At 37.1% G+C, this 519,625-nt stretch overlaps 124 protein-coding genes, 3 long non-coding RNA genes, 9 other non-coding genes and 8 pseudogenes across 175 annotated transcripts; 62 read left to right on the top strand and 82 right to left on the bottom strand.

Annotated features, from left to right (window-relative positions):
• Positions 1–36: 36 nt before the first annotated feature.
• Positions 37–5,825, bottom strand: LOC111200410 (TNF receptor-associated factor homolog 1b). Of its 2 annotated transcripts, none has more exons than XM_022691516.2 (13): positions 5,659–5,825; positions 4,904–5,112; positions 4,506–4,617; positions 4,309–4,397; positions 4,150–4,218; positions 3,948–4,080; positions 3,639–3,797; positions 2,877–3,225; positions 2,577–2,689; positions 2,332–2,482; positions 1,758–2,224; positions 1,515–1,680; positions 37–1,429 (listed from the first exon to the last, which is right to left on the bottom strand). In XM_022691516.2, the coding sequence occupies exons 2-13, from the start codon at positions 5,085–5,087 to the stop codon at positions 239–241; spliced, it is 3,183 nt and encodes a 1,060-aa protein (XP_022547237.2). In that variant the 5' UTR covers positions 5,088–5,112; positions 5,659–5,825; the 3' UTR covers positions 37–238. The 2 variants fall into 2 exon arrangements, with proteins under 2 accessions (XP_022547237.2, XP_048594315.1); XM_048738358.1 differs by having other exon boundaries at positions 4,904–5,124; positions 5,659–5,819.
• Positions 5,826–6,339: 514 nt separating this feature from the next.
• On the bottom strand, positions 6,340–9,171 carry LOC111200411 (ethylene response sensor 2). The gene is made up of 3 exons (XM_022691518.2): positions 8,917–9,171; positions 6,862–8,572; positions 6,340–6,785 (listed from the first exon to the last, which is right to left on the bottom strand). The coding sequence occupies exons 2-3, from the start codon at positions 8,557–8,559 to the stop codon at positions 6,609–6,611; spliced, it is 1,875 nt and encodes a 624-aa protein (XP_022547239.2). The 5' UTR covers positions 8,560–8,572; positions 8,917–9,171; the 3' UTR covers positions 6,340–6,608.
• Positions 9,172–10,901: 1,730 nt separating this feature from the next.
• Positions 10,902–12,294, bottom strand: LOC111200412. The gene is made up of 5 exons (XM_022691520.2): positions 12,127–12,294; positions 11,664–11,778; positions 11,488–11,577; positions 11,299–11,397; positions 10,902–11,194 (listed from the first exon to the last, which is right to left on the bottom strand). Exons 1-5 carry the CDS (start codon positions 12,192–12,194, stop codon positions 11,075–11,077), a joined length of 492 nt encoding a protein of 163 aa, XP_022547241.2. The 5' UTR covers positions 12,195–12,294; the 3' UTR covers positions 10,902–11,074.
• Positions 12,295–14,148: 1,854 nt separating this feature from the next.
• LOC111200413 (1-aminocyclopropane-1-carboxylate oxidase homolog 6-like) lies at positions 14,149–16,008 on the top strand. The gene is made up of 3 exons (XM_022691521.2): positions 14,149–14,802; positions 15,164–15,485; positions 15,591–16,008. The coding sequence occupies exons 1-3, from the start codon at positions 14,297–14,299 to the stop codon at positions 15,840–15,842; spliced, it is 1,080 nt and encodes a 359-aa protein (XP_022547242.2). The 5' UTR covers positions 14,149–14,296; the 3' UTR covers positions 15,843–16,008.
• Positions 16,009–16,138: 130 nt separating this feature from the next.
• On the bottom strand, positions 16,139–17,592 carry LOC111200649 (annotated as a pseudogene).
• A 198-nt stretch (positions 17,593–17,790) lies between these two features.
• On the bottom strand, positions 17,791–21,120 carry LOC111197715 (cryptochrome-2). 3 transcript variants are annotated; one of them, XM_022691523.2, is made up of 5 exons: positions 20,809–21,120; positions 20,279–20,641; positions 19,982–20,206; positions 19,194–19,906; positions 17,791–18,609 (listed from the first exon to the last, which is right to left on the bottom strand). In XM_022691523.2, the coding sequence occupies exons 2-5, from the start codon at positions 20,589–20,591 to the stop codon at positions 17,992–17,994; spliced, it is 1,869 nt and encodes a 622-aa protein (XP_022547244.2). In that variant the 5' UTR covers positions 20,592–20,641; positions 20,809–21,120; the 3' UTR covers positions 17,791–17,991. The 3 variants fall into 3 exon arrangements, with proteins under 3 accessions (XP_022547244.2, XP_022547245.2, XP_022547243.2); XM_022691524.2 differs by having other exon boundaries at positions 19,194–19,903; positions 20,809–21,094; XM_022691522.2 differs by having other exon boundaries at positions 19,194–20,206; positions 20,809–21,099.
• Positions 21,121–21,573: 453 nt separating this feature from the next.
• LOC111200414 (malate dehydrogenase 2, cytoplasmic) lies at positions 21,574–23,904 on the bottom strand. Its single transcript, XM_022691525.2, has 6 exons — positions 23,678–23,904; positions 22,985–23,143; positions 22,700–22,875; positions 22,108–22,521; positions 21,915–22,026; positions 21,574–21,845 (listed from the first exon to the last, which is right to left on the bottom strand). Exons 1-6 carry the CDS (start codon positions 23,718–23,720, stop codon positions 21,751–21,753), a joined length of 999 nt encoding a protein of 332 aa, XP_022547246.2. The 5' UTR covers positions 23,721–23,904; the 3' UTR covers positions 21,574–21,750.
• A 2,315-nt stretch (positions 23,905–26,219) lies between these two features.
• On the top strand, positions 26,220–29,854 carry LOC111200415 (probable methyltransferase PMT8). Its single transcript, XM_022691526.2, has 8 exons — positions 26,220–26,422; positions 26,879–27,194; positions 27,270–27,434; positions 27,506–27,688; positions 27,985–28,579; positions 28,828–28,940; positions 29,049–29,269; positions 29,341–29,854. Exons 2-8 carry the CDS (start codon positions 26,946–26,948, stop codon positions 29,678–29,680), a joined length of 1,866 nt encoding a protein of 621 aa, XP_022547247.2. The 5' UTR covers positions 26,220–26,422; positions 26,879–26,945; the 3' UTR covers positions 29,681–29,854.
• A 185-nt stretch (positions 29,855–30,039) lies between these two features.
• On the top strand, positions 30,040–33,452 carry LOC111200650 (CRIB domain-containing protein RIC3-like). Its single transcript, XM_022691882.2, has 4 exons — positions 30,040–31,794; positions 31,934–32,053; positions 32,146–32,246; positions 32,471–33,452. Exons 2-4 carry the CDS (start codon positions 31,996–31,998, stop codon positions 32,969–32,971), a joined length of 660 nt encoding a protein of 219 aa, XP_022547603.2. The 5' UTR covers positions 30,040–31,794; positions 31,934–31,995; the 3' UTR covers positions 32,972–33,452.
• Positions 33,347–33,464, bottom strand: LOC125577515. Its single transcript, XR_007315924.1, has one exon. It is a non-coding gene; the product is annotated as a U5 spliceosomal RNA (small nuclear RNA).
• A 173-nt stretch (positions 33,465–33,637) lies between these two features.
• Positions 33,638–34,945, top strand: LOC111200416 (60S ribosomal protein L23). Its single transcript, XM_022691528.2, has 3 exons — positions 33,638–33,759; positions 33,848–34,132; positions 34,609–34,945. Exons 1-3 carry the CDS (start codon positions 33,747–33,749, stop codon positions 34,731–34,733), a joined length of 423 nt encoding a protein of 140 aa, XP_022547249.1. The 5' UTR covers positions 33,638–33,746; the 3' UTR covers positions 34,734–34,945.
• A 340-nt stretch (positions 34,946–35,285) lies between these two features.
• On the bottom strand, positions 35,286–38,508 carry LOC106424288 (two-component response regulator-like APRR5). 2 transcript variants are annotated; one of them, XM_013865036.3, is made up of 6 exons: positions 38,424–38,508; positions 38,146–38,314; positions 36,270–36,956; positions 35,986–36,177; positions 35,768–35,893; positions 35,286–35,678 (listed from the first exon to the last, which is right to left on the bottom strand). In XM_013865036.3, exons 2-6 carry the CDS (start codon positions 38,185–38,187, stop codon positions 35,571–35,573), a joined length of 1,155 nt encoding a protein of 384 aa, XP_013720490.2. In that variant the 5' UTR covers positions 38,188–38,314; positions 38,424–38,508; the 3' UTR covers positions 35,286–35,570. The 2 variants fall into 2 exon arrangements, with proteins under 2 accessions (XP_013720490.2, XP_022547248.1); XM_022691527.2 differs by lacking the exons at positions 38,146–38,314; positions 38,424–38,508 and adding an exon at positions 37,032–37,123.
• A 1,934-nt stretch (positions 38,509–40,442) lies between these two features.
• On the top strand, positions 40,443–45,012 carry LOC111200417 (pre-mRNA-processing factor 19 homolog 1). Its single transcript, XM_022691529.2, has 18 exons — positions 40,443–40,634; positions 40,719–40,804; positions 40,971–41,042; positions 41,131–41,193; positions 41,511–41,597; positions 41,743–41,884; positions 41,973–42,094; positions 42,279–42,395; positions 42,490–42,585; positions 42,666–42,725; positions 43,161–43,235; positions 43,334–43,438; positions 43,583–43,699; positions 43,786–43,863; positions 43,957–44,041; positions 44,131–44,182; positions 44,336–44,406; positions 44,496–45,012. The coding sequence occupies exons 1-18, from the start codon at positions 40,622–40,624 to the stop codon at positions 44,621–44,623; spliced, it is 1,569 nt and encodes a 522-aa protein (XP_022547250.2). The 5' UTR covers positions 40,443–40,621; the 3' UTR covers positions 44,624–45,012.
• Positions 45,013–45,229: 217 nt separating this feature from the next.
• Positions 45,230–46,633, top strand: BNAC08G00750D. The gene is made up of 4 exons (XM_013865045.3): positions 45,230–45,657; positions 45,994–46,064; positions 46,145–46,271; positions 46,398–46,633. The coding sequence occupies exons 1-4, from the start codon at positions 45,501–45,503 to the stop codon at positions 46,487–46,489; spliced, it is 447 nt and encodes a 148-aa protein (XP_013720499.3). The 5' UTR covers positions 45,230–45,500; the 3' UTR covers positions 46,490–46,633.
• A 1,034-nt stretch (positions 46,634–47,667) lies between these two features.
• LOC125577214 lies at positions 47,668–49,689 on the bottom strand. Its single transcript, XR_007315568.1, has 2 exons — positions 49,370–49,689; positions 47,668–47,729 (listed from the first exon to the last, which is right to left on the bottom strand). It is a non-coding gene; the product is annotated as an uncharacterized LOC125577214 (long non-coding RNA).
• A 1,014-nt stretch (positions 49,690–50,703) lies between these two features.
• Positions 50,704–60,553, top strand: LOC106424318 (myosin-7). Its single transcript, XM_048738357.1, has 42 exons — positions 50,704–50,837; positions 51,092–51,217; positions 51,292–51,435; positions 51,506–51,651; positions 51,750–51,906; positions 51,997–52,055; positions 52,142–52,301; positions 52,427–52,576; positions 52,651–52,787; positions 52,870–53,016; positions 53,102–53,203; positions 53,487–53,544; positions 53,619–53,720; positions 53,809–53,846; positions 53,930–54,056; positions 54,149–54,319; positions 54,397–54,528; positions 54,634–54,743; positions 54,838–54,898; positions 55,105–55,282; positions 55,368–55,573; positions 55,690–55,809; positions 55,996–56,094; positions 56,256–56,468; positions 56,564–56,698; positions 56,788–56,937; positions 57,021–57,179; positions 57,253–57,392; positions 57,463–57,577; positions 57,664–57,678; positions 57,781–57,849; positions 57,939–58,109; positions 58,198–58,347; positions 58,463–58,639; positions 58,725–59,231; positions 59,303–59,373; positions 59,471–59,570; positions 59,647–59,703; positions 59,791–59,847; positions 59,929–60,009; positions 60,110–60,186; positions 60,274–60,553. Exons 1-42 carry the CDS (start codon positions 50,835–50,837, stop codon positions 60,386–60,388), a joined length of 5,292 nt encoding a protein of 1,763 aa, XP_048594314.1. The 5' UTR covers positions 50,704–50,834; the 3' UTR covers positions 60,389–60,553.
• Positions 60,554–61,069: 516 nt separating this feature from the next.
• On the bottom strand, positions 61,070–62,562 carry LOC111200418 (NADH dehydrogenase [ubiquinone] 1 alpha subcomplex subunit 13-B). Its single transcript, XM_022691531.2, has 3 exons — positions 62,134–62,562; positions 61,522–61,593; positions 61,070–61,444 (listed from the first exon to the last, which is right to left on the bottom strand). The coding sequence occupies exons 1-3, from the start codon at positions 62,346–62,348 to the stop codon at positions 61,300–61,302; spliced, it is 432 nt and encodes a 143-aa protein (XP_022547252.1). The 5' UTR covers positions 62,349–62,562; the 3' UTR covers positions 61,070–61,299.
• Positions 62,563–65,110: 2,548 nt separating this feature from the next.
• On the top strand, positions 65,111–68,028 carry LOC125576979. Its single transcript, XM_048737546.1, has 2 exons — positions 65,111–66,338; positions 66,419–68,028. The coding sequence occupies exons 1-2, from the start codon at positions 65,111–65,113 to the stop codon at positions 68,026–68,028; spliced, it is 2,838 nt and encodes a 945-aa protein (XP_048593503.1).
• Positions 68,029–76,819: 8,791 nt separating this feature from the next.
• Positions 76,820–93,535, bottom strand: LOC106424301. Of its 4 annotated transcripts, XM_048738355.1 has the most exons (8): positions 93,431–93,518; positions 93,010–93,102; positions 92,602–92,736; positions 92,426–92,515; positions 92,193–92,342; positions 90,454–92,054; positions 89,742–90,357; positions 76,820–77,242 (listed from the first exon to the last, which is right to left on the bottom strand). In XM_048738355.1, exons 1-8 carry the CDS (start codon positions 93,479–93,481, stop codon positions 76,982–76,984), a joined length of 2,997 nt encoding a protein of 998 aa, XP_048594312.1. In that variant the 5' UTR covers positions 93,482–93,518; the 3' UTR covers positions 76,820–76,981. The 4 variants fall into 4 exon arrangements, with proteins under 4 accessions (XP_048594312.1, XP_022547255.2, XP_022547256.2 ...); XM_022691534.2 differs by lacking the exon at positions 76,820–77,242 and having other exon boundaries at positions 89,195–90,357; positions 93,431–93,535; XM_022691535.2 differs by lacking the exons at positions 76,820–77,242; positions 93,431–93,518 and adding an exon at positions 93,304–93,406 and having other exon boundaries at positions 89,195–90,357.
• On the top strand, positions 77,357–78,286 carry LOC125575415 (annotated as a pseudogene).
• Positions 79,415–80,181, bottom strand: LOC106346997. Its single transcript, XR_007315567.1, has 2 exons — positions 80,101–80,181; positions 79,415–79,786 (listed from the first exon to the last, which is right to left on the bottom strand). It is a non-coding gene; the product is annotated as an uncharacterized LOC106346997 (long non-coding RNA).
• A 1,820-nt stretch (positions 93,536–95,355) lies between the features above and the next one.
• On the bottom strand, positions 95,356–96,228 carry LOC111200421 (glycine-rich protein 23-like). Its single transcript, XM_022691540.2, has one exon. The coding sequence runs from the start codon at positions 96,165–96,167 to the stop codon at positions 95,586–95,588; it is 582 nt and encodes a 193-aa protein (XP_022547261.1). The 5' UTR covers positions 96,168–96,228; the 3' UTR covers positions 95,356–95,585.
• A 1,259-nt stretch (positions 96,229–97,487) lies between these two features.
• On the bottom strand, positions 97,488–100,347 carry LOC111200419 (probable pectate lyase 1). Its single transcript, XM_022691537.2, has 5 exons — positions 100,093–100,347; positions 99,443–99,523; positions 98,454–99,200; positions 98,178–98,316; positions 97,488–98,095 (listed from the first exon to the last, which is right to left on the bottom strand). The coding sequence occupies exons 1-5, from the start codon at positions 100,191–100,193 to the stop codon at positions 97,868–97,870; spliced, it is 1,296 nt and encodes a 431-aa protein (XP_022547258.2). The 5' UTR covers positions 100,194–100,347; the 3' UTR covers positions 97,488–97,867.
• A 3,026-nt stretch (positions 100,348–103,373) lies between these two features.
• On the top strand, positions 103,374–105,916 carry LOC111200420 (probable voltage-gated potassium channel subunit beta). Its single transcript, XM_048738353.1, has 5 exons — positions 103,374–104,124; positions 104,770–104,965; positions 105,053–105,196; positions 105,275–105,439; positions 105,526–105,916. Exons 1-5 carry the CDS (start codon positions 103,757–103,759, stop codon positions 105,637–105,639), a joined length of 987 nt encoding a protein of 328 aa, XP_048594310.1. The 5' UTR covers positions 103,374–103,756; the 3' UTR covers positions 105,640–105,916.
• Positions 105,917–111,754: 5,838 nt separating this feature from the next.
• On the bottom strand, positions 111,755–114,656 carry LOC106424308 (nucleolar GTP-binding protein 1-like). The gene is made up of 3 exons (XM_013865059.3): positions 114,514–114,656; positions 112,038–114,073; positions 111,755–111,954 (listed from the first exon to the last, which is right to left on the bottom strand). Exon 2 carries the CDS (start codon positions 114,056–114,058, stop codon positions 112,052–112,054), a length of 2,007 nt encoding a protein of 668 aa, XP_013720513.3. The 5' UTR covers positions 114,059–114,073; positions 114,514–114,656; the 3' UTR covers positions 111,755–111,954; positions 112,038–112,051.
• An 89-nt stretch (positions 114,657–114,745) lies between these two features.
• LOC111199887 (3-ketoacyl-CoA thiolase 1, peroxisomal) lies at positions 114,746–117,506 on the top strand. The gene is made up of 14 exons (XM_048738352.1): positions 114,746–114,889; positions 115,071–115,147; positions 115,236–115,320; positions 115,398–115,524; positions 115,610–115,708; positions 115,773–115,840; positions 115,941–116,048; positions 116,136–116,213; positions 116,301–116,433; positions 116,513–116,609; positions 116,687–116,810; positions 116,891–116,999; positions 117,074–117,157; positions 117,231–117,506. The coding sequence occupies exons 1-14, from the start codon at positions 114,803–114,805 to the stop codon at positions 117,308–117,310; spliced, it is 1,356 nt and encodes a 451-aa protein (XP_048594309.1). The 5' UTR covers positions 114,746–114,802; the 3' UTR covers positions 117,311–117,506.
• A 30-nt stretch (positions 117,507–117,536) lies between these two features.
• On the bottom strand, positions 117,537–119,577 carry LOC125576978 (annotated as a pseudogene).
• A 342-nt stretch (positions 119,578–119,919) lies between these two features.
• LOC111199886 (vesicle-associated membrane protein 721-like) lies at positions 119,920–121,533 on the bottom strand. Its single transcript, XM_022690500.2, has 5 exons — positions 121,204–121,533; positions 120,897–121,038; positions 120,447–120,567; positions 120,314–120,376; positions 119,920–120,233 (listed from the first exon to the last, which is right to left on the bottom strand). The coding sequence occupies exons 1-5, from the start codon at positions 121,391–121,393 to the stop codon at positions 120,090–120,092; spliced, it is 660 nt and encodes a 219-aa protein (XP_022546221.2). The 5' UTR covers positions 121,394–121,533; the 3' UTR covers positions 119,920–120,089.
• Positions 121,534–122,400: 867 nt separating this feature from the next.
• Positions 122,401–124,030, bottom strand: LOC111199885 (protein SULFUR DEFICIENCY-INDUCED 2-like). The gene is made up of 4 exons (XM_022690499.2): positions 123,717–124,030; positions 123,420–123,632; positions 123,182–123,337; positions 122,401–123,101 (listed from the first exon to the last, which is right to left on the bottom strand). The coding sequence occupies exons 1-4, from the start codon at positions 123,801–123,803 to the stop codon at positions 122,673–122,675; spliced, it is 885 nt and encodes a 294-aa protein (XP_022546220.1). The 5' UTR covers positions 123,804–124,030; the 3' UTR covers positions 122,401–122,672.
• Positions 124,031–124,638: 608 nt separating this feature from the next.
• On the bottom strand, positions 124,639–127,686 carry LOC111199883 (ankyrin repeat domain-containing protein 13C-like). The gene is made up of 2 exons (XM_022690497.2): positions 125,616–127,686; positions 124,639–125,236 (listed from the first exon to the last, which is right to left on the bottom strand). The coding sequence occupies exons 1-2, from the start codon at positions 127,149–127,151 to the stop codon at positions 124,880–124,882; spliced, it is 1,893 nt and encodes a 630-aa protein (XP_022546218.2). The 5' UTR covers positions 127,152–127,686; the 3' UTR covers positions 124,639–124,879.
• A 1,109-nt stretch (positions 127,687–128,795) lies between these two features.
• LOC111199884 (TBC domain-containing protein C1952.17c-like) lies at positions 128,796–131,507 on the bottom strand. The gene is made up of 9 exons (XM_022690498.2): positions 131,011–131,507; positions 130,853–130,945; positions 130,675–130,779; positions 130,371–130,523; positions 130,161–130,259; positions 129,947–130,075; positions 129,570–129,749; positions 129,249–129,365; positions 128,796–129,135 (listed from the first exon to the last, which is right to left on the bottom strand). The coding sequence occupies exons 1-9, from the start codon at positions 131,317–131,319 to the stop codon at positions 128,971–128,973; spliced, it is 1,350 nt and encodes a 449-aa protein (XP_022546219.2). The 5' UTR covers positions 131,320–131,507; the 3' UTR covers positions 128,796–128,970.
• A 499-nt stretch (positions 131,508–132,006) lies between these two features.
• Positions 132,007–135,338, bottom strand: LOC106430234 (translation initiation factor IF-2). Of its 2 annotated transcripts, none has more exons than XM_048738349.1 (12): positions 135,126–135,338; positions 134,624–134,777; positions 134,436–134,534; positions 134,137–134,213; positions 133,784–133,863; positions 133,550–133,610; positions 133,214–133,281; positions 133,044–133,125; positions 132,878–132,961; positions 132,726–132,803; positions 132,426–132,545; positions 132,007–132,349 (listed from the first exon to the last, which is right to left on the bottom strand). In XM_048738349.1, exons 1-12 carry the CDS (start codon positions 135,291–135,293, stop codon positions 132,173–132,175), a joined length of 1,248 nt encoding a protein of 415 aa, XP_048594306.1. In that variant the 5' UTR covers positions 135,294–135,338; the 3' UTR covers positions 132,007–132,172. The 2 variants fall into 2 exon arrangements, with proteins under 2 accessions (XP_048594306.1, XP_048594307.1); XM_048738350.1 differs by having other exon boundaries at positions 134,436–134,531.
• Positions 135,339–135,551: 213 nt separating this feature from the next.
• On the bottom strand, positions 135,552–139,267 carry LOC111199882 (annotated as a pseudogene).
• Positions 139,268–140,155: 888 nt separating this feature from the next.
• On the bottom strand, positions 140,156–143,491 carry LOC111200133 (high mobility group B protein 15-like). Its single transcript, XM_022690818.2, has 6 exons — positions 142,166–143,491; positions 141,625–141,778; positions 141,434–141,512; positions 141,153–141,309; positions 140,981–141,073; positions 140,156–140,904 (listed from the first exon to the last, which is right to left on the bottom strand). Exons 1-6 carry the CDS (start codon positions 142,176–142,178, stop codon positions 140,156–140,158), a joined length of 1,245 nt encoding a protein of 414 aa, XP_022546539.2. The 5' UTR covers positions 142,179–143,491.
• A 173-nt stretch (positions 143,492–143,664) lies between these two features.
• LOC106430192 (wall-associated receptor kinase-like 9) lies at positions 143,665–147,184 on the bottom strand. Its single transcript, XM_013870961.3, has 3 exons — positions 145,477–147,184; positions 145,167–145,295; positions 143,665–145,061 (listed from the first exon to the last, which is right to left on the bottom strand). The coding sequence occupies exons 1-3, from the start codon at positions 146,399–146,401 to the stop codon at positions 143,878–143,880; spliced, it is 2,238 nt and encodes a 745-aa protein (XP_013726415.3). The 5' UTR covers positions 146,402–147,184; the 3' UTR covers positions 143,665–143,877.
• Positions 147,185–147,434: 250 nt separating this feature from the next.
• On the bottom strand, positions 147,435–150,248 carry LOC106430202 (wall-associated receptor kinase-like 9). Its single transcript, XM_022690495.2, has 3 exons — positions 149,290–150,248; positions 148,982–149,110; positions 147,435–148,863 (listed from the first exon to the last, which is right to left on the bottom strand). Exons 1-3 carry the CDS (start codon positions 150,209–150,211, stop codon positions 147,632–147,634), a joined length of 2,283 nt encoding a protein of 760 aa, XP_022546216.2. The 5' UTR covers positions 150,212–150,248; the 3' UTR covers positions 147,435–147,631.
• A 699-nt stretch (positions 150,249–150,947) lies between these two features.
• LOC111197806 (box C/D snoRNA protein 1-like) lies at positions 150,948–152,850 on the top strand. The gene is made up of 5 exons (XM_022690493.2): positions 150,948–151,200; positions 151,394–151,601; positions 151,674–151,742; positions 151,815–151,947; positions 152,015–152,850. Exons 1-5 carry the CDS (start codon positions 150,978–150,980, stop codon positions 152,570–152,572), a joined length of 1,191 nt encoding a protein of 396 aa, XP_022546214.2. The 5' UTR covers positions 150,948–150,977; the 3' UTR covers positions 152,573–152,850.
• Positions 152,851–152,928: 78 nt separating this feature from the next.
• LOC111199881 (transcription initiation factor TFIID subunit 6-like) lies at positions 152,929–157,118 on the bottom strand. Its single transcript, XM_022690492.2, has 12 exons — positions 156,872–157,118; positions 156,696–156,782; positions 156,357–156,458; positions 156,140–156,248; positions 155,774–155,874; positions 155,559–155,696; positions 155,388–155,483; positions 154,905–155,029; positions 154,421–154,553; positions 154,067–154,192; positions 153,863–153,974; positions 152,929–153,694 (listed from the first exon to the last, which is right to left on the bottom strand). Exons 1-12 carry the CDS (start codon positions 156,995–156,997, stop codon positions 153,315–153,317), a joined length of 1,635 nt encoding a protein of 544 aa, XP_022546213.2. The 5' UTR covers positions 156,998–157,118; the 3' UTR covers positions 152,929–153,314.
• A 275-nt stretch (positions 157,119–157,393) lies between these two features.
• LOC111199880 lies at positions 157,394–159,212 on the bottom strand. Its single transcript, XM_022690490.2, has 5 exons — positions 158,909–159,212; positions 158,673–158,745; positions 158,313–158,377; positions 157,934–158,043; positions 157,394–157,849 (listed from the first exon to the last, which is right to left on the bottom strand). Exons 1-5 carry the CDS (start codon positions 159,023–159,025, stop codon positions 157,609–157,611), a joined length of 606 nt encoding a protein of 201 aa, XP_022546211.2. The 5' UTR covers positions 159,026–159,212; the 3' UTR covers positions 157,394–157,608.
• A 1,449-nt stretch (positions 159,213–160,661) lies between these two features.
• On the bottom strand, positions 160,662–162,494 carry LOC106430216 (clathrin coat assembly protein AP180-like). The gene has a single exon (XM_048738348.1). It carries the CDS (start codon positions 162,492–162,494, stop codon positions 160,662–160,664), a length of 1,833 nt encoding a protein of 610 aa, XP_048594305.1.
• A 681-nt stretch (positions 162,495–163,175) lies between these two features.
• On the bottom strand, positions 163,176–170,442 carry LOC125577213 (receptor-like protein 54). Its single transcript, XM_048738347.1, has 2 exons — positions 169,640–170,442; positions 163,176–164,760 (listed from the first exon to the last, which is right to left on the bottom strand). Exons 1-2 carry the CDS (start codon positions 170,440–170,442, stop codon positions 163,197–163,199), a joined length of 2,367 nt encoding a protein of 788 aa, XP_048594304.1. The 3' UTR covers positions 163,176–163,196.
• A 428-nt stretch (positions 170,443–170,870) lies between these two features.
• On the bottom strand, positions 170,871–173,387 carry LOC125577212 (general transcription factor IIH subunit 2). Its single transcript, XM_048738346.1, has 3 exons — positions 173,084–173,387; positions 171,349–172,189; positions 170,871–171,140 (listed from the first exon to the last, which is right to left on the bottom strand). Exons 1-3 carry the CDS (start codon positions 173,360–173,362, stop codon positions 170,992–170,994), a joined length of 1,269 nt encoding a protein of 422 aa, XP_048594303.1. The 5' UTR covers positions 173,363–173,387; the 3' UTR covers positions 170,871–170,991.
• A 705-nt stretch (positions 173,388–174,092) lies between these two features.
• LOC125577211 (WASH complex subunit 2-like) lies at positions 174,093–176,513 on the top strand. Its single transcript, XM_048738345.1, has 3 exons — positions 174,093–174,477; positions 174,581–176,130; positions 176,236–176,513. Exons 1-3 carry the CDS (start codon positions 174,163–174,165, stop codon positions 176,384–176,386), a joined length of 2,016 nt encoding a protein of 671 aa, XP_048594302.1. The 5' UTR covers positions 174,093–174,162; the 3' UTR covers positions 176,387–176,513.
• A 75-nt stretch (positions 176,514–176,588) lies between these two features.
• On the bottom strand, positions 176,589–180,778 carry LOC125577210 (DNA repair protein RAD16-like). Its single transcript, XM_048738344.1, has 16 exons — positions 180,624–180,778; positions 180,362–180,442; positions 179,251–180,209; positions 179,047–179,169; positions 178,897–178,970; positions 178,745–178,808; positions 178,504–178,656; positions 178,334–178,419; positions 178,185–178,254; positions 177,951–178,073; positions 177,622–177,852; positions 177,433–177,537; positions 177,206–177,358; positions 177,047–177,135; positions 176,879–176,959; positions 176,589–176,781 (listed from the first exon to the last, which is right to left on the bottom strand). The coding sequence occupies exons 1-16, from the start codon at positions 180,667–180,669 to the stop codon at positions 176,709–176,711; spliced, it is 2,511 nt and encodes an 836-aa protein (XP_048594301.1). The 5' UTR covers positions 180,670–180,778; the 3' UTR covers positions 176,589–176,708.
• A 2,242-nt stretch (positions 180,779–183,020) lies between these two features.
• Positions 183,021–183,966, top strand: LOC111206885 (annotated as a pseudogene).
• Positions 183,967–185,297: 1,331 nt separating this feature from the next.
• Positions 185,298–186,649, bottom strand: LOC111213865 (glycine-rich cell wall structural protein 1-like). The gene has a single exon (XM_022715701.2). It carries the CDS (start codon positions 186,493–186,495, stop codon positions 185,485–185,487), a length of 1,011 nt encoding a protein of 336 aa, XP_022571422.2. The 5' UTR covers positions 186,496–186,649; the 3' UTR covers positions 185,298–185,484.
• On the top strand, positions 186,506–186,975 carry LOC125576977. The gene is made up of 2 exons (XM_048737545.1): positions 186,506–186,525; positions 186,610–186,975. The coding sequence occupies exons 1-2, from the start codon at positions 186,506–186,508 to the stop codon at positions 186,776–186,778; spliced, it is 189 nt and encodes a 62-aa protein (XP_048593502.1). The 3' UTR covers positions 186,779–186,975.
• Positions 186,976–191,302: 4,327 nt separating this feature from the next.
• Positions 191,303–194,265, bottom strand: LOC125577209 (NEDD8-activating enzyme E1 regulatory subunit AXR1-like). Of its 2 annotated transcripts, XM_048738343.1 has the most exons (14): positions 194,014–194,257; positions 193,887–193,928; positions 193,765–193,788; positions 193,460–193,570; positions 193,267–193,346; positions 193,038–193,188; positions 192,877–192,970; positions 192,717–192,805; positions 192,572–192,645; positions 192,329–192,491; positions 192,112–192,197; positions 191,932–192,015; positions 191,676–191,856; positions 191,303–191,566 (listed from the first exon to the last, which is right to left on the bottom strand). In XM_048738343.1, exons 1-14 carry the CDS (start codon positions 194,056–194,058, stop codon positions 191,483–191,485), a joined length of 1,308 nt encoding a protein of 435 aa, XP_048594300.1. In that variant the 5' UTR covers positions 194,059–194,257; the 3' UTR covers positions 191,303–191,482. The 2 variants fall into 2 exon arrangements, with proteins under 2 accessions (XP_048594300.1, XP_048594299.1); XM_048738342.1 differs by having other exon boundaries at positions 193,765–193,928; positions 194,014–194,265.
• Positions 194,266–197,351: 3,086 nt separating this feature from the next.
• On the top strand, positions 197,352–198,638 carry LOC125577208 (sigma intracellular receptor 2-like). The gene is made up of 2 exons (XM_048738341.1): positions 197,352–197,727; positions 198,282–198,638. Exons 1-2 carry the CDS (start codon positions 197,404–197,406, stop codon positions 198,462–198,464), a joined length of 507 nt encoding a protein of 168 aa, XP_048594298.1. The 5' UTR covers positions 197,352–197,403; the 3' UTR covers positions 198,465–198,638.
• Positions 198,639–199,081: 443 nt separating this feature from the next.
• On the bottom strand, positions 199,082–201,268 carry LOC111214600 (peroxidase 1-like). The gene is made up of 4 exons (XM_048738340.1): positions 200,951–201,268; positions 200,649–200,840; positions 200,385–200,544; positions 199,082–199,665 (listed from the first exon to the last, which is right to left on the bottom strand). Exons 1-4 carry the CDS (start codon positions 201,212–201,214, stop codon positions 199,259–199,261), a joined length of 1,023 nt encoding a protein of 340 aa, XP_048594297.1. The 5' UTR covers positions 201,215–201,268; the 3' UTR covers positions 199,082–199,258.
• A 1,051-nt stretch (positions 201,269–202,319) lies between these two features.
• LOC111214601 (peroxidase 1-like) lies at positions 202,320–203,799 on the bottom strand. Its single transcript, XM_022717579.2, has 4 exons — positions 203,545–203,799; positions 203,239–203,424; positions 202,968–203,127; positions 202,320–202,870 (listed from the first exon to the last, which is right to left on the bottom strand). Exons 1-4 carry the CDS (start codon positions 203,788–203,790, stop codon positions 202,464–202,466), a joined length of 999 nt encoding a protein of 332 aa, XP_022573300.2. The 5' UTR covers positions 203,791–203,799; the 3' UTR covers positions 202,320–202,463.
• A 1,036-nt stretch (positions 203,800–204,835) lies between these two features.
• Positions 204,836–207,174, bottom strand: LOC106349379 (traB domain-containing protein). The gene is made up of 9 exons (XM_013789332.2): positions 206,759–207,174; positions 206,597–206,644; positions 206,443–206,502; positions 206,037–206,120; positions 205,853–205,957; positions 205,616–205,729; positions 205,416–205,516; positions 205,216–205,327; positions 204,836–205,131 (listed from the first exon to the last, which is right to left on the bottom strand). The coding sequence occupies exons 1-9, from the start codon at positions 207,098–207,100 to the stop codon at positions 205,003–205,005; spliced, it is 1,095 nt and encodes a 364-aa protein (XP_013644786.2). The 5' UTR covers positions 207,101–207,174; the 3' UTR covers positions 204,836–205,002.
• A 692-nt stretch (positions 207,175–207,866) lies between these two features.
• On the bottom strand, positions 207,867–211,577 carry LOC125577206. The gene is made up of 5 exons (XM_048738338.1): positions 210,845–211,577; positions 209,628–210,039; positions 209,292–209,528; positions 208,888–209,190; positions 207,867–208,177 (listed from the first exon to the last, which is right to left on the bottom strand). The coding sequence occupies exons 1-5, from the start codon at positions 211,246–211,248 to the stop codon at positions 208,058–208,060; spliced, it is 1,476 nt and encodes a 491-aa protein (XP_048594295.1). The 5' UTR covers positions 211,249–211,577; the 3' UTR covers positions 207,867–208,057.
• Positions 211,578–213,087: 1,510 nt separating this feature from the next.
• On the bottom strand, positions 213,088–218,233 carry LOC125577207. The gene is made up of 5 exons (XM_048738339.1): positions 216,625–218,233; positions 215,878–216,289; positions 215,321–215,557; positions 214,918–215,220; positions 213,088–213,463 (listed from the first exon to the last, which is right to left on the bottom strand). The coding sequence occupies exons 1-5, from the start codon at positions 217,026–217,028 to the stop codon at positions 213,344–213,346; spliced, it is 1,476 nt and encodes a 491-aa protein (XP_048594296.1). The 5' UTR covers positions 217,029–218,233; the 3' UTR covers positions 213,088–213,343.
• Positions 218,234–219,675: 1,442 nt separating this feature from the next.
• On the bottom strand, positions 219,676–224,120 carry LOC111198499 (type IV inositol polyphosphate 5-phosphatase 6). 3 transcript variants are annotated; one of them, XM_048738336.1, is made up of 14 exons: positions 223,510–224,114; positions 223,284–223,374; positions 223,031–223,102; positions 222,867–222,954; positions 222,637–222,741; positions 221,796–222,564; positions 221,520–221,713; positions 221,325–221,433; positions 221,101–221,249; positions 220,793–221,028; positions 220,565–220,668; positions 220,259–220,331; positions 220,028–220,176; positions 219,676–219,906 (listed from the first exon to the last, which is right to left on the bottom strand). In XM_048738336.1, the coding sequence occupies exons 1-10, from the start codon at positions 223,537–223,539 to the stop codon at positions 220,806–220,808; spliced, it is 1,830 nt and encodes a 609-aa protein (XP_048594293.1). In that variant the 5' UTR covers positions 223,540–224,114; the 3' UTR covers positions 219,676–219,906; positions 220,028–220,176; positions 220,259–220,331; positions 220,565–220,668; positions 220,793–220,805. The 3 variants fall into 3 exon arrangements, with proteins under 3 accessions (XP_048594293.1, XP_048594292.1, XP_048594294.1); XM_048738335.1 differs by lacking the exon at positions 220,565–220,668 and having other exon boundaries at positions 223,510–224,120; XM_048738337.1 differs by lacking the exon at positions 220,565–220,668 and having other exon boundaries at positions 223,031–223,099.
• Positions 224,121–230,593: 6,473 nt separating this feature from the next.
• LOC125577205 (synaptotagmin-5-like) lies at positions 230,594–234,660 on the top strand. Its single transcript, XM_048738334.1, has 13 exons — positions 230,594–230,787; positions 230,879–230,983; positions 231,146–231,196; positions 231,306–231,426; positions 231,834–231,955; positions 232,252–232,353; positions 232,556–232,630; positions 232,891–232,970; positions 233,138–233,288; positions 233,367–233,597; positions 233,684–233,965; positions 234,051–234,164; positions 234,256–234,660. Exons 1-13 carry the CDS (start codon positions 230,683–230,685, stop codon positions 234,400–234,402), a joined length of 1,686 nt encoding a protein of 561 aa, XP_048594291.1. The 5' UTR covers positions 230,594–230,682; the 3' UTR covers positions 234,403–234,660.
• Positions 234,661–234,842: 182 nt separating this feature from the next.
• Positions 234,843–239,148, bottom strand: LOC106400925 (protein transport protein SEC23). The gene is made up of 12 exons (XM_013841329.2): positions 238,346–239,148; positions 238,110–238,283; positions 237,649–237,810; positions 237,286–237,428; positions 237,114–237,189; positions 236,850–237,022; positions 236,689–236,770; positions 236,148–236,225; positions 235,889–236,050; positions 235,526–235,789; positions 235,338–235,442; positions 234,843–235,228 (listed from the first exon to the last, which is right to left on the bottom strand). Exons 1-12 carry the CDS (start codon positions 239,081–239,083, stop codon positions 235,082–235,084), a joined length of 2,304 nt encoding a protein of 767 aa, XP_013696783.2. The 5' UTR covers positions 239,084–239,148; the 3' UTR covers positions 234,843–235,081.
• A 519-nt stretch (positions 239,149–239,667) lies between these two features.
• On the top strand, positions 239,668–241,386 carry LOC111214603. The gene is made up of 3 exons (XM_048738333.1): positions 239,668–239,921; positions 240,132–240,814; positions 240,905–241,386. Exons 1-3 carry the CDS (start codon positions 239,865–239,867, stop codon positions 241,224–241,226), a joined length of 1,062 nt encoding a protein of 353 aa, XP_048594290.1. The 5' UTR covers positions 239,668–239,864; the 3' UTR covers positions 241,227–241,386.
• A 274-nt stretch (positions 241,387–241,660) lies between these two features.
• On the bottom strand, positions 241,661–243,167 carry LOC106397863. Its single transcript, XM_048738332.1, has 3 exons — positions 243,111–243,167; positions 242,200–242,924; positions 241,661–242,062 (listed from the first exon to the last, which is right to left on the bottom strand). Exons 1-3 carry the CDS (start codon positions 243,165–243,167, stop codon positions 241,753–241,755), a joined length of 1,092 nt encoding a protein of 363 aa, XP_048594289.1. The 3' UTR covers positions 241,661–241,752.
• Positions 243,168–249,993: 6,826 nt separating this feature from the next.
• Positions 249,994–252,485, top strand: LOC125577204 (probable uridine nucleosidase 2). The gene is made up of 9 exons (XM_048738331.1): positions 249,994–250,266; positions 250,519–250,634; positions 250,717–250,776; positions 250,946–251,131; positions 251,209–251,313; positions 251,430–251,526; positions 251,710–251,817; positions 251,915–252,050; positions 252,165–252,485. The coding sequence occupies exons 1-9, from the start codon at positions 250,215–250,217 to the stop codon at positions 252,271–252,273; spliced, it is 969 nt and encodes a 322-aa protein (XP_048594288.1). The 5' UTR covers positions 249,994–250,214; the 3' UTR covers positions 252,274–252,485.
• Positions 252,486–252,863: 378 nt separating this feature from the next.
• Positions 252,864–260,435, top strand: LOC125577201 (type I inositol polyphosphate 5-phosphatase 13). Of its 3 annotated transcripts, XM_048738328.1 has the most exons (11): positions 252,868–253,475; positions 253,832–254,212; positions 254,731–254,983; positions 255,288–256,095; positions 256,174–256,298; positions 256,421–256,505; positions 258,048–258,213; positions 258,316–258,356; positions 258,428–258,695; positions 258,783–259,267; positions 259,570–260,140. In XM_048738328.1, exons 1-11 carry the CDS (start codon positions 253,025–253,027, stop codon positions 259,930–259,932), a joined length of 3,426 nt encoding a protein of 1,141 aa, XP_048594285.1. In that variant the 5' UTR covers positions 252,868–253,024; the 3' UTR covers positions 259,933–260,140. The 3 variants fall into 3 exon arrangements, 2 of the variants coding, with proteins under 2 accessions (XP_048594284.1, XP_048594285.1); XM_048738327.1 differs by having other exon boundaries at positions 252,864–253,475; positions 258,048–258,356; XR_007315563.1 differs by lacking the exon at positions 252,868–253,475 and adding an exon at positions 260,224–260,435 and having other exon boundaries at positions 253,837–254,212; positions 258,048–258,356; positions 259,570–260,011.
• Positions 260,008–262,843, bottom strand: LOC125577202 (ankyrin repeat-containing protein At5g02620-like). The gene is made up of 3 exons (XM_048738329.1): positions 261,836–262,843; positions 261,327–261,736; positions 260,008–260,979 (listed from the first exon to the last, which is right to left on the bottom strand). The coding sequence occupies exons 1-3, from the start codon at positions 262,392–262,394 to the stop codon at positions 260,110–260,112; spliced, it is 1,839 nt and encodes a 612-aa protein (XP_048594286.1). The 5' UTR covers positions 262,395–262,843; the 3' UTR covers positions 260,008–260,109.
• A 385-nt stretch (positions 262,844–263,228) lies between these two features.
• LOC125577203 (polygalacturonase-like) lies at positions 263,229–265,849 on the bottom strand. The gene is made up of 4 exons (XM_048738330.1): positions 265,151–265,849; positions 264,346–264,635; positions 263,895–264,123; positions 263,229–263,793 (listed from the first exon to the last, which is right to left on the bottom strand). The coding sequence occupies exons 1-4, from the start codon at positions 265,598–265,600 to the stop codon at positions 263,566–263,568; spliced, it is 1,197 nt and encodes a 398-aa protein (XP_048594287.1). The 5' UTR covers positions 265,601–265,849; the 3' UTR covers positions 263,229–263,565.
• Positions 265,850–269,305: 3,456 nt separating this feature from the next.
• Positions 269,306–272,750, bottom strand: LOC125577200 (UDP-glycosyltransferase 74E2). Its single transcript, XM_048738326.1, has 2 exons — positions 270,565–272,750; positions 269,306–270,232 (listed from the first exon to the last, which is right to left on the bottom strand). Exons 1-2 carry the CDS (start codon positions 271,207–271,209, stop codon positions 269,516–269,518), a joined length of 1,362 nt encoding a protein of 453 aa, XP_048594283.1. The 5' UTR covers positions 271,210–272,750; the 3' UTR covers positions 269,306–269,515.
• Positions 272,751–273,810: 1,060 nt separating this feature from the next.
• On the top strand, positions 273,811–276,548 carry LOC106365682 (BTB/POZ and TAZ domain-containing protein 3). Its single transcript, XM_013805142.3, has 4 exons — positions 273,811–274,722; positions 275,034–275,312; positions 275,389–276,137; positions 276,208–276,548. The coding sequence occupies exons 2-4, from the start codon at positions 275,085–275,087 to the stop codon at positions 276,338–276,340; spliced, it is 1,110 nt and encodes a 369-aa protein (XP_013660596.2). The 5' UTR covers positions 273,811–274,722; positions 275,034–275,084; the 3' UTR covers positions 276,341–276,548.
• Positions 276,549–276,752: 204 nt separating this feature from the next.
• On the top strand, positions 276,753–279,586 carry LOC125577199 (annotated as a pseudogene).
• A 3,591-nt stretch (positions 279,587–283,177) lies between these two features.
• On the top strand, positions 283,178–285,695 carry LOC125577197 (transcription factor bHLH153-like). Of its 5 annotated transcripts, none has more exons than XM_048738324.1 (6): positions 283,290–283,901; positions 284,593–284,715; positions 284,820–284,885; positions 284,964–285,029; positions 285,132–285,176; positions 285,274–285,695. In XM_048738324.1, exons 2-6 carry the CDS (start codon positions 284,605–284,607, stop codon positions 285,433–285,435), a joined length of 450 nt encoding a protein of 149 aa, XP_048594281.1. In that variant the 5' UTR covers positions 283,290–283,901; positions 284,593–284,604; the 3' UTR covers positions 285,436–285,695. The 5 variants fall into 5 exon arrangements, with proteins under 5 accessions (XP_048594278.1, XP_048594281.1, XP_048594282.1 ...); XM_048738325.1 differs by having other exon boundaries at positions 283,299–283,901; positions 284,823–284,885; XM_048738321.1 differs by having other exon boundaries at positions 283,178–283,901; positions 284,823–284,885; positions 284,964–285,176.
• A 120-nt stretch (positions 285,696–285,815) lies between these two features.
• LOC106365685 (selenoprotein F) lies at positions 285,816–287,404 on the bottom strand. Its single transcript, XM_013805150.3, has 4 exons — positions 287,152–287,404; positions 286,787–286,845; positions 286,475–286,656; positions 285,816–286,054 (listed from the first exon to the last, which is right to left on the bottom strand). Exons 1-4 carry the CDS (start codon positions 287,339–287,341, stop codon positions 285,982–285,984), a joined length of 504 nt encoding a protein of 167 aa, XP_013660604.3. The 5' UTR covers positions 287,342–287,404; the 3' UTR covers positions 285,816–285,981.
• A 91-nt stretch (positions 287,405–287,495) lies between these two features.
• Positions 287,496–289,277, top strand: LOC125577196 (pentatricopeptide repeat-containing protein At1g05750, chloroplastic-like). The gene has a single exon (XM_048738320.1). The coding sequence runs from the start codon at positions 287,544–287,546 to the stop codon at positions 289,032–289,034; it is 1,491 nt and encodes a 496-aa protein (XP_048594277.1). The 5' UTR covers positions 287,496–287,543; the 3' UTR covers positions 289,035–289,277.
• A 363-nt stretch (positions 289,278–289,640) lies between these two features.
• Positions 289,641–293,722, top strand: LOC111213660 (diacylglycerol lipase-beta-like). 3 transcript variants are annotated; one of them, XM_022715464.2, is made up of 14 exons: positions 289,641–290,103; positions 290,252–290,390; positions 290,718–290,937; positions 291,208–291,308; positions 291,389–291,510; positions 291,597–291,688; positions 291,799–291,904; positions 292,031–292,185; positions 292,258–292,364; positions 292,434–292,555; positions 292,627–292,724; positions 292,800–293,008; positions 293,102–293,441; positions 293,529–293,722. In XM_022715464.2, the coding sequence occupies exons 1-14, from the start codon at positions 289,843–289,845 to the stop codon at positions 293,608–293,610; spliced, it is 2,154 nt and encodes a 717-aa protein (XP_022571185.2). In that variant the 5' UTR covers positions 289,641–289,842; the 3' UTR covers positions 293,611–293,722. The 3 variants fall into 3 exon arrangements, with proteins under 3 accessions (XP_022571185.2, XP_022571186.2, XP_022571187.2); XM_022715465.2 differs by having other exon boundaries at positions 289,653–290,103; positions 293,108–293,441; XM_022715466.2 differs by having other exon boundaries at positions 289,907–290,103; positions 290,252–290,293.
• Positions 293,723–295,163: 1,441 nt separating this feature from the next.
• LOC106365688 (signal peptide peptidase-like 5) lies at positions 295,164–300,788 on the top strand. 2 transcript variants are annotated; one of them, XM_048738319.1, is made up of 16 exons: positions 295,164–295,480; positions 295,571–295,729; positions 295,819–295,930; positions 296,024–296,143; positions 296,237–296,394; positions 296,587–296,769; positions 296,848–296,882; positions 296,977–297,133; positions 297,211–297,264; positions 297,349–297,441; positions 297,519–297,661; positions 297,786–297,940; positions 298,013–299,198; positions 299,606–299,699; positions 300,188–300,325; positions 300,437–300,788. In XM_048738319.1, exons 1-13 carry the CDS (start codon positions 295,334–295,336, stop codon positions 298,117–298,119), a joined length of 1,623 nt encoding a protein of 540 aa, XP_048594276.1. In that variant the 5' UTR covers positions 295,164–295,333; the 3' UTR covers positions 298,120–299,198; positions 299,606–299,699; positions 300,188–300,325; positions 300,437–300,788. The 2 variants fall into 2 exon arrangements, with proteins under 2 accessions (XP_048594276.1, XP_048594275.1); XM_048738318.1 differs by having other exon boundaries at positions 298,013–299,699.
• A 400-nt stretch (positions 300,789–301,188) lies between these two features.
• On the top strand, positions 301,189–301,779 carry LOC106365692 (uncharacterized protein At1g05835). The gene is made up of 2 exons (XM_013805163.3): positions 301,189–301,334; positions 301,409–301,779. Exons 1-2 carry the CDS (start codon positions 301,274–301,276, stop codon positions 301,729–301,731), a joined length of 384 nt encoding a protein of 127 aa, XP_013660617.2. The 5' UTR covers positions 301,189–301,273; the 3' UTR covers positions 301,732–301,779.
• A 144-nt stretch (positions 301,780–301,923) lies between these two features.
• Positions 301,924–305,331, bottom strand: LOC106365690 (chitinase-like protein 1). Its single transcript, XM_013805161.3, has 4 exons — positions 305,130–305,331; positions 304,062–304,479; positions 302,700–302,859; positions 301,924–302,621 (listed from the first exon to the last, which is right to left on the bottom strand). The coding sequence occupies exons 2-4, from the start codon at positions 304,447–304,449 to the stop codon at positions 302,204–302,206; spliced, it is 966 nt and encodes a 321-aa protein (XP_013660615.2). The 5' UTR covers positions 304,450–304,479; positions 305,130–305,331; the 3' UTR covers positions 301,924–302,203.
• A 213-nt stretch (positions 305,332–305,544) lies between these two features.
• On the top strand, positions 305,545–307,140 carry LOC106365694 (INO80 complex subunit D). The gene is made up of 2 exons (XM_013805166.3): positions 305,545–306,167; positions 306,603–307,140. Exons 1-2 carry the CDS (start codon positions 305,605–305,607, stop codon positions 306,865–306,867), a joined length of 828 nt encoding a protein of 275 aa, XP_013660620.2. The 5' UTR covers positions 305,545–305,604; the 3' UTR covers positions 306,868–307,140.
• A 152-nt stretch (positions 307,141–307,292) lies between these two features.
• LOC125577195 (probable E3 ubiquitin-protein ligase ARI5) lies at positions 307,293–311,589 on the top strand. Its single transcript, XM_048738317.1, has 15 exons — positions 307,293–307,735; positions 308,076–308,200; positions 308,418–308,532; positions 308,613–308,703; positions 308,894–309,066; positions 309,148–309,252; positions 309,349–309,437; positions 309,522–309,629; positions 309,730–309,820; positions 309,914–310,003; positions 310,347–310,394; positions 310,649–310,720; positions 310,798–310,891; positions 310,991–311,117; positions 311,196–311,589. Exons 1-15 carry the CDS (start codon positions 307,568–307,570, stop codon positions 311,356–311,358), a joined length of 1,659 nt encoding a protein of 552 aa, XP_048594274.1. The 5' UTR covers positions 307,293–307,567; the 3' UTR covers positions 311,359–311,589.
• A 1,696-nt stretch (positions 311,590–313,285) lies between these two features.
• LOC106363932 lies at positions 313,286–315,055 on the top strand. Its single transcript, XM_013803589.3, has one exon. It carries the CDS (start codon positions 313,642–313,644, stop codon positions 314,956–314,958), a length of 1,317 nt encoding a protein of 438 aa, XP_013659043.2. The 5' UTR covers positions 313,286–313,641; the 3' UTR covers positions 314,959–315,055.
• A 150-nt stretch (positions 315,056–315,205) lies between these two features.
• On the bottom strand, positions 315,206–320,418 carry LOC125577192 (protein SEMI-ROLLED LEAF 2-like). Of its 2 annotated transcripts, none has more exons than XM_048738311.1 (20): positions 320,182–320,418; positions 319,937–320,100; positions 319,562–319,636; positions 319,369–319,484; positions 319,170–319,284; positions 318,968–319,096; positions 318,849–318,896; positions 318,675–318,775; positions 318,401–318,597; positions 318,041–318,333; positions 317,817–317,966; positions 317,478–317,717; positions 317,246–317,395; positions 317,091–317,166; positions 316,881–317,008; positions 316,632–316,802; positions 316,223–316,363; positions 316,011–316,145; positions 315,727–315,930; positions 315,206–315,638 (listed from the first exon to the last, which is right to left on the bottom strand). In XM_048738311.1, exons 2-20 carry the CDS (start codon positions 320,072–320,074, stop codon positions 315,480–315,482), a joined length of 2,766 nt encoding a protein of 921 aa, XP_048594268.1. In that variant the 5' UTR covers positions 320,075–320,100; positions 320,182–320,418; the 3' UTR covers positions 315,206–315,479. The 2 variants fall into 2 exon arrangements, with proteins under 2 accessions (XP_048594268.1, XP_048594269.1); XM_048738312.1 differs by having other exon boundaries at positions 318,041–318,330.
• A 205-nt stretch (positions 320,419–320,623) lies between these two features.
• On the top strand, positions 320,624–320,695 carry TRNAT-UGU. The gene has a single exon. It is a non-coding gene; the product is annotated as a tRNA-Thr (tRNA).
• A 1,676-nt stretch (positions 320,696–322,371) lies between these two features.
• Positions 322,372–323,060, top strand: LOC125577194 (calmodulin-like protein 7). Its single transcript, XM_048738315.1, has one exon. The coding sequence runs from the start codon at positions 322,536–322,538 to the stop codon at positions 322,989–322,991; it is 456 nt and encodes a 151-aa protein (XP_048594272.1). The 5' UTR covers positions 322,372–322,535; the 3' UTR covers positions 322,992–323,060.
• A 683-nt stretch (positions 323,061–323,743) lies between these two features.
• LOC106363936 lies at positions 323,744–325,046 on the top strand. Of its 2 annotated transcripts, none has more exons than XM_013803592.3 (3): positions 323,744–323,888; positions 324,418–324,490; positions 324,598–325,046. In XM_013803592.3, the coding sequence occupies exons 2-3, from the start codon at positions 324,427–324,429 to the stop codon at positions 324,753–324,755; spliced, it is 222 nt and encodes a 73-aa protein (XP_013659046.2). In that variant the 5' UTR covers positions 323,744–323,888; positions 324,418–324,426; the 3' UTR covers positions 324,756–325,046. The 2 variants fall into 2 exon arrangements, with proteins under 2 accessions (XP_013659046.2, XP_048594273.1); XM_048738316.1 differs by lacking the exon at positions 323,744–323,888 and adding an exon at positions 323,914–324,008.
• A 595-nt stretch (positions 325,047–325,641) lies between these two features.
• On the top strand, positions 325,642–327,395 carry LOC106365697 (probable fructokinase-2). Its single transcript, XM_013805173.3, has 4 exons — positions 325,642–326,040; positions 326,476–326,808; positions 326,966–327,082; positions 327,201–327,395. Exons 1-4 carry the CDS (start codon positions 325,642–325,644, stop codon positions 327,393–327,395), a joined length of 1,044 nt encoding a protein of 347 aa, XP_013660627.2.
• A 268-nt stretch (positions 327,396–327,663) lies between these two features.
• LOC125577193 (B-box zinc finger protein 24-like) lies at positions 327,664–329,003 on the bottom strand. Of its 2 annotated transcripts, none has more exons than XM_048738313.1 (3): positions 328,583–329,003; positions 328,189–328,491; positions 327,664–328,087 (listed from the first exon to the last, which is right to left on the bottom strand). In XM_048738313.1, exons 1-3 carry the CDS (start codon positions 328,763–328,765, stop codon positions 327,851–327,853), a joined length of 723 nt encoding a protein of 240 aa, XP_048594270.1. In that variant the 5' UTR covers positions 328,766–329,003; the 3' UTR covers positions 327,664–327,850. The 2 variants fall into 2 exon arrangements, with proteins under 2 accessions (XP_048594270.1, XP_048594271.1); XM_048738314.1 differs by having other exon boundaries at positions 327,664–328,084.
• Positions 329,004–331,616: 2,613 nt separating this feature from the next.
• LOC106440508 (glucose-induced degradation protein 8 homolog) lies at positions 331,617–333,447 on the top strand. Its single transcript, XM_013882198.3, has 7 exons — positions 331,617–331,819; positions 332,078–332,219; positions 332,288–332,435; positions 332,502–332,577; positions 332,661–332,772; positions 332,855–332,946; positions 333,051–333,447. The coding sequence occupies exons 1-7, from the start codon at positions 331,793–331,795 to the stop codon at positions 333,093–333,095; spliced, it is 642 nt and encodes a 213-aa protein (XP_013737652.1). The 5' UTR covers positions 331,617–331,792; the 3' UTR covers positions 333,096–333,447.
• Positions 333,448–333,465: 18 nt separating this feature from the next.
• Positions 333,466–335,621, bottom strand: LOC106440506 (probable transcription factor PosF21). The gene is made up of 5 exons (XM_013882196.3): positions 335,373–335,621; positions 334,637–335,218; positions 334,427–334,559; positions 334,269–334,353; positions 333,466–334,122 (listed from the first exon to the last, which is right to left on the bottom strand). The coding sequence occupies exons 2-5, from the start codon at positions 335,203–335,205 to the stop codon at positions 333,761–333,763; spliced, it is 1,149 nt and encodes a 382-aa protein (XP_013737650.1). The 5' UTR covers positions 335,206–335,218; positions 335,373–335,621; the 3' UTR covers positions 333,466–333,760.
• Positions 335,622–335,794: 173 nt separating this feature from the next.
• LOC106440507 (delta-9 desaturase-like 1 protein) lies at positions 335,795–337,926 on the top strand. The gene is made up of 5 exons (XM_013882197.3): positions 335,795–336,308; positions 336,391–336,531; positions 336,621–336,761; positions 337,014–337,120; positions 337,341–337,926. Exons 1-5 carry the CDS (start codon positions 335,994–335,996, stop codon positions 337,537–337,539), a joined length of 903 nt encoding a protein of 300 aa, XP_013737651.1. The 5' UTR covers positions 335,795–335,993; the 3' UTR covers positions 337,540–337,926.
• LOC106440505 (F-box protein SKIP16) lies at positions 337,694–339,642 on the bottom strand. The gene is made up of 5 exons (XM_013882195.3): positions 339,339–339,642; positions 338,510–339,172; positions 338,217–338,435; positions 338,030–338,136; positions 337,694–337,946 (listed from the first exon to the last, which is right to left on the bottom strand). Exons 1-5 carry the CDS (start codon positions 339,540–339,542, stop codon positions 337,868–337,870), a joined length of 1,272 nt encoding a protein of 423 aa, XP_013737649.1. The 5' UTR covers positions 339,543–339,642; the 3' UTR covers positions 337,694–337,867.
• A 541-nt stretch (positions 339,643–340,183) lies between these two features.
• LOC106442642 (TOM1-like protein 2) lies at positions 340,184–341,121 on the top strand. Its single transcript, XM_013884305.2, has 2 exons — positions 340,184–340,469; positions 340,554–341,121. The coding sequence occupies exons 1-2, from the start codon at positions 340,227–340,229 to the stop codon at positions 340,899–340,901; spliced, it is 591 nt and encodes a 196-aa protein (XP_013739759.2). The 5' UTR covers positions 340,184–340,226; the 3' UTR covers positions 340,902–341,121.
• Positions 341,122–341,715: 594 nt separating this feature from the next.
• LOC111199878 (110 kDa U5 small nuclear ribonucleoprotein component CLO) lies at positions 341,716–346,410 on the top strand. The gene is made up of 11 exons (XM_048738309.1): positions 341,716–341,892; positions 342,329–343,083; positions 343,166–343,234; positions 343,343–344,536; positions 344,624–344,722; positions 344,838–344,996; positions 345,141–345,226; positions 345,311–345,509; positions 345,598–345,708; positions 345,799–346,005; positions 346,096–346,410. The coding sequence occupies exons 2-11, from the start codon at positions 342,343–342,345 to the stop codon at positions 346,192–346,194; spliced, it is 2,964 nt and encodes a 987-aa protein (XP_048594266.1). The 5' UTR covers positions 341,716–341,892; positions 342,329–342,342; the 3' UTR covers positions 346,195–346,410.
• A 601-nt stretch (positions 346,411–347,011) lies between these two features.
• LOC106365706 (transcription factor GTE4) lies at positions 347,012–350,831 on the top strand. Of its 2 annotated transcripts, none has more exons than XM_013805181.3 (6): positions 347,012–347,166; positions 347,259–349,592; positions 349,675–349,723; positions 349,815–349,925; positions 350,018–350,095; positions 350,375–350,831. In XM_013805181.3, exons 2-5 carry the CDS (start codon positions 347,538–347,540, stop codon positions 350,053–350,055), a joined length of 2,253 nt encoding a protein of 750 aa, XP_013660635.2. In that variant the 5' UTR covers positions 347,012–347,166; positions 347,259–347,537; the 3' UTR covers positions 350,056–350,095; positions 350,375–350,831. The 2 variants fall into 2 exon arrangements, with proteins under 2 accessions (XP_013660635.2, XP_022546204.1); XM_022690483.2 differs by having other exon boundaries at positions 350,018–350,100.
• A 219-nt stretch (positions 350,832–351,050) lies between these two features.
• On the top strand, positions 351,051–353,356 carry LOC106365714 (uncharacterized protein HI_0077). Its single transcript, XM_022690485.2, has 7 exons — positions 351,051–351,465; positions 351,611–351,852; positions 351,923–352,019; positions 352,332–352,515; positions 352,602–352,683; positions 352,836–352,908; positions 353,035–353,356. The coding sequence occupies exons 1-7, from the start codon at positions 351,061–351,063 to the stop codon at positions 353,113–353,115; spliced, it is 1,164 nt and encodes a 387-aa protein (XP_022546206.1). The 5' UTR covers positions 351,051–351,060; the 3' UTR covers positions 353,116–353,356.
• Positions 353,357–353,429: 73 nt separating this feature from the next.
• On the bottom strand, positions 353,430–355,416 carry LOC111199876 (phospholipase A1-IIalpha-like). The gene is made up of 3 exons (XM_022690484.2): positions 354,991–355,416; positions 354,563–354,920; positions 353,430–354,165 (listed from the first exon to the last, which is right to left on the bottom strand). The coding sequence occupies exons 1-3, from the start codon at positions 355,224–355,226 to the stop codon at positions 353,530–353,532; spliced, it is 1,230 nt and encodes a 409-aa protein (XP_022546205.1). The 5' UTR covers positions 355,227–355,416; the 3' UTR covers positions 353,430–353,529.
• Positions 355,417–355,426: 10 nt separating this feature from the next.
• On the top strand, positions 355,427–356,922 carry LOC111199877 (ervatamin-B). Its single transcript, XM_022690486.2, has 2 exons — positions 355,427–355,903; positions 356,142–356,922. Exons 1-2 carry the CDS (start codon positions 355,459–355,461, stop codon positions 356,726–356,728), a joined length of 1,032 nt encoding a protein of 343 aa, XP_022546207.1. The 5' UTR covers positions 355,427–355,458; the 3' UTR covers positions 356,729–356,922.
• Positions 356,923–357,382: 460 nt separating this feature from the next.
• Positions 357,383–358,949, bottom strand: LOC111200132 (LOB domain-containing protein 2). Its single transcript, XM_022690816.1, has 2 exons — positions 358,829–358,949; positions 357,383–358,167 (listed from the first exon to the last, which is right to left on the bottom strand). Exon 2 carries the CDS (start codon positions 358,156–358,158, stop codon positions 357,565–357,567), a length of 594 nt encoding a protein of 197 aa, XP_022546537.1. The 5' UTR covers positions 358,159–358,167; positions 358,829–358,949; the 3' UTR covers positions 357,383–357,564.
• Positions 358,950–359,267: 318 nt separating this feature from the next.
• Positions 359,268–360,264, top strand: LOC106360259. Its single transcript, XM_048738310.1, has 3 exons — positions 359,268–359,550; positions 359,615–359,659; positions 359,787–360,264. The coding sequence occupies exons 1-3, from the start codon at positions 359,407–359,409 to the stop codon at positions 360,063–360,065; spliced, it is 468 nt and encodes a 155-aa protein (XP_048594267.1). The 5' UTR covers positions 359,268–359,406; the 3' UTR covers positions 360,066–360,264.
• A 197-nt stretch (positions 360,265–360,461) lies between these two features.
• LOC106359386 (delta-9 desaturase-like 4 protein) lies at positions 360,462–361,992 on the bottom strand. Its single transcript, XM_013799099.3, has 5 exons — positions 361,617–361,992; positions 361,398–361,538; positions 361,185–361,325; positions 360,983–361,089; positions 360,462–360,882 (listed from the first exon to the last, which is right to left on the bottom strand). Exons 1-5 carry the CDS (start codon positions 361,926–361,928, stop codon positions 360,678–360,680), a joined length of 906 nt encoding a protein of 301 aa, XP_013654553.1. The 5' UTR covers positions 361,929–361,992; the 3' UTR covers positions 360,462–360,677.
• A 5,246-nt stretch (positions 361,993–367,238) lies between these two features.
• On the bottom strand, positions 367,239–368,946 carry LOC106362210 (delta-9 desaturase-like 5 protein). Its single transcript, XM_013802054.2, has 5 exons — positions 368,572–368,946; positions 368,301–368,441; positions 368,054–368,194; positions 367,870–367,976; positions 367,239–367,591 (listed from the first exon to the last, which is right to left on the bottom strand). Exons 1-5 carry the CDS (start codon positions 368,881–368,883, stop codon positions 367,393–367,395), a joined length of 900 nt encoding a protein of 299 aa, XP_013657508.1. The 5' UTR covers positions 368,884–368,946; the 3' UTR covers positions 367,239–367,392.
• Positions 368,947–370,470: 1,524 nt separating this feature from the next.
• LOC106362211 (probable alpha,alpha-trehalose-phosphate synthase [UDP-forming] 7) lies at positions 370,471–373,938 on the top strand. Its single transcript, XM_013802055.3, has 5 exons — positions 370,471–370,653; positions 370,911–372,927; positions 373,016–373,289; positions 373,365–373,688; positions 373,780–373,938. Exons 2-4 carry the CDS (start codon positions 370,955–370,957, stop codon positions 373,674–373,676), a joined length of 2,559 nt encoding a protein of 852 aa, XP_013657509.1. The 5' UTR covers positions 370,471–370,653; positions 370,911–370,954; the 3' UTR covers positions 373,677–373,688; positions 373,780–373,938.
• An 89-nt stretch (positions 373,939–374,027) lies between these two features.
• Positions 374,028–377,092, bottom strand: LOC106362212 (ATP-dependent zinc metalloprotease FTSH 8, chloroplastic-like). Its single transcript, XM_013802057.3, has 5 exons — positions 376,922–377,092; positions 375,401–376,587; positions 374,905–375,218; positions 374,584–374,824; positions 374,028–374,514 (listed from the first exon to the last, which is right to left on the bottom strand). The coding sequence occupies exons 2-5, from the start codon at positions 376,580–376,582 to the stop codon at positions 374,164–374,166; spliced, it is 2,088 nt and encodes a 695-aa protein (XP_013657511.1). The 5' UTR covers positions 376,583–376,587; positions 376,922–377,092; the 3' UTR covers positions 374,028–374,163.
• Positions 377,093–377,554: 462 nt separating this feature from the next.
• Positions 377,555–378,821, bottom strand: LOC106359387 (small heat shock protein C4). The gene is made up of 5 exons (XM_013799100.3): positions 378,612–378,821; positions 378,323–378,436; positions 378,081–378,229; positions 377,833–377,997; positions 377,555–377,744 (listed from the first exon to the last, which is right to left on the bottom strand). The coding sequence occupies exons 1-5, from the start codon at positions 378,705–378,707 to the stop codon at positions 377,708–377,710; spliced, it is 561 nt and encodes a 186-aa protein (XP_013654554.1). The 5' UTR covers positions 378,708–378,821; the 3' UTR covers positions 377,555–377,707.
• A 410-nt stretch (positions 378,822–379,231) lies between these two features.
• Positions 379,232–383,343, top strand: LOC106362213 (probable sugar phosphate/phosphate translocator At1g06470). 2 transcript variants are annotated; one of them, XM_013802058.3, is made up of 12 exons: positions 379,232–379,441; positions 379,953–380,485; positions 380,576–380,745; positions 380,914–380,999; positions 381,106–381,155; positions 381,407–381,474; positions 381,620–381,720; positions 381,826–381,838; positions 381,932–382,116; positions 382,197–382,283; positions 382,713–382,807; positions 382,966–383,343. In XM_013802058.3, the coding sequence occupies exons 2-12, from the start codon at positions 380,211–380,213 to the stop codon at positions 383,081–383,083; spliced, it is 1,248 nt and encodes a 415-aa protein (XP_013657512.1). In that variant the 5' UTR covers positions 379,232–379,441; positions 379,953–380,210; the 3' UTR covers positions 383,084–383,343. The 2 variants fall into 2 exon arrangements, with proteins under 2 accessions (XP_013657512.1, XP_013657513.1); XM_013802059.3 differs by having other exon boundaries at positions 379,238–379,445.
• A 344-nt stretch (positions 383,344–383,687) lies between these two features.
• On the bottom strand, positions 383,688–385,597 carry LOC106359388 (3-hydroxyisobutyryl-CoA hydrolase-like protein 5). 2 transcript variants are annotated; one of them, XM_013799101.3, is made up of 9 exons: positions 385,508–385,597; positions 385,226–385,391; positions 384,883–385,004; positions 384,717–384,777; positions 384,539–384,637; positions 384,325–384,426; positions 384,200–384,241; positions 383,988–384,094; positions 383,688–383,886 (listed from the first exon to the last, which is right to left on the bottom strand). In XM_013799101.3, the coding sequence occupies exons 2-9, from the start codon at positions 385,250–385,252 to the stop codon at positions 383,838–383,840; spliced, it is 609 nt and encodes a 202-aa protein (XP_013654555.2). In that variant the 5' UTR covers positions 385,253–385,391; positions 385,508–385,597; the 3' UTR covers positions 383,688–383,837. The 2 variants fall into 2 exon arrangements, with proteins under 2 accessions (XP_013654555.2, XP_048594265.1); XM_048738308.1 differs by having other exon boundaries at positions 385,226–385,371; positions 385,508–385,579.
• A 599-nt stretch (positions 385,598–386,196) lies between these two features.
• Positions 386,197–390,804, bottom strand: LOC106362216 (3-hydroxyisobutyryl-CoA hydrolase-like protein 5). 4 transcript variants are annotated; one of them, XM_022690478.2, is made up of 18 exons: positions 390,497–390,731; positions 389,414–389,524; positions 389,275–389,325; positions 388,882–388,953; positions 388,715–388,798; positions 388,577–388,645; positions 388,433–388,469; positions 388,279–388,352; positions 388,107–388,190; positions 387,926–388,010; positions 387,747–387,832; positions 387,447–387,568; positions 387,302–387,362; positions 387,123–387,221; positions 386,899–387,000; positions 386,775–386,816; positions 386,537–386,646; positions 386,197–386,430 (listed from the first exon to the last, which is right to left on the bottom strand). In XM_022690478.2, the coding sequence occupies exons 4-18, from the start codon at positions 388,912–388,914 to the stop codon at positions 386,406–386,408; spliced, it is 1,113 nt and encodes a 370-aa protein (XP_022546199.1). In that variant the 5' UTR covers positions 388,915–388,953; positions 389,275–389,325; positions 389,414–389,524; positions 390,497–390,731; the 3' UTR covers positions 386,197–386,405. The 4 variants fall into 4 exon arrangements, with proteins under 4 accessions (XP_022546199.1, XP_048594264.1, XP_022546201.1 ...); XM_048738307.1 differs by having other exon boundaries at positions 389,275–389,524; XM_022690480.2 differs by lacking the exon at positions 389,275–389,325.
• A 176-nt stretch (positions 390,805–390,980) lies between these two features.
• On the top strand, positions 390,981–393,600 carry LOC125577191. The gene is made up of 8 exons (XR_007315561.1): positions 390,981–391,742; positions 391,823–392,087; positions 392,174–392,256; positions 392,552–392,657; positions 392,873–392,975; positions 393,088–393,169; positions 393,252–393,369; positions 393,475–393,600. It is a non-coding gene; the product is annotated as an uncharacterized LOC125577191 (long non-coding RNA).
• A 970-nt stretch (positions 393,601–394,570) lies between these two features.
• On the bottom strand, positions 394,571–398,085 carry LOC106362215 (3-hydroxyisobutyryl-CoA hydrolase-like protein 5). Of its 3 annotated transcripts, none has more exons than XM_048738306.1 (16): positions 398,004–398,085; positions 397,278–397,351; positions 397,115–397,198; positions 396,972–397,040; positions 396,769–396,832; positions 396,609–396,682; positions 396,446–396,529; positions 396,276–396,360; positions 396,107–396,192; positions 395,808–395,929; positions 395,661–395,721; positions 395,482–395,580; positions 395,269–395,370; positions 395,135–395,176; positions 394,953–395,059; positions 394,571–394,868 (listed from the first exon to the last, which is right to left on the bottom strand). In XM_048738306.1, the coding sequence occupies exons 2-16, from the start codon at positions 397,311–397,313 to the stop codon at positions 394,844–394,846; spliced, it is 1,140 nt and encodes a 379-aa protein (XP_048594263.1). In that variant the 5' UTR covers positions 397,314–397,351; positions 398,004–398,085; the 3' UTR covers positions 394,571–394,843. The 3 variants fall into 3 exon arrangements, with proteins under 3 accessions (XP_048594263.1, XP_013657515.2, XP_013657516.2); XM_013802061.3 differs by lacking the exon at positions 398,004–398,085 and adding an exon at positions 397,675–397,895; XM_013802062.3 differs by lacking the exon at positions 398,004–398,085 and adding an exon at positions 397,476–397,641.
• Positions 398,086–398,217: 132 nt separating this feature from the next.
• On the top strand, positions 398,218–402,059 carry LOC106362214 (rRNA (cytosine-C(5))-methyltransferase NOP2C). Its single transcript, XM_013802060.3, has 12 exons — positions 398,218–398,474; positions 398,551–398,842; positions 399,236–399,386; positions 399,479–399,616; positions 399,708–399,770; positions 399,932–400,053; positions 400,139–400,349; positions 400,650–400,861; positions 401,149–401,249; positions 401,398–401,479; positions 401,592–401,653; positions 401,755–402,059. Exons 1-12 carry the CDS (start codon positions 398,254–398,256, stop codon positions 401,864–401,866), a joined length of 1,767 nt encoding a protein of 588 aa, XP_013657514.1. The 5' UTR covers positions 398,218–398,253; the 3' UTR covers positions 401,867–402,059.
• A 146-nt stretch (positions 402,060–402,205) lies between these two features.
• Positions 402,206–402,278, top strand: TRNAA-AGC. The gene has a single exon. It is a non-coding gene; the product is annotated as a tRNA-Ala (tRNA).
• A 232-nt stretch (positions 402,279–402,510) lies between these two features.
• LOC106359389 (protein JASON) lies at positions 402,511–405,260 on the bottom strand. Its single transcript, XM_022690477.2, has 7 exons — positions 404,990–405,260; positions 404,674–404,725; positions 404,494–404,576; positions 403,941–404,164; positions 403,079–403,793; positions 402,911–403,002; positions 402,511–402,827 (listed from the first exon to the last, which is right to left on the bottom strand). The coding sequence occupies exons 1-7, from the start codon at positions 405,131–405,133 to the stop codon at positions 402,737–402,739; spliced, it is 1,401 nt and encodes a 466-aa protein (XP_022546198.1). The 5' UTR covers positions 405,134–405,260; the 3' UTR covers positions 402,511–402,736.
• A 376-nt stretch (positions 405,261–405,636) lies between these two features.
• LOC106362222 (oxygen-evolving enhancer protein 2, chloroplastic) lies at positions 405,637–407,088 on the top strand. Its single transcript, XM_013802068.2, has 4 exons — positions 405,637–405,988; positions 406,072–406,304; positions 406,393–406,443; positions 406,726–407,088. The coding sequence occupies exons 1-4, from the start codon at positions 405,748–405,750 to the stop codon at positions 406,984–406,986; spliced, it is 786 nt and encodes a 261-aa protein (XP_013657522.2). The 5' UTR covers positions 405,637–405,747; the 3' UTR covers positions 406,987–407,088.
• A 256-nt stretch (positions 407,089–407,344) lies between these two features.
• Positions 407,345–410,071, bottom strand: LOC106362218 (uncharacterized oxidoreductase At1g06690, chloroplastic). Its single transcript, XM_013802065.3, has 10 exons — positions 409,718–410,071; positions 409,307–409,398; positions 409,180–409,220; positions 408,930–409,094; positions 408,827–408,849; positions 408,657–408,728; positions 408,342–408,509; positions 408,138–408,220; positions 407,890–407,952; positions 407,345–407,659 (listed from the first exon to the last, which is right to left on the bottom strand). Exons 1-10 carry the CDS (start codon positions 409,956–409,958, stop codon positions 407,474–407,476), a joined length of 1,134 nt encoding a protein of 377 aa, XP_013657519.2. The 5' UTR covers positions 409,959–410,071; the 3' UTR covers positions 407,345–407,473.
• Positions 410,072–410,184: 113 nt separating this feature from the next.
• On the top strand, positions 410,185–411,624 carry LOC106362223 (annotated as a pseudogene).
• Positions 411,625–411,790: 166 nt separating this feature from the next.
• On the bottom strand, positions 411,791–411,863 carry TRNAR-CCU. Its single transcript has one exon. It is a non-coding gene; the product is annotated as a tRNA-Arg (tRNA).
• A 737-nt stretch (positions 411,864–412,600) lies between these two features.
• Positions 412,601–414,427, top strand: LOC106362221 (transcription factor RF2b). The gene is made up of 4 exons (XM_013802067.3): positions 412,601–413,193; positions 413,324–413,456; positions 413,599–413,683; positions 413,839–414,427. Exons 1-4 carry the CDS (start codon positions 412,784–412,786, stop codon positions 414,174–414,176), a joined length of 966 nt encoding a protein of 321 aa, XP_013657521.1. The 5' UTR covers positions 412,601–412,783; the 3' UTR covers positions 414,177–414,427.
• A 1,066-nt stretch (positions 414,428–415,493) lies between these two features.
• Positions 415,494–415,578, bottom strand: LOC125577507. The gene has a single exon (XR_007315916.1). It is a non-coding gene; the product is annotated as a small nucleolar RNA snoR114 (small nucleolar RNA).
• Positions 415,579–415,581: 3 nt separating this feature from the next.
• TRNAG-GCC lies at positions 415,582–415,652 on the bottom strand. Its single transcript has one exon. It is a non-coding gene; the product is annotated as a tRNA-Gly (tRNA).
• A 90-nt stretch (positions 415,653–415,742) lies between these two features.
• Positions 415,743–418,755, bottom strand: BNAA08G28750D (UDP-xylose transporter 3). The gene is made up of 9 exons (XM_013802066.3): positions 418,596–418,755; positions 418,371–418,418; positions 418,099–418,284; positions 417,536–417,720; positions 417,380–417,447; positions 417,134–417,266; positions 416,866–417,027; positions 416,506–416,778; positions 415,743–416,203 (listed from the first exon to the last, which is right to left on the bottom strand). Exons 3-9 carry the CDS (start codon positions 418,217–418,219, stop codon positions 416,075–416,077), a joined length of 1,071 nt encoding a protein of 356 aa, XP_013657520.1. The 5' UTR covers positions 418,220–418,284; positions 418,371–418,418; positions 418,596–418,755; the 3' UTR covers positions 415,743–416,074.
• Positions 418,756–419,252: 497 nt separating this feature from the next.
• Positions 419,253–424,848, bottom strand: LOC106362217 (nardilysin-like). The gene is made up of 19 exons (XM_013802064.3): positions 424,376–424,848; positions 424,209–424,284; positions 424,078–424,124; positions 423,878–423,990; positions 423,514–423,587; positions 423,287–423,382; positions 423,078–423,197; positions 422,716–422,949; positions 422,460–422,608; positions 422,162–422,318; positions 421,846–421,995; positions 421,384–421,763; positions 421,153–421,302; positions 420,842–421,024; positions 420,519–420,722; positions 420,304–420,407; positions 420,065–420,218; positions 419,846–419,967; positions 419,253–419,729 (listed from the first exon to the last, which is right to left on the bottom strand). Exons 1-19 carry the CDS (start codon positions 424,673–424,675, stop codon positions 419,486–419,488), a joined length of 3,057 nt encoding a protein of 1,018 aa, XP_013657518.2. The 5' UTR covers positions 424,676–424,848; the 3' UTR covers positions 419,253–419,485.
• A 189-nt stretch (positions 424,849–425,037) lies between these two features.
• Positions 425,038–430,295, bottom strand: LOC106362224 (protein TIC110, chloroplastic). Its single transcript, XM_013802071.3, has 15 exons — positions 429,688–430,295; positions 429,558–429,617; positions 429,351–429,474; positions 429,177–429,245; positions 428,984–429,082; positions 428,838–428,904; positions 428,498–428,562; positions 428,329–428,423; positions 427,888–428,015; positions 427,717–427,817; positions 427,364–427,580; positions 426,913–427,067; positions 426,582–426,707; positions 425,518–426,486; positions 425,038–425,432 (listed from the first exon to the last, which is right to left on the bottom strand). The coding sequence occupies exons 1-15, from the start codon at positions 430,203–430,205 to the stop codon at positions 425,184–425,186; spliced, it is 3,042 nt and encodes a 1,013-aa protein (XP_013657525.1). The 5' UTR covers positions 430,206–430,295; the 3' UTR covers positions 425,038–425,183.
• A 1,645-nt stretch (positions 430,296–431,940) lies between these two features.
• Positions 431,941–436,426, top strand: LOC125577190 (cation/H(+) antiporter 14-like). The gene is made up of 3 exons (XM_048738304.1): positions 431,941–432,744; positions 432,886–433,881; positions 434,440–436,426. Exons 1-3 carry the CDS (start codon positions 432,493–432,495, stop codon positions 435,682–435,684), a joined length of 2,493 nt encoding a protein of 830 aa, XP_048594261.1. The 5' UTR covers positions 431,941–432,492; the 3' UTR covers positions 435,685–436,426.
• A 1,673-nt stretch (positions 436,427–438,099) lies between these two features.
• BNAA08G28790D lies at positions 438,100–438,879 on the bottom strand. Its single transcript, XM_013799849.3, has one exon. The coding sequence runs from the start codon at positions 438,794–438,796 to the stop codon at positions 438,302–438,304; it is 495 nt and encodes a 164-aa protein (XP_013655303.1). The 5' UTR covers positions 438,797–438,879; the 3' UTR covers positions 438,100–438,301.
• Positions 438,880–452,340: 13,461 nt separating this feature from the next.
• LOC106362233 lies at positions 452,341–453,258 on the bottom strand. 2 transcript variants are annotated; one of them, XM_013802085.3, is made up of 2 exons: positions 453,123–453,258; positions 452,341–453,034 (listed from the first exon to the last, which is right to left on the bottom strand). In XM_013802085.3, the coding sequence occupies exons 1-2, from the start codon at positions 453,127–453,129 to the stop codon at positions 452,559–452,561; spliced, it is 483 nt and encodes a 160-aa protein (XP_013657539.2). In that variant the 5' UTR covers positions 453,130–453,258; the 3' UTR covers positions 452,341–452,558. The 2 variants fall into 2 exon arrangements, with proteins under 2 accessions (XP_013657539.2, XP_013657538.2); XM_013802084.3 differs by having other exon boundaries at positions 452,341–453,037; positions 453,123–453,219.
• A 176-nt stretch (positions 453,259–453,434) lies between these two features.
• Positions 453,435–453,519, bottom strand: LOC125577506. The gene has a single exon (XR_007315915.1). It is a non-coding gene; the product is annotated as a small nucleolar RNA snoR114 (small nucleolar RNA).
• A 4-nt stretch (positions 453,520–453,523) lies between these two features.
• On the bottom strand, positions 453,524–453,594 carry TRNAG-GCC. The gene has a single exon. It is a non-coding gene; the product is annotated as a tRNA-Gly (tRNA).
• A 957-nt stretch (positions 453,595–454,551) lies between these two features.
• LOC106362230 (zinc finger protein CONSTANS-LIKE 7) lies at positions 454,552–455,965 on the bottom strand. Its single transcript, XM_013802080.3, has 3 exons — positions 455,425–455,965; positions 455,185–455,337; positions 454,552–455,051 (listed from the first exon to the last, which is right to left on the bottom strand). The coding sequence occupies exons 1-3, from the start codon at positions 455,833–455,835 to the stop codon at positions 455,025–455,027; spliced, it is 591 nt and encodes a 196-aa protein (XP_013657534.1). The 5' UTR covers positions 455,836–455,965; the 3' UTR covers positions 454,552–455,024.
• Positions 455,966–456,632: 667 nt separating this feature from the next.
• On the top strand, positions 456,633–458,988 carry LOC106362227 (gamma-interferon-responsive lysosomal thiol protein). Of its 2 annotated transcripts, XM_013802077.3 has the most exons (6): positions 456,659–456,728; positions 456,836–457,462; positions 457,533–457,598; positions 457,693–457,833; positions 458,143–458,235; positions 458,671–458,988. In XM_013802077.3, exons 2-6 carry the CDS (start codon positions 457,163–457,165, stop codon positions 458,884–458,886), a joined length of 816 nt encoding a protein of 271 aa, XP_013657531.1. In that variant the 5' UTR covers positions 456,659–456,728; positions 456,836–457,162; the 3' UTR covers positions 458,887–458,988. The 2 variants fall into 2 exon arrangements, with proteins under 2 accessions (XP_048594256.1, XP_013657531.1); XM_048738299.1 differs by having other exon boundaries at positions 456,633–457,462.
• Positions 458,989–459,439: 451 nt separating this feature from the next.
• TRNAI-UAU lies at positions 459,440–459,513 on the top strand. Its single transcript has one exon. It is a non-coding gene; the product is annotated as a tRNA-Ile (tRNA).
• An 825-nt stretch (positions 459,514–460,338) lies between these two features.
• Positions 460,339–465,948, bottom strand: LOC106362225 (6-phosphofructo-2-kinase/fructose-2,6-bisphosphatase). Of its 2 annotated transcripts, none has more exons than XM_013802073.3 (23): positions 465,631–465,948; positions 465,474–465,537; positions 465,069–465,364; positions 464,768–464,986; positions 464,479–464,688; positions 464,282–464,377; positions 464,014–464,112; positions 463,899–463,928; positions 463,758–463,811; positions 463,503–463,560; positions 463,357–463,430; positions 463,097–463,188; positions 462,957–463,014; positions 462,758–462,832; positions 462,591–462,638; positions 462,278–462,375; positions 461,926–462,001; positions 461,538–461,600; positions 461,344–461,435; positions 460,975–461,043; positions 460,837–460,900; positions 460,677–460,742; positions 460,339–460,584 (listed from the first exon to the last, which is right to left on the bottom strand). In XM_013802073.3, the coding sequence occupies exons 1-23, from the start codon at positions 465,799–465,801 to the stop codon at positions 460,507–460,509; spliced, it is 2,250 nt and encodes a 749-aa protein (XP_013657527.1). In that variant the 5' UTR covers positions 465,802–465,948; the 3' UTR covers positions 460,339–460,506. The 2 variants fall into 2 exon arrangements, with proteins under 2 accessions (XP_013657527.1, XP_013657526.1); XM_013802072.3 differs by having other exon boundaries at positions 463,357–463,434; positions 463,507–463,560.
• A 660-nt stretch (positions 465,949–466,608) lies between these two features.
• On the bottom strand, positions 466,609–468,515 carry LOC106362226 (protein CHUP1, chloroplastic). Its single transcript, XM_013802075.3, has 5 exons — positions 467,882–468,515; positions 467,481–467,797; positions 467,287–467,398; positions 466,976–467,107; positions 466,609–466,890 (listed from the first exon to the last, which is right to left on the bottom strand). The coding sequence occupies exons 1-5, from the start codon at positions 468,419–468,421 to the stop codon at positions 466,801–466,803; spliced, it is 1,191 nt and encodes a 396-aa protein (XP_013657529.2). The 5' UTR covers positions 468,422–468,515; the 3' UTR covers positions 466,609–466,800.
• LOC106362235 (CST complex subunit STN1) lies at positions 467,941–470,850 on the top strand. Of its 4 annotated transcripts, XM_048738301.1 has the most exons (5): positions 467,941–468,127; positions 468,299–468,414; positions 468,898–468,937; positions 469,226–469,376; positions 470,295–470,850. In XM_048738301.1, the coding sequence occupies exon 5, from the start codon at positions 470,297–470,299 to the stop codon at positions 470,771–470,773; it is 477 nt and encodes a 158-aa protein (XP_048594258.1). In that variant the 5' UTR covers positions 467,941–468,127; positions 468,299–468,414; positions 468,898–468,937; positions 469,226–469,376; positions 470,295–470,296; the 3' UTR covers positions 470,774–470,850. The 4 variants fall into 4 exon arrangements, with proteins under 4 accessions (XP_048594258.1, XP_022546192.1, XP_048594259.1 ...); XM_022690471.2 differs by lacking the exon at positions 469,226–469,376; XM_048738300.1 differs by lacking the exon at positions 467,941–468,127 and having other exon boundaries at positions 468,276–468,414.
• Positions 470,851–471,975: 1,125 nt separating this feature from the next.
• Positions 471,976–472,629, bottom strand: LOC106362236. Its single transcript, XM_013802090.3, has one exon. It carries the CDS (start codon positions 472,610–472,612, stop codon positions 472,178–472,180), a length of 435 nt encoding a protein of 144 aa, XP_013657544.1. The 5' UTR covers positions 472,613–472,629; the 3' UTR covers positions 471,976–472,177.
• A 708-nt stretch (positions 472,630–473,337) lies between these two features.
• LOC106362231 (loricrin-like) lies at positions 473,338–474,197 on the bottom strand. The gene has a single exon (XM_013802082.3). The coding sequence runs from the start codon at positions 474,009–474,011 to the stop codon at positions 473,523–473,525; it is 489 nt and encodes a 162-aa protein (XP_013657536.1). The 5' UTR covers positions 474,012–474,197; the 3' UTR covers positions 473,338–473,522.
• A 256-nt stretch (positions 474,198–474,453) lies between these two features.
• LOC106362229 (ran-binding protein 1 homolog a-like) lies at positions 474,454–477,067 on the bottom strand. Its single transcript, XM_013802079.3, has 4 exons — positions 476,811–477,067; positions 476,562–476,713; positions 476,355–476,480; positions 474,454–475,017 (listed from the first exon to the last, which is right to left on the bottom strand). The coding sequence occupies exons 1-4, from the start codon at positions 476,963–476,965 to the stop codon at positions 474,776–474,778; spliced, it is 675 nt and encodes a 224-aa protein (XP_013657533.1). The 5' UTR covers positions 476,966–477,067; the 3' UTR covers positions 474,454–474,775.
• Positions 477,068–478,099: 1,032 nt separating this feature from the next.
• On the top strand, positions 478,100–479,070 carry LOC111200131 (protein PSY3-like). Its single transcript, XM_022690815.2, has 2 exons — positions 478,100–478,452; positions 478,764–479,070. The coding sequence occupies exons 1-2, from the start codon at positions 478,362–478,364 to the stop codon at positions 478,889–478,891; spliced, it is 219 nt and encodes a 72-aa protein (XP_022546536.1). The 5' UTR covers positions 478,100–478,361; the 3' UTR covers positions 478,892–479,070.
• A 572-nt stretch (positions 479,071–479,642) lies between these two features.
• On the top strand, positions 479,643–482,541 carry LOC106362237 (internal alternative NAD(P)H-ubiquinone oxidoreductase A1, mitochondrial). Its single transcript, XM_013802091.3, has 8 exons — positions 479,643–480,502; positions 480,909–481,122; positions 481,195–481,355; positions 481,434–481,499; positions 481,575–481,738; positions 481,816–481,930; positions 481,996–482,175; positions 482,265–482,541. Exons 1-8 carry the CDS (start codon positions 480,038–480,040, stop codon positions 482,415–482,417), a joined length of 1,518 nt encoding a protein of 505 aa, XP_013657545.1. The 5' UTR covers positions 479,643–480,037; the 3' UTR covers positions 482,418–482,541.
• Positions 482,542–482,791: 250 nt separating this feature from the next.
• LOC111199871 lies at positions 482,792–486,587 on the top strand. The gene is made up of 3 exons (XM_022690467.2): positions 482,792–484,344; positions 484,445–485,115; positions 485,216–486,587. The coding sequence occupies exons 1-3, from the start codon at positions 483,144–483,146 to the stop codon at positions 485,558–485,560; spliced, it is 2,217 nt and encodes a 738-aa protein (XP_022546188.2). The 5' UTR covers positions 482,792–483,143; the 3' UTR covers positions 485,561–486,587.
• On the top strand, positions 486,396–488,978 carry LOC106362239 (sugar transport protein 2). The gene is made up of 4 exons (XM_013802093.3): positions 486,396–486,757; positions 486,843–487,162; positions 487,783–488,409; positions 488,479–488,978. Exons 1-4 carry the CDS (start codon positions 486,628–486,630, stop codon positions 488,896–488,898), a joined length of 1,497 nt encoding a protein of 498 aa, XP_013657547.1. The 5' UTR covers positions 486,396–486,627; the 3' UTR covers positions 488,899–488,978.
• A 297-nt stretch (positions 488,979–489,275) lies between these two features.
• LOC106362238 (zinc finger CCCH domain-containing protein 4) lies at positions 489,276–491,940 on the bottom strand. Its single transcript, XM_013802092.2, has 4 exons — positions 491,712–491,940; positions 491,074–491,343; positions 490,754–490,977; positions 489,276–490,274 (listed from the first exon to the last, which is right to left on the bottom strand). Exons 1-4 carry the CDS (start codon positions 491,814–491,816, stop codon positions 489,434–489,436), a joined length of 1,440 nt encoding a protein of 479 aa, XP_013657546.2. The 5' UTR covers positions 491,817–491,940; the 3' UTR covers positions 489,276–489,433.
• Positions 491,941–492,256: 316 nt separating this feature from the next.
• On the bottom strand, positions 492,257–495,885 carry LOC106362240 (neutral ceramidase 1). Of its 2 annotated transcripts, none has more exons than XM_013802094.3 (10): positions 495,712–495,885; positions 495,158–495,514; positions 494,776–494,984; positions 494,022–494,622; positions 493,667–493,937; positions 493,478–493,603; positions 493,342–493,405; positions 493,097–493,266; positions 492,737–493,031; positions 492,257–492,658 (listed from the first exon to the last, which is right to left on the bottom strand). In XM_013802094.3, exons 2-10 carry the CDS (start codon positions 495,472–495,474, stop codon positions 492,399–492,401), a joined length of 2,313 nt encoding a protein of 770 aa, XP_013657548.1. In that variant the 5' UTR covers positions 495,475–495,514; positions 495,712–495,885; the 3' UTR covers positions 492,257–492,398. The 2 variants fall into 2 exon arrangements, with proteins under 2 accessions (XP_013657548.1, XP_022546187.1); XM_022690466.2 differs by having other exon boundaries at positions 495,158–495,509; positions 495,712–495,875.
• A 395-nt stretch (positions 495,886–496,280) lies between these two features.
• LOC106362241 (ras-related protein RABA2b) lies at positions 496,281–499,768 on the top strand. The gene is made up of 3 exons (XM_013802096.3): positions 496,281–497,978; positions 498,055–498,267; positions 499,067–499,768. The coding sequence occupies exons 2-3, from the start codon at positions 498,100–498,102 to the stop codon at positions 499,550–499,552; spliced, it is 654 nt and encodes a 217-aa protein (XP_013657550.1). The 5' UTR covers positions 496,281–497,978; positions 498,055–498,099; the 3' UTR covers positions 499,553–499,768.
• A 423-nt stretch (positions 499,769–500,191) lies between these two features.
• On the top strand, positions 500,192–502,791 carry LOC106362242 (methylsterol monooxygenase 2-2). 2 transcript variants are annotated; one of them, XM_013802097.3, is made up of 7 exons: positions 500,192–500,443; positions 500,844–500,981; positions 501,421–501,566; positions 501,743–501,862; positions 501,940–502,152; positions 502,244–502,324; positions 502,405–502,791. In XM_013802097.3, the coding sequence occupies exons 1-7, from the start codon at positions 500,414–500,416 to the stop codon at positions 502,475–502,477; spliced, it is 801 nt and encodes a 266-aa protein (XP_013657551.1). In that variant the 5' UTR covers positions 500,192–500,413; the 3' UTR covers positions 502,478–502,791. The 2 variants fall into 2 exon arrangements, with proteins under 2 accessions (XP_013657551.1, XP_022546186.1); XM_022690465.2 differs by lacking the exon at positions 500,192–500,443 and adding an exon at positions 500,527–500,549.
• Positions 502,792–503,486: 695 nt separating this feature from the next.
• Positions 503,487–505,635, top strand: LOC106362244 (probable inactive L-type lectin-domain containing receptor kinase III.1). The gene has a single exon (XM_013802100.3). It carries the CDS (start codon positions 504,456–504,458, stop codon positions 505,428–505,430), a length of 975 nt encoding a protein of 324 aa, XP_013657554.3. The 5' UTR covers positions 503,487–504,455; the 3' UTR covers positions 505,431–505,635.
• LOC106362245 (tropinone reductase homolog At1g07450) lies at positions 505,503–507,127 on the bottom strand. Its single transcript, XM_013802101.3, has 5 exons — positions 506,923–507,127; positions 506,611–506,818; positions 506,197–506,413; positions 506,023–506,129; positions 505,503–505,949 (listed from the first exon to the last, which is right to left on the bottom strand). Exons 1-5 carry the CDS (start codon positions 506,985–506,987, stop codon positions 505,758–505,760), a joined length of 789 nt encoding a protein of 262 aa, XP_013657555.1. The 5' UTR covers positions 506,988–507,127; the 3' UTR covers positions 505,503–505,757.
• Positions 507,128–510,781: 3,654 nt separating this feature from the next.
• On the top strand, positions 510,782–513,447 carry LOC106362246 (transcription initiation factor IIA large subunit-like). Its single transcript, XM_013802102.3, has 12 exons — positions 510,782–510,928; positions 511,000–511,158; positions 511,297–511,464; positions 511,545–511,697; positions 511,865–511,910; positions 512,004–512,062; positions 512,195–512,305; positions 512,509–512,652; positions 512,732–512,792; positions 512,864–513,018; positions 513,094–513,177; positions 513,254–513,447. Exons 2-12 carry the CDS (start codon positions 511,033–511,035, stop codon positions 513,275–513,277), a joined length of 1,131 nt encoding a protein of 376 aa, XP_013657556.1. The 5' UTR covers positions 510,782–510,928; positions 511,000–511,032; the 3' UTR covers positions 513,278–513,447.
• A 58-nt stretch (positions 513,448–513,505) lies between these two features.
• Positions 513,506–513,914, bottom strand: LOC125576976 (annotated as a pseudogene).
• Positions 513,915–515,917: 2,003 nt separating this feature from the next.
• LOC125577189 (small polypeptide DEVIL 9-like) lies at positions 515,918–516,711 on the bottom strand. The gene has a single exon (XM_048738298.1). The coding sequence runs from the start codon at positions 516,472–516,474 to the stop codon at positions 516,148–516,150; it is 327 nt and encodes a 108-aa protein (XP_048594255.1). The 5' UTR covers positions 516,475–516,711; the 3' UTR covers positions 515,918–516,147.
• Positions 516,712–519,625: the final 2,914 nt, after the last annotated feature.

The following is a 519,625-nucleotide window of genomic DNA, read 5'->3' as shown; positions in this document are numbered from 1 at the left end:
TATATAAACTTACAAGAACATATTTGTTTATAGAAATGCGGAATCTATCTTTTATATAAAAGGAAAGGATTATTCATTTGAAACGTAGAGGAAGACAAAGACAACTCTTTTTACACAAATTGTATATTTCATGATTTCTTTTTTCTTTTAAATAAAATCATTACAAATCCCAAATACCTGAAAAAAAAACTATAATCCATCTTCATTTCCTCACAAGAGGCAGAGATTGATGCTGCACTCAGTGACCATTGGACGGCCTGAACTCAGTGTAGCCATTGATCCCTGAAGAAAAACTCTGATTCGTAGAGTCCAATCCAAAGTTGTATGTGTGATGGTATGATGCTGTGTCTTCCACGTTACTATTCCTCATAGCAAGTAAAGACAGGTCCATGTTTGCCATCTGCCACTGCGTCGGTATCAAACCTTCTGCATATGGTCCACGTGCCATGTAGTGGAATCCTTCATCTCCAAAACTCCTGGACCTGCCACTAGACAATAACTCACCTGAGATGCCTAAATCAGCACTGCCACCACCATGGTAAGAGTATTGACTGTTGAACAGCTGGGATTGTGAATTGAATATGCTTCCATTAAACACCGTGTTGCTGCAGTTTTCGTCTTCCAGCAGGTCGTTGATGATGTCGAGGTGAGGGAACTCGTCGGTCATCAAGCTTTGTGCTTGTTGTCGCGCTGTCTCGATATCAATGTGGTTCAGAGAAGTGTTGCTAGCCACGGCCGGTGTGTAACGGTTGTTCATTCCCATGTTTACAGAATTAAAACTCCTTGATCGAAAGGACCCATCCTGACCGAAAGGGAAGCTTGACGACTGATAAGCCGGTGTTTGTGTGTAAGATGCTGACGGCAATGTGGTTGGGACAACTCCATGAGAGCTTGGGTGGTGGTTGAAACTAGATGACGAACCAGGAGAGTTACCAACTATGGCGTGTTTATAGGATTGAGGAGTGTAAGATTGTTGGTTGCGTAGTGAAGAGTCAGGACCTAGACGACCAGCTGAGCTAACAGACCGAGGAAGGGATGTTGTTGGTTGAACCGAGGAGGAGACGATAACAGGGGCGGGTCGCATCGCAGGGATTATTGGAGCACTAAAAGGCCTTGTTACAATTGTTGTTGTTGCAGGTTGTTTTGGAGCAGAGATCTTTTGCATATCAGCTTTGAGACCACCAGCTTGCGACTGACTATCTGAAGATGCCGGCGACACCTGACTTGATGAAGGTGGTCCAGTAGCTGACATTACTTTCTTGTTTGGAACAGCGTCTGCGTTTGAAACGCTCCTTTTCTCCAGTTTTGTCTGAGTTAATGATGAAGGATTCTTAGCAGCAGTTCTTGGAGAAGAAAGCACAGCAGCGCTTTTCTTTTCAGGTCGATCCATGTGAACCGAGTTCACAACGACTTGAGCCACGTTGCGTTGCTGAAAAAGGAATTTGCATTAGTTCAATCAGTGAGAATCTCACTTCTATAAGTTCTGAACACTAAAAGTATGAGTGACCACCAACCTTCTCCACGGGTCTACGATTCCGAGAGCTCTCTAATTCCTGGATATGGGAGACAACAACCCAGTCAGATTCGGAAGAAGAATTCTGACTCTTTGGTTGATCATCATCTGGTTCAGTCACTAAACTGCGGGTATCAGATGTTATTTTTACTTGCTGGTTCTTACCTCTGCAAATCACAAAGGTGTCTTATCATTAGAAACCAAAACAGACAGAAGAAGCCAGGGAAGGTCAAAACAAACTTACTGGTTTGGCGACTTCTGGTTTCGGAAATTCAACATATTCCCTTTGTAAGAGCCGTTGGTAACACCTGACCGGATAGAATCGTTAGAACAAGTCGAGGAACTATCATCCATAGTAGACTGAGTCTTTCTTTCCGCAATTCCATTGGGTGTAGATATGGAAATGCTGCTCCCTTCTGATGGAGGAGGATGAATTTCCAAAGCATCGGCATCCCAATGAACAGAACTACTGTCCCCATCTTCTAAATCAGGGTGAAGAATGTCAGCCGAACCATCCACGGAGTCAGATATGTCGGACACTTCTTCAAGAGTATCAGTCTTTTCAGCTGAGGGTTGTGCTTTCTCTGTAACAGAATCATTTTCCTCCTCATCATGGTGGTTTTCCTCGAGATCCTTTCCATGTGTTGCTAATGTCACCTTTTCTTCCTTCTTTTTGTCCTTCCCTTTATTTTTGTTCCGTTTCTGCTTTGCCTATAAATGTCCAACAACCAAAGAAAGCTTTCATCAACATCCACCAAGCTGTATAGAACATTGCTGAAGGAGCAAAATAGTTTTTGGAACAGCAGATAATATCACACCTGTTTCTTCTTAGATTTCTTCTCTCTCTCTGCTGCTCCTCTTTTGGCTCTCTGTTCGGTTTCTGCTAACCACTCTTCCTCTTCCTCACGAATTAAGTCTTCCTGCCTTTTTAGCGCAATGGCTTCTTTATATGCAACCTCGATTTTGCTGCTGCAGTTGTCAGAGATATTGAAGTACGATACATAAGAACATAAAGCAAGAACACAATAGAACACCGTATAGAAACATAGTTATGGATTGTTACTTGAATATATGGGTAAGAACAAATATCTCCACAGCTCGTCTGCCCAACTCAGTTAGATGTCTCTCATCACGCTCAACGGCTTCATTGCTGACCTCTTCTCCATCATTGCCATCCTAGATTTGCATTGAAGAACAAAAACATTTATCTCAATACATGTAACTTTCTAGTGCACAATGCAAGAAGAGAAAAATGGACAGACGACAAAAACAAATATGAAAATAAATATGAAAGGAATGCAGATACAATCACGCATAACGAAATTTCTACCAAAAATATATATATACAACCCATGAAACCGACCTTTGTACGGTTTTGGGGGGCTTTATTTTCTTTTGGAGGCAACGGTTCTAGAGCAGCTCTCTCTAAGAGTAATAGCACATCATCAACTAATACGAACATATCTTTGTCCACACTAACAATCGGAGCTGGGCATTCCTTGGCATCTAACGATCTTGGCCTAGCTTTCTTGCTCTTAGATTGGCCTTCAAGAGCCTTCAACCCACTATACAAGGAATCCATCACCAAAGTGGATGTAACTTCCTTCTCTATGAAAAAGTGTTTTACAATTCCTTTTAGGATTACATCCATTTTCTCTCTAGACATCCGATGCCTAGAGTTTTGGTCCATCCCTAACCAGAAAACACCGAAGCTGCAACCAAGAATGATAATCGATTCCTTTTTAGGCAAAATTGCTCAACTTGAAAGAAAAAGATAACATAAGAAATATAACGTAAGGCAACAATACTCTACTAGATTGGTGTAAATCCTGGCCTTCAACAAGTGTGTGAACTAAGAAAATTTTCTAACATCCTCTTTAAGGGATTATCCGTCCCACCATCTCAAGTTCCTTGGCTACAATCACTTGTAAATCAGAGACAGTGGAGAGCCACAACCACGAAAATAAAAAAAATTATTTCTAAAACTAAGGCAAATTTATGTTGGACTCCAAACGCATGGTGGAAAACAAGAAAATTCTAAACATAGCAAGGAAAATTGCAACTGCACTATGATTACATTTTCGGAATCTAGAGAGCTACGGGAATAAGTTGCAATGTGAAATACCTCGTCCATTTTGCCTTGTCCTCTATCAACCTCCCAAGCTTGCTTCTTTTCTCTTCCACAAAACGTCGGCAACTTTGCTCTACGTTTGACAAATACACCCTAACAAGCTCTCTCCTATAACCGCAGTGAAGGCAGCGAAAAGGTCGGTCCACCCTTTCCCTGCAAGGACCAGTTACAGGAATATTATCCACAATACATAAATAAGTGAAAATATGAACTTGTGGAGCTGTAAGTGAATGGTAGCATGGAAAATTGGTCGTGGTAATCTTTTACTCAGGCTCTAACAACACACAGACAACTTTGTTTTACCTGATCACCTGAACTTGAGCTTCAATTGTAAGAGAGTCGGAATCATCTATGAACCCATCCTGTAACTTAGTTGACTCCATAAACTTTTTCCATCCCCAATCATGCTCCTTCTTCCAAAACCGGTGAAGCGTATCTGCAAGATGTGAGTTCAGTTGTCTGCATATTTAAACGGGGGCAGGCAAATCAAGACTCAAAAAGTCACCTGAAAATTTGGATTTCTTTGGATCTTTATTCACCACAGCTATGGTAAACTGAGCGAAATGACTCCAGCCTGTTCCAAAAAGACAGCATAAGAACCTACATGACAAGGTATCCAAAGAGAGAAAGGGGACCGTGCAGACCAGTGGACATAACTACTAACCTGGAAGAAGTTTATCATGGTTTGCAACACAGAGAAACAAGGAGAGATGATTGCAAACATCACATCCTTGTGGATAAATTAAAATGTACCTGAAAAGTTGAAGATAAAGGTAACAAAACAGAGCCTTAAAACCAGATCCCAACTTATTATTGTGAGACAAAATTTAAGAATGAGAAAGATTAAAATATGCTACGTACCATTTGTAGCCGCCAGCTTCAAAATAATTGCTACGGAGCTCCCTTTTCTTGATTTCTGAGAATTTCTCTATCTTCCATTTGTGTTTCCCAAATAACTGAGAGGGTTTAAGGCCTGCCAAAAAAAAGCAAAAAAAAAGTATAATAAAGCACAGAAATATCATAAATATACGAGAGGAAATAGCCGGTTTTTAGATGCCATAAAAACTTTTCGAAAAGAACAATTTAGAAATGAGAGCCAACTGCAAGGACTGCATCATTGAGTCACATCTGTCAAACCACTTTCAGTTTGTACAAAGTATGAAGAAATTCATCTTGAAGATACCCAAAACCAAGTCTTACAGAGTGTAAAACCAGATGATAATTCATGAAAAAAAAGATATTGCTGCAAAAAGACCTACCGTGGTCTTCATCATCATCGGTGTCCCAGTAAGAGAGGGATGTGGAAGGCGTCCCATTCTCAACCTGAGCAGAAGACCGCCACTTAGAGAGTGAGAGTGATTCTCCTGAGAGACTGTGGTGTCCATTAGAACTCGCCTCTACTGATCGCCCCACTCCAGAATCTTCATTAACAGTCTCTGTCATTCCCCAGTACAGATTTTTCTTCAAAGCTTCCTTCAAACTATAAAAAAAATTAAAAATGGAGCATATAAATTAATAAGACATAATTTTAGAAGTTATCAGTCTAATGAATAAGACTAGCTGACAAAAGCAAATGATTCATCTGCCTCTTGACTCTTTCCTAAGCTTACAACTGAATCATACTCTAACGATCTGACTCTCTCGAACTGTGCCAATTTAATCAACACAGCGAAGAAAGGTGAAAGTCTAAATCCGTAATTTCATTTCTCAGTGAGCCAACATCAGATAATAAACCCTAAATAAATTTCAATCTCGCAAAAATAAGATGGTTGCATCATCAGCTGGAAGAATTAGAGGAAGACCAATTGATTTCTCAATCAGCTACAATCTCCAATAGAAACCCGCGCCCAATTTCAATTAAACCTAATAAAAACCTAAGATGGAATCAACGATCGGGGAAAGCAAAAACGGCTCTCGGATTAGAGAGGAAACATAGACTACTATCTATCATCGCGAAATCAGAACAAAATATTGAAGGGGCTTAAACGGGTTAATCGTGTAGATCGAAGCGAACCTGTTGATGGTGGAGGAAAGAGCAGAGAGAGAGAGGTTTATTCGTTGAATGGCAGCAGCTCCCAATAGATTCTAGCGAGCGAGAGAACGAAAAAATGACGACGGAAGAAGAAAATGAATTAGAGAGATAAATAGCGAGATGTCGCACGAAACAGCTCCAGCAAATAAAAACCTTAAAAAATATTAAAATAAAATAAACCAGATTAGTAACTCTTAACTGTTTTGATTATAATGTTTTCCTGTTGCCGCACTCGTCCAATCGCATAATATTCCGAAAAATAAAATTACGTTAGTCTAATTGGATTTTGTTTTAAGAGGACAGTAAATAATATTTTTTTACAGTGAAATAATTCATCACTAGTTGATTTTTATTACATTTCTGCTCAGATTATAAAGATATGACAAAAGAAATATTTATGGTATGAGTTTCAGACAGCTTTTTAATAGGAAAAAGCTTAATCTTGGTTAGAGTCAAGATTATGAAGTTTTGAAAAATCCGGTGAGCTTACGTGGTCCGATCCAATTCCATGTTTAAAGATAGCTAATCTAAAATATCATTTATATATTAAATTGTGCACCAAAAAAATCATTAATATTACAAAGGAGTTAATAAGCTTTGTGATAAGTTGTTAATCTTAATCCGTTTTTGTTTTGTCTAATTAGTTTTCTTCCTTCAAATATCTAACGACACTGATGTGACAATTAACAGGAAGAGAAAAGAGGCAAAAACATCCTCCGACACATTCAACTTTTTAATTCTGTTATCTACCATACCAGGTAACAAGTCTGAACCATGCCTTTTGCCTACATAATAATAGGTTAAAACCTAGTTAATTTTTTTCAGGTTTATACAACCAAAACACGACACTGTTTTTACTTTTAACTTCTCTCTCTCTCTGATTTATTAACCTTTCACCTAAATCACCTCTCTTCTACTCTAACATGTCCCCCTTACTGACGCCAATGACCGTTACTAGTAGACGGAGGAGTCGATGTTTTAAAAGTTTCTCCCGAATATCCACCGCCTCGTGACACTATAGATCGCCGGAGCTGGAACCGGAACACAACAGAGAGGCTTTTCACCAAACCTAGACCATCCTCCACAACCAAAACGTTCCCTTGCATGAACTGTCACAAAACAAGGAATAGCCTATTAACATATTTTATAACATCAAAAAAAAACAAACAAACAAAAATGTCTAACCTTAGTGCTGCTGCTACTACTACTCTCTTCGCCTTCTGCAGCTACATCAAATCCAAACTTAACTTCAACGTATTCTTTGGAATAGCATTGTCGCCAAGCCGCTTCCTGGCTCTCTTTCACAACCTCTGAGCTTCCTCGTTCCGGCACAACCTTGAAACTCACATTCCCTTTGATCTTCCGGTTCATTACACCTCCTAGCATATGCAACACCACTTGTAACACCTTCCTAGCATCGCCCACGACGCAATCAGGCAACGCTCTATCAACATCCGTCGTGAAACCAAACCCGTTCCCCAAACACAAACACCTCGCCAAGCATGCCGTTTCCTTCACAACCGAACGCAAACTAAAACAATGGGTCCCACTAGCTACATCCCCAGCATTGTTCACAAGGTGTAACAGCAGCTCGCTGGTTCTCCCCATAGCATCAACGATAACCTTCTGCGTCTCGGGTAACGACACCCCGTCCTGCGTTATCAAAGGAAGCAGCTCGAGGATAGACCTCACGGGACGCCTCATCGCATCTCCCATCATCTCCTCGAACGCAGCTTTGGCTTGGTTAGCTCTCATCGCGTTCTCCCTCGCCACCTGAAGCGCCCTGTTCTGCTCCGCGAGCTTCTCTCTCATGAGCTGAGACTCCTCGAGGATCACCGCGTGAGAGATCGCGACCGCCACTTGATCAGCCACAACCTTGACGATCTCCAGCTCCTGGTAACTCCAGCTCCGCCTCAGAGGAAGCACACAGACCAAGATCGCGTAGCACATGTGGATAGCCTCAGGGGTCCCGCCTTTGAAGTTGCAAACACGAAGCATCGGGACTCTGATCCCGACCGTCTGGCCTGTCTTGCCTCGGGTAGTAACCGAGGCAAGCGCAGAGCCAGCACTCAGCATATTCACCTCCACACTTCTCTTAATCCTCACAACATCAGACTCAGTGATCGGTATCGAAAACCCACCAGGCCCACCACTAGGCCCACCACCAGGCCCACGACCCACATTCTCACCGTTCAACTCGTGCGTTAGATTCATCTCCGTCTTGATCTCATTAGGGATCCAAACCGCGCAGTTCTTGAGCCCCAGAGTCTTCGACAGCTCCACAAGCGTCGTGTAGAGTATCGTGTGCCTATCCAAAGACGTCCTTATCTTCGTCGTGAGCATACGCACGTGCAGACTAGTCTCGGTCTGCTTCATTATAAGCCCAACCTCACGGTTAAGTTCTCTCGTCTTCTTACTCAACATAAACTCACGAACCTTAGCTTTAAGAAGTAACGGTAAGAGAGTGACAAGCGAGATGGCAGTGAGGAAAGAGACGATCGCAGTCAGCATCTTGAAGACGGTGGCGGCAGTCATGACCCAAGGGTAGTGGGGCCCGTAGGTGAAGCCGGAGAGCAAATGGGACATGCCGCAGAGGACGATGAAGGCTATGAACTCGCAGACGACCCAGATGTAAGGGGAAGAGACGTTGGTGCGGCTCACGAAGTAGAGAAGCTCGATGGGGATGGAGAAGTAGGCGACGGCGATTAGAAAGTCGCCGACTTTTTGAGATTCGAGGATTCCTTCGTAGCTGAAGTAGCTGTCTTCGTCGTCGCAGTTGCATATCGACAATCCACCGTCGTTTTCATCGCCGGCGACGACGGAGCTGATCAAGAAGAAGAAGAAGAAGAGCAAAAGGCCGTGAACTAACAATGTCTTTAGCATCGTTACTCTCTTCCTGAGATAAATATACATAAAAAAGGTGAGATTTTTAATTTAATTTGCGTCAAAGGTTGAAACTTTCAAAGACGTTTAACTATGAACATGGTGAAAAAATCAAAATCAGACAAAAGTAGAACACTTGTTCGAGGTAAGTAAAAGTTAATTGAAAAATTATATATAACCATTACAAAGTACCAACCAGTTTTCTTTTACTTTCTCACCAACCAGTTTTTTTTTTTTTACTTTCACCCAAAAAAAAATGAAATTATGAACAAGAACAATAATTAACAACAGAGCCAGAATCAGATGAGACACAGCGACAATTCTCTAAATTTGATCTTGCATTTCAGAAACTGTTACCTGCAACTACCAGTAGTCAGCCAAATTAATCTCTTTTACCCGGAGAATGTAAATCGTCACGAAGAAAAAGCTTATCTCTTGTGGGTTTCTTTGATTCTATCCTTCCCTCTATCTCACAAAACTCATGAGAAGGTAGAGAGCGAGAGAGAGAGAGATGTGTGTGAGAGTAAATTATGGGAGAGGAAGAGGACTCTGCAGCGAGAAAATTGTGAGAGAGGAATTGAGGGGGAGACTGAAGAAAGAAATGGGTGGGGCCCATAAAAGGGTGCATGAAGAGAACATAGACGTTTTTCGTTTGGAACACAACACGAGCACGACATCTTGACCTACGTGGACTCTTACCCAAAACCATTTAATTATTGGATTCTTTTCTTTTTTAATATGAAAGTTAATGACTGTAAAATAAAGTGTACTGTACACATTTCAGAACATCAACTGATTTTGAATGACAAATGACAAATGTCTGGACACAATAATTATATTGTTTTATATGAAGTTATATTAATACAGCTGAACTTGCTTGAAAGATATTAAAATATCAAATTTAATATTTTTTTTGATTAAAATTGGATGTATTTTGCAATATGAAGGTTTTACAAAGTTGTTTTTTTTTTATGTTATAAGAATATTACTTTATTATTAAATTTTATATTTTTGGAGTTTCACTTTTGGGCATGAATCTGGAGTATTTTCTGTTTCCATTTGTCATAATATTTTGTAGATAAATATTAATTACATGACTTGGAAAAAGTTTAACTTGAAACAAAAAAATTGCATTCAACAATCATAACTACTACTCTACTAGACTGTGAAATACAGTCCTAGGCAAACAAAAATTGAACTATATGCTTCTAGTCTTCTAGTGTTTCAAAAAAAAAATGCTTCTAGTCTTCTAATTACTCATTAACTGAATCTAAAATTATAAATGGCACTACTTGTGGTTGGCATAAGTTAGATTATTCGACTGATTTAATATACGTCGTAGTAGATGATTAAAAACTGAATAAAAACTACTTGTTTATTTTTATATAGTTTCGTTTCTAACACGACATGTTTGCCTGCTATATTGACCTACTTACATGAATTTGTTTTTTTTTTCCTTTTTGTAGACATGATTTAGTTAAACACTCAATCTATGTGTTTCTATTCATAACATACCGAATCAATTCTTATCTGGGCCTACCTCTACTTAACTCTTACCACAAAAAGAGTGTTGAGTGCAAGAGCATCTTATTGGATCCAAAATCACCTAGAAAGTACCATAGTATTAAATTCTCATGGCAAATTTTCCATTTTGTAGGATTTATTTGTGAGATCAACTACTATATGATTAACCACACTAATAAATGAAGGAAAAGTTTTTTATCCATGTATGCACATGCAAGTATATATGTATTTCTATTGGCCTGGTAAATATTAGTACAAGCAACGTATAACCATCCAACAGTAACGGACTGATAGTTGAAGTGTTTGGACGGAATCTTAGCATCATCCTCTGAACAATGAAAGGATTGTCGACAAATGGAATCAAGAAAACAAAAGCACCAGTGGTCTAGTGGTAGAATAGTACCCTGCCACGGTTCAGACCCGGGTTTGATTCCCGGCTGGTGCATGTTTTTTGTTGCCTTTTTTTAAAAAACTTTTATCTTAAGGTACTAATAATGAATGGAACGTGTCGGGTAAAGAACACGTGCTGATTCTCTTCCTTTCTGTCCATTTCCTCCTTGTTCAGGCAAAACAAATATCTTGCTTTTCAAAAATGACAGGTAAGAATGCATGCATCATTATTTAGAAAGGAGAGAAAAGAATGTAGGCATCCATGAATCTTTGATACTTAAGGTAAATGTACATAATTTTTTAAAAAAAATTGAATGAGAGGCAAAATCATTTTTGGAACAAAAACAAATCTGCAAGACCACACATAATAAGCTTTGGCAGGTATTTTTAGAATAGAAGCCAAGTGTAGGTAGTATACTGATAAAAAATTGAGGAAAACTCTTTAGATCCCAAAGTAAAATATAGGAAACACAAAATGTGGCTAACTCTAGAATCCCACAGTAAAAAAAGAAGCAAAAATTGTAGGGAAGAGACATGAATGTAGTAGAGCTTGAAGACATCAGAAGCCTGATACACATGCGTAGAAGAAAATAGAAGAACTCTAAGCAGCTTTAGGCTTGGGTGTCCTCTTCTTCAGGTTCCTCTTGGCGGAGGAGGAGGAGGTCGTCGTCGAATTCTTCATTCCGATAAAAAATAGTAGTGCCCCAAGAAGCGCAACGCTCTGCCATATAAAACAATTAACAATCCAAAAGAATGAGAAGATGCCATTAAGGAACATTTTTTATTCAGAGTAAGCAAGAACCCATCTCATGGCAAAGTACAAACTTGCAAGAACTCGGTGAACAGAAGAGAGAACTCGCGGTCCTGAGGTCCATAGTTGTAGAAATCGTATAAGATGGGGCTAACAACCACCAAGTAGACAGCCTAAAGAATCAAATAATTGGAAATTCAAAGGTCAAGACAACAACTAAGCTTCGAGTATTTATTTATAAACAAAACTGAGAAAGTACTAACCAGAAGATAGGCACCAAAGATGTTGCCAACAACAAAGAGTAAGCCTCCAAGTCCTTTCAGACCAACAATTGCCCATACCACATGTTTCACCTTTTTTAAAAATAATTCATTCATTCTCCAATTTACAGACCAAACATTAATATAGACAGCATAACGACATAATATCAAAGCAATACCTCAATGTCGGGCAATGCAACTCCTAATCTGGAAGAGAGATGCGCTTTGGCCAGATGAAGCTTTGGAGCTAACTCTTTAGCTGCTGGACCACCGTCTGATCCAAAGTCATTGAACCTAATAAGACGTACCAAAACAATTCGACAAGACTTAATTGTGAGTCCCTCTCTAAAGATCAAAGTACCAAACTTTTACATTGATTAGATAAGATATCAAAGCAACATCGGTTAAGAGATTCAAAGGATCAATCGTTATGAGGAAAGAGATCTGGATCCAACAAATAATGGGAAAAAGGAAAAAAAAGTACTCAAATTCAAACTAGATTCATCAGCTAGGAAGTGCCCTAGATCTACCCTAGATGCGGTTATACCAAATCAAACAGATTTTGAGAAAGGTTCTCAATCAAATCGGATCTCGCAATATAGAAGTACGTCGGAGAGAATTCAAAATTAAAGAAGAACTCACATTTGCCAAGCGGAGAGGATGAATAGAGAAGCGAAGAGAACTCTTCCGAGAAACGAGAAGAAACCCATTTTTTCTCTCTATCTCAAGGGTGTCGCAGCAGAGGTCTCGTTTGTCGTCGGAGACAGGAACAATCTTTCTCGGTGGAAGCTATAATGTTCGGTTCCTCTGCTTCCATTTGTACATATAACGAGTTCGGTTTGGTTCTAGTTCCGGTTTGACATAAACCAAACCGAACTAGTTAAACTAGTAATAAACCAGAACGTATGTGATTGTGATCAACTGATTGATTTATAATTTAAAACCTTAAATAATCTAAACCAAAAAATATTTTCTTGACAACGAACAAAATTTTTTTTTTATGTAACCATTTTTTGGGGTTCAAATTAGATACAATTACATCTAATGTATTAATTTAGAATCATAATTTTATCTACCATAAAAAAATCTATGTTAGATCACTAACTAGAAATTTAACTAAATATCCTAAATTTATTCATATATGATATTTTTCTAACAAAAATAAATAAATCTTAACAATAAGATTTCATGTGTTGAATGCAATTATTGTTTTTTAATCATATTCAATCTAGGCCATATTTTATAGTAGAAACAAAACACAAAACAAAAATATCTATACTATTAAAAGGGAATCACTCCTAAAAAATCTACTTAAACAAGGTTGTTGGACCATTTCATTAGACTTAACTATTTATTTGGTTTTAACTTATATTTCTCTAACTATATAAATACTTTACATAATTTAAATGAATTCATTTATTATTTTCTCATAATCTATTATATAATTGCTCTAACAATATATGATAGATTATTCAAATGTGATCATTACCACATATAATTCTATTAATAGTATAAACTTTTAATGGTTTAGTTATGTTTAATAGGTATATAATTTGTATTTTAAAATTGTAAGTACTCATTTGGTCCTTACTTTGGTTTATATTTTTTCTATGCTCGATTATTTATGAAATTCAGCTTAATTTTGAGTTTTTTTCTCAGTTTGGTACGGTTCAGTGTACTCGGGTAAATGTACTCAAACCTATACATTATCTCTTATATAAGAAAAATTTATTTAATTTTGAAAATAAACCCGCGCTTTCTAAGCGCGGGTCAAAATCTAGTAATACATTAAATGAAATATATTTTCAAAATATTTTATTAGCTAATTTAATTTAGTCACATAAAATATTTCAAGAATACAAACCTTTTAAATATAAAATTAAAAAAATTATAATAATTCATATAAAACTAATGTTTAAAAGTAAATTATTAATATGATGTTACACTTTTAAATAAATAAATAAAATAACTGGTGAATATGATTAGTAATATTTCATAAAAATAAATTTCAATATATATAAAATTTACAAAAAAAATTCAAAATTGTCTAACTATTAGCTTGTGATACAATCAGGTTATTTCTTAGAGCATGATTATTGGTGGTCCTTGCTCTTGGGTCCTTAATACACATATATTTGTATGTATCTATTATATATGCGTATATAATTGCGGGCTAAGGACTTTACGGAAACCCAAACCGAAACTTACCAATACCCTTCAACTACTACGAGGATACGATTCTTCTCTAGATATACTTGGCTTTTTAACGTGTGGTACAATGCAACCCATTTATTACTTAGTTTACGTTACGTTCTAGTTCATTAAGTTCTTTACTACTTCGATTTTCTTGTGTTCTAGTTAACCTTTTGTCAAAACGTTTCTGTAAGCTCAAATTTTAGTGGGTTTTGGTGTTACAAAATCAACCTGTCTGCGTCATCATACTAAACGAACCCTGACGTATAAGAACATTACTGCATTATGAGGATTCCTTTAATACTCTTCTGGAACCTGGTTGTCAATGTTTGTATTATTACATCAGCTTGACTAAGAGGAAGAAACATGCTGACATCAGTTACAACTCCATCAACAAAAACGGACAACGTCATCAAGGATCATTGTCGGTCCCACACACCAAAAGACCAAGAGAGTATTATATTAACGATAACTTACTGACCACAAGAAGGAAAACACACAGAAACCACTTGAATACTCGGTAGTCATCTCAAGATCCAGATTAGGATAACGTTCTTGCCCTCCTGTGTACGAAGCAGCCTTCGCGAGAGAATCTTGAAATAGGTTAAAGAACAAACATATGGAGACCAAAGACTTCGACACGTACAGCGAGCGCAAAGCTTTCGACGAAACAAAAGAAGGCGTGAAAGGCCTCGTCGATGCTCACATCACCGAGATTCCTCGTATATTCCGCGTCCCCGAAGGCACCTTATCCGACAAGAAACCTTCTGTTTCCGCCTCGGATCCCACCATCCCTATCATCGACTTTGCGGACGTCCACGTCTCGCGTGAGCATATCGTTGAGAAGATCAAAGACGCTGCGGGGAACTGGGGTTTTTTCCAGGTGATCAACCACGGTGTTCCTTTAACCGTTCTTGCAGAGATTCAAGAAGGAGTTCGAAGGTTCTTTGAGCAAGATCTAGAGGTTAAGAAATCTTACTTCACTCGTGACGCCGCCAAGAGATTTGTCTATAATAGTAACTTTGATCTGTATAGCTCTTCTTTATGTGTTGGCTGGAGAGATAGCTTCGCTTGTTACATGGCTCCTGATCCTCCTAACCCTGAAGAGCTCCCTGTGGTTTGCAGGTACAAATGCAACTTTCTTTTCTCTTTTTAGAATATTTCGGGCCGAATCCTGTAATCCTCCAGTCTTAAAACTACAACATGTAATATTAGTATGTACCAGCAGTCATTCTAACTGGGGACCTCTAACACCAGTGTCAGGTTTTTTCAAGTTGCCTTCTGTTTTTTCTTAAAAGGTGGTAAAACTGATTTTTTTACCGGAAACTCAAATATTGTAAATAATATCTCGCAACAGAAATCAAATACAAATGTCTACTACACACTTTTTTACCACTAGGCCAACAGCTCCTTGGTTCAACTTTACTTTTTCACACAAAGCGTTGAGTGATTGTAATATATAACATCATTCTATATATTGATTCAGGGATGCTATGATCGAACACACGAAGCATATGACAAGCTTAGGTGTTCTGCTCTTTGAACTCTTGTCGGAAGCTCTTGGTCTTAGCTCTGATAAGCTTAAGAGCATGGATTGTATGAAGGGTTTCCTTATGATATGCCATTACTACCCTCCCTGTCCTCAACCTGACTTAACCATCGGCACAAATAACCATTCAGACAACTCTTTCCTTACGATTCTTCTTCAAGACCAAGTCGGTGGCCTTCAGATTCATCATCAAGACCATTGGGTCGATGTCACGCCTATTCCCGGGGCTCTTGTTATCAACATAGGAGATTTCTTGCAGGTAAAGGCTCATTGATCCATTCTTTTTTTCTTATTATTTTGTTATTTATAACAAACAGTGTCTGCTTTTGTTGAGAATCTGAGAGACGATGTCTTTGATATGCAGCTTATAACCAACGACAACTTCATAAGCGCAGAGCATAGGGTGCTTTCCAACAGAAATGAAACGAGGATTTCAGTAGCGAGCTTTTTCAGCACGAGTATGCTTCCAAATGCAACTGTTTATGGACCAATCAAAGAGCTTCTCTCTGAAGAAAACCCTCCAAAATACAGAGAGTTTACTTTAGAAGAGTATACAAAAGGATACTTTAAGAAGGGCCTTGATGGAACATCTTATCTGTCCAATTTCAAGTTATGACAAAGAATAATACAAAACCTCTGGTTCGTTGTAACGTGTAAGATATATTTGTGTATTTCATGCATATGTTGTGTCAGTCCTTGTCACATTGTCACTTCTCTAAACTATTTGAACCAAAAAGAACAAAGATGAGCGTTGGATAGGATCTAAAGCTTCATTGTTTGACCCTTCAAAGTTAGACGATATTGTCTTAGTCTTGTCAAAGTGTTACTTAGCCAAACCAAACAGATAGAAAAAATGTTATGTTGTTACAGTCATTTAATTATCTTGATTAATTTAGTGATTGGTTTTAGTGTAGAGGTATGTTATGAGAAACACTGAGTTTCTAGCTCCTTCTGCTTGAGGTTTTCTTTTTTTACAGTACTTTCTACAATATGTGTCAAGCCTTTGACCTTGACCTTGTAGAAGACGTGAAGCTTATGCAAAGTGTTTTAGGACTTCGTTACTTGACATTTTGTAACATAGCTAGTTTGGATTTTATGTTCTCATGGGATCTTAATAAGAGCCTTATCTTGGGGAGGCTAGACTTTACTAGTGGACAACTGCTTACTCAAAGATATATATGAAACACAAACTAGACTGTTACACTCGCAAGTGTTTATTATTTTCATTTTTTATAACTTAAAATTCGACAGATGTAATCCCTTTGTGTACTTTTTCATCATGATATCTCTTTGTAAGGGGTTTCTTCAGAGAGAAGCTCCTTAAGCTGTGGAATTTCGATTCGTCGGATAGCAGAAAAAGCACGCTACTGATATCCTCGGTCCAACTCTGTTCGCAAGCACCCTATGGTTCACACTTGTGAACTTGTTGTTAGTCATCATCTTCACAAACCAAACAAAACGTGAGACATAAACTCAATGCATCTCTTACCAAAACCTTTGATCTATGTTATCAGGTCTCTTAGAGTATCTATTATCGAGTAAAATATAGAAAAAAAATAGTGTTGCATTGGAGATGGTTTTATATGTTTAGACTATTAGTTTAAAGTTAAATGAACTAGCCTGCAAGAAATCTCCGACGCTGACGACAAGAGCCCCAGGAATAGGCGTTACATCGACCCAACAGTCTTGATGAAGAACTTGAAGACCACCGACTTGATCTTGAAGAAGAATAGTGATGAAAGTGTTGTCGGTATGTTTCCTTGTGCCCAAAGTTAGGTCAGGTTGTGGGCAAGGAGGGTAATAATGGCAGATCATTTGCAAACCCTTTGTGCAGTCCATCCTCTTAAGTGTCTCAGAACTCACACCAAGAGCTTCTGAGACAAGTTCAACGATCAAACCACCTAACTTCTTCACATGGTCCGAGTAATATAATCATAGCATCCCTGCAAGCCACTGGGAGATCCTCAGGGTTTGGAAGATCAGGAGCCATGTAACAAGCAAAGCTGTCTCTCCAGTTACCAACAGATAAATCTTCGCGTTCGAAACTGTTGAAGTAATTAAATGTTTTGGTGTAATCTCGCGAGAAGTAAGATTTTTTTTACCTCAGTATCTTCCTCGTGAAACCTAATAACTCTATCTTTGATCTCTTCAAGAACAGTTAAAGGAACACCATGATTGATCACCTGGAACATTCCCCACTTCTCTGCAGCGTCTTTGATCTTCTCTACGATACCTTCACGTGATAGTGCATCAGCGTGGACGCCTGCGAAGTCGATGATAGGGACTGAGAAGTCTGAGGCAGAGACAAACGGTTTCTTGTTATCCAAGCCATCTTTTGTTTCATCATCATTTGAGTTTTTGGCCATTTTTTGTATTTGTTTTATATGTTTTCGTCTCACAAAGGCTGCATATATATAGAAGAGACAATAAGAAGATAGGAAGAGGAAGAGACCAAGCAAAAGAAGAGACAAGATTTAGAGTTCACTTTTCACCTTCTTTTACGTTATAACGGTTCAAGTTCAGTTCATGTTTCTTATTGTATACACACAACAATTACAAAAACATTTATAGAAATATCTTTATTCATTAGTAGTATCCATACATCTATCAGCAAATATAAAACAAGCTTATTCCATCTTGTTCATAGGAGCATCATCACAAGGAGCAAAGAGTCAAGAGACACACATTCTTACTTCTACATGTTAGGTTTTATAGTAATTATTATAACAGAGAGAATAACATTAAAGCTTTATTTTGATCATTTTCTAACCATTTTTCCCCAAACTTGTAGCAATCTGATCAGAAGAATCTTGAATACCTTCCAAGTTCTTCCCTTCTGACACCAGGGAGCAAGAATGAGAAACCATGAACACACTCCTAACACTCGAAGAAGAAGAAGACTCAGCAGTAGAAAACAAACCCCTTTCTTCTTCTTCTCTAATAACTTCATTGAATCCTCTAAGTTTCTTCATTTCTCTCTCTTCCTCTTCTTCTTCTTCAGCGGGCTTCACTCTCTTTGACCCACTGTAACGAACATCCGATGGTACTTGCTGGTCATTAGAAGACGGGCAAAGACCATGTTCTTTAACGGTATTAGCAGCCTCTAAGGCCTCGAAGCTATCAGCTACAATCTCATCAGGCGCTGCTCCGATCATGATCTGTGCTTCACGAGTTCTTGATATGGCTTTGGTTAGCAGCTCACGAGCTGTGTCGATGTCTACAATGGGTTTGGCGTAGTTAGTTCCGAGTTCCACACCAGAGGCTTTGAGTATTGTTAATGGAGCGTCCCATGGATGATGGATCCATTCAGTTGGTAACCTCGCGAGCTCGGGTAGCCATTGCCTTATGTACTCTCCTTCCGGGTCATACTTTGCGCCTTGTATCTAAAAACCAAACCAGACATACATATTTTCTGAGACTTCTCAATGAGACAAACATACAATTGGTCCTGAGCATACTAAACCAGAACCGAACCGAAAACTGAGACTGAAACCGGACAGAAAATTACAAAAAACCGAACGGTTCTTATTTTTCTAAACCAGAAAAACATAAATCGAACCGGAACTGAAAAGTTAATTTTTTAATTTTAATATATAATATATAAAATAGCTGTCAAAAATATATATAATATATAAAATATAATTTATACACCCGAAGTTTTTTGGTTTTTTCCGGATTTAACTCGGGTTTTTGGGGTTTTCGGTTTTTATGGAGCTTTAAACTCGAACCAAACCCAAACTATTTTTAATTCGGTTCTATTTCAGGTTTTATAAAAATATAGAAACCGGCCTGAACCTGACATTACCCAAACCGATCCGAAAAATGTTCAGTTCCTGAACATCCAACCCGAATAACCAGAAAACCGATACCCAAACCAAAAACCCAAATGCCCAGCACTACGTACAATAACAACAAGTAGTCATGCATCTTAAACTCTTTAAGTAAAAGATAAGTTTTGTAAGTTTACCGCGGGATTGTCCAAGCGATCAAGCTCGTGGCCATCAGGCAAGCTCCCGGAGATATACTGCCATCCTATGATGTCACACTCCAAATCAGCATCCAAAAGAGTATCCCAAAAATACTTCATCCCCCACTTCCACGGAAGAAGAAGAAACTTCACAGCGAAGCTCGAAACAATCACTCTTATCCTGTTATGCATCCATCCAGTAGCCCAAAGCTCTCTCATCCCAGCATCCACCAACGGATACCCAGTCCTCCCTTGTCTCCACGCCTTGAACTTCTCAACATCAGCATCCCAAGGGAAGAAACGGAGATGACTCAGCAAAGACTGCTCGTGAGTGAAAGGGAAGTTGAAACATATGTAACGAGAGTAGTCTCTTAGACCGATCCCTCTGAGGAAAAGAACAGCACTTTCTTCTCCTTGGCCGTTCTTGTCTCTCGCCCATATGATTTGTTTCATCCTGGCGCATTGGAACACGCGCCTGACGCTTATTTCCCCGAAGTGGAGATAGGGAGAGAGCAGCGAGGTTGAGTTGCCAACGACTTTCTTGCTGTTCTTTGCGTAGTCTATGAGCTGCTTCTCGATGAACTCGGTTAGTATCTTATCAGCATTGCTCCACCCTGGAGACCAAGCTCTAGTTAGCAACGCGTTGCTCGGCTTCTCTGCCTCGTTTTCTAGTCCTAGCTCTTCGAGTGAACACGCCCAAACCGTTTCAGCTGCTAACACAAAGAAGAAAACACCTTTTTTTACAACTGTTGTGTCCTTAAAATTGAAAATGTTTAGATGCTCTTTACCTGCAGTGAGAGGAATCAAGCGCCAAGGAGGAGGAAGCACAACGGATTCAACAGACATGTCTAAACATTTCTTCCAGTAAGAGTTAAAATTAGTAAAAGGTTTTCCCTTTTCACAGTAAATCTCCCACGGCTCATACAACAGATCACCATTGTAGCTTTGCACAGCGATCCCACGTTCCACAAGCTTCTCCTTCACGGTATGGTCCCGAACCAGCGAAACAGGATCTACAACCAAGGAAAAGGTCACTTCATATCAACCTCAGCTGTGTACACTAACAAGAGATAGAGAGTAGTTACCATAGAGGTGATTAAAGACGACTTTAGTAGCACCGGTTGCTCGAACACAGTCCAAGATAGCTGAAACGGTGTTATGAGTTTTGATTAAAGTGAGCTCAGATCCAAGAGCTTTCAAGGATTGAGTCAAGTGAGCAAGTGATTGTTTCATCCACCATCTAGAAGCCCTTCCTGGATAAAACTGTCCTTCTTCTTCAGGACACCAGATGAAAACAGGGAAAACGGATCCTTCGTGAGCAGCTGCTGCTAATGCAGGGTTATCCTCAATCCTTAGGTCCCTTCTGAACCAAACTATAGTCTTTTTGTTTGTCGACATGCTTATGACCAGAGAGATCAAGACCACAAAATCAGCTAAAACTCCACTCTCTGTCCAAAAAAAAGTAAAATATCTGTGATCTTTAAAACGCTTTACTCCCAGAAAAGCAACGTACTTTCAATTCAAAGATCAATATTTACTAAATTAAAAATCAAGTCTTTTCTCTAACAGGTGAAAGCATATTCAAGAAGTAGATGTTTGAATAAAACTTTTTTACCAGAACTTAAAGTAGATCTTTGAGCAAGCTTGGGAACTTGAGGAGAAAGATCTTCGAGGAGCTTCAGAGTTGTGAAGTGTGGTTTTGATGACCGACCTCTTCTTCCTATTTTGGGTATGAAAGTTAAAGACTTTGAGATCTAAATGGAAGACGAGAACATTACCATGATGACAGTGTATGTATGCAATAATGCGCATAAAATATTCATTACAAGACAAAAAGTAGCCAACTTTATCCACAACTAGTGGCGTTCGAATTTAATTGGGTTTTTTTTTACCCATCTCATTTTTCATTTGCTCTTCCAAGATTTTCATGGGGATCATCATCAACGAACGAACTTTTTGGTATAAGTAGATATTTTACAAGGAATCGAATTTTTTCCGTAAAAAAAAAATAGAATGGGCCTTAAAGTTCAGTGAATGATCTATCTTCTCTTACGTTGTCTAACGTTGGGTGGTTCATGAACATGATTCTGGTCATGCCCACTTTTGGTAGAAATCCACTGAATATTACTATAAAGGCCTTAAAGATAAGAACTTGATTCTCATTTCCAACCGGAGTCTAATCAAGATCCACTGCTTTTTTTAAAAACTTTACAAAAAGGTAAAGATAAACATTAAATTCTCTTATTTGGTGCACACAGAAAAACTTTGAATTCTCTTAAAACTTTGAATATTTGTATTCCATTACTTTATACGACTCGAATCCTAGTTTAGTGGACCAGTGCCTAATGCCTATTGTTTGTGATTCGATTTCTAATTTTAGTTTAGTGAATGTAGTTTTTTTTATTACTATGGTAAACAAAATCAGACAAAGAAAAACAGAGTACAAGATATCAGCTCAGGGACAGTGTTTGGAGATCTTTAAAACCCATTCTTTATTTCGACAAAGCTTTTAAAAGCTTTATTGATCTCACACCTGATTGAGAAGGTGAGTATTGGTTTAAGAGAGGCAAGAGTAGGCCAAGTCCTTCTCTTCCTTCAGCTCCTCTGCAGTCAAATCCATCTTCTTCCTTGATACTTCATCGATCGGAAGCCCTGATCAAACCAAATTCAGATTAGTAGAAGAATTTGAGTATTTGAGTTTGTAAAAGCTAGTCTTATTACCTTGGACGATGTCCCACTCTCCATTGCGACAAGTGACAGGGAAGGAGTAGATAAGTCCTGATGGAACGTTGTAAGAGCCATCTGAGTATACTCCCATTGAAACAAATGTACCCTGAGGAATGGATCATGTTAGAACGGCTCCAAAAATTAATAAACGCACTCTGAATAATGGGAAAAGAGTTTTATTATGAACCTCTGGAGTTCCAAGGACCCAGTCACGGATGTGGTCACATGCAGAGCTAGCAGCAGATAGTGCACTTGACAACTTCCTCGCCTTGATGATTGCAGCTCCACGTTGTTGAACCGTAGTGATGAATTCTCCATTCAACCACTCATCGTTCTTGACGAGCTCGCGGACAGGCTTCTCTCCAAACGAAGTCTGCACCTTGGCGTGGTTGACATCTGGGTACTGCGTGGATGAGTGGTTTCCCCAGATGATCACGTTCTTAACATCAGAGACGGGCACGCTCAACCTCTCAGAGATCTGACCCAAGGCCCTGTTGTGGTCAAGCCTTGTCAAACAAGTGATGTTCTTCTCGGGGATGGATGGTGCAAATTCCTTCAGGATCAGTGCGTTGGTGTTTGCAGGGTTTGCAACAACAAGAACCTGAAAAAGTCAAAACGAGAGAAAATGTCTTGAGCAAGAGAGTCACAGACTGGAACAGAACTCAATTGAGACTACGAAGCATGTGTTACACTCCAATGAACAACAAAAACTAGATGAAGTGACATCAATCAAAGAAACTGATTTTTTTTTATAAAAAGGGGCAAATAGATCCCATCACCTTGCAGTTAGGAGCGGCGTGCTTCTCCAACGCGGCAGCCTGGGACTTGTAAATGGAGACATTCTTGGACATAACATCCTTCCTCTCCATTCCTTCTTTCCTCGGGAAACCACCAACCATAACAGCAACGTTGACTCCAGTACATCCCTCAACGGCATCAGTTGTAGCAACAACACCTGATAAAACACGCTCAAATGCTCGTTATCTCTCTCACTTTGCAAATATTCAAAAAAAAAAAAAAAGTGTTTAGGCAAACATGAACACAGGTTCGGATACTGAAGCTACCTTTGAGAAGAGGGAAAGCAGCATCGATCAACTCCATCTTGACACCGTTGAGAGCTTCAGCAGCAAAGGGAATATCCAACATGTGGAGGATCACGGGCTGGTCAGCACCTAGCATGATACCCCTTGCAATCATAGGGACAAGAGCGTATCCAATTTGTCCTGCAACCAAATTACAACAATACTTTCATTAATCAACCATAAACCATATCTCTAATTACAACCAAAACCGTTTTCAATTCATAAAAAAAAAAAAATTATCCCTCAAATTATTCAACATTGAACCAAACCAGCATGAACGCTATCAAATCAAAGCAATATAACAAGAAGACGATATTGGTTTATAGAAGCCGGTTTAGTGGTTTGGTTAGATTAGTTGGTTTATTCTCAATTGTATAGCTGACTATATATATACATGTAAATGTCCATTTTAATCAATAAGAGAACAAACTTCTTCTTCTCTCTCACGTAGCTTGTTCGTAATCCACAAAAAATCAAAATCACGGTTTATTCGAACCTAGCAAAGTAAGGATCCTCAATCCATTTCATACACTCAGATCTGATTCAATCACTACGTCTGTTTAATCAATCGATAAAGCATACGGACGATATAGCCAAGACTAAGCAGAGATCTGACTACGCTAAGCAATAGGTTTGCGATTCGCTAGACTAGCCTAAGAGAAAACGTGAAGTTACCTGCAGCACCGGTAACGAGAACGCGAACTGGTTCCTTCGCCATCGGATCGAGATCGTCGATTTATCGCCGGAGAAATGGATCGGTGTTTTGAGATTTTGGGAGAGGCTTTTGGTTGAATCTGTGTGAGAGCTCACTATGGCTTTTATTTATTGGTGGGAGATATCGAAGGTGTTGTGTCATGCCACGTCACCTAATTTAATCGTATTACTAGATTCTGACCCGCCTTCAAAGGACGGGTATATATATATATATTTTTTAAAAAATTTAATTTCATATTTATGTTTTTTAAATCATATTTTTGTTTTTCTTTATAATCATATTTGTGTATAAATCTTAATCAAAGACTATTTTATAAAATAATAGCAATTTAAAAAATTGACCCGACATATACTCGGTTCTTTGTAATCATATGCATGTATGTTCGTTTCTTTGTAATCATATGCTCGTATGCCCGTGCACTTTCAAAGGGCGGATTTATTTCCAAAACAAATCAAATTTATTTGATATAAATTTATATATTTATTATCATTTACATTTAAATGTTACAAAGAAAGTATTATAATTGTGCAGATTATAATATTTTTGACATTTTAACAGAAATAATTTTGATGACGAAATATGTAATTAGGTTTTAATAAAATCATGATATTTTGAAATTTTTAGCATTTTGAATTATTAATATAATATTAATATTCATACTCGGAAAACCAATGTTGAATTTACCTGTAAGTATGAGTCTTGAATCCGATTCAATCCGACCTATATACTCAAAAATATTAATTTATTGTATTTATCTAAATTTTGCTAAATTTTGCTAAATTTAATTTATAATATAATTTTAGATCTTTTCGCGATATTTTCATATTTGATCTGAATCGACGATAAAAATGGTAAATCGAGTATCTACATATAATCCAGCTCAGATTTTGGATTAAATTATAAAATTTCTATTTAAAACTACATAAAATCCGGTTAAAAGCCCAACCCGAAAAAAACGTAGATAAATCTAATGATCTTTTATTTTTTTAATTTAAACTTAATTTAATTTCATGATAATTATAATTTGTTTATTTAAAGGCGAAATCCTAATTTTATAGATAAATTAGTCAAATAATTTGCATTTCATGAAAATGAAATAAAATTCTAATTATATTTGGTAAATAAAAAATACTTTTTATATTAACTATTTCAATGGTAGATAATATTATACTAATATATTATCTATTTTATTAAAAGGGCAGATTTAGTAAATATAAAGCATAAACTTAGATTTAAAATATTAGTAGTCATAATAGTAAGAATAAAGGTAGATATTAATTCACTGGATAAACTAATGTATAATGTATAAGTAAAGTATTATTTGTGGTTATAACATATATTGTCTGTAACAAAATGTGTAGATGTTTTAAAAAAAGTGATGTAGTTATTATGCAGATTTGAATCAAACGTATATCAATTATTTATTGTACACTCTTGTAAACATGGTAGTTATGGATCCTAGAATATAGGAATAAAGGTAAGCAGTTATAAAATATATAGTTTAATTTTTATATATGCTGCATAGGAAAATAATAAATTGGACATAACCTTTTATCAATTGGTCATGTTGCTGTTTTAATAGTATTGATCACGAAGTAATAAATTATCTTAGATTTGCAGGATTTAAATTTGGAAAGAGGATATTCTATGGATAATATAATTCCAATGGGTTTCTTGAAGAGGAAGTCAGGCCCATATTTGAGCCCATATTAAGTGACCTTACGAGCATGTCCTTATTTTCTAATGTTATTGGGTTATAATCTTTGTTACAGGCCCAAAAGAAAGATATTTTTCCCTGGATTCATGGAACGTTGGCTAGGTTTGTTCTTGAATCTTGATCCATCCATGCTTAAAAAAAACATCGTTAGAGCTAGCTCTCGGTTATGTACGTGACCTGCCTTTTTGTGACGAGCATGATCATAGCACGGAAGAGCCGTTCTCCGAAGTTTTTTTCTCTTTATGAGTTTTTGTGCTACCACACGTGAATGTCTTTTCCCTCTCCATGATGTAATAGGAGTACTATTTATTTTTTTATGGACTAAAAGGTTGGATCTGGATCTCGTCAGCTCAAAGCCAGATCTGTATATCAAGCTTAAGATTTCCCAATGGTAACTAACCATGATAATTTATTGATTAAAAAGCTGATCAAATAATCACCGATCATGAGTCAGTAACCAGTAATCACCCACCGACACAATGAATGTATAAACGCGTTTCGAGGATGGTAAAATGGACATGCCCAATAGTCAACTGGTTTTCTTTTCTTATTCATCTAGTTATTTTCTCAAAAGCTGCAAGAATTAATTCGATCTAAAAATAAATTAAAACCACGATTATGGGTAGTTGTTAACTTATTAATGATGAAATTAAAAAACCGCATTATGTCGAATCTACTTGCAGAGATCTCAATTGATTGATTAAGTAACATTTAAGTTGTCAAAATAAATACTATTATTAATACCGAAAAATAAATAAATGAGAGATTTAACAGCAAGTCGACAGTGTGGACAGAGATAGCGACCTTTAAAGCTGTACAAGGGAAGCCGCACTGTACTTTATCTCACCAAAAATAGGAAAAAAAAAACATATAGCCAGTGAAAAAGGCTAATATCGCCTGTGAGATCTGAATCTATAAAGTTATTCGTCACTTCACTCACTCCCATTCTCGGATCTCTCGTTTACCACTCGACTCTTCTTGTTCTTCTGTGAGTTTTCGATTTTTTTCCTTCTTTGTTTATACAATCAATGAATGTTTCAGTTTACCCGGAAATCGATGCTTTCATTACCGAGAAAATGGAAACACTAATTACTACTCTGTACTCCCAGATCTACTAGTTCAGTTTAGTTCTAAAAGATTTAATCCTTTTTGTTTTGTCTGAGGAAGAACAAAACTTGTCGGTGGTTCCTCCAAAACTAAAGATTTATAAATACTACTACAGTTACTTGGTTTCCACTTAACTTTAGGTTCTGTTTCAAGATGCTTAGGTTTTGTTTCTGACCAAACAAACACGGATCTGAATCTTCTTCCAGTCCAAGTCTGTGTTTTTTTTGTTCCATTTTATTTATTGATCACTTTGAAAATTTGTTGCCACTGACTATCTATATTACACTATCTCACACTTTTGACTGTTTTTAATTCTTCTCTTTCTTTATTTATGCAGAGAAACTCACATAGTTAGCTAGAGGAAAGTTTTTGTTTAGGAAGCTCTTTTGCTTCTTTGGGTTTCGATGATGAGAGGGAGATCTGATGGAGGCCAAAAGAAGCGCCTCATTGCTTCCGTCTGCGTAGTGGCTCTATTCCTCTGTTTCTTGTATATGTACTATGATTCCTCTAGCCAAGGTGCATCAGCATTGGAGTATGGAAGATCATTGAGAAAACTCGGATCTTCTTATTTGGGTGGTGATGATGAAGATACCAAACAAGATGGATCTGTGAGCAATGAAGAAGACAGTCTTGTTGTGGCAAAGAGCTTCCCTGTAAGTGGCTTTATCCAAATCTCAAAGGAAAAAATTATGCTTCATTCAAAGCTAACTTTTGGTATATATGTTAAGGTTTGTGATGACCGGCACTCAGAGATCATCCCTTGCTTAGATAGAAACTTCATCTACCAAATGAGGTTGAAGCTTGATCTATCTCTTATGGAACATTATGAACGCCATTGTCCTCCTCCTGAAAGAAAGTTTAATTGTTTGATTCCTCCTCCATCTGGCTACAAGGTTGCTACACTTTTTGCTTTTGATTTCATCAGTTTCAGCTGCCTTTTGTCCTGATTTTTTGTTGTTGTTAGGTTCCTATTAAGTGGCCTAAAAGCAGAGATGAAGTGTGGCAAGCTAACATACCTCACACTCACCTTGCTAAAGAGAAGTCTGATCAGAACTGGATGGTTGTGAAAGGCGATAAGATCAATTTCCCAGGTGGTGGCACTCACTTCCATTATGGAGCCGATAAATACATTGCATCCATCGCAAATGTAAGCCTCTTACTTAAACTTTTCATTAATGATAATATGCAATATTCTAGCCAAAACGATTTTCTTAAAATCCGATATAGTGATTCAAGTTGGTTTAAGCCGTTCGGTTGGAATTAGTCTAAATCAATCTAAATCTGTTTAATATAACAATAATGTTAGTGCAAATCCCTAAATTTGTTTAAATTCTTTTTTTTATCTAATTTTAAAAATTCATCAAAATAATTTTATAATTAAACATTTAAAAAACTAAACTATCTAATATAAATATGAGTTACTGTTGGTTTCGTGACTTGCAGATGCTTAACTTCTCTAACGATGTATTAAACGACGAAGGAAGATTAAGAACGGTTCTTGATGTTGGTTGTGGAGTAGCGAGTTTCGGAGCTTACCTTCTCTCATCTGATATTATCGCAATGTCATTAGCTCCTAACGACGTTCACCAGAACCAAATCCAGTTTGCACTAGAGAGAGGCATCCCTGCTTACCTCGGCGTTTTAGGTACCAAGAGACTTCCTTATCCGAGCAGATCATTCGAGCTAGCTCACTGCTCTCGGTGTAGGATCGACTGGCTTCAAAGAGACGGCATCCTTCTACTCGAGCTGGACCGAGTGCTAAGACCTGGAGGCTATTTCGCTTATTCGTCCCCTGAAGCTTACGCGCAAGACGAAGATAGTTTGAGGATATGGAAGGAGATGAGTACCCTTGTTGAAAGAATGTGTTGGAGAATCGCTGCTAAAAGAAACCAAACTGTTGTTTGGCAGAAACCGTTGAGTAATGACTGTTACTTGGAGAGAGAGGCTGGGACACAGCCTCCTCTTTGTCGCTCAGATGCTGATCCTGATGCTGTTTATGGTGTGTCAATGGAAGCTTGCATCACTCCCTACTCCAAGCGTAAGTACTTTCTTTTTTGAGACATACTTAGTTCATTTTTGTAATATGTTTCTTTGTTAGTACAGATGACCAGTGTTTTAAATGTCGGTCTAGGCGGCAAGTCAGACCTCAACAAAACAATTTTTCTAGTCCGATTTTTTTTTCAAAAATGGGTTTTCACACTAAAAAAATTGGTCTAAGCATCCGCATAATCAATAATTTCATATGTAGCGCCTAACGACTGCATAGCGATTTCTTAAACATTGCAGATGACCATAAAACCAAGGGAAGTGGGTTAGCTCCTTGGCCAGCTAGGATGACTTCTCCTCCTCCTCGTCTTGCAGATTTTGGTTACGCAACACATATGTTTGAGAAAGACACGGTACTAAGACATGCGATGATCTTTTTTCACTCTTGATAGATTTATAGAACACACAAAGAAAGAGTTTAAGCATGTTGTTTTGTTTATTTTCTTTTTGTTTGTTTGCAGGAGCTTTGGAAACAGCAAGTGGACAGTTACTGGAACCTAATGTCTTCAAAAATCAAAGCAAACACCGTGAGGAACATAATGGACATGAAAGCTCACATGGGTTCTTTCGCAGCTGCTCTTAAAGACAAAGATGTATGGGTTATGAACGTTGTCTCTCCCTACGGTCCCAACACTCTTAAACTGATCTACGACCGTGGTTTAATCGGGACAAATCATAACTGGTACAAACCTCATAATCGTTAACTTTTTAACAATAATAGTTCACATTATCACCATTCATCTTTATTGTTAGGTGTGAGGCTTTCTCTACATACCCGCGAACATACGATCTATTGCACGCATGGACTGTCTTTTCAGACATCAAAAGCAAAGGATGCAGTGTGGAGGATCTATTACTTGAGATGGATAGGATTCTTAGACCTACAGGATTCATCATCATCAGAGATAAGGAGAGCATTGTTGAATCAATCAAGAAGTATATGAAGGCTCTGCATTGGGAGGTTGTGGCATCGGAGAAGGTAACTACAGGTTCAGAGCTTGACCAAGACAATGAAGATGGTGAGAACAATGTGGTTTTTATTGTCCGGAAGAAACTTTGGCTCACCAGTGAAAGCCTTAGGGACAATGAGTGATCAAATGAAAAGCAGAAGAAGAAAAAGAAAAGAAATTGTTTTATTCCCACAAGTTTTCATATAGTTTTATTTTGATTTTTGTAGTTGATTTGTACCTCATAAGCAATATTATATAAATACTAAAATTAATCATTGTTTTTATTAAAATAAAAAAAAAATCCTCTTTGGATGCTGCTTTTGATTTTATTTAAGTCTTTCAGAGTTTCAGTCTTTAGATTATGTTAAATAAAAACATAGTATTCCTCTTCATTCACTTGGTCACCAGTCATACTCTAGATGTATAAGTCGTTATACTTGGTCAATAATATATCCACATAGAAGACCAGGAACATATAATTCATTTTTGTTAATATTTTCCAAATGACTAATTGCAATTTTACTAAAAGAAATATTATACAGAGGAGCAATTAAGAAATGTATTTCTTGAAAATGTACAACAAAAATAAATCTAAAATTCCCAAAGGTGGTGGATTCATTGCCAACAAATAATTTACCTCCCATTAATATCCTTCCCAAAATGAAAACATTTACTACTCCAAAATTTTAACTAGCATTGAACACACCATACCTATCCAGTTTTACTTAAAATGGTGACTTCTTTATATGATTAGACACATCTATATATATATATACATATATTTTTTTCTTCTATAGAAAATATTTTTTTCTAAAAAATGTGAATAAAAGTCAATACATGCTGGCATGTAATTCAAATTCTTCATCATCATCAATATCATATCAAATTAAGACAATATTAACAAACATGTAAATATATTTTCCTCAAAATAGGGTTGGCATCATGCATGCATCTCCTCACTTTTACACATAAATTTGTATATAAATAGTTCAATAGATGTGTTTCAATCTCTTGCATCTTCATTTATAAATACATATAAAGATATATATACAGAAAATGATAGGTGGGTTTAGCATGAGAAAGGATTTCATGCATGTTTCAAAACCCCAAAAATGTTCCCTTTGTAACCGGATCTTCTTAACACCTCAGGATCTAATCTCACACTGCAACACTTTTCACTCCAATCATCATTTCCCCACCTTCTCTTCCTCTGCGGCCGCCGCACCCACCATCTTCCGCCACCACTACCCGAACCCTAATCATGCTATGTCGGGGAGGAATGGTTTCTACTTGAATTATTACCGTAGTGGTCATATAGATGAACAAGGGATGTTTCTTAAAGGATGTCCGGCTAACACTCCGGCCAACAATTCTAACTTTTTGTTTGGCCAGCAGGAGAAGCCGAAGCTGATTAATTTTTTTCCGGCGATGGCATCGGAAAGTTCTCGTACGCTTCCGCTTCTTTGCCAGCTGGAGCAACGGAGACCGTCGCAAGATACTGCAACCGAGAGTGGTTCCATCGACTTGACATTGAGGCTGTGACTCTTCGACATAAAACAAGCAAAGTATGATTCTCAGTGGAGAAGTTAGGGCTCTTGGAGAGCGCATTTTTATTTTGTTGTTTCTTTGTCTTATTTTGTTTTATTGTCGTTGTCGGAATGATAAGTATACTATATGTATTTCTTTGGAATAATAATAATAATAAGTTTTATTGTTGTTGTTGGAATGATTAATATACTATACATTGAAAAAGGTTTTATGAATAATAATGTGATCATGTATCAACATAACGTACCAATCACTCAGTCATCGACTTAATATCACAACTTTATTCTAGTCTCCATAGATTCAAGTATAACTATTTATCAAGTCTCCATATACATTCACAAGTCATTTCCTCGATTCACAACCTCCATATACATTCACAAATCGATATGGTATTGAACCATTTTTCCAATTTTTAAACCAAACATCAATAAAGTCATCAAATTCTTAATTGACCAAAACAAAATCCTAACTCTACGTTGCCTCCATTAAAATAGAAAGAAATCTATTTATAAATATATATATAAACATGCAGTAAAAATAAAATCCTTGAAAAAGATAAATTTGCATCTTTTGGGTAAATACAATCCAGTGCGCTCCCTCATCCTCTCAACCAAGAACTTGTCTGAAACCTAATTTCGAGTCTCTCTAGATCTCGCCCTCTTTCCCATTCCCTGTTAAGAGAAAAAAAATAAAACTCAATGCGATGAAGGTTTACATTCTCTGATCTCATCACATTCTTTGTTAAGTCCGAACGTTTTAAATGTTACTTTTGCAGTCTCTCTTAATCTCCTAAGACTCCTTGAATGACAGAACATTGATTTGTTATGTTTGTTTGCTCTGCACGTTAGGGCTTGGCGCATTCACAGAGTTGCAGCATCTGAATTTCTAACATAAAACCATCCCTCCCGAGATGAGCACGTCCGTGAAAGGCTTTCTTAAAGGCCTTCGCCACATTACTCAGATTTTCGGTGAGTCTCCTCATCTCATCAACTTACAGAAACATCTTGCGTTTCTTGTGACACAAGCCAGATCTTTGTATGATGAAAATATATAATTGCAGATGAAGGTAAAGACCATGATATCCAGATCGGGTTTCCCACCGATGTAAAGCATGTCGCCCACATAGGATCCGATGGTCCCGCATCAAATGCACCAAGCTGGGTACGGTTTCTACATTTCTACGTCATATATGTATAAGTTAACTCACTAATGTTTAAAAAAAATGGATAGACGGGCGCATAGACCGTCTAGACCAACATTTTAAAATAAATCGTCATAGAAAAATCGTTTTGTTTATAACCGATTTGTTGCTGATTTTTAGAACACTTTCTACGTATTTATCTCCACATACATATAAGTATACTAATCATAGGTTAAAAATGTAGATGAATGACTTCAACCCTCAAGGAAATGAGAATGGTCAAGTAGTTTCTCGAAGAGATGCCAACAACAATCCAGTAGGAGAAGGAGTTGGACTACAAGAGTTGTTGCCTCCACCTGATAAACCAAAGCACAAGAAGACAAGGCGTAAATCCGAGTCACAAAACGGTTCTCCTCCGAGGCGAAACAGCAACGTCTTACCATCGGAAATGGTACCAAGACCCTCGAGACGTCACCACAGGAGTAGGCACGCGTCGTTGGATTCATCGAATGATCCATCGCTCAGGAGGAGGCGTGTTGTTGTCTCGGTTAACGAGGACGAAGGTTCTAATCAACTTTCAGACAGTTCTTCTGCTTCTCATAGGAAGTCTTCGTCGCGTCATAGGAAGGTGAAAGGATCAGGAGGAGGAGAGGTGTCCATGAAGAAGACCAAAGCTAAACCGGAGAAATCAACTGTTCAATCAGACGGTACATGTAATGATAATAATACTGGCGACAAAGACTAAAACTGGTTTTGGTCGGTCACATGCGGCTGTAATTATTTTCGTATTTCTTGACTGTTCCTTAGAGAAAAACATAATGATTCTACTGAAGAAAGATCAAAGCTAGGAAAATAAACGCAGTTTTAATTTTTCTTAGTAGTTTGGCGCTGTTAGAGATACACTAATTAACATTATGGATACAATTGTAGCATATCCAACTATTGAGGAGGACATATTATGATAAGAAAATACATAAGAGACTAGTAGTGAATCGAGTAAGACAAAACAAAATGGTAATGTTCCAACAACCTCGCCTCTATTACACTCCTTCAAAAATTTAAATTACCGTTTCAGACACAACAGGAACTTTAAACAATCTTTGACTAAAAAGTTGTTGGGATCCACTATTAAGTGGAAAGCCTCCAAAAATAGGCGTATGCCACTTAAGCGTGGAGAGCACACGGTATTCTTTAGTAAAAGGCGAAAGAATAGTTCGCTTTGTGCTCACCACATGGCTGCGTGATTCGATAACTCCGAACGAGACCTTTACTTATCTACAACTATTGCTGCTTGTTACTTCCACCTGCTCGATGTGGGACGTATAAAGACATTCATTTCGCAAAGTAAATATTCCTGGGCTTAAATGGGCCTAGAAAATTTTAATAGTTGGGCTTTAAAACACAAGCTGTCATCTTCTTCCACTTAACCCGAGTGTGAGAAAAACCCTTCACACTAACGCTATATAGAGACACAAACCCTAATTTTCTTACACCAGGTGTCTGCTCAAGCCGTCAAAAAAATGTCGAAGCGAGGTTCGTTCTCTTTTTTTCTCCTCGTCGTTGATTTTTTTCAATTGCGCTTATACATTTCTTTAATGGTGTTTTTTGATCACCTGATTAGGACGTGGAGGTACGTCGGGTAACAAGTTCAGGATGTCGCTTGGTCTCCCCGTGGCGGCGACGGTGAACTGCGCTGACAACACGGGTGCTAAGAACCTTTACATCATTTCCGTGAAAGGGATCAAGGGTCGTCTCAACAGGTTGCCTTCAGCTTGCGTCGGGGACATGGTGATGGCTACAGTGAAGAAGGGTAAGCCTGATCTGAGGAAGAAGGTTATGCCAGCTGTCATCGTTAGGCAGAGGAAGCCTTGGCGCCGAAAGGATGGTGTCTTCATGTACTTCGAAGGTAAATTTTTTACTTTCTTTAAACGGTTAATTGAATGTTTGAATTTAGGTTTCGTGATGTGAGTTGTGTGTTCATCGTTACAGATAGTTTAATGCTTTAACGCCTTGTTCTGTCTTTTTTATCGATAGCTTGTTTGGTTTGAATATGAATAGTTAGTGTTAGTTTGGTTATGTCTGAATTTAATGGTTATTTAGATTTTTTTGATTGGTTATAAAGATTTATCCATTGTCCAGGCTTAAGTCAAGTATCCACCGACACGTTTTAGAGGGTGTTTGATACGGTTACAAGTCTGGTAAACTTAATTGTGTCCTTCGTTACAGATGCTTTATTTGCTTTAACGCTTGCTTCTGCTCCATATGGACTCTATATATCACTTTATCATTGTTTCTTCTCAATTGTTTGTTTAGTTATCCCATTGGTGATTGTATATGTTAAAAAAAATACTAATCTGGTGATCTTGTTTTTCTATTGCGCAGATAATGCTGGAGTCATCGTCAACCCCAAGGGAGAAATGAAAGGTTCTGCGATCACTGGTCCCATTGGTAAAGAGTGCGCTGATCTCTGGCCAAGGATTGCTAGTGCTGCCAATGCCATTGTCTAGGATCGATCAGTCACTAATTGGTCTTTTATGGCGTGCATTTGATTATCTTTCTGAATATTGTTGGGAGTTCTAAATATATCAAAAACAAATTTGAGGATTTTGGTAGTTGGTATTTTGATTTTCCGACATTATGTACGACATTCGTTTATTTTGGTTACTTGAGACATTTCTCTGAGTAACGAAGAAATGTCAATGCCGAAACTTGAATGTTATTACCTCTACGAATGGAAAAGAATTATGGAACAATCAAAGTCCTATCTTCCACAAGTCACAGTTTCCTTGAGATTTTTACATTTCAATCAAGTTCGAATGTCCATAGTTCAGGCCCTAAATAGTCCCGGGAGGAATCACAGCATCCATACCTGTTAAAGATCTTCAATAAGTTCAGTCCCCCACCTGCACTTTTGAAGAAACTCTTGTTGATAGCTAATGTGTTCAAGAATTGGTGGAAGGTTGCTTTCCACTAGAATTCACCTGTTCAGGATCAAAGTTTGGTTGTTGCAACTGCTCATCGCAAGAACATCTCAGTCTTGTAAGTTCTAGACTTGCAAGTGGTATTCAAATGACTAATATTATTATACAATAGACATTATAAATAATAGATAGGGTATCTACAAAACTTTGTAATGTTCTATGTAACATAATAACAAACCCTTTCTCTCTTCACTACAGTTTTATTCATCATGACCTGCCTAAACCCATTATTCATCTCTCTCTCTTCTTATGTTCTAAATATTTCCGAGAAAATATGAGTCATGGCTAAAAATTGCACTAGTAAATATACAAATAAACCTCTATAAAATACTATTTTGTGATTATATGACCATATAATCAAACTCAAATCCAAGACTGGATTGGATAATTGCACTTGAAAGAGTTGACACCACTTATGTGTGAAAATATGTCTGAAGAATCAACCAATTGTTCTTCCTCCTTGACCCCCACCTGCAAACCAAACCGGTTTAAAACGTTTATCATATCAAAAACGTAAAGTTCATACGGTTTTAACTGTTATAAAACCATATTAATCTTACATCATCATCGTCTTCTTCGTGATGGCTTGAAGAACCATGTCTATGTGGTTCACACAGTTCATCGTTCTTTGCAAATCTTCCTCTAACTCTTGGACGACTATCAGCCAAAGTCTTCCTACATGCATACTGTTTAAACAAAACTTTACTTTAACCAAACCGGTATATTGATAACAAATGGTTTAGTCTGGTGTCTGGTTATAATGGTTAAGCGAAGATACCTTAATTTTCTTGCTGAAGTTCCTCTCGTTTCTCTTCTTCATGTACCTATGAATCTTCTCTTTCCTCTGCTCGGCAGTGAGTTTAGCTACTTTGTTGACACTCCCATCGTCTAAACCGGTTATATCTGTTCCACACTGTGGAAGAACCGGTGTTGCCACAAGGTGGTTCTGGTTTTCTCCACCGTCAAGTGTCTATTTCAAACAAAATCCGGTAAATACCGGGTACATATATTTAACCGGATTATTATACCGGTTTCATTATATATTTATATTGGAATTTGTACCTGGAGATGGTGATTTTCTGGATTGAAGATGGGTTTAATCGAATCTGGGAAGAACATTCCACTAGTATCAGCCTGGATCTCCATCAATTGATCATGTGATGGTTTAAAATCTGAACCAAGATGGATACTCCCAGAGTAAAAACCGGATCTCTCCATGGCTAAACCGGTATTCATCATATTCCCGGTTACAGACATGTAAGTTGGTAAACCGGGATTACCCAAGAAAGAGCAAGAAGGGGAAGTAGGGTTTAGGGAGCCAATATTGTAACTTGGGACAGAAGAAAGACAATCATCTTCGAAAACCGATAAAGGCGGAGGCAGGGGATCACAAGATGAGGAAGAGTAGAGGACGTTGGAAGGCTGATGAAGCTGAACTCCGGTGAAATCAAACTGGTCTTGGAGTTGATCAGACGCTGGAAACTGAATAGAGGAAGAGAAATCGATGGAAGCTGTGATATCGTTATCGAAATCGTCTTGTGAATCAAATATGATGGATAAGTCCCCGTTCTCGTTATTGTTGTTGTTGTCTTCATGGTCTTGCTTCGAACCGTTGTTGTTGTTGTTTTCAACATAGCCACAACAATTTGAAGCAGAGGTCACTTCAGAAGTTTGATTAAAGGTCTCTTGAAAGAACTGTGGATCACAGAAATCGACGATTTGTGCGGTGAGAGGGCTTGTGATCTCATCCTGCAAGATAAAACAACAAGGTGAGATGGTAATTAGCTGAAAAACATAGTAAACCTATTTATTTTTGTGACATACTTTGAAGACTTGCATAAAAAGCTACTTGGACGGATTACTTGCAAAGCAAGAAACAATAATTAAGATACCCTATTAGCTTAAAACAGTTGTTTAGAGAGAACATGTTATTTATATGATCAGATTATTCGTGTGTTTTATCAAGAGGGAATCTAGATAAATAAAAATTAACGATACCAGAGGGAGAGTTTCCATAAAAGGAAAGTTTTTGGATTCTGTGTTTCTTTTGCGTCGAGAAATAAAGAACATTGCCTAGTAAGAACCAACATCTAAAACGTTTCACACTTAAAAAATAAAGGCTTCATTAAGAACAAGAATCTTTTTTGTATATCAATTAGACATTTTAATGAAAATTCATGTGATCAGTTTTCCATTCAAGTTGATATATTTATCATGTCTATATCAGGATTAAAAAAAACTAAGGGCGTGGGTCGTGAGTAAATATTTTGTTACGTTAAGTTAAATTATATATGTTCAGTAGGGAAAATAACCAATGTTGTATTCCTGACAAGCATTAATCTAAATAACCTAATACTACAACGTAATATCAAAAACATAATAACCAATTAATGTTATATATGCTATATAGTCTTGTGGCGATCTGTGGTTGGCTAACAAGAGTTAGCCATGTAAACTATATCATCATAATTGTCGTTTCAATGTTTTGGGAGATGAACTAAATTGTAGGGAATAATCACAAAAAAAAAAAAGAGAGAGAGAGAGACAGAGAGAGAGTAAAAGCAATGAAGCAAATTGAAAAAGAAGATAAAATGGAATAACTGGAAAACGACGTTACCTAAAAGAAACTTAGATTTCAGAATAGAATAACTATTCCATTCAAATATACAGCCTTACTGCCTAACTATTAACTGTCTCTAGATGATAGATATTTTTTTCGGAGCGGTTTGATACATGCATGCATGCCTAATCAACACACTAAAACATTTTGTATATTATGTTTCCGATACAATCAAGAAGATAAACCATGCATTCAAGGGATCAAAGCAGATTCAAATACACACAATTAATTAGCATTGCACGAAATTTGGTTTGCATATATAGCGAAAGTAATCACTGACGAATGATATAAATTAAGAAGAAAAACTAAGAAGTATACCATTGAGAGCTGTTCATGCGACGAAATTACGTCCTGCGACATGTTTATATATGTGTTTCTGTATGGACTCCAACGTGATGCCAAGATTTTCTGGGAAAGATCAAGAGAGAAAATTTCCCAAGAAAGGCTTCTTGAATGCTTTATAGAATGTGTGGGAGGAGTGATGTATCTGAACAAGAAGATCCATAGAATTAATACTGGAGAAAGGGTAGTAATTAATCAAACAGAACAAAAAAACAATTCTGTTTAAGACAGAGAAGAAAAGAAAATGTTCTTACCGCTTTCTGGAGAAACTAATTGGAGGTTATGCAAGTTAACGCAACAAAGTTATATATAGTTTCCGTTAAATGTGTATGTATATGTGTATGTATCTGCATATAGGAAAGTACTAGTGTGTGTTAATGTAATAAGTCCTTGAGAAATGCCACGTGGACTTTCACGGTAAACACGCTGGTCCTAGAGTTTCTCATTAGCGTGACATGTCGCGTTATGATTGGGTGGAATTTATGTATTTTAGTTGACGTGGAGAATTTGGTCCCACCTAAGTGGTGACTTGGTTGACCTGTAATGGAGTTTGACCCAATTCTTTTGTTTCCGATTATTTTGACCTATTGACTGAAACTTGCACTAAATTAAGCTTTTTATTTATAGAATTAGCTTTCTATTTTATTTTTAGTAATATTTGTTTTCTATCTTTTATTTTTCGTTTTCTAATTTATTTACTTGCTATTTTTTTCATATTGATAAGACGTGGAAAAGAGGACCAAGTCAGTGAAGCTAAATATATTGACAAATTTACATAAATCAGAACGTCTAGAGTCAAATATTTTATATATCATGAAAAACAGTTACGTGATGCTTAGTTAAATTCGAAAACTAAAAATTTCATATGAAAATGGTTTCCTCTGGATAAAAGTTCTGTGATAGTGATATTTTTAGCATATCATGCTTCGAGTTGTCGTTTTCTATGCTGCTGTTAATTTATCTCACAGCCATAACCAAATATTGAAATGGTCATAGATAACAGATGAAAAGATAAGTTTATAAATCAGAATATTGATCGAGGTAACGTAAGGAACGTGCATGCCAATTTTTTGGGTGCCAATGTTAAGAACAACAACATTAAGATATATATTTATACAAAATACAAACAGCTAAACTATTTCAGCAAAAAAAAAAACTGAACTATTATATCTTTTGTTTATTTTATTTATAAACGTTGAACAATGAATCAAAGTATTTTTGGGTATTGTGAATATCTTAAGGTCTCCGGTTCTGTGAAGTTGTCAAGCATTGAAAATCATTGGCATGAGTATCTAATTATCCCCCCGTCCCAAGGTGTACCTGAGATTCGTTTCCAGAATAGTTGTTTTAATACAATGCATATCACCGCTCTTATTTTTTATTTTTTATTTACGAGTTTCAGAGAAATCTGGGGAAATGGAGTGGCAATAAACTATTTAAGAAGGGAAATGTAAACAGCTATATACTTTTGTTGGCAGAAAGAAAAAGAAACAGCTTGAGATCAAAGCTGATTCCATGAATCAATACTTTGGAGATATGTATGAGCATCTACTACAAAAGGTTTGAGTGCAATACTGCACACGCAAATATATTATCAACAACCACTTTCAGACAAGAATGCAGATTCAAAAAGGAAAAACTATAAAAACAAAAATGAATTTTAAAGATCAACATGTTATGTATATATTTTTGGAAAAATGTTACATGATCATAGAAGGAAGATGTTGTACAATATAGGACACAATAATTGATTTAATATTTGGTAAAGTATAACAAATTAATGTTCTTAAAGCCTGTTTCAAAAAAAAAAAAAAAACAAATTAATGTTCCTAATAACTACCATACTGTATAATACGGGACTAATCATGATAAGACTCTGTAAGTTTCGTAATTAGAATCTAAAACCTATATCTAGGAAGACAATAAGCATCGCATCCCGTTTGTTCTTCTCTGAAAGCTTCATTTTGTAGTATTAAAAAAAATCCGTATTAATTCGTGTTTATTTGTTTTATTATGACAGAAAATTCAGGATTACTTGTTTAACAAAAATCAGATACTCTATGTGAATGGGAATCCTTATATACTTTTTCCAGTATTATTGAAGAGGGAATGCTTTTCATTATGATTAATATCATTTTTGGCATATTATTATCAAAAAAAATTTCAAACAGAATGGAAAACGCGCGTTTACTAATGGGCTTAATAAAAAGCCCAAAATCTCCGAAATCTTGGGATCATAAAAGGCCCAACTTTTATTACAAAAGATCTGGAACTTGCACTGTAAGTCTGTAATCTCTCTTAAATCTCTCCGTCTTGCTTCCTCCTCCGGGCCTCCGCGATTTCGTTTAGCTAGCTCCGGACCGGAGTAGATAGATAAACCCTTAGCTCAGCCACTAAGGAGCTGAGTCATTCTACTGTCTTCTCCTTATCCATCGTCTTCGTTCATACTAAGATGAACTGTGCTAGTAAGACTCTTTTCTCTTCCTCCTATATTTGCCAATTTACGGTTTCAATTCGTTTGGTGACACTCTGGTTTGCTTCTCGTGCAGTTTCCGGCGAAGTTCCGGTGGAGCCTATGGTTTCGAAGAAGACGGGTTTGCTCTACGAGAAGCGGCTTATCGAGAGGCATATATCAGTAAGCTCTTCGCTTTTCTCCTATCTAGTAAGATCCTTATCAGCTTGATATAATGCATTATAGTCAAACACTGAAAGTTTGAAACTTTACATCCGGTTTCCAAATTGTGTATGTTCAAGGGACTTGTCTGGTAATGATTTTGTTAAGTGCTTTCGGTGCCTTGTAGGATTATGGGAAATGTCCAGTTACTGGTGAACCACACACCATTGATGACATTGTTGCCATCAAAACTGGAAAGGTAATGCAATTACTGGGTCTAATTGTCATAGAGCAGTGTTTGGAGAAACTTATCACAGCCTGATTCGCTCTTGGGGACTGTTTTGCAGATTGTAAAACCGAAACCATTACACACAGCTAGTATTCCTGGATTACTCGGAGCGTTCCAAACTGTAAGCTTTTATATTGTTTGCTATTTTTTTTCATGCTTTCTTTCCGAGGCTTTGTATTTGCTGAATCTGGAAAAAACTCCTTTCTTCCCACTAAGGATTATGTAGAGTAGAGCTGTGTGGATCTAAGAACTTGATAGATTATACATGGCTAGGTCCATGTCTCTGTTTAAGCTATTTAGCATAGCATATTTGCACTCTACTCTTTAGTAAAGCTTGTGCTTGATTCATCCGTTCATTTGTTACTGCTATTAAGACAGGATTGTTCACTATTATGTTGAGTTCTGTAAAATAAATGTATAACTTCATTGATATTTCAGGAATGGGATAGTTTGATGCTAACAAATTTTTCACTTGAACAACAACTGCATACTGCGAGGCAAGAGCTAAGTCATGCTTTGTATCAGGTATTTTTTATCAACTGCCTGTGCCACCACCTGATATATGCTTTGCTTATGTATTACAGTTTTATTTTCTGGACGTTTCCATTAAGTATTAGTAATAAAGGTGATTGATGGAGTTTTTGGGATACGCTTTTCCTTCTCTTTGCAGCATGATGCTGCTTGTCGTGTGATTGCTAGGCTTAAAAAAGAAAGAGACGAGGCACGACAATTGCTTTCAGAGGCTGAAAGGCAGTTACCTGCAGCCCCCGAAGCTGCCACTGCGAATGCTACTCTTAGTAATGGTAAACGAGGTATGCATGTACATTCTCTTACCAAAATGAGTTGGATATGTAGTCAATTATCTTGTAACAAATTGCTATGTTTTACTGTTGCAAAAAGCTGCCGATGGTGGTGAACAAGGTCCCGATGCAAAGAAAATGCGTCTTGGAATTTCGACTGAAGTTATTACAGAACTAACAGATTGTAATGCTGCTCTTTCCCAGCAACGTAAAAAGAGACAGGTAATACATCTAGCTTCAGATATCTTGGTATCTTGGTTGGAAAGTAGAATTCATTAGAGAATTACATGCTAACTCTGTATTTTATTGTTCATACCATACGTTCAACAAATTTGTAGTTTGTATTTTGTTAGATCTTGCACGTGGCCCTTTTGTCTTGATAATTTTTTCCTCATTGGTTTGCTAGATCCCTCCAACATTGGCTTCAATTGATGCTCTGGAGAAGTTCACCCAACTCTCAAGCCATCCACTTCACAAGACCAACAAACCTGGTATTTTTTCAATGGACATCCTACATTCTAAGGTTTGACACCTAGAACCTCTTCAGTTTCTACTCATCACTTGATGTTGTTTTCTGTTCTGGGAAGTCATTGCATTGAGTTGATATTGATAATCAGGATGTCATTGCCACCGGAGGAATCGATACAACTGCCGTTCTCTTTGATCGTGCATCTGGACAAATCTTGTCAACTTTGACTGGTCATTCAAAGAAGGTATGTATTTTCCGTAGTTTTCTATGTTTTTCATCTAGTCTTTTCTCTTTTGTTTTGTGTTTGACATGTTCCTTTTGCAGGTTACGAGTATTAAGTTTGTAGGTGACACCGATCTTGTTTTGACTGCTTCATCAGACAAGGTAAGCCAAAATTATTATATACAAACCTGAGATCCGATGATTTTTTTGTGTAGTGCTTGTACAACATCCGTATAGGAATTTATAGTCCTTCTTTGAGTATTGCATGATCTTAACAAGTAGTATAGAGAACTTGCTCATTTAGATTGTAGAAATGTTTTAGTTAATGCTCACATATCTAGTTCTTGTAAAAGTCATCATGCATCTTTGAATAACTTATGAGACTATCTAAAGAGATCCTAGTGTTACACGTCCCCATTAAAAGTTTACTTCACCTTATAACTCGTGATGCTATCTTTGTTTAAATATTTACCTTGATGCATTTCATTCGTAACTTTTGTTTATCACACCATTTATCATTTGCGGTCTCTCTGCTATGTTTGATCATGATAATATGCATCACTGTTCGTCTGATTTTGGTGTTTTGACACTCTGCAGACAGTCCGTATCTGGGGGAGTTCCGAGGATGGGAACTATGCCTGTAGACATACATTGAAAGATCACTCTGCAGAGGTAAGGATAAAACTGAAAAGCTTAGGCTATACTCGCATACAATATCTATCACCTGTAGTACTGTACTTGTTCTGTTATAACGTGTGATGTCTTTTCAGGTGCGAGCTGTCACTGTCCATGCAACGAATAAATACTTTGTGTCGGCATCGCTTGACAGTACGTGGTGCTTTTATGATATGTCGTCCGGTTTATGCCTTGCACAGGTTCGCAAACTTCTTATCCACAAGCAACTGATACCTGTTTTTTCAAGTTTCAGCTTTTCTCCTCGTACAATGATTATAGAAAGCATGAGAAACATTAGTTTTACTCTCCGAAGTGTCTTTCTCATGCTTGTTGCTATTATTCAGGTAACAGATGATTCCGAAAAGGTGGATTACACGGCTGCTGCTTTCCATCCTGATGGTCTCATTCTTGGAACTGGTACTGCTCAATCTATTGTCAAAATTTGGGATGTAAAGAGTCAGGTAAAATCCCCTTGAGATCATCAAGCTTTTTTTAGTATACTCCATCTGTTCCCACGTTAATTTCATCTTTCTCGATGGGCTAATAGGCAAACGTGGCTAAGTTCGGTGGACACACTGGAGAAATCACATCTGTATCATTCTCTGAAAATGGTTATTTCCTCGCGGTGGGTACTTTGACCCCAACTAAACAGAAAGACCAATATCACCGGCTTCAACTTTTACTGATCTATATTTTCTTTTGTCTTGAAATTGTTTAGACTGCTGCGCTGGATGGTGTTAGATTGTGGGACCTGCGCAAGCTAAAGAACTTCCGAACATTTGAATTTCCAGATGCAAACTCAGGTATTCAACCATCTGAGCACTTCTCACTAGTCCATTTTGTTGATTGTGGTATTCATAATTCTAAGACATGGATGGAACTTATTGTGCAGTGGAGTTTGACCATAGCGGATCTTATCTTGGCATTGCTGCTTCAGATATAAGGTGAGGTTTACATTGATACACACAATGCATTCGATAACTAAGTATTCAAAAGAGAGTTGTGCAAGTTCAAGAACCTGTGATAAATGGAAATGCCGTGTATGTTGCATTAGTGGATCGGACTAATGATAACACTTACGCGTTTCAACGTTTCAGAGTATTCCAAACGGCGAGTGTAAAAGCAGAGTGGAACCCAGTCAAGACACTTCCTGATCTATCCGGTACAGGTATGTCATATTAAGCTTTTGAACTCACTGTTCTTCTCTTCCTTTTTTAAGTCTATTATGCAGACATTGTAAATCCATTAAACTTGCAGGTAAAGCAACATGTGTTAAGTTTGGTCCAGACGCCAAATACGTAGCAGTCGGTTCAATGGACCGTAACCTCAGGATATTCGGTTTAGCTAGCGATGGCAGCACTGAAGATTCTGCACAAGATTCATGAATAGAAGATGCCTCTGAAGTCTCACCGCCAAGAGTAGCTCGTGCCTTACCTTATTTATTTATATTTTGTCTGAAGGATACTTGTATTGATTTCAATTGAGATACAACATAGAAGAAACTGACAATTACAAACTCGGAGAAACGAAAGGTGAAAACGGGATTTGGTGGAACACATTAGTGACCATAGCAGGCCTTGAGTCGATCTTAAGCAGCATCCAAAAGGCATTCCCGCACCCACTGAAGACCCGCTTGCTCTCATGATCCATAGAACTAGAGCATGAGATTAATGTACTGTTTGATAATGATATTGATCGAAATGTGTAATTTTCACTAACCAATTGCGCCTGCCAAAGTTTTACAAAGGATCGTCAAACATATATTCATTCTTAACATTCTTATCAAAGATCATGATGAATATCTCATCACCACTGTAGCTGTTTTTACACTACGGTATATGTTTTAAATAGTTTAATTTGTTAGCATTTTCGTTAACTGTGTTCATTGTAATTAAAACATAACAAATGGACTGTAAAAAAATGTTTAATATTAATTATGAACCTGGTAGATTTTATCTAATATGATCCATCTTTTGATCAAAAAAAGAAGATAACCTAGTTCAACTTAATCAAGGGGGAAACAAGGTAAGAAATGTTTGGATTCATGACTATCCATAAATTACCTTAAAAGGAAAGATATCTAACAATTTAAAGAGTCCAACCAAAAGATTTAAGACAAAGATAAAAAAACAAACAAAAGTCAAACACATGTTTAGTCTGTAGAAGAAGAAATCATTGATCTTCATAAATTCCAAAATTTGCGAAATCAATCATATAGAAGAGACAACAATTAGTTTGGAATTAAGCAAAAAAAAAAAAAAAATGGATCATATTTATCGTCAATGGCTAAAGAGGTTTTCATTTAAGAACGCAACAATAGCTCTGACTATCGTCAACGTGCTCATCTTCCTCTACCTCCTTCGCGACCTTTTCACTTCATCATCATCATCTTCTTCTTCCTCTCACCGAATCATTTCAGGTTTGTTGCCAAGTTTCACAGGATTTCAAATCAAAGTTGCTCATCTTGTGTTGGCTCTTTTTCGTATGTGCTCATAATTACAACAACAAACCTCAGGCTTTGTTGACAAGTTTTTCATATTTTGGAACCCGTTCCCTAGATTAAGTGTATCCCTTCAACAGTTGAATTCAATATCACGTTGGATTTTAAGGCTTTCTACAAAGCTGAGAAACGATTTGAAGAATACTTTAGATTCTGCCTGTTGAACTGAATATAGAACACTTGGAGTTTGTTGTGCTCATTGTCCATGGTCCTTGTTTCATTCCTTCACCATACTATACCCTTTGATAAATGCAGCTCAGCTTCGGTATATCAAGGAAGCCCGAGAGATTAGGCTTGCCATGCAACCTTTGGAGCTCATCAAAAGAGTACGCTTACACTGTTTTACATTCCCGTAGCATTTTTTTCAAACCCAAATATACCATCACTGTGTGTCTTTGAATGATAGGTCAAAGAAATACAACAGGAGGCATCTACAGGACATGAAACAGATGTAAAGCAGAACACAGAAGCCGTCGATCTGTCTAAACGGCGTAAAGCTTTCCTCCCCACAAACGAGGAATCAAGCTTGAAAGGTAAAAACGTGGCAACAATAATCTTTTGTTGTTTATTATGCTATGTGATTTAGATCAGAAACAAAAAAACTACATTACGAAGAGGTTTTGATCTGTAACTCACATATGTTCTCTAAAACCGCATAGCATTGGAAGAATGGCGAAAGCGGAAAATGGAACGAGCAAGACAACGGGACCTTGAGAAAACCGGTGGTGTTTCATCATCCAAAACATCATAAAGCCACTACTAACTCTCAACTATCAGATTTGTAACATTATTACCAAAAAAAAGAAAAGAAGATATCAGATTATCATGGCGTCTGCTATATAAAACTATGTAAACATTACAAAGTCTCAGAAAATATTCATATTACTATTATAAACATACATGTTTGAAAGGTCAAGAAATACAAAGAAATCCAATGATCCGATATATAATCCGATTTGAGTTTTAGGAAAAACTATAATTTTAAAATCTGATAAAATCCAAAAAAAATCTTTAAAATCCGGAACCCTGGTACCGGTTGAACTAGTGGTTGATCCAATAGATAATTAAAAATAATAAATTATTAAAATACATTTGGTATTCTAAAGAAGAAGTTAGATTTTTAGTTTTTTACTATCTTCTTCCTTTGTTGCCGTTTATGTACGTCGTTTGCCTCAGTTTTCTACTTTGTATGTCCTTCAACTTTTTTTTTATCGTGAATATCTTTTACATTATATTTGTAGTTTTAATTTTTATTTGTGAATTTTAGTTTTTGATGAAAATTTTACTATGCCACATGTACACTGAAACAAACGATGATAGAGAAAACCATAATTAGTTGATGTGTGATTTGGTATCAACAATATATTACAATTTGATATTTTAATTTTTGTTTATTTTAGATTTAAATTTTAATTTCATTATTCACAGTAGACATTTAAATAGTTATGAATTTTAAATCTTAATAGTTTTTATTAAATGTTAAACTGTTTAAATTATTATTGATATTTTGTATGTGAAATAAAAATAAAAATAAAGAAAAATTAATTTAAGAATTTTTATATAATTTTTAAAACATAAAATATCTCTTATGTTTTTCAATATATAATATATTATTAATTTATTAATTTGTAGTCGCGTACGTTCGATCAAACAATTTTGTAATCAGGGATGTTGTTCGGAATGGGTTTTAAAACATTGAATATTATCCCAAATTTATTCTTTTCTTTGACGAAGACATAATATTAATATAAATATTATTTGAGTTTTTGTATAGATAAAGTTTTTGTATAGAATCAGCGAGGACAAAGATACATACATATGCAGCGCATTTTTTTGTCCGTTGGATTAGTTGTGCATGTACCTTCCCCTTCTTTATGCCTTTTGACACATGCGGCTTGACACTGGTTGGCATTGCATGTTCCACTTTTGTTTCGTAATGGAAGATTACATTGGTTGTCAGTTTTTTTTCTTCTGAGCAATCGCCATTTCACCTGTTATCAATACTATTAAATTAGAAATATGTCCAATTGATAATAGTTGAGTCCAACATATTTAATAACTGCATTTAAATTTTCAGAATTGAAAAAATACTTTTACATCCGGAATTACCTTTTATTAATCAACACACCATTTGTAACTTCTAACCCAAAATTCTAGGTACCACCTTTTCTTTCTAATACAAATATTACCGACAGTTATATATATATATAAATATATAATAACTAATATTCCTTCTTTTTTGGGTTTTATCAAATCCTAATTGTTAACGTATATTATTATTTTATACTAAAATTGTGATTAAAATCTGTTACACTATAATTATATACATGAATGATCACTTTTCACTATATTATTATCATGTTATGCAGTTAGGTTTGCTTCTTTTGTCAGTATTCCATCCAAATTGTTTTTTATATGTTATTCGATAATCTCAACCCAACATTTCATTTGATTTTTTTGTCATCACATTTTATTTGATTAATATAACACCTTTGTTTATATAAATGATTTATGTACACAGTTAAATTATTGACATATCTTTCTATAGTTATATGTTAATTACTCTTTATTTGTTATATAAATAATTTATGTACACGGCTAAAAAGTATAAAATGATTTATGTACATAGTTATATAAATTATTGACATATCTTTCTATAGTTATATGTTAATTACTCTTTATTTGTTATATAAATGATTTATGTACATAGTTATATAAATGATTTATGTACACGGCTAAAAAGTATAAAATTTGACTATTAATTTATAATCACTTTATATTTGTTGAGAAACAGTACAAAATAATTTACTTATAGTAGTTTCATTTTTTATTTGTATCTCTGATAAAAAATAAAATACACACTATTTTCACCAACTATTACTTATAATCTCCGATTGTAATTATCTCTGATATATTTTATAAAAAATCATTATAACACTATAACAACATAACTTAAAAATTATTATGTGTAATAATAACATTATTATCATTATATATGAAATCAAATCATGAAAATTTAGTGAGAACATATAATTTTATCTATTTAATTAAGATTTAATTATTAAACAAAATTGTAACGACACTTTGTTATTTAAAAAAAAATAACTGTTTAGGAATAAAATGCAAAATTAATATGTGAAATGGATATGACTTAAGTATATAGTTATGCAACATCAAAAATTCAATACAATTATTGAAACCTCTTAATAATAATTAAAAACAAATTACACAAATATGATTATAAAGAAAAACACAAATATGGTTACAAATAAAAACACAAATATAAAAATTAAATTTCTTAAAAAATGTCAAACAAAAAATATACCCGCCCTTTAAAAGAGCGGGTCAGAATCTAGTTATAATAATTAAAACATAATTTTAGTTTTAATATTAAAAATAAAAAATCATTATTTGTAAAACATATGTTTAAAGAATTTTCTTCATAAATAGAACTGAAAGTCTAAAACATCTCCTTTCTTAATCATTGATTACTTTCAAAAAATCATTAAACGCAATATTATAGAATTAGACATACAATTTATATAGGTATATAAAATAAACGCCATCAAATAAAATTTATTTTAGAAGGATTATATAGTATATTAATAAAATTGTAAATGAAAATACAAACCAAACAGAAAAATTGTGAGCATAAAAAAACCAATAAGCCAAGAATTGAAAGCAACTTTCATCCTCGATAGTGAAATAATGGTGTTTTAAAAATTAGAGAAATAGAGACGTACATTTATAGATGAATCACAAATTAAAATATGTCTAATTTAAGTTATGCACATATTCAAATTACGATATAAATGGATCTATTTTGACCATGAAAATCCCATAAATAAATAATAAAAAATTAATTCATTTATTTTATATCTAAAATTGTGGATTTTGGATGTAAAATTTATATCTAAAAATCCATATACTTAAATATCTTTCAATGCAAAACATAATTGGTTTTATATTAGTTATCATTATTATATAATATTTTAACAGTAAAATCATGTTTTCTTGTCAAAATTGCATTCATGTTTTTTCTCACAAAAACGGTTGAATCTTATATTTTCACGTACACTGCTAAATCATGCTTTCACACAAAATCGTGATGGAGTAGGAATTTTTATTGTCAGGAACCCACACCTTCAACTATAGGCAGTGTTTCTACGCCTTACTCGGACCCGCGGTTGGACCATAAATCCACCGAACCACTAAACAATACAGTTTCAAATTCTGGTAAAAGCCGCTAAAAACTCCTAAATACGACAATCTAGCTATCAGTTGAACCGCCAGGTGAACCAATAAGTAATTTTTATTTAGTTTTATTAGGTTTTTACTTATTTTATTAAGTATATTTTGTATTCTTAATAAGAAGTTAAGCTCTTTAATTTTTAAATTTGTAGTATTCTCGTGAGATTATCAGTTTCTTTACTGCCACATATATCTATTTCAACTTTTTTTTTTAAATTTTGTTCTTGTGAATAGAATTTGTTTTAGCCTTCTAGGTTTTAGCCTCTACCATATAAATTGTGTTTTTTAATTCTTATTGTAAATCATATATTAAATTATTTAAGTTATTTTTAAATATTTCATATGTGAAATGAAAATGGAAAATATCTCTTATATTTTTAATAAATATGAAATATCTCTTATATTTTTAATAGCTAATATGTAATCATAAATTAAAATTAATTAATTTATAAATCCGCATTTATCCGACTCAGTAATTCGGTGATCCGTAAAGTAGTTCGGTTTACTGTTCGGACGGGGTTAAAAAAACATTGCTTCTTTCTCTCCTCTTTGATCCGTGAAAAACGAGATTACATTAACCGGACCGGTTTAATTGAATGGAGAAGGGGTAATTTAGGAATCAGAAAGTTTCATGATACTCCGTTCGCTTTTCCAACGTCCGTGGGGGGAAAGAGGAGAAGAGAGAAACTAATCACCATTTTGATTCTAATCTACAATGTTCGTTACAAATTCTCCCGTGGAATCACGTTTCCCGAGAAAATCAATGTGATTTTATTTTTTTCCAATTTTTGGTTTTGTTGATGTTTCTCTCCGTCGAGAAAATCTGAGCAGATTCCATCATAACAATGGTATGAGCTTTCTCTTTTTCTAATTGCATTTTGTAGTTTCTTCAAATCATATTTTTTCCTTTTGGTTTCTCTCTGTATAAAATTGTTTTTTGAGTTTCTAAATGTGTAACAATGGTTTTGTTGATTTGAAAACTTTCCTTGTTTGATTGAATCGTGAATGAGCATTTCCCAAAACGATGAAGAAGAAGGATTCTAGAAAATTATCTTATATTGTTCTCCTCTTGGCTGTTTTGATGATGTGATTATATGTGCAGGCCGCTTCAGCCAAAGTAAGCGTAGGGTCGCATGTATGGGTGGAGGATCCGGATGAAGCCTGGATAGATGGTGAAGTAGAAGAAGCTAACAGTGATGAAATCACTGTCAACTGTTCTGGAAAGACGGTAATAGCTTGTGAAAATAACTTGTTAGATTAAAAAAAAAGCACAGTTATGTATATGATGTATCTGTTTGTTAGGTTGTGGCAAAGGTAAATGCTGTTTACCCCAAGGACCCCGAGTTCCCTGAGCTTGGGGTCGACGACATGACAAAGCTTGCCTATTTGCATGAGCCAGGGCTTCTCCTCAACCTTAAGTGCCGATATGATTCAAATGAAATTTATGTAAGCTTCAGCTACACTTCATTTACTAGTTTTCAACACTTCAGCTAAATTTATTTTATGATGAATGCAGACATACACAGGAAATATACTGATAGCTGTGAATCCCTTTAAAAGGTTACCCCACCTTTATGGAGTTGATACGATGAAACAGTACAAAGGTACCCCTTTTGGTGAGTTGAGTCCACATCCTTTTGCGGTTGCAGATTCTGCCTACAGGTATCGCTGCATTCTGTTGGTGTTAATTAGCTTTGTTTTATTGAGGCACTATCAGTTGGTTTTCAGCCTTACAGTCATCACCAAAATATAAATTATAGGAAAATGATCAATGAGGGAGTGAGCCAGGCGATCTTGGTGAGTGGTGAAAGCGGTGCTGGGAAGACGGAGAGCACAAAGATGCTCATGCGGTTTCTTGCCTACATGGGGGGAAGAGCTGAGAGTGAAGGACGATCCGTGGAGCAGCAAGTTTTGGAGGTAAGCAATTTTCTAAAACATAAGGCTACATGCTTGCAAAAATTTACACTTAGTGAGTTACCTCCTCTGATTTACTTTCATGCTTTGCAGTCTAATCCGGTTTTAGAAGCTTTTGGCAATGCAAAAACCGTTAGAAACAATAACTCAAGGTGGAGAGGATGGGTCTCACGTTTGTTAATTTATCCATTTTGTATTTCCTTGAACCCAAATTTAAAATAAGATTCCTATGTTGCAGTCGTTTTGGTAAATTTGTGGAGATTCAGTTCGATCAAAGAGGAAGAATCTCGGGAGCTGCTATCAGGACATATCTGTTAGAGAGGTCGCGGGTTTGTCAAGTTTCTGACCCTGAAAGAAACTATCATTGCTTTTACATGCTTTGTGCTGCACCTGAACAGGTAAGCCTGATCTCTTCTATGGCGGTGTTAGTTTGAAATCTTAGAGATCCTATAAATATATATCCAATGCTTGACTTTACATGAGATCGTCGCTGACTAAAACAGTATTTGTCATGAGGTTTCAGGAAACTGAGAGGTACAAGTTAGGAAAACCAAGCACATTTCGCTATCTAAATCAGTCGAATTGCTATGCGTTGGATGGGCTTGATGATTCCAAGGAATACCTAGCTACAAGGAAAGCTATGGACGTTGTTGGAATCGGTTCTGAAGATCAGGTACTTTCCTTTTGGTTGCTTATTTACACATGATTAGACATAGGAATAACTCTACTTAAATTCTATTTCTTCAGGATGCAATCTTTCGAGTAGTAGCTGCAATCCTTCATCTTGGGAACATCGAGTTTGCAAAGGGTGAAGAATCAGAAGCAGCAGAACCTAAGGACGAAAAATCACTGTTTCATCTAAAAACAGCAGCCGAACTTTTCATGTAACTGCTTCACTACTCTGTGTTTTCTCTGACGGTTTTCTGGTTAGCCATAATTAGACCCTTAACTTGCTTTTTGTTTCAGGTGTGATGAGAAGGCTTTAGAAGATTCCTTGTGCAAAAGGGTCATGGTGACTCGTGATGAAAGCATTACAAAGTCGCTTGATCCTGATAGTGCAGCTCTAGGGAGAGATGCACTAGCCAAAATTGTCTATTCTAAATTGTTTGATTGGTAGGTTAACGATAACTCTATCATTTTTAAGGGAATTGTATTATTCTTAGGGTATTCTATGCAAAATGTTTTTTCTTGTTTACAGGCTTGTGACCAAGATCAATAATTCCATTGGCCAAGACCCTGATTCAAAACACATTATTGGAGTTCTGGATATTTATGGATTCGAGAGTTTCAAGACAAACAGGTGCTTAACCGGTATGCCTTTGTTTTCAGCTGATATTTAAGTCTCTGAAACTGATAACTGAATTCTTACACTGCTTAGTACTTCTACACTCTCTGATTAAGCTTCTTTAAACATTGAACTGATGGTCTGTTATCGAGTTTCTTATATATCAGTTGCTTCGCTAAAAGATTTCTTGTGATTTAGAACAATGTGATTATTTTGGTTTTGGCCGTTCCTTGCAGTTCTGTGGTTGGCTATTTATTATTATTAATAATCTCTTCTCATTTTCACCGGCAATTTGCAGTTTTGAACAATTCTGTATAAATTTGACAAACGAGAAGCTACAGCAACATTTCAACCAGGTTGGACAATGTCAGTAGATTGTTCTGTTTCTTTGGCTGACCCATATTCATGCATTACTTCATCTTCTCTACAGCACGTGTTCAAGATGGAGCAAGAAGAATATACTAAAGAAGAGATTGACTGGAGTTACATAGAGTTCATTGACAATCAGGATATCCTCGATCTTATTGAAAAGGTTAGCAGTCACATAGTGTGCGATGTTGAAACTTAGTGTTAGCATACCACTAGGTTTGAGTATCTGATATACTCTTTTTTCATCACAGAAACCTGGTGGTATCATTGCCCTTCTAGACGAGGCTTGGTAATGTTTAAAAGCCATGTTTGTTTGTTGCTTCTTTCATCTTATTACATAGAAAATTATTGGTATTTTGTTTGCTTCTGCAGCATGTTTCCAAGATCTACACATGATACATTCGCACAAAAGCTATACCAAACTTTTAAAGATCACAAGCGTTTTTCCAAGCCAAAACTGGCTCAAACAGACTTTACAATTTGCCACTATGCTGGTGATGTTAGTTTTCTTCATAACATGGACCTCTTGCCTAATTGCTTGTCTTGATCTAAGGGAAACATTACAATGACCATACTCGTGTCTAATTCCAGGTCACTTATCAGACAGAACTGTTTTTGGACAAAAACAAGGATTATGTTGTTGGAGAACATCAAGCTCTCCTGAGCTCTTCAGATTGTTCCTTTGTCTCCTCGTTATTTCCACCTTTGCCAGAGGAATCTTCCAAAACATCAAAGTTCTCATCAATAGGCTCTCAGTTTAAGGTCTGATGTAATGATTAGTCCCTATTGATTCTGCTCATAATATCTACTGTGTTTCTCACCATGTATTAAAAATACAGCATCAACTGCAATCTTTGCTCGAGAGTTTGAGCACAACAGAACCACACTACATACGATGTGTTAAACCAAATAACCTTCTTAAGCCAGAAATCTTTGAGAACATTAATATTCTGCAGCAACTTAGGTGTGGGGTAAGCTTTTGGTGTTTCAGAGAACCATAGCTTTCAGTTTTGCAACTGTATTAATTACTCTGCTTTCCAATGGTGTTGTGAAACTTCATGTATATCTGATCTCAGGGAGTCATGGAAGCCATTAGGATTAGTTGCGCTGGATATCCTACTAGGAAGCCTTTCAATGAATTTTTGACCCGGTTCAAAATTTTGGCTCCCGAAACTACAAATAGAAGGTAGCTTTACCAACACTTCGAGGTTTCTCATATTCTCTTAGTTAGGGTATTAGAATCACTCACTTTTTGGGTTCTGATTTTTTTTTGTTATTAGCAATGATGAAGTTGACGCTTGCAAAAAGCTATTAGCAAAAGTGGACCTCAAAGGTTTTCAGGTGCAGTTTCATAATCTTATCTCATTTCTAGTTTGTTTCTTGTATTTTGAAATTAGTAGAAAACATATCAAGGGTTCTGGAAGTCCCACATTCGAACATGTTTGTTACTTGGCCAACACTTCAAAAGATTTATTTTAGCTTTCTATTTCTGGACATATATTACTGGAGATATGATTATCCGTATTAACATTTTTCTTGCATCTTAGATCGGGAAAACAAAGGTGTTTCTTAGGGCAGGTCAAATGGCAGAACTGGATGCTCACCGAGCTGAAGTTCTTGGTCGTTCAGCACGGATAATACAGAGGAAAGTCCTTTCTTATCAGTCCCGCAAAAAGTTTCTGTTGTTGCAGGCTGCTTCAACAGATATCCAGGCCTTGTGTAGAGGTAATACATGTTGTATGCAAATATATTTTATTGACTTCAAGAAATGTCATCAGACTGTCTAATTCCCTCGTCAAACTGTATACAGGGCAAGTTGCACGTGTTTCGTTTGAGAAGATGCGAATAGAAGTGGCTTGTCTGAGAATTCAGAATCACGCACGGACTTATATTTGCCAGAAATCCTATAAGAGCCTGTGCTCTTCTGCTTGTTCAGTTCAGACGGGGATGCGAGCAAAATCTGCCCGAGTCGAACTTCAATTTAGGAAGAAGAGAAGAGCGGCAATCATTATTCAAGCAAGTTTAAGCTCACATGATGATTAATTTTTTTTATCTTCTTATGACTCTCTTTTACCTAACATATACATCTACTTGTTTGGGTATTGATGACATGCAACTTACTGTTTACACAGAGTCAAACCAGAAGATTTTTGTGTCGTCGGCATTATGTGAGAATGAAGAAAGCAGCGATCGCCACTCAATGTGGCTGGAGAGTGAGAGTTGCTCGACGAGAATTGCGTAATCTTAAAATGGTACCACTCCTTTACTAACATATGAAGTTCTTAGTTTCTCTAAATCTGCTCTTTACAAAAACTGACGTTCCATAATAAATACTCAATCTTCGTTTCTTATAATATATCGTGTCAAGTGATGTAGTCGCTTTTGTTACCAATTCACTAGACTAGCAGATCATTTCTTATGTTTCTCTATTTATTCAGGCTGCTAAAGAAGCCGGAGCACTTCAAGATGCTAAGAGCAAGCTGGAAAATCAATTGGAAGAACTCACTTCAAACTTAGAGCTTGAGAAACAGATGAGGGTACACATCACTTCGTTAATGATATCATGCTGGACACCACAGCACCTGTTACGCAACATTGTTTATTTTCTGAGGAAAAAAATATATTTTTCTTAAACTCGTTGTAAACTCGACCACTTTTTTTGGTTCTCTATGAGGCGCCTGATCATTGTACTGTGCAGATGGAGATCGAGGAAGCAAAATCTCAAGAAATCGAAGCATTACAGTCAGCTTTAACTGACATAAAGCTTAAGCTCAAGGAAACTCAAGAAACCAAAAGCGCGGAGATCTCAAGACTGCAGTCTGCTTTACAAGACATGCAACTTGAGATTGAAGAACTCTCAAAGGGACTTGAGATGAGTAACGATCTTTCTGCTGAAAATGAACAGCTTAAAGTTAGTCCATTAAAAAGTCTATGTGTTGAAGATAATGTTTAAAAATTTTACATGTATTATCCTTGTATTTTTGTCTAATGCTCTTTCTTTATAAGGAGTTGGTGAGTTCTTTGCAAAACAAGAATGATGGAGACGTAAGCAAGCTCAGTGAAGAGCAGATAAAACAAGAAGTTCCTGTAATTGATCAGACCGCGATCATTAAACTTGAAGCTGAAAATCAGCAGCTGAAGGTAAGATTACTCAATCTAGATTCCTAACAGATTTCATTTTTTTTTCCTCTTGATTATATATATTCTCATCAAGCATAACATTTTTTTAGGAGTTGGTAAGTTCTTTGGAGGAGAAAATCGATGCGTTAGACAGAAAACATGACGAAACAAGCTCAAATATCACAGAGCAGTTGAAGGAGAATGTTTCATCTGATTATGAAGTCGTTAGCAATCTTGCAGCAGAGAACGAGCGGCTCAAGGTAACCTTTCTACAGATGTAATCTCAACTAAGTATGTTCATTTTATTAGTCCCCTTAATCTGATGAATGAAACTATTTTTTAGGCACTAGTAGGCTCATTAGAGAAGAAGATAGATGGGAACAACTCTTCAGAGGGACAGACGGAGGGGAAAAGCATGTTGAAAGAAGAGAGCTTAACAGAAGGTGGTTCAACTGATAATGAGAGGGTCAACAAACTTGCTGCTCAAAACAAAGACCTGAATGTAAGTGTTCCATATATATAACAGCGTTGAGTTTTGTCTGCGTCTCTAATTTGATTGATAAAAAAATCTACAGGACCTGGTAAGTTCACTGGAGAAGAAAATAGATGAAACAGAGAAGAAGTATGAGGAAGCAAGTAGACTATGTGAAGAGAGGCTGAAGCAAGCTGTAGACGCGGAGACAAAGCTAATTGAAGCGAAGACATCGATGCTAAGGTTTTACTCTTGGCGTTCTTTTTTCTACAATATGTCTAGTTATGCATTACTCTATTATTCTTCTATTTAGGCTTCAGGAAAGGGTCTCCGACATGGAAACAGAAGAACATATTCGCCGGAAGCAGGCGCTGGTTAATTCGACTTCCCGGAGAATGTCACCGCAGGTGTCATTTACAGGAGCCTCGGTAAACAGTTTTTTTACTATTTCTCATACTTCTTTGTAGACTTTTTTGAAGAAGTATTTGACTTTTTTTTCCTTTACCTCTTGCAGGAGAATGGACATCATGTAAGTGATAAAAACTATTGTGGAACTGTCTCAGGCATCTTCTTGCACATCATTAGTAATTATAGATGAACATTTTTTTTGACATATTTTGCGTTCTTACAGGAGTCACTTGCTCCTATACCGGCTAAAAAAACTGGGACAGAATCTTCTCGTATTGAACAACAACCCCATGTATGTGCTTAGCGAAAAAATTAGTCCCAATACTACTTTAATACTTGTTTTAACTGGGTTTAAATGTTTGTCATGTTTCAATGATTCAGGAATTTGTTGACGTTCTTCTCAAATGTGTATCCCAAAATGTCGGTTTCAGCCATGGGAAGCCTGTTGCAGCTATTACAATATATAAATGTCTTATACACTGGAAAATTTTCGAAGCAGACAAAACCAGTATCTTTGACAAAATTGTTCCTGTTTTTGGTTCTGCAATAGAGGTAACCAGAGAAGTTTGGATTTTACTCGTATGGTCAGAGACCAATGCTAGAAGTTAAAGCAATCATCCTCTGCTTATTAAATTTTCAGAATCAGGAAGACGACAATCATTTGGCATATTGGCTAACAAACACATCAACTCTGTTATTCCTGCTTCAAAGAAGCCTAAGACATAGCCCAACTGGCTCAAGCCCCACAAAACCTCCTCAGCCAACTTCTTTTTTGGGAAGGATGACACAGGTAAGGATAAAAAAAACTGTTGTCTTGATGGCCATGCAGCTTGATATTTCAAGTTCTAAACGGCTATTATATTTTTGAATGTTTCATAGCACTTATACCGTATGATTTGTCTCAGGGTTTTCGTTCAACATCTTCCCCGAACCTTTCAACTGATGTGGTACATCAAGTAGATGCTAAATATCCTGCTTTGCTCTTCAAACAGCAGCTTACGGCCTATGTTGAAACAATGTATGGAATCATCAGAGAGAATTTCAAGAGAGAAGTATCGTCCCTGCTTTCTTCCTGCATTCAGGTGTATATACCTTTGGTGACCGACCAACAAACTTAACCTTTGAGACCCTATTCGCTTTGTGATTAATTCTCTTCTAATGATTCAGGATCTCAAGAAATCATCACATGAATCCTCTGTTGTAAAATCACCATCAAAGTCATCTGAAGAGAATCTCGCTGCAAAGTCATCTGAAGATAATAATTCACCCGCCAAGTCATCTGAAGATAATAATTCACCCGCCAAGTCATCTGAAGAGAATCTCACCGTAAAGTCATCTGAAGAGAACTCCCTGAAGAAGTCATCTGAAGAGAACTCCCTGAAGAAGTCATCTGAAGATAATGATTCACCTGCTAAGTCATCTGAAGAGAATCTCACCGCAAAGTCTAAAGATGATAATTCACCTGCTAAGTCATCTGAAGAGAACTCCCTGAATAAGTCATCTGAAGAGAATCTCCCAGCTAAGTCAAGTTCACCAAAACAGTTATCTGAGGAGGATTCACCAGCTAAAGAGGGCCAAGCAGCAATGTTGTCCGCAGAGAACTCGCCAGCCAACTCTTGGCAAAACATTATTGGGCTTTTGAATTACAACCTCATCACATGGAAGAAAAATTATGTAAGAATATTTCTGTATTTAAGCTTCACATACTTCTTCTTAACTTCCTTACTAAAAACGTTTTCTTTCAGGTTCCTCCATTTCTTGTTCAGAAGATCTTCAGCCAAACTTTCCAATACATCAACGTTCAACTCTTCAACTGGTAACTGTTTATATCCCCTTCATCGCCTTTAACTGTGAAATGAATCACATGTGATGCCGTCAACCATTAAACTAGAGCTGTTGTCTGAACGATGCAGTCTTCTCCTCGAACAAGAATACTGCACATTCAACATGGGCAAGGAAGTGAAAGCAGGGTTAGATGAACTAGACTCATGGTGTAGCCAAGCGACTGAAGAGGTATAATTTGTTTTCAAACAACTTTAGTAGCGAAACGTTTTCAGGGGGTGGTTTCACTTGTTACTCTTGAATGCAGTTTGTGGGATCTTCTTGGGATGAACTCAAGCCTACGAGACAAGCCGTAGTGCTCCTGGTTTGGATTTTTCTCTTGACAGTGTTACAGTGTACCACTCTCCCTCTTCTATCTCGTTCCTGAATGTTGATGGGTTTCTTCTTTCAGGTTACAGAACAGAAGTCCACAATTACATACGATGATCTTACAACTAACCTCTGCCCGGTAACTCTCTGCTTCTCTGATGAATTCACATTAAAGGATCAAAATAACTTTAACTTTTTCTGATCTTTCTCTGTGTATCAGGTTCTTAGTACTCAGCAATTGTATAGGATATGTACCCTTTCCAATAACGAAGACCACAACAATCATAACGTATCGCCAGAGGTACGTTGCAATGAATATCTTCCCAGAGATCTGATAAACCAAACATGACAAGAGATTCTTCTATTGACTTTTATTGGTCTTCATGCTGCATTCGATGCAGGTGATTTCTAACTTAAAACTTCTAATGACAAATGAAGATGAAGACAGCCGTTCCTTTTTATTAGACGATGATTCCAGGTACACTAGCTAAATTCACTCACAAACCTCTCTAAACATTGTCAGGCATCATGAATATTTTTTTTTCCTTTTGTGTGAACACAACAGCATCCCTTTCGAAACCGATGAGATCGCTAACTGCATGCAAGAAAAGGACTTTGCGAATGTAAAATCAGTTTCCGAGCTCGCTGATAATCCTAACTTCCTCTTTCTCAAGGACTGAGAAAATGTTTCAGTTTTCTTCCTAATGCCTCTAACTAATTGGGCTAAGCTACCATTGATTCACGTTGGTATAAGCTGTATATGTAATAGGTTTCTGTTTCTAATTTCCCCAAAGGGCGTTTTAATTTGAGCGTCTGTAGCTGATCAGCTTCCTCTTTTTAGCTTGATTGCTTGTACGTCAAGAAACTAAGGCGGGAATTTTGAACTAAAACAAATTTTGTTTTTTTTTTTTTTTTTTGAAACACAAAGAAATTTTGTTTAATATATAAATTTATCGACACTGAAGACAGCCAAATGGGCCTTGGAAAATTTTGGGCTTAAACTACTTGGCCCAGATTTTAAGAGTAATCAATCTTTACCCAGTGAGAGTAGATATTTTTGCTTTTAAACCTGAGATTCCTCGTGTTACAAAAAAAAAAAACGTGAGATTCCTCTTGCAGAAGGTTAAAGTCAGAATCAAAGACCAATAACAAATTTAAGAGTAACCAAGCTAGAAACCCAAATTCTTATTAGAAAAAGTTTAGTTCCAATTTTCCTTGGTGATTAGTAATTTATTACTGATTTGGTTGTACTTCACTATAGGCTATAACCTTTTAAAGTATTCAAAATGAACAGATAAATATAACCAAACTGAAAACCCAATTTAATAAACCGAAGAAACTAAACCAATCTTGCATGCTTGTTAATAAAAAACTGCTTCCTCTCATTTTTACCATAGAAACAATTACACACAGACACAGATTAACGTTCCAGCAAAATCAGTACAAGAGCACCTGTCTATTGAATAATTCATTCATTCATCTTATTACCCAATGAAAAAGATAAAACAAGAACATATTATTAGATCTCACAGAAACATCATTCATTCATCACGATCATCATCAAATGCATTTGTGAGAAACTGAGAAGAGATCACCAGACATCAGGACGGAGTTCCCCAGTCGCCGGCGGCATCCAACGACCAGAATTGTAAACGTTCTCGCCAACTTTCCATCCCGGAACATCCTTCATTACATCTGCCTCGTAGTCCAGATACTTTTTCCACTCGGACACAAACCTATTCAACACAAATATCGTTACTCAACTGTCTGAAGGTTTCAGAAAGAAAGATTTATAATTAAAGAAAATGGTTACCTTTCATCTTCTTCAGCTTGAAGAATGGGAAGTATAGCTCTACGAGCAGCATATTTCTCTTCCTTCAACGCCCTACACATCAAAATCAAACTTGCTAAGAACCTCAAACCTTATAACTTACTGATAAAGAATTAAACATATACTTAATACTAGTTAGCATCACGAGGAAATTGAAAGTTTCTGATGGGAAGTTAAGGAAGTCCATGGGAAACAACAATATGAAATCTAGTTCTGTTGGAACTTAAAACTCACAAAGAACTTTAATAACTTTCAACTAATTGAGAACGAAATAAACGTGTTTTTTCTTTGTTATGATAAAAGCCAAATGACAGAAGCATATATAGCAAAAGGGACTAACAAACTCTACATACGTTATATGCTTATATGAAGAAGACAATCAAAATGCCAAGGAACACTCTAACCGAGACAAGATATGAAACAGAACATTCAATAACTACTTAGCAAAGCTTACCAATAACTTGAAATACTAAAATCAAATTTGAACTCTTTTCGTTCCATTCAAATTCCATCACCAACACATTTCGCAATTAATTTTTTTTTGACAAAGGCGAGATCAAACAAAACGAAATGTTCACGAATCTCATTCGTTACCTGCGGATCTTGTTTCCCTGGCCGACCTGGTACATCCCCCAAGCAAATGCACCAGAAACTGTCAGGAAAATAGCCATGGCGCTAGGACCCGTATTGGATATCCGCCGAGCGTATCGGACCGGCGCGAATCCACCCGGTGGCGGACCATCTTGAAGCAGCGGCATATCCTTCACACTCGCCATCCCAGGCTTCTTCCTTATCATCGCCTCCGTCATCTTTGCTCGATCGAATTGACTCTCTGATTCGATTCGATTCGATTTTGCAAACCGAGTGTTCTAGGGGATTCAGAAGTAGAGATGTTAAAATGGGCTTGAAGCCCGCGTACTTAAACGGGCTGACCCATGACTGAGATCCGATTCGATTCGGGGATTCAGAAGAAAGGGCATTTTAGTTGTTTGTTTTCACTAAATGAACTGCGCTTGTTCCAATACTCACACAAATATTCCAGTTCATGTTTTAAAATATGTTTGTTGTTTCAAAATAGATGAAGTTTTGATATATTTTTATTATTTTTAACTTTATTAAAAACTGTATAACCAATTAGATTTTACAGTTATTTTTTAATTGGTTGAATGATTTTTAAATTATATTTGTAATATTAATTTTTAGAAAAAAAAAACTAGATTTCTTAATCTTTGTGCATTTTGAAATAGAGGGAGTATTAAAAAACCTTAACAAACAAAACATTTTATTATATTCAACCAACATAACATTATTTCAGCTAATAGAAAGGAAACAAACCAAAGCAAACTAGCACGATTAACTAAGTGGAAACTAATACAAGAAAAAAAAAACAAAATAAGCATGAAAATAAGCTAACTAAACATAAAGAGATGAACTAATTAGGTAGCCTTCAAGGACCCTGACCCTGAGGAACCTCAGGCTTGATCGCCTTAATGGCTACACCTATCAAAACCTTGGTCGCTGCTTCTCCCGGATTGTTATGTGCTGCGTAGAGTGCCACAGTGGCGAGTGAGATGACTACTGCTTCAGAGGGGGTTGCTATAGTTTCCTTGTCTTTTATCATCTCCAGAGCTGATTTATCTGACTCCTTCTGCTTGTAATAAGCAAGGACAAAAAAGACAACCACTGTAATGAAGAAACACGCCACAGCGAAGGCGATGGCAGCCTGAGAAAAGATGATGCCCATGAAGCACCATAGAGATGTTAAAATGGGGTTGAAGTCCGCTGGCTTAAACATGCTTATAAACGGACTGATCCGTGACCATTTACTATCATGTAGAAATAAATAGGTTTATACGGACTGGCCCGTTTAAGTCCATTTTGTTAATGGGCATATCCGTTTCAACAATATGCTCGAACAACATTTATCGACTTTAAAAAACAGTCGAAAGAAATGGTTCGATCCTTTTATTTTCCTTTCTCAAAGAGATCCCTAAATCATGATCCAATGTGTAACATCCCGGGCCCGGCCCAAAAAGGAACTCAAATGCAGGAGGCCCAAGAAGAAGAAACCCTAGACATAACCCCTCCCACTGCTTATAAAAGGAGAAGTTCCCCTAGGGTTCAGCCACAAGAGAGACAGCAAGCGAAGCCCTGCCCGAGCAGAACCCCGCCGCCGCCTCCGCCTCAAGCCGCCGCCGCCCCACCACCGGCGAAGCCAGCCGCCAGCCGCCCGCGAAGCCCTAGCCGCCGCGACCGAGCCCCTAGCCGTCGCCTCCTTGATTCAGTTTCGTGCAAGCAACTGAGATCTGAACCCTAAAGGTAAACCTAAGATCTCTAGTTCTAAGTCATTGGAAATGACAGATCCTAAACCCATCTCTCTCTTGTGTGAATCCAATTCTCTAACCAGATCTCGAGAAGTGACTGTTTCCCAAACCTAGATCTAGACCTACTTCTGCAAAAAGCTAAGGTGAGGACTTGCTGTGAACTTGTCTCATGTTGAGTAATCAATGGGACTTAGTCCTTTGTTAATCAGATCTAGATCTTGTGTGTATGTGTGATATGTTATGTGATTGATCTTGTTTAGACGGTAGTACATGTTGAAGTGATAAGAACATAGGCATGTTAGGGTGGTCAAGAAATGATGATAAGATGATGAGACGTGTTGTGAATGATAAGTGAAAGATGTAAGAATAAGTACGAATAAGGGATCATATAGAGAGTCTAAGGTTTGTAGGTGGGGTAAGTAGTCCACGCTAGGTATCCATAGGAGATGTGGCGAATCCACATGAATATGGAAGCACCCATAGGAGATGTGGCGAATCCACATGAATATGGGGTAGAAGCCTAGTGGGGGGCTACCCACTGAGGAAAAGAGGAAAAGAGGAAAAGAGGAAAAGAGGAAAAGAGGAAAAGATGAAAAGGATATGCATTGTAGGGTCTTTAGTTCATGTCGGGTAGTATGTGATTCTGTGTGATAGATCTTATTAGCTCATGACTTGTGATTGTTTGCTCTTCCTGAGCTGAGTTCGTGGGTTCCTAGAACCTGCCCTCACTGAGTATTGTGTACTCACCCCTCTTTTTACAGGTATGGCCGAGAGGGAGCGGGAGTAGATGTCCGTATGGTGCAAGTGTTTTCTCGAGTCTTTCATTTGGATTCTTTTCTTTCCGCCATTTCTTCCTAAGTTTTATTCGACATTCAGTTTTTAGTTGAGTTCGGTTTTATGTAAGACAGTTTGGGTTTTAATAAGAGCTTTTTGAACGAAAAGGTTTGAGTTAAAGTATTTGATAGGGTTCATCGGGCCAAGGCCTTTACAATTGGTATCAGAGCGGGTTAAACCCACCCGGTGCTGTCCCGGGTGGGTAGGGAAGGGTCGGGTAGAAGTAGGAAAACCCGGGTTTCAAAGGAACTTCTTCCGAACGTCTTTCTAAGTATTTCAAAAAGGGTTTCAAAAAAAAAAAAAAAAAAAAAAAAAAAAAAAAAATGCACCACTCGGACGGAACTCCTAGCTCACTCGGTGGACAATAGAATTTGAGTAGAACCGTGGCTAATACTCCTTCACTTGTCAACAGGATGCCTCCCAAGAATGCCAGAGTTGCAAGGCCAGCTGCGGCCAACCTGAGAGCGACGCGACGGGTCACCAGGTCCGCGTCTCAAGCCTCCAGCGAGGCAGAAAGCCGAAGAGGGGGCGCACCTGAGAATGAGAACCCAGTGGAAATGCCGAACGTGGCGAATGCAGCGCTCCTGGCAGAACTGCAAAGATACCGCGACGCCTATGGGGGTCATCTGCCCAATGGTGAAGCCGCCGCAGATGCGGGGGACAACCCCATACCACCCGGGGCGGCCCAGAATCCGCCACCGCCGCCTCCACCCCCGGCAGCGCCTGCGGTGGTGCACGCCCCCGGACCCAACTACTGGGACATGCTGAGACACATGAAGAGTATGCAGACGGAGTTTTTCAATGGAAAGGCCGACGCGATTGTCGCGGATAATTGGAGACGTCAACTCGAGAGGAACTTCGCTTCTGCAAGGTGCCCACCGGAGTTCCGTAGGGACCTGGCTGCTCACTACCTTAAAGACGACGCACTAGTGTGGTGGGACGAAGTGGTCGAAAGGTCACACGGGATACGACTGACCTGGGATGATTTCCTGGAGGCATTCAATGGGAAGTACTTTCCCTTAGAAGCCATGGACGCGATGGAAAGCAAGTTTCAGGACATCCGTCAAGGGTCGAGGAATGTACGAGACTACGGGGACGAGTTCAACCGACTTCGGAGATTTGCGGGTCACTACCTGAGTGATCACGACTTAATCCGCCGTTTCCTCAAAGGTATGAGAGTGGAACTGAGGAATAGCTGCAACGTGAGGGACTATCGTGATGTCCATGAGCTGATTGAGAAAGCCGCAGAACAAGAATCAGGGCTCGAGGAAGAGCGAAAACAGAACCAGAACTCCCAGAACCGGGGTACCAAACGGCCCCGGGATGCACAACCCGCGGCTGAGCCTGCTCCGTTAAGGCCCGCATGTGAGAGGTGTGGACGATTCCATGCAGGGGAGTGCAGGATGGGAGCATGCTTCACCTGCGGCGAGCGCGGACATATAGCGAGGGATTGCCCGAAGGAGAGACAAGGCCAACGCAGGCGCTGTTACCGCTGCGGCCAGGAGGGACATCTGGCGTGGGAGTGCCCAACACTCCAAAGAGGAAACGCGGAAGGGGCACAACCCCAACAGCAGAGGGGGCAAGCCGCAGGGGCAAGAGCGTACGCCGTCGAGGGTCGCGAAGGAGCCGAACCGATCGCGGGTACGTTTGATTTAACAATACGATTATGTTATATGAAAAGAACTGTAGTAGTCGTGTAGCTTAGCGTTAGTGTTGTGTAGGGTCTGTCGCGGTCGGAGGAGTGACAGCGTTCACTCTCTTCGACACCGGGGCAACTCACAGTTTTGTAAGCCCTAGACTTACGCGTGAGTGGGACTTTAAGGGGAACTTCAACACCATGGTGACGGGAGTCGAGACGGCAGGAACAGAGAAAATGGCCACGAGGGGTAGATATGAAGAAGTACCGGTGATCCTCGCAGGTGTGAACTTACCCGGAGACCTGCTGGAGTTAGAACTGGGGCGTTACGAGGTGATCTTGGGAATGGATTGGCTAGCACAACACAGAGCCGTGGTTGAGTGTGCCAAGGCATGCGTTAGGATCCCGCTTGATGGGAGGCAAATCGTGTACAGAGGAATGAGAACTAGGACCGGAATAACTGTGGTGTCGATGGCCCATGCTGAAGAAGCAATCCGGAAAGGAGGAGAAGCCTTTTTAGCCACTATTGAAATGGTGGGTGAGACCGAAGCGCCAGATCTGGAGAGTATCCCTGTAGCAGCAGAGTATGCCGATGTGTTCAAACCACTACGCGGACCCCCACCTCAACGAAATAACGCTTTTACGATTGAGCTAGAACCCGGAACCGCACCGGTTTCCAGGGCCCCCTACCGTTTGGCGCCTGCAGAGATGGCTGAACTGAAGAAACAACTGGAAGAACTAGTGGAAAAGGGATTCATACGTCCGAGTAGCTCGCCTTGGGGGGCGCCGGTACTCTTTGTAAAGAAGAAGGATGGGAGCCTCCGACTGTGCATCGACTACCGGGGATTGAACAAAGTTACCGTTAAAAATAAGTATCCCCTACCCCGTATAGACGAACTTATGGACCAGCTGGAGGGAGCCACTTGGTTCTCGAAGATAGACCTCGCTTCAGGTTATCACCAAATCCCTATTCACGAAGAAGATATTAGGAAGACAGCTTTTCGTACCCGGTACGGACACTACGAATTCGTAGTAATGCCCTTTGGACTGACGAACGCGCCGGCAGCTTTCATGGGGCTAATGAATGATATTTTCAGAGATTATCTGGACCAGTGTGTGATTGTCTTCATCGACGATATCTTAATTTACTCCAAGAGCCGGGAGGACCACAGACGCCATTTGGGTATCGTACTGGACAAGTTAAGGGAGCATGGGTTATATGCTAAGCTTAGCAAGTGTAGTTTCTGGCAACGTAAGATTGGGTTTCTGGGTCATGTGATCTCCGAAGCAGGGATAGCGGTGGACCCCGAGAAGATCACCGCGATCACGAAATGGCCAACACCAAGTAACGCAACAGAAGTACGAAGTTTCCTCGGGTTGGCGGGATACTACCGCAAGTATGTTTTAGGGTTCGCCACAATAGCCAGGCCACTCACCCGCCTTACAGGCAAGGAGGTTAGGTTCGAATGGACAGAGGCGTGCGAAGAGGGCGCCGGGTTAGAGGTTGTGGAACAAGCCGACCTGCTGAGTCGAATCAGTAAGGCCCAGGAAACGGACTCCACACTCCAAAAGATGGTCGACAAGGAGGTGAGCGGGTACCGTACGGCTGGGAATGGTACCATCCTGTTTAAAGGCCGAGTGTGCGTACCACAGGGAGGGAACTTGAGGGACGAACTACTGGCACAAGCTCATTAATCACGATTCGCAATTCACCCGGGACGGACAAAAATGTACCAAGATCTGAAGCGGTACTACCACTGGGAAGGAATGAAGAGAGATGTCGCTTTGTGGAGAGCCCGGTGTCAGACCTGTCAGCTGGTTAAGGCGGAGCGCGGAGTTCCAGGCGGACTGTTGCAGGAGTTACCCTTACCACAATGGAAATGGGATATGGTGACAATGGATTTCGTCACAGGGCTACCACGGACCACGAAAAACAAGGACGCTATATGGGTGATAGTAGACCGCCTGACAAAGACGGCTCATTTTCTACCTATACGAACCACCGATAAGACGGAGGACTTAGCACGCGAGTATCTGAACGTCATAGTGAAGTTACATGGGGTACCGGTGAGCATAGTATCTGACCGGGATCCGAAGTTTACTTCAACTTTCTGGCAGGCATTTCAAAGAGCATTGGGAACCAAGGTTCGCCTTAGCACCGCGTATCATCCACAGACGGATGGACAGTTCGAGAGGACCATCCAGACACTCGAGGATATGTTGAGGGCGAGTGTTTTGGAATGGGGGGGTAAATGGAGCGAATATCTACCGTTGGTGGAGTTCTCTTATAACAACAGCTACCATGCGAGCATCGAAATGTCCCCGTACGAAGCATTGTATGGGCGACCCTGTAGGACCCCCTTATGTTGGACCGAAGTGGGGGAGAAACGAGATATGACCCCCGAACTAGTTGGAGAAACGATCAAGCAAGTAGAACTCCTCAGAGACAGATTGAAAACGGCTCACGACCGCCAGAAGAGTTACGCCGACAAACACCGGAAGAGACTAGAGTTTGCGGTAGGGGATGAGGTGTACTTGAAAATGAGAACTTTTCGAGGGAATGACCCAAACCGAAAGTTGAAAAAGCTGAGACCCAGGTACATGGGTCCATACGTGATAAAGGAGAGGATCGGTGCAGTCGCGTATCGTCTGGTACTACCGCCGGAACTATCAGATTTCCATGACGTGTTTCACATCTCCGTGCTACGGAAGGTCATAAGAGAGCCTGAGCTGATCTTGCCGCACCCGCCTAAGGATGCGCAACGTAACTTGACCTTGGTTAGCAAACCCATAAAGATTATGGAGGAAAAGGAAGTAAATAACCAGGGACGAAAGGAAAAGATGGTTCTCGTACGATGGGAGAGGGATGGAATCCACGAGGATGTGTGGGAACATGAGTCGCACTTGAGGGCTAACTACCCCGAGATCCTTGGAAACGCGGAGCGGGACCAGGAGGAGGTCCAGAATTCGGGGACGAATCCTTTTCTAGTGGGGGAGAATTGTAACATCCCGGGCCCGGCCCAAAAGGGGACTCAAATGCAGGAGGTCCAAGAAGAAGAAACCCTAGACATAACCCCTCCCACTGCTTATAAAAGGAGAAGTTCCCCTAGGGTTCAGCCACAAGAGAGACAGCAAGCGAAGCCCTGCCCGAGCAGAACCCCGCCGCCGCCTCCGCCTCAAGCCGCCGCCGCCCCACCACCGGCGAAGCCAGCCGCCAGCCGCCCGCGAAGCCCTAGCCGCCGCGACCGAGCCCCTAGCCGTCGCCTCCTTGATTCAGTTTCGTGCAAGCAACTGAGATCTGAACCCTAAAGGTAAACCTAAGATCTCTAGTTCTAAGTCATTGGAAATGACAGATCCTAAACCCATCTCTCTCTTGTGTGAATCCAATTCTCTAACCAGATCTCGAGAAGTGACTGTTTCCCAAACCTAGATCTAGACCTACTTCTGCAAAAAGCTAAGGTGAGGACTTGCTGTGAACTTGTCTCATGTTGAGTAATCAATGGGACTTAGTCCTTTGTTAATCAGATCTAGATCTTGTGTGTATGTGTGATATGTTATGTGATTGATCTTGTTTAGACGGTAGTACATGTTGAAGTGATAAGAACATAGGCATGTTAGGGTGGTCAAGAAATGATGATAAGATGATGAGACGTGTTGTGAATGATAAGTGAAAGATGTAAGAATAAGTACGAATAAGGGATCATATAGAGAGTCTAAGGTTTGTAGGTGGGGTAAGTAGTCCACGCTAGGTATCCATAGGAGATGTGGCGAATCCACATGAATATGGAAGCACCCATAGGAGATGTGGCGAATCCACATGAATATGGGGTAGAAGCCTAGTGGGGGGCTACCCACTGAGGAAAAGAGGAAAAGAGGAAAAGAGGAAAAGAGGAAAAGAGGAAAAGATGAAAAGGATATGCATTGTAGGGTCTTTAGTTCATGTCGGGTAGTATGGGATTCTGTGTGATAGATCTTATTAGCTCATGACTTGTGATTGTTTGCTCTTCCTGAGCTGAGTTCGTGGGTTCCTAGAACCTGCCCTCACTGAGTATTGTGTACTCACCCCTCTTTTTACAGGTATGGCCGAGAGGGAGCGGGAGTAGATGTCCGTATGGTGCAAGTGTTTTCTCGAGTCTTTCATTTGGATTCTTTTCTTTCCGCCATTTCTTCCTAAGTTTTATTCGACATTCAGTTTTTAGTTGAGTTCGGTTTTATGTAAGACAGTTTGGGTTTTAATAAGAGCTTTTTGAACGAAAAGGTTTGAGTTAAAGTATTTGATAGGGTTCATCGGGCCAAGGCCTTTACACAATGCATATAGATATAAATGGTCCAATAGGACCAATAATCCTCTTTTTTTTTATCTTCAACTGAATCACTGTTCACAATCTCATGGTTAGTGCATTGTGTTTCTTCCTCCAACCTTCATCTTTTGTTCATCTTCTCTTTTTTTTGAGTGCACGCTAGTGCAGGTTTTTTAGTGAATTGTGCTTTGTGGACAATTTTTCCATGCATCTCAATACCTAGTGACCAGTGGTTCATTTGTAATTACTTACAAAACAAAAGTTAGTCTATTGTCTATATTCTCCAATTAATATAGAAGGTATTAAAAGTTGACTAAATGTTTTCACACTAAAAGATAAAGTATGAATTTGAATCATAAGAAATGCAATTAATTACCAGTTATGTAGTTTTCATAAAATTTTGCATACAAACATAATTGTCACCTTGTTATTACGTATGAGACCGAAAAACTTTACAGATCCTTCCTATTGTGTCGACACTTGTCACCTTGCTACTACGTATGGAAAATTTGGTTGTTTGAAATACACAATGGCTTAGCTCAAATGTGATTGGTTAGTCAATATTTGAGTAAAATAGTAAAAACGTTTTTAGCTGGTTACATCGTCAGCACGAGTAAAGTATCTATTCGTTTTTTTTCTTACAGTTTCACTCTTCAGGTTTATCTCGGTTTAATGCGGTTTTGATTGAATGCATCTTACTTGCTCTATGCAATTCGCTAATATTCGATTAGTTTTTACAAATGATTTTATTAACACAAACTTGTATAAATCTAAAAAGATGAGTCATCATAATATATAAGAAATTGGCTATTACTCCAGCTTTGCTGATTGCAAAGAGTGTGATCACAAAGAAGCTAACGCAATCGTATGTAGCGAGCTTTCCTCAATGGCTCTCTTCCTTTTTTTGTTTAAGAGGGGCCAGGCGTTTGAGTTTGATTCTTTATTTTGATGTATTGGTTCTAAGTTGTCATGAATGAAAAGCAAGTAATTTCAGTGAAAAAAAAAACAAATATTGAAATACCTTAAATTAAATAAAATAGTAAATTCAAATATCTAAGATTATTAACTTCATAACGGAACATTTTAAACTAACTAGATCCGTGTCCGCGCTACGCGCGGATTATCCTACATTTTTCTCTAATTAATGTATAAAAATATGGTATTGTTTAATTAATTTTAGCTAATTACAAAATATAAACTTCTAATTAAGGGTGTCTAATCCGGTAAAAACAGAACTATTTAAAACATAATTAAATCGGAATAGAGAAAATGGTTTGTATTTGGTAATACTGAATATACCGAATATATGTTATTTTTAAGAAATCGCGGTATTGAATATGATTTGGTATATAAACCGATCAAAACGAATAAACCGATCAATTAAAATATAGTAGTATTATTATATGTAAATTATAAAAATATATTTTATAATATATACATAATTTATTTTATTCATATGATCTTCATTTTATTTTAGTAATTTAATATTCTATGTAAAATTTTATTTTTTCATTTTTATGAAACTAAACAAAAGATAAATTCTACTTTTTATTGACAAATATGTGTGTTAATATTTAGTTATTTAATAATTTTACTTTTTACTAACTTTTTTATTTCAATAGAAAATATTATTATTATAAACTTAATATGTTTATTAATTTTTTTAAATAGTAAATTTTTTTAAAAAATAGTCAATTTGAAAACGAAAATATCTTCATGTTATATTAAAACCAATATATAATCATATATATTAAAATTTATAAAATATTATAGAAGATTAATATATTTATGGGGTTTTGGTATAAAACCGAATAAACTAAAAACCAATGGTATATAAACCGAACCAAATCAAATTAAATATATTTTTTAATATGGTGGCTTTTTTATAAACCGAAATACCAAAAAAACCAAAAAAATGAAGTGAAACCAAACCGATATCCGGATTGAACACCCTTACTTCTAATGGTCGTTCGGTCGACTTTGTTTATCTGTTTTTTATTTTATTTTAATTTTTATTCTTATTTTGCCATCATGTTTATGATTAATAATATAATTTTTTTCTATAGTGAACAAAAAAATATATAATTATTTCTATATTGTGATATTTTTACTCTTGTGTTTTTTTTCAATTTTTTTTTGTTTTGTATCTGTTATTATTTAGGGTGTTTTGGTGTATTATTATTTCTACAATGGAATTTGTGAATGTAAGTTCTATTTGAATATAAATATTTATGCACTCTGAAACTACAAATTTAACGTTTTTGTTAAATACTTTTCCTATATCTAATTTTGTTGAAGAATAAGAAAAAAAAGATAGCATAAAATCCATCGATAGTAATAACACCCTTTACAACACAAAACTTGTTTGATTCATTTGACAAATCAAATGCTACCACTAAAACTTTTCCTCTCCGAAAGTAATGAATCGGTGGATCCAGGAACAGTCTTGAGAATGGGACTAATCTTTTTTTTTAACTAAGTAATTGTCACATGCCTAAATCTGCTCTCTGCAGACTGCAAATGTTGACTTTGACTAACTATCCCATTGGTCAGCCCATGGAAAACTTAACAATGCGTAGGAGAAGCTATTAAGTCTCGAAGTAAAAACTTAGAATAACAACAAATTTTACGCCCTATGTAGGAAAAATATACATCATTTGTTTTAAGAACATCGAGGCAAAGAAGGTGATCGTTAACAAAAAATTGTACGGCCCTAGCTGTCACGTTTAGCCTTTAAGACTTGTTCTTCTTCTCGTGATGTTTCCCCTTTCTTAACACGCATATTGTCACAATTTCCTCCCAGAACCAATACTGATTTGAAGCGAATGATAATATTGGCCTGTATTTAAGAGAAGCACCGATCGATATTTCTTCGTATGATAAAGATAAGAACAAGCGTTGGATTTGTGACAATTCTATAGAACAACAATCATAAGAGAATCTTAACCAAACGGTAGCAGGCCACTCCGAAACCATTATCGTTTTGTCAATGTCAATAATCATAAATGATTACTCACATACGCATAGTTTAGTAAACTATCAATGTAATATGAAAAGAGAGGAAGAAACAGGGTTCTCAAAGCTATAAGACTATTGATATTACCTAGAATTTTCTGGAGTAACTTCATAACAGAGAAGAGAACGTGAGAGAAGGACATGAATGACAACGGGATTATTGGAGTTGATCGTTTACGCCTTCAGCATCATTATCTTCTTTCCATTATGGAACCCAAAAAACATTCATATTTGCACAGCTCAATATGAACAACTATAGGGATCATAACAGTATAAGCAAATCAAAAGAAAGTAATTTAATTAGAATATTAGACATTAGCAGCTGCTATTAGATTATAGAGACACCTTAGACTCTAGCAACTTCAAATTTCTGGTGGGGACTGATCTTTTTACTTCGAGAAAGTTAATCTTTATTGGTCAAGCCATTTGTAATAGACTTCTCAAGATCAGTGTCTCCAAGACATCCATCAACATCATGTTCACTCCACATAAAAACAAACATGATGCATCCATGAAAAAGAAAATCAAACCTCAATGAAAGCCAAACTTGAGATCTATTAACCTTATCTATTGTTTTCACAAAACTCTGGTCGAGCTATACCTTTGTATGCAGTACATTATTCACCATTTGACTATCTTGCTTGGAAGATGCTCGATCTGTAAAATCAATTTAATGCAAGTTGCTAGATGTAGTCACATATGAAAGCAACTTAGTAAAGTAATCAAAGCAGAAAACATATAAATACAAAATTCTCCCTCAAACCAAAATAGTGTGCAAAAATAAGAGAACTGAAAAGAGAAAAATGTTCCTTACATGTTATCTACGCTCGTCCTTCTTCGCTTGCGCGTCCTGAGAATTGGATTCCTTTCATCTTCATCATGGCCAGTTTGCAACATAGATCATCATCTCATCTACGCATCCTGTATAGACAGTTTTGGGGAAGGAAGTAAATTGTACGTACATCATGATAATAAAACGTTTGACTTAAAGAAGATACATGTTACCTTAGATAATTACAAAACTTATTGTCATATCTGAATTAAGTTTGAATGAAGCGAAACTAATTACCTTACAAAACTCCTTGTCAAATCCCATTACTCCATCACTTCAATTCTAATAACGTTTTGACTTATCTATTGTGTTCACAAAACTCCTTGTAAGTTGCCAATGTTTGCACATGGGACTGATGAAGTTATTATTGGGATTAAAGCAGCATATGAACATAAGTACCTTGGGTTTAAGAGAAGGTTGATGTTTGGACCTCGATGGTGAGAAAAAGAGTCACAGTTACAGGCCTGTAGGCGTTAAAAGAGAAGACTGGAGAAAGGAGAAAGTGGAGACACTTTGAAACTCCTGAGTAATCCATTCAATCTCAACTAATTTTACCATCACCAGAAACCAAAACTCCCCAGACTCCACACTCACGGGTAAAAGCTCACAAATAATTTCAGTCCCAACGTCTCCACCGTTCCACCGTCTAAAGCCATCGATGAAACTATGTTCCAATCATCTTTGTGGTATACATAGCCATCATAATCCCCAGAAGCTTGTGATACTCAACAGCCTTTGCCGCTACCAGAAGCTAAAATTCCACTGCGTCCACCGTCAATGACAGAATCCTGTGAATCTGAACATACTTTATGACTACCAGAACTCCACCCAACCGAGGAGAGGCGCCGCTGAAAAAATAGAGGTCTGTAGAATACATTGGAAAACAAATAAGTCTGAATACGATATATATAGGGTGCTGAGGTGAGGAAATCACAACAGTTTCATAGGCTTTTGATTGAGGCAGTAACAATGGTGGTTTAAGTGAATTTAAAGTGGTAGGTGAACGATACACAGGATGAGCTGAGGAGATCAAAACATCAAGGGATTCTCTCATAGAGGTGAAGAAGATGAACAGTATATGAGTTGGTTTTCGTGCTGATAAGCTGGGCCATAAAGTAAGCTTAGAGGAGATTAGCTTTTAATTAGCAAAGGCCCAAGTATTTTATGAAACTCAAACACGTCTATAAAATCCCGGAGAAGTTATTCATGACATGGCAAGGAGTGTGAGCTGTCAACATCTGAGTGGATGATTTTTTATGAGGACGTGGCATGCTTCTCCTTTAAGCATATCTCGCTTTTATTATAGGATAGATACAAGGAAAAAGAAACACAATATGAAACGAAGGAAACTATATTTTTTATTTTGATCATCTTTATATATTTCTTATTTTGTTGGTAAAAACATCTTTATATATTTATCATCACAATCATATATTATCAAATCATTTCCATGGGAAACATTTAGCATTTTTACCAAGCTTGCATGGGCCATCGGGTTTGATAGTCCAGTTAAATTTATAACCGTCATCTTGATCTCTCGTAGCATCAAATATATCAAACCGCTTGACCTGATTGTTCCATTGGAAGCTGCAGAAGAACAGTGTTGTTCTCCATATATTTGGCTGAAATGAAAAGTGGTAATCTGTTTTGGCAGCCACCATATGAACCCCCAAGTCATTATCTTTGGATTTGCAATGAACCGTAAGAACTGGACCTCCAAGGTTATTTGTCATTGTGAGGTCGGTTCGGGGCCAAAACGGTGGTAACCCATGACTCAGACCAAACAAAAGAACCATGATAAGAAAAGCAAGACAAAGTTTTGGTGACTTTCTCATTGATGCAGGATTTCTCAATAAGATTGCTATACTGGAGTTGAACTTGAAGTAATTTGGGATGGCTCAACATATTCAGTCCATATATATAGCGCTTTGGTAGTAACTAAGCAAACATTTTCTTAAGAGTAATAAATTAATTATTAATGAATTTTGACCCAAAGAAAACATGAATTGAACAAGTGAATCAGTCAAAGAGTAATAAATTAATTATTATTAGGTCCGTATTGTAACATGTGTTTGTGAAACTTGTCATGCACAAAAACAAAGTGTTGACTACATAATAACAAATTCTATACTATTAGAAGGAAATCATCCCAAAAATTGACTATACAAAAGTGTTGGATCTATACACCAAAACTCCAAAATAGTCATTTAGTGTTGAATTATGATTTGAGTTTTATTATAATTTAATAGAAAAAAATTGCCATAATGAAAATAAGACTATTAGTCATAGAGTTTTATAAAACAGTTTAGCGTGATGTACTTAGAATCTAACAGCTGAATTAATGGTTGAAAACATAATAATTTGTCATACTGACAGCCCATTTGCTAATATTTGATTTGTTTTTTCTTAACACAGCTTTAGTTTGATCATCTTTTCCTTATGCACAATTGAAAGTATCGACTAACAAAAACAGTATTCAGGAGTAACAAAAGTATATATCTTACTCAGAAGCAGCGAGGCTTACCAAATGAGACACCAAATCTTCAAGACATGAAAACTGATTCAGTAAACTCTTTTGAAAGTCTTGACTCTCATCTGAACTCATCTCACTTAAACCTTCGTTGATCCTCTTCATTCCCTTCTGCAATAACTCCACTCCTCTGCATATTCCTTCTGGAAGCTTCCTTCTCTTGTTCGATTGTTTCTCTACTTCCATTGATCTCTGCTGCTTTCTTCCTTCTAGAAGCTTCTGCACTGTTGCCTTTCTGTTCATGCGCTTAGATCCCATCAATTATATTAGTAAGTGACAAAAAGAAAGAAGAACAATATTTTATATTTAGAGCTGAAGTGAGTGATCATGGATGATGTGCAGGAAATGAGATCCCCAAGAACCCTGGATGGAGGTTAGGAAGCTAGGCACTGTCAAGTGTCAACTACCTGGAATCACTTAAACTTCAAGACAAGTTCGTTTCCGAGAGAAAAGCTAATCGAATCCCGGATACACTCCTCTCTCTTCAGCATCACCATCTTACACCCTCGGAAAACGTAGAACCGATCACAACCTACTGATCCCTGAAGCTGAACTCAAAGGCATTGGAGCTGAGCTTCACTATACTCATACTCAAAGAGGAGGACATATCACTTTCCATGGCCCTCATCAAGGTGGTTTGGGTCGGGGATAGAAAGATTGGTGCGATTGGGGTTCGTATCTCCTCTGGAATCACTAGTCATGGTTTGGCCTGCAACATAGATACTGACTTGAAGTACTTTGAGCACATTGTGCCCTGTGGGATTGCTGGTAAAGAAGTCACATCTCTGAGAAGAGAGACAGATACGCTGCTTCCTTCTGAAGAAGTGATTCATGAGCAGTTGGTTTCTTGTCTGGCCAAAGCGTTCTCATATGATGATGTTGTGTGGAAGGAAGATCCTTCATTCATTTTGGACAACCAGGAGGAGAAGTCCTTCTTCAGGTTTATCTCGGTTTAATCCAGTTTTGATTGAATGCATCTTACTTACTCTAAAAAGATGAGAGTCATCATACTACATAAGAAATTGGCTATTACTCCAGCTTTGCTGATTGCAAAGAGTGTGATCACAAAGAAACTAACTCAATCGTATGTAGCGAGTGGCTTTCCTCAATGGCTCTCTTCCTTTTTTGTTCAAGAGGGGCCAGGCGTTTGAGTTTATTCTTTATTTGATGTATTGGTTCTAAGTTGTTATGAATGAAAAGGACTTAATTTCAGTGAAAAAGAAAACAAATATTGAAATACCTTAAAGTAAATAAAATAGTAAATTCAAATATCATAGAATACTAGGGGACACCCGCCCTACGGGCGGGATTTATGATAGTTCGTTCATATTATTTTTGAGGTCGTGTGTTAGTTTTCTGTGCAGACTCCATGTTTGGTTGTGACATGATCTTTGTATCTATATGCTACTGCAGTTGTAAGATTTACAATGCAGAGCTCTCGTATTTGTGGGAACTAAATGAAGAATTTTTAATGTATTGTGTTGTTTTACAATTTTTTTTCATTGCCATAAATTGATTATGATTTACATTTTGTTAGTTAGTTTGAATATTGCCTTCGTAATTGCCGTAGAAGATGGATCGGTTGTATTAATTATGCTACTTGGAATAGAAAATAGAGACCACTACAATACACTTTGGAGAGTAAAAGGTTAAATGATTTGAAGGCAACAGATGAAGATTATCTTGATAGAGAGAAAAAACAGAACTTGGGGGAAGAAGGAAAAGTTGTATGTTTTATTTCCTTTTATAGATTTCCATAAATGGCAAAACTGTTTTACAAAAGACAAACCAACTAAACCAAGACTCAAAATAACCAAACCACATTGGATAAACTCATCATGTTGAATGTTGATTCAGGTTGATGAATACATATTCCCAGCTGGACAACTTGGGTGATAAAAAGAAAATTCAAAAACAGAGACAAAGAATATTAGATTTGATACATAGCTCTATCTTACTTGAACATCTTGCTGTATAAAAGACATGATTTAGATCAGAGAGAACTAACTCCCTTCCAACTATCACAACAGACTACAACTTTCTCCTCCCTTCTCCTGGTCCAAGAAGATGCGGAAAAATGAAGATCATATAATAGTATAACAGATTGAACACTAATGAGCGTGCCTACCAATTAATCACAACAAATGGACTTATTTCGCAATAAAGAGATGTCATTTAGTGGGCGTTTTATCTAGAATGAGAGGGTTCTCATGGACAACACGTATAGTTATGCACCTTTGTTGATTGAGAGATATGAGTTCTGTTAATATTCTGGAATTTGTTTTTATTAACTGTAGGCTTCTTCCCTTTTTTAAGACCGTTTAAACTTTTTTATGCACCTTAATGTGTAGCTTTTTGTCAGGAAAAATCAAAACGTTTTATGACACACAATAGCAACCAAGCTCACTCAAATCTAAACCATTCATCACAACCACTACACATGCAACAGCCAATCAAACAGAACCGAAGCCTGTTCTGTCTTAGAGTAAAAAGTAAATAAATTATATGGAACTGAGATAAATTGATGAGAAATCTTAGCTTGAGGAGCACAATCGATGACATTCAAAAAGTTAAGCTCTCAGCTTTATGCTATACATGGATATGTATTTTTAAGAGTTCTACGCAACCCAGGCCAGATTGTGTTAATATAGTTCTTATTCGAAATACCAACATGTCGGTACTTTTAATTCTCTGATCCGATACGGCAATCCGTCTTCATGACCATACATGCTGAAAGAGAATTGACCAATTCTGATGCTCCAATGCGAAGAACTCCTACGAAGTTGAAAAGTTATGAGGTCACATGCGAAGAAGACAAAGTAGAGCAGTGATTTTCTGTGACTCTAAGAAACAGACCGTAATGGTCTCAAATAGAACAAATGATTTTCCCCCAAACAATAACCCAGAAGAACAAACGATTAATTGCAAAATCACTGTAACTCGAGAAAAAGAGAAGAGGACAAATCTCGGAAGAGTTGCTTATAGGAGGAAGAAAGACAATGTTAGAAACAAATGATTTAACAATTAACACCAAAGCCTATCCAAAACTAAAGATATGATCCACTACAGATCATCAAAAGATGGCTTACCAAAATCAAAACCCGTAAGTAACATACATATAGTTTCATGCATTTCTGGAGTGCCTATGTTTCTTCTTGATCCAATTGCCGTGCTTATCTAGATATACAGCAGTTAGAACTCTTCTCATGAACATATAAGCAAAAATACAAAATATAGAGAAACTGAAAAGAAGATGATGAGAAAATACCCAGATTTGGTTAATTGTGTCGCTTTGTTTTTCTTGGTCCTTCCTAAAAGAAATTGACAAAAGTCATGTATGTAGATTAGTTAATTAGAAAGAAGAGATGGAGGATACTAAAATTAGAGCTAGCCACTTTCCAGAAAATAAAGGGATATATATGTTTGAATAGGTTGATAGGATGATTTCGAGAGTAGGGATGCTAACCTTTTTATACTGAGATTTCAACTGCCTTGCAAGAGAGATGCAGACAATAAATGTAGATCGTATATGATTGAATCAAGGAGGACTTTAAGAAGATGAAGATGAAACTGGTAAGAATCAGGGTCTGAAGAAGAAGACGAATCGAAACCCTAGAGTTGGAGCCTACATGCGATGGCGGAGAAGAATAATGGTTCGGACGATTGAAATTGTAAACGACACGTTGAGAGTCAGAATTATACGATTTTGAAGATGGGCTTTTAGAGCTTCATATGAAACCCTTGTGCAATCTAAAGCCCAAACGATATATAAATTAGAATAAATCAAACGGTGAGTTTTGATTGCAGTGGACAGGTGTCTCGCTCTGGTGCCTTTATTTGATAACGTGTCCTCCTGAGAAGAGAGTTAAGCTCTTCTTTATGTTATAAGATCTCAGATTATTAGCTTCATAACCGAACATTTTAAACTAATACAAGGAAAAAGAAACACAATGAAACAGGAAACTATATTTTTATTTTGATCGTCTTTATATATATTTTTATTGTGTGTAAAAACATCTTTATATATTTATCATCATCACAATCATTTATTATCAAATTATTTCCATGGGAAACATTTAACCTTTTTACCAAGCTTGCATGGACCATCGGGTTTGATACTCCAGTTAAATTTTTCACCTACACCTTCATCTCTCGTAGCATCAAATATATTAAACCGCTTGAACTGATTGTTCCATTGGAAGCCGCAGAAAAACAGTGTTGTTTTCCATACATTTGGCTGAAATGAAAAGTGGTAATCTTTGTTGGCAGCCACCATGTGAACCCCCAAATCATCATTTTTGGATTTGCAATGAACCGTAAGAAGTGGACCTCCAAGATTATTTATCACTATGACGGTGGTGTCGGGCCAAAACGGTGCTAACTCATGACTCGGACCAAACAAAAGAACCATGATCAGAAAAACAACACAAAGTTTTGGTGAATTTCTCATTGATGCAGGATTTCTCAATAAGATTGTTATACTAGAGTTGAACTTGAAGTAGTTTGGAATGCTTCAACATATTCAGTCCATATATATAGCGCTTTAGTAGTAATTATACAAACGTTTTCTTAAGAGTAATAAATTAATTATTAATGAATTTTGACAAAAAAAACGCGAATTGAACAAGGGAATCAGTCAAAGAGTAATAAATTAATTATTAGTTTATTACTAGGTCTGTCTTGTAACTTATGTTTGTGAAACTTGTCAGTTGTCGCCCAAAGAGACATACACAAAATAAAGTGTTGACTACAAAATAACAAAATCTATACTACTAAAAGAGAATTATCCCAAAAATTTACTATACAAAAGTCATTGAACCTATTTATTAGAAACTTAACAAAAAAAAAAAATATATATATATATATATATATATATATAAATGTGACTGTTACCATGAGGTTATTAATATTAAACTCATTGTTTTTTTATCCTATTTTTGTGGATAATTCTACCTAACTTATACTTCTATTTAATTAAAATATGAATTATATTATTTTACTATTTACTAAGCCTATCTATCTAACCACATATATGTAATTTATGACATTATGGAATTCTCTTTTACTTTTTACTAAATTTATTTTCTAATAAAAATATTTTACCAAACAATCACAAAAGCTTGATAGCACATGTTATGATATTTTGTGGCAATTAAGATAGTTAATCAAATTGATGAAACATTATTGTATAAAAATATAAACCATTTTGTCTATGTCATGAAGATTAGCCAACATTGGTCAAAGCAATATCAATCTTTATAGCAGAATTTTCACAAAAGTTATACTATATTATTTGTTTTATATCTATAAAATCATACACCATAACATTACATGATTCCTACGCTAAAGACTTTTCTCTTTGTATGTATATAGAAATATTTGTTTTTAAAAATTATCTATTATTAATTAAGGATATCAATATAATATGATAATATCCATCAGTTCTTGAAAACAATATTCCTAAATTTATGAAAAAGTTTAAATCTCACTAATGACAATTTTGTCCATTGATCTTGGGCTTATAAGATAGATTTAAATGGATCAGATTTGAAAACAATAATGTAAGCTAAATGGTGAGAGGTTAGATTTGATTTTTACATCCGTGGATCGAGAGATAACTTTTTTATAAAATATTTTGGACTCCAATGTGTAATTTAAAGGATCAATTTTCTGAACATTGTTGTATTCACATATAGTAGAACTCAACTTCTTTACATTATCAAAAAGCCTACGTTAATTTAACTTCTTTATAAACCCCACTTTCAATAGTATTGTGTATAAAATATAATGTAGTTCTATAAAACTAAACGAACTTCAAACATATATTTACAAATTTCTGAACGGGTATTAGGTAGGACTTGTACCTGAACTGAAGTCCAAAAAAATCAATAATTACTTTAGCCTTGACTCGGACATGAACCAAACATTTTTGAATCGGTTCTGGTTTGAATTTTCGAGTTTGGATAGACTGTCCAAACCTATAAAAACTAACATATATTATATCTTTTAAAATTATGTTTTAAAGAATAAACATGTGTTTTTGAAGCGCGGATCAAAATATAGTATTCATTAATGGTTAATTAAGAATTTATAAATGTTTTTATAAGAAGGTCAACTCCTACAAAACACCAAAAAAAATAAAATTAGTGTAATTTTATTTTTTATGAAACAATAGAAATGAATCTTAGTTGCTAAAAAAAATGAAACAAGAGAAATGACTGCTGAAGAAAAACAATAGAAACAGCATCATTTCACTAAATTTGATATTTTGTGAATTATGTTAATCTAAATTTGGTGTAATACTATTAATCATACTAAATACTAAAATAATATATATTACTTTTCATTTAATTATACGTAAACTAATATTATTAATTATTCCTAACTTATAGTTATAAATAATTATATCCTAGTAATTTTCATTTTTATTTTGAGATTAGTAAACATTAAAATATTATTTTATATTTTCAGTTAGTAATACAATTAAATGAGTGTTATTTTGAAATTGTAACAGAATAAAAGAACTTTTCATAAATTTTAGATTCAACTAAATTTTACATGAATAAAAAATAAAATATAAAATAAGTAAAAGAAATAAATAATATTTTAAATAAACTGTCAACTGTGGAAACATAAACTTACCAAATTTAAAAAAAAAATAAAATAAATATAAGATAAATTCCCTTAGATATTTCTTTTTAGTTTATTTTCACAAAAATAGACCTAATAAAGAAAATGACCAAAATAAGTTTTATTAACCAATCTAGACTTAGGGTTTAGAGTTAAGGGGTAGGGGTTGGGACATTTGCTAAAACCAACTCAAATATTCAAGTCAAATGTAAAAGTGTACCCCACTTTCAGTCAAATGCAAAACCAACCTAAAGGAGTAGTGAAAGTACTATTTCACCCTTATGACCAAACAAAAAACATAAATATATTTTACGTTTCTATCCTTTGGAAGTCTACACGTAATAAAAGAAGTCTACATATATATAGACTTCCTACGAAGTCTACTTTATAGACTTGTTTTGTAGTCTACACTCTAATTTGGTCTACTAATTTAATTTTGAAAATGTATAAAAATAATTATTGTGATATTTTTAATTAATCATCAATATAATGGATAATATGAAGTAAATAAATTAAAATTTCATATAATCGAACAATTTTGAAGAATATATACTAATTTGGTTATCATGTGCTAGACTATGTTCATAGTTTAGAAACAAAAGGTTCTAACATGTTATGTCTTTTAGTAGTTGATTTCATAGGGTTAGATTTTAGATTTTGTTTTTTTTTTTGTTTTATTAACTTAAATCTGCATATTAATGTTTAGTAGTTTATATTTTGTATAAATGAGACTTTTTGATTATCAAGCAAAACATTTAGGGTTTGATATTTGTGGTTTAGGGTTTCGTAGACCTACAATAAAGTCTATTTATCTGAAGACGTCTTTTTCAGTCTATATTTTTCAATTTGTTTTACAAAAAATCATTATATTTAAACTAAGTTAAGTTCCTTAAGAATAAAAAAGTGAAATCATATACTATAACTATTAAAAAATAAAGAAATAAATTTAATAAATCATATATTAAAATTATTAAAATAATAAAGAATAAACAACAATAATTAAATTATTATAGTAGACTTCCAAAAAGGTCTACTATGTTATAGTAAGATCTACTCCAAAATTTTAATTTTAGTAGACTTCAAACGAAGTCTACAGTATCGTAAATTTTAACCTAGTTACATTTTTGTCTCCCTATATAAACAAAATTTATTCAATCTCTCTCTAAAGTGGCTGCACAAGTTCTTAAAACTCTCTCCCTTCTCTCTAAAACTTTCTTTCTTCTCTCTAAAATTCTCTCAATTGTTTCTAAATCTCTCTCATTATCTTCTTTCTCTCTAAAATTTTCTCAAGTCTTTCTCACAATATTATCTTGTCATTTTAGATATTATGATTCATGGTTTTCATCTTCTCCTTTAAAAAATGTAAGTTTTAGATCTATAGATTTTAAATGTGTATTTTATGTTTATTTCTCACAATATTATCTTTTTTTGGTAGGTATTATCACTCATGGATTTCATCATCTCCTCTAAAAATGTAAGTTTTAGATTAATAGATTTTAAATATGTATTTACATGTTTATATTCAAATAAATTTATAGATCAAGCTCTCTACATTAATTTGCTACTAGTTTACCTTATAAATTATATTATGTAAAGTATTTTCAGATTTAAAATTATTTTCACATTTCAAAATATATAGATTTTTTCAGATCTGAAAATTATCAGACAGTGTAGACTTCTAAAGAAGTTTACTAAAGCTTGCAGACTTCATATGAAGTTTACTAAACCATAAAGTTTAAGCAGACTTCATTGGAAGTCTACAAAAATATGACTTTAATTTTTTTTCTATGTTTTTTAATAATTTTATCTTATTTTGCAGGTATTTTCTTCCATAGTTGTTCTCTTCTCCTCCTAGAAATGTAAGGTTTACATCTATAGATTTAAAATATGTGTTCTAGTATTTATATTCAAATAAAGTTACATATTAAAATTCATATTAATATGTCTTTAATTTATAACTATTTTGTCTATTAAATCATATTTTTAAAAGTTTTTTAGATTTAAACTTATTTCATATTTTTAATGTATTATTTTTCAGATCTATTTTTTTTGATAGAGTAGACTTCATTTGAAATCTACTTAAAACTTACGGCTGGTAGACTTCAAATGAAGTCTACTAGCCTTGAATTTTAAGCAAATTTCATTAGAAGTTTACTCAAATATGATTTTAATTTTTATCTTATTTTTTAAAATTTTATTTTATTTTGCAGGTATTCTCTTCCAATATTTTCAAATCATCTTCCCAAAAATGTAAGCTTTCCATATATTCATTATAAGATATTTTGTGTTTATAATGAACTAAATTTATAGATTCATACATTATCTTTTTGCTTTGTTACAAGGATGACAAAAAACCATTTTTGAAATATTTTCCAGAACAAAATATTTTCAAATTTTCTAAATGCACACTTTTAAATATGAAAATTTTCCATTAGTGTAGACTTCAACTAAAGTCTACTAAACAATAACTTTACGTAGACTTAATAAAAAGTCTACTAAAATATGATTTTATTTTTTATCTTATGTTTTTCTCATAACTCTATCTTATTTGGCAGGTACTTTTTCCAAGACTTTATTTGAAGCATCAAGATTATGAAAAATCAAACATACTCAAGAATACTTTTTAATATATTGCTCTGTAATAACTTTCATAATAAAATATTAATTTTTAAATAATTTTTTAATGCATAATCTATAAACATTGTATTCATTTTTAGTTGTTTTCACTTGTATGATATTATTAATTTTTTGTTAGATATCAATTTTTTCACAAGATCTAACCAACCAAACAAGTAAAACCACCATAAGCTAAAATAATAACTAACACACATGTGAGAAGAAGAAAATCTATACAAAATTTTCCCAAAAATTTTCAAGAATAATACTAATCAAAACAATTTGCAATAAGTATCAAGTGTATAATTATAACACATTAAATTGTGAAATTCATCCAAGACCATTAAAATTTTACTAACATACACTGTAAAATAATTAAATCATGAAAAAATATGATGAATAATACACAAATACACTTTTAATAGAATTTACGACGTAGACTTCAACTGCAGTCTACATTTGTAGATTTACAAAAACGTCTACACTTATTATTTAACATATAGTCAATCCAAATTTTTTTAGTGTATTGGCGCAGGCTTGATACACAAAGGCGTACAAAGTGTGTCTTAGATAACTCGATCAAGTTCCGTACTTGTCGATTATTCGTGACAGGCATAAGAGGAGTATATTCCTATTCGGAGTCATTTGTTTTAAATGATGTTTGGTAAGGAATAGGTTAGCACCATCTTCTCAATTTTGTTGTCCAGATCATAATCTTCTTGTGTCATTTCAAGAAGTTTACCATGTGTACAGCCATCATGCACAAGGAACATTCTTCAACCTTTCCGATTCTTCATCTTTTTCGAATATTTTGTCACCCAAAATGTCTTTGGCCCATACTTCACACTCGCTCTAAGTTTCCAACCACATCCTTGAACACGACACTTAGCCACATACAGAGTTTTTGTTGTCTTATATGCTGAAAATGTAAAATTATATTCCACAGTCACCGACTTCAGCTTTGAAACAAGCTCAGCCTTACTAGCAAAACTATAAACGAAGACTTAGAAATACGTCTACAATTATTAGCTAACAACATTGTCAAATCAAATGAATTATACCTTCATAATTATAAAAAAAAAATTATTTTCAAAATCACTCAAACCCATTAGGATTAACTAACACACACTGTCAAACAAAAAAACTAGAAAAAAATTTAATGAATAATACACAAATTCACATTTTTATAGATTTTTCTATGAAGACTTAATATTTAGTCTCTGAAGATGTTGACGTTCTTTTCAGTTTACAGACGTAGACTGTCAAATAGGTCTACTCTTTGGGTTGGTTTTTGCAATTGACCATTTTACGGGTTGCTTTCTATAGTTGAATAAAAGTTGTAATTTTGTACATGTAGACTTTCATTTCAGTCTACAATTTAAAAAGGTTACTTTTTGCAATTGACCAGAATTCATCCAAGATTTGACTTTCAGAACTAGACTTCATATGTAGTCTACATGTTTGAATTTTTTTGAAAGAGGTTAGTTTTGCAATTGACCAAGTTTGACTTCAAATCAGTAGATTAAAATGAACGTCTACGGGTGTGTAGACTTCTTGTGAAGTCTACTCTCAAATCCGACGGGTTGGTTTTGCATTTGACCAAAATAAAAAAGTAGACTTTATACGCAGTCTACATTTTTTTTTTAAGATAAGAAGACTGCATATGAAGTCTACAATTTAATAAATTTTTGATTGCTTTTTAAACTTTTTGGTCAAACACAAAACTAACATATTCCACGAAGTCAAAGTTTTGGTCAAATGCAAAACTGACCTTTTATAGACTTTGTTGGCAGTCTACATTTTGTAGACTTCCGTTGAAGTCTATTTTGAAAAGTCAAAAGTTCGGTCAAATGAAAAACTAACCTCTTTTAGGTAGACGTCTTAGTAAGTCTACCGAAAGTTTTATTTTTGTTGTCAAAGGTAAAGACGGAGACTACTGGGGAAGTCTGCGTTAGAAAAAAAATTTGTCTGCTCAATTGCAAAACTAACCCGTGCGTTGACAAATAGACTGCATCGTAAGTCTCCACGGAGGCGTAGACATACAAAACAGTCTACCGTCGCGACACAGATCTGAAAAAGAACGAAAATCATGTAAATAGTTACATTTTTCATGTGTAAAGCTTGTTTCCAACCTTTTCAACCGTCCAAACTCCAAATATGAGCAAAAAGAAGCATCTTTAACGATTCACTAATGAAGAAACTCGAAAATATGAAGTTTGTGATTATGAAAATGATAGTTATGAGAGTTTTTTAGATGGAAATGTAGAGGAGATGAGAGAAAATGAAGTTTTTTGGGTTATAATGAGAAAAAAAAGTGGTTGAAAATTGAATTCTAGAGCTTTAGAGCTCAAAAATGGTGGTTCATGGTGGTTGGAAAAATTGATGATGATGGCATTTTTGTAAATAAGAAGAAATGGTTAGGGTGTATTTGATTTTTTGTTAATTTCGAAATTAATAAAAAAATAAATAAAAATGGCAATTTTGTGAATAATTCAAAAACATAAGGATAGTATGGAAATTTTATTGATGAATAGTATGGACAAAAAAAAAAGGGTTGGTTTTGGATTTGACTTGAAAATATGGGTTGGTTTTGAAAAACACCCGTAGGGGTTTTGGGGATAGAGTTTCAAATTTTAAAAAATAAAAAATTAAAATTTTCAAAACAAAAATGTGCTTTCTTAGTCATTTTATTTTTTGAGTGCTATTTTTATGACAAAAACTTAAAAATGTATATTTGAGAGAATTGTCCTAAACATAATTATTCAACTATAAATAATTAAACTATTGACTTTTTAAACTAAAATTTAATATATAACATAGTTTTGGTATATAGTTTGGTGTAATGGTTGGATATGAAAAATAAAATTCAGCACCAAAACACCAAAATTTAGTGTTGAATTATGTTTAGAGTTGCCTTAAGAAATTTGAGTTCAAATCTTAGTGAACGTGATTTATTATAATTTAATAGAAAAAATTCCATAATGCAAATAAGAGTAAGACTCTTAGTCATAAACTTTTATACAACAGTTTAGCGTGATGTACTTAGAATCTAACAGCTGAATTAATGGTTGAAAACATAATAATTTGTCATACTGACAGCCCATTTGCTAATATTTGATTTGTTTTTTCTTAACACAGCTTTAGTTTGATCATCTTTTCCTTATGCACAATTGAAAGTATTGACTAACAAAAACAGTATTCAGGAGTAACAAAAGTATATATCTTACTCAGAAGCAGCGAGGCTTACCAAATGAGACACCAAATCTTCAAGACATGAAAACTGATTCAGTAAACTCTTTTGAAAGTCTTGACTCTCATCTGAACTCATCTCACTTAAACCTTCGTTGATCCTCTTCATTCCCTTCTGCAATAACTCCACTCCTCTGCATATTCCTTCTGGAAGTTTCCTTCTCTTGTTCGATTGTTTCTCTACTTCCACTGATCTCTGCTGCTTTCTTCCTTCTAGAAGCTTCTGCACTGTTGCTTTGACCTGCGTGCTTTCTTTCGAAAGCATCTCGAGTTCCTCTTGTGAAGCTGTGGTCGAGAGAAGCGCTTGTTCTTTCTCCAAGAACATCTTTAACTCTGACATGAACCGCTCTGTTTTTGCTTCTTTTCCAGAAGCTATATCGAAAGCTAGAGCAGCGTCTTCAGGTACGAATCTCCATAGCTGGGCACAGCCAGTACGTGCGCAGAAATAACCAAACGCAGTAACCGCGTGGTGTACCAAAGCCCAGTGGCGTTTCCTGAGAAGCAAATGGTAGAGTTCCCAGACCGCCCTGCTCTTTGGACAGGTTTCGGTTTCAGACATTTCGTAATTGCTAAGTCCTGACAAGAAGAGAGCAAGGCTTGGCTTCAGTTTATGGAGATGATGCTGACTGTTATCAGTTTCTGTAATGAAAAGCCTTTGAAGCTCTGTTATGACATTATCCATCTCTTGGCAAGTGTAGAGCTGCTCGCTTCTTGAGATGATTGATAGTGTTTCGCTGAGAATCTCAGTGTAACGAACCCTTGTCATTTCGTCTTTGGAGTTTCTTAGCTTTTGAATGAGAGCGACGCCAAACTTCAGAGTTCTGGAGTCAATCTCTGGTATGCTCATCTTCCTACAGAGAAAAAATGAAAACACTCAATATCCACAATGACCACAACACAAAAGTTTCAAAGGAAAATTGTTAAGAGTATATATCATAATTACTTACAGTATCCCAAGGCAAGCAGATAGTGCTACAACCGGACCTCCCTGGACAAAGTATCTGGAGGAATTTGAGGTTTTCTCAGTGAAATTCTCAATGAAGTGAAAGAACTCTGCGACAATCTGTTTCTTCGCGTCGCTTATCATTCTGTCGGGAAGAAAATTCAGCGGGAAGCCCTCTAACAGCAAGGCTAGATATGCATCTGGTGCCGATTCAGATCTGCTCTCAGTGGAAATGTTTTTGTAAACTTGAGCTGTTAAGGATTTGGGGCTGTGAGTGAGAAGAAAGCAGATGGACTTTGCAGTTCTTCTGAGAACGGAATCAGGACAAAGAGGCGCTTCTGATGTTGACATTGACAACATGAAGATACAAAGTTTATCGATCACATTGGCCACCGTAACGTCAGTGGCATGACGAGCCCAGAAGCACCAGAGTTCCATGACTATCTGCCAACACAGGAAGTGGGGATGCAAGAGATTCTTGAGTAATAGTGTTTCAAGCTCTTCCCATGCAGGAGATGAAGACAGAGTAATCATAAGGGTTTTGAGAGATAGAAGCAGAGCTGAAAACATTGATTCCCAGACAATTGTCTTCCCCGAACCATCTGCCATTGGTAGCTGAGAAGAAAGGACTGAAGTGTAAACCTTTTCGTCTGTTAATACATCGAGAAGCCATTGCAGCTTTCTGGTGATTGCAAGCTTTGCATCTTCTTCAAGCTCAGAAGAATACCTCATGACAGCCTGAAACAGTACAACCCGAGCCAGGAGCAAACCTCTGGCACTTGCTGCGGATTCAACAGATAAAGACAAGATATCCACCAATGATGGTTCTGTCTGCGAACCATGGCCCTGTTTGTTACAAACTTGGGTCGGGAAACATTGTTCATCTATGAACAACGAATCAAGAAGTGAGAGCCTGAGTTCTTGTGTTATTTCGCCTGCGTTCAACAGTGCATTTAGAAGATCTACAGTTGTTTTCTCAAGAAGATCCGTCATTACTTCACTTGCGTATTTGCCATGGGTTTGTTGGCTCAGCGAAACTTTGAACGCAGAGATCATCAAGATGCAGAGTGATATTTCCTTGAACACCATAGACACCTGGTTTGGAAACAGCGCCGCAACTTTAACAGCATTGATGAGATAAAATTTCACAGGAAGAAAGACCCTTCTGGCTTCTGTTGCAGATATGTTTTCCTTCACCGAACAAGACCAAGCCACAGCGGAAAACCTCAGAGACTCCTTGATCAGTGATATCAGCTTCAGAATGATCTCTCCTACATCTACCTTAGATGCCAATGTCTGCTTGTCTATCTGAAGCAATGAAATCACACCCTTCCATGATGTATTAAGAATTGTCACAAGATTACCACCATCTCTTGCAGCAAGCATACCCAATTCGCTCATAGATTTAACTCCCATCGTGATTATGCTAACCAAATTACATACGTTGTTGCCTTCCTCCATCGTTGATATTCCTACATTTCCATTAGTCTTCATTTCATTCACACACTGATTCACTGTTGGAGAGAACTCTTTGCACAGACGAACGATAGAGTCAATCACCCCTTGCACAGCCTTAAAAATCTCCAAGGAAAAGGATTCAACTTTCTGTTTCAAAAAGAGGTGAAAGCTATTAACAGATGACAACAATGCTAAACACTAATCTCAACCTTCAGTAGAAAAATGTAATTTCAGTCAAAACATATGTTAATCAATTCATTGTTCAGATGATTATCCGGAAGATACCTTGGCATTCAATATCACCTCCTTTGTCAAATTCAGCTGCTCTGAAACAAACTTATGAACTGTAACAGCTGAGGCCTCATCACTCATGAAACATATTTTTCCAATAGCAGTAAAACTTGAGGCAGAAAAGCGAAGATAATCCAAAAGAAGCTGCATTAAGAATGATAGCATAACTCAGTCGACCAGTAATCTCTGAGAGACTTGTACTTACAGAAGCGTCTAACATCACCAACCTGAAAGAAAATGTTAGAATGCTCTTCCTCTTGAGACTCCTCCATCGACATAACAGACATGTACAAATGTTTTGCACACCATTGGCTTACCTACAAGAAGTGGAGTAAGAAAAGGTGATTCAAGCTCAGGTTCAGCACTTCAGCATTTAAGCAGCCAAACAAGGAAACTATTGTACCTTAATACCAAAAGCTAGAAAATATTGAGAGCAATCAGACCGGTCCAAAGCCAGGTACTTTGAAGCAACATGCAGAATTGCCTTGTTCAACAAACACTGGGACACGTCAAGACATGTGGTGTCTTCCCAGAGTGTCTATACTATTGTCAAGGACGACTTGAAACATGCCAGAACAGACCATTTAAACCATATCTAATAGTCTTAATCCAAGTGAAGCATAGTAGTAAACCAGAAAGGCATGTAACATTTAAACATATCAAACATGAAGCAGAGATAACTTGAGCGCTTAAGTGTTGAACATCATAATCCTGAAATCTCTATTCTCACAATATTTTCCCTGAAAGCAACAATCAGACACACAGAGAGAGCGTACAACTAATTATATATACATCAACTAAGTGTGGATACTGTTAGGCTCTGGAGGAAAGACGCCACATCAGAATTCTCCTGTGTATCTAACTGAGCAAGCTGTGTGAGTAGCTGAACCCGATTCTCGATAAGCTGTTGTTGTTGTACATACATAGAGGAAAGTGAAAGCTCATTAGACCTACTTATGAGCTAAAAATTTGCAACTGCTTTCAGTAAATCCATTCTTAATAGCTACCAACTCCTAAGAGGATACAATCATATATGTACATGAATCAAAAACAAAATTGATTCTGATGATTACTGATTTTAAGCTGCGGAAAACTCAATCCAGACCATAAATCAAGCAATCGGAAGGATACGGATTGTAAAATTTACATAGCGCAGGACGAAGATGGTACGGAACAGTCGCGAGATTTTTTGAAAGTTAATCGAAGCTGGAAGAGAAAAAGAAGAAGCTTACATCGGAAGATTTGATCTCTTCTAGTATCCTCATCGCATTCTTCTTCTCCATCTCTCGTCCTCTCCCTTACTCTCTTTCTATCTCTAGAATAGCTCTTCCTCTCTTAGCTTCCCGCTCTTTGCATTTTAGCTATTGAAAATATCTGCGCCCTGCTTGTTTTCGCTTTCAAAGGCCCGTTAGATCTAATTGGGCTTTAAATGTAGCCCATATTATGGTCTAATTTAAAGAAAAAAAGGATTCAAATTTCAATAAATGTGATGTATGAAATTTTTAAACCACGTTTCAGAAAAGCTTTGATGTTTCAAAATATAAGATATTTTGATAATTTTAAATTACTTTAATTTTATTAAAAGTTGGTTAACCAATAACATTTTAGTACATTATTTATGATTAGTTAACTTATTTTGAATTTATATTATTAATAATATTATTTTTTTTAAAGTAAAATTTTTAATTGTTGTGCATTTAAGCAAAACATCTTATGGAATGAGGGGAGTATAAATTTTGATTGAGGGGAGTATAAATTTTGATTTTCACTACATATATAATCATACATACATACAAATAGGTAAAAAATTGATTTCCACTACATATATAATACATACAAATACAAAAGATTCATCTTATACGTCGTAATTGATTGCATGCAATGCAAAATTAAGTTGTGCCAGTGGAAAAGTCGATAGAGAGCAGGACAATGCATGAAACAAGTGTTTGTCATGCAACTCGTATCTTCTTTAATATTCGCCACGATCTCATCCCAAGGCCATTATTACGTCATTTATTATAGCTTATGGAGATATTCTGTTGATTCTTGCTGTCTTCGCCCACATTTATGATATAATTTTTTTGGTAAAAATGTTAAAAACATTTATTATGTACTTTTTCTTTAAAATATCGAACTGCCAAAATAATTTCCTAATATGTTAATTATATATTACAATTTCAAGTTTTCAAATACCTTCATGAATCTTAATTAACATACCAACTTAAAACATATGTTTATTATGAATTAAACACATTTCAGAAGAATCATATTCATTTGCAAGTTGAGCTAATCATGCATTCTTGTAAGTTGTAATCATCAGAGATTAAGCGTGTGTAAATATCTGTATATCATCTTTATCTAAGTTCTTGTGTTGGTTAGTTAATCTATGACCGGATCAGCTATAGGCTTAGACCATCTCCAATGGTTTACTCTATTTTTTTCTCTAAAATGGAATAATTATATAATAAAGTTGGATGTTGCTCTAATGATACTCTATTTTAGAGTGAAAAATAAAGTGATAAATGAAAAATAAAAAAAACTACTCTATATATAAAGTAAAAAATAGGTTTATACTATTATAAAGTAGAAAATAGAGTACCATTGAAACATTTTTACTCTAAACTCTATTTTAGAGTATAAAATAGAATGGGGTTTGAGATGTCCTTATAGCGTATATCATGGAAAAATATACCTATTAGCTTTTATTCAATTTTACTAGTATATGTTAACTTTCGACGTTAACACACAGGTTGGATTCCAAATTTTAGCAGAAAGAAAACACAGGTTGGATTGTATTTTGAAAGGCATCCATATATATGAATTCAGACATTTGACGTCTCTTCAGTCCGATGATAGAGTGCAACTGACATAATATCTAGATACGTTTTTTTAGCAAAAAAAAAAATAATGTAGATACGTTTTCATGCAAAGTCCATATGTTTCTTTTATAATGTTTTTTGAACATTTCTTTTATGACGTTTTATTAGACATTTTGTTCTTTTCTATAAAAGTATATATTACTGTTTTTATCTAAATATTCTCTTTTTCACTAATTCATTGTATATAGATTATAAACATCAACGTAAGTATATACTAGTTGCTCTAACATTATTTTCAAAATAATAAACATGGAAATATATATAGGAAAGGGAACCCATCAACCAAAACAAACCATAACTAATAATCAACGATCAAGCATAGAGAGTCGCATTACATAACACCACAGCTGAAATCAAATCAAACGTTTACAAACCCAAACTAGAAAATGGATCGAAAGTCACCCTAGTGATCACCCTCAAAAGACCAACAACAATAACATTCGACAACCAATTACTTATTCCTTGACTAAACCCTAATCGACAAGAACTCTCTACTAAAGCAGTCATTTCAAGGATGTGGAACGATCCCGCCGCCAACGGCCCCAACCACGCCGTGTCCACCGCCGATACCACCGACACCACCAATGCCACCTGCCTTACCTATTCCACCACCGAGTCCGCCTACGCCGCCTAAACCACCTCCGGTTCCTCCTATACCGCCAATACCACCTCCGGCTCCACCAAGGCCGCCAACACCACCTAGACCATGAAAGCCACCGATACCAGCTGCACCGCCTATGCCCCCGTATTTACCAATGCCTCCTATACCATGAAATCCACCGATTCCAGCTGCGCCACCTATGCCACCGTACTTGCCAATGCCGCCTATACCATGAAAGCCACCGATTCCAGCTGCACCGCCTATGCCACCGTATTTACCAATGCCGCCTAGACCACCGATGAGTCCAATGCATTTTTTGTCACCGAGACTGGTTGGTGGTGACTTATCTGGTGCATGCATGGAAGTTGTTTTTGTGTCCTCATGTGGCGTCGTCTTGCCCTCATCAAACTCACCCGGCACTTGACGAGCACGTGCATGGACGAATGACATAACGAGCAAGACACAAACGACTGACAAAACCCTTGACATCTCTCTTCTCACGCTCTCTCTCTTTTAATAATATTATTATTGATCGTTGAGGTTTAGAATAGGTTTTCTAGGGTTTATATAGCAAAATGTTAGGTTGGTAACAGTTGAGAGGAGTAAATTTGGCGACGAACAAAATTTATAACATTTTCTCCTTAGTAAAGGCTGTCTGGTGATACAACTATACGATTGACAATTGATTGGTCCATTTTAAAATGTAGGTTAATTTGTATTTATGCGTAAATTGTAATTGGCACTACCGCAAGCGGGATAAGAGCATCAACATCCAAATGTTTTTTAAAATGAGTCTCTCAACATACCTTTGTTAATATTTTAAGCTAATATTATTAAGTACTTAAATCTTGATGTTAAAAACAGTTAAAAAACAGTAAGAGAATGACACATCTTGAAAGAAAACCGATCTTCCTATTTTCTACACTCTTATCATATTTTCATTATTTTATGTTACTTGTTGAGAAATTCCGACTTTTTTTAACTGGTGAAGGTGCACTAGGACGTTGAATTAAAATTTAATTCGTATATCATGTTGTGTTTTTATTCTAGTATAAATGAAACGAAAATAAACTAAATCAACCATAAAAGAAAAGAGTTCTTATAAACGTAAAGTTCTTTTAGATATTTGTATTGAATACTATATAGGTAGATTTAGACAAAAATCTAACATTTCATAAAGCCTACATCACTTTAAGTCGTAGACAATATATGCTCTAATTTGTTTATTAATTAGTTGTGGATAATCGTAATTAGTCCCAATAAAGCGTTAATGATGGTGAAATGAAAGGTTACCATTATCTGTCGGAACTCGGAACATTTTGCTTGTGATTTTTGAACTTCTTTTTGTCATGTGTCTGCACATGGAGCCGATTTAGCGTGTTAAGGCTTCTCTTTCTTTTCATGTAACAATCAACTTTCCAATGCAAAAAGCCAAATAAAAACAGATCTGCTAATTTTCTTATCAAGATTATGTTCTTTAAAATACATCGCCAGTTCTGTGTAATTCTATACTATAGATTCAATGTTATCTAATGTAAACAACGAAAGTAGTTAAAATATACAACTTTGCCGGTGATGTGTAGCTGGCTATTCAAATCTGTCGTGATTGAACTTTTTCTGATGTTAAAAATCAAAATAGCATTACGGCAAAGTTTTTATAAACCCCTATAATTACTAGTATTAGTTTTTTTTTTGCTTTTTTGTTTAACATCCCAATTACTATTATATAATCAAGAGTGATTGCAAACACATTGGAAAATAAAGGTAACAAATCCCAGCACACAAAAATAATACAAAGAAGAGTAGAAAGATTCACATATCATTTAGACCCTATATTAAATTATAAACCCGAAGAATACACAAAATAAATTAAAAACAAGACATAAAATTCTTGTTTTTCCTACGTAGATGACATAGACAAAAAGAAGAACAATCTGAGTTGATCAGACAGAACCAACATACTTCGGGAGTTTCTATTTTACATGAAAGGTTGGTTTTCTTCCCCTTTCCTTTTGCTAGCTTGCGGTTGAAGCAAGCAAACACGAGGTTGAGAAAATTCGACACAAACACACACACACAAAAAAGGCTTTCAAATGACAAACGTGTGAGAATGTACACTTTTGTCTGAAAATAATAAGAGATGGTTTTAAATTTTGGGGGTAATGGTGTTGGGAGGAGGTTAAAAACAACTAAGAGGAACATTGACGTCCTCTACGACAAGGAAGAGCTCCGGCCTCAGAAGTAATGGTTGCAACTAATGAAGAAGATTTAGCGGCGAGGCTAGAGGCACGTGCGTAGCTACCAGATGCAGCGGCTCCTGAAGAAGTGAAGTAAGCTCCGTTCTGAAGCAAATCTCCTTCCGATCTCCAGTTCCATCCTTTCCAATGACTAGCTGGTGTGTCCACTCTCTTCGTCACCTATCAAAATCATTCAACATCATAATGTTACAAACATCATTATGTCACAAACTCAACATCATTTCACCATAATGTCACAAACCTCTTTAGCAAAAGGATTTTTAGGAGCGGCGTAGCGGTTTCCTTGACTGTTGATTGTCGGGTTTGCGCTTCCACCAATCGCGTACATCTCCCAGTGAGTGTAGTCATTGTTCACGACATGGAAATAACCATGTCGACACCTTCAAGAAAGTTAACCACATTGGTCAGAAAACATATTTTTAGAACCAGAGCATACTCTGTCTTTGTTTTGTATTTATATTTTTTTAAAATATAAAATAAGCAAAATATTATTTTTTGTTTTGTCGTTATATATTACCTTGGCATTCTTTGAATAAGTCCGACACCAAAATGGTTATAAGCAATGGTAACTTGCATAGCTCTATCCTTCGTATAAGAATCACTATGTCCGAGCAGCATAACCTCATTGTGATGAGTCATGTGGTTGTTAGAGATGGTAATGGCCGTCGAGCCCATGACTGCATCCACTAGCCCATCAGCACAATGAGACAGCGAGTTGTGATCAATCCAAACATGACTCGCCTCAAAGATCGAAATCGCGTCACCATCCGCCATCGTCCTCCACCCAAAATGCGTCTCCGAGCTTCGCACCATAGCGTTACCGGTCGGTCTACAGTCATGAATATGCAATCCATGGACTATAACGTTCGTCACAAACTGAATCGTTATGCAACCGCCGTTAGCGATGTGAACGTTTGCTCCGCGTCCGTCGATGGTTTTGAAGCTGTTGACAATGAGCTCTTGTTTTAGCTGAATGACCATGTCACGTTTGAAAACGATCCATAGCGGTCGGTCTTGGATCACGGCGTGACGTAATGTCCCCGGTCTAGGGTTGACAGCGTCGTGGTCACTTGGGTCAGTGACTACGTAGAAACGCCCGTCGCGACCACCGATAGCGTTTCTTCCAAAACCGATGCCGCAGTCCGCTAGGCGTTTGCGGTTCTTGTGCCAGTTGCGATCGCACCGCCAGCAATCGTCGATGGGGTTGCCTGTTCCGCAAGTAAAGTAACCTAGCTTCCTCCTCTCGGTATGGTTTCTTGCACTCCTGTATAAATTATACCCGGTTTACATTATGTATTTAAAATAAATATTTAAAAAAAAATCACATTAGGACATGTGCACACATGACATAGTGGACGATAGATATTTATGTACTTTTAAGACTTTTTTCATAATAGACGTGTGTCGATTCTCTGGCTAATGTTCTAGAGGAAACGACGTTACAGAGAACCGTTAAATAAGGACAAACGTAAATGTGTAATAAAATGAAATAACAATAGTACTTACATTTCAACCAAGGCGAGAACTTCGTCCGCTACTTCATCTGGATTCGTCACTGCGTGTCTGTTCCATTCGATTTCGTCCGATCTAAAGAAGAATATAGAAATCTAAAATTGAGAATCTAGATAAAAGTATAAAAGTAATGGTTGACCTTAATTCATAGACTTTATAGTAATGTTCACACACAGGAGAGTGCACACACTACAGTTAGAGGGACGTGTCTATTATATGACGTAAATAACCCTAGCAGACAGTTCCGACAGCGGCATTGTGTAAGGCTAAAACCGGTAAATTACTCTAAACAGAGTCAAGTGTACCTACACAATAGCGTTGACTCATAAGTGTATGCAAGCTAAAAAGCGGAATGTACGGTCTAGATCGCGTTAGATCTGAATCGCAGAACAAAATTCAATGGCTCAAGTTATTAATTATCCTGGTTCTGCTGCTAATTTTGTCGGCTGAAAAAAGAATTTAAACAGTAAAAACAAATGATTTTTTATAATTCTTTTTGGGAAATTTATGTAGTTCGAGAATGAAAAAATGTAAACAAATTACTAATGTAAAACATATGATGAAAATAAATCTTCTTCTTCTCTGTGTCTATATAAATCTCGTGAGAAAGAAAAAAACAGAGAGGTGTATGGATAAAGAAAGACCTAGAGAGAGATGAGATCTTGTCGTGTGTTTTGTTCTCCATTGCTCCGACGAAGAAGAATAGACACATCATAGCTAAAATCCATGTCGGAAGAACCGTCATTAGAGCAGAGTGTTTGTCGTTGTCCGAAAGAATTAGAGCGGAGTGAGAGTTATAAAAGACAGTGAGTGTACGAGCTTGGAGATTTATAGAATATGGAGAGGCCAAAAAAAAAGAAGACGACACGCAAAAGAGACGTTAAGACGGCCGTCATGTATCTATACGATACGACGTCGTGTATACAGTTTGATTCTTCGTTTTGCCTTTTTAACGTGATTAGTTGTTAACTCCATCTCTTTATTTACAGCTCTAGCCTCCACTAACTGCTCAAGAGTGTGATTAACAGACATCGCATGCTTTAATGCATTTTGATCAAAAGTCTATATATGATAAAAACATTTCATAACTCAATTATATAAAACTTGCAACACTAGGATAATGTATATTGAAGGGATTTGAACCTATCAATTATAATGCCAAATCTTATTACTGAGTTAACCAGAGAGTAAGTAAGAAGTCAGATTCCACAAATTTTAGATGACTGATTAACAATAAAATTAATCTTACTCATTAGAATTTAGTTAGATGTTATTCTAACTAAAAAGAAAATTACATCAAAAACACAATATTCATTAATCAAATCATTTGCTAAAATTGTATATATCAGTAAAAATTTACTGTCGATATATACTTGACTAATTAGCTTATGCGTAGTTATAAGTTCATATAAATGACTATGAATTTTTAAAGAATAGAAAATGAAAATGAGTTGGTAATCGACTAACTATTGATCTATCATTTATGAATAACTGAGTAACTTCAAATATGAGTGAAGCAAAAGAACAAGTTAATTGGCTTCTAACTGATGCTTTCACTTTCGCATCAACAACATGTGATGATGTGAATATTACTTAGGCAGAATATTACGGAAACCAGTTGTCATAGTTTCTTGCTGAATTGGCGGGTACTATCCTTTGATTTCCGAAGGCGTAAATCACGGCTTGTAAAGAAAGAAAAATCCACGTAGAACTTAAAGAATACGCGTTGAGTCATTGACTAACCCATCCAAAGAAGTTTCAATCTGTTCTCACTATATTAGTTGGGAACTGGGGTGCTCAATAAATTTGGTCAAAACGATTAAAGCAGACTAGAAACTGTATTGTGAAAACGAATTCAAAGCAAATTGAAACAAAAATAAATTATATTCCAGACCGAACTGGAAAAAAGAAAAAAACGATGATATAACAACAATGATATAATTTTTGTACAAATTAATATAAATTTTATTTTAAAGCATGTTTCTATATAAAAAATTATAATTATATGATGTATACCATGTGTGTTCATCATGGGAGAGGTTGGAAGGGTGGTAACTGTTAATTATTGAAACTTTTTTTGTTACACTTTTACTGCTCAAATTACTTTCGTAAAAGTGCAAAAAGGTATAATTAAAGAGAAAGATCTTGTTGGTGCGAAATGTTTGGTTAGGCCAAAACTCGCGGGTCAAATTGGATCCCAGTCACTTTTATTTTACTTAACGTTTTTATCTCTTTTTATTTTCTGTTTCCCTTTCCTCATATAAGTGAAAAACAGCAAGTAGCGATTATCCGACTTTAGTGTTCATGTTCGTGTACAAAATATATTGTTTGACTGGATTTTATTATCACATTCCATTTACGACATCTTTATTGCATGTAAGTGTTTGATTTGATCAACTTGAATCAGATCACCGAGATGTCATCTTCATGATTCGAATTATTTTTATTTATCGTTTGTTACTAACCTACTATATTAGCCGGAGCACCGACACTCCCAAAACGTTACTTAATTATCGAATGGTTGGAGCTCGGATCCACTCGTCACTCGATGTCATCGTTTTGTGCTATAATGAGACGTCGTTTTCCTTTTGTTTGTTATTCTATCTGTTGCTTTTGTTATAAACTAGATGACAAGATTTTTATACAAGAAAGAATACAGAGATTTTTGGTTTCTCAAAATTTTAGTTGGTTTTAATTTGCAAAAGACGTTATAGTCAGTATATAGATGGACTTTGCAGTGATAACAAATATGACTAACTCAGCCAAAAATGATACCAAAACTTTGGCACGTTGCGGAACAGAATGGGAAACAATACTTCCAGTACATGAAATTCTGTAGATTAATAAATTCAATTATCTCAGACAATAGTAATTGATAACGTACGAGGAAATGAATATAAAAACTCAAGAAACAAATGTCAACACTTTGGTAGGAGATTTGGACAAACTTTTTGATCTTTGCCTCCTTTTCTTTCTTTCTTGGTGGCCGATAAAACAAGAATTTTCAGTAAGATGGATAACGAAGCAAAACCCCACACTCACATGCATGGCATCAAATGCGATATGTTTCCCCAACCCATTCATTACCAAATAACTTTATACTAATTCATTACAAAATTTACCTAATATCTACTCATAGTTATAAACATGAATCTCAAAAACATTAGTATTAAATATTTATCTTTCTAAAATTCCCTATTTTAATTATACAAATGAATCTCTATTATAATAACCAAAAATTAAACATAATAGTTAGTTATATAGCTTGTATGGTAACCTAGTAAAATAGCGAAATAATATATACGCTAGCTTACAAACCAATTTTGTATAATATAGTACGTTCAATTGCTGGATAATATAACATTTAAAAAGTCTAGAGAATTAAAAATGTCGTTCCATAAGGTTATATAATTGATAATAAATATATAACCAAAGCATCATTTTAGGATTTGATTAGCCCTTTTGTCCAAAAAGAGAGAAATTTGATTGTTATCAGCCCAAGTTGTTTGCAAAATCCACCATCTCATGTGAAAGAGTTAACTAGAAAATCTGTAAAGTAAGATAATTATAGGCCTTGAAGTGGCCTACATAGAAACAAAGCCCAAAACACATGAAAAGAAACAGAGTTCAATATGCATGTCTCCTTGGGTGTGATGTGAACATGAGTGAAGCTGGGAGCTGAGCAATTTTCACGTGACAGTGACTTGATTTTATTCGTATACGCCAACACTCTCCCGTTACAAGACAACTCTCCAATTAGTGAACGATGGAGATTACTGATTAGACTAAAGGCACAACCACATGGCCACCACATGTTGATCCTGTGGTCATTAAGAACCAACAAATCTTCTCCTTTCAGACTTTTTACCTTTTTAATAACTTAAAGTACTACGAACGCTATCACGCGTAAGTACGAGATCACACATCTTTATTTTGTTTGGTCGGAAGTACGACACCGATAAATTCACTAAACCGGAGTACCCTCAAACCGGAAAATAACGTATCAATAATAAACAATTTCTACGAAGTTTTATACATATTTCCCAACCGGAAATCATATAAATCTATTCAAATATTAAATTCGATCGTGAATGAGCGATAAAACTTTATTCGAATTTGGTTGATTTGTACCGGAAAGTTAAACCAAGCCGGATCTTTTTTTTTGGACAAACCAAACCGGATCTTATCGCACTTTTTATTAAGTGTCACTTGTTATTTATTGCTAATAAAGTACTTACTTAATTGTCTGATCATCTTCGCTCATTTCAACTCTTCAGATCAAACAGATTTGTCTGAATCTCTACAAAGATGCAGTACAAGAACTTGGGGAGATCTGGTCTGAAGGTGAGCACGCTCTCTTTCGGAGCTTGGGTTACTTTCGGCAACCAGCTCGATGTGAAAGAAGCCAAGTCGATTCTCCAGTGTTGCCGTGACCACGGAGTCAACTTCTTCGACAACGCCGAGGTTTACGCCAATGGTCGAGCCGAGGAGATTATGGGCCAGGCGATCCGTGAGCTGGGTTGGCGCAGATCCGACGTCGTCGTCTCGACCAAGATCTTCTGGGGTGGTCCTGGTCCTAACGACAAAGGTTTGTCGAGGAAACATATCGTTGAAGGAACTAAAGCTTCTCTCAAAAGACTCGATATGGACTATGTCGATGTGCTCTATTGCCACAGGTGATAATAAAGATTCAGTCTTTTTTTAATGTGATAATGATTTGACTGTTAGGCTGTCTGAGAATGGATCTTTGTCTTAATGTACTATGTTGTCTCTTGCATTTAATTCTCAAGTGATGGGGTTTGGTCTCTGTATCTTGAAAAATATACGTTTCATTTTTGGAAACATTATCTTTGAATCAACTTCATCATGCTATCTTTGTGATGTGATGATTAAGATAGATCTAAAAGTGGGCATCTTTGCATTGATCTTAGTAGCAATAGCTTCATTTTTAGAAACATTATTCATCTTAGTTGTAGATTTTTAGTTTTCATATGATATCTTGACTCGTTCATACTGATTATTATCTCGATGTTCCAGGGCCAATCCTGAGCAAAGCCGAATGCTTATGGTCTCCAAATTGTTTTTGATGAAAATTACACAGACAGACCTTAGCTTCCAAATTTGTAAAAAAATATAATAATTATTGAAATCTTTACTAAATCGCCTATAGCTCCCAAAATCTAAGGGTCGGCCATGTCTGGATCTGCATCTTGATATCTTTGTGATGTGTTATGATCAAGAAATGAACCAAAAGTGGGCATCTTTGCATTGATCTTAGTAGCAGTAGCTTCATCTTATGTATATGAATAATCTTGTCACAGGCCAGATGCTTCAACACCTATAGAAGAGACAGTGAGGGCAATGAACTACGTGATTGATAAAGGTTGGGCATTCTACTGGGGAACAAGTGAATGGTCAGCTCAGCAAATCACGGAGGCATGGGGAGCTGCTGAGAGGTTGGATCTGGTCGGTCCAATCGTCGAACAGCCTGAATACAACATGTTCGCTAGGCACAAGGTTTGTTATCTTACATTTCCTTTCTTTGTGTATTAAGTCTAATGTTGTTATGTAGCTGAAGTTTGTTGTGGTCTTATGTTTATGCAGGTTGAGTCAGAGTTTCTTCCTCTGTACACAAACCATGGCATAGGTCTCACTACTTGGAGCCCACTTGCATCTGGTGTGCTCACTGGTAAATACAACAAAGGAGCTATTCCTTCGGACAGCCGATTTGCATTGGAGAACTACAAAGTATTACTCTTGGTCTTAACTGTTTTGAACTCTCTCTCACTCTCTCTGCCTATCTTACTGTTTTAATTTCTTTTACAGAACCTTGCCAATAGATCACTTGTGGATGATGTTCTGAGGAAAGTCAGCGGTCTCAAGCCTATTGCAGATGAGCTAGGTGTAACCTTGGCTCAGCTTGCAATCGCATGGTGTGCTTCAAATCCTAATGTGTCATCTGTTATCACCGGTGCCACGAGGGAGTCACAGGTCAGTTAACCCCACATTCTCAGGAGCATAGGGAATGTTTAAGTCTAGACTTTACTAAGTTTTTTTTCCTTTGGATACCTACACAGATTCAAGAGAACATGAAGGCTGTTGATGTGATCCCATTGTTGACACCACATGTTCTGGACAAGATCGAGCAAGTGATACAGAGCAAACCTAAACGTCCAGAATCATACCGTTAAAAACCAAATCCAGAGATTTCTCTCTTTCCCTATTGGATCGGTTTCAAAAAGAGTGTTGCAGGCAAAGAGAGATCATTTGGAGTTCTGGGATGTTTGTTCTTTGTGTTGTTCTCATGCATTTTAAAAACTCGAGACATAGAGCGTTATATGTGTGTTTTGTTAGTTTCTATCTTTTTTAAACGGTCTTATATTGTTTGTGAAACTTAAGATTTGGTTCTTTGTAGTTGCATTGTCATGAGGTCAGTGTTATTTATAATTAAATATTTGTTGAGCAGTATGCAACGCTGAACGTGCACTATCACAATGTCCGTCGCACCATTTTAGTCTAATGTTTATTTTACTTTTTATTGGCAATTTGTCAAACGTTGACACTCTCTTATCCTTAACGTACATAGTGAGGCTGATGATGATCACAAAATTTACAAATCCGATGAGAATCATTCATCGTAAAGCTTTCCCTTCAACATGTATCCGCAACATCTTCTTGTTTTTTTATGATGCCAATAAAATTGATACTTGGAGTTTCCCTTTCTCAGTTTTTTTTCAATCTTCTGATGATTCTGTTTCTCAGTTTCAGCCTGAAATATTATTAACTCTGATTTCGGGAAATATAAACTTAGCTATTACAAATTGTTATGAAAATTTTATCTAGCCTCCATAAGTATGTTAATAGTCATTGTAATAAATGCATTCTTGAACTCTCTCTGTTTAAGGAAATCTCTGTGAATGTGAACTCTCCAGCTCCACTTTGACTTACTTTTTGAGTTTCTTGCTACTCTTCTGTTTCAGTACCTAACTTGGTTCTCGTCCCCACTCTGGTACGGCCATAAAATCCTCCAAAAGAAGACAAAACAGTAAGTGCTATGCAGCAAGTGATTAAAACCAAAACACTCTATAAATAGATTAAACTTACTTTTGAGTTTCTTGATACTTCTTTCTGTTTCAGTGTATCTCCTCAATCTCTGATTCCTTCTTATCAATAACTTTTGATCACCTCCGCAATGGCTTGCCTCCCCTCGCCAAATTTACAACAGGGGAAAAGCTTATTAAACATATTGTTGAAAACTTTAAAATAAATCAAAACACTTTGCATACTCAAGAAAAACTTTGAAAAATAATTTTAAGTGTTAAATTTATAATACTAAAAATATATATTACACTTTTAACAGACCATAAAAAATTCTATGGACAAGATGCAACAGTTTGTTTTGCTTCTACGTATTGCAATTCATTACCTTAAACTTTTTCCCAAAATGAAAATTAATGTAAGTGTTAAATTTACAATAAAAAAAACATGTTAAACATGTACACCAAAACTTACGGACTATAGAAATTCTATAGACTGGATGCAATAGTTTGATTTGTTTTTAACATATTGAAATTTATCACCTACACCTTTCTCCAAAATGAAAACTAGTATAAGTCTTAAATTTACAATACGAATAACATATTAAACATACACACCGGCTAACGGACCATAGTTTGGTTTGCTTCTACATATTGCAATTCATTACCTTAAACTTTTTCCCAAAATGAAAATTAGTGTGAGTGTTAAATTTACAATAAGAAAAACATGTTAAACATATACACCAACACTACAAGAAAACGTAAGTTTAACGAGGATAATTAACGAGGAAAAATAATCCTCGTAAAAGTACGTTGATTTTGCGAGGAAAGTACATGGAAAAAAAGAAGCATCGTTATTTCGTCGTAAGGTAACGACAAAACAATTTCGTCGTAAAGACGATGTAAATTGACGTGGCTTTTACGAGGAAACACTATTTCCTCGTAAATACCACGTAAACTTCGCGAGTTCTTTACGACGAAATACTTTACGTGTACTTAACGAGGAAATTTTGAATCCACCAACTTGGTAGGTAGCTCACGTTTTTTTTGGCCATCCAATTAATTTTCGTCGTAATTTCACACGAGGCTATACTTTTCACACATATGAGTATGGTAGACAGCGGACGACCAGTAACTATGGAATATGTGTGAAAGGGAAAATAGATTTCTACGGGATCTTGACGGAGATTATTGAAATCGAATTTCCAGGGATATTGAAGCTGAAATGCGTCCTCTTCAAATGTGAATGGTTCGATTCCGTCGTCAACAGAGGTGTTCGGTCTAACAAATTCGGTGTAGTTGATGTCAACGGTGGACGAAGGTACAACAAATTCGAGCCTTTCATCTTAGCTTCACAAGCAGACCAAGTTAGCTTCCTTCCATACCCTCGAATGAGAGATTCGGGTATAAATTGGTTAGCTGTGATCAAAGTTACACCTCGAGGACGAATTATCAGTGGAGAAGAACCACCATTGCAAGAAGAACAGATAAATGAAGTCGAGGAACCTGAACAAGAAATTGATGACATCCTTCTCATTGATCCGCATAATCATGAGTACGAAGATCTTACCGACGATGCCACAGACGAAGCTGTTGAAGACGAGTTTAATGAAAATAATGATGTTTCTAGTGATGACGAGAATGTTGATGTATCCGATTGATGTATTTGATTTTATGTAGTTTGTTTTATGAATAAGATAATGTGGGAGTTTGATTTATGAATAAGATAATGTGAAAGTTTATTTTAATTATGAATAAGGACTTGTGGTTTGGGGTTTGGAATATATTATAAATAGGGTTTGAGGTGAAAGAATAGTTTGAGGTTCAAGGGTAGATGGGTTTGGGGTTTGGAATATATGAAGTAGAAGATAAGGAAGATGGGGTTTGGGGTTTCGGATTTTAGGGATTCATACGTAATACTCGTTAATTCCTCGTAAGCCAAAATCGTCGTAAGGTTGTCGTAAGGCCACGAGGAGTTTACGACGAAATTAAAAAAAATAAAGAAAGCGGGGCACGCTAATTCCACGCAAGCCAAAATCGTCGTAAGGTTGTCGTAAGGCCACGAGGAGTTTACGACGAAATTAAAAAAATAAAGAGGGGCACGCTAATTCCACGTAAGACTCTGAGTGAATGAAAATAAGGAATTGTGGTTTGGAATGAAAATAAAGATAGGGTTTGGAATATATGAAGTAGAAGATAAGGAATATGGGGTTTGGGGTTTGGGGTTTGGGGTTTGGGGTTTCGGGTTTTAGGGATTTAAATGGAATACTCGTTAATTCCTCGTATGTTAACGTCGAACTTACGACGAATTCCTCGTAAATACCACGTAGGACAGATTCGTCGCAAATACCACGTAGGACAGATTCGTCGTAAATACCACGTAGGACAGATTCGTCGTAAATACCACGTAGGACAGATTCGTCGTAAATACCACGTAGGACAGATTCGTCGTAAATACCACGTAGGACAGATTCGTCGTAAATACCACGTAAAGTAAATGATGAACGCGGCCCACTTTAATTCCACGTAGGACGGAATCGTCGTAAACACCTCGTAACCAAAATCGTCGTAAACACCTCGTACCGTAAAAACTAGAAAAAAAAAAGAAAAAGAAGAAATATACTGGATTTACATGTGGCAAGACTTCCAGCAATTATATTACTTAAGTCTCACCAACATAAATTCAAATATCTTCTTCTCTTCCTTTTTTTTCAAATTTTTATAATTTGAATAGGATTGGATTTGAGAGTATGAAGTGAGATAGGGTGTGATTTGGGAGTTTGGGTGTGGGTTGAGAAGGAGAGTTACGGGTATATTTATAGGGAAGCTTTCCTCGGTAATTCCACGTAAGCAAAATCGTCGTAACGTCCTCGTACCTAAAAAACACGGGCCTTTGTAATTCCTCGTAACTTCCTCGTATAATAAAACGTGGGCCTTTGTAATCTCTCGCTGTTTCGTCGTAAAAAAAAACACGGGCCTCTGTAATTCGTCGTAAAATTACGAGGAATTTGCGACGGAATGTAATCTTATATATACACGCCGAGCGCTCACTCTTTCTTTCCTCTCTACTTCCTCTCCACTTCCTCCCTGTTTCGTTGCAATGGTAAGCCTCTCTAATTCCTCTCTAATTTGGTTAGTTTAGGTAGATTAGGTGGTTAGTATAGGGAATTTAGATAAGTTTACGGATCTTATGTTATTTAGTGTTGATTAGGTGGATAATGTTGGAAAATATACTGTTGACGGAAATTTAAAAAATTAAATTTTTTTCTCAGGTTCGAAAAGGTAGATTTACTGCCCATTACAGAGAGATGTTCGGTGAGCCAGGTAGTCACCAACCGACGACTCACATGCCGAGGCGGATGTAACGGCGAGGAGTGATGAATTCTACCGGGCGATTAACGACCCTTAGTTCTTTTTAATTTCGGTTCTTGTATTATGAATTCAAAACTTATTTATATATAAAATATTTTGGTTTTGATTTTTTTAGAATTTTAATTTTATTAATAATTTAAATAATTTTTTTAATTATAATTCTTTTTTATTTCTGTAAAATAACGAAACGAAGTAATTTCGTAGCTATTTTGTGACTTCTTTACGTGGAAGCTTAACGAGGTTTTTACGAGGAAATGTTTACAAGGAAATGACGTGGAAAATTCACGTGGTCTTTACGAAGAAAGCCATCAAGGTATTTACGTTTACTTTACGAGTATTTACTTTCGAGTTATTTACGTGGCTTTAACGAGGAATGGCTTTCGAGGTATTTACGAGGAAATTTAGCGACATCCTTACGTGGAAGCTTTACGTGGTCTTTACGACGAAATATTCTTCTTCGCTTTTACGACGAAATTATTTCCTCGCTACGTTACGACGAATTAGCGAGGATATATGCGTTACGACAAACGTATAACGACGAAACGGGTTTCCTCGCTAATTCCTCGTAACACTGCTTTTACGACGAAATCACGAGGAAAACTGTCCTCGTAAAACTTGTGTTTTCTTGTACGGACTATAGAAATTCTATAGACTGGATGCAATAATTTGGTCTGTTTTTAACATATTGAAATTTATCACCCACACCTTTCTCCAAAATGAAAACTAGTATAAGTCTTAAATTTACAATACGAATAACATATTAAACATATACCCCGCTAACGGACCATAGAAAATTTTATAGACAGAATTGTGCAATATATATTATATAATATCAAAATTTAAAACCAAAAATAAAAAGTAAAAAAAAAAGAAATAGTTTTCTTAGTTTAAAAAGAAAAACTGACCGGATCCGATGTCAATCTTTTGACACGAAACGAGATGCTTTCCTCATGTTAATATCATGGATGAGGCTCAGAGAGAAAGAGTTCGTCTCAGTAAAACATTCCGGCTCGAGAAGGTGCTCGTAACCTCTCCATGATCGAAATGGCTTCGTCATCTGGTTTGCCCTTCCCTCGTTTCCACTCTGGTAAAAATAACCTCTGTCACAGCCAGTAAAATCTTCCAGAAGAACACAGTAAATGCCATGAAGCAAAGTGATGCAACATAAAGTTTCCCCGTAACAAAATATTCTTTTTCAGAAAAAATAGCTTTGCTCGAGAAGAAACAACAATTATCATAAAGAAAATGAAGAGTGGGCAATTTGGATGCTTCAAGTGAAGTAAAAGAGTGAGTATTTATAGAAGAAGTAATTAAGAGATATGTCCGTTGTATAATTTTCTTTTCCAATTAATGCTGCAAAAGGCAAAATGGAAATTGATCACAAAAGTAATAAATTTTCTTACCGTGTAACGGTCGTATTTTTTCGGGACTCGGTAATAATCTATCACGCATGCTTGTCACTTGTGAGTGACAACTGTATTTCCTTTTGTCAAATAAGAAAAGAAGAAAGAACGGTAAAAAATAACCTTACCATTTCACGGAGATTGTTGAACAACTGCTGCCTTGCAACCCAAGCGACGATTCTAAAAGAGCTCTAACGAACGTTTAGAGAAAATAACTCAAAACGTAAGGTGTGTTGAGTTTGTAAATTAGTATCAAAGCATTTACAGGGTTCAGGTGAAAGTTGTATACAAAGATCTCGATCAAAAACACAAATTTTCTTTTAAGAAATGTGTTTTCTTCACCAAAAGAAACATAATTTAAAGATTTGAGGCTCTGGCACATAGCTCATTGATGTGATTTAGACTCAAAAAAGAACTAGATCACTTGCACTGTTGAGAATCTGGTTCTCAAGTTATCCACATAAACAAACACCAACATAACTAACCACTGCAAATGATAAAGATTAATTAAAATAAATCCATTAAAACAATTCTTAGTCCTCGAAACACAATGCTCGCACAAGAAGCTACAATGTTTCATATAATGTCTGTAGATAAACCACAAAAGTTGCGTAACATAATAATAGTAAAAAAAAAACAAAGCATAATCCAAAACTTGAGACATGTTCTTCAATCCATCCATCATCTGTTTTCCCTGTAAGAACACAAACCACACAACACATTAATATCGAAATTGCAACCAAAACAAGTAAAGGTTTGTTGTTAAGAGTACCGTACCTTGTCTGGTTTCATCAACGCCTGTCTGTTTTTCCTTTCCCTCTCTTACCTGAAAACAAATGTTTCGGCCTCAGAGTCGGTATAACTCTATCAGCCTCACCACGTCTTGCATTCTTGTCTCTCTTTTTGTGAGAGCTGTTGCTAATCTTAAGCGCCGCCTTCTTCTGAGTAGAGTCTTTGAACCCATCACCAGGCACAACCTCATGAGCAGGCGGCCTAGACTGCGACCTCGATATCGACATAGACCTCGACTTCGACCTCACGCGCATCTTCTTGTTCCCCTCTTGCGCATCATCATCCACATCCATCGCATCCTCCGACCGGTCCCTCTTCCTCCCTCTCGACTTGCTCCTCGCACGGTCCACCGCAGCAGACGGATCAAGCCCCAGAGAAGACAGCTCCCTCCCCATTCTCTTGGTCGTGTACTTATTGTCTTTATCAAACTTCCTAGGAACGGTTGATCTGTTCTGAGCAACCGTCTTCTTGAGCCTGTGCTCTCTAATGAGCACAGCTTTCTTGTTTCTAATCTTAGCAAGCTGCTCCTTCTGCTCATCGGTAAGCTCCTCGCCATCCATCTCGAAATCTTCCTCCTCGCCATCAGCTTGTCTGATCGCTTCCTCGCGCTCCAGCTCCTCGAGCCTCAGCAAAATGTCCGGATCAAGGAAGTCAGCAACGTTGTGACCGTCGAGAATCTCAGGGATGATGTCCTCCTTCCACTCATCATGCTCCAAGATGTAATGCTTCCTCAAGCTAGCGGAGTAAACACCAGCTCCACCGTTCTCCTCCTCCAGATCCTTCTCCGTCTTCCGCTTCTCCTTCTCAGCAGCTTCTTTAGCTTTAGCTTCAAGAACCACCTGAGGTATGCTATGGGGTCTCTCTATGTTATCCCTCGGCTTGGGGATCGCCACGTGGAACCTGTTCAAGTGGTCGTTGATCTTCTTGGACTTCATCTTGGCCTCCACCCTCTGATCCAAAAGCCTCTCACAAGCAGCGTTCTTCACAGACATAACCCCCTCTTCCGTAAGAGTACTCATCTTCAACAGAACAGCTTCCTCGCTTGCTCCCATCGCAGTCTTCATCGCTTCAGCTTTCATCTCGTCAATAAGCTTCTTATCATCTTCAGAAATATTCTCCATAGGCATCAGATCAGTCTTGTTGCAGACAATCACCAAAGGCTTGTTCATGAACAAAGACTTTATACTATGGAAAAGCGCAGCCTGCTGAGCGATAGTGTAGCCGCACGACCCTGAGATGTCAAGAAAGAACAACACAGCAGCTCTAAGATGCGCCAAGGCGGTGATACTACACATCTCAATAATGTTCCGATCCTCAAACGGCCTATCCAAGATCCCAGGAGTGTCAATGACCTGATACCTCAAGTACTTGTAATCAGTATGACCAACGAACAACGACTTAGTGGTGAAAGCATAAGGCTGGACATCAACATCAGCTCTGGTCACTTTGTTCATGAACGAACTCTTCCCCACATTAGGATACCCACAGATCAACACCGTCCTAGTGTTGGGATCAATAGAAGGAAGCCTCGCCATATGCTGCCTGATCTGCTCCAAGTACGCCAAACTAGGAGTGATCCTCTTCAACACAGTGCACATACGACCAAGAGCAGCCACTTTCAGACACTTGCAACGGTACAGAGAGTCACCGTACTTGAGGAGCTTCACGTAGTCTTTAGCAATCTTGCTGATCAAGTTTCTAGCGGTGTTGACTTGGCCAAGAGCGAGCTTGTAGTGATCCTTGTTGTAGAGGACGTGGAGGAGGTCTCCGTAGAAAGGGTGGATCTGGTCGAGGCGAGGGAACTCTTCGATGATGGTGGAGAGCTTCTCGTGGAAGTTGGTCTGAGTGTACTTGACTTTGCGCATGTAGAATTGGCGGAGGCGGTTGATTTTGTAGCCCTTGTGGACAACGGTTGGGGTTTGACGCTGGGTGCGTGAGAGGATGATGTCGATGAAGTCTTTTCCATTGGGAACGACAGTGATCTTCTTGAAATTGTATTGCACCATTTTTTGCTAATTTATCTGCATAAATCAATTAAAAACAACAATTTAAAAAAAAACAAGAACAGTAAACAAATCATTATAGTCTTTGTAATAAAACTGAACCAAAACAACAAACAAGTCAATATGGTTTTCTAATGAAACTGAACAGAGAACAGCAAACAAATCATTACAGTTTTGTAATAAAAGACATCAAACAAATCATTACAGTCTTGTAATAAAACTGAGCAAAGAACAGCAATAGAGTTTTGTAATAAACTGTACAGACATAACAAGTAACGAGCTTCATCATAAAGCAAAAAAGTTAAAAGCTTTGATTAAGTAAAGAACTGACTAGCTAGGGAGATACTAATTGAAACCAAACAACAAAACAGGGTAAGTAAGAACCGAATGGGGAATACATAGAGCAGAGAGAGTCAATTCCACAAGCGAAAAGGAGAGTAAAGAATTGAGACACTTACGTCGAGAAACGAAGCGGCGAGTTGAATGGTAGAGAGAAGAGAATCAACCCGTCGAAAAAATGACGGACGACAGTTTTTTTTTTGTCTCTACGAGGAGAAGCTAAATATGTAAGAAGAAGGAACCTAAAACCCTAGAGCAATACGACGCCGTTCAAAGCGTAAGAACCAAGGTTAACATCGAACCGGCATTAACCAAATGTTAACCGGACATATTAACAGGTGTTTTATTAATAACGGTTTTGCCAGATTATAGTTTTTGTTATCTTCTTTGTAACAGAACAAAGCGAAAATGGAGAAGGCGATGGAGAGACAAAGAGTACTGCTTCATCATCTTCAACCTCTTCCTTCTTCTTCTTCACAGGCTTCTTCTCTCTCTGTAAGCTCCTCCGATCGCTAATTGCTCGAATCATCATAACTCTGAATAGATACACACTGCTTGTTATGCTGATTGTTAGTAGTATAGTTTTTAGTTCGATAGGGATCGATGAAAGGCTGTTTTTTTAAAATAAATAAATAAAAAAAATTTAGGAACTTATCTCTTGATGTGTTCTCGAAAGGTGTCAGCTTGCTTAGCGGGAGACAGTGCTGCGTATCAGAGGACCTCTCTATATGGAGATGATGTTGTCATCGTCGCGTTAAGTTTCTCTCTTTTTATTCTTCTTATGAAAAAAAAATCAACTTTTTTCTAAAAGATTATTTGTGATTGTTGAAACACTCAACAGGGCACAAAGGACAGCACTTTGCAAGGCGAAACGTGGAAGCTTCAAGGATACGTATCCAGACGAGCTTCTTGCATCTGTGCTGAGAGTATGTCTAAGTCTTTTCTTCAATTCTGTTTTGCTTCCTTCCCTCTTTTACAATGTCGTGGCTTTTTTTGTTGGCAGGCGGTGATAGAGAAGACAAAGTTAGACCCAAGTGAAGTTGGTGACATTGTAGTTGGTACTGTTTTGGGATCAGGATCTCAGAAAGCCACTGAGTTCAGGATGGCTGCTTTCTATGCTGGTTTCCCCGGTGAGATTTCTCTTGTTTCGTTAGTTGATATGTAATACATAATCTTTGCTTTATGCTTATGCTCTTTTGTGTTTTTGTTGGAAAGAAACTGTTCCTATTAGAACTGTGAACAGGCAGTGTTCATCCGGCCTTCAGGCTGTTGCTGACGTTGCTGCTGCCATCAAAGCAGGGTTTTATGACATAGGTAAGAGAGTAAATGTCCTTTGGTTGGCGTGAAGAGTTGAACTGACAATAGGTTTGGATTACAGGCATTGGAGCTGGGCTTGAGTCCATGACAACCAGTCCAAGGGGATGGAAAGGATCAGTCAACCCAAAGGTACCTCTTGTCTCTCTCTCTCTACCTTTTTTCTGGAGTATTTTGGAATGTCTCTGTTGAGTTTTAAGCCCTTCTCTTGGGACCTATTCTGTTGTTGAAGGTGAAGAAGTTTGAACAAGCACAAAGTTGCCTTCTACCAATGGGTATTACTTCAGAGAATGTAGCTCACCGGTTTGGTGTCTCAAGGGAGGAGCAGGATCAAGCTGCTGTAACTCTATTAAACTTTTCTAACTACTTCCAATGCATTTACTTGAATGTTACCTGCCGAACTTAGTTTATGGAGCTACATGTGTAGGTTGATTCTCACAGAAAGGCTGCTTCTGCTACTGCTTCCGGTAAATTCAAGGATGAAATAACCCCCGTTAACACCAGGGTAGATTCTGTTTTGCAACCTGATGACAACATAATGAGTCAAGTGCTCTTTCCCCATGTTAATGACTTTTGGTTTTTAACGTTTCAGATTGTTGACCCAAAGACAGGTGATGAGAAACCCATAACAGTTTCTGTGGACGATGGGATTCGACCTAGCACAACCCTTTCCGGCCTTGCAAAGCTTAAGCCTGTGTTTAAGCAAGACGGATCCACAACTGCTGGTACTATATTCACACCGCTGAGATTTTTTTTTGTTTTGTTTGTAATTGTGAACTCAGTGCTTCACTTGTGTTTGAACAGGAAACTCTAGCCAAGTGAGTGATGGTGCAGGAGCAGTTCTCCTCATGAAGAGGAGTGTCGCAATCAAGAAAGGGCTTCCCATTCTTGGTGTATTCAGGCAAGTCTGATACTGTATATTAGCCTTTCTTTGATTTCATTTGAGTAAAAACTAAAGCACTTCTGGACACATGGCAGGACATTTGCTGCAGTTGGTGTGGACCCAGCGGTTATGGGCGTTGGGCCAGCTGCTGCTATTCCTGCTGCAGTCAAGGCAGCTGGTTTAGAAGTCGATGACATCGACTTGTTTGAGATTAACGAGGTTAAAAATCATACAACAACTCTTCTTTCTATATCCACCCCTTATGTCCTGTGTCTAAAAATGCTGTTTTGGTTGGTTAGGCATTTGCGTCTCAGTTTGTTTATTGTCGGAACAAGCTGGGGCTAGACCCACAGAAGATCAATGTCAATGGAGGAGCTATAGCCATTGGACATCCTTTGGGCGCTACAGGTATGCTTCCTCCACTGTCCCCATATGGTTAGTGAGTTCATTTGATCAAACAGGGCTCTGTTCCACTTTCTCAGGCGCCAGATGCGTTGCAACACTGCTGCACGAGATGAAACGTCGTGGTAAAGACTGCCGTTTTGGAGTAGTGTCAATGTGCATAGGTATGTTCACACTCACTCCCAATATCTATAACGATCTCTCTCTCACTGAGGGATGTTTTGGGAAACTATGCAGGGTCGGGAATGGGAGCAGCCGGGGTGTTTGAGAGAGGAGACGGTGTGGATGAGCTCAGCAACGTCAGGAAAGTGGAATAACAGTAGGTCTTTTTGACCAAGGAACAACGCTGGAGACTTTTACAAACTACACAAGTCACTAGCTGCTAGTAATATAGCTACTACAAATAAACAGTATTATAAATAATCGTCTTTTTAACATGTAAAATAAATTGAATTTTATGAAGAATATAATACTTGGAGAAGATTTTGTTCGATAAAAAAAGGTTATTATTTATGCGTATAATCCAAAATGTAATTGGCTGGCTCAGAACAAGCTATACTAAGAAACATTGTTGTTACATTACTCAGCAAGAAGAAATGGCTTGTGAACATCAAGATATCAACATGGGGTGGTGGCGCAGTTGGCTAGCGCGTAGGTCTCATAGCTACTGAGTGATCCTGAGGTCGAGAGTTCGAGCCTCTCTCAACCCATTATTTTTTTTTGGATAAATTTTTTTTTTGCCTAAGATGACTACCGGGTTTGATGTGCTCAGTGTGGAATTTTACAAGAACTGAAGCATCTGACGCAGCGCTCTCCCTGAGGTTATTCAGAGCAGGATCAAGTTTCACGTTCTTATAGGTCAGAGAGTAAGAATGCATTAAGCATGACCAAACTCGCCAGCTGATCCTTTTGCCTCTCTGATAGCAAATGCGATGCCACCTGAGGAGCGTAGAAAGATGGTATCCTTAGAAGAGCATTAGGCTATATGAAAAGAGATCTTGGAGTAAGCAAATGAAGACATACTGGTCTAAGAGTTGGGGGAGAAAGAATATGCAATAGCGGGGAAACAGAGTCTTCTACGAAGGACTTGATCGACAAATGGCTCCCAATATAGGGAGGTATCTTGTGGTGCCAAGACCGCAGGGACTCCTGTTTTTCCACCAAAAGCGTTCGACATCTGGTAGATTTCATATTGACAAGTACTTGTAAGCAGAGACGCTTGAAATGCTTTGCTTAATCAGTATAAAGATGACACCAAAATCACCTGTGGTATGACTTAGGCCACTGAATAGCTGGTCTTTGGATCTGGGCCACTCGACGGTGTATAGGTATCACCAGGCTAGGAACATAAACTGCATCACAAGGTGAAAAACGAGCAGTGTTATTCACAGTACGTAATAATCATCTGAGCTTTAAAGGCTTTTACCGTAGAGAGACATTTGCTGGGTGCGCATAATATATCGATGCAGCAAATCAGAAGTTCCAAGACAGTCCAAGCAGCTAACCTTTAATCAAAAGGATTATACATAACAATACTTCAGAAACAAGTCCAAGCAGCTAATGAATAACATATTCTAAAGCTAAACTGCTTATACAACCTATGTCCTTGCGCTAATGAATAACATATTCTAAAGCTAAACTGCTTATACAACCTATGTCCTTGCGCTTTCTTCAAATTCCAACTAATGTATACCACGAACGAAATCTATAGTACACAAATCTAATTCATTTAAGCTACACTAAGAAAAAAAAAATATTAATTTAAAACTTGGTACCGTTAGATTTGGCTTTGAGATCGAATCTCTTCACCTCTTCATCTCCCAAAGCTCGGGAGAATTTGGCATAAACCCTATCTCCTCCGTCCGGTGCAGTGATCGGAAAGCATTCCCCATCAATCTCAGAAGCGTATCTGAAAATTTTAATAAACAAATTACTAAAAAAAAAGAAAAAAAAAATTCTCAACTCGGTACGTCTCGTGAACAATAGTAAGTAACCTGGACAAAATAGTCTCCTGGGGAATGACTTCTTCTTCTTCCTCCTCCATGATTTGTACCACTTCCTTAACCGGAGAGCGTCGTAACCATTCCTCGTCTTCCATTTCTACCCGATTCTCATTAATTTTGATTCTCTTCTCAGAAGCTTCGTCGAGATTGACAATCGGATCGGACACTAGACTCCTTGGTCGTTTACAACCGTTGATATCAGGAGATTCCGATTCTCGGTGATTAGACTCCTTCTGCGCGATGCTCTCTTCTTCTTCTTCTTTTTCCTCATCGCCGTCGATTGGGTAAGGATACGGCGCCTCCTCGAAGTTTAAGTAATCATCATCATCTTCTTCTTCGGGATAGTAAGAGTTGGCTTCGAGAAGCTCTAGCTCCTCCGGCAATGGGATATCGAATTCCATTTCCTAAATCTAGGGATTGGTGTGCGGCGGAGAACAGAAGTGGCAAATCGGAATCCGGTGGTGAGCTTAAAGCGGAAATGAGAAGAGTTTTTGGCGGGAAAGGTGTGGAAGTATGTTTTTAAGCCCATAAAGTTGTAGGCCCATTTATATAAAAAGGCCCAAAGAGAGTGACGAGCTGTGCCGGATACAAAATGGCTACTTCGAATTTGTAACATCGTAGTTATCAAGTTGATATTGTTGGCTTTGTATCTCGTGTCGACTATAGTTTGTAACCTTTGTTTAAGACAAGAGCTTATGTATAGGAGAGGGCTTTCGTGGCTTGTCTATGGGTTTCACTAAAGCCTAAACGATTGCTCCTCGGAGGTGGTTGGAACCGGACGAGAAAATGTATTCGATTTGAATCTATTAATTATCATCATCAATATCAAATTAATATATATCATCATCATAAGCAGTCATTAGTCCACAAAATCAGCTGCCTAACGATATTAGATCTCTTGGCAAATACTAGTTCACTAGGGATTAACGTTACCAAGTGCAAGCAATATAAGCAAATGTGAAGGATACATATATGTCTATCTATACAAAAACCAATTCAACCGGAAAACATTTAAAATGATAATGATGATAGAACAATAAAAGAAAAGGCAGTAATACCATGTACCCCGAGCGAGAAGGATCTCTCGAGAGTTTTAACACTTGAAGCCATGGCAAACTGAGAGCACGATAATGAGAATCAACGCGACAATGATGGCGAGAACTATGAGTTTTATCTTCATGTTCTGAAGCCACATCTTTCTTCTCATCTGCGTTCCCGTTGTTCTGAAATCTTGTGCCTGCACCAGATCCGAGTTTAAATCAAACAAGAGATAAGTCAACATGGTGAACCAGCTTCGTGTCTGAATGAGAGTCTAACCTGTGAGCGTAGATTCTCGGTTTTGTCCACCAGAAGCTCAATCTTCTCACCACGGTCAAGAACCTGAAAACGAATTTAACTTCAATAAATACTCGTTTAACAGCAAACACAGAGAAAGAGTTCAGATTATAACCTTCTCGATGTTCTCCATCATAACACCCTTAACTTCAGACACCTGCGCCTTCACCTTAGCAAGCTTGCTAATCTCATCAGGATGATCCATACAATACTGCATGTGCTCCTTCAACTTAGACCTTTCAAAACCAACCAAAACAGAGTCAATCCAAAGACTAAAGGGCTGTTCGTTTGGTTGCCGCAGGTACCGACGGCTCAACATTCTGCGTCAACTCTTGTTCGTTTCGTTGACGCAGGAAGCTGCGTCTGACGCCGCGTCCTGCGGCTAACGCCGATAAAACCTGCGGTCGCGATATAATATGCGACAGCGTCAACGGCAGCGTCTGCGAAACGAACAACAACTGTTCTCATTGACGCTGCCGCTGCCGCTGACGCCGAAACCTGCGGCAACCAAACGAACAGGGCTTAACGAAACAAAGAATCAAACAACATCAGTCAAAAAAAGTACCCAAACTCTTTATTCAAGCTGCTTGCTTGAGCAGTAGCAGCCTTCCCACCACCATATCTCTTGTTAAAATCCTCCTTCACTCTCTCCAAGAACGCCATCGGAATCTGCCTCCCAGCAGATTCAACCGCAACAACACAATAAGCTAACAACACAAAACAACAAACCAAATCAACCTCACACACGTGGCACTGATTTAAAAATGAAACTGATTACAGTTACAATCAGATCTAATCCCTAAAAAGTTTGTTACACAAATCAACAACACTAGACGATTACAATCTGAGGCAAGCAACCGATAATGACTCACTGAATCCATCTTCTACGAGGTAGTTGAAGGTGTGGCCGTCGCAGTTGTAGGTGAACTTGTTGTTGGAAGAGGGAAGCTTCTGGAGGCACTGAGCAGCGACGGAGGTGAAGTTGCCTTTGAAATCGGTGAACTCCACGAGGATCACCGTACCTCGAGCGACGAAGCTGTAGATCAGCGATTGCTGCGCCATTTTTTTCTTTCGAACTCTAAATCCTCGATTCGGCTCGATCCGATCAGAGGATTTTAATGGTGCTGTCGCGAGAAAATAGAGATCTAATAAGACTAAACAACAATAGAGCGAGGACTAAAGTGAGAAAAGAAGAAGAAGAAAAAGTAGAAAAGAAGTAAAGGGTAAAGCAGTCATTCACTTTAAGAGATGAGGGGTCATTTATAGACGTAATAAAACATAGAATTGAAGGACTGTACGACAATTTCGAAACCTAAAGACTAAATCTCGAGATATTTGCAACCCATTTGGATTTTACCCGGATCTGGCCAAGAAACTCGTGCGCCTTGCGGATGTAATAAATTACTTCTACGACAAGTTTCAGGTCTCAGTGTCGAAGAGTAACACAGAGTCTGTCTGTCTGTCTGTCTTTTTTTTTCGAATCCACCACTGATCCGTGTCTTATGTTCAGTCACAAACGTTAGCTACAAAAAGATCAAACTGTTGTTGATGATGATACCACTTGACAAGAATCTCTATCTGGCTATATATTTCATGCTACATATGTCAAGAGTTTGGGTGCCATATGATCGTATAAAGTTTTGATTTAGTCCATTCGTATCCAATGTACTACAAAGATTATAGTTTGTCTACATTGTTTATTAATGCAAGAACTTTTTTTTGTCTACTCAATGTTTTATCATCAATCAAATTCTCAAATCAATGAACTAACACTTTAATTTGTAGTTTGATCCAAAGTTAGGTTGCGGTTGGTACTTGGAATGCAATTAAAGGCCAGGTTGTTGTACCATTGTCATTGAACACTCTTTAAGTAACATACAGTTATTTGCTTAAGTTCTAATCTTCATATCAATTTTTCTCAAGGTAAAGCACTTAAACATACATGGACTAATCAATAACGATGTAGTCCACATCTAAACTACATGATGCAAAGCCATTACCAGCAACTAGCACACTGGTTAGCAATTGATACTCCCAAAACTCATCAAAGCAATTGTGTGAGAATCAAATATCTCAAAATTGAGTATCTCCTTAACTAAGTATAGATAGCCTAGATATACATAAACTATACTAATGAATGGTACTACTATACCATTCTTCTCAGTCTTAACTAATAATGTTTCTATTTGGAGTATGTAACTTGACATCACACAGTGATAACAAGTGAAGGACACCAAAACAGTTTACAAGAAGTAAACTATATTCACTACATTCTTCTACACAAAAAACAAACAAACAAAAGTTCCTATTCAGTATCCAAAAGCACAGAGAATCATATGCATCAACAAGCAAGTTGATCTCTCAGTGGTAAGATCTCTTCAAAAATTGGAAGTCTTCTTCTTGTCCGATAAGGCCTCCTCCATTCCTTCACAAACTCATCAAACCCTTCCACAACAACAATCTCATCCACACCAACTTCACATTCCACAGATGCTAAAACAGCTGTTTCTTCTTCTTCCCGTCTCTCTAGCTCACTCAACAGCTCTTGAACTCGAACCTTCAACCTCAAATCATCATCAAACCCTTCTTTCTTCTCTAATACATCATGAAAGAGAATCGATCTCGCCTCATCGAGCTTCCCTTGCTTGATGAAACATGAGCATAGATTACAAGCCTTGTTTGCATCTGGCTCTATCACTTGAGCCTTACGGTACACGGTTTCAGCCGATGTATAGTCCTTAAGCTGCATATAAGCCCATCCCAAGTTTCCCTGCAACACACGTTACATTAGTTTCAATAAACTCGAGAACACTCTTAACCAAAACTAAAGGGTCAGTGAGATAATCATACCAAGATCCTAGATGTTTCCTTCTGGACCGTGACCTGAAACTTCTTCCCATGAGATCTAGCTGTCTTTGTCGGCTTGCCGTTGAATGCTTCTCCTTGATATATCATCCAAAGCTTTTGCTTCAGTAGCTCAACTTGCTCTTCTATCCTCCCACACTTCTGCTCAACATTAAGAACACTTTTATTATCTTAACATTAATAACTAGACAAGAGAATGGTTCTCGGTCTGAACGTTTTATACCTTGTACAGATCGATGAGGACATTGTCGAGTGATTCTTGAGCTTGCCTCGAACAAAGATATCTAAAGGAATGAATAGCATCAATGGCTTCATCAGCTCTGTTCTGTTGTTTCATAAGCAAGGCCATGTCTTTAAGAGCACTGTCCACTCTGTCTCTCGCTTTGATCGCTTTCCAGAACAGCTCAATAGCTGCTTCCGCATCCTTCTCCACAAGCTGACCAAACATGTCAAAGTTTCAGTTTCAGACTTTACAACCAATCAAATCAATTTTCGATTATTGAATAGTATATGACTTTACCTGAACATGCTTGGCTCGGACGTAAGGACTGTCACCGTGAGGCAGCTTATGAACAACGTTGTAGTCTTGTCTTCTCAGACTCATCATCACAAAACACTCTTACACTTTATCTTCTGTCTCTTTCTCTTCTAAAAGCGGTAACACGTTCTTTGGGCGAGGAAATGATTATATTGTGTAAGAAGAAGAAGGAACAGAGACGGGAACTCGTCTTGGTTCATTATCGTCAACTGGATCTGTAATACCGCGGCTTGGTCGTTTTTTAAAACCTATGGAACCTCGCCACGTCACATATCGTCCCCATTATTCTCTCTCAGACGACATCGACTTGTCCTGTTTTGATTTTTTTGTTGGGTCGTATTGTTTTGAATATTTCCATTTTTTAAATCTATATTTGTAGTTATCCTCATGAATAAGTTACACCTAACCATATCTCTTTAATAATATCTCTAGATTTTTTAATTATTTTTCCCACTGTTTTCTAGAAAGCAGCGACGCTAGTAGAAGTTGACGGATCTCTAAAAGTCAAAAAGGAAAAATGAAAAAAGTGTTCAACGATTTTGCACACCGTCTGGATTTTTTGACTTGGTGAAATGTTCGGTGGAAAGCACAAGCGGTTTGTTCTTAAATCTTAAGATTATTCCACTTTACTTCTTGCACACAAAAAAAAAAGATTCCACTATACACATAACAGAGGAAAGTAAGCTGGCCTGATGCTCACGGCAAAGACTTTGCTCATGTTCAAGAGTTTGACCTTAGGTAAATCTATACACATACATTAGACTCGGCTGGTTAACTTTGGTTATCCACGAGAACGGTTAATTCCCGGTTTACATTAATCCGGTACAAGGACATTAATCTTGGGTTGTGGCATCTGTATAATCCAATGCAGTAAATGCTAAAACAAAACATTGTGGCATCTGTATAATCCAATGACAAATATCATCATCTCATACCAACAACTACAGCTTATTTCAAGATGATGATACAGAGCTAATAATCATCTCCAAATTTAAAACCAAAATACAAAAGAGAAAGAATCATAAGCATTTATATAAAGTCACAACAACATTAAATCCACATCATTCCTCTATTTTCCCCCTCCACTATATTATAATCTGCTAGATTTTCCTATTTCAATATTTTTTTTCTTACTTGTGGTTTCTTCAGCTGTTCTGAGATGACTTGCCCTTCTTAGCTTTATTCTTCTCTTGGACCTTCTTTTTCTTCTCTTCAGCTGTGATCCAGTTGTATCCCCTTGGAATTGCAAACGGGTCTTGATCGTTTTCGGCTTTACCATTATTAAACCCTCCAGAGCTTGTTGATGGACGCTGGCTCGGTGTTTTCATCCATTGATACCATGATGAGCTTGATGAGGCCTGTGGTTCCTCTCTAGGACTGTTCTTCACCGGAGAAGTAGGGGTTGATGGTGGCGTTACAAACTCATCCTCAATAGGTTCTAGCTCTTCAAACTTTGTGAATGTGACGAGAACTCTAATCGTAGGTATCACCGGAATAGCAACCTGTGTAATACAAAATCTAACTGAAATGAGTACAACTAGGGCTGGGATTTTTAACCGAACCAAAAAGTACTAACCGAATCGAAATAACCGAGCTAACCAAAATCCGAATCAAAATAACCGAACTGAACTAACCAAAATCCAAACCGGCATAACCGAAATCGACCGAAATTTATTCAATTTAAACCGAAATTTTAACTGAACTAACCGCAAAACCAAAAATTTCGGTAAATTTTTTTGATAACGAACTTTTTAACGGTTTAATTCAGCAAAATCTTAGTCGAACCGAACTACCTAAAAACCAAACTACCCGAAGAAGCCGCAGGTCTAAGTACAATACTGACTAATATGATGATGGTGAGCATTAAAGATTTATAAAGACCTTGACTGGGAATGTTCCGGACGGTAGTTTAGTGGTCATAAGCTCCCTTAAACGCCGAACCGCTTTAACTTTGTTTGCAAGTATATCAAGCAACGGAAGAAGCTCCTTTGTCTGCAATGGAAACCTCTCAGAGAGCCAAAGAATTGGTCTAAGCCCTTTCTTGTACTCGTTCTCTTTGCTTCCTTCCTTTCTCTTGCCTTCTGATGTTGAAGCTTTTAATGAATCATCTCTCACAACACTCTCAACCGTCGAGTGTCTCCCCGGTTTAATCTCTCTTCCTTCCTCCCCAAGAAGATCACTCACTTTCTCATCAACACAAAGAGAACTCCTCGGAGGAACACTACTTCTTTTGCCTCCTCCTTCCTCTCGTTTCTTCCACCCACTAAACCAACCTTTCTTCTCCTGTTTACAACACCCGTTCCCATCAGTTACCGTCACCTCCCTCTCCTCAGAAGATTCTTCCGGCGAATCCAACTTGAGAGCAGACTCCAGCTGCTTCCTCTCATCCTCAGTCAACACATCTCCAAGATCCTCCCCCTCAGTCTCGTCCCCTTGATTGTTATTACCATTAGAGAAAAGCTCCTCATCGGTCATCGCGCCGGGGACTCTCCTAGACTTTATACTCACAACCACATTGTGCATGTCATACACTTTAGCCTTCCACTTCCCAACCATCTCACTCCTCTCCTGCCGCCTCCACGTCAACTGCGGGAACAAAACCGCTTGAGTCACATCTATCCCCGGTCTGAAAATGGACGTTTTCGACATAGCAGCCACTTCTTGCCGCACTTCCTCCTCCGTCGCAGGCGCACCAGCACCGTCCAACGCGTTCATAACCTCTTTATCTTTATGCGATATCACCAGGAGAGAGCCTGAAGGAACCTTACCGTCTTCAGACCCGTCACCAAGAAAGAGTATAGTCTGGTCCGATCGTTGTATCCTGAAACCGTCGAATCCAGCTAACGTCATGTCAGCTCTAAGATTAGCACCTCTCTTCCAAATCTTGTAAGTATCAGAAGGAGCCACTCTGGAGATAAAAGGAATCACCGAGCTCTCGAAGTGGAAAGTGATCTCCATGTAGAAGTCTCTCATCCTATGCATCGTAGCCACAAGCCTAGGCAACCTCCTGCACCATTTAGCCCAAGCCAGAGGCTGGTAATGCTTTACAATAATCATAGCGATCCTCTCTTCTCTACAGCAGATAGCTTCTTGCAACGCGCTCCACCCTTGCTCGTTCTGGAGGCTCCAGTCAGCTCCTGAAGACATTAGCATCTCTGCTGAGGTCTCGTCGCCTAGCTTTACGGCTAGGTGGAGGGCGGTGTCTCGGTTGACGACGTCGCGTCTGTCTATGAGGGACGCGATGGAGTCGGCTTTTGTCTCTTCGGATGCGGAAGCTGCTTCGGTTTTGACCTCGGATGGGTCCCGCATCTTGGGGAGGGAGGAGAGTAGTTTCTTGAGACGGGTGTAGTCTCTTGTGACGACGGCGTGGTGTACGGGACTGTGACCATACTTGGTAACATCAATGTTGCTTGCCATATTGAATATAACAAAACAAAAAGACTCAATCTTTCACAAAGACAAATCCTAAACTCATGTCCCCATCACAAATGCCTATAAAGCCGACAACTTTGAACAGATGCAAGACAATTAAAGCATTCAAGTAAAGCCTATGAAGTTGTTCCACAAGCCCAGAAACAATTTGCCGAAAAAGGAAAGTTTTTTTTTTTTACTATACCCAGATCAAAGATGATTGAAGCTAATCAGCTACAGAGAAGTAGAAGGACTCTTTAAACTATTCTAGACTTTCCTTGAAAGGCAAAACAAAAGGAGGACTCGAGATTCGTTGCTTCAGGGGAATCAGATCCGAACCCGGATCGGGAAAAACCCAACCCGAGAAGAAAGTTAGAGATCTAAAGGCAAAGAGAGAAGATGAGATGTGAAGTTTGGGAAGAAAGGAATATAAGAGGAACGGAAGGTGGACACGGTTCCTTTGGCTGTCTCCAGTGCGAAAGATTCAAAGTCCGGTCGGGAAAAGTTTTACATGGAATATCTGGAAAGAGTTATATTAGATTTGATAAAACCGTTAAAAGCTCCTCAAAAGATATTAGGACAAAAATAGTAATAAATTAATAACTCTAGTAGATGTAGTAAATATGAATTAATGAAGACAAAATAAGCATAAATCTAATCTATTAAAACAGGAGTACAAAATTAGATTGTCCCTTAGTTTTCCACTATATTTACAATATCATGCCACTGAAGTTATTAATTAACCTATCTTTTAGGATTTTTGTCTTTTCTCTTCAATTAATGTATTTCCAAAATCAAATTCTAACTAAAAAATCATGGCAACAATAATTAATAAACCTAAATTTTAATATTCTTTGTCTTTTCTTTTTTTATTATACATATGTGTGTTTGAAAATAATTAATTCCATATATACATTTCATAATTACATACATTATACATAATAAATAGTATACAAAATTTTTATTATACATAATCATAAAATTGTGATCCATAAAAACAGTTTATACAACAATTTTATTATATATAATCATAAAATTTTGATCCATAAAAAATAAAAATACATTTGTGTGACTTTACATGTCATATTCTAAATAAATAGATGATATAACTAAGGGTTTACATGATAAAATAAAACTACTCAATATAAACTATAGAATTATTGTGTTTAGAAATGTCATATTAAAAAAAATTAAACGGGTAAATTTTAAAATATATATTATCACTTATACAAATAAATATTTATTTATAAAAAAAACTAACACCTGCGCGGGTGCGCGAGTCAAGCTCTAGTTATACTATTAAACTAAAATTATTAAAAACAAATTACTAGAATCGAAATGAAACATTTGTAATTTAACAAGATTGATGATTTTTTTTGTGTACTATACACTGAACAATAGTAATATTTTAAATTGGATGCAGTAAAAGCCAAAATTAACAGAAAGAAAAGAGAGGAGATATCCTCGAATAGTTCATTAATAAACCGCCAAAGAAATTGGTTTTGGAGCAATTGGTAGCTTGATTATCCCAATAAATGATTTATTGTACTTATGTTTTTTTTTTCTCTTACTTTCCCATTAAACAAATCTCCAAAGTACATTGTCATATAGTACTTGTCAAAGTACTGTGATGAATATGTAGACTGCGTGTTACTGAATAGTGACATTAAACTTTTATGATTTTATCTTTCGCAAAGAAAACAACATTATAACAAAAAGAAAATATTTAAAAGACCGAAACAGATGGGCCACGTAAAAACAAACAGAGCTTTGTATATGTAACTATGCAGTTGGTTTGCTCAAAAGTTGGGGAAAAAGAAAGACTTTAAACTAACATTTTGGAACGAAGCTTATTAGCTACATACAAGAGATGGCTGATGTTGGTAGTTGGATAATGTTGAAGTAACTTCATATTCGATGTGAAATCTCCAGCGATCAACCTCCTCCTCACCAGTACCAGCATCGCACAACATATCCCCAGTAAGCTTTCCTGCAACGATAAAAGCTAACTGAGTTCTATCATTCAAGCCAACATTAGTGAATAAAAATATGACGAAACAGGGAATAACTAGTCTTGTGCATCTATTGATTTGGCAATCTTACCAGAGGACCTTCGGGGTCGCTTAAGAGCGCATCCCATATGTGAAGACAGTCGAAGAAACTAAACTCTTGTGTAAGGAGGAGAGTGATCCACCTAAATGCGTAGAACTGTGGGTTAACCTGTAATCCATGGAAACTATACAACGTCAGCCATCTCAAAAGGTATAATCCATTTCTATTATATTGTCGATCAGAGAACAAGAATACTAGTAAGCTTGTTCGCATGGTTAAACTTCCGCATAAAGCAAATTATTAGAATTTTCTTAGCAGAATGACAAATATAGTTGTTACAACAGACAATAGAGAGAGAAAACAATGTCTTACTTTCGTGGTGATCTCTAGATGACGCCAAAGTTCCTCATCATGCTTCCTAACAAGTTGCGAGAGCCTTGTTATTGCGGACCGGATTCCAACCACACTGTTGTCAAGTTGTTGACAGTAGAAGTCACGAAACCCACTCAACAGTTCAACAAAGCAGAAGAATGCATCAGCTTCAGCATGAGACTGCATGATTTGAATAGAGTTAATACGAAACAGTTCATAAGATAAGAGTAAACACATGGTTAAATAACAAAAGATCACACACAGAAAAATCTTCCAAGACTGGCACTGATATCTTGAAATTGAATACCCTATCCTGTCAAAGTAGTTTAAAAGGTAGCAAAAAAGAAGAAGAAAAAGAAGAAGAAGAGAGTACTTACTGAACTATCATCATCAGGGTCGTTACGGAACACATAGAAGATAGGTGCCAAAATTTCGTTCATCCCTTGAACATATCTGATCCCTTGATTTAACTTGGCAAACACAAGCAATATATTCTTCATAGATTCCTAGACACGAAACAGAAACGCCACTGAGCTTGATGAACCAAACAACATATGTGAGAATTTGCTAACGCTAACACAAAAAGGTCACCTGATTAGAACGCGCAAAAGATGACTCAGCAGAGAAAAAGGGAATATCTGGATGTGTACGCTTGACATCTTTGTCTATTTGTTCTATGGTCTCAATATCCTATATCAATAAAAGAGTTTATGTAAGAACTGGTGGACAAATTGAACACCATAGCCTTTAAATCTTGTTCTTGAGGCCTTAAACAAAGAAGGGATGCAAAAGATATGGTACCTGGAAGTAAGTATTCCAGACGCTAGCCTTCCCTAGGCTTAAAGGATGGTCCTCGTCAGTGATTCTAGATCGGGAAAGCATGCACCGGCTTCCACTCTTCAACTCGTAATTATCAAACCCCTTTGACCTCACCAATCTCCATGTGATTTCTGACTAACTACCACATAATCAATTTAGAGGTACAACAAACACATTTCAAGAAAAAAAAATAGCTGTGTAAAGAAAGAACCTTTCTAAATCCAAAAACTTGCAAACTTGACAATAACAACTCCTAGGCAAGAAAGTAAAGAGCATGACCACTTACAGGACTAGTAAGAAGCTCATCCTTATAATGCTTGTACTGTGATCTCTTCTGTTTCAACTCAGATGACCAGAGTGAACGTTCAGGTGGCAAGTAGCCAAGCAAAAGCTGCAACAAAGATAATCAAATTTTCCCTAAGTAAAGGGAATAAAATTATATACTAATAAAGAGCTCTCAAGACCTTCCAGACGGTAGAACGGATCCCAGGAGAATCAGGCAAACTCTGTGAAGCAAGACTCCTCAGCTCCTTCATATTAATAACCTTCCTCGATAACTGTAATCAAAAACCAAAATCAATTAACAATTCAGAATCTGTGATCAAAGACTTTTGCAATTGACCTCAGCTGAGAGATGAGCCTGGCGGGAAAAGTCCTCCGCGGAGGAAGGAGCAACACTAGAGTTTCCATATTCGCCAGAGATACTGCTACCGTTGTTCCTCGGCCTCGGAGACGGAACCGAAGAAGCGGTGGAAGGCGGGGGAGTAACGGAAATCGATTCCGCCTCTTGCTTCTTCATTGAGGACATTTTAGTGGCGGGGGAGTGGCGGAGGAGAGTAGCATCGTCGTCGTTGAAAGACGGAGAAGGAGAAGGAGGAGGAGTGGACCACATGGTGCTGTTGAGCCATTCCGGTACCTTCTTCCTCACCATTTCTTCCTAGGGATTTGATTGATTGATAGAGCGATCAATCGATTGAAGATGGCGAGAGATTTCAAGTTTCGGAGAGTATCGAGAAGATTATCAATTCGAGCGAGTCGGTGATTGTGGAAATCGAAGTTCGTCAAAATGTTTCTTTTCTCTTCTCAGAGAAATGAGAACAAAGGAAGAAAGAGAGAGAGAGGGACCTTATGGTAAATGAACAAGTCACGGACAAATTTGTATTTAATTATGGAGTCGGCCTCGATATTACTGATTCTGTACACATTTGACCTTTTTCTTTTTATTTATCAATTTTCCCCGTTTGATTGGGAAATGTTGATAATTAAGCATTAATATTCGTTTTTATTGCTAGAAGAAAACAGATCTCCACAAAACTGGTATTTGTGGACACTACTTAAAATGTGGATTATAGTATTTATGGTAACTAATGGAAACAACACGAGGCAACAATGACTATCCTACAAACACAGAAGCTTTAACCGTCACAAAGAGATGGACCCTATTAACCTTGGCGAGTGGCATTTGTTCTCATGTGATAGTTATGCTTCACATACAACTTCACATGTCTCCCATTGTCTTCTTCAATAATACATTTCACAACTACACGTATACAACAAACATCTCAAAATCGCCTCTTACAAAATATCATCTTATAAAATTTATTATATTACACATATATATATAAGAACATTGGGATTTAAGATTGAATTGTTGAAGAAACAAGAATGACACTTGCCAGTAATATTCATAGTGAGTGCCTTATTATATTTAAGATTGCTGAAAATTTGATTAGTTTCATAATCTAACACAACACCAAAGAGAGATAGGAAGAAAATGCAGCGGTTTAAAGAACACCAAAGAAAGGGTTGTTGATGGCGGAATTGAGCTCTGTTCCAGCTGAGTTGATAACGGCTGGATCTATCTTGTCCCTTGGCAAGAACAAGAACTCTCCTCCTTCCATTTTCTCAAACCCACATAGCTCCATGAACTCTATGCCTCCTCTCAGTGAACCAACCCTCTCCTGTTTTCATCCCAAGAACCATGATTTGTGTAAGAAACTGGACCAATGACTGATCGGGTAGAAACTATTGTTTTACCTGAAATGTTTGGTTGGTGAGTCTAATTTTCCGGAATTTCTCTTCATCTGGATTCTTAGCAACATTTCCCATGTATGTCAGCAGTGTCTGGAACGCTCTCTTCACCTTAGCATCATCCTCCTGAACCAACAACAAGTCATCACTGTTTTAGTGAAAGTTTTACTTGACCCTCCCACCTAAATTTCAATTGAAACACTTCCACAAGACAAATTAATGGTTGATTATGTCCCTGAACCTTTTTCCCCTCTTACCAAAAGACTACTTGCTGTGTGGATTGATATAAATACTGAATGCATTTACCTTGTGGGCTTGCTTAAGCGACCTCAAGCACTCTCTCATTTTCTCAGTCTTAGTGGCGGGTCTAATAGGCAATGAACTCTGCCAAAAAAAAAAGTCTCCTTAAGCACATAGTAGGAGAGGATATTTATAACTTGCTTTTTGAAAACGTTTACCTTCTTCTCCTCCACAACTGGCACTGAGGGTTTTGCAGCCGCAGGATCTTCCGCAGGCAATCCTAGTTTCCGCCTTCTTTCAGCCTTGTTAAAATGTATTATATATGAGTCTTCAAGGTTTGTGTTGAGAGAGATATATGTAATGCAAAAGGCATGTAAATCTTACCTTGTCTTCTTCAACTTTTTGACGGATCTTTTCCCTAGCCCGTCTTTCTTCTTCTTTCTCGGCTTTACGCAAAAGGATTATACTGAAATACACAACCAATAAGTATTTACTTGAATAAACAAATAATAGTGGAGCTGACAAGCCTGGCACTATAAGTAGAAGAAACTAACCGTTTTCTTTCGTTATCTTCTTCTATCCGCTTCGCTTCTAGAAGTTCCTTGCCAATCCTAATTCGCTCCTGAACCAAAATACTAGCATGTTAAAAGATGATAGCAAAATGGGTGCGTGCTGACAGTTTTACCCATGGCACAATTAGTATCTAACACATTCTATATGCAGACCCTTATTATACTACCATGCGTATTGCACTTTAGGTACTTGCACAGCAATTGCAGCAAGTAGAGACTTAAAAGTTAGTTTTAACAGAACAGAACAAGCATAGTTGAACCATCATAATATTAAGTAAATGTAGAGAAACGCATTTTATACAAGGATCAAGAGGAAACCTTCTCTCTTTCACGTTCCATCCGTTTTTCTTCCTCTTCTTTCTTCTTACGTGCACGTTCCCTATTATGTGGAACAGCACAAAAGGAGGATTCAGTTAACCAATATTAATCGAAGTGTAGAAATTTGTCTTGATACTAGCTGAATAAAGAAGGAAAAGCATGATTAATCTCAGTCTCTGGCGCACGCTACAAAATAAAATGAACATGCACTGAAAAAGAGAATTCTCGTAGAACCTTAGTTCTTGTGCTTTTATCTTGACTTCTTCTGGCGTAAGGGCAGGTTTAGGAGGTCCAGAATTAGAGTTGGCAGGTACCTAGGCAAACAGTCAACAACATAGACATTACACTTGCAGTAAGAGAATCAATGAAGTAATCTTAAGAACACGTATATGCTTAACAAAAGGTGATATACGATTGGTTAAAACGAAATAAATAGAAAAAATTGACACAATTGTCACATACGCAAACACTTGTCACGTTGAGACAAGAACTAAACACCATGATTTTGAGGGCATTTATCAATAAGAAAAAAAAACAGTTCAGAAAAGACATTCTGCTGAAAACCAAACTAGTGACAAGACACCTACCTTTGGCATTTCATCTACGTCAGGATCATTCTCATGCTCCACCACCCAATTAACTGCAGCCTCGAGGCTGGCATTACCTGAAGTAATTAAGTTCCAAGTTATATTGCAAAGAGAGAAACGAAGAAGAATATAACAGTGTACAAAAAAAAAAACTTCAAGATCCAGATTAAAAAGATTAAATCTTCAAATTTTACGTATTATTTAACATGCTTCAAGAGTTCAGCCACACACGATCAAGCTGAAACTTTCATTTATTAAGCACAACACTCGATCAATAGTGAATAACGCTAGATTTTTACCAGAGTAGTGAAGTGCTCGGGTAGCACGAGCTTTAGGGAAGCCCATCGCTTCAAGTTCCTCGAGTATGTTTTTGTCAACGCCTGGAACAACCATCTCTACTGAAAAGAGATAACGACCATAAGAAATAACGTTGGAAGTCACATTCAGAAACTCGTGCAACACATATGAATCAGCATTTAAAATGTACCTTCAGCAGCATCTCCACTACCACTGGAACCATCGGTGTTGTCAATCTCCATAGCAGCAGCCTTAGGAGCTTCCAAGCTGATGGGCTTTACAGTCTCCATTGTCTTATCCACAAACTCAGTATGCCCTGTTCTTTTCGTATGCAAATCGCTTTCCTTCACATCGTACAACAACAAGAAAAGAAATCAGAAATAATCAAACTAAGGAGCTATAGTAAAAGCGTCAAAACACATTAGTTCAACCAGATAATAGAAAAAAAAAACGAATACAGCAGCAGTGATCACCAAGAATGGGCTATGAGATACAAAGTTCTAAACTTTGTGTTCTAATTAAGATCAAATCAGTGGTCAACTCTGGATAAAGACTCAATTTCACAAAGTCAAGTCAAAAGCCGCATCAAATCAAGATCTACGAGTTAGCTTCTAACCACCACTAACAAAAGCAGACTCAATTTCATAAAAGAACCAAAGGACGGAGCGAATGAAAAATCGAAAGATACGTACGGTTTTAGAGCGGCAAGGCTTGCTGCAAGTAGTGCAGACGATATTGAGCACCGCTTCAGTGGACTCTGCGAAATTGGAGTGAGAGGTGAGCTCCGCATGCTCCTGAGCCTCCTCCACTGACTTCAGCAACGCGCCACAATCACCACACTTTAGCGATACTCCTGCCATGGCTCCCTAAATCTCTCAGAAACTCCGACGGTCTTTCTTTTTAATGGGGAAGCTTGGGGAGAGAGGAAGACATAGAGCCGGTTCAATCATCTCCACTGCCGGTTCAGTTTTTCGGTTCTCACATCGAATTAAATTGATCCGGTTTAGCTTTCGGTACGCAAGTATTGGTTTGGTTAGTGGTCGATCGTCGGACGGTTCATATTGCTTAACACACTCCTTAATCTTTGCTTGCACTGTGTATATAATTTTTTGAATCAATATTTGGAAAAAAAAATATTTTTCAGACATGTTTCTGATAATACATATGTAACTCCGATAACATTGTATAAAAAACAAAACTAATGGTATCTGATCTAATGTGATCGTCAAAAACTTTCCTTTTTCAGTATAATGGAAATTAAGAAAAAAAATATAATCTTAGTCTTGTGTGAAGATCCGTTCGTAGAACAAGATGTAAGCTTCTGAATGCATAACCTTGTCCAACGAAACCTGACGGACATGTGCATCGCTTATGTTATACCACACACTCTCTTTACCCTTATGACCTCCTCTAACATACGCCACATAGTGACCTCCTCTCATCGTCCCTGAATGCTCCACCAACCCAGCCAATCTATAAACTGGCGGGTCTTCTCCACTACACCTGAAGTAAAAGAACAAAAGAAACAGTTTCATATTGTGGAGAGATTTAAGTTTAAAAGAACAGATCATGTAGAAGAGAGGAGATGATACCTTGAGTCCATATACTGTCGAAGATCGATCACTTCTTTGAAAGCAACATGACCATTTAACTTACTTAGCCTACCACGCAGGTCTTGGCTGAATCGCTTTAGATGTATGGTTAAGACAGGTGGGGCTTTGTTCACAAGTACTCTTTTAGTTGCATCTCTTTTCACTGTTATCACTTTCCCGGAATCTTCTTCGCTTTCATCTTCACTTTCACTGTCATTAGCTGAGTTAGAACTCATAGCTTCTTTCCCATTATCCTTGACACTACTAGAACCATCACTTGGATCTTGCTTCATTGCTGAAAGATCTTCATTTTCACTCACCCATCCGTTGCTGGTGTTGCTTGATCTCGATTCATCTTTCTTGGATTTTCTCTTCTCCCTCAACCGTTGGAGCTTCAGGTTCTTTGAACAGTTCTCGCAGTTCCAAGCGTTGTCGTCCGACAAAATCTCAGGCTTAGTGAAATGAGCCAAGCACCTCTCTACAGACACCGGTGAATCCGAATCATCTATTTCTTCAGGATCAGACTCGCTGCTGAACGCCATAAAACCAGCTCCTCCCGAAGAAGCTTCAGGATTGCAAGGAGGTCCAAAAACAACAGGCCCTTCGGTAACCTCAGGCTCATCAAATAAACCGCCTAAACCAACAAAATCATTGTCTTGTGGTGGCTCATGATCACCAGTAACAAATGAAGATGATGATGCCTCACCCTCGCCTTCTTCCACAGCTGGTTTATCATCGTCATAGGATATGCTTTCTTTGTATGGCATGTACAGAACTTGCGAATCTGCAACCATCAAAGGAAGCTCTTCCTCATCCCAAGGATTCACCGAGGAAGAACTTTCCCCTAAACCAGTATCACCACCACCAATGCAACTAGCTTGGTTGATTTCAGCAGAAATATTGCTTGTAGCTGTGCATTCATCAGGCTGCGTAGCTTGAATATCTTTATCATCCATGATGGTTTCTGCCTTTATAGTCTCGTCATTATCTTGCATCAGCCTCTCTGTGTTACCTTCCAAAGTTGAGGTGTTGGAAGAATTATCTGGACCTGGAAGAATTTGATTAGCCTCAGTAGTTGGGATTTTGTCACTGACACTATCTTCCATATCCACATTCGTCTCATCTTCAAAGGGTTCTGGTCCAATAACATCCAACCAGAAGCTATCGAAAACAGTATCACATTGGCTTACACTTTCCGAGCCCTGCTTATCAACCGATTGAGTCTCTGAAACCGTACCATTATCAACTGGCGCAAAACTGGAAGAGGAAGCATCTGAATCCGCTGTGACAACCGCAGCTTTTCCCGGAGATTTCAGATCCGACAGAGCCTTAGTTGGGAGGACTTTTGAAACTTAACTTACTTTGGACACATGCTTAGCGACTCTCTTTGGTGGAAGCTTAGCTTTCTTCGCTAGAGAAACGGTTGGCTGCTTCTTAGGAGGGGTTTTCTTGAACGGTACTGGTAAAGAGAGATCCAAAAAGGGCTCATAGACTTTTGAGGAATGCCCGCACTCCATACAAGAAACAATGCTCGACGTCTCGCCTCCAAACACAGATTCTATAAGAGTAGAAGATTTCTCATCGTTATCAGAAACGCCACGCTTCTTTCTCAAGGCTGATTCTTCGGTGCTCAATGAATCTAGCAAACAGCGTAGCAGCTCGTGGCTGTCATGCTGGTCGTATCCTCTAAACTGTGGCGCCTTGACACAGAAAGACCCAAAAAAGACTCTGGGGTTTATCACACTCTTTAAGCCTGCTTCTGGTTTCGTTTCCGCAAATAATTTCTTCAGGGAACAAGCAAGAGTCCCACCGATACCAGACGCATCCTCCTTCAAGAAGTGATCGCGTAACCGATCCAAGGAAAGAAGATTCTGCATTATCGAATTGAAGAAACATGTGTTCCCGAGGTTAACTAGCCCTCTCACAACGTAACCATCCCTAGCTTCTACACCACTGGTGACAGCGCCTTGTAATTTGATGTCACTAGTGATACTACCACTTCCAGAGCTCTCCTCTTCGGCCTCAGATGGAGGTAAGCTGTTCAAAGACCGCTCTTTCATCAGTTTCACAACCTCCAACAAGACATCTTTCTTCTCACCGTTCTCTTCTTTCTCAACAGGGAGTAGCGACTGGCACGGAAAACACCACCTTAGCTGAGGGTTCTCCCATTGAATCATCAAACGGTGGCGAGTCACTCTGATATGCCTCACAACATGACTCTGCGCTCCAGTGGGCAAACCAACACCTCCACAAACAAAAGCCCCACATTCCAAACAAACCCAAATAGCCTTTTTGTCAGCTTTTGGCTCAGCAGCAGAAGAAGAAAAAGCATGTTTCCCCTTACTACCCTTTTCCTTAGCTCCTCTCTTACCGTGCACCCCTTCCTTGCATTCCTGACACTTAATCTGCCGGGAAGACTTAATCTTCTCCAGCAGTTTATCCAAATTAAGACCCTTATCGAAATGAACACAAGCCTGTTTCTCCTTAACTGCTTGAACAGCATCTCCCTCAGCTATTTCACTAGGCTGCTCAGAGACCTTCTTAGAGAGATTCTCCTTTGTTGGGGTTCGAGCCTTCTTCTTCGCTTTCTTCCCCATGAGTTACTCTCCACAACACACTGAACATTCAAAGCCAATAATAGAATAGTAAGTAACTCAAGTTGCCACATCATCTACATAACCAAATCAAACTGCAAACAAATAAAAAAAAGCAATGACGCAATGGTGTGCATACTTATATACAAACCTATTGTCAGATTCAAACTCAGTACTCAGCTTCAAGAAAATTTTAAGAATTTATACGAAATGATTAAAATTTAAGGACTACCCACAAAGAAAGTTGACGACTTTGTAAAGACTATCAAACAAAGATCTATAATCTCTAAGGAACTAGAGCCTAAGCTACAAGGCATCATCGAATTCAACTAAGATTCAAATCTTATCACTAAGCAATAATCGCAATCATAACAAAGTAAAAAGAAGAATCCAGAGATTTTACCCACTAAGACCCTTCCCCAAAATAGAAGAAGGAGGAGAAGCTGCTTTGGGGAGACTTTCACATGAAAGGGATTGAAGAAGAAGAAGAAGAATCAGACACTCCACAAAACTGGGATCTAGCCTCTAATCATATGGATTATACACAGCCAGAGAGAGAGAGAGAGAGAGGGTTATCACTTCTGCTTCGTTGTTGCTTCCGCCGTTAAAAAGGAGACAGAGAGTCGACGAAATGATTCCCTTCTGAAGAGGCGAAGACCCAATTGGTTTAGCATAGGTTTGGTTGGTTCTTCCTTAACCGGCCTTAATTTACAATCGTTTCATAACAATTTATTGTACCGGTATACATTAAGAATTTAGGTTCTTTTTCAAATGTTACAAAAGGTATAAAATCCTTAATTTTGTATATATTGACTCCAATTGGTGACCATGTTTTATGAACAAAGTTATGGTGAATTCTTTTTTTTTTTCAAATTTTATACCAATTAAGTTGAATTTTAATCAAATTATTAACATGTAAGTTCCATTCTATTCCTTTTAAATTCCTTCCAGAGAAATGAATTTATAGAAACAAATTATTCTTCAATTTTGAAGAGAAATACAATGAACAGAATTCATATTTTTTATTTATTCAATTCCTTTAATGAATTTTTGTTTATTATTTTGTACATTTTTCTATTTATCTAACGGTCACAAATTAGAAAGATCAATTAAAAGTCCTACAGCAGTCTGCTACAGGAAAAAAATGTATGTGTAACTTAAATCTTTGACCTAAAATCTAAACAACATACTCTGTTTACTTAAACCTATTATTCTTTAATGTATATATTTTTATAGATCTTTTCTCTAAGTTATACCCTTTGTAATGTGTATATTTTTATAGATCTGTTCTTTCATATGTAACAAAACAAGATTTTAGCATAAAAGACCAACAAAAATGTTAAAAAAAATCACTCCTAAACATGTCTTGTTGCAGAAGAAATCAAAACATATTAATCAGTACCAAGAGTAAAAGAGTTGTCTTATACCACAAGTAACCATATGAAACCCTAACCTCCTTGTACCTGTGGCTGTGTAATACCAAAAAAAAGAGAGTAGCAACTAGAAAACGAAACAAGAGAAAATCTTCACTTCTGCTCAGCAGCAGCCACCACCACACTCTGGCTCTTCAGGTTTCTTACTCGGACATGTTTCCATCACAACATCGCCCACCACTATAGCAGTCCTATTAGAGTTAAGGTTTAGACCTAAACGATTCAGAGCTGGCTCCTCCAGTTCACGATCATCATCACGTGGCTCGCTTTCTCCTGAGCAATCGCTTGAATCACCTTCTTCATCTTCTTCTATTACAAGATCAGCTTCAGCAGCCATATCTAAGTTCACCTCTGGAGGAAGCATCTGCTGCAATGGAACAGCGTTACTTATCATCAGCTGTCCTGTCCTAAGCTTCTCTCTATACTCTTCCATCTCAATCAGATACCTCTCTTTGTCCTCCATCGCCTTCCCTTGGTAAACCAATCTCTCTTGCTCGTTGAGCTTGTTCCAGAGCTCACCAATCATCCTGCTGATCTCCCTGTCCTTACCAGGGTTAAGAGGCTTCAGCCTAGCGTGCTGATCGGAGAAGAAGAAGTTATAACCGCTTCTGTTGGGTTTGGGATGAGCAGGGTCACGTCTTTTGATCTCTGACTTCTTTCTTCTCCTTCGACGCTTTGTAGTAACCACTTGAGGATTGGCATTAGTGTTGGGGAAGCTACAATGACTCTGTTGAGGAAGAAGTTCATAGAGAACTCCTCTAAGCTGCTTTGTTCCCATTGTCACAGTTACAAGGTAACCGTCTTCGAATTTTCCATCGATCACTCCAATCACATTTGGACCAGTTAAATGTCCTGAAACAGTAACAACAGCTTTTGTAAGTCACAGTTAGACCATCTATAGAAGTTAATAGAGAACAAAAATGGAGACCTCCAAAATCAATCCTTGGTTGTGGAGCTTGAAGTTCTTGTGGAGGTCTTATGGTTCCAAGTCCCATCACAGTGGATTGGTTCCGGAGAGAGTCTACAGAAGAAATGATGTTACAAAACTGAGAAGTAAACTCAAGACTCAAGAGCATGTGTTTGTTGTAATGAGTTAAAACCTGGAGGAATGTGGCTATTAGATGTGAAGAAATAGATTTGTTCATAGTTTTTAAGCAGTGAGAAGTAGTATTTGCGCATGACATATGATGCGTTTGTTGCTGTTGCAGGGAAGGCAAACTTAGATGTTACTTCTTTCCATCTCCTTTCATGAATTATCTGCAAATCCATACAAGGTAAATGATCCAACCACAAAGATCAATCAATGTAGATAACAAAGGGCAAAATAAATGAGACTTAGATTATAACATGTGAAAACTATACTGCAGTTTGAAATACATACCTTAATAATTCCACCACGAGAGGTTACCTCAATGAAAAGCTTGTGCAAGTCCAAATCTTTCCCTCCTATAATCGGAACCCTATAATCAATCACAAATGCATATGTGAAGAAGTTAATAATGTTGCAGCCATATCTAAGAGCCACTGAACTTTTACTCTCACAAGAAAGGATAAGGGAGAAAAGAAGCTTACATGAATTTAGTACCCAATTGAGAGTGAATCCTCTCCAAGGAACCCATGAAGAGTTTAGGATCTGCAACCACAGCTTCATAGGTTGCTTCAGGTGTAATGTGAACATTGTCCATTGGTACTGGACCTTGCTTAAGACTAGAGCTTGATCCCATTTCTTACACACCAAAAAAAACAAAAAGGTAAGAACTTCAAGATCATTCCTGCTTATAAATGAAACAAAAAGTTAGAGACTTTCTACATATCTAAACCCAAAAGATACACAGCAGAGGATATAGCCACATAGATGCAAATGAATAAAACTTGAAAGAACATATATGTATAATGTAATGATGACAACAGATGTATTACATCTAAGAAAACGTATTGCACAACAACAACTTTCTCCAAAGAAGCCCATTAGCTCTCTCTGTTTATATGACCAGACAACGAATAGATATTTCGATGGGAAGCAACAGGGAAAACGATGATAGTATATTAAAAATAGCTCAGACGACAGAATGATGATAAAATAATAGTAATGAAATGATTAAAAAGATCTCACCTTTGCTGACCATTTACCCTTGAATATACATAAAAATCAAAGCTTTGGTTTGCTTTTAATCGTGAAGCAATGCATTAGAGAGAATATAATGAAGGGACGCGTAAATGAGGAACCCAGAGATGCAGCAAAAATATAACAGATGGGGAGGCTATAAAATAGGTCAAATTTTATATATATTTTTACCAAAGGGTGCGAGAGAACTGAGAATGAGAAATAATGCACGATATAAGGAAATAAATAAAAAGAGGAAGATTTTTTTTTTGGGACAAGAAAGAGGAAGATTACGTCGATTTAAAGGTATTTAACAATTTTCTATTTTAATTAAAATTTTACATTTTGAAGATTGACCACAAAAATAAGTTTTGAAATATTAATTTTGTATTTTATTAATAAGTTGTGGTAAATATAGTTTGATGATTTTTATTCAAACCTAATTTGTCTATTTTTATATAAAATGATAATTATTTTCTAATACTTGTTCCCAACAGCTATTTTTGAGTGGTGTAGAATTATTAAACTATAAATTATTTAGACTGTTTTTTCACATAAATTAAGATATAAATAAGAAACATATAATTTATATTAAATAATAAATTGGTAGAAAACAAAAATATTGTGACTTCTGTTTTAAGTAAAAAAAAAATTAATGACTATTAATAGATTAGATATGCAAATCTACAAGTTATCACTTTTTAAATAAGAGTGGTAAAAAGTATAAGAAAAATATTTCATGAGGAAAATCGATCTATATACTTTCGTACAAGACCGTCTAATAGCACGCGCAAGTGGTGCAGTCGAACAGGGTCCAAGTATAAAAATAAAAAAAATTAAGAATCTTTCAACAATATATACATAAATTATAGTTTAAAACTTCAAAATGTGATATAGTATTGACTAGTTTAGAGTTTATAATTTATAAAAAAATTGTTAAACATATATAAATAGAACTATTAATTTCTAAAACTATTTATTATATTTTAAATATATTATTAATACTTTTCGAACAGGGTCCAAAAAGAAATTGAGACGGCCCTGCTTTTTCGTATATGCATCTTTTTAGCAGGAACAATGTCATGCATATATATTTGATGATTCAAATCCGGAAGATTCAGTATCTCAACAATTTACAAAATATCATACCCGATTTTTAGTAGTTAGAAGAATAAAAATTCATATGTTGTGTGTTTTTTTAAATAACAATTACTAAGAGAAAAATAATAATTTGAAATTGATATCTAAAGAGGTGACTTGCGGCCAAAGCTTCATCCAAATGGTGAGTGTCCATGACGATGACGAGACAAGTACGAGCGTTAGGGTTCACAAGCATATATTATGAAACATGACATGTAGAAGGTCATTTCGGTTGGTGTTAACCCGAGTATATTAATTACGTTAGTAGAAGGCCATTTCGGTTGGTGTTAAACCTAAAATAATATACAACTGAGAGTGAGTACGTAAGATGATGAGAACTACCACTTGTATACCGTATGTACGTGCTTAAAGAAACATATCATTCAAATCAGTGCATATTCAACAACTACCATAATAGTACTTAGTTTAATACAAATGGAAACCATAACGCAGATATACACCGCTTATCACATGTTTTTCATACATTAGAACTTTATAGTCATATTCGTCTAGTTGATATATACTATACAATACTTATACTAATATCACGAAATCATCCAATCATATCGAAAATGTGATGGTCACCATGTTTGACCAGGAAATAACGGCTCGGCATCTAACGTTGAAGTTGTATCAACGCTACACGATTCCACACCAATATCTGCTTCCTCCGCATTGTTTTTGACAATATGAACATTTGGCTGTAAATCTTTACTTGGTGAGCGAATTCTCTCTAACTCCATCGACACTTCTCTCATGCTCGGTCGATCCTTTCCAGTAAGCTTTAGACACCTCCTTGCAAGTTGTGCTGCCTCCATGACTTGCTCTAGCTTGCACTCAGCTCTGATTTGAGGGTCAATAATGTCGATGAGTCGATTCTCTTCCATTGCAAGAATGAAATAAGCTGCCAGTGTTCTGTTTCTTAGAAACCGGACAAGGGATATGGGCTTTTCTCCGGTGATGAGTTCCACTAGCACCACCCCAAAGCTATACACATCACTTTTGTCGGTGAATTGGCTAGTCTGGAAGTACTCCGGATCCACATATCCAACTGTACCTGAAACCACAGTAGTTAGGTGGGTATGATCATCAGTTACCCATCTTGAAGTGCCGAAGTCAGACACTTTAACTCGATATTTTTCGTCCAACATTATATTTGTAGATTTGACATCTCTATGAAAAATCGGAGTCGAGGCTGATGAGTGGAGGTACGAAAGAGCTCCAGCAATATCTATGACAATGCGCAAACGCATCTCCCAAGTAGTCATTGCGGACTCATCAAACTCACCATGAAGATGCTCAAAAATGTTACCATTAGAAACAAACTCATAAACTAGAAGAGGCACTTCTGTCTCAAGGCAACAGCCTATGAGTTTCACTATGTTTCTGTGGTTGATCTGCGATAGAATGACAACCTCATTAATGAACTCTCCCACCTTGTCTTGATCTACAACGGTAGATTTTTTCACAGCTACGATTCTACCATCTACAAGCATTCCTTTATACACAGTGCCCTGGCCACCTTTTCCAAGCACTCTTGTTGAACTGAAGTTTTCAGTTGCTTTCTTTAGCTCTTTCGAGGTGAATACTTTTGTCTTCTCGATGCTGCCTTCTGTAGAAGTCAACTGTTGTTTCAACAATAAACCTCCATTACGTCTGAACAACTTTCTTTTGCCAATGATCTTCCTTTGCTTTTTGATAAATTTGCATAACAGAAAAGCTACAGCGAAAACCATCATCAGTACACCAAAACCTACACATAGTCCTGGAAACCCACAAGAAATGTGAAAGGCATATTTAAGTTTTGTACCACTCAGATAACATCAAATAATATGCAATGGATGGTGTATCAATAATAATGTGATTTTACCCATAGTAACTGGCATAGTCTTGTACTTCTTGAATACACACTGGTAGCTTCCCGGAGTATTCACACAAGTGCCTCCTTGTGGCCTACAATTTTCGTAGTTACCCTTGTCGAGTTGGCACTCATCAATGTCTAGATGAACAGTGTCATGAAATTAAGTGTAATTAGATGATGAAAATCTTATATATATATATATAGGCATTACTTTTTTTGTAATTAGCCACTATGATTTGCTACCACCCATAATAGGACTTGTTATAAGCTTACATGATATATACATGACATAAAGGGAAAAGAGGAAACATTTACTAACCTTTACATCCACCCAGAACATATGGGTTGCCTGTGTAACCCTTGTGGCATGCACAACCTACACTGCTTATCTTATCGTTTGTATTATTCACGCATATGCAAGGACTAACGCTAGGGCTGGAGTAGCTCATCGTGCATCCCAAGGAGTTGATAAACGAGAGATTAGTCATCGGAATTGCCCACCGCAGTTGGAGTGTAACATATTGCCTATCGTAAAACCAATTTGGATCAGTTACTTTAGCCTCACGGTACCCTAGAGGGTCTTGATTTTCGTCTGTTAAGAAGGCTACTCGACATCCTCTTTCTCTTGTTATGCTACTAGAGATTTCCTCCATACTGATACCGACTACCTCTCCAATCTCACTAGGTGGGTCTACTTGGCAGCATTTGTTACCACGGCAGCTTGTTGTATGATCTCCTATCTTTCTTGGCTCACAAGTCGAGATGCATCCCACCACTGCGGGGTCAAGATGTGTCAAGGTTGCCTTGTAGTTGCAGCCGATAGCTTGGAAGATGTTGGAACGGCTAATAGTAAAAGGGGAGCCACTAAAATTCAAAGGCTCACCAAATTTTGTTTCATCGCTGCTGTTGGAACATCCCATGGAAGTTACGTTGGTTTTGATGCCTAGTGACCCGTATGATTCGGTGGTTTTGAAAAAACCATTTGCATCCGGTAGAGAGATTTTGACAACTTCTTTGTTAATCTTTGGTAGATAGGGGACAAGAGCTCCAGAAATGGAATTGTTGCATTGAATTGCAAACCATTCGTTGAGATAGCAACCCTTTCCGATCCCGAAAGGATACGGGATCGAGATGTTTCCACAGTGGCTCGGACAAGAAGATCTCGAAGCGGTGAGATTTGCTGAAGCAAGAATCAAGACAAGCACTAGTGAGAGATGAGTCATGAGTAGTAGTGCACACCTCATGTTTTTTTTTTCTTCTGCATAGATAAATACAACATATACTCTATATATAATAGTGAGAGCTTGTCACAATTGAATATTCTCCAATACTGTGTGCGTAAAAGAAAGTTTGAGAAGTCCAAGTCTCGTGTCCAACGACTATCTATCACAACCATTTCCTAGCAAGTGCAAGCAGTAATAATAATTTATTACTATCTTGTGGTGGGCAAATGTCTTTACTTAAAATAGAGGCAGATCCCATTATTCATATCATAGTTGAACTGTTTAGATTTATCAAAAACGATTTACAATTCGATGGACTGACTCTCAATTCCACTCATAATCTGATCTTTTACAATTTTCGTGAATATTTTGTTCCATAGTTTGGTTTATATTTCCACTAGTTTTAAATCATCTAAATAAATTCAGCTTGGTTGGTTCTTTAGAGCATAAGATCTAGTTGAATTAATGTATTGAGTTTGTAGAAAAAAAAGATGTGGATTAATTAACATTAAGATGTAGGTCCAGGTGAGGTAGTCATGATATACAATCAAGCTACCTCATTGATCAACCTCTTCTTCTTAGTCCCATTTTTTTGAATTTGTACAATTCTTTAACCAATCAACATTCCCTTGTCACCCAAAGTTTACCGTAGTTAGTAAATTTCTACAGTTCTTTAACCAATCAACATTCGAACATTTCTACAAGTTTGAGAAATATGAATAAAAGTCAGTTATATATATAAAAAAGGTTTACCGTAATTTTTAGTAAACTATTCGGTTTAGTGAGCCGGTAAACAAAATCAAATAGGCAGATAAGTTTTGAATCTGGTTCTCGGAATTTTAAGGAGTTTGTGAACCGAACCTAAACTCTAAATATTTTTTGTTTCTTTTTTTGTAACAATTCATATTTAAGTTCCATCAAGGTTTCATCTCTACAAAAAATAAAAATATGACAAACCTATTTTGTGAATAAGATGATGAGAAATACGGTTTGTATATGTTATACGTCACTTTGCTTGCTATTTGAGTTGTATGCGCTTTGAAAACATAGCATATCATTCAACTTGGTGCAGATTCTAAAAACAAAAACATAATAGTACAACCATGCATACAAATGCAAACCACAACGTAGTAGGATACGTCGCTTATTTCATGTTTTGATACACTAGCGAGGAATTGATATAGTTATCATCGTCTAGTTGACATAGAATACTTACTAACAAAATCATCCGGTGCTATCGAAACGTGGTGGTCACCATGTTTGACGAGGAAATAACGGCTCGGCATCTGACAATGATGTTGTATCAACGTTGTATTGAAATCCAGAAGGAGCACTAACACCCACGTTGTTGCATGATTCCACACCAATATTAATCTCCGCAGCTACTTCCTCTGCATTGCTTCCTTCAATATGAACATGTGACTGTGGATCTTCAGTTGGTGAACGAATTCTCTCTAACTCCATTGATACTTCTCTCATGCTTGGACGATTCCTTCCGTTAAGATTCAGACACCTTCTTGCAAGTTGTGCTGCGGCCATGACTTGCTCCAGATTGCAATCATCTCTGATCTGAGGGTCAATAATGTCGACAACTCGATTCTCTTCCATTGCAACAATGAAATAAGTTGCCAATGTTCTGCTTTGTTGAAGCCGCACAAAAGATATAGGCTTCTCTCCGGTAATGAGTTCCACGAGCACCACCCCAAAGCTATAGACATCACTTTTGTCGGTGAATTGGCTAGACTGGAAGTATTCCGGATCCACATATCCAACTGTACCTGAAACTACAGTAGTTAGGTGGGTATGATCAACCGTTACCGATCTTGAAGTGCCGAAATCAGCCACTTTAGCTCGATATTTTTCGTCTAACATTATATTTGTAGATTTGACATCTCTATGAAAAATTGGAGATGCGGCTGCTGAGTGGAGATATGAAAGAGCTCCAGCGATATCTATGACGATGCACAAACGCATTTCCCAAGTAGTCATCGCAGACTCATCAAACTCACCATGAAGATGCTCGAAAAGGTTACCATTAGAAATAAACTCATAAACTAGAAGAGGCACTTCTGTCTCAAGGCAACAGCCTATGAGTTTCACGATGTTTCTGTGGTTGATTTGCGATAGAATGACAACTTCGTTAATGAACTCTTCAAGCTTGTCTTCATCCACAACTGTAGATTTTTTCACAGCTACGATTCTACCATCTACAAGCATTCCCTTATACACGGTACCTTGTCCACCTTGTCCAAGCACTCTAGTCGAACTGAAGTTTTCAGTAGCTTTCTCTAACTCTTTGGAGGTGAATACTTTTGTCTTCTCGATGCTGCCTTCAGTTGAAGTCAACTGTTGTTTCAATAATAAACCTCCATTACGTTTGAACAACTTTTTTTTGCGGTTGATCTTCCTTTGCTTTTTAATAATTTTGTATAACCACAAAGTTCCACCGGAAACGATCAGCACACCAAAACCTACACATAGTCCTGGAAACCCACAAGAAATTTTGAAAAGCGTACTTAATTTGTGTACCACTCAGATAACAACAAATAATATACAATAGATGATGTATCAATTTGGATATAAACTGGGTGATGACTTTACCTATAGTAATTGGCACAGTCTTGTTCTTCTTGACTACGCACTGGAAGTCTCCTGGAGTATTCACACAAGTGCCTCCTTGTCGCCTACAATTCTTGATATAATCTGAGTCGAGTTGGCACTCATCAATATCTAGAAGAACAACGTCATGAAAGTGTAATTAGATCGATGATGAAGTCTCTTTTATATATATATATAGGTATTACTTTGATTGTATTCATCCATTATGATTTGCTACCACCTATATAGGACTTGTTAGGCTTACATGATATTTACATTACATAAAGGGAAAAGAAGAAATAATTACTAACCTTTACATCCACCCATAATAAATGGGTTACCTGTGTAACCATCATTACATGCGCATCCTACATTGCTGCTCCCATCATCTGTATTCGAGCATCCGCAAGGATTAATGCCATCGATATACTGACGCATTTCATAATGTGGGCATCCCAAGGAATTGACAAAGGAGAGATTCGTCATGGGAATGGCCCACCGTAGTTGGAGTATAACATATTGCCTATCATAAAACCATTGCGGATCAGTAAATTTAGCCACCGGGTATGCTGATGGGTCTTCATTTTCGTCTGTTAAGAAAGCCACTCGACACCCTCTCTCTCTTGTTATGTTACTCGAAAATTCCTCCATACTGATACCGACTATCTGTCCAATCCCACTAGGTGGGTCTGCTTGGCAGCATTTGTCACCACGGCAGCTTGTATAATCCCGTATCTTTTTTGGTTCACAAGTCGAGATGCATCCCACCAATCTGGGCTCAAGATGTGTCAACGTGGCCTTGTAGTTGCAGCCAATAGCTAGGAAGGTGTTGGAACGGCCAATGGTAAACGGTGTGCCAGTAAAATTCAAAGGCTCACCAAACTTTATTTCATCGCTGGTATTGGAACATCCCATGGAAGTTATGTTGGTTTTGATGCGAAGTGACCCATAGTTATAGCCCTCATACCCAGTTGGTTCCGGTAGAAAGATTTTAACAACTTCTTTGTCAATCTTTGGTAGATATGGGACAAGCTTTCCGGAGGTGAAATTGTTGCACTGAATTGCAAACCATTCGTTGAGGTAGCAACCCTTTCCTATCCCAAAAGGATACGGTATCGAGATGTTTCCACAGTGGCTCTGACAAGAAGATCTCGAAGCCGTGAGATCTGCTGAAGCAAGAATCAAGACAAGTAGTAGTGAGAGATGAGACCAGAGTAATAGTGCACACTTCATATTATTTTTGTTTTTGTTTTCCTCTGTCTTCAAAGTTTGCTCTTGTTACCCAACGTTCACGGTACCTTTTAGGGTATATCGTCAATTGACTTGGGCTTAATTGTGAAAAGTCTTTTTGAAGATATAAAGTAATCAATAATTGAATATTCTACCTAACACCATTAATGTGCGAGCTCTTACAGTACTGGTAATTGTTTCATATATATTTTTTCTGATAAGAGAAGTAATTGCATTTACAACTACTTCCTACCAAGCGCGAGATGAAACTTTACTATTGTGGGCAATAAAAGCAAACAACAACATTCTTGGGAATTTTTTATTTTCTGTGTGTGTCGATTAACAATGAGATGTATGTTGTGGGTCCACGTAGTCATGACATACAATCAAAATCAGTCTACCTCATTGACTAAAAGCTTTTCTTCTTGTTTAAAAAAAAAGACCTTTTTGAATTTCTACAATTCTATTTCTACCTAAAGTTTAGGGTAGTTTTCATTTTCTCTAAATTTTTCAAAACTTAATTGTGACGTAGGTTGATTGGTTAGACCTCCAGCTTCGCTTAACCTGGATAGGTTATGAAACCAAAAACCTAAAGTATATAAATTAAAGTTTTCTGGACCAAGTATTAATTTACAAAGGTAAGGGATGTATTTCGAAGAAAGTATTAAATACAGGGACTAGAATGTAAATTTGAAAACATACACTCCTCTCTCAGATTAATAAGCCCTAGTTTCAATAAAACCTCTCCCCAAAAACCAAACCTTTAACGATGAACAACATCGAATCCGAACAAAAATCAATGGACGATGATGATAAACTCTGCGGCGAGTGCAAGCTGAATCCATGGAAATACAAATGCCCAGGATGCTCAATTCGATCGTGCGCCCTCCCTTGCGTCAAAGCTCACAAGAAGCGAACAGGCTGTACCGGCAAAAGAAAACTCACCGACTTCGTCCCCCTCTCCAAGTTCGACGATAATCTCCTCCTCTCCGGTAATAATCACATTCAAAGTTTCTATCTTTGATTGTAAGTATTAAAAGGGTTGATGAAAGTTTTGATTTTTAGCTTTGTAAATTATTATTAGCTTCCTCGTCTAATTGTTATTTGATTTTGTATTCTTTTTGTTATTATTAGCTTTCTCGTCTAAGGGTTGATGAAAGTTTTGATTTTTTTTTAAATGCATAGATTACAATTTGCTTGAGGAGACGAAGAGAGTGGCGGAGTCTGCTCTGAGAAGGAGACATCAGCTATGTAAAAACCCTCACTTTAGGTTTAGGTTACCTAATGATCTTCGGGGCCTTCAGGTTGCTGCTGGTAGCCGCGGAACTAAGCTCTGGTTTCTCCCTGGTGGGATGTTGAAGAGGGATAAGAACCAGAGTCGTTACGATAACCGGTAATGATTTTAGATTCTCTGAGATTGTAGCTTTAGATTATTTGTTTTTGACCGGTCTGGTTCTTGGTTTAGGAGGAAGTGCATTCATTGGACAGTTGAGTGGCGGTTTCACTCTACAGATGTTGTTCTTGTCGACCATGGGTTAGTAGTATACTCTCTTTAACTTACAGTTTCATCTTTGTCCACTATTAATGCTTTAACAATCCATCACAGTGTTGGTGAAGATACAAGCCTTTGCTCTGTGATTGAGAATCATCTTAAGCCAGGTCCTTGGATTCACAAGCTCAAGCCTTTTTGTGATGTGGATCTTGATTCTCTCAAGCTTTTTATACGCACATACCCCAAGGTTTGGATTATTACCACATGTTGACTTGTTGTGTTAGTGTTTTACTTTTTCTCTCCCTTGGTTGCAGGGTGTAAAGGTTCCTTTCAAGGAGCTGGACATTAAGGGTCCCGTGAGGCAGCAGCTTGCTCAAGTAACTATCTTAGAGTACCCGGTGATCCATGTTTATCTTCCTTCGCACAGCTACGACTTTGAAGTTATCAGAGACTTTGACCGTGAGAAAACGACAACACCTGAGCCTAAATACTATAGCCAGGCAGAAGGTGCAATTACACGAGAAGAGGAAATAGAAGAAGAAGAAGGCAACATTGACTCATTTGAGCCAGAGGTTCTTGATCTTATGAAACAAATTAACTCTAACCCGCGTCAGCAACTCTCAGAGGTCAGCAAGGCTGAGGGTGGGGATGCCAAGAATGCACATCCTGACGATAACATGGAGCTAGAGTTTGAGCAAGGGTTAATAGACACATACGCTGATCTTTTCCCGGAGTTGAACCCAGGAGACTATTTCAACTTCGAATGTGAGTTTGCAAAGGGGTTTGATTCAGATGATGATTGCAATCTTCAAAGTCTAGCTGCTACTGATTTGGACATTGATGGACTAGAGGAAGGGGAAATCGTTGAATAGATGGCCATCGTTCAATAAAGTTCTCCCAGTGAAACATTTTTGGTCACCAAGGAACCTTAACTGAGCTCCCTGGTTGAAGCACATTGGCTACTGTTTGTATCATTAAAAGCTTTTACCGAACTAGATAGCCAATCCTTTTGATTGCAGAACTAGTAGTGGTCATAACCGTTTTTGGTTGGAGAACTAGTAGTCCAGTGTGTTTAATTAGTTATTACATTCGATATTATTTAGTTGATGTAAGAGAACGCCTTCTTAGCTTTTTGTTTATTCTCTTTTCATCCACAAACAAGTCTTCTAGTCTTAAAGACCGTTTACTTTATTAATACAGACCAGAAACCAGAAGAAGTATACTGTCACTTTAACCTTGTATTCGATGCAGAGAATAACCAGAATGTAACGAGCAATAAGCAAGACATGAAGGAAAATTACTGCAATTTACATGACTACAAATAAAATTGAAAAAATACATGTCACGAGTTTCTTCAGACGGAACAAATAAATTCACCAAGCACTAAAATCCACTAAAGTCTAAATATATAGACGGAACATATAAATTCACCAAGTAAGCCCTCAACCTTTACTCGGTTCAATACAACTCAAACCACTACATGTTGACTTCTCCTAAAGACCCGAGATGCTCGATGTCCCTCAAGGCCAGGAAGATTCACAAATCAGATGGTAGTTTAATCTCTCTCCAAGCGTAGAACCATGAGTTCTCACCGCAAATGTATCACATAACGGTTTAGAGGAATACTGACATCTCTGTAGAAGGGATAAAAGGAAGAATCCTATCACCATAGAGCTGTTGCAGTTTCACCAAGAGCCGTCCAGAATCAAGATCGTCTTTCCAAATCTGACCAAGGATTGCTTTCATGGTAATAGCCCGGCTCTTGCCTCTTTCTTTCTCCTTTCCGTTTCTGCTTTCACCATCAGAAGCTTGTTCTGATGAGGATGGTTGAGCAGAGTTTTGTGGCAGATTGTAATTTCCTATCGGTTTATCTACATGCATTGGAGCTGGACCGGTGTGATCATGTGGTCGTAACACATCTGGACCATCTGTAGTTATCAATCTTTTATGGGGTGGCTGGTTTTCTGAAGAATCAGCACTCAGCTTCCGCTTACCTGACATATTCATAAAGGGGAGAACAATACGTTGGTAGTTGAAACAGTTGTTATCACCGAGCCATATATTAACGTATATTGAGCCAACAATTAGTATTCTATAAGCATGTGTCTGACGCACCAACAACCATATTAAGCAGAGAAAGTAAATTGGTTGATGCAACTTACGTGGCTCAGCATTGATTATTTTTCCCTTTCCCTTATGGAGGAAACTTGGTGAAGGGGATGGTAAATTTGGGAAGACTTTTAGCCTATCATGTATGCACAGGCCTGCAGCACGCTGAGAAAAAAATCACAAGTCTCTTTAAAGATTGTCGATATATGAAACTACTGAGATTTTTTATGAACTTTTAGACGATGACTTGGACTAACCAGCAAGGCCCCATACACACGCCAGGCTTCATAGCTCTTCATTTGGTTCTTTTGCTTCTCAGCATCCAGTTCTGGTTCGAGAAGACTTAGATACGGTTCGAGATTTGACAGAATAAGAAGGCGTACCTACACAATAAAATGACATTCAGCTAACATCAGAGGAGTACTGAGATTCTGTTTTTTTGGCACCGGTGACAATATTGTTCATGGAGGAGTAACATTGTTTTAGGAGAAACTTATAGAAATAATCAAAACCTTGAAAATAGCAAAGTGTTGGCAGTAAAATGAGACATCACGGCGTTAAAAAATCATAATATCTGAAAGTAGCATCAGAAGAGCAAAGGAAGTACTTACAACAGTGTGCCCCAAAGCTGATAATCCTTGAATTGCCCCATAGTGCTGCGTCAAAGCTTTCTTTGGGTCCAAAAATGCATTGACTAAAGTTTTCGTAAGACGAGACTGAAGGGTAATGTAAGTGTTTCCAAACCTGGAACATTTTATTCAAACCACAAGATTTAAGATTTTAGAAGAATTTTAAGGTAAGAAGAGTAACACAGACATCGCAGACAATGACCAAAATCCTTTTTAATAGTGAAAAAACTTTGGAAGTTATTACTTATTGCTCTTAATTCAGATATTCCCATTTGATTTTTCAGCTCAAGCGGGAGAAATACCAGATGCCAAAGCAAAGAGATCAGCCAAGATAAACTTAGTGGACCATATATATGGATACTATTATCTCACCATATTGCATACAATTGCACCATATAAAATTTCATTATTCAGTAAAAAATCACGTTCAGTAAGAGATCCCCATAATCATAGGGAAAGAACGAACCTTTTACATATCAGTGAAACTAGATTCGCTGTAAAATCTCGAAGCTCCCAGTGGTTATCGGCAAATCTATTGCCAAGCTTTCTCGATACAAGGCATGTTACAATAGATGGCATCAACTGGTGCAGCTGTCACCAAAAGATAATTTTCACTTAATTCCATGGTTATGCAACAACACCGTAAAAACAACTTATACTGCACATAATCCCAAGGCTGGTTTACATGAAAATTATCCCATGTGAATATAAAATTATCTCATACAGATCCAAGGAGAGATTTATTGTCATCTACAGAAGTTAGTTGAACTTGCACGGCGTTCTCGAAGTCAGACCAACACTACCACTAACCATATTATATGCATAGTACATAGCATGTCTAAAATACAATTTGAAGAAATCCACTACTAAAACCTAAAGACGATATAGCTACATGATTCCATAGTAATTCTTAAGGAAGTGGTAAAAGATAATCCAGAAAGCAACTTACATAAGGTTCTATGTGTATATGAGGATTCTGTAGAAGACTTCTAACAACGTGCATTAGATTAAACAGGAGTAGGAAGTCATTTAAACCCCGTGATACCTGCATCAGTGGAGAAAATAATTATTATATTGTGCATCAAGTAATCGCGTGATCCTCGGTGGTGCAGTATGTTACCTCATCAGCAATGAAATTTGTAAAATATGGAACTAGAGGATGAAGTCCTGAGTCTGAAGCCAAGCTCACTAATGCTTTTTTAAACAGAGCAGGACTTGACTTGCTCACTGTAAGTTCAGCAATCTTTTGGAAGTATAACTGTAAAGAGAGAAAACAACAGATAAGTCTTATGCATGTAAGATACGAGCCTGTGGTATATAGCCTGAACCATATACCTGAAGTTCTCTAGATAGTACATGCTTCACTGGTAGCCTAACGTCTATAAGAGGTCCATCCTTGTGTTCATATATTTTGTTATCTGCAGGTGCTCTGATGACTACAAACACCATAAAAAAGTGGAAATATATTCAAGATGGGGATAAACAAGGGCAGAAAGAACTTAATTCACCACTTAAACGTCACTGTAAACATTACTAATATTTGTTTCATGTCAATCAATTTAGTTAATGGATTTCATAAACTTTAGGACCAGAAGCACACATGTTGTAAAAAGTTTTTTTTAATATGAATAAATTTTTCATTCTTTAAAAAAAAAAGTGATTTTACAATTCCAAGCCAGGACAAAAAATTGAGAGGCAAACCTTCTAAAGTAGCATTTTCTGGGATAGCTGGCTGCACTCCTTCAATAGCCAGCCAGTGACAGACAACTCCAGCATCAAGGGGAGCTTTCGGTAGTGGGGACTCAATCACCTATAATCATGACATTTCTTGAAAATATTAGAAAATTAAACTGAACGGTTCAATTGAAACAAAAACAAAAAGTACTATATAAATATGTAGGCATTCCCAGCATCTTACATCTTTGAAATCCACCTCTCTGTCATCAGTGTAGAACAAATCCTGATGCCCAATAGCTTTTCTAAAACGAAATGGTCCTCCTGAGGCAAAGCCATATGACGGCTGAAATAAATATAATCACTCTCAGATACATATGCCTTAGAATCAGTTAACTTCTATATATGTATATTTGGAAGCAACGTTTAATTAATCGCTATAGATCTTTCTCACTACTAGACAACTCCACCAAAAAAATATTCATCTCATCAAAGGAAGCTATCAAACATTCTACTGATAATGCACTACACAAAACTCTAGATGATGGGAAGGAGTAACTGCCAACTGGTCTCTAGTTAGTACCTCAAGGCTCCTTAAGTTAAGAGCACCATCTACATCCGAAGCTGTTAAAGTCGTTCTCTTTGAGTGACGCATGCACTTGATAGCTTCCTGCAAACACATCCAAACAAGATGAGGACATGATTCCTTCACACACCTCAGGAACAACAAAGACATGACTAGAAAAAAACGTAACCTACCTGCATGATCTCACGAACACGATACTCAACATCAGGAGCAAGCATGAGTGCAGCCTCAGGTGACAAATTGGTGATCCCAATACTCTGTGCTGTAACCTCAATCGTTTCCTTAGGTACAATGCCCATCTTCTCTTCTCCGATTACACTATATCAGAAGATAGCTCTCCAAGGATAATGGCGAGCAAGCACCGATTCAGTTCGCGTCGAGGATCCAGAAAACAAGCAGTGAATTAATCAGTATCGGGTCGGGTATTTAATTGAGGTTGGATTCACCCGATTGGATTATCACCCGATTGGGCCTTTGCAGCCCAATAAGGACTCGAGTTTGCCTGTTTTCATAGCTCTAGCAGCCCAAATCAAACGTTGTTAGAAGCAAGCAACACTGATAGGGCCTAATCGTTACGTCTGACATATTCCGTATGTAACAACTGATACTTGTTTTGTAGTAGGAAAGGTCTTATTAATAACACAATTCAACATATCATTAGGACAATCAAACTCATCATTTTAAACATGTGGAAGAAGAAGAAATGCGTACGGTATTTGAACTTTGATCAATTACAAAGGAACAAAGAGGAACAAACAGCCTTTGGCTTCATGACAAAACCGATGTGTAGACTTTTAGATTAGTGTCAAGAATCTACAGAGAGTAAAAAAAAAAGAAGTAATCGTTCTTTTGTTTCGATTAGCTCTATTGCTTTTTGAATTGTTTCTCCCCAAACCAGTTTTCTGATTCTTCAAGCGGCACCCTCAGGTGGTGGTGTCTTCAAAGCATTTTCTGTTGTTGTTGTTGTTGTTGTTTTGTTCTGCCTTGGGAATGGTCGTCTGAGGAACCTTGAGGTAGGCCAAGCTCGGGGTTTTATCCTCCCTAACAATAACTTCCATTCTCTCGGTTTTAGCTGCCCAGCCAATCTCATTTGTTCTCTTTTGAACTTCCTGTTTGCATACCATATCCCTCCTCGCCAACCCAACCCATACCTGGAAGAAGAAAAAAAAACAGACGGTAAGACTAATTAATAAGCACAGAACTTGATGTGAGCCTAAGAAGTGTAAACAACAAACCCGATGATCAAAGTGGTTCCAGCGGTGGCAATTGTTGACGTGAACCTGGAACCGACTGGATCAACAAGCTCCTTGAGTTCTCCTCGTTCCAACTCATGGGTGTGTTTCATCTGCCGTGAGAAGAAACCAAAAAGTTTCAAGTGGCAAACAGAGGCAATTATAGAGCAACTAGTTAACCGCATAGGCAATAAGTCATTTTAAAGAGTTTCCACAGAAGGGAAGCTATAGGAATCCAAATATGTAGCAGCTAAATCAAATGCATCAATGTAATACATAGACATAGTTTCCAATAACAACTAACAAGCCAGATAAGAGGCAAGCATAGAGTGATAATATAAATAAAATGTTGATAGTATTCTTGTTGATCATAGAGACTAACCGCATTCTCAATAGATTCCAGCCTCTGATCGATCCTAGTTTCATTGTAGTGGCGTAATGAATAACCTGCACAATCATATTCATCATCCAATGGGTCAGTTACAAAGGTCACCTCCGTGTGAACAGAAACATATACATCAATTAAGATACTCTTGCAACACTCAGTACAACACAAAAACAAAGCTCAAAGTAGTGAACTTTGTTAATGGGAAGATCATTTATCATTATCATAGAAGTAAGAACATCATCTCCCAAACCTCTGGCATTAATCTATAGTACCAAACACAATATTAAAGCTATATAATCCAGCAACTTCAGCATCTAACAAGGGAGAGATGCAAAGCATAAACTAGAAACTTACCAATCCAAGCGGTAGCAACAGATGCAACAGAAGTTGCAACTGTAAACACCACCCTCTGCCTCTCCAGCAAATCCTATGAAAATGATAACGAAAGCCCATTAACAAGATGATGATACAATCGAAAACCCTAAACACAATTCTTCAAAAACCGATATGAATTGAACCGAAAATCAATAATCAATACAAAAAAAAAATGAACTTTTTACAGAAGAGGGAAAGGGGGAGGGATGGATCACCTTGGTGGAGAGATAAGAGTCTTGGAGGGCGACCAATGAGTTCTGGGCTCTCTTCTTCAGATGAGGCATAGCTGCGGAACCTAGAATCCATGCCCCTCGGCCTCTCAGCCGATTCATGGCTCCTCCTGATGCGGGTAGAGCGAGTTGACTCGGCGGTGTTGATTGAGATATCTCTGGATTTGCCAACGCAAAATCGTCTGGGAGAGAAGAGAAGCCACCCAGGCGATTCCCCCCACACGCAAAAAGGACGAAGCTTTACGCAGATTTTTTTTTCCGACCAAAAGTCTTAAAAAAACAACCCTTTTCATTTCTATACTTGGAATGTTCGGTTCAAAATTAATAACCATAAGGTTTGACCAAAAAAAAGAAGAAGTTAATAACCATAAGACTAAAATCCAATGGTATATTCTATTTGCTTAACCGTCCCTATTCAAAATTAGATTAATTTAAATTAGATTAAAAAAATAGATGTGCTATATTAAATTTTGTGTATTTATGGCTTTTTGTAAGGGTGTCAAAATGAACTAGTTAGCTTAAGTGAGCTCAGCTTATTATGAACTTGAATCTTTCGTGAACTAACTCAGCTCTGCTCAATTTTTATATGAGCTTCAATATGTAAACTCGAACTTAGATCATTTAGATCATTAGTTAAATAAGTTAACTCGATATCTGATATAAAAGTAATAAGTGTAAGGTAATTATAAAATAAAATAAAATATTAAAATAATTTATATAATATTATTCAAAAAATAAATATTAAAAAACAAAATATTAATATTAAAGAAATATTTTTATATGATATGATGAGTGATATAATTTATTTACATTTACTATATATATTTAAAAATTGGTTTTGCATTTTAATTTTAGAAGATAAATATGATTAATCCATAAATTATTTTTTTAACATAAGAAAAATAGAAATTATCCAATATATATATGTATATTATATATATATAATTTTATATATAAATATATGTGACCAAACTCATGAGTTGGTTCATATTCATTGAAGATCGTTCATATAATTCGTAATATCATTTAAGTTTATCATTAAACTCATTTTTTAAATACGCCTAAAAATAGAGTTCGTGATCATGAAAAGTTTAGCTAAGCCGAGCCATTTGAACTATAGCTTATGAGTTATAGTTCATTTTGACACCTTAGGTTTTTGTCAATTAATAATAGCTGTGGTGATTATCACATGTAAAGTTTATTAAGAGATTCAGAAAAACCAAAAGAGAAGATTGAGAGGCACCACTGGTTTAGTCCTATATTGTTTTCAATTCATCCACAGCCAAAAGAAAATCCAAAACAAAAGTGAGAAACACTTCCACCTCCACTCCTCATCCACAAACGTTAACAAAAATTGCAGAGAAAGGGATCATTGAGATCTTTGGAAGCCTGAGAGGGGAGATTCAGCCATATTGGTGATGATTCTGGAGGCTGTGATCATGAATTATGATCATGGTGATGACGAATTCTCAGAAATCTCCTTCCTTTGGGAGCTATTCAATTGTTTAGAATCATTCTCTGGTTTCTCAGTCTTTGTCATTTCCTTCCTCACATCAGGTTTGTCGTTAGACAAAGCCTTTGAACCAGAGCGGCTTGGCGATGGTGTGATACAATTGTTGTATAATTCACTTTTCTCCTAGTTGTGACAAAATCAATTAGAGTTCAGTTTACAATGTACCCAAAGAAAAAATAAATCAAAGAAACATCTCAATCTCTGTCTAGGCAAATTAAGATCATATCAATTCAAATGCTTAGATATGATCTTGTTTTGATTCTGCAACCATAACTGCTGTTCTTGCAACACAGATTGCTCATGTACCCCTCCATTTTCTGAAACACTCTCTCCCAACCCAAAACTCTCAAATGTTGCAAATGGCTCACACTTGTCGGGTAAACTCCCCGTGGCCTTGAAAGTTGGCGCAGACGAGGGCACAAAATCGTCAGGAACGTTTCCCTGAAACTCCGTATCAGCCAAGGCACTGAACGCGGTACTCATCAGTTCTCCACTCTTAGCTACGGGCTGAGCTGGTTCTACCAGGAATGGATTGTGTTGCTCCATGGTGGCTTGCAACGCAGGCATGTGATCATCTAACCCGAACGGTACTATCGCCATGGAGTTAGTATCATCTACTTCCGTAGTAACCGTTTCTTCCAGCGCAAGCAACCAGTTCCCAGAGTCTCTCTGCCTCTCAGAGGTTGTTGAAGGCTCTTCAGGAATCGTTTCAATGTTCTTCCTCGGTTCATCTCTCAACATCAAAGCCTCCCAAGGATCAGAAGCTTCCTCTTGCTTCTTCTTCTTCCTCTCCTTGTCATCCAACATCTTTAATGTGACACTGGAGGGAGTATTAGGAAGAGACTTAGTCGAAACCGTATCAAAGCTATTCCCATTAAGATCCTCTCTTCCTCCTCCTCCTCCGTAAGGCTCTGAACGACAAGACATCGAAGGACTACTAGTCCCCGCATCCTCCCGAAACGACCCGTAATCCGAACAACACCTCTCCGACAACGAGCTCGAAACCGTCGAAGGAGGAGGAGGAAGAAGAAGACTATTCGGCGAAGGATACATCCCAGCATTGTTCCCCGGAAACGAAGACTGATCTTTCAAAAACTCCTGAAGCGTCTCCAAAAGCTCCATCGAGATCTTCTGAACGCTCGGATACTCAGACGTGCGCCCCACGCCGTTGGCTTTACAAAGATCATAGAATCCAATAACCTCCTCGAACTGCTTTGAAGCTCTGACGGAGGCTTGAAACGCGTGGATGCAAGATTTGTACGGAAGGTGGAAGAAGCTGTCGAGGAGGAGAGCCAAACCGTCGGAGATGTCTCTGTAGAGATCGAAGCTCTCTTGCGCCACGGCGTAGAGAGACGTCTTCACGAGCCTGTTCGCCTTCGCGTCCCCCGTGGGACGCGTGGCGATGGCTCTGTCGAGCAGTCTCTGCCAGTACGTGATTTTGTCGAGGAGCGTCGCCGGTTTCATATCTCTAACGGCCGGTTCGTCGGTTTTATTTCTAACTCTCGGATTAAACCGGGATCTGATTCCGGTTTGGTTCTTGTTATTAGTAGTGTACCGTCTCTGTAACTTCCCGGTTAAGAAGCAGTCGAGCCTCTCGTCGAGGTATAGCGCGTACGTGCGGACGAAGGCTGTGTAATCCCAAGGTCGCGAGTTCGAGTCGTCGCGGAAGGTGGAGAGGTTGAGGATCTTCGCGCCGCGTTTCATGGCGTGGAGGACTTCGCGGGGGAAGTAAGGGTCTCCGTCTTGGAAGATCCTGAGGACGAGGACTAGGGATTTTAGCGCGACGATCCAGCTCCGCGTCCGCCCGATGCGGCGGCCGATCGCGGCGGCGCAGGCGGGGGCGTGGGATTTTTTGGAGGATATGATTGAGAGGATGTCGGAGACGAGACGGTCGTCGATCGGGACGTCCTCGTCGTGGCTTGTGGCTTTGAGGATGGCGACTTCGAGGGTGGTGAGGTCGCCGCCGCGGCTTCTGTTGGCTCCGTTGGTGACTTTGGCGAGGCTGATGCTCGTTTGGTCTTTAACCGCTCCAATCGCTTTTTTCAGCTTGCTCGGCATTGTTTGTCGTCGTCGCGTTTTTGAATTTCTTTCAACCAATCGTCTTCTTCTTCTTCTTCTTCCTCCTATGGATTTTTTCTCTCTCTTAGGAATTTTTTTTTTTTGTTGTGTCTTCTAAATATAAAAGAGTGGAGGAGAGGATAAAATGGCGGGAGACTCTCTTGACCTTTTTAAGACATGACAAAGATTTACGTTGACTATTAGACACCAGCGACTTCTGTTATTCATCCACGCGCAGTTGAGGCGCGTCGCTTATAACGACATTAACGAACAATGTGTTTCTTAAATTTTTTTTTTTTTTTCACACTTAAATTTTTTATAAAATTAAATTCAACCTGAAAATAGAATATGATTTCGATTACAAGTAGATTCGAACAAAATTACATAATTTAAATGAATCTTAAAATTACGAATTACATAATTACAAAATTACAAAATTACTCCAGAAGGTGAGACCGAACAATGTGTGTTTAAGTTATGAATCTTATGATAACAATGATTTTTCTAAATGTAGACGTGTTAACAATATATTTTGTGAAGTAATTTGAGTAAAGGTCTCGTGTTGTTAGAGAGAGAACAAAACTATAGCTTGAGAGAAGCAAACTCATGTTATTCTTTTATTAAATCCAAAAGCCACGAGAGAAATTTAATATTATACAAATGATTCGACCAAAGAAAAATAAGAAAAAGAAATGATTCAACTCAAAGGCGAAACAACTTATAGAACAAGGCCGGTTTATATGTAGCAAAGGCTTGTCCGATCGCCACACCAAACAAGACTCCAGGTCCATATCCTAATGCAGCTGCTTTCCAGTCCAACACCTCTTCTTGCTTTGCCAGTTCTGGCTCTTGTGTCCGTTGTGTTGATGGTGCTCCAGTAGTTTCCCTGAAACAAGTCTCCTCAAGAGGAAGACCACAAAGATCGATATTCCCTTCAAAGGAGGATTTAGGTTGCCCTCCAATCTGTGTACCCTGTGGTATTTGTCCCGTGAGTCTGTTATATGACATGTTAATGTACGCCAAGAACGTGAGAACTCTTATCTCTTGAGGAATATTCCCAGAAAGTTGGTTTCGAGATAGGTCCAGTGACTCGAGCTGTGTGAGTTTGGCCAGAGACGATGGAACACGACCTGTGAAATCGTTGTTAGATAAGTCCAGCACGATCAAAGCTTTCAAGAAACCTATGGATTCCGGAATCTTCCCTCCAAAACCATTTCCTGAAAAATCAATTATTGTGCATGTGTCTGGGATCTTTGCCAACTCCATGTTTCTTCCTTTGTTTCTCACGTCAATGGAAGGGTAATACCACGGCTCGGTCGGATATTTATAGTGCCAGTCTCCTCTGTACTCAGGCCAACGATTCCCTTGAGGAGGATTAACCAAAGGTCCACTCAAATTCGTAAAGTAATCTGATGGCAGAGTCCCGTCGAAGCTGTTAAGTGATATGTCCATTATCCTCAGCGCTGTAAACGAAAGAGTTCTCTCAGGAGAAGAAGATATGGGACCATGGAATCTGTTTGATCTCAGAACAATGACTTCAAGTTTCGGCAAGGTCTTCAGCCAGAAAGGGAAAGTATCACTGATGCTATTCCCTTCCACATTTAGAAACTTTAGGCTTGTGCAGTTCACAAGAGACCTTGGAAGCTTCCCACTTAAATGATTGTGGGCAACATCAAGTAGTACTAATAAACCACTATCTATGTCAGGAAGTCTCCCAGTGAGGCCGTTGTTTCGGAGTTTCAACACCGATACATTTGTCAAGCACCGGTGAATTGACCCACTGATGTTGTTGTATGATAGATCAAGGAGTATTAGTTGAGATGCTTTGCAGAGTGTAAGAGGTATGTCCCCAGTGAAATAGTTATTTGATGCAGCCATGACCTGGATGGTGGGTGGGGTAATAGGAAAGGAGCCGTGGAAGTTGTTTGAACTCAAATCTAACTCGGAGAGAGACGAGTTAAGGAGCACCTCTGGAGAACCTTCCAAGAAACTTAAGGAGTTTTGAGAGAGATTTACATTTCCCAAAGAAGGAAGTTTCCATAACCATTCAGGCACTTTTCCTTTGAGCCTATTCTTGGAAACGTCTAGTCCCCTCAAGTTTTGTAAGGTCTTTATAGACGTGGGGAGCTCGGTGAGGTTGCAGTTGGACAAGATTAGAAACGACAAGTTTTTGGAAGAGGTGTTAAGCGCTGACACAGTGTTGCCGGAAAGATCCAAATACTCTAGAGACTTGAACGGCAAGAAATCGAAGTTGATGGTGTAGGTTGTTGTGTTTTGAAAAGATAGTGTAGAATTGTGTCATCAATCTTCTAAGCTTCTAAGTCAAACAGAAGGTTTGAATATGCTGAGTGAAGGAAAGACTCTTGGTCCAGTAGAAGGTTTGCCAAAGCTAATAACATACATGTGAGGAGCACGTGAGTTGGGGAAAAAAGGAATCATCATCTTCTGGGTATATCATCGTCATCTTCTCCGACGGAGAGTTAGTTACAGAAACAGAGAGCGAGAGCTCAAGATGAGAGAGCGAGAGATGAGAGTGAGCTAGAGAGAGATGAGATTCTCGGTTTATCTAAGCTCAGAGCTTGATCTTCTTCCTCTATTATACTTGTTGTAACTCGGATTGGATGTAATCAAGAGAGGGGAAGAAGAGGAGAGAAACCTTCGGTGATGTACACTGTAATCACAACGTTTATAGTGGATTGGTTGAGAGACCATTTCTCTCCCCGGTGATGTATAGCGGCTTCTCCACATCGGAGAAGTGCGGTGAACACCGGGTAAACAAAATCTCGTGTGTTCTTATTTCTTTTCTGCTGGATTCTTGATTGATTAGATTCGTTTAGGCTTGTGATGAGTATTGATTAAAGCCAAGATCACAGGATGAATCCTCAACAAGTGGTATCAGAGCCTCGGTTTAGGCGATTCAAGGATTCATCGAAAACGGATCAAGATCGGTTCGGAAGGAGAATCGAAGAAGGATCGGAGAAGCTGAAGTCTCGATCGCATCGTTGTTGCAAGAGTGTAGAATCAGTAGATTTTGCAAGATATGCAATGTCAAGAGCAAAGAAAGAAGATGAAGACGTTGGCTCGTGGTAAACGTCGACGTCGGAGACGCAAGAAAGGAATCTCACGGAGGGTTCAGCTAGTTTCTGGTTTGTGAAATCAGATGGTTCAGTAAGTTAATCTCTCTCATCTCTAGAGTTATAAGCCGGTGTGAGTTGCTCTGGATCAAAGAGACTTGCAAGATATGGTGTGGCGTTCACAAGAGTAAGAAGGGTCATAGACTGAAATGTAAAGAATCAGATAAATGTGATGTTGTTCTGCAGTTCTGGAATTGGTTTGATGCTGGCTGTTTGAGGTGGAGGATCTCAGGTTAAAATGTTAAGTCAAGGTCAGACTTAAGGCTACATAATCAAAGTCAGTTCATAGTTTCCTCAGGTTCAATTCTTGGAGACAAATGGTCTCAGTCTGCAACAGTCACAAAGTTTTGTTGTGCTGGCTGGATACTCATCTACTGCAGTGTATAAAGAATGGAAGCTCTCTAAATCACAAGGGCTGTATGTTATCTTTGCAAAGAATGATCAAGACTCAGGTTTGGTGTCAAATTGTGTATTGGTCAGCTTGTTTGTGGAAGGAAGATGCAGCTGTGGTTTCAGGATGTTTTGAAGAATGGTGGCACGTATGAATTTCAGGTTTAAAGGACGCTTTAAAAGTGAATTTGTAAGTGTGTCAAAGGCTGTTCAGATACTGTTAAAGCTTTCAGGATTCAAGTTAAGGGAAGTTGCAGAGAAGAATGGTTCATGAGGAGTTTCTACAAGTTTTGGAACAAGACAAATATGGTATTTTGAGGAGCTGGTTCTGGTTTCAGAAAGTTTGAGTTGCAGGTTCAGTCACAGAGATTAAGGGTCAGGTTCTGATGAATGTAAGAAGCTCAGGTGGTAATGATCAAGGTCATGAAAAGGTTCATAATGGAGCTTGTAGCAGCAAGGATTGTTTCTACACAAATGAAGCAAGGCTGTTACGTTTGATGCAATTCTTCAGTGCTTGTAAAGTGATAAAACAGATGGGATTCTGTGGTATATCACATGAAGTTTTGTAATATAAATAGGCGTCACGGACTGTTGGAAGAATGTGTGAAGAGTCATCGGAGTCAAGTGTGAAACATTTTGTTAGCCCATCCGTTTGTTTTGTTGGGAGAGCATATGTTTGCCACATTAAGGAGCTTAGTCAGATTGATGTCATCAAGGTCTGTCTTGTAGTGCTTTGGTGATGAGAATCAATCCGGTTAGGCTTAAACCGAGACTGGTTATGTCAATTGAGCTGTCAAGTTTGAAGAGGATGGTCTGTCCGGTTCAGCGAGGCGGTTAGCTCATGGTTTACGATGGTTTAATGTCGACTTAATGTGAGTGATAAACTCTGATATTAGTCAGAGCATATGTGGGTTTATCTCCTCTCTCTCTTGTGAGAAACATTTAGTGTGAGCAAGAGAGGGATTATTCGAAGTTCATCAAAGAAGAAGACCGGGTTTGGAGCTTTGGTGACACAAAGAACTTGGCGGGAAAAGATGATAGACTCTTGATGAAATCTGATGGTTAATGCATCTCAATGTCTAATCAGTGGAGAGAAATCAGTTGAAGAAAATCTGGTTTCGGGTTTATCTGTCACAGGTTCTGATGGGTTAAATTCAGAAGGGTCTCACAGGGTTTAAAGTGTTATGTGAAGATGTTTTGTTGGCAGAGACTATAACAGGTTGGAGCACAGTCAGTTTGGTGGTAGTGTAATCAGATTGGGGAGCTCGGAAGAAGCTGCGACACTTGGTGGTTATAGTATTAGCGACTATGGTTGAATGGCTGAAAAATTAATATAATTTTGATAAGGTCTGAAATACAATTCAGAAGCAAGAAGCCATGTTTACAGTCAGCTACACAAAGGGGTTAAGTGAATCAAAGAAGAAAGTGCAGGATGGTTATAAGTCTGAGAAGTGAAGCTTATGTGAAGAGAAACACGTTGGTTTTTTGAAAGGTTATTGTTTCAGGTGGAGTCTTGCCTCTACAAGTGTTGTAGTGCACATCTCTAGATGTTTTTTGACTTCAGGTGGAGCAGTGTTATGTTTCAGACAGTGTTCTCAGGTCTACTTCAGTGTGAAAAGGTTTCAGAGGTTCTGCGGATGAGCTTACAAGAGCTACAGAGATTCAGGTTGGTTTTGTGAAGTAAGAAGAGTAAAAGAGAGCCAAGTCAGTGTCAGCCGGTTCAAAGCTCAACATGGCATGAGCAAATAGAGTAAAGGGGTTCAGCTTGTGGTCAGAGATGTGAAGAGGATGTCACCAGTGTTAGTATGGGTTCTCCACAGGAAGCATGGAGTAAAACGACATCGAGGCAGAGTCACTACAGGTATGATAAATGAATATATAAAATACTTGTAAGGTGTGTTTTTGCAGGTATTCACATGGACCAGGAAGAACAGTTCAAGGTGGAGCTGTTTGAGTTAATAACCAAGCTGAACAAGCTCAGGGAGTTCTCTAAGTGTAGCCACAAGGAGACAAACAGCAAGGCAGGGGCGTTTGTATACCAAGGTCTGGTAAGGTTCGCAGGTTAGCGAAGCACAGGTTCTTTGCTACAGCAAAGGTGTCTCAAGAGTTGTCACAGGTTTTGTGAGTATGAGGCAGGGATAAAGAAGTCAGCAGGTGGTCAGATTTGTTGTCTGAAGTTCTGTTGAGGCAGATTTGTTTGAGCAGGGTTTGAGCAGAGATCTCTACATCGAAAGTCTTCTTAATCGGGTTGAGTTAGGCGGCGTGTTCTGCTGGTCACAGCAGCGGTGAAGAGTGATGTTCAGGTTGAAAGTTCATACAGATTGGTGTAGAGGAAAACTTCAGGATAAGCAGTGAGTTTTCTACTAGCTGTTGAGGTTGTCTACAAGGTTTTTTTAGTCAAGGTGCTTCTGGTGTGAGGCAGTGGTGATTCAGTTTCTACAAGAGTTTCAAGAAAGCATCATTTCAGGTTTTGGGAGATTATTTGAAGACCTTAGTTGCAGTAACAAGTCAAGCATCATAGGCTGATCTATACTAGTCAAAGGAGAAGCTTATGGAGTGTATGTTGAGTTACTGGTGTGTGGTTTTCTCAAGTTTCCAGGTTATGGAAAGAGCCAAAAGGAAGATCAATGAAGAAGTTTGGCACAACACAAGGCTGTGAAGTGCTGGGAAAGATACTTAAGAAGATGTGTGTATGTTAATGGCGCTGGAATATGGTGGTATGATGAACATCATAACCGAGTTACACGTCTGGTTCATTGATGCTGATTAAGTGGTTGAAGACTGGGAGTTGTCAAGGTTAGAGCTGGGTTTACAAGGTTCTAAGGAGCAGTGGCAAGGAAGTCTTCAGGTTATATCAAGACAAGATGCTGGGAGGAAACAAGTTTCAGGAAACGTTGAAGCTGAGCGGTGAAGCTCAAAGAGACTGCAAGGAGATGCAGGAAGATAAAGCAGATGAGCATGTTTGCTCAGTCACCGGAGGAAAGCTCAAGAGAAGATAAGACATCAAGAAGATCGATGCCAAGGTGGAGATTGTAGAATTGTGTCATCAATCTTCTAAGCTTCTAAGTCAAACAGAAGGTTTGAATATGCTGAGTGAAGGAAAGACTCTTGGTCCAGTAGAAGGTTTGCCAAAGCTAATAACATACATGTGAGGAGCACGTGAGTTGGGGAAAAAAGGAATCATCATCTTCTGGGTATATCATCGTCATCTTCTCCGACGGAGAGTTAGTTACAGAAACAGAGAGCGAGAGCTCAAGATGAGAGAGCGAGAGATGAGAGTGAGCTAGAGAGAGATGAGATTCTCGGTTTATCTAAGCTCAGAGCTTGATCTTCTTCCTCTATTATACTTGTTGTAACTCGGATTGGATGTAATCAAGAGAGGGGAAGAAGAGGAGAGAAACCTTCGGTGATGTACACTGTAATCACAACGTTTATAGTGGATTGGTTGAGAGACCATTTCTCTCCCCGGTGATGTATAGCGGCTTCTCCACATCGGAGAAGTGCGGTGAACACCGGGTAAACAAAATCTCGTGTGTTCTTATTTCTTTTCTGCTGGATTCTTGATTGATTAGATTCGTTTAGGCTTGTGATGAGTATTGATTAAAGCCAAGATCACAGGATGAATCCTCAACAGATAGGTCGAGGTGTGTGAGGTTTGGTAGCTTTGAGATAGGTTCTAGGATTCGAGAACTAAAAAGATTCTTGGCCATGTCTAGATGCACAAGCTTAGAACTCGGAGAAGAAGTCATGTTTTCAAGAGGGTCTTTAAGATGGTTTTGGCGCAAATCAAGATACCATAGAGAAGGCATGGTGAATAGAGAAGAAGGAATGGTTTCAGAGAACTGATTATAGGAAAGGTCTATAGAAGAAAGAAGTGTTAAGTTATGTATATGGGGAAAACGACCGGTGAGTTTGTTGTATGAAAGGTCCAAGGAGGTTAAGCGGCTTAGGTTACTGATTGAGGATGGAACTTCTCCTATAAAACCATTCTGGCTAAGATCTAAATATTCCAAGTTGGTGAGTCTGCCGAATCCGGAGGGGAGTGGGGACGAGTCAAAGTGGTTGATAAAGAGACGGAGGTACCTGAGGTGTTGGAATCGGAAGAGGCTACTGTTAGCCTGGATGGTGCCGCTGATACATGCACCACCAAGGTTTAGCTCTGTGACCGCACCTGTGGCATTATCAAACACAACTCCATCGAAGGAAACTGCTTCTTTGGTCCAAGAGCTTATGTTTGGACTACGGAACACGACATCCGGCGTGTTCCAAATAGGGTCGCAGTTGCGGGATGGAAACTCATTCTTGAAAGCCAAAAGAATCTCAACTTGGTCCGGACTAGGAGGAACTGGGAAGATGGTCATACTGACACAACCAAAGAAACAAGTGATGGTGATGAAGAAGAAAACGGCCAAATGAATTTTCATTTCCAACAAAAGAAATTTGTACAGTTAAAAAAAAACAAAAAGAAATTTGTATATATGATTTAGTTTTGCAGTAAAATTCTTGCAATATATATATACGATGATAAGAGCCAAAGTCGCATTGCTTGACAGCCTTGACTTGTAAACGGTACAAGTCCAAGTCCTTCACTATGCCTTCGACTAAGACCGATACCCACCAAGGAGACAAACTATAGACCAATTACACCATTTTGGACTTCTTTTTATGCTTCTCATTATTTCTACTCTGATCATATTAGGAGAAAATTAGACGTGAATATTATTATGTCGTCGATGATTTTCCAATAAGACAGCTTGTGTTTGAAAGTCTTCTGCATCGACCACGTATCTAACTCCACACGGACCAACCAGGAGTTAATACACATATTCTGACGTTGCTAGAAACCCAATAATAATGGTAAATGTAAGTCATATTATATAGCTCTGATTTGAAAAATTGTACTAATTATCTGTAACCTTTATTCAACAAACAGAATTAGTGTTTGGAAAAATTGTGTGTGTGAACAGATTCTCTCATTCTTCCAACAAGGACACAGATTTAGGACGGTGAGTGCTCTCGCAACCAGGACAGTTGTGTAAGCTCTCGTGGATGTATATGTCGCAGTCCAGACAGAAATAGTGCTTGCATTTCCGACATGTTACGCATGGTCCCGGTTTGTTCCCTGCACAGAACAAAAGCACCAATGAGCCCTCCTTTATGCTCAAACTAATGGCTCTCTCGGTTGATAAAGGGTGAACTAGTCCGAAACACTGACAAGGGTGAACTAAGCCTGTCTTAAGTTTAAATTACCATTCAGTTGTACTAATAAACATGTGTGAAGACTACTACTACATAAACAATGTTCAAACAATAGGCGTTTTATTGTTTACCTGCACCAAGTAAGCTCTGTTGACAACCAAAACAACTCTTCCCCAATTTTCTCCGAGGATCATTCGAACTTGAAAGAGTAGGAACCTCATCAAACGGAGCAATTGGGAAGAGGTGATGGTATGATCTCGCAAGATGTGGCGACGAAACAAGCGTCAGACCACAGATGGTGCATTCCGTAGGGAGCTCACACACACGAGCTTTGCATCTCGGGCACGTGTAACCAGCTCCGATCTTAACTTCCTTATGACACGAACAGATCGCCATTGAACCCTCAGCAGCTCTTTGTGGGAAACCCATCTTGATCAGATTAGAAATTGCAAATTCTGCTATTGCCGGAGGTGGAGGCGCATGTTCAAGAAGCAAATCCTTTAGATGCACCTCATCTACTGCAACGGAGTATAACCCACCAGTTTCTTGGCATAGGTGTTTGCATATGAACATCTCTGCAGAGAGTCCAATAACAGAGCATCTTAATCTTGATTTCTTGCATTTCTGAATTGTCTCCATGATATCTCCCGGATCAGAGGTGCTTAGAGCTGAATACAATATCAGAACTTCGCGATGACCATAAGATGGGATCTGGTTGAGATGCTCATGCACAAGCTCCAGGGCGTTCTGCAAAGATGAGTCACCCGCGGCTTCCAGCTTTCCCATCAACGCTTGTATGTGTGACTCAGGACTGCCACCAAGATCTGTTAAGGTATGTGCGATTCCGTTTTTTATAGAGACCAGACCGATTTGACTCAGAGGATTCTGGTCAAAGAACTCTCTAATGAATGCTTCAACATGTTTCGCCATTATGGCCATCCGGCTTGGTCTGAAATCTGTTTCCGCAGCTGCCTAGACACACAAAAAAAACATATCAAGTGTAAGACATTGCATGTTAAGGAACCCATGGAGTAAGACAAGCTTCCTGGAATATGAATCCAAATCACAATGTTGCCAGTAAGGATCACAAGAAACAGTATTAGCATTTTTCATATGCTCTAACCGGACAAAACCCACTTAAAGTGAGATTATCAATTACAAATCAACACCCATTCAGCTATACACACTGTTAATAAGACGAAAGAGCAGATATCTCCTACACTCAAGCCAAGGTTTCAAAAGTAGAAGCAGAGTACACTTCTCTATATAACCCCAACGTACATACTTTCTCTTCTATATAAGTTCCAATGAAAACAGCACATGCTCAGCTTCACTCAATTCAACAAAAGGAAACGACTTAAGCTGACATTCACACCCCAACTCAATTCCATAGACTTTTAGAGAGACACACAACACACAAAAAAAAAAAAACACCAAGTGTAAGACACTGCATATCACAGAACTGATGAAATATTTGAACCCAAGAAGTAAAACAAGCTTCCTGGATTAAGAATCCAAATCACAATGTTGCCAGAATCTTAGTAAGGATCACAAGAACCAGTATCATCATCATCTTCATATGCTCTAGCAAAAAAAAACACTTATAGTGATCTTATCAATTACAAAACAACACCGAGCCAGCTATAGACACTCGAAGACGAAAGAGCAGAGATCTCCTACACTCAAAACGAGTACAATTCTCTACATATAACCCCAAAGAGCATACTTTATATTCTACATAAGCTCCAATGAAAGCAGAAAATGCTGAGCTTCACTCAAATCAACTAAAAGGAAACGACTTTAAACCTAACGTTCACACAATCCCCAACTCAGACATTTAGAGCACAAAAAGGATTAGAATTTTACCCGAGAGAAGTCAATGACGATGTATAAATAGCGAATAAGCCCCTTCTGGATGCGAGTACCAGCTGCGGCGGCGGAGAGCATGCGGAGGCGGCGGCGATACTGAGCATGGTAAATGGCACTGGTGTCAATCGGCCGTAGAAGCCCAGACTCGTCCTCTTGCAAGGCCTCCCAGGATCTGTCGTCAACGTAAGCTCTCTCCCACTGGCCGATACCTTCCGCATCGTCCTCCTCGTCGTCTTCTTCTCTTTCTCCGTTGGGTCTCTTTCTCTGATTACTCATCCTTCACCTCTCCGCCGAAAGGATCTAAAGCTTAATATAAAGTTCTAGCAAATAATTAAAGAACAGCCCTTACATTTTATAAAGTTTATAATTGTTAGCTCTAACTTCCTATTGTACATATTATTGTCCCTGTCTACAATGAAATTGTAATTTAATCGTCCGAGCAAACATTTACAGAACAGTGCTCATACTTATTATAAAGTTCACAGTTGTTAGCGGGTAACTTCTTATTGTGCATGTGCATATTTAGACCTTGTCTACAATGCAATTGGCTAGATGTGTCTCCAATCTAATTGTTTTTAAAACCGGACTGATGCAGTGGTTAGACCAAAAACCATTCACGTAGATAGATCTAATAACTAGTTCGACCGTGAACCGATTGAGTAGCTATTTTGAATCTCAAAATTATTAAATTTTATAAAAATCATTAAAACTATATAAACTAACCATATGGACAACAATAGTTTATATACTGTATATAGTGTTTTATATTTGTTTTCAAACTTTTATATTTAAAAAATATTAAACTAAATTTGATCCAGTCGAACCATATTAAACCGCGATCCAAATAATTATTCGGTCCAGATTTTGGTCCGGTTTTAAAAACATTGGTCCAATCTCGATTGTAATTTGCCTGTCTGAACAAACAATTACAGAAGAGACCTTACTTATTAAAAAGTTCACAATTTTCAGCTATAACTTCTTATCGTGACTATTTAGACCTCGTCTACAATGCGATCAGCCACAGAGGGAGACTCTCAGAATCATCATCATTCTCCAAACCCTAGTTTCCCTACGAAATGGCGACGGAGATCTCCTTGGATCTGATCAACCAACTTAACCTCTCGCTTCGTAAGAACGCCAAGCTCTCCTCTCTCGATTCCTCTTCCCTCAGCCTTCCCACAGCTCCGGAGGCGATCGCGGAGCTCGATCCTTCACCTCCTTACCTCCGTTGCCGGAACTGCAAAGGCAAGCTTCTGCGAGGGATCGAGTCTCTGATCTGCGTCTTCTGCGGCGAGCAGCAGCGGACGAGCGATAATGCTCCTGATCCGATCAAGCTCACCTCCACTTCCGCTTACAAATGGTTTCTCACCTCTCTTGATCTAGACGGATCGGTAAAACATCGAATCTGTTGAGAAATGCTTTTTCATTATGTTGATTGTGTTTGTGTGATATTGTGAAAGATTGAGACTTTATGGAAACGATTTGCATCTGCAGGAGATGGTGGAGGCGATAAAGGAAACGAGTGGATCGAGCAGAGGAGGTAAGGTGCCTGTTGTAAAAGGAGTTGCTTTGTCTGAGTTTCTTGATTTGGAAGTACAATGGTGTGCAAGAGAAGAAATGAGTGATGGAGTATCTGTGCAGAAGAAAAGCCCTCTGAATATGGGAGGAATCAGTCTTGATGATTATTTCGTTGAAGAAAGAGAGGAGCTTTCTAAAGTGGATACAGCAGAGAGCAAAGCTGTGGAGGATGATGATTTTAAGGATCCACGTAGTCTTAGCTTGTTTGATAGTGTCAAGAGCCAAGGAGTTGTTGAATCACAGCAGAGTGAGAATGTTGGTTTGGTTAAGGGAAATGATGCGAAGAAGAATGAGAGTCTTAGTTTGTTTGCGGGACGAGATGGGCAGGATAGTGTTTCTTTAGCAGAGCAGGGCAACTTTGGGTTCTTTGAGGGGAAGGATTCCGAGCACTCTTTTAAAGAGGATGAAAACCTTAGTCTGTTTGATGGGAAAGCTGCTCCGGGAACTAGTTCTTCTATAAAAGATGATAGTTTTGGATTCTTTGGGAGTAGCGATGCTCAGAGAACAAGTTCTTCTAAAGAAGATGAGAGTTTTGGTTTCTTTGAGGGCAAAGATGCTCAGAGAAATAGTGCTTCGAAAGAGGATGGTAATCTTGGTTTGTTTGAGGGTAAAGATGATCAGAGAAACAGTTCTTCTAAAGAGGATGAAAGCTTTGGTTTGTTTGAGGGAGCACCATCATCAGATGACAAGGTTGTTGCCTCTTCTTCTGATTGGGATTCTGACTTTCAATCTGTCTCCCAGGAAAAGATAAGTAGTGATCCGTTTGTAAGTTCTCCGGCTGATTTGTCTGCTCATATGGACTCTGTCTTTGGTTCCGGAAAACAAGCAGATTCTTCAACTGCTTATGTTTCCAAAGCTGGTGATTGGCTGCAAGATGATTTGTTTGGCAATGTTACTGGCAAGTCTCAAAACAACGATAAAAATGAGGGACAAGTTTTGGGCGGGAATGGGAGTTCATCCATGGATATTGATTGGATTGGAGATGATCTGTGGCAAACCAGTGAAAAGAAAGCTATTGAGAAGACACCTACGAATGATGATGACGATGACTGGAATGATTTTGCAAGCTCAGCTAACTCCAAGACTCCTAGTAATCTGCTTTCCAGAACCATGGAAAGATCCCAAGAAGATATATTTGATGGGATGTCACATGTTAAAGAACAGAGCGAATATGAGAAGCAGAATACTGCTACAAGCATGATATCTGACATAGCCAAAGGTCAAGAAGATGATGATCTCTTTGGAACTTGGGATAGTTTCGCATCCTCAACCGTTTTGCAGACACCTGTGCAGCCTCCCACAAACCATGTGAATCAATCTGCTGAGCAGAATCAGGGGATGAACTTGTTCGGTGAAAGTAACCAGCAGAGCGACCTTGATTCTGGTTTGTTTTCGGAAAGTATTGGAGGCCAAACCTACTCAGAGGAAGTCAAAGCCATGCCTTCCGGAACCTTAACCTCAGAGAGGTTTGTTCTCTAATCTCGTAACGAAATGTTCATTTCGTACTAACAAGAAGCTTCAGATGTAGTAACATGTCCTGCCCTTGTGTTTTCTTTTCCTTTGTTTTTCAGAACGGGTGATCCTGATGGTCAAGATCAAGTAACAACAGTATCCCGCAAGTCAAAGAGTGATGTTGCGGAGGAGTTGATGTCACAGATGCATGATCTCTCGTTTATGCTCGAGACCAAGCTCTCCGTGCCTCCAATCTCAAAGGCAGAGTAATATTATGACATTGTACTATCTTTCTTTCTTTCGCCTCCTGTTTTTTCTTGGAGGCTCGAAGATTGTTTGTAATCACGTTTGTATTTCATTTTCAATAAATTCAAAGATCCAACTTGTTTGCATTGTAGCCAACAAATGGTGTTACTAAAGTCTAGTGGTATCGTTCATTGATTGACTACCATTGCACCTACTGGGCCTCTTAGGTGAAAAAAGTTTAACTGATTTGTTCTTGATACAAGGTAAAACAAAAAAAAAAAACGTTTTGCTTCCGTCTTATGATCTTACATACAAAAAGAAAAAGGTTTTATTCTAATAGATTAAGTTAGATGGTAAACAGAAACCTCATGTCTTCCGCTGTCAACTTTCCTATGGCTTCCTGGGATCCACCAACGGTCCTGTAATGAACAGAAAGTGTGTTCATGATAACTTCTAAGCAATAATGGTTTATGTTCGGAAATAAAAGAAAACAGAGGTAGGGAATCTTTCACTTACCCTTCAAACACAAGTTCCTTCTTCTTTTGAAGCTTCAGAATCTTTTCCTCCACTGTGTTCTCTATTATGAATCTCACAACCCTGTAATTTCACACAAATCACATATGTATAAAACATTTGTTCTCACCCACCAACGATAAAGAGGACCAAAGGAGACTAAAGTTTAACCTGATTGGCTTGTACTGTCCGATCCTATGTATTCTGTCTTGTGCTTGCCTCTCAACCGCTGGGTTCCACCACGGATCCATCATGAACACCTACAGAGTTTTTTCCAATGTTAGAACATGTTTTCAATACTCCCTCCACAGTTGTTAACTAGACACTTACATGTGAAGCGACTGTTAAGTTGAGAGCAACACCTCCAGCTTTCAAACTCATTAAGAAAACTTTGCAATTCGGATCTTCTCTGAATTTATTGATAGCAACATCTCTAGCTGCCATTGACATGCTTCCCACCAGCTGGGTGCAACCAACCCCACACTGCAAGAGTGGTTCGTTCTGATTAAAACTAATGAACATTTTCATAGCATAGTGTGTTGCTCTTTATATTTTACCTTCCCGAGGGTGTAGTTTATCAGATCCAAGAATGATGTGAACTGGCTGAAAACAATTGCTTTGGCAGACCCATCTCTTTCCACCATGAGCCTTATTTCTTCCCTCTGCATCCAGACATGACCACAAAACCGTTAAAGAAAATAAGAAAAAGGCTCAAAATGCAAAAGAAACTTAACAAGAGCACATACCAAAGCCTCTATCTTTGTACTAGTCTGAAAATCATCCAGCTTGATCCGATTTAAAATGCTTGAGGCTCTAAATCCTTTAATTGTTGTCTTGTTTGCCTGCTGCTCTATGTCAGCTTTGGTAGTCCAATCCATAGTCACTAGTGTTGAGCATGTTGGACAGGAGACTTCTCCCAGGGATGCAGCGAAATCAATCAAACAAGCTTTACAGAACACATGTTCACAAGAAGTCACCTTCAAAGTCAAATAACCAAAGAAAAAAATATTAATCCAACAAATTATTCCAGCAATAGAAATCTGACAGATTCCTGAACAAAAATTGATACACTTACAACATTGTCCTCAGCCGGTTCGTGGCATAGACCACATTCTTGTTCCTTTTTGTTCTCATCATTCAAGTTAGCATTAGCACCTCCAGAACTGGAGTACACCACAAGGTATGGATGATCAACAGCCTGCGAAAAATTCCAGAACAAATACATCACAAACCTACAATCTATATCATCCAGAAAGTGCATTGGCTGGTTAGTTGAACCAGAAAAAACTGTAGATGATGCCACACAAACCTGTCTCAGACGGGTTAGAAGATCAAATATATGAGCAAAGTTATTCATAATTGTCCCAGCCTCAATATACCTGCAAACAAAAATGAAAATGACACAGTCAAATATATGTTACATGAACCAAAGGAGAAAAAGAATAGAAGGCACTCAACGTATTGAATTGGGATTGACTGTTTTGGTATAGTGATTCATAGTAATCAGACTCTTTTACATCTAGTGAATCCCGCCTCAGGGTGATCTACAAGAAGCAACAACTTATATGTAAAGATCAAGCTAATAAGCAACTACATTTACATCAGACAAGGGAGACAAAGCAGCATACGATTCTAGGAGGAAGCGCAAGATCAGCTGCCCGGCCCAACTTGGTACGTCTTAGGAGGATGTCTTTCAGAACTTTGTGTTTAAGCAATATCATTGCTCTCTTTCCCCGTTCCTCGTTTCCATAAGCAGGCTCTGTTATTGGGTTGGTCACATTCTAGCATAGATTTTAAACAACAAAAACAATCAGAAGGACAGTATAAAAAAGGTGATCATGCTTTCAAAAATCAAGACCAATACAAAACCTTGTTCCACCAACAGAAATGCCGCACTGCATTGTGAGGGCAGCTGTGACAGTTTGCATGCGTACTGCAACCAAAAGAAGATCAAACAAAAGAGAAATCGAACATCTTTATTATGAGCTATGAAACAGAAGAGAAAGGAGAAAAAAGTTTACGTGTAATCAAGAATCTTGCAGTCACAGTCTTTGCAGAAGTAATAAGAGTATGGACTAATTTGCAGGAAGCGAATCTGAAAAAAAAAAAAAAAAAATTAGTCAAGATCAGAGACGTTAATGATAATGTGCAAGAGCCATAAATTAACTAACCAGAGAGTAAAGCTCTCCAACACGATTCTGGAGAGGAGTCCCACTCAAAGCCCATCTATAAGTAGCCTCCAAAGCAAAAACAGCTCTCGCAGTGTTGCTACGTCTCTCTTTGATGTAATGAGCCTATGTTATGTAGAAAAAAAATGTAAATTAAATAAACTCTATACTGACAAAAACAAAAGAGACAATCTCTTATGTACTGACCTCATCCAAAATGACCCGGTTCCACTTAATAGAGTACAAAACAGACTTCTTCCTATTCACTGAATCTTCTTCCTCTAAAGCTTGTTTAGTCTTCTTCTTCCTAGATCGCTTCCCCTTGCTACTAGCCTCTTCAGCCTCGGCTGCTGCTCTCTCTCTTTCCATTACAGCAAGAGGGTTCATATTAAGCTTAGATTTTCTCAGCGCCTTCGCAGAAGATGGCCCACAATGATACACATGATGTCTCATAAGCCTGTTCGGAAGAAACCATTTGCTGCAATATTCACACTGCTTTTTTCCCGGCATCACACACTTCCTGAACTCATTCTCAACGGTAGAGTACGTCGTCAGCACAAAGTCGTACTTCTTGAACTCGTTACCGTTCTTCTCCCTCTTGGCACCATGGTAGACAAGAACTTTAGTGCTTCCTGGGGATGTAAACCGATCGATCTCGCTCAGCCACTGAGAGACAGCAACGAGAGGACAAAGCACAAGTGTGCAACCAGCTGCTCTGTCGACTTGGCGTTGCGCGAGGACGAGAGAGATGGCTTGTATGGTTTTCCCCATCCCCATCTCGTCTGCTAGTATGCCTCCTGAGACTGAGCGTTCTTGCTTCGACGCCCACGATAAAAACTCCTTTTGGTACCTTAACAGCGGCATGATGAGATCAGGAGGCGGCTCAGCGGTTTCGGCGATGACGGCGTTGTTGTGCTGGTCCAAGTCTACATCGTCTGTCATGTGTTGGTCAACCCATTGTTCATCCTCTTTCTCCCAGAGCTCCCACAAGAGCTTGCCTTTCTCTTTGATGACTGTGGTGGTGCTTTTCCGTTTGGTGCCTCTTGGTGCGTTTGCATTTGGCAAAGGCACAGCGACAGCAAGAGGGACAGGATCAAGAACAGGGACAGGGACAGGATTTGGTAAATCATCATTACCATCGGCATCATCAGCATCCTCATCCGAAACTGTTCCTCAAGAATTAGTTTTTAACAACATATAACTTCAAAACATACATTTGTGTAATTTATATAACATGCAAAAACTCATTCATCACAGAACAGAAGCCAAAAAGACATGAAACGTTAGAAAAACATAACATAACTCTTCAACAACATACCTTGAAACTCAGAGTCGGAAGAATCATTATCTGAAGAAGACATAACATAAGCTTCTTCATCTTCTTCCTCCAGATTCACATCTATTTCACAACAAAGCATGCCAAAGTGATTAAAGTTATGTTTTTTCTCAAACAATTGTATAATCTAAGTCCAAAAATTGCACACACTACTCCACTGACATCGCAAATTCTCAGAAAAACAGAATAGACAAAAGGATCAATAGACATAAACCAAAAAGTAATGAGGAGATTGATGAGAAACCTTGGTCCGATGTAACAATCGCCTTGTTGCGAGGTCGAAGCTCCATCGTCGTCGAACCCAGAATCTGAGGGAGAGAAGGAAGAAGAAAAGAGAATGAGGTTTATTCAAAAGGAGGTGTCGTTCTATATTTCCATATACAAATACAAAAAGAGAGACCGAACATTAAATTGAGTCGAGAACCGCGGGGGAACGCGTCAACTTTAATATTAACTAGATTCTGACCCGCCCTTTGGTATATTTTTGTTTTATATTTTTTAAAAGTTTTAGTTTTTATATTTGTGTTTTTAGTTATATCTGTGTTTTCTTTGTATAATATTTTTTAGATAATTAATAATTTTTTTATAACTTTATTAAAATAGTTAAACCACACCTATGAATAGGTCATGTTCTTAATTTAATAGTATTTATTTTATATACCATTATTGTTAGACTCGTGTAAAAATCAAAAAGCAAAAAACAGTTTTAACATAATTAATAGATTCTAACCCGCTCTTTGAAAGGATGAGTATATTTTTTGTTTTAATTTTTTTTGAAAAACTTAATATTTTCTATTTGAGCTTTTAATCATATTTATGTTTAATATTAATTTAATTTAATATTTTTAGTAACTATATTAAATATGTAAAGTTGCATAACTATACACTTGCGCCATACACATTTCAGAAATTATTTTTAAAATTTATTTCTAAAGTTTTCAACCATATATATGGTTAATATGGTCTTCACTAACTTGAAGTAAGATCATATTTAATATAAAAAAATTAATTGAACAACCTATTGTACTAAATGAGTTTATATGAATATTTATTTCAATTAAAAATTCACTAAACCCCGTTAAACTGTATTTTAACATCACGTGTTTTGTTAATCGATAAACTTAATGTTTGTGTAGAATATTTCAAATTTGATTAAATTAATGTCTGATTGTATAAGTCTCAATTTTTTGGATTGAAATATAAGTTATGTGTACTGTAGTGTGATAATGATTTTTGAAAAATATATCAAAGTTTGTTATAGTTAGATATTATGATGTAATAATCGGTGAAAATAGTACTTTCCTTGTTCCTAAAAGATCTATATTCTAAATAAAAAAATGTTTCAAAAAGATACATATTCTATATTTTCAATGCATTTTTTGTTAACTAATAATGAGAAATTGAAAAACATTAATTGTATTTTTAAAAATCTTATTGGTTTAAAAATAGAAAAATTATAAAATTATAAAAAACTATACACTTATAGCTAAGTTTTAATATGTTTTATTAAAAAAATATGAAAATACTAAAACATGGATCTTTTGGGAACGGAAAGAGTATATATATTCTCTTTCGTAGTATTAGGGGTGAAAATAAAAAGTAAAACTACTATAAGTGTTTTCGTTTGTATTTCTTAACAAATATAAAGTGTATAATTTAATAATTACATTTTATACTTTTTAACCGAGTTATGAGAAACAATTAACATATCATTATAAAAAGATACGTCAATGATATAACTGTAAAGATACTCCAACTTACGAAGTGTACAAATAGTCTATGCAGTTATTCAGTTTGATGCCGTTATAAAAATATGGTTCCATGCAGTTATATCACTACAGATAATAATTATATTTAATCAGTTCAATGCAGTTACAAAAACATGGATCGTTGCAGTTATTAACATATCACGACAAATAAAAATATACTCTATTTAATCAATTCATTGCAGTTATATTTTTAAATTGGACACAACATTTTATCAATTGGTCATGCTGCTGTTTTAATAGAATAGATTTTTTTTTGGTATCATTAAAATGCAAATTTAACAAAATAGATTTTAAGATAGCACCGTATCGTATAGCAATAGCTATATTTTTGCCTGTTAAGTCTTTATATAAAGATTTTTCCTTAACTTGGAAATCTTTTTACTTACAAGTTACAAGTGAAGAATATTCATCAGTGCATGGTGGTATGTGAGATTAAGACTAATAATCCTTGTACAAATCCCAGAGATTTAGGCATACTAAGGCCCTATAACGTGGAACAAAACTTGGGTTCACCCCCTGTGGTGAACTCTCTAATTCACCTTAATTTTCTATATCAATTAAAGTGCCACATAAGATTAGTAGAAAAAGGAAATAAAATAAAAAAAATAAAAGGAAAATAGGTGAAAAAAAAGTAAAAGACGTCGCCGTTAACAATGGACGAGAACGTGATCTCCATCGGCTCCTTCTTCTTCATCCCTCACAGAAAAAATATGAAACTAATGTTTGTCAAGTTTGAGTCTTCAATTCTATGCTTTCAAATCCAATTTCGACTTTACCTTCTCAAAACCAAATCAAGCCATGTTGCCTTATGAGATAGAAAGAGTAGTTTGTGTCTGTAAAAGCAGAGTCGCTAGAGATGAAGAAGATGATGGTATGGGATTCATACTTGCAAGCTCGAGGGAGGAATACTACATCCTCTCATTTTCTTTTTGGGAAACAATCACTTAGTCCAAGGAAACGACTTAAAGAAGAAGAAGACTAAGAAGTCAAAAGCTCTCACCTTTGACAACACTGCTGAAAGAAACGACCACAATAGTGAGAGTGACGGCGATAAACAAAATCTGCATCGGCTTCTGTAAAGCTAAGCTTCTTCTTAAAGCAGCTTGACTCCGCCATTGGTGTTAAGGTATATGCTATCATAGCTCTGTCTCTATACACACTTCTCATATAATGTTATGGACATTGCTTATGTATGTTCTTATTCTCTTGGTGATTGCAGATAAGTGTATAGCTGAGTTGTCTCGAGATTTGGAACAGAATGCGAGCAACTTGGGAGAGCATATAAAGATGTGTTTTGGTTCTTCTTGGAGAGAGACTTTGTGAAGGAGAGGCTATTGAAGGGAGAGTTGATCCTGGAAACCCATATGTTCTCGTTATGATCTCCTCTTCTCTGAGATCTTTGGAACTTTTAAGGTATTTTTGTGAATTTTTTTCTTGTATCTGTTATTTTTTGATTGAATACAATGTTGTTTAGGCTAATGTTCCTTTGATATCTGTAGGGGTTTGCATTCACTGACTCAGCATCGTTCTGCTTTCAAGTTGTTCGCAAAGCATTTGAAAATTAAAAAGCATGTAATGTTGTATTCTTACGAGGCTTTAGAGAAGGGAAATCAATGCAATGCATACAGCGACATATGTGAGCTTCTGAATCTTCTGATAGGTTTTAATATAACTGCAATGTGATCTTAATATAACATTAGCAGTGAGCATACTCATCCCTTTGCACGTCAAAGTGATCCCATTATGTACCCATTATTTTTTTTTTGTAGCATAAAAGTTAATGCCTATATTCATGTTATTCATTCCTTAATCTGTTTATTTCATGTTTAAGAGTGGAGAATGATGATAAGATATTGATACCAATTAACAATACAAATATAATAACTTGTTAATGATTCCACGAAAAAGAGGAAGGAATCAATATTACCGGATGCCGATACCAACTCAAACAGAAAATCAATATCGATATCAATTAGCAATACGAATGTTCTTAACTTGAAAAAGGATAAAAGAGAATAGCTCAACATACAGATACAAATTCTTTGGTGACAAAATCGGCTATAATCGTGGATGTGAAACTCAAGACCTAACAGATAAATCAAAGATCACGTTCTCGTCCATTGTTAACGGCGACGTCTTTTACTTTTTTTTCACTTATTTTCCTTTTATTTTTTTTTAATTTTATTTCCTTTTTCTACTAATCTTATGTGGCACTTTAATTGGTATAGAAGATTGAGGTGAATTAGAGAGTTCACCACAGGGGGTGAACCCAAGTTTTGTTCTATAACGTGAAGACAACAACCTTTAGGTGAATTACTATCTTGTGGCCCATGATGACAGAGGCAGAATAAGGGCCCATAATGTTCGTGGGCTTTTTAGCCTTGAAAAATTAAGAAAATTCGAATGAAAATTATAGGCTTTACCGGTTATTGGATTAATAATGTCCATGAGGATTGAGGAGGGAAAAAAGACGAGCGGTTGAAGCATGCTATAGCAAAAGAATTTTAGAGCAGCATTAACCTTGGTTGCTCAAGGGGTGCTTAGCAATTTTTTAACTAAGAAGAAGAAGAAGAAGAAGAAGAAGAAGCGCTTATTTTTTTCTTTTTTTTCAAACAAAAAAAATTAAAAAGTTTTTTAAGCACCCCACTTAAACAACTTTAGGGTTAATGATGATCTTAGAGAAAGACTATCTTGACGTTAACACCCTGTGGGGTGTTTGCTTCTGGTTTTTATTTCTATATGTCATTGAAGACAAGGGTCGGGCTAGAGATTTCATTTATGAACTCAAAACTTTATAACAGCGTATCATGAGTGTTGTACAAGGAAAGTTTATAGTAGGTAAACCTTATGAGGTTTAGACATGTTGATCATGACGTCTGATTTTCCACATTAACGTTATTTATAACACTAGTTTATGCAAATTTTGAAAAAATTAAGTGAAGGTAGTGAATATCTATAAAAGCTAGATTCCGTATTGTGTTGGTTTGGTAGAGAAATATCTGACGATAGGACCTCAAAATTGAAGTCGATGGGGTATACGTACGTAACATGTGCATGTGAAACGAGTCAATTCATTTGAAAGTCCACGAAGAGAAATAAATTGTGGAAACTGTTGGATTTGTTCCGGTTTGAAAAATCAAGAATTAAGATTAATCCGTATTCAATATTTTCTTATTGGAATTTCCCAAAACATTCTTACACAAAAATCGAAAAACACACATCCTGAAATGAACAATGATGTAAATCATAAATTTTTCTGCTTTTAAGCATATGACAAGAGTAGAATCACAAGTACGTAGTAGTACTAAAACGTGAGATTGTCAATAAGTGCCTTGATTAACGGTGGCCACCACCACCACTTCCACTTCCACTTCCAGAACCTTTGCCGGAGCCTCCACCAACCCCAACACCTATTCCTATTCCAATCCCAAACCCTCCTCCTCCACCGTGTCCTATCCCATGACCTCCACCCGCGCCACCACCAGCACCACCACCGTGTCCAACGCCCCCTCCAGCACCAAATCCACCACCATGTCCAGATCCACCCCCCACACCGCCTCCTCCACCACCACCAAATCCACCGCCTCCCCCAACACCTCCTCCGGCTCCACCCCCAACTCCTCCTCCAGCTCCAAAACCACCACCGTGACCTGATCCACCACCAGCACCACCCCCTCCACCACCACCACCGCCTCCACCTCCTCCACCTCCTCCACCAAGTCCTCCGCCACCACCAACTCCTCCTCCAGCTCCAAATCCTCCACCGTGTCCGGATCCTCCACCAACACCACCGCCTCCACCGCCACCAGCTCCACCTCCACCACCGACTCCTCCACCGGTTCCACCACCTACTCCTCCTCCAGCTCCAAATCCTCCACCATGACCTGAGCCACCACCGATACCTCCTCCTCCACCGCCACCAGCTCCACCTCCACCACCAATTCCCCCACCAGCTCCTCCTCCCGCTCCAAATCCTCCACCATGACCTGAACCACCACCAATACCTCCTCCTCCGCCGCCTCCAGCTCCACCTCCACCACCAATTCCTCCTCCCGCTCCGCCACCAACTCCACCTCCGGCTCCAAAGCCTCCACCGTGTCCTGCACCACCGCCAATACCACCACCACCCCCTCTACCTCCACCTCCTCCAAAACCTCCACCACCTCCACCCCCTAGACCCCCACCACGTCCAAACCGCCCACGTCCACCACACCTGCGGCCCCACCTACAATCATCGCCCCTATACCTCGCAGGATCGACCACAGATCCATCCCCAAGAACACATTCCACACCCAAATGTAGGAAAATTAAAGAAAGAATTAAACATGTAACACTCTTGAGCTTCATCTCTAGAGAAATGATAGTTTCTCTTGTCTTGTTTTTCTTGGGGTGTCTCAGCCTCAAGAACTAGCTGCCTTATATAGTGGATAATGAATCATCAGAGTTGGGAAAAATAATAAGCAAGTGGGATGAAGAAGCCATTAATATGGATCCCCATGCATGTTACGTTCTACGCGTTCGGGGCCGTTGGGCCATTGGCGGGAACACATTTAATGAAATTTTTGTTTTCTTCAAAGTCAATATAGATCTATACTTAGTTCAGACTCTCTCACTAGCTTTCGATCTCTAGTTTGGTCATTAAATACAATCCTTAATCATCCAAAGCTTCGTTGACATTTCAAACAATCACATCCGTAAATCACCATTAATGATTACACCAGGTTTTACCAATAACTATTGTGCTACTTGACACTTGAAAGTTGAATATTCGACTTTTGCTAAAGCTTTACCATGAAAATAATTTGAACTAGGTTTAAAATGCGATAATTAATACTTTCTCTCCATCTGTTTCATAATATGTGTCATTTTAATTTTTTTGTTACAAAAAATATCACTTTACAATATCAATACAAATTATATTTACTTTCACCTGAAAATTAATTGAAAATTGCATTGATTTTATAAATAATTTTATTTTTCTAATATTATTGATCATAGAAATATAATTAATAACAATTTACATATATTTCCGTCACTGTACTAAAAATATCAAATTGACAAACGGAGGGAGTACTAACTTTTCATGGTTTAAACTTTTAAATTCTGCTTTTTAGTTTCTTTTTAACAGTGGTTTGTTTTCATTAGCATTTCTCGTGGGTGATGGAAATATTACACCCAAGATACCTGTATACGGGCATGGCAAATTAAATTTAAGAACAAAGCAATGAGAGACTGAGAGTCAACGGTTGAATTCTTGAGAGAAAATAAATTTGGCTCACATGCATTCGTAAGTACATTGTCTAAACCTTACTATACACATTTAATGTGTTACTATTTCCCAACTAAAATCACCAATCATACCCACTTCCAAATTTATTATAAAAATTGTATAAGCACAAATGCATAATCGCATATTTATATATATCTTTATATCGTAGATTAGGATCCTACTATATAAAAGGGACTAAATTCAAGGCTTTTTACACTATCCACCTCAGCCAAAATATTCTCATCTAAAAAGAATTAAAAATAAATATCATTTAGAAAATAATTAACTAACATACAACTTTTGATATTTCTAGAAATTTCAAATTTGTAACTGCTAATTTATTAATAGAATCATATATCTATATTGAATTATGTTATATTTTAATAGTTAGACTTTAAGGGTAAATAAATTATTAATTTATAATATATATAATTTATAACATTATATTGTAGTTATAAATAAAGAGAAAATAACCGGGAAGGATGAAGAAGCTCATGTAAAATTATGTAATTAAAATGGTAAAATGGTGAGTATGATGAGGTGAATCTAAGAAAATTTGTTGTACAAATTATGGTGTTTTATTCGTCCACTATAATGATTTAAAATAAAATATATATTCACATAAATAAGTCAATATTTGTTGTTTTTTTTTTGGTAAGATGTTAAGATTATTATTTTCTAAAAGGTTACACTGTTGTTTTTAAACAACTTATTACAGCAAGGAAACAAAAACAACCAACAACAACTCAAGGTAAAAAAAGCCTTAAGGAAGTCTTATACAAGAAATATAAAAAGTAGTAGAGAAGATGAGAAAGAAGAACTTACCGGGTAAGAGAGGAGACGGTCACGCATCATACGGTCGAAAGAGGCAAGGATGACTGATGAAGGTGAGGAGACATGACTGAAAGTAGAGCTTGATGACTGGAGTAGCATGTGCATCTACGTTGACGCGAGGTTGATTGATCTAGGCTGCAACAGAGTGTAGATCAGCCGGAGGAGAAATCCAAACTTCAGCAGCAAAAGGCTCCCATATCAAGCGAGAGAAAGAGCACTCAAAGAAGAGATGATGGTGAGTCTCTATTTCCAGATTACAAAGGGCGCACGTTCCTGAGACATTTAATCCCTAACGCCTCAAGCGATCCTTGGTTGGCAGTCTTCTCCGCAAAGCCAGCCATGATATAAGCGCATTACGTGGAATATGTTCCTTGAACCAAATATTCTTGTGCCAATATGTATTGTTGATAGTGTTTATATTCTTTTATGACATTAGTATCCATATTTTTTGATAAACTGATCCAAAGAAATTAGTTTGTGGAGCTAACCAAACGAGGATTATAGTGTTTACTTTGGAAAAAGTAATAGGTTGAATGATAGATGGCGTGCGTGCCTTTTCACATGGAAATCTGCACATATATTAAAATTATAAGTTTTGAATCATAGAGAAAATATAGTGTATATGACTGAAGTTGGTACATTCTGAAACTAAAGATGGCTGAAATTCTTCTTTGTCAAAATGCATAGATGTGAATCTTATATGAATAGAGTTCTACATTGCTTATAGCAGTGTAATAAACTTCGTGTGTAAAGGAGAAAAAATGTTATATAAGTGAAAACAAAAATTATGATTTTTTTCTTGTGCCTATAGGCTCTTCGCAATTTGAAGAAGAAAGAACATATTGTGTGAAAATCTTTGGCTCGGCCAAATTTTATCCAGTTGTTTACAAAACTGTTGTTATCTGATTCATGTAATTTTTCAGTGTTGATTTAAAAGCCCAAAAAACCTATCTATACTGACTTTTTTATATTTTTTCTGTGATTTGAATTTAAAAAGAGATAAAACTTTCGATAAGTTATGTAAACTCAGAACAAGTATTTAGCTTTAGAAAGCATTTACATGTTTCAAACTTATAATATATACATATATAATGTTTAAAATTATGCATATAAAACCTGTGTAAAATGTGTCTGAATATGTTTCTCTTCTTTAATGTGTTAATCGTACTATATATAATATTATTTTTAAATTTCAAAAAGTTTATGTCACTATCACATACAAAAAACCATCAATAAAAAATATAATTCTCCATCTACAACAAAAAAATGAAAAATTATTAACATATAAATTTAAATTAAGAAAAACTAACATTGGAAAAACAAGAAGTTAATATAAAAGAAAAAAATTAACAAATAATATTATAAATAAAATAAATTTATAAGACATAATCCGCGCGAAGCGCGGAAAAAATCTCTAGTTCACAGAATAACAAAGAAAGATATTGGACGTGTGGTAAAGCTCAAGTATAATTTAATGTTCATGTACCGAGAAAAAAAGTTTAGAATTCATTAATACAAATGTATAATGTGATTAGAAATTTTAAAATAACACTAGAGATTATAGGCTTCAGTATATTAACTATTTACCAAAAAACCAAATATTTTTATAGGGGTTAATACATAAATTTTGAGAAAAAAATAAAAAAATATGATAATATTTTTTTAATGCATAGTTGTATCTTGAACTAACGTATGATGATGGTCAGAGAGGTTTGAAACCTTTGTTGTCTCCGTTTCTCTAGAATAACGATTTTATTGTGGTTTGTCAACTAATTTAGGGAGCATATGAAGTTTTACAAAATTAATTGATAAAAAAATATAATGATGCTCATGTACAATGAAATAGAGTTTAGAATACATTAATACAAATGTATAATTTGGCTAGAAATTTTAAAATAACACTAAAGATTATAGGCTTAAGTATATTAATTATTTACCGAAAAACTGAATATTTTGTAGGGGGTTAACTCATAGATTTTGAGATAATTTGAAAAAATGTGAAAATATTTTCTTAATGCATAGTTGAATTATGAACTAACATATGATGATGGTCAGAGAAGTTTGGAATCTTTGTTGTCTCCGTTTTCCTAGAATAACGATTTTATTGTTGTTTGTCAACTAATTTAAGGTGCATATGAAATTTTACTAAATTAATTGATAAAAAAAATATAACGATACCCATATACCACGAAATAGAGTTTAGAATACATTAATATAAATGTATAATGTGGTTAGAAATTTTAAAATAACAATAAAGATTATAAGATTCAATAAAGTTATATTTTGTAAGGGTGTTAACACATAAATTTTGAAGAAAATTGAAAAAATATTAAAAAAAAATTTTAATGCATGTTTGTATCATAAACTAACATATGATAATCTAAGAGCTTCCTTCGTTCACCGGTCTCCATATAAGCGCCTCGAAAGCAACTCTCTTCCGTTTATCTGAATGTCCACCGCATAAAGGCGCAATCACTGCGTAGAACATGCTCTTCCAGACCCTGAATCATCAAGAACCGAGAGGGTCCTCTCGTTGATAGCCTTAATACCTCCTTGGAAAGCCTCAGGCTTCAAGAAGACAAGGAGACGCCTGAGAGTTTCCTCTACATTGGGCTTCCTAACTGATTTACTCGGTCCAATGAGTAGGAGACAGAATCGCAGCTTCTCTGTAATACTCACACGTGCTCAAAACCATACCTTCACCTTCAAGAGAGATCCCAAATGAAAAGAGTAAGAGGCTAGGAGCTCTGTTTCATGGAACATAGTAAGTAGTCTGATGAAGCTTCCAACGAAAGAAATACTAAACTCAAGGGAGAAGATGAGAATCATGTTTTACTGATAGTTGCCATGCAATTATCAGTTGGTCTCTATGAGGCAAGTACATCACTAAGCATGAGCTTATAAAACATACTAATTCATGGATATAAACGCTAAGTAAGTAGTAAACTGAAGTTTTCAACAATCACATAAACTGAAGTTTTCAACAATCACATACTTGGTTAATGCGGCTATAACACGGACCATCAATATACGATCATGCGACCATTGATATAAAAGCTAAAACACTCAGGGCACAATTTTGTCCCGGCTAAATCAATATCCTTGAACAGTTCGTGTCTCGATACACCCGCGAAAAGATTCTTTTAAAATTCAGTGAAAGATAATACAAAAATACATTATAAAGCTAATCTATTATCTGTTTCAAGACACCAATGTCTAAGGAGAGATCTTCTACAGTGTCAACAACTGAGACTTGTGATCAATGCCATTGAAGATGTAAGTCCCCAACATCGGCACAAACTGTTTTGTGACAAGCTGCAAACACATAGAGAGAGAGACACACACACAGCAACAAGTTTAATCATCTTTTAAAGCTAGTGAATTTAAATGGTTTAGTTCAGAGCAATAAGAAGGAGGTATGAACCTTGATGACTTCTTGAGATGCGATTCCTCCAACAAAGGCAGCAACCACATGAAGCTCTGAAGCACCAAAGCGACACATCTCATTGATAAGGTCATCAGGCAGTACTGAGCCGTTACAGCCCAAGTCGCCAAGAAGACTCAATGCAGTAGTTTTTAACCGAGAAATGTCCTCATCCATTCCTCTACCAAAAATAGATTTTGCATATTAATAGCCAAACAAGGACCCATTTTTTCAGAAGCTTATTTGAGTTTCTTACCCATCAAACTGGCCAGGAAACTTGTTATAGTTGGCAGTAAATCTGTCCACAGCTCTAAGAAGGACATAAAACCCCATCGCACCACTGCAACAATAAAACAATATTAGCAAAAAGATTTGGACTAAAATCAGAAACTATTTTGTGTTCATATGAAACAAGACACCCTGAAGACATTCGCACCTGTAATCCTCGTCCGCTAAACACTTTTGAATTTCGGTTACAGAAGGATTGCTGAACTCGTCCTCTACCTTACGATATCTGCATACCTACAAAGCACATTTTGCAGTTTATATATTAGTCAAAATACATGTTTATGATATTGCTTCAAAAGCAAAAGTTAACAAGCAATATGTAACCATTAACATATTATATTTGTTAGGAAGTTTAGTATTCTCACTTTAAGTTTTCTTGCATTCTTACAGAAGCTCTTGATTGTTGTTTTTGAGATGCTGCTTGGGTCTCGACCGATTTTCTTCAAAATGTTTTTAACTCGTTTCTCCATGACAAGAAAATCAGCCTCGGCTTTCGCTAGATAGATTTTCTGCAAATTGATATAGTGTCTGCAAAAAAGAAACAATTTAGCACTCTGGAAAACAGATTTGAGTTTGAAATTCAATGTCATGGAGGCAGTTTTACTAACTCTGTTGAAGAGGTCATATCAGGTATGGAGCCTTCAAGGGGTGCCTCTCCATCACCTTCGTTTGAGACAAACTCCTGCAAGGTGGAGATGGATGAGTACTTATGAACAAATCAAAATGAACATGAAAAATATGGGTTTAGCAAACCTTGAGAGCCGCTACCATCACCCAAAAATCTGAGGAGTTTGAACTCGGTTCAGCACAAGTATCATTGCAAATTTGTTGAATCTCTGAGCCTGGAACAGAGACCAGGTTTAGTTATCAACTATCATGACGAGTTACCACACCACACGAGATATCAACTTACTGATTCCTCGAGGAGCAAAAACTTTGAAAGCAGCTTCGATGGCTTCCTTGTAGTTATCCTCATCCATAGATATCATCTTCGACTTAACAAAATCCTAAGATTTTAAGGATAAAGATTAAATAAGAACAAGGAAGCAAGCTAGCTAAAGAAAAGAAGTAAACCTTAAACTCTTTTTTCTCTTCCCTGGTGGAGGGAAGATTGCCATTGTGGGATTTAGTCCATTCATCAGCCATCTTCACAAGAATGACAACGTAAGGTATGTGCTTATGCGCTACATGGTCTGATACATTCAGATCAATGGTCTCCACAAAACTGCAGAGTTCAATGAATAACCAGAAGGTTAAAGGATACCAAAACAAAATGATTAGCGAGGAATAGAGAGTAGAGTACCTATTGAGCTCAGGCCATGGATTATTCAAGCGAAGGTCATCAAGAAAATGATCAGGCTTTGAGTCAATTATAGTGTGCTCCTGACAAACAAGAAAATGAAAGACAACTTATAGCATATTCCAATTGGCAACACTCCAAAACAAGACAGTGATTCCTTAGTTTTCAGACAAAACTGGACCAAGAAAGATATTACCTTTATTGACACACGAACAAGCCCAGCAAGACCGTAAGAACGAACAAAAACCACCTTGACGTCTGCTTCTCTACAGATTCTATCAAGGTTCACCATTGAATCTTCCACCAGCTACATGGCAACACAAACAAGGACCAATAAAGCACTAGGGAAAGGTCTATAAGAGAATCTGAGAGCATCAAGGGGAAACAAAAACTATCAACTGGAAAAGACTCTGTCTTGTGAAGTACTTCAAATAAAAAAAAACACCCAACTTTACAAGTATCAACCTAATCATATATATATATATATATATATATATATACCTGAGTGGCTATAACGAGAGTGAACTGAGAGAAGAAAGAAGGGTTTGTCACAATCAACGTATCAGGACTCTCCTCAATAAACTTGGCTTTAACAGAATCGTTAAGCTCTTGAAGAAACGCACAAGTAGACTTAGCTTTTGACTGACCAACACTTCTCTCATCCACTTTCACATGCCCAAAAAGAATATACAAACTCAATTCCAACAGAAGCTAATAATAATAAGTGTGCAGGAATGAATGAATGAATACCCATGAAGTTGTTGCCAAGGTCACCAAGCTGGACTTTAGATCCATCAACGATGGTGATGCTCCCAACTCCACCAAGGACGAGATTCTTCAACGCCTCTGATCCAGTGGGGCCACAATTGAGCAAACAGATGCTCGCTTCTTCCAACGCACCTTGCCCTACCTCTCCCCATATCCTGAGTTGACGATCGTACTTGGTTTTAGACATTGTTAAGCTCTATAAGCCTACTCTCTCTAAGAGCCAAAGTGTTCTACTTTTCGGAAATAAATGTTCGGTTTAATTACCATTTTTTAACCCAGCGTCCTCCTCTGTATTATTTTTTAATCATCATTGAAATTTTTACTCAAACGGCCCATTAGCTTACTAGTTAATGCCCACTATCTAGTTAACCCGAATATGGGCCCATTATCCTTATGGACCCATTTTGTGTTGTGTTGTCAATAACTTTGGTAACACCAGTTTTAGTTAGCCCTGCACATTTGCGGTTTCGGTTCGGTTTTGGATATCCGTTTAATATATGAATCAAGTATATGTATACAACATATATCAGTTAACATGTTAATCTAAATGGTCTAGTGGTTAAATGTCAATCCAACCACAAGTTGAGTCATTAAACTGCTAGTTTTATAAGTATGTACTCTATTTTAATTCATATATATATATATATATAATATAAAAGAGAACATAAAAGATAACATGATCTGATGGTAATAATATTCTCATTCTTCGTATCTAATTTGGGTTTGAGTGGGGTTAATGACTTATATTAGAAAGCTGAAATTTGTTTTTCGGATATTCATATATTCACTTGGTTTTCGGTTCAGTTCTAATTTCGGTTCGGTTGTTCAGATATAGAAATATAGGAACCATTCGGATATTTGAAAATTTCGGTCCGGTTTTGGTTTTGGTTTTGATTAATTTGGTTCGGTTCGGTTCTGGTTCGGTTTTTCGGTTCCGGTTTTTTGTCAAGGGCTAGTTTTAGTCACTCAAACACCATTTTTACCTTGATAAATATATTATTACGCATTAAGGATTTATACGCTCGGATGCAACGAGACAATACTGGAGGCGACTTTTGATCATTATTTAGAATGTTGTAGTACTCATTTCCAGCTATCCTTCGTTGTCTAAGGTTTTTGTCACTCATTTGAGGTTTATGTCTTCCCCATTATTTGTATCAATTCAGACGTTTAAGAAAAGAGACAATATGACTTTTGAAATGGTAAAGTAATTTTTTTACCGTTGTGATTAATTTTTCTTCTTTTCTTATTTGACAAAAGCAAAATTCAGTTCACACTTGTCACTCACAAGTCACATGCATGATGGATTATTACCGAGTCCCAACAAATATGACCGTTACACCGTAAGAAAATTTAGTATTTTTGAAATGGTAAAGTAATGTTTTTACCGTTGTGATTAATTTTTCTTCTTTTCTTATTTGACAAAAGCAAAATTCAGTTGTCACTTGTCACTCACAAGTCGCATGCATGGTAGATTATTACCGAGTCCCAACAAATATGACCGTTACACCGTAAGAAAACTTATTACTTTTGTGACAAATTTCCTTTTTCCTTTTTTGTAGCATTAACTGCAAAAAAGTTAATTACGCAACGGATCTTTTTCCTTTTAGGTCAACACTTCTTCTATAAATACTCACTCTTACTTCACTCCACACTCATCAAAAAATACTCACTCTTACTTCACTCCACACTCATCAAAATTTCCCCCCTTGAATTTCTTTATAAAATTCATGTTTCTTCTCTAGCAAAGCTTTTTTTTTAGAAAAAAAATATTCTGTTATGGGAAATTTATATGTTGCATTACTTGCTTCATGGCACTTATTGTGTTCTTCTGGAGGATTTTCTGGCTGTGACAGAGATTATTACCAGAGTGGGGACCGCTGAAGGGCAAGCCAAATGACGAAGTCATCTCGATCATGGAAAGGTTTACGAGCACCGTCTCGAGCAAAGCTCTGTGGAATGTTTATTGAGAGGATCCTTTCCATTCATCTCCGAGCCTTATCCACAAGATTTGATATGAGGAAAGCATCTCGTTTCATGTCAAAGATGACGTTGGATCAGGTAAGTTTTTTTTTCTTTTTTTACTAAAACTGTTTTTCTTTCATTTTTTATTTATTTTAAATTTCAAAATTTAAAACTAATATATATAGATATGTTTTGCACAATCATGTCCATAAAAATTTTTGTGGTCCGTTAGAGATTTATATATGTTTAATATGTTATTCATATTGTAAATTTCACTCTTATACTAATTTCCATTTTGAAAAAAGGTTTAGGTGATAAATTTCAATATATTGAAAACAAACCAAACTATATCACCCGATCTATAGAATTTCTATGGTTGGTTAGTGGTTGGTATGTTTAACATGTTTTTTGTATTGTAAATTTAACACTTACACTAATTTTTATTTTGGAAAAAAGTCTAAGGTAAATTGCAATATGTAGAAGCAAACCAAACATTTATATCCTGTCCATAGAATTTTTTTTATGATCTGAGAAAAGTGCATATATATTTAATATATTTTTAATATTGTAAATTTAACACTAAAACTAATTTTCAAAAATTTCCTTGAGTATGCAAAGTGTTTTGATGTAGTTAAAGTTTTCAACAATACGTTTAATATGCTTTTTTCTTGTTTGACGAGGGAAGGGGAAGCCACAAATGACTGACGGAGCCATCTCGATCAGGGAGAGAGAGGTTTACGAGCACCAAGCTCCGAGGAGGTGATTCAAAAGTATCAATAAACTCAAAAGTAAGCCAAAATGGAGCTGGGAAGTTCACAAACAATGAGAGATTTCAAAAATGCATTTACGTACTTAGGGGGTTAGATAAAATTTTCATAACAATTTGTAATAGCTGAGTTTATATATTTCCCGAAATCAGAGGTTAATATTTCAGACTGAAAAGCTTCCAAGTATCAATTTTTATTTGCATTATAAGAAAACAAGAAAATGTTGCTGATTGACGCTTTACATGTTCAGCTAAAAAGTTCCAAGGAAAAAAAAGGCTTAAAGGTAAAAAACACTTTATGATTCTGCAGTCTATTATGTTAAAGTAAACCCACTTCTTATTAGTTTAAAAGTCAACGACTCTTATTGGAACTCTCAAACTCTCAGATTCAAACCAGAAAAACACTTGACTAAACCGGTTTTGTAGTTCGGTTAAGCTTAACCCAATAATCTCATCGTTATGTAAAAAAAACACTTGACTAAACCGGAAGTAAATAAACCGAACCGAAATTAAATCCCCGATTCGTTAGTTCGGTTAAGTAAAACCACACTTCTTATATAAGTTGAAGTCAACGACTCTTACTGGAACTCTCACACTCAGATTCAAACCAGAAAACTTTCAATCGGAGAAGTAAGAAGAAGATGGGAGCTTTCGGGAAGCTGATCGACGCGATCCTCTTCTTATACTTCGCTCTAATGGTGTTCATCGCGCCGCTCTTCGACGCGCAGACGGTGCTTCCCAAACAAATCTACCCGGCGATTCTCACCGATCTGAACCGCAACTACATCGCCGACTTCGGAGACTACTTGCTCGCGGAGGAGCCGCATTTCCTCGTGGGACTCATCTGGCACGAGCTCGTACTCCTGTGGCCGCTCTCCATCGCCAACGTCTACGCGATTCTCGCCGGAAAGTCGTGGTTCGGCACCACGTGCTTGCTCTACGGAGCTTCCGTCGTCACTTCCATGGTACAGTTAATTTTGTTTTAGCATTGATCTGTAAATTGAGAATGTTAAGTTTCAGAACTTTGTTTCGTTGACAATGAGGAACACTAGTGAGGATCTTTGACAATGCGTTGACCAAGGAGTGTTCTCTACTAGTCAGATCTGTAGAGTAGTGAGATCGGTTTAGACCGGACCGGACAAAACACTGCGTTTTAGTGTTTTTTTTTTTAAAACACAAAATTGCATTTTAGTTAAAAAGTTTTGAACTTTTGTTAATTTTCTCACCGTGAATGGTGAGTCTAGAATTAATCTTGAACTAAATAGTCTTTTCTTTTCTGAAAAAATAAAATAAACAAATAGTTTTTTTTTTTCTGCTATAATCTACATTTTTAGATCTAGTCTTTTCTTGTATATCAATGTCCTAACAGACTTAAATCAATAAAATTGTTTGGTCGGAAAAAAAAAAGAGATCCAGTCTGTGTTCTTGTGGACTTATGGTTTGACAACTGTGTATGTGTATTTGTGTGCCTGTTTGTATGTTAATTTTCTGATATATATATTCGATGTGGATCTTTTAGTCTGCAGTCCTGGGAGAGATGATAGGTTCGGGGAAGGCATCTGAGAAATTGCTAATGATGTATGTGCCTTTCATGGGTATTGGGATACTGGCTACTCTTCGTGGTTTAGTCTCTCGTTCAACCAAGAGCACTGGATCTGTTGACAAGAGATCCGCTGTTAAGCCAAGAAGGAAGCTGGCCTAGAAGAGGTGGTTTCTCGTTTGTGATGGTTCGTTCTAATTTTTCCTTTTTTCTTTTATGTAACTTTGGATAACTTTAGCTCTGAACTCTCTTTGTTTGTTCTCTCAGCAACAATGAAATGTTTCCTTGATTGAATTCAAATTCATTGCTTTTGAAAATCAAGTAGTCTTTCAAGTTCTGGAGATTGTATTTCAAACAACTCTTCAACTATTCATTCTAAAAATTGGCAAAAGGATGCAAGACAACGATATTAAACGAGATTTTACTTAGATGGAGGATTGTTTTAAAGTTGTTAACAGTTCAGGCAAATAGACAACTTAGCCGTGGGAACCAAGTCAACCAGAATCTGAAAATCAACATTTTCCCTCCATTAAATTGGTCAAGGCAGTCATGAGAAAAATCCATTTTTCCATTTTAAACCAAGGGCTCTTTCTTCTTATTATTATTATCTCTTCAACCATATAAATAAAAGGTTGAATCCACGTTTGTGTAATTTTTTGACATTGTTTGAGATACGTGTTTGCTCTGTTTTGATTCAGATTCAGTTTCTAATGAAAAATATATTTTAGTTATCCATTTTTTGGGTTAGCTTGTTTTTATTACTTAACAATGTGAAACTCAAAGACAAATAAACATTTTTATTCAAACAATACTCAGTAGATAACATTCGTGAAAGGAAAAAATACATTATTACACATTTTGTTAATTCACACAAAGATTTTCCGTGGAAAAAGGACTTGAATAAAAGAACATGATAAGCAGAAAACATTTTAGAACTTCAATCGTCAGGTCCAAAGTTAGTTAACGAAAGCACATCTCCTCCTGATCTCACCTTGCTTCCCGGTAAGAATCTCGACGAAACCAAGTTTGACCATTGAGTCAGAGAAATCTCTAGCGAAGGAAGCACCACGAGTCACGACCTGCGCCTGAATGTAGAGGTTGGTGTCAATGTCATCGAGAAGTGTTGCATCAGATGTGAACAAACCCTTCTTCTGAGCCACAATGTTGAAGTAGTGAGAGTCAAACTTCCTGGCACTGCCTGGGTCCATATCCACTGGGGTCCTGACATCAGTTGGCTTGCACCTCTTCTTCAATGTCCTAACGTAGCTAGGGTTCATCGCTGGGTCAAAGTCACCTTTGCCAGTGAAGTTATGGATACGGTTGTTGATGAGACCGCAGGAGGAGACACCAATGGTGTGAGCTCCTGTTCAATAAATTAAATCATGTTAGTCAGCTTGATATTTCAATTCAACATGTTTTAATTAAATTCTAAGAGGGAAAATCTCCAAAATAACACTTTTAAAGTTTACTAGTTGCTTTATCATCTCCACTTTGGTGAGAACATTGTTGCTACAGATGTTTGGTTTCGTTTTACCACTATAAAAGGATTGAAGAACAGAACTTAATGATCTAGACTGGTTGTGATAAATACAGAGAAGAAACGGAGATTGCAGGGAATGGAAACGCCAGACTCTACGTCGAAGAATATTAGGTTTGGAGAGGTAGGCTTCACACGGGTCATGATTAACTACTTTTAAAATCAAACGAAAGCCCATTTTCTCTTCGGTCTACAAAAACGGTAGTGACATGGCAGTCAAAAGCATTTTTATTGGTTGAATTTTTTAATCTGACGTGGATGTCTTTAGAGGGCTTGATATCTTACTTTTAGTATTGTAAGATTTAAAAACAGCACTGAATAATAAAAATTCTTAAAATAGCATTTTATACTAACTCTTAAATCTTAATTCCATCTCCATTTCCTAAATACTAAACTCTAATCGCTAAACCCAAATCTCATAATAAAATAGAAATTTTTTTTTAATCGGTGCTATTTTATATATACTTTTCTTTGTGTTATTTGTTGAAAATAGGTGTTTAATACTATTTTAGGGTATTTTCTTCAGATGTTTTGTATATAAATACCTGAGAGGACGACTAGGTCTTTACTGTTAAGACCCTTGTCCATGAAGTTCTTCTTTAGTGTCTTTACATCAGCAAAAGGAGATGGCAAATTAACCTCGGAAAGCTTCGAGATGCGTCCATCCCTCCTCCCCAATGGAACAGGCCACCATGGTCCTCCGATCTAAAAGAAAAGAAACCAAAATCAATGAGCAAAATAAGTTTAGTACGTAAACTAATGTTAATTGGTTTTGGAATGATAAAAATCATTAGAATGCAACATGTTACCACTGCAACAGCGTCTCTAGCGACCAAGGCAAGAATATCAGCGCAAGAGACAACACCACGACAACCCCAAGTCCTCTCGAGAGATGACTTGACAGCATCGACCACTTCGTAGCCTCTCACTGACAAGTTGGGGATAGCGTCTCTTTCCGCATCCTTGTTTGGTGATTTCAGAAGAATGGAACCATCACATCCCTAATGTGTACATGAGTACCCACACGTGAATTATGAAGGAGCGAACATTACTATATAAAGGACATGAGTCCTCACGTAAAACATAAACTCATGCAAAGTTATTAACGTACTCTGACAAAACAGTCGTGGAAATACATCCTTAGAAGCGCAGCAGCAAGAGTTGGCCTGCGAGAGACGTATTGAAATGTGACACGGCGGACAATGGATTCCAGTTGTGGACACGTGGAGCGGTAGTAGTCAAGGTCAAGATCACCCGTGGCCCGTGGGTTCCTATGTCCATTTTGGTTCCTAAGTGGGTTCCCATATGGCTTTGCAACCGAAACTCCAACAAGGGCAAGAAGAACAACAAGGGCAAGTAAGTTCTTGAGCGCCATTGTTGTTTCTCTTCTTTTGTTGAGTATTAAGCCAAGTTTAGGGATGAAGAAATATGAGAAAGTCTCAGGGTTTTTATAGATATTTGGAGGGCGTTTTGAAAAGTTCCTTTGCTAAATGTCAACATAGAATTAGATATTACCCATTTGCCAATATTAATCTGTCTCTTGATAGAGTTTGGTAAACATTGCAGGCCTCCACGATCTTTCTGATCTTGTTTGGTGCTTAAATATTCAATTCTCAGGAATATGTAAACTCAAAATTTTGAAATGATCATTAACTTTTCTGCCTTCTCTTTTGCTCTACGGAAAGTCTATGGACTTTTTAGATAGCGAACTCTGTTTGTCATTCCAAGTAAAATAGTATTCTCAAACCAATGCTCTGTTGTTAACCTCAAAATAATTATTATACTAATTGCAATTTGTAAGAAAATAAACATAACAATAAGCAGTTTGTCATGTGTGTTACACACGTTCTTGTTGGTCTCCTGCATCATCTTTATTTCTTCTCTTCTATCACTTTCTCAAACTCTATTGTCTTTCCTCCAGCTCCTCAACCTTTACTTTGTCAAAAATCTATCCACACTTAACAAATTGGAACTCCTCAATACTAAAAAAAGACTAGAACCTTGCGAAAATTAACCTGAAGGACTATATTCGAAATCTACATTCTTGTTTTTGATTAAAAAAAATTACGTAAAAGTTTAAATCTTTGAAAATCAAAGAGAAAATTAAAAACTCAAGCAGATCAATCATTTTAAAATCTGTTTGATGATAAATACATTCTAATTTAGCTAATATTTGTTTGGAAAAGGGGTGTTCTAAAAGAGATTAGAAATCATGGTTCAAACTCAAACAGGTTCAATTTATTTTAGAACGACCAAAACCAGTCATCATTTGCTATCTCCTCGAAAAGACATGTTTTTTTCATCATTTCATAAGTTTATAATTGATTCTGTTTTTTTTTGGCTTTATAGTCTTTATGCCGTTACTTGTCTGACAATAAAAGTGGTCTTAACTTAAGAGTGTAGGTTCTAATGAAAAGATATTTTAGTTATCCATTTTGGAATAGCTTGTCGCTACTACTTATTAATATGAAACTCAAAGAGAAACATTAAAAAGAAAACATTTCACTCAAACAATGAATTTTACTCAGTAGATAACATTCGTTACACATTATTGAAATTCAAATAAAAAGAACTTCTGTGGAAAAAAAGAGAAAACGCTTTAGAACTTCAATCATGGTCCAACATCAGTTAACGAAAGCGCATTTCCTCCTGATCTCCCCCTTCCTCCCAGTAAGAATTTGGATGAAACCAAGTTTGACCATTGAGTCAGAGAAATCTTTTGCGAAGGAAGCACCACGAGTCACAACCTGGGTCTGAATGTAGCTCTTGGTGACAAAGTCATTGAGAAGTGCTGAGTCAGATATGAACAAACCCTTCTTCTGAGCAACAATGTTGAAGTAGTGAGAGTCAAACCTCCTGGCACTGCCTGGGTCCATATCCACTGGTGTCCTGACATCAGTTGGCTTGCACCTTTTCTTCAATGTCCTAACGTAGCTAGGGTTCATCGCTGGGTCAAAGTCTCCTCTTCCCGTGAAGTTATGGATACGGCTGCTGATTAGACCGCAAGAAGATACACCAATGGTGTGAGCCCCTATTCAATAAATCATGATAGGAGTCAGCTTGATATCCTAAAACCCTCAAAAAAATTCAAAATTAAGGTTAATATAGTTTTGTATAGAAATAAATACCTGAGAGGACGACTAGGTCTTTACTGTTGAGACCCTTGACACGGAAGTTATTCTTCAGTGTCTTTACGTCGGCAAAAGGAGATGGTAAGTTAGCCTCGGAAAGTCTCGAGATGCGTCCGTCCCTACGCCCCAATGGAACAGGCCACCATGGTCCTCTGATCTAAAAACATAAACCAATCAATGAGCAAAATAAGTTTAGTACGTAGTACGTACATAAACTAATATTGTTAGTTAGTTTTTGCATGAGAAAATCATTAGTGCAAAATATTACCACTGCAACAGCGTCTCTAGCGACCAAGGCAAGAACATCAGCGCAAGAAACAACACCAGGACACTTCCTCTCGAGCACTGACTTGACAGCATCGACCACTTCCCAGCCTCTCAATGTCAAGTTGGGTGGAGCGTCTCTTTCCGCGTCATTGTTTGGTGATTTCAGAAGAACGGAGCCATCACATCCCTAAAATATACCGAAAAATAGTTATGAAGAAACACACATTACTATATATAGTAAAGGACATGAGCTTCTACTCACATATTACTAAAACTGACATCAACTCAAGTAATGTTATAAACTTACTCTGACAAAACAGTCATGAAAATGCATCCTCAAGAGCGCAGCAGCAAGAGTTGGCCTGCGAGAGACGTACTGGAATGTGACACGGCGGACAATGGATTCCACTTGTGGACACTTGAAGCGGTAGTAGTCGAGGTCAAGATCACCCTTCACACGTGGGTTTCCAAGTGGATTCCCATATGGCTTAGCAATGGAAACTCCAACAAAGGCAAGAAGAGCCACAAGGGCAAGTAAATTCTTTAGCGCCATTGTTGTCTCTCTCTTCTTTGTTGAGTATTAAGCCGAGTTTAAGGATGAAGAAAATGGAGAAAGTCTCAGGCTTTTTATAGATAAATGAAGGGGGTTTTGAAAAGTTCCATTGCCAAAGGTCAACATAGGAATTTGATATCATAATGCCCATTTGCAATTATTAATAGATTTCCTTTAAGAAAAAAATACTATGTTTCTTAGTAGAATTTGAAGAACAATGCACGCCTGCACGTCCTTTTTGATTCTTATCGGATGCTTAAATACTAAATTATCAGGAATATATAAACATAAATTGAAATGATCGTTAGTCACTTTTGCTCTATGGCAGGCTATTGACTTTTTAGAAAGCAAACTCATTTTCTTCATTCTTAGTAAAATAGTATTCTCAAACCTATTCTCAGTCTCTTACCTCAAAAATGGTTATTATATTAAACTGCAATCTGTAATAGAAAACATATAATACCTAGTTTGTCATGTGTGTTACACACGTTCGTATTCTTCGCCGGCATCATCTTTTTTTTCTTCTCTTCCATCATTTTCTCGAACTCTATCGTCATTTACTTATTGAACGTATTACAAAAGTTGATCTTTCAGCTAAACGATCATTTAGAAAGTCATTTGCACGGTTCTGAATAATATGAGAGAACACTAACAACTTATACGGCTACACGTACAAATACTAATTATGATCATGCACAAATATGTTCAAATGTTGATAAATACAAACAAATTTATTTGTTATATGTATTTCTATCAGGGGATAAGGTAGCGATTATTTATAGATAACAATTTCATAATTTGATACGCAAATAACACCAACATGAGCCATGTAAATGACGCATCTGCATAATCATTTAAGATCCAAAAACAGTTTTGATGTTTTTAGTCAACTCATATACAAACAAGACTGGCCCAAAAGGGATGCTTTTCCAGTATTAATGCCTCGGTAGTTTTAGGTATTTACGAAAGTACCAAAAATCTTTCTTTATTAACTACATTCCACCAAAATTTTGATTAGAGTGTTGGGAGTTTAAAGTATGTAAACTAATCTTCAATAACAAAAAGCTTTATTACCATGAAAAGTTTCAATCAACCGACATACAAAAGTAAAAGAGAAAAAGAAAGAAAGCATAACGACTGTATAATGTTGTTGAGTTTGTGTGGTTTTCTTTTGAATGGCTCAGGAGAATGAAGAGAGAAAAAAACTCGTTTTCACCTTCTTCTTGCAAGAAGTATACCAGTAACTATAGCTGTCCCTGTAACTGCAATCGCCACTGATGATATTATCCTCTTCACTGTAAATACCGAGTCGTCGCTCGGTATCTCCATTAGATCTTTCATCTGCACAGTTCCATGAAAAAAATAAAAATACTGTAAGCTCCTTAATTCAGAGATTGATAACGACAAGTTTCACAACAAACAAACCGTTATAGGTTGCTGCCAATTCTTCTTGATTCCATTAATATGCCCTCTGCCGATTACTGCCACAACCGAACTGTGCTCACTTGCAACTCTCAGCAAAGAAGATGCCATGTACCTGAAATTTTCATTCAGATGATGAACCATAATAAGCCAAGCTTAACGAATATGATAATCAACATAGAGAGGGATTAGAGAAGACTAACTGGTCTCGCTCATGCACAAGTGTATCCATGAGAGATGGAAACTCCTTGCTCATTTCTTGAATCACCAAAGTCAGCATATCCACATTGTCCATCTCTTTCAACTGAAAGTGACCATAGACAGAGAGATATCCAGAATCAAGATACTAGTTACGATGAGTCGCACTGAATTGTATATACAAAATGTATACAGTAAGACTTACCATTTTGTCGAGTTCTTCAGCGCTCGGTAAGAAGACAGCTTGAAACAGCAAGGAGTATAGGAACTTTACCTTGTGCCACAGAGGCATCTTCGCCCATGTTCTTTTTAACGTGATCTGCTTCGGAAAAAAAGTATTAAAAATCAAATGAATAATAGTATACGGGAACTATATTAGAAGATGCAACTATAACATAACAATAAAGAATGCTTTGAAACTGTCTGTGGAAGAACGTATCACCTGTACAGGACGATCGCCAAGTATCACCTTGCCGCCATATTTAAGGGCCTCTTCGTATGCCACACGAAACTCAGCTCCAGGAAGAACCTCGAGCTGACTGGCGATCTAACAAAAGGACAGGATGTAAATTTTTGGTTCAGAAAGTTAAAGCTTCAAAAAAAAAAAATTGATAAATGAAACTTGCCTTTGCAAGAAACCATCCATAAAGTATACCGAACGTGTTCTGTTTCTGCTTCCAGCTTTCTATCATGTCCGACATGGTTGGAATCTAGAGAAGCAAAAACATAACACCATTTCAGAATAAGCAATAGTCATAGAAGAGGTAGAATCATGTACAAGTAGATCGATCTCTGATGTATATAATCAACAAAGCATAAGCATATAAACAAATGAAATACATTCTATAGGCAAACTCTTTTCCATCTGACAACCCAAAGCTCATGCATCATTTGAAAGAAAGGAATCTATTGCATTTCTCTTTATTTTTCACCAAAAGAAACAGCGATGCACATTCTTTTCCGGAATCTCACACAATGATACATGACCATAACATGCGAAAAGCAAACCAAAAGAGGAAGGAAGAAGCAAACCTTCAAAGCCTGAGGTTTGAGAATAGACAAACGGCTTGAACACAACTCCACGAACACAGCCTATTAATCATCAGCCACTTGCTTAGACCAAAACATTCATAAACACAAAGATATCAAACTTAAATTCTCGGTGAACACTTAAATAGAGACAAACCTCTGGTTTCAAAATGCTGATCACTGCTTGAACTTCTCGACAAGATTCCTATAACAAACAAACAAACAAAAACCAAAGAGCTAAGCTGAGTTCAACTTCACATGCAATTCAAAAAATCTCCAAGACATCTCCTTTCCGCAAAACGAAGCCGAAAGAGAATACCTTTGAGACATGAGCAGTCCCGATCAGATACACATCGCAAGATCCACTTCCCCCTGTGGACTCGCACGTCAGCATCACAACGCTTTTCGCCAATTCCTCCGGCAGCTCCGCCTTCGTCGCCTCCGATGAGCCCTCGCCTTCATCCGCCACACCTTCGATTCCATCGCCGCCGCTAACGACGGAATCGGAGTCTTTGTATTCTTCCTCTTCCTCGACAGCGTCCTCCTTCTCCACATTCACTATGCTGTCGCTTAGCGAGATGTCGCCGGTGAGCCTGGAGTCTTCTTCGATGTGAACGAAGTCCTCGCCGCCGGAGTGAACAACCTCCGGCTCCGTCGACATCGGAAGAGGCAATGGTGGTTACTAGTAAAGTCGTCTAATACCTGAGAGATGAGCCTAAGGTAACGCTTAGCTTTTATTTAATATTATTGTATACTATATAGTTCCGTTTCCTTAAATTAAATACTTAATTAACGCTGATTACATGATTTAATCCGTAATATTGATTTGACCCTTTTTAATGTTTAAACGCTAGTTTTTAGTGGGCTACAACTTTAAAAAGTAGTGTAAGCCCAGTATGAATCTATAAAAATGGAGAAAAGGTGATGGAAGCCCGTTATTAATACAAAATTTTCACTAAGAAAAAATATGATTGTACATATAGAGGAACTGTCAAACATTAATTATTGTATAATAGTTTAGTATAAAATGTGAATCAACATAAGAATAATAGAATTTTTTATCAAAAAATTGTTGATGTAATAGTAAAATAGTAAATTAATGTAAAAAAACTTGAAAAGACTAAAACAACATGTTGGATTCTTATCTTGTAATAGACGTAAAACATTAGTCTTACAAAATCATAATAAATCAGTGTTAAAAAAAATACAAAGTTATAAATTAGGAGAAAATAATTAAAATAATAATTTCTAACATTTATTTGTCGAAATGTTTTCTTCACTCATTCTTCTCCTACCATTCAAATCTCTTTCGCTACCATTCTTTGTAAAGACCTATAAGTTTTGACCATCATACTTTAATTTATTGTTGCACACTCAAAGATTATCCATCCAAAATAATATTTTAGCATATTGTTACGGCCGGTGAATAATCAAAAATGGTTCACTACAAATCTCAAAAGTTGAAAAGCAACAACCTGAGTCACAGTTTAATAAGTATATAGTATACAAAAATGAAGAATAACTAAAAACATGTATATGGCAACGACATATGTTAAATTTGGATAGCAAATGTAACAAACAAAAAGAAGGTATTAACAGCGTATTAGTTACGTTGCTACTAGGGATGTATATAGATTAACTCATCCTCTTTGCACTCTCGAATTCCAATGTCCAATACTTTTCCACCATTGGAAGAAGTTGGTAATATATCACAACACTGTCTTCTCGGAGCCTTCAACTACCACATCCAGAAAAGGTTAGCTAAGATCAATAAGCTTAATATAACAAGAAAAAGGTATACTTTTACGTAATCCTAGTATTTTTAGTGTTATTATAAAATTTAAAATATATCTATTTTCAATATTTCAGTTTTACTCATTTAAATTTCAGTATTATTTCAAGCTTGATTCTCAAAGTTCATTCCAGATCAATACTGAAATGGATTTTTTTGAATTTTTTTACCAACTACTTACTCATTTAAATTTCAGTATTATTTCAAGCTTAATTCTCAAAGTTCATTCCAGATCAATACTGAAATGGATTTTTTGAATTTTTTTACCAACTACTAAAATTACATATAAATATGCGAACTCATGTCAAACTTATCTGAATTATATTGAAGTTTAATTTCTTGCAATTGGAAACATCTTAATGTATTTCCAAACATTTGTCTCTTAGAAAAAAAAAAGTTCCAGGCATTTATCTTTGCACTTCTTGTAAATAATATGTGACATTCCTAGTTTTGTGGGTACCTAATTCTAGAGTAAAAGGGATAAGTATTTCTAGGGAAAAAATAGTACTTGACATTTCAACAAATCACAACTAATCTAGCAAATGATTTTCACATATGACCAAAACTTCAATATTTATCCTATTATCCACATAGAAACACACTATCTTTAATCCAAAACCAAATTCACAAAACTAAGACAAAGTAGATTGACTTACTTGTCTGATATCCGGATCCAACCTTGCTGAAAACACTCTAACCTCTTCGATTTTTCGAGGAGATGAAATGGGATCGTACGTGCAATTCTGGTAAGCTTGCTTATACACACTTTTAATAGTTCCATCACCAGGAGAAGAAGAAACATGTTCCATGAAGAAGGTGACAGGTCTTTGGCATGGATCAGGATGAACATCTCTTGTTTTGAATGTGTACACACTTGCCAAACCGCCAGAATTTTTCCATGGTCGAAACGTTTTTTGTGTTCTCAAAACATCCCGCAGAAATAAATGCCTAGTCTCAATCTAACATTAGAGGGTAACAAATATAATTTGATTTAATAATCTTAAGTTATACTACATGTCATGCAAACTCATGTATATATTTAGGGCAAAACGATATTAACCTGAACAGCATAGCCCCAGGAGACAGAGATGGTCCAAGAGTGCCAACGGTCGTAGCAAACGGATAGTTGAAATATACGGAGAGGATCAAGTTCCACGGCGGAGAAGAGGTGGCGGACGGCGGAGAAAGTGGTTGAGTTTGGGAAAATGGGATCAATGTGGGCCATGTGGTGTAGAGACACCAACGGTCTCGTTGAATGTGATGTCAGTATTCCCAATGCATTTCCTCTCACATCAAACTGATTACATAAAAAACGGATACATTACTATTATGCAAAAATTAATCAATATTATGCAAAAAATAATTACTATTTAATTTTTTATTTTTTTTAGAAAACCTGATGGAAGCCAGGCTCATGAGACAATCCAACTCCAAGTTCAAGCATACAAGCATGAACCCTAGAGTCTCCTCCGTACAAATGTGGATACCTTTCGATACACGAATCAAAATTTTTAGCTAAAACGTCAGCCAACGAGCTGCTTATAGCGATCCCTCCACCACCAAATGCCATGTCGTGTCCGAACAATGAGTTCTGGTGATAAATCTCTGAGCTTGCTCCAATGTAATACCATGATGTGTGGTCGTATTTGGAGAGCGTTTTTGCTAGGTTTTCATGGATGAATATTGTGTCGTCGTCTCCAAATACATACCATCTTACTTCTTCTGAGGAGGTATTAAACATCCTTACGGTTTCTAACACGCACCGCGCGATCCTAATCGCGTTTCTATCTCCTTTTCTCCAAGTGTATCTGTTTTGCAATAATCAGTATTTCAATAATATAGCTATACTCTGTTTAGAAAGTTAGAATCAGGGGAATAAAATCGGAATATTAATTAATCTATTAATTGTATATTTTAAAGTTTTTTTAAACATAAAGCCATCGATGTTTATTTAAAAAAAAATCAAGCTTAACAAAAATATTTTCTTTTTCAGACGAAAAAGGTTTATGAAGAGCTCTTGAAAAGGGTTTATGAAGAGTTCTTGAATGGTAAAGAGACTTGAACTATACACACATTAAAAAAAAAAAAAAACTAAACACGACTTTTTACAGTGGATTAAAATTATACTTGTAAATTTCAGAAAAAAATTATAATTTTGAGAATTTCTCATTAATTTTTAGCATGCCTAGATATAGGCGCAAACACAATAACATTTAGGTCGAGATTAGAAAATTTGATTTGACTCTCTAATCAAGTTGAAATTTGTATTTATTTAGTTTAAACAATAACTTTAGATATATATATATATAATTAATTAATTAATTAATACGTCTTTTTGAAATACAGTGAATTTAAATTAATGCTATTTTATATGATTTTTAGTTTTTACTAGCTAATAGAATATCTATTGATGAAAATTACGGAAAATAAAATATCATGAATGCAATGAAATTAAATGAAATGTTTTAGAAGGTATTGGCGTCACGACGGGAATAAAGACCCCTTAAATAAAATGAAAAGGTATGAATTGTACATGCTTTCAAAAAATGATGATACTAATGGTTTTCTTTCTTTTTTTTTTTTTTGTAAAAAACTAATGGTTTTCTTAGTTACCTGAACCGTGATGTATCTTCGGAAACACAAATCGGAGGAAGGAGATGAGAATCTGTGTCGTTCACCAAAGACGTCAAGGGACGGTCAACAAAGACGCATCCTCTCATTCTCTGAGCATCCCACCAAAGCCTAACATACTCTCTACGTGCAGGCCACGACTTAATGCTCGATCCGATCCCAAAGACTATGTGATCGATCTCTGTTGGGCTCTGAGATTGATCTTGAGAAGATAAGAAGTAGGCATCGATAGTGTCTTTAGATTGAAACCTAGATAACGAGACGAGAAGGTAGACCAAGGAAGCAAAAACAGAAAGTAGTACGCAATTTATCATACGGCTCGAGATAGTTGAAGAAGAAGATGAAGAATGAGTTTTCGATGTGCGTTGAAAGAGACACATCTCCATAGGGGTCGAAAGAGAAAAAAAAATATCTGAAGAATGATAAATTTTGGTCTATTGCCTTTATATATAAATAAATAGAAGGAAAGATCTCAAAATGAGTTATGGTACGAAGGTGGCTATATTAAAATGGTGGTCACGGTGGCTATACGCGACACTGGAGTCTTAATGGATATAAAAATGGTTCATATCAATGTATGGAATAAATGTGGCCTAACTAGTTGTGATTCGGCACGTAAGCTAATAAGGCGTAGAGACAAAGAAGGCTTAATTGTTGGATTATTTTTTCTATTTTTACTTAATATAGGAATTTTAATTTGAGTGTTGGAGTCGTTTTGGAGTCGTACGTACTCGAGTTACTTGTTTTGTTTATCGACTTAACAATTTCTCAATTTGAAGTAGTATACATCTTAATGAATTACTGACTCAACCTATATCATTTCTGGTCTCAATAAATCCAATTGCATGCCTTTTTTTACGGTAGTGAAGATGTTTTTTTCGGTTAGATTGATGATGATATATTAAATTATTAGGTATTCGTTGACAAAATTAAATTATATATATAGATGTTCAGTAAATGTGTAAGTAGATCTCGTTTTTAATTTGAACTGTGCTGGTTTTCTTTGTTTTTAAAATGCTTTCTTGTTATCATATAAGATTATACATTAAAATATCGACAAGCGACGAAACATGCAACGTTTGGTAACGTAAATTCTGCTGCCTTCAACATGTGCTGTGTCACAAGATCCGAACCATATGGAATATTTATATATTTTTCGACACGAAATAGTTGAACTTTGTTTCGTGAAAAAAAAATGACTAAAGAACTTCTTGAAAGATTTGTTCAAAAAAAAAAAGAACTTCTTGAAAGAAAAATTTGGAATGACATGACTCTGCAAAAAAGGTGGTTAGTTAGTGTTTAGATATAAAACTTTAAAAATATTTGCCATTCATTCGGACATTACAACGCAAAGTCTCTGCAGACTGCATCCAAAAGAGAAACTTCCTCCTGTATAAGGGATTTGGGTCGAAAGGAAAATGAAGACATGGGCTTTTAAGCAAACAGAAGATTGGTGAATTGGGCAAACAAAAGAAGAATCAAAGCCTACAGAAAACAGAACTTAAAGAGTTTTTTTTTGCTTATTACCAGAATTTAAGGAATGGCTGATCATATGATGCAACAATCTTTTTCTAAAAATTCTTACAAATCTCTTTTAAGGAATGGCTGATCATATATGGCGTTTCATTTGGTGCAAATTGCTAACTATGTGGGTATAGAGGAATTTATATAGCATAGTAATGTTTCTATTTGTATTTTTCTAAAATAAGGGGTTATCTTTTCTTATTTTCCTAGTTAAAGTACTAAATGAGATTATAAAAACTAGCTACCCTTTGTAAAACAACACTTTCTTTCCCTTGTTTTATTCGATTGTTAATGTGTTCTATTTACAGTAATTCTCTTGGGAAAATCACAGCTTATCATTGTCTGTAAAATTAATCATATGGCTCCCAATTTCACAAGAATCTTCATTTTAATAAAACATTGATAAGCGTTGCTCTGAATGTGATCAACAAAAGCAGGAAGAAGACAAAGCATGAGGAAACAGGATAAAGACAAAGCATTATCGAAATGTTTTCTTCACTAATCCTATAATTTGTTAGCCACACTTTAGATGAATATTCTATAATTTATTTGTCGAAATGTTTTCTTCACTGAATCTTGTCCTACCATTCAAATCTCTTTCTCTACCATTCTTTGTAAAGACCTATAAGTTTTGACCACTGCCCACTGACCCTATATATTTACCATCATACTTTAATTTATTGTTGCACACTCAAAGATTATCCATCCAAAAAAATATTTTAGCATATTGTTACGGCCGATGAATAATCAAAAATGGTTTACAAATCTCAAAAGTTGAAAAGCAACAAGCTGAGACACGGTTTAATAAGTACTATATAGTATACAAAAATGAAGAATAACTTCTTACCAAAAAAAAGAAGAATAACTAAACCTATATGGCAACGACATATGTTAAATTTGGATTGCAAATGTAACAAACAAAAAGAGGTTATTAATAGCGTATTAGTTACGTTGCTACTAGGGATGTATATAGATGAACTCATCCTCTTTGCACTCTCGAATTCTAATTTCCAATACTTTTCCACCATTGGAAGAAGTTGGTAATATATCACAACACTGTCTTCTCGGAGCCTTCAACTACCACATCCAGAAAAGGTTAGTTACGATCAATAAGCTTAATATAAAAAGAAAAAGGTAACACTTTTACGAAATAGTATTTTTACGGTGTGATTATAAAATTTAAAATATATCTATTTTGAATATTTCAGTTTTACTCATTTAAATTTCAGTATTATTTTAAGCTTAATTCTCAAAGTTCATTCCAGATCAATATTGAAATGGATTTTTTGAATTTTTTTACCAACAACTTAAGTTACATTACATATAAATATGCGAACTGATGTCAAACTTATCTGAATTATATTGAAGTTTTCTTGCAATTTGAAACATCTTTATGTATTTTCAAGCATTTATCTCTTAGGGAAAAAAAAACTTTTTTTCCGGGCATTTATCTTGCACTTCTTGTAAATAAGAGTAATTCTTGGGTTCACCTAGCTAGGTTCACCAACCAATAGTGTTTGAGTATTTGATATTTGATATCTTTTAAAAAAGGAAACAACATTAAATTTCCAAATAAGATTATTTTTTTAAAATAAAACAATAAAAGTACATAAAAATAATTACAAAAAATAAATAAATAAATATTTTTAAGTATTCAGCAAAATACTAAACCCTATATCCTAAATCTTAAACCCTAAACCTTAAACCTTAAACTTTGGATAAACTCTAAACGTTTGAAAATCCTAAACCCTAAATCATACATTAAAAACTAAATTTTAATAACACTAAACCCTAAATCCTAATCACTAAACCCTAAACCCTTGGGTAAACCCTGAACCCTTGGATAAATCATAAACTGTAAATCAAAAATATTTAAAATTAAACTCTAGAGATTATGATTTATCCAAGGGTTCAGGGTTTACCCAAGGGTTTAGGGTTTACCCAAGGGTTTAGGGTTTAGTGATTAGAATTTAGGGTTTAGTGTTATTAAAATTTAGTTTTTAATGTATGATTTAGGGTTTAGGATTTTTAAACGTTTAGAGTTTATCCAAAGTTTAAGGTTTAGGGTTTAAGATTTAGGGTATAGGGTTTAGTATTTTGCTGAAGACTTAAAAATATTTATTTATTTTTTTTTGTAACTATTTTTATGTATTTTTATTGTTTTATTTTAAAAAGATAATCTTATTTGGAAATTTAATGTTGTTTCCTTTTTTAAAAGATATCAAATATCAAATACTCAAATACTATTGGTTGGTGAACCTATAGGTTCACCCTAGGGGGTGAACCCAAGAATTACTCTGTAAATAATATGTGACATTCCTAGTTTTGTTGGTACCTAATTCTAGAGTAAAAGGGATAAGTATTTCTAGGGAGAATTTCAGTAATTGACATTTCAACAAATCACTACTAATCTAGCAAATGATTTTCACTGATGATAAAACTTCATTATTTATCCTATTATCCACATAGATACACAATATCTTTAATCCAAAACCAAATTCACAAAACTAAGAAAAAGTAGATTGACTTACTTGTCTGATATCCGGATCCAACCTTGTTGAAAACACTCTAACCTCTTCGATTTTTCGAGGAGATGAAATGGGATCGTACGTACAATTCTGGGAAGCTTGCTTATACACACTTTTAATAGTTCCATCACCAGGAGAAGAAGAAACATGTTCCATGAAGAAAGTGGCAGGTCTTTGGCATGGATCAGGATGAACATCTCTTGTGTTGAAGGTGTACACTCTTGCCAACCCGCCGTAATTTATCCATGTTCGAAACGTTTTTTGTGTTCGCAAAACATCCCCTAGAAATAAATGCCTACTCTCAATCTAATTTTAGGGACAACCAAAAAATTATTTTAAATTAATAACCTTAAGTTACATGTCATGCAGAATCATGTATATAGATAGGGCACAAAACGATATTAACCTGAACAGCATAGCCCCAGGAGACAGAGATGGTCCAAGAATGCCAACGGTCGTAGCAAACGGAGACTTGAAATATACGGAGAGGATCAAGTTCTACGGCGGAGAAGAGGTGGCTGACGGCCGAGAATGTAGTTGAGTTTGGGAAAATTGGATCAATGTGGGCCATGTGGTGTAGAGACACCAACGGTCTCGTTGAATGTGATGTTAATATTCCCAAGGCATTTCCTCTTACATCAAACTGATTAATTTTTTTTAAACAACAAAATTTAATCAATATTTTGCAAAAGATAATCTTAATTTTAATACTCTTTCAGTTTCACAAAGATAATTTTTTTAATATTTATACACATTAAAAAACACATTAAATCATTATAATAAATGTATTATTTTCTGTAATTTTTAATTTTTAATAATTTTTAACTAATAATTTAATAAATTCAATTAATTTTCTTGAACATCACAATTGTTTCATAGAAAATTCAAAAATTTATTTTTGTGAAATAATCTTTTTTCTAAAATATTTAACTTAACGAAAGAGGAAATAAATTTTTAGTAAACCTGATGGAAGCCAGGCTCATGAGACAATCCAACTCCAAGCTCAAGCATACAAGCATGAACCCTAGAGTCTCCTCCGTACAAATGTGGATACCTTTCGATACATGAATCGAAAACTTTAGCTAAAACGTTAGCCAACGAGCTGCTTATAGCGATCCCTCCACCGCCAAATGCCATGTCGTGTCCGAACAACGAGTTCTGGTAATAAATCTCTGAGCTTGCTCCTATGTAATACCATGATGTGTGGCTGTATTTGGAGAGCGTTCTTACGAGGTTTTCAGGGATGAATATAGTGTCGTCGTCTCCAAATACGTACCATCTTACTTCCTCTGAGGAGGTATTAAACATCCTTACAGTTTCTATCACGCACCGAGCGATCCTAATCGCGCTTCTGTCACCGTTTGTCCAAGTGTATCTGTTGGGCAATGATCAATATATATTTCAGTAGCCGATTCATTTTAGTTACTCTATCTCAAAATGTTAGAACCATCAAAGGAATAGGATAGGAATATATATTTTTCATTGTTTATATTTTCTAATTTTTGTGCTAAACCTGACACAACTTCAAGTAGTTACTATATTTCAAAAAGTTAGAGCGGTAAAGGGTCTTGAACCTGACACACAACTTTTAAGCACGGCGTTAAGTTAATGTTTTAAAATAATAAACCACAAATTATACCCTTTTTGATAGAATACAAATTATACCTGATTGTTAAATAATGATGACATATTAATGGTTTGCTTAGTTACCTGAACCGTGATGTATCTTCGGAAACACAGATCGGAGGAAGGAGAGGAGAATTTGTGTGGTTCACAAAAGACGGCAAGGGACGGTCAACAAAGACACACCCTCTCATTCTCTGAGCATCCCACCAAAGCTTAACATATTCTCTACGTGCAGGCCACGTCTTAATGCTCGATGCAATCCCAAAGACGATGTGATCGATCGCTGTTGGGCTCTGAGGTTGATCTTTAGAAGAGAAGACGTAGGCATTAATAGTTTCTTTAGATTGAAACAACGAGAGGGAGAGGAGAAGGTAGACCAAGAAAGTAAAAACAGAAAATAGTATGCAATATATCATACGGGTCGAGATAGTTGAAAAAGAAGATGAACAATGAGTTTTCGATGAGCGTTGAAAGAGACACATCTCCATAGGGGTCGAAAGAGAAAGAAAAAAAAATCTGAAGAATGATAAATTTTGGTCTATTACCTTTATATATATATAAATAAATTGATGGAAAGATCTCAAAATGAGTTATGGTACGAAGGTAGCCATATTAAAATGGTGGTCACGATGGCTATACGCGGCACGAGTCTTAATGGATATACAAATGGTTTATATCAATGTATGGAATGAATGTGGCCTATCTAGTTGTCATTTGGCACGTAAGCTAATAAGGCGTAGAGACAAAGAAGGCTTAATTGTTAGATTTTTTGTTCTATTTTTACTTAATATAGGAATTTTAATTTGAGTGTTGGAGTCGTTTGGACTCGTACGTACCTTACTTGTTTTCTTTCTCCACTTAACAAATTATCAATTTGAATAAGCTACGGTGCTATTGTCATGTGGTAAAGGTTCGATCCCCCTCTCCTCTAGCAATTATTTAGTTGCAAAAAAAAAAAATCTCAATTTGAAGTAGGTATTCATCTTGATGGATTATTGACTCATCAACCTATATCAATCTAATCATCCTAAATCTAGTTGCATACATTTTTACGGTAGTGAAGGCAGAGCCGGCCTTGATGGAAGCGGGAGAAGCCTCTGTTTCTGGCCGCCAGAATTTATGTATTTTACCGGTTACATTTTTGCAGACAAGTTTTAGTAGCATTAGTGGTTGAGTGGTCGATATATTTATAATAGACTGAGGATTCGATGCTCCTTTATATTTTTTTAAGAATAATTAAAATCAGTTACTATGCATAGGCCAGATTTTTATATATTGCTTCTAGCCATATAGTTGTCAAGACCGGTTCTGAGTGAAGTACGGAAGCGAGAGAAGCATGTGCTTCCGGCCGCCAGAATTTATGTATTTTACCGGTCACATTTTTGCAGACAAGTCTTAGTAGTATTAGTGGTTGAGTTGTCGCTATATTCATAACAGGTTGAGAGTTTGATACTCCTTTATAGTTTTTTTAAAAAATAATTAAAATCAGTTACTATGCATAGACCACATTTTTATATACTGCTTCTAGCCATATAGTTGTCAATCGGCTCTGAGTGAAGGTATTCTTTTCTGTTAGATTGATGATGATATATTAAGTCATTAGGTATTCGTTGATATTGTATAGATGTTAAGTAAATGTGTAAATAGATCTCATTCCTTTATTTGGGTTAAATGTTAAGATTACAGATCGAACTAGTTCCGTTGAGTTTGTTCTGTTTTTTTTTTTGTTTTAAAAAATGTTTTCTTGTTAGCATGTAAGATTACACATTAAAACATTAGAAGACAAAACATGCAACGTTTAGTAACGCAAATTTTGCTGCCTTCAACATGTGCAATGTCACAAGATCCGGACCATATGGAATATTTATATATATTTCCTCACGAAATAGTTGAACTTTGTTTCGCGAAAAAATGATTAAGGAACTTGAAATAAAAATTTGGAATGACATGAATCTGCAAAAGAAGTGGTTAGTTAGTGTTTAGATATAAAACCTTAAAAATATTTGCCAACATTCGGACATTACAACGCAGAGTCTCAAAAAGAGAAACTTCCTCTTGTTATTAAAAAGGATTTGGGTCAAAAGGAAAATGAAGACATAGGCTTTTATAAGCAAACAGAAGACTGATGAATTGGGCCAACAAAAGAAGAACCAACCCCCACAGAAAGCAGAGCATAAGAGTGTGTTTTTTTTTCTTCTTATTACCACAATTTAAGGAATGGTTTATCTTTTTTTGAATAAGTAAGAATACTAATCATATGATGCAACCATCTTTTTAACAAGTTCTTACAAATTTCTTTTAAGGAATGGCTGATCATATCTGGCGTTTCATTTGGTGCAAATTGCTAACTATGTGGGTAACAAGAGGAATCTAATATAGCATAGTAACAAGGGGTTTGTATTCGTATTTTTCTAAAATAAGGGCATATTTTTTTGTCACCCTTCGTAAAACAACACTTCATTTCTCTTGTTTTATTTGATTGTTAATGTTTGTGCTTTACAGTAATTATCTTGGAAAGACCACAGCTGATCATTGTCTGTGAAATTAATCATATGGCTCCCAATTTCACAAGAATCTTCGTTTTTAATAAAACATTGATAAGCGTTGCTGTGAATGTGATCAACAAAAGCTGGAAGAAGACAAAGCATGAGGAAACAGGATAAAGACAAAGCATGATTCACACAAAACATACTCTCTTCACTTTCAGGCTCTCTTTTTTTAGTTTTTAATCATTCCCTTCACATTAACTGGTCCCGTTTTTGTCTCTCACAGATAATGTGTTCTTAAAAGGTTATTTATATACACAAATCGAAATCTCGGTTTTTGAAAAAGTTCTTTAAGAATCTTTGAATTTGTTAGAATTTAGTGAAAACAACAAGTCATCTAAATTTCGCTTTAACTAAATCCTTTTTATTGAAAACTGAATCTATTATAGTTCTTCTTGAAATGAAAAAAAAAACATAGAAATCTCTATTTTATACTGTATTCCTTTCGATTACTGTTTTTGTTTTGTTTAGGGAGACAATGCTTTTGATTGTTTACTAAACTTGTATTTAAATGCAAGATTGATAATTAGTTTGTCTAGAAACCCAAACTTTTTTGCAGTCCAACGATCATTACAAGACGGCATCAAGCTCACTTTAACTTTTCGGCAATTTTCATAAAATAAAATGGAAATAATTTTCTTTTGTATTTTCCTAAACCTTATATAATAAACATTACAATATGATTACCGTAGGACACACTAGAATTGACTAAAAACAAAGAACATAAAACTTAATTTATCTTACTTGTGCTAGCTCAAAAGAATGAAAATTTTAAAAATGAACTTCTACTTGGCAGTTTCTGATTGAGTTAGTTGATTTCCTGCATAAAACAAAACACAAGTTGTGTAAAAAAGTGTGTACATTGCATTACCACTAAAAATAAAACAGTAACTAATTTCAAAGCAATGATAAAATTTATGGGTACCAACTCAAATTATTACCTTATAATGTAGCTGTAAATTTTCGGGCAAATCCACCAGAGTTAGCACAAACCATCAAAACTATGAACCGGATAGACCACAGAACCGCCGGTACGTGAAAATTGGTTAACCGAGGCCAAAATTACAAAACACTTTTCTACACCTACAAACTGGAAATTACACCAACCGGAAACCAATGAGTTAAAACTCAGACCGGAAAGTGAAAATGTAGTAGATTTTTTTTTGACAAACCTGTTTCCTTCGAGTTAAAGAGGCAATGCAATGTCTCCATCACTCTCAAAGATCCAAAAACACTTTTGTTCACCTGACAAAAGCCAATTCAATTCTACCATGAGTGAAAGAAAAAACTTTCATAATGGTTCTGTAATCCTACTTTAATCCGGTTCAAGAAATTTTAAATCTTTTAATGTCATAAAGACAAAAGACTTGATAGTATGAGCTTTCAATGTTTTTTGGTTCTCCTTATCCTAATCAATAGGTTGATCTTAAATGCTCAGACAAGGCAGTGGCTCATTCCTTGGTTGAGATTACACGCACCTATGCACATAAATGCAGATAATCATAGACTGGTCTCAACTCTATTTTGCATCTCAGGACCACACATACTTGTGGACTTCTTTAGTTCTGAACAGCTCATGTCACTGATACAAATGCCATTTTCATCTATTTATGTCCCAGTAATTGCTAGTTTGGTGAGTTGTAATTAAATCTAATTTTTTTTTAACTATTAACATTAGATGCAAAAGACAAGACAAGAAAAGTTACCGTGTGTTTAGTTCTAGAAGAAGCTGAGCTCGGTGTATCCACGGGAATAAGGAAAGAGCTCTTCAGCTTGGACCCTTGAAGCGGAGCAACTCATTGTTCTCTTTAACTTATTATGAGCTGACTCAACCTCTGCACAGAAAATGCCATAGACCGGTCTATGATCCGAGAACCTTGACTCTCCTCTTACATAAGATAACTGATGCAACCCTTCACCGTACCACAGTATCCTATCACACCTTTTCAAAAGAAAACAAACGTCAGATCATAATAGATTCATATACAAGATGTTATATTAGGTGGAAACTTACCAAGCAGGAGTGCGACGTTTCTCCTTGGGATGCAAGTCATCTCCAGAGTATCTATCTGAGTTCCTTGAGTACTTGTACGTTGGTGGGAAATAGATTTTTCCTTCGTTCCATCCTTTGAACACATGGCCTCGTTTCTGCTCTATCCTTAACTGCAAGTTAAACATGTTTTTGGATTAAGAACTTCTTCAGACCATTAGGATCAAAGTATGTTTTATAAAACTTACCTGGTCGTTTTCTAGCAAAGCTCTCCAGTTCTGCATCTCAACGAGTGCTTTAGCAGATCGATAAGTCAGTGCTATCCGGTAGTTCAGATCCCCAAGCCATATTACACGACTGGTAAAAAAGATATGATCAAGAAACTGTTAACAAAAAAAAACAAGAAACTGTTTCTTGAAGTATGAGATGTTAACACATCTTACTCATGCTGAAGTATATTCTCAGGGGACTTCTCATCCTCTGAGCTCTTCACGCGAGGAAACCTTGTTTTCTTAAGTATCTCCATGACATCAGAGTTTCTCTTCAGCTCATCACCTTCCTTCTGTCCTGAAGTCAAGTGAGTACAAACAAAGCAAAAGCTTGTTTGATGCAGCAACATGCTTATTGAGATTGATCCCTAAACAAAGAAACAAAGACATTATAAAACAAAAGTGACAAACAGAACACTGTGTAGTGTAATGAAAAGAACAATGTCTAACCTTATTCCCAAGATAGCCCATTAGTCCTCTCCCAACACAAGACACCTTCATGTTCTTCACATGTTCCCTTAGCTCGCTTTTCACCCAAATGGTCAAGAAGACACCAACCATCTGTTTGCTAGCAACTAAACAATACTGAGAAGTGTTCCACGGCATCCTATACCCGTTCTCGTTTGCTGTAGAGCCTGGCGAGTACAAGACAGTGCTTGGAGAGTCACCAGTAACATTATCATCATCAGAAGACCTTGAGAAGTCACTTGGCCGTGAGTAATCACTCGGTCTAGAGTAGTAATCACTTGGTCTATTAGAGTAATCACTCGGTCTTGAATAATCACTAGGTCTTCTTGAGTAATCACTAGGCCTTCTGGAGTAATCACTAGGCCTGTGACTGCTGCTGCTGCTGCTGCTACCGCGGAAACTCGGGTCAAAATCACTCGGCCTGTGGCTGAAGAAGACGCGGTCACAGACGCTGAAACGCCGGTCAAGACCTGGCTGAGAGACTGAAGGATCGTTCCATGTACTGCTTGGGGTTTGGAAAGAGCGTCTGTGGAAGAAGGTGGAGTTCTTCTGCCTTGTGGAGCCGGAGAAGTCAGCGTCAAGCTCTGCCATAGGGACAGGGAGAGGGGAAGGCGTGTGGTAGCCGCTGGCTCCGCTGGTGCCTGGTCGGTTGTTGAGCGTTTTGCGGATAAGAGAGAGCCATTTCTGAGCAGGTCCGTTGTCTTCAGCTCCAAGGACGTTGCCAGCATTAAGAGGAACTATCTCTTGGAACCTGAAACTCAAACTAAAAATGAGAAAAAAAGTTTGAGGAAAAGACTCAAATGATGTGTGTGGTGAAACATACCCTAGGACGTATATATCTGCAGGAGCTGATGAGTGAAGCCACTCATCAAGGTTTAAGTCAGAAGGAGGAGAGCGTCCAGCTACGTTCCAGGTTGCAGTAAAGATGCTGCTCATAAAGTAATCAACAACATGACTTTTAGTAACAATGGATCATAGTTATGACTTATGAGTGTTGAGCTTTTTTTTTTTTTTGGTAAAATGTTAAATATGAGTGAGTTTAAACATACATACCTATAGTTTTGGACATCAACAATCCTAGGATTCTCATAGTTCATTCTCCTTTGCCGAGCTTGCTGCTCCCAGTTCTTACTGAGCTTCTCTGTGAAACCCAAAAATCATCAGTAAAAAAAAAGATTTGATAAAATAATAAAAGTGGACTATATATATGTTTATACCAGTTTTGGTCTTCTTGATTGTGCTGGGAGCTTTCTCTGCTGAGAAGCTGCTTCTGTGCTCTACTTCAACTTCTTTAGTCAAATATCAGAAAACAAATGAGATTAAGATTATCTCAGAAGAGACAAGAAAATTGAAACATAATTCTCAAAGGAAAAAAAAACAAGAACAAACAAACAAAATTGGTTAAGGAAAGAAAGAGAGAGAGAGAGAGAGAGAGAGAGAGAGAGAGAGAGAGAGAGAGAGAGACTATACCAGCAGAAGGAGCAGGAACATCTGCTTGAAACTCCTCTGTTTTGCTTTTTATATTAAACCATTTCCTGACCATCTTCATTGACCAGGCCAGCTTCATTTCACAAAATCCAAAAGCAAAAATAAGGAATTTTTATGAATATCAATCTTGAAATTCCATCAAGATGGCCAAGACATAATAAAAGCAAGTCACAGATGCAAAGAAGACACAGAGAAAGAGAGTAGAAACCTTATTTGTCTTGGATTTGTCTTCTCTCATTGTTACTCCTTCTTTTGCTTCTTTTACCAGTGTGTGTGTGTGTGTGGTTCTACTTCAACAGAAACTCAACCCATCCATAATCAAAGCTAAAAATGTGGAAATGTTTCCCTAAAAGTTTGACTTCTGTATGAATCACTGCCAAAATTTGACTGGAGCTGTGGTTTTTTTTTCTCCCTATGGACCGGACAGAAACTTCAACAAGAGTAAGCTAGGAAAATAGAACCTAAGAGATGAGTTTATATTCTTAGACTCTCTTTTTTATCTCACAGGGACAAAGCAATGAACAAAATGGTGGGCTTTTGCTTTTTTTTTATTTTTTGGTTCTTGAGAGGAGGGGAGAGCGAGAGGGTACTTTAAAATAAGAGAAAGTGTTGAAGAGACACCAATTCTTGAAGAAGACAGAGGCAAGACAATGAGGAGAGCAGATTTTAGAGGGAGAAAGTAAAAGTGAATTTCTTACATAGAGAGAGAAAGAGAGTCAGTCAAGCTTCTTTTGTTTTGCTTCTGTGAGAGAGCTTCTTATTAGTCCTCATTGAAACGGCAAAGTAAAAGCAGCAGCGGATTTTGAACAAAATAAAGTGCAGAGAGCGAGAGACTAGTTTATTCTTTCTTCTAACTTTTATTTCTAATAATCATTAGGTATTATTGAATGTGTGTATTTTATTATTTTCAGAACTTTATAATCAGCTAATTTAATAAGACGTCTGGGAGATAACCATTGATTAGATTGCCAAAACGAAAATTTAATATTTGCAACGTCTTTCTAATTCAAAATCTGCATTAGTTATAATTTATTGTTTGTTGGAAATTTGCCAATAACATTTTATATATACTCTTACCACAATTTTATTTCCACCTCACTTTATCTCTTATATTTAACCTTAACCAAAAACTACGTAAAAATTCCTAGAAAACTCATTTTAAGATGTAGGATTCGAGCCATCTCAAAGAATATAAAATATTTGTTTAATTCTTTATACATATTCTAAAAGAAGAATAGACGCAAAAGATGGTTAAAATACTGAGTTTAAATTTAACTGAAAAAGGTAAAAAACTGTGGAATGACATAATCATTTATGTATTTGTAACTAATCTTGTAGAATTATATTAGAATACATGAATGTAAATCATGATAGTGGAATTCTATGATTGATATAAACATGCCGGGTGCTATTGTCAACTCTAGTAAAACATTTATCATCACATCTTGTAATAATACGATGAACAGAAAAGTCGAGACGTGTTTTTATCATAATTTTTTACCTAATAAGATGTGTTAAGTTCTTGCCCTAAAAAGAGTATCTACCAAGTGTCAGATAACAAAACATAACTGCTTAAAGATCAAATTAATTTAAAATAGTAACATTTGAAGCTTTACAAATTAAGTGATACTATTGGTGTTATTAATATTTTCAGAATGGGCCAAAAGCAACAGAAACTAGAGAGTATTTTACAATCTTCCACAGAGGTGCATGCGAAAATTGTGTATCGATGTTGACTGATAAAGCACGAAGAAAAGCATATAAAAATATAGGATAAAATTAATTTAGTAAAAGTTCATAATACTCCCTAAATTGGTAGATTAACCACTATAAAATCGTTATTCTCTAGAGAAATAGAGACAACAAAGGTTTCAAACCTCTTTGACATTCATCATATGTTAGTGTAGGATGCAAGTATGCTTTAAAATAGTATTGTCATATTTTTTAATTTTTCTGAAAATCTATGTATTAACCTCTACAAAAATATTGAGTTTTTCGGTAAATGTTCTGTATACTTATCATGGTATATGCACATCGTTTTAACTTTTTTATCAATTAATTTAGTAAAATTCATAATATTCTCTAAATTGGTGGACTAACCACTATAAAATCGATATTATCTAGAGAAACGGAGACAACAAAAGTTTCAAACCTCTTTTTATCATGTATTAGTGTAGGATGCAACTATGCATTAAAACAGTATTTTCATATTTTTGAATTTTTTTCAAAATCTATGTGTTAATCCCTACGAAAATATTGAGTTTTTCGGTAAATGCTCTATATACCTATGATCATTAGTGTTGTTTTAAATTTTATAAGCACATTATACATTTGTATTAATATATTCTTTTTCATGGTGCATGGGCATCGTTATAATTTTTATCAATTAATTTAATATAGCTTCATAAAACTCCATAAATTGGTGGACTAACCACTATAAAATTGATATTCTTCAGAAAAACAGAGACACCAAAGGTTTCAAACTTCTTTGATCTTCATCATATGTTAATGTAGGATGAAACTATACATTAAAACAATATTGTCATATTTTTTGAATTTTTCTCAAAATCAATGTGTTAACCCCTATGAAAATATTAAATTTTTCGATAAATGCTCTATATACTGAAGCATATGTTCTTTAGTGTTAAAATTTCTAAACTCATTTTATATTTATATTAAGGTATATTAAACTCTCTTTCATGGTACATGGGCATAGTTTTAATTTTTTTTATCAATTCATTTAGTAAAACTGCATAATACTTTCTAAATTGGTGGACTAACTACTATAAAATTGTTATTCTCTAAAGAAACGAAGACAACAAAGGTTCATAAAACCAGACTCAAAAAGAGAGTTTAGTGTAGCTTCATAAAACTCTCTATTAATTTATTATAGTTTCATAAAATTTTCTAAATTGGTGACTAACTACTATAAAATTGTTATTTTCTAGAGAAACGAAGACAACAAAGGTTTCAAACCTCTTTGACTTTCATCATGATGTAACTATGGACTAAAACATGATTATCATATTTTTAAATTTTTCACAAAATTTATGTGTTAGTCCCTAAGAAAATATTGAGTTTTTCGGTAAATGTTATACATATTGAAGCTTCTCTATGGGTCTTTTCTTTTTTTAGCCACATCTATCTTTTTTTATGTTTTAGTTATTTTCGTTTATTAGTTTACCGTCGAGATTCTATCTGGTTGTAACTGACTTTTTTCATTGGGCTTTTAATTTAATATAAGTATTTGGTGTTAAAAAAACCTATAGGATAAAGTTAGCCTCAAACTAATGCGCGCGGATGCTCTTTTAAATGAAATGGATTTTTCTTTTAAAATATATCTCTGATGCTCTTTTTAGCTATGAATACAATTTATATATCCTACCATCAATTGAAATATAGAAAATACTATGCTATTAATACTTATCTAAATAATAACATAACTCATATCAACTCATATTTGCAACACTACTAAGTACATGAATAGTATTTATATAATTATACTTGTAATTAGGCACCACATTATTTAGAAGTAAAGCATCACATTTTCCCTTCCAAAATTTTGGTATCTCAAGAAAGTAGAAAAGTAAACAAATAATGCTATTAAAGACTGAAAAGACAGAAGTAGCTGGGAAAAAAAAATCAAAAAGAGAGCTATCTGTCTTGGTCTATTGTTATGGTTGCCATATCATATTTCCTTTTCAATTTGTTTAATATCTCTATTTTTGTTTTTACTTTTTTCGAAATTTATCTTTACTGAAATTTACAATTTCTGAATTTCCTTGAATTTGACGGTTCTTTGATTTTAGATTTATTATTTTCTTGTAGCACAAATGCTGGACACAAGATACTGTATTGAAGTCCACTCGCCATTGATACGAGGAGTTCTCTTTTTTCTCGAGACTACCATTTTTCTTTCATGAACAGTTAATATACAAAGCTAAAGAAGCCTTGCCAATCCGTATATAAAAATACTTTTCGACCCACTTTTATTTATTTTATTAAAATACAAGTCGCTGAGTATTGAAAAATAAACATACAGCTTAGAATATCCAAAGTCTCTAACAAGTTATAGAAAGTCCGTTAGTATCTGTCAAATGACTCTAGATAAATCGGTAAAACATTACAAGTTCTTCAAAAGATCATGGTGAGAAGTGAGAACATTCGCACAGTGCACGGTGAATGTATCTAGAGATCTTAACTACATTGAGATGATATGATCCAATTGTAATCCCACAAACCTTGTTATTATATGTATACAAAGTTATGTACCTAACTTAACTATACAAAATACAGAAAATAATTAAGAAATTGATAATGGCTTAGACGGCGGAGAACTCCATGTTGGGACAGCCAAATGTCTCATACCATTAAAAATATCCGCTTAAATTAATAGATTAACGATAATGTGTATTTTAAATTAATTTAAATAAAAGCAGCATAAGTTTTTATCAAATAAAATGATCCACAATAGTATAAAATATGGAATTTAGCTCCACCATACATTAAACACTCATGGTTGCTAATCATGATTAGCAGCATATACACCATTAATTCGTTACGCTAAATTGCTTTGTCCCATCAAGATACATCCATATTTGTTTACAGACAATGGGAAACGCAATATCGAACATATATATAGATATCTTTGATCAGACGACCTACACATGGTTAATCATTCATATAACTTGATGATTATATTGAAGATATGATTTAACCATTTTCGACATCGTTTGATACTTGGAGTATTCTAAGACACGTTTTGACTGAAAAAAAACACGTTTTGAAACACTAAATGGTCCATGTTATCCAGTCAATCTTTATGGATTCTTATTTAATCAACACATCCGATATATATTGACAAGCACAATCATTTGCGCTAGATGGGCAAAGAAACGACTAGTAAATAGAGAAAGAAACCATAAAGATATATATACTTTTATTTGTGTCTTCGTTTATCAGAGATTATATGTGCAAATAATGCATTTTATAATACATTTCTTACCATTGAACTTCTCTTTATATACATCTTTGTGTAACCTATCTATTATATGAGTGGACTTTGATTTTATTGGTGTCTAATCAGCAGGAATATTATCATTAATTTATCCCACGAACTCGTAGATGACATACATTTTCGCACTAATGGACACACGGTGATGCATTTACCCATTTTTACACAATTTAATACAGTTTCACATTCACACACAGACACACACACACACACACACGTATATATATATATGAAAGTTTATTACAAGGTGATATGTTCCGAAAGAAGAAATAATCGAGGGCATGCAAGTATGCAACGCATGATAATAAAGTCAGTGTACATTGTTTTTCATTTCATGTTAAGAAAATTTCAACATCCGGAGGTTCGGAATTCGGATTGTGTTATCATTAGTAAATCGAAATGAAACTTCTTTCAACTTTTTATATTCTACGTGCCAGTTTCTTTAATGGGCGAAAGAACAAGGGACATGACCAAGTGGTGTCAAATGGATGCGCATTTAAAATGAAGCCTATATTTTCCATATCCAAAATAAAAGGGTTATTCTCTAACTTGTACAATGGTTTCTTACACTGTTGAGCACAATCTTTTATTTGACCTTTTAGTTTCGCTTTACTTATAAACCATAGACTTCTAAAAAATTATTTTCCATGTACCATATTATGTAATTTTAAGTGGAGAACTTACCCTTCTTTAGTTCTTTATATAGAGAACATCCTAGAGATTATATCATGTGTCATAATCACTTTAGTTTTCCCATAATATCTCTTCGCTTTAATCTATAGTTTGATGGTATAAAATCATTATGCCAAAGACGCTATATAAACCCATAGTTTAGGATAGTCATGAAACGACATCCGTTGAAAAATGGAGTACTAGGCTTTTGATCCATACTCAATGGTTAACGAAATGGAAGGGGACAAAAGTAGATTGCATGGTTTCAAATACTAATTACATCTTATCACCAAAGCTTTACTTTCATTAAAAATAAAACACAAGGAAGATTTTGCTTTTACTTTCTCTTTTAAGTACAAATCTCATCTCTTAAATTGCAATATTTACGAGGCAGTCAGAGCAAAGATTCACCTATATAAAACCATATTGCATGTATATATTAAAGAATTAAATAGTATATGCATCGGGTTTTTCTTTTGCTTTTGTTGTGGGGAGGTCCACATTTTCTTTATGTTTGCTTGTAGGCTATGTAATGCCCGTTTGTATGTAGACTCGGGCCACATAGCATTTTCAGTAAGAAAATCAGTAAAGCTTAGAAATTCAAAGATGGATGTATAAATTATTTCGGATCATGTTTGGTAATTGTTCCCCGTATTTTCAACTATGATCCCTTGATCTAAATAATTATAAAAGTAACCAAAGTTTCTAAAACAAGCAAAGCTCAGATATGCAACCTTGTTTTTTTTTGGTAAACATATGCAACCTTGTTGAAAGGTTATCATGTAGTTTCTTTGGTGAAGAGTGTTATTTTTCAATGTAAAAACCAATTTTTTTCCTTCTACAAGCAGGCCTGAATCCCGATTCCCTCCGGTCGGTTTCGAGTTTATAAACCCTCTGACCGAACCTTTTGCCGGTCCGGTTCGATCAAAGATTGAATGAGTGTTATTGGAATTCAAGATTGGATGAGCTTATTATATAAAGCACATGCAACTTTTTCTCATTTCAAGCTCAAAGAAACAGCCTAGTGTGTTTGCTACTATTGGGCTTTTCTTTTGCTAGAGTAGCTTTAGTTTACATACTCTTTTTCAACTATTATTACCCATTAACAACAAAAGAAAACACATGTCCCATAAAAACTAGAAGTAAGACATACACTTTGATAAAAAAAAAAGAGAAATAATACATACACATGTACAAAAAACTTTTTTTTTGAAACACACATGTAAGAAAAGGAATAACAAAAACCAAGGCCCAATATATATTATACGCATTAGCCTGACAACACAACCTGAACCTGTATCCAGATCTTCCAGGCAAATTGGTCAACACTCTTCTATGCAACTACATACATACATACTTCAGTTTATTTATTTTGATTCTGTTATAACATCACTTGTTATCTTCATAGTTGCGTTACTTAACGCGGGAAACAGATGCTTCACATTCCCACTATATGACGTGGCAACTGACTATTGGTACTGCTGACGATGGCTCAACTTGTTCGTTTGCGTCGGTAGCGACTCTCGACCTTATTTTCCCCTGTAATCCTCTAATAATCTTACACTAATCCCAACTTTAATTAATTAATTGAAAAGTAACCTTTTTACATATCTTAGAAAAGACTTAAGAAAAATAATTATTCTCTTGAGCTCGCGAAACAGTACGGACACACTTCAACTTCGCGGCGAAGTAAAAATGGGATTCGTAGTCGGCCTCGTAATCGGACTCGCCGTGGGAATCACCTTCATCATCGGCTTCGTCAAGGCGGAGAATTATCGATCCAAGCTCCGCGCTGAACTCGTGAGCCACCACACACACACACACTCTCTTTTTGAAACGATTCGGTTTTTTTTCCAGATTCGTTTTCAGCTGGATTTGTCTATTTTCTCAGGCGAACACGGTGGCTGCTTTCGCGAGGATGACGGTGGAGGATTCAAGGAAGCTTCTGCCTGCTGAGTTTTATCCTTCTTGGGTCGTCTTCTCCGAGCGTCAGAAGTTAAGTTTGCTTAGAAAGATTCTTCCTTTGCTTACAAAGATTCTTCCTTTGTTTAGAAAGATTCTTCCTTTGCTTAGAAAGATTCTTCCTTTTCTTACAAATTTGGTCATAACTCTGCATACTGCTGATACCAGTTTGATTTGGCGTTTTGTTTACTTTCAGTTGACTTGGCTGAACCATCACTTGACAAAGATATGGCCTTATGTTGATGAGGTATGTTAGCTCCCATTTGTTATTGTCAATCTCATTGAGCGAAAGAGATGTAATAATTGTGTGGTTTCTAATGTATGTTTTTTCTCTTGTTATATTCATTGGAGTTTAGGCAGCTTCGGAGCTTATAAGGGCATCCGTGGAGCCTGTTCTCGAGCAATATAGACCTGCCGTTGTGGCCTCCTTGACATTTTCTAAGCTTACTCTCGGTACCGTGGCGCCTCAGTTTACAGGTTTGCTTTTGTTTAAATGTAATTTTGTGTTGTGAGGTAACTAGAACTTGTGCAATTGAATCATGTTGAATTGGTGTTGAAATCTCTTTGCTTGCAAGCTTTTCGGTTTAATTTGAGTCCATCTTGAGCTTGGATTCTTAGTCGAGATTGTTTATGTTTTTCAGTGCGTCTCCACTTTGTAACCTACTTTTCTGTGATAGTAACTGAATTGATGTCAAAGGGGAAATTTATATGTAAGTGAATAACAGAACGAGAAGGGGTTTGAATTTAACTGGAAGATTAACAGTGAATGGCCATACTCTGACTGTGTTTGAAGTTTGCAAAAAGAGGAGCCATAATCTCAAACTAATGTTATGCTGCTACTTTGAAATTTATGAGTCTGCTTGTGATCCTTGGTGTTTCTGTAGGTGTTTCCATTGTCGAAGGTGATGAAAATGGGATGACCATGGAGCTTGATATGAATTGGGATGGAAATCCAAATATAGTACTTGGCATCAAGACCTTAGTTGGTGTATCTCTTCCAGTTCAGGTACAGGACATGTACCTCATCCCTGCCTTCAATTTCTTTTTTTTTATGTACTGCGAGATTGATGCTTGACATCTGATTTGATACGTAAATAAAGCACTAGGGCTGAGATAGCTACTGATAATTTACTTTTTGTGACGATAAATAGTTTATGCGGAAGCAAATAGACTTTTATAATACTTGTTAGTTTTTCTGTCTTGAAGAACATGTGAAGGCAATATTGATGTTTTATTTGTAGCTTTTCTATTTTGATCCATGATAAGCTGACTACAACTGATTTCTTATTGTCTGTTTTCTAGGTGAAAAACATTGGATTCACTGGCGTTTTCAGGCTGATTTTTAGGCCACTGGTTGATGAGTTTCCTTGCTTTGGAGCTGTCAGTGTTTCTCTTAGAGAAAAGGTTGGTGTCCTCTGAAACTTTTGAAGCTGTAGCTGTTATTTTCATAATTTCATTTTTCTTTACTTTTGTTTAATGTTGTTACATCCGTCTGCGTATATATCTGAGCATGCACGTGCGTGTGCTTGATTGGTTTGATACAAGAAACGGTGTGGACACAAAAGTCTCAGTTGTTTAGCTTAAGACATCCAATTCTGTGTTGCAGAAAAAATTGGACTTCACCCTTAAGGTTGTTGGAGGCGACATTTCAGCAATTCCTGGACTCTCTGATGCTATTGAGGTTTGGCCTACTGTTTTTTTCCTGGTGTTATTATCATTCATCTGTTAATAAATCAACACATTTTCAACTAGTGTCAGGACAGTTACTTTTATAACACATGAAACCTTGTTTGTTTACTATTTTTTTTTTGTAAAATTATTTTTCTTTTCCTTTTTCATCTCATTTTGTCACCAGCGCTCCACATGACGCTAGTGATGTAATGCTGTGCTCTTTTATGCCATGGGGCATATGACGCTTACCATTAAGTTAATATGTAACAGGAAACAATACGAGATGCCGTGGAAGATTCAATCACATGGCCTGTTCGGAAGGTCATCCCAATTCTACCTGGTGATTATAGGTACACCTCAGATTAAAACATGAAGTTGAACCATTGACTTAATGTTTATTATATGATCAACTTTCCTCTTTTGTTATAGCACTGTCGAAATGTCAATGCAAAATGAAGATGCTTGTCTTTTCTAGTTTTGGATTTATATTTAAGCTGTTTTTTGTTTGTTTACCCAGTGATCTGGAGCTAAAGCCTGTTGGAATGTTGGAGGTGAAGCTTGTGCAAGCGAAGAACCTGACCAACAAAGATCTAGTGGGAAAATCAGACCCCTTTGCTAAAATGTTTATACGCCCTTTGCGTGAAAAGACTCAAAGAAGCAAGACAATTGTAAGTAGTAGTCCATTTGATTATTCATTTATGCTAAACCTTATCAAGGATGATCTGATTAATATTTATTCCCACCAGAACAACGATCTGAATCCCATCTGGAACGAGCATTTTGAATACGTTGTCGAAGACGCGTCAACACAACACTTAGTGGTTAGAATATACGACGACGAAGGTGTACAAGCATCTGAGCTCATCGGTTGTGCACAAATCCGCCTTTGTGAACTTGAACCTGGTAAAGTGAAAGACGTCTGGTTAAAGCTGGTCAAAGATTTAGAGATCCAGAGAGATAACAAGAACCGTGGAGAGGTTAGATAAAGCTATAAATTCCTCAAATTAGATTATTATTACCTGTAAATGGCCAATGAATACACATTTATTGTTCTCTAAGTTAGGTTCACCTTGAGCTACTATATGTACCTTTCGGTGCGGGAAGCAACGGCATTGTAAATCCCTTTGCTTCTTCATCGATGACGTCCTTAGAAAGGGTGCTCAAGAACGATACGACAGACGAAGAAAATGCATCATCGCGTAAAAGAAAAGATGTCATCGTAAGAGGAGTGCTTTCTGTGACGGTGATATCTGCAGAGGAGATACCGATACAAGATATGATGGGGAAAGCTGATCCTTATGTCGTTCTCTCCATGAAGAAGTCAGGTGCTAAGAGCAAAACTCGGGTAAGATCATCTCTCATTCAACGAGGGTTATTGATGTTTCATCCTCTCTTGTGTCTAACTAACTGTAATTTTCTTGTGTCACCAGGTTGTGAATGACAGCTTAAACCCGGTTTGGAACCAGACTTTTGATTTTGTGGTTGAAGATGGGTTACACGACATGCTAGTTCTTGAAGTTTGGGACCATGACACCTTTGGGAAGGTAAAAAACCGAACCGCCACCGTCTGCTATCTAACGTTCTTTATTCTTCTGCGTTGCAATATAAGTTGTGGATTCTTACTTTATGGTGCAGGACTACATTGGGAGATGCATCTTGACGCTGACAAGGGTTATAATGGAAGAGGAATACAAGGACTGGTTTCCATTAGACGAATCCAAAGCAGGCAAGCTTCAGTTGCATCTCAAGTGGATGCCTCAGTCAATTTATCGTGATTCCTAAGTCTTCGTCTAAGTTTACATAAGAGGGAGAATACATAAGAGAAAGGATCGAGCTTTGCTTTTGTTAATTATAGCTCTTGATCCTGTGGTATTAAGTTGTAAAAGTCACCAGAAATAGAGAGTTAGATGCGGTTTTTGCTTTTGTCTTCACGACTCATAAGAATCTTAGCTTGTTTATATTTGACAACTTGGTGCTGTTCATGTCTTTGGCCGTTGTTGTGGTGATTGAACAGACGGCAAAGAAGAAGCTTGTGTTTGTAATCAACAAGCTCATGTGGTTGGTTGGCTTGTTTGCTCATATCCATTTGCCTTTGTTTTCCTTTCGTTTATCCTTGTGGGTAAGGAGGATATTTGGCTGGCGATTTGTGCGACGGTTATTGGCGGGACGATCATGCTAACCACCATAGGTGCTATGTGTTACTGTGTGGTCATGCATAGTAGGATGAGGAGAAAATATAATATAAATAAAACTATGAAGAAATGGAGCTACAAAATTTGTTAACTATATGAGAAAACAAAAACCTCGTTGCAATGAAAACAAAGCATAGTTCTGTTCATGTGTGTGTTATGAGAAAACTTAAGACACTAGAGACACTCTGGTGAGCGATGGCAGCATCTTTATTTGTCTTTGTGGGATTCGGTCTCAGACTTGATCTGATTCTGTCAACCTCTTTGTGTTTTCAAGATTGAACAGCCAATTTCTGAAGATGTTGGAAGAAGACTTGGAGACTAACATCATCCGTGAAGATTACATCAGAACCTGCATTCATCTCACTCGGGTTGTTGTATGTTGCTGATGGATTTAGCTTCGCTAACAAAAACCTTGCCTGCCACCATTATTACCAAACGTATTACTCAAAAGTCAACAAACACTAGAAACACTTCAAGGAACTAACTAACTACACATACAGAGATGAAAGAGATAAAAAAACTAACCTGAGACCCATGTTGATCACACACAACTAATCTCGGTACAGGGAAACGTTCACGGATGATCATCTGCGCATCTTCTTGAGGGGCTTCCAAGAGTTGTGCAAATGCCTTAGATCAAATGAAACATGTAAGCTTGATTTACCAATGCATCTTCAAGAAAATTCGTGGTCAATTACAACTTGCAACATTACCTGATGTTCAGGCTGATTTTGGTAGCCCAAGTTGCGCCACTGCGCTATGGTCATCCCGTGGAAAATGACGACACTAATGTAAGAGTCCAGTAACAGGATACGGTCTGCAGCGATGGAAGCAACATCCAGCAATGCAGGCTGAGGCAGCGTGCTAAACGAGTAAGTTGTTAGAGATGGCTGAATCATAACAGCTGCGTTTGAAATATTTTCTCGGTTTAGTAGCATGCGGTTGTACGCAGTTTCGTCTGGACTATTGTTGAACACCTGCCAACATCACCATGCGAAGAATAAAAGAGAAGATTACAAATTCGCTGACCAGTTATTACAGAGATAAATTTACAGCTTCTCCTACTTTAAACTTACCTGGACAAACTGTGAACGTCGGAGATTAAATGTAAACTGAGGGAATAGTGAAAAGTTTTGATTCAGAGTAAATGACGCAGGATCATCCTTCCGGTAATCACCAAATTTGGAACAAAGACGAATAAGGTTCCTGTCTAGCCATCTAGTAGCATCAAACCCCTCCTGAGAAAGCATAGTTGACAGTAATTAATAAGTTTGGTAAATGTCGGATTGAAAATTCAAGAGTCTGAGCTTGAAAATGCCTGAATTGAATATTTACCTCTGTTTCCATTTTAAAGGAAGCTAATCTGGCCACCACCACAGCAGCAGTTTCTTGATCAAAACCTTGCACCAATTCCTGAAAGATATTACAAACCTCATTAGCATCCATGTCCACATACAAAGACGAAAAACTGTAAGTTAAAAAGATCATAAGCGTATGCAAGAAATGAAAAAGCCAAAAACAGAATGTGGAAGACGAAGATGCAAGACCAGATTTCACCATAACAAAGGGGTGCGAAGGTAAACATAACGAAATGTGGCTGCATACTCTAGCTAAACAAACTTGACACAGTGACTTAGAAAACTGTTTTTCTCCAAGTTGATCCACAACAAGACCATTTAAACAGCTAAAGGGACTAACGAGTGTTTCTAGGAAGCCAAAACATCAAAGACAAAAACAAAAACAAAATGCAAAGGCATTGGACCAGGATATAATTCGACAGTTCTTGGACTAAGGAAACACATCGACTAGTGATTAAACCCATAATGAAGTAGCGGTATCTAAGTAATTCCAGAAAATAATGTGGAATAGTACTGACCTCTGTGCTAAGAGCAGTATCCACCCATTGTCTGGTAACAGTAGTAACTCGAAGTAATGATTTCCCTTCTGGATTTTGGTAGCTGCAATCATATATATTTAAGATCAAATTTCAATTAGATTGGTGAACATGCTTAAATCCGGAATTGAAGAAGAGGGTACCTTGTCATAAACTGTATATATAACTGGTTATTTACAGCTCCAGGATTAGTTGATTGATCACTTGAAGAAAGATCAAAGAAGACTGTCAGACAAGTACTTTTGTCGAGGCCACACATCTTCCATGCTGTAGTATTCCCCTCCCCCACAACTGTATCAGCTACGCTAGGACCTTTCTGCAAATTTCCCCCCAAAAAAGCATAACTGTTAGGTTCTGTACCATAATTTGAAGACAAAAAAGATTAACTTCCGAGTAGTAGTGTCAACCTTTTGCAGTGACGCGCAAGGTCCAATAATCCCTTGGATTTTTATGTCCTTGGAACAGTTGATCTCAAGTGTACCGCTGAAATGGTAGTTTGAAAATGAGTAAGAATGGCACTAGCTAAAGAATTTCAATTAGCATGCATGGACAAATGAAATAGCAAGTAGAGTAGCTCACTTGAAACAAAGTCCGAGAGACTGTTCGCCAGCTTCAAATACTCGCTTGAAGGAGTCCTTGAATACAGAATGACCAAAGCTTTCTGATAAAACAACAAGTCCTCCAGTTCTTTCAACCGCAGCTTTCATTTCAGCAACACCAACCTAATATTCGACACACATAAAAAATAAGTATGATACATACTAAGCAGATTTCAAAGAATCCTTAAGTGTAAAATAGCACAAAAAAAACAAAATCAAAATAATCTTCTTCAAGCTACAAAGTTCATTGTGACTTGCAATTTTAGAGGAAATGTTTTACACCATATTTTCTTCTGAAGATATTTACCTTAACAAGCTAAAAACATTCAGGAAAAAGAAATACCTGATCAAGTGCGGATGCAAAAAGGTCAAGTACATGTCCTTGGTTAACCAATTGGTTGGCGAGACCATCATAAAACTTCTCTGCTTTCTTATAAAATGGAGCCGCATCTTTATCGAGGTCCTTATGTGAACGCAAAGGTTCTGATAGATCCTTTGACACAATCTGCAGAATCCAAACATAAGACTAACTTAAAACAAGAACTTTGTCTCAAGACACAATCTCATAGTTAAAGATCACAGCCTCTGTGGTGCAAAATTTAAACTATTTTAAGCAACATGTCACTTCATCCGATTTAGGCTACATAGGGCATCTGATGCTCAATCAAATCCTAACAACAAATACTAGCAAATATCTATCTAACATTTTCTCCTAACTAGCAAATTCATAGTTAACAAACCAAAATTTCCCTCCATTTCTACAAGCAACTCTAGAAACAAGGGCGTTAAACAAATGGAGTTTACCGTGCCTGGTCCCTCAGAGCAAGGTCCTCCAACTAAAGCAACAATCCTAGCCCCAGTTCCAGGTAAACAAGCTCCAAGCAGACCCGTAGCCACACTCAAAGCCACTCCCGTGCACCTCGACTGCCGACGTCCACCCTGAACAGGCCACTGATCCGTCTGCAGCTCATCCAACAGCTACACAAACACAAAAACAATTATACAAAATCACACTAATAACAATCTCCATCAAAACTCACCGAATCAATGGTGAATTCACACTCAGAGGCCGGCAACAAGAACCTACTAACACCGGAACCATCTCTCCCCACGGGAAACCCAGTCCTCCTCCCGGAAGCACCGAGCCCCAACTGCTCCAACACCTGATCTTTCGAAATCTCCTTATCTCCCCTAAACACATAAACCTTAGTCAAATCAGAATACCCCAACTCATGCACGTGCGCCTGCGTGCCAAACGTAACAAACCCAACGAGCGCGTTCTCAGGAAGCAGCCCAACCGCCCGCCTAACCGCACACTTCGCGTACTCAAACTCCTCCTCAATAACACACGTGTCCAAAACAAAAACAAACACAACGGCACCGCTCTGATCCAAATTCCCAGGCCCAGTGGGCTGAGATGGGCCGGGCATGGAGTACTCAACCGTCGTGTACTGAGGGTAGAGCTCGCAGGGGAGGTTCGTCTCGGAGATGACGTGGTAGTGAGGAGGGAAGTGGTTGCGCTGGAAGCAGATGGGGCAGATCCAGATCTTGGCGGAGAAATCGACGCGCGCGAAGGGGTTGAGGGCGGCGGAGCAGGTGCGGCAGCGGAGGGGGGCGTAGGGGACGGATTGGATGTCGCGGTGGTAGCGGATCGGGGAGATGCAGGCGGCGACGGGGACGACGCACTTGCTCGCTTCGACTTTATTGCGAGGCCAGACGTTCCACGTCATCCGGACGGAGTCGATTCCTTCCGGATCGAGGCTCTCCATCTCTGCCATGATTTGATTGATTGATCGATCAAAGAAGGATTCAACAACACTTGGGAGAAACGTTAAGAGAGAGAGATATTAAATGAGAAAATATATAAACGTTTTTGTTGGATCAAAACGATGTCGCTTTGATCATTTTAATTTATAAAATTTATAAACTCACATGCATTTGTGTAGGACACGTTGCGCGCATTTTAGTTTCATGATAAACTGTTTATGCCAACAATGCATATTGATAAGTAAATAACATATACTACACATCATATGAATTGTGTATGCCAACAACGTATATTGATCCCTACATTACATTGCTTACACTAATTAAGTAATTAGCATATTTTACAACCGTTAATGGCCAATTTCGTCAAAAAAAAGGACAGTAAATTATAGGGTATCAGTCCTAAAAGAAATTTGAGTTCGTATGAAATGTAGTTAATTTGTAGGTTACATGAATTATTGCATGTAACAGATTTTCTTTCAAGAAAGTTGTTATAGACATAACGAGTGGTCCATGGTGAAATAAATATTGTATAAATAAAATAAAAACAGAAAGTGAATAAATTGTAGAAAAACAGAAAAAGTAATAAATTGGAAAAAGCTTTCTTCCTGCAAGTACACAAGTACCTTGACTTGGCAAGTTTCCATTATTTTGTTTCCTCAAAAAGGAAAGTGGAAAGAAGAAGAACTTGGTAAATAACCTTGAGTGGCTCTGCTCTCTCTTTAATGGTGGAGACTGGAGAAAATATTTAGGAGACTTTTTCTTTGTTATTCATCACAACATTTGCGAATAATGTCACGGCGTATCATCCGTCTCTCCAAGCTCTCTTCTCGGAACAACAATGTTTTCGTATGTAAAAGCTTCTCTCTCTATTATTACTTCTGTATTAGATATTAGCTAGGTTTGTTCAGATAGGCTTTTGTAGTAGAACACAATTGAGTTTGAGTTTGTTTAGACAAGACCAGCGTTTGTAATTTTTTTTTCTTTTTTTTAAGACAAGACCAGTGTTTGTAATTACTATTCAGTTCTGATTTCTGACGGTCCGAGTTTACTTGACAGATCCAAAAGTGCGTTCGTTTTTTCTCCACCGGCCCGTACTTGACACTCGGTTGCAACACTGGAGATGTCCTCTTGTTTGACCCGGCAAAAGAACAGATAGTGTCTCTCCGGGGCAAAACAATACCCAAAGAGCTCAAGGACGAAGAAATGATTGGAGCTTCCCATGGATGGGGTTTTTTCTATGACCGGCGTGATCTATCCGTACGTGTCAGCGACATATTCAATCCTCTGGCATCCAAATCAAGCCCCACCGTGATTCATCTGCCTCGGCTTACTGATCTTCCCAGTGAACAAATCGAACAAGTATGTAACGTAGCAATGTCGTCCCCGTCTCCTCTTGGTGATGAAGACTGTGTAGTGGCTATCAAGTTTTCAGGTGACCAGTTGAGTCTATGCAGGCCCGGTCGTGACCTTGAGTGGACTAACACCTCAACCCCTTCCCACTGCTGTGAAAACTCAAATGTCATGTATTCAAAAAGATACAAGAGATTCTACTTATCTGCTCCTGGAGGCATTCACTTTTTCTCCTATCATCTAAATGATGAAAACATTGAGCACCATAAGTTGGTCTACCGCGACCATCCAGAGCTGGATCAGTCTGAGTGGAAGACTTTGAGTATGTGTTCAAGGAGGGAATACCTTGTGGAGTCACCCTCTAGTGATGAACGTTACCTAGTCAAATGGTACACTCTTTAAAATCAATAATTCAAGTGTGAATTCATTGGGGAAAAAAAAAGAGTGTGTTGAGAATAACTGTGGTTGCATATGTGCAGGTACGCTCATGGCTCCTACTCATCGGTGTTAAATGGAATTGATTACAAAACAAAGAGGTTCATGGTGTTTAGTGAGGAGGAGACGGCTGAAGGAAAATTCATGTGTTACACAGAGGATATTGGAGAAATGTGCATTTTCATTGCAAGTAACGAGGCTTTTTGTATCCCGGCTAGCTCATGCCCCGGTCTGAAACCTAGCACCATCTATTTTATGGGACATGGCTTTGGTTCTTACGATCTCACCACCGGAGACACACATCATTACAAAGCTCCCGGTGGTGTTATCACCACACCTTGCTGGATTCCTCTAGTTTCTATCTAGTCATACTATTGTTGTCGCTTTTATCTTCTCTTAACCGGTTTGGACTGCTAAGATTTAAAACATGGTTTTTTCATGATTCAGTTCGATTTTTAAGTGAAACCATCATGTACCAAATATTGAATATAGGACGCTTTGAATCTGACAATCCGTATGGTTATTATTGGGTAGAAATAAACACTTTTATCCATATAGCTAAGTGAATAAAATAGCTAAGTGTCAAGGCAGTTGCAAAAGGAGCTCGGTCTGGTGGTCGTTGTAAACAACTCGGCTTCAGACCAACAACCTCTTCCAAGTTTGAATGATGGTTCATGAGACCAACTTCTTTGATGTAAAAAAAAATGCCAAGGCGGGTATAAATATTTTTTCTGGGGCAATATTTATGTGTCAATCAGCTCTATTAGGCTAATGATCGTAATGTGACATGTTAGCCAAAATTAAAGAAAAAATGACATAAACTGAATAACAGAGTCAAACAAAAAAAAGGAACATCATAGCAAATCCAAAAGCAAACACATCAACCAAAGAACTAGACAGAACATGGAGGAATCCAGAAAGGGGAGAAAGGCATCATTTTGGGAAGTTCAAAACAAGTGACAGTTCCATTGGCGAGCTCGCAAATAGATACGCAATGATCCATCATGTAGATGGAGTTGGGCTTGAGACCAGGGCAGGAGCTTGCCACAACGCAAAATGGATCGTTCTTTGAAAGGAAGATACAAAGATCTCCAATGTCCTGGGTGTAACACATGTTTCTTGTTCCTTTTGCAGTGACTTGGTCCTCCTCTCTAAACACCAGCACCATCACCATCGGGGCCTTGCTTCCTACACGTGAATAACTGCACATGCACATATATGTCTACATGTTACATTCGTTAGCATTGACCAAAAATCTCTGTCTTGTCTACGTGTTATAATATTCGTTAGCATTGACCAAAAATCTCTGACTTGTCTACGTGTTATAATATTCGTTTACCGTTTGACTAGAAAACTTTGACCGGAAGGTGACTCTACCCAATGGTCCTCCCTGATGCAAGAATCTAAATCTTCCCACGTGGACTGTGGCAAATTGGGAAAGTTAGGAAACACCAACTCATTGAACTTAGGATCGTTATCGAAGTGGAGGTCCCAAGAGCACAAGTAGTTGCCTCCAGGGGCAGGCAAATAGAACCTTTGATCTCTCTTTGAATACATGAGATTAGAGTTTTCCGCGCGGTCGAAAGGGATTAGCCTGTTAGTCCAAGCGAGGTCACGACCAGGCTTGCACATACTCAGTTGCCTACCAAAGAACTTGATAGCCACCACACAATCTTCCTCATGAGGGGAAGAAGAGGACATTGCCACGTTCCAGACCACTTTGGTTTGACCATAGAGCATACTAGTAAGCGGAGGCAGAGGAATCATCTTGGTGTTTGACTTGGAAGCAGCCAGAGGATTAAAAAGGTCGGTGATATGTAGAGAGTTATGATTGGACTGTTCAGATGAAAATCCCCATCCTTGTGAAGCTCCTATTGGCTTAGAGTTAAGTAGCTCTTGTGGAATTGTTTTATCCGGGACTTGGAGTATCTCATTCTTGGCCGGATCAAAAAAGAGGACCTTTCCGATGTAGCTGCCACCTTCTACCAAACCCAAAGCATCATCCCAAACGCAGCAAAGTGACAAACAAGGGCTGGTTGAAAACAAACGAACGCTCTTCTGTGCCTGCCAAATATAAACTCAAGAGATCAGAACCAAAACACAACTAGAAACACACATCATGTCTAACTAACCCTAGATTTAATCCTTGATGCAATAACAAGAGACAAACTCAACTGGGTTCCCCTACAAAAGCCAACCTAACTAGATTAGCACTTAAACCAATAGAGAGAGAGAGAAGCTTTTACATACAAAAACATTCTTATTCAGGTGAGAGAGTTTGGAGAGACGGAAGAGAAGCTGTGACATCCCTTATATATTAATTGAGAAACATTTGAAAAGATGTAACCTCAATTTTGTATTAATTAAAAGAGGCCCCAATGCATAGGTGGCACTCAATTAGGTAGTCAATTACATTCAATTGAAAAATAAGTAGGTCCACATTCGATTTTTATATGTTGTTAGATACATAAGTTGGTCAAACTATATGATATAATGATATGATATGATATTTTCTTTCCTTAAATAAAACCTACGGAATTACCATAAATGACTAATATATATATGACAATTAATGATTTTAATAATAAAGATTTGATAACAATGTATATCTCCTCCATCATTTTTTGTTTAATTTTATATTATTAAAATAAATTAAACAATCAAATTAGCTATAAAAATAAAATTTAGATTTTTTCGTATATGTTATATTTTGAATTTTTAAAAACGACAATAAATGACTAAAACTATTAAAATTATTATGTTAAAAATTAATGATCAATGGTTTAACATTTTTATTATAAGAAGATACACATGATTTTAAAACCATGAGTAAAAAATATCATTTAATAATATATATATATATATATTAAACACTATATACCATAAGATTACATAAATATTTTAATATTAAAACTTTCAATGAATTTTCAAGAACATTTATAAATTATAAACTTATTAAAGATTTCAGATTGAAAATTTTGTTTTCGATGATTTAAATATTTTGTTATAAAACGATATGAACGATCATAGAACCGTATGATTATAAATTCTTATTTAATAAATAACTATACAAAATATACTATTCCTAGAAAAATAGGTTGGTCCATCTTAACTTATATTACACTTTTTATTAAACTAACTACCGAATTGATAAATAACGTACCAAAAAATGTTTTGCACTTTCCTTAAATAAAAACTACGAAATTACCTAATATGATTAACGTATATGTGAAAATTAATTATAATGAATAATAAATATTTGATAACAATTTTGGTATCTTAGTTCTTTTTTTTTAATTTTATATTATTAAAATATATTTAAAAATCACATTATATATATAATAAAAACATTTATAATTTTTCTTATATGTTATATTTTGAATTTTTCAAAACGTCTATAAATTATTAGAAATTTGAAGATCCCCACTCTGAAAATTTTGTGATCAATAGATTTTTTTTTTGTCATAATAAGTTACAAATGATCATAAAATTGTATTAATATGAACTTTTATCCCTTATATATTAATTGAGGAACATTTGAAATGATGTAACCTCAATTTTGTATTAATTAAAAGAGGCCCCAATGCATAGGTGGCACTCAATTAGGTAGTCAATTACATTCAATTGAAAAATAAGTAGGTCCACATTCGATTTTTATATGTTGTTAGATACATAAGTTGGTCAAACTATATGATATAATGATATGATATGATATTTTCTTTCCTTAAATAAAACCTACGGAATTACCATAAATGACTAATATATATATGACAATTAATGAGTTTAATAATAAAGATTTGATAACAATGTATATCTCCTCCATCATTTTTTGTTTAATTTTATATTATTAAAATAAATTAAACAATCAAATTAGCTATAAAAATAAAATTTAGATTTTTTCGTATATGTTATATTTTGAATTTTTAAAAACGACAATAAATGACTAAAACTATTAAAATTATTATGTTAAAAATTAATGATCAATGGTTTAACATTTTTATTATAAGAAGATACACATGATTTTAAAACCATATGAGTAAAAAATATCATTTAATAATAAAATAATATATATATATATATATATATATATATATATATATATATATAAACACTATATACCATAAGATTACATAAATATTTTAATATTAAAACTTTCAATGAATTTTCAAGAACATTTATAAATTATAAACTTATTAAAGATTTCAGATTGAAAATTTTGTTATCGATGATTTAAATATTTTGTTATAAAACGATATGAACGATCATAGAACCGTATGATTATAAATTCTTATTTAATAAATAACTATACAAAATATACTATTCCTAGAAAAATAGGTTGGTCCATCTTAACTTATATTACACTTTTTATTAAACTAACTATCGAATTGATAAATAACGTACCAAAAAATGTTTTGCACTTTCCTTAAATAAAAGCTACGAAATTACCTAATATGATTAACGTATATGTGAAAATTAATTATAATGAATAATAAATATTTGATAACAATTTTTGTATCTTAGTTCTTTTTTTAATTTTTATTATTAAAATATATTTAAAATCACATTAAATATATAATAAAAACATTTATAATTTTTCTTATATGTTATATTTTGAATTTTTCAAAACGTCTATAAATTATTAGAAATTTGAAGATCCCCACTCTGAAAATTTTGTGATCAATAGATTATTTTTTTGTCATAATAAGTTACAAATGATCATAAAATTGTATTAATATGAACTTTTAAGCTACACATTATTTTAAAACCATATGAGTAAAAAATATTATTTAATAATAAAACATATATTTATATATATATATATATATATAGATTATACTATATACCATAAGATTACATAAATAGTTTAATATTAAAACTTTCAATGAATTTTCAAAAACATTTATAAATTATAAACTTATTAAAGATTTCACATTGAAAATTTTGTTATCGATGATTTAAATATTCAGTTATAAAATGATATGAATGATCATAGAACTGTATGATTATAAATTCTCATTTAATAAATGACTATATAAAATATACTATTCTTAGAAAAATAGGTTGGTCCATCTTGACTTACATTATATTTTTTATTAAACTAACTATCGAATTGATAAATAATCTACCAAAATTTTTTTTGCACTTTCCTTAATTAGAAGCTACGAAATTACCTAATATGATTAACGTATATATGAAAATTAATTATTATGAATAATAAATATTTGATAACAATTTTGGTATCTTAGTTCTTTTTTTTAATTTTATATTATTGAAAGATATTAAAAAATCACATTAAATATATAATAAAAACATTTATTTTTTTTCTTATATGTTATATTTGAATTTTTCAAAACGTCTATATATTATTAGAAATTTGAATATTCTCACTCTGAAAATTTTGTGATCAATAGATTATTTTTTTTTATAATAAGTTACAAATGATCATAAAATATAACGCATATGAATTTTTATTTAATAAATATTCAAATAAATATATATATATATATATATATATATATATATATATATATAAACACTAATGATTTAAAGCAACAAGATTGGCTGATCAATTTAGTCGTCCAGTTGAAATCTTTCAAAAGTATGTGAAAGACTAAAGTCAAAGTAAATATGGATTTAGAATAGTAGTTATATTTTACTAACCAAATACCGAAAAAAACTGAACCGAACCGAAACCAACCCGATATTCGGATTGAACACCCGTAATCCAAATGAAGCCAAACTATTGTTTCATTCTCCAAAATATAATAAAAATAATAACTTAATCCCGCGCAAGGCGCGGGTCTTATCCTAGTTGTTCAATAAACTTCAAAATGATATAAAAGTAGTGTTTTGATGAATTTACAGAGTAAAAAGAGTAATACATATCTTCTCCAATCTCCACCAAGGCACCAACTTTAAGAGAGAGAGAGAGAGAGAGAGAGAGAGAGAGAGATTTGGTTACCAAATATTTATTTCAGAACATAATGGAATCTTGACTTTTCTTCTTCAATTTACCTTTTTCATTTTTCTCTATTTTGTTCACTTTCTATGTTCTTATCTCTTACCAAATATTCATTTCCACTTGTCAATTTAACTCTATCGACGAAGAAAGTAAGTACTATACAATAAATTACAAATTAGCCACACTTTTCGCAAACTAGATGTGAGCATATTTACCGAAATCTGAATCCAAACCCGAACCAACCCAAAAAACCAGAACCAAAAACCGAACTAAAGTTAAAAAAATCCGAACGAATTTAGGGTTCAACCAGTCCAGATACCCGTACCCGATTGGTTATAACCGATATATGAATCCAATTATCCGAAATACCCAAATATATAAATATATTACTAACCCCAAACTTACATCTTTCATTCTCATTTATCTTTCCGTCTTCTCTTTTTTTAATGTGTATGTTCAGTACATACTTAAACTCATTTTATGACCGATTACATGTATGAATTACTATACTTTGCGATATTGATTTATGTTTGATTACAAGTAGGATTTGCGATTTGTTTTCTCTTTGCTTTTTACACAGACATGAACTCAAACATTCATGATTATATATTTAGGTTTTGATTTTTGTTTGATTTTAATGTCTCTTTGATTTTAATTTATGATTAAATGGATTCTTTACTATTTTCTATTCAAGATAATACAAATAAAAATTACACAAAAAAAAAGAATATAGACTCGTGTTCCTCCACGGTATAACAAATCAGAAAGATCATAAATATATTATGTTAAGTTGTTCAATCTTTTAACTTCAACAATATTGTTTCTAGTCTCATAGGATCAAATTAAGGATACATAGATTTTTTATTATTATTTATTATACAGTTCGGTTATACTCGAAATAACCCAAACCAGAACCCGATCCGAAGTATAAAATAATCCGAACGGGTTATGTACCTCTCCATCCGAAAACCCAAAAATCCAAAGCACCCGAACCCGAACGTCTATGGCTAATGCAAACCATAAGGGATTTTCTTTTTTGAAACACAAACCATCGAGAATTTTATTACATTGACTTAGTTTTTAAGACTTTACTGCAAACACACTACTACGTGATACCGATCAAAAGATCATGAATCACTTTAACAAAGATAAGACATAATGACCAAGATCTCTGTGGGCACCTTACAAAGGGCTCAAGAAGATTTTATTTAAGACACGAATCACGATTCTAACACACAAACTATTACAGACCACAAAACACCCAAACTATTACTTAGGAGGAGTTTTCTGCGGCATTTGAACGCTGAAGACGAGATCCAAATCTTTTTCCTTTGAGACGTCATTTGGCTCAGTCAGAATGTAATACTTAAGTTTAGCACTGTTCTGCAATAACATATGGATTTCCTTGAGCTGATTCTTGATATCAAAGCATAATATAGAAAATATAAATAAATTAATCCATTTTTTAATTAAGTAAGACTATATGTAACAAGCAAACAAGTAGAAATTTCCAGTTCATTGGTGTCTAGACTTTATTACAAACATGATCAATTATGAGAGATTTAACATGATCAGAAAAACTAAAATCTACTCAATTAATGAATAAAAAATGAAGATGAAAACCTTCAATAAGAAAAACAAAAACAAAAATAAAGATAATGACAAAAAAGGTAATCATACCAGTACTGATATGTTTACTAGTAATTTAATATAAATATAAATTAGACAGAGCAAGATACAAAAAATATCATTACATATATTAGAAATAACAACCACAAAATCACATAATAAATAACCAAAATGGTACATAAATTCATAGCAATAAGGATTTATTGATATATCTCATAATAATTTTTCAAGAAATGTTTTAGCAAAAATTGAGCAATTTTCATGTGACATAACATTTCTGACTATAGCATATATTATATGATTAATATTCATGTGCGGTAAATAGTGTATTATTAAGTGGTGATGCAATATTTAACTGGATGTATTAAAACATACATTATAAAATATAAGAAATTTTAGTTATGCATGAATATGTATATTTGTGTTATAATTGATTAGTTAATGCATTTTGAAGTAAGATATAAGCTTATTTAAAGAAATATTTTATTAATCATTGATGAAACTCTGGAGCTTGTCATTGCGTTTGAGTTTATGTTTGAAGTTTGAGAATATCACATAAGATAGAAAATATGTGATGAAAAAGTAAGATAAAAGATAAAATATCTTCTGATAAAAGGTATGAGAACTCATTTGCAGATTTTTAACATATTTTTATCCAAAATCTTTTTATTCTAACTTTATCTTTATTATATACATAAATTTAGTTTCATAAAAATAGAAAATTATTTATCTAAACTTATAATTGTATTATGAAAATATTAATAATTTTGTTAAAGCATAAAAGTATAAAACACAAATATTGGATCTTTTAGACACACAAAAAACATATAAAATGAAAGGGCACATTTATAAACAGAAAAAATCTAACACTAAATTGAATTTGTGAATAATGTTCCCTCAAATTTGAGAAAATATTATTTGTAAACTCATTTTTTGCTTAAAATAATGTACATTTCAAACATGTTTTTTTTTTCATTTTTCTTTATGTTTTCTCTCAAAATTGAGGAACCTTTGGAAATGGTGGTGCAATTTTGCAAGTGCTGAGTATGGAGAGCATCAATGTCAATTAAACCTCGGTTTTTACAAAATGTAAAACAAACAGAGAGCCTACTTATCCCTAACCGAAATGTCAATTAAACCTGGGTGGTAAAAGTTAGATTGAACCGAAATGCCAATTAAACCTGGGTGGTAAAATTTAGACCGAACCGGAATGCTTTGTTTCTTTTGGAAAAACCTTTCAAACAGAACCATATGTAGTCGGGATCTTTGTCTGAAACTGGAGTAGATAGGAAGAAAAATATGAAAAAACTAAACTGGAACAAAAATGATAAACGTGACCGAATAAAATTCGATTTCTGTAACTGGTAAAATTTAGACCGAACCGGAATGCTTTGTTTCTTTCGGAAAAACCTTTCAGACAGAACCATCTGTAGTCGGGATCTTGTCTGAAACTGGAGTAGATAGGAAGAAGAAATATGAAAAAAAAAACTAAACTGGAACAAAAATGATAAACTTGACTGAATAAAATTCGATCTTTTCAATAGAAGCTGAGAAGAAGCATCCAAAAAAGTGACAACAAAGCCACGATTGCATTTACTGGAAAAAGAAACAACCTTTTTGCTTCATTCTTCTTCTTTTTGCGTACAAATCAAAAAGACTATTCAAAAAGACTCTCTCTCTCTCTCTTTTGCTTGTACGAACCAGGAGGAATAAGAAAGTAAAGATTCTACCTTTCTCTGCATCTGGGGTCCCTCTTAAGTACGATGGCCACGGGAGATCGCAAGAAGATTATCATCGATACTGATCCTGGAATCGGTATATCTTTTTCTCACTTATTTACTCGATTCGATTCATGCATAAAGTCTCTGTCTTTTGGATCTTCTCGAGATTTTTGAGTTCACTGATTCAAAATCTAAGTTTTTCCTTTTTTTTTTTGGAGAAGTTTTGAAGATCTGAGATAGATAGATCCATGAGTTCTATATATGTTTTGACTTTACTAACTGCTTTAATGAAGAGAGCTTGCATGTGTTTCTTTTCTTCTCACTGGTTTTTGATGATTATGTGTAGATGATGCAATGGCGATATTCGTGGCTTTGAAATCACCTGAAGTTGATGTCATTGGCCTCACTACTATCTATGGGAACGTTTACACCGCTCTCGCCACTCGTAACGCCTTGCATTTGGTATCCTAATAATCTCTACACTTTCTTCTTATTTAATCGAATTACATAAAGCATCTTTTACTTCGTGTGGATCTACAACTAGTTAGAAGTTGCTGGTCGGACGGACATTCCTGTGGCTGAAGGAACACATAAAACTATCCTGGTAATGTCTCTACTCTGTGTCCTTTATATGTTTATTGTGACAAAGATGGATGCTTCAATGTGTTTGAGTTATTAATATTTGTTTTAATCACTTTCTCTTTTTGATTTGAGCTTAACACTTAATCATATCTCTGTGCCTTAACACTTTGATAACTTGTTGTTGTCTTTAGAACGGCACAAAACTTCGAGTTGCTGACTTCGTTCATGGGAAAGATGGGCTTGGCAACCAAAACTTCCCACCACCTGAAGGAAAGCCAATTGAGAAATCTGCACCTGAGTTCTTAGTTGAACAAGCTAAGCTTTACCCTGGTGAAATCACTGTTGTTGCTTTAGGACCTCTCACAAACATAGCACTGGTTATAGACTTTCTCATGCTCATTTTTTGAGTCTTATCTCTATCTCTATCTCACTGTGTTATTACCTTGACATGCAGGCTGTTCAGCTTGACCCTGAGTTCTCAAAAAATGTCGGACAAATTGTTCTTCTTGGTGGATCATTCGCGGTAAATGGAAATGTAAATCCAGCATCTGAAGCTAATGTAAGTTCTTTCACTCATTAAAGTAATATGAATATGTGATCTTCATTCACATTAGCTTATACACTTATTAAGTGTAAATAATAAATGTTCTTATACAACTTGTTGGATTATGGTAGATTTTTGGAGATCCAGAAGCTGCAGATATTGTGTTCACATGTGGGGCTGATATAATTGCTGTGGGGATCAACGTAACTCATCAAGTTGTTATGACAGGTTAACTTGAAAAGCTCCTTTGATGTTTTCTATGTGTATACAAACGTTGTTAACATAATCATATGATGACCCTAACCGTTAGTTTTATTACTCAAGAACCTAGTTTAGTGAAACATATTTTACTTAGTAATGTTTAACAATACCCACACATCTTGTAATCATAACTTCTTCTCGTTGATATAGCTGATGACAGGGACAAACTGGCATCATCAAACGGGAAACTAGGTCAATACCTCTGCAAAATCCTTGACTTGTACTATTCTTATCATCTTGACGCTTATGAGATCAAAGGTACGATTTGATTAATCATTTGTTCTTTAGACCCCAAAAAAGAACAAAGTTTTTGCTCTGTATTTTTGATATTAACCTGTTTTTTGTTATCTGATAGGTGTTTATCTTCATGATCCTACAACGATCATTGCGGCTTTTCTTCCTTCCCTGTTTACTTATACTGAAGGAGTTGTTAGAGTTCAAACAGACGGTATCACTAGAGGACTCACTTTACTGTACAACAATCAGAAGAGGTAAAAGATTCATGAAAGCTAACCAATTGTTGTAAGAAGATTAGAACATAAAAATTTGGAGTTATGGGGTCAACAAAATTGTTGTCATGTGTGTGTGTTTTTGATGTGAACCAGGTTTGAGGAGGAGACCGAGTGGTCAGACAAACCATCGGTAAAAGTTGCAGTGACGGTTGATGCTCCAGCGGTCTTGAAGCTCATAATGGATAGGCTTATGGAGTCTTGATCATTTGGTCTTCGTGCTCTTTGATATTGCTCTTCTACTTGTAATGTAAGCCCTCTCTTTTGCTTGTAACACAAGCCCTATTGAAATAAGGCTCTTCTTGCCACAATTTTTAAGACTCAAAATTCATTTGGGTGCTTTTTATATCATTTTTATCATATATATATCAACTGAAAATCAATTGATACTAATAAAAAAATTTCAGTTTCTTTGTTCTTTTTAATTCAGTTTCTTTTTTTCTTGATTCCCAAAACAATATAAAAATAGTCATGGAATAATGCTAAATCCCAATAAGAACAGCAAAAGTCAAAATCATGATAATAGACAAGCAGAAACATATTATAATTGTGATCATAAAAAGGTTGCCATTGCCATGCATTGCACTATCTCAGATTCTCAGTGTAGATAAAATAAGAAAAGGTTAAATCATGAAAACTAAGGGGTTTAATCATAATTTCACAAAAGTAAAAGAGCGAAGGTGATATTATCACGGTGATAAGGACTGGGAGAATAAAGTAATTATAAATATATATATACTTGTCTCTCTGACTACTTCTTCATTGGAGAATCACAAAAACATTCTTCGGACAATAACAAAGACATTAGCTTCCGTACACTTGTCGTTGTCGCATGATTCTCTCTCCTCATCTTTCGACGTGCTCTCCTCTCATTCTCTCTTTCTCCTGACTTCTCTCACTCTGATTTTCTCTCCCTCAATCGTCAACTTTCTGCGATCATCATCATCTCATCATCCATGGATGATCCGGTCATCGAAGAAGAAGACGAGGAGGCGTTGGCCTCGCTCGTCCCCTTTCCTCCGCGTCGCAAGATGCATTCCTATAGCGTCCAGCTCGACCAGTTCGACCAGAAGCCGCACCACCAGATCCGCAAGCACAGCCTCGACGAGGTCCCACGATCCACCACCCTCGGAAACGACGCCGTTTACTTCGATTCCTCCGACGAGGAATTCTCCACCGGAGGAGCCATCGCCATCGCCAATGCCAGCGGCGAAACCGTCTCCGACGGAGGCGAGGATTACGCCGTCGTAGCGCCTCCTCCTAACGCCGGCGTCGGGGAGGACGCCGTCGAGCCGCTCCCGGAGTTCATCGGAGCCGGAGGCGGCGCCGGGATCTTCAAAGTTCCGGTGCGCGCGGCGGTGCATCCCGGACGGCCGCCGTGTCTCGAGCTGCGGCCGCATCCGTTGAGGGAGACGCAGGGGCGTCCCTGAGGAGAGCCATTTGAAACATGGGCCTGGGGCCCCCATTATTAAAAGGCCCCTATTTTAAAAAAAAATATTTTGTTTTTTTTGAAACATTAAAAAAATATTTATATGTATTAATAATAAAATCGAACAACAGAATTTAGTGGGACTTACATAAAATAAATCTTTTCTCTTCCCACATTTACAGTTTTCTTAGCTTTTTGTTTGAGAATTAGTTTTTTTTTTCTGTTTTGCTTAAAAAAAAAATTCTTGCTCACGAATTTTAAAATTTCAGTTATGTTAGAAGGGCCCCCATTTTTTCATTTGTTTAGAGCCCCACTTTTTCCAGGACCGCCCCTGGGGAGACGCAGACGGGGAAGTTCTTGAGGAACATTGCTTGTACGGAGACGCAGCTCTGGGCCGGTCAAGAGAACGGCGTGAGGGTGTGGAACATGGAAGAGGTTTACGACGCAGGGTGTGGCATTGGCGGTCAGGTACAGCGAGGGGATGAGGATACGGCGCCGTTTCATGAGTCTGTTGCTACTGCGCCTACATTGTGTTTGGTGGCTGACCAAAGCAACAAGCTTTTGTGGAGCGGCCACAAGGATGGTAAGATCAGGGCTTGGAAGATGGATCAGGAGCAGCCTTGTGAGGCTTCTGATGATTCAGAGCCTTTCAAGGAACGAATCTCGTGGCTAGCTCATCGTGGTCCTGTGAATTCTATTGTCATTAGCTCTTATGGTTAGTTTACTCTGATTCAGTCTATGGTTGATCATATATAGGCATGCTAGTTGGGGTAGTTCGGTTCGGGTAGTTTTGTTTTTGGTTAGTTCAGTACTACATAAATCTTACAGAATTAATCCAGAATAAAGTTCGGTTTGGTACTCGGTGAGTTTAGTTTTTAAAAATCCTACCAAAATTTTTGATTTCATTATCTTTTGGTTTAATTTGTTAAAATTTTCTGTTAAGTTTGGTTAATTTTGATTAAATTTAGTTAGTTTGATTATTTCGGTTTGAAATTTGATTAGTTGGGTAGGGGTTTTGGTATAATTTGGTTATAATTTTTTTTAAGAAAACCGAAATAACCCTCGAAGCGAAAACCAAACTTTTTTAAAAAATCTACCGAATCAAACCGAACTCCCAACCAAAAATTTTGGTTTGGTTTGGCAGGCTCCATTCGTTCAAAATCCCAGCTCTAATTCATTAGTTCGGTTAGTCTGGTTGGGCTCTTGTTCAACATGCTTTTGTTTATGATTTAGGCGATATGTGGTCATGTTCCGAAGGAGGTGTGATCAAAATATGGCCTTGGGACTCCTTAGAGAAATCTCTTCTTATTAAACCTGCGGAGAAACACATGGCTGCGTTATTAGTGGAAAGATCTGCCATTGATCTCAGGACTCAAGTTACTGTCAATGGCACATGCAGCATATCTTCCTCAGAGGTCAAGTTCTTGTTAACCGATTCAGTAAGAGCTAAAGTGTGGGCCGTGCAGTCACTCTCATTCTCAATATGGTATGGTTTTGACACACTAGTATATGTTATGTTACTTTTTAGTCACTTGAGCATCTCCAATTTATTCTATTTTTCAATATAAAATAGAGTTCAGAATAAATATGCTTGAATAATATTTTATTTTTCGATCATGAAAAAAGAGTTAACTCTATCAATATAATAATAGTTTTTTTTTGTTTTTTTTTTTATCTTTTTATTTTTTCCTGTAAAATAGATTAACTCAACTCTATTATGGAGTTGATCTATTTAAAAAAAATAGAGTAAACTATTAGCTTATGGTCTAACAGATTCTTGATCTGTGCAGGGATGCTCGGAGTAAAGATCTCTTGAAAGTTCTAAACGTCGACGGGCAAGTAGAGTGTCGTGTCGACACGCCACCTACGCAAGACCAACATGGCGACGACGAGACCAAGCTGAAGTTCTTCTCCGCTTCCAAAAAGGAGAAACCACAGGGCTTCCTACAGCGATCGCGTAACGCCATAATGGGAGCTGCTGGAGCTGTTCGCCGAGTCGCCACCAGAAGCGCAGGAGGGTTTGCGGAAGATACAAGGAAAACAGAAGCTATCGTCTTAGCTGTGGATGGAACTATTTGGACTGGTAACATGAGCGGTCAGATCGTCCAGTGGGATGGTAATGGAAGCCGTTTGAAGGATGTGAATCACCACCACAAGCCTGTTCTGTGCTTCTGCACGTTCGGAGATAGAATCTACGTTGGTTACGCGAGTGGATACATCCAGGTTTTGGACTTTGATGGGAAGTTAATGGCGAGCTGGGTCTCGCACAATGAGCCTGTGATAAAGCTAGCGGCGGGTGGTGGTTTTATTTTTAGCTTGGCGACTCATGGTGGAGTGCGTGGATGGTACGTGACGTCTCCGGGACCCTTGGATAATATAATCCGAACGGAGCTGTCTCAGAAGGAGGCTTTGTATGCTAGACAAGATAATGTTAGGATTTTGATTGGTACATGGAACGTTGGTCAAGGAAGGGCTACACACGGTGCGCTTATGTCGTGGCTAGGCTCTGTCGCTTCAGATGTTGGCATTGTCGTTATTGGGTTGCAAGAAGTGGATATGGGGGCAGGTTTCCTTGCCATGTCAGCTGCTAAGGAAACGGTAAAACTCATTTTAGTATTTTCTATGTTGCTTATTTTTAAATGATAAAGGTCAAAATTTAAATGAGTGTTGTTGTAGGTTGGACTTGAAGGAAGTGTTGTGGGGCAATGGTGGATTGATGCAATTGGAAAAGCACTTGATGAGAAGAACACTTTTGAACGTATGGGTTCAAGGCAGTTGGCAGGGCTTTTGATATCTCTTTGGTAAGTGAAAATTTCAGTTATTGCATTCTCTTGCTTAGCTTGTATGATTAATCAACTTAATGTATGTGTCACTTGTTTTCTTCCCATGTTTAACTAATTATGTGCTTTAATTCTCTGCTTAGGGCGAGGAAGGAGATTAGAACACATGTTGGAGATCTTGATGTTGCGGCAGTCCCATGTGGATTTGGCCGTGCCATTGGCAACAAGGTATGTCTTACTCTTATCTACTATCTCAACGTCATTTTTTTTAGGAAAAATGATTGCTGACTACATGAAGTATTGACCATCACATGGCTAACCATGCAAACTAAATTAATGTATACTAGACTACACGAAGTATATGTTATGCATAACAACATCCCTCAACTTAATGATGTTATGTGGTTAACATCACGACTTTAATTTCATTAATCCAAAAAGTGATATGGATGTCAAAGACCGTTTAAGTCTCCCATTTTCTCAATTAAAATATGGTGTACCTAACGGTAATTAAACAAAAATTAGGTTTTGATCCGCTTTTTAAAAGCGTGAGAATATTTTTAACAAAATATAATTTATTAACTCAATATGTTTTATAAAATTTTGATAAGTAGTGTTTTGAAATTTTTATTTTAGTGTATTTGAAAACTATATAGTTGTATTAGTTTATTTATATTAGATACAAAAGTTATACAAGATATTATTTAATTTTTATTTTTATTATTTAATCTGTTTTGTTATTAATTTTTAATTAAATATGTGTAATTCTTTTGAATAGTTGTGTGATATATATTTATTTGATCAATTTTTATTATAAAAGTTGTTTGATATCAATTTACTTACTCCAACATCTTATTTGTTTGATATACAATTAATTAAATTCATCCATAATTAAATTAATGCATTATTTTGTTTATATTAAATTGCATTCATTTAAACTTATTAAAAATTTCATATTATATACTTATTCTTAGATTATTTTATTATTAAAAGTACATATATAATAATTATATATGTGAGATTATGTTTGATTTAAATTGACATCAAATAAGTTTCGAGCAAACAAAATGTTAGAGTCAATAAATTAACGTCAAATATATTTTCTAATTAAAATTTTAAAAATAAGTATATATCACACAATTCATCAAACGAATTACATAAATTTTATGAAAAGTTCATAAGAAAACATATTAAAATAATTTTAAAAAACAAAATTACATAATATCTTATATAACTTACATATTTAATATAAATATAAAAAATATAATTATATAGTAGTATTCTAATACACCAAAATAGAAATGTTAAAACACTACATATCAAAAAACGTTAAAATATATTGATTTTGTACATTAGATATTTATAAAAAATTGTTACCCTCTTAAAATGTGGGTTAAAATATAATTTCAGTTAAATTACAGTCGGGTTGGTCATATTTTAATTGATGAAACGAGGTATTTAACGGTCTCTGATATCTACATCACTTTTTGGATGAATGAAATTAAACTTGTGATGTTAATTACATAAAATCATTAAGTTGAGGGATGTTATCATGCATAACATATACTTCGTGTAGCTAGGTATACATTAGTATACTTTGCATGGTTAGCCATGTGATGGTCGATACTTCATGTAGTCAGCAATCATTTTTCCTTTTTTTTACTTCTTAAATTCTGATTATGGAGCCTATATGCACTTATGCGTTTGGCATTTTCATTATCTATTGATATCTTATTTGACTGAAAATACAAATGCATTTGGAATTTTTAGGGTGGTGTGGGACTGAGAATCAGAGTTTATGACAGAATAATGTGCTTTGTGAACTGCCATTTGGCTGCACATTTGGAGGCAGTTAACCGCAGAAACGCTGATTTCAATCACATTTTTAGACTAATGGTGTTTTCCAAAGGACACAACCTAAGTAACACAGCAGCTGGTATGGTGCTGTTCCTGTTCTTGTCTTGCTCACTTGGCTTTTCAACATATTTATTTTGGCTGCTTTATTCTTCTGGTTTGCCATGGGCCCTCTCTCTTGCAGCTGGTGTCTCAACAACAGCTTATACACTAAAGACCACCACTGTATGTTCACGAGTTTAAATTATTCGTTCCTTACTTTTTTTTTGTACTGAATATATTTCTCTCTTCATCAGAATCCAACCACTGGCACTGAAGAAGTCAAGTCTGATTTAGCAGCAGCAGACCTGATCGCATTCTTCGGCGATTTTAACTATAGGCTTTATGGTATAACCTATGATGAAGCGAGAGACTTCATTTCACAGCGTTCCTTTGACTGGCTCAGAGAAAGGGACCAACTTAGACAAGAGATGAAGGCTGGTAAAGTCTTCCAAGGAATGCGTGAGGCATTAATCACTTTCCCTCCCACTTACAAATTTGAAAAGAACCGTCCAGGCCTAGGAGGTAAGAATGAATTTTGAGACAGTTTTGTTATGCATGGTGTGACAAGAGTTATATATATATAGACTTTGTGTTCTGTACTCTCTCCAGGGTATGATTCAGGAGAGAAGAAGCGAATCCCTGCATGGTGTGACAGAGTTATATACAGAGACACTCAAGCAAGCCCTTTCTCTGAGAGCAATTTGCAATGCCCTGTAGTTTCATCGGTTATAATGTATGAAGCTTGCATGGATGTTACTGAGAGCGATCACAAGCCTGTACGCTGCAAGTTTCATGCAACCATAGCTCACGTTGATAAATCTGTGAGGAGACAGGAGCTTGGGAATATAATACGAACCAATGAGAAAATAAAATCCATATTCGAGGATCTAAAGTTTGTTCCGGAAACAAGTGTGAGCACTAACAGCATTGTTCTTCAGAGTCAGGACACAGTTATACTAACAATCACAAACACTTCAACCACTAACAAAGCCATGTTTAGTATTATCTGTGGTGGTACTACTTTTGTCAAGGATGATGGTGAAGAGTCTGATTATACTCCACGAGGCTCCTTTGGTCTACCTCGTTGGCTTGAGGTATCACACTTCCTCTATTTCATAAAAAATGTTATTTTAAAGTTTTTTGCACATATTAATAAACCACTTAAAAACTCTATTTTATCCTCTGATAACATCCTAATTTTTTTTCTCTTATTAATACACAAATACAATGAGGTTGAAAATGAACATTTATTTAAAATTCTGCATTGAAAACACAAAACTACATTTTTTGAAACAAAAAAAAAACTCTAAAACAACATTTTTCAATAAACGGAAGGAGTATTGTCTGTCCTCCCAAGAAACATCATGCAGTATTCAAATAATTTGTTTTCTTGTAGGTCACGCCAGCAGCTGGGATAATAAGCCCGGAAGGAACCGTGGATGTGAAGGTTCATCATGAAGATTTTCAAACAATGGAAGAGTGTGTTGATGGCATCCCACAGAGTTGGTGGTGTGAAGACACTCGAGATAAAGAAGCAATCCTGATGGTGAACATTAGAGGAAGCTGCTCAACTACAATGACAAGCCACTCGGTCAAAGTCCGTCACTGCTACTCAGCCAGAGTATGCCTCCTTGAATCCAGACCTAAAAACCTAACAAAGCACCTAGGCGGTTCACGTCGTCATCCAACAGATAAAAGCCGTCATGGAAGCACTAGACCAAGAACTGAAGACTCGGTTAGCCGGGGTAAAAGCCACTGATGAGAGGGCTCTTGTGACACTAACAGTTTTAAACTAGATCTTTAGAGCAGATGGACCATCACAAAAATAAATGCATCAGGTGAAGTAATCACTTTTTTTTATTCATTCTTTGATTCTTTAGAAAATACATTTTGTGTCACAAACTGTAGATTTGCTTTGAGACTTGAGTTAGTCTCATCAGAGTGCATACATTCTCTTGTTGAGTTCACCGTTGAGAATCTCTGACTCTGAAGGCATATGAGAGAGTGAGAAAGACCTTGACTTGCTTCTCTCTTTCCTCATTTGTTTCAGCTTACATTCCTCAATCCTATGCATGACCACACAGTAACACATTGCACCTATAGTGGTTAGCATGATCGTCCCACCAATAACCGTTGCACAAATCGCCAGCCACATATCCTCCTTACCAACAACAATAAACGAAAGAGAAACAAAGGCAATGGATATGAACAAACAAGCCAACCACATGAGCTTGTTGATCACAAACACAAGCTTCTTCTTCGCCTTCTGTTCAATCACCACAACCGATGTCTGCACCACAACGACCGCCAAAGATATAAACAGCGCCAAGCTGTCAAATATAAAGAAGACCAAGAACGGAGCTTCGTTGGCTATCCTAGCTTCTCCTAACACCAACGTACCCTTTGTTCTGTCCTCTTCATACTGTCCAGGTATGGTGAAGATTGCCGCAAACGCAACCGTTGCTATTAGGACAGCTACAACTGTTGCTGAGTTTATAGCGTTGTTCAGACCGTTTATGTGAAGCTTCTTCAGTCTCTTTGCTATCCTCTGAACTCTAGCACCTGTTTGGCGAGACTGTTGGAGCTGAGATTGTACCTCGTGTCTAATGTCGCTCACCGTTTGCTTAAGCTGTTTAGCTGGATTCTGAGGCTTCCCAAGATCTTTAGCTGTGGCAGCTCCTGCTTCCTTCAAAACCAACACAAGCTCTGCGTTTCCAATCTTTTCAGCTATATCAAGTGCAGTATCTCCAGCCTTGTTCAGAGCATTGAGGTTGATTCCATCAAATGATACCAAACATCGCACTATCTACAAGCAAATACAAAGAAAGCAATTGGTAAGAAATAATTTTCAAGAAATGTCCATGCTGTAACTAAGATAAATTAATTATAAAATTGTTTTGATGAATTAGAAAAACTAGATATACAAAACAAAATTAGACAAATTTGTAAATTTGTACTTACACTATTCTTTAATGTTAAAAATTAAGATTAATTTTTAGATCAATTTAAACCGATTAAAAACATTTTAATCGATTAGAATCGTATAAATCAGATTTTAATAAAATATTTGCCGCTTGGAGCTGCCAAAATCAAAATTTAGAATTATGGTAAGAAGAACTCATGTAGATTGAAGAAACTCAACAATGATGATACCTTAGTACGGCCTTTCTTTGTAGCAATATGCAATGGAGTGTTTCCTTTATTATCCTCAACGCTCAAAACCTTAGGATCAGGCCTCACCAACTCAAGAACAATCCCTTCTTGTTTACCTTTAACAGCCATGTGAAGTGCCGTTTGTCCCTTTTTGTCAGTTCTAAATCCGATGCTTGCATCGTTACCTATCAAAGACTTGACAACCTCAACATGCCCCATCCGCGCAGCAGAATGAAGTGCCGTTTTACCGTTGTTCTTAGCTATCTTAGCTAAATGAGAATCCGTCTTCAAAAGAAGATTCACCACATCAATGTGTCCTTGTGTAGCAGCCGTGTGCAACGCGGTTGTACACAACAGATCAGTTGTCATGGCTAAGTTCGGAAATGTCTCCAAGAGTTTCTTCAATGTCTCTACAAAAACATAACGCAAATTCAAGATCCGTGATCACTAAGGTTTTAACCCCATAAACTAACTGCAAGTGCACAGTAGACAATAAAAGTTTCTTTTACCGAGATGGCCTTGTTTTGCTGCGACATGGAAAGGATCAAACCCATTCCTCGCTGCAAGTGATGCGGTTTCAAGATTCATATGCTTCAACATCTCTTCAACAATTAATGAATGTCCATTGTCTGCTGCAGTGTAAAGAGGAGTCTCTCCTTCTAGATTCTGCTTTGACAGCAACTCCTTCAGCTCTTCAGCACCGTTACAACTTCGAATCGATTCCAACACCTTTCCTAAGTTCCCTGTTCGAGCTGCAATGTGGAGAGGAGAGTCTCCTCTTTTACCAGGTGACTCGTTCTTCTTCATCTTCCTCTCACCGTTCATGAAACTTAATTGTCTCTCTATTACTACACGAAAGCTTTTCTGCTTCTCTACGAAACCACGCAAGCTTCTCTGCCTCTCCATTGCTCTTCCTTCGGTTCCATGTTGGAAACTAACTTGCTTCTCCAAAGGTCTTCCCTTTCTTGGATGATTCTCAGCACCAACGCATCTGAGACTCTCTTGTACCTCGATGGAGTTACCTAGAAAGCTATGTTGATTCTCCATTACAGGAGGCAAAGAACCCATTATATTACAACCGTTCTTTTAGCTAACTAAGATCTAAAACAGAACAGTAATTTAATTAGGCAAAGATCTTGAAGAATGACAACTTTGTCTGTGAGATCTTTTCCAGCAACCCTTGTTTTGTAATAGAAGAATCAGCAGGAAAATGAAAAACCTCGACTTTCTTGTAACTTGAAGATCTCTTCCATGTGATGAGATAAGATTAAGAAAAAAGGTGGCAGGTGGTTTCTGTGGAGTGTAGTTGAACTATCAGTTGCATCTCAGAAACTAAACAGCTTGACTTGAGTTTGTTGAAGAAGTGTTTGAAAGTCTGAAGGCTTTTTTTTTAAACGCCCACATGCAAGAATCTTTAGTCCTAAGCCATTGACGAAGGACAGGAAGATGCACAGAGACAAAAGAGTGAAGAGAGACAGCATCTTCAGCTGGGAACCATCCTTTTTGGTGGTGTTTTCTTTATTAATATCATTAAATTTCCAAAATCTGTTGATTATATTACTAAAACTATATACAGCCACTTAAAAAGCACATGGCAGCCTTCTTAATATTCGAGCTTTCTAGATTTGTCTTTTTATATATTTGCTGTCCATATCAAGTCAAAAAAGAATAAGCACTATGTGATTGTGACAGGTCAAAGTCTTTCACTTTGTTAGTTATATGAAAAATTGAAAACAAAATATTTGTAGTCACAGAAATTTTGTTATAGAAACAAGTACTTTACCCTTAACCGGTTGATATCCAAAGCAATTGGGCACAAAACTATTTGGATAATCGTTCCATGAATCTTATATTCACCGGTAACAACGCTTAAAAGAGGAAGAAGTCAATGCCGTAACAATATTTTACCATTTCATCTTACACCAAATAAATTTACACCAAGAATATTTGATTTTATTGGTTTAGACAGCTAGTAGGTTGAATAACACCGAGACTAGTCCCAAGAGCATTGAAACAATAGGAAGTAGCAGGAGTTCCTTTCTTGTAAGTAAGCTTAATGTCTTGTAATGTGATATCTGTGCATGGATTGCTCTTGCTGCACACCAGCTTCATCGCTTGTTTTGTGGCAGATGTTCCTTGTATGTTCTTAATTATACGTCACTTGGCTTATCTTCACCCCGGAATGCTATTTCACATAAATCTTTATTAGAACTACAATCTACTTCAAGAGTATTTGATTTTATCGGTTTAGACAACTGGTAGGTTGAATAACACCGAGACTAGTCCCAAGAGCATTGAAACAGTAGGACGTAGCTGGAGTTCCTTTTTTGTAAGTAAGCTTAATGTCTTGTAATGTGATTCCTGTACATGGATTGCTCTGGCTGCATACCAGCTTCATCGCTTGTTGTGTCGCGGAAGTTCCTTGTATGTTCTTATACGTCACTTGGCTTATCTTCACACCCGAATGCTATTTTTGACGTAAATTTTTATTAGAGTTTAGATCACTATATATTTGATAAATATATTGTATCGTCTACATATGATATATATATATATATGGATATATACCTCAGTAGGGCAACCTTTGTGGGAAGGACAATAGTTTTGGTCGATTATAATAGGGTTTTGGACGTTCTTCATGATTAGGTTCTGGAAGAAGACGTTCTTAACGAATCCGTTACTTGGCCTCGCCCACGACTTTATCCTCACGCCGTTTTGTGTTCCGGTGAATACCGAACTCGATAGTGTCACATTCTCTACTCCATCTTCGTTCAATTCCTTTGCCAAGCTCCCAATGCTGCGAGTCATCACATAGTTATATTATATAAATTCCTTATGCTATAGAAAAAGAAGACAATACACACATATTTATATGTGTATTTTTTTAATTATTTTTTTAAAATTAGATGCACTATTTTCGTCGCCTAAATAGACGCTCCATTAATATAGTATAATATCATTCTAAAATATTAGATATGATTTGTACATGTACTATTCCAAGAAGTGTATATACACATACCTAACACCATGACCTGGGCCACAAGCAAGTTTGGAGATGAGGAAGTTCCGGGTACCAGCGCCAATAGCAACACAATCATCTCCCGTCTGAACGGTGCTTCCGGTGAATGTGACTCCGGTGGAGAATTGAACGTGGAAACCATCGGTGTTTGGACTATTCCCGGGAGCCACTAGCTTCACGTTACGGACGGCCACATTGGTGCAACCGTTGAGAGTCATATGAGTGACTTGGCTGTTCATCGATTTGACTCCACTTATGATCACGTCTTTACCCGAGTTAAACGTTATTGACTGCAAATAATGCATCAAATATTTTATGAGATTGATATCTCCCGTAATTTCACTTCATGTAATATAAATAAGTATATGGGTGGTCTAGTGGAGTTTCATTCAATAGATAATTATCATAATTGGTAGAACCGTGGACTTACATAATAAAATTATAACTATTTATATTTCGACCAATGATCAATTCACTTTCTTATCGATCAAAAATAATTAGTTCTTATAAAACTTACTATTAACACAAATTCTGAAGTTTGCATGGATTCATATTAAAAATTTTACTTGTAGAAAATGTAGTTGCATTATCAATTTCATACTCTTATGGTACATAAATAATTGAAATGTGGATGCTTGACTATTACTAATAAGTAATGAATAATGGTTACGGCTATTACTAATGTAAGTTGTCGAGTAAAATAAAGTTACATATATTCATATTTAACATGTCACGATTCACGAATATATGTAATGTAAGTATGCATATATAAAAAGAAACTATTGATAAGAGGAGAGAAGCATACCCTAACACCGGGAGGACAACTCTGACCAGATTTTCGGCAAGCCCAGAACCCATTAGCTCTAGCATCAAAAGTCCCACCGATAAGTGAGATTTTGCTAACCTTATTGAAAAGAATCCAATAGCCGGAGTTACCAAATGCCCTGTAATCTGGCGGAGCAACGACGGTTCCAGCCAGTTGAAACTTGAGCCTGCTCTTGCATGGCCCTCCAAACGTTATTCCCTTCACCATAAATGTCCCAATTGGAACCATCACAGTGGCTGCAGCTACTGAGCCACAAGCCGCCTGCCATGCTTTGAGGAATGCTCCCGTTGAATCCGTCACACCGTCCGGTTTGGCCCCGAAGCTAACGACGTTGAATACGTTGGCGGCGCCGGTCGAGACATCGATGAAGGTGAGGAGTGCGAAGAGAAGTGTGAAGAAAAGTGGTAATGTAATATTTGATTTTGTCATTTTATTTTGTGAGTTTGACTTTGTGTTTATATTAGTCTTGATGCATGGGTGTATATATAGTGCATCAACTGGTATGTTATTGGAATCTATGGTGCAACTAAGTATACATGTGCTATCTATATGATAAGAGATTTTGAAATTATTTGTGAGTGATAAAAGAGTTTACATTTCGAATCATTTGGTGCACACATGGTTGCTATATGCACTGCACATATAGGAATGTCTACGCAGCTTGCGTAGTCACGTTACTCACGTACGTATATGCACGACACGGCCAAAAGCCATACCGTTAATTAATATGAATTGAAAATGTAGTGAAAATAGATTTTTTTTTTTGGAACACAAGTAAAAATAGAATACATATAAATGTCTACATCACGACAATCACCATATTTTTTTATGACACATGACATGTGGTTCACCAGCTATTGACCAATAGAAGACGTGTGATTAACTAGCTCACACATTATTGAAACTAACCCAATCATATTCGTTAATCATTCAGATCGAATGACAGAAAGTCATTAGCACATGCAATTTATTTATGAGTTAACTATGCAGATGATAATAGTAAGATTGAACTTAAGTAAATGAAAATGATGTCAACTATAACTATGCTGTGAAATTATTGATTATCCCCTATATATTATTTGAGAAGCATTGTAACATTTTTTTGTAGCGACATGTCATCATTAAAATCATTCTTACAATCCTTAAAAAAATAGGTTGGTCCATTTAAATATATAATAAGCTTTTTATTAAATCACAATAAATACATTATTAATGTGCTTCATTATTTCCTTAAATAAGATTACGGAATTGCCAAATGTGGCTAAAGTATATATGACAATTAATGATTTTGAATAATAAAGATTTGATAAAAATAAGTGTGTATTATAATTATATTTGTTTAATTTTAATCTATTAAAATAATTTAAACAATCATAGTAACCATATAATAAAATATTAAAAAGAATATTTATATATTATATTTAAAATTTTTAAAACGAGTATAAATTACTAAAATTGTTAAAAATTTCACATTCAAATTTTGTGATTTATGATTTAAAACTTTTGTTATGACATGATAAAAATAATTAAAAAATAATATCAGTTGAAAGTCTCATTTAATAAATATCAAAAATAAAAGATACTAGATTTTGATCCGCACTTTTAAAATGCGGATTTTTTTCTTTTTTTTTCAATTGACAAATATTTAGTAAATGTCATATTTTCATATATTTGTGTTTTATTTTATAAAAGACTTAAACTTTTGATCTCTATTTATCGTATTTCATTTTAAATGACTATTTATGTTTAAAAAATTAAACTTTATTTCTTTAATGAATTAAGTTGGTATAACTCTGATAAATTAATTTTATCATGTGGTTAATATTTTAATAAAAAAAGTATATACTTTTAATAAAAATTTATACTTTTCAATGAAAAAATCAATTTTTTTATGAATGCTTAAATTATATTAAAAAAAAATAATAATAATTAAGAATAGTTGAAAAAAAATTATTTGAACTTGGACTCAGTGGCCCAAAGGAAAAAAAATGTGAGCATTGGATCTGATTTTTTTAATCGGCCCAAATGGCCCAAGAGAGATCTGATGTGGGCTGGATCCGAAAAAAATGACTCAATATAGATGTGTTATTAATATTACTTGATTGCCCTTAATGAAACATGCAATGTTAGTAAAGAAAATGGCAGGCTAAGGTAAAAATGATAATAGGATCATGTTTTAATAGTATAGATATAAATATATGTATCATTTTAAATTAAACTATATTCCATATAAAAATACATAAATATCTTAATTTTGTAATTTACTTTGAATATTATTTTGATAAAAAAATTGAAAAAATATTGACAACTTAATTTTTTAAAATATTATAAATTACTTACACCATTCCCACAGTGAAAATTTTGTTATCACTATTTTAGACTTTTTGCTATAAGAGATACAAATGATAAAAATAAATGAGAAAAAACATCATTTAATAAATTTTAATATTAAAATATACTATATATATATGTTACTATCATTTAAATTTAATTATATATCATATCAAATAGAAAATATATTTTTTCGATTTTTTCGATTTATTTATATATTTGCACCAATTTAATTATATAAATAGTAGATAATGACTTTTTAATTATTCAATATATATTTATTATTTCATAATATGTTATAAACATATAATAAATAAAAACAATTTATATATATAATGTTCATCCCGCGCAAGCTTAACCTAGTTTATAAACTATTTTATGAAATCTAACACACTATTTTGTTAAATGTATTTTTCAGCTGATTAGCTTCGGTTTTATATATGTTTTAACCAACGATTCTTACCAAATTCAACGTTATTCTATTGCTATCTATCAACTTTTTAGTTAAACGATGGTGTCTTTAACTTTCAATATTAAGATAATTGTTAGAACATAGATATCTGAGAACCATAGAATATGGCTTTGTACCTATCAATTAAATGCTTAGAAGATTCGGATAATATATGTTTTGGAATATAAAGACCATAAAATAAAACTAAAGGAGCAACAAATTAACAAATCAGTCACATGACTCACATGTAATGTGAGTAGAAGAGAAGAGGCGCAGTGGTTGACGGAGAAAGAGATGCCGTAACTCTCGGATTATTAACAAATACCATAATAGCTTTTGGTAAATATTCATATATGAAGCCATAATTAGCAACAACAAGAAATATATCATCGAATTAAGTTTAATGTAAAAAACAGAAAAAAAACATAACGAATATGACACTGTTATTACAATTACATAGAACTTTTAAGAAAAAGATTTGGCTTGTCATTTTGTTGATCTGAATGACAAACCAAATCTTTTTCATAAAAGTTCTATGTAATTGTGATCGGAACCAAACTGGTCGGTTCTTGTAGTGTTGGAATTAACTCTTTAAGAACCATTAAGAAGAACATCTAGGCCCATTAAATATGGATTTTTGTTTTTTTTTTTTGAAATCCCGTACGGATTTTTGTTAAAATTGTCACTTTGGAATTAAAACCGAAACTCTTAGAGCATGTTTAATGGGGTTCTTAGCGGAAGTTCTTATATTCCACTAAAAATCCCCATTAAACATGCTCTTAAGGCTCATTAATAACACATGACTATCAACAAGTCTGGTGTCCACTAGAAGAGAAGAAAGGTCTAGCAGAATCTTCAATTTGCATTTTGGACTCTGGACTCATATACTGCGTACTCTGTACAAACTGACGATTGAAAGTGAAGGTGAAAACGACGTAACATAGACTACCAAGTGAAAACCAAATCGTAAACGGCTCATCTCCCGGCCCACTCCATGTGGCTTTAACTGGATAAGACCGTCACGTCTTAGCACCTTTGGGATAGAGATTCTTAGAAGTTCCACGTGAATTTTGTAATCATGCAAAATTTTCCTACTAGTCACCATTGGCTAATGCGTTGTGCGTACGGGAAACTGTTGGGTGTTTATAGTCATCTTTATGAAAATTTAGATTAAATTATGCAAACATTCTTGGTATAGCTTAGTCAATCATTGAAAATGAAACTATGATTTGAAAAAATAATGCGCACGTAGAGTTTTCAAAACATGGCACATATCAAGTTTTCAACAGGTTTTATAATAAATAGTGTCTTGTTGACAAAAATTAAAATAGTTATAAGTCTTAACGAACAAAAACCCAAAAGTATATATATAAATATATAATGAATTCCCCATGCATGTGTTTCGTTTGAAACCTGAGAAAAATCATCCTTATTACAACAACAACAAAGTGAATTATCAAAACAAAACGAAACAAAAACAACAACTGATAGTAAAAAAATTTGTAAAAAAAACAGTGAATTTGCAATAGACATTTAGTTTCTAACATCTCAATTTAAATCATTCAACAAACCATAGAAACAAACTCATCAATGCTTTTATCAGAGCTACCTCCTTCAGCAACAGCTTCTTTAGCCAACATTTTCCATTTCTCGGCATTCTTTCTAATCTCTTTCCCTTTCTCTCCTTCCATAACTTCTCCCACACACCTTACTATCTCCTCTCTTCTCACGAATCCATCACCTTCTGCCTTAACCCTAACCCCAACCTTCCACACATCCTCTACGAACTTAGCATTTGTAGGCTGATCTGTCCAATGAGGCATACCAATCATTGGAACTCCAAGACTTAACCCTTCTAACGTCGAGTTCCATCCACAATGTGTCAAGAAACTACCAACAGATTCATGCGCAAGAACTTCAAGCTGAGGACTCCAGCTCACAATAAGTCCTTTCTCACCAATTTCTTCTACATAGTTTTTGGGAATCTTGTCTGTTTCTGTTTCTCTTACAACCCACAAGAAGAAACATCCGCTCTGTTTCAGACCAGTTGCTAGCTCCATCATTTGGTCTTCGTTTAGAATCACCAAGCTTCCGAATGATACATAGACAACCGAACTAGGCTGCTTTGAGTTTAGCCACTCGATGCATTCAGTGGACTTCGCAGTGAAGAGGCTGAATCCATAGTTCTTATCTTCAGAGAGTCGCTTGTCTAAGTACATCGATGGAAGCGTTGGTCCTACGTTCAAGACTGGCCACATGCTTTTGACCCATTTCAACAACTAAGAAAAAAAAAAAATTAATGATAAAATCACATAAATGAATAAGATAAAAAAAACAAGGCTAGAGAAATTTCTTTTTATTAAATTTAAGAACATCAATTAATTTAAATAATATGATAGTAATATGTGTGATAAGAGTTTCTCCAACATTAAAACATGTGTTAATTTGAGATTGTCAAAAAGGAAGTTTTATTGAAAACCCAACCAATGATATGCTCTAACAAATTTTGTTGGATAACAGTTGATAAAATAATTTTGAAATATATGCTTTAATTTGGATATTTTTCCTCATCAGACATAGACATGTTCCTATGTGGATAAATATTCGTTACCTTTTCTTCCAATTTATCGAAAGTGTTGCACAACACTATGTCGACACGATCAATGTTTGAGAGCTGATCAACCACAACCCGTAGTATATTAGGGTAAGAGGACGACTCGCAGAGGAAAGAAGGCAAATCATTCGCATTCAGCATAGGAAACGAAGGGAAAGATGCTAACGTCGAGTGACCATACTTCGTAGACGGTACAGTGAAGGAGCCTTTGAAAACATGGTAGTAAATAGCCGAGACAAGCCAAGGTTGCGTGAAGAACGAGGCACCTCTCAAACCATGATCATGAGCTACATCAAGAAGCCACGGCATGGTGGAGTCGTACACAAGAGCCTTAGGAATGTTTCCGGACAGCTTCATGTCTTGTATCAACTCCGGTAAGCGTTTCTTGATGCTGGTTTCTACCCTTTCCATGTAATCATCTAGGTCTTGTAACGGGTCTTCGCCTTCTTGGAAGCCGTTGGAGATGGGAAAGACAGTGATTGAATCGTTATCTATTTTGTAAGGCGGAGTGGGTTTGTCGGAGACGAGGATAAGAGTGGGCTTAAGACCCTTTGAGGCTAAGCGCTTGCAGAACTGGGACAATGGAGTTATGTGGCCTTGTCCAGGGAAAGGCAGGACGATAACATGAGATCCTTCTCTCATTTTTTTTCTTTTATCTTTTTTATTATTGTGCTCTTGTTTACTCAGTCTAACATGTGGGTGTGTTTATATAGCCATAATATCGGATTAAGAAGACTTTGATATGACTACGTCTTTGGTGGGGCGATTTCTTGGACTAGAATACAAAAAAGGTAAAGGTTCCGTGGCGACCAAGATGTGTGGAACAGAGGCCGAGGTCAGTGATAATGCAACCCACCAATCTATATATTGACATAATTATTTCTTGTAATTTGCATGTGACATAAGTACCCAGTGTACGACATATATATAGTTCGCAACATGTATACAGTATACGCATGTATACTTTTAACACCAACAAAAAAACATATACTTTATTAGGTTATTTTTGTCTTCTTCACCATGGGGGAGACACATACACTGCAGCTCAGCTGTATATTACTACTGTTGAGGTCATTGCTGATGTAACCCGGATCCAAAGTGTAAATCATTGATAGATACCCATCTCATGCTATCTAAAGCTACTTTACTACTAGTATTTAAAAGCGTAACTCATATAGCGCCTGCTTGTGGGTTTTTGTTGCTGTGTGTGTGAGAAAATCTACAATTTTTCAAGACGAATTAACTTCAAAATATTGTTGATAAGAAATATTTGTTTTTACATCAACAAGCCAGTTGATACTAATTAAAAGTAGTATATATATACCATATATTTACAAATAATTTGCTTTGAAGAAGTGGTTTTATAAACTATTTCCTCCGTTTCATTAAGTTAGATGTTTTAGAGAAAAAATTGTTTCACAAAAATAAATTTTTTATATTTTCTATGAAAAATTGTAATTCTCAAAAAAATTATTTAATTTTATTAATTTACTATTAATTAAAAATTATCAAAATTTGAAAATTATGAAAAACAATATATTTATTATAGTGATTTAATGTTTTTAATATGTATAAAAATACTAACGATAAGAGTATAAATTCAATGCTAAGAACACCTTCCACACTAAAAGTTGTCCAATGGAGTTCTTGTCAGATTTATATTATTATTATAATTTATTTTATTTAGCTGATTAAACTTTATTTATCTTTAAATAGTTTGGTTAATTATAAAATAACAGTTGTATCTAGAGTATCTAGAAGAGTTCTATTGTTGTATTCGAGCAATTTTTGAGCTACATCTCTCATACTTTTTTATTTTTTCTATTAATTTAACTCTTTACTGCCTTTGGACCTGCTCCAAAAGAGACCCGAGTCGTTGGCGACTCTTCTTTCTTGAGGCTCAAGATATTCTGCCGTCATTTTCATTTGAATTATGAGTGGTCGACGGATATTTGTTCATAGGAATATTAAAAACATTTAGTTATACATTATTGACTAGTCTTCGTTTCACTTATATACATTCTCAGTATGTAAAATAGTAGAGTTCCAAATAGATTATACATGTGTTTTTTTTTTTTGGTAATCAGATTATACATGTGTTATTGGATCTCCCTAGATGTTTATCAAGTGATGATATGTATATTTTTCGTTATTTTAAATAATTTTTTTAATATGCTAACAAATTTCTATATGTTGATGTACATCATTTTTCCGCTAATAACTATCAGACAGTACACTTTCAAAGTTATAAAATCTAAATTATTAATGAAGGTCTTTTAATAATATAGATAAAAAAATTTTATGGTAGTATCTATCTATACTATTATTTGCGAAGTAAATTTTTGGAATCGAGCTCTCACGTTAAAAGTTAGAGCGGTTAATATCGTTTATACCCTTAATAAATAAACTCTCTAAATTAATCAAAAAATAAAAACGAATTTCAAATCTATATGATTAAAAATGATTAAAATTAATAATAAATGGTTTATACCTTTAATAAATAAATTATATAAATTAGTCAAAAATTAATAATAATAAGAATTATCTAAAATAAAAATAATTATAAACGAGTTTCTATAAATAATATTATATTTATATATTATATTAGATAATTGACTACGAATAAATATAATAAAAATTTTAAAAATAAAAATATGTTTTAAAACATAAGATAATTCTTAGATATATTATGTTGTTATCTGAAAATAATATTTTATTATAAAATTTATAGTTAGATATAAAATAATTTATAATTAAATGCTAATGATTTTCTAAAATAATTCTAATATGTGAATGTTTTTAAAATTTAACACAACAATAACCATTTATATATTTGATAAAAACTAAAGAATATATATTAATAATAGTTTATTTATATGTTATATTAGATAATTGACTATAAGTAAATATAACAAAATTCTCAAAAATAAAATACATTTTTAAAACAAGATCATTCCTAAATATGTTATGTTTTTATCTGAATTTTTTTTATTTTTATTATAAAATATAAATTTTAGTGTTTGATTTATCTTTTTGAAAACATAATTAATAATTTATTATGTTGGTTTTAATTTAATAGTTATAAACATATAAATATTTATAAGAACACTATGCCTGCATATGCGGGCAGAACACCTAGTTTAAAAAATATGAAAGATAATGTGCTTTTTATATCCAATAATTGGGCTTCTAGTTCTATTATTTGGGCCCGTAGCTGTAACACTAACATGTAATTTGAAGGCAAACATATACGTCGTTTAACGCCGGTTGCTCTTTTATTGGACTAGTCACATGTTTCCGTCATCTCCAAGCTCTCCCAAGCTTACAGTACATTTCTGCAAAATAAAACTATTGAGTTTGATCACTCCGTTTTAACAACTTTCCGTCGCCGTCCACTCGAAACCCGTGACAAAGTTGGTTAGCATTACCTTATTATATCACTCAATTCATATGTAGTCCCTACAGTAATATCAATAGATCTTATTTACAAAAGTCCAAGTTCTTGATTTTGACTCGATTGGATAAATTTGTTTAGCATTCTTAATTAGTTTTACTTTTTACAGTGAACATTCTGCGCTTATATAATTTCTAGTAAGGATCCATCATATTATTAGACTGGTCGGTACTATTTTCCCACCGGCTGGTCGGTAAGATAAGGTGCCAATAATAAATCTATTTAGTTTAACTTACCGGGCATAGAGACAGAATACAAAAATGGGGGTGACAAGGAGCACTAACTTTAGTCTTTAGTGCAATTCAAGATCAGCCATATACGTCTTTCAACCTTATAATATCTCTCCCCTCAAAATCATTTTAAGCTAATAATATTCTTTTTAAAAAATCATTCGTGGCCTTCAATTTTTCGTTCTTTATGTCAGAAAATGCCATACTCCTAATTCTTCATTAACGACGTCGTTTGGCAGACGTTTAGTAAGCAAATTTGCTACTTCCCGTGTGCTTTAGACTTAAAGGACGAAACCAACCACTTGGCACCAAAAAAACTTCTCTTTCTTCGCTCTTCAATTGTGATCATCATTCTCTGTATCTCGTTGAGTTGGTGGTGATTGAAGAAAGAGTAATGGTTATGAACTTCACCTAGATACTCTTTATCATCTCGGCCGAGTATTGGGTACACGTCGTCGTCTCTGTTTCTGGGTAATAATGATTAAAGACTCTTCCTTTCTTCTCCCTTCCTCTGTTCTTCGTTGGGTTTGAGCACTTTTCGATCGTTACAGTTTCTGGGTTTTGCTTACTTTATCTTGCAATGATGAACTGAGAAAGTGAGAATCTTTACGTATAGTTTCATCTGTTGAACGTTCTTGCTTCTCTGTTCTTTCGTTTCTTGGTTCTGTGACAGTCTCTGTTTCTGCCTCTGTTTTGATCAGTTTTGTGTCAAAGTTTCGAACTTTATGGTTGATGGTTAGCTCTCAAGTACGACTCTTGACATTGTGGTCGATGCTTTGCAGATTCAAGAACTGTAACATAATCTATTCTCTCAAGTCGCGGGGTTTGATTCAATGGCTTCTTCAGAAGTATCTACTTGTGCCAAGAATATTCCAAAACCTCCTCCTCTTCCTCGTGTAACCTACCAAGCTTCCAGAAGCAAACCCTCGAGCTCATCCTCACGCCTTGTGCCCCAAGAAACAGTAGAAACGTGGGACAAGCTTTTCAAACAAGGCACTGGAGCAGATACATACGTTGAAGTCGATAACAAATCTCATTTTCTAGCCCATTCATACATACTGGTAAGTATAAAATCTCATTTCATCTCATATAAGAGAAGCAATACGCTAAGAGAAGGTTGTATTGCATCTTATGTAGGCTGCAGCTTCACCTGTAATGCCACAGCTTCTAAACCAATCGAGGGACAAAAAAGGAAATTCACACCTCAAGTTCCTCGGAGTGCCTCAAGAAGCTGTCTACATGTTCATTCGGCTTCTCTACTCTTGCAGCTACGAGGAGGAAGACATGAAGAAGTACGTGCTCCCTTTGTTGGTTCTCTCACACTGCTACTCGGTCCCATCTCTCAAAAGAGTCTGCGTAGAGGTTCTTGGTCAAGGATGGATCAACAAGGAGAATGTCATCGACGTGCTCCAGCTAGCTCGAACCTGCGACGCCGCGAGGATCAGCTTTCTATGCGTTTCAATGGTCATCAGAGACTTTAAGTCTGTATCTTCAACGGAAGGATGGAAGGTGATGACGCGAGGTGATCGTAAGCTAGAGCAAGAGCTTCTTGAGGCGGTGGTGGAGGCAGACGCTAGGAAGAAAGAGAGGAGGAAGAAGGTGGAGGAGAGGAGAATGTATTTGGAGCTTTATGAAGCTGTGGAGGCTCTTGTTCATATATATAGAGAAGGTTGTGGGACGATAGGGCCTCGAGGTAAAGCGCTTAAGGGAAGCAAAGCTGTGTGTGAGTTCTCGGCTTGTAAAGGAGTTGAAGGTGGGCTTAGACATTTCTTGGGATGCAAGTCTGCTAGGGCTTCGTGTGGTCATTGTAAAAGGATGTGGCAGCTTATTCAGCTTCACTCTTGTCTCTGTGGTAGTTCTGATTCTTGCGAGGTCCCTCTCTGCCGGTAAGTTCCAGTAACAGATCCTTCGAATGTTATATAAACAGTTTGTAATCGTTTCTTTTATAACCTGTAGGAACTTCAAGGAGAAAATGAAAAAGATTAGCAAGAGAGAAGAGTCTAAATGGAGGTTGCTTGCGGAAAACGTTACTACAGCTAAAAGAAGTCTTGGTCCATTCTCTTCTTCACGCCGTTCTGCTTTGATATAAGATAGGTTTTAGAGTCATTGAAGTGTAAATATATACAAGGGATAGGGATAAAGACTGTGTGTCAAGAACAAGGCCCATCATAGTGGTTTTGGAACAAATGTTGTCTTCACCATGTTGTTGGTTACTTTGTTATATACATGCTGCGTCTTGATCTTTGACAGTGTTGTAAAGAAGTTTTCTCATCATCATACAATTCTTTTTTTTTGTATACAATGTGTTGTTCACATCAAAGTAGTCTCAGAAGACTTTAAAGGCAGACAGAAGATAATAAAGATCATGCTAGTCATGTATAACACATATTTTAAGTTAGAGTTATGTACTGAAAATATATATTTGGTACTTGCTAGTTTATACTGAAAAAAATACTTTAGTTTATATATTGAAAACATCAGCTGAGTTCTCTCATTGACTTTGCTAAGTCACAGAGAGAGCAAGTAGCTAATATAAATCACTTAACTTCCAATTTGTTTATGTTTTTGGTCTTCAGAGTTTACCTCCAAAACAATTTTTTTTTTTCTTTTAAATACAGAACTTCAAACTTCATCACATCACATATCTCAAACCCATTTTTGGCTGCCTTTTCTCAAAAGCCAGACGAAAATGGAAAACGTTCGTTTTCCACTTTTGGTATATCTTGCATTGTGTTTGGTCATTTCAGTTCTTTCCCAGGATCAATCAGGTTATAATTTATCAACTGATTCTTGAATCTCTCAGAGTCGTTGTAATGAAGAAAGTCTACTCCTTTTATGGATCAAAATGTCTAATCTCACAGGTTTCATAAGCATTGACTGTGGAATCCCAAGTGGATCATCGTACACAGACGACACAACGGGGATTAACTACGTCTCAGACTCATCCTTTGTTGAAACAGGAGTCTCTAAACCTGTCTCTTTCCCAGCTCAAAGACAGCTTCAGAACCTGATGAGCTTTCCTGAAGGTTCAAGAAACTGCTATACTCTGATTCCTAAACAGGGCAAAGGTAAGAAGTACCTGATAAGAGCCAGTTTCATGTACGGTAACTACGACGGAGAAGTCAGCTCACCCGAGTTTGATCTGTTTCTTGGAGGCAATCTCTGGACAAATCTGTCCTTTAGCAACACACCGCTCCCTGTGACCAAAGAAGTTGTATACTTGAGCCAGTCTGAGAAAATCTTTGTCTGTTTGGGAAACAAAGGTAAAGGAACTCCATTTATCTCGACTTTAGAGCTTCGGTTTCTCGGTAACGACAACACGACGTACGATTCTCCAAATGGTGCTCTCTTCTTCTCCAGACGCTGGAACTTTGGTTCTCTCTCTGATTCATCTATCAGGTAATACCTCTGCTTCGTCCTCTGTTTCCTCCTCTGTTTCATACTTATTCTCTGTTTCTGTTGCTCTTTACTCATAATCAGGTAAAACCTCTGCCTCGTCCTCTGTTCTTGCTCTGTTTCCTTCTCTGTTTGTGTAGCTCTTTACTCATAATCAGGCAAACCTCTGTTTCATGCTCTGTTTCTTGCTCTGTTTCCTCCTCTGTTTCAGTAGCTTCGTTTACTTTTCACCGACAATGTAATAAAGTTCGAAACATATTGTTTTAAAATCAGATATAGTGAAGATGTATATGACAGAATCTGGCTTCCTCGCAAACTAGGGGCCGAAAACAAAGAGATCAACACATCACTTCCGGTTACCTCAAGCAACAACAGCTACAACCCTCCAGGTTTGCTGATGAGCACAGCACTGACTCCCACAAACACAACAGCACCAATCTCCATGGAGTTGGCAGACACTGATCCAACCGTCAGGTACTTTGTCTACATGCATTTCGCTGAGGTCGAAGATCTCAGTCTCACACCTAACCAGACCAGAGAGTTTGAAATCTACATCAACCAAGTAAAAATTGCTCATGTTAGTCCTAGATATCTTCAAACAGATACTTTCTTCTTGAAGCCTGAGAGCCAAACTAATATCAAGTTTTTGCTCGTGAGAACACCAACGTCTACGCTTCCTCCTCTCATTAACGCTCTAGAGATCTACGTAGGAAACACTTACTCGCAGTCTTTTACTAGCCAAGACGACGGTATGTGCTAGTTAAATGACTAAACTAAACTCAATCTTTGTTCATAGTTTTGATCAATGGTTTTAGTTATAACTTACAGATGACGCGGTTACGAGTATAAAGATGAGCTATAAGGTGAAGAGAAACTGGCAAGGAGATCCTTGTTTGCCTAATAGCTACATTTGGGAAGGCCTTAACTGTAGTTATGCTAGTCTTGCTCCTCCTAGAATCACATTACTGTAAGTCTAGTTTCATCTTCGTATGTTCTTGAATTGTCTATTGATTGCTTAACTTTTGTTGCTTGGAGATAGGAACTTATCTTCAAGCGGGTTAACAGGTCACTTATCTCCCTCCTTCTCTAACCTCATAATGATTCAAGAGCTGTGAGTTTATCTTTCTGTATATTGTTAAACAGTTTCTTGATTTAAACTAGGAACTAACTCAATTTATATTCTTCTTAATCTGCAGAGACTTATCAAACAATGACTTAACCGGGGACATTCCAGAGTTACTGTCAAAACTCAAGTTTTTGAGGGTTTTGTAAGTTATAGACACATAACAAATTAGATTGATAAAAATGGGCTCTAACTCTTGATAACATCTGTGCAGAAACCTAGAGAAGAACAAGCTAACGGGTTCAGTTCCATCTGACTTATTAAAAAGATCAAAGAGCGGATCACTCTTGCTAAAGGTTGGAGACAATCCAGGACTCTGCACCGAGATTTCTTGCGTAAAAAGCAACAAAAAAACACTCATAACCGCGGTTGGCGCATCATTGGCAGCATTGTTCATTCTCTTGCTATTATCTGGTGTGTTTTGGAAGATCAAGAAACGAAGTAACAAGCCAGGTAACAGTCTATTGACATACCTATCTAACTGCTTATCACATTACCAACTGTTCAACTTTATTTTGCGACAGTGGAACAAGATACAGACAGCGAAACAAGAAACCGTCCTAAGGCGGATTCAAACACATTACTTCTTACCTTTTCAGACATTGTAAAGATGACAAATAACTTTTGCCGCGTCCTTGGCAAAGGAGGTTTCGGAACAGTGTACCATGGCTACTATAACGACCTTCAAGTAGCAGTTAAACTTTTATCAGAATCATCAGCTCAAGGATTCAAAGAGTTCCGCTCTGAGGTAATGTACTGATTCCTTAGCCAAAGTATCTCCACAAAATAATAATTAAAAAATTAAAAATTAAGAGGAAGGAACGAATCTGTAAGAACTTGTATTTCAAATAAGATGTTTAAAAAAACTTCTTTAGATACTACAAAGACACATGTCATGTTTTTAGTAATTAATTTTGTTGTAAAAATGAAAATTTAAATACAATAATAACAAATATAAAAGATAATAATATATGATTGTTTAGATATTCAAATGAGCATTGACACCATTAAAGTTGCTCACAACATCTATTTGTATAGGTTGAAGTACTTGTGAGGGTTCATCACGTAAACCTCACTGCACTGATCGGCTATTTCCATGAATCTAATCAAATGGGATTGGTCTATGAGTTCATGGCTAATGGAAACATGGCGGATCGTCTCTCAGGGAAGTGTGACCATACGTTGAGCTGGACACAGAGACTTCAGATTGCACTTGATGCAGCACAAGGGCTGGAGTATCTTCACAGTGGATGCAAACCTGCGATAGTTCACAGAGATGTGAAGACATCAAACATATTGTTGAACGAGAACAACAGAGCAAAGCTTGCGGATTTTGGACTCTCTAGGAGTTTTCAGACAGAGAGCCGTTCTCACGTGTCCACTCTTGTCGCTGGAACTCCGGGATATCTTGATCCACTGTTAGTTCTCACTCTCTCTCTCTCTCTCTCTTAATAATATATAAGATTGATTCGGCCCAATATTGACCTATTAATTCTATATAAGATATATATAATAAATATTGTGTTGATTGTGTTCTGTCTGTTGAAATAATGTGCAGATGCTTTAAAACAAATGAGTTAAACGAGAAGAGTGACATCTACAGCTTTGGAGTTGTTTTATTAGAGATGATTACTGGCAAAGCTGTGATCAGTGAGTCAGAGACGAAGCGTGTGCATGTGAGTGATTGGGTGATATCCATCTTGAAGTCTACTAATGATGTGAGCAACGTTGTAGATGCTAAAATGAGGGGAGATTTTGATGCCAACTCTGTTTGGAAAATTGTGGAGCTTGCTTTGGCCTCAGTTTCGCAGAACGTTGTTGAGAGGCCAAACATGCAACAGATTGTTAGAGGAGTTAAAGAGTGTCTTCAAAGAGAAGAGAGTAACAAGAATCACTGATAACACAACACAAAGGGTGTAAGGTAAAGTCAAGGGGTTGGAAATAAAAAATGCTAAGAACTTGTGGTATTTTATATTTTTATTTTTTTACGATAATCAATTATGTTATTATGAGAAGTATTACAAAGATTGATTATACAACTGAAAATTTTACATATTTGATTAGAATTCACGTTTGATTTCAAGTTATCTTATGAAATTTACGTTTGATGATATATTGATATTCATTGCACCATGTAAGAAATTTTTTTCTGTGACTTGAAATCCATAACTCATTATGGTGTTGAAGATTAATGAATTCTTATGTTTTTTGGAGTCTTTTTTTCTCCACAAAAAGGTTCATTAAAATTAAAAGGCCAAAAACATTACAGGCTGTTTTCAAACGAAGCCCAACCAAATTTTAACTTATTACAAAAGCTAAAGCCTAACATTAACCCATTACATATGAGGTAATAGTACATTACCTAATCCGGTCGCCACAAGATAGAGAAAAAAGGACAAAAGAAGATAGTGACATGGAGGCAAAGACCAAAAACGCGTTGGGGCCCATTAACCTTTTGAAGAAAACGCTGATTCCTTGGACTTTTGCGACGCACGGTCTCTGCATCTGTCCCCACAAATCTCTATTTAACCTACTCTACGTTTTAGAACGCGATTCTTTTAAACCCCCCGAAACGTGAATGATTTCAAAGCGCGATTTTGTGATATTTATGCGCACGCGCGCGCGTCTTGTGAGCGTGTCTGAATCTCTGTGCGTGTTTGCATTGACGTCAGACAAGCTTAAAGTTGTCTTACTTGTCTCTCAGTCACTTCAATAATTTAAGCTATTTATGATCAAATCTAACTTATTTATTATCACTCTACATCTAATTCTCTTGCGAGTAATGTTTATGATTAATTTACGGATACTATGCTTTTATTTGATACAAATTTAATTATGTGTAGCATTATGAAAAATAATAATGTAAAAGTTAGTGACACTGTACTATATTTTGTAAAGAATTGATGTTTTCTTTCTCTTTATTTAATTTTCATTTGTTCATGTTTTCTTTTCATTGTGAAACCGATTGATTGATTGATTTATAATTTTACCTTGAAATATCAACAACTCAGAGAATTGTACTGGCTGTATTCAGATGCGTTAACCTCTCTCTCTCTGTTTGAAATGACTTTTGAGTAGAGATGGCAATTGGGTTGTACCGACCCGCCTTGTCCCGCCCCGCCGCGGTACACGGTCAATGCGGGTCTTCGCGGTACAGGCCCGCGCGGGATGCGGTTCCTAGAAGAGCTGCCCAATCCCGACCCGCGATTTGCACAAGCCTTGGCGGTACAGGCCCGCGGGACTCCGATCCTCATCAATACATGCGCTACTGATGGCAATTGGGATGTACTGACCCGCCTTTCCCGTCCCGCCATCTCTATCCTGAGCATAGCACCTGCAAGAAAAAGAGACCAATAGAGATGAGAACACAACATGTCCTATGAATCAGTTGAACACAATGATGCTCAGCCAAAGGATTGAGAATCATATCGAAAGCGCACATAGAAACTCAATGTAACATAGAAACATAGAAAGAAAGAAACTGGTGAACTCGAGGGAAGGTCCTCCAGTGTTCGAGCAGCCTTAGATGACTCTTGAGAAGCTTATGGAGTATGGTAACATGCTTGTGATGGAGCAAGAGAACGTCAAGAGAGTCCAGCTTGCTGACCAATACCTTAACGAGGCTGCGTTGGGAGAGAACGTCAAGAGAGTCCAGCTTCACTGTGTAACTTGCGTTGCAGGTAAAAGTGCACAGTAAGTGAATTTGCCGGTTCCTTAAGGATGTTACTGATCCTGCGGCCAAAAACTTTGATCCAATGGCTTGAAGTGACTGATGGAACTTGTGTCTTCAACTTTTGAGCTTTCCCTACTTAAATAAATCTTCTGTTTTTTTCTACTTCTGCTTTTGTGTAATTGTGAATTGGTGATTATGTGCAAACTTCCATATATTACAGTTGCCCTTTTATCATAAACCATTTCTCAACTTTTCTTTTGCTACCTCATGTTTCTTATTCTTCCAGTGCATTAGTGCATTATACATAAAACTATTTTGTCATGAACTGGCTATTTTAGTTTACATATCGCTGCACTACAACTACCATTAACACTGGACAAAAACGAACAATAAGCTGCGGATACCCGCGCGTCCCGCGGGGTACACCGAACCCATCCCGCTTCTGGCCCGATCCCGCATAAGCTCATCCCGCGAAGCCCGCTAAAAATTCGGGCCTGGATCTTAGTAACCAATCCCGCCCCGCAACAGGTCCAAACGGGCTAGGCCCGCGGGCAGGTTCAAATTTTGCCATCTCTACTTTTGAGGTTAATTTTCATAGAGAAAAAAAGAGAGCAAAATTCAAAAGAAAGAGAAAGGCAAAAAAGTTGAAAGGAAAAGATAAGAGTTGGTCAAATGTTTTGACAAATTAAAAAAAAACTTTTCAAATGTCACTGTCAAAACAAAGAAAAATAAGGCTACATGCTAGCTAAAATGATGATAATGATGACTAGTGTTGAAAATAATAATAAAAGCGAATTCTACCTGGGGGAGTGATATAACTTCTAGCTAGGACCTTTCTCCATCCCTATGGGTTGCATAATAGCTGTCAAAATATTACTATACGATAAAATATCAATCAAATGTTTTCCAGGAACAGTATTCACTTTAAGTAAAAAAAGTTTTAACGTTAAACAGTTGTATTTATTTATTCCTAATGCAATTAGTCTGAATTAATTAGGAATTAGTCTTTTACTCTCTAGCTGTTAGACCTTTATAAAAGTTTGCAAAAGTTGTGAAATGGTAGTAGATCCTAGTTCTTTTAGCATATATACATTCAGTGTCTTCTCTCTCCCCCTTCTAACGCCGAGATTTTTTGCGAATGCTCTATTACCTTTTTTTTAAAGAATCGACTTCATTTTCACTCAGTCTGTCTGAGGTCATCTTCTTCATCACCTGCCAAAAGATTCTCATGTAATACGGTTTGGAGTTTTCCTTTTGGACTGAGAAATCACAAAACATAGAGAGAGAGAGAGGGAGAAACATTTGTGTCTTATCGGTTTTGGTGTTGTCAAGAAGCTGAAGGACAAAAAATACTACAGTTGTTTTTAGGGTTTTGAGGAATAAAATTGGAGCTTTGAGTAGTTGTGGGTAGTGTCTTCTTGAAGAAAATATATTTTTCTTATACTCTTCTGCCAGTTTGTGAGCCTCTCTCTCTCTCTCTCTGCTCTGTTTCTTTAGTTATACAAACTTGTAGCATATTTATTTCTCTATCTCCTCTTCTTGGTGCTGACTTTCAGCTAGATTAGCTTCTTGATAATGTTCTACAGTTTCTTTCTACTCAGATAGTTAATTTACTGTAGCGGAGTATAAGTTATTTTATTGTTTAAGTTAGTTCAATAATCCCCTGAGGAACTCTATTTGTTCTCCTTTGTTGCGTGGAGGATTTTTGTTTTGTTTTGGGTTTTCTCCTGTTTTTAAGGGAAGAAAGTGATTCATGCAGATAAGATGTTATTGTCAGTTTATGTGTATTATTAAGGAAATATTTTAAGCAAGTTATCATAAGATATTCTGTTTGAGCTTATAATTGTGCTTAACAAATCCTTAAAATAATACTTAAGCTGATGTGAACTCTGAAGGCTTTAGCCTCTGACCACAAGGTCCTTGCCTACTTCGTTGACCAAACCTTTGTCTTGGCTAAATTTCCTCAAATCCATATCCTGTCTCCCAAATGCATTGATTTGTTCAATACATAGATCCTCATTCATATAGATCGTGTAATCTTCTTGGTCTGTTAACCCTCTTGTGAAATGTCTTCCTCTTGTAGTAATATAATATTAACCATGTACCGTTGATAAGTTTTCACATTTCTTGATGTGTTTTTCATTGACAGAGTCACAGAGGGATGGAATTCTCTAGAGAAGCTGGAATGATGATGGAAAATAAGCGGAGCGTCTGTTCTCTGGAAGAAAGTAGCATCAAGCGCCATAAGTCTGATCTCTCCTTCAGTTCCAAGGTAATGCTTTAACCTAGTTTCAGTGGACTACCAAAGAATGCAGTGTTAGCGAACCGGCATGGTAGTGATTCTTCCATCTTTGTTCTCTTAATGGTTTAAAACAACAGAGAAAGGACAAAGCTGGAGACCGTATCTCAGCTCTTCAACAGATAGTTTCCCCTTACGGAAAGGTAACTTCTTCTGTTAGACTAATCAAAATCTCCACACATGCTTTTTCTCTAATCTTCTTTGATTCCTCCATGCCACAGACCGACACTGCATCAGTTCTTCAAGACGCGTTGCATTACATAGAGTTTCTACATGAACAAGTGAAGGTCTGCCCATTTCTTTTCATATCAGTTCAATACCATTACCATTTACCAACCATGATTCTTTCATCTTCTTACTTAAGAAAACGTCATGTTCTTCTTGTGCAGGTGCTAAGCGCTCCATATCTGCAAACAATGACCGCTGCTACGCAGGTAAACACATTTATTCCCGGTTCACTATCACAATCTTATCATCTTGCAACTGCAATGCTTCACACTCTGATCTGAACTAACTTTGGGTATCTTACAGGAGGAGCTGGAGCAGTACAGCCTGAGAAACAGAGGATTATGTCTTGTTCCAATGGAGTATACAGCAGGAGTTGCTCAAAGCAACGGGGCCGATATCTGGGCGCCCGTGAAGACTCCTCCATCTCCAGCTTTTGGTGTGAAGTCTCAGTCACCCTTTAGATGACTGATTCGTCTCTTCCCAACCTACTAAGATCTTTGTCTTAAGCTTAAAAGAGAAGGTCAACTGTATTGTTTAGATGATGCATGTGTAACATACATAGACCAGACTCCAGAGACGCATGAAGTTGGTTTAGAACAGCTCAGAGTTGGTGATGGCTGTTTACTATTCGACTTCTTATTTGACCAGCTTATTATGTAATTTGCCTAAACATAAACCAAACGATTCTAATGCTAAGTAATTTTTATGCCAAAGATTACCTGAGATATCTTAGTTTTTGTTGTGATCTTACGAAAGCTATCCTTTATAACACAAGAAGTGAGATGGGTTTTGCTTGTAATTATACTAAAGAGCCAAGTAAAAAGTTCACGTTACTCTTTCATAAGAACATTGGAAGAAGGCATCAATACTTAGATTGCAAAGGTTCAGAACATACAGACTACTGATGATGAGGGAACAAATAGCTTGGAGAAAATAAAGACAAGTCGATCACAATATGTTATTTAACTATTAGATCACAGTGCTTTGACACAGGCATTCAGAGTGATTACACTAACTTGATGAAGTAGGCTTGACCTTCTCCCGCATATACTGGAGTAGATGCTCGCGTTTCCAGTTGTCAATTCTGCAAAGCAAGAAAATCGAGAAACAAAAAAGGAGTTACAACTTTGTAGGGAATGTAGCCCTTCTACTAAATGTGGATAAGAGGTCAAACACATCACTAGCTTTGATTTATTCATCCTCCTTGATAATGATAGTAACTTCCTCCAAAAACCAATTTTCAAAAGTAGAAGTTTCAGTAATCATATGGGACAATGTACCAGAGCATCCAGAGAGTGAAATTCAAAATTGATGTGGATAGATAGATAGTTGCATTTACACATTTATCTACCATGCTAACATGAATATATTAGCCTATTAAGTTACCTTGAAGTCAGATAAACTCGATTCAAATACCAAAACTCTTTGTTAAATTAAGAGCTCACAAATTCAGACTATTCCAGAGCAAAAAGGGTTGAAGAAAGAGAGGGAAAGCAAATTTTACCTTATAGTTTCCTTACGTTCATCATCTCCATCGAGCATGATCAACTTGGGTGGTGAGTTGAAAACGTACTCAACTTTAAGGGTAGGGAAGTTTTGTTTCTCTTCTTCAATAAAACCAACAATCTCAGGATAGAAAACCAGCTTTCTCATACACACCTCCAATATAGCTCCTGAATAAGTAACCTACAGTCGCGAAAAGAAAAACAAAAAGTGTAAACGAAGTCATCACTCTCCTCATCTTCATTCAATGAATGTTAGAGAAGACGTTTCTATCTCCTTGTCTAATCTACTACTCTCAGTTTGAAAATCATACCTTACTCATGGAATCCTCAGAATCATCAGCGCAACATTTCAAGCACTCAGATACCAACTCTGCATAGTACACAACACTAATATAAACATAACCAAATTCAAAAACATTGGTGTATACAATATGATAGCCCTCAAAAGAGTTTGATATACAGACACATTGGTTCATACACTATGGGAGATCAGAGCTATTCTAATTCAGTAATGGCTTGTTCTTTCTTCTTCCCCTCCTCAAGAGAAAGATCTCAAAGCTCATAAATTCACAAAATCTAAGTAATCCTAATCCACAATTGCACGTTTCAGATCTTCACACATACTGAATCGAGATTCATATCAAGTTTCTAACTCAAATCATATAAGGGAACGAACCTTGGTCCTTGACGTATTCAGAGAGTGAGTGGCAATCGGAGCAGAGAGCAAGGCCGGTGAATCCTAGATCCTCGCACTCTTTAGTGCTCAGCTGCTCTTTCGCTGAGATCGTCGATGTGAGCATCAAGATCATCACCATCATCATCATCTTCGACCAAGCTCGAGCCATCTCCATCTCTCTCTTTCTCATCAACAGATCCAAAAGCCTTCGCAGATGCGAAATTAATGTTGGGTTGCTAATAATCCGATCCGGTTAATCCCGGTTTAAAATATCCAAAATGCAATAATCTCCGGTTTATATAGACCGGGTAATATAAAACCAAACAAAAATCTGTTTTCCCGGTTTACATTTTCGGTCTTCTTAATCCAAATTCGGGTTTAGCACATATCCAATGGCCCTCCTTCCCGCCGTCGGAATCCCGTCGCCGGCGCCACCGCAACAGATACCTTTCATCTCTCGCAACAACCACACCAATCCAAAGACTACCTCTGAAACCACAGTCTCATGGACTTCTCGCATCACTCTCCTCTCACGCAACGGCCGATTAGCCGAGGCAGCGAAGGAATTCACCGCCATGAGACTCGCCGGCGTCGAGCCTAACCACATCACTTTCATCGCTCTGCTCTCCGGATGCGGTGATTGCGAAGACTTGGGCGTTTCGCTTCACGGGTACGCTTGTAAACTTGGCCTCGATAGAAACCACGTCATGGTCGGCACCGCGATCATCGGCATGTACTCCAAACGCCGTCGTTTTAGGAAGGCTAGGCTTGTTTTCGATCGCATTGAAGATAAAAATTCGGTTACTTGGAACACAATGATCGACGGATACATGAGGAGCGGCCGAGTCGACGACGCCGCAAAGGTGTTCGACGAAATGCCTGAGAGAGACTTGATTTCTTGGACGGCTATGATAAACGGGTTTGTTAAAAAGGGTTTGCACGAGGAAGCTTTGGCGTGGTTCCGCGAGATGCAAGTCTCTGGAGTGAAGCCGGATTACGTTGCTGTTATCTCTGCTCTTGCCGCTTGCACAAGCCTTGGTGCTTTGTCTTTTGGATTGTGGGTGCATCGTTTTGTTGTGAGTCAGGATTTTAGGAACAATGTGAGGGTTAGTAACTCGCTGATTGATTTGTATTGTCGGTGCGGGTGTGTGGAGTTTGCTAGACAAGTTTTTGATAAGATGGAGAAACGAACCGTGGTTTCGTGGAACTCGGTTATTGTTGGTTTTGCTGCTAATGGACATGCGGATGAGTCTTTGGTCTACTTCAGAAGAATGCAAGAAGAGAGGTTTAAGCCTGACGCGGTGACTTTCACAGGGGCGTTAACTGCTTGTAGTCATGTAGGTTTAGTTGCAGAAGGTGTTGGATATTTCGAAGCTATGAAAAGGGATTACAGAATCTCGCCTCGGATTGAACACTACGGATGCTTAGTGGATTTGTATAGCCGTGCTGGGAGACTGGAAGACGCTTTGAAGGTGGTAGAGGGCATGCCGATGAAGCCTAATGAAGTGGTGATTGGCTCGTTGCTTGCAGCCTGCAGGACTCATGGGAACGATACAGAGCTAGCGGAGAGGATGATGAAGCGTCTTAGCAAGCTTAAAGTGAAGGGGCATTCTAACTACGTGATTCTTTCGAACATGTATGCTGCTGATGGACAGTGGGAAGGAGCAAGTAAGATGAGAAGGAAGATGAAAGGTCTAGGTCTAAAGAAGCAGCCTGGGTTTAGTTCTATAGAGATTGATGATCGGACACATGTGTTCATGGCCGGTGACAGTGCCCATGTGGAGAACGGTTATATCCGCGAGGTTCTAGAGCTGATTTCTTCTCATTCGCGATTACAATGCAGTGTGTTTGAAATCCTTGATGGTGATCACATAGGTGATTGAAATCCCAGGGACTTTCACCAACCCCAACCATATGCACCAACCTTGTTGCTTAGGCCATTGAGCAAAGATCTGAAGCATACCCCTATATATAAATCTGGTGAATAGAGGCCACACTGAAAACATGGTTGATAAGCTTAGATCCCGAGCTCCTTTCCTTCATAGGCATCTCCTCATGCCCACATTATCCATTTGTATTCATCTGTGTCTGGTCATGTTATCTTTGAAAAAGACTCATCTCAATCTCATGGCTCTCTTCAGCCTCTTCATGCACATATAAAAACCACTCTAGCATTCCAAAACTCTGCTCTGTCAGAGAGACTGCTCTGTTTTCACATTTCTCTGTGTTTTTTTTTAACCAACCAAAACATTTATTAACATTTCTCTGTTTTTAATTTAACAGATATCGATTTGTTTCAAAAAAAAAAAAATGATTACAGTTACTTCAAACTTTGACCAAGGCCAACTCAATATTCATCATGTAACGTGGGAATAATTAGTCATGAAATATAATTTTGGGACCAAGCCAACCATATACTAGTATTTATAACTAACTCTTAATAAAGTGTTCCGTGTTAGTATTTATTTATTTTTTATGTCGTTCGGACATAGATTCCAACTGGTGTCAGCCAAAGATCAAATTGCTTTCTCTCAAAAAAACATATCTGAAAAACAAAAAAAATCGACAGAGATCCGAGTGCGGATTTCTCTCTCGGAGATGTCTCTTCGTGCTTCCTTGCCCGTCGAGACATTGACCTTCTAATCTCCGACAACGACCACCACCGGAACAAGAACCAAAACACAAGCAATCATGTGGATTTCGAGGTTGAAGAGAGTTAGGAAAACGATAATCGTTCTCGGCATTGCCAATTCGGCAATAATCGTCTCCGGCGGTGTCCTGACTCTCGTCTCCAACTCAAATTGCGACAGCGCCGCCCAGCTATTCCCCCTCTACGCCGTCTGTGTAGCCGCCTGCGTCAAACTCGCCGTTATGGTTAAGGTCGGGTCTACACAGGAGCTCATGGCTATGACCATCATGGATTCTCCTACTCATTACAGCCTCGACAGAAAGGTAACGCCTTTTTCTCTAAATTGTGAATTTTCGTTTTTAAAAATCAAGTCTTTGAAGGAAAGGTGTTGCCTTTATTGATGTAATTGTTTCTTTGATTATACATTTCTCTGTAGTGTTTAATAGTTCATTTACTTTGTGGGGTTTGCAGATGAAGTATAAGACGTGGCTTTGGTGGACACGGTTTGCAATGGTAATTACTCTACTGCAATTTATTGGTGCATCTTACCTTATGTTCCGTGTCTCCACCTTTGTTTCCCCTGATGGATTGCCAAGACATTGCGTTTTAGGTAAAAACTTAAAAAGACATACAAATTTAAATTGTTTTGGTTGTCTAAATTGGCGTACTTAGGCAGTTGGAATCTTCATAAATATTTTATGGGGCTATCTATCTTTCCTCTGTGTTGAAGCTTTATTTGTAGTTCAGTTAAGTTATAAGACACAAATTTAAATTGATTTGGCTGTCTAAAGTCACCTACTTGGGCAGTTCTAATCTTGTTTGGCCTCATATAAGTTGAAGCTTTATTTTGTAGTTCAGTTATATAGCTATGTAATTGTTTTTTTTTTCACTTTTTTTCTTGTTTAAGAACCTCTTTTGGTAACTTTCTTTTGTTCAGGGCTATCTTCAGACACGCGTGGGTGGAAGCAAACGCTGCAGGTTGCCTTCTTGATCACTGTCTGCTTTGTTGCGTTGGCTCAATGCTTTACCGGATCAGATATACTGCAATGGCGGTCTTTCTACGCAACTCAAGATGATGCCTGGAAAGCTCATTACCAGGAGGTGTTTGACCATGGGATTCGTGAGGTTTTGTGCTGTCTTGGGCGTCGTGAATATATGTAAGTGTCGTTGTAGCATAAAAATTTTGTAACGAAAATAAGTGTTGTTTTATGATTTCAATATCAATTTTTTCTATTAATTTATCTCTTTTGCCCCTAATTAAACGAAAACAAACAATAAATGTTATGCAATTATAATGGTCCAACTATGGCAAATTTGAACATTTAACTAGTTTCTTAATTTGTGTGCAAAACTCTAGAAACTGATGTTTTTGTCTATAGCAAGTTTACTTTGTTCAGACTCTTAGAAATTGGCATTGTCTGCTCCAGGGGTGTTATTGAGGAAGACGAAGTGTGTTCAGTTGCAAGACTGCTAGGTGATCTTGTTTCATATCGTGCATCAGGCACTGGCCACCTGGAGTTTTTAGCAGGTTAATAAGATCTGAAACTTTTAGTCTATTTAGGAAATAAACAATGTGGAGAAAGTCTCTAATCACTTCGACTATTTCAGGCCTTGCTCTGTTGCAGAACAATAGCCAGTTTCCTGAATCACATGAGGACTTGACAGAAGCTCCAGCATTTCATCTCCAGGAAGCTGCCACGTTGCATAAATTTGCAGAAGCTGCTTATACTGTACGTTTGAACAACACAAACCCCCCAAAGCTCTTTTTTAGATGGGTAGATTATATCTCACCTCCGTGTGTGGCAATTTTTTGCAGGGGCCACTGCTTGATGTTGGGAGAAACCCTGCTTTGTTTCTATGCACATGGATATGCAGGCAAGGGATACTAACACCGTGGAGCCGTAAATGGTATACTACACCTGGTTAGCTCGTTTGAAGAAACTTCAACTTGTTTCTTTAAAAGTCTATTTTCGTATGATATTTAATGTAAGTAAGCTTTCCTTGCAATTTATTGGCAGGCGGCCTAAGCTTGATGGTGACAATTGGTGGCGAGGTCATGCAGCTGCCTTCCTTAAGTTCATAGACTTTCCTGCTCATGTTCTTAGACGAGGTCGAATTTGTAGTGTAAGTTTTTTTTTCCCTTCAGTCCTATGTTCTGTTTATTTGAAGTTGTTTTGAGTATCTTGTGGCCTTCAGTTCATTTAGAATCTTTTTTTCTCATCTATTAGTGTAATTGTTTTGTTATTGCAGGAGAAGTGTAAAGCAACATACTTCGTTGTGGTCTTACATTATCTTAGATGTGTTGTAATTGCTGTTCGAGGAACCGAGACGGCTGAAGATCTAATAACCGATGGTTTGGGCCGTGCTTGTTCACTAACTGCTGAAGACTTGGAAGGGCTAACAAAGTAAGTCTCTCTCTCTCTCTTATAAGAAACAATGAAATAATTATTGTTTTTTCATGTGTGTGTTTATGTCAGTAACATTCATGTTATGGACTCTTCACGAACACACTACGGACATTCAGGAATAGTAGAAGCTGCAAGAGATCTGTTTATGCAAATAGAAGGAGACCCCAAATTTGGAGGTAAGAGTTCAGAAAATATTGTCACAACGCAAGGTTTCTCTAAGCTAATTATACAAATGGAGTGTGCAGAGTCAGAATCTACTGGGTTCTTGTCCTCGTTAATTGGTGATGGATGTGAGTGTGATGGCTACAGCATCCGCATCGTTGGACACTCCTTAGGAGGTGCCATTGCCTCGTTACTAGGAGTTAGAGTACGTTCTCAATTTCACAAACTTTACATTTACTATATCTTATATTCATTTATATTGTGGCGTATATATAGCTTCGTTGCAGGTTCCCTAACCTCTATGTATATGCATACGGACCACTCCCTTGTGTAGATTCAGATGTGGCAGAAGCTTGTTCCGAGTTTGTTACAAGGTTAGATTTTGTTTTTGTAACGAATCATATGCTGACATTATTTCAAGTCACTAATGTTTTATAGTCCCTAACCAGCATTGTACTAGATAACGAGTTCTCATCGCGGCTCTCTTATGGATCAATCCGCCGGCTCCAAGTAGCTGCGCTCAAAGTGCTGTCTCAAGACCCTAAGGCTGATACAGCACTCATTTTCAGACTCGCACGCCGGTTCTTGTCTGCTAGCAAACGCCAACGACAAAATGTTGTCGAAGGAGAAGAAGCAATACCATCATCAATAATAACTGGTAACAACTTTTTATCTCACTCTTGATGATAACTTCTCCATCAAGAAAGGTTAGCTAATGAGAAGTGATAACGCTTCTTCTTGTCTTAATAAGTTGAAGATTCAGCTGAAGTGGAAGTGAGGCAACACGACGAAGAGTTCATTAATCCGTTCCACGAGCTGGTGGCCTCAACGGATAATCCTGTGACTCAGTTTATGGAGACAGTGCCAACAAGAGGAGGAGAAGATTATGATGAAGAAGCTCCGGAGATGTTCTTGCCGGGTTTGGTCATCCATATTGTACCGGAAGTAAACAACATGAGCGTGCCGATATGGCGAGGATGGCCGATCTGTGACGTGACAAGTGGTGGTTACAAAGCGTATGTTGCAAAGAGAGAGAGGTTCAAAGAGCTTATGGTTTCTCCATCAATGTTCCTTGATCATCTTCCTTGGAGGTAGCAACTCTTTACTCTAATCCAAAACTTGGGTTCCCTTCTTATAATGAAACACTCTTTGAGGCTTAGTTCTTTTTTTACTTCCAGGTGTAGACATGCGATGCACAAGGTTCTAGAGTCACGGAATCTCTTCAGCGATCTGACAAGTGAACCTGATATAGTAGTATGACAGAGAGACATGAAAGATGACACAATGTGCATATATGTTTCTATTTAAACATCAAACAGCAACATTATTGAATGAACTATTGTCATTTTATATTCAAACAATAGTTAAAGCCTTTTATAGTCTTAAAAAAAGAAAGAACAAGAGAATTGCAAGTGTGAATGCAGTGAGAGAACAAGCTAACTTGTGAGTTTTTCTTCATTGTTAGCAAGGGAAAAAAAAAAAGAAATCGAAATAGAAAAGATTAAAAAAGGGAAAAGATGACTTGTGTAACAAGAAAAGTGAAAGGAGAATAATCTATTTCCCTCTTCTCTATCCCTCTCTTAGGGTGGCGATGTCGTTGCCTCCGGTTACCTGCCGAATTCACGCAGCGGTCTGCTATGTCTTGAGGCTGGTGAAGCTCCTTCTCAGGTTTCATGAAGGCAGCAACAACTGGTAATCATCTGTCCTCTCATGACACCCTCCAATCTTAGTATGAGAAAAGCAAAAAGCATTTTTCAACCGCACAACAACTTTAGATACAGCAGATTCAGCTCTCTCCTTGTCGAGTTTAACCTTGAGATCCGCTGCTGCTTGCGAATTTAGGAGAACGTATCACATCTTGCTTCTCTGACAAGTTATCTAATAACTCAAACTTGAAAGTCGTCTTTTGGTTCTCCATACCTCTCGATGATTTCTTTTGGCTTGGGAAGGAGCAAAATGAGTTTTACTTAACCAAACGTAAAGCCTCCTATTAATTACCGATTTCGTCATTAATGTCAAAAAAGTTATTTTTTGTCTTTAATTTTTATTTCCATATATTCTTCTGCTACATCAATGGGTGAATTAAATGCAAAAATGCAAGTAGATTTTTTTACTTATTCCAGTGATATTACCAGTGATTTATGGAAAGTATATATGTAATATGTACCACTAATTTAGGGGATCATAATATGTAAAAATTTGACTCATTTATACCGATTTCTACGGGTATATCGGTTTATATTTAAAAAAAAAAAAAAAATTCACATAAAACTACACTGCCTAGAGACGGGTCTGCTCCCAAACATATAAAATTCCTGTCTCGCATTGCGTAATAAAACTCACATAAACTCGCAGGGTGTTATAAAAGGAGATGGTTCAACTTCAATCTTATTTCTAATCTATTAGAGTCTACATTTCTTTCATCTCAATGCCACTAATCACAGTTACTGACCTTGTGATGATGTGTTGTTCCGGTTGCTGTCCAACTATTGCTAACTTCATTATAGAATTAATGCTAATATCTTAAAATTCCGATATACCCGTTCACAAATGCATATACTCATTCAAAATTAATTTTTTCCATTTTTTATAAATTTTCGGTTATCGTCTCATGAAGTCTAATTGATTTGTCTCTTTCTCCTTTCATATATAGTTTTGGCAAATGTTTAAAATTATCCATTCATTCTACTTCGTTTGTTTGTAAATAATATTTATCTATTTTAGATCATCGTCAAATTAACGATGGAAACTAACTCTAACTGTTTTTTTTTTCGAGTTTTCTTTTCTTTCATTATTTGGAAATAATGTAAAGCGAGGGAAAAAAAGAAAATCGAAATAGAAAAGATTAAAAAGGGAAAAAAAAATGACTTGTGTAACAGGGAAGGTGAACCGAGAATAATCTATTTCCCTCTTCTCGCTCCCTTCTTTTTCTTTCTTCCATCATCCTAACATTCCCCTTCTCTATCCCTCTCTTAGGGTGGCGATGTCGTTGCCTCCGTTTAGCTGCCGCATTCTCGCGGCAGCCGTGGCCCTCTATCTAACCGGTCTGCTATGCCTTGGTGCTGGTGAAGCTCCTTCTAAAGATGCCGCGGCTCCCAAGATTCCTGGCTGTTCCAACGAATATCAAATGGTAAATGTCGAATGCCTCATTAGAATTTTTCCCTATAGATTCATGTTTATCATTAAGAATCTTTATTAATATAAAAAAGATATTGTCCAGGTCAAGGTTGAGCATTGGGTGAACGGAGAAAATGGTGAAGATTTTAGTGGCATGACTGCTCAGTTTGGTGCCGTGCTTCCGTCTGATAAAGACAAAGCTGTTAGACTTCCTGTTGTTCTTACAACTCCTTTGAACAGTTGCTCCAATTTAACCTCAAAGGTTTTTTTGTTGTCCCTCTTTCTTCTCCATCATAATCACCATCATGTTTTTGTTTTATTTGTTATGATGTTTGTTTTTAATTCTTGCAGCTATCTGGTTCTATTGCGTTATCTGTACGTGGGGAATGTACTTTCACAGCTAAGGCTCAGGTTGCACAGGCAGGAGGAGCTGCAGCTTTGGTTTTAATAAACGACAAAGAAGGTTAGGACTCATAACCTAAACCTTCTTGCTTTTGTTTTCATGAGCCTCTGACATCTCTTTGTTTCTCTTATCTTTGCATTTTTTTTTGTTCAGAGCTGGATGAGATGGCTTGTACTGAGGGAGAAACTCCTTTAAGTCTTACTATACCTGTTTTGATGATTACTACATCATCTGGAGATGCCTTGAAGAAATCCCTTATGGCAAATAAGAAAGGTATGTTCTTATTCTATCATTTTTAATGATAGTCTATCTGTTTCTTTGTACCATTCTTTTGATGGCTACTTAATGGGTCTTTTTTTGGGGCAGTGGAGCTATTATTGTATGCTCCAAAAAGCCCAGTTGTGGATTATGCAGTGGCATTCCTCTGGCTTATGTCTGTTGGAACAGTTTTCATTGCTTCTGTTTGGTCACATTGCACCGGTCCTAAGGAGAACGATGATGAGTACAATGAATTATCACCAAAGGTGCCTTTTACCAGACTTTATTTAGGAGCTCTACTAATATTAAACTTCTTTTTTCACATATTAAACTTCATCGCCAAGATGAAATAATAAAATATACATATTATCAACAAGAAACTGTCAACAAGATAAATAATTAAATACAATATAATATGTGTTTATTTTCCCTAACATCTGAATCTTTCTTGGTAGAAGTCTTCAGTTGATGGTGCTACCAAAGATGCTACAAAAGATGACGATGAAACACTTGATATTAGTGCTACTGGTGCTGTTATCTTTGTCATATCAGCGTCCACGTTCCTTGTGTTGCTCTTCTTCTTTATGTCATCATGGTTCATCTTGATCCTCACCGTCTTTTTCTGCATTGGTGGTATGCAGGTAACGTTGTCCTATCTTGATCTTATATTAACCTTAATTAACATCATAGTTACTAATATATATATTTTTGTATCTCAGGGAATGCATAATATTATCTATACCCTCATAACAATGTAATACTCAGAATCCTAAACTTTTCAACACATGAAACATCTCTCTGTTCCAAAATAGTTAAAACCATCATGTGTTTGCTTTCTCTTATTGCAGGAGATGCAATAAATGTGGTCGGAAGACTGTGAAAGTCCCTTTGTTTGGGAATGTAACGATTCTCTCACTCATGGTTCTGTTGTTCTGCTTTGTGGTTGCTGTCGTCTGGTTCATAAACCGCAAAACATCGTATGCATGGGCCGGCCAAGATATTTTCGTAAGTCCTTATTAATACTCCTAACTCTATAGTTGTTGAATAATTAATATCTTAATGTTTGGCTCTGTTAAATACAGGGTATTTGCTTGATGATAAATGTCTTGCAAGTGGCTCGGCTACCTAATATCAGGGTGAGTGTTATGTTTTTATATATATTTTTGTAAGTATTTTATGTTTATATTTCATTTATGATCTCTTTGTATGTCACGCTTTAGGTTGCAACCATTCTTCTATGTTGTGCATTTTTCTATGACATCTTTTGGGTGTTCCTGTCACCACTAATCTTCAAGCAAAGTGTGATGATTGCAGTGAGTTTCGATATTTTTCCTTCATTTGACCAATGCCTGTCTCATAACCTTAATAGTTATTAATCTATGACATATAGGTTGCACGTGGGAGCAAAGACACAGGAGAATCTATTCCCATGCTACTGAGATTTCCAAGGCTTTCTGATCCATGGGGTGGTTACAACATGATCGGTTTTGGAGACATTCTATTCCCGGGTCTTCTCATATGCTTTATCTTCAGGTAACCCTCTCATGCATCGACTTATTATACTGTTTCAAACACTGTCCTTATTCAATGTGCACCATCTCAATAATATGTCTTTTTTTTTTTGGGGTCAAAACTCAATAATATGTCTCTCTCTCAGATATGACAGGGAAAACAACAAAGGAGTAGTGAAAGGCTACTTCCCATGGTTGATGTTTGGTTACGGACTTGGACTATTCTTAACATACTTGGGACTATATCTTATGAACGGACACGGTCAACCTGCATTGCTCTATCTAGTGCCATGCACTCTCGGTATCTCTCGAGTCATTTTTAATGAATCTACTATGCATTTGATTAACCAACTAAATGCTGAACACTTTGCAGGTATAACGGTTATACTAGGGTTGGTGAGGAAAGAACTCAGAGACTTGTGGAACTACGGGACTCAGGAGCCTTCAGCTTCAGATGTAAATCCATCTCCAGGAGCATAACTTGCTCTCCTACATAAAAAATCAACATGATTCTGACATTTTTTTTTCTTTTGCTCATAAATGTAACACATGGGATTTGACCCTTACATGTACACACTAGTTGAGCCCCCACTCGTATAAATGTAATTGTATAAGTATACATATTTTCACCAAAGTTCTGTATCTAAAATTTAATTTATTTTATCACTGATATAATGAACTAGTGAACAACAAGACTTTAACAAAACGATAACTAAGGTTTTAATGCGAAGAACTTTTCTACTCCAATATTTTTAGACTTTAGTAACATCATAAGCTTTTTAAAATGGGATTGTTTTTTAGATTTTAAAGAGAAACTTAATACAAGTAGGATAGAGTGAAATATGTTTTCACCGTGAGGTGTTTCAACATTTTTTTCAGTGGGTAAATATAATAAATTATTTTAGTCCTCTAAAAGAAAATTCAATAAAAATAAAAATATTTATTTAAGTCCAACGGCTAGTATTTATTGGACTGTGGGAAGCAACGGTTCATTTTTTTCTACTCCAATATTTTTAGACTTTAGTAACATCATAGGCTTTTTAAAATGGGATTTTTTAAAAAGATTTTGATGAGAAGCTTTAGACTTAAGTAACATCAGACTTTAGTAACATCATAGAGTGAACCGTGAGGTGTTTCAACACTTTTACAGTGGGTAAATATTTTTTTTTGTCAACACAGCAGGTAAATATAATAAATCATTTTGATCTAATAATAAATCATTTTTATTTTTGTCCAACGGCTAATATTTATTGGATTATGGGAACTGGGAAGCAACGGTATAAAGAACATTGGGAGTGTTGCAATAAAGGAAATTGGGGTCTATTTATATTCATTATCATAGCGCACCACAAATCAATTATTTCCTTTTTCTCTTTCTTCTTCTTCAGATTATTTCTCCAGATTATTTTTCTCTTTCTTCTTCTTAGATGGAGTGCGTCAGTTTTTAAAGAAGAGTTAGTAAGGCTCACAACACACAGCAGTGAAGACTAACTCTGTCCGGATTAAAGAGTTGCTTGAAAAAGAGACTATTCCCATGGAAACAGAGTCTACACGGACGGGTAAGCTCCTCTTTTCTTGATCTTTTTAAAATTACTATAACCTGATTTCTAAAGCTGTTTTCACTACAATGTTTTTAAAAAAAAACTTTCAAACTTGAGGGAAAATTTCTATATTATTTGGTTGATCAAGAAAACTTAATGTGTAATTTGTGAAAAGTATTAGAAGTAACATCCGGTCAGTGATAGTTAGAGATTGTATATTTCTAACATCCAGTTAGCGATTGTATATTTCTTTTGTCTTGACACTTATGATCATTTAGTTCTTCATAATCAATCTCTTAATAAAGCAATTTTCCCTCTTGTTGTTTTTCTCTTTCTAAAATCAACAACATCACATTTGCTTTCTTGTTTTGTGTTTCTTACTTGTTTTAACTTTCTTCTTGTGTTTGTTTCTTTTATTGGCTAAGAGACAAATCTGCTAGTGGGAAGGCGAATGATGTTAATAATGCAAAGATGATCAAAGCTCCTATGGACAAAGTCTACACCAGTACGTCTACACGGGTACGTACGCTCCTCTTTTCTTGAATTTTTTTAAATTAACATAAACTGATTTGTAAAATTGTTTTCACTAAAATGTTTTATAAAAAAAGAGATTTTCAAACTTGGGGGAAAATTTCTATATTATTCGATTGATAATGAAAACTTAATGTGTAATTTGTGAAAAGAATTAGAAGTTACATCCAGTCATTGATAGTTAGAAATTATGTATTTCTTTCGGTCAATTAAAGTTAGTGATTGTTTATTTCTTTTTGTCTTTGACACTTATGATCATTTAGTTCTTCGTAATCAATCTCATAATGAAGCAATTTTCCCTCTTGTTTTTTTTTTCTAAAATCAACATCACATTTGCTTTCTTGTTTTGTGTTTCTTACTTGCTTTTATGTTTTTGTTTCCTTAGATTCTTTCTTACGTGCTTTTCTGTTTTGTTTCCTTTGATTATTTTGCTTGTTTTGACTTTCTTCTTATGTTTGTTGCTTTTATTGGATAAGAGACAAATCAAAGCTTATATATATATGGACAAGGTTGAGCTAGAGCACTCAAACATACGTGTTGATAGTCTGTGTTGGATGAGCATCTCTCATTCCCTCTACTTCCGAGGATCAATCAACCATCTTCTTCAACAATATGTAAGCTATAACAATGCTCACTTAAAGATTAGTTACATGTTTCTGAAGATTTGCTTGGTTCTTTATTCTCTGTTTTGTCGCTTTACTTATTATCAGTTTTTTCCTTTACAGATTGTCACTACTGCTGCTGAGGTTAAACTTCCTCCTACACATCCTATCAGATTGGCTTTGGCGTTGAACTTCTCCGTCTTCTACTACGAGATCATGAACTCACTCACAAGAAAGGGTTTTAGAGATTGTTTAGTAACTAAGTACCTTAGAAGACTCGTACGTTATTTGAGATTGTTTTTACTACTTAAATTAAGGGCATGCCACCTTGGTGAATAAATAGTGAAATGTAGAGTTTCCTCTGTTTCATGTATCATTATTGTGTATGTTGTAATCTGGTTTGACCGTTTGCATCATCCTGATGCATGTCTAAGACACTGTCTTCTTGTTTTGTAATTCGAAACTCGTTACTGTCTTTTCCACCCATTGTGCTCTACTTTCATACCATTTGTCATGGATCCAGATATAAAGTTATAATCAAGCTTGCATTTCTTGAACTCTTCTGAACATTTTATTGATTTAGCGTCAAACTCCAAAAACACATGTAAAAAAAGAAAAATATGAATTATTTGTTGAATGATGATGATGATGGACTTTTTATATTTAAGCGAATGATGATGATGATATAAGAGAGCTTTCAAAGATTATATAGACAAGGAATTAAGATTTGAGTCAGACGTAAAGGGTGAATAGTTTTCTTGAGTCTGACACACAACACGTGAAGAAAGAAGTCCTTTGGTATTGTGCTAACTTTTATTTCCCACCTTTATTTGGTTCTCTGTGCATGTGACCATTATTGGACGTATCTCTTGACTCATTCCTTCACATTTCATACACATACACACTGTGTGTATTTATACTCAATAGTTCTGTAGTTCTTATGTCTCTACTTGTGTCCAAATGTCAATCTCTCTCAAGTTCCTTCTTTGGTCATCTCTTGCTCTCTTGCTTCTTCAAACAGGTAACTTCATAACTTCTTGGATTGTAACCATATATATACAGACACATGTGAATGGTGGATGTATGTGTGTGTAGGTTTTGGAGAAAAGTGTGACAGCAAAAGCAGCGAACCAACGGTGAGACAGACGCAGGTGAAGTTGGGAGAAGGAAAGAAGTTCAGAGTTGAGGTGATGAACAAATGTCCAATGTGTCCTATCATCAACCTCCGTCTGAAATGTCAAGGCTTCCCTCAGTCTCTTGTGGACCCTACGCTCCTCCGTGTCCTCTCCTCTTCCGCCGGGAACTGCGTGGTTAACGACGGTTTACCGTTGAGTCCAATGGAGACTCTCTCTTTCAACTACTCTAGCTCAAACCAGTTTGCTCTGAGTCCTCTTTCTTGGTCTTTTCAGTGCGAGTGAATCATCAATAAAATATTTAAAATCAATAAGAATAAATCTCTTTGTTCAGACCACCTTTTTTACCAATTGAGCTTTTAGCAATATGTTGAATCTCTGTGCAAAAGAGAAGCTATAAGTTGTCTCTTACTATAAAAGCTATAAAGATGGTAGTGGTGAGAGATGATCTTATCCTCCACCAAGAACACAGGAGACTCCATTAGAAACCAAACTTTATATAACAAACGAATAGAAACATCATTCGCAACACACATTAATGTCTCCTTGCTTTCTCTATTTTTACACACATTCGGCAAATATCATAATTGAATATGGTTATTACATACATGAAAAATATAAAATTTCGTTTGCATAAGTTCTACAGACAAAAAAGCACACGCAAGCAATTTCACTTATTACATAACACTTGTCGAGTTAAAGCAAGAGTGACTTGAGAACAACGGCAATAGGAGGAAGTATGAGTAGTGTTGGAGACTTACGAGGAAGAGGAGGTAGGTGCAGTTGAAGGGTTAAATGCCTTCTGCTCAGCGCAACTGAGCTCCTCGTTAGGCCCCGCGTCTTCTCTTCCAATACCCAAAAGATCAAGGAAGTACAGGTAGTGCGAGACAATGTTGTTCATCGGCTCAATATCACCTTGACCACACGTGTACTCTCCATACAAGACGTTCATGGTGGTACCAAAAGTGGGGCCACGTTTGGACAACGTATCGTTCTTCGTCGGTTTCCAGTTTCCGACAAAGATATCGTGAGCTGAAGGCTGAGCCTTCTTGATCGGTGTCATCCATCTCCAGATTGCAGCTTGGAAGGCAAGCGTGGCGTTCTGCTCGATGTACTCGGGGTGGTTCAAGAGATCAGCCTTGAGGGCTTCACCAGCTGCACCGTAGTTGAAGTTCCTTTGTACACACACAAGTGACATTCTTTTGAGTACACATAAGAATGTGAGTTTGATATAGAGAGGAGAAATGCATTACCAGTAAATGGGTAAGGCGCCACGTCCGTAGTATTCAGCTCCAGGGCTGCAAGGGTACTTGAACTTCCAGGTCTCGTCACAGTAAGATTGGCTTGGGCTCATCTCCCTGTTGTAGCACAGACCCCAAGCTAAAGGCCCTCCTGTTGCCACTCCGTAGCCACCTGTATAAGACAAGACAGTAACAACTCATGCTAATGCAAAAGCTGCTTATAACATAGAAACCACAAAGTCTATGTCTTGGTTGTGTTAAAAACCGGATTTGAGTTAAACCGGAAAATCCGGTTTTTGACCGGCAAAACCCGCTAAAACCGGTGAACCGATTTAATATTAAAACCCGATTTTCTCGAATTCAAGTTTAAAAACTAAAAATGCAATTTAAAAAAAATTCATAAAAATTCATATTGTTTTTAATATATATCTAAATATATTAGTTTTCATTATAGTTTTATATTATGATTTTTAGATTTTAACCATGATATAAAGTTTTCTTAAAAATAATTTTATAGTTATACTTTAAAATGTAAAACCCGGTTGAACCGGTCCATTGACTCAGCTACATTGACCGCCGGTCCGGTTTTCAAAACATTGACTGTAATCAATAGGGGTGGGCACTTCGGTTATTTTATCGGTTCGGTTCGAGTTCGGTTCGGTTTGGTTGGTTTGGTTCTAGAATTTTTCCAGCTGAAGTAAACCATAGTTAGTTTGGTTTGGATCGATTTCGGTTCGGCTATGTTCAGTTCGGTTTATATTCGGTTTGGTTTGTATTCGATTCGGTTTGTATTTCGGTTCAGTTCGGTTTAATCGGATTTCTCTTAGTTTATTTATTATACAAGAAATCATGTTTCAATACACAAATGTATGGTTGTCATGAAATACTTTGTGTTGGACATAATCAAAAATTAAGTATGTAAATTAAATTCAATTTAATTAGACTTGGTTTAGGTTTTAATTTTAAGGTTTAAAAGTATACGCTATTGAAAAGAAATTAACATGGAAATTATGTGGGCTTAATGACGAATATTACAAAAGTTAGACGAAGTGTCATGGAAATCAAATTATATTAGGATTTCCTTTGTGCAAAAGGAAACTGTGTGGGCTTAATCTTAGGATTTTAATATCTTGATATTATTAATAACTTTAATTTAAATAACTATAAAAACACTTTGGTTTATCGGTTCGGTTCGGTTTAAACCGAACTGAACTGAACCATTCGGGTTAGAAAAATCTCAACTGAAAGATTTGAAATAGACTTTGGTTTGGTTTGAATCGATTCTGGTTCGGTCGGTTCGGTTCGATCGGTTCGGTTCAGTTTTTTTGCCCACCCCTAGTAATCAAGGCATTAAGAGTATGGAAGAAAACTCACAGGACGTTTTGCTGGCGACATGACCAAGGAACGCAGCCATTTCTTTCTGTCCCATAAGCTTTCCACCAGTGGTACCAAACCCAAGAGGCTCGTAGAGAGCAGCAGCGGTGATGAAAGACTGGTAGTCCCAGAAACCAACAGCATGAGCCACAGGGGTGTTTCTTTTGGCAAAGAGCTGCTCAAACTGATACACCTGAAAGTAATCTGAGATCGTCTCGTTACAGCAGTACTCAGACCACCAGACGCATTCCCATCCTTGCGTGCACACCTTCTTTCCCTTCACTTTCTTCACTTTAATCGTTTTGTCTTCCCCATTAGCAACCAAAGCAAGGGTTGATACAGCAAGCAGAACTAGAATAAAGACTGACGCGCTACGGATCGTCACCATAGCTTTTATAACTATGGAGCAAAGTATCAGCTACAAGATCATACAAAAAGATTATAAGACTAGTTTCTTGTTTGAATTGTCTGATAAAATTTTAAAACTTTTAATTTCATTCTTCCTAACAAGCAAATATTACTCCTGAACACATATTAAATTCTGACCATATATAAAAAATATATGAGCAAGTGTCAGCTACAAGATCATATAAAAAAAGAATTCGACAGGCTTTTTGTTTGAATTGTCTTAAAAATAGAAACTTTTTTTTTCTATTCTTCCTAGCAAGCAAGTGTTACTCATGAACATGCTATAAAGAAATGGACTTCAACGTCTTATTCACCAGTAGATAACACATTTTAAACTCTAACCATAGGCTGAACAATAAGTATGAGAACTTGCTAAAACCAAACACATTAAATCGAATTAAACCTCGAAAATATTACAATCAGCAAATGTAGAATTTAATCAGCAACTTGGATAAGATAAATTAACAGATATAATACAAAATTGGAAAAGGATGATGCACAAGATTAGAATCTCAAGTGTAGAGCTTGTGAAGAATTCAAAATGTGAATGTTGATCAGAGATTTTATCAGAATCACGAAACCAATAATGAATCAGCTACACAGAGTCAAGATTAGCTGTGATTATAATTACACAAAGTACTTAAGAGTAATAGCGCTTACTTGTAATGCCGATAAGCTAGATCTAGAGAGACCGATGAGCTTCAACGGGGGACAATAACTAGTTTTTTTTTTTCTTGCTTCGTTGTCGTGAAATTGAGAGATTCCTCAAGCGTAAGGAGACGAAGGATTAAACTAAAGCTGGTGACGGATCAGCAGTCTCTATCAACCGTTGGATTAGAGTGTAAGCAACGGTGTAGATCACGTTTGGTGAGACAGGCTGGTGGGTGTTCTGGGCCCTACTTAAGTGAAGTGGCACCTTCCCACCGACAGCTGACCTGTCAATTTCTCCGCCTCTGGTTTAACCAAACCAAACCAATTCTTAATTTTCAATTCGATCTATTGGGTTATTCTATACGGCCCAATGGGCTTATAAGACAGGCCTTTCCGTGAATGTTATAAGGACATATCAATAGGCGGCGGGTTCATCCCCTCTCTCTCTCTCCTCCTCCAGACTTTCTCTCTCATCGCCGTGAGAATGGCTTCTACTTCAAAGCAAAATCCTTCATCTTCAAAACCTCCAAGGCACCCGTTCACCATCGCTTCCTCCCTCCCCACGAAAGCTTCTGTATCAGAAGAATCCCAATTTCGAAACCCTAGCACAAGCCTCTCACCGATCACGATGTCACCGGAGGATCAAATCCTCAAACACTCCACTCATCTAACACGACCTGAGCTTCTCCGCCGACGATCGCACAACCTGAAGCAGCTAGCTAAATGCTACAGAGACCATTACTGGGCCCTGATGGAGGATCTCAAGGCCCAGCACAGAGAGTATTACTGGAAGTACGGTGTTAGTCCTTTCAAAGAGGAGAATCATCATCATCGCCACCAAAACAAGAGACGTAAGGTTGATGATGGGGATGAAGTTGGTGGTGCCGTTGAAGGTAGCGGAGACAACAACGATGGTGACGTTAACTGTGTGGCTTGTGGTAATGGATGCAAGTCAAAGGCTATGCCGCTCACGAACTACTGTCCGCTTCATATCCTGTCGGATAAAAAACAGAAGCTTTACACTTCTTGCACTTTCGTCAGTAAAAAGTTAGTTCACAACAAGTTCGCTGCTTTTTTTTTATTTACAGTTACTTCTCTTAGCTAGTTTGTGATGCTGTGGAACACAATTGGTTCATACTGGTTTTGTCTGAATTTAAAAGTAACTTGCTTTGGTCTGAGTGTAATGGGCAAAGAAACCGTAATTTCCAATTAAGGACTTGAGTATTGTCTCCATTTTGCTATAGAGATAGGGTTAGGAACTGAAAGTAACTTGCTTTGGTTTTTGAGTGTAATGGAACTGACTGTTGTCTCCTTCTGTCTCTTTTGATGTAGTTAGGATTCTGTTGAAGTTCTAACTTTATATAGACCATCTTTGTTATTACATTAGCTGAAATTTTGTGTGTTTGATGTGCAATTACCATGTGATGAATACTTAACCAGCTATTAGTCTAACTCGTTGTTGTTATATTTTGGTATGTGCAGAGCTCAGTCGAAAGCAATAACGTGTCCAAAGCCAACACTCGCGTCGACACTTCCCGCCTTGTGTAATGCGCATTTCCAGAAAGCGCAGAAGGATGTTGCTAAGGCTTTGAAAGATGCTGGCTATAATGCTTCTTCAACGAATAGGCCTCCACCTAAACTCCACGACATTGTAGCTGCGTTTGTGCATCATATTCAAGCAAAGAGAAAAGTTGTACGGAGAGATGGGAATCTAAAAAGCTTTGTCAAAGAAGAAAGTACAAGCTAATAAATGGACAAGAGTTAAAAAAAGTGCAGAGAAATAGTTTGTTTCCACGATTGTGCAAAAATGGAAGGTGAGATAAATGTCTCCTAGTTTGTCGATAGAGATAGATACTGCAATCAAGTATGCATCATCATGAAGAAAGCTGGTTTTGTAGTGCAAGTCTTTGGCTACCCTGGAGATGTTGTAGATGTTTCTTTTTTTCTTTGTTAATCTTTAGCAAAGCAGTGTCTTGTGGTATTCATTCTATTGTTGCCGTTAATGTAGTTCTTAATTACAGTCTCTTCTTGTCTAAAGACAAAACATAAATACCCAAAAACATTAGAAACTATGTTCTTTTCCTACAAAAATGTTAAGAAAAAACACGATTACGTTAAGACAGAACTAATACAATAAAGTATCAACGAATGTCAACATTTTAAAAGGAAAAAGATTACATTTTTACTACTTGAATCAATCAACTGAAGCCGAGAGTGGTACAAGTCTTAATCTGAATCGCGGACACAGCGATTTCAGAATCTTACCTAAAATTTCCTCTGATCAAACTTTCCTTTACAAGATTCTCTCTCCTATCTTATAAAGCAGGAACCTTTCTTTCTTTTGTTAACGAAACCTCAAACCCTAGCTTGAGCAGCTACAAAGGGAAATAAAGGGTTTGGTCTGATTCCTATAAAGCTCAAGCCTTTAGGGAGAATTATCGCTGATCATGGATTCCGAGGATGATCTGCTCAATGCCCACGACATGGAATCTGGAGAGGAGGATGACTTTTACAGCGGCGAGACCGATGATTACAGCGAGGGTGGTGAGCCCGATTACGGGTTCGTGGAGGAAGACGTGGACGACTCTGTGATGATCGCATCGCATCGATCTCAGGTGGGTTTGTGTTGAGGAAGAAAAGACATTTTATAGATTGTTTTTGGGTTTTGTTCTGTTTAGGGTAATTGAATCTCTTTATTTGATTACTCCATTTGATAGTAAAGTTTGCAACTTGTTACCGTTTTGAGCTTAGGTTGGTGTCTAGTCTTAGATTCGAGGTATTGATGGAAATGTGTAGCTATTGATTGTTGTCTTTGTGTAATAGCTTGATGGAAGAAGTGTAGTGGTTGTTAGATTCTTTATGTATCGACTCTCCTGGTTCCATGCTCATTGTTTAATGCATGACTGATTGGTTTCTATCTGTTATATTTTTTGTTGTAATGATGCTGTCTTCTAGGTAAACTATGTTGTTCTCAAGGAAGAAGATATCCGCAGGCATCAGAAGGATGATATTGGACAAGTTTCCATGGTACTCTCCATAAGCGAGGTTGAAGCAAGCGTTTTGCTCCTTCACTATCACTGGTATAATCCCCTTGACATGTAACCAAATGATTTTGTTATCAATCTGTCTCTTTCCTATATATATATGTCATCTTGTTGTTCCTCAAAATAATTGTTTCAAAACGAATTTTTTGTCTTCTAAGAGATTTTTTTTTTAATATTTGCTTACTATAAATGGACTCTATTAGGTTGTTTAAGAATATATATATTAATGTACATGCCTCCTGCGTCATTTTAGGAGTGTTAGTAAAGTTCATGATGAATGGTTTGCGGATGAGGAGAGGGTTCGTAAAACTGTTGGCATATTGGATGCACCTGTGATTGTGATTCCAACCCCTGATGATGGTGGAGAAGTAATTCCTTTTCTGATTATTTTCTCTATATATTTCTTGCTTGGTAACTCAACGTTTCACTGACGCATTTGATGTTTTAGCTTACATGTGGAATATGCTTTGAAACCTTTCCTCCTGAAGAAATTCTATCGGTTGCATGTGGTCATCCTTTCTGCTGTACATGCTGGACTGGTAAGTCATATTCGTATAATCCTTGTGGATGCTTGCATCTGGTTTGTGATTTTATCTTATTGTTATCTAGTTTGCATTTCAATTATCAAAGGTGTTTGCCTATAAATTTAATTGTTTAAGTTTCTTTTTTTTTTTCTGCTATAACATTTCTTTTCTTATACATTTTCTCTTATACTGTACACTTCTGTAGGTTATATCAGTACAACCATAAATGGTGGCCCAGGATGCTTGATGCTAAAGTGTCCCGAGCCTTCTTGTCCTGCTGCTGTCGGTCAAGATATGTTCGAAAAATTGGCTTCCAAGGAAGACAAGGAGAAGTATTATAGATATTTTATTAGGTCTTATGTTGAAGACAACAGAAAGGTAAGACAGTCTAAGATAGCATTTGCCTATGATATAGCGCTCGTCTTGTTTTAATGTCGCTCTTTTTTTTTTCTGCTTTAGATGAAATGGTGTCCCGCCCCAGGATGTGAGCATGCAATTGATTTTGCTGCTGGGACTGGTAGTTATGATGTGTCCTGCTTGTGTTCGCATAGCTTTTGTTGGAATGTGAGTTCTTGGTGACTACTATTCTGCTTTCCCTTTACTACATTTAATAATTATAATAACTTATCTGTGGAACTGTGTTAAATCTGAAATTTCCAGTGCACTGAAGAGGCTCACCGCCCTGTGGACTGTGACACAGTTGCACAGTGGATACGCAAGAACAGCGCTGAATCGGAAAATATGAATTGGTATTATCCATGTTCTTGCTTCCTTAATCTTTTGTTTATTTCTACCGTACATCTTTGCATGAATATGTTTTTCCTCATACTCAGGATACTTGCCAATTCAAAGCCTTGTCCAAAGTGTAAGCGGCCGATTGAAAAGAATCATGGATGCATGCACATGACATGCACACCACCTTGTAAATATGAATTTTGTTGGTAAAGCTTTATCCCTATCTCTTGTTTCTCTCTGATATCTTTTGGATTTGATCTTGTGATGAGAGTGCTAATGAATGTGTATCTTCATATGAATATTTAGGCTATGCCTTAATGCATGGACAGATCACGGGGAAAGAACTGGTGGTTTTTATGCCTGCAACAAGTATGAGGCGGGTAAACAAGAAGGACGGGTAGGGACCTCTTGTCTACTTCTTTGATAATTTTATTGTGGTATTTTCTTTAATACTTTTTTGGTATTGATATCAATTGAATTTTGTTTTTAGTATGATGAGGCTGAAAAGCGGCGAGAGATGGCAAAAAATTCGCTAGAGAGATACACTCATTATTATGAACGTTGGGCAAGCAATCAAACAGTATGTACAAATCTTTTTATATTTCTTATGCCTTGAAGACACTTGAAAGCTTGAAGTGTTTCTTTACATTCTATTTGTATTGCTGTTTGGAAGAACCATAGCAATGGCATTATAATGAGCTTGACATGAACTTGGATTTTCAATTTGCTTTTTCCTGTTTGTGAGCCTTGGCTTTTGTGGACATTGAAAATGTGAACCATGTGAAGGGTGTGGTTGAGAAACTATTTTGTAGTGTAGTCTATTTACTACACTGCTTCTAAGACATTATTTTCTACCGTATGTTAAGAGGTTTCTCGCATTCCAATCATATATATATATTTACTTTTCTTGTGTGATTTGGCAGTCGAGGCAAAAAGCTATGGTGGATCTGGAGAAAGCAAGATCGGAGAAGGTAAGAAGAATTGTTGTTACTGTCATTATTCAATTTTGTTTCCATGTTAATCTTTTATCTATGGAATGATACTTAGGGAGAATGATATTCCCTTTGTTATTATTTGCAACACTAATCTGTATTTAAATTCTAAATAGGGACTGTATTGTTGATTTTGTGGTGTGCTTATACATGTGGCATGTTATGAAGAGTTTTGAACGTAAGAGAATGTTTAAAGCAGTTTCTCACATGCTGTTGTCTCATTGTTTTGCTAGATTGAGAAGCTTAGTGACATACATGGCACACCAGAATCTCAGCTCAAGTGCATCACAGAGGCGTGGCTTCAGGTCAGCACAGCTAAAAATATTTAAATAATTATGAGATTAATGTACAACAACATCTCTTCAATGTATACCTTTTACAGATCATTGAATGCAGACGGGTACTGAAATGGACATATGCATATGGGTACTATCTACCTGATCACGATAAGAAACAGTTTTTTGAGTATCTGCAAGGTCAGAATCCTCATCTTGTTGATTTGTTTTCTGGAAAAGCTTAGTTGTGTCAGCTAAGCCCTTGAAGTTTAAAATTTTTCTCTTGTTGATTTTGATCAGGGGAGGCTGAGTCAGGTTTGGAGAGGCTCCACAAATGCGTAGAGAAGGAACTGGAGGTGTTTCTAGTTGCTGAAGGCCCTTCAGATGACTTCAATCATTTCCGGACAAAGTTAACCGGTTTGACCAGGTAACTGTCCCTCTCTGGTGCATCTGCGTTAAGACACTGTGATAGGTTTGGCTGAAACTTGTGTTGTGTATTTAACAGCATAACGAAAACCTACTTTGAGAATCTGGTGAAAGCTCTGGAGAATGGTCTTGCTGATGTGGATACGCAAGGGGCTAGCAGCAAATCAACAAACTCTAAATCTAGCAAGACAAATGGGGGTGGGAAAGGTAAAGGAAGCTCCAAGAGTCCAGCAAAAACCTAGACGGAAACTGAGGTCTCTCGGGTTTCAGTTACAAATTTACAATCCCTCTACTAGAATTTGCCATGCTCTTTCAAAGCACACCGGATTGTTCTGTAGTTGTAAAAAAGTTATTTGATAAAAGTCATAATATAGACATAATTAATGTTCAGATTGGTGTGTACTTTTTTTTTAACTTGCAACACGCACACAATAAAAAAACAAATATATAAAATTTAATCTTAAACGCTTTTACTTAAATCTCGCATATTCTCTACTCTTATATAAATAAAACAATTCTGATTTTGTTTTTATGTTTCTCTTTCAATTTTAAAATTTTATGGTAATGCATACTGTAGAGATTTTAGAGTCCATCCGCTTAAAATATCTTAAATTTTAAAATTTTGATATCTTACAAAAGATTAGTTTTTGATTTCAAATTACTAATTGAATGACACCCCTTAAAATTTTAAAATTTAATAGATTACAAAACATTAATAATTGATTTAAATTCACTTATTGAATAACACCTTAAAACTCTTTGCCACAAATATATTGTTATTACAATAACTAGAGATTTTTTCCGCGCTTCGCGCGGATTGTGTCTTATAAATTTATTTTATTTATAATATTATTTGTCGGTTTGTTTCTTTTACATTAATTTTTTGTTTTTCCAATGTTAGTTTTTCTTAATTTAAATTTATATGTTTATAGTTTTTCTTTTTTCTGGTTGTAGATGGAGAATTATATTTTTTATTGATGGTTTTTGTATGTGACATAAACTTTTTGAAATTTTAAAATAATGTTATATATAGTACAATTAACACATTAAAGAAGAGAAACATATTTAAGCACATTTTATACAGGTTTTATATACATAATTTTAAACATTATATATGTATATATTATAAGTTTGAAACATGTAAATGCTTTCTAAAGTTAAATACTTGTTCTGAGTTTACATAACTTATCGAAAGTTTTATCTTTTTTAAATTTAAATCACAGAAAAAAATCAAAAAGTCAGTATAGATGAGTTTTCTTGGGCTTTTAAATCAACACTGAAAATTTACATGAATCATATAACAACAGTTTTATAAACAACTCGATAAAATTTGACCGAGCCAAAGATTTTCACACAATATGTTCTTTCTTCTTCAAATTGCGAAGAGCCTATAGGCACAAGAAAAAAATCATAATTTTTGTTTTCACTTATATAACATTTTTTTTCCTTTATACACGAAATTTATTACACTGCTATAATCAATTGAAAACTCTATTCATATAAGATTCACATCTATGCATTTTGACAAAGAAGAATTTTAGCCATCTTTAGTTTCGGAATGAATCAACTTCAGTCATATACACTATATTTTCTCTATGATTCAAACCTTACAATTTTAATATATGTGCAGATTTCCATGTGAAAAAACACGCACGCCATCTATCGTTCAACCTATTACTTTTTCCAAAGTAAACACTATAATCCTCGTTTGGTTAGCTCCACAAACTAATCTCTTTGGATCAGTGTAACCTTTCAGAAAATGATAATCTTAACATCTTACAAAAAAAACAACAAATATTGACTTATTTATATGAATATATATTATTTTAAATCATTATAGTGGACGAAGAAAGCACCATAATTTGTACAACAAATTTTCTTAGATTCACTTCTTCATATTCACCATTATACCATTTTAATTACATAATTTTATATGAGCTTCTTCACCTTTTCCGGTTATTTTCTCTTTATTTATAACTACAATATAAAGTTATAAACTATATATATATTATAAATTAATAATTTATTTACTCTTAAAGTAACGATTAAAAATAGAACATAATTCAATATAGATATATGATTCTATTAATAAATTGACAGTTACAAATTTGAAATTTTTAGAAATATCAAAAGTTTTATATTAGTTAATTATCTTCTAAATGACATTTATTTTTAATTCTTTTTGGATGAGAATATTTTGGCTGAGGTGGATAGTCTCAAAAGCCTTGAATTTAGTCCCTTTTATATAGTAGGATTGAAGATTTGGCTCTTTTACAAAATGCTGACATGTTAGCCTAACATTGGTCAACGCAACCTACTAACAAAGGTCATAAGATAACAACGTTCTGTCCAATAACCTACTTACATCAAAATTAATATTTATAGAAAAATATTTGCTAATAAAGCGCGAAGGATTTAATGCAAGGGTCAACTATGTATCTTGTGTGTTTTCTCTAGAGCCACAACTCGTTGACTCCTTCAGATCCTCCAACAAGTTAGTGGTTAGTGTGTCATTATCTTCAACGATGATCCTCTCCAACATGTACTCCTCAACCTATAGCAGTCTTTGTGACTTCCTGAAACTTCTCTTCTCCTGTTCCTTTTTTCAAGGATCATCAATGGCTTTCACCGATGAGAAAGATGGGTCCAAAGGCTTTGTGAAGAGAGTGGCTTCATCTTTCTCCATGAGTAAGAAGAAAAAGAATGCAACAAGTACAGGAGGAGGAAACAATGAACCCAAGTTGCTTCCAAGGTCGAAATCAACAGGTTCTACTAACTATGAATCCATGAAGTTAACTTCAGCAAAGAAGATTCAAGATGCTACAATCAAAACAAGGACCAAACCATCATCACCAAGACGGGAAAAGATTGATGATCGTGGTGGTGGTAGGACTAACAAGAGCTTTGGCAAATGGAGAAGCTTTGATGATAGTGATTCTATATGGCTGTCTTCAGATTGTGCATCTCCTACTTCTCTTCTTGAGGAGCGGAGGCTATCCGTTGCGTTTCGTTTCTCGGTTGATGATAGTGTAGTCTCTTGGTTATCAAACCTTGCAAATTCTCTGAATCATCAAGATGCAGCTTCGGTTAAAGTCCGTTGTAGCATCCCAAGGAGCAGCAAGGAGAGTGCAGACAAGAAAGTCAGCTTCTCACAACTTGAATCAGAGAAGCCTTCTTCGCCTCATGAGAGAATAAGTGCAGAGGTGTTGGAATCTAAGAGCGTTACTAAAGTTGATGAGCCGCTTTTCTGGCCGTATGAGCAGAGATTTGACTGGACACCAGAGGATATCTTGAAGCATTTCTCAATGTCGCCTCGGAGAAAGAAGCTACTGAACGCCAAAATGTCTTCAGGTAACTCCTCCCCAAGATCCATGAGAGCACAACTTCTCCAGGCAAGAAAAGTAGATCTCAAAGACGGGTGTAAGAAAAAGCTCGTGTTCAATGGTCCTGTAACAAACACATCCAAGAAGATTCCAGAGCTTAAAAGAACAATCAGCAACAAGAAAAATGAGAGCAGCAACAAGAACGAGCCCATCAGGAACTGCGTGAAGAGGAACAAGAGTTTGCCATCAAGGTTGAGAAAATCAAGCAAACCATCATGTTCAAAGGTTGTACCTATAGAAGCTGCTGAAGAAGTGATTATTGCGGAAGAGCGAGCCAAAGCTGAAATAACAACTAGAAAGCTGATTAACCGCAGAAGCAAGACAATGTTGGAAGATGATTTTGCATTTTTGAATGATTTCTCAATTGAAAAAGCGGTGGGGCTTGGCGAGTTTAAGGGTAGAGAGGGTATAGATTCAGAGTTTAACTCTGACACTTTCTTGTTTGATGATTCTCTCTGAAACTAAGAGAGAATATATTTTGGTCCTGATTATATCATTGGCTCTTTAAGATCAAATTCTCATGGAGTATAAAACAACCATCGAGTGTGATAAGTCTTGAGAGTTCAAGAGCTTTGTAGCCTGTTTTTGTTAATGTAATAATGGAGGAAATGTGTGGAATATAGATTGAGATTATGATTAAAAAGCCCAAGAAAACATAAAGTAATCAGAAGGATTTCTTGTAAAGTTGAACTTGCACCTTTATATCTTCTACTAATATTCTCCATCAAACTACTTTTGACTCATTTATTCCATTTGTCACATACAAAATCCAAGCTCAGAACAAACCAGACGCAAACATTGAGTGGTCAATTATAGTTCTGGATCCTAAACTACCACAATCATAGTAGCTTCCAGAAAGAGCCAAGAATGTGACTAAAGAATATATGAAGCAGAAGACCACACTTGATCATATTATATTATACTATGCCTTGTGTGTGTGTGTGTGTGTCTATATATGTATATACCTTCTATGCATGGTTTTAACATCCGGCTGCTTTCAAAAATTCATCGTAGGGGCTTGAAGGAGGTAGCCGAAACGAATTTTGTTCCACTCCGTGTGAGCAGGATGCGAGCTGGCCTTGAGGTTGGACTTGTGACACAGTGAGTGCCTTCTGATCATCTTCATTAGCTTCTTCTGTCTACAACACACAAAATAAATACCAAAAAGTTGTTGACGGGAGGATAATTAATGTCAACAGAACAGAGAACAAACTCTCTCTCTCTCACCTCCTTGAGAAGAAAGACTTCCTCCTCTTCAGCGTCTTCAGGGAATGTTATAGCTTTGGTTGCTTCGGGTTTGAAACTTTTAAGAACCGACATCTTTTGCTGCTTACCCGTCATAAGAGCTTCACACTGATTCATCATCTGGTCATAAGGTACAGGAAGCGAGGAAACAGGAAGACTTGCAACTTGCCGAGCAGTTTCTGACACCTACACATCACCAATGAAAAAAGGATCACAGAGGAGGAGGCCAATAGATATTAATATGTACTTGAGTATATGTATATTACCGATTCTAACAACTCGTTCACACTCAGAACATCTACAGGGTTAGTGTTTGTGGACAACGTTGTTGTGTAGCCAGACTGACTCCCACTAGCCCCAGGAGAAATTCCTTCGAATGCTACTATTGCTGGAAGCTCAACCTGAATGACCAATCAACACAGCTGCAGTAAGGAACTGACTGACTCCTGAAGTGAGTTTTTAATGAAAGTCATAATACCTCTTCAAAAGCTGGAAGTTCTATTTGATTAAGAGGAGAATCAGATCCAGCTGTATCCATGAACAATGGTGCAACAAGAGGGTGTGCATCATCTCGGCAAAAATCTGAGTTAACTTCCTTTCTCATATTTGATTGCTCCTCCTAAGAGCATTACACATGAAAACATTTTCATAAAAAATGTGAAGATTATTGCAAAAAGATGTTCGGAATGCTCAAGAGACTTTTGGACACACTGACCAAACACAGCATTATGACAATATCTTCACTGCTAAAAGACTAGGAACTAAACTCATGGTTTCTTTATATTCAACAAAGCTTTATCTGCTGATTAAACACAACTTCCACCAAAGAATAATAAAACTAAAATGAATGGATGCACCATTTTATTCATTTTAAACTAGGTAAGTACCTCGGATAATGTCGGAAACTTCGATGTAAAATGATTGATGACGATTTCCTTCATGCGACTATCATTTGTGACAATCACTGAAGAGTTGAGAGCATCACTATCATCTGTCTCAGATCCAGAACATACAGCACGAAGTCTGATATCTCCTTCCAGCACAAGACAAGGATCAACCTATTCAAGAATCAAGACATGACGCAAGAGATATAGAAAAACGGAAACAAATAGATAACTATTTTAACAAAGGCTAACCATTTGTGCAGTTAAAGATTCTTTGACTATTGGAATTAGCTCAGGAATATTGGAGATCTTGGCACTAAAAATGAGCAAATATGATGCAAACGTGAAGATTGATCTTCTACGAGACAGCTGCAAACCTCCTTCAGAATCATATACCAGAAACATATGTCAGATCTAATTTCTAAATGGACGCAAAAGCAATAATCACAGTCTTGAATTTACCATTTGGATTCAATGAGAAATTTCGAAGAGAGAATGCTAGCTGAAAACACCACACCAGAGCCATGTGCTTTGATCTCTGCCATTTGCAATCACTAAATCAGATATAATTTTACAAAAACACAATGTTGTAAGATCATTTTGATGCTTCGACTAACCTTTGCTAGTGAAAACAAAGTAGTGGTACTATACGTGCCGGCCATAGCCTCAAAATTCGCAGGAGTATTCTCGGTAGAAGTTGCTTGGATCCATAGGGATGAAAGGAGCATATTCACTTGATTACTACTGAGTCTGAGTGAACATAACGACTGTAAAATCATGAAATCACACTATAGTCAGCTCACTATCAAATGAAATAATAAAAGTGCCAATTTATATCAAATTTCATACCTTAATACCACCATCTACATCCTTTAAGCTACTCAAGGATGTGTGGTTTACATCTTTATACTGATCACTGTTTAAGGATTCCTCAACAGCATCTGAGGTTTCCTTATGTTGGTCTGACCAAGGCAAACGAAGAGTTCCAAGAAGCAGAACTGAGAATATATTGTGTGCCACAACTCTAGTTTCACAATCTGTGTGTGACATCGCAAGGAGCAGTTGGTGAAACAAGGCATCTGGAAACACCTGGGGACAGACCACAGCAAGTCCGTTAAGACAGTACAATTACTGCAACAGTCAAATAAAAAAGACGAAAGTTGAAGTAAAAAAAAAAATCTAACTTACTTTCTTGTGGTAAGTAACATTTGGGACCACTGATATTATATATGCAGCACGGAGAATAGCTGATGCTGTGGTCCTAGCAACCAATACATTAGTGGATATCGTCTCAAGAACCACCGCCAACATATCAAGAATAGGCCCTGCATCCCCAACCTTAAACCAAAACAAAAGAAAAAATTGAACAGTTATGGTCTTCGGGGATTGTGTATGAAAACAGTCCAACTAACCTTATTTGAGAGCTCCGCAATGCAATTTTCTAACGCATGCTGAAGCTCAGAGTTCTGCTTCGTTTCATCAGCAGAGAGATCCGATTCAGCTGCATTTTGCAGGCACTTCCGCAAATGCTTAATCAACTCAGCTATTACAGCAGTCATCGCTCCTGAAGCTCCCTGCTTAGCATGCACCACAAGGCATGTGGCTACCTTAACCATGTTAACTTGAATACCTTGTTGCTTCGTCACATTCTTATGATCCAAGTGCTTGATCAAAGAAGATACCAACACATGACAGTTCCCTCCTGCTTTAAACACTTCATTTAGTCAGTTAAAAATCCGGAAAGGCAGTAATTAAATATCATCTCAGGCCACCTGATTCTTCCAGACGAGACTGCAGAAACAGTAGAACAGAAGAGGCGACGCTCTTCTGTGGAGACCAGTAATCACCACTGTCGAAAGCACTCAAAAGCGGTTCCAGAACACGACGAACAGTTGTAGTTTCCTTTGCTAACTTGGCTATATTGCAGAGGCAAACCATAGACCAGTATGAAGCGCTCTTCGAATTCTCCCTGGATTGATTAAACTAATAAATCAAATACCAAATACATGATTTGCACTTCCAGTGAAAGAAAGTGACAAGCCTTACATGTTCTTTTCCAAGTTATAGTCAGTCACAGGATTAAGTTCGTTGGTATCTTCTTGACCCATCTCCAAATCCATATAATTCTCCAGAATCACAGAAATAATCTAATTCAAGATGAAAAAAGGGTTAATAATCTAACTATATGACTGACAAAAAGTTAAGTAACCAATGACTTACCATATCCAAGTCCATTGATAGTTGTGAATGCTCACCAATGAAAGATACCTACCAATAACTAGTGATTAGTAACATATTGCACATATCCATTTTTATAGGATATTTTAATAAACAATCACCATGATTGCCAAAGCCTGCATTGCTGCAGAACGTAATCGGAGTAATCTTTCATCATCCCCCATTTCTTGAGCAAGTTGACAAAGTTTTGGGATTAGACCTTCTAAGTTGAACATGTGTGAGTTCTCAGTCTGTTTATATAGACAAATGTGTTACCATCACAAGTATGTAACCATGATGCTTAAAATTATTGATCAAATGTACCTGTAAGGTTATGAAGTCAACAAGGGTAAAGCAACCCAAGATCTGGACTTCAACATCTTTTGTTTGTTCCAAAAGAGTGGGAACAATGCTTAGCAAACTACACGAAAATAAAGGCCTACACACAAACTAGTTCTTTTAAGTAACCAGAGTATGTGAAAGCCACGTTTTATTCATGAAGAAGAAAGTAATACTAACTTACATCTGCTCCTTACATGATGAAAGCAATTTCTTGTAAATGCATAAGACGACTTTAACTGATCCGATGTTCCCGTTTCGCAATTCTCTGTAGCATTTGTGCTCAAGGTACTCATTGATCTGTCAAAGAAAGCGAGGACTACAGACGTAAGAATAAAAAAATTTAAATTAAAACAAGAAAAGAAAATGCAAAACACCTTTGGGATTCGTAAAGGATTCCTTGACGCATACTCACAAAGCTTGCCTATTTTTCTATCATTCGGCTCAGCATCCTGCCATATCACAACATGGAACAAAAACATGTTGAAATTTTCAAAACACTAATGTTAAAAATGATTTTGCTAATACTAAATATAATACTCTTACAGCCTAAGTTAATAATAATCAACGAGTACTATAAACATTCAACAAGACAAGTACCAAAAACTGGAATCTCTTTAAATAATCACTGTACAGAAACGTAAAGAAGAAGAAAAATACACTTAAAGAATCTAAATGATCTTCACTAGTACCAAAAATAAAATAAAAATTGATACTTTAACAAAGATTAATTGATATAAAAGAGTAGACACCTGATTACGAGGGAAAATATCGGCGAGCATTTGCTTGTAGCGTTTAACGGGATGCCTAGACCTAACCCTCAAGGAAGGACAACAGAAGAAACAGATGTTACCACAGGCGGGCAAGACCCGCCTCGACATAACCCCCATTGTCCTCTTCTTCTTCTTCTTCTTCCCTGAATGCAATTCCCATTTGAGTTAAAAACTAGAAACCAAAAGAAAGAACAATGAACACCGAAGTAAACAGGGAATTGTACCCCGAGATCGCAACCCGGAGCACCCTGAGGGCTGAGACGAGAGACGAGAGCCGAGAGAGGCAGCTGGGGGCGGAAGGAAAATGTAATCCCGCTAGCCCTTCTCTTCTCAGAGGTGGCTTCTCTCTTCTCTCGTCTTTTATTTTCATTATTAAAAAAACAAAACTCTTTTTAAACTTCTCATTCTCTGTCTTTCCGCCATTAATGTCGGAAAGTTTCCAGTCTGAGACACTTTACTTAAATACCCTTTGTAACATCTTGTCTGGATAAGGAAGGCAAACAGAGCTTATTTAATCCGGGCCAGGCGATATTACGGTCTTAATTTTGAAGATATAACTTTGGGCCTCACGTATCGGCCCATATAAATCAAATACCGCACAACTGGTGTTTGATGTCGATCGATGTGTTGTGAACTAAACCGATAATTATTGAAATGACCAACAAAGCCCGTATAGCTCAGTGGTAGAGCGTCAGTCTTGTAAACTGAAGGTCCGTAGTTCGATCCTGCGTGTGGGCACCTTTTTTACTTCATGGTTTAAAATTATCCTTTTTGTGTTTCCTGAATAAAATTGAAACATATCCAAGTGAAAACAATATGCAACTTATTTCCATTTAGATCGATTTTTGGATTCTTTGATCAAAACAAAATATTTCTTGATACTTTCCTTTGATCATCTGGCGCACACAGTTAGGCGACTTACCCATAGTGGTTCACCACTTCATTGGGTTTTAGTTTTAGTTTTTTTTCTGTTAGCTGTCTTTTCTTCAAGAAACTATTTATCAAAACGACTTACAATTTAATATAGTAAACAACAACTTTCGCCCTAATTAGTAAATTAATTGTTTGACCATTGATGAAATAGGTGTATTTGGACCCTGATGAGGACCTCAAGTCAGTAGCTGGACCACCAACTCATGTGATTCAACCATACAACCTACATTGGAGCCAGCAGCGACATAGGTGCATTCAAAGAAGGATATATTTGCAACCATGAGGATTTTGAACGTGAAACCACTTGCTATAGATTCTCAACTCAACCAGAGCACGCGGCGAATTGGTCTCATACAAAGAGGAGTAATGGTTTATGAGATATGCCAGTTACAAGTCATACTATCTACACTGCATCCGAACTGGTTCTATTTAAGGAAAGTAATTCTTTGCTAAAGGAGTGTGCAACTCAAACTCACCTGTGGAAAGCAGTAGATCATTCATTACATATAAGACCACTTGTAGAGTTGTCACCGTGCACCAAACCTCACTGGATCAGTCAGATTCTTCACCATCTCAACTTGTCATTTTTGGAGCCGATTTGCTTTAAATCCCAATGGCTTTATTCCTTCAGTCTTGCAAATCATTTGGCTATTTGTTTCATAAACCAGAAGCTACCAAAGGCTCCTAGGATCTTCCCGAAGTTGTCCAGATACAAGCAGCATCGTTTGGCAGAGATTCTTTCATATTTTGTCATTTAAAGCCTAACGGCTAGTTTTCTTATTTACTACAAGTTTTCTGTTTTTGTTTAGCTTTCTAAGCTCATTAGATATCACATTGTAAGGCACGAGACTTTTACCTAAGAAATAATAAACTTTTCAGTTTATTTTCTTCAAAGTCTTTGTGTCCTATTAAAGTCATCGTACTCCATATTTGCCAACCATTTACAATCTAGCGTATATATACAGCATTTTGGCTATACTCATGGCTAAATCACTGAGATTCGAAAAAGTGAATCCCATGGTTTGTGTCCTATTTTAAGATACATTATGGCTATATATTTTCTAACTAACAGGTTGACATGTTGTAACCTGAAATCATAACATAAAATGGCAATTGCATTGTACATGCATAGAGACATGAGTCGACTAAAACTCAGGAAATCTGAACACATTACATCTCCCACGATAAGGCAAAAAGAGAATAAAATTATAATAAAAATACACAAATCTATTAGATTACTATATTATTTGAAAGTTGAACCACATATGTTCCTTGCTTTAATTGCCTGGTAAAATCAAATCAAATTAATTAATTAATTTCCACTATAAAATCAAAACTATATTATATCTGATTCAGAAAGTAAGAGAGCTGTATCCATTAAAAACCCTCCAAAATTTTCTCTCAACCAATAATAATATCAACCAAAAAGACAAATCCCTCCCTAATTTTGGCTTACTAATATATCTCTTTGCACCTCTCTGACTTTTTAAACTTCCTCCTACATTTCTGAATCGTCTTCTCTTCTCAATCTCCAAGAAGCCATGAAAGGGTAAAAAGGATCTTCCCGGAAAACCCTTTCTCAGCTTCTCGGAGCCCTCACCATTCTCCTTTCTTGCTCCACACGAAACCCTACAATATCAAAGACATGGACCCAACAGAGCTCAAACGCGTGTTCCAAATGTTCGACAAGAACGGTGACGGTTCCATCACGAACAAAGAGCTGAGCGAGACGCTGAGAACCCTCGGGATCTACATCCCCGACAAGGAGCTGACGCAAATGATCGAGAAGATAGACGTGAACGGCGACGGGTGCGTGGACATAGACGAGTTCAAGGAGCTTTACAAGACGATCATGGAAGGGGAAGAGGAAGAAGAAGAGGACATGAAGGAAGCGTTCAACGTGTTTGATCAGAACGGAGATGGGTTTATAACGGTGGATGAGTTGAAGGCGGTTTTGTCATCCTTGGGGCTCAAGCAAGGGAAGACGTTGGATGATTGTAAGAAGATGATTATGCAAGTGGATGGAGATGGTGATGGTAGAGTTAATTTCAAGGAGTTTAGACAAATGATGAAAGGTGGTGGTTTTAGCGCTTTGGGCTAATGTTTTTCTTTTCATTATTGTGTTTCTTTCTTCTTCTTGATTTAATTATATTGTTTTAGGAATGAAAAACACAACAGAAAAAAAAAACAAATGTTCTCTATTGTTTCTTCCGGCATTATAGCATTGTCTTCGGAATATGTTACCGTAATGAAAATGTGTAACAATGTGGATCAAAAGACATTTGGTTGTGCTTTTTTCTTCTTTTTTTTTATCAAATTTTGGTTGTGCTTTAATATTAAGAAAACCACAACAAAAATATTATGGCGATTAATAGGCATGCAGAATTGCCTTTAAAACACGATTCCACAAAATTTTTTGATAATCAACAAAAAAAGTGAAGAAAAAACGCAAAAATGCAATAAACATTCAACAAAAAAAAAATATTTTTTAATAATATTATAAGATGTGAATTTATTATTGAAAGCGTATTGAAAAGTTAGCTAAATATTTATAATAAGTAAAGTATTTTTGATAAATTTTAGTTATTTTCACATTTTGTAATAATTAGTTTAATTTTGGTGTTTGTTTTTCCTTATATTAAAGTGAATATCATACAAAATATTTTAATTAATATAATATGTATTTCGCCATTACATAATTTTTTAAAAAAATTCGCAGCTTAGTTAAATTTTTTTCACACATTAACTAAAATATTAAAGCAAAGTAAAGACTCTATGCTTTGTTGGGCTTCAATATTAAGAAATTCGGCCCATACAGAGCCTCAAATGCCAGGTGGTTTAGTTTGGTTTCGCGTATTGAGGAATAATACTAAACCGGGTTTTATCACCCGGGTGAAACTAATTAGACGCCTACCACCATTCTTACATTGGACTCTCTGAGACTTCCTCGAAAATTCATCGCTTTCAACTTCTCTGGGTCTTCTTTGAATCGGGAAAGGTATTGTTTTCGCTCTTTCTCAGGATCTGTTATATGTTGAGGGAACTACATTGGGTCGATATCGCGAATAGTCGATTTACTCATACCCAATCATTTCTCATTTTGGAGCTCACGCAATTAGTAATCAGTTTTTGATTTTTTGTAAATGAAATTACAGCTTGTTTATTGAGATTTAGGGTTTTCGATTTCAAAAATCTGGGGGTTTAATCTAAAATCTAGTGACTTGTTGTAATCACATTTGAGCTTACTGCAGATTGAATCTTGTTTCTAGACTCTTTAAGTTGTATTCTTTCCCATTAATGTTTTAAAATGATGTCTTGTTAACTTTGTTCTGACTAGTTTAGATCCAAAATCATCTAAGAGGGAACCACCAAACCTTCCCCCCTAGCTAGATATGAATGCTTGTTCTTGTTTAGATTTGGTTCAGTTCAAGAACTTGTCAATAATTGGTCTGGGAGGTTTCTGATTAGTTACAGTAGTGTTTAGTTTATCATTGCTAATAAAGTTGGAATGATTGTTTTTGATGCAGTGCTTGAAAATGGGAAGAGAAAAGAGTCCTGGCTTGAAGATTCTATGGGTCTGGACTCTCGGCACTGCTGCTAGTATGACCCTCTTTCTCTCATTCGTTGCCCTGTCTTCATATGATCATCTAATTAGATGATCTGTATGTATCATGTAATATATTGACCAGTCTTGTTCTTGTTTGCAGTATTGGTGGCTAGTGTTGTACGCACAAGAATGCATGACATGGAGTCTATGATGAACCAGGAACAAGCACCCAGACAAACCCACCACTTAACTGCAGCTCCTTCGGATGTAACAGTTTTGCCTGACTCAGATCGAGAAATTGCCAAAGAACTCAAATGAACAACCGTCATGGTTCTCTGTTTTTTTCTTTTTGTTTCGTCTCTTCCTTTTCAGTGGGTTGTGCTCTAAGAAGATGATGTTTTAATGGTTTTGGTATGTCTAGTTTGCAACTATAACTACAAGATCATAGATGTTACAAGGAGAATAATATGAAAAGTGGAGAGTGCTTTAGCAGTTTCTTTGTGTGTATTGTTTAAAGAAGCTAGCTAGCTTTTGTTTTCCTATGTTGTGTTAATCAAGGCTACAGAATATGAAAAACCAATTTTAGAGATTATATCATCGTTTTATCAAGTTGGCACTTTCCATACAAAATTAAAAACATAAATTTCAGAAAGGCCCTTATACATATGCATGCATACGTTATGTAAAAAGGCAAGTGTATTTTCAAGTGTTTTGTTCTTGTACATTATGTAGAGTTTTTAATATCCATGAATAACCAGATATGAATATTTATCATAGCCATACACAAACGTTGAATTCACTGAACCTTAAAAGATATATACAGAATTCAAAATGCAATCCTTGCGTAATCACACGTTATGTTATTTTCTTAAAAGGCTAATACTCATACGGTCCACTGAATGGCTGAACCATAAAAGCTGTATCAACTACAATTATGGGGAAATAAGTTAAAAATAACAAATTTTTACAGAAGTGTTAAGAAATATGAATTTAATAAAACCTATATATTCAAACGTTTGAAAAATAAATTTCTACAAAGATATGATCTTCTTTTTGACTATTTTCTTGACCAGAATGTAACGACTTCAAAAACTTTAAACTCTCTTCCCTTATATATATAAACTACTCTAGGCTTCGTTCACTTCTCATCCTCTCTATCGTTTTCAATCTCCAATCTCTCGAACGCAAACTCGTTCGTGTCCCTATGACTTCCACCAGAGAGAAAGGTCTCATCGTGAGCTTCGGCGAGATGCTCATTGACTTCGTCCCCACCGAATCCGGCGTCTCCCTCGCTGAATCCCCAGGGTTTCTCAAAGCTCCCGGCGGTGCTCCGGCCAACGTCGCCATTGCAGTCACGCGTCTCGGAGGTCGCTCAGCCTTCGTTGGTAAGCTTGGTGGTGATGAGTTTGGCCACATGCTTGCAGGAATCTTGAGGGAGAACGGTGTTGATGATACGGGGGTCAGCTTCGACAAGGGAGCGAGAACCGCACTCGCTTTTGTCACCTTGCGTTCCGACGGAGAAAGAGAGTTTATGTTTTATCGGAACCCGAGCGCCGACATGCTTCTCCGACCAGACGAACTTAACCTCGAACTAATCAGATCTGTACGTAAATCTTTTTTTTGCTTTGCATGCATACGCATACAAGTTAATATTTTTATTTTTGTAAATGTAAAATAGTATTAGTGCGTCTAAAATTATTTATACGACATTTTCTAAAAAGTACTAACGCTATATTCAACGAAATAATTAATAAGTCGTAATTTTAAAAATAAATAGTTTTATCTATGTATGTTTTTAACGTTGTTGTTATTTTTTATAACGTTTCTTTTGGAATTTTAAATTTTAAAATATATCTAATAATTTAAAGTCATAGAGTTTAATCTATATATTTATTTATTTTTAAAATTTGATTTGGATCCTATTCAACCGCTCCAATATGCTAAAAGAGGCCATGATAGTATACCATGATAATAAACAAACAATCTAAGCATATGTTGTTTGGTTGGAGATTTGATGCATTTGATTTTGTTTTTGCAGGCCAAAGTGTTTCACTATGGATCAATTAGTTTGATAACGGAGCCGTGTAGGTCAGCTCACTTGAAGGCAATGGAAGTGGCCAAAGAAGCTGGAGCTCTTCTTTCCTACGACCCTAACCTCAGGGAACCTCTTTGGCCATCTCCTGAAGAGGCTAGGAAACAGATCATGAGCATTTGGGACAAGGCCGAGATCATTAAGGTCAGCGATGTCGAGCTTGAGTTCCTTACCGAAAACAAAAAGATCGATGATGAGTCAGCCATGTCTCTATGGCATCCCAATTTGAAGCTTTTGCTTGTTACTCTGGGCGAAGATGGATGCCGTTACTACACTAAGGTAACTTGTGCCATAAGTTATCTTCGTCATCATCATGATTCATGACCATGGTTTGCTATTGATTGATAATTATTACTTGGTTATGACGTTTGCCCATTAGGTTTTCAATTTAATTTGATTGCTTGTTTATCAAGAAAGCTTATTTTCCCCTGTATAGAAATTCCATGGAGCTGTTCAAACTTTCAATGTGAACGCCGTGGATACAACCGGAGCTGGAGATTCCTTCATCGGCGCGTTTCTAAGCAAGATTGTTGATGATCAATCTGTACTCGAGGTTACAACATAACCCTATAAAACTCTCAAATGATCTTGTGTGTACTCAGTTTTTTTTTTTTTGACGAAGTGTGTGTACTCAGTTGTATATCAACAAGTGTGATTTACTGATTCTTTAGGATGAAAAGAAACTGAGGAAAGTGCTGAGGTTTGCAAACGCTTGTGGAGCCATCACGACCACAAAGAAAGGAGCCATTCCAGCTCTTCCTTCAGACAGTGAATCTCTCAGCTTTATTAAAGACAACCAAAGACGTAGTAACAACCCTTTTAAGTCCAAAAAATTGCGCTTCTTATATTGTAGTAATTGCTCATGATTCTCATAATCTCATTTAAGATAAAAAAAAGAAGAAGACCACAATGTTTTATCTTTTCTGTTTGTATCCTTCATCTCTTGCTAATAGAAGAAGAAAAAGAGTTTGTTTTTTTTTTCGCCTCAGCCATGTACTTTCCAACTTGTTCCTGTTTTGTTTCCACATGTTTCTATGTGATCAAGAAGAGAACACCTTCCGTGTTGGCTACGTCAGCTGCCTTCATTCAAGTTTAGATTCGAGTTTGTAGCAGATTCCTTGTTCAAGAGGTATATGAACAAACTCAAACAAAAAAATATCTTATAGAGAGATTCAGACAAGAGAATACTAAAAGTGTAATAAGCTCTCAAACATAGCTTTTACTCAACTTAAACAAAACTAAATACATGACATTCAATCCACGCAGCCTCCTCCTTATTTTTCCATAGAGGAATGTCTATACATAGCTTACATATAGCATTTTAGCCTAGATCAGGGACAATGAAGTGCTCCTCCTCCTCATCATCTCTGAACTCCAACCTTGGCTTCTTGTATGAAACATTGGACTTCATGGGCCTATATGAATGAACATGACCTAAATGTGAAACGGAAAGCTCAGGAACTTCAGCTGCAGGAAGACTCTCCTGACTAATCTGATCACCAAAGAAACCCATGTCTGAAAACCACTCTAACTCTCCAAGACCAAGCTGTCCTTTCTGCTAAAAAATTTAAAACAAGAAGCAAGTCAATATAAAGTAGATACAAAACAAAAGTATTAAGGATCAAATCAACACTTTCACTCTCGATCTGAATCGCTTACCTTATCGGTACACTCAGGATCAGAGAAGTGGAAGAAATCGTCAACAGCCCACGGAAGAGGAGTAGCAGAAGAAGGTTGTTGCTGGTTTAGGGTTTTAGCTGGAATCTCCTTAGCTTTCTGTTGGTTGTTGGAAGGGTCAGAGTGATTCTTGCTGCAACTAGTTGAGCTAAGAGCCACTTTGATCCCAGTGGCTAATAACCTCTGGTGATTAGCAGATCTAGTGTTAGCTACGTGGATGGATTCATCACAGTCCCTGCAAAGCAGAGCTCTATCCTCAACACAGAAAATGAAAGCTGCCTTCTCCTACACGTCACAAGAAGAGTAACAACATAATGAGCATACACATTGATAAACAAGATCTAACAGAGAAAGAGAGATCTAGCTATGAACTTACTTGGCAGATATCGCAACGAGGGAACTTGGTGGCAAGAGCATTGAGATGAAGGCGTTGGTGCTTGCTTGCGAGTTTGTTAGCTGCGTGAATCTCCACGTCACATCTAGGGCACAAAGCTGCTTCGTCGGCACAACATATCACAGTCGCTGGAGCTTTCTCACACACATCACACTGTATCTTCATCTTTCTTTACTTCCAAATCACAGTTCTTGGTTGATTCTTGGTTTTAAATCAAGAAGAGGCCTGAATCTGACTTTCTTGCCTTAGCAGAAAATGTAGTGAAGGTAGAAAGGATCTTGGAGGAGAAGTAAGCAATAAAAGGAGAGATGATGTAATAAAGAAATGATTTGACAAGTTGTTGATGAGGAACAATCAGTGGTGAATAAGAAGAAGATAAGAGATGTTGATGGATCTGCGTATCAAAATGAAACACTATGCTTCTTACAGCAAGGTATCTTGGGTCCCACGCTTCTTTTGTGGCTCTCCTTTCTCCTTTCGTCATCTTTCCTCATGTAGATATTATTATTATATTCACACTTTTCTTTTTCAATTATTTTTGCTGGAACAAAAACTTTTATTTTTCAATTATGTTTTCTTTTCTAGCAGAGATTTGGGTCCCTTTTATTTTATTAAAAATAATCTGTACATTTTTACTTAAATCTGGAAAATGACATTTTGAATTTATTCTTTTCATATTATGTGATGTGGACCAGTCCATGAGATATTTTCTTTTTATTTATTTTTTCATTCTTTTTCAAAAATTAAAATGATAAATGCCATCTTTTCATGTTATATAATATATATGTACCAGATCACTTTGGCTGCGGATTTGGAGGCTGGTCTCACCTTGCCGGCCATTGTTTCAGATCTGCAACGAAGGGGTGGATGTGGTGACGATAGGAGCTATCTCGGCGTGTGAGATGCTCTATGTCTTCTACCGCTCAAGAGAACTCCAGAGTCTCTCTCTGGAGGCACACCGAGGTTCGTACGGAGGACGTGTGTTCACCGAACTTTCTCTCGCGAAGTGTGTACTGTTTCTTTCTGGAGACCGTAAAGAATCGTCTATGGTTTGGTCGGAGAAAGGAAGGGAAGTGCTTCTTCTCTGTTCAAGCAGTGTTGCGACATTGGCGTGAAGTCGTCTGATTAGGAGAAGTCGTTTCTTCGGTTCTCGAAGACGAGTCATGACGGTCCTTCTGCTTTCTCGAGTGGTCTGCGGGAGAGCTCGAAGGCCATTGGTGATCATGATTAGAGGCATGGTATGCGCAGTACCGATTATTGTCTTACCCGGTAGCTGTGCCTCTTCTTCTGCTGTTCAGGTTCAAAGCTGTCCGTTAATGGAGCCAGGACCTCGACCCGTTTTTCCCCAGCTACGAAACCGCTGTCCCGAAGCCTTCAGATACATGGAGAGGAGTAAGCGCTGGTTTGGCGTTGAAGTAACTGGTCGGCCAAATTCTTTCGATCTCTAATCCAGTTGCTAAGAGCTCTAATTGAATACCTCTCTCAATCGTGAGAAGAAGCACCTTCCCGGTGATGAAGCAATGGCTGAGCTTAAATGTCCAATCAATAGCTCCATTTGCTATGTGCGTTTTTTAGAATTCTCATTATTGGTTTCTGCAGGCTAAGGATATGTTTTGTATTCTGGTTTTTAGTGGTAGAATTTAGTGGTTTAAGAGACGGTTCATTTCGAGTAGTGGAATGAACTTGTTTTCGGAGTGGTGAAAAATGCAATATCGGATTGATTCGGGTAGCTTAGGATCCTTCTAAGTGTTCCTAGGTGATACTAGATCCCGATATTGTATGTGGGGTGAAATCTTGTGAGGTTGTAATCTCGTTACCACGAATTGGTTAATGCAAAGTTGAAGTTGAGCCAAAAAAAAAAATAATAATATATATGTACCAGTTGATACATCTCTGACATGGTTGGTCACAAAAATTATGCAATGAATTCAAAGAATAGTCAAGTCAGTCTCAATACACTCACTGTTTCTTTTACATCTTCATCCTTATGGTTAATGGTTATTCTCACAGAATGTATTGTTAAATGTTGTATGTATCTTGATTAAGCAGATTAGAGAATCCATTTTCAATAGATTTCCACCGGCTCAACTGTTTTGAGTTAGTTTGTTCTAACCCCTCATTAATGATGCTTGAGGACAGTTTCATAGACATGGTTGGATCGGTTTACAGTTCAGAAAATCTCACATCTCCTAATAACTTTCTTGGAAGCTCTGATTATGTGTGGCTTTTAATAAGGAATGCAACATCAACAATTAAAGTTCTAATGTAGCCAAACGCGAGATGAACAATGACGCTAGACATATTTGCAAGATATTACGCGTCTAATCACACATATGGCTTGCTCTCCGACAGCTTTTCTTACCATCGCCTTTGACAGTGTTTTCAATGAGTTTTAGCCTTTGACCTCTTAAACCCATCAACTCCTTTCGAAAAACCGATTCATTAGGAAATCTTCTGACCATAAATGTGTCCAATGATTTCACTCTTTTGATTTATTCCGGTCCAATTTCATCACAAGAACATACATTTCTTATGTGAAATCTTTAATATAAATTCAGAACATTTAACATTCATAACTTATCTTAAATTAAGTTTCCAGCCTCATTTATTTAAATTTAAAATGATTTAGTCGTGTAGTTAAGTTTTTTTTTCAAAAGAGATATATCAGTTAGAAAAAAACAAACAAATAGCTGGCTAATTAGTTTTTCAAATTGTTTTGAGTATCTCAAACAAGAATAGATTCTTCATTTTTCTAAATTTTTATTTTTTTCCTTAAAATTCATTTAAATGTTGGGGATAAGAGAACATATTCTTCATTTTTCTAACTTTTCTATTTATTGTTTTCTCAAAATTGTATTAAAAATGCTGGGGATTAGAGACTATCAATATACAAAAACTATCTTTTGGATTTATACCGTTTCTACTCAGACAAGTAATTACGGTACTTTTACAAAGAAATAATCTCCATTTAACTTTAGTAAAAATTAATTTAAAAAAAAAATGAAAAATTGAAAACTTCAGATTACTTTTGTTTTCTCCTCCACATCGTTTCACTATACTCGGCGCCTCCCTCACCGAGTTGGCAATCCTCAATTGATCTCCTCTCCGCTTCTTCTTCCCCCCTCCGCCACCGCAGAGAATCATAACCCATCCTTATCGCGCGGTGTTAGCGTTGAGCATTTACACAGAACTATGGATCCTCGTCAACTCGAACACATCGTAAGCTCTTCCAAACTTTCTCAATCGAAAATCACGATCCTCCTCCAGAGTAATCGTTATCTCTTTCAATCGATTAGGTTAATTGCTCTCTCATCTATGTGTAAGCATTGTGTGTGTGTATTGTTGACTTTAACTGTGAGATTGTAAAGATATGCAAAAAAAAAAAAAAAGTTATCTTTTGATCCCAAAGTTGGATGCTTTGTACTAATCTCTTTTAATAGAATCTGAAAAAATGTAAACTTTTTCTCTTTTTCTCAGGTTGTGAAGGATAATGATATTCAAAGCATTGTAATGTCTTACCTTCTCCACAACTGCTTCGATGAAACTGCTGACTCTCTTGCTTCCACTACTGGTATACACCAACCTGTAATTGATCGTGATAACTTGGAGAGAAGAAAACGTGAGTACAAGCAAACTTCTCTTTGTTAAATGATATGCTACTTCACTCTGTGGTTGTTTAATGTTCAGAAATAATGCATTGTATACTGGAGAAGAAGGCTTTGAAGGCTGTTGAACTAACTGAACAACTAGGACAAGAGTTGCTCGAGAAAAACAAGGGTCTGCACTTTGATCTTCTCTGCCTTCACTTTGTGGAGCTTATCTGTGATGGGAAAAGGTGAGAGTTTAGGATCTCAGGGTACCTCGTTTTCTGAAAGTTATAACGGTTCTGTGAATGTGACAGCAAAGAAGCTCTTGAGTTTGCTAAGACAAGCTTGGCTCCTTTTGGGATGGTCCAAAAATATGTGGGAAAGCTTGAAGTAAGTCTGTCTGATCCTCTCTATTATATTTGGCAGCTTATGCTTTCTGTTCTTCCAAATATGATGGGAGAGTTGGTTGGCAGGACGCAATTGCTTTGCTGGCTTATGAAGATCCTGAGAAATCCCCAATGTTCTACCTTTTGAGCTCTGAGTACCGTCAACAGGTTGCTGATGATCTGAACCGCACCCTTCTTGGTCAGTTCTTTTCTTTTTCTTTTTCTTTTTCCTCTTCGGACTTAGAAGTTGATAAGTTTTAACTCGTTTTCACATCGTCCAGAGCACGCAAACCAACCAAGCTACACACCGATGGAAAGGCTCTTGCAACAGGTGACGGTTACGAGACAATACTTGACTGAGGAGAATGGCAAAGTAATCACATCATTCTTGTTATTACTCATATATTTATATCACATGTAGTAGAAACAATGTCAATAGTGCCTGTGTTAAAACGCTATTTTATGTTCTTATGGTAGGATGCGTTTCCTCCATTCTCCTTGAAAGATTATGTCAAAGGCTAAGATCGCAGGACGGCTCCGGAGTTTGCTGGGAGAATGATATGCTTAAACATTTTCATGTAAATACAGAAAATGGCTTTGCTTTTCAACTTCATCTCCACTGTTTTAAATCTGTGTTTAACTCCAACAAACATGGATTAAAGGATGGCCACAGATGGTTAAACTTTGCTGTTGCCGGAGATGAATATTGTTAAAGACCGGTTCTGTTTGGTTCTCTCTACTGGAAGAATGTTTCCTTTACTTATTGTGAGATTAATGGATAAATCTTCTAATCCATGTTCTTGGAAAACTTCTCTCTTTGTAATTATCGTTTATGTTTTGATACTGAACCCATAAATTCAAAAATCTTTGCAGACTTGACACTTCAAAGCCAAAGCCAAACGAGACACTTTTCAATTAACTAAAAAGAGCAAAAGCCTAAAGAGTTTGAATCTGGTTAAAAAGACTAAAGACTTGGATTCAAAGCCACAGTTCTAAACGTACAAAGAGAAGACTGTAAACTACCAGCAGACAACAAACACATGCTTTCACTTACATCTTCTAAGATGTCTTGGTTTTAACTCTAGAATGCAATATATCAATGAGCCTCTTCTGATCATGGAGAAAACACCACGGCTCTGTATTGGAAAGAGAAAGATCTTCGGACAGCACTACACAGTCTACACTCTTCAGTCTTTTGTCAAGGTAGCCTCAGGATCAGACGTTACACTCACTTTCAGACCCGAAGAAGACATGGGCCTTCTCAGCTCCGTAACACCGCTTTGTTGTTCATGCTGTTGAATGCGCTGCTGCTGAAGCTGATACATTTGTTGTTGGTGAAGTTGCTGCTGCTGCTGTTTCTGTGACTGGATTTGAAGCTGCTGGAACTGTTGCGCGGCTAACATAGTGTGCCTGGACTGATTATTGGGATAGAATTGCTGGTTTGATCCAAAGGAGCCACCATAGCTCATCATTGATGCACCATTCGAAACACCTTGCCCCGTTAATACCTTCAGATGCTGGACTTCCTCCTTCAGCGCCTCATTTAACGCTACCAAAATAAAGTTAATACAATTAATCAAGTACCAGCATCTACATTCACAAATCCAGAATGTGGCATGGCATATACACACAACTATGTGACAGGAGACAAAACAAAATAATACAAAAAAATGTTTTTTGAGAAAAGATCCTCACCATCCTGTAGATGAAATTGCTGCTCCATTGACTGCACTCTGAGTTTCAGCTCATTGTTTTCAACACTCAGTCCATTTGTGTCTCTCTGAAGAGCAGAAACAAACAAGATTAAAACCATATATACTAGCAAAACCTGTAAGAGATTCAATTCACCAAACCTGTAAGAGAGTCAACTGCGCTGAGAGAGATGTAGCTTCTGTTTGCAAAGTCTGCACTTTCCTCTCGAGCTCTGCTATGTATCTCATCTTCCTCTCTTTAGACCTCGCAGCAGACTGCCTGTTCGCCCATATCCTAAAATCAAATAACACAACTCTTGTCATACATCTTCTCCACACAAAAAAAACTAATAAAATTTATAATAATAATACCTCTTAGCACGTTTTGGATCAATGAGAGCTAGCTCGGAGAGCTTAGCAGCAGAGAGGGCTTTCTTAGCATCTTCATTACTCCCAGTCCCAGACATAAGCATCTCAGGCTTAATACTCGTTGTCCCGTCCATAGATTGGCTGTGTTGGTGCCTGATTCTCGGTCTTTCATTCCAAGCCGGTTCTGATGGCTGCTCACACATTTGAGAAGAAGACGCTTCAGAGGAATTGAACTTATCCATGTCGAGATACATAGACAGCAAGTCCTCGTCAGTGTCATCAGAGAAAGAAGGTCCATCAGCAGCAGCACCAACCACACCAAGATCACTATCAAAGCTCAAGTCATCAGGGAGAGTGAGGATCTCTGAGTGAGCTCGGCGGTGGCCGAGGTTCTTGGGTGGATTATCAGACATTCGGCTTATGTCGTGGCTGAATAGGTTAGCATCTGAGCTGCTCCCACTTGGAGTTATGTGAGGAAAGGATGATTCAGGTTTAATTGCATTTGGTGAAAATGCAGAGTAACGACCTGGTGGATGAGGAGGAGGAAGACCTGAAGGCTTCTCCTTATCCATTAAACCTACTAATCTGCATATGATCATTTCCAAAATTAATCTTTAGAAATCTTATGCTCACTATCGATACCTCAACTAAAGTAAAGTCTCGTGCTTTATCTATCATCCCTAACTCAAAACGAAAACCCTATAACATATTAAAAGATAGAATCTTATCAGACACTTACAGAGGTCTAATTAGCGGGAGGAGATGATCAGCGAGACACAGAAGAAAAGATGTGTAGATGAAATTATCTGGGAAAGTTTATATTTTTTAGCAGAAAGAGTATGAGTAAGGAGATGGAGAGAGAGGGGAGCGTAAGGAGGAAACATATCAGAGAGATCCGAGGAAGAAGAAGAAGAAGAACATTCTCTCTCAAGACAGAAGATTTTACTCATTCTAAAATGACGTCGTTTTGAAGTATTTATTTGATTTGGTGGATTATTGTACAAGGACACAACCGTGTCTTATAGTTTTTTTTTCTTGTCGGAAATTGGGCGGTGATCAGGTGCTTTAGCGTGTTGACTTGTACGTTAGTCCTGGCCGTTAGATCAATAAGATGAGATCATTTGTATAATTTAAAAATGTAATGTAAATTAATTTTGGTTAAATACTTGAGCTATATATGTTAACTAGATATAAAAAATTATAAAATACTACTATTAACAACAATAAGAAAATTAATTTTATAAATTATTAATTAAACCTGAATGCACCAACATCATCCCTGTATATAATCTAGACTTTGTTCAAACCATATATCTCATACTACTAAAATCTCAAACACACGAACTTAGTAGTCTGCACGATGGGTAGTGAAACCAAGGAGGATGGCTCTGGCTCTAGCCGAAACACGGTGCATAAGGAGAAAAGAGCATATCTGTTTAGAGAATGGACACGGATCGATGTAATGAGAGCTTCGGCTGTTCTGACCGTGCATTTGTTATGTGCCTTGGCTCCTTTTAACTACAAATGGGAAGCTCTCCGGTTCGGTTTTACTCTCGCTTTGGTGACGGGGATCAGCATTACGTTCTCGTATCATAGAAATTTGACTCACAAGAGCTTTAAGCTACCTAAATGGCTTGAATATCCATTCGCTTATTCGGCTCTTTTTGCGCTTCAGGTACATATCGTTTTAACCAAAATATAAAATGAAACAAGATATAATCAATGTGTATTTAAAGTGTAATTTTCGTTTTTGGCAGGGTCATCCAATAGACTGGGTGAGTACACATAGATTCCATCACCAGTTCACGGATTCGGACCGTGACCCACATAGCCCTATCGAAGGATTCTGGTTCAGTCATGTCTTGTGGATATTCGACACCGCTTACATCAGAGAAAAGGTAACAACACAATTCGATTTTAATTAATGGTTTTAACTAATGGCGAACTACGTGCGTACAAGTTGTAACCATGCAAATTAATGCCACAGTGTGGAGGACGTAACAACGTGATGGACTTGAAACTACAATGGTTCTATAGGTTTCTACAAAAAACAACTGGTTACCACATCATGGCGTTTTGGACCCTCGTTTATCTCTGGGGTGGTCTACCTTACCTAACTTGCGGCGTGGTAAGCAAAATCCTCTTGAATTTAATACTTTTACCATTTTTAAATATCAGTTTTTTTTATCTTTTTGAAATATGATTCCAGTATGTTTTTTTATCACTTATCTTAATTCTTCAAATTTTCATTTTATATAGATTTTTAATCAGATTTTCTACGTTTTGGACCCTTCGTCATGTTTTAAATACTAATTTCGCTAAATAATGTTTGATTTATCTAAAACATATCATTTTATATAGTAAAACTAATTTGCAACAGGGTGTGGGAGGAGCAATCGGTTACCACGGGACGTGGTTCGTAAACTCAGCATGCCATATATGCGGCTCGAGAGCGTGGAACACCAAGGACACCTCTCGTAACGTTTGGTATTTTTTTTACAAACTCTATTCTTTACAGACAGGAAGCACATCCTAGATATACATGTCGATAAACCAAATCTAAAAATGATTAACTGATTACTATTCTGTTTCAGTTTGACTACTAAACCAAACCAATCCATAAAAAATCCGGTTCAAATTTTCGTTGACTAAACGTTGTAAACTGAAACCATAAGCAGGAACTGATTTTGAGTATTTTGTGGTGTAGGTGGCTAGCACCACTGACGATGGGAGAGAGTTGGCACAACAACCACCATGCCTTTGAGGCCTCGGCTAGGCACGGACTCGAATGGTATCAGCTAGACTTAACTTGGTACCTCGTTCTGTTCTTCCAGACTCTCGGTTTAGCCACCGATGTCAAACTGCCCTCAGAAGCTCAGAGACGCAAGTTGGCTTTCGCTCGTTAATCTCAGTTCTAGTTCCATCTTATGTACTCAACTTCCAACTGTTTTTTTTGTTTTTAGTTTTTAGTTTTTGTCTCATCTTACTATCTCAAACTTTATGTTTTTAAAACCATACTTTGTATGTTCTTTTCTCTTTTAATTTGAAAGGCCTTCTCAAAAAAAAAAAAAACTTCAACTGTTATTTATGGAATAATCTGTTGTCATGAACTTGTCTGTTCAAAACACCTCGACTTTTTAAGTACATTGCACACTTGCATGAACATTAAAACCTGATATAACAACGCATTATCTTGAAACCGTAACAAGCCTTGAGGGAGGGAGGCAGATGAGTTTAGAAGATGTAGTCCGGTAACTTCAGAGGAAACTCTTCGACTTTGACTTCGAATTGACTCCCTTTTGGATCCTTCAAACTACATTAACATGAAAGAACCAAAGGTCACAAGGTCTAATCCTAATTACAATTAATTAAACATCATAAGTCCATGAAGCATACCTTCCAGGTATAAAGGTGAAAGATCCTTCAATGGATCCACTAGTTGTTGGAAAATTTGAACAACTCTCATACACAAACTCTTCTTCCCCGGCTTGTAAGAGAGGGTACTACACATTACAACAAACCCTATTAGAAACAAGCTCAGATCCAACATGTAATAGCACGAGGGATCAACCTGATTCATTACCTTTCCTATCACAGCTTCTCCATTGACTTTATCTATCACCTCATCATCAGCTCGGATAATCCAATGCCTCCAATACAATTGGCAAGAGCTATGATGTCTCCCGTTCAAGAAGCATCCTTCTGGCATGAGAGACATGCGGATGGAGTAAGCATACCAGTAAGCCGGTGGCTGAGCACGAAGGTTGGATACTTCAGGGATAAACACAGACGAGGCACGCACCTGCATAATCAACTCACAAAGGCTGTTTCAATCTACTGATTATTTAGTAACTAAATAAACCTCTTGTTGCTCACCTGCACACCATTAGTTACAGCGACAGAACACAAAGGAGGAACCTCCGGGAACAAACTGATACTTTTGACGTTATCCTCCTCACGGACTTTTATAACACCGCTCTGTAACCTCCTCCCATGTTCTTCCAACCAACGCAGCATAGCGTCCTGCTGCTGATCACCGTTGATCTCAGGCACACAGGGAAGCATTTGGCGTGTACTTGTCCCAGTATAAAGCTGCCCGTCACTGCAGTCAAGGAAAAACATTTTCAAACTAGCCGTCGCGGATGCAGCCACAACGATGAAGTTGGATCCATTAGAGACACCGAGATCACTCATGGTCTCGTTGGTCTCCCTTATAACTTCCTTGAGAGGTAGCAAGTAGACATTAACATCATGAGAGTACACAGAATAGCCACCAATAAGGCCTAGAGACCCATCAAGTCGAGGCTCTTGGCCATCGACGAAACGGTAGAGAAGCCTTGTGGGGAGAGGGAGTTTGATTCTGAGAGCAGACTCGAACTCTTCAAGATCATCCTCTGTGGCTCCTTTCCTCAGTGTTGCCTCTGCTTCAGGGAAGTTTAGGCTCAACCATAGTTTGAGGTTGTCCCAACAACGTCTAACGCGTTTCACGAGGTGCCATGGATACATTCTAAAGGACTCTCTCCATGACTGGTATGCCGCCTGAAGGAAGAATAAAGACAGAACCTTTAATGTATAAAACCACCACCAAGGAGGATGAAAGAACAATTCTTAAAGATCAGAACCTTAAAACCTAAAAAATTCATTGAAAGACTCAAACTTTAGGAACATTCTAACCAAGAAAATGTGAAAAGAACACAACTTTGACCTTGAAGGAAGGAGAAGGTTCTCCATGGGGATCAAGAGGAGCAGAGATGTTGAGGTCAAGGGAACAGAAGATGGACCAGAGGGAGTCCTCGGAGGCGGAGACCTTGAGGCGTTTGCTGACGCAAGCTACTCTCGCTGTGTTTTCAGGTCCGATTTTGGACAGGATGATGTGGAGAACCAAATCTCCAGCTTCCTCTAGACACATGATGGCTTTGGTCTCTCTCTCTCTCTCCGTTGCTTTTGTGTGTCGGCTCTTGGAATGTTTTCAATCAGAAGAAACTAGAAAAGCCCCCAAACTTGTGACACATCATCCACTTTTGGATACGTTTCACATCTTTTTTGTAAATTACCAAAAGGTCCTGAATTTGTTTTAAATATTATTATGGCCTCCTCCAAAGATAAAAACTGTCGGAGTAAAGAAACACAAAGATAAAATAGAGAAACCTTCACTCAAGGTTTTGCTTTGCCTGTTTCTTCCAAGGTAACCATGCTCAGAGCCACCAGAACTCGAAGGACGACTATTGGGGGTACATTTCAGACGTCCATTTAATTTGTGATCCAGACAGGGGGGAGCAAGGAAATCTAGCATTTGTTTTTGTCAAAACAGCAAAATTAGAGAAGGCCCTGCTGTCTGAAAGTGTGTAACCTGTGTTACAAAGCAAATAATACCACACGGAGTAAGCATATAAAATTAAAGTATATTGCCACAACACCAATTCAGAATTACCAAAGGCTAAGTTATGATTTCACATTTAAAAAAAAACCCACAAATTTATATTCAGAAGTTATGAAACTTTAATTAAACATAACAGACATGCAATTTGTTTGTTTGTTTGTTTAGAGCTTGGAGGGAGAGAATGGTTTAAACGCTCGTAGCGAGGAGAATCCAATGGCAGGAGCAGGACAAAGTTCTTTGGAGTCTCTAATGCAACGGCCTGTTCCAGTTCCTCCACCTGGTAGCTATCCTGTTCCTAATCAAGTACAGGCTAGTGGAGACGATGGTGGTGGTTTTGACTATAGCTTTGGAAACTTGTCGATCAAGGATAAGAAAGAACAGATTGAGATTACAAGGAACAGCCTCGAGTTGCTCTCTAGCATGTTGAACACTGATGGGAAGCCGAATCACACAGAGGTAAATCTCACTCATGAAAACGTAGTCTACGTGTAATATATTGTTATTGTATAATGGGGTTTATAATATATGGTATGGTTACAGGACGAGCTAACGGTAAGCCTGATGGAGAAATGCAAGCAGTCACAGCCGTTGATTCAAATGATCATAGAGAGCACAACGAACGATGAGAGTGTTCTTTTTGAGGCTCTGCACTTGAACGATGAGCTTCAACGCGTTTTATCTATTTACGAGAAGACTGATGAAACTGAGAAGAAGGCGTCCATGGTGGAACAAGAATCATCGGGTCCCAAACCGACAGAAGAGGAACATCCTGTCAAACAAAAGGATGAACATCATGAATCATCAGGATCCTCCAACAAGACTGGTAAAGAAGATAAGCAGCAGGTGAAAATAGAACTCGGGTTATCGAGTGATGAAGATGAGAAATGAACAAGTCTAATACGACATGGTTATCAGAACGTTGGGGGAAAGTTTCTTGTTCTTTTGATGTTTTCTTCTGAAATGTACTTTCAACCATACATTTGTGGAACCTTTGTTAGCTTCATTTTCCTTTTTATTGGCATAACAACACCGTAGGTGAATCTTCACGCGACACCCTATGTATTTCTCATACATGTTTGGTATATTTATACGAGGTGTTTTGGTTAGATACCGTATGTATATTTACTAGGTGTATTGCCCGCATATGCGGGCTTAATCGTTTTACAAATATTTATTAGTTTATTTTTTATTAATTCAAAAACCAGCATAATAACTTATTATTTATGTTTTCAAAGAAATTAAATCAAACATATATTTATATATATAATATATATGACAAAAATCTAATTAAATATATATGTTTAATTAAAATTTATTAAAGATAACATTGACTTTAACCACTGGATTTATTATAATTGCTTTATATTTTATTTTAAAATTTTATAATTAAAAAATATGTTTTAAGATAACAACACAATATATAAGAATTATCTTATTTTTTAAGAAGTTAATATTATTAATAAAAATTCGTTTTGTTTATATAATTAATTATATATATAATTTATTAAGGGTATTATAGATATTAACCGCTCTAACTTTCTACGTGAGAGCTATGTTGCTAAAAATTACTTCATAAATAATAGTATAAATATACGTGGTGTATTTTCTATGCTTTTGAAGAGAAAAAAAAACTTTAGACCTCGGCTAAAACTCTAGCTGGGATAGAGGTTTTGATTTTAAAAACTCTCTGAAAACCTCTTTCTTAGCTAGAGGCTCCTATTAAAAACCTAATAAAATCTCTCCCCCTTTCTTCGACGGCTCCGTTCAACCTCAGTCTCTCAGACGAACACAATCGCCGAGCAATCTTCTCCCACCTCTCGCTCTCTACACTCGTCGCCTCTCGCTCACATCTCGCTCGCATCTCGCTCGTTCCCAACTGGTTCGTCCTCTCACTCCTTAACCTTTGTTTGCGCTATCGTCTCGAGAAATTTCTGGTTGATTCTAGCTCTAATCCAACTTAAGCTCAAGTTTCTAGTTGATTCTAGCTTAGGTTTTTGCTCTAGTCTAAGTTAGCTCAAATTTCTAGTGGATTCGAGCTTAGGTTTTCGCCTGGTACTACTCTCACAGAGGCTCTCGTAAACTACGCGAGGATCCTTCGTTTCCGTTTATGGTTGTTGTGCTTACCGTTTTGATAGTTGAATCGCCTTTAAACCTTCATGAACTGGTGATAGTTCCTCGATTTCACGTTTTAAGCTGCATTTACTCCTCCGCATTTTCTCCAGATCCGAGAATAGTTTTACGGTTATTATCAATCTAGATTTTGTTGTGATGGTCTGATTTGATTTTGAGATTTTTTTTCCTATATCGTTTGACAGGTTTACATTAAAAGATGGATGATAGCTTGTATGATGAGTTCGGCAACTACATTGGACCTGAGATCGAGTCTGACAGAGAGAGCGATGACGAAATAGAAGATTCGGAGTTTCAGGATAAGCACCCTGAAGATGATGGATCAGATGGAGAACAACCCCCTGGGGGCTCTAACGGTTGGATCACCACGATCAATGACGTGGAGATGGACAACCAGATTGTTCTCCCCGAGGATAAAAAGTACTATCCCACCGCAGAGGAAGTTTACGGGGAAGACGTTGAGACGTTAGTCATGGATGAGGACGAGCAGCCTCTCGAGATGCCGATTATCAAACCTGTCAGAGATGTCAGATTCGAGGTCGGGGTGAAGGATTCTACTACCTACGTGTCGACGCAGTTTCTCGTTGGTCTTATGTCTAATCCGGCGCTTGTGAGGAATGTTGCTCTTGTGGGGCATCTGCAGCATGGGAAGACTGTGTTCATGGATATGTTGGTTGAGCAGACGCACCATATGACAACTTTTAATGCTAAAAACGAGAAGCACATGAAGTATACAGATACGAGAGTTGATGAGCAGGAGAGGAACATTTCGATTAAGGCGGTTCCGATGTCGCTTGTTCTTGAGGACAGCAGGTCTAAATCGTATCTGTGCAATGTCGTAGATACCCCGGGTCATGTGAATTTCTCTGATGAAATGACTGCTTCTCTAAGACTCTCTGATGGTGCTGTTCTAATTGTTGACGCTGCTGAAGGAGTTATGGTTAGTGTTCGCTTTTTCTTTTTATAGTCTAAAGTTGTTATTTGAAATTTGTTACTTGTATTAACGATATGTCTTTCTTTAGGTGAACACTGAGAGGGCTATAAGACATGCAATCCAGGACCATCTTCCTATTGTTGTTGTGATCAACAAGGTACATTGCTATACTTTCTTGATTGTGTAAATTTAGATACATTGTGAGATTTATATTTCTATGCATTCTACTGGACCTTTGTAATATGTTGAGTTTGTTCTCCAACAGGTTGACAGGCTCATAACCGAGCTCAAACTACCTCCAAGAGATGCTTATTACAAGCTGAGGCATACAATTGAAGTCATCAATAACCACATATCTGCTGCTTCGACGACTGCTGGGAACTTACCCCTCATAGACCCTGCAGCTGGGAATGTTTGCTTTGCCAGTGGTACTGCCGGATGGTCCTTCACTCTGCAGTCGTTTGCTAAACTGTATTCGAAGCTTCATGGGGTGGACATGGACGTGGATAAGTTTGCATCTAAGCTTTGGGGAGATGTGTATTATCACCCTGATACTAGGGCGTTCAAGAGAAATCCTCCAGTAGGTGGTGGAGAAAGAGCATTTGTTCAGTTTATTCTGGAGCCTCTTTACAAGATATACAGCCAAGTGATAGGTGAACACAAGAAGAGTGTAGAGACCACCCTTGCAGAACTAGGAGTGACCCTGAGTAATAGTGCATATAAGCTGAATGTCAGACCTCTGCTTAGGTTAGCCTGTAGCTCAGTCTTTGGTTCGTCATCAGGCTTCACTGATATGTTGGTAAAGCACATTCCTTCTCCCAAAGAGGCTGCAGCTAGAAAAGTGGACCACGCCTACACTGGACCCAAAGATTCTGCCATTTATGAAGCAATGGTAGAATGTGATCCGTCTGGACCTCTCATGGTTAATGTGACAAAGCTGTACCCCAAATCAGATACGAGCGTGTTTGATGTGTTCGGAAGAGTTTACAGCGGCACGCTTCAGACAGGGCAAAGCGTACGTGTACTAGGAGAAGGGTATTCACCTGAAGATGAAGAGGACATGACTGTAAAAGAAGTGACCAAGCTGTGGATATATCAAGCCAGGTACAGAATACCTGTAAGCAGCGCCCCTCCCGGTTCGTGGGTTCTTATCGAAGGTGTCGATGCGTCCATCATGAAGACTGCCACTCTCTGCAACGAGAACTACGACGAAGATGTCTTCATATTCCGGACTCTCCAGTTTAATACCCTTCCAGTTGTCAAGACTGCTACTGAGCCTTTGAATCCTAGTGAGCTGCCTAAAATGGTGGAAGGGCTTAGGAAGATTAGCAAAAGCTATCCCCTTGCTATTACCAAAGTTGAGGAGTCTGGTGAACATACTATTCTAGGCACAGGGGAGTTGTACCTGGATTCTATCATGAAGGACCTCAGGGAGCTCTATTCAGAGGTCGAAGTAAAGGTATCTAATTGTTTTTCTTACTTGGATCTTTGACTGTGATTTGTTTGTTTGGGACTTTAAAATCATTTCACTTTCTTAAATTTGTAGGTTGCAGATCCGGTTGTCTCCTTCTGTGAGACAGTGGTTGAATCTTCGTCAATGAAGTGTTTTGCTGAGACACCGAACAAAAAGAACAAAATAACTATGGTAAGAGAGTCTTCCCTTTTCTCTTTTACTCATTATGTGTAGGACTGAGATGTTTGGCATAGTGCTCAAGTACAGTTACTTCTGTGACTAATTTAATATCTGCTACATGCTAAAGATCGCAGAGCCATTGGATAGAGGACTTGCAGAGGACATTGAGAATGGTGTCGTAAGCATTGACTGGAACAGGAAACAACTCGGAGACTTCTTCAAGACGAAATATGACTGGGATCTACTTGCAGCGCGTTCCATTTGGGCGTTTGGCCCTGACAAACAGGTGAAAATGCATTGTTTGTTTTCTTAAAATCCCGAAAATTTTGAGCGGTCTCTTTATCTTTATGGTTGCTTTGTGATATGGCTCTAGCAAGCATAACGTGTTTTGGCTAATTCATATCTTGACTGTTGATTTCTTACTGATCAGGGTCCAAATATTTTGCTGGATGACACACTCCCAACTGAGGTTGACAAGAACTTGATGATGGCAGTGAAAGACTCCATTGTTCAAGGGTAATCGTCTTTCTTCTGCCACACTTCACTTTGGCTCCATTTTGTTGGCTGCGGCTGAATAACTTCGTTTAAATGTTTTTACAGGTTCCAGTGGGGGGCGCGAGAAGGACCACTGTGTGATGAGCCCATCAGGAATGTCAAGTTCAAGATTGTAGATGCCTGGATAGCACCAGAGCCGTTGCACCGAGGATCTGGTCAGATGATTCCAACAGCACGTCGGGTAGCTTACTCATCTTTTCTCATGGCGACTCCGAGGCTTATGGAACCTGTTTACTATGTGGAGGTATGATAATCCCTTTATAGACTCTTGACCTTACTTTTTGCTCTTTTACATTCTTCCTTTTGTAACAATTGACTTGTGTTCATATCAGATCCAAACACCAATAGACTGTGTAACTGCCATCTACACGGTGCTGTCACGAAGACGTGGACACGTGACATCCGATGTTCCCCAGCCTGGTACCCCTGCTTATATCGTAAAGGTTGGTTTCTTTTTAATATGTTTTAACAAATGTTCCATCATCTAACAGAGTGATTCACTGATCGATTGTCTTGTTGTCGTGATGATTCAGGCTTTCTTGCCAGTGATAGAGTCATTCGGGTTTGAGACGGATCTCAGATACCACACACAGGGACAAGCCTTCTGCGTATCAGTCTTTGACCACTGGGCCATAGTTCCAGGAGATCCTCTCGACAAATCCATCCTATTGCGCCCACTTGAGCCAGCCCCCATCCAGCATCTTGCTCGTGAGTTCATGGTTAAGACCCGCCGTAGAAAGGTATATGCTCCATATCATTCGAAGTATAATTAATATGCGTCATCAGTTTTCAGTCTCTAACGATCATTTATATGGTGCTGGGTTTTGTAGGGAATGAGCGAGGACGTAAGCGGGAACAAGTTCTTCGATGAAGCAATGATGGTGGAGTTAGCGCAGCAGACGGGTGATCTGCATCTGCAGATGATGTGAGATCGTCTCTTATCTAAAATGGCGAGCTTATATGAAGGACTAGTAGTATTTTCGACTATCTCTTTTATGTGTGAAAGGAGAACACAAGAAATAACCAAATCCAAATTCGTCTAGTACTTGTTTTACCTGCTACATAGGAGTTTCTCTTGTACTGTCGTTTATCAGTTAACTTTGTCAATGGACTTGTTATTGGTGCGTAAAAGTTTCACGTGAGTAGCTAACTTTCCATCGAACTGGTGACGCAATATTTCATCGTCATGACACTAGAGGTGGGGACTTTACTAATGTCACATTAGTAATGTGCACGTGATTCGCAGGATCTTTTTTCGAGAAAATATAAATAATGTTTTTTTCTTGCTAATAAAAAATTTGTTACAAATACACTTTTAAAGTTTGATTAAAAGGTGCTAATATTAAAAAATTAAGATGTGTGTTAATATTTAACAATGACAATGGCATAAAAATTGAATTTAAACCTTAAGTATAATTTTCTTCTTCTTCTTTTTTACACTGGATAACACATCACATCATCAAACCTTAACTATAAATTAGAAAATATAATATAATTGAACCCAAAAAAAGAGAAGATAACCAAAAACAGATTATTGTTGATGTATACGAAGAGTGCTCATTTTCTTTTTTTTTTACGTACACTATTTAATGATTTCATTAATATTTAACGTTAATTGACATATCAAAAATTTGATATATATATATATAGCTATTATAAAGCTTACTTTTCAAAAAATATATAGGAAAAAAGATGATCATTTTTTTTACTTTAGTGCTTATTTTATAGCTTTGTTGAACCAGAAAAATTAATGTTATTGGCCAAATCGATTTGTTTTCGGACCAAACCTAAAAAGCTCCGGGTCGGGTAAGAAAAAGCAAACTCAAACGCGGGTTGTTGTTCTTCCTCCTCTCTCTCTCTCTCTCTCTCTCGGCGGCGCCTTCTCTCTCCCAAACTCGCAGGTAAAGCTTCCTCCGATTTCAATATTCTTCTCGCATACCTTCCCCTGCTTCCGTTTCTCACCTCAGCTTTTCTCCTTCTCCTTCTCCTCAAGGTTTGTGTCGATCTCGAAGCTCAGAGAGATTCCAATGACCTAATTGTCTCAGTTCTCGTCAAAAAAAACCTCCAAATTTCTCAGAGATTCTATCCACTCGTCGTCTACTAGTTACGTCAAAACCCCTAATTTCGTGGGGCCTTTTGCTTTGCACACTCTCTGAATCGAAACAAAGGCGTCTTCTGAAAATTAGGGTTTCTAATTTGAGCTGTATCTGTCGGAAGAAGTGAGGAAAGGCATCAATCGAGAACAATCAAGGCGTGAAATTAGGGTTTTTGTATGGCTTCAGAGCCTGTTAACGGAGAAGGAACCGATGGAGCTAGAGAGAAGCAAAAGATTAAAGTTTACACGAGGAAAGGTAAAGGTCAGAGGAAACTGTCTCCGTTCTTTGCCTTTGACGTTGATAACCGCGAGAAACCAGAGGGGGATTTAGAAAACAATCGTCAGAGTCTAGCTCAAGAGTCTGAGAAGAGTCCTGTGTCCAGTGTAGCTAAAGACTCAGCTGAAGCACCTTCTGAGAAGGTGATTGACAAGCCTCTTATGGAAGCATTTACTGAAGCTGAACCTCAGGATGATACTAGTTTGAGTTTGGCTCCTACTGATAAGAGCGTTATTCAACCTGTCTCTGATCCTTTGAGTCAGGAAGATGCGAACGCTTTTACAGGAGACAAGTCTGTGGAAGTACCTTCTCAAAGCAATACAGCTCAAGATGATGTCAATACAGTGGTTGTTGATGAGAACTCTATCAAGGAAAGCCTTGCCCAAGAAGATGTTTCTGCCATGATTGTTGACAAGAAGGCTATTGATGCACCTTCTCAGACCATATCTGCGCAAGATGCCAATACTGTTGTTGTTGTTGACAAGAATCCCATTGAAGTGTCGTCTGATGAAGATGTCCACGTGGTAGATGCAGATAACCTAATAAAAGAATCTCAAATAGATTCCCAACAGCCAGCAGGGGTTGCATCTGATTCTGCTCAGAGCATCCACGCTACTGCGTCTGAAAGCATGCCAATGGAGGAGGACGTAGATGGACGCATAAAGATACATGTACCTTCCAAGTCGAAGCAAGAGAAAGAGGAGATTAGGAAGAAGCTTGAAGATCAGCTTAACGTGGTCAGAGATCTGGTAAAGAAGATTGAGGACAAAGAGGGGGAGATTGGTGCGTGTAATGACTCTCGCCTTTTGGCTAGCGCTGATATTAATAACGGAGGAGGAAGGATTCTTCCAGGGTTGGCATCTGATGGACTCCCTCGTGAGGTCATCAGAACACCAAGGCATTTAAATCAGCTAAGTGTATCAGTGTTGGAGAATGCTCATGGAGTCAGTGAGCATGTGGAGAAAGAGAAGAGAACACCCAAGGCAAATCAGTTCTATAGAACTTCAGAGTTTTTACTTGGTGACAAGCTGCCACCCGCAGAGAGTAACAAGAAATCAAAATCAAGTGCAAAGAAGCACGGAGGGGAGGCTGGGCATGGTTTTACTGCAGGCTCTAAAGTTTTCAAGAATTGCAGTGCTCTACTAGAGAGGCTGATGAAGCATAAGCATGGTTGGGTGTTCAATGCTCCTGTAGATGTGAAGGGTCTTGGTTTGCATGATTACTTCGCCATTATCGAACACCCTATGGATTTGGGAACTGTCAAGTCTGCGTTGGCAAATAATCTGTACAAGTCGCCAAGAGAGTTTGCAGAGGATGTTAGACTTACTTTCCACAATGCCATGACATACAACCCACCAGGACAAGATGTCCACATAATGGCGGAAGTGCTGTTACAGATGTTTGAGGAGAGGTGGGCTGTCATAGAGGCGGATTATAATCGTCAGCTGCGATTTGCCGCTGGTTATGAGATGAATCTTCCTGCTTCTACAATGAGGTCTAGATTGGGTCCTACAATGCCGCCACCGCCTATCAGTGTGAGTAATACAATGGACTGGAGTGGTCTCCCTTCTGACTTGCAACACCCAAAACCAACAACAACGCCTGGCAGAACACCGACGAGTGCAAGGACCCCTGCTCTGAAGAAGCCAAAGGCAAACGAACCGAATAAAAGAGATATGACGTATGAAGAGAAGCAGAAGCTTAGTGGCCAGTTGCAGAATCTGCCTCCAGAGAAACTAGATGCGATTGTGCAAATTGTTAACAAGAGGAACACTGCTGTGAAGCTAAGGGATGAAGAGATTGAAGTCGATATTGATAGTGTTGATCCGGAGACCCTGTGGGAGCTGGACAGATTTGTAACCAACTACAAAAAGGGATTGAGCAAGAAAAAGAGAAGAGCTGAGCTAGCCATTCAAGCTAAAGCAGAAGCCGAGAGAAATAGCCAACAACAAATGGTACTTGTACTTCTGAGAATTCACTTTCTTTTTTTGCTTTAATTTGTATGTTCATATTCATATATATTTTCCTTTATTACAGGCTCCTGCACCAGTGGCACATGAGTTTTCTAGGGAGGGTGGCAACACAGGTAATTTTGTAGGATATTTTGTTAGTTCCACTTCCCTCTGTTTGGTGTGAGATCATTTGGGATTATAATTGCTTCTGCATTTTTTTATCAGCTAAAAAGACGCTCCCTACACAAGTACCTTCTCAAGTGGAGAAGCAAAACAATGAGACGAGCAGATCAAGTAGTTCAAGCAGTTCTTCCAGTAGTTCCAGCTCTTCTAGTGGTACATGCTTTTCTCTGAGTTACCTAACTAATGTATTACCTTGTGACTGTTGTGATTTTTGTTACTAAACGGCCTCTGTGGTTGGTTTGCAGATTCGGACAGCGATAGCTCTTCGTCATCTGGATCATGATCCGACCTACAGACTAAGGCTTTGTGGTGGTGAAAAATATGTAAGGTCATCCAAAGATCTATCTCTACAATACATTGTTAATAAGAAGCTTTTGTTGACTGTTTGCTAAATAGCACATGTGTTAATGTAATGCTTTTAAACGGCATATTACTTGTCTCTGTTTTGGTATGGTTGTAAACTTGTAATATTTTTATGTGATTGGTCTTGTTCACATCTGGTCCATATTTTGGGTAGTTAGTGAGTTCATAACTATTGGTTCCTTGTGGATTTATTATGCCTTATTATATAACCAGTGTCTTGATGCTTTGTGGTGAAACAGGCAGTTTAAAAAGATGGAAGGTAGCTCTAGAAGAGCATTTGGGAGGCTAAGGATCATGATGTGACGTACAGGCCTGAGGCAGAAATATTACATAAGGGTTGGGTTTGATGGAGGAAAAATTGTATTATATTCATATGACTGTTAGAGTAAAAAGAAAAAAAATCTATTCTTAAATTTTTCTCTCTTTTAGAATTGGTAGGATTATGTAGCTGTGGTTGTCTACGTTTTAGATGTAACGGTAGGGTTGGCTTGGTTTGTCTCCGCACTTTTGTATATCTCTCTGCCTCTGGTCTTTAGTGGCTTTAGTTGGTCGACTGTTAGAGCTTTTGAAACAGCAAAAAAGCATCACAACAGATTATGGATTCTTGATGACTTGTGTGTATTGTAAGGTTGTGAGTTTGTGACCCTTTTGTAACTTTGTCTTCTCCTTTACTTCCACTAAAAGCACATTCCCTCATTCTTTTATCTTTCTGATTCGATCTAACACATCTACAGCATCATTTGTGTTAGGCTTTTGAGAGTTTTATCTACGATTCTTTAATCATCAAAGACATGAACTGTAAAACAAAAAAAGTCAGGGTTCTATTTGTAAAAAGCAATAGTTTAGGGGCTTTTTTGTAATATTTAACAAGATTTAAGAGTCTGTTGTGTTCTGTGGAGTGGTGGTTGAACCATCAGGGAAGGAAATGGTTAGAATGTTGATTCATCTCCGTCCCTTCCCGACCAATTATCTCTCTCCTCGTTCTCTCACCATCTGCTCATCTCTCTCTTCTTCTCCGACACCGCAACACAAACTCTGGTCTGGTCTCGACAACTGGAGAAACAGCCCCATCAACGACCTCCGTCTCTGGGGTCCCAACGGCCCTCTCCTCCCTTCTTCCTCCTCCACCTCCTCCACCTTCCACGGCCTAGTCTCCGCAGCCTCTTCTCTCGCCGACCTCGGAGCTCTCGTCCTCTCAACCTCCGACCCTCTCTCAAAATCCCACATCTCACACTTAGCTTTCTCCCGTTGGCGCCGTGAGAACAATCTCCCCGTCGGTTCCATCTCCAACCTCCCTTCCTCTCCATCTCGTCCTCCAAAACCACTTCTCGTACTGTTCCTCAACTTCTTGTCTCTTTCTTTGATAGTTTTGTCGGAAAATTAAAGTCGTTTTTTTGCTTCACTCTCAAAGTTTGGATTTTTATTAGTTTTAATCAGCCAATTTAATTAGTTTTTTTTTTTAATTATTATTGCAGGTTCCGACCAACGAAGTCCCAAGTCCGAAAGAGACTGACCTTCCTCTCAACGCCTATATGCTTCACAACCTCGCTCACATCGAGCTCAACGCTATCGACTTGGCGTGGGACACTGTTGCTCGCTTCTCCCCTTTCTTCGACGTTTTGGGTCGCAAGTTCTTCGATGACTTCGCTCATGTTGCTGATGATGAGAGTCGGCACTTCATGTGGTGTTCGCAGAGACTCGCTGAGCTTGGTTTCAAGTTAAGTCATAAAGTTTCAAACTTTGTTTTCAAGACAACACCTTTTTCAAAGTCGTCTTCTTGTCTGAAGGTATGGAGATATGCCGGCTAATAATTTGTTGATGAGAGAATGCGAGAATACATCTAATAATGTCGCTGCTCGGTTAGCTGTTATCCCTCTTGTTCAGGTAAGTGATTCTCATTCAAAGTTTTCACCTTTTTATACTCCCTCTGGTGTTATTTGTTAAAAAAAAGTATCATTTAATATATAACTATAACCAATTATTAAAAATGTCTTAACATAATTTAGTTGGTCACACAATATTTGAATAAATACAAAAGTTGCATTTAAAACTACTTATATTATGAAACAATTTTTTTTGTTGTTAAAACTATTTATAATATGTAACGGAGGAAGTACAAGATTAAGGAAGCTTTGAATGCATTTCGTTTTAGCTGAATAATATTAGCATTAAACTCATGCTAGTTTAGTTTAACAGGAGGCTAGAGGACTTGATGCTGGACCTAGGTTGGTGAAAAGGCTGATGGGGTTTGGAGATCATAGGACTTCAAAAATAGTGGCTAAGATTGCTGAGGAGGAAATTGCACATGTAGCTGTTGGTGTAGACTGGTTTCTCTCCGTTTGTCAAAAGATGAACCGTGCTCCTTGTCCTACTTTTAAAGGCACTGACAAGTCATACAACTCGTCTCTTCCATATGCTTTTATCTCATCATGTCTCTTGCTCATTTTATACAAACGTCCTGAGCAGATTTGATTAAAGAGTATGGTGCTGAGTTAAGAGGACCTTTTAACCATTCATCTCGGGAGATAGCTGGCATTCCGCGTGATTGGTAAGCATACTCATCGCCCACCAAGACGTTGCTTGAATTAAAAAAAAACTCCAAATCAATTTTTTAAAATAAAAATTAGCTCCTCCAACTGCCTTTCTCTAAGGCACATTTCAGTTTAGCGTAATAGATTAGACTATTCCATGTGTCTTTAGGTATGATCCATCATGTGCCACCGAAGCTGATGAAGGCGGCAACAAACAGGGTGACAAGGAGAAACTTTCTGCGGTATGTTTAATCTTTGTTCATCTCCCCATAGCCTATGTTTCTGGAGGATGAGGCAAATTCTTGTTGACAATTTATCTTTAAGTTAAAGTAGTTATGTATGAACCTTGCTGCAATTCATCTTGACAGGTGTACGACAGGCTCACTCACTTAATCTCAATGGAGAGTGAGAACTCAAGTCTCGAAAGGCCAGCCAAATCAAATGAATGAGTGTGGGGGCGTAAATTATTGGGCTCTTAGAGCAGAGATTTATGCTGCTTCTTATACAACTAGTTCAAATCGAGCTTCATCTTATAATTTTCTCAGATTGTTGTTAGGATGTTTATGGCTTTGTTGCTTGTGGGTAACTACAGTAGTGGAGATGCATTAGAGTTGATCCAGGGAGCCTCTATTTATGTTAACATCCAAAATACATTGTTATTATGTTCAATAAAATATTCAAGTTGTTCTTCGTCCAAGTACACCAATAACGCACTTGTCACATTCTACATGCTTGTCTTGTTGATCTTGATGAGATTTGGCCCTTAGATTCTTTGTTCTTCTAATTGAATTTTTGTGTACAATTACATACATTTTATAAGTATTTGTAACTAAACTTGCATAGGTAAAATCTCTTGTAGCCCGTTACTTATTTGTGGAGTCATCATCACCATCATCATCTTCATACCTGTGGACATCCAGCTTCCACGTCCCATCATCCATCTGAACCATCCCTCTATTCGCAAGACACCTCCAGACACTCGGCACTAAGTACTTATCCTTCAGAGCATCCAACCCCTTATTAACCAACGAAACATCCCGACCAATCTCCAGCCTAAACACCCCGGTCTTGTCCTGCATCCCCGCTATCCCGTGCAAATATATCTCCAGGTTATGGTAGTTCCTCCAGTTCAGAGAACGTTTGAGGTAAGTCGAGTTCAACGTATTGATCTGCAGCACCTCGCCTACCTCTGCATACATGAAGAGTGGATAGTTTGGTGCTACATCCGGGACGTTTACTATTCTTAGGATGTTTAGTTGTTTGTGCGAGCTGACTACTTTTTTGAAGTCTTGGTCTCCTATTCGAGGGCACCCGAATGCGAAGACTGTGATGGGGACTTGTTTGCTTTGAAGACCTGTGTGAATCTTGTTTTGACTGCTGTGGACAAGATCTGCAGCTGCTAGAGTTGACATTACTCCGCCCAAGCTGTGGCCTGTGAAAGTGATGCTTACTTCTTCGTTCTTGTAGACTTCTAGCAGTCTCTTGAGCTCTGCTTGTACCTGAAACCGAAACCAAGACACAGTGCCATTAGCTAGGGCTGCAGGTTCGAGTTATTCAGTTAGTTCGGAATTCGGTTAGATCGGGTTGCTCAAAAAATTTGGTTTTGCGGTTAGTTTGGTTAATTTTCAGTTTAAATTGAATAAAATTCGAAAACAAATTGGTTAGTTCCGTTAATTTTTGGTTATTTCTGTTCGGATTTTGGTTAGTTCGGTTCGAAATTTCGGTTAAAATTGGTATTATTTGAAATTTTTTTAGTTGCCGAAGTGAACCGAACTTGCAAACCGAGCTAACCAAAAAGCAAACTTTTGGGTCGGTCGGTTCGGCAAGTTCGGGTCGGTTTATACCCGCAGGCCTACCATTAGTAATGTAAATGATAAAGGGTAAGGTGAGGTAGACCTGTTCACGTGCGCTAGTTGTGTCATAAGGAGACTTAGCATCAGAAGCTGTATAAACATCAAGCCAGCCACTTCCAATACGGGGCACGTGTTTGCGGTCTGTCACAGGGAAAACTTTAACACCTGACTCAAGAGGAAAATCGAAATCGTTAGCCCATTCATACGGCTGAAGAGTTCCTCTCCAAGCTACAACAATGTCTCTCCTCCCTAGCATCGCCTTCCCCTCGTCTGTAGCGACCGCAATGTAACCCATCCAGTTAGTCTGCACGCGTGACGCTTTCTTTGACAAAGACTTGACGATGAAACAAAGTGGCATCTTTATAGAAGCTGTTGCGTAGATGTACTTGGTCACATTGTACCTGAAGAATCAACCATAGTTTGCCTTTACATCGTCTACACAAAGATGAAACGTTATTTGTGGGAAAGTACCTGATAGGGTTGGCCTTAAGGTAGCCGGTTCGAGCATGGATTTGACTCTTGGAGTAATAACAATCACCGCAGTATTCGGACTTACGGTCCCAGTTAAAGGCGTCATAACCAACCTGAGCCATCTCGCCATAGTGAATGAGGTAGCGACGTAGGTCTGAGTCAAGTGGATCAAGCAGGCCTTTCCATTTGTTTTGGCCACTTAGCACCTTCCATCTCTTTGGTATGTCTTCCAACATGTTTTGCCTTAGTATTTTTCACAAACCTTTCCTTGTTCTAGCTTTTTTTTTTTTTGGGACAGATAAGTGTTTGTTAAGTGTAGGCATGTTACATTGTTAGGGATGAGACAGAAGGAAACTTGTTTCATTAGAACTGTAACAAAATGCAAAACCTGTGACCAAGAGAGCAGCCACGACACTGAAGCTTATAATACCAAGAAACCAAACTCATTTCCCCAAAACAAACAAAAAAATGCTGAATGCACTTAGAAAGTCTAACCTGACCCTTGTCATTTTTATCTGCTCTATCCTGATAGCTTCAAGGCTATGTTATGGGGACTCCTTTGTGTACGACCCAAGCAAAACCTTGAGGGAACGATTCAAGAAGTGGCTTCAAACCCATAGCATCTTATATGGAGGAAAAGAGGAGTGGATGCTACGGTTTGGGATATACCAATCTAATCTCCAGCTAATAGACTACATCAACTCTCTCCACTTGCCCTTTAAGTTAACAGACAACAGATTTGCAGACATGACCAATGCTGAGTTTAAGGCCCATTTTCTCGGTTTGAACACGTCTACCTTGAGGTTAAACACGGACCAAAGGCCGGTTTGCGACGCAGTAGGAAATGTGCCAGCCTCTGTGGACTGGAGAAAAGAAGGTGCTGTGACTCCTGTTAGAAACCAAGGAAAATGCGGTATGAAACCTATGCTCTTACACAGTCACCAGAGGTCTTTAGCTCAACCGGAAAGGACCCTTGGCCATTGTGTCAGAGGTCTCCTGTTTGAGCGATTGTTGGGACGAAACTAATATTATATGTTGTAGATTTTGGGCCTAGCTAAGATGATTACGGGCTTCCGCCTTGAACTTCCTAGTATTCAAAAAAAAAAGATAGATAAATACATGATTGTATTGTTTCTTTTATTCCTGTGCAGGAGGTTGTTGGGCATTCGCTACAGTGGCAGCTATTGAAGGCATCAACAAGATAAAGACAGGGAACTTAGTATCTCTCTCAGAGCAACAGCTCATAGACTGTGACATCAGCGCTTTTAACAAAGGATGTAGCGGTGGATTACTGACAACAGCATATGAATACCTCATACCCAATGGCGGAATAGTCACCGAGGCTGACTATCCATACACAGCTATACAGGGAACTTGCGACCAAGAGAAGTCTCAAAACAAGGTAGTTACTATACAAGGGTACACAAAGGTGGAACAAAACGAGGAGAGTTTACAAGCAGCAACTGCTCAACAGCCAGTTTCAGTTGGAATAGATGCTGGTGGTTTTATCTTTCAGCTATACTCTTCTGGTGTGTTCACAGGGTTTTGTGGAAATCATCTTAACCATGGAGTGACTGTTGTTGGATATGGAGAAGAAGATGGTCAAAAGTACTGGATTGTAAAGAATTCATGGGGAACTGGTTGGGGTGAACAGGGATATGTAAGGATGGAACGTGGTTATAGTGAAGAGACGGGTAAATGTGGTATTGCTATGCTTGCAAGCTATCCCACAAAGTGAGTCCAAGAATCTCTAGAAGCTTTATAGAGCATTTTCCCCTATTTATGATAATATGCAATAGCGCAGATAAAAATAATTATGACTGTGCAAATAAAGTACATAGAGATACTTGAGAACAAAGGTATTGTCAACATGATTTCAAAGATAAAGATGAGATTATATAATATAAACATGTGTTAAGCACATAAGATTCACTTGAACAATGCATTGATACTTTCTCCAGCAAGCATCATGCCAGAGAAGCTGATTCTTTTAACAATAGGTTTGGCATTGAGTGTAGTGATACATCATTTAACACTAACATTGAAGATTCACTCTATACTACTAAGGATCTAAATGGTGACATAAGGAATTAAGGAGAATAGTCAATTCTTACTCATTTTTTAAAAAATTACATCATTTATGGGGAATTTTTATTGCGTTTGATTCCTTGTCATTTCTTGAATTTTAAGAAACTATAGAAGAAAAACATTATTTATCAAAATTGATATGGAAAAAAAAGAATAAATATTCATTGTCATTCTTTTTATTTTGTTCTTATTCATTCATTTCATACTCATTTTTATTTATACTTCAATGGTCACCAGTTAGAGCCTAAATCAAAACACATGTAATATTTATTGCCAATTCCAAAACTCATAGCACACATACACATACTTATGAGATGACCTATTATATATTAGTGAATTAGCGTACACGTTTTTAGCCCTCGAAGACATTATAAATTACACCACAAATTGCATTAAAATAAGAAAAAGGCTCAATAACGTTTAAGTAAGCCACAAGCAACTACTAACATGTAGCATGCAGGCTTCGTATCCACAAGAACTTAAGAATCAATTGCTTAGAGGGAGATAATGCTGTTTAAACCCATTAATCACTGCATAACATTGTTGCCTTTGATCTTGCCTTAAATTTTCGTAGCCACTCCTCGATAGATATCCACCGTTAATAACGTCCCGGTTCACACCAACACCATTGTTATTAACAGTAAACCCACCAGACCCACTTGAGTTTACCGCTAATCCGTTTTTGTTGTTATTGTTGAGTACACGTTGATTATTATCCCAACCAATGAGAGGTTGATTATGAACTAGGCTTTTGTAAACCTTGAGCTCTTCACTGATCCTCCTATACTCTCCGTAGGAGCCAAGGACGGGATCTTTCTGTCTCCATAGAGCTTCCCATGTCAAAGATTCAGACAGCTTGGTACGGTCCTCTTCACGAACGGTCCGTATCATTTTCTGTACGTTACTAACACCAAACACTTTGTGAACGGCCTGAAACTCCTTGTTCTTGCGAGCCGGAAAGTAAGGAGATAAGATGCATTCGTTGTTGCATTTCTTTCTTTGGTGTTTGCATGAAGCGCAGGCTTGATGTGACGATGGGTTATTGGAGATGTTGTTGTTATTAGAGTTCCTTTGCATCATGTCATTCCCCTAGCCAGTAGTTGAGAATTTGAAAATTTAAAACATATATAACTGTTAGTGTCTTAAAATGTTTAGATTAATTAAACAAAACTAATATTTCTAACCACACACACATGTGAGCTGATATATATCAATACGTAATATGGTCTTTCAACCATTCTTGTTATATTAAGAGAGAGAAAGTGTGCTAAAGGATAACAAATCATTTATGTTAGTGCTATAGATTATGGGAATCACATCTTAGTGTGCATATCCTGTCTATAATCTATATGCATGAATGGATCTAGTAGACTAATTGAAGCATGACAAAAAATAAGGATTAAGGAAAAATGTATTATTAAATATTTAAAGTATATAACAAATAATTCAAATTAGTTCTCTATGGATTATGCGAATCACATCTTCGTGTGCATATCTATATGCATGAGTGGATCTAGTAGACTAATTGAAGCATGATGAAAAATAAGGATTAAGAGAAAAATGTATTAATAAAAATATAAAGTATATAACAAATAATTCATATTAGTGCTCTATAGATTATGGGAATAACATCTTCGTGAGCATATCTCTATATGCATGAATGGATCACACAATTCACAAGGAAATAAGAGAAAAATATCTCTCCACAAGAATAAGAGTTTGAACATAATTTGGAGAATGGCATACAAACCTCTTGCCTCCTTTCTTTCCCTTCATTTGTGGGGTTAATAGCAACTGAAGATATGTGTTTATATCGATAACAAAGGGCTAATGTAGTGCATAAAGAGTCTTATATGAACATGAAAAGATTGTTTGGTTAACTGAAAGAAAAAGGTGTATGGATGAATGGTCGATTATGAGATTTTAGGTTGCTCATGTCAAAGGACAATAACAACTTAATAAATCAATAAATAATTTAAGATTTTTTTATAATCTTATAAATGAGAAAATATAATTTCAATTAGTTGTCACTATTTTCTCAGTGTTTTGAACGAAAATATGTGGATAATCAAAATATGATTTATGTTTCTGTTGCTCAAAAAAAAAAAAAAAATTCGAGAACGATATATAACAAAGCCACTCGCGGTGACATAATGCAGGGGTAAGCCCGTCTTTTCGTAGCCAATAACAAACTCTCCGTCGCGCGGTGACATAATGCAGGGGTAAGTCCGTCTTTTCGTAGCTAATAACAAACTCTCTCCGTCGCTGATTTTGAAATTTAAACTTCACAGTAGTGTAGTCTCTGTATCTCTTTCACCAGCAACAAACATGCCCGAGACCGAGAGAGAAGAGAAAAATCGAAGAAGAAGAATGAGGGGAGTAGGAGCAGAGAAGAAGATAACTCTGGAGGAATACGTCGATTTCATCAACTCTGCAAAGTCCATCGACTTCACCTGCTCCTACCTCAATCAGGTTCATTTGATTTTCACTCTCATAGAATCTCATTCCTCTAACCTCTCGATTCTCATCTCTGTAGATCCTTCACATTCACGGCTTCCGAAAGCTTCACAAATCCAACAAGGTACGTAAACCGCCGATCGATCATCTCCCTAATCCGTATGAATTTGATTTGAGAAATTCGATTCTGGTTTTCGGTTTAATCGATTGTTGAAGCTCGAGTAATCGATCGATCGATCGGATTGTAACAGAAAACTGTAGGAGAAGCAGTAGACGCAGTGGATCTGCTCGATCTCTCTCGCTCGACTCTGAATCAAACCTCCGTCTCGTCATCAGCTTCCTTAACTCTCGATCAAGTGATCAGCGACATCGAAGCTCTCAAATGGCAGGAGTGCTGCCTCACCTCTCTCCAGATCATCAGCTCCGATGAAGTCACTCCAGCAGTCGCCAGCCCCAAGCAGCAATCGAACAAGAGGAAGATCGGAAACCAAAAGAAGAAGAAGAAAATGCGAAGAGCGTCAGATCTGTGAACGAAGCAGCAGCAGCTAATACCTCCTACGATGTAACCAACCGCACTCTCTGGAAATTTCTAATTACGGTTTATTAATCTTCCTTTAATCTCACGTTTGAAACAGATAACTATGCATTATACGAGAAATATTAAGAACAATATCATATAGTAAGCAAAAATATATATCTCATCACATTTTTAGTGTTATCATTAGTATTTCTTTGGGGGGTTTTTGATATGAATTTGCAAGCTCTTCGTCTTTATAAATATTTTGAAAGTTCTTTGTCTTTTTTTCTTAATGTAAATTTTTATATTTTGATAAATATCTTTATTGAAAATTTTGTATATTTTTTAATAACTATATTTTCTTCATCGTTAGATTTTTAGCTACAATAATTTATATTTCAAAATAGAGAATATATATATATATATATATTTGGATTCTGAAATTACAATAAATATAAACAGATTATTTTCTGATTATTAACTTAAAACCATAGTAAACATAAAATATGAATGTGAAACCTTGGACTAACATTCCTTATTTCAAAAAACACCCAATAAAGCACTATTAAACAATCTTCAGTTTCCTCTTACATTATCTCTCGTGCATGCATTTCATGTTTTGAAATCAAGATGAACGAGTGAGAGACATTTTCTGTTTCTGGAACTCTGAGGGCAATTTCACATCAGTGGCTAATCCAAGAATCTCAAATAATCGAATGAGGTACCAGGTGATATCTATCTGCCACCACTCAAAGCCATGCCTCGCTGATGTTTCAAACGCATGGTGGTTGTTGTGCCAACTATCTCCCATTGTAAATAAGCTTAGCCACCTTCATTATATTCCACGAATCCATAGCATCTCTTAGTTTTAAGACTAAGCAAGATACTGAAATATCCATATATAAATTATAGTCTTTATAATTGTATTACCAAACGTTACGAGATGTGTCTTTAGTCTTCCACGACCTTGAACCCCAAATGTGGCCTACCGAGTTTACGAGCCATGTCACATGGTACCCGATCGTAACTCCAACTCCCTACCATAAATTATTATATATAATTATTATTGAGTTTATCAATTTTCATTTGGATACGTGCAAATTAGTTTGCAAAAACATGTGGATTAATTTACCCCGCCGCAAGTAAGGTAAGGTAAACCACCGTAGAGATAGAGGACGGTCCAAAACATTAAGACGTGGAAACCAATTGTCTTTCGTAAAAACCTATAGAACCATTGCTGCTTCAAATCCATCACGTTGTTACGTCTTCCACACTGTTACAAACAACAAACGTAAGTCATAAAAAAAAAGACGTACGAGGGATGCATGCATATACATCACGTTACCTTATATTTGATGTAACGAGTGTCAAATATCCACAAGACATAGCTGAACCATAACCCTTCGGTAGGGCTATGTGGGTCACGGTCTGTATCTGTGAACTGGTGATGAAACCTATGTATGCTCACCCAATCCATCGGATCACCCTGAATATATTTGATAATATTTGTTCTTATCATATTCCTATATACTTAGTTAGAACTTATCAATCAACTGGTTTTTACCTGAAGAGCAAAGACAGCAGAATAGGCGAAAGGATATTCGAGCCATTTTGGCAGCTTGAAGCTCCGGTGAGACAAGTTCCTATGGTATGAAAATGTGATGCCGAGCTGAACAACCGCGAAGAGCACCAGACCGAACCGTAAAGCTTCCCACTTATAGTTAAATGGCGCCAAGAGACACAACAAGTGCACAATCGTAACGGTTAACGTTCTCATTACATCGAACGAATTCCATTCTCTCTGAAAATACGCCCTTTTTTCCTTACGAACCAAGCCGCTCTGGCTAGAGCCATCGTCTCTAGTGGGATCACACATTTATCGACCGTCGCGGAACTGTATTTGTTTGAGTTGTAAGTATGTATGAACATATGATGTAGCGGAGACAAGAGAACTGTATATATATGGGCTAATGTTGTTGCGTCAAGGTCTACGTAGTCACCGCCTCATGTTATCTCTTTTGAACAGGTAAAGTTTAAATTTCTTCTGTAGCAAAATACTAAGTATATCTGCTATCTTCTATAATGCTTCTCTTTGTTATATGTTCGTGTGTTTTCAATATAATGGTCACTATCCCCTTTTATGCAAATTCTTTTACTGTGTTTTCAAATAAAATTGTTTAAGCGATAAAGATCACATATTCTTTATAACATGCTAATTTTTTATTGTTCATTAGATTTATAATATTAGTTTTTGTAAATGGAGATACCGAATGAATTACTAAATATAATTAGCCAATGAAAGATAAATCATACAAAAAAGCTTCAAACTAATATTTATATCAAACAAGCTAATTTGTGGTTAGTTAATGATAAGTGTGTTAACATTATCTTATATATATCAAAGTTAAATAATACATGTTATTTTAGTTATACATAATTAAAATTTTCTTTTATTTGAAATAAAAAACATTCAAATGTTCTTACCAAAAAATATATATATTCCCATGCATAGCATGGGATTAATACTAGTTCTTATAATAAAAATAGAAAAATGAGGTTCAATCTTTAAAGATGAGACTTTGTTAAAAGCACTAGAAAATCATACTGTAGATACTAATTATATATATGAGACTAACTTGAGTTAAGAAAAAAAAACAATTACAGTATATGTTTAATTATGTTGAAATGTTAATATTTATTTTATTAGAAACTTTTGCTATCTAACCGTTGAATATGCTCAATTGCTCATACCAGCAAGAATTGTATATATTTGTATTTGAATAGTATCTCTACTTAGTACTTAATTACACATGTAAGAAATTATTATTTTATCTCCATAAAAAAATTACAGAGAAATCCTCAACAGCCAATGCTCTCTCTATGAGCCAACTTTCTTAAAATAACCTTCCCACGTAAATTTTATTGGTGACAACCACGTTAACTTTTTATTACTATTTTATTTGTTTCAATACAACCATCTTATTTTCAACTCACATTTAAGTTTTAACAAAGAATAATATATTTTCGAAAGATATTACCTGATATGTCATTCTGAAATATTCAGTGCTCTATATAACATATAAGAAGCATATTATTATTTTTTGTCAGAAAAACAGATACAAGGTGATAAATGATATACACGTATAAATGTAAATGGACTATCCCCTGTGTAATTTTTCTATTCATATCAAGTGTTCATGGTGCGAGATGAATCTTAGAGCACCAGCATTGGAGGTTCATTAGGGGGGTTCACACGCTTCCCGAAAAAAAATATTATAATATGCTACAGTAATGATTCTGTCTCGCCATGTTCCTTCTGTATGAATTCGGGTCGTTACTGTTCAGTGGGCCTTACACCACGTGGCAGTCCGCTATTGATCAATTTTTTTTTATTTTTTATATTTTTTTTAAAAAAAATCAAACGAAAAATGAAAAAAAAAGTAATAAAAATTTTAAATTATGAACTCCAACCGGGGGTTCATCAATGCTGCTGCTCTTAGATCCAGAGGAGTCGCTTAGGAAATAAGTGATGTCCTGACTTCATGATGGTGTCAAGGGCCAGCTAATGCCGGAGGGTTGAGGGAGTAACGGGCATTTTATCTCCAGTAGAGGCCCAAGACGTGTCCGGCTATTTGTGACAAATAATGTGTCAGGACATCTAATAAATCAAAAAAGTTTATAGTGGTTCTTAATTTCTTGTGGAGTAATATGTGTGTGATTTGAAAAACTTTATTTGAATGAGAAATGGAAGTCTAATGTCTGTGATTTGAAAAACTTGTATAATGTAGCAAAGACAATCATTGGATATTTGAATTTGGATTTGGGTTTTTGATTTGTTAGTTGGACTTCATGTTCATTAACTTAAATCAAATATATGTTGATCTTTTATATTGATAAAAAAAAATACATTTTAAAGTATATTATTTTATTTGAATTGGTCAAAACAATAATTTTACTCTTTAATTTCTTGGTCAAAATATGGAATAAATTCACATACTAATTGACAAGAATTAAAATCTCCATTAGTGCACCATGAAAGTTTCATTTTTGTGTTGAAGAATGAAATTTGGATTTCTCATTATTTTTCTATAAAAGGGCTTGTAAGTATTATAGAAAAAAAGACTTTCAATAACAACAAATCATATTCTTTTACTTATAATAGTTATGCTAATATTTTTTTTTATTTTGTGTCTAAGAGTACAACACTAAGTTAGGTTCAATAAGTTCTATTTTTCGGTGATAGTAAACATAAACAATGTTACAGTTGTATCATGGGAATCTAAACGTTATGAAACTGTCACACTATAAGGAGTTTAAAAATTTAAAGAAAGAGATTAATTATCTCGACTCTGCAATTCTTTTTTATTCTTATATTTCGGTATTGTAATTTTAGTTTATGTTTTTATTATTCCTAACATATATCATTTGTCCTATGGTAGTAAAATAAAGTTTCTACTAAGTCTTCTTCCACGAACTCGCCCATTGTTAAAGAGTTATTTTCTCTTATTTGTTATTTTTTTGTTGTGAAGAGACGTGGGAAGGATTGGTTGTATTTATTGAGAGGTTTGTACTTCTGCTTAAAAATATTTCCCTCTATTTTCATTTTTGGACTATTGTTTTCTCCCTTGTTTTGTTTTTGCCTTTTCTTTATTTAATCATATGATTAGCCAATTGTACTTTTAAATCTTTTCGTATTTGGACCGTTGTTCCCTCTTTTGTTTTTGTTTTTGTTTTTACTTTTATTTTTATAAAAACATATCATCGAAGATCCCGATGGTACTATGCATGAGTCCGTTCCATCAGGCAAAAGAATCAACCATTCTAGTTTCTGAGTTTACTCTCTCCAAACTGTGCTATAAATAACGTTGTTGTTAACCAACAGAGAGGAACAAAGGATGCCATGAACTAGTTATCAGAAAAAAAAACATATAATGGGAGAGTAAAAAGAATTATGTTTCTCATTCCATTGCCATTACTCCAATCTCCATAGTAACATTCCAATGCAATTTCTTGATTGCACGCCAAGGTAGCATCACTCCTAGAGTCAGAGTTTATGCTTCAATGTGATATTTAGGGATTCGTCTTCTTCTTATTGAACAGTGAAAAGAAAGCAGGAGTTGATGTGACGGATCAATTCAGAATGGATTGGACCCCTTTAGGTTTTGCATCAAAGTTAGCTGGAAACTAGTTAGAGCCGCCTGGTCACAATGTGTTGCTTGCATCAACAAAACTAGGATATTTTGTGAGCCAGTATTCTTTCAAAGAGGCAAGTTGGAAACAAGAACACAACTGTTTTTTCAAACGCTTAAGCGTTACTATTTGTTTATTTCGAATTAATGGACTCATAACATCTGTTTGTTAGCGATTCAAAAGGTCAAAAGGTTTCCCACACACTCTGACACACTCTGTTGACTAGGTTCGTCCACATACACAAATTAATGACATGGTATGAATTTTCTTTTTGTGCTAAGAAAATGAGTGAATGAGTTTTGGTTTAAGAAAAATTACTTCTTACACAAAACTAAATGTATTCACTCTGTTATTCTAATCTGACAAATAGCCAATGTACATAGTAAAAATTCAGAGACACTTTTTTTCTTGGTAAAATGTTAAGAATCTTGATATACTGAATTAAAAAGAGTAGTTCTATGTAGCTAAAACAAGGCACATGAAAGAAAACAATGACAGCGTTGCACAGAGTTATTAATGTCACTGTCAGCTTCTGAAAACCTGTTGAATTTGAGGTGTCTAAATAATTTGAGGGGTAAACAATGACAGCGTTGCACAGAGTTATTAATATTTTTTATTTTTTTGATTGAGATATTTGTGACAAAGACGGACGGATACTTTTTACAAAAAAAAAAGACGGACGGATACCACTAAAAAGGTCACGATGAAAAGAAAAAAACATACTCACATCATGTCATCATCACACGCATCTTAAAATTATTATGATAATAACTACTTCAATTCATAACTTAACTGTATACTTAGTTTAATTGATTTTCTTCGAAACCGTTCGAGTCTTGCTTAAATTTTTAGACTAATAAAATGCAAATGTTTATTTTTGTGTTTCATTTCTTCCAAACCAAAAGTACATATCAGACAGACTGTCAAGGATTTTTGTATTTGTTTGAGAATTATATAAGTTGCATGAACATTAATTAAGTGGGCAACTTATGGGGGTGTACATACATAGACTAATGTTGCTGCGTCAAGGTCCACGCTGTTAAATGCAATCGCTCATTCTTCTTTAATGTTATCTATCTACTTTTTTTTCTTTCATTTCCATGCATTTTTAATATTCTGGCAGGGCAGCACATGTTTTCACTGATCCCAAGATTCAACTTGATTACTTGTCTTACAACCTCTTTTTCGATATACCATGTTGGTGAGATGAATTCATTATTGGCCTGCTATTAGTTCATCGATCTACTTACCAGCTAAAAGTTAATCAACTGGGATGTCTACAAATGAGGAGTTAACTAAGAAAACCCTAACTGTCAACCATCTCTTATAAGTATCACTAATTACTTAGTGCTGAAATTTAGTATTTACACAGATGAAGACCTTAAGGAAATGCATTTGATGATATCCGTCTCATGCAGTGCCTTTTAAGCAACATTGCCTATATTAATTACTTCAGTGGAGTATATAACTTCGAAGCCTTCAATTTTTCTACTTCATTCTAGCATACTATGACCCTTTTGCTAGAGTAAATATATATTTTTATTTTAGGTTGTATAATACTATCTTCAAGTGGAGTAAGTTTTATTGGTTTTCGTTTCTCTGAACAAATAAATGTACTGTAGTGTTTATTCACCTAACTTTTCCTTACCAAGTACTCTATAAATAATCGGGTTGCTTGATAATTTATGACAAATATAAATCTGTACATGTTTAGACGGACCGCAAAAACGATAGCTCGATGTTGATGGCATGGACGAAGCACGCACGTGACTTCGTGAGGCATTCCATGCAGCATTATATATATATATATATATATATATATATATATATCTCCTTTGTATATAACTAAACTTTTATTGTTATTTTATTTCGATTAATTTTTTTTCGAAATGACTTGATATTTGAGATCTTAGACCCATTCGTACATTTGGAGACTAATAAGATGTGAATATTCATTTAAAAACAAACATCAAACTAATGATTTTTAAGAATATACTTGATCGAGGACATTTAAGTCTACTATTAAGAAAGAAGAAGGAAAACATTCATTTATTTTGGAAATTAAAATAGCAATAATCTCGGTAATAACTTTAATAATGATGAAGTATATATTACTGAAAAAACATTAATCTCGAACTTGGATTTGCTCATCAACGAGCTAGAGCCAGCTTCTGTTTTTGGTATTCCGAAGGCAGTTTCACATCAGTGGCTAGTCCGAGAACCTCGAATAGTCGAATGAGGTACCAAGTGATATCTATCTGCCACCACTCCAATCCTTGCCTTGCCGATGACTGAAACGCATGGTGGTTGTTGTGCCAACTCTCTCCCATCGTAAACAAGCTTAGCCACCTTCATTATATAATCACAAGATAATCAAATCATACTTTATTAGTAAACAATATATGCACATGAGACGAAGTTTCTAAGCTGTTTTTATTTTAAGATTATTTCCCCTTGGTTATCTGATTCTCATGCCGACACTATAGTACTTGATGTTTTTTGGTTAAATATAGTACTTGATGTTTGTGATATTCTTTTGGTTTACCCATCCGATTTAATGTTATTAATGATAAGTTAACTAGTTGACTTAATAATATATATTGGAGTCTTAATTAATATCGTATTACCAAACGTTACGAGATGTGTCTTTAGTTTTCCACGATCTCGAACCACAAATATGGCATGCTGAGTTTACGAGCCATGTCACGTGGTACCCTAGCACACCTCCAACGCCCTGTCATTATTTTTTTTATCAAATTCATAACTAATAGTTTTACCAAATTTTGAATATTGGATTAACGAACTAATTACCCCGCCGCAAGTAAGGTAAGGTAAACCACCGTAGAGATAGAGGACGGTCCAAAACATTAAGACGTGGAAACCAATGGTCTTTCTTAGAAACCTATAGAACCATTGCTGCTTCAAGTCCATCACGTTGTTACGTCCACCACACTGTTACATAAACTCGCAACGTTACAAACGACATCATAAGTCATATTAATTGGAATTTTTCAAAAAAAAAAGTCATATTAATTAGAATGAGATATATATATGTTACCTTATATTTTATATAAAGCGTGTCAAATATCCACATGACATGGCTGAACAAAAATCCTTCCTTAGGGCTATGTGGGTCACGGTCCGAATCTGTGAACTGGTGATGGAACCTATGTATGCTCACCCAGTCCAATGGATCACCCTGGAAAAAATCATTTTTCTAATCATACTTCCAAAAACATATGACATATATTATTCTACGTGTTAATTGAAATCAATAAACCAGTTTTGGTTAACAAAAATAAATAAATAAATAGTTAACCGGTTTTAACCTGAAGAGCAAAAACAGCAGCGTAAGCAATAGGATATTCAAGCCATTTTGGGAGCTTAAAACTCCGATGAGCCAAGTTCCTGTGGTACGAGAATGTGATGAGCAGGTTAGTCAGTGTGACGAGAATCAAACCGAACCGTAGTGCTTCCCATGTGTAGTTAAACGGCGCCAGGAGACACCAAAAGTGCACAATCGTAACGGTTAACGCTCTTGCTACATCGGCCCACGTCCAATATCTCTGAAAATACGCTCTTTTTTCCTTACTCACCAAGCCACTTTGGCTAGGCACACTGTCTTTAGTGGGATTACACATCTCGAACCCGTGAGGAATATTGCACTTAGCTTGTTTTAGTTAAAACTTGTAAGTTGTATAAACATAAGAGAGAGCAGATATGGGTATATATACAAGGGCTAATGTTGTTGCGTCGTGGTCCACCTTGATAAATGCAATTCACCAACTCTTCTTTAATGCTATCTATCTACTTTAATTTTCTCCATTGCAACAGCACTTGTTTTTACTACATATATCTACTCACCAGCTAACGCTTAAATTGGATTGTCTAAGCAATCCCATTGCAAACTGCCAATGCTATTTCGTTTACCAAGTTTCTTAATACGTATATATGTCATTTAAATACGTACGTAGGCTATCATGACTTATAATCTGGTATTCTGTCTATTGTGGTTGTATCTAACAATGTTTTTTGTCAACTGAAGATTATATTACAACAAGTGAAAAACAATCGTACACAGCGATGAACATATTCTTTCCGGAGCTAGAAACCGAGAAAGATTAAAAAAAATGAAAATTCTAAGCGATAGCTAGCTACAAAGATGAAAAGGACTAACAGAACATAATCCAATAGCTGTAACTTGAGAGAGGAAAGTGACCTCAATGCATGCAACCCAAATATTATAACACAAAGAAATTCTCAACACTGGATAGAAACAGGTCAAAGGAACTTAAAAGAATAAGGTATCTAACAATGTATCTATAATGTACTTGTATATTTATAAATAGTGGGAAAAAATAGTAGAGAAGAAAAATTACTTGTACCATAGTTTTAAATTTGATCCAAGATTATACCACTTAGCAATGATATATATCGCAGTGGATTCCTAAACTTATAAGTCTTAACATTTTTGATGAATCTCAATTTTTGATGATAAAAACTATATTCGTTCAAATATGCAAATTATTTCGCTAAAAAAATTAGTTCTACCATGAATGTACATATATAGTTTCTCATAAAAACATATTCGTTACAAAATTGATTATGAATTGAAAAATCATAAGTTCAAAAAAAAGAAAAATGAAGAAGAATCCATATATAATGAAACCTATAATGACAAGACACAACAAAGATTTATAAACATGGGAGACAAGTTGATTCAATCCCTATTGTCTACCTGAGCATGTTATTACAAAACACTTAAAACAGAGATAAGAGGAGAAATAAGAGTTTTAAAAAAGAAAGAAAAGAATTTGATAGATTTTGGTCTTTGAATTGAAAAGGTTACTTGACAGAGATTTGCATTGGTTTAGTTTATTACAAGTCAAATACAAGTTGGTGAGAGTGTCAAAGACCAATCATGATGTACTAAAAAGCCCGAAGTTACCAAAGCATAAACATGATCTCAATTGTTTCTTATTATATCAAAGACAATTTCAGAGGATAAGTTGTGTCTAGTGAAGGATTATTTTGACAGGGTGGTGAAGCAAGACGTCTTGGAGCTTGAAGAAGAAGACGTTTCAGGAGCATTTCAAAGCAGCTCTTAAATCATTTGGGCCTCATTTGCATTTCAAAAGCAGGCCCAACGTAGGATTCAGAACAAAAGCACCTCTTATATCATTTGGGCCTCACTTAACTCTTGATGGGCTTGCTAGCATTAAGCCTCTCTCTCTTTTGTGTGTATTTGGTTCGGTGGCGAAAGTATACGAGAAACGTATCATCTCTCATTTCTAATCTCTCGTCGTATCTTTCCTCTCTTCATTCTTCTGATTCTCATTCTCATCCCCCTTCTTCTCTCTCTCTGTCACAGGAGTTAACAGATTCTTCATCTGCAAAGAAAACGAAAGAAGGTAAAGTTTCTCAAATCCAAAGAAGTGATTCTCGATTTCAATTTTTCCTTCTGTATTTGCTGAATTTGGGGATCGGATCCCTCCGATTTAGATTAATCGTGACAATCTCGCAGCGTTTAGGTTGTTATCTCATAGATCTCGCTTTTCGATGATATGTGAAATGAGTCAAATTCGTTCGATTTTTGATTCGAGCTCTCGATTAGGGTTGATGGGTATTCAATTAACTAAAAAAGTTTTGATTTTTTTTTTAATTTCAGATTTATCGAATTAGTGTTGCCGCCATTGGAGAACAGCGAGGAAGATGATATCTAGGTCGTACACGAATCTATTAGACTTGGCTTCAGGGAACTTCCCTGTAATGGGGAGAGAGCCTCGCAGGCGTCTCCCTAGAGTCATGACAGTCCCTGGAAACGTCTCCGAGTTCGACGACGATCAAGCTTACAGCGTCTCCTCGGACAACCCCTCCTCGGTCTCCTCCGATCGTATGATCATCGTCGCCAATCGTCTCCCCTTGAAGGCCGAGAGGCGAAACGGGAGCTGGAGCTTCACCTGGGATCAAGACGCGTTGTACTTGCAGCTCAAAGACGGTTTGCCTGAGGATATGGAGGTGTTATACGTCGGCTCTTTGAGCGTTGACGTTGAGTCTTATGAGCAGGATGACGTGGCGCAGATTCTGTTGGATAAGTTTAAATGCGTCCCCACTTTCCTCCCGCCTGATTTGCAGTCAAAGTTCTACGACGGGTTTTGCAAGAGGCAGCTGTGGCCGCTCTTTCACTATATGCTTCCTTTTACGGCTGATCACGGGACTAGGTTCGATAGGTCGCTTTGGGAGGCTTACGTGGCAACGAACAAGCTCTTTTTTCAGAAGGTTATCGAGGTTATAAACCCTGATGATGATTATGTGTGGATTCATGATTACCATTTGATGGTGTTGCCTACTTTCTTGAGAAGACGGTTTAACAGGATTAGGATGGGGTTTTTCCTCCATAGTCCGTTCCCTTCGTCTGAGATATACAGGTCTCTCCCTGTTCGTGAAGAGATTCTCAAGGCGCTGCTGAACAGTGACCTTATTGGCTTTCACACGTTTGACTACGCTCGTCACTTCCTCACTTGCTGCAGTCGGATGTTGGGTCTTGAGTATCAGTCCAAGAGGGGATACATTGGTCTTGAGTATTACGGTAGGACTGTGGGTATAAAGATCATGCCTGTGGGGATCAACATGGGTCGGATTCAGTCGGTTATGAGATACTCAGAGGAGGAAGGGAAGGTGATGGAGCTTAGAAAGCGTTACGAAGGCAAGACAGTGTTGCTTGGTATTGATGACATGGATATATTCAAAGGTATAAACTTGAAGCTTTTAGCGATGGAGCAAATGCTTAATCAGCACTCTAATTGGAGGGGAAGGGCTGTTTTGGTTCAGATTGTGAATCCTGCTAGGGGTAAAGGTATTGATATAGACGAGATACGCGGTGAGATTGAAGGAAGCTGCAAGAGGATCAATGAAGACTTTGGGAAGCCTGGTTATCAGCCTATCGTGTATATTGATACTCCGGTGTCAGTAAATGAGATCATTGCTTATTACCATATCGCTGAGTGTGTAGTGGTTACAGCCGTTAGAGATGGTATGAATCTTACTCCCTATGAATATATAGTGTGCAGACAGGGTCTGCTCGGGTCTGAATCAGATTTTAATGGTCCAAAGAAGAGCATGTTGGTTGCATCTGAGTTTATTGGGTGTTCTCCTTCGCTTAGTGGGGCTATAAGGGTAAACCCATGGAACGTGGAAGCGACCGGAGAAGCTCTGAACGAGGCACTCTCGATGCGTGATCCTGAGAAACAACTCCGACATGAGAAACACTTCCGGTACGTTAGTACTCACGATGTTGCCTTTTGGTCGAGGAGTTTCCTGCAAGACCTGGAGAGGATATGCGTGGACCATTTCAAGAAGAGGTGTTGGGGGATGGGGATTAGTTTCGGTTTCAGAGTTGTGGCACTCGATCCTAACTTTAGAAAGCTTTCGATACCGTGCATTGTGTCGGACTACAAAAGGGCGAAAAGCAGAGCGATACTGTTGGATTATGATGGCACTTTGATGCCTCAGAACTCCATCAATAAAGCTCCTAGTCAGGAAGTTCTTAAATTCTTGAATGAGCTTTGTGAGGACAAGAAGAATTCGATTTTTATTGTCAGTGGAAGAGGAAGGGAAAGCTTAGGCAATTGGTTCTCTCCTTGCGAAAACATTGGGATTGCAGCTGAGCATGGATACTTCTTAAAGTACAATCCTTCTCTTGTTTTTTTTTTAAATTTTGAAGTAGTTTAAATTCTTCTCCTTGAGTGTTATTAAGATGTCTTTTATACATAGGTGGCCGGGGAACAAAGAATGGGAAACATGTGGTCAGAGCTGTGACTTTGGTTGGATGCAGATCGTGGAACCTGTAATGAAACAGTACACTGAAGCTACGGATGGCTCGTCCATCGAAATTAAAGACAGTGCTCTAGTTTGGCAATATAGGGATGCGGATTCTGGCTTTGGTTCTTTACAAGCAAAGGAGATGTTGGAGCATTTAGAGAGTGTTCTAGCTAATGAGCCTGTTGCAGTCAAAAGCGGCCACTACATCGTAGAAGTCAAGCCTCAGGTAAAGTGATTTTTCTTCTGCTTGATTTCAAGCGTTAATGTTATGGTCTAGTTTCTCAATTGGTGTTTTATATAGGGAGTGAGCAAAGGATCAGTGGCAGAGAAGATATTTTCATCAATGGATGACAAAGGAAAACCAGTTGATTTCGTGCTGTGTATTGGAGATGACAGATCAGACGAGGACATGTTTGAAGCGATTGGTAATGCCATGTCGAAAAGATTGCTCTGTGACAATGCTCTCGTCTTTGCATGCACGGTTGGGCAAAAGCCAAGCAAGGCTAAATACTATTTGGATGATACTATGGAAGTGACAAGCATGCTTGAATCTCTAGCTGAAGCATCAGAGGCTTCGAACTTCTCTATGCGTGAACTTGATGAAGCCCTTTGATTTTGAAACCAGGTTTTGTTCTTTTATGATCTCAATTCCAGTTCTGTTTCTGCAAGAAAAACAAAATGGTGATGTGAAGCTTTGTTTGTTATCATCTTTGCAGGATGTTGAAGTAACAAGCAAAACCCATTTCCTGATCTTTGCTTTTTTTTTTAAATATATTTTTATATTGCCACTATTTTTATTGTAATTGAATGATCTTGAGAAACTATGAATTTGGATTCAGCTGTTTATTGGAACTGTGAAAAAAAAATGTTATGCAGAGACTGGATAACTTGCGTGGACACCATTGTTGAGAATTTTTTTAATTATACCTTTTTCTTTGCCTCTCTTGTGTAGTTTCTGTTGTTCTGTAAAAACTTTCCTTCTATATATATATAACTGAGTTTGTCTATTATACTCCAACGAGACATACTTGTCACAGAGAATGGGAAGTAGTATCTTTAGGATATACACAAGAAGAGATTCATTCAATGGTCTCTTTTACTCAAACAGGAGCTGGTGTTGGTGTTGTTGATGTTGAGGAAGAAGCCACACGGTTCTCAGGAGGAATTTCTGTAAATTCTGAGAGGATTGCTCGGAACTCATCGCCTGACATAGTCTCTTTCTCGAGAAGTACTTCAACAATCTTGTCCATGGCTTCACGGTTGTTCCTTATGTGTCCCAAAGCTATCTCGTATGCCCTGTCTGATAGTGTCTTCACCGCTGAATCAATGTCATTTGCAAGCTTCTCAGACATTGAGTTTCTTGCCATCATTCTCATGATCACATCGCTTTGAGCTGATGAGTCCATTAGCGACCATGGTCCAATTTCGGACATCCCAAATGTTGTCACCATCTGCAAAATATATAAGCATCAACATCATGAACTAGTCTAGGCTAACAGAACAGAAAGTGAAACTAGGACCTGCTTAGCCAAACCGGTGATCTGTTGCAAGTCACCAACCGCGCCAGTCGTCACCTCAGGCTCACCAAAGATGACTTCTTCAGCAGCTCTACCACCGAGTCCACCAACAATTCTTGCAAACAGTTGCTGTTTTGAGATTAGAGTTGGATCATCAGAGGGAATGAACCAAGTCAGACCTCTCGCTTGTCCTCTTGGTATCAACGTGACCTTTTGAACAGCATCATGCCCTGGAGTCAATGTTCTGCAAGAACCAAAAAAGAATGAACTCTAGATAACACACAGACACACACACACAAGTTTCTAAATCTGATTCTGACTTACCCACAGACAGCATGTCCAACTTCATGGTAAGCAACCAAACTTTTGCTCTTCCCATCTGTCATGACAGTTCCTTCCATCCCAGCTACAATTCTATCAATCGAGTCATCAATCTCTTTCGATGATATCGCTGTCTTCCCACGTCGTCCAGCCAATATGGCCGCCTCGTTCAAGAGGTTTGCAAGATCAGCTCCGCTAAATCCAGGCGTTCTCATGGCTATCACTTCAAGTGAAACACCATTCTCAAATTTCTTGTTCCCTGAGTGAACCTTGAGTATATCTGTTCTTCCCTTGACGTCTGGAACATCAACAGACACCTGCATTGAACCACAACACACATTAAGTTAGTTCAGGGCCGGTCCTAGCAAAACCGAATGAAACATTGGCCAACATTTTTTGACGAAAATTACATAGCATAAAAATATATATTAAAATCTTTACTAAATTGTCTATGGCTCCCAGTCCGCATGTAAGGAACCAGCAGCATTATTATATATACCTGCCGGTCAAAACGCCCTGGTCTCAGCAAGGCGGAGTCAAGAATATCAGCTCTATTAGTAGCAGCAACAACAATAACACCAGTGTTACCCTCAAACCCATCCATCTCAGTCAAAAGCTGATTCAAGGTCTGCTCTCTTTCATCATTCCCTCCACCAATCCCAGTTCCTCTCTGCCTACCAACAGCATCAATCTCGTCCACAAAGACAATACACGGAGCATTCTCCTTAGCCTTCTTGAAAAGATCACGCACCCTCGAGGCCCCAACACCGACAAACATCTCAACGAACTCAGACCCCGAGATGGAGAAGAAAGGCACACCGGCCTCACCAGCAATGGCTTTGGCCAAGAGGGTTTTACCAGTCCCAGGAGGACCAACGAGGAGGACACCTTTAGGGATCCGAGCACCGACCGCAGTGAACCTCTCAGGCTTCTTGAGAAACTCCACCACTTCCATGAAGTCTTGCTTGGCTTCATCGACTCCAGCAACATCATCAAAGGTTACACCAGTGTTTGGCTCCATCTGGAACTTGGCTTTGGACTGACCGATCTGAAGCGGGAAGCCAGGCCCACCGCCAGGCCCACCACCCATCCCACCACCAGAGGACCGTCTCGAGAGAAGAAACAAACCGCCAATGAGGATCACAGGGAAAGCGAGGTTCCCAATCAAGTTGAGCAACGGAGAGCCTTGGTCTTCTTGAGCATTATGTGCCGCGAAATCGATATTCTTAGCCCGGAGCTTCTGGAGAAGCTCCTGGCTCAGCCCCGGTAGCTGCACGCGTACACGCTGGATCCTGTTACCCAGCTCAGGAGAAACAGCCTCCACAATAGCTATCGTCCCGTTCTCGTACAAGTCTACTTTGTTAACTCTCCCTTTGTCTAAATACTCGAGGAACCTGGAGTAAGACATCCTTGACGAAGAGACCTCTTGCTCATCTGCTGCATTTGCTTTACCAGTTTTGAGCAAGCTCACTCCAGCTGCAGCAGCGTTTCCGAGTAGAAGCTTGAAGAAGCCTCTTCTTGCTTCGTGTTTGTTCACATCTAAAGAAGCCTTCACAACGGTGAGTTTAGATGTCTTATTAACTGAAGTAAACGTTGAGGAGAGTCTAAACTGTTTAGACCTTTGTTTGGTTGCGTGGAGAGATAGTCCGTTCCCGATAAGACAAGCCGATGAAGTAGCCATTTGCACTATACATAATAAATTAAACAAGAACACTGAACTGTTTAGACACAATTAACATGATTGAATTGAACATTATAATCAACATGATTAGAGGAACAGAGATTGAAACCTTTCTATGGTGCATAAATAAAAATCTATCAAAATATCTACTGAGTGTACCATTAATGTTCATGTAACGCTTAGGATCTCACCATCCCTCCTAATTCGAATTGAAATTCCCTCTAGTTAAATTACGAAAAAGACAAAAACAAAAACTCGAATCTACAAGATCGAACTAGCTAAACATAATCCAGACAGTAAACTGCATGCGATTACGAGGATGAGTGAAGAGAGTCACACCTGCTGTGGAAATTTGACAGAGGAAGAAGAAGCTGATGTGAAAGATTATTTTACTTGCTAGGAGAAGAGAACTAATAAAGACTTGGATTTTTTTTGAAGATAATAGATGTGGTTTTCGAACATCTTACGTGTCTTTATCTCAGTGGCTAGTTTCATTTGATTTTTCCAACCTTTTACACACACAAAAAAAAAACAATTCGTTTTTGTTACCATCATTACAAAAATATTCAAGACTGTGACATTAGTATAAAAAGGTTTAAGAATAATATGGATCTTAGAGATATAATTTTCACTAAAAATCAAAAACAGAGATAATAACCAAAAAGAAAAAGAGTTTTAGTAGCACAAGGAAGGCCACATGCATATCATTTAGCAACAAGGCAAAATCCCAAAGACGATGTATCGAGTTTGGATAGGTTCTAACCTCCTGCGACATAAATACAAAAATGGATCAAACTTCGCTAGTCAAAGCTGTCTCTGTGGTCGGGACAAGTCATACAAAAAACCACAGAGACAGAGCTTAATAGCTTATCGTGTAGTGTTATTCTTCAACGCTTGTGCATTTAAAGAGTTTCAAGATTGCTTGATTCTTGGTGATCTGATCTTTAAAACAAAATGGTACATGGACTTCAATGGATGTGATAAGCATACGGACTTTCTTTGATAAATAAATAACCAAACTATTTTACATATCTCTCATCAATTATTGCTTTTTTCTTTCCCTTCTTCCACACAAACAGCATATATTATACACATTGTTTACTATGGTTCCAGAACGATGAATCTTCAAAGCTTTGGAATCACTATTCTCAGAAGACCATCCCTGCTCCAAATGCAATAATAAATTGGTATTAGTGCTCTCTATGAAACTTGACAAGGTCTAGATAACTTTATATAAGCTAGTAACTTACATAAATTCAGCAGAAACGTTATCCTTGTTCACATTAATGGGAAGAGGCCAGGAAACTTTGAATGGTCCTTGCACTATTCCTTGCTTGTGATACCCACAGATTGAACCTTTGGTGCCTGCATCAACTTTTTGACCGACAGATGTGCGTCTCCCTGTCACAATCAAGCTGCAGTAGTAGCACGGGTAAGTATCTTTGTTACATAATGCATACAACAAGTGTTTGAGTAATGAGAGGTAGTAATTGGTTACTTTAAGTTGTCGACCTCCACTCTTATATCATTGATACTGGCCCCAGGTAGCTCAATTGCCACAACATAGTTATGTTCATATTCTGCAACATTTGATCTCGGAGACCAAACAGCCCCTGCCAAAAGAAAACAAGCATATGTGTATGTAGTCTAAGAAAACATATCCAAGTTAATAGAAACGAATGAACGAAACTATTTGTGAATTATCTAAGCTTCAGAGATAAGAAGGGGAAGTTGTGGTACCTCGTCGGTGGAAGCCTGCCTCATAAAGAAGCCTTGTTCAGAAGATGCTTGCCGAGCAAAAGGGAGTTTGCTGTCACATCTTCTGATGACAGAGTTCAAACTGCTACTACAGTTCTGAGGCATCACAAATAAAAAGAGAAGTATTAATGGAAAACGAAAGAAACAGCGAAACCAAACTAGCTGAGGCAGATCAAAGAAAACACAGTCATTGGTTCGTAAGACAAACAAAGCTACTATCATAAACTCATCTGAACCATCTTATCATATCGTTGACTAGCTATATTCTTACCAAGGGGACAAGAGATGCGGTGGAGACAGGATCGTTGGGGAAGTGAGCAGCGACGGTAGCGAGTCTGCGCTTAGCGGTGATGGAATCGAGCTCCATATCTCTCTATGATTACTTCGATCTGTGAGGAAGGATGAGCTGAGTGAAAGGCTAGACTCTAGAGAGAACAAAAGGATGAGAAAGAAATAAAAAATGTGTGGCTTTAACTTTGCGCGCGTTATTCAAAAAATATCTTCTCATTGTGGTGGGCCTGTGTGGATTGATTTGATGGGCCTGTGGGGGATTTGATTAGATTAGACATCCATTAAAGACAACGACCCGTTTTTGAGAAATAAATTAAAAATATCTTACCGGTAACTTTCCCCAAATATTAATCAACCAATGTTATGGATCTCTCTTCATTTCATATACGTACAGGGACGATTTGTTGTCGTGTGTCATTTATGTATCGTAGAAAAAATGATCATAGTACAAATGAATTGTTTTTTTTCTTAGCAAAGCAAGATGTGGATGTTACCATGACAACACGTTATTGAGACTTTCCCCAGATAATTGAACATTTTGAAACTTTAAAGTTAGTTTTGGAAGGTGCATTAAAAATAGTAGTACTATAAAGTTGCTTGTTAGAATAAAATATTATCTTGTGCAATAGGTAACGCAAGTTGCATTGTCGGAGAACAACGAGTGTCGGATCGGTAAATGTTTTCGTAAAACTACACCAAACTCCAACAACCATCGGTTGCGACTCAAAAAATCAAAACCAAATCAAAAGTTTGAACACACAAAGTTCCCAGCAGCTCCCACGCTTCGATCCAACACGCTCATTTCTTCTCGTAGGTCTCTCTTCCCAGTTTCATCCTCTATGCTAGATTTGATTTCTCTTCGAATCTGTGAATTTTTGAGCTCCCTCCCGATCCAGGTTGAGAGGAGTTTCTCTTTTCGTCAATGCCTAGACTTTTTATTGAGCTCGGAATCATTTAGGAATTGACCAGAGTTTAATTTTCCTTGAGAGCTGAATCGAAACTCAGATTCGTTCTAGGTTCTAGTGACGTGGCTTTCTTTATCTTTGTTATTGCTTAATATTAGTCTGTACTTGAAGCAGCCTGTTAAGTTTCGTTATTTGTCCCCTTATTGATGCCAAAGTATTCAAATTTTCTTTTGCTTCTAATCTGAGAATAAAAAAAAACATGTCTTTTCGTTTGGTTTTGGAAGATCCTTTGTTTGAATCTTTGCATCAGCGTATTAGGAGCTTGCCTTGATTGTAATGTGGCTCTTGTGATTGCGTTCTTTGCTCTCCTTCTCACATAGATATTGACTGGCTTAAGCTTCTGTTTGTGATTTTAGGTCAAACGTCAAGTGATTCCATTGCATATTCAACAAAAACTGAGGTTCCTACCTTCATTGAATCCAGTTCAGCTGCTGGGATATATAGAGAGAGTTGAAGACTGTATCATTTGAACATATCTGTATATAGTGAGTCCCCCACTGGCTCAAAGATAATTTTTTCCACGTCCCTGTTGGGTGAATAAAGGCTGTGTGTACTAGATTGCACGCTCTGTGAATGAGAAGCCAAAAAGGTTGGGTATTGAGTTTAGATTATTGATGGAGCAAAGAGTACAGCTACGCGGTAGTAGCACTGTAGAAGCTATGTCCAGTCTAGGAGATGTAGACAGAGAACAGGTTTCAGAGCCGTTTGATATTGAGAATGAATCCAGGAAGGATACAAACCACCCCAGCAGTTTTGATGTTGGTTACAGTTCCGGTGATAACCTGGAAACGTTGCCTAAAGCTTCAACAGAGGCTATCTCTCCCGCTGACATTCTAAAAACACTCTTCTTTATACTTGTATGGTACACTTTCAGCACTTTTTTGACTCTGTAAGTATGTCTTTGCGACTATCCTTTCTCCTTTTCTTGTTTTTGTTTCCTTACATCTATCATTTAAATTTGTTTGCTTGTTTTTTCTAGGTACAACAAAACTCTCTTAGGAGATGATTTGGGGAAATTTCCTGCTCCCTTGTTAATGAATACCATTCACTTTTCTATTCAAGCGGTTTTATCAAAGATGGTAACTTGGTATTGGTCCGGAAGATTTCAACCTGATAATGCCATATCATGGAGAGACTATTTCGTTAGAGGTAAACCAACTAAAACTGCTAATGAGCATTTCCTTATACTTTATGACCTATGTGATTTCTCAGTATTGAGTACGTTCTGTGGATTTAGTTTTTCCTTGTTTCAGTTTTATAAGTTGATTATATTGAATTTCTGTGAACTGATGACCCACATGTACTTTCCTTTCACAGTTGTACCAACAGCACTTGCAACTGCTTTGGATATAAATCTAAGTAATGAGTCACTGGTCTTCATATCGGTTACGTTTGCAACAATGGTTAGTTGTTTAATTTGATATGGTAGGTCTTTAGAACTTGTTAGGAATTTGTGGGTGATAGAAGGTGAGACTTGTCTAATGTATTTACATTATTTGTCATTTGCAGTGCAAATCTGCAGCCCCAATATTTCTTCTTCTGTTTGCTTTTGCCTTCAGGTGCTTTCTCTATAACTATTTTTTTATCTTGATATTTAAACCATGCTTGAAGGTCTGTACTTAATTTTTTTTTCAATGGTAGACTCTATAGCTTTTGTTAAAACCTACTACTACTTTCGCTTACATTATTCTCTTCCATTACAGATATTTTTTTTTCAAACATCACACTGAATTTTTGCTCCATTTTCATTATGGAGAAATGCAATCATTTTTGTTTGTTGTGTTAGTTCTGACACAGTTTCTGTTGTAAGGTTGGAGTCTCCAAGCCTGAAGCTTTTTGGTATTATTTCAGTTATCTCAGCAGGAGTGCTGTTATCAGGTATGTTTTTCTCCATACATTTATGATGCTTTCTTCAGGCGTTCAACCTTAACCATTTTTCCTTCATGTTTGCTAAACATCCATCTACATGTCTAAGTTTTAATTTTTCTAACCAAACTGTTAACTTGTATTCATTTGTATCCAGTTGCAAAGGAGACAGAATTTGAGTTTTGGGGTTTCGTTTTTGTCATGCTCGCTGCTGTCATGTCTGGTTTCCGCTGGTGTATGACCCAAGTTCTTTTGCAGGTATGTTATTCAAATCGCTTTCTTATTATCGGATCTTTTGTATTAACCGTTGGTTATTGTCTTCCAATATTTTTTGGTGCATCCTGATGACAACATGATGTATAGAAAGAAACCTACGGTGAGTTCTGCTCTTGGGGTTTTCTTGTCTTTGTTTTTAATTTCTTATAACTCACAATTCATGAACTGATCTATACTTTTTCTGTTTATCTAGGCCTGAAAAATCCCTTCACATTTATGAGTTACGTGGCACCAGTGATGGCAATAGTGACTGGTCTTCTCTCTCTCCTTCTGGATCCATGGAGTGAATTTAGAGACAACATATACTTTGATAGTGGAGCGCATTTTACTCGAACTTGTTTCTTGATGCTTTTTGGTGGAGCCTTGGCTTTTTGCATGGTAAAGCATTTGCTAACAACTTATAGTTATTTAAGAATGAACATGTTAGCTTTTGCTCACTAGTTAGTATTTTGCTTCAGGTTTTAACAGAGTATATTCTTGTTTCGGTGACCAGTGCTGTAACCGTCACAATAGCGGGGGTCGTTAAAGAGGCTGTCACCATAGTGGTATTTGTTACATTTCTTACCTTTTTCTGATTATATTTGTTAGTAAGATTAGGCGACATTGAGTTTTTTCGTAGGGATGATCTAACTGATGAAGCTTAGATTGTAAGTTCTGAATTGGTTCTATTCTTTAGAAAGAAAGTCCGAACTGTATCTGATTGAAACCATGCTGTGATGTTCAAGACAAAGATTCTCACATCTTAAGTTGTCAAATGGATATAAGTATACTGTATTTGTCAAATGAACTCATATCTTATGAGTTTATGTCTAGCCTTGTGATATTGTTATAGGTCAATAGAACTTGTTTACAAAAGAGAGACCGATGATAGAGAACTCTAGTTTCTGTTGTATCGGTGCCACTGTTGAATACTTGATGAATGCTGAATCAAATTAGAGATGGAAAATCATTGTTATTCTACTCGGTGTGTACAGGTTGCTGTGTTTTATTTCCACGACGAATTTACGTGGCTGAAAGGCTTTGGTCTGATGATTATCATGGTTGGTGTCAGTTTGTTCAACTGGTACAAGTAAGTAACTCTTCTTCTCCTTCTGGAGTAAGGAACTTTGAATAACTTCTTTAATTAAACATCTGATCTGTTGATATAAATGAATAGTATCTCATATTTGTATCTCATATTGTATATTTTGAAAAATGGTATATATATATGCTTTGATGTGTTATCAGATATGAGAAACTACAAAAGGGGAACAAAACAGAAGATGAGAAGAAGCTACAAGCGCCAAGTCAAACTGGAAAATACGTGATTCTTGACGAGACGGATGATCAAGAAAATGGTCCCTAAGCATTGTTTTTGTGTGTTGGCCTTACACCGTTCTCTGGTAACTCGTTTATATTGGGACCTTCCTTGAGAAAACACTAAAACACTTGGGAAAATTTGATGCTTCCTTGCCTTCAAAAGAGATAAGTACACGAGCCATTTGAAGAGTTTAAATAAAATTTTCTCACTCTTTTGACTTTTGTAATTCTATTGGTACTCGAGACTCGAGAGTGTTCAAAATTGTTCCATATAAAGTAGTAAGCAACCAATCAAATTCGGTCCAATATAGCCTGTCCGTTTGCTATTAACGCTCATGAAATTGAACTATCTTCCTTGGTGCATGTAACCATCAGAGATTCTTACTTAGCTCGATGAATTCACATCGTAACAAAACTAATAATCATAGAAAATATCAGAGATTCTTACTGAATCCAAATGCTCAATTCAACTATAACAAGAAATAAGTTTTGTTTGAAAACTTGCATTATGATAATTAAATTTTGTTTATGGAAGTAACCCATTTTCAGGTTTAGATGACGTTTGGGGTTTAGACATTCGAGCTTTTAGTCTTTAGGATGATTATATGTATTTTAGACACTAACAACAACCAAGAAAACAGAAATCAATTCAGACATAACAACCCTTTATTAAAACATCACTGCATAGAGTGTTTGAACATGTAGCAACAACACATTAGGTAATAATATAGCATAACATCTTGGCAGTTAAAATAAACACAACACACAGGATCCTCTGTTCTCTTCTCTACTTTTTCTTTTTATCCTCGTACTGATGCAAAACCTGAAGTCTCGGCTTTGCCTTCCCACCTATCATTGTCATCAAATGGCCAACAATATCAAACACATACTAAACCGGATTGTTTCTTAGGAAAATTTCAATGCAAAAAAGTTGATTAACCCTTACAAACCTGTTCTCTTCGGTTTCAGGGATACGTAGCTCAAGATCATCCTCCAAGGGCTTAAACACCAACTTGATTTTCTCGTCATCTACCTCATCCAACGTCGCTGGATTCCACTGCACCAAACCCAACCATATAAGTCTGCTTAGTATGTTATATTATTGCCATCTCACTTCTACGTAGAAACTCTCTTCTTCTTTTTTTCTAGAGAGTAAACATACCCTGGGACAGTTGTCTTTGGCTATGGTCAGAGCTCTTACACCCTGCGTGTTATTACACAATCAGACATAAAAGCATACATGCTGTATTCTTGACAAAGCAAAACCAAAAACGTGTGGTTCTTTACCTCAAACGCGTCAATGGATATGGTGCTCCTCATGATATTAACGGTGATCCTAAACTCCTTCTTGAGGCAATCACCCAGTGTTTGATTCCTAGCTTCGCGTATCTGTACACAAAGGAAACCAGCAAGGCTCAAATATAAGATATATTTACAAGAGACAGTTACACCAATGAGAATATGATAAATGAGTAAAATCATGTAACAAGTAAACAATTACCGATCGTAGGTTTATTTTCAATGCTGTGGGAGATGATTCTTTTAGACGTTTGAGGATTGGAGTTATCCACTCATTTCCTTCTTTGCTCCCTTCAGCTTCCTGTAAGAAGACCACTAATATATATTTTCAATACCTGATGAATAGACTCATGTTCTAAGGCAAATAAGATGTAACTTACAAATGCTTGTATGATCTGCTTCACACTTTCTTTTGAGAAACACGCATCAATTATTGACTGCCTGCACATCAGCCATAGCCTCAAAGTTAACAACGTCCATGTGATTATATATACCAAGGAGGAGAAAAGATTACATAACACACGAAGATTGAAAATATAGTGTTACTTGTTAAGGATGCTGTCTTCGTCGAGGTCTACTTTCTCGGAGAACTCTTCAATTGTGGATCGGACTACATCCGTGTCTCCAGAGTCTAAACGCGCAAGCCGTGGCATAAGAGCCCACACTTTCTGAAATCAAGCAAAGATGATAAAGATAAAGCATTCCACTCATCATAGGTTTCAAAACATTGCTAACGTTGCGGATGCTGTACATAAAGTAGGAAGGCAGCTCAAGAAAGGTCAAGCAAGAGAGGTCAGTTTACATAATCCAAGAAAACCGAATAATCAAAGCATAAACCCTTTGGCTAGTTAAACGTAAGTGAGGGAAAAAAGATTTATCAAAAGCTCACATCAAGAGGAACAAAATGTGTTGCCATGCCAACTGCTACAAGTTCTTTGCCATTCAATCTTGTCCCAGTTAGAGCCAAGAATTCTCCTGCAGATGTTTCACACTGATTGTGGCTTCTCTTACATCCATTCACGTCTTCCTGGTCATCTAGGTAACAACTTAAACCACTAAAACCAATGCAAATATAAGGTATATTCAGAAATGAGTCTATTGTGTTTGTAACAGAAATCATCACCAGACCAGGGACAGCAAAAAAATAAAATAACATATAAGTAAATCAAACCTGGGTCACTATAAGCTTTGTTTTGTCGTCCTTCTCCCAGGTTTCAAGATCTTCAGCTTCTTCACTCTACCTCACTGACTACTCGTCGTCTACTCTCTCATGGGTTTCGATTCTTGGGCCGCATATCTTACTTGGGCTACAGACTCATTTTGGGTTCTTATTTGTGATTCATAATATGTGCTTCTCTCTGAAACTATAGTCTATGGGCCTCTTAAAACTTTTTCAATGTTAAAGTCATTAAAATAAAGAGTGACCAAAGACACATTTTGAGTTTTTATTGGTTATCATATCAATGAATAGAAAGAAAAAAAGGCAAAAGTAAAACAATAAATGAAGACATTTGAATGAATGAAATTGACGAAGCACAGGGAACTCTGAAGAAGGAAAAAGTGTGATCAGCCAATGAGCCATAACATTAGAAACAAAGTTATGCCACAAGTCAAAACGTTATGAATCTTTGAATCCACACAGGTTAAGACTAAAAAAAAACACACAAACTGTAACTCCTCTGTTCAAATAAGTGGCTTTTGGTGACTTTGCCGCCCAATGTAAGGAGTGCTAACGGGTTAACGGCAATTTGCATAATGGTAATTATGTATTTTAGACCATTTTCAGATTTTAGACGTCTGGGGTTTAGATAATCGAGCTTAGTCTTTAGGATGACTACATGTATTTTAGACACTAATAACAACCATGAAAACGGAAATTTATTGAGACATAACAACCCTTGTTAAACCATCACTGCATAGAGTGTTTGAACATGAAGCAACAACAGATTATGAAATAATACAACATACTAGGTATAATTTCGGAGTTTTGCATAAAGTCTTGACAGTTGAACGAAAACAACAAACACTATACTCTCTCCTCTTTTATTCTTGTACTCTCATGCACAACCTCAAGTCTCGTATTTGCCTCCCCACCTATCATTGTCATCAAATCGCCAAATATCAATCACATACAAAAGGCTCTGTTTCTTAGGAAGATCTCAATGCAACAAGAAAGTTTATATTAGCCCTTAACACAGACCTGTTATCTTCGGTTTCAGGGATACGAAGCTCAATAATATCATCCTCCAAGGGCAGAAACACCAAGTTGATTTTCTCGTCATCTACCTCATCCAACGTCGCTGGATTCCACTGCACCAAACCCAACCATATAAGTTTGCTTAGTATGTTATATTGCCAATCTCAGTTCTAAGTCGACACAAAAAAAAAATGTTTTTGTTTTTGTTTTTGTTTTTGTTTTCTAGAGCGTAAACATATACCCCGGGACGGTTGTCTTTGTCTATGGTCAGAGCTCTTGCACCCTGCGTGTTATTACACAATCAGAGATAAGCATACATGCTGTTTTCTTGAAAAGCAAAACCAAAAAATGTGTGGTTCGTTTACCTCATACGCGTCATTGGATATGGTGCCCCTCAAGATATTCACAGAGACCCTAAACTCCTTCTTGAGGCATTCAGCCAGTGTTTGTTTCCTACCTTCACGTATCTGTACACGAAGGAAACCAGCAAGGCTCAAATATAAGATAAGACTCATATATTTTCAGGAGAGAGTTACACCCAAGGAGAATATGATTAAAGAGTTAAACAATGTAACAAGTAAACAATTACCGATCGTAGGTTTATTTTCAACCCTGTGGGAGATGATTGTTTTAGAAATCCCATGATTGGAGTTACCCACTCATTTCCCTCTTTGCTCCCTTCAGCTTCCTGCGTAAGAGGACCACAAATATATTTATATTCAATACCGATGAATAGACTACTGTTCCAGGAAAATCAGAATGACTTACAAATTCTTGTATGATCTGCTTCACACTTTCTTTTGAGCAACACTTATCAATTATTGACAACCTGCACATCAGCCATAGCTTCAAAGTTAGCAACGAGGGCATCAAGCATGAAGAACGGAAATAAAATAAATAAAGAAAGTGCTACTTGTTAAGGATGCTGTCTTTGTCGAGTTCAACTTTCTCGGAGAACTCTTCAATTGTGGATCGGACTACATCCATGTCTCCAGAGTCCAAACTCCAAAGCCGTGCCACAAGATCAACCAATTTCTGAAATCAAGCAAAGATGCTAAAGATAAAGCATTCCGCACTCATCATAGGTTTCAAAACATTGCTAAAGTTGCAGATGCTGTATATAATAAAAGTAGGAAGGCAGCTCAAGCAAGAGAGGTCACATTACATGATACTTCTAACTAAGGAAAGCATTCAAAAAAAAAAAAAAACTCACAGCAGAAGGTACGAAATGTGTTGCCATGCCAACTGCTACAAGTTCTTTGCCATTCAATCTTGTCCCAGTTAGAGCCAAGAATTCTCCTGCAGATGTTATTATATTACTCAAGTACATCAGAGATTAGCTAACGTATAGTTGGAACAAGAAAAATTTGTTTTAGTGGTTTAAGTTGTTACCTAGATGACCAGGAAGACGTGAATGGATGTAAGAGAAACCACAATCAGTGTGAAACCCAAGACTTGCTTCTAAAGTAGCAAAATCCTAATCAATCAAATAACAGAGATAGTTGAATCTATAGTTGTTTCTGCACTGTTATTATACATAATATATGAAGCAGACTAAAACTCATAAACTCACAATTTTCTCTGTCACAACAGAGAACTTCATTGCGAACATCAGTGATGCACTTCCAAAATTACATATTCCATCAACAATAGCGACCTACACAATTCTAGTTGGTTAATTGATACTCCTCAAGAGGACAACTTTCATACAACGAATTTCAGATAAATACTAAATAAAACTCCACCTGAGTCTTCTTGTATGTGTGAATATGATAGCAAAGCCAATACATCGTGTAAATATCGTTAAGGGATGAAAACTCTGTAGAAAACGATTTATCATCATCATTAAGTTATGACAGACTGACTCTCTAAGGAAAGGTGATAGTATGTTTCTCTTACGGCCGTCATAAAACATCTGAACATCATCACCTGCACTCTGCAAATATAAGTTATATTCAGAAATGAGTCAATTGTGTTTGTAACAGAAATCATCACCAGACCAAGGACAGCAAAAAAATAAAATAACATATAAGTAAATCAAACCTGGGTCACTATAAGCTTTGTTTTGTCGTCCTTCTCCCAGGTTTCAAGATCTTCTGCAAGCTTGAGGACCTGAGTTAAAAAAAATTCCCATTAACCGTCGCATATTATCAACTTCTGATATAAGGTGTTAACATATACCTCTTCAGAAGCCGTGGTATTTAGCTGACGAGTGCGCTTTAGAATAGCCCATTCCACTGAGCCTTTCTGCTCTCCAACAACAACCTATAACAATGATGGCTTACAATTGAGGCATGAACAACACACAGACCACAAAAATTGGCTGAATAAGGCAGAGAGATTATTACCTGCTCATCGATGTTTCTACCTTCTTGAGCCATCTCCAGCTTTCTCAAACGTCAAAAAAAAAGCTTATTTATCTGGTCAATAAATAAAAAACATTAAGGGGATATGAAAACAAACTCAAACGACAGAAGTACACTTGCAAGAAATTTCACAAAAACTTCAGACCCAATGTGAAAAATCCCAAGACTTGAGAACTTACAACAACAACCTTTTACATAATAATAAAACCCCTCTACCCTCAAACAAAACTACACTGGTTCCGATATAAACTTGAGGGTTCAAACAACCCAGGTCACAAGTTGCAAACAAACACAAATGCAACAATCAAATTCTAGAGCCTCTCACAAAACTGAAGAAGCAAAGTGTGTGAAACCAAATGAGAGAGAAAGGAAAACCTTGAGAGAGAAGAAGAAGATGCAGACAGGGGTTTGATGAGCAATGGAGCTCTGAAACCAAATATATATATATAGTAGACTCTCTGAATACTTGTTCGGCCATTGCAAAAAAAATGGCAGGTGAAGCTAATAGTCATACCAAAAGAAGGAGAGCGTTTGGTAGGAGGAGAGTTACATCAAAACCTTACAGTCTCTTTCAGCTAACCTTCTCACAAATCCAATATCATTCACACTGCTATCTCCTTCTAACCTGTTAAAAACGTCAACTTTTACCTAAATCAGGAGAGTTTATAACACATCACATGAAAGACTGAACCACTCGTTTACTAAAATTAAGGTGTGTTGTTACTAACAACTTGTTAGTTTTCTCATGAATGTAAATTATACATACACGTTTTTGGTGGTTGAATTTTTTTTGAAAGCTATGTAAGTTTCCTAATTTAATAAAGTTGATGTTTCTCAAAGAAAAGGACTTTTAAAAGCAAGTTTCAGATCAAAGATACACACTGATACAAGAGCGTATACTGAAGAGTTATTTAGCTGAAACATTAAAGTAACTACTCGGATATACTCACTAATTTCACCAAAAGCTTGTACTACCTACCTACTCAAAAACTATCCAGCTCACTAATCTCACGTATGTGTGAATGTATGTATAATTTACATTCATAAGATTTTTATCAAAACCTTACAGTCTCTTTCACCTAAACTTCTCACAAATCAAATATCATTCACACTGATATCTCCTTTTAACCTGTTAAAAATGTCAAATTTTACTTAAATCAGGAGAGTTTATAACACAGCACATGAAAAAGACTGAACCACTTGATTACTAAATTAAGGTGTGTTGTTAGTTTCTCATGAATGTAAACTATACATAGGTTTTGGTGTTTGAATTTTTTAAAGCTATCTAAGTTTCCTAATTTACTGAAGTTTGGTTGCTCAAAAGAAATAATGTTTAACAGCAATTTTCAGTTCAAAGATACACATACACACTGATACAAGAGAATATCCTCAGTATACGGAAAAGTTATTTAGCTGGAACATTAAAGTAACTACTCGGATATAATCACTAATTTTACCAAAAGCTTGTATTAACTAATTAACAACTATCCAGCTCTCACAAACGATCAATACTTCTATAAGTGGAATAGTATATGGTAAAGCATTCAAAAGCGGTGTTCTTATATGATTTTTGTGGAAAATGTTGGCAGAGGATTACCCCAATCGTGCCTGGGATGATATTATTGAACGGATGATCTCCCTCCCACCACCACCTAAAGCACCGAGAATCCTCACTCTCCATGCTTGGCGAGCAACTATCGTTCAATCAGAGAGCAGATCCCTCGATCGAGAACTAAGGAACAAGATTCAAAGCTTCAATTCGATTCGATCCATATGCAGAGCTGCATTCGGATTCGTTTGGGTTGGCTGATCTTGATCACAATCGTCTCTTCCTCACCAGAGGCTCTAGCTTCTTCTTCACTCTACCTCACCAACTAACTAACTACCCGTCGTCTACTATCTCAATTCTTGGGCCTCACATCCTACTGGGTTAAGGGTTCTTATTTGTGATTTATAATTGGGCTTATCTCTGAAACTATATAGTCTATGGGCCTCAAACCATATTTTCATTTCATTTTTGGGTTTATCATACGTTTATATGTTTTTGGCTCAAATATACACCTTTTTCACATCCACCACACAATTTATGGCTTCATCCATTTGTAGATCTAATATAACGTGTCATCTAACCTATACTAAAAGGGTTATATGAGGAGTAGAGAGTGTGTCCACGTCAGATTAAAAAATCGACCAATCAGAAGACTCCTTTTTGACACGTCAGCCGGCTCTGGTAATGTTGGCCTTACGTTTTTTCTTAGCCCAAATGTTGAATCTGAATGGCCACTCAGACATTAATCAATCTAGATCGAACGAAAGGGCATGTGTTTGGATCGGAGAGAGAGAGGGGAGTACGGTTCGGGTTCTTAGATTTGTTGAGTTCCGAGGAGGTTTATTATCGTCGGCGTCTTGATCTTCGCTGGAGATACCTTCAACGTTATCACTTCCAGATCTGCTCTCATGCTCCTCTTCACGGCTTCTCCTGTTCGTCGCACTCCCTTCAAAATTATTATCGTTATTGTTGTTCCTCATGGACGCTTCTCCACGGTTTGTGATGAGCAGCTTCGGGTATAGATCGGCATGGAGAAGCGTCTTCAATTCTTGTGGAATTCCACCTACACCATCTTCGTTGCATATAAATACAAATTGTATGAGAGACGAAGCCAAATCCTTTTGTTTTTCCTAATTCTGAACTTCTGTTCATTCTCATTAAAACGTTCTACCATGGCGACTTTTCAAGTTTATTTCTCGGAGTTCACACCAGACTACTTTAATTTTGGGAGGCCCGTCATGTGAAGAAACGCAGGGAGCTGATGGGCGTTCATATACTGCTTATTGATACAAAGGTTTGTCGGATCCTTATTTCAATTATTAGAATAAGATTTTGACTGTTTCAGTTTTTGTTAAATGGTTCATTGTTCCCCAGGGGACCCTCTTCGAAGCCTCTATCAGTGTTCACCGCCTTAACAACGCTTAAAAGAAGGCTCCTTTTATGAGCTGAGTGATTTTCATGTTGCAAGAAGCAACCCCAAATTCAGGTTTGGTAACGCTCTCCTGTTGCGATTAGATTTTCGGAACAACCCGTTTAGGTTGAGCTCGCAGAACCGAGTCAACAGATCCTGGCTGACCGGTTTAGGTTCTGCAAGCATGACCAACTCATGTTACTCTTCAACACCAACACTGTTTGCCAGGTTTGCTTTACCAAGCCTTACATTCACTCCTTACTCTGATTTGATGTTACTACTACATGAGGCTTAATAGTAGTGTTGATATGTAGAATCGGAGAAATTAGGAGTATCAAAACGTTTTCAACAAGGAGACCCAACAACGATGAGTATGTCGCCGTCAGTATCTGAAAAGGTAAATCTACTTACTATTACTTAGCTTTATAACATTGTTGCCTTAAATGTAACCTAGGATCTGGTTTGGTTGATTTGAAAACAAGAACATGTTCATACTTTCTCCAAAGCGAAATGATGTTTTCGTCTCTACAATTTCATCAATCGGTAAAGCTCTCTTAGTTTCAAACTCTGAGATGCATTATTTTCTAGCGACTCAATAGTGTTTCTCAAAACAGCTGCGTTGTATGAAAGATAAAAAAAAAATCGTTATACCAAATCACTAACAAAGTATATATACTGTCTATAACGTGTAGGAATGAATAAAATAAAGACAAACAAGAGCTTTTAGCTGAAGAGAGAGATTACAAGCGTCGAAGAATGTGAAACCGTGGCAAGAAGTTGAAACGAACGCCTCGACAGGTACGATATTTCTTCCATTTTCGTGCCTATGTTGTGAATGTTTCTCATCTATTTTTAAAAAAGAGTTGTAGAATGTTTTGGCTCCACCATGTCGTGTTTGAGGAATTTTGCAGATTTTGTGAGAGAATTGAACGTCAGTAAATCATACTTTCATATATAATGACATCATATAGCAATAAATTTAAGTGAGTTGTTTCTTATTTTTTGTCATATAGGTGTTGTGTGATATGATTGAAGGATTTACAGAAGAAATTAAGCTAGCAGGAGGTATTGGATGTTTTGAGAAGAGAATGTCATTATTCTCCTCCTCTTTTATAGGTAAGGATCAGAAAGAAATTGACTGTAGATTCAATTCCGTATCAACAACATTAACATACGTATAAGCAAAAGAACCTATACATAATTAAAGTGCACTCATGTCTGATTTCAGGTCGTCCATTCTTCAACGCAACCTCCGGAAGACACTTCTACTTTCACTAGGAAACTCTTGCCAGCAACAGGTTTCATAAAGTGTAAGATGAACCTACTTCACCCTATTGTTTCCACTTCCTTACAGCCTGTTTTCTAATACTTCTTAATCACTGTTGCATGCAGAATGTGTGGTTCTGAAACTGGCTCATCCTCGACTTCTTTCAGTGATTTAGATGTTCAGAAAATTGAATCTGTCACGCTATCGGAGCTGAATGCCTATGTCGTTAATTCTATCCCACAGGTACGTCTATTTACTTATTGACACTGGAAACACGAGTTACTTTTCACTCTTATTAACAGTAGAAGACTAGAAGTGTACTCATCCTCAACATGTCTATCCCTGTAGGAAACTGAATTCCTCTGCAAAGCCAAAGTCAGTGACATCTCCTGTACTAGTGCTATCGAAAGCTACAGCATGGCTTCACATCTTTTACATGTGCCTGGTGTAATGACGAGAAGGCTGTTAGGGACTTAGGGTAGTACGGTGATGTATTCTCACATCAATAGCACTGATCGTTTATGCATCATATGCGCCTCTCCTGAAATTTACGCCTAACTAACACCTGTTAACCTAACACTTGCAACAAGTTTTTCAGCTTTAAATATAGGCATCACCAAGGTGTTCCAGTGAACAACAACCGATGCGAGTCTGGTCCAAATGTTGAATATGCGGTCACTGCACCACCGCTACAAGCTCCAACTGTGGCAGACGCAAGCTCCATGGAGGATCGTGCTCGAACCGAAGAGAACGAAATGCAAAGTAGGCGCGCAAGGAGTGATCACTTAATTTTTTGGAGATGATGAACCTGCTACACATTATGAAGTTCCACCAGCAGTTTTAACGTTTTAAATTTTGTTGCAATAATTATATCATCCAATTATCTGAAAGCACTAATTATTTGGATTTAATCTCTTCACAACAAAATAGTGACAAGCAAAAATACAATCTATATACTACTTGCTCGCAGGAGTTCCACAACCATCGTATTTCATTTGGGCGTGAGGATAGGTATACCTAGCAAAAAATGAAACATAATAAATATAACAAAACCCAAAGTTTACTTTCTCCAACAAAAAAAATATATTTAATTTTATTGAAACAAGTAGTTCTAAACAATATAAAATATTACAAGATAAAATAAAATTAAATGAAAAGTACATCTAAAGCATTAATAAAATTTATAAGAAAAATAATTCAATGTTTAACTTTTTTAAATATAAATCAACAATATATAATTTTTAAGTCATATAATATCTATTATCAATATTATTAACGTTTGCACTCTAATAATTTAAATAGATAGACATGATTATACATATTTAAAAGTAATATAATAAATTAAATTAAGCTAAAATTTAGTTAAAAAGCTCCGGGCGTAGCCCGGAAAAACCACTAGTATTATTTAAAGGCTTCTCATCTTTTGTTCCCTTTGCACAAAGTATAAGAAATAAGTTTTGTTGACAACTCATTTTCAGATTTTAGACGTTTGGAGTTTACATATCTGGTCTTTAGGATGATTATATGTGTTTTAAACACCAACAACCAAGAAAACAGCCAAGAATACAGAAATCAATTCAGACATAAACAACCCTTATTAAACCATATCACACTGCATAGAGTGTTTGAACATGTAGCAACAACACATTATGTAATCACAAAACCAACATACTAGTATCATCTCTTCTCTTCTATTCTTGTACTCTCATGCACAACCTCAAGTCTCGTATTTGCCTCCCCACCTATCAATATCAAACACATAAAAATGTCTTTGTTTCTAAGGAAGATCTTAATGCACGAAAGTTTATATTAGCCCTTAAACAAACCTGTTCTCTTCGGTTTCAGGGATATGAAGCTCAATATCATCCTCCAAGGGCTCAAACACCAAGTTGATCTTCTCCTCAGCCACCTCATCCAACGTCGCTGGACTCCACTGCACCAAACCCAACCATATAATTTTGCTTAGTATGTTATATTGCTGATCTCAGTTCTAAGAGTGTTAACATACCTTGGGAGAATTGTCTTTGTCTATGGTCAGAGCTCTTATACCCTGCAACGTTATTACACAATCAGACATAAACATACATGATGCAAGCTACTGTCTTCTTGAGAAGAAAAACCCAAAATGTGTTGTTCTTTTACCTCATACACGTCAGGGGATATGGTGCTCCTCAAGATATTCACAGTGATCCTAAACTCCTTCTTGAGGCATTCACTTAGTGTTTGTTTCCTACCTTCACGAATCTGTAACAGAAACAGCAAGGCTCAACTATAAGATAAAGACTCATAAGTTTACTAGAGATAGTTACACCCAAGGAGAATATGATAAAAGAGTAAAATCATGTAAACACTTACAGATCGTAGGGTTATTTTCAAGCCTGTGGGAGATGATCGTTTTAGACCTTTGATGACTGGTGTTATCCACTCATTCCCCTCTTTGCTCCCTTCAGCTTCCTGTAAGAAGACCATTAATATATATATTCAATTACCGATGAATAGACTCTCATGTTCTAGGGAAAATAAGATGTACTTACAAATGCTTGTATGATCTGCTTCACACTTTCTTTTGAGAAACACTCATCAATTATTGTCTGCCTGCACATCAGCCATAGCCTCAAAGTTAACAAAGTCCATATGATTATATATATATACAGTTACCAACGAGGAGAAAAGAGTGTTACTTGTTAAGGATGCTGTCTTTGTCGAGGTCTACTTTCTCAGAGAACTCTTCAACTGTGGATCGAACTACATCCATCTCCCCAGAGTCTAAACCCACAAGCCGTTCCTCCAGATCAGCCAGTTTCTGAAAATTGAGCAAAGACGCTAAGGGTAAAAGCATCCCTCACTTATCATAGGTCTCAAAACATTGCTACAGTTGCAGTATATAAAGAGTAATGAAGGCATCTCATCAAGCAAGAGAGGTCACATTTTTATAATCCTATAAGGAAAGCATTCCAAAAAAAAAAAAAAAAAAACTCACAGCAGAAGGAACAAAATGTGTTGCCATGCCAATTGCTACAAGTTCTTTGCCATTCAATCTCGCCCCAGTTAAAGCCAAGAACTCTCCTGCAGATGTTACATAAAACTCAAGTACATCAGAGATTAGCTAGCGTATAGTTGGAACCAAAAAAAATTAGTTAAGTAGTTACCTAAATGACCAGGAAGACGTGAATGGATGTAAGAGAAGCCACAATCAGTATGAAACCCAATACTTGCTTCTGGAGTTGCAAATACCTAATCAAATGAAACAAAATAGTAGAGTCTACACTATTATTATACAGACATAAGATATGAAGCAGATTAAAACTCATGAACTCACAGTTTTCTCTGTCACAACAGAGAACTTCATTGGGACCATCAATGATGCACCTCCACCCATCGATATTCCATTTACAAGAGAAACCTATAACACAACTCTATTTGGTTAGTCTAATACTCCTCAGGACAACACTTTCATACAAAATATACTAAGTAAACTCCACCTGAGTTTTCTTGTATGTGTGGATGTGATAGCAAAGCCAGTACATCCGGTAAACAACCTCAAGGCAAGAATCCCCTGTAGAAAACAACTTATCATCATCATTAAGCTATGACAGACTCTCTAAGGATAAAGTGATAGTATGTTTTCTCTTGGGCTCTTACTTGATTCACGGCCGTCATAAAACATCTTTAGATCACCACCGGCTGAGAAAGCCCTCCCAGCACCCTGCAAATATAAGCTATGTTCAGAAACAAGTCTATAGTGTTTGTAAGTTTGTAACAAAAAAATTTTTAGCAAAAAAAAAAAAAAAAGGTTTGTAACAAAAAATCATCATCAGACCAAGGATAAAAAAAAAACACAAAACCTTGATCAGTATAAGCTTTGTTTTGTCGTCCTTCTCCCAGGTTTCAAGATATTCTGCAAGCTTGAGGACCTGAGGATTTCAAAGTTTTTCCCATTAGGCGTCTCATATTATCAACTTATGATCTAAGGTATTAATATATATACCACTTCAGAAGAGATGACATTTAGCTGACGAGGGCGGTTTAGCGTGGCCAATCTCACCGAACCTTTCTCCTCTCCAACAACAACCTATAACAATGATGGTTCACAATTGAATCATGAAGAACACACAAACCACAAAATGGCTGAATAAGACACCGATTATTACCTGCTCATCGATGATGTTTCGACCTTCTTGAGCCATCTCCAGCTTTCTCAAACCTCAACAAAATGCTTATTTATCTGATACAAGTTGAAAGATCCAGATAAGTAAACAATCTTAAACGACAGAAGTACACTGACAAGATATTCCACAAAAACTTCTAACCCAATGTGACAAATATCAAGACTAAGAACTTACAACAACCTTTAGATAATAATATTAAAATCCTCTGCCAGGACCAAGAACACAAACTATATTAAAAGAGATGAACTTTATGATCATAGAACGAGCATTTCACTCAAAATCAACTTGAGGGGAACACATGCAACAACCAAATTCTAGAGCCTCTGAAAAAGCAAGGAGTGTGAAATCAAATGGAGAGAGAAACAGAGAAGAGGAAAACCTTGAGAGAGAAGAAGAAGAAGAAGCGTAAGGGGGTTTGGTGAGCAATGGAGCTCTCAGTGAGAAACCAAATATATAAAAAAATAAATAAAACAATCTCTGAAGATTTGTTCGGCCATTGAAAAAATGGCAGGTGAAGCTAATAATCATATCAAAAGGAGGAGAGGGTTTGGTAGGAAGATACTTTTATCAAGCCTCTCTCCACCTAACCTCTCCACAAATCCAATACATACTGTTACCTCTTTTAATCTACAAAAAAAAAAAGATTTTTTCCTTTATTCATTGAACATAAAGTTTTAGAAATCAAAAAGTTTTAGAAATCAAACTTACAACAGTTTGTTTATTCGTAGTCACAAATTTTCAAGTTTAACTTCAGACAATAGTTGAAGTGTGTTCCATCACTACTGTCTTTCTTTCAAGTGTGATTAGTAAATCAGTAATTACACCATATTGCACTTGTTGGGCTATTTTATCAAATAACGTTCAATGGGCCTAATCTACAAAAAGTAGGCCCATCCGCCATTAAAGCTCACTCTCAAGCTAAAACAAAACGCATCTCCCCACTCTCCGCCTCCCCTGAATGAAGAAAGCGAGGGTTCTGCTTAAACCCTCTCTCCTCCACAGAGCCACCACCATCTCCTCCTCAGCTTCTCAGTCACGCTCCCTCTCTCGCCAGATGGAGACGAATCCTTCGTCGCGTTACTGTTATGATCCAGTGTTGCGATGGGATCCTCAAGTAGAAGACTACTTCAACAAAGCTTACGGACCTGATCACTTTGCTCAAATCTCAAAGGCTCTCACGTACGTTAACTTCTCACCTTCTTTTCATCTTTCCCTCTTGCCGTTTAGCTTCGAATTGATTACTGTTCCTTGTTAGGCGTCCGTCTTCCTACTCGTGCATTAGAGTGAACACAGTTAAAACAACTAGCGACGCGGTTATCGAAAAGCTTACGAAGATCTTAAACGAATCCGACGATGGCTTGAAGCTATTGCAATCGGATGGAAGGAGTAGTCCCATCTCCAAGTGTCAGATTCCTGGTTTGGAGTATGTTGTTTTTGTCCATGGATCAGGCCCGCATAGAATTGAATATGGATCTGGGCTTGAAAGCCCACCCAAGGAGGTGTTAGTGAGCAGGAAGTGTGCTGAAGCTGTTCTTAGAGGAGCTCAGGTGAAACTCAATCTTTACTCAGTAAAAAAACTATAATGGCTAGGTGTGGGTCAAAATGATACTCTGAGCGTTTGTCGTTGGATAGTAGTTCGCAAAGAGTGTTACTTCAGACGCTTTTTGATTAAGAAAATGATTGAAATGCATTTGAGTTCTTATTAATTACACATATTCAACCAATAGTATTTGAGATAATTAAAATTATTTATAATCAGTGGTTTGTAGTTAATATTAAGCTGAAGGTTGCATTAGAATACTAAAATAATACTTTTTGTGTAATAAGAAAATAATGTTAAAATGACACTCTCTCAGGAACAGGAACAGAGGGAGTAATAGTTTTAGATAATCTACTTGAGAAGGAAGAAACTTATCGTTCTCTTATGGGTTATGTTGTAGGTCTATGTCCCAGGTGTACTTGCTTGCACTGCCCATGTTGAGAAAGGAGATGCGGTTGCTGTCTGTGTTGCTATGGAACAGCCTGGTGATGATGAAGGTGACTGGAGTGTTAATATGACCCGTGGGACCACCCTTCAGGGTTTACCATCAGGCAAGAATCCGAATCGTTCCTTTTGCTTTGATCATGTATCCTTTTTGTTTTGAACTTGAAACAGTTTGACATGTGCAGTAGTGTCATTGTAGATCCTTTCTATTGTGAACGGAGTGGACTATATATCGGCATGGGAACGACTATGCTGTCAAGGGCTGGCATGTTTCGTGTTCCTCATGGAGTTGCGGTGGATTTGAGCAATAGAGTTTTCAGATTGCCTTCTTTCCACAGTATGCTTCTTCCTTTTGCCTAAGCTTGCTTTCTACTTCAGCTTACAGTTTATGACTCTCAGTATCTCACATTGTCGTTTTGGCTCGTTAGATGTCCTCGAGGGGGAGATATTTCTTCAAAACCTGCCAAGCATTATTGCTGCTCATGCTCTTGGTACGTGAACTAATTTTTGGTCTATGCCATCCCTATATCTTCACCCCCTTGTATGATATAGTTTACATAAATTCAAATTTAGTAGATAGATATGGATGAGAATGCCGGTGGGATATAAGATTGAGGAAGTTTTATACTAAATTTTTGTCTTGGCTTCCCAGATCCTCAGAAAGGGGAGAGAATACTAGATATGTGTGCAGCACCAGGAGGGAAGACTACTGCAATTGCTATACTTATGAATGACGAGGGAGAGATAGTGGCAGCAGATAGATCTCATAACAAAGTACAGTTTCTTTTTATTATTACATAGCAACAACCTTTTAAATTACCTGCTCTAATTAGCCCGTTTATTGTCTTTGGTAACGTAGGTCCTGGATGTCCAGAAATTATCTGCTGAGATGGGCTTAAGTTGCATAACAACGTGTAAATTGGATGCGCTGAAATCTGTTCGTCTTCCAAACGCACTCAGTGATTCAACAACATTAGTTAACGGTGACAATATTGGTTCTGTTACCAACCATTCTGATTTATCATCAAATGAAGAAATGGCACCTGGAAGATCTGAGGCTGAGGAAAATGGTAAGTAAGCTACTCTCCCTCTCATAGTGTTTGCTTGGTTTAGTGGTTTTCTTCGAAAATCTTGGCCTCTATGTGTTGCTAGGTGAAAGTACATCAATAAGTTTGCCATGTTTGCATTGTCCTGGCCCGTTTGCGGAACAGGACCTTAGTTATCACTTAAGCACCATATAGATACAGATCATTACTGAATTGGCGCATCTATAGTCCATGATCTTGGTGCCTATGCATGTGTATAACTGCAAACCCATGTATTAATTACAAAAACAAGCTGAATCTTCTCATTATAATCCATATTTTTAGCCAGCACTGAACAGCCAAGTGGAGGGGATAATGTTAGCCAAGCTGAAATTAGGAAGAATAAAGGAAGGCTGAAAAATGGTCGGGGAAGAACTCAATCCCAAGGTGGAAGGGCTGGAAAATCACAAGGTTTCCCGCCTAATAGTTTTGATAGAGTCCTACTAGATGCTCCTTGTTCTGCTCTTGGCTTGAGACCTCGTCTTTTCGCTGGACTGGTAAGATATGTTCAACCTTGCGCTGTCATGTGTAAACTCCTACTTATCGTGATTATGGTTAATTAAGCATTAACTTCTCATGGATAGCCTTAGCTTAATCACTTTGTACGTGGCGGAAATATTATAGGTAGCTTGTTGAAGTAATATAAATAGTTCTATAAGTGAAAACAAAACTATTGAAGTGTTTGTAGTAACTTGGAATAGAAATCTCTGTTTCTTCCTTCTTTTTTTATAAAGATTGTTGGGAGGGACCTGTGGAATGAATATGCCATTGTTACTTCTTGTAGGAGACTGTTATATCTTTGAGAAACCATGGAAGGTACCAGCGGAAAATGTTGGACCAGGCTGTTCAATTGGTCCGCGTTGGTGGAATTCTTGTATACTCAACGTAAGTATGCCAACATTAGTTCTGAATTTGCGTTATCCAAGCTGTTGTGCAGATGAGGCCTAACAACATAATAATGAGACAGGTCCGCAGTTACACAGAGTTACTATAAAGCTAACCTGTTGATGATTTTTTTTTTCATTTTTGCTAGATGCACAATTAATCCTAGCGAGAACGAGGCGGTGGTTCGCTATGCTCTGGATAAATACAAATTTCTTTCTTTGGCACCGCAGGTTTGAATCTAAAATACCCATTTCTAAGAAACTCTTGGATTTTTTGGCAAACATTGCATTAGGATCTTGTTATTTTGTCCTAATGTATCTTCTTTGTCTTGTCTTATTGCAGCATCCTAGGATTGGAGGCCCTGGTCTAGTTGGTCGATGTGAATTCCCTGACGGATATGTAGAGTAAGTATCTACACTCACGAGAGTGATTACACTCAACAAACCAAAACTTTGTAAAGTTGATGGTACTAAGAGATATTGCTCTGATTCCTTACGTTTTGCAGGGAGTGGTTGAAACCGGGTGAAGAAGAAATGGTTCAGAAATTCGACCCGTCATCTGAGCTCGATACCATCGGCTTCTTTATAGCTAAGTTCAGCGTCGGCCCCAAAGATTAACATCTCAAAATGATGATTCCTCATCCAAAGACATTCCACAAAAAAAAGATTGTGGTTTATTCATTGTTATTGATCTCGGTTTTCTAAATGAGATGGAAATACATTTTTGTAATCATCTTTTTGAAACTAACAACATAAATGTCATCATCAACATTTTTTACAAAAACAAAGATCTCACCCCCTTCCTCTCTAAGATTTGAGAACCTTGTATTTGTGCCGGTTGATGATGGGATGGTACAGCCGACCGTCCGGTTAAGAGTATCTTGCATGGGGGGTTAGAGGTGAAAATATTAGAAACAATTATGTTATTTCAATAGCCTAAATAACACCTTCGTCATTGGGGATGTAGCTCAGATGGTAGAGCGCTCGCTTAGCATGCGAGAGGTACGGGGATCGATACCCCGCATCTCCACTTTTACGCCGCCTCTTTATTATTTCTTTGTTGTATTACTTGCATGTTCGTTTTAGAACGAAATCAATTTTTTTGCTCAGTCTCCGTTGTGAGACCAAATCCTAGAACGTACGAACCATTAGATAGCTTGTGTCTGAAGAAAACCTTAAGTACAGAGAAACCACCAGTAGAGGCTACACTGCTTACATGCTACATTTTAATGTATGAACTACATCTTTCTAACACATAACCAGACATAAATATATATGTAATATATCTAGATTTTCAGCTTAAAATTACTCGAGAAAAGTATATCACAATGCCGAGTGCCTGGGGAGAGAATTCCCAAAAGGTTCACAAACACACCACTGTTTATGCTTTTAACTCTTAAAACTTATTATAAAGTTCCGTAAAAGCTGGAAACGAGCGTATCTTCATTGCCATCTGTAAGTAACACTCTTCTGTACGAGAGCAAAGTTTCAGAACGAAACTACTGAGTTTGGTTGGACCGAATGCTGCAGCTGCGGGATGTCCGAGTCTTCTTCATCCTCCTCCATCACTTCAAGGTTCCTGCATCACACACATTGATAGATCGCTTATATAGATTTCATCACTTCTCCTAGGTAGATATTGTTGAGGTTTACGGTTAATACCTTCGAGGGAATAGACTCAGACCTCCTTCTTCCGAGAGTGCCTTCTCCAGTCTCACCTCAAATGGTGTTGCATGCCAACTCACTTTCTGATCCTGCGTAAGGTAAGAAGAATGTAACAACTCATTATGTATAGTTTCTGAATATTATTAGGCATTGTAAGAGTAACACCTCCTTGTATTTGGTTGTGGAATTTGGAATCCCATTCCCATCCCACCATTTGGGTGAAACCTCAGTTTGCTCATTCTCATTCCAGTGAGCAGCAACCAATCCAATGATAGGCCTGTCACCTGGAGTCATGGCATTGACTCCAGGTGTTATATCGATTAAAACACCAAAGTCTTCTCCACCGTCTTCATTGATTGGGTATAGCGAAGGAGAAGAGCTTGCCTCAAACTTGGATAGTCTCTCATCTGAAGTTGCTGAAGTGGGAGTTTCACCCTCTATCTGCTCTTGTTCTAGGCTCCCATATGAATCATCATGGACATTATATAAGGATGCGTCTTCCATTAGATTAGACACCGAATGCACAAACTGCGACCTGATTCTAGGCCTTCCCTTTCTTGCTGACTCCATGTTTGCTGGATATACGGTTCCGGGAGTTTGCATCTCATCAGATAGCTTCAATGGGGTTGGATTAGGCGAGCTCACTGTAGTTTTGCCACCCATCTCTGGTTTTCTTGAACTGCTATTCTCAGAAGAGTTAGAAGACTGAGATTGATCAAGATCACATTCAAACCGCACCGACTTCGTCTTTCCAGCAGTGAGCATTGGCCTGCCAGATCTATCTAAATCACCCTTGAACGCAGTGCCTATGCTTTCCACTTCATCAGCATCACCAGAAGCAGATGAGACCCTCGCAGTGTCCCCGTCATCGATTACACAACTAATATGGAAAAGAATAGAGTGAGTTCACGATCGAAATATGTGTTGCGACAGTAATGTTAGCACATAAACTACACCAATTCAATCAAGCATAGCTCAAGAAGGCAAAGTGCCTGTTTAATTAAACAAAGTAAACATAGTACTCTACCTGCTTGGTGTTTGATCTGAAGTAAGTGATGGCCTTCCCAACTCTTCACAAGCTTTCAAGGGAGTTGGTGATTCATCCAAATGAAAACCTAGTGCAGAGCTACTGGAGATCCATGAATGGAAATAGGAAGCTCCAGAATGTTGAGGACTAGTCGGTTTTTGGGACGCTTTCCTGATTTCAACAGGCGTCGCAGGTATAGTGCCACAAGCTTTAAGAAATCGCGCCTAGGATTCCACAAGTAAAAAGAAATAGATGGTTAGATTCTCAGCATGAGCTCTTAAAGGAATGGACAATCAAATTCTATTGATTCTCAGATAGAATCCCTGCAATGTCATTAAAAAAACTCAACTAATTGCAAGCACTAATGCAAGGAAACATATAGAATCTATAGCAGATTCATTATAGAAACAAAAGCTAAAGACCACTTCAGTCTCAAAACGCACAGACCACAAAAGATGTGGTAATCATAAGGCTCGCAAGATGAGCGTTAAAAAGAGATACTGCCTCTACTATAATCAGATGATTAGAGGCAATGCTTCTAACAAAATCATACCTCATCCCTTAGGCCTTTGTCAATATGAATAGAATCCAAATCAAATCTTTCTTTGCCAAGGCAAGGCGAAGAAGCTTCACTCTCTGTAAAATCAAGAACAAATCAAGAACAATACCTTTTTATCAGCAATAATTTCACAGAAACCAACCCGATATAAACACATGAAAAAGGAGATTCTACCTTCAGATCGAAACAAAGCAGATAAATGATTCTGCGATTCCTGACCTCCTCTCTGAATATAGTTTTTAAAGAAAAGATGTTAGCAAATGAAAATTCTGGATCCGATCGATATGATTTTGATCAAGAAATGCAAATACAAATGGTCCAGAGCTTCGTTCACATCAAGATCCAGCTCAACAATTACACAGGGCACTACAATCTATCCGTAAATGTTCTATTTCTCATCAACGATCATTGCATGAGCTAAGATTAACACCAAAACGAGCACGATCATGCGAATAATAGATGCGAAAAGCCAGAGAAGCTAAATAATTACCTTGGAATCGGCGAGTGAAGAGTGAGAGATAGATCGATCGTCTCTTCCGCGGAAGCAGTTGAGGAAACAAGCCATGACTCTGCAAGCGGATACGTCGATGAATCTGAGCGCCGATCTGCACAATAGACTTAGGTTCGGCTTCATCAACAGGCGTCGTGTAGGGCGAATCAGAGACCGAGAGAGAGTCTTTTTTTTTTCAATCAGGAGAGGAAGATTTTCCCGAGAAACACGCAGAAAATGCGATAGAAAAGGAAAGACTCTAAGCCGTTTTTTTTCGAATTTGAATCCAAAAGGGTGCGAGGGAATTAATCAGGTACGTGCGGGTCTATCCGATCTTATCATAAAACGTATCTCACAGGCGCGCGTGAAAGATTATCTACACGATTTGACTGTGCCACGTGTTTGTATACTGTGGATATTCTGTTATGGGCCTTTCAGAAGAAATGGCCCAAAAGGCCCAGACTCCTTGTTTTTAGTCTTTCACTTGTTTCGGAGCCTTTCTTACTTGGGGCACAAGTTAAAACAGTAAACAGACCGAACGCTTATGAATCTGACGTGGAACAAGAACAAATGTATCTGACACGTGGCGTATTACAAGACCTCAACAACCTTATCTAGACATCAACAGAGAGATCATCTAATATCCAAAACCAACCAATCATCTTCACTCTTGATCTCACCTCCATACATTATCACACTCCCACCACAATCCTCAAAACTTAACCAGACACAGAGCTTGAGAGAGAGAGAGAGAGAAGATGGCGTACAACGCGTGTTTCCTACATCAGAGCGCACTAGCCTCCTCCTCCGTCGCAAGATCATCACCTTCCTCCTCATCCCAGCGCTACGTGTCACTCTCTAAACTAGTGTGCAAAGCGCAACAAACTCAAGAAGACGATACCTCCACCGTCTCTCGCCGTCTCGCTCTCACACTCCTCGTCGGCGCCGCTGCAGTTGGTTCCAAAGTGTCTCCCGCCGAGGCAGCCTACGGTGAAGCTGGTAAAGAAAAAATCGAAACAACCTAGAGGATCATTTTCATTTTTTGCAGACCAAACTAAGATCTTTGGTTTTGGTTTTGGCAGCAAATGTGTTTGGGAAGCCAAAGACAAACACAGACTTCACTGCATACAGTGGAGATGGATTCCAAGTGCAGGTGCCAGCTAAGTGGAACCCAAGCAGAGAGGTAGAGTATCCAGGACAAGTCCTTAGGTACGAAGACAACTTTGACGCTACTAGCAATCTCAATGTCATGGTCACTCCTACCGACAAGAAGTCCATCACTGATTACGGTTCTCCTGAAGAGTTCCTCTCTCAGGTCTTTACTCACATGACATCTATTCATCAAATATCAAATGAACTGTGAGATTGAATGATGATTCAACTCTTTGGATCTTTTCTTGCAGGTCAACTATCTTCTAGGTAAACAAGCTTACTTCGGTGAGACTGCCTCTGAGGTAAACTTCTAATTTCCATTTGTTATAGAAAACCTGATGCTCAGGACCGGCCCTGAGATTTAGGGAGATATAGGCGATTTATTAAAGATTTCAACAAAAACAATTTCTTCTATAAATTTAGGAGCCTAAAAAATTTGTAGGAGCTTATGCCGATCTAGTTTTCTTTAAAAAAATTTGGGGCTTGTGACAAATGTTTCACTTAGCATGGTTTAGGGTCGGTCATGTTGATGAATCAAACACCTCCATCTCTTTAATACTGTATAACTGTGTGTTCATTTACAGGGAGGCTTTGACAACAATGCAGTGGCAACAGCAAACATTCTGGAGACAAACATTCAGGACGTTGGTGGGAAACCATACTATTACTTGTCGGTGTTGACAAGAACAGCCGATGGAGATGAAGGTGGTAAGCATCAGCTGATCACAGCCACCGTGAATGGAGGGAAGCTTTATATCTGCAAAGCACAAGCTGGAGACAAGAGGTGGTTCAAGGGAGCCAATAAATTTGTGGAGAAAGCAGCCACTTCTTTCAGTGTTGCTTGATTAAAAAAGCTGCACAACAGAAGAACTATATGCTCTGCTTGTTGTTATCTTCATTTGTCTCTTGTAAAGAATGGAAAAATGAAACTTAGCTTTTGAGAACTATCAAGATGGTGATGTTACCTTTGCGGCTTTTTCAAAATTATATTCGGTAGATCTTTGCTCATTAGTATAATGGTTGCTCAAACTAAAGACACTGACTCAAGAAAAAGCTATAGACTAATTCTAAATCCTTGAAAACCTAAAGACATTGAAGAGAACATGTTTTATATAACTAGAGGTGTGTGAGTGTGACATTAACATCTCTTAAAGCAAGTTTCAAAGTCCCTTTTTCAATATCATTTGCTTGGCTATGTTGAAATGCTTCAAGAAGGAAATATATTTTATTTGTATATATCTATTACAACACTTAGCGTCATCTATATGCCACTTTCAATATATTTAACACTTTTGAGCTTTACAAATGGTGCAAACAAATGTCTTTAAGAGATCAGAGATACTCAACAGGGAAACCAACGACGGGGTTAATCTCAGAGGCCAAGGACCGTAGCTCAGCCACTTCATCGTCTGTCAGACTCCAACCTATCGCTCCTGCAAACTCTTTGGCTTGTTCCGCATTCTTGGCTCCTGGGATGGGTATCACGTTCCCTTGTGCCACCAACCAGTTCAATGCTACCTACACATCACAGCACAACACAACAAAAGACTCATATATTTGATGTGAATTGAGGGCTTCACTGTCACGGTTTTTACTCAATTTCTAACTGAGCCTTGCAAGGTGATAGCAACAAGTGCTCTAAAAACGTTTTGCCTCAAATGATTTTAGTTCTGTGGATACCTTGAACTTGACAAGAAGTAGCAATACAAAAGAAAAAAAATAGGGTACATAAGGAATAGAGAACGAACCTGTGTGGGAGTTTTGGTGTAGTTTTCGCCTATTTGTTTGATTCTATTCAGTAGGGGTTGAAGCTGTAATCACAAGTCATAATCAGTAAAGAACCTCAAAGGATTATGCTACTTTGTGATAATTTATCCATAGGTACATTCATTTTTGTGGGTGTGTGCTGCATATACATTTTCTTAACACAACATTTTCTCAGCAGGTGATTGAATACAGGCCTGTACTGAATATATGCAGCAGTAGAATCTATTACCTTTGTTAAAAATTCACGAGTATAGATGCGACCACGAGGACCTGTAGGTGGGTTCTCTGGGGTGTATTTACCAGTTAGAGCACCTGCAGATAAAGGAAATAACAGAAAACATGGATGTTCATTGGCCAGGTTGTTTTGAGTAATACTGTAGAATCTTCTGTATGGAACTTTTCTAGAGTATGATGGACATAAGAGGAAAGTCACCTTGAGCAATGGGGGAATATGCAATCAAAGAGACTCCAAGCTCATCACAGGCAGCCTTTACACCAGTCTGCTCTGGAGCTCTGTATATCAAACTGTAGTTGACTTGATTTGAGGCCAGAGGGATTCCTCTCTTTTTCAGTCTCTCATAAGCATCACGTAGCCGCTTCTCTGAAGAAAACACAACTCAATACAGTGAGCATGATATATCCTCTATTTAACAAGGTAAACTTACGCATCCTGATTTTAAATGTCTTTCACTTTCAAATGCGTATCATCAATGAGAAAGAGAAAAAAAAAAAGAGATTGAAATGGTACCACTGTAGTTAGAAACACCAACAGCCTTCACAAGTCCTTGTTCAACAGCATCCCCAAGACCATCCAAATATCCTAAAACATAACACATCCTGTCACTTGGTCTGATATGATTTTACCAAAAGCGACAAGACTCATTGTTCAGAATATCTCCAATTCTGAAATGAAAGTACCTTCATTTCCCCATAATCCCGGCCTGAAATGAAACCAAGCGAATGGTGAGATCATTCCTCAACACAGTTATTACTCTTTTAAACGTAATATATGAAAACATACCAATGGAGTTGATAGAGATCCACAGAAGAAAGCTCAAGCCTGGCAAGGGAGTCTTTAAGGGCAGAGATAACACTTTCACGACCCAAACGCCAAGGCAAAGCAGCATACTTTGTTGCAACAGAAACCTCAGTTCCAGGATACCTCTCCTTTCTCTCCCTAATGAACCTGTTCAAAAACTCACCGATGACAAAGTCAAGAAAAAAGTGTACATGGGAGGCTGCTACATTCTTGGTTTCTAAAAAAAGTGTACCTTCCTAGAAGAGTCTCCGAGCTTATAGCACCCAGGGAAAACTAGAGGAAACAAGAATGTGAGATTCCACATAGGTAAAGCCGTAAAGGTCCTCAAAACAAAGCAATCAGAGGTTTCTCGTTCTCACCTTGGAACCGTAAACTTCAGCTGTATCGAAAAAATCTATACCACTGTCAAGACTGACATCGAAAGCACCCTTGGCAGCCTTCAATTTCCTGTCTACCATCACAGTAACATAGAAGAAAAAGTCAATATTTATTCATTTCGACTTCAATGAAGAGAAACAACAGTCAAAATTATAAGTTATAAAAAAAATTATGAGAAACATATTAATAAAAATCATATAAATGTCTGCTGCACTTGATGTAAAAAAAAAGACTTTTGATGAATATAATTCAATTTCAATTATAATCATAACAACAACAGAGATGAAAACTCAAAGTATTAGTTCACAAAATGTAAAGCATAGTTTTTTAGATTATTAAATTATATTCGAATGTACAGAGAAAAGTATTTAAGTTTTTTTTAGAAAACTGACCATCCCACTGGAAATCATTCCAGTAACTGTTATCACCCCACGACCACACTCCGATTCCAAGCTTCGTCACCTTTAGATCCGACCCACCCAGTTTCACTTTAGTCTCTTCCGAAATCGCCGGAGCTATGGAATCCCCGGAGGCTACTGCTCTCACCAGCTTCCGATCTAACCTTCCTCTGCTCCGAGAGGCTTCCGAGAGAACATAGTTGACAGGGAAGCTGAAATGCGTAGCCACGGCCATTTGGAGGTTTGCGATGTAAAATTTTTAAAACTGAAAGAAGAGAAGAAGAACAAAAAGAGGAAGAGACGACGAGGTGAGCGACGGTTAAACGGACACGTAGGATGTTCGCGGTCCGAACAAAATCATTAACAAATAAAAAAATTATTTTAAAAGTACTTTTACCATATTGGGCCAAGCCCATTAAAACTTTACTCACGTGCACAGTTTACACTAGCACGTGGTCATCATCTTCTTCATTTTGTGATTCGTCGGCGGCCAAATTAAAATTAGGGTTTAGAAACAGATTCTCCGAGACTAAATCTCAAAGATACAGTAAGTTTTGAACGGTTTGCAAAAACATGTTCTGTCTTAGCGAGCTGGAAGATACAGTGAGAGTGCCACCGTCTGACCTTAACCTCCCCCTCGAAGTTGCCATTAAGAAAGCGCTTCAAAAGCTCTTCTTGGACAAGGTTTTGTCTTTGTTTTTCTTCTTGTTATGTATATACACTCGCTAATCTTATGAAAGTGGATGTTTTTTTGATATTATTTTTAAAGGTTTTGAGTATTGGACTTTGCGTAGCAATCTACGGCATTAAATCAATCGAAGGAGGGTTTGTTTTACCCGGTGATGGTGCTGCCACCTATAAGGTATACATATATTTATTCAAATTATGAAGATTTTGTATTTTAAAATCCTTCAATCATGTTTTGATGTTAATACCTTGTGACTCTGTAGGTAGTTTTTAGAATTGTAGTGTTTCGTCCATTTGTTGGTGAGGTCATAGCTGCTAAGTTCAAAGAATCTGATTCCAATGGCTTGCGCTGTGAGTACTGAGTTGACTTATAAGTTAGCTTATTATATGCTTTGATGATATTATGGTTATTGTTATTCATATACATAATAAAGATTCTCTCTATACCTTATAGTAACACTTGGATTCTTTGAAGATGTTTATGTGCCTGCTCCACTTATCCCTACACCTAACCGCTGTGAGCCTGACCCTTACAATAGGTACTGAAAACAAAACGTGTGTCCTGCAGTTAATGACTGTTATACTTAAGTTGATCACAAAGTAAAATGTTTTTTTTTTAACATTAACAGGAATCAAATGAGATGGGTGTGGAAATATGGAGATGACGAGTTTATCATCGACGATTCATGTCAGGTTAACTTCTTTTGGTTCCCAAGTTTCTCCTTCCATGTAAATTTTGAAAATAGTTTTTTTTTTTTCATAACAATGGCGTTGTGAATAGCAGATCAAGTTTCGAGTTTAGAACATCAGCTATCCACCTGTTCCAACTGAGCGAGCAGAGGACGCAAAGCCTTTTGCTCCTATGGTGGTCACTGTAAGTTTATCATCCTCTGAACTCTGAAGCTATTCCACTTGATTATATAACAAAAGCTAGTTAATATAAAGCCTATTGATTCCTCCAGTGATATATATAATCTTGTGAAACGTGCAGGGGACTATAGATGACGATGGTTTGGGCCCTGTTTCTTGGTGGGAGGCTTGTGCCCCGATTAGTGATGATGAAGCTTGAGACTTGAGCAAAACTTCTATCTCCAAATTGAAGACTTTAGAAATGTTTTAGTTGGGAAGCTAGGCCTTCTCTGTAGCAATGATACAGATTAGAAAAAATGAATAATAAAAAGAAAGTTTGATTGAATATACAAAGTTTAAGACCATTCTTTCATTAGCCAAAACTATTTAGCCGCAGAGGACCATCTCTCTTTCCTTTTGACTTACAATTGCATTGACCGGCATGCCCAATAACCGTTAAGACTCTCACAGGGCTTATATGGCGCGAAAAAGGATTGAAATAGGCCAATGGGAATGTAACATACTTTAAAACGCGCCAGGTAGGGGTCGAACCTACGGCCTTCTGCTTAGGAAACAGACGCTCTATCCACTGAGCTACAGGCGCAACACATCAGAATTTGCTAGAGATTATTGGAGATTTTATTTATATACAAGACCAAAGACCAAAGTTCTAAAAATCGGTCCAGGGCAATTCGGTCTCATTCGAAACGATTTTCTTAAAATTTAATTTTATCGATTCATATAATTCAAATCAGTTTAAATTGTTCTAAATCAGTTTAAATCGATCTAAATTAGTCAAAATATGTTAAATTAAGTAATAATGGTAGTATAAATCTATAAATTTATTTAATTTCTTTTGTTTGGTATATCTAATTTTGGTAATTCATCATAATAATATTATACTTAAATTCAAAAACTAGAATATCACATATAAATGTAAATATATATAAAATAAATCAATAATTCGTTACCGCCTAGATCTCGTTTAAACCTCGAATAATCCGTCTAATCGATAGTACTCTTTAAAGCGATTTCTTGAACATTTACAAGAAGATGGATTTAAAAACTAAGAAGTTATAATATAAATGTAATTATTTTTTAATCTTTCTTGGAGCCAAACTAAAAAGATATAGACATAAAAAAATATAATGTAGTAACTAAAATAAAATTAATTTAATTTAATAAAAAAACATGTAAATTTGTGTTATTTAGAATAATCTTTCCAAAAAAAAAAAAAAGGAGGGAGACAAGATGTTGTGATGCTTCACGTGTTAATGTGCCTTTTACTTTTCATCACTAATATTTTATAAACCGACCAATATAAAAAGTTCATAATCCATATTATTTCTAAAACTCAATGGCATTTTTATAGAAAGTGAGCAGCCGAGTTCCTCCTATTTGATAGAGAGAGAGAGAAAGCTTCATCTCCAATCTCCATTCATTATCTCCTCCTCTTCGTAAAAACACACATTGACTCTCAAAAAGTCTCCCCATTACACATCTAACCATAAAATCAACAACCCGATGGACAAACCGGATCCTCCACCGAATCCAAATGCGGATCCCGTTCCCTCCTCCTTCCACCGCCGAACTCGCTCCGACGACATGTCAATGTTCATGTTCACGGATCCGCTCTCCTCCGCCGCAGCTCCGCCTTCTTCCGACGACCTTCCCTCCGACGACGATCTCTTCTCCTCCTTCATCGACGTCGACAGCCTCTCCTCGAATCCGAACCCCCCGATCTCGTTCCCAGATCCCTCCTCCGCCGCAGTTCCTCCGCCGAACTCCTCGTCTCGTCCTCGCCACCGTCACAGCAACTCCGTCGACGCGGGATGCGCGATGTACGCGGGGGATGAGATCATGGACGCGAAGAAAGCCATGCCTCCCGAGAAGCTCTCCGAGCTCTGGAGCATCGATCCCAAACGCGCCAAAAGGTTTAATTTTAATCTCTCTGATTTGAAAATTAATTGTGAAAAAAGTTTTTTTTTGGTGGAATTAATTTAACATTCTTTCAAAAAAATAAAATTAATGAGAATTTTTAAAAATCGTGCAATTTGATTGCAGGATCTTGGCGAATCGACAATCTGCAGCGCGTTCGAAGGAGAGGAAAGCGCGTTACATTCAGGAGCTTGAGCGTAGAGTTCAATCGCTTCAAACGGAAGCTACTACTCTCTCTGCTCAGCTCACTCTCTTCCAGGTTTGCTCTGTTTCTCAACAGCGTTTAAAGTAACGGCCTTTGCTCTGTTTCTCAACAGAGTAGAGTAAAGTAACGGTTTTTGCTCTGTTTTCAACGGTGAGTTTAAGAGTTTTTTAATTCAATGTTTGTTTTGATTGATCAGAGAGATACAAACGGACTAGCCAACGAGAACACGGAGCTGAAAATGAGATTACAAGCAATGGAGCAACAAGCTCACCTTCGTAATGGTAATAGCAAAGTCTCTATTTTTCATTCTTTCATATGATGCATTTGTAAAATGTAAACAAAAGGTTTTTTTTTGTTGAATATAATTTAACATTCAATTCAAAAAATTCGTTTTGGTGTCTGTGATCTTTAGTCTCTTGCTTTTGGTTTTTGTTAGCTTTAAACGAAGCATTGAGGAAAGAAGTGGAGAGGATGAAGATGGAAACGGGAGAGATCTCTGGTAATTCAGATTCTTTCGATATGGGGATGCAGCAGGTTCAGTATTCTCCTTCCACTTTCATGGCGATTCCACCGTATCATCATGGCTCAATCAACAACGGACAAGACATGCAGCAGATGCGAGGATTCAATCAAATGTCGAATTCTCAGAGCGTGTCGGAGTTTCTGCAGAACGGGAGATTGCAAGGGCTAGAGATAAGTAGCAATAATAGCTCAAGCTTGGTTAAATCTGAAGGACCTTCGCTCTCTGGTAGTGAGAGTAGCTCTGCTTATTGACAAAAAGACCTTGGGGGGATGAGAATACATGTGTTATAGGCTTTTTTTAGATTCATTTGATTTGATTCACTTTTCGATTATTTACCAATTCTTTATTTATGGAGGTGCCAAAGGCTTTAAGTTGTGTTGGTTTTGTGTTGTTTGATTCGTTGTTGTTGTCAGTTTCATCGATTTGCTACTCTCATTGTTTGTTTGTTCATCAAGGAACATGGAGATTCTTAATAAAAATTCGTTTTCCCCTTTGGAAACAATGGTTAGTTGCTACTACGTTCTTTTATTTTTATTCAAGCCGTTTCACATTTTTAAGTGAAAATCGAAGGGTAAAGAAAAAAAGAAAGAGCTCAGGATGGTGAAACGATCTGTTTGGAGAGAGAAGAGAGAGAAGAGAGAGAGAATCGTTTCCCTCCGGCGTACGGCCGGCGCGTGTGCGTCCGTGCCGTCGCCGGAGAATTTCTTTCGTCTTGTTTTCGATCCCTTTCCTCGGTGTCTTCGCAGATCCACTATCGTTCGCCTTGTCGGAGCTCTGTTGCCGTCACTTATCGTAAATGGTGGTGCGGCTTTGGAGTCGAGACGCGTCCGTACGGTGGAGCGCGGAGGTGACGGGGCTTTTGATGCGCGCACTGGTGGTTTTATTTCCGGGCGATGGAGGCTTTCATAGTTCCGTTGACGTCGGTTCTCTTGTGGGGGGTGGAGGCTCTCATAGATCCACCGTCGTCACTTTTGCTTCCGGGAAGGTGAGGTTTCTTTAACTCTCTTCGCCGGCTACTGGATTACGGTGAGAGGAGGCTCACATAGCTCCTTGATACCGGGGTGGGACCCTTTGTTTTGGGTGTGGTGATTAGATCGAGGATGGTAGAAGCGGTGGGCTTTGTCTTCTGTGAGGGGTTCGTGGGTCGCCGACGATGAGATATCAGTTTAAGCTCTCCGGCGACGGCGAAGAAGTTTCTAGAAGAAGTTTATGCGGTTCTCGGCTCGGCTGTCCAGCGTTTCTGGTGGTCCAAAGTCGGAGGTGTTCTCGGTTATCTGATGAACACGCCGGCGTGAAGACAGTTCGGCGATGAACGTGTGGGTTCGTGCGGAGGCTCTGCAGGTTCGGAGCTCCGGCGGCTGTGGCGTCTCCTTGAGGCGCATCTAGGGCGATCTGCCCGGTTTGGGCCGTGTGGCTGTCAGGTTTTAATTGGGCTTGGCCCATTGTGTTTTCTTTGTCTTGTTGCCCGGTTCGTGGGCCTTTGTTTTTTTAAATCCTGTTATGTTTGGGCTTCGGCTCTGGGCTTGGCCCATCTATCAATAATAACAATTTGGGAAAAAAAAAAAAAAGAGCTCAGGATGGTGAAAATATCATCTTGAAATCAGATGAGAGCGAAGGACCCAACCTTCGTTATACCATATTTCTTCACAGCTCAAATGCACCAGCCGGGAATCGAACCCGGGTCTGTACCGTGGCAGGGTACTATTCTACCACTAGACCACTGGTGCTTCGTTGTTTATCATTCTCTACTGAAACTTCTTTCGCTCTTATTCTCTGCTACATTGAATGAGAAATAGAAAACAGTTGGTAAAGGGACATTGAGTTAAGCTTATATATATACAAATCAAATTGCCTGAAAATCAAATACATGTGTCCAGAGGGTATGAACATAGCCACAACTTTGGAATACAGTTGTATCACTCGATCCAAAGTATAATAAAATTGGATTATCAAAGCTGTGTTCCCCCTCACTCTCTACCTTCTTCCAATTTCCATTGCGATGTGGAAAACTGCTGATTTTTCAGTCTCCCCTACTTCTCTACTATGCGAAATTTAAAAGAGAAGAAACAAACAAAAGGAATTTTCAAAGTTCTTTTTTTTCTTCCTTCTAAGAGATCTGATACAAAAGAAGTATAGCAAACGTTCAGCTTTAGGCTTGAAAATCTTTATTTGAGTTCCATACAGGAGCCGCCGTCTTTTGCACACCACCACCACCGTCTGATAACACTCCGCTTCCATTTTCAACTGCTATTAGCGGATCCTTCTCGCTCTCTTTCATCTGCCAATCCCAAGCAGTGACATCAGTTTCTTAGTTTCTTGTACACGAATATGACATTACAGAAAATCAGCATAGACCTATGTATAAATAGACTTTTACCAACCAAACAACCCCCTATGACACCATTGCTTTTCTGATATCATCTAATTATTTATCTTCTTGTACCCCTGACTTTACATTAATATAAGTTTTTCCCTTTTCTATACAGTAATATAACTTTTCCCTTTAGTGAGTCCAGCACTCACTAGTATTTAAGCTATATATAGCCAAACAGAAAGATATTAGGTAGAGGAAATATATACCTGAGGCAATTGGGTTGATGTTTCACTTGCCTTCTGCTGAGTTTCAACAGAGCAGAAATAGGAATAAACCACCATTCCAATCACTGCCACCATAATACCAAGAATGTTGCGCCAGTTGAACGGGTCCTTCAGCAACACATATCCAAATGCTAGAACCAGGCAAGTTTTCAGATGTCCCAGAACCTGATATGTGACAGGAGACGTTTTCCCAATGACAAGAAAAGTGCTGAAGTTTACAGAGACTGATATGAGGCAGGACAGGACGATGAAGAACTGCAGTAAACAAAAGAAGCACGTGTAAATATATGTCACAAAGAAGCTAGAAGACTTGGGTAGAATCCCTGGCAGAGTGACTCTTACCACAACTTGAGAAGTGTACTTGAAAGCAAACACATTCTGGTTAGTTAGGAGCCCATCTAGAAAAGGGCCAGTGACGAAAAGTGTAATTGCTTGATAAGGACAAGACTGATAAAGAAGTTGCGTGGATGAAACTTTGAACTTCTTCTGGATGGTATTTGTCATCTGTGTACAGTTGGTCAAGAGAACACCATCGAATTGGCATAAGATCAAATATAAAGACAGGTCGAAAAACAAAGCAATGAGAAAAGAATGGCTAAGAAAAGGATACAATTTGAGCAACACAAGTTGTGATAACAGCCAGCAGAGACAAGACAGAACCCAGCATATTAAGCTGAAGATCTGTGACGGTTGCAATCCCAACACCAAGGAGAAGGATGGTTAACGAAAACTGAATCTTTCGACTGCAAAAAAAAAAGTACTTAATTAGTTAACAAGAAATGTATATAGGACAACTTAACAATCACTCAAGTGTAACAGAACTGTACAAAAGGTAAAGATAAGTTTGAGTGCTAACCTGAACTTTTTCCTGAAGAAAAGAGTCTCCAAGAGAACGGTACATGGGATAATTGCTAGTTTCGTCATCTAATATCAACAGAAGAGAAGACAGGATTGAAAAACATACAGGTCAGAAGAATATCATCATGTAGCATCTGGAATGACAAATCAATACCTGGTAAAACCCAACGGAATTAAAGCCCAAGCTGAGGTTCAATAGTCCTATCGAGATCCCATTCAATATCCCAAATCCCATCACAGCTCGTGGATCAAAAGGCTTGTGCTCAAACATCTTCATCCATAGTGCCACATGAAGGGAACAGAACGTGACCAGAAGATGCCAACTCGTCAAAGTAGTCGCTGTAATTACAAAAAAAAAATAACAAAAGTAAGTTCAGATATAGCTTATGAGATCAATAGCATATAATGCAGTTATGGTGATACAGGTTTCAAAAATAATTGATCAGCGACTTGCTTGGTAAAAAAAATACACACAAACATCTTTTAAAGTTAAAGCAGCGTCTAAAGACTTTACATCACATACGAAAGATATGATTCTTTCTTAAAACATATGATTCCCCATAAGGGGAAAGAAAAGAGCTAACACCACGTAACAATTCCAAACATAGTATGAAGTAAAACGATCTCTAACCTATCATTCATCTCATACGCTAAGAGTAAACATTCGCGTATAATCACACGTATAGATCAACAGGGGAAGAGTTGAAAAAGGTTTACCGAAGGTGAAGCCAAGGGTGCTAATAAGCGCCTTGTTACAGATCACGATAGACACAGACGATACAACGGACAAACTCAAAGCGCCGATTGTTCCCAGCTGGAACTTCTGCCCCTCGCTCATCTTCGCTCTCCTAATTTTTTTATTTATTAATCTCTCTCTCGCTTCAAATCACGATCTACGATGATCTATTATTATCCACCAAAACAATCTTAACATTCGATTCAGAATCATAAACGTAAAAGGAAACAAGAGCGATCTAGAGAAAACGAACCTTATTCGTGCATAACGTATAGCTAAATGCGAGTTGATCGAAGCTCAGCTGCAGCAAAAAAAACGGAGAAACAGAAAGTCGTTAGAGAAACATTTTAACATAAGCCGGAGAACGAAGAAGAGCTATAAACCCTAGATCTACCGTTACGAGAGAGATAGAGAGATCAGAAATTGAGGAGACGCGAAATGGAAGAAGGAGGAAGATAAGAGGGAGAGGGAAACTCACGAGAATTTCAAAACTTCGACGGAGGAGAAGAGATTCAGAATCTGTGTATAATAGAGAGATTCCTATTTTTTCGAAATCTGATGGTGGTATGGTCTGCACTCACCACCACCGTTCACAGAGGAAAAATAGTGAGAGAGAGAGAGAGAGAGTTTCGCTTCCTACGTTGATACTTATAGGGTCCCACCAGAAATTAACCGCGGGTTAAATCAAGGCATACTGCTTTTTTTGGGAAATTATATAACTATGTCTGAGAACCTTATATTATAAATTAATGATGTTTTAAAATATATATATATATATATAATACGACGTTTATAAATTTCTAAATTATATATATCACGTAATAGAAAAATATCCTTAAATAATATAAAAATTTTATATTCCAAAATTAGCATTAAAAATCTCAAGATAGTACTAATTAAAAACTAAAAAAAAATATTTTATATTTGGATTTAGTGATTAAGTATTAAAGCGGTGATACTAGGATTAGTGTTTAGAGTTTTATTTTAATGTGTGTTTTTGTTGGGGGGGTTATTTTTGTATGCTATTTATGTCATAAAAAATTGTATGTTAGTTGGATGGTTTTTGTTAAAACAGTGAAATACATTCGTAATTGCTGGATTAAATATTAAAATTTCAAATATTAAAGAATAGAAATATTCTAAATCTAATTCATTAAAAATGTCACAAGCCGGCCAACCAGCCGACAAAAGTATAATTTAAATGCATATCCTCAAACCGTAACAAAAAAAACGACATTTTGGTGTGTGTTTTCTCCAAACGTGTATCAGAATTCAGACTTGGGAGTAATAAAATGGGAGTTAAATGAAAATATCAGAGATAAAAAAAAATAGACTAAGCAAAGCTCTTGTGTAGTGTTGTTTGTGTCACTAACAGAGGCTTGGGTAAAACTTTGAAGTTGACTTGAAAGCCACAGCGTCTGCGATGACCTGCACCGACTTGGGATCTGTCTGAGTTTCCTTCATATTGGTGTTGCATCCCCACACCCTCACCGCAAGCCTACGTGATTTGGGTGATGATTCTTTGAAATAGGTTTTGTACCATTTCATCACATCTTTCTTCTCTATGCTTCTTAGTTCTTCTGCCTCTTTCTGGGAGTAATCAAACATGTACCTGTGCGAGAGAGAGTTTGCTATTTTGTCAGTGACAGATATGGAATCAAGCAACACACTGAACTTTTATATATGAAGCTACAAATCTGATACTTCAAACCCTTGGAGATCCCTTACCTTTTGTCAACAATCTGACTCCATAACTCATTTGTCTCGGACAAGAGAGATGGATCCTTTTCCAGCAATTTACCAATCAGACCGCTTCGATAATCTTCAAAGGACTCTTCATCCAACTGTTCCTGCAATTAAAACCCAAGTAACGTTTGACGAACGAGATAGAGAACGGAAAAAAGCTTTAACAAAGCTTAATATCAGCCTTTGTTATTACAAACTTACCAGCATGCCTTCAATGTCCTTTATGAAATTGTCGATTCTCCCAAGCAAATGAACTGGACCGTACTTGGAAGATTGAACACAGAAACAGAAACCGTGGACACGGTAAGTTAAGCGAGGGCCACACTCAACAACATAACCAAGCTGCTCCTTTGTCCTATAACCAAAATCCATACATATGACTATCCATAAATACTATTTGATCTATAAAACAAACTGGATAGACATGTGATATAACTAACCTCAACTGATTGAACAATGGCTCTTCTATGATTTCACTAAAGAGATCCAGCACAGCTTTCATTCTTGTTGACTTAGCTTCCTCAGGCTCGATTTGATAGTAAAGCTGCAAAACAGGATTCATGTTCAAATTCATAACCATGACTATCTCCGAGAAACCTACTAAAGCTTCTACTTAGCTGGCTCTCATCACAAGAACAGTCAGTTTTCGTTTTACCTCGACTACTGAGTTTGTTTCAGATTTGTTCTTCACATTGACATCTCTCACAAGCTTGGCACTCAGAGGGAAGCACGTTATCTGCTCTCCATGTCTGGATTTGACAGGGAGCGGTTCAACTGTCAAACTGTTTTTGAATATGTTTGATATGTTTACTGCTTCGTCTTCCGACAAATTACCATGGCACAGAGCCTCAATAAATATCTGCAAACATAACAGAAGTTTTATCTTAACCTTTGATCGATTTAAACAAAACCAGAGACAAGTAGTGAGTGTTAAGTAAAAGGGAAATCACATTAACTGTGGCTGATGCAGAATGTTACCTGAGAGCGGACTTCAGGGATAAAGCTGTTGAGATCAGTGAGAGACAAATCATTTAGTACAGACAGCTTCTCCTCGCTGTCATAGATTCGTTTACACAAGAGTTGCAGTCTCAAGTATGTGGAATGGTTCAAAGGCTTCATATTAGTATTTCTGAGCCCTCTCTCCATGTTTTCTTTGATAACCTGCAAGGTTGGATGGAGAAGGTATTCACGGATCAACGAAGAACGAGAAGAGACTGACACAAAAAAATGAAGTTCAATGCTGAATGAAAATAAAGAGTGTGATAATTATACATGCAAATTTCACATACCTTGAATCGGTCCAGGCTTGGAATGAAGGATTTGGCTATGGCTAAGATTTTTGATAAGAGAGCTGGAATTTTTTCGTTAAACCCAAACACTTTAAGCTCTAGTTTATCACCATACATAGATAAAGAAGTTTCAAGTTTTGCTATGCTGGCCTGCAAAAAAAAAAAATCAGAGATTCATGTTAATACAAAAAACAAAAAAACATCTAAAAAAGATCTTCCAAAGGTACTTGCCTGGTATATGATCTCATTAAGCTCGTCTTTCAGAAGGTTGATAAATAATTCCGTCAAAAGGCAGTTCTTCACACTGCCATATGCCCCCTTCAGATTTATGCGGAAGTATGTATTTGCGCGGGGAACCTTGAACGTTTCGTCAAGCTTGTACCAGAACTTCATTAATGGTTCATCAATTATACATTTTGGGGGAGACTGACTTTTGAGATCCCCATCAGAACTAGTGGCTCGGATGGAAAAATCAGAAGGGATGAATTGGTTTTCTGAAGGGAGATGCAAAGATTTATCCACTTCTGAAGGATTGCTCCATGTTTCCATCAACGCCAATGGAACATCTTCTACTATGTACTGAGAACCGAACCAAGGCTCAGTTTGGAACTCTGAAACAAGGAAGTTTTCAAGAGAAAGATAGTGAGAAATATGCAATCTAAAAGTTACATACTCAACAAACCTCTAAAGTACCTTCGGACTTGATTGATTTTGAAACAACATCAATCCTCATGTTTTTTGGTGTGAAGAAACTCATTAGATCTGCTATCATTTTTGAATCCCATGTCTGGTATACATAATCACCATAAATAATGTGCTCTACCGGATAAGCAAGCATATTCTCTGCACAATAACAGTTTCAATGGTTACTTAAAAAAAATATGATGATTTACATACATTAACACATGATAAATTCTGAACATATTTAGGCTTTACATGCCAACATGATAAGCTAACCACTGTTACTACCTTAAAAGAACTAGACGAATGAGACCATGTAAGTACAAACCTGAAAGTTCAGCAGCATAATCATCTGCAGCCTGCTCCTCAGCATATCTAAAGTCCATGTTCCCAATATCTTGGAGTTCCTTGAATATCCATTCTTGTGGTGATGCATCACGCAGTAACTTGAGATATTGATAGGTGTAACCAATGATGTCATAAATCTGTTTTATAGTAGTCAGAAGGTCCAATGAGTAACATAACAAAATAAAAATGGAAAAGAACAACAGTGTATAAAGCTATATACAGTTCAAAAACGATTGAAAATCCCCTGCTTTAAGCTTAGTTAAAATATAACCATTTACCTTCTCTAAACCAGAGTCAGTGAGATGTATAGACATTCCGAAAACATAGGCCAAAGACGAGCGGTTAATTCCATCATCTCCAACACCAGCAGACAGCGAGGTTGCCCAGCCCTTACCTTTAAGGAATGATAGAAGACTTCCTTTGCCCTCTAAAAGGATCATTGTATAAATAATATTCGTCAGTATGCAGTTTACATGCACAAGCACGCTTTAAGAAAACAATATAGAAACGATAAAAATGGATGTGATTCCTCACCATGTCCTAATAGATGTGCTAGATAGTCCTCCGGCTTCTTCACATAGGCATGGCGAAGAGGAGGGAGAGTCCATGTCAAATCAAGAGTATGAACATCTTTAACCGCTTCTAGGCGATATAATTTACCGCCTTCCCAAATAGGACCTTTTGCCTCCAGTGTTGGCATAATTTTGGATCCGTTTTTAACATCGCCAAAGAGTTCTACGACCCAGCTTTCAAGTGTATCGAGAGATTCTGCAAGATTTTATACGTAACCATAAAATTACAATAAACTCAGATAGCAACAAAGGCCATTATTGTGAGTTTAATTAACGTTTTTCCAAGAATTAGAGCCAAACGCATCATAAACCTAAAGATAATACCTCCTCCAATGACAACCAGTTTCATCAATCCACCGTGGTAATATTCCTTGTATAATTTCATGATGCATTCCCGTAGATCAACCCCATTTTCCATTGCACCACTCAAACTCTTCTTGTTACCTTACAGAGCACAGAAAGGACATATTAACATTAACTTATTTCATGAATATCTTAAGTGTGGCAAGAGAGGTACACCGACAAGTCCTTACCCCATGAGAACCTATTAAACGGATGACCCTTTGCCGACGTATGGCACTGTAATTGCTGCAGACGGCATGCATCATTTTGGAGGGCCTGGTTAAATTCTACAAGTTTGGATGTTGTTAGCAAGACAGTTTTAGCTATATAAGAGGTTAATTTACTTGAATGCTGATTGAAGATGAATCTTTCGATAATTTGTAAACAAAAGACTAAGGGTATGATAAAAAGGCAATACCTGAATCAACAGCAAGGACTTCTCGTTCCATGGCTTCAGTCTTCATGAGCGGTGCAACAAAAAACTGAGAGAACCTATGAACAAGAAGACAAACTAAGGTCAAATAACTGTTCCAAAGAACAAAAACCTAACAGCAAGCTCAAATATTGCTCTACAGCAAATGATTTAGGTCCAATGGAGGTGACACACGTTTAAGGAGCAAGAAAAATAAATAGAACTATGCATCTAAATTTACTGTATCATCACAAAATTGAACAATCATAACAGCTCTGCATATGGACACATATAACGCCTGCCTTGGTAAATTTACAACAGCTGACAACTAAAAAGACAAGTGAAGGAGCACCGCAACTAGAGTCTGTACCTTTTCAAGGCGCCTTGAAGGAACTCTCTCTTGACTTCAAAGTGATAGCAGGTATGCTCCATTTCGGTGTACGCATTAGAGGATCCTCCATGCTTAGACAAGTAACTATCATACTACAAGCAAAACAAAGTCAACCCCAAAAAAAAAAAAATTGTACTAAACGTTGAGAAGATCTAATCATCATCCATTAAGCTTCTTACTTCATTCTCATCTGGGAACTCGGTGCTACCCATAAAAAGCATGTGCTCTGCACAAAACGTTAAACATGAGAGTGATTCAAATAGTACACAACAAAAGAAGTGAATACAAAGTCAAAGAAAGATGAAAATACCAAGAAAGTGAGCAAGGCCTTGCGCCTCTGGAGGATCCAAGAAGCTACCCATTGCAACACACATAGCTGCAGCTGCCTGACACGTCACAGCACACAACACAAACGAGTTCAAAATCAAATTTGTTAAAAGAGTAAGAAAGCAGGTGATGTATCTTAAATCGAAAAACCTTTTTGGTCTGTTGATCTCCTTTCCCTTCTACTTCATCCTCATCCTCATCATCTTCATCTCCTTCCTCATCTTCCTCGTCATCTTCATAGCTTCCGTCACTATCTTCTTCTTCTTCTTCTCCGTCCTCACCGTCTTCATCCATCTGATCAGCCGCATATCCTTCGGGATAAATGTCTGGATCGTGAATGAGCAGAGCAGACAATCCGTTCACCAATTCAATGACTCTGTACAACCTCCGATCGTTGGGCGACTTCACCACTACATTGTCCAAGGTCGATACGGCTTTCGTCTCAGGCATCGTTCTCGTTCTGAGAAGATAGCGCGACTCGTGAAGAAGCGTAGGGTATCCGAATCTCCTTCTTAGGTCTTGCTTCTGCTGCTTGTATCACGATTCCGCCGCTATTGCTCTCCTTAATTTTCGTTTTATTTTATTTAAAAAAAAAAGGAAAAAATCCCCAAAACGCAAAATCGAAACTGCAGTGTCTTGCCGTTAGTTCAGTAGATATTTGACATGTAAGCCGTTTCATGCTAGAAAAAACGACACGCATTGCTGCTTTAAGGAATGAAAACAGCAAGAAAGGTAGAGCTCATTCATCCAAGCTTCGTCTTCGCCTCTGATAATGAGTGTTACAAACTTAAAATTGACCTTTTGTTTGCAGATTGGAGAATCTAGTGGTGATTATTATTCATATTTTGTTCAGAAACATCATTTTTCACAGGCTTTGCTAAAACTTCAAATCCAAAAATCATTTTTCATCTCTCAATCAAATCGTTTTCAAAAGCTAGAGCCGTTGCTCAAAAGATATTTAGAAGACGAAGTTGCCCTCTTCTGCAGCAGAAGAGAACACCCCATCTTCCATCTCACGGAGGGCAGTTGCAGTTGAATCATCTATCCCCAGCAGATACTGTAGCCTCGAGACTTTTTCAGGCGCAGGTGTGGGATCACTCTTTGAATAAATATCGTAAAGATCAGACAGTTCCTCTGCGACCTCCCATGACAGTGGCTCAGACGGCACAGCTTTGTCGCATGCAAGTAAATCATTCAACGACGAGACCTAACACACATAGATGCACAAATCAGTCTGAAATATCCAAGAGTTTATGTCAAGATAAGAGAGTAAAAGAGGACAATTTGCTTACCACTCCTTTACGGTTTCTCTGTCTGAGTAATGCTACGGATTGGATCAGGGAGTTTGATAGTCTACTCCTAGCAAGATCATGGACAACTCCTTTTGCCTTTTCAACATCGATACTGAGATCAGATGGGATGGTCTCGTAGACTTCAGTTTCATCGAACTCGCCTGTTCCTGATGAGAATATGTCATTCACTGTCTTCTTGAATAGCTTCTCTCTCAGACTCACAGCGATCATGCTGTCTAGGCTGACATTTGCCTCCTTGAGCTCACGTATCTGCTTTATGTTCAGTCTTCCTTGGTTAACAGCAGTCTCAATCGCGTTCGCCATTTTTGTGGTTGTGATGTTCTTTATAACCTTCTCCGCTTGTGGCTGAGGCAACCCAACTTGTTTCTGCAACTCGTCTAGCTGCTCTACTCTAGCTTTTGTCAGCTGCCCATCAGCTAAAATCACTTCGGCTTGTTGCCTGAAAGCCTGCTCGGCTAGACCTACGTGAATGTTGACTATTTCCTTCGAAGTCAATCCGAGGATCCCACCAAGCTGGTTCAGAAGCAAGTACTCTGAGTCGTCTCTCTTTGTTGTGATCTGGGCGCCAAATGGGATTCTTGTCACCTCTCCGGTTACACAGTAGAGCAAGTATGTTTTGTAGAGATCGATCCTGTCTCTGTCGGGAAGGTCATCTTTGAGAGTTATCTCAGTCTGGCCGGGCTTTCCCATCTTCTCAGCGAGTTCCTTGTCAGGTCTTGTCTTTTTGAGCGATTCAAGGGATCCCCATTCCTCATCTTCAGTATCTTCTTCTTTCACTTGAACAGGCTCTTCAGGTTCCTTATCCGAAGATTCTCCCTTAATGTCAGCCACCATCTCAGTCACGACTAAAGTGTTGAAAGCAATCATTTTCTTCAGCTCCTTTGCTGACTCAGTGCGGTTCTCTGCCGCCCTTGCTCGTCTGACATAGTTTGTGAAAACCCTACGGGCCTGCATCAACGAAGATTTTCGTTTTCTATCAAAAAAACAAAATCCTAATAACAAATTATCAAACATGGGAAAAGTAGAGAGAATGATATACTCACAGCCTTGCTAGCAATAGACATGGCAGTCTCTCTGGATAACCGAAGACCATGAGCAGCCTTTCTTACTGATTTGCGAGTTTCAGCATCATAACCATCCACTCCAGAAGAAATAGCTTCTCTAACAACCTGGAAAAGATGTAACGAATAAGTATCTGTAAGCAAACCGTCCGGTAACAAGGCGATTAAGTTGAGATGTGGCCAACATTAAGTTATTGGGAACGGATTGAAAACAGGTAAATACGTACTATTAAGTATGAACACAAGAGTTTTTCTAGACGAAAGAAAATGGGAACAAACAGGGATACAGAAAGGGACTGATAAGCTGGATTACCTTTTCAAATATGCTTCCACAGATTTCTGCATGAGCTGCCTCAATAGTTTGCTGAGGAATACAGAGCATGACTCTTAACCTTAACAAAGCAGCAACATTGTCGTCGCTCAGCTCTCCATCTGTAACATACTGTTGAAGCTTCTGCCTATAGATTTCTGAAGAAGAGTAGGTGACTGTCAGATGACTGAGAATAAAAGACTCTAATAAACATTAAAACTGTAGGATAACAGCATGTAATCAAAGGAAAGTGACAGACTTGTTGGAAACCCAAATCCACAACATTTAAAGCTAGTTTGCAAGGTAAGGGACACGCAGGTTAACAGTCAAATTGAGAAGATTCTAGTTATTCCATGGACCCCATCCATTCCATTTTTGGGCGATAAAATGGCAATTCAAACTGTCTTAACTCATGTATAACATAACAGGATAAGATCAGGTGGTCCCCATATACCTTCATGGATTGCGCTTGCCTTCTGCGCATCAAAGTGCAGCTCTTCGCATAGCTTTTGAAGGTATTTTGCTTTGCTATCTTGTGCTTCAAGGTCACCACTAGTAACAGCGTTAGCAAGTCTCTTACGGTATGCCTTGGACGTAACATCAACACTAATAGCTTCAGCCTCCCGTGTTCCCAGTCCGAGTATGTTTCTCAGTTGGCTCATTGCCACAAGCTACCAATCAGTAAAAAATGGCAACAATTGACATCCAATGGGAAGGAGACAGAAAGAAAAAAAAAAGTCTGAAACCATGCTCCGTATGTACCCACTTTGCAATACAATAAAGAATACAAAACTGGTTTCAGCTTACCTTGTTTTCTTCAATGCGCCCAGTTGATAAAGCATCTGCAACATATGCTCTATAAAGGAGCTTTAAATCATCCATCCTCCTCTCAAAATCAGAATCACCACCTACGCCACATACATCCAAGTTAAGGGCCTAAGATTACTTCTCAAAAGAGACCGTCAATAGCATCTTTACCTATCAAAGATATAGGGCCAAGACCCCGTGCAAATTGATCTGCCTCTGAATGGCTTTTCAAGGAAACCAGCAGGTTGTTAAACTCCAGTACTTTTTCAAGCTCTTCCACAACAAGTGACATACTCTTCCTGGATAAAAAAAGATAAATAAATGAATAGCATTGTACACTAAAATAAACTAGATGATCCAATTTAGTTTCAATGTTAATTATAATCGGGATACAAAACGCCTATAGAATCAAAATCTCATTGCTCTACTTAAAATCTCACTAAAAAGTTATTATACTAAGAGGTACTACACTAAAGGAAACGATCAAAAAGGTCGTTTTTTCTGTATAATCAAACATCTAGGTTAAAGCAAAAAACATTAACGTCTTCTTCACATGTATCATAATTTTTCCATATATTTTTCTATTCATGATTCGATAATACAATGCCTTACACTGCTCGTGTGCGGGATTTGAGTACGCTAAGTGCGGATGAAATATTCTCTATGGCTACTGTTCGTGTATGTTCTCTAAACAGATCTTCAGCAAGCTGCAAGGGAGAAAAACTGTCAGAAGAATAGCCAGTGGCAGTAAGAAGTCAATGACGCAAAGAGATTAGAGTACCTCATCAGAAAGCTTGAATGATAGTTGTGCTTTTCTTAGATCCACAAGGTTTTCTACGTTAATATCTACAAGAACATGTTAACAGATATAACCAAGTAAGTTTCCATGCATAAAGCTGCGGAAAAGAGAAGCCGTATCTATTTTCAATGTCAAATGAGAAGTATTATAGTTCCGTGCCGAGCATTCAGACATCTTGCTATGAGAGGAAGATTATAAAACCCTATTTCAAAGAAGTGACACAATAATTGATATAACCAGCTCATGCAACTTCCTCCATTCCATAAGTGTAACATTACTTAATAGTTAATATCTTAAAATGAAAAACATGGAATAACATTACCTCTACCAACTAATTTCAACTTTTCGGCATAGAGCTGCTTTGCATTTTCACGAATAGCAATCTCAACCTATACACAATATTAACACATTAGCGGAGAACTTCATATTACCAAGTTGGGGGTAAGGTCCCAAAATGTGAATGCCTACCTGAGCATCTGTGACCTTCAGTACTCGCTTCCAAGGTAAAAGGAAGGATGCAGCGTCTCCAAACACAAGAGCTGAAACATATACAAGCCTCATAAATGCCTGCACTGGGAGCATACAACTTGTGATCACACTTCTGCTCTCTTACTGAACCAAACTACAATACATAAACGAACACTAGGCACTAGCGACTCACCCGACGCTGTTCTGCATCACCTTCACGCTCCCCAGTCTCAAGCCTTTGCCTAAAAATCCTCCTGCCAATCTAGACAAAACCAAGGAATCGCTGATTCTACATTCAATATCCTTCTGAATCAACTTCAAAAGGCTAAGTGATAATTCAAACAAAGAAAAGGAATCTAGAAAACACCTCCATGTGCATGGAGGCTGCATCAGGGTCGTCTATTCCCAAAGCACTTTTGAATTTGACTATCTTCTCCACTTCATCTCCTTTAAGTGACTGTCCTTCAGCTGGAAGCACGGAAGTTACGTACCTAATCAAGATCAAGATGCAAAGATCAACTGAACAATTCTCCACACTAAGAAAAGAAGGAAGCTAATATCAAACTTGACTCACCGGCAGTAAATATCACAAATCTCAGCCTGGAACGCCTCGTCTCCTTTGTTGACACCATACCTGCAACATATAAGCAAATTTTGATCCTCTCTATATCCTCTTTCATCTTAAAATTCAATCAACCACTAACCTAGAAGCTATCTTTTCAATATCATCTTTAGTCACAGAGGCAGGATCTTCAATTTCAGCAACATAATTGTGCAAACCGATGGCAGCAACCTCCGGTACGGCGGAGTTCATCGCATAGACGACAGCTCCGCCGGCGGCTCCAGCAACAGCCGCCGCACCCAAAGCAATATTCCTCGAGCCAGCTAAGCGGAGCCCAAGGCCATAGCCAGAAGCTAGCGTCGCCGCTAGAACGACAGCAGAAGTCGCCAGCCTCACCGGCGGAGTCATTTTCTCCACAATCGGTTGCAATCCGGTGAGCTCCTTCTTGTTCCCGTGTACATCTGATTTCTTCGTAGACACCAATGGTTGCTCGGACGAAGTAGCTGCGCAGCGAGGGAACGAAACTCGGTAACGGCGGCGAGACGGAGATTGAGACTGCGATAAACGGAGAGGTGACGGAGTGAGGAAGTGGCAGAGTAGAGGAGACCGAGGGGAAGGTGAGATTGGAGCGTTAACGGCGGTGATGAGAGAGGGATTCATGGTTGTTCCCCTCTACTGTGAAGAAGCTCGTAGGGTTTAACGATTTGAAGAAGTGAAGAGAGAGGATAGAAACGAGGAGGAAGAAAGGGGAAAGGGATAGGACTTCTAAAACGTCGTAACGTTTGTAACATTATATCAAAACACTGCGTGCCGTTTTATTCTATGATAAACGGTGAGAAGTTATAATGAAAACAAAGTAGACGCCCTTGTAAATAGGAAACGGGACGATTTTCTACTCTATTCTTTGCCTGCTTCTTTGGCTCTTTAGCTGAACTGAGGAGCAATGTTTTGAAACCGGACCGGACAATGACTCGCCATTGTAAATAGATCAATAGTCGGACTGGTCCAACGGTTCAACCGGATTTTACATTTTAATTTAATTTAAGATTAAATAACTATATATATATGTATAATCATAAAATTATGTTTTATAAAATTTTATATCAATGTTAGAATTTTAAAATGATATAAAAATAAAATAAAATTTCAAAAATAATATAAAATATAATAAAAATAATTTATTTAGTTAGATATTTAAAAACAATATATTTTGTGAGATCTTTTTAAAATTTGCAGTTTAAAACATTTTTTTACTTGAATTTGAAAGAAAAAAATCGGGTTTTAATATCGAACCGGAACACCATTTTTAGTGAGTTTCACCTGTTTTTGACCGATTTTACCTGTTTAATTCAAATCTGGTTTTTAGTATAACTTGGAACCGGTCCGGTAAACACTGGTTAGGAGTCTAAATACAGTCTATGCACTTTAGCAGACTTGGTTCCAGCAGAGCGGGCCAGACATGATGCTATCAAACAACATACTTTTCATTAGGAACGTTTGTCAAGTACCAAGATGATATGTTCAATCTTCTATGCCCATGCAGGCTCTCTTCAGAGTTTCAAGACTCCACAAAATCCAACGGTCGTCTCTTTCGCCAAGAAGTGAAACCGGAGCTTTGTCTGTCTCTTGAGGACAGTGCTATTTGTGGGATGGTAATGATATACTAATTTGTAGCTGTTTAAAAAGCACCTTGTGGTTTAAGATCTAAACCAAATGTTCTTATTTTTCTATATTTGATTCAAGTTGGGATTAGTAGTTTGAAGGAGGCAGGAACTTTAGACTAGAATGTATCATGGGATGAAGCATTTACAATGGTTGGAGAAAATATCATTTTAAATGCTTTTATTATTCTTAGAAGAGAAAAAGACTAGGATAGCACCAAACCAAGTTTTTGTTCCCAAAGTAGCACTCAAGGCTCAAAGTCACAAAAATAGGTTTCATTAAAGAGGTAAATATACACTTATACCCTTTGGGTTAATTAATCCAAACCTTAGGGTTTAGAGTTAAGGGGTGGGTTTTGGAATTAGGGTTTAAAATTTTATAAAAAAAAAATATTAAAATAAAAAATAAAAATTTTAAAAACAGTTTTAAAAAGTATTTTTAAATTATAAAAAGAAAATTTGAAAAAAAATAAAAAAAAAAATTTCGAAAAAAAAAATTGTAAAAATTTCGAATCTGAAAACATATAATCTGAAACTATAAAAAAAAAAAAATCTTTTTTTCATTTTTTTAATTTTAATTTTATTTATTTTTATTTATTTTTGTTTGTTTATTTAATTTTAAACCAAGGGTATTAGGGATATTTTACCCTTTAATGAATGTCATTTTTGTGACTTTCTCCTTCTAGTGCTATTTTTGAGACATAAACTTCAAAAGGTGCTATTATTGACAATTGCCCTTCTTAGAATTTAGATGGATATTAAAACCATGAATTGAGAATGGTTGGAGAGATTAGGGATTATTAACATCAACCAATCAAAAAAACAGTCAGAATCACTAGATAGAAGCAATAAATATGGGTTCAACTTGGGTTTAGTAGTTTATGAGCTTTAGACTAGAATGTGTGATATGCAAAGAAGTTTATTGTAGAATATAAATGGTTGGAGAAAATCTCATTTTAAATGACTTTTTATTATTAGGACTTAAAGGACAATAAAACCATGAATTTGGAATGGTTGGAGGTTATGGGCTATTAACATCAACCAACCAAAAAAATAGTCAGAATCACTAAATAGAATCAAGAAATATGGTTTCATCTCTCTTTCTGTTTCTCACACTTCCCTTTTGTTTTTGATCTTTTGACCCAACCTAGAGAGGAATCCTCATATGATGATAGCATTTCTCAATATAAAAACAGAGTATTATGTTTTGTTATTAATCTCAGCTTAGATTTCTCTGCTCCCATTCAGTAAAATTGCCTTTGGCGTGCACAAGAAAGACCATAGTGATGTCAACGCTAAACATGGATGAGGTCACCTCAACGCAGAAAGGCAAAGTTCATGGGCCATTCCTCTTGGAAAGCCTCGTGTGCCAGACAAACCATATGTTAACCTCAAAGGGCGTTTTCATGGGCAGTAACCCTCTCAAATACGCAATGCCACTTCTCTTGTTGCAAGTAGCTGCCATTATTATCACTTCAAGGCTTCTCTTCCGCCTCCTCAAGCCCTTGAATCAAGGCATGATCTCTGCACAAGTCCTGGTAATTAAATAATTTCATAATAACTTGTCTATATTTATTTCTTTCCTTTTTAGGAAACCCATGCACAGACTATCCATTATGGAACCTCAAGCTCTTTACATTTCTCTTTTTATTGAATTTTTGTTAATTATCTACTTGCAGGCTGGTATAATCCTAGGACCATCTCTCTTGGGCCAAAGCAGGAGCTACATGGAGATGGTCTTTCCCATTAGCGGCAAAATCACTTTACAAACGTTCTCAAACGTCGGTTTCTTCATGCATCTTTTCTTACTAGGCCTTAGAATCGACGCTAGCATTCTACGTAAAGCAGGTTCCAAAGCGTTGCTCATCGGTACAGCCTCCTACGCCTTCCCTTTCTCCATAGGCAACCTCACCGTCCTCGTCTTGAAAAACACTTTCCAGATCCCACCAGAAGTCGCCCACTGCATCCACACCGTGATCTCTCTCAACGCAATGACCTCGTTCCCCGTCACCACAACCGTCTTAGCCGAGCTCAACATCCTCAACTCTGATCTCGGGAGATTAGCCACGAACTGCTCCATCGTCTGCGAGGCTTTTAGCTGGGTGGTTGCACTCGTTTTCAGAATGTTCTTGCAAGACGGTACGCTCGCTACCGTTTGGTCTTTCGCTTGGATCACCGCTCTTCTCCTCGCCATATTTTTCATCTGCAGACCTTTGATCATCTGGTTGACGGCGAGAAGAAGCGTTTCGGTTGATAAAGCAAACGATATCCCGTTCTTCCCGATCGTAATGGTCTTGTTGGTGATAAGCTTGGCCTCCGAAGTGCTCGGAGTCCATGCAGCGTTTGGAGCGTTTTGGCTCGGTGTATCGCTCCCCGATGGACCTCCGTTAGGGACCGGGCTCACGACCAAGCTCGAGATGTTTGCGTCATGCCTTATGCTCCCGTGTTTTATCGCCATTAGTGGATTACAGACCAATTTCTTAAAGATTGAACAGAGCCACGTGAGGGTCATTGAGGCCGTGATCCTCGTTACCTACACGTGCAAGTTCCTAGGAACCGCAGCCGCGTCCGTGTATTGCAGCATAAATATCGGAGACGCAATTTCTTTGGCATTATTGATGTGTTGCCAAGGAGTCATCGAGATCTACACATCCGTCATGTGGAAAGATGAAAAGGTATTATTACAAAACCTACATTTTTTGTTTTGCGTTTGTCTGATCAAATTTTCTCTACACACAATAAGATTGATCCATATCAAGATCTAAAACGTATCAGGCCTTCAATAACCAAACCTCTGACGCTTAGCCATATGCTTAGATAAATATATATCCTTTACATAAATAATACATGCATGTTATGTCTATAAGATTTATAATACATGCCTTCATTTTTTTAAACTACAATATACAACACATATAAATTTTTAATCTATAAAATATATTTAACATATATAAATATTTATAATTATATAATTTTATCAATTTTTTGGATATTAATTTTAAAAATTTGTCTAAACATTCATCTAAACGCTATTATTCATCGGAATTACTTTGTTTTATAAGTATTAATATTTAAAATTTGTCTACGCATTTCTAAACGCTAATTAATATTTATCTAAATTATTTAAACTCGCATAACACATTTTATAACACGAAGTTGAAATGGTTGATTATAGCGTATGGACGCAGCCAAATACACATTTCCAGAAATACTCACAAAATTATTGTTTGCAGGTTCTAAACACAGAATGCTTCAATCTTGTTATCATCACGCTCTTGCTCGTGACGGGCATTTCACGCTTCCTCGTTGTGCGCCTCTACGACCCATCGAAACGATACAGAAGCGAGAGCAAGCGAACGATCCTCAACACGAGACAACGAAACATTCAGCTCCGTCTACTCTTCTGCGTTTACAACGTCGAAAACGTACCTTCGATGGTCAACCTCCTAGAAGCTTCTTACCCTAGTCGCTTCAGCCCTGTCTCCGTCTTCACGCTGCACCTCGTCGAGCTCAAAGGCAGAGCCCACGCGGTGCTCATGCCGCATCACCTGATGAACAAACTCGACCCCAACACGGCCCAGTCAACGCAAATAGTCAACGGGTTCCAACGGTTCGAGCAGCAGCACCAAGGAACCCTAATGGCTCAGCATTTCACAGCCGCGGCTCCCTTCTCCAGCATCAACGACGACATCTGCACTCTCGCCCTCGACAAGAAAGCTGCGCTCATCGTCATCCCGTTTCATAAAGAGTACGCGATAGACGGGACCGTTGACCACGTTAACCCAGCGATCCGCAGCATTAATATCAACGTGTTGGACAAGGCACCTTGCTCTGTCGGAATATTCATCGACCGAGGAGAGATAGAAGGCCGCCGCTCTGTCCTAATGAGCCACACGTGGCGTAACGTGGCCATGATCTTCATCGAAGGGAGAGACGACGCGGAGGCGCTAGCCTTCTGCATGAGAATGGCAGAGCACCCGGAAGTGAGCGTCACGATGATCCATTTCCGACACAAGAGCGCACTTTACAACACCAACATAACAACAGGAGAAGAAACAGAACCTTCCGAGTGTCACCTCATAAACGACTTCAAGAGCTTCTCGCAGAACAAACCCAAAGTGCATTACAGAGAAGAGATTGTCAGAGATGGAGTGGAGACCACGCAAGTGATTAGTGCGCTTGGGTCTACGTACGATTTGGTTGTCGTGGGTCGTGACCATGACCTAGAGTCGTCCGTGCTGTACGGGCTGACGGACTGGAGCGAGTGTCCTGAGCTAGGTGTGATTGGAGACATGTTTGCGTCTCCGGATTTTCATTTCTCGGTGCTTGTGGTTCATCAGCAAGAAGGTGACGACTATTTTGCGATGGATAATAGCTATAAACTACCAGTTTCGCCTCATAGGGGTGGAGATCCGAGAGTACACCCACGGTTCTCTGTTGAAGAAGGGTATACCACTGTTGATCTTCACAACCGTTAATTAGTCCTTTTCTAATGTATTATTAAGTAATAATAAAGGGTGTAGTTTTTTGTGTGTGTTTGTTTGTATTAAACTACAGATTGTTAAGTATGCAACTCGATATAGTAGAACGCAATTTTTACAATGGTCAGTATCGATAGGAAATGAAAATGGGATCAGATCATTTTATATTGAGACAATGTGTGGAATATCCCCAATTAAGGTCCAAATTTGTTGAATGCCCATAATTATGGATAACCCAAAAATGAATAACTTTTTGACAATGTGCGGACGAAAATGCTCTTATGCTTTGTCGAAAACAAGTAACTCTAGATCTATCAACTAAATATTTACATAGCAGGTAACAATCTATATACCAACTAACATATCCGCTAATAATTTCATTATCATCTAACAATCTATGTATCAAACAAATATATCGACTAACAAATCATATATCAGTTAATGAAACTATTAACAATTAATTAGTTATCTATTAAATAGCTCAAAATCTATTTATAACAGCTAACACTTCATGTATCGATTAAGAATCCATTAAAATCTAAATAATAGCAGGTAAGTAATAAAATACCTACTAACGTATATATTATCTAAAAGTTGATTGTGATTCTAAATTGGAAATATTTGAATTGGGGTGAGATAATAAGATTAGCATTATGGGTGTCAAAAGAATCAGAATAAAAAAATAAAGATTTGTGTTGAATTAGAAGATGATTTGAAGAATTTGTACGAAAGATAAAGAGATTAGAACACATAAAAGGGAGAAGAGAGAGAGATAGAGATAAGAATATTATAGTCACTAAAAATATTTAAAAAAAACAAGGTTATATGTTAAATTACATGGGTTTCTGGGTGCATCTAAGCCAATTAATCTTTTATATTCGCAAAGTTGTTATGTGGACAGAAGCAGACGGACGTGTCATGCTAACATACGAGAGAGTAGCGTCAGATTGTATGATTGGGCTAACGAGTGGGTCACTAAAATGTAATGACACTACATCACTTCTAATCAAGTGACAAGAATGACATTACGTTTTGGCGGTACATACTAGATTGCATCAGTACGTGTAAGTCTATTACATAAACGAACAAGAGAAAGCCCTCAATGTAATACAAAGGAAATTTCATTTAATAAACTGGAAGCATAATGGCCGAGGCGTATGGAGAAGATGGGCTGTTTGGACCAAACTTAGTAATGTATGCATAGTTGCATATACACTATAGAATAATAGTAATTGCTGTAGAGATGAATAGAATAGAAGAAAAGGAGAGATCGATAAACAAAGATAAAATGAATGTCTTGTAGAGATGGGGCATAGAAGAGAGGAGCCATGTGAAGGCAGTTGATACAGATGGGCTTGCCAGCTTTCATTTTCTCTTTTTCTACTGGTCATTTCTCTTCAAATGTTTTAATAACAAGGATAATAATAATTTAGTCCTGAGCCTGATGTATTATTGTAAGAATTTCATTTTTAATAGGTATCTTAACTTGTACTTGTAGCCATATCCAACCTTATTGTCCAACAATTTTTTTATAGATTTTTTTCTAATTTTATGTTTAAAGTCTATTGTATTTGCCTATAAGTGAGTCATTGCATTAAACCTATAATAATACAGATTCCATTTCGATGGTTGAACCAATCACAATTAATATGTAATACTTTTGAAACTATGTATATTGCATTTGCAAAGAATAACAACCGCATTAGTATCTGACATGTTTAAACGAGTTGAATCTTAGAATCTTAAACATAGTAATATGTTTTTGCGTAAAATGCATGTATGTAAAAGTATCGGTAGTAGCTTAAAGCTGAAATACGAAGCTACATATACAGAGAAATCATTTAACATGAGAAGATAAAAATGTTCATTTTTCTGGCATAACCATTGATACACTTTCTTGTCCATGACTCCATGTATGTTTTACATCACAAGTTATTTTCCTTTAATTTATTTATATGATTGAATGACTATAGTATTATTTGGAACAACAGATTTTTATCTCAGTTTCAAAGGCTTTTCGATTGGTTCACCTACATGTGCAAACCTGCCTACTAACTATTATTATTCATTATTATTTTATAACGACCCAGCTTATATAATCAAGTCTAATAATTCAAAGTGGTATTTTCCGTTAAACACACATTTTATCATAATCATTAATCACTTCATTGATGCTTTTTCCGTATACAATTCCATTACATCCACTTTTCGGATTATTTCATTGATATCAAGAGGAAATATATTGAAATTGTAACAGAAAAGAGGCTGGTTTGTTGATTCAATCCCATTTTATTATTATTCCCCCTAAACCCTCGTCTTCTTTATTATTGTTATTTCGATGAATACTGCATAAACTAAATCTGCCTTAAACTTTTATGTATGTTTCGCTTTTGATCAATGTTTACTAATCCATTGAAATATAATAATTTTTCGTAACTATAAATTACTACACCATGATTCAACAGATAACTTATCCACATTATATAATTCTTTTTGTGAGATTTTTCACAAAAGAAAAACAAAATAAAAATCTCTCGAAAATAAAAATCCGGCTCCCGGAAAAAAAAACACCCCATTAGCTAGAAAAAATATAAAGAGGTAAAGGGAAGAGTAATTAATTAAGATCCTCAGAGATACTGTCAAGGTGAGGCTGCCACGAGGATACTGACACCGATCTGCTGTGCCGCCGGCGATGACGTTGTTCTTTACCATTTGACGTGGACGACACAACTCCTTCCAAGTACTTCTCACACTGTTTCACATCTTTAACTTCTCCGAGGTCAGCCTTAGGGTTGTTGTTGGGAGTCTTGTTCGGACTGTGACCTTCTTTTCTCCTTCTTTTCTTCTCCGGCAAGGAAGAGTCAGGAATGAGAAAATAGATACTTCCTCGCTTGAGCTCGGATTCAGGGGACAAGATCAAGATCTTACGGACAACACCTTGAGAACATGGTTTGCTTAGGACATGGTTTGGGTTTGCTTGGAGGATCTCTCCGGCGGTTATAGACCGTGTGATCTCATCAATGTGGCCGTTTAGATGAACGATCCTGATCAAATCTAGTGCTCCACATGGAAGAACACAAGCTAGACAACACCTTAGACTGTTTCCCATCTCTCTTTAATACTGCTTTCACTTTCTTTTGATTGTTTTCTCTATATTAGTAAAGAGAGTTATGTGGTAGAACAAGTTGGAGAGACGAGGTTATATAGGAGCCAACACTTCACGTCACAACAAAGCGGGCTTGACCATACGTATAATAAATGACCGAATTGTCCTTTTTATCGCATTATCAACTGGATCCCTATGATTCTATCTTTTATTCGAAACATTATTAATTATTATATAGATTGAGGACGCATCTCGTGTATAAGGACTGGTGGAACTTTTAATCTTTTTTTTTAAATGTTAAATTTTATACCAATTTTTTGGTGACAGAAGTTACATAGTAAACTAGTAGCGGAACTTTTAATTTTATATTATTTAGAGAGAAATATCATCAAATAGTATTAAATCATGTTTTATGACAAAATTAGCATATAAGTAGACTTTTTAAAAAAAAAACATTTAAAGATAAAAAAGAGCAAATGTCTGGATTTATGGTTTGGTGATAAAGATTTATGGATTATGATCTTACTATTTAGTATTTAACGGATGAGAGTAAGATTAAGGTTTAAGAGTTATAGTTTTTTTGGGTCAAATGAATGTTATTTTATAAATTTTTAACACTGGATTATATTTTTGGAATAAAATTTAAAAGGTGTTATTTTGGAGATTTGTCATTAGCATTACATACATGTGATTTTTGATTACTATCTGCAACTGAGCAGTCTTCTCTTATCTGCAACTGAGCAGTCTTCTCTGACCTGAAAACCTGGTGTTGAGTCGTAATTTAAATAGTTAATCAGCTGATAGATAGTGTGTCGAAATAGATCGAGTAAAGATATTCTGACGCTATGTGACAAATTTTGAAGGAACTTTTTTTCCTTTTTATTGTATTCTTTCTCGAATAATACCAAATCTTGAAACTAGGAGCGTGTTGGAAACTTGGGATTAGATAGATTACTTGTAACTAATAATGTGAAACAATGACCAAAGACTTGGAAACTGCAAAAGAATTATATACTACTAGTATAAAGCAAAAGGTACTCTACACTACGGATACTTAAGTAGGATTTGATATCAATGTTGGAAGTAACAATACATTAGTTTTACTCAATTAACTTATTTAAGTATTGAGAAACTACACATTCTCGTTGTCTGTGTTCAAGCTACTTCACTTTTGAAGATATAAATTAACATACCTGAACAATCTATTGAAGATTTCAATACAAAGACAAAAAATAGTATAGAGGATAAGAAGAACTCATTGGTATTGGAGTATATTGTTTAAAACTTGAGAAGTTTTATGGCCCTATATCCTGGCACATCTTGTTGAGTTTAATAGTTACGGAATACGTACACACCACGTCACTATGGCCACAACTTTAATATATTCCTGTACCATGTGTAGTTCCATTTCCATCGGTCGTTGAATGGCAAATACGTACATGTGTACTTTATTAATTTAACATGCAATCATCGGTCTGGACGAACTGCACATTAAACAAAGGATAAGAAAACACTACTGTGCAGGAATTATTATGCATTTTTTCTTTCAAAAATACATACGTTATTCGCTTGTGTTAGTTTACGTTATAGTTCAAATAATTAAAACCATAATAGCTTTGTCTATGGGTATATCCAGTCCCACTGCATTTCTTTCTAAAATTGAGTAAAAAAAGTATAAAATAAAAAATACTCCAACTCTGTTCTATTTCTTATTTTTTAACAAAATTTGCTCTATAAATGAAATAATTTATTTTATGTTTGTTTATTACTTCCAATATAAAATGAAAAATATAATATGGTATAAAACATTTTTAGTTCATATTCCATTTTACTTTATCTTGGAAGAAAAAATAGACTTATACATTAGAAATACTCTAAAGTAAGAATCATTTAAGCATTAGCTTATTTATAATAATATAAATTTGAGTTAGCTAAAATTATTGCGTTGCTTTTAAGACTTTCTGCCAATGACTATTATCGCACTAATTAAAGTCAAAACCGTACGTATGTTAACTGCGATCTCTGCTACTTGCGGGGCTTAAGTACTAATCCGTAAATAGGGTACAACTAGGATAAGACCCGCGCCTTGCGCGGAATTAAGTTATTCTTTTTATTATATTTTGGAGAATGAAACAATAGTTTGGCTTCATTTGGATTAGGGGTGTTCAATCCGAATATCGGGTTGGTTTCGGTTCGGTTCGGTTTTTTTTGGTATTTCGGTTAGTAAAATATAATTACTATTCTAAAACCATATTTACTTTGACTTTAGTCTTTCACATACTTTTGAAAGATTTCAACTGGACGACTAAATTGATCAGCCAATCTTGTTGCTTTAGATCATTAGTATTTATATATATATATATTATTTAGTTTGAATATTTATTAAATAAAAATTCATATGCGTTATATTTTATGATCATTTGTAACTTATTATAACAAAAAAAAAATCTATTGATCAAAAAATTTTCAGAGTGGGAATATTCAAATTTCTAATAATATATAAACGTTTTGAAAAATTCAAAATATAACATATAAGAAAAAATATAAAATTTTTATTATATATTTAATGTGATTTTTTAATATCTTTCAATAATATAAAATTAAAAAAAAACTAAGATACCAAAATTGTTATCAAATATTTATTATTCATAATAATTAATTTTCATATATACGTTAATCATATTAGGTAATTTCGTAGTTTCTAATTAAGGAAAGTGCAAAAACAAATTTGATAGATTATTTATCAATTCGATAGTTAGTTTAATAAAAAATATAATGTAAGTTAAGATAATTCAACCTATTTTTCTAAGAATAGTATATTTTATATAGTCATTTATTAAATGAGAATTTATAATCATACAGTTCTATGATCATTCATATCATTTTATTACTGAATATTTAAATCATCGATAACAAAATTTTCAATATGAAATCTTTAATAAGTTTATAATTTATAAATGTTTTTGAAAATTCATTGAAAGTTTTAATATTAAAATATTTATGTAATCTTATGGTATATAGTATAATCTATATATATATATGTGTTTTATTTTTAAATGATATTTTTTACTCATATGGTTTTAAAATCATGTGTATCTTCTTATAATATTAAATAAAAATTCATATTAATACAATTTTATGATCATTTGTAACTTATTATGACAAAAAAATAATCTATTGATCACAAAATTTTCAGAGTGGAGATCTTCAAATTTCTAATAATTTATAGACGTTTTGAAAAATTCAAAATATAACATATAAGAAAAAATATAAATGTTTTTATTATATATTTAATGTGATTTTTAAATATATTTTAATAATATAAAATTAAAAAAAGAACTAAGATACAAAAATTGTTATCAAATATTTATTATTCATAATAATTAATTTTCACATATACGTTAATCATATTAGGTAATTTCGTAGCTTTTATTTAAGGAAAGTGCAAAACATTTTTTGGTACGTTATTTATCATATCGATAGTTAGTTTTATAAAAAGTGTAATATAAGTTAAGATGGACCAACCTATTTTTCTAAGAATAGTATATTTTGTATAGTTATTTATTAAATAAGAATTTATAATCATACGGTTCTATGATCATTCATATCGTTTTATAACAAAATATTTAAATCATCGATAACAAAATTTTCAATCTGAAATCTTTAATAATTTTATAATTTATAAATGTTCTTGAAAATTCATTGAAAGTTTTAATATTAAAATATTTATGTAATCTTATGGTATATAGTGTTTAATCTATATATATTTATTTATTATTAAATGATATTTTTTACTCATATGGTTTTAAAATCATGTGTATCTTCTTATAATAAAAATGTTAAACCATTGATCATTAATTTTTAACATAATAATTTTAATAGTTTTAGTCATTTATTGTCGTTTTTAAAAATTCAAAATATAACATATACGAAAAAATCTAAATTTTATTTTTATAGCTAATTTGATTGTTTAATTTATTTTAATAATTTAAAATTAAACAAAAAATGATGGAGGAGATATAAATTGTTATCAAATCTTTATTATTAAAAGCATTAATTGTCATATATATATTAGTCATTTATGGTAATTCCGTAGGTTTTATTTAAGGAAAGAAAATAACATATCATATCATTATATCATATAGTTTGACCAACTTATGTATCTAACAACATATAAAAATCGAATGTGGACCTACTTATTTTTCAATTGAATGTAATTGACTACCTAATTGAGTGCCACCTATGCATTGGGGCCTCTTTTAATTAATACAAAATTGAGGTTACATCTTTTCAAATGTTCCTCAATTAATATATAGGGGATTAAAGACACGTTGGTGTCGGAGGTTAATGAGTAATTTGATTAAGAAGCAAGAGAACGGACAAGTAATCCTCATTTATTTAGCCTAATCAGAGTGGCGAAATTAGTGAAAATACCAATGAATATTCGGCGTGTGTGCGCCATAATGTGTTACCGAACGTGAGCCAAACCTGTCTTGTTCTACAACTTCCATGGTGGATCATAAACCACTTAATCAAGGTTGCATTTAAAATAATGTTCAATAGGAGAATTTGTCCTATTTTCTCAATTATTGGACTACATTATCATGCAGGTAGAAGAAGTCGGCAGAAAAATACATAATTAAATAGAAGGAAAAAAACAGAACTGATTCGAGCTGTTTCGATCGAAACAAAACCAAAATATATTTAGAACCAAGAATTATTAATAAATAGTCCTAAATAATTGGTTTAATTATTTTAAACAACAACCCAACAAAAACAAAACCAAAACCACTACTAGGTATGCAAATTTATTACAACGAATCCAATAAAAACATATATTCAAGTTTATAGATGAGAATCCAAACATATGCAAATATAAGTATTTAGCGAGCCATTCTAAAAAAAAAAAAAAGAAAGGATTTTAATTAAAGCGGTCATGAATTTAATCAAAGTAACTTTCTAGCCCCATTAGCAAACTTGTAAGTTCTAACTCTAAATTTTCCCCTCTAATTCTACATTTTTTTTTATCTTGCTCTACATTTAGCGAGTAATTGTATAATGAGAACGTAAGAAACGTTGCATGAATGTTAAATGGTATGGGTAACATCTTAGCAATCAAATTTTCGTTAGTAAGATACGATCATACGAAGGACAATATAATATATAATACATTACTAGTTATATATAAATTATTTTGAAGTATTATATATTTTTTACATATTATGAAATAATAAATATATATTGAATAATAAAAAATTTAGTAACTATTACGTATGTAATTAAATAGGTACAAATACTTAAATAAATTTTATTAATCGAGACAAATACTTTTTCTATTTTATATGTTATAAAATTAAGTTTACATGATATTAACATAGATATAAAGTACATTTTTAATATTGACATCTGCTAAAAAATATTTTATATTCATATTATTTTGATCGTTTGTATTTCTCTATAACAAATTTTTTAAATAAATGATAACAATAAAAAAATTATGGGATGTTTAATAGTTTTAGTAATTTATAATTTTAAATATATTCAATGCAAAGTTTAAAATCTAAATATTAAGTTGTCAATAATTGTTCAAAATGTTTATCAAAAAAATTCAAAGCAAATTCGAAATTAAAATACTTATGTATTTTATATTTTATATGGTATATAATTTATTTTTAAGAATATTAATATACATATATATAATATTTATTAAATGAGACTTCCTACTTCTGTAATTTCATAATCATTTGTATCTTGTTATAATATAAAGTTTAGACCATGGATCACAAAAGTTTCAATGTGAGATTTTTAACAACTTTAGTCATTTATATTCGTTTTTAAAAATTCAAAATATAGCATATACGAAAAAATCTAAATTTTTATTATATAGTTAACATGATTGTTTAATTTATTTTAATTAGTTAAATTTTTTAAAATGATAGAGAATATAGTAATTTTTATCAAATCTTTTATTATTCAAAATCATTAATTGTCATATATACTTTAGCCACATTAGGTGATTCCGTGATTTTTATTTAAGGAAACAATGAAGAACATTTATGATTAGTTTATGGTTAGTTTAATAAAAAGTTTATTATACATTTATATGGACCAACATATTTTTCTAAGGATTCTAAGAATGATTGTGGTGATGACATGTGGCTACAAAAATATGTTGTGATGCTTCTCTTTTAATATATAGGGGATAAACAGAAAATACCAATACTTGTCTCCTTAAGCCGAGGAAGATATGATTTGTAGTCACTCTTTTTCGTTGTTGTTGTAACCAACCGAACGCAATATTAGAAACGAAAGACAATAGGCGGGACGTACCTATGATCGGATCGAGACAAAGCAGTTGACTAATTTAATAGTTTAAGTATTGATATTAGAGATATCTCCAGCAAAGATTTACGGTCACCTCTTAGCAAAGCCTTCCCGGAGCATTTTCACTCGCGTCTGTGCTTTTGAAGAACCCTCGCAACTCGTCTAGCAAACTTTGAACTGTATCGCCTTCCACCACAAGATCCTATCTGAGATGCATAGAAGACTATCTTACGCTGAGAAAGGAAAGGGACCAGCAGAGCCCCCCCCGTTGCCTCCTCGTACGGCACGAGTCAGAGTCCCCGCGTTTGACACCTCGGAGCTAATCAGAAAGCATTCCCTAACGCTGGTGGGCAGATTAACAAACCCAAAAGCTCAGAGGATGTGGTCTTTAATCCCCTTCCTCTCAGAGCACTGGAAATGCGACTCCCGCCCCATTGGAGCAGATCTAGGACAGGGTTGTTTCCAATTCCAGTTTGCCTCGGAGAGAGATCTACTGAAAGTCTTGGAGAACCAACCATATCACTTTGCTCACTGGATGATTATCATCCAGCGCTGGGAACCCACAATGACGCCCTCTTTCCCTAACCAGATCCCATTCTGGATCCAGGTACAAGGCGTTCCGCTCCATCTATGGTCTGAAAAAACCCTAACAAGTATCGCAAGTGATATTGGGACTCTTGATATATGGGAGATAACTTCAACTGTTGCGAAAATGAAAGTGTATGTCAATGGTCTCTTACCCCTTATCATGAAAACAACTCTCGAGTTTGATGATGGCCAAGAAGTAGTAGCCACTCTAGTTTATGAGAAGCTACACAACCACTGCTCTCTCTGCTTCAGCCTCTGCCATGGTAGAGAGGACTGCCCCGACTTCCAACCCCCTGCAAGATTACCCCCGCGACATCGGACGGAGCCGAAGAATGCGCAGGGAAACTCCTATTCGCAGAGAGACCCCCAAAGACAGACTCCCTCCTTACGTCAGGCCCATTCACATTCGAGTGAAACTCTTCCTTCTCGATACTCTCGATCACAGTCCAGAGGAGTTAACACCTCAGTCCGTGAAAGGAGCCATAAGAGATTCGACACCAACTCAGACCTTCTTAGGCTTAGAGATCCTCCTTCTACGGAGAGAACCGTTACTGCAAGAAACATTCCCAGAGATAACCCCTCGCACTTTAGAGGGAGAGAATCAAGCTTCAACTCATACCAATCCCGCGAGTACAGACGCTACACAGAATCAACAGGAAGACGCCATCAAGTTCCCTCTGGACAAATATGGATGGAGAAACAAAATCACAGAGATGATTCCACCTATAACCGTCGGGAGACCTCTGAATCCTCAAGACCTATTCGTCTCCCCATCCAAACAGCAGAGGCCAATCCAAACCAAGACACTCTACCTGCAGAAGCTATGGAAGTGGCAAGAGAGGAAATTAGAGAGGTTATGATTCAATATTCAACCTGTGCAGACCCTACTGAGAGTGCTGCTAGGAAAGAAAGAATGAGACAGGCTGAAGTGCAAGGTGAACTAGAGGAAGCAGCAGCCCAACTAGTGAGACACTCGATGGAGACCCAAAACGCAGTGACACCTTCAAGAGGACAAGAGGTCACTCCAGAAAGGATCCCTGCTTCACAGAGGTTGGGACCTATGAGTGAACCCACTTCAGTACTCAACAGATTAGGCCCATTACCCCCTCAACAAGTAAATGAAGACATACCTCTTTCGATGGAACCCGCAAAAAAGAGAAATCCAGGTAGACCCCCTGGGAGACGCGTTACTCCCCTCCCCCTCTCTATCACTAATGGTGGAATTCGTAAAAGAAGAGTAACCAAAGCTTCACCACCCCCACGTCAAAGGAATCTAAAAAGTTTAAAAACTATCCCTCGTAATGAGGAGAACCGTCCCAGAATTACCACATCTAGAGGAGGACCAAGCGCAGCTCCTCCAGCGAGTAAACCACCACGAGGTAGAATCAACAATGGTAGCTCCCGAAAGGCGAAAGGGCTGGATTTTCAGATTCAGCCTCCTCTTCTTCCTTAAAGATGATGGCATGGAACTGCCAAGGGTTGGGGAACCCTTGGACAGTTCAGAGACTCCAAGAGATCTGTAAAAAATTTGATCCTGATGTTATTTTTCTCTCGGAAACTAAAAATCCCCATCATGTGGTGGTAAAAAAACTTGAGAATTTGGGTTACACTTACCTCAAAACAGTTAAACCACATGGAGTTGCAGGAGGCGGCCTTGCTATCCTATGGAAAGAGTGGCTTCAGCTAGAAGTAATCTCCTCCTGCGACAGCTACTTTGATACTAGAATCTCTTATGAAGGAAATGTTTCCTATGCAACCTTTGTATATGGAAACACTGACAAACGGAGGAGAAAACAAACTTGGGACTATCTTACCTCTTTAGCCATGATACGTGATACAGCATGGCTAGTCACAGGAGATTTCAACGACATCACAAACAACTCCGAAAAGGAAGGTGGACCAGAGAGATCAGAAAGCTCCTTCTCGGATTTCAGAACTTTCCTATCTGAAGGAGATCTATATGACCTGCAGCATATGGGAGAATGCCTATCTTGGAAGGGGAAGAGGGGAGACCATGAAGTAAAATGTAGACTGGATAGATCTCTAGCCAACAGCACTTGGTCCGAGCTGTACCCCTCTGGCCGCTGCGAATACTTGCGTTTCGAAAGCTCAGACCACAGACCTTTAATCACCTTCTTTGAGCCCCTGCGAAAGAAACGGAGAAATATCTTTAGATATGATCGCAGGTTGACAAAAAACCCTGAAGTGGAGAAGATAGTTAAGGAAGTATGGCTACAAAGCACTCAGCTTAAGGTGAAACAGAAGATTGATGCTTGCAGAACAGCTATCATCGCCTGGTCAAAACATCAGAGAGAACTCAATAATGCTCATCTTGAGAGCGTCAAGCGAGCAATAGAAGCCCACACAGTTGCTCCACGACCTGATGTAGAACTACTAAACAAGTTAAAGCAAGAGCTTCTGGTCGCTTACAAAGCGGAGGAGAGCTATTGGAAACAAAGAAGTCGTCAACTCTGGCTCCACCTAGGAGACAAAAACACCGGCTTCTTCCATGCTTCTACAAAGAAAAGAAAGGCCATCAATAAATTTGCTTTTATTGAAACTGAGAATGGAACTCCTGTCTATAAAGAGGAGGAGATAGCAAGTACCATAGCTGAATACTTCCAGAGGATCTTTACTCCAAGCGACTACAACCTGCAGTTCATGGACGAAGTTATTTCAGAAGCTATTACCCCAAGAGTCTCGGAGGAACAAAATGCAAAACTCACTGTTATACCCTCTCCTGAAGAAATAAAAGAGGCTCTCTTCTCCATCCACACTGATAAGGCCCCAGGCCCTGATGGATTCTCTTCATGCTTCTTCAAATCAAATTGGTCAGTAGTGGGAAAAGACATTGTGTGTGAAGTCCAAGATTTCTTCCAGTCCGGCTGCATGCCGAGAACAATAAATGAAACTCATATCAGGCTAATACCGAAAGTCATGGGAGCTAAGAGAGTGGAACAATACAGACCTATTGCGCTGTGTAATGTATATTACAAGACCATCTCGAAACTGCTATCCAAACGCCTTCAGCCGCTGCTCAAATCTATCATCTCTGAAACCCAGTCTGCATTCGTACCAAAACGAGCAATTTCAGATAATGTTTTGATAACCCATGAAGTCCTACATTACCTAAAAACCTCAAAAGCTGATAAACACTACTCAATGGCGATCAAGACTGATATGAGTAAAGCCTATGACAGGCTAGAATGGGTGTTTATTCAGAAAGTTTTAGAAAAAATGGGTTTCCATCCTACTCTGATCACATGGATCATGCAGTGTATAACCTCGGTCAGCTATACGTTCATCATAAATGGTGCAGCTAGAGGCTATGTCAAACCGGGAAGAGGTATCAGACAGGGAGACCCTTTGTCACCTTACCTGTTCATCTTGTGCAGCGAAGTTCTCACCGGATTATGCTTGAACGCTCAGAGAAAGAACCTCCTCAAAGGCATTTCTATTGCTACGCATAGCCCCAGCCTCAACCATCTCCTTTTTGCTGACGACACCATGTTTTTCTGCAAGGCAAACAAAGGAAATGCTGACACTCTCAAGTCTCTGCAGACAACGTATGAAGCAGTCTCGGGTCAGCTAATAAATAAGCAGAAATCTTCAATTTTCTTCTCTAGAAGAGCAAGTGAGGCGATACGAACACAAATGAAGTCTATCCTAGGAATCGAAAAGGAAGGGGGAGTAGGGAAATACCTGGGTTTGCCTGAGCACTTCGGTAGAAGGAAGAAAGACCTTTTTGCATCACTAGTGGATCGTATTAAACAGAAAGCAGTCAGCTGGTCATCAAAACTGCTATCGGGTGCAGGAAAAAGCACAATGCTGAAGAGCGTCCTGACGGCTATGCCTGCACATTCTATGTCATGCTTCAAACTCCCCCAGTCACTCTGTTCAAACATCCAATCTACACTGACGAGATTCTGGTGGGACTCGGAACCTGAGAAACACAAAATGGCTTGGATATCATGGGAGAAAATGGCAAGACCAAAAAAGAAAGGAGGCTTAGGTTTTAAGGACATTACCGCCTTTAACATTGCACTTCTCGCCAAATTGGGGTGGAGAATCCTGAAGAACCCATCATGCCTACTTGCCCGCTGCCTCCTTGGAAAATACTGTCACGCTGAGAATTTCTTGAACTGTAAGACGCCCTCATCTGCCTCACACGGCTGGAGGAGTATTATGATAGGCAGAGATCTCCTGATCACGCAACTAGGATGGGCGATTGGAACAGGTGAGGAGGTCAGTGTTTGGGAAGACCCCTGGCTCTCTCACTGTGAACAAGCACGACCATTTGGCCCTGTACCTGAAGCTTACGTCTCGCTTAGAGTTTCCGACCTACTGGTAGCAGGAGCCGCTGAATGGAATGTGGACAAAATCGAGCAGATTCTCCCCTTCCATAAGGAACAAATTTTGAGTCTTAAGCTAAGCAAACTCAGAGCCCCTGATGAACTTATGTGGCTCAAGAACCCTTCGGGAGAATACTCCACAAGATCCGGCTACCGCTGCCTAATGGAAGAGACCCACCTTGCAGGTAATTGGAACCAAAGCACCTCAGTGGACTGGATTCCTAATGTCTGGAGTCTCAAGACAGCGGAGAAAATCAAGATTTTCATTTGGAAGTCACTCAATGGAGCTCTCCCAGTAGGGGAACAATTCGCCATTCGCAACATCCAAGTAAACCCTCTCTGTCCTAGATGCAATGAACTAGAAACGATCACACACCTCCTTTTCTCTTGCCCCTACGCCAAGAAGGTCTGGGACCTAGCCCCCCTAACGACCACTTTCAGAGCAGGAGATGTTGTGAATACTCTGGAGGGCTGGGAAGAGGTGAGAAAATTGCCTTCTCTGCCCCCAGTGGGAGTCGAAGCAGGAACCCTCCCAGCCTCGATCGTCTGGAACCTATGGATCTCTCGGAACCATTTGATTTTTGAAAAGCGATCCTTTTCACCAGAGGAAACAATCCAGAAGGCTATCTTGGATGCGAGGGAGTGGAAGCTGGCCCAACCTTCTCCGAAAACCACCACCACGATACCGTTGATCACAGTTGAACCAGAACCTAGAAGATCGGGTCTCATCTCTGTCCACACGGATGCAGCTTGGAACGCTAATACGAGATCTGCAGGTTTTGGTTGGATCATTGATGATATGGTCTCAATAACCCATCACTCCGCGACAGATTCACATGTCTTGTCGCCTCTCATGGCTGAAGCCTTGGCCGTTCGCGCAGCCATAAACTCAGCCCTCTCCAGTAGACTCGAAGAAGTCTCCATCCGATCAGATTCCCAAAGTCTCATTAACATCATCAACCGACAAGAGATGAAGTCTGAATTGTTTGGTGTTCTACGGGATATCTACTCCCTTCTATCAGCTTTTAAGTCTATTAAATTTAGTTTTATTCCAAGATCAGCTAATGTGCAGGCTGATTCTATTGCTAAGCAGGCCCTTTGGGCTTTTAACAATGTTTGAATTATCCTAAATGAAATTTCAGTTTGAACAAAAAAAAAAAGAGATATCTCCAGCATACAACACACGTTGGTTAGATTTACCCTCGTGTGCAATATCTTTTTTTGGACCGTAAATCATTTGCGTAATCTTAAGTGATCTCCCGCTGCAGTGCTCTGCACGTACTTCTATTCCAAACTCGTTTTCGTGTTAGGATATCGGAGATTAATTAATCCATATTTAAGAGATTCTATAGCAAGATATCAACATTAACAACCACATATATACTATTTTGGTATATAACTTTTTTTGCATGATCTCGTTAGTTTACTTTTGTACGTATATTTTAACATTTCAGAAGAGATGTGCATGCATTCTTTTAGTTGTTAAGGGTTATCATGCAATTCTCCACATCTACTATATAAATTTTGTAGTGAGTCTAGTGACCATAACGCTCCAACAGTATTTTCCTTTGAGTATAGATGTCTTTGATCTTTGTAGATGTGTTTGGACACAAATGTTCATTGGAATGATAATGAGATATATTAATTACTTTCATAAAATAATATACAACTTACAAACATTTTAAAATAGTATAAAACTTACAAGTTTAACCTTATTTTATAAACTAAGAAGTCTAAGATATACACTACTAATCTATATATCACATATATCTTCACCTATCTTTTTATGGTCCGTGTGGAGATCACAACGTAGAGCGCCAACGTTGAGGGCAGGAGCAGAGTGGAAATAGTGCCATGTAGATTAATACGTACACAAGCCCGTTTCTTTAGGCTTGTTGAAGCATCTTTGACTCTCTAGTTTTTTTCTCGTAATTTCATACCGGTTTATGGGGGTTGCGAGCTTAATCTTGTAACAACTCTTTCTCAGATTGAGCAATCAGGCCTCGGCTATCTAATCACAAATTTCTAATCAGGTAAGTAAAATTCTCCGGGACACTCTTCAAGCCGTCGGTGCCAAGGCGATTGTGATTGGGCATACTTCCAGTGGTATTCTTGACTCTAGACCATAGGTATTAGACAATGTTGGTTCTTGATTAGTCTCTTTTATGTATTTGTTACCAATCTATTCTCAGAGATGATGACTGACTCCGGTATTGTTTCTTCAGGTTCAAGTCGCAGATTACATTTAGTAAGCTTAAAAACGACAAGAACCAGACTCTCATGTCCAAGAAAAGATTTAAACGTTCATTGATCCAAAAAAGCAGCAAAAGTTTCAGACAAGACTCAGCTGAGTGATGCCAAACTTTCAACTCTTATGTATCTATCGTAGTGAATCAACAGAAACATCAGAATCATATCGTAAGTATTCAAATGTTGAACCATAATCTTAAAACACTTGAACGAAAATAAACTACTCGAGATTTGAACAATACTGTTTTTAGTTACTGAGAAGTGGATCTCAATCTACGAAGCTGATCAACCCAACGGTCCTCATTAACATCAGAGGCCCAATCAGGAGCCGTTCCAGGGAACGAGATGGCCCGCATTGCCTCCATAACCCTAGCCGCGTTCTCCACCAATAACGGCGATCTTCTACGCCGCTCGTCTTCCTCAAACGCTGTACGAATCTCCGAATCTGGCGTCGTCACCGTCTCCGTCTCTTCTTCGGTATCACTCTTGGCCTCTGCGTTTCCGTTAACACTGATAGAAGAGACTCCGTCAACTGCTTCAGGGATCGTACAATGGCCGTTACAGAGGCCGTTGCTGAAGTTATCTCCACTGATCGGAAGATAAGTTTCTTCTTCATCGTCGTCGTTGTTTCCGGCGTCTAGATCGACGGCTGAGATTGGTTCGTAATAGTCCTGAGACTCTTCGACGGAGTTAGAGTCTGAGTCGCTCCCGGCGTTGTTGTTGTTCTCTGCTAAAATAAACAAGATCTAAATTCGTAAAATCAAATTGCGAATCTGAGTTTTTGAATTTAAACAGAATAAAGAGAAGAGGAGAACCTTCCATGTTAGTGAGATCAGCTGGAGCAAGAGAGAATCTGCCTTTCCGGGAAAACGAGTTATGTCGGAGGTGAAGAGGGAAGGCAGTGAGTTGACTCGGAACGAAGCAGGCCTTTCTAATAGATATAAATGGGCTTATTTTTATAAGGCCCAAACATGAATATAATCAGTCAGATCCAGTTGGAATTAGCAAGGCCCAAATATGAATCTAAACAGAGTCAGGTCAGTTGGTATCTGAAGTTCTTTCTGAACACCAAAAATAGTATTTGCACAAAAAAAAAATTGAACACCAAGAATATTTTAACAAAAGGAGAGCTCAGGTTTACGGCTATATCATCTGAAGATCAGATGAATGCGAAGGACCCAACCAACGCTTAAACCAATTTCTTCACAGCTCAGAATGCACCAGCCGGGAATCGAACCCGGGTCTGTACCGTGGCAGGGTACTATTCTACCACTAGACCACTGGTGCTTGTTGTTTTAGACTATATTAACTGCATCTTAGTTAGACCATTTTTAACTCTGGAAACAAGGATGATAAGTCACCACAAGATTGAAAGGTACATGGTTTTTGTATATATAACTGAAGCAAATTAAGTCAGCCATTCAAGTGATCTGGATTTTTAGTTTCCATATTTTTACTCAATCCACAAGTAATTAGAAGTGGAAGTTTAAGGATTGGCAAATGAACCAATATCTCGTCTGTTTGATATTTTCATGTCGTGTTTGAATCGCCAGTTGGGATCTAATTCCCAACTTGTTATATTCATTTATTACATAACTTATTTCAGTTTTGACCAGGCACATCCATTGTGTTGCAAAATCTGGAACATGTATGTATGTCTCATTAAATTGTTATTATTATTGAAAGTTTGAAAACAACAGTTTTGTGAGTAAGAACAAGATCTTCTTACCTATATCCTTAAAATAGTATTGTTGAAATATCTTAACACCATTCTAGTTTTATACTTCGCTATAACATTCAAAGAACATTAACTTGGCTTCTACTAGGTTTTGAGTTTTTTTTATGAAATGATGTAACTGTTTCAGCTCTTGTTCTCTACATATGTGCAAGGCCTGATGGATTTTTCAGTAATAGTTGGCTCTGTCTTGGGATGTTTCACTTAAGGGGATTTATAATAGATGATGGTTTTTTTTTTAGCACAATAGATGATGGATTTATCATCTATAGTTTGGGGTTTTATCTATAGTGACCTAGTGTTTTGGGAGCGGCTATATATGATCTGAGAATGAAAGATTAAACGAAGATAAAATAGTAAAGATCAAATAACCGGTAATCAAAATATGTAAATCCACAATATAGATCTGAAATAAAGGTTTATAGCCTGCTACAGTGAACATCACAAACTTCCTATGAGCTTATTCAATATCTTTACCAAGTCACAAAGGATCAAACTTCTCAACAACGTCCATGAATTTTAGTTTAAATTTCTTAATGGAAAATACATAGTTTTTTACAATACCATTAACTGGGCGCTTCAATAGAATAGCATTGTCATTCACTGACAGTAATATGAAGTTTATGCTGTTGATACACAGTTTGGTACAGTGGCCCAGACAAAGGAGTGAGTAGTTTTGGATTCAAACATGTGGTGATGGAACATTTTTAGACTTAGGCCCCACCAAACTCAACAAAGACTTACCATAAACGTCCTCTTCATGTAATCTTCAACTCCTTTGCTTTATAAGATATTTTGCATCTCCTTTTCTTTTCGCCGAGGTGATATTTTCGTTTAAAATGTGACAAAGTTGTAAAAGACGATAATGATATCTCAAAAAGCACAAATACATATGAAATAAAAATCTTCATAATAATAGTACTACTAAAAAAACATATCGAAGATTGGAGATATTTTTCTTCCAGATATTTTCTTTTCCATTTTAAGTTTCCCTTCTCACGAACCGACCCTGCAAATAATTGAAAACAAATCCATCGCAAGAAAGTTCATAAGAAATTATGGAGTTATAGGGTTATTTAGCACAAAATTAATCAGTGCCATGAAAGTAAATAACGATAATTAAAAAGGAGTAAGAGAGTGACCTTGAAACGAGGTCGTTTATCGGCGTTGAGCTTTCGGACTTGATACCTTATCTTCTTAGAGAAGAGCCTACTTTGTCTCTTCTCTTTGTATCTTAACACACTCGCTTCTCTTCTCGTGTTTCTCCCTTCATCCATCACCGGTACTTCCCCACTCTGGATATAAATCATCAATACTAATAATCAAAATTAAATTACTAACTAATAACTTGCACAACAAGTAAGAGATAAGCGGTAACTAACATAAAGGGCATTGGCCGGACCCCTTAGCAGTGAAGTGTTTGTCCACAGAGGTTGCTGGGGGCGATCAGACCAAGCATTAATAACTTCTTGATGGTTCAAGTTCAGCTTCAGACCCAACTCTTTGTCTTCATAATCCGTCGACATATTATTATCCCAAACACCAGAACTTGAGCCTTCTTGATCAGTACTCAATCTTTTTTCTTCTTCCTCTACATCTTCATCTTCTTTAAAGAAATCCCAGGTGAGTTCTTGAGAGCATTTTGAACCGTCAAGGTTGAGGTCGAAAATGCTGTCAAAATCATCCATAGAGTAGTTGTGTCGGTCTTCTCGAGAGAAAGCATTTATGGACTCGATGGTTGAAGAAGGTTGATAATCATCTTCTTCTTTCTTGGGTAATCTTTGTGTATCCATATATGTCTTATCTTTTTCCTCAGCTTTTTTTCTCTCCACTCCTATATTTTTTTCTGTGTCTATCCCACCTCATAACAAAAAGAACATAGATATATAGATATTATTTACAGTATTTTCTTTAATACTTGTACATGTGATGTAAGTAGTATAGGAGGTGGCATCTTATCCCAAAAGCGACGGGATAGTCCCAAGCTGATTGGCTTGGAGAGTCCAGCTTGGAATGCTAGTCGTGGGACCTCTCTTACTGCTCCTTTGGAGCTCACTAATTCCTCTTTATACTAGTAGCCGAGTCACAAAAGACAGCAATAATGTAATGTTATTTTCCTTTCTTTTATATTAATATAAATACATGCATTTGACTAGTATACAAAGTATTCGAAAATATCTATGGAAACATTTGAATACATACGTATAAAAATATCTACGGAACACTTGAATTTGAATACCTATATAGTGTACGCATAACATGAGAATATGTTAATATTAAAACAAACCAAATAATTTCTTTTGACAAGAACCTATGAAATATTAAGTCTTCAATGGATTAACAGTTTTCTTATAGTTTTATAATAAGCTTCTCAGTTTCTTTGTGACCAAATGAACATTTTCTGTTTTTAATTGGCAAATTAACTGATTTATTAGCTCATTAGAAAACATGATTTGCTTTAGTTTGGAAAGGGCCCGTTATGTAAACTGAGTCCCATTAAAACCTAAAAGGCCTCACGGTAACAGCGGCGTGGTTCGAGCCGAATTCACATCCAAACCAATGGTATTCCAAAGCATTTCCTTCTACATATTTTGGTATTCTATCTTTTTTTTTCCTAGTTCCAGTTGCGTTTAGGTTCTAACATAAGGTGTGGTTATTTTTGCAGGGAGCTCGAACATCTAAAACCGTGTGTACTCTCATCAAATAATTTTTTTTAATCTGCAAGTCTTTTTAGTGGATTTCCTTAGTTGTTTTGACTCAATTTGGTTTAAATCTTGAGTTTTTTTTTGTCAGCTGCCCATTTAAAATTAGAGCATGTATTAGTTACACAAGCGGATTCTCCGGAGAGCACTTCCCCCTCTGTTTGTGTTTGATCTATATGATCTTCGGGAAGCACATCCTCGAAGTCCTCCGTTTAAATCGAATCTTAGATCTAATGTTTACCATCTTTACCAAGCCCAAGTAGAAGAGAAAAAAAAAACATTACAAAATACAGTATGATATATAGCACGTGTCTTTAATCATTACCATAATAAACTATTGTTACCTTTCGCGAGCATTGAGGTATATTGTTATGTAATAGTAGTCTTTAAAGAAAAGTCAAAGCTCGTCTCTACAATCATGGCGTCGATGCCGACGAGCAAACATCTTTTCCTGATCTATTACGTTTCCCTTCTTCTCTGCTTTGTATCATTGTCGTCATCATCATCACCATCTGATCTCTCTGGCGTATCTCTACCATCTTCGTCGAAAGTCTCGCTGAGCCTGTACTATGAGTCTCTCTGTCCTGCCTGTTCTTCCTTCATAGTTGACCACCTCGTGAAGCTCTTTGAAGACGATCTCATATCCATCGTCGATCTCCATCTATCTCCATGGGGCAACACCTATCTCCGCCCCGACAATGTCACTGACCTTTGCCAGGTATACTTCTTGTTTTTTTCTACAGTATCAGATTCGTTTTCATAAACCTTGTATCTGCTTGTTGTTGCAGCACGGGGCAGTTGAATGCTTCTTGGATACGGTAGAAGCTTGTGCGATTGATGCCTGGCCGAAACTGGTAAGTTTAATGATGAGATCTGTTTGACGTGCGAAACAAGTTATACTCTTCTTAGACATATAGATTTGTGAGATCCGCCACTTTCGTTATGCAGAGCGATCATTTCCCTTTTATCTACTGTGTTGAGAGTTTGGTGACAGAAGACAAGTATGACAAGTGGGAGACTTGTTATGAGAAGCTCAATCTGAGTTCAAAGCCTGTTTCTGATTGCCTAGGCAGTGGACATGGACAAGAGGTTAGTAGTCCCTTCTCTTTATTAGTTTCATTCCACCACAATGTCTTTCTTTTTTTTTTTGATTAAAAGATAATAAAATAAAGCTTTTCACCACAAGTTGTTTTATGAGCATTGGAATAGTCTGGTTATAGAAGGGATATTCTGACTTCTGAGCAGTTTTATGCTTAATAAACTCACTTTTTTTTTGAACCGTTTTTCTTTTAATGTAAGATATTTGTATCTATGTACCATGTTCTTGTTTCGAAGCTTTTGGATTATATAGTTCACAGATTGGTGCATTTCATGCTAATCTTTTGTCACTTGCTGCAGCTTGAGTTGCAGTATGCTGCAGAAACGAGTGCACTTCAGCCACCTCATGAATACGTTCCATGGGTAGTCGTGGATGGTCAGCCACTTTATGAGGTTCGTTTAATATGATTCCTTTTAGAATATATTGAATGCTTACCGTGAACAATACAAGCTCTCTTAATCTCTGTTCAAGACTATCTCTATACTCAATACTCTTGAGAAAATGATTGAGAGCTTTTTTGTCCTGAGGTTTTGGGAGTTATAAATAATTAAGTAAGAGTTTTAATTAAAATGTTATAAATATAGAGGTTTATGTTTATGTTAAGTTATTTTGTAACATAGTACATAGATACAATTATTTTTTGTTGTTTGTAAAAAAAATAATTATTTTAAAAATTTTGGAGTCAAAGGCTAAATGTTTCACTTGATTATGGTCAGGATCGATCTTGTGGATTAGATAGGCCTAGGTAGTTTAGAATCAGTTCTCTGCATGTATATGTGCTTGATGTTTATTGGCTTTGAACTTACCTAATATTATGTTTACTGTAGGATTATGAAAATTTCATAAGCTACATTTGCAAGGCTTATAAAGGTGATAAAGTGCCTGGCGCGTGTGCCAAGTATTCATCCGGCGACTTCATTCGTAGTGTCAAAGTGAATCGCTTCCCTCTGGTTTGCATGAAAGGAGTCAATACGATGTTGGATTTGTTGGAACGTATCAAAACCTATTTATCCTCGTACGTCAACATCAGAGGCTTGCTATAAAACAACTTCACTTTCTTTCGTGCTATGTAACATGATAGTCTAAAATGTGATAGGTCTCAAGTTACATGACAATCAAATGTTGATCAAATTCTGTTCTCTCTTGTTTGACTTTTCACATTTAAATAATGAAACTAAAACCACAAGTTCTAACAATGTATACTTGGGTTGGGTTGAGACCAATGACCCATATGTATCGGTATCATTAGGAGTCTATAGAGATTGAAGATAGAACGTTAACATGAGGACTGTGACCCATTACTCAATTCTAACGTTGACCATAAAATAATATATGGAGATGATTTATTTTTAAGCTTTTTTTTATCATAAGTATAAAATATCGTACTTGACATATAATAAAACAACATGATAATATATAATACATAGTAGAAAATGATTGATGATTTATCATATGAGCTGATGTGAGGGTTCAAAATGTTACATAATTCTTCTGGAAAGTTATACTGTCAACATAAGAACCATGGATACTAGGTATACATAATACATGATTAAGATATTTGAAATTAAAAAATTAGTGGCGCATTTGATTTGCAGAGGTCCCGTAGCTCAGTTGGTTAGAGCGTTGGTCTTATGAGCCGAAGGTCGCGGGTTCGAGCCCCGCTGGGACCACTAGGCTGTTTTTAATTGATGTTTTTTATTACCTATCAATTTGAGATTAAATTCATGATTTCTCTGGTCTTATTCTCTCTCCTTTTGTTGGATCAATATATTTTTTATTGTTTACTCGACATCGTCAATTTTATATGCGGTAGAAAAATTACGCTAATTTGTTGAGATATGATATACTACAAGTGAATATTTACGATAAAGAGTAAATCCTAATTTTAGGATGACAGACCCTTTCAATCTAGTTCATATGATGTTCTTTTTTTGAGAAAAATAGAAAGATTTGTACAAGTTATACACTTTGTGAAACTGTGACTCGATTGACCTGAATTTGATGTATCATAAGGGATTTGTCTTTTCTATTGATTTCTACGAATTGGATCAAAGACAATTTTCGAAAGAGGTTTTAAGATGAATTGAAAGAAATTTTATATTGGTTTTACTTCCTATGTTTTATGAAAAAAAGTGATTTTTTTTATCGAAAGATCAGAAATATGTGGACCCGAAAGGTGCATCTCTTCTTCTAGGTTTTTGTATTTGACTGAGATGAAATATTACCAAGATATATCTTTTTGATCAGAGTGAATCGATCATTAGTTGATTACCATAAACTGCGCTGTACATTAACCTGACATGAGCTTAGAAAATGCTTAGAAAATGCAGCTAAGAGAGAATTATAGGTGGAGCAATTAGAACGTTTCATCTTTTTATTGTTCACGTAAATTTTAACAAATACACTCAGGCAAATTGCACTCTCAGTGTGAAATCTGAACCCACGGAAACTAAACAGTATGCTAAGAACTGATCGCGACGACAGCTATTTAGATCTATAATGTAAAAGTTAATTATTGTAAGAAGATATAACATGTTGGTATTACAAGACATGTGAGACTGTAAAGAAAAGTATTCAAAGGATAAAAACTAAGAACTGGGAGGCCAAACTGTAACCCAATATCTCCAAATCTTTCTATTCCACGGAAATTGTGGTTGTTGTAATCAGTCCATGAGTTTGTAGCGCTTCTCTTGCACACCAGAAACTCCCATCTGTATCTCTATGATAGTGTGCAGCGGCATCTGTTAGATAGCAATGATATTATTACGTGTCCGTCTTAACCATTCAAACGCTTTTAATCATGCAAAATTTCAAATTTTCTAATTCACATTACCTCGATCTGGGGTATTTCTTTGAGGGGACGATCCGCAAAATATGCATATAAGGCCCTTAGAACGGCCTGTGTACAAACCAAGTAAGAGGAACTCATTGAAATCAATTCAACATTTGTGTACTGTGTTTTTCTAAGTGTTACAGATCGTTTGGAGTATAACCTGGTGAGATATGACGACGACAGGAGCTCTTTGTCGTTCTAACTCAATGATCACAGGTTCCAGCCTATATTGCCAAAGAAGCAATGTTTGCTTGAGGTTTTCATTTTATGACTGAATGTCAAAAAAGAGACGACATACCGTTGAATTACATCGAGGTAGGACTCTCCACGGGGGTATCTGTATCGCAGTTTGTCCTTTCTCCGAGATCTAGCAGTCATATGCACCACAAGGTGATTAGAGAAGAGTAAGAGCGTATTGCCCGTTTCAGGATTGATGCATTTGTAGCACAGAGCTTACGTTAATGCAGTACAGTATGCAACATGGGAGTAAGTTTTTTTTTGTTCAGCACTTTACAATCTAGTTTCGTGGCTTTATGATGAGCAAAAAACTATAAAGTTATTTCTATTTTCCTCATTGAACATAATTTTTGTTCCCTTTCTCACATTCTTTTAGAACTCTTAATAATAAAAACTTATAAATATATACAGATTCTACCAAGCCACTTACTCGTACTCTTCCGGCATGTTCTTCTTTATCTCTTCATATGTCATTCCATCGCAAACTCCAGAGTTGATCTCGTCCAGGGCACGCCATTGCACCTACATATGAAAATAGGAAAATTTGTTTTTTTTCCTTGCATCAACAAATAATTACAAAACATTAAGAGTTGACAGATATTCTGGCAGTTGGTAAACACATACCTTTGGAAACCCGACAATGGAACTTGCTGTCATGATTGTTCTCTGAAGTGTACTGGTCCAAATCTGAAAGTAGACAATTATCAAGAACTTTATGATTTCAAATTAACCAAGTATGGAACTGCTTGAGCTTTTGCGAACTTGTGTGGCAGAAAAAGGTTTCAAGGATGGTTTAATGCCTAGGTTGGTGTACGAAAGCTAAAGCTTGTGTGACCATATTTTTTTTTTCTGGAGATTGCTAGACTGATTCAGAGGTTTCACAGTTAAACTCTTAACTATGTCAAATTGTACCAACGTTTTCCTTGGTACTTAGGTCAATCAACAAGCTTTCTTTGACACAATTGCCAATACATTTAAATTCAAATGTATTGTAGCAGTCTGCAATACTTACCGAAGCAGCCTTTTCATTTTTGAGTCGCTTCTCGACAAAGTTGGCAAGTTTCTTTGCATAAATTTTTCCAGATTCACTGCGTTTCAAAATTGACAAACGTTAAGAGGACAACTTTCACATTTTAACCAACATATACAATTTTCACGCTAAGGTTATTAGCATATTACTGAAGAGGTGAACTAAAACAAAATGGGCAACCGAGGAAAAGCAGCAAGAGTAGTCAACCCAAACTATTGAATAAGATGAAACAGAAAAATAAAAGGAAGCTAGAACCCATAGGCATCGGCTCAGAGCAGCAATTGGCATACGATATTCAAAATTACAATTTGGAAGAAACTGAGCAAAGACATACCTTATAACACTGTCTCCTCCAGTTCGGCCTCTAACATTATCCATACTTTCTCCATGCCGAGTGAGTAGTATTGGTCGTGGAGTGAGATGCGTATTCACCTGATTGAAGGTACATAAAATCAGCTTCCAAAGATAATGATCTCGTGATCACTAAACTTATTCTTATTGCATTCGCCAATGAATGTTGACTCTGTTGACGATGAGTTAATCACCCTTGCAAGTATATAACTTATAAGCTGATTTTTCATGTTACAAATAGGCGAAAGACATTTCAACTAAGAAAATAAACAAGAGACATGGTAGTTAATTCATACCAAGAAGAACACAATTCTTCCAGGAAGGTAACCACTAATATTGTTCACCTGCAAAAGGAATAGATTAATATTCAGGTATAGTCAAAACTATAGAGTATTCTATAGAGATCAGATAAAAACGCCATCAGTGACACATTTCTTCATCAAGCACATATAGAAAAACATACTTGTATCTGTCCACCATTACCGCTGACCATATCAATCATTTTGATGTAAGAACCTTCTTCAACAGGCTCATAAACCTATAAAGAAGAGAACAAACTCAGCACTAGAATCCAGTACCAAGACCACAACTGAGTCAACAACGCACTACGCTTTATCAAAGTAATTAGGACACGTATATAAGCTGCAGGTTTGTACACCTACCCTCTCATAATTGGCCAAACGGTCTCTAAAGTCTCTCACTCCAGCTTCAAAATCCGTCCTGCAGAATGGCATAAGCAAGTTGACAGGTATAAGAAGTCTACTAGGAAGAGAAAATTAAGTTGCTGACAGAGGCACCGTACTCTTCTGCATAATCAGGACTTTGCTGAATTTTAAGACGTATGTTTCTTTCAATAATGCGTTCATCATTGCATATTGTTTCCAGAAAAATTATCTACATGACAGATAAAAGGAAAATCAGTGACTGAAATAATCACAAATTAAATAATCAATACTAGCCGAAAATGGTCATGACAGTACTAAAAGCGCTGCATCTAAAGAATTTTCTGAAAGACACACTGTAACATAAAGGATAAGAATCAACATTTCGAAGCTTCAGTACCTTACACTTCCCTTCAGCCATTTTCATCAACATATTCCGTCGAGCTCGTGTGCTATTAGTTGCATCAAAGATTCCTACCTAAAGATGAACTATTTAGAATGAAAGATAAAAAAAAAACCAGGAGAAGCATCCAACTGACAAAATACCAACTTGACCACCCTCTTGCATCCAAGCGATCATGTCCTCCATCGCAAGTGCTGCTACCTAGTGGAATGTGATATATTACAACTATGTGCAAATAATAAGATGGATAGTGTTAACATTGATCACTGAATTAAACATCTCCCAATCTAACGAATTAAGTTTAAAGTAACATATAGATGAATTTAGTCGCACAAATTAGAAGAGACAGTCGCAGACTCGCAAATTGGCTAAACTAAGCAATTCAAATCACCACTTACCTCAGTTCGTGCCTCTACACCTTCTGGATTGTCAGCCCGAAAGAAATCAGCAGACTACAAAAAGTTCATTCAATGTCCATCACAAATCATCCAAAATGGAGGGCAGATACTTATAAACCCTGATTTAAAATCCAGCTTTACCATGTTAACTCCATGTTTTAGCCGCCGATACTGTGAAGAAATGGAGCAATGATTGAGTCAATCTCTTCACAAGTGTTGCAAGTTGCAGATCACGCAAGAAAAAATAATAGCAAACCTTTCCAACATTAAAATGTTTTGTATCGTGGCCCAACCAGCGTAGATACCTTGTCAACTTTGCTGCAGTAAATGTCTTTCCTCGAGCTGGCAGGCCTACCTAATACAATATGATGGAAATGGTGTGAATCAAAACAATCAGTCCTTTTTTCATTTAGGTTAATACATAAAACAAAATAGCCAGCCATCTAGCTCCCAACAATTAAACGAGGAAACATGAGCTGAAAAGCCTGCAGAAACTATAAACGGCGTCTATATGGAAAAAGTACCAGAACAATTGCTAGGTGTCTATCTTCTTTAGGTCCAAGCATTTGGTCAGCAACTGCTCCTGCAGCTACAGCTCCTGCAGCGGCTGGCATTGAATTCTAACAATTTGAATGAGAAGAGTGAAAAGACGTCAAAAACTTTTCGACTCTTAAATTTTAAGATAATCCCCACTAGAAATAGAAATTAGCTCATGCCTAACCTTGATTTGCGCATCAAGTTTGAGGTCAGCCAAAAAAGAGCTTGCGCTAACAGACTTGACTAGCCTAGGGGATCCAACACCACGATCAACAAAGAGCCCCCTTTGACCATCTTTGTGCTGGAAAGGTGAGAGTATCCCCACTGACTTTGACTCGCCCACTCCTGAAGCCGAATAGGTATCCGAGGAATCGGGAACAATGATATTCGTTTCCTATAATAAGATGTATCCCAAAATAAAATAAGAAAGATGACCATTAACTCATCTAGCATGCAACTAATCAAAGTAGAACCTTTGCAGATGGCGATCCATCAACGCTAACACCAGAAACTCTAGGACTGTTCGATGCGGCCTTTGGAGTATTGTCATTAACAAACGAACCAGAAGCTGAAAGAGACCGTGGATTCTCTGCATTGTCAGCCGCATAAACAAGAGACGAATTTGCAGAAGCTGCAGGAGCAGGGACCTCATAATGCTCGAGATCAAGCTCCAAACTTTCTGAAGGACAATTCTGTGAGAAATAAAAAAAAAACGTTCAACTAAGAAAATCATTTTTGTTGCTGTTTTAATTGACACTGCATCAAAGAAGAAACCTCATCTACAGCTGTTGGATCAGGATTGATGCTGACATCAGGGATTCCACGCACAGTAGAAGGCTGGAGATTCTCCCTGTAAGCTCGCCAACTAGCAGCAAGATCAAACGGTGAAACTCTGTCAGCTTTGATGAACACTCTGAACTCAACAACCACATCACCTTCCAGCTTAAACAGAGCTACTCTACCATCTCCTTGCAACGAGCCACCAGTAAGAAGCCTGTTTTCACCTTCCTCCACTATGCAAGGCGTGTTTCTATCCCTTGGCTTCAACAAAAACTTGAAATCCAAAGTCTCTAAACACAAAACCAAATTCAAGAGAACCGTTAAATTGTATAGCTCACAGAAAACACGATTCGATTATAATCTAAACGATCTCGCCTAAACAAGTCAACTCTCACATACCGTGATCAGGAGGAACAACGAAGCTCAGTTCCGATATTGACGCAGATTCACGTTGCAACGGAAGCTATCAAGCAAAAAAAAATCAACAAAAGAAGACGCAGAAGATCAAATTCCATATGAATCGGAAGGACAAATCAGAAGATGAACAGATGCTCACAGCTTTGGAAGGATCCCAAGAGCCGATGACTGGAAGAGAGCCGTAGACATGAGGAGTAAGCTCGCCTTCGACCTTGGAGTTCTCCATTTTGAGTGAAACGTAGAGCTGACCTCCTCCGCCATTGGAACCATCCTCCTCTTCTTCGGTATTCTTCGATGCGCTTGACCCCATCGAAACCACCGCCGCTCTGATTTGAATTTGATAAAGCAATGCGTAACAGAAAGAATCAAACGGAAAAGAGATTCGAGAGAAAGAGGAGAAACGAAGCCGCTCCGCAGCTTTTTTCTCCAGAAAATAATAATAATCGGTTAATTCTCACTTACTCAGTGGTATACATTTGTGATAACCGGATAAGAGCAATACGTGGTGGTTGGTTACTTTAGTTTGGTTCGTTTCCGGTCGGGTCGGGTTAATATTGTTGATTATTGGGCTGGGCCTTTGTTACCAACTGATTACAATTAGAAGCTCTGTCAATTCTCAAATTGGGCTGGGCCTTCGTCACCAATTTGGTTTGGGTCGTTTCCGGTTATATTGACCGGTCGTCTTGAAACAGAGAGCCTTCGTCACCGAGCTCGAGCAAACTTCAAAAACTGCGGAGGAAAGCTAGAATCGAAGAATTTAACCGAGGTTTGTGCATTCGCTTCTTCGTTTTTTTTTGTTATTTTCCGTCGTCTCCTGAAGTTTTCGTTCCGGAGGTTCGAGATTTGGTGGATTGTGTATCGGACTTAAGATGGATTGTGTATTAGGATGATTCGTATGATAGATTGTTACTCTAATGTGTATATGCACAGAAAGTGCTGAACTAGAGTAGATCGTTTAGTGAAGGTTTGCTTCCCTACACTCATCTATAACTCTAGTGGTATTTGTGTATTGGCATCTGCAAGTTTCAATTCCAGTTTTAGTCTCTAGATTGGAGTGTGTGATACGTTTCCGTGCTGGTTGCGTTGAGATGAAGAACGAGACACGTAGACATTAATATCTATGCAAGAACAATATACTTGATTGAATTATAGAACAATAATTTAGGCTCTAGTCTTTTACATGTCTAATGCGTAATCTTAAAAGCTAGATTACAACATACTTCACACTCTCTTACTTGCTGCTGCACCAGTCAACATGCGTCTTTTAATACTCAAAATCGACTCGGAGTTTTTTTAAAGTTGTGAACCGTTACTTATTTATCTTCTGGGATTCACTTGTAGCCATCTTCTTTAGCTCGTTAAATATGCGTAATGCTTCTTCGTCAAAACCGCCAGCAAACTGAAATATTGAGGAAATAACTGAATAGACATGAACATGGCTTTTATTAAGCAGATTACTTTATGACTCTTTTTTTTTTTGGTACCTGGTGTATTGTGTAGGCAAATCTGACCCCTTGAAGCAATAGATTTCCTTCTTTACCTCCTCCATTTGATTCCAGCTCCTTTGTTATTCGCTTCATGTACGCCTGAGCTAGCCTCAGCGAGCTGTATTTTAGCTGCAATAAGGTAAAATTTCATTTACTTTTCTTGAAGTTGGTTAAATGGCTGATTCATTACAAAAGATGTAACTTATAGTTTGCTTAGAATAGAATTATAAGGTATCTTTACATCCCTATATGATAGTTTCCATCATAATTTGATTTTATTGGTGTATCGCAGCTAATCAGTTACCTACCTGTCTGATCAATCCTGCATCGAGCATCCACTCCCACGGTATCTGAAAGTCCTTGTATCTCTTCCCTGTACTGTCTCTTGTTCTCTCTGTGCTGTTAACAGCTTCTTCTAACCTGAAAGTTTGAACATTTAATGACATTGTAATTGAATAGATCAAGTTGTTTACTAGTAGCTCTAATCTTTATACATGCTCGCCTGTCTTGTAACGACTGAATCTTTTGCAAGACCTGCTTTAGAGGTTCCTTTGGATTTTCCTTGAACGACAAAATCTCAGTTTCAAGGCTCTTTAGCGCTCTGTAGCTGCAAGCAGCTTCTCTTAGTGAATCTGCTTTACGTTCTGGCCATTTAGGGAAATGCTTTAGGACTGCCCTTTCGTCGACCAAGGAAGATAGTTCGTCGTCTATCCATTTCACAAACGTCTCCACTTCTGATATGTCTGTAAATGTTGCAGCATCCACCTTACTGATTAGGAAATGGATATGTTCTCTGTGTCTGTCAGTGTCTGATTTGATCTGCAAGTGCACAAACAGACATTGTTTGTAATGATTTAGGAAAGGCTCTGCATCTAGATAAGAGCTAAACATAACCGTACTTACATCTGAAAGATATTTGGAGCGGTTCTCAATCTCACCAATCATGTTTGCGTTGAATGCAGGAGACGAGACTCCGTTCTGATTGATCTTGTTGCCTATATGAGACTCTCTCTTCGTGAGGGCACGATACAACTCCACAACTTCTGTAGCACGGCGCACGGACCTTTTGCCAAGTGTTGTCTTTGATGGAAGTGGTGGAGGCGGTGGCGGCTTTATTGCTGTAGATTGTTCTTTGACCGTTGGCTTCAGGTTTGGATTCTTTACCTCATGACCCTTTATGTTGGATTTGACACTCTCTGGCGCTTTCAGATTAGATGCATCTGTGTTGCCGCCACCATCATATGAGCTCTGCAACTTCTTCCATAACATTGATTTCCTCTCATTTTCATGTGCTTTAAGATTGCTTACTTGTGCTCGTAGGCGAGCCACTTCTTGACGCAGCTCGTGATTTTCCTTCTCCAGCTTATCGTTCTTCATTAGAGAAGCTTGAAGCTCCTTCACCAGACGCATAAGATCCGAATCATCCTCACCATTTGGTAACATATCTAACCTGTTTTCCCTAGTAGATGTGGGATTGGGTTAGTTTTTCTTTAGGGGAATTTTTTCTCCTTTATATCACTTGCTTTTCTGTTACGTCTCAAGGAAGTTATATATATTCACCTAATCCTTTGATGTTCACTTTTGCGTGTGGTTAATTGCAAATTACAAGTACAGTCACAGAATAAGAGTATTCTCATGTGTGACCCCTTCTTTTCTAGTGAGCCGTAATAAAATTTGGACCTATATACACACTGTCTTTTCCTTTTGCATTAGTTGTCCATCAAGTTAGTGACTAAGGTCATCACTTGAATGATTGTGTTCTTCTGTTGAACCTGAGATACTGCGAGTATACAGTCTAAGTTCTTCTGTGTCGGTGACCAAGGTCATCACTTGAATGATTATGTTCAGGATTAGCTATGCTTTGATGCGCATCGGATATCTAATTTCTTATATTAATTTACTCCTTTTCTAAATTGCAGACTAAGTTAAAAGATCCTCTGGCCCGCAAATAAGTCAGAGGTAAGCAAATACTTTACTTAGCCTTCCTAATCACATAAGAAGTGAAGATAATTTATTATACTGAAGCTTCATTAGCTTTAAGTTAGTAAGGATTGAACCATTAGGTACGATAATGGCTTGCCTCTCAAGTAATAGTCATCCCTCACCCACTCTAAATCCACCTCGTACGTCCACGTATGAGTGTGGCTGGAATCCCTTTCTCTGTAAAATAGTTTTCGCTCTAAATCCTCTAACTTTATAAACTGATTTCACTCGTTTATTTATTTCACATTTTCATAACAAAATTAGAAATTGGAGTCACAAGATGGTGTACTGAAGTATTAAACATGAGTTCACGAAAAATAAACACACACACACACACAAAGGAAACATGAATCACCTCTAAAGGCATTTATTGTGGCTTTGTGAATTTTTGAGATTCTCTGCCTCTGAAGCAAAGGTAAAGTTGAAAATGACATGGTACCATTTAGTAGTTTTCTACTGCTTTTGTTTTCTTGCTTTCATCATTTATTCATCTCCACTCTATTCATAGATAGTACTTGAATCAAATAAAATGTATATTCCCTTTCTTTATTCAAATCTACAGAAATGTATGTCCTGGAAGGGGGTAGCTAAAAATACACAGTGTCAGTGGAGTTTTGTTTGATCAGTGACTCCACACACTATTGTTTATGATGATCTCTATAAGTAACATAAAAAATGGTGGAATAACAAAGTTTATTTAGATTTAAATGAGAACACCTTACCCATGGTAATGAGTCTGATGACTAAATATACAGTAGTTATTAGACATGAACTAGTTGCTGAAGTAGGTGACTGTCAAGATCATTTGTTTTTCTGGAAAAAAGTTAATGGAGTTTTTTAGCTTTAATAATTCATGAAATTCTAGAAGTTTGTCTATCAAAAACGAGTTATGCAGTCTTTATAGACTTTTAGATCTTTTGTAATGTAGAATTGTAAACGTGTCTAATTCTTTGAAAATCTTACTGGGTGCCGGTCTGCATCATGTAGTAAGATTTGAAAATCGTAACTTTCATGGGATAGTTTCTTCTCAACACTATACTACTTTTTAATTCTCAATAAGGAAGAGTAAATTACACAATAATTTCATTCAAACAACTATGCTGAACTTCAGATCTCTGAGACTGCAGGACAATTAAGTAACAGAAAAACGTTCTTTAATCACATTAAAAATAACAATAGTAATCTCATCCGAATAAACTACTTGTCAAAACTAGAACATATATTTATTTTTACACATAATTGTTGTAGAATTATTTTCAGTTTAAATATTTTTTTTTGAAAATCGTTTTAACGGTTTCCCGCACTAATCTTCATTGTTATGGTCTGTGTCCAGCCATGGATCGATCCCAACAAAACACACACGCGAAACTCGTGACACGTGACATCCACCGCCTGACACCATCACCGACAGAAGCCAACTGTTTCTCCCTGGGATGTATCTCATGGGTCTCACGCGTAGAGACAGTGGGCACGATCGTCTCTCGCGACATGGCCGAGAAGTTCCTCAAGTTCAGCATTGACGATGGCACTGGCTGCGTCACGTGCATCATGTGGCTCAACCAACTCACCTCTCCTTACTTCAGCCGCTTCGACTCATCGACGATTCTGCTGCACTCAAGAACCGCTCGTAGACAAGCAAGAGACATCAGAATCGGAGCCGTAGCTCGCGTTCGTGGCCGCGTCGGCTTGTACAGAGGAGATATGCAGATCACGGCGACTAATGTGGTCATCGAGAGAGACCCGAACGCTGAGATCTTGCACTGGTTGGAGTGTGTTAGGCTTAGTCGAAATTGTTATCGAATTCAAAGTTAATTATGTAATTAAGAGAAGATGATTTCAACTGTAACTCGTGGTTTAAGTCTTATCATTCATCTCTGATGTCTAGTTTCTTCGCCTGTGTTGAAATTGAAACTCGAACTTATAACCCCTTAAGTTCTAACTTTTGAACATTAGTATTTTCTATAGTCTATACTAAACATAAAAAAAACAAAAACTTACGAAAACATACCACAAATTGAAATCTTATTAATTACTTAGTGTTATTGAAAAGAAGCTTAGATTGATTAATTTGCTTAACTATTGTGGAATTGTAAATCGAATGAAGGTTGAATCAAATATGTACACAGGACTATAGGAGTGTTATAACTGCAAGGATAGAGAGATAACATGAAGCTTTGTGTTAATTGCAACGAAAGCTAGAAATAACAGAGAGATAGCATGAAACTTTGTTCAAACAAATTTTAAAACTGTATACCTATTTATAGTATACGAACTGATAGTGACCTCTCTAGTCTTGCCTAAGCATTTCGTAGCCTTATTATCTGCGTATTATCAACGGCGGGTGTTGAAATAATTAACACTGCTATACATGATTGCATAATCAACATATATTTATTAGTTAGAAAAAAGGATGAGTTTGTTTGGTCCCTAAACTTTGAAGTCTAATAGCACGAAGCTATCATGATATAGGTTAATTACATCCTACATCAAATATGCAATCAACTCACAATTCAATACTTATGTAAATCTATTACTCTTATTTTCCTATCTATTCTTTATATAGAAACTTAAAATGATCAGAATCATAAACCATATTTTCACAAATACATTGGGAGCATGTGACCCTGACCCATATCTTTCAACGCTGCATGCGCCACTGGCATGTCTTGAATAAACTTTAAAGTATGGTGTCTGTTTTGCTTAAAATGTTATAAGTGGGTACTGGTCATTTCTCGAATGTGTGTGGTGCATGTCTCATTTAGTATAGTTCCAAGTGGCCATAGTTGATCAGTTTTTTGGTGGAGATTGAGTCTTGTCTTTATCTCGAGTCTTGGCATCACTCATCATCACATGGTCCACGGATAAAGTTAATCCACCAGTTGGGCCATGACTTTTCATATTTTGATATAGATTCCAAGGAGCTAAGCGATAATGTTTTTGCAATGGCTTATGAGATTATGCTTGTATATATATCTTAGTAATTATTAACCAAACGGAATTAAAACAAACAAAAATTCCCACTAAATGGTAGTATTATATATAAAAAAAATAGTGGACGATGCTATCATAGGAACGTTTGCTTTACAAATTTAAATAAATATGTATTGTTCTTGTGGGGTGAGCAACTGGTGAAAACACTTCTTCTAAGTGAATATGATCGACACTTTACATACGCCATAGTTCCATCTAGACCTACGTACATATATCAAGTTCAGACTAAATCAAGAATAAACCGGCTAACACCGATAAACACAACCAGCCGACCGCACACACTGCCCCTCGAAGGTTCATGCTACCGCTTGAACGATGAAAATGCGATCTGGCCGGATAAATCACACCTGCCCCGCCACGTGATCGGCTTCGACCTCCAACTCCTCCTCCCCTGCTGCCACTGCCGCCGCCACGTCCTCCACCAAATGATTTTTTGATAACAACAGCTAACTCACGAGTCTTTCCTTCAAACCCAACAACATCCGTCTCTGAGGGATAAAAAGGAAGAGTCTCGTGGTTCGTATCAGCTGAGTGAGGTCGTGAGCTCACGGAAAGCAAATTGTGTTGAAGATAAAAGATGAAGAGAGTATACAAAACCAAAGATGTTCTTCTGAAAGCCATTTTTTGTTGGTGTTGTTTGGTTTCTGTGTCTTCTAGCATTTTCCCTTTTGCTTTCTATTTATATAAATTGGCTTACATTCTTTACTCTATGTACTAGGAGTATTACAAAAAAAAAAAAAGGAGGACGCGTGAGAAGTGGTTGCCGTTTCGTCGTAGTTTCAGTGTCTCATTAAGAACCTGCTCCTAAACCATAGTATAAAGTTTATAAGTGACGCTATTTTTTTTTTAAATAAAAGTTAAATTTGTGGGTGTAATATTTTGTCTGTCGACTGCAAATAAAATTTAGATAGGAGAGAAGAAAAATGAGATGAGAAAAGTTTGACTCCTTGGCACGACAGTGTTTATATATTTTGAAGTATATTAGGACAAAAATTGTCATAGTGTATAGTTTGATTAATTACATTATATATTAGGACAAAATATATTAGGACACATCACACATTACAACACTCTCCATATCACTTACCTTTGTTTAATATATTTTTCTTTTTACTCTTTACATAGAAACTTAAATGATCCTTATCTTAAAAACATTTTTTACAAATACATTGGAAATCTATAAACATGTGACATGTATGGTGGAATTTTTAATTAATATATAATCGCAAACTAAAGGAAAATAAAAATGGGAGAGAGGATAATTATATTTACTATGGTTTGAGATATAGTAAATTTGTGTATGTAATTTTTCTCCTTGATTATTTACTATAAATGTGACATATGATATAGTCAAAGCCTTAGTGTTCAGAATGTTTAATTTCAGCTTTACGAAATTTCACAAATATACTAACTGAATATAATTTACAATGTACAAACCGTGCATACAGCATAGTAAACAACCGAAACACAACAACTGACCATTAGCCCCAATCAATCTCAGACCAAACCAGACCGGACTTCAACACATATGCACCCCAAATTAAAATGGTGAACCAATACATAAATCTTTCTAAGCCAATATTAAACCGACTAAAATTGATAAACCCAACCAACCGGCCGCACATACTGCCCCTCGAATATTCTGTCTGCCGCTTGAACGATGCAATCCACGAGTACCGTTACGACCAGCATAACTCGAACCAAAACGTCCTCCGCCGTTTGACCAGCTTTGACCGCTTACACCTCCTCCTTCCACGCTGCTATGGCCGCCACCACCTCCTCCACTCGTGCTGCTACCACTGCTGCCCCCATCTCCTCCACTCGTGGTGCTACCGCCGCCTCCACCAGCTCCTCCAATGCCTCTTCTTTTGATAACGAAAGCTAACTCTCGAGCCTTTCCTTCAAACACATCAACAACTGGTTTTGACTCATTTACATGAAGACTCTCTTTGTTCGTATCAAGTGAGTAAGACCGTGAGCTAACGGAAGTGAAATCGTGATGAAGATGAAAGACGAAGAGAATGTATAAAACCAACGGTGTTCTTCTCAAGCCCATCATCGTGTTTTTTGTTTTGTTTTATGTGTCGTACTCACTTTTTCCCGTTTGCTATGCATATAAATAAATTCGATATCAATTCTTAATATAAAAGGGGTTTGAGGATTAAACGCGGCACAAGTGGTTGACTGTTTGACTTGGAAAAGTCTAATAGATATATACTCGAGTACTAAACGCCATAAATAAATAATTCAAGTTATGATGTGTTAACCACTTTAACTAGTGTTGACATATATTAGCCCATCTAATTCGTTTTTTGGTATTTTGTATCATAGCCAAAATGTATGTGCTGATTCACCAAACCCAACTTAGTACATGTTGGTTGTTGTCTCCTTGATTCCGTGTGAACAGTTTGAGTGACCCTTTTGGGTATAGAGCATAATATAAAGCATGTGGCTTTAATTCGATTTCTGAATGGAATTTTACTTGTCAGAAAAAGAACATATTAGACTGTAAAACATATCTATCCCCATCATATAATAAGACCATGCAAAAACGATCCATAAAAACCTTAAAACAATAAATTCAATGTACTTATAAATAAATCTCTCCCCTGAATCTCTCATATCATTCGACCGACACTTTCAGACTCAAAAACTAAAGACCCAAAAACGACACTGCAAAACCCGACCCCAAGCGATATGACTGGACAAAACATGTGTAGATAGATAGTGCCCAGACAATGGTAGACACGAGAGAGATGCATCTAACACTTATAGGCTTATAATGTCTCGCCAAGATCTGTGGAGGGTAAACTTTGATGCAGCTTAAGTTGAGGGAACAGCCTCTTCGGTTTTCTTCTCTTCGTCAGCTTTCTCCGGCTCGCTTTTTTTCTTCTCCTCTGCTTCCACTTCAGTCTTCTCCTTCTCCACAGGTTTCTCCTCTGTTTTAGTCTCTTCAACGGTCAACTTCTCGAGAAGACCAGCGGTGTCAGAGGCATCTTTGCTCTCTTCTTTCTCTACTTCAGATTCAGCAACTTCGTTGAACTTCTGCATAAACGCTTTGCAGTCTGACAAGGAAAACACGACTTTATTACAAAAACTTCTCGGTTCATGGCATTATTAGCACATAAACAATTGAAAATATACACCCCCAATATATAAAAATGTAGACTACCGACTAAACTTTTCAATTGAAAATATACACCCCCTAACTACCTCAAGATCTTTGACTCTTCTAATGTAACGTAAGCATAATCTAGCAGCCATAGACAACTCTTTAACTACCAAGGTTAAATACACAGTGAGAAGAGTGTAATACTTTGTGGAAAGGAAAAAAAAACAAAGCAATAGAGCTCTAAACCAGCCTATAATGAAAACTTTGAGTTGGGATCTTCCAAAAGCATGCAGCCACCTGTGTTTAAAAAGGCGCTCGCCTTATGCGCCAAGGCGCAAGGCGCACTCAGGCGATAGCTCCATCGCCATGCACATCCCAGGCAAGGGTATGGTCCCTAAGGCGCTCGCCTAGTGCGCTTTGGCCATAAAGCGGTGCCTTCAAAGGCGATGCAAAGGCGCGCCTTGGAGACCCTATGTTAACCGACACTAAACCAGGTACGAAACCAAACCCTGCTTTAACTAATTCACCAATCTTATAACAAAACGTCAAAAATACTCATCAAAACCCTAGCTCCCTCTTCAAAGTTAAACCAAACGTCAAAAATTCTCACAAAACATATATCTCACAGTGTTTTGCTTAAGGTTAGTCTCATAGGTTCTTCTTCTTATTATTATGACTACTTGTGTTTCTTGGTTACAGTCTAGAATGCACTGCGATTGCTTATCTCTGTAATTTTGGTGCTTCTTTTCTTTTATACAGTAAGTGATTGATGCTTACATAATTGACGCTTACTAGTATATTGTAGCTTGAGGACTCCTGTGATCAAGTTGATGTATAATCTTTGTTTGTAACTGAAACAAATCTAATATATATTGAAATTCATTTTTAACATGTATTTTATTGCTCTTTATGGTATAGTTTGTGTTTGCATGTTCTTTACGTTATTGAATGCTTTATTTGCATGTTCATCATCATAGTAATTTAGTTTTTTTTTTTTTTTAATCACAGTTTCAAGTGGTCTTCAAGGCGAGAGCCTCGATGCGCCATGGCGCAAGGCGCAAGGCACATACTTCATCGCCATGGAGCGCCATGAGCCTTTTTAAACACAGGCAGCCACAAAGCTAAATTCAAAGTTCTACCAATTATATACTGAGAATATATAAGCCAAAGCGAAAGCAACATGCATAAAGGTTAATGAAACAAGTGGTAATCAAAAAGTCAAGATCAGCCAATAGCTATATTGACAAGAAACAACACAATAAGTGGAATGTTATCATAATTGATACTCACTCTCAATGGAAGCAAACCGGATGCAGAAAAGCTCATCCTTGAGTTCACCATCAGCAAAGTCACGTGCGTGCCATACACAAGACTTTTCATTTCCAACGTGTTCTTGAACATTCATGCCCTGTGTAACTGCAACAGTTCCAAGAGTAACTTAAATACAGATCCAGATAAAACTTAAACCACATAAAGTAAACCTAAACGGAGGTTTACCGAAGTGATTAGCACAGATCTTGAGAGTTTTCGATTGCCTCATAACGAGACGAATCTTCCCAGTGCTCTTATGCTTCAAGAGCTTCACAGTACCAGCACCTCTCTCCTTCCACTGATTCGCCTCCTTATCGAACCGATACAGCTTCGATTTCCTTAGATTCACTCAAACAAAACATTTCAATCAACAAATCTCAAGAGTCCCTAAAACCCTAGGAAACTCGATTAGATCACAAATCTCGTAAGACTTACAGATCGAGGACGGCGTCTTCGTCTTCCTCGCCGGTAGTGACGGCAACCTCCTCAAGCCTAACGATCGGAGCGACCTGAGCTCCGGTGTCCTCGTCCTCGTTAGCTACAGCTTCTTCAACGTCTCTGGGCTCGTGCTCGGGTTCGTTGGTGGCCATAGTAATCTACGGATCGAGTTTTCTTCGTGGATTCGATTGGTTTGCTAGCGTTGCGGCGTGTGAGAGCGATAGAGAATTTGGGAGGTTTTACAAAATGGGAAGGAGACTTTATGAGCGGAGTTATACGGGGGGATTGAGCTTTGAATGGGCCTATCTCTCAGTGGGCCGGTCTCTTATGGCCCATATAAGGCCTCATTATACTTTTTTCTCAAATATAAAAGTTCAAAAAACACTCAACTTAGTTTTTTTTTTGGTCTGAATGTTAAATTTGTACCAAAAGTACAATAAAAAACTAAAATAGCAGAAAGACCAAAAACTAAATAAAAAGCAAAGGATGAGGAAACTAAACTTTAAAAACTAACGAAACCAAGAGACAAAACACATCTTGAAGAAAGAGAAACGGCTTACGTCTCAGAAGTAAACCCGGTTACATGTGAGGTCAATGTTACCACGAGATACCACTAATCCAGCCAAACCTCGAAACCGAGATGCTAGCGTCTCCTGCAGTTTCACAAGAACCACCTAAAGTTGGAAGCACAACTGGAATGTCGAGGCAATAATAATGCAAGCCCGTAAACCATCCAACCCTATTGAACCGAACCGCAGCGTCCCAACAAAGAAAGGAGGAGAGGGTGATCTTCGTTGAATCAAAAAATTAAGCCACCTAACTCTTCAGGCACACAATCTTAGTTTTGGCAGGATATATTTAAGTCTCCTAAAATGATTATCATGTTCATCTTAATCTTAAACTATTTATATATTCAAATTTTTTAAAAAAAATTTCACACTAAATTATTAGTTTTAGTTAAAATTGAAGAGGATACACATGTACAGTATTATTTTTATAGAGAAACTGTTAATGTCAACTTTAAACTTAAAAGAATACGCAATACCTCTGAGGCTCTGACGTCGACAAAAAAAAAGGAGTCTCAAAAAATAAAGGATACCAGTGATTACAGCAAGAACCCCACATGATCGTCAGAAAATCTTCTTTTTATAAAGTGACCAAACCCCAAATCCTCTTTTGGCCAAAACTTTTGACGTTGACATTTTTGTAACGGACGGTGCAAGTAAGTCAACGCCCCATGCAAACACATGTTCGCTTTGCTTCTGAGTTAACTGTTTAACTTAACAGTGTGAAACCCACGATTTGTCTGCAAAATAGTCAACTCTTTCATACATCCAATGAAGACGATGCCATGTGTTATATAAATCAGCTGTTGTTTGGACATCCGAAACATGTTCTGTGCTTCGATCTTTCATTTTATAGCCAGACTAACTCATTAATAATACAGCCTATTTTGTCGAGTTGATCACTTCAACGAGATAAGTAAAAAAAAAAAGGGAATAGTGAAGAGAGATAGAGAAAGACGAGGAAAAGGAGAAACAAGGGACGATGGGTTATTGTTTTGCTATTAAGCTGTGTTTATGCATCTTCTTTGCACTTTCAATCGTCTCTACGGCTCGAATCGGTATTTCATTTTCAGGTAATTAGAAGAGCATTAAAACAGTTTAGCTCATCATCTCATCCACATATGTACAATAAAGAGAATAATTTAGAGTTGTTTACATATCCTCAATACTTCGTTGGATTGCTCGGTCTCTTCGATCGATTATAGTGATCTATCATAATCTAAATAAAAAGGGTTCTATCTCGTATACATTCGATTAGTTGATTAATTCTTGATACATGCGTGTCGAAGGAAATAGATAGACTCTTTCGTAATATATTATTCATATCATCTGTGGTTGTAAGTTAATTAAAGCTTCTTAATATATATTTGCGCATGCATAACAGGAAATGAAAAGTTGGTGATGAGAGGAAGATCATTGATGATGGTGAGCACCAATGACTACGACGAGCCATCGGCCAACGGCAGACACAACCCACCTGGTGGGAGGCATGGTGGAGGTCGGAGAGGGTGAAGAATACAAAATGTTTCTTATTGTTAACAAAAGAGAAAATAATTAACGAGTATTTTTAAATTTTACTCATTTATATCATCACGTTCATCTCTTTATATATTGAACAAATAAAACCCTCGGAAAATAATATGTACTGATAAATTAATAAGAAGATATGAACACTTGTATCTCTTGGAAGATCTCAATGTCAGTAAGTGGTAATATAATTATTTTCGTTTTGCGTGATAAGTTTTTCTGAACTTTTTACGTTAATTTATTATGATATATTATTTCCAAGAAAATCATATAAATGCCTTCAATTGTCAATACAAGCACTAAAGAATCACAAAAATGTCTCTACAACTGTAAATTCTATGATGTACCCTGAGTAGCATGGTAAATCTCATATAAGCTTTTGACCTTTTTGGTCTTTGCGTCTTTCTTTATAAAGTTGATTGGCAAATGGCAAAGCTCCCCTTGTGTTAATGTGTTAACGTGTTGTTTTGTAACAATAGTCCTGCTTTCATAAAACCCAAAATATTAAATCATCTATATATGAATGGGCGAATGGGTCACAATTATTAACTAGTATAAGTTTGGGCTGCTGCTCCCTACATCCTTCACCTCTGACGATACGGCCTATCACAATGAACGATTATTCTGATGTCCTTTTCTTGCGCCCCACACAAGTCTTAGAGAATCACATGTTTGTTATCGTCATTTCCCTCGCTCCAATTTCCGTTGAGTTACTAACATTTTTTTTTTATATATAATATAGAATTTTCAACACCAATCACTTATTTATAAATTATCTTTCCCAGTTCTTTTGAAACTCCATCTATATCTACAGCAACATGGCACCGTGTACGGTCGTAACATTTTCGTTTATATACATATCGTAGCAGCAATCATATATTACCAAATACGAATATTTTCCATTTATTTTGGAGAGAAAGAAAGACAGTGTGACCTGTCATTTCCAAATCTAGCACGTAGGTTTTTGTCAGACGCATAGAAGTGATGATACAGTACCAAGGCGGCTAGTTGAACAAGAGTGTTCGTTTCTCCAACAGCTTAAGGTCCATAACATTGTGTTTATTGCTTGCTTAGAAGTAACCTTTTTGTATCATTCTTGAATTTTCCGGGAATTCAAGAACCAAAAGAATCATGTCTTGGATCAAGAACCTCGTAAAGATCTCTCCGACAATTTCTTCTGTCGGAAACTTGTTCAGAAACCACGAATCCTGCACTCTCTCGTCTCGTTTCTGCACGGCTCTGCAACATCAGCAGCGACAGAGCGAGACTGTTCAAGCAGCGGAGGTCGTACAACATCGTTACGAAGGTTTGGCTCCGACAAAAGAAGGAGAGAAGCCGAGATTGCTGGTTCTAGGGTCGGGTTGGGCAGGTTGTCGTCTTATGAAAGGAATCGATACGAGCATATACGACGTCGTTTGCGTGTCTCCGAGGAACCACATGGTCTTCACTCCTCTCTTGGCTTCTACTTGCGTCGGTACGCTTGAGTTTAGGTCCGTTGCTGAACCAATCTCTCGTATCCAACCGGCTATTTCACGTGAACCCGGTTCTTATTACTTCCTCGCTAATTGCTCACGACTTGATTCTCAAAACCACGAGGTAATTGTGTTTGTGTGTCGTTTTGACTTTGTGTTGTGTCATATATATAAAGTAAAGAAATGGAATATTGATTACACATGATTATTCGGAGCTTAGACGAAGCTTATATATTAATAAATTATTAATTTATTTTATATATATCTTACATTTATACAAGATATTTTAATTAGTTTTTGATTTTAACTATAAATTTATTTTTGATGAATTATTTAAATTAGATATACAAAATAAAAATTCAGATAAAATATGTGGATTTGTACTATCATCATTGCTTTATTTAATAAATTTAGATTATTTAAATTATATAAGTCGGATTTAATGAAAATAGTTTTGTTTGTCGTCTAGACCGATGTTTAGAACCATGGTCATATATTCATGTATGAATCTTTCACTCGGTTACAAACAGGTGCATTGTGAGACAGTAACTGATGGGTTAAGCACATTGAAGTCATGGAAGTTCAAGATCGCTTATGACAAGCTGGTACTAGCTTGTGGTGCAGAAGCATCCACATTTGGAATTAACGGCGTCTTGGAAAACGCCATCTTCCTCCGTGAGGTTCATCACGCTCAGGAGATACGTAGAAAGCTTCTTCTTAACCTCATGCTCTCCGAAGTTCCAGGTAACAAACAACAACACATATATTCTTCTTCATACACCAACTAAACTCATAACGTGCCAACTTTCATCTTAGGCCTTGGTGGAGAGGAGAAGAAGAGGTTGTTGCATTGCGTTGTGGTCGGAGGTGGTCCCACTGGTGTAGAGTTTAGTGGTGAGCTTAGTGATTTCATCATGAAAGATGTTCGTCAGAGATATGCTCATGTCAAAGACGACATCCGTGTTACTTTGATCGAGGTAACCTTCATTGATATATATATAAAGTTTATTATTCATAAAATGTAATTTTGACAAATACTTTTTTTTTCCTGAAAGGCAAGGGATATACTTTCTTCTTTTGACGATGGGCTCAGACAATATGCAATCAAGCAGCTAAACAAGGTTACAAAATGCCAGATTTATTTGGTTTTTATTTGTAACAATGTTGAGAATGTGTTAGTTTATTTTTGACACCAGTCTGGAGTGAAGCTTGTGCGTGGGATTGTGAAAGAAGTGAAGCCTCAAAGGCTAATTCTTGACGATGGAACCGAAGTTCCTTACGGTCTCTTAGTCTGGTCAACTGGTGTTGGTCCATCTTCGTTTGTGAGGTCTCTTGATCTTCCAAAAGATCCAGGTGGAAGGTCAGTGACTCCAACACCACAACTTGTTCTGTTTTTATTCTTCCAAGAATATATCTTAGTTGATTATGTTTCCATAGGATTGGGATTGATGAGTGGATGCGTGTACCTTCAGTACAAGACGTGTTTGCTATTGGTGACTGTAGTGGGTATCTTGAGAGCACAGGGAAGTCAACACTTCCTGCTCTTGCACAGGTCCGAATGTTCTTGTCATAAAATTCCATTTTACTCATAATTAACAAAGTCTATGGTCAATGAAGGTGGCTGAGAGAGAAGGCAAGTACTTGGCAAATCTACTGAACGTGATGGGGAAAGCTGGAGGAGGAAGAGCCTTGAGTGCAAAGGAAACAGAACTTGGAGAGCCGTTCGTGTACAAGCATTTGGGAAGTATGGCTACTATTGGGAGATACAAAGCTCTCGTTGATCTTCGTGAGAGCAAGGTATATAAACAAAGATCATGCAACTTTCACTTAAAAACCCTAAAACACACATAGATAGCTAACTTTTGGAGGAGTTTTTTCTTGGGCAGCAAGGAAAAGGGATATCAATGGGTGGTTTTCTGAGCTTTTTCATATGGAGGTCAGCGTATCTGACTCGAGTCGTCAGCTGGAGAAACCGTTTCTACGTCTTTATTAACTGGATCACCACTTTCGTTTTCGGCCGTGACACTAGTCGTCTCTGATCCAAAATCTTCCACACTGCTATGTACTGATCCAAATCCCTCAAAACTGTTATCAGCCTAAACGTTGTCGTTTATTTGAAACATCACTGGTTACACTACAATAATTCACAAAAACATTTAGTTACTTCATTATGTACAGAAAGACTAAAAGAGTAAAACTCTCACACACTGGTATCACCCAACAGCGATTGGATCCACATGATAGTCATGCATAAGTCTTCTAAAACAGACCGCAACTATATTTTATAGAAATGCAGGACATAGGACTGTTCATGTCAGACAGAGCATACTTCAGACACAATCTGATAGTATTGAGCATGACATAGGACGGTTCATGGTCCATTTGTGGGTATGACAGTTTGTGAAACGTTTTCTGTTCTGTCTTTGAGAACATGTGTAAAGTAAGTAACTAACAATCTCTTACCCGTTTTCTGTTCTGTCTTCTCCGTCTCCCTGTTCTGTACCAGGGCCATCAGGAGGAAAAAAATTTAAAATGAAAACCCAAAAAAGGAGGGAAATTTCTAAATATGGAGTAAACCTAAAATCTAATTGTTTTTGAGTGGCTATTGTTTCACATGTAACTTGACCTCTCCTCTTCATCCATTTACGCTTCTTCCATTGATCTCTGAATTTTTTTTATTGACTAAACAGTTTACATTTTGAACCGCCATAGAAAGCTTTAGAGTTCTTTTTTTTTTTCTCAGTTTTTCATCGTTGATCGAAAACATGGGAATCAATACCAAAGATATCGGAACTCTCGTCTGGAAAATTCTCAGAATCACCACGAAAAATATTTACACATGCGTAAGAAAATACCCAGTTATCTCTGGTGTTTCTGCCTCCACCTTCCTCTTATACACTTTCCTCCCTCGTCTTTTCTATTTCATCATCTGCTCTTCTCCGTTCATCGCATGTTCTGTGTTTTATCTTCGAAAACATCTAAGATCCAAGCCTTCGAAGATCGAAACTATCAACGCGGCTAATGCGTTACCACCATTTTCCCCAGAGGGTTCTGAGAGAGGAGGAACAAGGAGAGCTGACTTAAAGCACCAACGAAGCGTTAGACGAAACGCGAGAAGGAAAGTTGAGGAGGTTGGCAAAGACTGGGACTCTTCTCAGGCTAGCGAGGATGAGAGAGACCAAGTCATTTTAACAACTCTCTACGGTGAGTTCCCCAACCCTCAAAAATTTAAGAAAGATAAAGCCTTTCTTGCGACGCAAGAATTCTCATTTGAGCCTAACCTAGACGAAGAAAAGAGAGACAAAGCCTTTCTTGCGTCGCAAGAATACTCCTCTGAGCCTAACCTAAACGAAGTAAATGTTTCCGTTTTACATCCATATGAGAGGCTAACGAGCGGAGGCGGTGAAACTGAAGTTGAGTGTTCATCATCATCATCATCATCAGAAGGAGAAGAAAAAGAATCTTTCCCTAAAGACACCAAGATCATAGCTTGGACCGACGATGATCAGAAGAATCTATTGGATCTTGGAAACTCTGAGATGGAACGTAACAAGAGATTAGAGCATTTGATTACTAGAAGAAGAACGAGGAGACAAGTCTTACTTGCAGCAGAGAGAAGCCTAATGGATATGGAAGTTCCTCCTGTTTGTGTTGGAAGAAACTACTTCGGTTTGGATCATGATGAAAACTATATGATTGATGGACTTCAAATGCCTGAATCTGCACCTTCTGTGTTACTACCAACAAAGAACCCATTTGATCTTCCTTATGGTCCTCAAGAGGAGAAGCCTAACCTCTCAGGTGATAGCTTTCATCAAGAGTTTTCTGAAGCTAACCCTAACCCTCGTGAGAGCTTCTTCAGCCACCATGAGAGCTTTTGCCGCAGAAACTTTCCTCCATCAGAGGTTGACTCGAGATTGGAACACTGGAAAAAGTCAACTGATGGTTTGCTTAGACCACAACAAGGTACATTGCTTAGACCTGTTCTGTTTCTTGCTCAAATTGTTATAAAGTCATGTGTTTAGAAACGTGTAGTTAAAGCTTTGTGTCTATCTTGTTCATGTAGGTAGTGATTATGATGGTTTGGTTGAGAAGAAACAACCTCTAACAATAGCAGAAACAAAAGATATGGAGGCAGAACACAGGGCAGAGACTGTTGTGCGTGATTTAAACACATTGCTTGCACCTCAAGAAATGGTAATAACAGATACCAACATCTCAGATCAAGTAGATTCTTCTGAAATTTCTGTAAAACCAAATGGTGACCAACCTGTTGGAAATGCTTTAAAGGGTGTGATTCGTAGAAACACTGTGACACGTTCGACTTCATTAGCGCCAGAAAGACAAATATACATGGAACATTTTGGTTACAGCACAGTGAAAGGACATAAGGTGACTAAATCTGGGGAATCTGATCTTCAAGTTGAGTTTTCTGAAGTGGGATCACCTCCCACTACAGTTGATTGGAACCATTCTGATGATGATGATGAGAAGTCACTCTTTGTCAACGAGTCAGACACAGGTAAGGAAACAGTGTTTAGTGGCGAGGTAAATGAGGCTAAAGAGAATAGTCTTGTGGATGGAGCTGCAGAATCTCAAATGTTACCAGTGGAGAAACTTGATCAAGATTTCAATATGAGTTCTCAAGAAAGTGATGCAGCCAAACAATTTGAGGAAGAGGAGAGATCAAAAGCCATACAGGCCACAGTTCCTCACACCAATGAAGTTATACTAGAGGTTATATAGTTCCATGTTCTTATCAAGTTTACTTAAATATAATTGTTTTTTTATAATGTTGAATTTGAATGTATTCCTTGCAATGTTTTTACTTTGACAGGAACCACCTGAACATCTCACAAACTCGGTGGATGAGATGAAGATGAGTTATGAGTCTGATGAACCTGGAACCTCTGAGAGAAGAGCCAATCAAGAGATGCAAGAGATAGTGGAACCAGAAGCTTCAGTTGTGAATCAAGTCACCTCTGATGAATCTGATACTTCACCAACATCTGTGTTACCAGACATATCGTCACCATTAGGCCAGACTTTGACTGTAACCTCTGAGGATTTGGAACTTTCATCAGCTAGTCAACAGGGAGCTGTGATTCACGATCAGGAATTATCACTGAGTTCATTAGATGGTGATAGGAACAGTATAGAAACAGAGGTCAGCCCTATGTAGTGGGCTGCCTAAAGCAAAATAAAAGTTTTTTGGTCCATAAATTTAATCACAAAAACAATGCTGCTACTTAAACATTTGACCTGAAGTTTATCAAAACTACAAATGATGATCTATTTGTAAATATTTTTGGCATTTAAAAGTTGATGTTTCATCAACTATATTCCAGAATCAGCACACTAGAAGTTAGTTTCAAAGGCTGTCATGTGCACTTGAACTGAAATGTTTCTTACAGAAGAATGAACTGTGTTCTCTAAAGCAGGAACAATTTGAGTCAAGTGAGTAAACTGCACAAGAAGATTATATACTTCACATGTCATTATCCCTGTAATCCATCCTAAGAGTTTCTTAATCATATTTTATTATATTTTCTTAAAAATATTGATATCGTTTGCAATAGTTGTTACAAGAAGGAACACAAAACAATGATCTTGGTTTGCTAGGATCAATTGGAAATGTCACTATTTGTTTTTTTTGGTGGTTTAAACCTAGACCTAGTTAGTTAGTTCTCTCACGATGATGCAGGTGTATTATCCATACCGATTATTCTGGTTGACTTAAAACACTATCATTTTATTTTTTATCTCAACTTTATCTGCTTGTTTAAATTGCTTCATTCTGTATTATCTTTTCCTTGATTATTTGTGTATTTAAACATGTGGATAATTGATGTAAAAAACATGTGGATAATTGATGTAAACTGAACAAACTCTTATCCATGTTCAAAAGTATATATATATAAAAACTAATATATATTTTGCAGTGAAATTCGGTGTTAGATCCAATAAATCCTCATTGTTGAAATATAAATTTCTTTTTAGAATGATATTATCTTGATATCAAAACAAATGCAAAGAAGAACTATCTTAAACACAAGCAGATTTATCGACCGTATTTATCTAAAGTAGTTTCAAGTCAACCCAAAAATCGGGTCTAACAAAGATTTATGGGGGAAAATCATAGTTTATCCAAAACACTCCTAACTCAACTATAAAAGAAACACATCTAACTAAACCTTTCGTCATAAACATACTTAGAAACAAAGAGCTAGACAGAAAGAGATAAAAAAAATGGTTACGGGTGTGATGAATATTGAAGAAGGTGCTTCCTTACCTGCAAAGAATACTTTTCAAGTCTTCATGTGCAGTATCATTGCCGCTGTTGGTGGTCTCATGTTTGGTTATGACATAGGAATCTCAGGTTTGTTTGTTTGGTTAGGGTTTAACTAGTTCTTGTCTCTTTTTGTGATTGATGTTTGATTAATGGGTTTGGTTAAAAATTGTAGGAGGTGTGACGAGTATGGACACTTTTTTGATAAAGTTTTTCCATCACGTGTACGAGAAGAAACATAGAGTACACGAAAACAACTATTGTAAATTCGATGACCAGCTTTTGCAGTTGTTCACTTCTTCTCTCTACTTAGCTGGAATCTTCGCCAGTTTAGCCGCTTCGTACTTATCCAGGAGGTTCGGAAGGAAACCTATAATCATGTCCGCTTCGGCCTTCTTCCTCTGCGGTGCTATCCTCAACTTCTTTGCCCAGGAACTCGGCATGTTGATCGGTGGTCGTATCCTCCTTGGCTGCGGCATCGGTTTTGGTAATCAGGTCATAATCCTCAAAACTTTATATCTACATTTCATCTAGGTCAGGTCTTGAGATTTTGAGAACTTAAATATATATATATATATATATGTATATTAATTTGAAAATTTTAGGATTTGGTCAATGCAGAACCAGTCTTGAGATTTTAAAAGCTTAAACAATATTTAGTAACTTTTCAATAACTTTTTTTGTTGTTGCAAATTTAGAACATTTTTCTATGTACATTACTTTGACGTTTTAGAAGGTATCATATGCTAATATTAATTTATATATATTAACTTGATTTTTTTTTTAATATTTATATATGTTAATTGAAAATATTAGGATTTGGTCAATGCAAAACCAGTCTTGAAATTTTAAGAGCTTAAACAATTTAGTAACATTTATTTTAAAGTTTTAGGTACCATATGCTAAAAACTTTTTTGCTTATGTCTATAACACCCACTGGGTTATTCTCAGAGATTTGGCTATTCTCTTGGCTATTCGATAAACATTTTTCTATAAACATTTATTTTAATGTTTCACTTGGCTATTCTCAGGACCTTTCCGTCTAGAGTTTTGTTTAGCCGTTAAGTTCATGGACTGATCTTGTTTCTAACATTTGTATGCCAATACATATGCAGACCGTTCCATTGTTCATCTCAGAGATTGCACCGGCTAGAATCAGAGGAGGACTAAACCTCATGTTCCAGTTTCTCATCACCATTGGAATCCTAGCAGCAAGCTATGTCAACTTCCTAACGTCCACGGTGAAAGACGGCTGGAGATTCTCTCTCGGCGGTGCAGCCGTTCCAGCCTTGATCCTCTTGATAGGTTCCTTCTTCATCCACGAGACACCAGCTAGCCTCATCGAGCGAGGCAAAGACGAAGAAGGGAAGAGAGTACTGAGGAAGATCAGAGGCCTTGAAGACATTGAACTCGAGTTCAACGAGATCAAACGCGCCACAGAGATTTCTAACAAAGTGAAAAGCCCTTTTAAAGAACTCTTCACCAAAAGCGAGAACAGACCGCCGCTGGTGTGCGGAACGCTGCTTCAGTTCTTCCAGCAGTTTACTGGAATCAATGTAGTTATGTTCTACGCTCCTGTCTTGTTCCAGACCATGGGGAGCGGTAACAACGCGTCTCTGATCTCTACCGTTGTCACAAACGGTGTGAACGCCGTCGCTACAATTATCGCCGTTGTCATGGTTGATAGGCTCGGTAGGAAGTTCTTTTTGGTGGAAGGAGCAACTCAAATGACCGCTACACAGGTAAAAAATAAAACATTGTTTTATGTGCGTCACAAGTTTACTTGAGTAACAAGTTAACTCTGTTTTCAGATATCTATTGGAGCCTTGCTCTTAAAACACTTGCACCTAATCGGACCTATTACAAGTCGCTCTGTGCCACTTATTGTACTGATACTCATCTGCATCTACGTGTCTGGATTCGCTTGGTCGTGGGGACCATTGGGATGGCTTGTTCCTTCTGAGATCTACCCTCTTGAAGTGAGAAATGCAGGTTACTTCTGTGCAGTGGCGATGAACATGGTCTGCACATTCGTTATCGGACAGTTCTTCTTGTCGGCGCTATGCAGATTCAGATCAGCCTTGTTCTTCTTCTTTGCAGTCATGAATGTTATCATGGGACTCTTTGTCATCTTCTTTCTACCTGAGACCAAAGGTGTTCCTATTGAGGACATGGCTGAACAGCGTTGGAAGAAGCACTGGCATTGGAGGAAGTATTTTAAGCAGAACTAGATAGTTATTTCTACTTAGTATTTTGAGCATCTCACAAACTTTCTTGCTACTTAGGTAGGGTTTCTTTATTTTGGAGTTCAGGTTGTTTGCATTTTGTTAATAATAAAATTTTACTAAAGAATGTGTGTGAAATTGGCCATAACGGTACATTGAGAACCAATCTGCTTCCATAATTTATGTGTCCAGATAATCCAAAGTCTCTATAGTTAGCTCTAGATCACTTGGATGAATTGAAAAACATTAAAACAGAAAAAAATCAAAAATGTTTGGAAGATATTTTTTATGAGAGTAAAAAATTATTGGTGTACAAAGCTAGAGACGTATATAAAAGAAAAGATATTTGGCCACCACTGATAAACTATTCACCGCCAGACCCATTTTTATTTTAAAACTTAGATTTGATAACTTCCATTAAGAACCGACTTGGGAAATAATATTTTTCAAAGTTTAAACTAAAACAGCTGAAAATGATTCATTCAGAGTATAAAAAGCTTTTAAACATAAAAGTTGCTGAACATTTTAAGCAAGGATTCTTCTACTGAGATGAATCAGTAGTAGTAGAAGCAGTAGGAGGTTGTTGAGAGGATCCTGAAGGTGCGCTAGACCCAGCAGGTGCAGAGTCAGGTGGTGGGGCAGAGACTGCGCTTGGTGACGGTGCAGGTTTTGATCCAGGACCAGGTTGCTGTGGGTACGATTGGTAAGCAGCTGGAGGTGGGGCATAGTGGTGGTGCATAGGACCAGGATACTGCTGCTGGTAAGGCGATGGCATATATCCATATGGTGCTGGCGGGTATGGCTGGTGTGGAGGCATCATGTAAGAAGAAGACGAACCTCCGTTGTTCTCAGTGCTTGAACCACCAGCTTCTTGGGTAGAAATGACTGCACCCATTCTCTGTGGGTCCATAGATGGGTAATACGGTTTGTCCTGGTTCGGTGGTGGTGGGTGCATGTAGTACTGTTGCATCGGTGGCGGTTGATTATGTTGCTGAGATATAACGGCTCGAGGTAGCAAACCACTATGAGCCACACCGCCCTGTTGGTTCGAACCATCTTGATCAGGTCTGGGAGCCTGAGGCCTTCCCCACATGAGTTTTAGCCTCTGACCATTGACGACTAGCCTGTTGGAGAGCTCTTGCGCAGCCTTCTCTGCTCCTTCACGGGCTGTGTATGTGACAAACGCGCATGCTTTGTCGGCCAAGATTCGGATGGACTCGATCTCTCCATAAGCGTAGAACTGATCTCGTAAGTCCTGCTCGAGAATTCTTGAATTAAGTCCACCGACATAAAGCGTTTTGATGCTTTGATCGTCTGGTGATTCTAAAGTGCCCATCTCACCAGCTTTTCCAAGTAACTTCATCGCAACCGGATCATTAACACTGCGAAAATGTAAAAGAAAATTAGAAATAGTTCAAACCGACTGTTTGACATGAATAAATGAAACTACATGAGAGCCGACATAGCATAGTTCATCGCAAGAATTGACGATCAGAAATCATATATGTCAAAAGACTAATACATTAATAGCATCAACGTCAAAGACTTGAAGGTTTCATGAGAGAGACCCATTAAGATACCCTCAATGTTGATGCTCTAAGAGAACAAAAAAATTAGAAAAGGCTATAACAAGACTAAGCGAACATAGAGCTAAGTTCAGCTCAAGAATTGAACATCACAATTCATATATGTTAGTGGCTTCCAAAGAATGAATGAATGTCTAAACTGATCAAAGAGAAAATAGTACCATAGCAGATACATGTAAAACTTAACAAACTTTATCAAGGGAGATACTGAAACAAGCATTTGAGAAGGCAAGTAAACATCAACAAAGTCATGCATACAGAAGAAAACAGCTTACCCATAATAACGGTCTTTTATGTTCTGCTGAGAAAGCTCTCCTGTTTCAGGCATCTCATGCCGGTATGGACATTCCTCACCTCTAGTACACTCACCCCTGATGAAGAAACTACAAACATGTGCTCTGTTCCTCTTATAGTACGGTGTTGTTCTTTGAAGCTTCAAAATAGTATCATTAGGACGCATCTTCCCAAATGAAGATTCATAATCCAGTCCAGCTCTAGTCTACACAAGACAAAAAAAAAATCACTTGAATTAAATAAGCCACCATGTGAAAAAACTAACTTACTAATTAATGTGAGAGTTGGTTATTCATCATACCTTCCTGTCATGCTCCTCAGCGAAGTACTCTCTGTTAACATCACTCTTTGGGATAGAGTCATGAGTACTAATGTTAAGCGCAGTGTCCCTGGCTTGAACAGGAAGACCATACTCAAGATCAAGAAGACAGACTTGACACACATTCTTCAGCTTGCAGCAAGTCTGACAAATCTCCGTCTTCTTGTATCTAGCGTCTCTTCCAGGTCTCCACCTAAACACCGTGAACGGCCGCGTACATATCTTGCACTCCTTATCATACTCCGCCTTGGTCTACACACCAACAAACAACAATAATCAAAATTCGAAATGTAACTAGACGAATCTGGATCTCAAAACCAAAGCTCCGAGCGAATCTGATAGCTACTTAAGCACTAAACCTAACTTTTACTAGGTTTAAGTACTCAAATCTCATCAACGAGCAAGAGAGTGAAAGAGAGGAATCATCATTGGTTTACACACCAACAAATAACACTTCAATCAGCAATAATCAAAATTCGAAATGTAACTAGACGAATCTGGATCTCAAAACCAAAGCTCCAACGATTTTGATAGCTTCTTAAACTCTAAATCTAACTTTTACTAGGTTTAAGCACTCGAATCTCATCAACGAGCAAGAGAGATTGAATAAGAGGAATCACCATTCGAACGTAGGGATTGTCACCGAGGCAAGACTCGCAGACGATTGGGAAATCGGATCGCTCCCATCCATCGGCGTCGTGATCTCTGAGAATCCTGTGAGCCATTTCTCTCTTCCTTTCTCGCGATTCGCTCGATTTCAATCTCGAGCACGACGAAAGGTAACGGCGGACGACGGTTCTATCTATCCCTAATAATAGGTCAAAACCCGCGTGTGATTTATCTTTTACGTATTTACAAAATAAACCCGAAACTTTCACTAGTAATGCAAAATTAACTTTTAGCTTTTTAAATTACAAATCAAACCTCGTAGCTTATACTAGCGAATTGGCGGGTAGCAAATGTACTAGAATTAAAATTCCCGCCGGAAAATAAGAGAAAAGCATATAAATTGGATTGTATCAGTAACTCTAAATCGTTAGACAAGCGATTATGCTGGAGCTACGTCTTGTTCAGGGCTCTGCAAAGTTAGACAAGCGATGCTCCTCTAGAATCAGCTGTTTCTTGACTTATTATGCTTTCTGTTAACAAAGTCTGGCAGAATTAGTGATCTTTAACGACTCGTATAACATTATTCGATACTCTCCTGCTATGTTTGTGTAATATACATATACGTGCACCAGACAGTGCATTCGTGTAGGCTTAATTTACAATACTAATACGCTTCATTTATTCTAGTTTGTACTTGTTTATGTTACAACGAAGGCACTAGATGAGCCTGTGAAATGCTGGACTGACCCAAAGAGCTTCTTTGCTGCACCAAAATGGGTGATCCTGTAAACACCTGGTGATGCAGACTCAGGAATTCTCCATTCTATTGTGGCTTGACTCCGGGAGCTAAACTTCTTATGCCTCGACCACTTGAACCTCAGACATAGGTCATCGTCGTCATAAACTGGGGTCCATGTTTTGTCCTCCCTCTCAAGTCTCTCCACCAGAGCAAACGTACCTGCCATGAACAAAACATCTCTCCTTAGCATCAAACAGTGACCAAGTCACACATTCTATTTGAGTTATGTGCGGGTACCTTCTGTCATTAGATCGTTTCTAGGACAAGCTGACTGGAATACAACGGTCACCTGGTCACTTCCCCTCTTCACAGACAAGTTTTTTGGAACATCCGAGATTACATCCCCAAAACTGTCTCCGCCAGTAGCTGTGTCCATCACGACTGGTGTGAGGAAGCTCACTTGCTTGTCTAGGAGATTAGGTGGCTGAGGCCCTGGCTGAACATTCCTACCAAGGACGAGAGATTTGGAGAGCTTCTTGAACTCTTGAATGTAGCCACTGAGGGTATGTGGGCCAAACAATGTAGATGCTCCCTAACAAATGCAACAAATACAGATTTAAGAGGAACAAGAAGGAGCCAGTATGATAAGCTCTTTACCTCATATCTTTGCACTTGGTACTCCTCAAAGGTAGTCACATACTGTGAGTAACCATTAGCCAACCCAGCTATCACCACGTGAATCTCACCGCTCAGTTCTTTATCACCGCTTCTTTTAAGCTGTGTTTTGACAGCATCTCGGAGACGCCTCCCAGCCATAGTAGTGAATTCTAACAAGCAAGACAGTCAGGTATATTAAACATCATTATTATGAAATGTGACAAATCTGCAGATTCCTCCACTACCTCCAGGAACGCTGAGAATGAAAAGTTTCCCAATACGTAGAATTTGCAGTGAAAGAATTGACGGCTGGAGAGCAATGAGACAAAGTTAGAACCGTAAACAATACTCAAAGGAGTTTCACAAGTGTAAACTACTTACAGCCCAGGCATAAGGCTTTGTCATTTCTCCAGTGTCAAGCAAGATGGGTTTTGGGTAGTGACAATCCATTTGTTTCTTGTGAGGTGTTTTAAGAAAGTTTCTCACCATCCTCCAGAAAGGGTTCCCCTGATTTACACAAAAGCTGAGAAATGGAAAGCATGGAGCTAATATTAACTTATTGGATGATACCTTATCATCTCCTTGTGTAAAATCAAATGCTCCTGGTCCATCTGTGGTTCCAGCAGCAAAAGCAAAGCCCATTGCCGCCGGACATGTTCTTACAACCTCTGAACTTCCATCTTTTTTAGAAAGCGTCACATTAAGCTGTGAAAAGTCAACGTAAACTTGGCGGTAATCAACCTTCCCTTGCAGCTCTTCAGACGCTTTACTGAAAAGATCCAAAGCCTTCTTGAATTGTCTCTCACCAATTACACGTGTACTCTCAAATTCATCAGGATAGCTGCAAATAATAAAAATCAAAAACAGGTCATATGATAATTCAATCTTCAATAAAATTTTGAGCTTATCTAAAATTTTGTATTACCCTGGTCCACGCCCATAGCACAGCTCATTTCTCCCACCACATGTACTGTGATTGAAATCACAACGAAGACCAGTGTCTAGGCAAAACGCTCCAAGCACATTTGGGCTAACGTCGCCACAGTTTGTCTGACAGAAAGCAGAAACAAAGCCAGGCTTGTCCGCCTTCCTCAGAGCGCTCCTCACCCGCCTCGCAGCACTTGAAACTCTAGTTGCAGGCCTACCAGGTTGTGACTCAAAGTAAGATGCAATCTCTAGCAACTCCTCACTTGCAAGCTTACGGCTGTCCTGATGATTTCCTATTATGCTTGAAACTCTTCTAGGTATCTCATCTGAAACAAGCTCTTCCCTCTGTTCAAACCAATCCTCCATTAATCTTGCTGCAGCTCCCTTGTTGTCCCCACTGATCAAAGAGTTTGTACGACTCATGGAAGTTCCATGAGTAGCAAACCAGTTGAAACTACCTACTGGACCCCACTGATCATCCACAAACTTCAAGAGAGTCATTTCTTTATCGGTATCATACTTGTATTCACCCCTTTCCTCTGAAGGATTGTTAAGATATGCACTTGGACTCCGGTTAACTCCAGCATCCAAAAGCTCACCTACAAGGTAAGTTTAATTAGCCAAAAGGGCACTTCGACTATTTTTCATTGGTCAATATTAAGCAGAAGAAATTGTATCAGAGATTCCAGCAATAACAAATTATAAAACAGGAAAAAATTGCCAAAGAAAAGTGTATCCTCATTAATCCTTACCATTATTGAGAAAAATTGATCCAGGACGGAGGTTCTCGTGAGCTTGGATGATACTATTCTCAATTCCATCAACAAGGGCATCAAATGACTGACGAACAAACCCAAGTGACGTTACAATATACACAACATACTGAAGATAGCCACCAGGACCAGCGTGGGTGTGAATGCCACTGATGGCAACATTCTTTTCCGTATACAGGTCCCCATATCTACAAAAAAAAAGTTTTTTTTAGTTAAACTAAATTAAATTTAATTAGTAACATAGTACAATGACTAAGTAGAATACTTAACACTAATTCACCTAATATTATCTATCTAATCTAATCCCACTCTTAAGCTACTACTATTCAACCTAGGAAACGATTAGGATGCATGCCTATACCTTGCCTTGAGCCTCTCGATCACTTTGAGTGTAACGATTTGTGAAGCCATGCAAGCGTCGATGTTAACAAACACAACACGCTTCCCTTGTGGCTCAGAGACAATGAACGTCCGAGCGCGGAGCCTGAAGTGAATACCAGATGCGACTTGCGCCATGTCAGCATAACCCATCATGTTGACATCAGCGGCAGGGCCGGTGATGTCATAGCTTCCAAGTCCAATTAGATACTCAGAGTGAGAGTGAACTTGCATCCAAAACAGTGTCGATATGTAGAAGAAACTGCTCCATAATCTGATTAGAGATTGTCGCTCCATCATTGTGATCAAGTTCCTCAACCACTTCGCCTTACCTTCTTTACTAATCATAAATAACAGAATTGTATTGTTATGCAATCAGATAACCATCGATTTGAAAAAGAACAGTTACAAGAAAATTCGATTGAAATCTCAAAATCTGGTTCGGTTTAAACATGTGATTTTAAATTGGTTGACCGAAAAATAAGCATGGAGAATAATCAGCAAGATACACATGCAGAAGAGAAACTAATATCTAACCTTGATCTCGGGAGGGGATTGTTCTAAAAGCAAACGGAGAGATGAAGAAAAGTATTTGGTGCAGAAAGAGAAAGAGAAGAGTCTGACAGTCCAAAGGAAAGCAAATGAAATTGGTGGGAGAGATTATTTTCTTTCTATTATTTTATTTCTTGTCAAGGATGATGGGTGCTCAACTGACTTCTTAATAAAGTTTTGGGCCAAAATCTGTAAGTGAAATCAGGATTATGGGCTTAAATCTAATGAAATTAAAAAATAAAATGTGCACTACTGTTGAGCCCATATCCCATTAGTCCATAAACATAATACATCAAACTATTTGTGCCCAAATCTGGAGTTGAATCAAACTTTCGGCTCAAATCTTACATGAATTTTATAATAAAAAAGTGACACCCCGTACCTTAATACATTAAGAATTAATAAATTTTCTAAATTAAAAAACTTTCAACTTTTAAAACTAAGCTTTGAAAATCTTAAACACTGGAGTACATCATAAACGTTAACCATAACATTCAACCCCTAATAATGATAAAAATCCAAATTAGTGAGATTATTTATTTTTTTACTGGTTAAACATAATAATTCTAATTTTCATTCTCACCCCCCGACAACCTCTCAGCGGCGAAAGAAAAAACCCTAAGACCAAATCCCTCTCTCCGGTCCGGCCGTTGCCGGAGCCGGAGGTCTCCTCTTTCCTTTATCCTTCTTTTCCCTTTGCTCTTTTCCTCCTTGTTCTCCGATCGGTCGACATGTTTGCAGTTCTGGGTTTGTTTGAGACTTAACGGGAGACGCGTTTGGGCTTGACGGCTCTTGGTCTCGACCTTCTCTGGAGCAGCGGTGAGATCGGTGTGGCTATGGGTGAGGAAAGAGTCGGCTTTTAGGGTTGAGGGAAGAACCAGATCTTGTTTTCCATCTTCAGATCTACGGTGACTCCCTCACGGCGATGGCGCATGGACCGGTAAGACGCCTCCTCCACATCAGTTCTCTTTACTGACGCGGCGGTGAGGAGAGAATTGACGGTGATTGAAAAGCGTTGGATGTGAGAACTCGTTGCTTTGGAGGAGTTATTTAACGGTGGTGGATTGTGGTTTGTCTCCTCCAGTTATCGAAGACAACACGACACAAAGACTCACGTTGATGGAGTGAGCTTTGTTGGTGGTCGTGTTGAAGCTCATCATACCATCACCGTCGACAATAACGTAAGTAGAGCTTCACCGCTGGAAACTTGGGTTAGTGGTATCATCTGGTTGTCATCGCTAAGGCTCGCTCTTTTTAGTCGATTGTGTATGGTCAGTGTTGTGGCTAAGGTTTGTGATTATGTTGGCTGATGCCTTGTCCTCAGTTCTAAATGGGTTTTGCGTGAAGTCTGTTGATACATGGCACTGCATCAGTATTGCCTGACCAATGGGTTGGCTAGGATTGGAAACCTTATCTAGCGAGTGTTGTTGTTGGTTCTCTTTTGATTAGAGTTGTGGGGTCTGGCAGCCGTTGTGACAATTTCAGTTGCAGAAATCTCTTTTAGTTGGTGGTACAGTGATTTCTCGTTGATGTGATCTGTTTTAGAATGCATTTGTTGTGGAAATCAATCAACGAGGCTTGTTTGTGTGGAGGTGTTTGGGAGGCTTCTTTCTAGGTGTAAAGTGGACGTCAAAGAGTGCGTTCAAACCGTATCCGAAAGTTGATTGGATCCTGAAGTGGTCTTACTTGTCGGGTTGTGAAGTTTTGGTTCCTAGTTACTAGTGGGGATGGTATCGTTTGGCAGGCTATAGGCGGCAGCGATAGATCCGATTTGAGAAGACTAAGGGTCTTCAGGGTTTGAAGCGGATGGAATCGTTGGTTGGCCGAGGGCAGCTTCGATTTATCCAGATCACTGTGGTTCCTAAATTGGGAGATTATGTGCATTGAATTGTTATAGGTTTGTCTGTAGATGTTTTCGTTGTGGTGTTCTAGTTTCCGTAAGCTGCCCTGGTGTGGGCTTGATAGGTTCTTTCTTAACCGTTGTTGTTTTGTTGTCCGTAAGCTGCTCCGTTGTGGGCTCAAGCTGCTCCGTCGTGGGCTCAAGTTGCCTTTCCTTTGGGTTTTTGTAACAAACTCTTGAATGAATATTTTCAGATGGAAAAAAAAAAAAACATAATAATTCTAAAATTTAAAAGAAGCTTAAAAATTATAAATGGGTGTTTCAGTTTTCACCTCGTCAGCACAAAACTCGCAACGTATAGAGAAGAGAGACGAAAGAAAAAAAAACCAGAAGGATCTGAGTTGCGTGAAGGGTAACATTCTAGTTCTAGATTTTCGATTTGCGCAATTGATTCGTTTAATCTCAAATGTGTAATTGTGTATGCATAGGTTGATCAAACGCTAGGATCTGAGAGAGAGAGAGAGAGAGGCAAAATGGCGAATCATCGTTTAGATAATGAGTACGATTACTTGTTCAAGATCGTCCTCATCGGCGACTCCGGCGTCGGCAAATCCAACATCCTCTCTAGATTCACCAGAAACGAGTTCTGCCTCGAATCCAAATCCACCATCGGCGTCGAATTCGCCACACGCACTCTACAGGTAGTGATGATCTATCCATCTTCTCTCGCATTTCGAATAAGATCTGAACACAACGCCTCGAGATCCGCCATTTTCTATTGAAAACAACAACGAAAACAAGAATCGATTGGAAACGAGTGTTGAATCGCCAGAACAACAACGAGGTTGAGGAATGTAGAAGCTTCATCGCCATGAATCAGAAGCTTAATCAGCTTGAAGACTCACGAATGTTGAAGACCATGAAGCCATGGATGGCTCTTGATACCATATTGAATGTTTTCAATTAAAGCTTCTTAAAGCTAGAGTTTGTTACAGTGCTGAGCATTCGGTTTTACGGTCCGGGCGCGGTTTATTCGGTTTTCAGGTTATTCGGGTTAGGGTGTTTAGGAACCTTTTAGGAACCGTACATATTTCGGATCAGTTCAATTCGGGTAATGTCGGATTCATTCGGGTAATATCGGATTTGGGTAATGTCGGATTCGGGTTTCTATTCTTTATAAATAATTCGGGTTTGGTTCGGATTTAAAATCCAAAAACCAAAAAAAAATCCCAAAAACCGGAATTATACCCGGAAAAAACCAAAAAATTTTTTTGGATAATTCGGATATTCGGTTCCCAGTTCGTTTCGGTTTTTCGGATTTGAAAATATAGAAACCGTTCGGGTTTTTGTAATTTTCAGTCAGGTCTCGTTTTTTTGGTTCTAGTTTGGTTTTTGGGTTTCGGGTAATATGCCCAGGACTAGTTTGTTACATGGTTTCGTTTATATATTACACTTAACCAAAATATGATCTCTAATATGTTCATGCCTCTTTCTCTATAGGTAGAAGGCAAGACAGTGAAGGCTCAGATTTGGGATACAGCAGGACAAGAGCGCTACCGAGCCATCACAAGCGCTTACTACAGAGGAGCCGTTGGAGCTCTCCTCGTCTACGACATCACCAAGAGACAAACCTTTGAGAATTCTCTGAGGTGGTTACGCGAGCTTAGGGACCATGCTGATTCCAACATCGTGATCATGATGGCTGGGAACAAATCTGATTTAAACCACCTGAGATCTGTTGCTGATGAAGATGGTAGGTCTCTGGCTGAGAAGGAAGGTTTGTCGTTTCTTGAGACGTCTGCTTTGGAAGCGAGTAATATCGAGAAAGCGTTTCAGACGATCTTGTCTGAGATTTATCATATTATAAGCAAGAAAGCGTTGGCGGCGCAGGAAGCTGCAGGTGGGCTTCCGGTTCCGGGGCAAGGTACTGCTATTAACATATCGGAATCATCTGTAGGTAACAGGAAAGGATGCTGTTCTACCTAATGACTAATCAAATCACACGTTTGGTTTCAAGACTTATCTCTTTTTGATCTTTTACCAGTTTTCTTTTTCTTCTGTTCTTGACTTAATTTCAGCAAGTATAGCATACCTTTTTTATTTGGATTTTATGTTACAGAAAGAAGTTTGTTTAGCTGTATTGACACTGTGAGGTCATTCACACCATTCCACAAAAAAAGGAAGATTTTTTCTTTTTCTTGATGTTCTGTTCTATCTGAGCATCTTTGCATCTAATACATAACAGATGCAGCTCTTTGCTACAGTGTTACATGGTGAATTGGTGATTAAGGGATCTCATTATGATAAGCTCTTGAGTCTTGGCTTGGACAGTGTATATCAGTGACATAGTAAAGCCAAAGGTGCTGATAAAAATCACAATCTAATCAATCTTAGATATTCTGTTTTGTGCATATGATTATATGCTAAACACGGAGAGACAGGATCAATAGTTGATGATGATGCTCATTTCACATCAAAGATGGAAAACGAATCCTGAAACCTTAAACAAGTGTGAATAAATCTCTGAATTATTAAAAAAAACTGGTAGAAAAAATCTGAAAATGTGGCAAACATAGAAAGGAATAAAAAAAAGATGTGGAGACCATTAAACCTAAAAAAAGAGATGGAGGTGTGGTGGAGGGTGATGCGCACGAGGGGTGTCTGTCTGTGTAAAGCATTTAGCACTAAACTGAAAAAAGTCCGCATAGGCTCAGACAGAGAGAGAGACGGTCGAAAGAAAGTTAGTTGGTGAAAAAAAAAAGATATTTTCGTTCGGTGACAGTCTGTTTGTTAATATTTTCACTAGTGGCCTCTCTTTCTCCACCTCTCGCTCTCATAGATCCATCAATGGCTTCCCTCGTCGAATCCGGTTGGCAGGTACCTCATCTCTCCAATCTCCTCCTGTTTTCGATTCCCTCGTTTTCATCGATTTTCCTCCGTATCTCGTCGCCGCTCTCGATTGCTTTGATCCAACGGATTAAATGTGAGCTCGTATCGATCGCAATGTGTTAGATCTGAATTTGACTACGCTGGTGCCAAATCATGTAGAACGCATTAGCGTAGTTCCAGTGTGTGTGTTGAACCACGTGCTGATTCAAATCAATACTGTTTCCTGGAACATTTGCTTTTACCACTTAATGATATAGAAAGAGAGGAGGCGACTTAATTAATGACGCTGTGTTTTCTTTTTGCCATAGTTTTTTTTTTTTGTTGCTATCAATGACATGTAAGTTCTGTTGCTGATCAATATGTTTTTTTTTTCTGTGGATGATGGCAGTACCTTGTGACGCATTTTAGCGACTTTCAACTGGCCTGCATTGGGAGTTTCCTCCTCCATGAAAGCGTCTTCTTCTTGTCTGGTCTCCCTTTCATTTACCTCGAAAGACATGGCTTTCTCACCAAGTACAAAATTCAGGTAACTCTCTTATTTCATTGTTTGTAAAGTCCCAATACTGACCCCGGTTCGAATCCCGCTGGTCACTGGGGGTAAAATTTAACATCTGGGCTCCCCCAGCGTCCCGTGACCGAGGCTTATTCCGGCCGATAACGTAGGCTGTTACGTACACTCCCCCGCTAGTCTGGACCCACCTCGGTGGAGCCAGGATACACCGGGTTATTCAAAAAAAAGTCTCATATGTATGAATTTGATACCTTTTCGTGATTCGTTTCAATAGGATCTCTTATTAGGTTGGTCACCAATGTATCAGTCACTTGTGTAATTGTTTTTTTTCCAGTTCATGACTGTTTGTAAAAATAAAAATTGTTGTTTCACTGATTAAACTAATTTATTGTCCTTTCTCTCAGCTTACCTTACTTTTATGATGAGCAAATACTGTTGTTTTGGTCACATGCAGGCAAAGAACAACACACCTGCTGCCCAAGGAAAATGTATCACCCGCCTGTTGCTTTATCATTTCTGCGTGAATTTGCCCCTTATGATGGCCTCCTATCCTGTCTTCAGAGCCATGGGAATGCGGAGCAGTTTTCCTCTACCTTCCTGGTATTATCAGGTTCCTTTAGTGCTTAAGCTTTTTTTTTTTCCTTTGGGTTCTGATGTTAAACTCTTTCAACTGGCAATAAAAAATGAAAAAAATGTCAGTTTTGAGCATCATGAAAGCACCTGAGCTTATGTTTGATCAGGTCATATAAGACCCTGTTTTGGTGATGCTCCTGCAGGAAAGAAGTGTCTGCCCAGATATTATTCTACTTCATCATTGAGGATTTTGTTTTCTATTGGGGTCATCGGATCTTGCACTCAAAATGGCTTTACAAGAACGTCCACAGTGTGCATCATGAGTAAGTTTCAGTTCATATTTTACTCTTTTTAAGTTTGGATAAGTTCTGAGAGAGCAGCCATTTTATAATTATCCCAGATATGCCACACCGTTCGGTTTGACATCAGAATATGCTCACCCAGCTGAGATTCTATTCCTGGGATTTGCTACCATAGTCGGTCCAGCTCTAACCGGCCCGCACTTGATTACTCTCTGGTTATGGATGGTTCTGAGAGTGCTTGAGACAGTGGAAGCACATTGTGGCTATCATTTCCCATGGAGTCTCTCAAATTTCCTTCCTCTGTATGGAGGGTAAGATCACATTACCTAGCCAGCTCTCTTGAAAACTTAAAAGCTTTCATAGATTGGTAATAATTGAAATTTTTCACTAATATGGTTACAGTGCTGACTTCCATGACTACCATCACCGCCTCCTCTACACAAAGTCTGGAAACTACTCTTCAACTTTTGTGTATATGGACTGGTAAACATCTGATCTGAGCTATTATTATCTCTTTGCATTTGTAATAGGTACCTCAACAATTTCATCTTTGTGTTCTTCAGGATCTTTGGTACCGATAAGGGCTACAGAAGACTCAAGTCTCTTAAAGAAAATAGCAACTTGAAACAAACGTGAAACCACCAGTTTGAATTGCAGTGAACATTTTTAGCTGGAAATGCATATTTGCTGAGTGTCCGTTTTGCATCTCTGTGGAGGTCTTTCATTCTGCAACCTCGTCTTCTCGTCCATGTTGATGCAGCTGTTCTGTGACTTAGTTCATTATGTGTGTCTAGAATTGCTACTAATGTGCCCTCCTTGAAAAACATTTGGTACTTCTAGCTGAATAGCCTGTGTTGGATTTGGCAATTGAATCTTTTGGTATGAGTCAGCTATTTGATTTGCTGCTAAATATCACACACGTCTTTCTTTTCTCCTAGGCGGAGTGGTTATATCAATGTTTCTAAAACCCGGTCCGAACTGGACTACTTTCTGGACACTGGGTCGATATTGGTCAAACCGCGGGTTAACATATTAATAAATTGTAATATAAAGTTTAGATTTTGAAAAAAAAATTAAAAAATATAGCAATATTGTTTTAATGCATAGTTGTCTTATGTACTAATATATGATGATGGTCAAAGAGGTTTGAAACATTTGTTGTCTCCATTTCTCTAGAGAATAGCGATTTTATAATTGTTAGTCCATTAATTTAGAGAGTATATAAAGTTTTACTAAATTAATTTATAAAAAAGTTAACGATGCTCATGTACCATGAAGGATAGTTTATCATACATCAATAAAAATGTAGAATCTAGTTAAAATTTTTAAAACAACACTAAAGATTATAGGATTCAATATATAAATCATTTACCAAAATTCAATATTTTAGAAGGTGTTGTTAACACATAGATTTTGAGAAAATTTTTTAAAAATATGAAAATATTGTTTTAATAAATAGTTGCATTCTGCACTAACATATGATGATGTTAAAAGAGGTTTGGAGCCTTTGTTGTTTCTGTTTATAACGAAAATAGTGATTTTATGGTGGTAATTTTACCGATTTAGGAAGTATTATGAAGTTTTAAAAAATTAATTGATAAAAAATTATAACGATTTCCATAAACTATAAAAGAGAGTTTAACATACATTAATACAAATATAGAATGTGGTTAGAAATTTTAAAACAACACTAAAAAGTTTGGGTTTCATTATATAGAGAGTTTACCAAAATTTAATAGTTTGTAGGGGTTGTTAATGATTAGATTAGAAGGATGTGTTAAAAAAAAAGATTTACTTAAGACGAGATTTACAAATTGGGTAAGATTCCTGGAGAGCCTAAACCAGATCTGTACAAAGACCAAAGGTCAAGATGCCAACCATCCCTCATTTCTATGAACACAATGTATAGATAAAAACAATCGTTTGTATTGTGAAAATACTATTTTGTAGCAGCTTCTGTGACTTTGGTTGGATTGTTGGATGCACGAACTAGACCCCATCTGAACTTCGTCATTTGGATTTTAATTAGTTTCGACCTATCGGGTTTATCAATAATATTCTCACTCAGCTGGTTGTTTAATTTACACATTTGTTAATTAGTTAAAGTGATGACAAGCCTTGAGTCAATTATTATTTTTGCTTTTATATAAACAATACGTATAGATTCTTACTTTTTTTGGTAAAAGTATAGATATAGATTCTTACTTGCACGTATTTCTTGAAAAAACCTTGTTTGGATCTATTTTATTGTATACCAGGCTAGTTTGGGAAGTTTGGCCCTACGACTTATCACGATCAGCTAAACTCAGACTTGAATAGTTCATCATTTACTACTTCAATGGAAATGAATTTATTTTGTCAGATTTTATTATGTCTTAATACATGGATTCTATATAATAAAGAAAATTTCGGTGGTTTGTTTTTGTCAACAAAAAGATTTAGCTGATAAAACGTCAAGTGCTGATTGGTTTCTGGTAATAAATATAACTTTCTTATATTAAGCTAACAAAAAGTTTAATAAATATATGGTCTCTTTCAATGTAGTTTATATACATTATTACGAGAGAACAATTAAGACAAGCATTAGACTCTAATCTCTTTCATTTACTTCTCCATGACTCCATCAATGGCTGTTACATCCAAATCAATTACTCTCTACATTATCACTCACTTATGCCTAGTTTCTTGGGTGTTAAGTCAACAACAAGAAACCGAGTTTCTTCACCATGGATTCTTAAAAGCCAATATACTAAACTACGGATCCACAAAGATCCTTCCAAGTGGTATCTTGGAGCTAACAAACACCTCAAGGAGGCAAATGGGTCAAGCCTTCCATGGCTTCCCCATACCATTCACCAACCCTAACTCATCAAACCCCTTTTCTTTCTCCACAAGTTTCGTTTTCTCAATCAACGCACCAGGTCATGGCCTAACCTTCATGATCTCTCCCTCCATGGACTTCACCAGAGCCATGGCGAGCCAGTTTCTCGGTCTCTTCAACGCTTCAAACAACGGGAACTCAACTAATAGAATCCTCGCGGTGGAGTTTGACACGGTGAAGTCAAACGAGTTTCTTGACATCGACGGTAACCACGTGGGGATCGACGTCAACGGTTTGGTCTCAGTTGAATCTGCACCAGCTGCGTTTTTCTCAAACCGGCATAGCAAGAATATAACCTTGAAGCTTTCTAGCAAAGATCCGATACGGGCTTGGATCGAATACGATGGAGAGGAGATGGTTCTCAACGTCACATTGGCTCCTCTCGACATTTCTAAACCTAAGCTTCCTCTTATGTCAAGAAAGATGAATCTTACAGAGATTTTTAACGACAAGATGTTTGTCGGATTCTCAGCATCCACGGGAAACATGACGAGTAATCATTATGTTCTTGGATGGAGCTTTAGTAGAGAAGGCAAAGCAAAAGAGTTTGATCTCACTCTACTTCCTTCAGTTTCAGCTCCGTCGCCATCTGAGTTAGATGACTTTGATCTTATTTCAGATACTCCTTCGGATTCAGCAACTGCAAACGCTAAGGGCACCAAACTGATCATAATCTGTAAACTTGTAATAATGTTCTTTATGATGTGATTGAACTCTATAAATGTATTACTTTCTTGATTTTATTAGAGAAAAATAAATAAAATGTTGGATACATATGCATAGCTACATTTAGAAATGTTTCATTCAAGTATTCCCTTTGTTATTACATTGATAGATCTGCTGACGCATCAGTTCCTTGCTTTCCAAGACAAAGTTTAAGATGCACAAAAGAAAAAGAAAAAAAAAGACAAAATCTTAAAAGTCCATTCTCAACTTTCTGTTTCATAAGCTTGAGATTATTTAGTTTTCAACAACATATATAACTAAATTATAATACATTACTACAACATGTTGTTCTGGAAGTGTTTTTAGGGTTTAAACCTCTGGCTTGTAGGAGAAGCCATTAACAGTGAAACCTCCATCAATACAAATGGTTTGTCCTGTTATATAAGAAGCTGCAGGGAGACAAAGAAAGGTAACCAACGAGGCAACCTCACGCGGCTCACACGCACGACCTAATGGAGTTCTTGAGAAGATAGCCTCCGCGAATTTCTCGTCATCAAGACGCTGGAAAAAAAAGCCAAGATTCAGGTTACAAGAAGAAAGAAAGAAAGAAAGAAGAAAAAACGTTTTAGATTACTTTTTGGACAAGAGGAGTTTTTGTCATCCAAGGAGCTACAGAGTTAGCCCTTATGCCATCACTTGCCCATTCACATGCCAAGTTCCTTGCCAGTTGATTCATGCATCCTGCATTTCAAGTTGCTTAGATGTGTATATATAGACATCATTTAAAAAAAAAGAGTTTTGAGTGAACCTTTTGTTAAGCTGTATATAGATACAAAACCAGATGAGACAACCCCACATACTGAAGACAAGAACACAATGCTACCAAATCCTGATGCCTTAAGTAAAGGATGGGCCAGTTGAGAGAAGTGATAAGCAGAATCCAAATTGGTAGCTATTTGACCTGAGAAATCTTGTGCTGTAAACTCTGTAGTCGGCTTTGACACAAGGGTACCAACATTGTTGATCTGCATCAAAGCAAGTAATGATAGTGATGAAAGACATTAAAAATTCATGAAATGTCAGAGGTCCCTAGTTCGAATGACCGTTGAGAAAAAACTAATATTATATTATGTGGTTTCGGGTCTGGGGGAATTAGGGCTTCGGCCCGTATCTCCTGGTAATTCAAAAAAAAAATGAATGAAAAACCTTAGGATTAACTTACAAGGATGTTGAGTTTGCCACTGAATAGAGAAGAGACCGTCTTCATCAACTCATCTCTCTGAGGTCGAGAGGATACATCACAGACTGAGCCAGTGACTTGAAACCCTTTCTCTTTCCATTCACTTAAACATTCATCAAGCAGAGTTTGGTCTCTAGCACACGTGTGAACTCTTGCACCAAAACCAGCAAGTTCCTCCACTATCGCATACCTGAAGTTACAAAATCATATTCCTCAAGCATTCATGTATCAATCTTACTTCGTGTCTTGAGATGAAAGCTAAGAAACAGAGGATTTTGGAGGAAGAAGACGAACCCAATTCCCTTGGTTCCACCGGTTACAAGAGCTGTCATACCTCGAAGACTCCACCGGCTATCCATCGTAAAGTATCAGTCAGAATACGTAAGAAAAAGAAAAAAAAAAGGTGATAAGATCTACGAGTTATATATATGAAACATGTGGTTGAAAATTTGTTTAGAAAAAGTAAGCAACGTAAGAGACAAGAGAACAAAACTGGGCCTCTCGTTTTGTGTCTCGCTTGAAACACGTGGCAACTACGACACGGATACTCTTCTCTTAGATTTGTGTGTGAAGAATTCATCAATTAGAGATAAGTTGTTGTGTCTGAAAAAAAACAGTTGTGTGTGTAAACTAATCCACAAACAAGCTTATTCCATGCTTATGGTAAAGCTTAACGAAGTAGAAAACAAACATTGAAACAGAAATAGCTCACTGAGCTTTATAGTTATGGTCTTTATTATGTGCCTAAACCCTAGAGGCAAACGCATTGTTCTTTTTTGATAAATGCATAACTTTCTTGATTTCATTTGAGAGCAGCAATAAAGTACAAAGACAGTTTAAAGTCCATTCTCAACTCTTGTTTCTATATATATATATATATATAAATATATTATTTTTTGTAACACCAACTCTTGTTTCATATATACCTAACTTCTCATACATTACATCATAGTTGTAATGTATCAAGTGGCAACATATATACATTACTCTAATTTTACTTTATCAAAATCCAATAAAAATCTAATAGAAACAATTACAAACACTGATTTTATCAAAAATAAAAAGTTATTTATCATATAAATTTTTAATTTAACTACAATTTATATGTTTTTCTATATTTATAAACTGGTTGTTTTTTTATAATAATTTAAATTATTAAAATTTTATTTTTTTGGTATAGATGTACATATATTTTACTAGATTTTAACGTACTTTGAATACATTTTTTTTTTTGTTTCTTGGTCATTTTTACTTCTTATAGAAAATTAAAAATATATTTGTAAAATCAGAATTTGAAATATTTAAATTTTCTTATGTATATGATAATATAATATAATTTATATTTATATCAAATATAAAACTATATATAGTACTACTTAATTAAAATAATTGGTGAATCTCCCAAAACATTCATTCTAAAACAAATTTTTATGATCAAAATAGTTTAAAAATAAAATGATTAAGGTTTCATTAAAGGACATAAGACTAAGATAATAAATTATAAATTTAATTTGAATATATATAAAATATCCCTTATATTAATTGAGGAACATTTGAAAAGATGTAACCTCAATTTTGTATTAATTAAAAGAGGCCCCAATGCATAGGTGGCACTCAATTAGGTAGTCAATTACATTCAATTGAAAAATAAGTAGGTCCACATTCGATTTTTATATGTTGTTAGATACATAAGTTGGTCAAACTATATGATATAATGATATGATATGATATTTTCTTTCCTTAAATAAAACCTACGGAATTACCATAAATGACTAATATATATATAACAATTAATGATTTTAATAATAAAGATTTGATAACAATGTATATCTCCTCCATCACTTTTTGTTTAATTTTATATTATTAAAATAAATTAAACAATCAAATTAGCTATAAAAATAAAATTTAGATTTTTTCGTATATGTTATATTTTGAATTTTTTAAAACGACAATAAATGACTAAAACTATTAAAATTATTATGTTAAAAATTAATGATCAATAGTTTAACATTTTTATTATAAGAAGATACACATGATTTTAAAACCATATGAGCAAAAAATATCATTTAATAATAAAATAAATATATATATATATATTAAACACTATATACCATAAGATTACATAAATATTTTAATATTAAAACTTTCAATGAATTTTCAAGAACATTTATAAATTATAAACTTATTAAAGATTTCAGATTGAAAATTTTGTTATCGATGATTTAAATATTTTGTTATAAAACGATATGAACGATCATAGAACCGTATGATTATAAATTCCTATTTAATAAATAACTATACAAAATATACTATTCCTAGAAAAATAGGTTGGTCCATCTTAACTTATATTACACTTTTTATTAAACTAACTATCGAATTGATAAATAACGTACCAAAAAATGTTTTGCACTTTCCTTAAATAAAAGCTACGAAATTACCTAATATGATTAACGTATATGTGAAAATTAATTATAATGAATAATAAATATTTGATAACAATTTTTGTTTCTTAGTTCTTTTTTTAATTTTATATTATTAAAATATATTTAAAAATCACATTAAATATATAATAAAAACATTTAAAATTTTTCTTATATGTTATATTTTGAATTTTTCAAAACGTCTATAAATTATTAGAAATTTGAAGATCCCCACTCTGAAAATTTTGTGATCAATAGATTATTTTTTTTGTCATAATAAGTTACAAATGATCATAAAATTGTATTAATATGAACTTTTATTTAATATTATAAGAAGATACACATTATTTTAAAACCATATGAGTAAAAAAATATCATTTAATAATAAAACATATATATATATATATTATACTATATACCATAAGATTACATAAATATTTTAATATTAAAACTTTCAATGAATTTTCAAAAACATTTATAATTTATAAACTTATTAAAGATTTCACACTGAAAATTTTGTTATCGATGATTTAAATATTCAGTTATAAAATGATATGAATGATCATAGAACTGTATGATTAAAAATTCTCATATAATAAATGACTATATAAAATATACTATTCTTAGAAAAATAGGTTGGTCCATCTTGACTTACATTATATTTTTTATTAAACTAACTATCGAATTGATAAATAATCTACCAAACTTTTTTTTGCACTTTCCTTAATTAGAAGCTACGAAATTACCTAATATGATTAACGTATATATGAAAATTAATTATTATGAATAATAAATATTTGAGAACAATTTTGGTATCTTAGTTCTTTTTTTTTTAATTTTATATTATTGAAAGATATTAAAAAATCACATTAAATATATAATAAAAACATTTTTATTTTTTCTTATATGTTATATTTGAATTTTTCAAAACGTCTATATATTATTAGAAATTTGAATATTCCCACTCTGAAAATTTTGTGATCAATAGATTATTTTTTTGTTATAATAAGTTACAAATGATCATAAAATATAACGCATATGAATTTTTATTTAATAAATATTCAAACTAAATAATATATATATATATATATATATATATATATATATATATATATATATATATATATATATATATATATATATATATATATATATATATATATATATATATATATACACTAATGATTTAAAGCAACAAGATTGGCTGATCAATTTAGTCGTCCAGTTGAAATCTTTCAAAAGTATGTGAAAGACTAAAGTCAAAGTAAATATGGATTTAGAATAGTAGTTATATTTTACTAACCAAATACCGAAAAAACCGAACCAAACCGAAACCAACCCGATATCCGGATTGAACACCTGTAATCCAAATGAAGCCAAACTATTGTTTCATTCTCCAAAATATAATAAAAATAATAACTTAATCCCGCGCAAGGCGCGGGTCTTATCCTAGTATTATTGTATACCATAAATCCTAACCTCCAAACCTTAAACTCTAACCTCCAAACCTTAAACTCCATCCCAAAACTAATATATACAAAATTATGTACAAAATAATATATATTTCGAATTAAATTTATAAATATAGAAAATATAATTTATAATATTATCGTATGTTTAGAAAGAATTAAGATTTCAATGCATAATAAATTCAGACCGGATCCAAATATGAATGGATACTATTTTGCAAGAAAAAAATCTCGACGGCTCAGATAACGGCACGTGTCCCAATTGCAATGTGATCTGATCCAAACCTATTTATATTCTTCGCTGCTTTTTCTTCTGTCTTGACCGCTCCTTCCGATCTCTGATTCCTCGATTCCTCCTCTTAACTCTCTTTCTCTTCGCCGAATCGTCGCCGCCTCCGCCCAATCCCTAAGGTGAGCTTAACCGGGTTGGTTTAGGGTTTCTCTTTTTTGAGGGCATTTCCCTAAAATTGATTACAAATCAGATTCAAAGACGGTTGAGCTAAATTAAGGAGAAGATGGCTACAACGACGACGACGAGCGGTGTCTATATCCACGTCATCGAGGACGTCGTCAGCAAAGTCCGTGAAGAGTTCGTTAACAACGGAGGTCCCGGCGAGAGTGTTCTCTCCGAGCTTCAAGGAGTAAGTTTTTTTTTTCGATTTAAAGATTGAAACTTTCGATTAGGGTTTTGTTTAATTCTGGAAAAGGATTGAGCTTTGGTGATTGTTAGTGGAATCGAGGTTTGGGTTTCTTTTTAAATCTGTGATTTTTTTTTTTAGATTTGGGAGACGAAGATGATGCAAGCTGGAGTCTTGTCTGGACCAATTGATAGGTCGTCGGTAGCTCAGAGGTCGACACCTGGAGGTCCGCTGACTCATGATCTGAATGTTCCTTATGAAGGTACTGAGGAGTACGAGACTCCTACTGCTGAAATGCTCTTCCCTCCGGTGAGTAAACGAATTAGCTGCTTTCTTTGAGATGTTGTTGTTGTTGTAATGGTTTGGCTTTTTGCTGCTGTGTTGAGCAGACACCGTTGCAGACTCCTCTTCCAACGCCGCTTCCGGGGACTGCTGATAATTCATCAATGTATAACATCCCTACTGGGTCTAGTGATTATCCAACTCCTGGAAGTGAGAATGGAATCCATGCTGATGTCAAAGCAAGACCCAGTCCTTATATGGTGAGCAGCTCTACTTTTTTAATTAATGTTGTTATTCATGTGTAGTTTAACTGCTTATCCAAGTGTTTTCAAAGACTTTTTCACTGACAACACAGAAAATTGACTTTAGATTTTCTGAATATTTTTTGTTGGTTTGCATAAACTAAGAATATACTCTTTTATTGCAGCAACCTCCTTCTCCATGGACAAATCCAAGGCCTGATGTCAATGTTGGTAGGTTCTAATTTTACCTGCACTTAATTATTCAGTCAAAAGAAAAATGTTTCAGTTTGTTGTTTGGAATTTAAACTTTTTACCTACTTCTAGCTTATGTGGATGGCCGTGATGAGCCTGAGAGAGGGAACTCTAGTCAGCAGTTCACGCAGGTACTTCTACGTAACATCTAGACCAAGAATTGTGAATTTGGATTTTTAATTTCGGTTCAAATCTTCTTTGCAACATTCACGTGATTAGATCTCTTGAGTCATATATTCCTGAACTATGCAATACTCTTTCAGGATCTATTCGTGCCACCTTCGGGGAAACGAAAGCGTGATGATTCTTCTACACAATATCAAAATGGTCGGTCTATTCCACAGCAGGATGGTACAAGCGATGATATGCCTCAGGTGTGTACCTAGAACAATACATTTTCATTTACATTTAGAATATAACTCACTTGAGAAAAAAAAAACAGATTGTCCTTATCTCCCTTCATTTATTTAATAAAAATAAGTTTATGGATGCTTACCAAAAGATAACAAGAATGCATTTGCACAAGTTTATGATATCTCAGTGATGTGATTTATAAGCGCAAATTAAATATTTGCAGGTAAGCCTAGAGGGTGATACATTTTGCATAACCTTTGTTGGCGAAAGAAAGGTTCCACGAGATCTCCTCTGCTCATCTTCAAAGATTCCTCAAGCTGATGGGCCAATGCCTGACCCTTACGATGAAATGTTGTCGACACCAAATGTAAGAAGAATGCTTCAGCTTTTCATTTTTGTTATAGATATAGATACTTCTGCTAGTAATTAAGATGATACTGCTGCAGATATACAGCTATCAAGGACCCAATGAAGACTTAAACGAAGGCAGAACACCTGCTCCAAACGGTAAGACAAGCCTAACAGAAAACGATGGGAGAGTGTTTTTTATAGAGAAACTAAATGAATATGTTCTACAGAGATCCAAGCCAGCACTCCTGTTGCTGTACAAAACGATATCATCGAAGACGATGAAGAGCTGTTGAATGAAGATGATGATGACGACGAGTTGGATGACTTGGAAAGCGGTGAGGATATGAATACACAGCATCTGGTTTTGGCTCAGTTTGACAAGGTAAATGATTCTTGTTTACACATGTTTCGTGGTGTGTGTTTGTTTACACATGTTTGGTGTTGTGTGTTTAATTAGGTGACTCGGACAAAGAGCAGGTGGAAGTGCAATCTGAAAGACGGGATCATGCATATAAACGATAAGGACATTCTGTTCAACAAAGTAATATATTGTGCCTCACAACAAAGCTATTCTGGTGATGATAATACTAACACACGCTCTTTATCTACTTTTACAGGCAGCAGGCGAGTTTGACTTCTGATCTTTGACAATAGCAATGCTTATGGAGAAGCTACTCCTTCAATGTCCAGTGTCTTTCTTTTTTTCCTCATGAATTTAGACCAAACTTCTGTGAGAAAGACGTGATTATTTATGGGAAAGTGCTGCACCTGGTTTGGCTTGTTGTAAAAAAAAAAGATTTTTTCCGGTTCACACGATGGGAAATTAACATTGCCAAAAGCATCTTAAGATATGTGTTTATTTTTAAACATCAAGGCGATTCGTAAGGACTCAGATTCTCATTGGGAATGAGATCTACAAGCACGAGTTTGGTCTGAAACGTATCTAAGAGAGCAATTTGGTTGCTATGTTAGGCCTTGGCAGAATATTGCCAGCTTTCCTTGTCGTCCGTTGGGAACCGTTCTTCTCTGTAAAACCAACATGAAACCTGATATTGTCCTCTTGTCTAGGAGGAGAAGAAGAGTGCAGATTTGGAGAAACAAAGAGAGATGGAAGCAGAGGAATAGCTCTGTGGTTTCAACCGCATCACAAGATTGCTGTAAGAAGTGATTCTGGGGAACACAGACAAGATTCAGAGATGTTGGTGCTTGCCTCTGCAGCCTAGTCAGTGCTGATCTTGAGGACTCGCTCTTCCCAAACATGTTCACACCGTTCTCCATGCGTGTTGAGCCAATGAGTGTAGGTATACAAGTATAAACCGAGAGAGAGAGAGGAAGGAAAGTGATGTGAAGAGAAGAAGAATAAAAGATAGATAGGTTTTGTGTATGAGGAGAGTTCAGTTAAGGTGTAACGGTCGTTAACTTAACTAAAAAAGGTTGCCTCCTTTATTCTTTTCTTTTGGTTATGCTTTCTCCACTCTGTTGGTTTCTGTTACCTGTTATATCCTTGGGGGCATCTTTTAGTTTGGACAAAGGCCCAAGATAAGGTCAACTTCTTTGTTTTTAGTTTGCGTCGTTTGTTCTGTAACTACAACGGCCCAACCACCTGGTCTTTGTTTGTTGGAAACGTTTTAAATCGTTCATGTTTTATCATCCTTAATACCTTTTTAATCAAGTTAATGAATGAACTTTAGATATTTTTAGTCTTTTGACCAAAGAAAAAGATATTTTCATAGTCTATACTAATTTTCTAAACATTTTTTTTGTAAGAATTTTTAAAATAATAAACGAATGTTTTCTTGCACTTGCTAGAAACGAGCCTTTTGTTTCGACGTCTGTAAAAAGAAACTAGCTCCAAAGCTAGTTGACCTCGATCAAAACGAACAGTCGCCACGAAAGTTCTGAATCCTACTTAACCACTTTAGTTCCCTCCCGCAGTATCAAAATCAGAAGCTGCTGCTACGGTGCTACCTCCACCGTCGGATTATCACTCTGACAGATCCAACGTCTCTCATACCGCCATCTTTCCAAACTCGTTTTTACGTCAATAAAAGTTTTCTGACACTGTTCACTTTATCTCCCTTTGTACTTTTGTGCTTGGTTTCACACCTGAGAAGTCTGAGTTTCTTTTTTTAAAATATTTTGTTGCTGTTCATATGAATTTATCCGTACCAATTTTTTTGAGTTTTTTTTTTGTTGCAATAATTGAAAAAGGCTGTTGAATACATTTGTAACGTGATCACTTTATTTTCTTATTAAATCCAAAACACTTATGATCATGAACATTATCGTCAGAGTCAAAAAGAGACAAAGATCGTGTGGTTCATCTTTTTCCATCGGATTCTTCAATATCTTGAATTCTTTTCCCGCTCATAACAGGGCCGATTAATTTTATTCATGTCAGTAACGCGGAATAGTGTCTAAGTACGTACATTCTTATACACATTATATTTAATTTTTTTTTTTTTTTTTTTTTTGAAACAACACATTATATTTAATTATAATCTTAAATTTTAATATAATATAATATGGCTTCGTTCATACACAGAAATAATTAGGTTTGCAAGAGGGAATCTTCACGGGACCGAAAAAATGAATGTGTAAGAAGAATACTTCCACAAAGATGCAAAAATGAATATTATTCTCTTATTATTTTGTTTTTTTTAGTAAATGAGACTTTCTATTATGGATGGGTTTTTGCTGCATTCATCCATTTAGGTACTGTAATAAGAGATGCACTTGGCAGGATCAATAATCTAATAGCATCATGCAACTTTATTGATCACATCATTAAGACATTACCCATCAGGATAAATGACCTTAACTATAATAAGAGATGGAAAAAGGTTATAAATCCAATATACATATTTATCATGGTGGCACTTGGCAGGATCAATAATCTAATAGCATCATGCAACTTTATTGATCACATCATTAAGACATTACCCCATCAGGATAAATGACCTTAACTAGAACGCATTACTGTTTTTGAACATCATTGTTTGAAGTCTAATCACGGCCATAAAAAGAGCATAAACGTTGCAAAATGCCATATGGAGCCAAATAATTAAGTAATGAAGAGCTATGTGAAAAAAAACACTCATATCTGTTGACCAAAAACAACCTCTGATCTTTGACCAAATAAATTAACACTGGTTATTTATTAAATTATTTTCCAGATATTGAAAGTGAAATTTATTAAATTATTTTCCAGATATTGAAAGTGACTATTCGATTTAATCCTATCAAAATAATTGTACGTCTCGACACATCGACCCTCCAGATTGTGGCATAAAACTTTCACTTTATTTTAAATATTCGAAGTTATTTGTACATTTGTATACAGAACTTTGTCTTATCAAATTAATAAAAATAAAGTACTAATTATCAAAAGATTCTCTTTCTTACCAGGGTCTTACAATGTCCTATTATAGAAACTTGTAGCAACCTAGAGTAGAGAATCAAACTGATCTAATACCAAAAGGAAAAGAATATAGATTGCATGAGATCTAGGCTAGGAATCATGTTTATGCCAGCAAACAAGCATAGCCACACACCTTCTCATGATGTAAAACCTTCCCTTCTGTTCTTTGGCTATGCTACTGTACTTTTGGGTAATGGAAGATGATGATCCTTTCTCTTTCTTCGAGGTGCTTCTTGAGATGGAAGAGGAAGAAGATGGCACTGAACATTTGGTGGATGAGCTCCGTACTAATGCGGGAGCCTTTGTTGAGGAAGCACTCGTTGAGAAGCTTCTAGAGAACTTGGATTTAGAGGAACTAGAAGATGAGCAGGAAGCAGATGATGCATCCTTTTTCGACAGCTTCCACTTCTCGCTCATTTCCGTGTTGCAAGAAGAACGGAATATGTAGAGGGAAAGAGAGAGCTTCTGACTTAGGTGAAGGCCGGTCTCTGTTAATTATTTATTGTTTTTATTTGATTATGAGTTTGTAGTGATTGAGTTAAATAGAGAGAGGGGATGAAAAAGAAAAATGGAGAGAGAGAGAGAGAGAGTGATCTAGAGGGAGCTGGGAGAAGAGAGCTGCTTATATTATATATAGATTGAGAGTGTTTCCAAAATGAAACGAAATAAATGGACAAAAATTGAAATGTTGAAGAAAATAGAATGAAGTAATGAACTGGAATACTGAATTAAATGATACCGGTTTCTGTAATGTGCATCTTATTTATACCATGACCTAGTGTAACTCCTTGACACATATTTAGCCAATTAAAATTTTTATTTTATATGAATGAATCATGTAGGATAGTTTATTAAGTTAAGCTTTAACAAGAAAAGTTAGGTTTTATCTGCTTCGTAACTTTTAGTTTTTCAGTCTTTCTATTTCATATGGATGAGCTTTTGACTTAATTTCACATGTTCAATTCTATTTAAATTTCTTAATTGATAAGTTGATACGTTTAGTTCGAAGAGTTTTTGCTTTGTAGGCTCCACATTTTCAAAATGACATAAAGCTTCATAATTCATATACTAATATGAATCATTCTGTATGGTTGGAAAAAGAAGACAAGAAAACAAAGACCTTGTGTATGTAATCAAGCGTCACGTGAGGCGGTGAGAGAGAGAGAGAGAAGCACGATAAGTATGTCCGTACAATGTGTTTATTGGTCTATAACTGAAAGTCTATTTATGCTAATAAAACTGGCATGGTGTGACGTAAATCATAAGAAAATTTGTAAAAGTAAGACCACTATTTCTGAAAGCTTCCACGGAATTCAAAATAGCTTTGTGGAATCACACCTACGGCTATGTAGACATATATGGGTCAATGACGAGGATCCAACAGAAAGAATATTCTTGACGAGCGATTTAAGCATTCCCGCTTGAACATCGTGCATATATTGAATATTTATAGAATTACTTCTAAATGATGCCACTAACAAGATTTAAAGACTTGAAAGGTTTATAAGAAAGAATTTTCTAGAACATGTTATTATTATTCTTTCTTTGTTATATATACTGTTTGATGTTAAAAAAGAGAGACACTGTTTTCAAATTTTGTCTACAAACTTCTAAGTTCTAGGCGGGGTCCTGTCTCTCGAGTTGTATGATGAATCGGTGGTCGACAATTATAAAGAGTTTTTCAAAACGGCAACATTAACTTTTATGAAAATATAATTTGGGAGTATTTGGAGCGAAAGGGGGCAAAGAGGGACGGGAAGAAAAGTGTATCTTACGATAATTATTTTTGAAATCGGGACCAAGAGTAGACAGCTTTGGGCCTAAATAATATTCCACATGTTTTTCACCTCTGTTTTCAAAACAGCCTGGGTTTTCTGAAAACAACTCATTCAACTAACCACAGTATATTAACATTATGTGTAGTACGTACTTACTAGTTTCTACCATTTTCATATTCTCATGTTACAGTCTCGTTGTTAAGAGGAATATCATGAGTTAAGAGGTTAACTACAAAATGCAAAAAACTAAACAATTATATTTATGTACCTTAACTATATATTGCCTAATCATATTAACAATATACCACCCCACTGGTTCATGGATAATATGACTAGTCAATTATCTCTGCCAAGTTAAAGTAGCTTGAACTACTTTCTTTGCTTAGTAGGAACATTAACTACCTTACAGATAGTTTGCCTTATTATGTGATAATCAGACATAATAATAACTTGACATTAGCTTATACAGTAAGTGTCCAGTATCCAACACAATAAATATATTACCAAGTCTGGCAAGAAAAGAAAACACTAGAATATTTTCAGGACAAAACAAGAAATACTTGCAACATTCGATATTCCAAGTTCGTTGAAAGCCTGTGGTAGCACCTATCCTTCTTATAAGTTTGGAAGTCTTGACGTTCAGAATTGTTTTCTAATAACCCGTACGTGTTCATTAGCCATGCTTAAGATGCATTAGCGTGAGATATTTTCTTTTGCTTGCATGTAATAAGACATGGAAATTGAAAAAGTTTGGACTTTGTGATACTAAGTTTTACCCTTTTAGATAAATAACCCTAGAACAAACTTTAAACTCCAAAGACCTTGAAGTTCCCTGGGTTAAAAGGGTCTTCAGCTTTAATTTTTACATACGGGTCAAATAGATGAAAGAATCAAACTCGGATAAAAGAAGATGATCATGCTATGATCTTGATGATCATATTCATATACCTCCGTAGTTAAGAGACAAATTGTTGCATACTTTCCATCGTTGAAAGCGTGACACTAAATATATGAACAAGATGAAGAAAGAGACATTGGAACTTGGAACATCCTCGTGATATATTCAAGACTAGCCGGTAGCCAGAACTATAGGACTCCTAATATACCCTCCCTCGCGTAACTAATGCCATATAACCACATAACATTCCATATATGCACAGATAAAAGTCATGGTACTACAGTGGTCAGCAGTAACACAAAGACCATCTATATACAACAAAAAAAAGAAGAAGATAGTGAGTCCACCCAACATAAAACAAACAAAAATAAAAGGAAAAAACATCAAAACACAGCGGTTCAACACAAATCAAGATCCTTCATTAATATACATCGCACAAGCCTAGGGTTCACATGACGTGCGTATGTACCCCGTTTACAAAAAAACTTCAATCCATCACGGGACAATATATATTTAGTCAAATTAAAGAGCATTAACAGTCTAAACGCAGCCTTCTTGCTTCCTGGAGGCTGCAACCGCCGAAAAGAACAGTTCTAACTCCGGAGGCTGAAAGTAACCGTTCTTCGGTGTTTCCCTCTTCTTTCCAAAATGTATCGATCTCTTCCTTCTCACCGGTGGCGGACACGGCGGACATACTGGTATCCTGCATTCCTCACGTGTAGGCGTCTTGCATCCAACGTGACAATCATCATCAACGGCCTCCGTCTCTCCGCCGTAGCAGCTAAACCCGTTATCCATTTCTGCCTTCTCTTCTACTAACTCATCTTGCTTAGGAGTCTTAATTGCTTCTTTTATGTACTCAATTAGCTTTTAGGTGTGACGTAGCTTTGTT

This window comes from Brassica napus, chromosome A8 (assembly GCF_020379485.1).
Source record: "Brassica napus cultivar Da-Ae chromosome A8, Da-Ae, whole genome shotgun sequence".
Lineage (NCBI taxonomy): Eukaryota > Viridiplantae > Streptophyta > Magnoliopsida > Brassicales > Brassicaceae > Brassica > Brassica napus.
This window is presented reverse-complemented; position numbering and strand designations above follow the sequence as displayed.

Coding starts and splice junctions, on each gene's coding strand:
- LOC125577201 (XM_048738327.1), top strand. CDS start 253,025: ATGGATGATCCGGTCATCGAAGAAGAAGACGAGGAGGCGTTGGCCTCG. Junction 253,476..253,831: donor GCTGCGGCCGCATCCGTTGA/GGGAGACGCAGG, acceptor GGACCGCCCCTG/GGGAGACGCAGACGGGGAAG. Junction 256,096..256,173: donor TGTCAGCTGCTAAGGAAACG/GTAAAACTCATT, acceptor GTGTTGTTGTAG/GTTGGACTTGAAGGAAGTGT.
- LOC125577200 (XM_048738326.1), bottom strand. CDS start 271,209: ATGAGAGAAGGATCTCATGTTATCGTCCTGCCTTTCCCTGGACAAGGC. Junction 270,233..270,564: donor TCGATAAATTGGAAGAAAAG/GTAACGAATATT, acceptor TTTTTTTCTTAG/TTGTTGAAATGGGTCAAAAG.
- LOC111214603 (XM_048738333.1), top strand. CDS start 239,865: ATGTCACGGCGTATCATCCGTCTCTCCAAGCTCTCTTCTCGGAACAAC. Junction 239,922..240,131: donor CTCGGAACAACAATGTTTTC/GTATGTAAAAGC, acceptor TTTACTTGACAG/ATCCAAAAGTGCGTTCGTTT. Junction 240,815..240,904: donor GAACGTTACCTAGTCAAATG/GTACACTCTTTA, acceptor GCATATGTGCAG/GTACGCTCATGGCTCCTACT.
- LOC106365690 (XM_013805161.3), bottom strand. CDS start 304,449: ATGGTGACGATCCGTAGCGCGTCAGTCTTTATTCTAGTTCTGCTTGCT. Junction 302,860..304,061: donor TGTCGCCAGCAAAACGTCCT/GTGAGTTTTCTT, acceptor TGTCTTATACAG/GTGGCTACGGAGTGGCAACA. Junction 302,622..302,699: donor GGCGCCTTACCCATTTACTG/GTAATGCATTTC, acceptor GTGTGTACAAAG/GAACTTCAACTACGGTGCAG.
- LOC125576979 (XM_048737546.1), top strand. CDS start 65,111: ATGCCTCCCAAGAATGCCAGAGTTGCAAGGCCAGCTGCGGCCAACCTG. Junction 66,339..66,418: donor AGGAGCCGAACCGATCGCGG/GTACGTTTGATT, acceptor AGTGTTGTGTAG/GGTCTGTCGCGGTCGGAGGA.
- LOC106365706 (XM_013805181.3), top strand. CDS start 347,538: ATGGCTTCAGAGCCTGTTAACGGAGAAGGAACCGATGGAGCTAGAGAG. Junction 349,593..349,674: donor GAAATAGCCAACAACAAATG/GTACTTGTACTT, acceptor CCTTTATTACAG/GCTCCTGCACCAGTGGCACA. Junction 349,926..350,017: donor TAGTTCCAGCTCTTCTAGTG/GTACATGCTTTT, acceptor GTTGGTTTGCAG/ATTCGGACAGCGATAGCTCT.
- LOC111200414 (XM_022691525.2), bottom strand. CDS start 23,720: ATGGCGAAGGAACCAGTTCGCGTTCTCGTTACCGGTGCTGCAG. Junction 22,876..22,984: donor TGCTTTCCCTCTTCTCAAAG/GTAGCTTCAGTA, acceptor GTGTTTTATCAG/GTGTTGTTGCTACAACTGAT. Junction 22,522..22,699: donor ACGCCGCTCCTAACTGCAAG/GTGATGGGATCT, acceptor TGACTTTTTCAG/GTTCTTGTTGTTGCAAACCC.
- LOC106362224 (XM_013802071.3), bottom strand. CDS start 430,205: ATGAATCCCTCTCTCATCACCGCCGTTAACGCTCCAATCTCACCTTCC. Junction 429,475..429,557: donor ATTTGTGATATTTACTGCCG/GTGAGTCAAGTT, acceptor GATCTTGATTAG/GTACGTAACTTCCGTGCTTC. Junction 428,016..428,328: donor AAATCCCGCACACGAGCAGT/GTAAGGCATTGT, acceptor TTTTTTATCCAG/GAAGAGTATGTCACTTGTTG.
- LOC106362210 (XM_013802054.2), bottom strand. CDS start 368,883: ATGTGTAATCCCACTAAAGACAGTGTGCCTAGCCAAAGTGGCTTGGTG. Junction 368,442..368,571: donor CTGCTGTTTTTGCTCTTCAG/GTTAAAACCGGT, acceptor GATTTTTTCCAG/GGTGATCCATTGGACTGGGT. Junction 367,592..367,869: donor GACACATCTCGTAACGTTTG/GTAATACGATAT, acceptor TATATAATGAAG/GTGGCTAAGCTTGTTTACGA.
- LOC125577193 (XM_048738313.1), bottom strand. CDS start 328,765: ATGAAGATACAGTGTGATGTGTGTGAGAAAGCTCCAGCGACTGTGATA. Junction 328,492..328,582: donor CTCGTTGCGATATCTGCCAA/GTAAGTTCATAG, acceptor TGTGACGTGTAG/GAGAAGGCAGCTTTCATTTT. Junction 328,088..328,188: donor ATCCTGAGTGTACCGATAAG/GTAAGCGATTCA, acceptor TAAATTTTTTAG/CAGAAAGGACAGCTTGGTCT.
- LOC106362216 (XM_022690481.2), bottom strand. CDS start 388,914: ATGGCTCAAGAAGGTAGAAACATCGATGAGCAG. Junction 387,569..387,746: donor CACATTTCGTACCTTCTGCT/GTGAGTTTTTTT, acceptor GCTTGATTTCAG/AAATTGGTTGATCTTGTGGC. Junction 386,817..386,898: donor TATCCAATGACGCGTATGAG/GTAAACGAACCA, acceptor AATAACACGCAG/GGTGCAAGAGCTCTGACCAT.
- LOC106362214 (XM_013802060.3), top strand. CDS start 398,254: ATGAAGAAAGCGAGGGTTCTGCTTAAACCCTCTCTCCTCCACAGAGCC. Junction 398,843..399,235: donor CTGTTCTTAGAGGAGCTCAG/GTGAAACTCAAT, acceptor GTTATGTTGTAG/GTCTATGTCCCAGGTGTACT. Junction 400,350..400,649: donor ATCTGAGGCTGAGGAAAATG/GTAAGTAAGCTA, acceptor CCATATTTTTAG/CCAGCACTGAACAGCCAAGT.
- LOC125576977 (XM_048737545.1), top strand. CDS start 186,506: ATGATAGTTTCTCTTGTCTT. Junction 186,526..186,609: donor ATGATAGTTTCTCTTGTCTT/GTTTTTCTTGGG, acceptor AAAAATAATAAG/CAAGTGGGATGAAGAAGCCA.
- LOC106360259 (XM_048738310.1), top strand. CDS start 359,407: ATGCCCGAGACCGAGAGAGAAGAGAAAAATCGAAGAAGAAGAATGAGG. Junction 359,551..359,614: donor CCTGCTCCTACCTCAATCAG/GTTCATTTGATT, acceptor TCATCTCTGTAG/ATCCTTCACATTCACGGCTT. Junction 359,660..359,786: donor AGCTTCACAAATCCAACAAG/GTACGTAAACCG, acceptor GGATTGTAACAG/AAAACTGTAGGAGAAGCAGT.
- LOC106362246 (XM_013802102.3), top strand. CDS start 511,033: ATGGCTACAACGACGACGACGAGCGGTGTCTATATCCACGTCATCGAG. Junction 511,698..511,864: donor CAAGACCCAGTCCTTATATG/GTGAGCAGCTCT, acceptor CTTTTATTGCAG/CAACCTCCTTCTCCATGGAC. Junction 513,178..513,253: donor AGGACATTCTGTTCAACAAA/GTAATATATTGT, acceptor CTACTTTTACAG/GCAGCAGGCGAGTTTGACTT.
- LOC106362221 (XM_013802067.3), top strand. CDS start 412,784: ATGGACAAACCGGATCCTCCACCGAATCCAAATGCGGATCCCGTTCCC. Junction 413,194..413,323: donor GATCCCAAACGCGCCAAAAG/GTTTAATTTTAA, acceptor ATTTGATTGCAG/GATCTTGGCGAATCGACAAT. Junction 413,457..413,598: donor CTCAGCTCACTCTCTTCCAG/GTTTGCTCTGTT, acceptor TTGATTGATCAG/AGAGATACAAACGGACTAGC.
- LOC106363936 (XM_048738316.1), top strand. CDS start 323,922: ATGTTGAGGGAACTACATTGGGTCGATATCGCGAATAGTCGATTTACT. Junction 324,009..324,417: donor TTTTGGAGCTCACGCAATTA/GTAATCAGTTTT, acceptor TTTTTGATGCAG/TGCTTGAAAATGGGAAGAGA. Junction 324,491..324,597: donor GACTCTCGGCACTGCTGCTA/GTATGACCCTCT, acceptor TCTTGTTTGCAG/TATTGGTGGCTAGTGTTGTA.
- LOC106365688 (XM_048738319.1), top strand. CDS start 295,334: ATGTCGTTGCCTCCGTTTAGCTGCCGCATTCTCGCGGCAGCCGTGGCC. Junction 297,265..297,348: donor CTCGGCTACCTAATATCAGG/GTGAGTGTTATG, acceptor GTCACGCTTTAG/GTTGCAACCATTCTTCTATG. Junction 297,941..298,012: donor TCTAGTGCCATGCACTCTCG/GTATCTCTCGAG, acceptor AACACTTTGCAG/GTATAACGGTTATACTAGGG.
- LOC111200420 (XM_048738353.1), top strand. CDS start 103,757: ATGCAGTACAAGAACTTGGGGAGATCTGGTCTGAAGGTGAGCACGCTC. Junction 104,125..104,769: donor GATGTGCTCTATTGCCACAG/GTGATAATAAAG, acceptor ATCTTGTCACAG/GCCAGATGCTTCAACACCTA. Junction 105,440..105,525: donor GTGCCACGAGGGAGTCACAG/GTCAGTTAACCC, acceptor ATACCTACACAG/ATTCAAGAGAACATGAAGGC.
- LOC106424308 (XM_013865059.3), bottom strand. CDS start 114,058: ATGGTGCAATACAATTTCAAGAAGATCACTGTCGTTCCCAATGGAAAA.
- LOC111199884 (XM_022690498.2), bottom strand. CDS start 131,319: ATGGTGAGGAAGAAGGTACCGGAATGGCTCAACAGCACCATGTGGTCC. Junction 130,260..130,370: donor TCTGGAATACTTACTTCCAG/GTACCATATCTT, acceptor TTATTGATATAG/GATATTGAGACCATAGAACA. Junction 129,136..129,248: donor GCGACCCCGAAGGTCCTCTG/GTAAGATTGCCA, acceptor TTATCGTTGCAG/GAAAGCTTACTGGGGATATG.
- LOC106362225 (XM_013802073.3), bottom strand. CDS start 465,801: ATGGGGTCAAGCGCATCGAAGAATACCGAAGAAGAGGAGGATGGTTCC. Junction 463,561..463,757: donor GTGTAGAGGCACGAACTGAG/GTAAGTGGTGAT, acceptor ACATTCCACTAG/GTAGCAGCACTTGCGATGGA. Junction 460,743..460,836: donor TCGTCGTCATATCTCACCAG/GTTATACTCCAA, acceptor GTTTGTACACAG/GCCGTTCTAAGGGCCTTATA.
- LOC106359388 (XM_013799101.3), bottom strand. CDS start 385,252: ATGGCAACACATTTTGTTCCTCTTGAT. Junction 384,242..384,324: donor TATCCATTGACGCGTTTGAG/GTAAAGAACCAC, acceptor AATAACACGCAG/GGTGTAAGAGCTCTGACCAT. Junction 383,887..383,987: donor CCTGAAACCGAAGAGAACAG/GTTTGTAAGGGT, acceptor TGACAATGATAG/GTGGGAAGGCAAAGCCGAGA.
- LOC111214601 (XM_022717579.2), bottom strand. CDS start 203,790: ATGGCGCTAAAGAATTTACTTGCCCTTGTGGCTCTTCTTGCCTTTGTT. Junction 203,425..203,544: donor TTCATGACTGTTTTGTCAGA/GTAAGTTTATAA, acceptor GGTATATTTTAG/GGATGTGATGGCTCCGTTCT. Junction 202,871..202,967: donor AGACCTAGTCGTCCTCTCAG/GTATTTATTTCT, acceptor TTTATTGAATAG/GGGCTCACACCATTGGTGTA.
- LOC125577203 (XM_048738330.1), bottom strand. CDS start 265,600: ATGACAAAATCAAATATTACATTACCACTTTTCTTCACACTTCTCTTC. Junction 264,636..265,150: donor GTTGTCCTCCCGGTGTTAGG/GTATGCTTCTCT, acceptor CATTATTTGCAG/TCAATAACGTTTAACTCGGG. Junction 263,794..263,894: donor ACAAAGGTTGCCCTACTGAG/GTATATATCCAT, acceptor CGTCAAAAATAG/CATTCGGGTGTGAAGATAAG.
- LOC125577212 (XM_048738346.1), bottom strand. CDS start 173,362: ATGAGTAATCAGAGAAAGAGACCCAACGGAGAAAGAGAAGAAGACGAC. Junction 172,190..173,083: donor TCGTCATTGACTTCTCTCGG/GTAAAATTCTAA, acceptor TTGTGTGTCTAG/GCAGCTGCGGAAACAGATTT. Junction 171,141..171,348: donor ACAGAGCTTACTTGGTGCAG/GTAAACAATAAA, acceptor TGTTCTGTGCAG/GGAACAAACCGGGACCATGC.
- LOC111200418 (XM_022691531.2), bottom strand. CDS start 62,348: ATGACGGAGGCGATGATAAGGAAGAAGCCTGGGATGGCGAGTGTGAAG. Junction 61,594..62,133: donor CAGGGAAACAAGATCCGCAG/GTAACGAATGAG, acceptor TTTGATGTGTAG/GGCGTTGAAGGAAGAGAAAT. Junction 61,445..61,521: donor CAAGCTGAAGAAGATGAAAG/GTAACCATTTTC, acceptor TGTGTTGAATAG/GTTTGTGTCCGAGTGGAAAA.
- LOC106362212 (XM_013802057.3), bottom strand. CDS start 376,582: ATGGCTACTTCATCGGCTTGTCTTATCGGGAACGGACTATCTCTCCAC. Junction 375,219..375,400: donor CAGGGCGTTTTGACCGGCAG/GTATATATAATA, acceptor GGTTCAATGCAG/GTGTCTGTTGATGTTCCAGA. Junction 374,825..374,904: donor GTTGGACATGCTGTCTGTGG/GTAAGTCAGAAT, acceptor TGGTTCTTGCAG/AACATTGACTCCAGGGCATG.
- LOC106362226 (XM_013802075.3), bottom strand. CDS start 468,421: ATGTTACCAAATGGTGAGGATGATTCGGATCTTATGCGTCTGGTGAAG. Junction 467,798..467,881: donor GCTCCAAATATCTTTCAGAT/GTAAGTACGGTT, acceptor GTGCACTTGCAG/ATCAAATCAGACACTGACAG. Junction 466,891..466,975: donor TTGCCTACACAATACACCAG/GTACCAAAAAAA, acceptor TCAATATTTCAG/TTTGCTGGCGGTTTTGACGA.
- LOC125577195 (XM_048738317.1), top strand. CDS start 307,568: ATGGATTCCGAGGATGATCTGCTCAATGCCCACGACATGGAATCTGGA. Junction 309,630..309,729: donor TGTAAATATGAATTTTGTTG/GTAAAGCTTTAT, acceptor ATGAATATTTAG/GCTATGCCTTAATGCATGGA. Junction 310,721..310,797: donor TCACAGAGGCGTGGCTTCAG/GTCAGCACAGCT, acceptor TACCTTTTACAG/ATCATTGAATGCAGACGGGT.
- LOC106424318 (XM_048738357.1), top strand. Junction 53,204..53,486: donor GAGAGTTTCAAGACAAACAG/GTGCTTAACCGG, acceptor GGCAATTTGCAG/TTTTGAACAATTCTGTATAA. Junction 54,529..54,633: donor TGCAGCAACTTAGGTGTGGG/GTAAGCTTTTGG, acceptor ATCTGATCTCAG/GGAGTCATGGAAGCCATTAG.
- LOC111200132 (XM_022690816.1), bottom strand. CDS start 358,158: ATGATGCAAAGGAACTCTAATAACAACAACATCTCCAATAACCCATCG.
- LOC111199880 (XM_022690490.2), bottom strand. CDS start 159,025: ATGAATCGGCTGAGAGGCCGAGGGGCATGGATTCTAGGTTCCGCAGCT. Junction 158,378..158,672: donor TGTTGCTACCGCTTGGATTG/GTAAGTTTCTAG, acceptor ATGATTGTGCAG/GTTATTCATTACGCCACTAC. Junction 157,850..157,933: donor GGAACCACTTTGATCATCGG/GTTTGTTGTTTA, acceptor TTCTTCTTCCAG/GTATGGGTTGGGTTGGCGAG.
- LOC106362213 (XM_013802058.3), top strand. CDS start 380,211: ATGGAGCAAAGAGTACAGCTACGCGGTAGTAGCACTGTAGAAGCTATG. Junction 381,000..381,105: donor CGGTTACGTTTGCAACAATG/GTTAGTTGTTTA, acceptor TGTCATTTGCAG/TGCAAATCTGCAGCCCCAAT. Junction 381,475..381,619: donor AGCAGGAGTGCTGTTATCAG/GTATGTTTTTCT, acceptor ATTTGTATCCAG/TTGCAAAGGAGACAGAATTT.
- LOC111200417 (XM_022691529.2), top strand. Junction 42,726..43,160: donor TGACTGCTTCATCAGACAAG/GTAAGCCAAAAT, acceptor GACACTCTGCAG/ACAGTCCGTATCTGGGGGAG. Junction 44,042..44,130: donor ATTTCCAGATGCAAACTCAG/GTATTCAACCAT, acceptor CTTATTGTGCAG/TGGAGTTTGACCATAGCGGA.
- LOC111199871 (XM_022690467.2), top strand. CDS start 483,144: ATGGGAATCAATACCAAAGATATCGGAACTCTCGTCTGGAAAATTCTC. Junction 484,345..484,444: donor TTTGCTTAGACCACAACAAG/GTACATTGCTTA, acceptor TTGTTCATGTAG/GTAGTGATTATGATGGTTTG. Junction 485,116..485,215: donor CCAATGAAGTTATACTAGAG/GTTATATAGTTC, acceptor TTACTTTGACAG/GAACCACCTGAACATCTCAC.
- LOC111213660 (XM_022715464.2), top strand. CDS start 289,843: ATGTGGATTTCGAGGTTGAAGAGAGTTAGGAAAACGATAATCGTTCTC. Junction 291,309..291,388: donor CCACCTGGAGTTTTTAGCAG/GTTAATAAGATC, acceptor CGACTATTTCAG/GCCTTGCTCTGTTGCAGAAC. Junction 293,442..293,528: donor CTTGATCATCTTCCTTGGAG/GTAGCAACTCTT, acceptor TTTTACTTCCAG/GTGTAGACATGCGATGCACA.
- LOC106400925 (XM_013841329.2), bottom strand. CDS start 239,083: ATGGCAGAGATGGAGAGCCTCGATCCGGAAGGAATCGACTCCGTCCGG. Junction 236,771..236,849: donor TATATACAGTTTATGACAAG/GTACCCTCTTCT, acceptor ATATGATTGCAG/CTACCAAAATCCAGAAGGGA. Junction 235,229..235,337: donor GTGATCAACATGGGTCTCAG/GTTAGTTTTTTT, acceptor TAATGGTGGCAG/GCAAGGTTTTTGTTAGCGAA.
- LOC106359389 (XM_022690477.2), bottom strand. CDS start 405,133: ATGAAGCCGAACCTAAGTCTATTGTGCAGATCGGCGCTCAGATTCATC. Junction 404,577..404,673: donor TGCTTTGTTTCGATCTGAAG/GTAGAATCTCCT, acceptor TTGATTTTACAG/AGAGTGAAGCTTCTTCGCCT. Junction 403,794..403,940: donor TCAGATCAAACACCAAGCAG/GTAGAGTACTAT, acceptor TTTCCATATTAG/TTGTGTAATCGATGACGGGG.
- LOC111198499 (XM_048738335.1), bottom strand. CDS start 223,539: ATGAGAGAAGACAAATCCAAGACAAATAAG. Junction 221,434..221,519: donor GAGAATATACTTCAGCATGA/GTAAGATGTGTT, acceptor CTTTTTTACCAG/TCGTGTAATATGGCTTGGGG. Junction 221,250..221,324: donor CTTTGCTAGAAAACGACCAG/GTAAGTTTTATA, acceptor TTTAACTTGCAG/TTAAGGATAGAGCAGAAACG.
- LOC111199876 (XM_022690484.2), bottom strand. CDS start 355,226: ATGTTGGAAGACATACCAAAGAGATGGAAGGTGCTAAGTGGCCAAAAC. Junction 354,921..354,990: donor CTTAAGGCCAACCCTATCAG/GTACTTTCCCAC, acceptor TTGATTCTTCAG/GTACAATGTGACCAAGTACA. Junction 354,166..354,562: donor CAACTAGCGCACGTGAACAG/GTCTACCTCACC, acceptor TTTCGGTTTCAG/GTACAAGCAGAGCTCAAGAG.
- LOC111200413 (XM_022691521.2), top strand. CDS start 14,297: ATGGAGACCAAAGACTTCGACACGTACAGCGAGCGCAAAGCTTTCGAC. Junction 14,803..15,163: donor GAGCTCCCTGTGGTTTGCAG/GTACAAATGCAA, acceptor ATATTGATTCAG/GGATGCTATGATCGAACACA. Junction 15,486..15,590: donor ACATAGGAGATTTCTTGCAG/GTAAAGGCTCAT, acceptor TTTGATATGCAG/CTTATAACCAACGACAACTT.
- LOC106362237 (XM_013802091.3), top strand. CDS start 480,038: ATGTCTTGGATCAAGAACCTCGTAAAGATCTCTCCGACAATTTCTTCT. Junction 481,500..481,574: donor CAATCAAGCAGCTAAACAAG/GTTACAAAATGC, acceptor TTTTGACACCAG/TCTGGAGTGAAGCTTGTGCG. Junction 481,739..481,815: donor CCAAAAGATCCAGGTGGAAG/GTCAGTGACTCC, acceptor ATGTTTCCATAG/GATTGGGATTGATGAGTGGA.
- LOC106362244 (XM_013802100.3), top strand. CDS start 504,456: ATGACTCCATCAATGGCTGTTACATCCAAATCAATTACTCTCTACATT.
- LOC106397863 (XM_048738332.1), bottom strand. CDS start 243,167: ATGTCACAGCTTCTCTTCCGTCTCTCCAAACTCTCTCACCTGAATAAG. Junction 242,925..243,110: donor ACCTGAATAAGAATGTTTTT/GTATGTAAAAGC, acceptor TATATTTGGCAG/GCACAGAAGAGCGTTCGTTT. Junction 242,063..242,199: donor CAAAGTTTTCTAGTCAAACG/GTAAACGAATAT, acceptor GTGCATGTGCAG/TTATTCACGTGTAGGAAGCA.
- LOC106362235 (XM_048738302.1), top strand. CDS start 470,297: ATGGATCGATCCCAACAAAACACACACGCGAAACTCGTGACACGTGAC.
- LOC106365714 (XM_022690485.2), top strand. CDS start 351,061: ATGGTTAGAATGTTGATTCATCTCCGTCCCTTCCCGACCAATTATCTC. Junction 351,853..351,922: donor CTCGCTGAGCTTGGTTTCAA/GTTAAGTCATAA, acceptor TCTTGTCTGAAG/GTATGGAGATATGCCGGCTA. Junction 352,516..352,601: donor TCCTTGTCCTACTTTTAAAG/GCACTGACAAGT, acceptor CGTCCTGAGCAG/ATTTGATTAAAGAGTATGGT.
- LOC111200412 (XM_022691520.2), bottom strand. CDS start 12,194: ATGGGTTTCTTCTCGTTTCTCGGAAGAGTTCTCTTCGCTTCTCTATTC. Junction 11,779..12,126: donor ATCCTCTCCGCTTGGCAAAT/GTGAGTTCTTCT, acceptor ACGTCTTATTAG/GTTCAATGACTTTGGATCAG. Junction 11,398..11,487: donor TCTTTGGTGCCTATCTTCTG/GTTAGTACTTTC, acceptor TTGATTCTTTAG/GCTGTCTACTTGGTGGTTGT.
- BNAA08G28790D (XM_013799849.3), bottom strand. CDS start 438,796: ATGGGAAACAGTCTAAGGTGTTGTCTAGCTTGTGTTCTTCCATGTGGA.
- LOC106362217 (XM_013802064.3), bottom strand. CDS start 424,675: ATGCCTGAGACGAAAGCCGTATCGACCTTGGACAATGTAGTGGTGAAG. Junction 421,025..421,152: donor CAAGCCTGGACCGATTCAAG/GTATGTGAAATT, acceptor CCAACCTTGCAG/GTTATCAAAGAAAACATGGA. Junction 420,408..420,518: donor AAACAAACTCAGTAGTCGAG/GTAAAACGAAAA, acceptor CCTGTTTTGCAG/CTTTACTATCAAATCGAGCC.
- LOC106442642 (XM_013884305.2), top strand. CDS start 340,227: ATGGCAGGAGCAGGACAAAGTTCTTTGGAGTCTCTAATGCAACGGCCT. Junction 340,470..340,553: donor GGAAGCCGAATCACACAGAG/GTAAATCTCACT, acceptor GTATGGTTACAG/GACGAGCTAACGGTAAGCCT.
- LOC106365697 (XM_013805173.3), top strand. CDS start 325,642: ATGACTTCCACCAGAGAGAAAGGTCTCATCGTGAGCTTCGGCGAGATG. Junction 326,041..326,475: donor ACCTCGAACTAATCAGATCT/GTACGTAAATCT, acceptor TTGTTTTTGCAG/GCCAAAGTGTTTCACTATGG. Junction 326,809..326,965: donor GATGCCGTTACTACACTAAG/GTAACTTGTGCC, acceptor TCCCCTGTATAG/AAATTCCATGGAGCTGTTCA.
- LOC125577192 (XM_048738311.1), bottom strand. CDS start 320,074: ATGGGGGTTATGTCGAGGCGGGTCTTGCCCGCCTGTGGTAACATCTGT. Junction 317,167..317,245: donor CTTTGTTTTCACTAGCAAAG/GTTAGTCGAAGC, acceptor TGCAAATGGCAG/AGATCAAAGCACATGGCTCT. Junction 316,803..316,880: donor AATCTTTAACTGCACAAATG/GTTAGCCTTTGT, acceptor ATTCTTGAATAG/GTTGATCCTTGTCTTGTGCT.
- LOC106362241 (XM_013802096.3), top strand. CDS start 498,100: ATGGCGAATCATCGTTTAGATAATGAGTACGATTACTTGTTCAAGATC. Junction 498,268..499,066: donor TCGCCACACGCACTCTACAG/GTAGTGATGATC, acceptor CTTTCTCTATAG/GTAGAAGGCAAGACAGTGAA.
- LOC106362239 (XM_013802093.3), top strand. CDS start 486,628: ATGGTTACGGGTGTGATGAATATTGAAGAAGGTGCTTCCTTACCTGCA. Junction 487,163..487,782: donor GCATCGGTTTTGGTAATCAG/GTCATAATCCTC, acceptor ATACATATGCAG/ACCGTTCCATTGTTCATCTC. Junction 488,410..488,478: donor CTCAAATGACCGCTACACAG/GTAAAAAATAAA, acceptor CTCTGTTTTCAG/ATATCTATTGGAGCCTTGCT.
- LOC106424301 (XM_022691534.2), bottom strand. CDS start 93,481: ATGGAGAAGAAGAATGCGATGAGGATACTAGAAGAGATCAAATCTTCC. Junction 92,055..92,192: donor AGGTGATATTGAATGCCAAG/GTATCTTCCGGA, acceptor TTTTTGAAACAG/AAAGTTGAATCCTTTTCCTT. Junction 90,358..90,453: donor TCTGCTTGCCTTGGGATACT/GTAAGTAATTAT, acceptor TTTTCTCTGTAG/GAAGATGAGCATACCAGAGA.
- LOC111214600 (XM_048738340.1), bottom strand. CDS start 201,214: ATGGCGCTCAAGAACTTACTTGCCCTTGTTGTTCTTCTTGCCCTTGTT. Junction 200,841..200,950: donor TCCACGACTGTTTTGTCAGA/GTACGTTAATAA, acceptor TGTACACATTAG/GGATGTGATGGTTCCATTCT. Junction 200,545..200,648: donor CTAGAGACGCTGTTGCAGTG/GTAACATGTTGC, acceptor CTTTTCTTTTAG/ATCGGAGGACCATGGTGGCC.
- LOC125577211 (XM_048738345.1), top strand. CDS start 174,163: ATGGCGACGGAGATCTCCTTGGATCTGATCAACCAACTTAACCTCTCG. Junction 174,478..174,580: donor CTCTTGATCTAGACGGATCG/GTAAAACATCGA, acceptor TTGCATCTGCAG/GAGATGGTGGAGGCGATAAA. Junction 176,131..176,235: donor GGAACCTTAACCTCAGAGAG/GTTTGTTCTCTA, acceptor TTTGTTTTTCAG/AACGGGTGATCCTGATGGTC.
- LOC106365682 (XM_013805142.3), top strand. CDS start 275,085: ATGGCTTCTTCAGAAGTATCTACTTGTGCCAAGAATATTCCAAAACCT. Junction 275,313..275,388: donor TAGCCCATTCATACATACTG/GTAAGTATAAAA, acceptor CATCTTATGTAG/GCTGCAGCTTCACCTGTAAT. Junction 276,138..276,207: donor TGCGAGGTCCCTCTCTGCCG/GTAAGTTCCAGT, acceptor TATAACCTGTAG/GAACTTCAAGGAGAAAATGA.
- LOC125577208 (XM_048738341.1), top strand. CDS start 197,404: ATGGGAGCTTTCGGGAAGCTGATCGACGCGATCCTCTTCTTATACTTC. Junction 197,728..198,281: donor CTTCCGTCGTCACTTCCATG/GTACAGTTAATT, acceptor TGGATCTTTTAG/TCTGCAGTCCTGGGAGAGAT.
- LOC111197715 (XM_022691522.2), bottom strand. CDS start 20,591: ATGTCGACAAACAAAAAGACTATAGTTTGGTTCAGAAGGGACCTAAGG. Junction 20,207..20,278: donor CGTCTTTAATCACCTCTATG/GTAACTACTCTC, acceptor CCTTGGTTGTAG/ATCCTGTTTCGCTGGTTCGG. Junction 18,610..19,193: donor ATCGCTTGGACAATCCCGCG/GTAAACTTACAA, acceptor TTTGGTTTTTAG/ATACAAGGCGCAAAGTATGA.
- LOC111199877 (XM_022690486.2), top strand. CDS start 355,459: ATGCTGAATGCACTTAGAAAGTCTAACCTGACCCTTGTCATTTTTATC. Junction 355,904..356,141: donor TAGAAACCAAGGAAAATGCG/GTATGAAACCTA, acceptor ATTCCTGTGCAG/GAGGTTGTTGGGCATTCGCT.
- LOC125577210 (XM_048738344.1), bottom strand. CDS start 180,669: ATGGAGCTTCGACCTCGCAACAAGGCGATTGTTACATCGGACCAAG. Junction 178,971..179,046: donor TTGGAGAGCTTTACTCTCTG/GTTAGTTAATTT, acceptor TTTTTTTTTCAG/ATTCGCTTCCTGCAAATTAG. Junction 177,136..177,205: donor ACTTAACAGTCGCTTCACAT/GTAAGTGTCTAG, acceptor AAAACTCTGTAG/GTGTTCATGATGGATCCGTG.
- LOC111200410 (XM_022691516.2), bottom strand. CDS start 5,087: ATGACAGAGACTGTTAATGAAGATTCTGGAGTGGGGCGATCAGTAGAG. Junction 2,690..2,876: donor CCCCCCAAAACCGTACAAAG/GTCGGTTTCATG, acceptor ATGCAAATCTAG/GATGGCAATGATGGAGAAGA. Junction 1,681..1,757: donor AACCAGAAGTCGCCAAACCA/GTAAGTTTGTTT, acceptor TGTGATTTGCAG/AGGTAAGAACCAGCAAGTAA.
- LOC106359386 (XM_013799099.3), bottom strand. CDS start 361,928: ATGTGTGATCCCACTAGAGACGATGGCTCTAGCCAGAGCGGCTTGGTT. Junction 361,539..361,616: donor CTGCTGTCTTTGCTCTTCAG/GTAAAAACCAGT, acceptor AAATATATTCAG/GGTGATCCGATGGATTGGGT. Junction 360,883..360,982: donor GACACATCTCGTAACGTTTG/GTAATACAATTA, acceptor AATATAATGAAG/GTGGCTAAGCTTATTTACAA.
- LOC106365692 (XM_013805163.3), top strand. CDS start 301,274: ATGTCAATCTCTCTCAAGTTCCTTCTTTGGTCATCTCTTGCTCTCTTG. Junction 301,335..301,408: donor TCTCTTGCTTCTTCAAACAG/GTAACTTCATAA, acceptor ATGTGTGTGTAG/GTTTTGGAGAAAAGTGTGAC.
- LOC111199881 (XM_022690492.2), bottom strand. CDS start 156,997: ATGGGCATTGTACCTAAGGAAACGATTGAGGTTACAGCACAGAGTATT. Junction 156,459..156,695: donor TTAACTTAAGGAGCCTTGAG/GTACTAACTAGA, acceptor TATTTATTTCAG/CCGTCATATGGCTTTGCCTC. Junction 155,875..156,139: donor AGAAAATGCTACTTTAGAAG/GTTTGCCTCTCA, acceptor TGGTGTTTGTAG/TCATCAGAGCACCTGCAGAT.
- LOC106362238 (XM_013802092.2), bottom strand. CDS start 491,816: ATGGCTCACAGGATTCTCAGAGATCACGACGCCGATGGATGGGAGCGA. Junction 491,344..491,711: donor ACAATCCCTACGTTCGAATG/GTGATTCCTCTT, acceptor GTTGGTGTGTAG/ACCAAGGCGGAGTATGATAA. Junction 490,978..491,073: donor CTGAGGAGCATGACAGGAAG/GTATGATGAATA, acceptor TGTCTTGTGTAG/ACTAGAGCTGGACTGGATTA.
- LOC106362229 (XM_013802079.3), bottom strand. CDS start 476,965: ATGGCCACCAACGAACCCGAGCACGAGCCCAGAGACGTTGAAGAAGCT. Junction 476,714..476,810: donor GAAGACGCCGTCCTCGATCT/GTAAGTCTTACG, acceptor AGTGAATCTAAG/GAAATCGAAGCTGTATCGGT. Junction 475,018..476,354: donor CCGGTTTGCTTCCATTGAGA/GTGAGTATCAAT, acceptor TTTCCTTGTCAG/ACTGCAAAGCGTTTATGCAG.
- LOC111197806 (XM_022690493.2), top strand. CDS start 150,978: ATGAACAACATCGAATCCGAACAAAAATCAATGGACGATGATGATAAA. Junction 151,201..151,393: donor CGATAATCTCCTCCTCTCCG/GTAATAATCACA, acceptor TTAAATGCATAG/ATTACAATTTGCTTGAGGAG. Junction 151,602..151,673: donor CAGAGTCGTTACGATAACCG/GTAATGATTTTA, acceptor TTCTTGGTTTAG/GAGGAAGTGCATTCATTGGA.
- LOC111200419 (XM_022691537.2), bottom strand. CDS start 100,193: ATGACGGTTCTTCCGACATGGATTTTAGCTATGATGTGTCTATTCTTC. Junction 99,524..100,092: donor AAGATCTCATCTCTCTCTAG/GTCTTTCTTTAT, acceptor ATTCTTCTTTAG/ATCGGACGAAATCGAATGGA. Junction 98,317..98,453: donor CTTATTCAAAGAATGCCAAG/GTAATATATAAC, acceptor ACTTTCTTGAAG/GTGTCGACATGGTTATTTCC.
- LOC111200650 (XM_022691882.2), top strand. CDS start 31,996: ATGAGCACGTCCGTGAAAGGCTTTCTTAAAGGCCTTCGCCACATTACT. Junction 32,054..32,145: donor CCACATTACTCAGATTTTCG/GTGAGTCTCCTC, acceptor ATATAATTGCAG/ATGAAGGTAAAGACCATGAT. Junction 32,247..32,470: donor CATCAAATGCACCAAGCTGG/GTACGGTTTCTA, acceptor TTAAAAATGTAG/ATGAATGACTTCAACCCTCA.
- LOC106440505 (XM_013882195.3), bottom strand. CDS start 339,542: ATGTGTCTAGAGGAAGCTGGAGATTTGGTTCTCCACATCATCCTGTCC. Junction 339,173..339,338: donor AACCTTCTCCTTCCTTCAAG/GTCAAAGTTGTG, acceptor TTCTTCCTTCAG/GCGGCATACCAGTCATGGAG. Junction 338,436..338,509: donor CTGTAACTAATGGTGTGCAG/GTGAGCAACAAG, acceptor TTGATTATGCAG/GTGCGTGCCTCGTCTGTGTT.
- LOC111200133 (XM_022690818.2), bottom strand. Junction 141,513..141,624: donor CAATTGGGTACTAAATTCAT/GTAAGCTTCTTT, acceptor GATTGATTATAG/GGTTCCGATTATAGGAGGGA. Junction 141,074..141,152: donor TAATAGCCACATTCCTCCAG/GTTTTAACTCAT, acceptor TTTCTTCTGTAG/ACTCTCTCCGGAACCAATCC.
- LOC106362227 (XM_048738299.1), top strand. CDS start 457,163: ATGGCGTCGATGCCGACGAGCAAACATCTTTTCCTGATCTATTACGTT. Junction 457,599..457,692: donor TTGATGCCTGGCCGAAACTG/GTAAGTTTAATG, acceptor TTCGTTATGCAG/AGCGATCATTTCCCTTTTAT. Junction 457,834..458,142: donor GCAGTGGACATGGACAAGAG/GTTAGTAGTCCC, acceptor CACTTGCTGCAG/CTTGAGTTGCAGTATGCTGC.
- LOC106363932 (XM_013803589.3), top strand. CDS start 313,642: ATGATCCTCTCCAACATGTACTCCTCAACCTATAGCAGTCTTTGTGAC.
- LOC106365694 (XM_013805166.3), top strand. CDS start 305,605: ATGGCTTCTACTTCAAAGCAAAATCCTTCATCTTCAAAACCTCCAAGG. Junction 306,168..306,602: donor TGCACTTTCGTCAGTAAAAA/GTTAGTTCACAA, acceptor TGGTATGTGCAG/AGCTCAGTCGAAAGCAATAA.
- LOC125577204 (XM_048738331.1), top strand. CDS start 250,215: ATGGCCACGGGAGATCGCAAGAAGATTATCATCGATACTGATCCTGGA. Junction 250,777..250,945: donor GAACACATAAAACTATCCTG/GTAATGTCTCTA, acceptor TGTTGTCTTTAG/AACGGCACAAAACTTCGAGT. Junction 251,818..251,914: donor TGACGCTTATGAGATCAAAG/GTACGATTTGAT, acceptor GTTATCTGATAG/GTGTTTATCTTCATGATCCT.
- LOC106349379 (XM_013789332.2), bottom strand. CDS start 207,100: ATGTCGACGGAGCCGGAGGTTGTTCACTCCGGCGGCGAGGACTTCGTT. Junction 206,503..206,596: donor TCAGCATTTTGAAACCAGAG/GTTTGTCTCTAT, acceptor GATGATTAATAG/GCTGTGTTCGTGGAGTTGTG. Junction 205,958..206,036: donor ATGGATGGTTTCTTGCAAAG/GCAAGTTTCATT, acceptor TCCTTTTGTTAG/ATCGCCAGTCAGCTCGAGGT.
- LOC106359387 (XM_013799100.3), bottom strand. CDS start 378,707: ATGGAGCTCGATTCCATCACCGCTAAGCGCAGACTCGCTACCGTCGCT. Junction 378,230..378,322: donor GGCAGGCTTCCACCGACGAG/GTACCACAACTT, acceptor ATGTTTTCTTAG/ACTACATACACATATGCTTG. Junction 377,998..378,080: donor GTGGAGGTCGACAACTTAAA/GTAACCAATTAC, acceptor CTACTACTGCAG/CTTGATTGTGACAGGGAGAC.
- BNAC08G00750D (XM_013865045.3), top strand. CDS start 45,501: ATGGATCATATTTATCGTCAATGGCTAAAGAGGTTTTCATTTAAGAAC. Junction 46,065..46,144: donor CTTTGGAGCTCATCAAAAGA/GTACGCTTACAC, acceptor TTTGAATGATAG/GTCAAAGAAATACAACAGGA. Junction 46,272..46,397: donor CGAGGAATCAAGCTTGAAAG/GTAAAAACGTGG, acceptor AAAACCGCATAG/CATTGGAAGAATGGCGAAAG.
- LOC125577202 (XM_048738329.1), bottom strand. CDS start 262,394: ATGGGTTCTTTGCCTCCTGTAATGGAGAATCAACATAGCTTTCTAGGT. Junction 261,737..261,835: donor AGCAAAACAAGGCCATCTCG/GTAAAAGAAACT, acceptor ATGTTTTTGTAG/AGACATTGAAGAAACTCTTG. Junction 260,980..261,326: donor CAAAGAAAGGCCGTACTAAG/GTATCATCATTG, acceptor ATTTGCTTGTAG/ATAGTGCGATGTTTGGTATC.
- LOC125577196 (XM_048738320.1), top strand. CDS start 287,544: ATGGCCCTCCTTCCCGCCGTCGGAATCCCGTCGCCGGCGCCACCGCAA.
- LOC106362231 (XM_013802082.3), bottom strand. CDS start 474,011: ATGATGGGCTTGAGAAGAACACCGTTGGTTTTATACATTCTCTTCGTC.
- LOC106440508 (XM_013882198.3), top strand. CDS start 331,793: ATGGATCCTCGTCAACTCGAACACATC. Junction 332,436..332,501: donor CTTATCTGTGATGGGAAAAG/GTGAGAGTTTAG, acceptor TGAATGTGACAG/CAAAGAAGCTCTTGAGTTTG. Junction 332,773..332,854: donor TCTGAACCGCACCCTTCTTG/GTCAGTTCTTTT, acceptor CACATCGTCCAG/AGCACGCAAACCAACCAAGC.
- LOC125577206 (XM_048738338.1), bottom strand. CDS start 211,248: ATGGAGATGTGTCTCTTTCAACGCACATCGAAAACTCATTCTTCATCT. Junction 209,529..209,627: donor ATGAGCCTGGCTTCCATCAG/GTTTTCTAAAAA, acceptor TTATGTAATCAG/TTTGATGTGAGAGGAAATGC. Junction 209,191..209,291: donor CCTGGGGCTATGCTGTTCAG/GTTAATATCGTT, acceptor CTCTAATGTTAG/ATTGAGACTAGGCATTTATT.
- LOC106365685 (XM_013805150.3), bottom strand. CDS start 287,341: ATGAGAAAGAGAGAGATGGAGATGGCTCGAGCTTGGTCGAAGATGATG. Junction 286,846..287,151: donor TGAATACGTCAAGGACCAAG/GTTCGTTCCCTT, acceptor TGTACTATGCAG/AGTTGGTATCTGAGTGCTTG. Junction 286,055..286,474: donor GAACGTAAGGAAACTATAAG/GTAAAATTTGCT, acceptor CTTGCTTTGCAG/AATTGACAACTGGAAACGCG.
- LOC106362215 (XM_048738306.1), bottom strand. CDS start 397,313: ATGGCTCAAGAAGGTCGAAACATCATCGATGAGCAG. Junction 397,041..397,114: donor ATGTCATCTCTTCTGAAGTG/GTATATATATTA, acceptor TGAAATCCTCAG/GTCCTCAAGCTTGCAGAATA. Junction 396,530..396,608: donor ACACATACAAGAAAACTCAG/GTGGAGTTTACT, acceptor GTTGTGTTATAG/GTTTCTCTTGTAAATGGAAT.
- LOC106362236 (XM_013802090.3), bottom strand. CDS start 472,612: ATGCTAGAAGACACAGAAACCAAACAACACCAACAAAAAATGGCTTTC.
- LOC106362222 (XM_013802068.2), top strand. CDS start 405,748: ATGGCGTACAACGCGTGTTTCCTACATCAGAGCGCACTAGCCTCCTCC. Junction 405,989..406,071: donor GGCAGCCTACGGTGAAGCTG/GTAAAGAAAAAA, acceptor TGGTTTTGGCAG/CAAATGTGTTTGGGAAGCCA. Junction 406,305..406,392: donor CTGAAGAGTTCCTCTCTCAG/GTCTTTACTCAC, acceptor CTTTTCTTGCAG/GTCAACTATCTTCTAGGTAA.
- LOC106362240 (XM_013802094.3), bottom strand. CDS start 495,474: ATGATGGAGCGACAATCTCTAATCAGATTATGGAGCAGTTTCTTCTAC. Junction 494,985..495,157: donor ATCGAGAGGCTCAAGGCAAG/GTATAGGCATGC, acceptor TTTTTTTTGTAG/ATATGGGGACCTGTATACGG. Junction 493,267..493,341: donor CATTCTCAGCGTTCCTGGAG/GTAGTGGAGGAA, acceptor CTTGCTTGTTAG/AATTCACTACTATGGCTGGG.
- LOC111200421 (XM_022691540.2), bottom strand. CDS start 96,167: ATGTCAAGGGTTTTGTCAGTCGTTTGTGTCTTGCTCGTTATGTCATTC.
- LOC125577197 (XM_048738321.1), top strand. CDS start 284,605: ATGGAATTCTCTAGAGAAGCTGGAATGATGATGGAAAATAAGCGGAGC. Junction 284,716..284,822: donor ATCTCTCCTTCAGTTCCAAG/GTAATGCTTTAA, acceptor TTAAAACAACAG/AGAAAGGACAAAGCTGGAGA. Junction 285,177..285,273: donor CAATGACCGCTGCTACGCAG/GTAAACACATTT, acceptor GGTATCTTACAG/GAGGAGCTGGAGCAGTACAG.
- LOC125577194 (XM_048738315.1), top strand. CDS start 322,536: ATGGACCCAACAGAGCTCAAACGCGTGTTCCAAATGTTCGACAAGAAC.
- LOC106362245 (XM_013802101.3), bottom strand. CDS start 506,987: ATGGATAGCCGGTGGAGTCTTCGAGGTATGACAGCTCTTGTAACCGGT. Junction 506,819..506,922: donor GGTGGAACCAAGGGAATTGG/GTTCGTCTTCTT, acceptor TTGTAACTTCAG/GTATGCGATAGTGGAGGAAC. Junction 506,130..506,196: donor TATATACAGCTTAACAAAAG/GTTCACTCAAAA, acceptor CTTGAAATGCAG/GATGCATGAATCAACTGGCA.
- LOC111199883 (XM_022690497.2), bottom strand. CDS start 127,151: ATGGCAAGCAACATTGATGTTACCAAGTATGGTCACAGTCCCGTACAC. Junction 125,237..125,615: donor CCGGAACATTCCCAGTCAAG/GTCTTTATAAAT, acceptor TGTATTACACAG/GTTGCTATTCCGGTGATACC.
- LOC111200131 (XM_022690815.2), top strand. CDS start 478,362: ATGGGTTATTGTTTTGCTATTAAGCTGTGTTTATGCATCTTCTTTGCA. Junction 478,453..478,763: donor AATCGGTATTTCATTTTCAG/GTAATTAGAAGA, acceptor CATGCATAACAG/GAAATGAAAAGTTGGTGATG.
- LOC125577205 (XM_048738334.1), top strand. CDS start 230,683: ATGGGATTCGTAGTCGGCCTCGTAATCGGACTCGCCGTGGGAATCACC. Junction 232,631..232,890: donor GACTCTCTGATGCTATTGAG/GTTTGGCCTACT, acceptor AATATGTAACAG/GAAACAATACGAGATGCCGT. Junction 233,289..233,366: donor CTCAAAGAAGCAAGACAATT/GTAAGTAGTAGT, acceptor TATTCCCACCAG/AACAACGATCTGAATCCCAT.
- LOC106440507 (XM_013882197.3), top strand. CDS start 335,994: ATGGGTAGTGAAACCAAGGAGGATGGCTCTGGCTCTAGCCGAAACACG. Junction 336,532..336,620: donor CCGCTTACATCAGAGAAAAG/GTAACAACACAA, acceptor TTAATGCCACAG/TGTGGAGGACGTAACAACGT. Junction 337,121..337,340: donor GACACCTCTCGTAACGTTTG/GTATTTTTTTTA, acceptor TTTGTGGTGTAG/GTGGCTAGCACCACTGACGA.
- LOC111200411 (XM_022691518.2), bottom strand. CDS start 8,559: ATGCTAAAGACATTGTTAGTTCACGGCCTTTTGCTCTTCTTCTTCTTC. Junction 6,786..6,861: donor GTAGTAGCAGCAGCACTAAG/GTTAGACATTTT, acceptor GTTTTGTGACAG/TTCATGCAAGGGAACGTTTT.
- LOC106430192 (XM_013870961.3), bottom strand. CDS start 146,401: ATGAGGTGTGCACTACTACTCATGACTCATCTCTCACTAGTGCTTGTC. Junction 145,296..145,476: donor TGTTCTGGGTGGATGTAAAG/GTTAGTAAATGT, acceptor CTGTTCATCTAG/ACATTGATGAGTGCCAACTC. Junction 145,062..145,166: donor GACTATGCCAGTTACTATGG/GTAAAATCACAT, acceptor GTGGGTTTCCAG/GACTATGTGTAGGTTTTGGT.
- LOC106362218 (XM_013802065.3), bottom strand. CDS start 409,958: ATGGCCGTGGCTACGCATTTCAGCTTCCCTGTCAACTATGTTCTCTCG. Junction 408,510..408,656: donor TGGTGTTTCTAACTACAGTG/GTACCATTTCAA, acceptor TGTTTTCTTCAG/AGAAGCGGCTACGTGATGCT. Junction 407,660..407,889: donor ACACCAAAACTCCCACACAG/GTTCGTTCTCTA, acceptor TGTGATGTGTAG/GTAGCATTGAACTGGTTGGT.
- LOC106424288 (XM_013865036.3), bottom strand. CDS start 38,187: ATGTCGCAGGACGTAATTTCGTCGCATGAACAGCTCTCAATG. Junction 36,957..38,145: donor CGCATGAACAGCTCTCAATG/GTATACTTCTTA, acceptor TTTATCTTGCAG/GATGAGATCACAAGCCCTCT. Junction 36,178..36,269: donor CAGAAAATCACCATCTCCAG/GTACAAATTCCA, acceptor TGTTTGAAATAG/ACACTTGACGGTGGAGAAAA.
- LOC111200416 (XM_022691528.2), top strand. Junction 34,133..34,608: donor TGTCTTCATGTACTTCGAAG/GTAAATTTTTTA, acceptor TCTATTGCGCAG/ATAATGCTGGAGTCATCGTC.
- LOC111199887 (XM_048738352.1), top strand. CDS start 114,803: ATGGAGAAGGCGATGGAGAGACAAAGAGTACTGCTTCATCATCTTCAA. Junction 114,890..115,070: donor CACAGGCTTCTTCTCTCTCT/GTAAGCTCCTCC, acceptor TGTTCTCGAAAG/GTGTCAGCTTGCTTAGCGGG. Junction 116,049..116,135: donor AGGAGCAGGATCAAGCTGCT/GTAACTCTATTA, acceptor CTACATGTGTAG/GTTGATTCTCACAGAAAGGC.
- LOC111199878 (XM_048738309.1), top strand. CDS start 342,343: ATGGATGATAGCTTGTATGATGAGTTCGGCAACTACATTGGACCTGAG. Junction 344,537..344,623: donor ATTCAGAGGTCGAAGTAAAG/GTATCTAATTGT, acceptor TTAAATTTGTAG/GTTGCAGATCCGGTTGTCTC. Junction 346,006..346,095: donor TTAAGACCCGCCGTAGAAAG/GTATATGCTCCA, acceptor TGGGTTTTGTAG/GGAATGAGCGAGGACGTAAG.
- LOC125577190 (XM_048738304.1), top strand. CDS start 432,493: ATGTCAACGCTAAACATGGATGAGGTCACCTCAACGCAGAAAGGCAAA. Junction 432,745..432,885: donor TGATCTCTGCACAAGTCCTG/GTAATTAAATAA, acceptor ATCTACTTGCAG/GCTGGTATAATCCTAGGACC. Junction 433,882..434,439: donor TCATGTGGAAAGATGAAAAG/GTATTATTACAA, acceptor TATTGTTTGCAG/GTTCTAAACACAGAATGCTT.
- LOC111199886 (XM_022690500.2), bottom strand. CDS start 121,393: ATGGCGCAGCAATCGCTGATCTACAGCTTCGTCGCTCGAGGTACGGTG. Junction 121,039..121,203: donor CCTCGTAGAAGATGGATTCA/GTGAGTCATTAT, acceptor TTGTGTTGTTAG/CTTATTGTGTTGTTGCGGTT. Junction 120,234..120,313: donor CCGAGAATCTACGCTCACAG/GTTAGACTCTCA, acceptor GATCTGGTGCAG/GCACAAGATTTCAGAACAAC.
- LOC106362211 (XM_013802055.3), top strand. CDS start 370,955: ATGATATCTAGGTCGTACACGAATCTATTAGACTTGGCTTCAGGGAAC. Junction 372,928..373,015: donor GAGCATGGATACTTCTTAAA/GTACAATCCTTC, acceptor TTTTATACATAG/GTGGCCGGGGAACAAAGAAT. Junction 373,290..373,364: donor TCGTAGAAGTCAAGCCTCAG/GTAAAGTGATTT, acceptor TGTTTTATATAG/GGAGTGAGCAAAGGATCAGT.
- LOC111200415 (XM_022691526.2), top strand. CDS start 26,946: ATGATGAGAGGGAGATCTGATGGAGGCCAAAAGAAGCGCCTCATTGCT. Junction 27,195..27,269: donor TTGTGGCAAAGAGCTTCCCT/GTAAGTGGCTTT, acceptor ATATATGTTAAG/GTTTGTGATGACCGGCACTC. Junction 28,580..28,827: donor CATCACTCCCTACTCCAAGC/GTAAGTACTTTC, acceptor TAAACATTGCAG/ATGACCATAAAACCAAGGGA.
- LOC125577207 (XM_048738339.1), bottom strand. CDS start 217,028: ATGGAGATGTGTCTCTTTCAACGCTCATCGAAAACTCATTGTTCATCT. Junction 215,221..215,320: donor CCTGGGGCTATGCTGTTCAG/GTTAATATCGTT, acceptor CCCTAAAATTAG/ATTGAGAGTAGGCATTTATT. Junction 213,464..214,917: donor TGGATCCGGATATCAGACAA/GTAAGTCAATCT, acceptor TGGATGTGGTAG/TTGAAGGCTCCGAGAAGACA.
- LOC106362230 (XM_013802080.3), bottom strand. CDS start 455,835: ATGGATACACAAAGATTACCCAAGAAAGAAGAAGATGATTATCAACCT. Junction 455,338..455,424: donor GTCCGGCCAATGCCCTTTAT/GTTAGTTACCGC, acceptor ATTTATATCCAG/AGTGGGGAAGTACCGGTGAT. Junction 455,052..455,184: donor ATAAACGACCTCGTTTCAAG/GTCACTCTCTTA, acceptor AATTATTTGCAG/GGTCGGTTCGTGAGAAGGGA.
- LOC125577189 (XM_048738298.1), bottom strand. CDS start 516,474: ATGAGCGAGAAGTGGAAGCTGTCGAAAAAGGATGCATCATCTGCTTCC.
- LOC106430216 (XM_048738348.1), bottom strand. CDS start 162,494: ATGCCGAGCAAGCTGAAAAAAGCGATTGGAGCGGTTAAAGACCAAACG.
- LOC111199885 (XM_022690499.2), bottom strand. CDS start 123,803: ATGATGAGTCTGAGAAGACAAGACTACAACGTTGTTCATAAGCTGCCT. Junction 123,338..123,419: donor TCCTCATCGATCTGTACAAG/GTATAAAACGTT, acceptor AATGTTGAGCAG/AAGTGTGGGAGGATAGAAGA. Junction 123,102..123,181: donor AGGAAACATCTAGGATCTTG/GTATGATTATCT, acceptor CGTGTGTTGCAG/GGAAACTTGGGATGGGCTTA.
- LOC106430234 (XM_048738349.1), bottom strand. CDS start 135,293: ATGGCAGGAGTATCGCTAAAGTGTGGTGATTGTGGCGCGTTGCTGAAG. Junction 134,535..134,623: donor TAGTGGAGATGCTGCTGAAG/GTACATTTTAAA, acceptor ATCTCTTTTCAG/TAGAGATGGTTGTTCCAGGC. Junction 133,282..133,549: donor TGGAACGTGAAAGAGAGAAG/GTTTCCTCTTGA, acceptor ATTTTGGTTCAG/GAGCGAATTAGGATTGGCAA.
- LOC106430202 (XM_022690495.2), bottom strand. CDS start 150,211: ATGAAGTGTGCACTATTACTCTGGTCTCATCTCTCACTACTACTTGTC. Junction 149,111..149,289: donor TATTATGGGTGGATGTAAAG/GTTAGTAATTAT, acceptor TTGTTCTTCTAG/ATATTGATGAGTGCCAACTC. Junction 148,864..148,981: donor GACTGTGCCAATTACTATAG/GTAAAGTCATCA, acceptor GTGGGTTTCCAG/GACTATGTGTAGGTTTTGGT.
- LOC106362242 (XM_013802097.3), top strand. CDS start 500,414: ATGGCTTCCCTCGTCGAATCCGGTTGGCAG. Junction 500,444..500,843: donor TCGTCGAATCCGGTTGGCAG/GTACCTCATCTC, acceptor GGATGATGGCAG/TACCTTGTGACGCATTTTAG. Junction 502,153..502,243: donor TTCCTTCCTCTGTATGGAGG/GTAAGATCACAT, acceptor ATATGGTTACAG/TGCTGACTTCCATGACTACC.
- LOC106440506 (XM_013882196.3), bottom strand. CDS start 335,205: ATGGATAAGGAGAAGCCTTCAGGTCTTCCTCCTCCTCATCCACCAGGT. Junction 334,560..334,636: donor GATCCAAAACGTGCTAAGAG/GTATTATTATTA, acceptor ATTTGATTTTAG/GATATGGGCGAACAGGCAGT. Junction 334,354..334,426: donor CGCAGTTGACTCTCTTACAG/GTTTGGTGAATT, acceptor TCTGCTCTTCAG/AGAGACACAAATGGACTGAG.
- LOC125577213 (XM_048738347.1), bottom strand. CDS start 170,442: ATGAAAATTCATTTGGCCGTTTTCTTCTTCATCACCATCACTTGTTTC. Junction 164,761..169,639: donor GACCTATCTGTTGAGGATTC/ATCCTGTGATCT, acceptor TCAAAACACAAC/AACCTACACCATCAACTTCG.
- BNAA08G28750D (XM_013802066.3), bottom strand. CDS start 418,219: ATGAGCGAGGGGCAGAAGTTCCAGCTGGGAACAATCGGCGCTTTGAGT. Junction 417,448..417,535: donor ATTCCGTTGGGTTTTACCAG/GTATTGATTTGT, acceptor TGTTGATATTAG/ATGACGAAACTAGCAATTAT. Junction 416,779..416,865: donor AGTACACTTCTCAAGTTGTG/GTAAGAGTCACT, acceptor TGTTTACTGCAG/TTCTTCATCGTCCTGTCCTG.
- LOC125577209 (XM_048738342.1), bottom strand. CDS start 194,218: ATGTCTAAAACCAAGTACGATCGTCAACTCAGGATATGGGGAGAGGTA. Junction 193,571..193,764: donor CTCTCGTTATAGCCACTCAG/GTATATATATAT, acceptor GTTGCCATGTAG/CTGGTGGAAGATTCAATGGT. Junction 192,971..193,037: donor AAGAGAAAAAAGAGTTTAAG/GTTTACTTCTTT, acceptor TTAAAATCTTAG/GATTTTGTTAAGTCGAAGAT.
- LOC111213865 (XM_022715701.2), bottom strand. CDS start 186,495: ATGAAGCTCAAGAGTGTTACATGTTTAATTCTTTCTTTAATTTTCCTA.